The 567796-nt window shown below is 39.1% G+C and overlaps 6 protein-coding genes and 1 long non-coding RNA gene across 30 annotated transcripts; 4 read left to right on the forward strand and 3 right to left on the reverse strand.

Moving 5' to 3' along the window:
* Positions 1 to 23377: 23377 nt before the first annotated feature.
* LOC135578456 (uncharacterized) lies at positions 23378 to 73565 on the reverse strand. The gene is made up of 3 exons (XR_010470080.1): positions 72727 to 73565; positions 39691 to 44273; positions 23378 to 36324 (listed from the first exon to the last, which is right to left on the reverse strand). It is a non-coding gene; the product is annotated as an uncharacterized LOC135578456 (long non-coding RNA).
* On the forward strand, positions 44402 to 69953 carry RXFP2 (relaxin family peptide receptor 2). The gene is given in 25 exon segments (XM_065049559.1): positions 44402 to 44462; positions 44522 to 44618; positions 45285 to 45334; positions 46991 to 47063; positions 47782 to 47786; positions 48075 to 48175; positions 49155 to 49244; positions 50768 to 50838; positions 52639 to 52735; positions 53200 to 53335; positions 54307 to 54397; positions 55092 to 55164; positions 56159 to 56229; positions 57496 to 57579; positions 57676 to 57747; positions 62967 to 62997; positions 62999 to 63048; positions 64791 to 64808; positions 64810 to 64992; positions 65682 to 65686; positions 66645 to 67026; positions 68043 to 68108; positions 68110 to 68258; positions 69705 to 69862; positions 69864 to 69953. Coding segments are annotated over 25 exon segments (2304 nt in total).
* Positions 73566 to 89744: 16179 nt separating the features above from the next.
* On the forward strand, positions 89745 to 324777 carry FRY (FRY microtubule binding protein). Of its 11 annotated transcripts, XM_065051454.1 has the most exons (64): positions 89935 to 90075; positions 119745 to 119921; positions 141007 to 141105; positions 190051 to 190250; positions 204383 to 204436; positions 212412 to 212551; positions 214512 to 214602; positions 215006 to 215085; positions 215202 to 215282; positions 216348 to 216516; positions 218933 to 219025; positions 219120 to 219218; positions 221147 to 221248; positions 225644 to 225747; positions 226234 to 226342; positions 227280 to 227366; positions 229125 to 229296; positions 230480 to 230612; positions 234684 to 234791; positions 238902 to 239157; positions 240828 to 241010; positions 241890 to 241976; positions 243740 to 243999; positions 244328 to 244517; positions 245273 to 245397; positions 245578 to 245635; positions 248896 to 248987; positions 249188 to 249360; positions 251273 to 251433; positions 252201 to 252311; positions 254302 to 254456; positions 255821 to 255920; positions 256226 to 256397; positions 258172 to 258428; positions 259063 to 259209; positions 262982 to 263150; positions 263940 to 264030; positions 266979 to 267061; positions 270051 to 270201; positions 270759 to 270862; positions 274282 to 274467; positions 276634 to 276832; positions 277459 to 277580; positions 278453 to 278640; positions 279591 to 279685; positions 281403 to 282004; positions 283672 to 283769; positions 283861 to 284031; positions 288986 to 289126; positions 289875 to 290054; positions 290953 to 291114; positions 291931 to 292005; positions 292905 to 293075; positions 298751 to 298951; positions 299500 to 299661; positions 303240 to 303403; positions 304612 to 304801; positions 310571 to 310720; positions 311510 to 311608; positions 312066 to 312149; positions 317769 to 317786; positions 320725 to 320835; positions 322548 to 322741; positions 323327 to 324777. In XM_065051454.1, the coding sequence occupies exons 4-64, from the start codon at positions 190131 to 190133 to the stop codon at positions 323583 to 323585; spliced, it is 8889 nt and encodes a 2962-aa protein (XP_064907526.1). In that variant the 5' UTR covers positions 89935 to 90075; positions 119745 to 119921; positions 141007 to 141105; positions 190051 to 190130; the 3' UTR covers positions 323586 to 324777. The 11 variants fall into 11 exon arrangements, with proteins under 11 accessions (XP_064907522.1, XP_064907526.1, XP_064907512.1 ...); XM_065051450.1 differs by lacking the exons at positions 89935 to 90075; positions 141007 to 141105 and adding an exon at positions 89745 to 89907; XM_065051440.1 differs by lacking the exon at positions 141007 to 141105.
* A 2327-nt stretch (positions 324778 to 327104) lies between these two features.
* Positions 327105 to 329876, reverse strand: ZAR1L (zygote arrest 1 like). The gene is made up of 4 exons (XM_005501413.4): positions 328670 to 329876; positions 328300 to 328392; positions 328082 to 328156; positions 327105 to 327680 (listed from the first exon to the last, which is right to left on the reverse strand). Exons 1-4 carry the CDS (start codon positions 329273 to 329275, stop codon positions 327537 to 327539), a joined length of 918 nt encoding a protein of 305 aa, XP_005501470.2. The 5' UTR covers positions 329276 to 329876; the 3' UTR covers positions 327105 to 327536.
* A 2217-nt stretch (positions 329877 to 332093) lies between these two features.
* On the forward strand, positions 332094 to 369762 carry BRCA2 (BRCA2 DNA repair associated). 5 transcript variants are annotated; one of them, XM_065051377.1, is made up of 27 exons: positions 332094 to 332279; positions 333100 to 333206; positions 333845 to 334093; positions 336203 to 336317; positions 337120 to 337172; positions 337278 to 337318; positions 337412 to 337523; positions 338742 to 338797; positions 339670 to 339784; positions 341235 to 342419; positions 343422 to 348197; positions 349377 to 349469; positions 350918 to 350987; positions 351384 to 351796; positions 352527 to 352717; positions 353333 to 353520; positions 356137 to 356307; positions 356620 to 356971; positions 357634 to 357789; positions 359715 to 359859; positions 363979 to 364100; positions 365133 to 365334; positions 365560 to 365726; positions 365821 to 365956; positions 366593 to 366849; positions 367538 to 367690; positions 369021 to 369762. In XM_065051377.1, exons 2-27 carry the CDS (start codon positions 333128 to 333130, stop codon positions 369561 to 369563), a joined length of 10140 nt encoding a protein of 3379 aa, XP_064907449.1. In that variant the 5' UTR covers positions 332094 to 332279; positions 333100 to 333127; the 3' UTR covers positions 369564 to 369762. The 5 variants fall into 5 exon arrangements, with proteins under 5 accessions (XP_064907449.1, XP_064907424.1, XP_064907438.1 ...); XM_065051352.1 differs by having other exon boundaries at positions 332098 to 332279; positions 351384 to 351805; XM_065051366.1 differs by having other exon boundaries at positions 332099 to 332279; positions 336203 to 336308; positions 351384 to 351805.
* On the reverse strand, positions 369670 to 435784 carry LOC102091118 (NEDD4 binding protein 2 like 2). Of its 6 annotated transcripts, XM_065051472.1 has the most exons (14): positions 435518 to 435784; positions 428271 to 429685; positions 419031 to 419155; positions 416081 to 416169; positions 415649 to 415725; positions 412484 to 412627; positions 397681 to 399494; positions 395264 to 395349; positions 393748 to 393793; positions 387374 to 387433; positions 383614 to 384003; positions 375716 to 375804; positions 374401 to 374477; positions 369670 to 372239 (listed from the first exon to the last, which is right to left on the reverse strand). In XM_065051472.1, exons 2-14 carry the CDS (start codon positions 429683 to 429685, stop codon positions 372011 to 372013), a joined length of 4641 nt encoding a protein of 1546 aa, XP_064907544.1. In that variant the 5' UTR covers positions 435518 to 435784; the 3' UTR covers positions 369670 to 372010. The 6 variants fall into 6 exon arrangements, 4 of the variants coding, with proteins under 4 accessions (XP_064907544.1, XP_064907555.1, XP_064907581.1 ...); XR_010470103.1 differs by lacking the exons at positions 369670 to 372239; positions 374401 to 374477 and adding an exon at positions 376368 to 376492 and having other exon boundaries at positions 375748 to 375804; XM_065051483.1 differs by lacking the exons at positions 369670 to 372239; positions 375716 to 375804.
* A 12714-nt stretch (positions 435785 to 448498) lies between these two features.
* PDS5B (PDS5 cohesin associated factor B) lies at positions 448499 to 556717 on the forward strand. 5 transcript variants are annotated; one of them, XM_065051525.1, is made up of 35 exons: positions 448499 to 448669; positions 471104 to 471229; positions 475170 to 475373; positions 479715 to 479801; positions 479898 to 479995; positions 481072 to 481198; positions 486473 to 486553; positions 488724 to 488864; positions 498744 to 498859; positions 500533 to 500627; positions 502926 to 503071; positions 504086 to 504237; positions 505904 to 506017; positions 507556 to 507637; positions 510831 to 510879; positions 512349 to 512488; positions 512566 to 512681; positions 514449 to 514554; positions 516423 to 516583; positions 517210 to 517333; positions 518120 to 518278; positions 519087 to 519155; positions 523007 to 523143; positions 528977 to 529100; positions 534889 to 535093; positions 539434 to 539548; positions 539911 to 540043; positions 540838 to 540957; positions 541277 to 541339; positions 544375 to 544520; positions 545074 to 545179; positions 549302 to 549747; positions 549840 to 549941; positions 552743 to 552884; positions 553568 to 556717. In XM_065051525.1, the coding sequence occupies exons 2-35, from the start codon at positions 471122 to 471124 to the stop codon at positions 553601 to 553603; spliced, it is 4350 nt and encodes a 1449-aa protein (XP_064907597.1). In that variant the 5' UTR covers positions 448499 to 448669; positions 471104 to 471121; the 3' UTR covers positions 553604 to 556717. The 5 variants fall into 5 exon arrangements, with proteins under 5 accessions (XP_064907597.1, XP_064907609.1, XP_064907618.1 ...); XM_065051537.1 differs by having other exon boundaries at positions 545074 to 545173; XM_065051530.1 differs by lacking the exon at positions 448499 to 448669 and adding an exon at positions 449256 to 449329.
* Positions 556718 to 567796: the final 11079 nt, after the last annotated feature.

Consider the following 567796-nt stretch of genomic DNA (forward strand, 5'->3'; position numbering starts at 1 on the left):
CCTTGGAGTGTGTTTCTGAGAAAACAGCCCCTGTCTCTCACAACTCTACCAATAGCACTGACTACATCTCCCCTTGCTGTGAACATAGTGTAGGCTCCCTGGTCACATGTAAACCCTCTGCTCAGACTGCAGCTGAATCCCAGACCAAGCCAGGAAGATCAGTGAGATACCACCTTTGTCTAAGACTGGCAGTAAAAGCTGGCAGACTCAAAGGATGCTCCCAGGTTACTAAAATTGCAGGCTTTTAAAAGATTGGGTGGGAAAAGTGGAACCTTATACATACATACTTAGACTAACCTTAAGTATACAAAAGAAGGGTTTAAGGTAGTCATTACGGCTACCTCTACCCAATGGTGAGGGAGAAGCAGGGAGACAGAGAGAGATTAGCATCTCCAGAGAGCTGCTAATCTCATCCTAGATAAATCAGATTTATGGACTGAATTGATGGACTGCAGAGGGAATCCAGTTAACAAGCTGTGAGTCCCATCTAAAATGGGTACCAGTTATTCCCATTGCATATGGTAGACTGTATGGATTGCCAGATTATTGTTATTTCTGGAGCCAGATGTTGGAGCAAAACACGAGAACATAAGAGGGATTATTGACTGCTAGAAAACTTTCTAATTATGACATTTTTCCACTGAAGAATTTTTAATACATGAAAGTCTCCAAATGCCTTGTCAAAATCTTATGATAATTAAAGCTGAGAACCAGCTGAGGAAAACTGTATTCTTTGCTAAAATGACTGGTTTTAAAATTAATAGGTCCAAATAATTATCCACTAAATTTTGCTGGATTTTTTTGTCTCTTCCTGAGCATGTCATGTGATAACATGTTTTTTAGTATGGAACTGAACTTTTACAGCATGTTATTTAAGGGCCAATACAGCCTGCTTTCAACTACAGCAGGCATTGCAGATGAAAGGCTAATTTTGCCAGTAGTGTACTCTGTAATAAGGATGTGAGACCTGGAGAGGAAAGGAGGGAAAACAGTTTCTTCTCAGAATTTTCGTTATAGAATATCCTCTTTTTAAGATCTTACTTCTGAGAGTCACCCCTGAGGAAGACTAAACTAAACTCACTAAAACCCTGATGTCCTTGTCCATAAAATTATTTACTTTAGCTATTCCAGAAATTATAGATGTCTATACATTAACTAGATGGGGAGGGGAACAGTTGTTTACTCATGTTAACAGTCAAATAACTCTGATTTATGAGGCATCTTGGATAGAAAGTGACAAATATAGGCATTAATAAAAACTACTTAGAGTTGTGGGAAACCTCATGGAAGCAGGAATTACTGTTATAGCCAGCTGTCACTTCCATTCCTTCAAATCAGGCATGTGTAGAAACAGCTGTCAAAATAATATTTAAGGACCTATGGCAAATCTAAACCTGACTGAGGTAAATAAAATAGCTACTTCTGCTTATTATTGAAATTGCCAGCTGGGAAATCGGCCATCATTATTTGGAACTGCTACAAAATTGTTTCACATTGTGAGAGTGTGGTAGGAGGTAACTGAACCACTGGTTCAGCTAGAGAAAAAACTGTGAATAGCACATCTGGCTCAATCTGTGTGAGAGAGTCACCCATGCACTGGTCCAGCTCAGGTTTAGCTTCAGTGAAACCACTGGGAACAGGTATTTTCTCATTCACAATTACAGATGCCTCAGCTGCCTTCACTTTTGGTTGCCATCATCTGATAATCACTGTACAGAGTGTTTTCCCACTGGGATAACTCTTGATCATGCTAAGTCTGATCTTCCCCATTTTTACAGTAATATCTCCAAATAGATATTTCCACCTTCACTGTGGATTTGCACCATTTTATATGAAAGGAGAATCAGTCCTAGTAAAATCACTTTCTTTGCTGCATAATATGCCTCTGGATGCCTGTCTGTATGTAGACTTGTATTTCAAGTAGGTAATCTACCTCCCTTTTCCCCACCATGATTTAGACTTTCATGGACTTTGTGGAGAACAGATACTGAGTGGTGGCAGAATCTTGACAGCAGCAAGTCACACCTCACAAGTCCTGATGGTGAACAACCTTCTTTGTGCCACAGCCTCCCATGATCAGCCTGCCTTTTCCTCCATGCCTTTTTGCTTGTGTCCAAGTCACCAACTTCTCCCCTAAGAGTGACTTCTCCACACTTGCTGCTGCAGGTAGGCAAGGGCAGGGGGCTCATTCAGCCATTTGAGGAGCAGCCAGATCCCACCTGCCAAGGAAGCGGAGCTGGTTCAGCCAGCAGCAGCTCTGGGGTGCCCAGTGGACCACACTGCTTTGGTTACATTAAGGCTTTCTGTCAAATTCAACTAATTCCTGGTCTGCAAACCCAAGCAATGCTGTGAGGAGGTGTACAACTTGCTGCCAGCATTGGTCATGGGTGTTTGCATGGGTCATGAGTGGTGGAGGTAACCTTTGGACACAGGTGTTTCCCTCCTCTGGCTGGATGTGAATATAGGACTTTCTGCTTCTCCAGTTCTTTTACAAGTGAGTGGACCAGATGTGAAGACAGGTCTGTGTGCTATCTGGTAAATAACACAGGTTATTTTCTGTTGCTTTACTGGGTGAACAGAATGATTTGGGCCAAATTTCCTGGACAAACTCTTCCAATTCAAAAGAGGTGCTTTCTGTGGACATTTTGAACTGATGTTCAAGTCAAGTGATTCAAAATTGGTTTTGTCATTAAATTTTTATATAAGTATGGCTACAGAAAGTAAACAGAAAATTACTGTGAACTCAGTCAAAGCACATATATTTAATAAAAAAACATTTCCTGAAAAGATTTTGTAGTATTCATGCATTAAATATTTTGAAGCTTGAAATGAGCTATTATGGAAAGAGTGACATCAAAGACATTAACAGTCCCCACAAAGTGAGTTTGAAAAATGTCACTGATATTTCTCAAATTCTCTGTTTAGAAAAAAAAAAAAAAAGTTATTGATAGTATTTTCCTTTTCTGGAAGACTATCATGTAATATCATGTGATTAGGTTAATCATTTGTTTGATAATGATTTGTATTCTGTTTGGTTACCATTTGCTAGTCCCACTGTATCTCTGAACAACATGGATATCTGCAATCAGAAAACTGATATTTGTAACAGTAAAGACTAAATTATCCTTGGCTGATGTTGATGTATGCTTTATAAGCTGAAGCTATTCCTCTTGAGTATGTGTGCGTATGTGTGCGTGTGTGTGTGTTCAGGAATAACGGTAATGACTGTAATTTTCATTATACTCTCACCTGTTGTAAATTTGTGTTATCTTATAACAGAATTACAGAATCTGCTTTCTCAACTATCTAGCAGTTTAATGTAACTCATTTTGGATACTGGCTGACTAACAAAATCTAAGATAACAATTAATCTTTTATCACTTTTTCTTTGTCTGGTCTTCATTCCTGCATTTGTCCATACTTTATAGCTTATCCTAATTACTTTTTAAGCTGTCTTCGACTGAAGATTAATTGGTTCACAAATCAGTGCCCATTCACATTTCAGTGGCAATAGCTTCTGTGACTACTTGTAGGATTTACAGCCCTACCTGCTATGTACAGATCAAAGACTCATGGAATCATAGAAAAGCCCAGGTTGGGAAGGGCCATGGAAGATCCCCTGATTCAACCTTCTGTGGACAAGGGAGGCCAGATGAGAGTAGCTGTCATCCTGTCCAATCACATCTTGAAAACCTCCAGTGATGGGGACTCTAGTACATCGCTGGGGAGGTTGTTCTGATGAATGATGGCTCTTGTAAAAAATTAATTCTCATGTCAACTCTCCCAGTGCAACTTGTACCCACTGTCCCTTGTCTTTGCCATGTGACTTCATGTGAAGTGAGAGCCTCTGTCCTCTTTGCAGCTGCCCTTTAAGCACTGGAATATTGTGATGAGGTCTCCCAAGACTTCTCCTTCAGTCTTTCCTTATTAAGCAGGTTCTCCAGACCTTTGATCATCTTCATGGTCCCACTTTGGACTCTCCCCAGTCTGTCTGCGTCTTTCTTGAATTGTGGGGACTAGAACTGGACACAGTACTCCTGGTGCAGCCTGACAAGCACTGAGTAGAGCGGCACAATCATATCTCCATCTCTGCTAGCAACGCTGCTGCACAGTAAGAGGTCCCAGCGCTGGTCACCTGGGAGGGAGCGCAGGTCTGAGGGGCCCCTTGGTGTCAAAAACAGGAGGTGACCAGGCAGCAGGAGGCTGAAGCTGGATAGACCCAGGGTCAAAGGACAGCTATTGGTAAGACCCATGGCGAGGGGTGTGTGTACATACGTGTGTGACCACAGGGAATACCTGCTCAAAATCGCCTCTGGCCAGACCTGGGTGTGCAGAGCCACAGCAGCAACAGGAGAAAGACACTGGGTCCTCACATTCACTGGATCCTTCAACCTCCAACAAAATTCAATACCCAGAATCTATGTCTATTTATGAATGTTTACTATGCATTACAATTTTTCATCAATTTGATATTAAAGCAACAAACATGAATTCAGCAAGCTTCTGTAATCAAAGGCAGTGTTGGAGGACAAGTTATTTCATTTAATATGAATATGAATATGAATCTACAGCAGATCATAGACTAAAACTATGTTTAAGCATATCATACTGAGATTATTTTTTAAATAGTAAGTAGAGACTCTTTTGAACACAGCACCTTGATGTCTGCCTATTTACAACTTCAGTTTGGAGTCTGCAAAAGAACTAAAATAAACTTTTCATTATCAACTCATGTAGATTTCAACATTTCAAGAAAGGTGGAAGTTGACTAAATGGCTGCCAAAGTGTATATTCTGTTTGTAGCTCATTGTCAGAACTGGATGTTTTACATTCCCCAGGACCACCAGAAACATCTTCCTGTAATGTTCAAAGTCACCTGGGAAGTCTTTGTAAAACTGAAGCACATTTAGCTGCCCGATGTGCCAGCTTGAGAGAAGAATACATCTTCTGTTCTGGATGGCTTGAAATAAACTGTGTGAATTCACAGATGCAGCAGACACATACAATACACAGAAAACCAGGGCACTGAGTTTATGAAATGGTTGCTGTTCTTCCTCCTGTTAATATACTGTTATTATCTCTATTTGCCAGGACATATTTGCCCTTTTGAGATTAAACTTGCTTTCAGTTTTCTGACAGATGTAAATACCTTCCTTTTACCATCTTGGCTTTAAGGCTTTCAGCATCTGAAGTTGGTTTAAAAAATGTATGGAAGACATTCATCACTTCCTATAACACACTGCGCTTTCAGACTTTATCATCTGAAGTTTTCGCCATTGCATTTCGCACTGCAACTCTGTCTTGTTTATAATTATGTCATCTTATCATTCAAGAGTGTGATTGCCCAGATTTTCTTTGTGAACAATAATATTTTGAGACCCAGAAGTAAAAACTGAGGACCCGCATAGATTTTCATTTGATTGCCATTACTTTGAACTGTCATTTGGGCAATATCCCTTCATTTAGAAATAAGTACCCAAGTGTCGTGTGTTCTAGAATTCTGGAAGCAGCTGGGTAAACCCACTGTTCCTTTATGAATTTTATTATATTTGTGAAATTATCACAAACTTTGTTAAAGATGGCAAAATCCGCCACTGTTAGGACATCAGTTCCTATGTGAAAGAGATAAGCAATGCAGGGAACATGTTGCAAACAACTATCTAATCAAATAGTATTTTTAGCAGGTACCCAAATACACAGTGAGAACAAGACACGCATTTACAAGATTTCTTCCTAATGCACTCCAAGCCTCCAACTGTTTTCAGCTCCAGGGATCTCCTTGAGCTGATGTAGTTTGTGTGTAGTTAGAAATCTTCTGTTGTTCCTTCCATGAAATTGTCTCACTGAACCCATATGAACTGTTGCTGTCTTCTGCAACCTCAACCAAAGAGTTCAGAGATTTACTGCATTTTCAGTGAAGAAATCTCTGTGTGACTGTCACCTAATCACAGCTGAGCAACACCCAGCTTTTCCAGCTACTGTCACCCAGAACAGCAAAAGAATCATAACCAGAGCAATTTCTGAAGAATTGCCGCTCCATGGGATATTGCATGCTAAAAATCATGCAGTTCCTGGAAGTCCTTGCAATTTTGCTGTTTCACCAGCAATTAAAGAAAACTGAAGACCTTACAAGCAGTTTGCTTTTTCTTTCCTGACGATGTTTAATCTTCCAATGCTCTGGAAGGCATTCATTCACCAAGCACTGATTCTCAGCATAAGGGGATGCATGAGGGGCATATTTAATTTGAAAAAGCAAAAATACATAACACATTCAGACAAAGCATGTTCCCACTTTGGTCTGTTGTTTTTGTTTCTGTGTTTTTGCTGCATCCTTTAGTTTGATGTGGCTTGCAGATATATGTGTTTGCTTTGTTATCCACAGCAACACTACAGTATTTGCGCCTTAAAATTTGTCCTTCCTTTCTGCTGTGTTGTTTTTTTTTCCCCATAGCAAATTCCTTATATGTTGCTCATGGTTGTTTTGCTTTTTGCAGAGCCAGGCTCACAAACCAGCACTGCAGTTTGCTATCAGCCATACTGTCCTCATCCTTGACATGATGATGTCTTCTCTTGCCTGACTTCAGTGTTTGCAAGATAACCAACACTCTTAAAAAAATAAATTTTTACAAAGATAAAAACTAAAATCTACATCTGCTTGTGCCCACACTGCAGAGTTCTTTGCCAGCTGCAGTCCTCTCTTCCCAAGTCGGTCCTGTCCTACAGGCTGTCCAAAGGCTAGAGACCTTACAGCTTCCAAACTCCTGGTCATCTTGCCAAAAGTTGGGCAACCCAGGAATCTAGCTGGCCTGGACACCTGGAAGCCTCATGTTCCTCAGCTAGTCAGTGTCTTATAACTTGCTGTTTCCAGAAAAAGACATTACAACACCTCAGCTCATCCAAACATTTATTTTATGGCACTTTTGGGAAAATGGGTTGAGGATTAGCCACAAGTTTTTATATGACTGCAAAAAACATCTGGAAACTGCTGGTAAACTAACAGAAGTTACTTTTTTTTCCCTGTTCAGCTGTGTCATGTGTATAATTTCAGTTGTTTACAGTAGCAAAATTTATATCTAAGTTACTACCCTGAATGGTCAGCAGAGGAAAACAAGCACTGTTTTGCCATAATTTATTTGCTGTACATTAGATGTCCCCATAAGAACAAGAAGAACTGTGCTCTGACATGCCTGTTTATTTTCACTGACCATAAAGGGAGCCAGGGATGAGCAGCTCCAATGCAGATGTGCACATTTCGTTAGGGAATCCCACCATGACTTCTTACATTCAGCCCATGCCATTAAATTAATAAGTTATAGTAGTCACTCCCAAGCAGAAGGACCCAGACACCTCACAGTGACTGTCGACCTTATTTATATCTTTGTCATGAGCACACAGTAGTAACAGGAATATGTGTTATCATTTATGAGATAGCATCCAATTGTGCTATGGTCCATTTATTTGGGGAGTAATGCTATGCCTGTTCAAAGAATAGCCAGAAAAATATTTCCTTTACATTTCCCCAGCAGCTTGCTACTTTCTTATCTGCTTTATCATGAATCTATAGAAAGCCCTTTATAGAACAGTGCACAATAAGGACAAAAGATGTTACCTAAAATAGCACAGTAAGGACCAACAATGAGAGCGAAGCACAGAAGTTGGTTTTAAAGTGATGTTCCACTGATGTAAAATTTGTAGGGCAACTTGAGTGAAGGGCGGCAGGCAGCTGTGACCAGCAAGGCAGCTGAGAGCTGCTTCTGGCAGACAAAACATTTACCTCCCTTCTCAACCTGTGGTATCTCTTCTCTCCTGACGCCCATCATGAATACCACTGTGTCCAGAGGAACTAGCCAGTTCCTCATACTTGGCTGCACTTGCTGCCAGCAGCCCACAGTGATGGGACTATAGATAACTACTGAGTCATCCATTTTCTTTGCTCCTCAGGCATGTAACAGAGAGTGGCCAGAACATTAGTGCAATGGATTCACATTACTGAAGTGACACGAACATTAAAATTATTTAATGGCTGAAAAGTACATAACTGGTTGCAAAATGTGCCAATTTGACATCAATAGATCTTAAATGTGTATTTAAAATGAAGTGGTTTTGAGACTGAAGTGCTTTTTGGGTCACAGCACGTGTTGAAGAGTTTTAAAAGGAATTTTCAAAAGGCTTTAAATCAGTGTTTTAACTCTAAGGATTTTCATTTAATATAGATTTGGGCTTGAACCAAACCCCCAGCCTCCAGTTTTGCATGTCTTAAGATTGAATTCCTTTCTGTTTGGATTTCAGTGGCCCTCTGACTGTTTATATCATCTAGGAGTCTGCCCCCCAAAAAGTTGGCTTTGGATAAATGGTAGTGAGACTTTCATTTTTAATAAGGCTTAGGATGATTAAAACAGTTTTGGTTTACTGTATAACCAAGTGCTCCTAAGCAGAGACCAGTTGTGCCTGTCTGTCCTTATGTAGCTATCCTACCTGGAATGTAAAAATCAACATAGAACCATGTCATTGCAGAAGAAGGCATTTCTTACCCTCTTTTCTTATTTCCTTTTGTATAATGGATTAGCTGCAAAGCTAAATAATATCAAGGAAATAGTAAAAATTTTACACACAAGACCCCCACAGGAAAGTGGGATCTCATTGAAAATTGCCATTAGAAAGAATATTCTTTTGTTAAACGTTTCTATCAGAAAAATCCAAATGACATATTGTCTTTGTAAATCTTCGTGTCCACCTTAGGGAGCTCGTAATCCTGTGCTCGTAGTCTTATTTCTGCCTTAATTTTCCATTATGTGCCCATGATACAGTCAGTCCCCATCACGCTGGACTCACCAGAGGAGCTGCTGCAGAGGTGAGGCTGGAGGTGGGACACAGCTGACCGGGGAAGATGTGCTGCAGGAGGAGAACAAGGCTCGTGCATTCCTGAGCTGTCATTCCTCGAGGACAATATGCTGCATCTAGAGGATGCAAAGATGTTTTCCAAAGCAAAAAAACGTTAAAAAGTAGCTGGTTTGATGTTTCACATTTGAAAGCAATTAGACATTTAGTACATTAAATATTTCTGTATTTTTTCTTTCGTCCTTCAGACAGAAAATCAAATACAAAAATTTTGACATGCCCCATGCAATGGAAATGGAAATCTGCAGTGCTATCTTTGCTGCAGTACTGTGGATATTTGTTAGCAATATGACATCTGAGACCTAGACAAAGCCTTTAAAAAAGGCTGAATTAGATCCAGACTTGCTCTTTAGTCTGTCTTACTCCCATCATTTCTTCTAATGGGCAAGCTAGAGCACGTAAAAAAGCTGGTGTGCAAAACTAGCATTGACCTGAACCTTCTGCTCTTGTTGCCAGTGACAGTAAGCAATATGTTGAAAATAACAGAAAAGTAATAAAGCCCATACCATAGAAGCATTGTGGCAATGGAAAGAACACAAACACAAGAGGTGGAGCCATTGGGATAGAACTAGGGGCAGCTGCAGTGTGGACAAGGTAGGACATCAGAGGCACCACTACGATGACACACCATCTGCAGGGCACAACACATGAAACTAACGAAGATGGGAGGGGGATTCAGTTCCTTTTTTTGTAAATAATTATGAAATTTCTTCAGATTTGGCTTATGCACCATTTCTCGATAAGCTTAGCCTCATGGGTAGTTTGATGCATCTGGTTATTTCATTACTTAGCTCATTTGGGATAGGAGTAGAGTCTGACACAGATGCTAAATTTCTTATAGGGTTCTGTTTTCATTTATTTTAATTGTTAAGCTGTCTAGCAGATTGAATTGTAAAATGGCAGAAAAAAAAATTCAGTTCACAAAGGAGTATTAATACTGTAAGGGGAGGTTATGTTTTATTCCTTACATATAAAAGAGAGAATAAATCTCTACTGTGACTAAAAGATGGCTATACAGTTATAAATCCCTATAACCTGTCAACAGAGTCATGGTTTTACTTCCACAGTTATCTGAGGTTGACGGTAAACAGCTAAGATTTACTTCTGGAAGAGGCTGAGCTGAAAAGTCCATATTCTACTGCCAAACAAGTCAAAGCCATTTTCCTTTTAAATATATGACCTACACATAAAAAAATCTCATTTTATTATGCCTTTTTTTTCTCACTTTGTACTCTCACTTGCACGTTGTATTCACATTGTGTAATAAAACCACAGAAATTCTGCATTCCCCACAAGTCGGGTGTAGGATTATTATTTACCACCACCTCATCCTCTTCGATGCAAGACACTGTGATGGGCATACAAATCATTACAACAAAGATTGTTAAGAGTAGACAGCTTAATTTTTCTGAAATCTGATCAAGAATAAGAGATCACATGACCCTAATAGTTTTGTTTTGGGGTTTTTTATGTTTTTTTCAAGTAAAAGCTGCTGAGCTTCCTGGTTTCAGACTGATATCTGGATGTTCTATATTGCTTGGCAATGTAGGCAGATAAAAATGGAAATAACAGAAGGGAAGATTCAGAGACATTTCAAGTGATAAGCCTTGTTTAGCCAATATGCTTCATGTTGCAGCCCTTCTTTCTCTTTGGCCCTTATGGTAAGAAGACACAATGAACAGCTGCCGTTTTTGTTTTCAAGATGTTGTGTCCCCATATGTATTGCAGAGAGGCCAGAGAGCTTAAATCATCTAGTCCAACTGCCTGACCACTTCAGGGCTGACTGAAAGCTAAAGCATGTTAAGGGCACTGTTGAAAAGCCTCTTAAACACTGAGAGGGCTGGGGCATCAACTACCCCTCTAAGAAGCCTGTTCCAATGTTTGACTTGGTAAACAAATATTTCGTAATGTTCAGTCTAAACCTCCCCGACAGAGCTTTGAACAGACTATGACTGACCAATAAATGCCTGCGATGGAAGGAGGCTCAGCGGAGACGGGCAAGGATGGGGTGCCCATGCAGCATGGAGAATAAGGCAGGGTATGACTGACCACAGCCATTGCAAAGAAGCTGACTCGGTCTCAACACAAAGAGACCTGAGGGTGGCACTTCTATATATAGGTAAATACTCACGTCAGTTGAGTCAATCGGCTGAAAATATCACAGGTGAGTGGATCAACTATTGGTGTAAATGTCTCCCTGAGTCAGCCAGACCAGCGTGGCAAGGAGGAATATGTGGCCTAGTGCAATAAAGAGTACAAAATCTGAACAACTAATAAAAGATTTTGAAGAGAACAACAGGCTTGAATTGTCTTCAGCCCATGTATTCCTTCTCAGCAAGTGGGGACACCCAGTATCCTGACAGCGAACATATTATAGAGAGCAGTAATAGGGATCACACTGGCATTGTGATTGAACTGTGTATTGCAATTGCCATATTTTGCTAAATGTAACCAACATTTGTATTATAGTTTCAGAATGTTTTGTGTCACTCTGCTAAACCAAAACTATTGTGTAACATCAAATACCTTCAAACAAATACATTTGATATTAAACATTACACCATCCACATGTGGAATATCTAAAAGAATCTGGTCAGCAAATATCGGACTTTGACACAGACTTATTGACATGTGCATTTGATGCCTGTGTGTCTCTGACTGTGAGTCTCAGTGGGAAAGAAGGGTTGCCAAACAAGCAAGAAAGTGGTGGAAATGGTGCAGCACCAAATTTGTGCAAGTTTTAAAGAAGATCTGGTGTTGCTTGTTAATTTACCTACAGTAATTCATATTTGTCCTGTTAAAGAGAGGATGTAAAATCCCTTGAACTGGCAAAAGACCTACTAACAATGTAATCATCATCAGGATCTGGTCCCTTGCACACAGTGAATGTTTTGCAAAATAATGAAATACCAGTGGCAATATGAGATCTTCTGTGCAGTGAATCATACTGGTATTGATCATTGCTGGAATTTATCACGCTTGCCATGCTTTTGGCATTTGCTCATTGATGTATTCTGTTGGCAAAAATAGAGTATTGATCATGCATTATCATGGAAATTAGAAGAAAAGCTAATTTTTATAAAAGACAGCACATTCTTTTGTTTAAAGCCATGAAAACAGAACACAAACAGAATAAAGTACTTTGTTTCGTGCCTATTAGGAGAAGTTTCTCTGCAGTTTTCTCACAGTCATTTAGAATAAAAAAAAAAAACCACTCAACTGTAGAAAGAAACTGAAAATAACTAAGAAAAGTGAAAAAAAAAAAAACAACCAGCTCCTTATATACAAAATAAAAAAAAAAAAGAGGTGTTGCTAAGGATTTACTTAACATTAATGAATTTAAAATTTTCCAGGTTTCTTCTGTTTTCTATCTGCTGACAGAGCTATCTTCATAGGACTTTTCACGCTGACTTAAATTTCAGGTCTAATAGATCCAAAGCCCTTTTTTAAGTGCTAATAATTTTCTTTGAACTTCAAAGAGGACTTATCTATGAGGGGGTACTGTAGGAATTTATAGTAAAGCAACAGCTAAAAGATATTCAAAGCATAAACCAGTAAACAATGGAGTACTGTGACTGGCTTTTAAATTAGAAGGTAGTAGCTGAACAAATTTAAGAAGTGATATCACTCACTACATTGTGCATTTTATAATAAAATCGTTCTATCTTCCAGAATTTTATGGCTTAATCCATAGACATATGGGGTTGCTACCAACATACACTACATTGGCTGCAACAGTCACTATACCATTGTCCCTATGAAGAAAAAAGGACTTTTGACAGGTGTCTATAAAAGAAACAAGTTCTTGTTTTTGTTTCAGTAGAATGCTAAATTGTCATAATTTTGAATATTGTAAATAATTCCTATCTAAACTATATGTAGCCATAACCTTGTTGCAGAGCTGTGCGCTTTGTGAAGTTATTACAATTTTCAAAAAAAGAAAGATTTGTCATGATTTACGTCCAGTTATTTTGAGTGCTGCACTATGTTAAGTATGGTAGGACTTCCAGTGTAACTACACTGATTAAGGACCTTGCTACCTATCTCTTCACAGAGTGATTTCTCTGGATGTAAAAAATTGTGAACAACTGAAGATCTATGTCAAACATAATTTTTTTTTTTAATTTATAAGCAGGTTTGTGTGTGTAAAGAGTGGATACAACAACCAGGACTCATGAGTGCAGTACTGATTAATTGCCCAAATTCCAGCACAGTACATTCATCATCTCCTCAGTCTGAGTGCCCCTCTCAGTGCTGTCACCAAATCTTGGTTAGATGGCAGTGATGGTATTGAACAATGAGAGGTGGAGAAGCCCTGAACCATCACGTTTAACTGAATATGACTTAGAGAGCCAGAGAAAAGAGCAGAAATGTGAAAGGGTCATACCCAAAGACTGCAAAAAACCCTTTTGCAGCGAGCACACATCACACAGAGACTTCAGGGAGAACGGGCTGTCAGTTCAGAAGAGAGACTTTTACATGGTGGAATTTGATAATGAAATATCAGTATGCAGTTTTGTTTCATTTGCTCTTTTTCTGATGAAGTGTTTGCATGTTTCTTGAAAGGAATTCAAATGGACTATAGAAGACTCTGCCATAAGCTTCCTGGTGTGTGAAAGATCATCTAAGACAGAAAGAACACCAGTAAAACACGTGAGAGAACATAGACTGCAATTTGGGATGTTTAAATGGGCATCTGTGAGCGTAAAGTTCCCTCTTTGTGTAACATGGGGCAGGTGCAGTTTTCTGTAGACAATTGCTATTAGCACTAGATTCAATAGGGTGAAGCAAAAGAAACATGCACTATGTACTGAATGGAAACGGAACCATGGTAGCATGCATGAATGTAAACATGGGAGTTCTGGTACCAACCCGGCTCTAACAAAGCCATGACTTGGAAAGACAAAATGCTCAACTTGACCAGACAGGGTATTTTTAAAAACATTCAAAGTGACTCAAACATTTTTTAAAACAGATTTTAGGTCTAAACTTTTAAGGCATTATTGCAATGATAAAATGGGAAATGTAAAGAAGCAATAGATCACTCTGGTGTACCAGTCATAACATACTTTAGGTAAACATTTTTCAAGTCCGGTAAAAGCATGGCTCCTATGGGAATTATTTTTCTGCACAGGTGAATGTTGCTCCTTTAAGAGACTTTGATGAAAACAGGGTTTTTCTTAATATTAAATGTACACTTGCCTTTTTTCTAATATATCTTTATTTTAACACACATCTTATGCAACACCTTAATTTTTTCTACTCTTGTTTTTAATTCAGTTTCTTCTCAATTATTTCAGTTTTGTGATTCCTGATCTTGCCAGTGATTCTGAAGCTTTTATTTTGTGAGGCAGAAACAGCCATCACTAGGCAAAAAGACGAGTAGTATTCCACACATATAGCCTGCAAGGGAAAAGGATTAAAAAACCCAAACCCCAAACCAAAAAACAGAATATTTGCAAAAGGTTGATTAAGAGTTTATGAACAATATACAACATTACTAGTGGCTAAGTAGTGATATTGATAAGACTGAGAAATTAATTGGCAGGTTCTCGCAGCATATTCAGGCGGCTGCAATAGTTAATGTGCTAAAAATATACCCTTAAACTTCATTATAGCAGTGCTGACAAGATTTACCAAGACAGCACACACAGCTCTGGCATTCTGTATGCGGTAAATGCAAGCGTATTATTGAACTCCGGTCAAAGCCCAGTAGGAAAGCCTACCAGTGTGTACTGCCTTGTTTTTCTTATTTTTGCCTTTCAAAGACAAGCAAGAAATCTGCAGCCTGGCTCTGTTTTGTCCCTTAAGACTGCCTCCCTCTTTTTTTTTAATTGCCTCTAGTAACAATTGTCTTTTATGATATTTTCTACATTCTCACTTTTGAGAAGTAGTGGGAAGTGAAGAGTAACTTTTTTGGTTTTTCAAAGTGGCAGGCTGTTAACTCATTTCTTTGCAGTTAGGCAGACTACTCAGACTGTTTGCAGTAAGTGCATCTGCAGGGCTCACACTCTGCTCCTAAGGTGTGGGGACATCCCTGGCTCACCTTCCCCTTCCCTTCTCCCCACCCTTGCTCACACGTGATGCTCCCCCGATGGATTGCCCTACATACGGATGGGAAATGCCTTGGGGAAAGCATTTCCCTCTGTATTTGTAAAATGCACAGAACATTTCCGGATGGTTTTGATAAGAAATAAATATTACTGTTTGTGAATAACAGTCATCACTTACTATTCAGTGCATATATTTTCTGTCTGATGGATGAGCAGGATTTGCACATCAGTCCATCAAACCATGAAGATTTGGTCTTATTCCCATTGAAGTAAAACTTACTACTGATGTCAAACAGTGCAGGGTCAGGCAGTACAGACTTGAAAGCATTCTGTAGCACTGTATTTGAGCTGAATGTTCTACTCAGATTTATGAAACTCAATAAATACTCTATAAAAACAAAAAGCATGAGGGCTCAGTCCTGCAAGGATTTGAGCCCTTTGGTTTCATCTAACAAAGCACAGAAGTATGTACTTAGCTTTAAGCATGTGTTTATTCCCCAGGGTAGTCCTATGCAGTTTAAGTTAAACACCTGTTTAAATGCTTTACTGGATCAAGGCCAGAGTATTTTCAGCATCTTTTAGGGCTGAGTTTACACATAAGACAACATTCCCATCCATAACTCTTTCTGAGTCAGTGACAAACAAAAAGATCTATTTTTGCCCCATTAACTAAAAGATGCCCTGCTACAGTAAACACTGAAATGAATCAGTCATGTAAGAAAGACAGGCTTTAAAGTCAGCTACAGTGAGGAGAGGCATTGTTGTGTGTTTTATTTTCTCATAACTGAATGCAGAGTAATTATGTTATGTAATAATAACATCAAAAGACCCTGTCTAATTTCTTTGTACAAGCAGTACAAACACATAAGGAGAACTAAAACATATTGAAAGAAAGTTCTAGAGCACAATTTTCCAAGAAAGACAGAAACAACAATAAAAGCTATTATTTCTCCTCCTTTCCTAGAAGGTATTCCTCCACCCTGCTGGGCTAGTTGTTTGCCAGTCTGCAATGCTGGGTTCACCTCAGGAGGTACCATGCGAGCCCATGGGCAGGCCTGGCCACACTCCCTTCTTCCAGTCATGCCAGGGATACAATGACACAGAACTTCATAAAATTGTAGAAACACAGAGACAGAGCTTCATAGAATTATAGAAACAGAGAGTAGTTTAGTTTGGAAGGGATGTTCAAAGCTCATCTAGTCCAACCCCCTGCAATGAGCAGGGACATCTTCAACTAGATCAGGTTGCTCAGAGCCCCGTCCAGCCTGGCCTTGAATGTTGCCAGGGACGGGGCATCTACCACCTCTCTGAGCAACCTGGGACAGTGTTTCACCAACTACAAACAGCCTGCTAGAGTACACAAAGAAGTCATATCAAAGCAACGCTTCATTAGGTCAGCAGGGTGGTTTAACCTGTGTAGTGCGTCTGGACTAACTTCAGTACCAATGCTAACCCTCTGGCTGCATGAAGAATTTTACATCAGAGTCATGTGTCAGTGTTGGAGGAAATGTCTCAGTTGTCTCTGCTTCCAGTGTCCTGGTTCATTTTACAGAACAGTTCTGGTGCACAGCATGCCAATTCCTTTTGTTGGACACCAATCTCTTTACTCCCCATATGCACTGGTTACTGAGGGAAGCACAAGGGTCTCTGAGCCACTGACTGCCCCTTCAGCCCAGTTTGAAATGTGTGTGTGGTGGCAATCATTAATCCAGCATACCAGACTGGTCCAGAATAAACCCCTACAATTCCCTCAAGAGATTACAGAGCCTCTGCCCCAATCCTTCAACATACCAATGCCCCAAATTCCTTGCTAACATAGAGGTGACTAGTCAGAGCTAGTCTGGGTATCTTACCACAGTCCTGATCTGTCACAGGCAAAGGTGCCTGGAGGTTGCTCTCAGCACTCAAGTCCTCAGTGTTCCCACTGACTAATTCAACGTGGTTCTGTGATATATATATACTCAGTTTTGGCAACTCAGTGCAGTGTGCTGGCTGTTCTGGATCTCATTCAGATACTTTTCAATCTTGTCATGAACAGTATGGTAAGCCCCCACACCTTCCACAAGATTTGGGTTTCTGCAATGAGGAGATCAGGTTACTACAATGCTTAATTGCCAGGTGCCTGTAACCTTTCTAATTTGCAGCCCATGGTAGCAGGTGGTAAATGATAATCCTGATGTTTTGGAGTAGTGTGGGAGATGACTCTGCTAAATTATGATCTTTAAATTCTGTGGACAGTGCAATGACTGTGTTATGAAATGGCTAGTACTGTTGATTCAGGTACAATTACACATCCTAAAATCATCATAAATTACATCAAAAGAATCAAGACTCTTTGGCATTTGCTTTGCAAAGAAAGCACAGCATCAGAGCAGATTATTTAAAAACTGTTTTGTCTTGGCAAACATGCATCATGTGTGAGTTTTTATTTCCAAGCCAGTTTTTTTTTCATTCAATGCTTACAGGTATAGAATTTCATCTTTTTTCAGTCTATGTCTGTTCCATGTGGAAAATCCCACTGTCAGCAGGTAGGACTGGGCAATGATGCCATAAAACACTGCCAATGCTCCTATAAAAACTGCATAAAACACTGTAATCAGTATAATCTTCAATAGTATTCATACATTAATGTCCAATGTGGTGGAAAGAATACTGTACACAGATTTCAATTGTCTGAATTAATTGGAGAAGTGATCTAAAATCAAGAAGCTCTACAATATGGATGAAAAATACCAGAACTGCCAAATAGAGAAAAAACAGCAAAGCATGAACACTGCAGAAAAAAAAAAGCTTTAGATATTTCAGCAGATCACAAAATCTTGAGTGTGCTGTTGCTGAAAAAAATAGTACGTGAAGTTTTGGATTTCCAGAATGAATTAGTAAGAGTATCAGATGGCACTGATTGTGTATCCGCTGGAAAGCGTTGGTCAGTTCAGGTCACCGCACTTGGGGCAAATACAGAACATGTGAAAAAATGCAAAATATAAGTAGAGTAGTCCAACTCCTAGAAACTATGATCTACATGAAAAAAAAAATCCAAAGAGCTGAGATCGTGTAGCCTAAAAAGGGATGGATTAAGGGAGTTTTTGTATTGGTTGTAGTAAGAAAAAGAAAAAAAAAAAAATAAGAAAGAGGTGGCTGTTCTCCATGTCTACCAAAGCCAGAAGGAAAAATAATGAGTTTAATTCTCAAAAACTGAGGTGTCACGCAGACTAACAGAGAATAAAATGCTAAAAAGGCTTTAACAGGCTCTAAAAAAGGTAGTAAAATCCCCAGTTCTGGATGACTTGGGCTTAGCCAAGTATCTCTCAGAAGACATGTTAACTTACTTGATTATCAGAGCATATAAAAGGTTCATTTTAGGTGCCTTTTACTCCACACTTCTGTGATTTTTATGACTTGATAAAACAAGGATAATTAAAACACTAGCTTTTTGCTATGATCTGCCAGATCGATCTAGTGTTAAATCATACTCCCTTCGGCATTCTTTTCTTGGTAATATAGAATTTAAATGAGAGCTGACCTGGTTTACATATGCAGCATGGTGTGCTTTTGCCTACTTTAAATGTGAATCTGTTTCTAATTATTTGCTATTAAGTTCTACCAACATAATTTCAACTGTTCAGTTTAAATAAGGATAATATTTTTATTACTATTTTTGCCATCTCTGACCTTAATTTCCAAAGCAGACACATTTTCATAATACCTCTGGCATCAGTAAAATGGGGTCCTGGTTGATCCTAAAGGGCACGAGTACATGTTACCGTTTCACGGGATTGCTGATGTTTCTCTCCTCTTTCTTTCACCCTACCATCCCCAGTCACTCATCTCTGCCATGAGAGATTTATGCCTTCTCAGCTGCCAGGTGTTTTCTTACCATAACTTGTTTGTTCAAACTTGTTAATTTTAATTTTGTGGTTAGAGAGTAGCTGTGCAAAGAGTTGATTCCACTAGAAGCAGAGCTCAAGGAGCAGTAACATTCAGCTTTAAACACCAGCAAAACAGAGTCCTGGCTGGCGGTGGCAATTTGTTCTCTTGCTTCCATTTTTTTCCCCAGAAAGTGGTTCCTAGAGGTTCTCTTTTCTCAATCGCCAACTAAATTTAAATCTAGCATTTAGTTCAGTTTATCAATTGCCAGTGAAACCATTCATTGCAATAAATGGTGCCTTAAGGTTTACATTCACAATTCATTAGATGGGGTTTTATACACATGCTGTAGTGAGCGATGCACAAAATGACAACTGATTTAGCTCCATGTGGTGACCTTCTCTTCTGCATTTAAACTTATGTACGTTTCAGAAAACAATTTTATTACTTGTCGTATATTTTATGAGTATGCCATATTCCTCCAACATACCACCTTTTGGATGTAAGATGGCTTTATGCTGGGAAATGAGTCAAGTTTTCTTTCAGAACTCTTGAAATTTGAAGATCATGCTACAGGCAATGTAGACAGCTTGATAAAATCACAGTATCACAGTATGTTTGGGATTGGAAGGGACCTCAAAAGATCATCTAGTCCAATCCCCCTGCTGGAGCAGGAACACCTAGGTGAGGTCGCACAGGAACATGTCCAGGCGGGTTTTGAATGTCTCCAGAGAAGGAGACTCCACAACCTCCCTGGGCAGCCTGTTCCAGTGCTCTGTCACCCTCACCGAGAAGAAGTTTCTTCTCAAATTTAAGTGGAACCTCTTGTGTTCCAGCTTGATCCCATTACCCCTTGTCCTATCATTGTTTGCCACCGAGAAGAGCCTGGCTCCATCCTCATGGCACTCAACCTTTATATATTTATAAACATTAATAAGGTCCCCCCTTAGTTTCCTCTTCTCCAAACTAAAGAGACCCAGCTCCCTCAGCCTTTCTTCATAAGGGAGGTGCTCCACTCCCTTAATCATCTTCGTTGCCCTACGCTGGATCCTCTCCAGCAGTTCCCTGTCCTTCTGGAACTGAGGGGCCCAGAACTGGACACAATACTCCAGATGGGGTTTCACCAGGGCGGAGTAGAGGGGAAGGAGAACCTCTCTCGATCTACTAACTACTAACCCTTGTAATACACCCAAGGATGCCATTGGCCTTCCTGGCCACAAGGGCACAGTGCTGGCTCATGGTCATCCTGTTGTCCACCAGAACCCCCAGGTCCCTTTCCCCTACACTGCTTTCTAATATGTAATTTCCCAACCTATACTGGAACCTGGGGTTGTTCCTGCCCAGATGCAGGACTCTACACTTTCCCTTGTTAAATTTCATTAGGTTATTCCACGCCCAATTCTCCAGCCTGTCCAGGTCCCGCTGGATGGCAGCACAGCCTTCTGGTGTGTCAGCCACTCCTCCCAGCTTAGTGTCATCAGCAAACTTGCTGATAGTACACTCTATTCCCTCGTCTAAATCGTTAATGAATATATTGAATAATATTGGCCCCAGTACTGACCCCTGAGGCACTCCACTAGATACTGGCCTCCAACTAGACTCCGCACCATTGACTGCCACACTCTGGCTTCTCTCCTTAAGCCAGTTTGCAACCCACCTCACTACTCTATTGTCTAGACCACACCTCCTCAACTTAGCTGTGAGGATGCTGTGGGAGACTGTGTCAAAGGCTTTACTGAAGTCAAGGTAGACCACATCCACTGCTCTGCCATCCACCACCTTGTTACATTCTCATAAAAGGCTATGAGGTTGGTCAAGCATGACTTACCCTTGGTAAAGCCATGCTGACTGCCCCTAATAACCCTCTTATCCTTGATATGCCTTGAGATGGCACCAAGGATAAGCTGTTCCATTACTTTCCCAGGGACAGAGGTGAGGCTGACCGGTCTATAATTACCCGGGTCCTCCTTGTTGCCCTTTTTGAAGACTGGAGTGACATTTGCTTTCCTCCAATCCTCGGGCACCTCCCCCGTTTCCCAAGACTTGGCAAAGATGTTGGAGAGCGGTCCAGCAATTACTTCAGCCAGCTCCCTCAGCACCCGCGGATACATCCCATCCGGACCCATGGATTTATGGATGTCCAGACTATTTAATTGCTCCCTAACCCAGTCCTCATTGACTAAAGTAAACTCCTCCATTGACCTGGCTTCATCCGGGGTCTCAGGGGTACAGGGCTCCCCAGGACAGCCTCCGGCAGAGTAGACAGAGACAAAGAAGGCATTCAGTAATTCTGCCTTCTCTGTATCTTCTGCCACCAGGGCACCCACCCCATTCATCAGTGGGCCTACATTGCCTCTGGTATTAGTTTTATCCGCTATGTATTTGTAAAAGTTCTTTTTGCTGTCCTTGACCCCTCTGGCCAGCTGTAATTCTAAGGAGGCCTTGGCTATCCTAGCTGCCTTCCTACATCCTCTAACAGCAGCCTTATATTCTTCCCAAGTGGCCAGCCCCTGCTTCCATGACCTGGAAAATGTCCACTCTAACATTATATCTACAAAATGTCCCATATTTTGATGTCCCTGATAAATCAGAGTACTCTTTTTCTATCTGTTTTATGAGAATACCCACTGAACGATGCAGTTTCAGGATCTGAAAGTGAATTGTAACAAACTGAACTGAGAGTGATCCTAACTGTATGAGCAAACTGAGGAAAGAGACTAAGGAATAACAGTTTAGAATATATTTTGTGGGAAAGGTATGAAAACTTCCTGACCATACACAGTCACACTGGCTCTGATAATGCCACAGTCTCAAATATATAGAATCATTTTGGTTGGAAGAGACCCTCAAGATCATAGAGTCCAACCATAACCTAAATCTAGCACTAAACCATGTCCCTAAAAGCCTTGTCTAAACGCCTTTTAAACACGTCCAGGAATGATGATTCATCCACTCCCCTGGGCAGCCTGTTCCAGTGCCTGACAACCCTTTCTGTGAATAATTTTTTCCTAATATCCAATCTGAACCTCCCCTGGTGCAACTTGAGGCCATTTCCTCTTGTCTTATCACTTGCTACTTGGGAGAAGAGACCAATACCCTCCATGCTACAACCTCCTTTCAGGTAGTTGTAGACAGTGATAAAGTCTCCCCTCAGCCTCCTTTTCTCCAAGCTAAACAGCCCCAGTTCCCTCAGCCACTCCTCACCAGACTTGTGCTCCAGACCCCTCACCAGCTTCATCGCCTCCTCTGCACTCTCTCTAGTATTTCAATGTCTGTCTTACAATGAGGGGCCCAAAACTGAACACAGGGTTCAAGGTGGGGCATCACCAGTGATGAGTACAGTGGCACAATCACTTCCCTGGTGCTGCTGGCCACACCATTCCTGATACAAGCCAGGGTGCTGTTGGACTCTTTTGGCCACCTGGGCACACTGTTGGCTCCCATTCAGCCAGCTGTCAATCAACACCCCCAGATACTTTTCTGCCAGGCAGCTTTCCAGCCACTCTTCCCTGAGCCTGTAGCGCTGCCTGGGGTTGTTGTGACCCAAGTGCAGGACCCAGCACTTGCCCTTGTTGAACCTCATACAATTGGCCTCAGCCCAACGATCCAGCTGGTCCAGATCCCTCCGTATGGCCATCCTACCCTCCAGCAGATCAACACTCCCACCCAGCTTGGTGTCATCTGCAAACTGACTAAAGGTGCACTCAATCCCCTCATCCATATTAACTTGCCTATTGTCTTTAAGCATCTCCTGTTTACTCTAAGCCAGTTAGAATCCTCTAACATGCTTTTCATGATTTCTTCTAACAGGTTTCAAATTCTTCTTTTGCAGTACTCTTTACCATATGTTAGGGGAGAGGGGTTAAATCAAACATCTCAATCAGGATTGTATTTACATCTATTCATGTTTCCCAGTATAGCTGACAGATGCAGCACCACAGGCCAAGGCAAATAAGTGCCTGCACATGAAAAAACAATGGCATGGGAATTTTTTATATTTTTTTTAGCAAAGTGTGCTTTTTTTATCTGCCAGCAGAAAGCAGATTTACATGCAAGGAGCAACGGTGGGGCTAGAACTAAAATAAAGGACTTTACTAGAAAAGCAGAGAGCTCATTCACCTGATTTTGCTGTCATAAATAAACATGCTTCAGGGTTTCCCTTTTATTGCAAGCGCTGTTTTCATGGATAATCTTTCTCCTTTTCTGTTATAATTTTTATCACCTTTTCACTACAAGTACTAATTACAGAATCTATGTTGAAAAAGGTTCCATTTATATGTTGTCCTACTGCACTATGAGAAAGCATCCATAAAAGTGCCAAATGTCATTGTACTGGATATTGCCTTTCAGTAATTTGTGAAGGAGAAGAATGTTAGTGCTGCATCGCTTTGTCAGCCTTTTTGTATTTATTCAGATTGTTAGTTTGAAGCTTTTGTGAACATCTTTTTACCAACTAAATAAATTATGTGCAACCAGGGATTTCTTTGTAGAAGGTGACCTTTTAGGTATAAAATGGAAATGAGTAGCCTTACTAACTCTAACGAGTGTGGTGTGTCATTCTCAAGTCAACTAGGACAGCACTCCAAAGTGCCACCAGAATTTCATAGTTAATCAAACTACTAAACTAGTTCAGAATGGAGGAGAAAGGGATCATGAAACTTTCAAGATTTTAATGAAAGCAGGCAGTGCCATATTTGTTTTACATGAGCATACATGAAAGACAAAGAAAATGTAGGCTGGCAAACTAACACATTCAAAGAAATTTCAGTGCCTGTTAGAATTTTTGTTAGAAAAATCATACAACTGCCCCTACATATTGGCCATTTACTGTGGCAAATAGAATATTCTCCTAAAGGAAGTGAGAGGAAAACACAAACATTGACACATGGATTTTTAACACAACTTTTAGATGTCATTAACTCTAGTTTTATTATTACATTAATACAAGAAAAAACATGTTTAATGATTTGTTTGCTGTGTAAATATTTGTCAAAGTCATGTGTAGTTAGGAAGAGCAGAAGTGTTTTCCTGGGAGGAAAGTAGAGGATTTTAGATACAGAGATTTTTAATTACTGCCTTTCTGAGGTGCAAATAGAACAACAACTTTGAAAACAGCCAAAGACTTGCTGGGAGCCAGGGTATTGCCTCAGCTTTTCCTGCAAATTGCCTGAACAAATCTCTACCGATAACCTTTTTGCTGGAACATTCACATCTTGTTTCTATCAAAACAGAACAGCTACAAATCACCTTCTGGACTAATTTTGTATACTGTAAAGGAAAAATGAACAGAAGGACAAGAAGACAATTGACATATAAGGGGCAGGGGGTTGAATTTTATTAGCTGTGTTTCTAAAAGTCAGACGAAAGACCCTACATGGGATATTCCGGATAACTGCCCACCTTGACAGACTTGACTCTGAGGCCCTCCAAAGATGTGAATTTATCTGTTTTCAAGCCAGACACACAGTCTCAAGTTACCTAATGTCAGAACAGATAACTATTCTTTACATTCATTATGAGTAAGTTGCTAGTGAGGAAATGGAAACTAAAACAAAAAATAATATTATAAGAATGTAGTGTGCAATGAATATATCCAGTAAGTGATTGCCAACCCTGCATATGCAGTATATATCTTCTCACCTCCCAGTCCACTTCTGTATCTCATGCATTCACCTCATTCTTCCCCTGCAAGGACTTCACTTGAATCCTCTTGAATCTTCTTTCTCATCTTAATGCTTGAGGAGTAGACTTTGCTGAGTGGAGCATTCTCCATTTGGGTTAGAGTGGTGAAGGTTTTGCTAGTTTTTTTGGTAGAAGGAACATGATTCTTTGAAGTACAGTTGATTTGAGTGCTCATTTCATAGCAAAGAAACCTTTTTTTTTCTCCCAGGGCTGTTTATATACTTTATTCAATTCCTCTTGTAGCATAAAGTTCTGTGAGAACAAGGATGACAGCATCACTGATGGCCCCAAGTGTTAGATACATGCCCCTGTTACCTCTCTACAAGTAGACTTTTAATTTCTCCATGCAGAGAAGCAAAGCTTTCTGGCAGATATGGCGGTTACCCTTTGTAAAATAAATTAAAAGACTATGACAGAATGCAATGGTCTGTACCCTTACAGGCACAATTTTGACCTGTGCTAGCTAGGAGTCTCCTGATTCTCAGACACAGCTGATTTATTCAAGTACCTAACAGTCCAGGAACTGTTTCAGGCACAGAGCTTGGACACCATCACCCTGTTAAAACTGGGTTTACTGAATAAGGTTTTCTTAGCATAGATGTGGGCCATTCTGCATTACTTGGTCTTGGTGTTCTAGAACACGGCTCTGGGCTGTTTAATTTGCTAGTAAAGACATGGCTGGAAACCACTTTCCACCTGTCCTACTAAGACCAATAGCCTTGTGATTCGACATGCTTGCGAGAGCAATAGGTGTCAATCTCTGCAAGTCAAGCAGCAGATTAGGGCCTTCTTCTCACATAACCAACTGGCCATCACATAAAACAATGTCACTGCTCCTCTTCTTGGGTTTTGAAAAGGAAAGGCTTGTGCAGTTTAGTGCAGCATGGTTTACAAGTTTCTCTCCGCAGGGTATCAGAAGCTTGACAAATGGAGATTCTGCAATGCATCCGAAATAAAGTACTTGCACACTAGAAGGCCCAGGGCTTGAAGTCTTCTGTTCTTTGCATAACTTTTTGGAAACTGTGTGCTAGTCACATTGGCTTTAAGTTTGGATTAGTGAGCCAAATGTATTAGGAGCTGGAAATTGTCATCTGAGAGAGTCTTAATTTCCATAAAACTCATATAAAGCATTAATTATAGGTGTCTGTATTGTACTCTGGAAGGAAAGAACTTACATGTTAAGTGCCATACTACATAATTTCTGGCCCTAAATGCTAAAGCATTGTCATTTAAGGCCCCCATAAATCTGTGCTTCCTTAAAACAAACCAGAAAATCCTTGACAAATGCCTAAAACCAGTACTGATAATTAGATTCTGTAAAGTTCGTGTACCAAACACATACCAACACCCTTCATTAGGTACATAAATGTAATATATCAGTTAGAGTTCTAAGTAGGTATGTGGGTGGAAGAAGTTGAAATCTTAAAGCAAAATAATACGGTTCTCTAGAGCAAATTTAAAAGTTTGTGTTGATTATCTGTTCTGTCAATTTGGTAATCAATTTTGTCTACAATTAAATTTTAATTGTAAAATCAATTTGATCCTTGCAGTGTTATGTCTTTAATTTGACCTCAAGAGTCTATTAGTTTTCTTACTCTTTTTTATTGTACTAAAATGCAGGAAAAACCTAAGTCAACCCAGCTTACGCTGCTTTAGTTATGTCGGAACACGGATCATAAACTCTAAAGACACAGGTAACCTCTGATAAAGAAGTCCTGCCCACTAGGTTCTGTTTCCAAACTAAATGTGTGTTCCTTAGAGTTTCTTTGTACTTGCTAAAATTAGCTATTCTTATTACCATAGAGACAGTTTAAAATACGTTTGTTAATATTTTATTTCTACTTTGTAGTGCCTGGGGGCTTTGTGAGTTATGCACAGTTTCCCAGCAACTTCGGCTCTTTTCAGATGGGTATATTTTTAAAACATGTAAATGCGTTACATTTGTAGACGATTACATTTTAAATCTAAGCGTATGGTTCTATTGTGTTAAATCCTTCCATAATTCTTTGAGTATTTCTTATCTTTGAGTTAATGTCACAAATGTTTTCACTTCTTATCATATTCCATAAAAACATTCTCCTAAGTGTCATTTTGATTGTATTTCACATCCTGCTCTAACTCACAAAATCTGCATATAATTTTTCATGTCCCTTCTTATTTAAAGAAATGTCAGCAGTAATGCATGTAGACTTCTTTTTTTTAAAAAACAAAAAAAAGATTACTATCTCTATTTTTAATTTTCATTGCATGACTTCTTGGCAGTAAACCAAATAGCTTATACAATATTTGGAGAAGCATTACTGTAATTCATATCATATGTTTTTAACCTGAACACAGCAATTATTAAAAAAAAGACAACTTTCGTTAAAGCAATTCAGTCAGAGGATAAAAGTTCGTTTTCCCTTGTGTAGTGAACGCCATTATCCTTACATTTCAGTTTTAATTCACTGCATGTAGCCTGTGCCTAGTAGTTTAAAATCTCTTTTAATTTGCTGCAAGTACTGTAGCACTGGGTTCACCGTATTCTCTGACTCTGTGGTTTTCGCCTGGATTCTTGCATGCCATTTGCACAGTATAATGCACTGAGTATGGCATAAACCTTTCTGCTCAGCAGCAGGTACTAGGGAGAGTATTTTTCTCCCTTAACAGCCACGGACAGTTTTTCAGACAAACTTATCACAGCACCAGAGTGTCCTGAATATTTCTAAACCATCTAGTAGCCCTCCTTTTTTTTTTTTATTATCCAGCAAGTAAATGTTCTTCTGGCCTGCTAGCTCTCTGGTTGTCAGTAAATCTATGCTTGTGTATATGGAAGCCTTCACTGGGTACTATTATACTTTGCAGGTTCTGCCAGGCAGAGCAGGTCCACAAGCAAACTGGAGCTGCAGCACCATCCACGGCAGAGCCCAAGAGCTGCTCATGGTCCTTCTGGCTCAGCAGAGCGGAGTGAGATGTGGGTGCTGTGTAATGCAGAGACACTGCGAGCCTGGCCGGTGTCCAGCCACCGCATCCTTAAGTGAGCAAAGAAGGTATTTCCAGTGATTTTTGCAAAAATACTTTTACAAGACTCTGCCTAATCAGCTCCGACTACAAGTGATGGATAATGTGACAGTCACCACGGAATTGATAGAAGAGACTGCAGCTTTCCTTGCTTATATAATATTATATGTAATACATATATTTAAAAAACAAAACAAAACAAACAGGCTTTGATATTAGGCATCAACGTCTAGTTAGGAACTCCCAAGTAGGGGTCACTAGAATCTGTACACCCCCACTGACTTTTCAAGGCTCTGGATCCCCTCATTATTTTGAAAACTATTTCAGCTCACATCCCACAACCTGCTCACCCTTCCTACTGTGGGCTGGGCTTTGGCTTCCTACCAGCACATTGCCTCTCTGGCTGGGCATCAAGCTTTGGTGTGGCAAACTGAAGACCAACATATAAGCTAGACACTATCAATAATGCTACGAAAGAAAAAAATATTGTGGGCCTAAACTATTTCTGCTTTTCTTGCATTGTGAAAATACCAACAACAGGATAGCTCTGATATTAGTTCCTCCTTCCAGCTGACCCTTTCCTGGAGGAGTGAGAGGGAGCTTACTACCTGCACCTCTGGAAGTACAAGAGAGGCCTCTGGATGTGCCAGTGCCACCCCACCTGTTTTCTTCTCCCCTCTGCTGACCAGCCAGCTATCTATAAAAGCCATCCCTCTTCCACACTTGTAATTTCTACAATAAAGCCAGTGGCATGAATGAGGACAGTCCTCATCGAACCTGCAACACCTGGGCAAGCCCAAATTTTACTCAGAAAATGGGCCATCCACAACTTTGCATTCCTCTGCTGCTTTGCAGGTTGTCACGTTCTGTCTCCCACTATACAGAATTTTTTTTGTTTTTGTTACTTATCACCAACAAAGATTGGCTAGAGAAGTCTGCTAGGGCTCTTGTTCCCCTTCTTATTTGATAATCCTTGATCTCTGGACCAGAGGAAGATCTTATGGTGACTTACGGAGGGTACAGCCTTTCCTGTCTATGCATACCTGCTTCTGGTTGTGTGTTCCAACCAGTGCCCTCACTTCCCCGGTGCTGGGCAGACCAGCACTGAGCTCATGAAGGAAACTAAACCAGCAGAAAACTCCTCTTGCAGAAAGTCACTATCCTGTGCCAGAGCTGGCACAACAAAGAGGATGAGACTGTGGAGTTGGAGAATAGGTGCCAGAGCAGTTTATCTGGTGCCTGTTTACCATCAGGTCAACCTGACCTTAAGAAGGAACCTCACCTTCACTGAGCAATCTGGTAGCACAGCAATTAATTAAAAAATAAAACATCTGCTGGGGGCCTGTGAATATTCTTAATTAATTAACAGTTTCGCTTCCTGTCTTGAAGTCTCTTTACAAACCAAGCTTACAACGTAACATTTAACACAAAAGCTTCTACACCCTGCAGCCTCAGCCCAGGTCTTTCATGTAGTGCATGGCCAGACATGGCAAAGTACCTTGACTGGTTCAGCACAGGCTTACCCTGCTGGGAACCATTTTTTTGTTACAAGTGGGCCAGGCAGCTGCTGCTCCTTGCTGTCAGGGGCAGCTGGTGAGGGCCAGTTCACCCTTACGATGGCCTCCCCTCACACCAAAAGAGCAGTCTGTGGGTTGTATGAACATTTGCAATAGGGAACTTGCCTGCTCCCTTTTTGCCAGGTTATTTTTCAGCTGGAGCCGTGGCTCAGCTTGGTTCGCTGTGAACACTGATGTGGGTGCAACAGCAGAGGAAGCTGGGGGGCAGGAAAAAGCAAGGCACAGGGAGGGGGGCTCTCTGGCTGCCCCAGCCCTAAATCTGACCATATTCTGATCTGACCAAGGGCTCCAGGACCTGCGAGCATTAGTGTGAAGCACAAAATTCTCCCCCAACACCAAGAACACAAGAGAAGCACGTATAAATAAAAACTGAGGGTACAGTGTGTGTTTTTCTGACAGCACATTGTGTGAAGGTGCTGATGCAGCAGTATTTCACCTGTGATGCTTTTGCAATAAACATATTGGGTGTTCCTGGCCAGTAACAATTTCTCTTTGAGCTTTGATGTGTGATCATTCTGGAAACAACCAAGTGGATGGTCTACACCAGGGCCTTTTATCAGAATTCAGCTTTTGGCTGAAGTGTAATGAAACTGGCATCTTACCTCAGTAATTCTGAATTTGAACAATGTGCATACTAGAGCCTGTGAAAGAACAGGCAGCATATAATGCCATGAGAAAGATGAGGGAAACATTAACAGACCTCCATTTCTATTCCCCAACATCCCAGAATCACTACTTGGAAAAAATCTCCTAAAGGAATACACAGCATTACACCAGTTTGGTGGATGTGCCATGTCCAAGACAACAATTTTACAGCATACAATGCTATATGTAAGCAAATTTTGTACCTCTTACAAACTATATATTATTTATCCACAGAAAACTTTAAAATAAAAATATGAAACAAATAGGAGAAAAAATCCATCTAACTCCCAGACTACCCATCGTAGAATCCTTTTTCCTTGAAAATAACCAACAGAAAACCAGTTCAGATGTCACTCTTTAATGGTGCCCTGTCTTTATGCAAATGAAACTGTTTCCCTGAGATCCCTGTTCACCATGGAGTTCCTGGATACACTCTACAGAAATCAAGTCGAGAACAATATCCAAATTAATTTGTGTCAACTTAAAAAATAAAAAAAAAAAAAACAAACAAGCAAAAAAAAAACAAACCCACAACTATATAAAGATCTAGGTAAAATGAACTTTCATGGAGATAAAATATGTGTGTTAAGATGAGTAAGCTAGGTTGGTCCAGTAGATGTATGATGAGCTAATAGCTGATGGCATGAAAATTGATAACCTAAAAGGTGAGTCAGTGAGTTCCCTAGGCTACCAGAGTAAGAAAATATGTAGAAAGGAGTTTAAAGACAGTTACAGACTAGTTGGGTTTGGCTTGGCTTTTTACTAAGGAATATACAGGCCCTTTTGGAGCTACAGATATGAAGAAATTGCCGGAAAGCACGATGACAAAAATCTGGACTGTGAAATAAATTGTAAAAATTTCAGTGAAAATTGGCACTGAAATGATAGCACATTCATGAATCTATTTTAAAGACACATTTTACTAATCTTTCAGGACTGTTTCCTGGACTTTCTCCCACAACATGGTGCTTCGCAGACATCCTTGTCCTTGCAGCCTGAATTGGGAGTTACCACCCTAAAGCTATTGAGCTTCCAGGCAGGGCAGGTGCTACAACCTCTGTCCTGGCTGAGTGTGGGGTAAAGCAAGTCAGCAGGAGCTTTGAAGGCAACGTCATCCCGGGACCCGGCTGCTCTCCTGGTCTAGCCCATCGCAGTGAGGCAGAGGGACATTGGAGACACACTGTCATCTCCTGAAAAGCCATAAAGAAGAACAGGGAGCTTGCAATGCTGCTTGGATTAGCAAGTTGCATTAAAGATTATGAGAATCTTTAATTTCTAACACAGCCTAAGACAGAGGTGAATCACTGGTAATTTCAATGGATAAGTAAATGGATGGATAGTTGATTATCCCTAAGAAGCACCTCAGGGATGGTTCAAAGCAATAAGATGTGCAGACAATACTCATAAATAAAGCAGCAGAGCAAAAGTAGCATTTATAAACTAGCTGACACACACCTACAGAATTATGAAAGCACCAGAATGGCAAAAAAAGGAAATTATGACCCTCTCTGTGTACCAGGAGCATTACAAAGATGCCATCTCCATGCAGTTGCCTTTCACAGCAAGATGTTGCCCTGCACCCATTGGGTGCTCTATCACACTAAAAATCAACACGACAAATGCCTTCTTTCAGCAAGACGTAGCAACACTTATCAGTATTGACCAACTCCTCCATGTATCCGCTGCACTGAAAAGGTCTGTGGGTTTGCCCATGCATCTCTTCCCCAGAGGAGGTCCCCATGCCCAGTTGTCCCCACTCCTGGCTGTGATCTCTGTCCATGGACACCACTCTCACTTGCCATTGCAGCCATCGAGTAAGCTGACCCTGGTTAGCTGGAACAGGCAGTGTTGCCAGCCCAGACCATGCTGGGCAGGCATACCTCACAGTCAGTAGAAAGAGCCTTCAGCCCCTCACACATGAAACCACTTCCATTTCCACTGCCTTCACGGGCAGCGTCTGTAGCCAGCTGCACTTCTGGGCAGCAGCTCTGAAATGTTGACTGGTGGGGGCGAGGAAAGGGCTGACAACAGCCGTGTGAGTCATTCATCACAAAAAGCATGTGAGATGCTTTTATTCCTCCTTTCAGGCTAGGTGACAGCTCTAATTCCTCAGCTCTACTTTTCCACAATTTTGGTGCATTTTTATGCGTATGACTGTCACAAACATTACTGCAAAGAATCTATTTTTTATATTGAAAATCCAGGTCAGGAGTATCACAAAGACTGTGGGCCTGTCTCTTGTTCTTGACAGAGATGGAATTTTGTGCTTTTTTGGGCATACAGGTGCATTAACACCAGATAATTCATCTTTTTAACAAGCCAGTGCTCAAATTTAGATTATTAGATTAATTAGCCAGGAGTTTGAAAGGAGTTTGCCTTGAATTTGTGTTTCACTGACAGCGACAAGCTGTCGTCTCCAGCTGAGTGACCTGGGACCCACCGAGGAGGCTGCTGCCAGACCTCCTGCTTGATATTGGGAGCCCATCCTGAGAAGATGCCGTGCTTTGAGGGAAGTGCAGGGAAAGCTCAGGCACCTGGTAGCAGCCACATGGCTCTGCCTGTCCCTGTCTTGCGTCTCTGGCAGGGCCAAAAGCCTCATCCCAGACAGGGAACTCTTGGCAGCTGTGAGGCACCATTTGGGGGAGCCTAGCAGAAAGCCTGTCCTTCTGAAAGGAGATTGGTGGGGGAGATGGAAGACAGAATGTTTCCTTTGTGTGAAATGTTGGTTTTAAACGGTGGTCTTTTCACAGAATCACAGAATGTCCTGAGTTGGAAGGGACCCACAAGGATCAAGTCCAGCTCCTGTCCCTGCACAACAACCCCACAGTTCACACCACGTGTCTGAGGGCATTGTCCAGTCTCTTCTTGAACACTGTCAGGCTTGGGGCCGTGACACCTCCCTGGGGAGCCTGTTCCAGTGCTCCACCACCCTCTGGGTGAAGAACCTTTTCCTAATGTCCAACCTCAACCTCCCCTGGCACATCTTCCTGCCATTCCCTCAGGCTCTGTCATTGGTCACCAGAGGGAAGAGTTCAGTGCCTGCCCCTCCTCCTCCCCTGTGAGGAAGCTGTAGCTGCCATGAGGTTTCCCCTCAGTCTCCTCTTCTCCAGGCTGAACAAACCAAGTGACTTTAACCGCTCCTCATACGGCTTCCTCTTCAAACCCTTCACCAACTTTGTAGCCCTCTCCTGGACACTCTCTAGTAGCTTTATATCCTTTTTATAGTGTGGCACCCAGAACTGCACACAGTACTGAAATAACTCAGGCTGTGAAGCAATGGCATATTTGTATTAAGATAAAATGCAGCACATAAAACAGCAGCAGTTTCAACAGAGACTTCAGTTTTCTCTGACAACACCTGTTTTCACTTACAAAGGACTGCATCATACAAGTACCAATGGCATTTTGTCTCTTACTGTTTTCTTTGTGACATGGGAGGTTTAGATCGGATATCAGGAAAAAATTCTTCCTTGAGAAGGTTGTCAGGCATTGGAACAGGCTGCCCAGGAAGTGGTGGAGTCACCATCCCTGGAGGTGTTTAAAAGACACATAGACGAGGTTCTCAGGGACCTTGTTTAGTGCTAGAGTTAGATTATGTTTGGACTCGATGATGTTAAGGGTCTCTTCCAACTGAAATTATTCTATGATTCTATTCTTGGATATACCAAAAATTAATATGCATCTCGAACATGCAGCAAACTCACTTTTATATCCTATCACTTTCATTTTTAACTGAAGGCAAAACCAGTTGTTGTTTTTTTCCTGTTTTCATGAATTAAGGTTTCAAAATCCTTTGACAGAACAATCAATGAACTTAGCCACTTCAGCATTCAGGGGAGTCAGGGGTTCACATGATCCCTTTTCCCCTATTAGAAAGTTTTTATACAGAACTTTATATTGGATTTCATGGAAACAGTGACTTGGTAATCTGGGCTGCTGTGGCTGATGAGCAGTTATTTTAGCATATTCTTGACATCTCAGGAAAAAAGTGTTGCCCACATGAAACTCCTGAAAACAATGAATGAGAACTAAATTTTTCCTTCTCGGAAATCACTGCTTTATTCTACTCTCCCATTTACCTAAAGCAGTGCTATATTTTGGGTTTCAGACAACTGGTACTAGATGAATACAACTACAGCTGAATGGAGCAAACAAACATATTTTTAAAGGGACATTGCTCAGGCTATAGTAAAGCATGAAAACATAAGCATCAACCTCCCTGCACATGGCAGGTGTTACTAAAATAGTAAACCATGACACTGCAGATAACACAATGTTGGAGCATGTCTTAGGCCAGACTTGTACCATCTGAGCAAGAAAAATCCTGATGAAGCACTCTGGAATGTGTCTCTTGTAAGGAGTGCTGACCTGATAGTGCACTCATAGTGTGAATGTTCACAGGTAGGATTTTAACTACAGGTAAAACATGTTTTGTTCTGAAAGGTTACAGATCTCTGCAGAAATAATCATAAGGCATTGCCTGCAAGTCTGCTAGCTTACTAAAAGTGTTGGAGGGAGTTGAGTTGAATCAATGTGTAGCTGATAGAAATTTGAGAAAAAAGTCACCAGTGGCAACCAAACATTCTTGATGCTTTCTCTTCAAAACTTCTAACCAGTTCTAGTCACATCACAAGAACATGACAATTTATGTGACAAAACACACTGAGAAAACAAAGTTAAATGAGAAAATTAAAAAAAATAAAGAGACCAAAATCAATTGGCTCAGGTAACCCAGGGACCCTGCACAAGACAATGTCCTGTCCACAGGTGATAGACTGTACAGTGCTGCCTGCAACATGATGCTTTTCTTGTTTGGGGCTCCCTGTGACAGTTCAGCCACTTTGCTGACACCAGTTTTAATTAGCGAACAAACAGCATATCATTTGAAACCTATAGCTATTTCTCACAGCCTGATGAGGAGCAGCAGTGGTTCCAGTCCAGCAACATTCAAACATCACTAGATTGATGCTAAAATGTTGGGGGACTAGCTTGAAGTCATAAGTTTATATTTTTGTTGTTTGTTTGGGTTTTTTTTTTATGTTGTTTGTTGTTGTTGGGTGGTTGGTTGTTTTAAATCTCATCTTGGAGTTCGTGTTTGCTTCAGAGATTCAATATGAAACAACTAAAATTCACAGCAGACATCCTGCCTTGCATTTTCCCAAGGACCTTCTTCAACATCTCTTCTTATCCTCCTGAGAGCACTCTTACACTTTTACCTTGAGGGCCACATCACAGTTCATTGCCTGCGAGCAGCTTGTTACCTGGTGCTCATCAACCAACTGCTGCCTGAGCAACACACTGCCTTTACACCAGTCTGCTCCCTGGACCTCGCTTTTGCTCATCCTCTCTTGCTGATGAGGTCAGTTCTGCCACATTCTATCCATGGCTGGGAACACTGGCAAAACCACTGTCTTTATTGACACTTTAAGTGATGGATGCTCTTTTTTCCGAGATTCCCATTCTTCACCTCCAATTGGCTCATTTTTTACATCTGCCTTCTCCAGTTCAGGGCATCGTATCACTTCAACCATCTTACTCTCTCCTCTGTGCCAGCAGTAGACAGCACTGAGGTCCTAGCTGCTGAGCCTCCCAGCAGCAGTCCCTGCAATCTGGATGGCCCATCAAGTGGGGAAAGACTTCCTCTGCATGTCCTCTGTGAGATGACTTCAGTCGACACATTTCCCTCGTATACAGAAGTTAGTTAAGAACTAATGACCTCAAAAGTCATGTCTCTGTGTTCCTGGACACAGTCTTATGTTGTTGTTTTGCATCCCCCTCTAACACCAGATCTTAGGATGAAAAGGCAGAGGTCTCTCCAGTCCTTGGTGGCTTTTTTTCCCTTGTTCTCTGCCTACATGTGGCTTTGCAAAGGCAAAAGGGAGGACACATAGAATTGAGAGAAATGTTTGTAGTCACAAGGATCTGACCACACACAAAAAGGTCTCCTAAAAGGTCTCAGGTCTCTGCAGAAAACCACTGTACACAGACTTCTTATTTCACCTGTGCAGAGACCAGCATTTAGCCCAAATATATTATCAACCTGGTACTACCCAGTGCTTAAAAATTCAATTAAGTACATGGCTCAGATCAATTACACTCAGTATCTTCTACTCTGAGGTGCAAGCCAGACTTCTATGTCCGGACAGCAAAATCAGCCAGGACTTTCTGGTAATAGATAGCTGCCATTTTCATTGCTGATGTGATGACAGGTAAGCAGAGGCATAAAAATCTCCTAGTTATTTCATCAGTCCCACCTGTACCTGGGCAAGATATTTTTTCTCTTATTGCTGTGAAGACCTCAGGAATATCCCCATGTATTATCTGTAGCACGGTCCCAAAACAAAGCATGGTGTCTCTGGTCCTTTGTGGCTGGTGACCTGCAGTGGACTGCATCTCAGTCCTCAGAGCAGACAATTTGCTGAGCACATGCTAGGAATGTGATGCCAAGAAACAACAAGGACATTTACCAATGTTGTTTCACTTATTCATGAGATCCCTGCATAATCTTGCATGACTGCTCTTCTTAGTTGTACTTTTCATTTGCATGCACTGAATCCAAGTGCCATCCATCACTCCTCTTGGTCTAGGACCTCTTCAAGTGCCTAGGTGGACAGTGTGTAGAAAACAGAAACAGAATCAAACAGTGCCAAGGAAGATATACACGTAATGTTACTGTGATGGCCATGAGCCTTTATACCTTTCCACCATCTTCAATTTCAATCCCCTTCCACATTGCAATGTTGGCAAATTTCCACATTTACATCTGCTTTTTCAAAAAGTGCAGAAAATCTACAGTGCTAAACAGGACTAAAAAATACAGGTATAAGTATGCCACATCCCTTTCCCACCTACATTTGCCTCTTATATTCAATATATATAGGACAACAAGGCTGGTGAAGGGTCTGGAGCACAAGTCTTATGAGGAAGGAACTGGGGCTGTTCAGCCTGGAGAAAAGGAGGCTGAGGGGAGACCTTATTGCTGTCTACAACTACCTGAAAGGAGGTTGTGGCATGGAGGGTGTTGATCTCTTCTCCCAAGTAACAAGTGATAGGACAAAAGGAAATGGCCTCAAGTTCTACCACGGTAGGTTTAGATTGGATATTAGGAAAAATTCCTTCATGGAAAGGGTTGTCAGGCACTGGAACAGGCTGCCCAGGGCAGTGGTTGAGTCACCATCCCTGGAGCTGTTTAAAAGACACGTAGATGAGTTTCTTAGGGACATAGCTTAGGGTGAGAGTTAGGTTACTGGTAGGACTCTAGGATCTTGAGGGTCTCTTCCAACCAAAATGATTCTATGATTCTATAAAGAGCACCAGTGACTGGGATCGTGAATGTATCCCAGATATTACTGATTACTGAAGTCAAATACTTTCTGGTATAAGTATTCCTCCTCATTTTAATTATTCATTGCCTTGCATAGATGTGAACAGCAGTTTGGCCTTTTAACACTGGGTAATTCATGACAGACCCTTTTTATATCTTATGGAGTGGAGTGCCCATACACAGTGTATTTTGCAGTCCCTATTTCTGGGGGGTTTTGCATTCCTCCTGGTAGCCCATGTGTTCTAGACAAAAGTTATCAGTAATTTCTGGTGAGATTTCATACAAATGCATTTGGTAATTTTGCATTTGTTTTCCCAATTTAAATCAAAATACAGCATGGAAGAACACAGTGCCATTAGTCAGAGATATTAGTTAAATGCACTGAAAACTTACACCAAATGATGAATCAATGTTAGAGCAATGGGCCTGTCCTGCACAATTTTCAATGCAAATAGTGTTGTGGATAGCATAAATTTTAGATGTCAGTGCAGCTAAAGGTCTTCTACATGTCTGTGGTATCCTCTTCTGGGGGAGGAAATAAGTTTTCATTAAGTGAGGGACACATATAAGGCTGCCATGACATGGGGCAGAAAAACGTTAACTTCCCAGGGTAATAATTAAGGCAAAAAGCTAAGGATGCTTCTTTGAGAAGCTACCATTTCAGAAAGCAACTGATCCCAGCAGGCTGACTCTACACAGCACTTGATTACATGTTTGAGTATGCGTATGTTGATACTTAGATGGCATCGAAACTGAAAAATCAAACTGACATCTTGCTTTGTAATCCCAAACTGTTTAGAGATGTTCACCTCCCTCACAAAAGGTGACTCACTATTATTAGAAAAGAAACACCTCCTATAATCCAAAACTACCTTGTCAGAAATCACTCATGAATCTAGTAAAACCAAAAATCCCTTGCACCTTTTCTCAGACAAAAGCAGTGGCAGCCCAGAAGCCAGACAAAACTGTTTCTACAGTTTAAATAATTGCCGACAACCTGACAGGTGACAAGAGATTTCTCCTTAGAGGTGGGAAGCAGCAGGCTGTGAGCACGCTCAGTGCCACACGTCACTGGACTGGAGATTTCTTCTGGAGACCAAGGTGTCCAGAGCTTAAGTGCTACTCGGCGGCCATAAACGTACTATTGCCCTTCTCTTAATCTTACTGACTTCAGACTGTCCGCAATGCTATTTCTGCTCCATTTTGCTCCTCTGTTGCAAATCCAAGGTAAGACCGCTTTTTTTTTTCATTCTTTGGAAACCTGGTTGCCCTTCGGGACACAGTAAGGAATTTTCACTTGCATTAGGGAATTAACAAGGAATTTAATCTACAGTAAGGAATCAGCAAGGAATTTCATTTACATGATTTAGAGAAACATATTTTTAGAAAAAAAATGTTTACAGTACATGAGGAAATCTGATTTTATGAAATGATGGAGTTGTCCAACTAGGCTAAGCTTTGATAAAATGAAATTAATTGAATGTAAGACTAAATGATAAACTGACGTTTTTTGAAAAAGTACTTGACATAATAAAATATTGTTGTAAACAGCAAGCTTCACCCCAGTATCATAACACATTTTCTACATATTAGTTGACAAAATAAGCATTTAACTTAGCAAACGAGTTTTCAGAAACTTTTCTCTACTGAAAAAAAAACTGTGGTAATTCGGCCAAGAAAATCCGTTCGGTATCAGTATAATGAAATTAGAATTAAATATTTGATAGAGCACTTTGAATCTTAGAAATGATTCCCTAAAAAATTGCTTCTATGAGAAAAGTTCTTTCCCATAGAAACACTATATATAACAATACACAAGTGGACGCTACAGTATTTAATTCACACAAATTTTCCAAAATTAAGACTTTTCAGTTTCTGCACAATTTCCTTTTTAATAACAAATAGTTTTCTTACACTTAGTAATAAAGTCAATAAATGTTTTTTTACTGTAATTAGCTCATGAATAGTAAATCCTCAGCTTGTGAAAAGTTCTTTAATAAAATAGCATTTTTTCTAATAATGCATAAAGGGCAAGTTATAGTGCAATCAAATAAGAAACCAAAACAGAAAATATACAGCTGTGAATATATTTTCAAAATTGCCAGCCTGTTAGAGACAGAAAATAAGTATTAGAGAATATATTACTTGTTCTGTAGACGTCCTATTACAAAGGAGTAGAATATACAGTGTTTTAATTTACTGAATTTTACTAAATGCTAAAAAATAACTATTTACTAAATAATAACTATTTTTCAGTCACTATGTTTTGTTATTGCTGAAGGAAATTTTCCAAATGTAAGGTTTTTATTTTAACATAAACTTTATTTTAATATGTTACCAACATCTGGTTTAAGACAATGTGGTTAGTAAAATACATACCATGTCTCACCTTTTCATTACACAGCTTAATGCATTGCTTTCATTGTTACAAGTTTGATTAGAAGAAACAACAGTTGGAAATAATTCATTACCAAGGCATCCTTTACTGTGTTTTCTATTTACACACCATTAAATATATCTTCATTTATTTTGAATTATTAAAAAATATAAATATCCACCTTACCGTTTTTTTCAAATTGCTTTTTGCATATAATCCACATCAATAGTAGACAATAAGGCTTGAACCAATTTTGCTGTAAATTACCTTGGTTTAACAGTAACAGCTGGTTTGTTCCCTTCAGCCAAACCAGCCCTAGTTCAGGCTGCTCCAGGAAGAGACTGAACCCAGGATGACTGGGCACTCCAAGGCCTGGCAGCTTCCATCCCACACAGGTTCCAGCTCAAAAACCTTGGATAACCACAGGTGCAAGGAAGAGATGTTTTTCTGTTGTGGACAAGTCCTGGCAGCCCTCACATAACCGCGTTCCAAGAGGTACAGAAATCTGAAGAGAACAACTGATCAGCTCCCATCTTGCCCTCTCCTCTTAAATGTGTCTGCACATGTACACGTTCAGGATAGCAGCTTCGGGAATGTCACAGGACACAGTTACAGCTGGGAAACTCACATCTGCAGCATGTTTCCAGGGAAAACATCTGTAATGGAAAATGGGTATTGATTATAGGTGGTTTAGGCTTCACTACGTGCTCCACAATTCCTAGAACAGATAAATTAGTCCGAAAGAGTGAAAAACATCACTGGATTATAAATACTGGAGATACCTGAATGGCTGGGTAACCTGCAAAAAGCACCCTTAGTATTTTCGGTAATTCAGCTGACGCTGTACCAAAACATGGTGGTTTACTGCCCTCTAACGACCGGCGACACACAGCGCCTGCTTTGGTTGTTGTTCCCCAAAAAGCTCCCTCCAACGGAGCACTGTGACACCCAGTCTTCTGGCCAGGAGGAAACCTCACACAATTATCCTCAAATGCCAAGATCTGTGGAAGTTAATTAAGAGCATCCTGGGCATGTTGGAGAAACAAAACTGGCCTGTTAGTGCGTGGAGAGAAGGTTATTCAAATCAGAGCCATAAATTTGTAATTGACGTTAATTAGCCAGACTGTCTAACATCAGTGACTGAAATTTCAGCACTTGAGTAACTATTATTTATCAGTTCGAATTGATAAGCCGAGGAAGATCTTTTGCTGTAGCTGAGAGAATGGGTATCTTTAAAGTGGTTTCAGACTTTTTGTATCACTGCCTAGAGATTCTGTGTGTGCAAATTTAAGGATAAAGTATTTAAATCCAGACTTCTAAGCCTTTTCTTTTTATGATGAACCGCTGTTCACGGCAGCTATAGGACCTCTTCAGTGAGTAACTGCTTCTCAGTGTCAGGAAGGGATTTACATTCCAGACTTTAATAATAGTGCCAGTGCAGGCTACTGATCACTTCAGTTGTTCAGTTCTGACAATAAAACCCCCCAGCTATTATAAATGTGACAATCAATTATATTTAAGTGTCATACAGCTACTGAGTGTAATTTATAGCATGACTGACTTTTCAATCAGGGAAAAGAAAAACCTGGTAAAGGATCTGTTCATTTTAAAAAGGGCTGAGGGATGTTGTTTTCCCTGGAACACCATGGATGATGAGTCCGTCACTGTAGCAAATGCAGAAACCCTAAAGTAAGTACATTTTAGATTAATGTGAAAACCTGACGAGTAGTGCCATTTTTTGTAGATTTTATAAATTCCACGAACAGTCTCTAATTTGCATTGTTGCTTTGTTCCTGCTTACTGTTCAGGCCATTATATGGATGTTTCATGTGGACAATCCACAGAATTTTCAACATTTTATGAAACAGTTCTTGCAGTTCCTCAAACATTTCATCTTGTAGCTTGAATCTATCGTGCTGTTTTTGTTTCCAGGAAAAATTTTATATAAAACCAAGTCTTTCTTTTCCCAGCTTGAAAAAAACATATTGGTGGAAAACAACAATTATAAAAACTTAGATCTGTGCACAAGTAAATAATTTTGTACCTGTTTTAGTGTGTGTCTTCACCGAAACAGGATCTAGAAATGCAATTATTTCTCTTTCCATTTTCCAAAAATTTTTCCTGAGTGCTTATGATTCATTTGGCTTACCTGGTTGTGTTCTTTTCATCTCTTCCTTCTTAAGCAACATGTGAACTTAACAACAGCTGTGCTGCCACCAAGCTCTCAGTCAATACTGTTTAAGTGATTTTGAAGCTAAATAAAGCAAACTGACCTGTCTGCTCTCACCGTGACCTGGGAGCAGTAATAATAGGATCGATAAAATGTATTGTGTTATCATCTGAAATGTGCCTTAATTACATGTTACAACAACTCCATGCAGTAGTGATTCAACAAGGGGATTTTACTAAACAAATTTCAACCAGTGCTGAAATCTCTATATCTGTCTTATTGCAAAGGAGCTTTTGCACAACTTTGACATCTGCAGAGAATGTTTAATTTTTTTCTGCTTTAAACAAAACTGTTCTTACAATGGTGGTCACTGAAAGAGGTAACATTCCTTGCTTGCACTACCAAGTTTGCAATCAATATATAGACTTGTTTCATTAAAGCACATAGAATAACAGGGACATGTTTGAGAACTGTGCATATGTTGTGTGAACCTAGCTGATCCTCAGTAAGGCGTGACAGGGTCTGATCAATTTTTTCTACTTAGAAATTTATGGTGAGAAATTGGGGAAATTTAGTACTAAGTATACTAGGAGCAACTCCATCACAGGCAGAAATTTTCAGATTGAATTTTATCACATGGTGAATAAAGAACTGCTTTTATGGCATTATTGCTTTGAAAGAGAAGCTTCCACTTTTATCTGTATCTATTCATCAGCCGAAGGGCAGTTCATGGGGTAGTAAATCATGAGTCTTATGGACGTGCTCCACATAACACTGCAGACGTTGATGAGAATGGATGTGGATACCCAGCAGATGACTCGGTTGTTTGTGTGTCAGCAGTACCGGAAAGTGTGTCAGGAACAACTGCGGCCATCAGAGCAGTAAATGCACTACGCTTGATAGAAGAGCAAATTAAGACAAGTGAAAGTGAATTAAGAGACTCAAAGAGAAAACTAAAAGAGCAAGCCCTTTCTGTTTGGATAATAGCTGGTTTCTTGTCTGCAAGGGCAGTTAACTGAGCAAGGAGAGACTCAGGATTCATTTTCAGCTCTATTTTTCATTTTCAGCACATGCATTCTGTAGTAGCTTTGCTTCTCTTGAGAGGTCATGGACACACTCAGCTCTTTAAAAAAGGCTGTCAGGCCATACTGAACGCACGCATGAACTTTGAAAAAATGCTTTTTTCTGGCCCTGAATGAATACAGAAAGAAAACTTTTTCAGTCTGAACTTTGTGCAATATCAGATACATGAAAAAACGAGTTAGAACTAAAATAACAGGCACCACCATAAGGACTTTAATGAAAACAGCAAACTATCAGAGTCTAATTGTAACATTATTCAAAATACTGATACAGGAAGATCTATAATTTAAGCAGTCTAAACTACCTATTTTTATTCACACAGTGGATTCCAACAGAAGCCTTCAGAAAGGCTAGTCTAAACCTCTTCATCCACCTTAAGTTTTGCAACAAGAGAGTGTTAGAGGTATCCCACTCAAAAGGCAAGGTGTGTCTTGATGAGATTTCCCAAATTAATTGCATTTGGGTCTCAAGCCTGAGTTCGGAATCAACTATGTATTTCATCTCCTAGCATCATGTCCCAACCTCCATTCTTTGCCTCACACCAAAAGCAGTATTATACGGACAGTGTTAGATAAGAGTAAAACATACTCCGTTTTTAAACATTACGGTTTAGCTGAATTTCTGCTCTTTCCATTCTTGCTGATACTATATAGCCCCTAATTATCCATTGGCCTCATAGGAATTGGATTACTTCACTTTGTTGCTGTCATTCTCCCTATAATTTTATCCCGTATTTCTCATTTTGATCTTGTATATAGTCCCATAGGAGTCTCATGTGTCTACAGTCAGCTTGTCTGACTTTGCAAGGTGGGTCCGTAGACATTTCTACCTTTTAAATTAAGATTATAATAAAACTTGCTTTGTCAAATTTGAATTTCACTTTTCAAAGACATTGCTGATCAGTAAAAACAGAACCAGTTCTGTAGGATACAAAGAACTTTCCTGCTTTCTTTGGTTTGCTTTGTTGCAGCTTTAGCATTCTTTTACTAGTTTTTCTTTGTCATAAAAGCCCCTGTAAACTTTGTGAAAGGGGAAGAGCAGACACATGCTCCATACTTGTAATGAAACAATAGAGCAGATTTCCTGCAAAAGTTCTGCAGAAAACCAGTCATTTGTGATGTGCGCCACTAGCGGAAATAAAAACTATTCTCTTGCTTTGAATATCTTTCTAAATGAGTGACTTGCAAGACAATAAATGTAATTGCATTGCTGAAAAACAAAAACAAAAAGCAAAAACAAAATCCATAAATCTGATACCGACTTCGCAGATTCATACCAAGATTTGGCTTGTCGGTTGCCCAAAGATTTTACTGTAATTGTGTGCAATAAATGCTCTCAGTAGTTGTACCAATCCAAGGTGTAAGTGGACACTTCCCGGTTGCCCAGCTGCCTTTGACATGGGAAGTGTCTTTCCACATGCTCTGGCTGGAAATTCTCTCTTCACATGAGACTTCCATTTCTCCAGGCCAGGAGCCCAAGTGTCACTTCTCTGTCCATCCCCGGCCATGCTGCAGAGTTCTGCTCCTTGGTGCTCACACCTTCCAGGAATCAGTCTACCAAGAAAGTACATTGATAAGTTTTTGGCCAGAAATGGGTTCTGCAGATGGTGGGAAAGAGAGAAGAAAAACAATTAGATACTTCAAGCTGTCTCTTCTGAATTTCAGTGGTGGTAAGCCATTTGTAGCTGACATTCGAATGCAAGAGGCAGAATTAAAATGACATGCAATGCACTTTAAAGTGAAAAATGAAAATATTCTGTTGCATGCGGTAGTTGTAGATTTATCAGGCCTTTCTTATTTGAAGCATACTCTGCTATAGAGGAAATGTTTTCCCATATTTTCTGAGAATCCTGGCTGATGGAAGGCATTTCAGGTCATGTTGTCTGCTAAAAAGGTTATTTTCCACGTGGAATTCACACAACATGGCCGCCACAGCCATTTCATTGTGATGGTGGGACCTGGGGGTCCTGATGGACAGCAGGATGACCATGAGCCAGCACTGTGTCCTTGGGGCCAGGAAGACCGATGGCATCCTGGGGTGTTTCAGAAGCAGGGTGGTTAGTAGGTCGAGAGACGTTCTCCTTCTCCCCTATTCTGCCCTGGTGTGACCGCATCTGGAATATTGTGTCCAGTTCTGGGCCCCTCAGTTCAAGAAGAACAGGGAACTGCTGGAGAGAGTCCAGCGCAGGGCAACAAAGATGATTAAGGGAGTGGAGCATCTCCCTTATGAGGAAAGGCTGAGGGAGCTGAGTATCTTTAGCTTGGAGGAGACTGAGGGGTGACATCATTAATGTTTATGAATATGTAAAGAGTGAGTGTCACAAGGATGGAGCCAGGCTCTTCTTGGTGACAACCAACGGTAGGACAAGAGGTAATGGGTACAAACTGGAACACAAGAGGTTCCACTTAAATCTGAGAAGAAACTTCTTCTCAGTAAGGGTAACTTGAACAGGTTGCCCAGGAGGGTTGTGGTGTCTCCTTCTCTGGAGACATTCAAATCCCGCCTGGACACATTCCTGTGTAACCTCATCTAGGTGTTTCTGCTCCGGCAGGGGGATTGGACTAGATGATCTCTTGAGGTCCCTTCCAATCCCTAACATTCTGTGATTCTGTGATGGTGTAAATGACTGTGAGAATGGTGCAGAGGAAGAGAACGGTGGTGGGAACTATAACATCTGTTGGTACACAGAAATCAAATCTGGTTGTGGGATGTGCTCCTCCAGCTAATACACACTGAATAGCTGCCAAATGATCAACAAGCCTGACAAGTCTGGGGTTTTCAATGTAATTAGGTATTTTCTTTTTCTTCCATGAATGAGGGAATTACATCATGCTGGTCAGCAAAGAAAACTGACAAGGTGTCTAAAGATACGCCCTAGGCAGACTCCAGTGGTGAGTGTCCTGTAGAATCCCTATTGTATCATCCTCTGCTGTAGACAGTGGGCAACCACTGTGTATCTGTTGGGGGAATCCTCCTAAGTGCGTGCACAAACTCCTGCACATAACTAAGGGTACTTATGCTCAGTATGGCTTCCTACCAGTGGAAGTGAAGAATTGTCATTCCATTATGATTTCAAGTGCTGTAAGAATCTTAGGTATATACATGTGTCGATATACGTGTATAAACACATACACACTTGGTGGCGATCTCACTACCATTCCTCTGTCTTATTGATCTCCACACCCACTCTCAATCAAAAAAAAGCAATCAGGAAGTCAGATCAATGACACAAATCTCCTTTTTTGGCCAATAAATGGTCTGCATTTTGGAGCATGGGTCCCTCTACATCACATTTGACTACTTCTGTGATTCTGAAGCATGTTGGGTCAGAAGGTAACATGTCAACTCCATTGCCATCTCCTCTGTATCCTTCCTCCCTGCCTGCCTCCTATTGAAGTCCTTACATCTCTCTTACCTCCTTTTCTTCTTTCTAGGTATTTCAAATCATCCTCCTCTGTCTCTTTCCTTTTTCATTCCCATCATCCAGCAGCTATCATCTTTGGATGTGGTCATCTGTGTTTATGACTTTCCACATTCTGCTTTTCCTGTTTACTCTTCACCTACCTACCAGTGCCATTAGTAGCTCCAAACTGCACTCTGGTCAGAAATATAGATTGCCCAAAGACTGATTTTCTCCATATGTAACAGGGATTCCTACCTCCTGACAATCTATTTTTTAAAAGTCAAAGTTTTATAAATTTTAACCGATTTTCTCTCAAAACTCATAACTTGTGTAATTGCCTACACATTTACCTGGTCCACTAATGATCTGTTCTCATTGTTTTCCATGGTTTTGTCTGAAATTTGAGAACACCAATCATATTAATTTACTGAAATGGGTGTAAACTTTCCGGTTTTTACTGAGTCACTTTCTGACTTTCAGTCTTGTCCTAGTACATTTCCATTATCTTGTGTAGATTTTCACTGTAAATAATTTGTACCTCTTTATGCTAGATCATGTACTGCAGTACATGTGTCTCCACTACATTCATTGTTCTTCTTTCGTATTTAGTTCTTTTTATCAACACCTCTTCTAATCATATTTTGCATCAACACTAGATTTCTCTCTCTCTCTCTCCACCATGCTTGTAGTCTGATACACTTCTGATGTTCAATTTCCATGATATTTCTTAATTTGGGCTTATAATTGCTACTCATATTCAGCAGAAAATAAAAATAATCCATTTGAAGATTTACTTTTGCTTCCATCCCATATCAGAAAGCACATGTACCCCACAGTGAAACTGACATTAAAGTTCTGTTTTCATTAAAAGCTTTTAGACAATTTTAAGTACAGCTGACAAATGTTTATAGGAAATAATAGTGGATGGGCACATGTCTTTGATGTGGTTCATGGAAAGCCTAATTATCTGGATTTATTAGAAGAATATCAACTTAATCCTAATGCCCTTATTAGTATCCTCAAACTTTTTTACGCTTCCAAGGCTTTCACTGCATGCATATATTTACTGTAATTATGGAGATATCTGGAATTGTAGATGCACTTAGGGAACTGCTTTACTTTCACAGAGTTTTTCACGTTCATACCAGAGCAGAGCAGCATAATACAGTGTGGAAAGTACTTGTTAGTGCCAGGTTGAAGCTTTATAAAGTTGCAGGAAAATGGCAATTACATTTGTGGAAACTTTTAGAAAGTCAGTATTTGTTTTCATCCCTCTCAAGAGCAAAAGAAAAAAGAAAGGCTTCCCTATGGAACATTAAAAAAAAAAAATCAAAAATCTTGAAATGTTTTATGTCGTTCCCTTCTAAAATATTTCTTCCTGGCTACTGATGAAGAGTCACAAGCCCGAAAGCCTCAGTTCAGTCATAGTATTACAGGTCTGGGACAGCTCTTCAGATGGAGTGACAAGTTGGGGTACCCCAAAAGCCCTTCCCTTAAATCCCAGAAAGCAATGACAGTGTCTTGGCAAACAAGAGGCAAGTTTAGATATTATGTTCCCTCTGGTCTGCACTAAAATCTAAGCATCCAGTTTTTCACTGTAGTGTAGTGACTTAAAACCTGCATTCGCCAGTTGAAACTGTTCCATCAGCAGTTTCTCAAATGTTCTCATTTGTGTGTATATGTTTATATGTACATCAAGTACATGTCGTGTTTCAGTTACCATTATTGCAGCTTAGGGACAGTAGGTTATTAAACTTGATTTATGTTTTACTTATGTTTGCTTTAATTACATGTAAAGCACTGCAGTCCCAAATAGTGCAGCATCAGTATTTTATAGCCTTACTGATACATGAACGTTACTAAAGGTAATTTGGGAGTGTTACATCTAGATGTCCAATCCCTTTCCAAAGAGAGGCCTCAGAATGACACTCCATCTGATCAGATGAACTTGAGGGGTCATACCTAAGACATTCACCCAATAATTCCTTTTCCCAGGTCTCCACCAATACCCAGAAGGTTGCAGCTGCATGGAAGCAGAACTAGGATGTGCTGCTGTTAATTTAAAGTCTGTTCTTCTTGTTTCAAGTAATGTAATCATCCTATAAGTAGAATTCCCTTTCCTCTCCAGCATAAAGGTGTTTTTACAAAGAGATGTCTAAACACACTTTGCATAGTTCTATACTACCAAGTATGGGCCCTCTGCATTCAGAGACAGCAGAAAAGGTTGATCCACTATGGATAGTCAATAGGTGATTTGCTAGAATGTAGTAAATGCTGTGAGCATTTTGCTGCAAGGCTCCCCTCAGTGTGGAATTATCTGACAAATATACATGTCAACACTGCAAACCAGTCATCTAATACAGGTTGCATGAACTGCACACAGAACATGTTTATTTCTCTAAAGAGAGCTTGGGGTGTTACTTGAGACATACATTTTGCACTGTAATGTTTACAATTAGGTGAGCTGAATGCTATTTGGGTTCATCACTCCTATTGCTTAAAGCCTGTCAGCCCCAAGCCACTCAGCAAAGATTGTTGTTGTGCACCAGCACTGCTGCAATGAGCACCCACCAGATATTGCTGAAGTTACCAAAGCAGGGATTTCAGGACTATTGATTGGCTCTTAATGATGACTGACAGCTCCTTATTTCATTTTGCCAGCTCCAGTTCTATCACTTGTTCATATGAGAATTTTTTAAAGATCTATCTGGATCACAAAAAGAAAATGTTTAAAATAGGCCAGTCCTGAAACTCGGCAATGAAGTTTGCTGCCTTTCACCTATTTTGTTTAAGCAGTCAAATGCATTTACTTTCCAAACAGGCCAAAGGGAGGTCTGTCTTCTTCCAGTAAATTCCAGGAGGGCGCTCAAGCTTCAGCTCAGGATTTAAATCACAAGAAGCTGAGGTTACGTGGGCTTCAGAGGCAAAGTAATACAGCCAACATACTGCATTTAGAATGGAATGGAATGGAATGGGCCCAGAATCCTTTCCAGGCTGTGTCAGCTGCACCCAGATCTAAGGTCTGATTTTTGACAGTTGCAACACTGACCAGTTAAGACCTAATTTAAACATTAGTTACCAATTACTTTTAGGTCACTTACATACTACCAGATACACTTTCTTCCATATGAAGTTTTCAGCAAGTATAAAAAGTGAAGAAAATGTAAGTATCTTGACAGCTTATTAAATTATTACGAGTCCTGAAGTATATAGAATGCATAAAATCAATATACAGTCACCTGTGTGATCACTTTTTTGACAGTATTGCATGACATTTGCTTTTGAAATTCATGTATTGATCATTTTGGTCTTCCAGTGTAACCAGATGTGTACAGATACAGGCAGTTTTGTATGTCATTCACAGAAGTCCTGTCTTGCTCCCTGCCACAGAAAAATAAGTAAGAAGAAAAGAAGTGTTTCTAATAAGAATACTGTCGTTTGGTGATGAGACTGCACCTACTGTTTTAAAAGGTTAAATAAAGCATCTTTTTATTTTTCTCTCTTTTGTCTTTCTTTTTTTTGATGCTAAGCTACCATGGAAACCAATTGCACAATCATGCAAGTAGCTGTACACATGGCAAGTTCTCCTGTTTAGTCAATCCTCTCACAGACCACTGGTACAATTCTTTTATTTTTTTTTTTTTCAAAGATGGTGTCTTCCATGTTCTTCATACAGTATCTTTATATAGTATCTTTGTATAGTAGGATGGACTTTTTATTGGAATTTGAATTGGAGCGCTTTCAATACAGCTTCCTCCAAGTTCCTGTAGGAATCAGTCTCCACTGAGTTACGAAGAAGGAATATATTCGTATATATTACCTTGTCAGGCAGAATGACTTGCATCCTTTTAAAATATGGACATTAATAACAAAAAAAATCAATCAGCCCCATGCCTGGCATCTTCCTCAGCTAAACTTTTACAGGATTAAGACATATATACAAAGCTAGCAAGTATGAAGTCTATATCAGTGAATAGGGACAGCTCCAAGGGTAAGAATTCATATACCATGCTTAAGATAAATCCCCATGAGCCCCCTAAGTACACAGTATTTGAGCTTAGCTCTTGCTTCTGACTGGATGATGTATGCCTTTCATTTGATGGTTCCTAATGACAGCTCAAACTGCCTTCCATCCAAAAGAGACTGGCAAGAACAACAGTCATCTGGAAGGACTGTATCATTTGAAGAGTGGGCAGAGCGCTACATCCAATTTTATATAAACAAAATATACATGCCACTGAACCTCAGCTGAGTTACACCAGCAGGTGCAACGCACATTGGCATCGTGTGCCAAGAAGGATGACTAGTGATGGTTCACATTTAATGACATTCAAAATAATATACCTGTATCCCCGAACAGTATCAGCTTTTCTCCCCAGCCTCCCATGCTTTTTATTCTGTATCTTCTTCTTTATACCTTATGATCTTCTCTTCCAAATGCATAATCAAGAAATGGGACATGACATGCCCTGGAGACAGACACATAGAGAATAGCCTCAAAGATGCCATTAGAAAGTTCTGTTCTTGTGGAAAATAGTGAATCTGACTTCAGTGGTGTTAAACCAGGCATTAATTTAGTAGTGTGCTTAAAGTGACAGAAGGAAATAAATACCGGATTATGAAACATTTTCTTTACTAAGAAGTTAATGAATCATGATTATCCTGTCTTTCTTACTTTACTTGTACCATTTCTACAAAACAATTGCATTCAGAAAATAGCAAGGAAAGCATTGTTTGGGCTATGCAAACTTCAGAAAATGTGAGTACATCATTGTCCTATTTTGACTTTTTAAACAACTTATTGCCTCTTGAGTATCTGTGGCAGATTGCAACCCCCCTCCCTCCTTCAGTATGGCACATCTTCCTCTTCCTCTGCTACTTGAGGCTAACAGCTTCTTTTGTTTGGCCCAGAGCACCCTGGCTCCTGGGACATTAGGAGAAGGGAGTGCCAAGGCACACTGAGCCGCGCCCAGTGTGGGGGATGTTTGAAGGCTTCAGGGGCACCCACACTCAGTGTGGGGGGTGCAGAGAAGCTTCTACAATGCCTACAGTCAGATCCGATCAGATAACAAAAACGGGACTCTCATCGAGACTCCGCCCACTTTGCCGCGGGTCTCTTGGAGCACGAGCAAGATGCTGCCGCCAAGAGCCCCCCTGCCCGGGATGGGGAGTCCGCTTGCCTCGCCGCCACGGGTGTAAGTAAAACTTCTCGCAGGATTGCGAGTATATTTATACTTTTCGCGCACATTTGCACAAGTAAATTTATTCCTCGCACAATCGCGAGTGGCCGCCGAGAGCCCCTCGCACAATCGCGAGTGTATTTTCTTTCCGTGCACATTTGCACGTGTAAAATAACTCTCGCAGGACTGCGAGCGTATTATAAATTTACTCTCGCGGAATCGCGAGTGCACACTTTCCGTACTCACTACGAGTACGTGTATCTCTATAAAAATAACCCCACACCGTGTTTAGGCAAGTGTGTACTCCTCCGGGACTCGGGGACGGCTCCGGCATTGTTTTCAGTGAAGCCACGTGCATGCACACTGTGGACCGCCCCTCTCAATAATTTCCTCCACTGATATCCGAACCTGTATTTAAGTCACTTTTGGAGTGCTAAAACCCTGTTCCTCGCCGGTCTAATAAAAGTTGTTTTTGGACCTTGTTGTCCCTTAAATTGACCTGTGGGTTGCCTCTGTGACAGTATCACAGAGTAACCAGCCTTCTGCAGTCCAGAAAATGGCATCTAAACTTCACCCCTTCCAAGTCTCATCCAACCACTATTCTGCATATTCCAGTAACTCAAGAAAGATGTGAGCACCTCCAGAATTTTAATTCTTGCTGTGACTCTAATTGCATACCGGGGTAAAGACAAATTGTTGACCTTCTTTTTGTATCATTATCAGCCATTATAAACTTAATTTACTGTGTGTACCTGATGCTGCCTCATTAATTGATGTTCACAAATCATACTGACCAAATTTTTCAAATGTCAGTATTTGCAGCATGATTAGGTGGGCACCTCGGTATCCCTGTCACTTCCAACAGCCAAGACAAGCTCAGTGCCTTTGAAAATCAGGCTAATCTTCCTGGTTCCTTATCAAATTTGAATAACAAGATACAGATATCAATATCTGGATAGATTACTGTATATAAATGCAAAGCATTTTTACTATGTCTACCTTGGTGTAAAAGGTATACATATAAGACCCAGGCAAAAGTTGTCCATCGCACCATAGCAAAACAGATCCACGCTAGTGCTGGGCAAAAGCATTCATAAAAGCTCATTTTCAATGCTTTACCCAGCATAATTCCATCTATAAAATATTTTAAAAGTTTAAGTCAAATGTTACTGCCCCTGCAGGAGTAGCCTTTTATGAGACAGAAACATTAAAATACTTTCATTCAGCATTTTAAAATCAAATATTGTTTGTCACAGTTATTTATCTTTCTGGTTGTTCTCATCAACCGTCTGAAAGATTTCTGCTTCCTCCATTTAGAAGTAGTCTATCAGTTTTTAGACCATGTTATTTTAGTTCCTGTGTTATGTTTTTGTCAACAGATACCTTAGTCATAAACGTATCACTGCTTTGAAACCTGGGGTACTCAGAGATCTACACAAATTCAAATTGCTGCGTGTACCCATTTTCTCCCTGTCGGTATAAATACGATTCATGGCTGGCAGCGAGTGTGTTTATGGCATTGATCTAAAAAGAAAGGAACACGGCAGTAAAGCCATGTCTGCAAATGACATTCTGCAGAAAATATTTAGAATTACTACTGCAGCTTGCAACTCCCTATCACAAAGGTCATGTTCCAATTTCTGGAGATAATAACTAGGTCCAGTTATTTGGGATTTGCTCTCTGATTATTTGCTCATTTCAGCCATTTTTTCATTGTTTCTTTACCAGGATCGGTGATGTAGTAAATGATTATTTCTTTCCAAAATTCTACATTAAAACTCAACAGTGAAAATTTCACAGCAGCTATTTACTGGACTAAAGTCTTAGGTTTTTTTGGTTAGTATTGCTCTTGTACATTTTCATGTTGGTACTGTTCAATGTTCAAGTAGCTTTCCTGTCTATCTTTTTGGTTTTCCTCCAAGTTCTTTTCTTTCCTTAAGACTTTCAATATCTTCTTCATGAAGGAATCACGCTTGTTAACTCCCCATGTTTACTACATCTGGATCCAAATTTGGACCTGGATTTCTCACAGGTGTCTTCCATGCTGTGAATATCTTTACTATGTTCCTGTTAAAAGTAAAGCACATTCCTGAAGTTTTAAAACTGTTTAGAATTCTATCTCTTTTCTTAGAATGCCTACTGGGACTTCATGATCTAAACTGGAAATTCTGGGATACAACCAGCAGAAACTTAATCTCTCCTTTTAGAAAACTGAAACAGTATTTAGTTACTTGGACAATTTCCCATGCAGATATCACTGTGATGACTGTAACAGAAAATTCCATATACGACAGAGCTTACAATAAGCAGGAAGGAGATGTTAAGTCCTGTAAGCGTTTTCCGTCACTCTCAGCAAGTAAACCAGAACCAGAAAAGTATAATCTTGGTTTCCTAGAAAAGCTAGCTGCTAGTTTCAATGGCACTCATAGAAATAAATCATTTGGTTTTGCTAGGAGAAAAGTAAGTTTTTGCTGCTAGTCCTTTGGCTCAGGGCAAAGAAGATGAAGAATTTTGTGTCTTTAGTGATTCATTGATTCAGCTGTTTCAGCCAAGCTCAGGCAGGCAGCTGCTGGAATCAGAACTGGCTCTGCTGTCCTTCGGGCCAGGCTCCACGGAGTGAGCACTGAAGCAATGGATGAGGCAGGACATTAAATACTTTCCACCCTTACCAGCTCTCATGGGAAGGAGTTTGAGGAAGGTCATAGCATTGTGGAAAACCTACAGTAACTGTACTGAGAATTAAAATTATTTTATAAACACTTTTTTTCCTGACTTGTTCAATTTTGCTTATTTCTCAGTTCCCAATGAATCCATTGCCTATAAATACCTTAATAAGCTAGTATAAGAAATAACTGTTTGTGCTATGTTTTGCTCCTGGTAACTTTCAAAATCTTTTTTCTTATGTAGTTAGTGCAAAGCCAAAATTTATTTTAATTTTCAGAGTAATGTAACAATCTAATCTTGGATTCTTCTCTTAAAAGTTTACATTTGCAAATCTTTCTTACATTTTGTGTTATGAAGTATGATAAAACATCTTGTTTTCCAAGCATGTTTTAATTTACGAAGATCAATGATAAACAATTCACATAAGACTCTTCCCAAGAAGAGCTGTACTCAGATGCCCCTTATTAACTGGATGTAAGTAAATTATGCAAAACTTTCATTTGATAAATGAATGTCTCTTTTTCTGTGGAGATAAAAATTAATCATTTGTTTATTCTGCTAGACCAAGCCATTTTTAAACGTGTGACATTCTAACAAGTATAACCTTGCCAGAGTTGAACCTCACAGTGTTTCAAATGACTGTCTCAAAAATACCACAGCCCTCTGCCAACATAAATCTTCAGAGCTGCTTCTTGTTCTCATGACTCTCAGGAGTTTAGCAAAACTCCGTCTTTCACTTCAGTTTCCCAATTAAAACAAAATTGGCTATTGTGAATTTGTGTTTATCCTGAGTATAACTTAGGATATATAGATATGCATTACAATTAAATGTAAAATCTTCACCCAGTGGTCTCCATTTATTCTGGGGATACAAAGATTCCACTGATTACACATTAGCTTATTATTGCTGAAATGGCTGGTGAGCTGGGCCATAAATAGAGATGAAATCACAACAAATAAAAGCATATAATTTGCTTTGCTTGACATTTATATTCATATTCAAACTAGGTGATAAATCTGGGCTAATCTTGTAAGAAATAAATGAAGGAAGGTTAAAAAAGAAAAAAAAAAGAAAAAGAAAAAAAAAGACTAGCTTAGAGCTTAAACTCCCTCCTGCAAAACTATTACACAAGTCATGAATAGAAGCACTTTGCTTATTTTTATTCAGGGATTTTAAAGGCAATCATATTAAGGACTTAACTAGTACCACCTTCCTGGAATGTGATGCACTCACTGTATTGTAAGGAAAAGAAGTATGAAAATAAAGCAACAAAAGCCTTTTGAATATGTGTGAGTCACAATCCTCAACACAGGATTTGTCTCAATGTATAAAGCCTCATCAGGACAGTTGTGCTTTTGTCAAGGACATGTTCTTCACAATTAATTGAATTATTGTATGCACAGTCATATGGCACGTTTTGGCAATTGTCACAATCACTTGTTTCAACAAACAGAATAAGAAATAGGCATGCTGTATTATTTATGCCTTGTGATCAGATCATGAACACCAGGGTGCTTTTTGAATTACACTAAATCCTGTGACTTGAAATGTGATCACAAAGTAGAAACAACATAGTATGCCTGTATCTCAATCTGCAGACATTTTTTTCTTGTTGAATCCATTTCTCCTTCAGACTGCCTTTTCCTCTTGCAGGGAGCCTGAGCAAAAGATTTTGTTGCTACTGAAATTAAATATATTGGCATACGGTAATAACTCACATTTCTAACTTTTTTAGATTCAGCTATATCTGAAGGAAGATCATATTCATGAAGAAAAAATTCTACAGGTTTAGAAATATAAACTGTTCCATGCTGTTCTACATCTGGTGTCTTACCAGTGAGGAACAGGAACTACCTACAATGGGACTGTACACATTGCAGTGAGAGCAAAAGCAAAAAAAAAGCTAAATTTAAACATGTAAAGTGTTTCTGTATAGCAAATCCTGGAGTCTTTAATCAAATAAAATACCATATTGCTCTTTGACTTTGTAAATTGCTTTGTTTTAATTAAAACTAATGAACGTTTTACTTAACTAACTACTTAGTCTTGTGCAAGTTTCTTTTGCACTGACTACAACACACCTTGGTGTGGCTTAGAAAAATTAACCATGGTCCTCTGTAATTTCTAACACAACTAGAAAAATAAAAAGCCAAGTAGTCATACCAAAACATGACATTAGCTCTCCATTTTATGTTGGATCATTAAGTACTTAAATGCATACTTTACTCTACAATTTTCTTCATGGAAATCAAATTCGCTTGGTGCCTGTGAATACCTTTTCCACATTAAAAGTTTTGGGGGAATTGTGACCTTTCTAAAATCTACTTTGAAATTATAGAACGTGAACGATTAGAGGCCTGTAATCTGCGAGCGTACTGCACCTGTCCGGCCCAAGGCGGGGCAGGAGGCCAGGCAGAATCAAAGGCACAAAGACAGAAAACTACCCAGCAAGAGGCAGCTGCAGGGAATGCTTAGGGGAGCATTCCCCCTCCATCATGGGGAGGGGGAAACTTATTCTGAGGCTTTCTGGGTTTCACAACAGACATAGCTATGTGGGCCGAAACACAAGGTCTCCCTCTGCTCCAGTGACCACCATGCTCCCTCCCTGCTGGGACTACGAGTGCTCAGCTTCACCTGGGTCCTCTGTGGGTGCCTGTATTGCCTGTACAGCCTATAGAAAGATAGCTGGGGCAGGGTCTGTGTGCTTGGAGGTGAACCAGCCTCTCCCAGTAGCTGTCAGGGGAACCGAGGCACCTACTTGAAGATGTGAGATTGGCACTTCCCCCAGGGAGACGCACGTGTGCTTTAGGTTCATCTGCATATAAAGTAGTCACATTGCATCTGGGTTTTGGTTGCCTCATTATCTGGCATGACATGTTTAGGCACAAACATAAAGCAGCTGCAGAAGGTGTAGAAGTGACAAAAAGAAAGGGAAGCTTGAAGAAGGGGAGCTGTCAGTGACTGGAGTGACAAACAGGCTGCTACTGGCTGTAGCAACTGGCGAGTAGCAACTGATGTTCTTTGTTAAAGACACTGATCTGCTGACATGGTGAAAACTCATTCACTAATACTGATCTTCCATGTTGAATTCACTGTGGGACTCCAAAAATGTTTTTTTATTTGTTTTTCCATGTTCTACCTATATTGAATGGGAAAACTTCATACCTATGTAATTAGGCTTTGATTCATCTCACCTCTCAGCAATGATTAAATTCCTAAATTATAGAGAGACCCTCAGGCAACCAGGTTCCCAAATTAGATACCTCTGCTGAATTAGTTGTGATGAATCAGAGCTAAAATGATCCATGTTTAGCAATCACCAAATATCAGTGCCTGTACTGACTGGCTTCAAAGTGACTTATGGATAAAGTAAGAGCAAGGAAGTATTGGATGAGCTGAAGTAATGATAGGAGATAATTTTGCTGCTCTTAAAATTTTAAGTAAGAGAGCATGCCTCCTCACCTATAAAAAGGAGAAAATCTGAGCCTTAGAGTTCTTAAAGTTTGTGTTGAAAGGGATGGGTGGAATAGTAAGGATGACTCTGATTGCTTTTATTCCCTGTTTCTCCAAGGGATCTGTCCAGCAAGATGATTACAACATTACCACATTATATTTTTATAGATCTGAAGTATTTACTGGAAACAAGCTGCTGGGAGTTATAAATGAGAATTCCCAACTGAATTTAAAAATGTAATAATTTAGCTTATCTTTTTCCTGAAATAAAATAAGGAAAGGTTTATCCTTCTTTCAGCAATCTTTCTTTCAATCCACTTTCTCACCTCTCTGAGGATTGCTCTGCAAGTCTTCAGCAGCTTCATTCACTGTAAGTAAAAGCTGAAACAGTTCACTAACATAGTAAACTAAATAATACCCTTTATTTCCAGGAGAAATATCCATCAATTACAAAAGGCGGGTGAAGTATTGATTGTCATTCTATCAGATGCTGAATGTACTTCAAATTTCTATTCCTACAGGAGTGCTCAACATCCTAAGGAAGCAGGCAAAAATACAGGAACAACAGCCATACAGTTTGCTGAGTTCTACTGCTATTCAAAAATGGTAAGCCTAGGAGCAATCAAAACATGTAAATTAAGAACAAATTACGCAACAAGTACAGTTAGGGCACCTGGGTAGATAAGGACACAAAGAAATGGTAACAAATATTTTAAAATTTCTATTAACTCTCCTTTGAGGTGGTTCATAAAATATTTACTTCACAGGGCTGATGATTCAGCTACATTTTTTAAAATCAAATATCTTATGCAAAGCTCAAAGTCAGAAGTTTTCTTATTTCTTCTTTAATTTGCAAAGATTCATCCTCATCTAAAAGTGCACCTTCTAATTTCAATGTATTCAGAGTTGAAAAGCAAGACTATAATTTATTTTTTAAAATTCTCATTCTGTGCCATATGGCTTTTTCTTAAAAAGCTGTCCAAAAGAAGAACCAAACATTATTTTGAAATTCACGCTATTTTTCGTTAAGCGAAAGGAAAACATCCTGAATTAATCTGAATGATTAATTTGAACAGCTTTCCTGCAACTCATTGTTTGGTATTTTTCTCCTGTGCCACACAATGAAAAACATTGTGAGGAGGTCAACACACAGGGTAATATTCAGTTCCTTTTTGTAGACCCCTCCTAAGTGGCCAAGGGTAACCAGATAATCATTGTGTCTTAAGTCATTCCAGTAACAGCAAAGTTTGGGCAACGGGTCCAGTTGCCCACAGGTCAGACATTCAGTGCTATTTGACATCTATACAGCATTCCCACTCCAGAAAGTCTTTGGTCTCTCATGTGTCATGTGTCATGCCTGCCTTCTCACATGGATGTCTCAGATAGTACAGGACATGCCAAGTAATACTAGATGGGGTTATAGTCTGGAGAGCCATTCAGCAAAACAAAAGCTAGTCTAGGTTGAGATGAGCCTTTCTCCAGATCCCAGTGACTGTTTACCCTGCCTTATAAAATTGCTCACAGCTGTTGGAGGTGCCCTTGGGTATCTATCCCACCTGGTCATCACCTGCTACTCCAGAAGGCCACAGGTCTCTTGTGTCTTTTCAGCCAGCTCTACGTGGGCATCAAACAGGCATCTCCAGGGCACGCCACGTGGTTTTTGCCAATAACTGAGTCAATCATGCTGCAGCTGAGCCAAAATAACTTCCTTTTAGATTATATTTAAAGTGCATTTCAGCTCTTTGTTTCATTGTTATGCACAGAATTAAATGCAGCAAATATCAATATTCTAGTCCATAAGCCACCGCAGGGACAAGACAGTAATCATAAATTGGGAAATTGTTTTGAAATATGGATGGAGATGTGCTCTGCTGCTATATAAACCTTGACCAGCGAGGAAAAGTGTCATTGTTTCAATCTGAGAACACATTAACCATGGTATATATGGTACTGCCAATGTAATAGTACCACCTGCCTGCCTGTCAAAATGATTGTCTGATCTATGTTTCCAGCTCAGAACATGCAGTACAGGAACAAAGAATGTAAGACAGACATAATGTCACCCCGAACATCTAACTGGGCTAGAATTAACCAGAACAAAGTGATCTCAGCAATCATTTGTCTTTCCAGAAGCCTTCCTGACAAGATGACAGGCATTTTATTTCATGGGATAGACATCATATAATCCCCAAAAAAGTTTTTAAAGGTTAAAATCTTGTGGGAAAAAATGCCACTCGGCTTGGGCCTAGACAAGAGCCAAACCAAATCTCAGCCTAATCCTCAAATAAAATTTGAAATTCTTGTCAAAAATAATATCCCTTGCATCTTCCTAGAAGTGAAACAAAGAATACATCAGGTCCTATAACTGCAGTGACAAGAAGGATAATCTCACAAGGTCTCTTCTTGTGAGCTGGGAACAGCTGAGGCAGGAGCATCTACTGGGTTCTTTGGAAATACAGGAAGCCCAGATTAGGTGTCAAAGGCATGTCTGCCCTAGGACCAAAGCCCTGGAGATTACAACTTCGGATTTAATCTCTTCCTATAATTGACGTGAGCACTTTCATGGTCTTATTGATACAGCCATAGGAATAACACTGTTTGTGTTTGTCATAAGACCTGGCTGGATGCTACACACATGTTGTCATATCTGTCAAAAGTTCCCTGCAGTTCTGTTTCTGGTACTCTTCACAAACACAGAAGATGTTACTTGTCTATCGGGGCTTTCCAATTCAGGCTTTCCTTTCACATTTTACCAGATTGAGATATTCTTTATAAACTGTACTTGGATGCATTTTCTTATAGATCTGTTATATTTCTCCTTTTATCACAGTATTCCAAAGGGATACAACAACCCAAGTGCCTTTTTTTCTAAGCAGACCACCTGACTTTGTAATTTTGTTCTTTTTCTTTTTGGTTCAATTGCGATGTTTCCTTTTTCTAAAACATGATCAAAACATATCATCTGTACCCTGTCTTGCCATTGTTGTGAACCAGTTTCAGGTTATGCCAGCTGCATTGCACCATTGCATGGTTTTCATATTACTAGAGCATCACTGACAACATTTTAGTTCCTGTCACTCTTCTAATATTTCACACACCATTCCCTAAAATATCACCTGTGCAGATAATGTGTCAAATACCTTGCAATGCTATTGCCAAACAGGAGAAGTGGAAATTATACACTGCAGGCCACGTATTTCAACACCTGTACTGAGTGCCTACTGCGATGGACTCACTCAATATCACAGGTTTCTATTAGCATTTATGCCTCTGTTGGGCGGCTACAATTGGCTTTGATTACGCCAGGAATTTCTCATCCTGTTTAGATCACAGCTAATTGAATAAGCTATTTCCCTGGCTTCTTTTGTTTTTTCATTATAGCAAAATGTGCAAAATAATGAAGTTCTGTCACTGTTTCAGGCCTTACCGGGTTTGCTAATCCTCCAGCACATGCACTCCTGACACTGAATTTGTAGACTGAACGTTTATCAGGATGCTGCAGAATGAAGCTCTGCTTTCAGACACTTTGAGAAACGCTTACTGAATACATTCAGTACACAAAGTGTTCTTTCACAGCTCTGTCACCATTAGGATTTTTATCAAGTTGAACGCTTTTAAGGCTGTCTGTGCCAGTACTGCTTTTGTTTGCATGTGTGTAATTTTATACAAACCTTTTCCTTTTACTGTTATTTAATATCACATTTCCCTGCTCTATGGAGTGTATGTTGTGCCCAGCCAGCAAGTCCCATTGAATTACACCATGACACAGACATGGAAAGGGCTAAATTTCTCCACTTTTTTGTGTTCAGCATTCATTTTAATAGTTGTTGGCATTTCCTCAGGATCTGTTCAGCTCATTATATGCACCCATTGTTGTCCTGTTCTTGTTTGCATCACAGCAGAACGGAAGTCAAAACTTTATACAGCTTTCCTGCTTGCAGGTATCCCGGGTTGCCTGGTGCCTCTGCATCCTGTGCTTTACTCTTGGCACACGACATGAGCAAAGTGGGTTGCCCTGTGGCACACCATGCAAACATCTTTCAACGCTCTGCATCTCCCTCGCCTCACGTAAGGCAGACTACATCTGCTGCAAACGCACCACATCTGCCCTTGGCTATACCTGTCTCCTTTGCTTCTGTGCTCCTCAGCCAATCTTGGGGTGGGGGAGGGGAGGAAGGTACCTGCATGTTAATCATCCCTTAGGCTCATCACAGGCATGTCACAACTGGCTCTTTGGTCCCTAGGCTCCATTTATGCAAGTAAATATAACAGCCTGGCCTAACTAGAACACACAACAAAACAATGAGGCAGCATGGGTAGCTGCTTATGCCCATGTCTTAGCCCTCTTCATTTTCCCAATGCTGATATAACCCGAATGTTTTATGTGGTCTGGTTATTCAAAAAATTATTTTCTAATGCTAAGTTTTCTGTTATATTTTAGCCTATTTTTCTAAAGATTTATTCTCTGTGAGACTCCCTCTACAGTCAGCAGACAAAAAGAAACCTTGCAGAAGAGTCATTTGACCTAGCCATATCTGAGGGGATGCTTCTCTCCACTGATTCTAAAGGAAACTCAGCTTCAGCGAGGAGGTCTAATGTCAGATGAAACAAAACCCAACCCAGATGCCTGCATCTACAAATTTAATAGATAAATAAATAATCTTGGTGCTTTGGGTGGCTAACAGAGAGATGCCCAGGTCCTCACCTGCCAACAATTTGTTGGTAACTCTTCAGCAATTTGTACTTGTAGTTGTACTGGCCACTGCTGAATTGTTCACTGCTGCAGCTTCTGCTGCTGGACAGCTATTACAGTACCTATGGTTTGTGCAAACTCCAGAAACAGGACAAAAAACTCAGCTTCTGCAGCCTGGGATGCTATCGGTATGTTTGTCTGTCCTTCCAAAGACAGGTCTGTATTGTCTACAGCAGCTGCTTCCAGTAATTCAAACCCAAAAGATCTTCAGTGTCCTTGCTTTTCCTCAGCTAGTCCACCACTGCCTCCCTATACTTTGGATTTCTCATCAAAAGCTGCGGGTCAATGTTACCTTCAACAATGGAGGGGAATTCTCCTTTTCCCACGGTAAAGTTAAGAGAATTATATATTTTGCTTTCTTGCCTTATTTATTCCTCTCTTCTTCTGATTCTCATAGCAGAAGCTGTCTTTTAATAGCCTGTTCTGGGCTTACTAGTGCTTTCAGTTCTGTGACTCTTTTGTTATTCAGAAGGCACCCTGGCCAAGGTTTATAAAAATAAGATTTTAAACCACACTGCTGTGAGCAGCTGAGCACCCAGGGAAAAAGATAAACACCTGTGCAAGTCACTTCTTGTGTTTCCCTTGATGGATATTGCATTGGTTGTTGAATGGCATAACTACAAAAGGACATCAGGCTAACTACACATCCCCACAACACAATCTTCCAGTGAAAAGCTTGATGTGACTAACAGTCGTATAATCATTCCTATTGAATACAGTCAGAATTTTTCCATAACATAGTTTCTTTAAGACCAATGATTTCAGGAAAGGCTTGATTGGGTAAGTCAAAATTTGGTAACCTTATTTACAGATCATAGCATTTACATATTTTACAGAGATCTGGAAATGATTGAGACACCAAATATAAACAAATACAAACACAATAATGTTTCAACATATGAAGAGCCTTTCCTACATGTATGTATGCAAAATAAAAAAAAGGATAATTAGGGGGGAGAGGTGTCCATATAAAAATGTCCCAAACCATCCCAGGGTGTCGCTTTTCCATATTATTTCAGTTAGTAGCACAATTTCTGCAAAAATGGATTAAATCACAGAATCATAGAATCATTTTGGTTGGAAGAGACTCTCAAGATGTTTCACTATTTTAAACAGAGAAAGGAAACGTTCCTCATTTAGTTCCTTCATTTCTAGATCATATCACATAACTTCTTTTTTCTGCCCTTCACACTTCTTTTTCTGGCTGAAGGGGGATAAATAAAACTGTTTGTTTACTTGGGAGGTACTGCAGCCCCGAAATTGAGGGCTGAGTTAAGAAATGCAAAAGTGATTATGTTTTGGACACAAGTAAAAGCCATATATGTTCATAGACAAGATAGAATGTGCGCTGCTATATAGCTGTTTTATTTTGCTGCCCTAAAACATGCCTTTTCCCTTTGCAGTTTGTCACAGCTACCTGCCAGTAACACTAGATGCCTCTGAACCACAATCCCTGAGCTAAGGCAAAGGGCTGTAAGAGTGTCACACTTCCACACTTAATGCAAGCCACAATATATACTCATACGTCTTTTGCCTCTCTTCTTATTTAAAATGTCACACTTGATGAAATATCCTTGGGCTTATTTTTCTTTTCTGATCTTTGTCTTTCAGTCTAGAATCACTCCCAAATAGCTATGTTTTCTTCTTCCTTGCCATGAATATAAGCATCTTCTTCAACTGTGCGGTGATGATTCTGACTTTCTAAAGAGCTCATATTATTCTCTGTCCTCCACTCTTTACTGCTTCTCAAAAAATAAAGCTTAATTCAGCTACTGTCCACTTATCTAACAGCAGATAGTGGATATAATCAACAGGACCAAATCAACAGGCAAAATATGGGATATCATTGTTCATATATTTCACTTCTATAATTATATCACATTAGAATTTTACTTGTAGATCTAGCCTTCATGGTTTGATTTTTTTATATACCAGAGCATATTTTTAAATCTTGTAGAAGTCAATGGGATGTAAGGATGCATTTCAAAAGAACCCTGCTCTATCAGGCTTTACTGTATCAGAGCCTTCATGTCCTGTGCCATGAGCCTTCTTTATGAGAGCACTGCCACTGAAGCAGAGAACTATTTATTTGAATAATTGTCAAGGAATTGAAACATTTAAGAAGTGATAATGTTCATTACTAAATTTAAGTCATTCCAGACATTCCGCAGTCTGTTAAGGAAGGCAAAATCTTTCTGCCAAGGACAGTAAAAGATCTGCTTCTGAAGCACTTTAGCATGAAGAACACCCACCTGCACTGACAACAAACTAAGAGTAGCAAAGCAAAGTCCTTGAAAGGTTTGTATAATAAAAACAAAAAATAGATGAGCTCTAACCATTCCTTTCGAGTCATACACAAACAAAGGGCAATGCCCCAATTGCATATTACAGCGACCTAAAGGACATCACAGGTGGTTGTGGCCACCAGCACTGGTATTGTTCCTGGAGACCAAAAGGATATAAGCTGCTACCAACCTCCTAAGTAAATCCTCCCTTGATTTAACACCTCTCACAGCATGCCCCTTATAAGCATTAGGGATTATTTTATTAAAATTTCTTCTCTTCCAGCTCCTTGCATCTAGCTGCATAACTAGTACATAACAGTGATATTGGCTTGTATTTAATGAGCAGTATTACACGTTCCGTTTCTTTACTTTCAGCTACTTCAACAAGTTTCACTTGTCGCTTCTATGCACTCCACCTGCTAATATACACACCATTAGTAGACGGGATTTCATCATTTGATGAAATTTGATCTCTCTGGGTCATAGCTTGTGTTACATTTGGAGGTCTTCCTGTCATCAGAATGAGATCATTTATCAAAGTAGAAAAGAAGACACATGCTACATCTACCAACATCTTGTTAGTATGTTTTAAAGGTATTCATTATACAATTAGTTTATTAGTACATTAATAAAATTAATATATTAATATATAATACTATAATATACTACATTGTGACATTATACTAGATATAATACATAACATTATGGATGTTACAAAAATTTCAGTTTGCATTCTAGACATAAATGTAAGCGACTATCTTAGTAACAAAATATTTTAAAACATTATTCGTTACCTATTTTTGTACTATTTTCTGATACTCCAAGAAAGTGAATGTTAAGAAATAACTAGGTTCCTTCCACTTCTTGACTTTAAGTAGTCAAAGTGCATACAAAGAACCCATGACGCTTAAACATTTTATTTTATTAATTACTACTATTAATTCTGCATTAAATATTACAGATAAGCTATCTAGTGTGAATTTATTCTATAATGTGTCAAATCATCATCATCTGAATTGGTCAGGCAGTTGGAATAGACTTTTGTTGTAGGTCCCTTCCAAATGAACTCTTATATTCTCTATTCTATTCTATTCTATTCTATCCTAGCTCCTCTTTTGGCACATGATCTAATAAACACTTCTGTTATTTTTGAATTTTATATTTCAAAATGTGGATACTTCCAAATGATGTCACCATATCCTGTCCAGCAGTTGTTCCCATATTAAGAATCCCTGAGTCAATAGAAATGTGGAACAAACTTCAGAGTTGCTGTGGCCAAATCCTACTTCCTTGCAAGCTTATGGTGCAATAGTGTGACACTGTTTTCTGGTGATTAACCCTTTAAAAACATATGAGACCGATTATTACTTCCCTTCTTTCTGTTCACGTTAGCCAAGCTTACAGACTCTGCTTTGACTGTAGGTTAACTTCACACAGGAAAGATTTTATCTTGTATGACTTCAGACGCCTACAGAGCAGATGTCTGTGAACTAGTCATTTGTGTTCTCTTTATAGCCAATGAATTGTGCAATTTACCTTATCTAAAAAATGACATCCAAAGTAAGCCTAATGAATCATGTCCCAAAAGCATCTGTTGACTTCATTGACTGCACAGACAGACAAGTCATGACTGGATCAGATCTTAAGCTTTGTAAATGGATGGAGTCAGGTAAAATGAATTTACCTTGTTAATAATATATATTGTGGATGAGTAAAATTAGAAGAGGTGAATTCCAGGCAAGATACCAGAGATCTTCTGTGCAGTTACATATGCTGCCATAGACCTGACAGGTCTCACACACTCTGCCTGAGATTCCTTCAGCTTGCTCCTGGTGGAACCCCATCTCTGCAGCACCTGTACCCCGAGCAGTGCCCAGACACGGCTGCAGCCTCTCCAGGGCTGGCTGCCCCCGTGCCATTGCAGTGAGCCAATATTCTGCAAAAGCCACCGTGCTGGCCACAGCCAGGGAGCGTGGCCCCGCATCACTGCACGCTCATGGGAGCCCTCTTCGGAAACACTTCTACTCTCAAATCCTGACACCCACTTCTGCTCTTTTGTTTGTGACCAGGGGGCTCACAGCCCTACAGCATATGAATTCTGATGCCGCAAACACAGGGCTAAATTATTTTTGAATGCCAGTTAGGGTTTGGCTAGACTTTTAAGTGTACTATATGTAAAGCATTCCATTGCTACTTTTCAGTAAACTGTAAAGTCTATTTCTTAAATAGGTGCTGTTTGTCGAACGGGCATGTATTTGTTCTTCATTGGAGTTTTTCATGTTAAATATTGTGGACAGTCTAAAAAACATGCCGTGTTGTGGATGGGAAGTTTACCATGCCATATCATGGGGTTCATCACCATGCTATCTACAGATGTGTCAGTCCTGTTGCTGACTTATCTGACCTTGGAAAAATATCTAGTGACTGTATCTCTCTTCAGTAATATCCGTCCTGGAAAGCAGCAGATAGTAGTGATTCTTACTTCGCACGTGGTCACAGCCTCATTCAGGCATCCATCTGCTCCACCGTGGGGTCCCCCGTGGGCTGCAGGTGGATCTCTGCTCCACCATGGGCCCCCATGGGCTGCAAGGGGACAGCCAGATGTACCATGGTCTGCACCATGGGCTGCAGGGGAGTCTCTGCTCTGGCTCCTGGAGAACCTCTTCCCCCTCCTTCTTCACCCCCTCCTCCTCTTCTTAACTGACCTGCGTGTCTCCAGAGCTGTTTCTCCCATATTCTCACTCTTCTGACTGTTGCTGATGCCGTGCAGTTGTGGGGTTTTTTTTCCTTCTTAAATATGTTACCCCAGAGGCACTACCGCTGCCACTGATGGGCTCAGCCCTGCCCAGTGGTGGGCCTGTCTTGGACTCAGCTAATTTTGGCTCTATTGGACAAGGGGGAAGCTTCTAGCAGGTTCTCACAGAAGCCACCCCTGTAGCTCCTCTGCTACCAAAACCGTGCCATGCAAACCCAATACACAGGTGATGGAATCTTAACATAAATGGCTCCCTCAATGGCTCTCAGCTACTTACGGGAGTGCTCCAGTCCATGGAGCATCTGATGAACTGCGCAAAGCCTTGCTCTGCAACACAGCACTGGGCAACTAAAACCCAAGTTGCACAGCTTGCTCTGCACATGTTCTTCCATCAGTAATTTGGGGTGGATATTTATACAGAATTGATGAAGCCGGTCTTAAATGAACATACGCCTCAGATTGGTTTGTCACTTTTCTGGGGAATATGTTGTTCTTTCTGTACGATGCGAGAGTCCTGCAGTTGGTTTCTGCTTCAGATTTACTGCAGCATTTCTAGTCAGGAGACCAGGTCTCTGTGGCATCAGGAGCCCACCCATACTGTGCATAAACTATGTTTCTATAGTAACTCTCTACAACTTATTCGTATCTCGCTGTGTAACAGATGGGAACACGTGATATGTGAGCAGGCTGTGTGACACTAGACAATATTCAGGAGCTGTTTCTAACATAAAATTGGTATCTATGCTCTACAGTTACATTAATGTAAAAATCATAACAAAATAATGGAAGAGAATGAAACAGAGAAGTGGTCAGCTGAAAGGGAAGAAAGACCATCCCAGTGCCATTTGTTTCAAGCCTTGTTTCTCTGCAAGTGTCAGCCTGCTAGCCTCCATCATCACCGTATTTTCATAAGTTAGCATGTTTTGTTCCATTCAAAAGCTGCCTTCAGGCATCAGAGGTAAGGAGTCACATATGCAAGGATGTCACTGTTGCAAATTGACTTTTTTTAATAGTATTCACTGATGTCATCTGCTGGATTCCTGTCTTTGTCATTGAAATCCATTCCTTATTCCAGGTGGAAATTGCAAGTAATGCTGTGTGAGTGTGATTTCTTTTCCTGAAGATTCAATTTAACCAAACCAATTCTGCCAGAGGAATTCTAGTTAACCATCGGTGAAGAATAAGTATTGCCAAAAATATTTGATTTTTTTCCACATTCAGAAATCGAGCTTTAAAGCACATACACACAATCTTCAGTCCATGTATGTAGCTGAGAAACAGAACAGGCTGTCCAGTGAAGAGGTTCTCCTCTGATACAGGTGCAAAATCCCATAGTAATATGTGTAAGTCCATTAGTTTGATCATCAGGAAAACACAACTACAACAGGAGAGTCTTTAAGCAACCCAGACACATTTGTAAGTGCAGGCGAGGATTTGCAGGGGGTGCTGAGGAGGCAGCGGGACCCCTCGCTCTCCCTGCCTGCCCATGGAGGAGCCGCACATACCATCTCACAGCTCCCCACCACTGCACTGCTCCTGTGCAGCCCTGCTAACTCTGCAGCAGATAATGCTGCAATAAAGGCGTCCTGCTTTCCCGTCATAATTCTAGAAAATTGATGCGTGTTTGTCGAAAATGGGGTAAATAATTCCCTATAATATGAAAGACATTACAGAAGTGTAGTAAATTGTCAGTGTTTGTATCATAAAACCTGTTCAGCCTCATTGGTAGCACTGAATCCCATTTGCATAACCAGGAGAAAAGTGATTACCTGCAGGTTGTTAAAAATAAAACATGGTCATCAAGGGGGTGTTCAGAAGACGTATGACTGTGACTGGCATGGGATTCATGATGGTGAGGCCCTATCCACAGCTCAGCTCATGGTCCTCTGAGCAAGTCACTTCACCCCTCTGTACTCCAGGTTCTCCTTTGTAAATCAAGAATAGCAATAACTTTTGTAATGCATTTTGAAACCTACTGATGAAAATTGCCATGCAAAAAACAGGTATGGGACTTACATTAAATGCTATCCTAAAGAGAGGTGGCCTTCAGCCCATATTTATTAAATTCCAGCAGATAGAAAGACATTCTCTAGTGAAAAGTTCTTATATTTTCCCCTTCTCATGAAAACTCATGGTGAACTCAATAACAACCACAATGAGCAACGTCGAATTCAAAACCCTTCCTTGTAAAAATAATACTATGGCAGCATTCTGAAAAAAAAAAAAAAGAAAAAAAGAAAAAAAGATGATATAGAGATAGAGATAGAGATAGAGATAGATATAGATATAGATATAGATATAGATATAGATATAGATATAGATATAGATATAGATATAGATATAGATATAGATATAGATATAGATATAGATATAGATATAGATATAGATATAGATATAGATATAGATATAGATATAGATATAGATATAGATATGAAGTAACATAAAGTAAAATAAAGGACATAGAGTAAAAATGACATAAAGATGTTTGCTTCTTTAGCATTCCTACAGCAGAGCATACAAGTGCCTTTTCCTAGGCACTGTCCCTTCTTAGAGAGAGATATTTGTTTTACCAATACATATTGCCTTGAACCCCATTCTTTATACTTTCAAACCTAATTTCTTTAAGGAGAAGTTGAAGCAGTCACTGGGCAGTCATTGAAGGGGGGCAGGCTTCAAAAATAATGAAAAAAAACCTGGCCACTTCAGTCATGCGGACAGACAATTCCCTTACCTGTAGCTCTTCATTTATGCTTGGATTTAAAAAACTAGCTAAAACAAAATAAAATTAAACAAAACAAAACCAAAACCAAAAGCCCAACAACTCCTGAGGACAGTAGTAACTTTTATTTACCAATCTACAAGTGGTTGTTTCTCAGCAAGACAATGGAAACAGGACCTAACTGCCTTACAGCTGTATTAATCCCTTTGAGACTCATACCTACGTTCTTTTTGGCCATTACCATCTCTGTATTCATCCTCCTGGAAAACAAAATCACAACTGCTGCATTCATCAGGGGAGATTTGTATTGCAGATTGAAACACAGGCAGAGTTTGTACTGGGGGAAAGATGGCAATAGTTTTCCACTATTCATCCCTCTTCCCCAGAGAGTCACTGTATCTGTACTTCCTAGCTATAGTCTTTGTATGATATATCAGTTCAATGCAAAGGACCTTTCTAGAACATTTGTCTCATTTGGTCTGTACCACCAATTTCAGCTTCTCCCAGTGTTGGAAGTTCTTGGTGGGAGATGGCCAGAACATTCTATGCAATGTGTAAATCTATATTAGTCTTGTAAGATTTGAGTAATATGTGAGCTTTGCAGAGTGGTGAATGTCTCTTTGTGCACACAACATTACTACTCAGAACTGCAAGACCCAAGCAGTGTTATTACAATATTTTTAAGGTACTAAAAGTCAAATGAAACTTCCTGTGTAAGCAACAGAGCCCAGACTGAAATAAAAATTAAATAATGAAGCTCTCAGAAGGACCCTTGAAAGCAGTCAATTCAGTTTTCATTGCATCAGTTTTTATGAAGCATAGGCATCCAGACAACATGGGTAAGCACGTGCTTGCGGGAGCATTTATGGGACTGAGGCACTTGCAAGGAAAAACAATTCCCTGTTATTAGCTATGTTTTCATAACCACCTTAGCTATATTTTGACTTTATTGCGTATGAGCTGCTTGCCTGTTATAAATAGAAGAATCAAGCTCTTAGAAAAACAGTAAAGCAAAACTTTCAGCAAGCTTTTACTTTTAAAAAATATTTACTAAATAAAGCTCCAGAAAATATTTTAGAACCTCCAGTTCACAAATCATTCTGAAGTGTCATCTAACAAATGGAGTTTAGAGCAATGAGGAAGATCCAGAAAGGGAAGAAAAACCACGAACTGTATGGGCACATCACTGAAAATAAAGAGGAGCTTGAAGAGTTAACATTTCTCAGCTGAGATGACGAGACTGAATATGTACTTCGGGCCCACCCAGACTGTGAAATACGATGGATATATTTGAACCACCACGAAGGCAGGAAGTCAAGTCCAATAATAAGGTCATTGTACTGTGGCAATGAGCCCAGCTGTGAGGTTTCAACCCAAGCATTCACACAGCACAGACTCAGCATGGGATTCTGTCTGAAGAAATCTAAATTTCCATTTAGGTATCAGAAGATCCTCTCAGTCAGTGACCCAGCCCACCTACTTTCCAATACTGACCAACCCACTGGGTGCTTTAATTTGATAGACACCGTCCTGCTTGGCCTGAACAGTCCCTGCAGCCTCCTGGGTTCAGCACGTGTCTGGTGATGCCAGAGCAGGAGTCCAGGGGCTATAGGAGCTCACTGGTGCATATTGGTGTTTTCTCTGCTCACAGCTGTGGAGGTGAAGCAGGTGCTGCAGGTGCTATAGGGAGTGCTTTTCCTCAGACACAGCAGGACTCTGGATACACCCAAGCCATGGTGATGGATGGGGATGCCATGGAAGGAGCGAAGTGTCCCCATTGTTGGTACTGCAGAAGGAAGTCAGAGGGCAGCATCCCCGTGAGGCTGCTCTGCCACCTAAAATAAGTGTTGTCTCTGCAAACAGAGGTGCTGCCAGCTACTCATCATCCAGATTTCATGAGGTTGCCCTGGAGAGGAAATTTCCTCCCCTGCAACCCTTCCTAGCAGCAATTGCGGCACCTCTGTGCTACCCATGGGTTGCTACACCTGCGCGTTGTGCTGGCTAAATAGTGGGAATGGGAAGGGAAATCTGTCTTGAATACACCTTTCCAGGCACCTCTCTAGGATAATGTAGACACCACTTGTCATGTTTTCCTCTCCATGACAAAATCTTCCCTTAAAGTGGTTCTTTTCTCTGGAGCTTTGGAATAAAGTAGAACTTGTTTGTTATATAGCTTTGCTTTCCACCTAAATTTGATTTAAAGAGACAGAACAATACTTTTCCACATCCATTGGTAACCTGTTCCAACAGATTATTATTTAAAATATGTCATTTATTAAAATAAACAAATTAATTCAAATTTGTGTTTTAATAGTTTCCACTGGCAGTAACTGAATTGTCTATGAAAATGAAAGGAGAAAGACTCTTCTGACTAAATTGTCTCTAATTCTCATAGTTAAAAGCTGTTCACTTTTTGCAACATACTCTTTTTTCTGCAAGTTGTAAACCTTGCTGACACTGCCCTCCTCTTATCAGATGTAAAAAATGAAAGACAAATTGTTAAAAAGCAAAAAAGGAGGAACCACAGGAAAACTGAGGTTGGAAGGCACCTCTGGAGATCATCTGGTCCAAGATCTGAGCTCAAAGCTGGATCAGCTAGGGCAGGTCTTTCAGGATCATGTCCATCTTGGTGTTGGATATCTCCCAGAGATGCAGACTCCACAACATCTCAGGGTTGCCTCTTTCAGTGTTTCATTGCACAGCTATGCATTTTTTTCTTACATTTAAACTGAATTACCTCTACTTAAATTTGTGCCCATGGCCTCCTGTCCTGTCAGTGGGCACCACAAAGAAAAGTCTGTCTCTGTCTTATTTACTGCTCCCCATCATATACTTACACACTCTGGTAAGATCCTCCCTGAGCCTTCTCTTCTCCAGGCTGAACAGTTCCAGCTCTCTCAGTCTCTCCTTTTATGTCAAGTGCCCCAGTCCCTGAATCATCTTCATGGACATCTTCCTTGGACAGAGTTCAGTCTTTCCTGTGCTGGAGACCTCAGATGCAGACCCAGCACTCCAGATGTGTCTCACCACGGCTGAGCAGAGAGGAAGGATCACATCCCTTGTCCTGCTGGAAAGACTCTTCCTAATGCAGCCCTGGAGGCTTTGGTCTTTGCGATAGTGGCACATTGCTGGCTCATTCTCCACCAGGACCCCCAAGGCCTTGCATTCAGAGCTGCCCTCCAGCTGGTGGGTCCCTAGTGTGTACTGGTGCATGGGATGATTCCTATCCAGGAGCAATGCTTGGCTTGTCCCTTTGTTGAACCTTATGAAATCCCTGTCAGCGCATTTCCCCAGCCTGTTGAGGCCCCTCTAAATGTCAGGACAACCAGCTGGTGCATCAGCCCCTCCTCCCTGTTTTGTACCTTCTGCAAAATCTGTCCCATTGTCCAGATCATTAATGAAGATGTTAAGCAGTGCTGGCCCCACTATTGACCCTGAGAGTGCTTCACTAGTGAGTAGCCTCCAGATGAACAGTGTGCCGCTCCATTTTCAATCCACCTTACTGTCCATTTATCTAGTTCATATTTTATCAGTTTGTCTATGGCACGGTGTGGGAGACAGTGTCAAAAGACTTACTGAAGTTGAGATATACAGCACCCGCTGCTCTCCCTTCATCCACTAAGGCAGCCATCTCATTGTAGAAGGCTATAAAGTTGGTCAAGTATGATTTCCCTTTCTTGCAAATGTGTTGGCTGCTCCCAGTCACCTATTTGTCCTTCATAAATGTTTGTAAATAGTTTCCAGGGTTATTTGCTCTACCACATTCCCAAGGATCAAGCTGAAGCTTACTGACCTGTGGTCACCTGCATCTTCTTTCTTGAATATAGAAGTGACACAGAAAATAGAAGTGACATTTTCTTTCTTCCAGTCCTCAGGAACATCCCCTTCTATGAACTTGCACAGTTTGTCAGCACACAAAATATTGGGGGATTAGAAGGATTTGTGGGAATTTTTTTCCCTCCTATGATCTTTTTAACAAGCATTAGAAAAAACCTGACAGTTGTTATTACAGCATAATTTTTTGACAGATCACAGTGATGAATAGAATCATTTCTTGTCCCTCAGAGCGGGTATGTGATCAATGACAAATGAAACACAGCAGCAGGAACTGAAGGTGAATAGTGAAAATCCCAAGTGCAGTTCAATTGTCTGCAATGCAAGGAAGTCTTTTAAGGTTTATTATGAGCCTGATGGCAGCAGAGAACATTCCCCTGTACCTTTTCTCAGTGAATGATTGATCAACAAATGCTTCAACCTTGGAAATCCTAACAGGAGATACTCTAACTCAGACTTAGGTCTACTAAATGGTAATCTTTTATATTATGTCCCTACTTAAAAGAAAAGATAAAATGGATCGGACAGGACTGGCTGCAGTGATACTAAACTATGTCCAGAGGATGATGGATTTTAAAACAGGGATTTCAAAACTCTTTCAGAAACCCATTTTATTCCACATTTTCAGTGTTTAGTGTTTTACGGTAAGTATGTGCCCTTAGGATAGCTCTAAAATACTGTGCATTATTCATTGTTTGTCCTGGATAAAAACACTTAGTTTTCCTACTCCGAACAAAGGTTGTTTGGGAGTCACACTCTAATATCAACAAAGGTCCCCTCAGGACAACCCATGAATAATGGAACAGAAAGTAAAGTTAGTCACTTTCCTGTCTGCATAAATCTATAAAAAGTACTTTGGTATGATAGATGATGGTGATGGCGATGGTGGACTGAATGTTGAACTATGTCTCTGCATCCAAGCACACAGATGCCTTAAATAAATTATGAATCAAAAGAGATCCTCTTCATTCTAAAAAAAGGGCTCCACCAAAACATGTTCATGGTTTGTACTGCCTTCTCCTATTATTCTACTGTTTAGAAATCAATAATATCAATAGTTCCTGAAAGGTCAAACAAGATGATGTGCTCATTGGTATGAGTAGTGTTTCAGTGTTATCTGTTCTGCAGCCTGAAAATGTAAGAAAAACAAAGCACTGAAACACTCTTCACATGTAAGGTAAAATGTTGCAATGTTGGTTGTGCACACTAGTTCAAAATTAATTTTTAATTTAATGTCTTTGTTTATAATTTGACCCTCACTAATAAAAGCAAAAGTGCAAGTAGTGCAAGTTTCTCCCACGTAACATGCCTCCTTCCTTAAAAAGGCTAGTGAACCCAAAAAACATCCTGGGAATTCTGCCTGCACCTAAAAATGGAACTTCAGGGATTGCAACCAGCCCTGAACTTCCTGGAGTACGGCATAATTGTGATGCTTCTGATGACACTATTTCACTACCTTATTGCAAGACAAGCCAGAAGACTAAAGTTAAAGAATTTAATGTGAAGAAGGAAGATATTCTCCTCTTTCAATGTTTGTTATAATTTTTTTATGCTCCCTGCCATTTGCCATCTTTCCTCCATCTGCATTTTATTCCTGTATTATCTTCCAGCTGTTTTGAGTCTGCTGATAATAACACGGTATAACTGAATGAAATGCTGCTTTTCAGAGGCTGACATTCTCGTTACTTTCGCTTTGCTTCTGCTACCACACATAGAAAGGGGCAAGAGAATGACAATGGAGGAATTGGAGAGTAAATAATCTCGTTTGTAAAGGTTCACCAAGCAGCACAGCATAAAGGAATTAACAAGATGTTCACAGCAGATCTTTAGCTCTTTAAACACTTCTCTATCATGTGGGAGACTCTCACTGCAAGGGAAAAGGTCTCTTAAGAAAGGAGTTCACTTTTACTAGAGATATTTCTGCCCTTCCTGATAGTACCATGAAAAATAACAGCAGTCCTTGGATTTTATTTCCATTTATCAATGTCTCACACAGACTCACAGAGACCACACCTCTAAGGCTGTTTCAAGCATCTGCATCTCAACTGCCCTGAGCGAATCCACCATATACTCCTTGAGAGGCCCTCCAGCACCAAGAATGTGCCACCAGGGTTGGTGGTATCCATAACAAGTCCCTGCTGTCCTTGGGCCTAACTCATACTGCCCCATCTCACCATGAGTTGCCACCATGCAGCTCCAGGGAACGGAGCCACTCTTGCTGCAGTCTCTCAGCACCCACACTGATCTCAGGGATCCCGTGTGACAAACTCCTGAAACTGAGAACGAGGGGAGCTGGGTGCTTCCAACAGCTCCTGGCACTGGATAAAGCACCATCTGTTATTCCGCAACACCAGATGCATAGAAAAACAGAGGAGCCACACCACCAAAACCGACACCACTCACAGTTTTAGGGTCAGGCATTTTGCAGTGCTCCAGGAGCACGGCCAAAGGTTATCCAGGAGCTACCAGGCAAAGGAGACAGGCAGGGAATTTATTATTTAGGGAAATGGCATAAGCAATATAACAAGGCTGCAGACACAGCCCGTGAGGCTTTAATGTTTTTGCATCAATCAGCAGCAGCTGGTCACACAGCATGGAGAGTTCAGGCTGTACCTATTTAAAGGGCAGCAGAGCTGAGACTGCAGTGTGATGTCCCTAAGGACCTCCAGGACTCAAGGCAGCTTTGCTACATCTGACCTTTCCCCACAGGACTCTGCTGGCCAGAAAAAATCCACCTATCCAGGGACTGCTTGCTGTCTTGCTTTTCAACACAGGTGGTATTGAACTTAAAGCATTGAAGGTGTCTGGATTATGAATAATACCAAAATGAAACTAAACTGTATTCAGGCAGTGATTTTAAAAATAGCATATACAGGTGGACGGAAATATAATTTAAGTGCAAAAATGTTATTGAATACTGCACTTACCAGTGTCTATTGTGAGGGCAAGAAGTGTTAATGCTATAAATCTTATAAATCACCCATATATAATCATTCAGAATGTAACTCTCTTTTCACCTTAACAGCTACTGAGGGGATTACGCCAAGGTAAAGCACTCTTTGTCAGCCCAGGCAAATGTTTTCTGACACTTCCTTCTGTTACAAAACACTTATTCAGAGGGAGAGTATGTCAGCTTCACCCTTGGATGCTGAGTGATCCTTGATGATCTACTTCCCCAAATGAATAGCATGAGGTGGGACCAGGGCTCTTCAGCTGTGAGAGCCTAAGAGAAATCCGAAAGGGATATGGACCCCGAAGTGTGGCTCTTGATGGCACAAGGGAGAAGTGTTTTAACTTAAATACTTGTGGCATTTCTGATACTATTTCCTCTCATTGAATCAGTTGTGCACCTTGGGCAAGAAAATGGTGAAATAAGGAAATTTTCTTCTACTGCTGACTACTGTAAAATTGGCACTCAGGTCTCTAAAATCAGCTCCACTCACCATGAGAGAATTGTTATTACAGACCAGGAATATCCACACACAAAAGCTGAGATCACACATCAAACAAATCTCCATATTTACAGAACAGCTGGTAGTCTTGCTTGTGGCTATAAAGTTCCTCTGCTCTAATATCTTGGGGACTTTTAATAATACTTGTGCAAACTAAGTTTGGGCACATAGAGAAGATGACAGAGTCGAGGTCCATTGCCTGGGAAGTGCAGCTCCAGCTCTGTGAGTGCTGGATTTGCTGGAATGGTTTTACTGATCCCTCTTCACACAAGCACAGTCCGATCATCTCACCAGCACATAGCTGCAGTTTAAACAGGCCATGAGACCACAGGTGGACACTCCTGGGATGCTCCTTGGAGCTGCACTAACATAAGTTCCATTATCTGCTTTATGATATGCAAGTAAGGGAGAAGGGAGAGCAACAGAAAAAAGCCTCTCCTCCCGTCGAATCAAAGCCAACAAATAGCTTAAAAAGCATGAAGAAAAAAAGGAAGAGATAAAAAAGAACATTTTTCTCCAATGTGTTACTCTTCATCTGCCATTATTATTGACTTTTTAAACACAAAACCTTTTTTTTAAAAAAAAATTCAAGTATTCCTGTGCTGTATCACAGTTAAATCTTGAGTATTCATGCAAGATCCCTGAAAACAGACTGAAAAAAGTTGTTTGCTTTCCTCATGGAAACCTAGTGAAAAGCGAATAGTAAATAAGCAGCCACATGTAAATAAGGTTCCTTTCAGTATTAATAAGATTATAATAGTAACACAGTAAGCAAGGAGTTTTATAAATTATGACATTTTAATGACAGTGTCTGTTTGAAAGCAGATACATATTACAGTATATATTTTTCATCAATATTCATAATTACATTTGCTAATGAACTGACAGCTAACAATCCTCCAAAAGGCAGTTAATGTATTCCTGGGCTTCTACTAAAGCACAAATCATTGAATGCACAGTTCAGCTCAGAAGCCTTAAAATAAAAGTTATTAAAAGACTATCAGGCAAGATTCATAAGGCATATTGGCTTCCTTTCAAAACAGCCCAGAAAGCTGCTTCTTACGACATCATCTTTGTGTTAATTTAGGAAGTGTATGGAAGCTTTTGTTTGCTCTTCGAGATACATTAATCTTTTGAGAAATCATGGAATTACGTGGGAAGCCACTACAAGCAAACAGTTAATTTCCTCCTAATTTATTGAACTATTAATCAAGGCAATTAAAAAAAAATCATTTCCAAACTCATGTGCTCAGTCATTGTGGGTGGGCAGACCAAGTCCTTTAGAAAAGTGGACTCAGAACTGGGTCAGGATGTTTTGTGAGCCACCATCTTGGTAGCTCAAAGAAACATTGCTCATGGTTTCAGAAAGCAGAAAACAAGAAGAAATAAAATGGGGGGAAAATATTTGTGTCATTACTAGCAACTAGCACAAATACTTCATTATGCTTGAAGTTAGACAGTCCTCAGTAAACAGTTTCTAATTTGACATTAAAGGACTTTTGTCTTAGCATGCTGGGATACTAAAAAACAAACAAACAAACAAAAATCAAACCAACCAAACAACCATACAAAAAAACCAAGACCCACTGGTAAGCTTAACTCTCTAGGGTTCAGCTTTGAACTATCTAGACTTTGTGGCACCACTGATTGAAATCCCTTTAGAACTGACTCATCCTTGATTTTCCTGAGTGTGCTAAATTGAGCATATTTATGTTTGGACCTTTTAGACTCAGACCTTGCACTCAGGACACACAAAATGTCATATTTTTATAATGTCAAGACCATCAAACCACATATGAAATGTATGTTTCTCCTGCAATTAGGAAGATTTATGAACAGCACATAGTGGTATATCTCTTAATTACTGATGTGCTCATAGCATCATACCTATTTCACAGGTTTCCAGTGCCCAGAAATACTGCATTGCATGACATGCTTGTTCCTTCAGTTTTTAAAAGTGTGTATTTTGTGTACAGATTACCTATATTCAATTTCCAATCTGAAGTCTGAAGTATCGCTCCAGCTGGTCAGTGACAGCCTTGACTTTTTGGTGGCAAAAAGCTGAACCAATCGCACCAGGGAGTTGCATTATGCAACAGGGCTGGCACCTCGCCATATATTAATATATGGAAGCCAAGTGACAGGTAAATGCAAACAAACTTGGACAGAAAGCAGCATGCCAAATACTCAGGCTGGCACAGGAACTGGAATCGCATTACTTTGTAAATCCAGCAATGACCATGCAAAATCTGACTAAATATATACGTTAACTGGCTAAGCTGGCTCTCTTAGGGGCTCTGGCTCTGCACAGATCTACATTAACTGCTCATGAAATGCATGGCCCAGCACATATCTTGGCCATGAGATCTACAGAGCTAAGGGTAAAGCCGATATCCCCATTTCCAAGTACTCTTCCAGCTGTGAATTCTGGTGATACAAGCAGCTGACTTCATAACGATACGCCAATGTACAATGTCTTGCTCTTGTTGTTTCCCCACTGTTCCTTCTCTGTCCCTCTTCAGTGCCCAGTTATATGGTCCCACTTCTCTTGTATGATATCTGGCATTTATCAGACTCTTTTGGGAGTCAATTCAAATTGTCACCTCACCAGAAAATTATTCATTTTTTGACAGAGGTGGCACTATGTCTTGGTTTAACCTGAGCTAGCAAAACAACCATGATAGCCGCTCACTCACTCCCTCCCTGAATCCCCCCAACAGGGGAGAGAATCAAAAAGGGAAGGGGGAAACTTGGATTGAGATAAACACAGTTTAATAAAGTAACAAAATATTAATACACTACTAGTAAATATATATATTATATATTACAAATATATGTATTTATATATATATAATAAAAGATACTCAAGGCAATTCCTCATGAGCTCTGTCCACAACTGAGCAGCCAGTCCCAGCAAGCCACACCTGGTCCTAAAGCCGATCCCAGAGAGAGAAAAAAAGAGGAAAAAGGCAGAAAAATCCAAAGGCCTCTGCAAAATGGTAAAAAGCTGAACTAAACATCCCACGCAGACCTCCCCTGGCTCCAACAAAAAGAGCGAAGAGAAGGAAAAAAACAACACGCGCAAGAGAAAGCACCTGAGAAGCCAGAGAGTGCAAGAGACTGACTCCTTAAATATGGTGCATGACACCAGTGCGATGGCATACTCTTATTGATAAATCTGGATGTCAGTCAAGCTCACTGTCTCACACTTGTAGGCAGGGCACTCAGAGCATCCTTGGCTCTCAGACCAGAGCGATTAAAAACACTAAGTCTGTGCTGGGGTGTTATCTGCTTGTTCTCAAACTAAGTCCAAATGATGAGAATGCTAGCTACCCAAAAGAAAGGTTTCTAACTGCATGAAGAAAATTAACCCATTTTCAGTCAAACTGGCACATACAAGTAACACAAATGTGCCACCAGGAGCTTGGAAAGGAGAAAAATGGGGGACAAGGGAGAGACTTCTTCCTTTTGGCAGCAGCAAACCGTTATGTCAATTCACCCTGAATGTAAAACCAAGTGTAAGTCTCCAGTGAATTCTGTTTCTTAATCCTTTGAGATGGGCACTAGATGCACTCGCAAACACCTTCAATGGCTCTGTTGCAATCAGGCACCTCCCAGAATACCCCAGAATTGTTTCCAAATATCTACTAGAAATGCTGAATTATATTAATGCTATGATAAATACATTGTCAAACAGACTTCATTATAAGGGGGTACAAAATAACCAGTTCTTGAAAGAATACAATAACACAAAAACAGGGGATCAAAAATTATAATAATATCTTTATTTCTGACAGCAGAAGCATTTGTCCTTATTATTAAGCGGGCATAAATCTGGGATTAAATTATATGTTTGATGTGTTTGATTAGGGGATTATTTATTGTACCTTAAGTGGTGTATGAAGTTACATATTAATTCTTCACTCCCTCATATTGCTGAATATTTGAAACAATGCTTCTGAAATTGATGAAATTACTGTGAATTTTTTGTCATACAAATTAAATCTTAACCTGGATTTAAATGCTTGCTTTTTGAGGGCTTAGCTCTGGACAAAAATATAAATTAAACAAAATTTCTCATGTTAAATAGACCCTTTCCCCTGCCCTGCTTATTTTCATCAAGCAGACAGACATTAAACCAGTAGTCACTTGAAAAGAGGATGGCAGCAGACAGCAACAGAACCTCTATTCAGTGCTGATCAAACTCCCAATAAAACTAAACCCAGAACAAGTATTAGGACTTCTAAAGCCTGGAAATGTGTACTGGGAGAATTCTGTCAAGCAAGTCCTTGCCAGAAAGGGGGAAATTCGGCTGTCTAAAGATAGATGTCTAGTGCCATTTGGGAAGTCTAAATGCGATCTCTGGGAGAGCAGGGGTCTCCAGAGGTTCCCACTTGTATCTGCCAACCCCAAACAGATGTCCTAGTTGCCCCAAGGCTTCTCAAAGAGCAGCTGAATTGCACCCAGAGTGTCCACCATGCAATTAAGGACAATTTAAAATACTTCTTTAAGAAGGCTGTGGAAGGAAAACGGTAACTATTAAGTATGACTTCTATCCCATTAACAAAACATGTTTAAAGGAAGCTGCCTTACCTCCTTGTTTAAAAAAAACAACAAACAAACAAAACACTTTCAATCCATCTAAACATACTCATGAGGTTTTAGGTTTGTATTTTCTGCCGACAGCCTTAAAAACTGTGACTCCTATGACAAAGACTACATTGCATAAGAAAAGAGCCTTTGATAATCACCAGTTTACATTTGGGATGGTGACACACTAAGCATTTATGTAAAATAAGCATAAGCAGCAGAGAGCATGAGATTATTACAGTCCTGCATATCTCATGGGGACTTCAGGTATAGCATTAAATTACACCAGAAAGGTGGCCTGGAAACTTCTGCTGCACATTTGGGTCTGAAGGAAGAAAAAACAGGAATTTGTGATGATTTCTAAGACTAGAGGTCAAGGAAGTGTGTGTAGGCCTGCCTATCTTTACATGTTCAAAAAAGTTAAAACAGTAAAACTGCTTCATCCTTGCACTTAAAATCACTAGCACACAGCAAAGGGGATATTCACTGCTGTTTTATACTGAAAGGTATTGTGTAAGGAGATAACTCCTTTACAGAATCACAGAATCACAGAATGGCTAGGGTTGGAAGCGAGCTCTGGAGATCATCTAGTCCAACCTGCCTGCTAAACCAAGTTCACCTAGAGCAGATTGCACAGGAATGTGTCCAGGTGGGTCCTGAGTATCTCCAGAGAAGGAGACTCCACAACCTCTCTGAGTAGCAGTTCCAGTGCTCTGCCACCCTCAAGGTAAAGAATTTTCTCCTCATATTCAGATGGAACGTCCTGTGCTTCAGTCTGTGCCCACTGCCCCCATCCTATCACTGGGCAACACTGAAAGGAGTTTGGCCCCATACTCTTGACACCCACCCTTGAGATATTTATAAACATTGATGAGATCCCCTCTCAGCCTTCTCTTCTCCAGGCTGAACAGACTCTCTCAGTCTCTCCTCATAAGAAAGATGCTTCAGACCCCTAATCATCTTTGTAGCCCAAACACCAGGGGGATGTTGAGGAACAGGAGGCAATAGGACAGAGGGGCTGTAGAATTAATTTTCCATGCACATAAATGAGAACCAAAGGCTACAGCAGTTGCTGAAGCAGACACTGCACTGGGCCTTCACCTTCCTTCCAGCTCAAAGGAGAGTTGGGTGTCACAGCTCAGCACCAGCATGCGTAGAGAAAAAGGCTGAAAACACGCAAGGCTGTGCACAGGCCCATGAGACACGCAGACAGCGTGTTTTGGCAAAACAGTTTCATCATTTATAACAAACACAAAAAGTATAAGCAAAGGGACAGTTGCTTAAGTCACCTGGATTCTAAGCACAGACATGAGAGAAAGGCCTAATTGTGTCTAATTTGTTTCTAGAGTTTCTAAAAATGTGATGGTGTTTCAGGCAGCAAAGGGAACTAGTTTTACAAGAGCAGCACACAAACACAGTTCCATTCTCAGCCACTCTTCCTCAAGTAGCCCATACCTCAGCATGTCACCTCAGCCCTATATTTTCTACTAAGATCACTAATTCATTAAAAAAGGTCTCGCCTCCCATTTTGGAGAAACTCAGTTTCTACATATAAAACCCAAGCAGCATATGCTGTGAAATGTGAGAAAGGTCTCTCAGTTGTTACTTGACTGATTATGCAGAAACATCCAGCCAGCCCTCACACTACTGAGACACCAGGATACTTGATATGAGACGTAATAACAGTCAGAGATGGCGGCTGATTCTATAAGTTTCAAAGAGCCCGTGTGTTAACACACACCAGGCTTATTACCACTCCTGACAGTCTCCAGGTGAGCATGAGAAGTCTTCAGTTCTAAAATTAGGGTTTCTGTCCTCTGCAAAATCTTAACAAGTAAAAACACACTGTATTTCTGTGTCGTTATCTTGATCATATCTGATCACACAGAAATCCAAGCAAGCAGACTAGATTCCTGTATGTCTTGTTCAAGACACAGAAACGTATTTGTGCATGTACAGAAATTCATCAGTGCAGATCAGGGAAGCTGCACACAGATAAAGCTGGTGTGGTACATATTCAGCGAGCAATGTCCTTCTTATGCTTCTTGAAATGTTCTAACACGGGGAGTATAATTTCAGTACTTGGTCTAGTATTGTAGTTCCTGTTAAACAACTATAATTACTTCATTAAGGTTTATTTCCCAATCAGCTATGACCCTATTCACAATTGCTCTGTATTAAATCATTCTGTTAGTGAAGTTGCAAGTGCAAATTGTCATAAAACATCACCTTTTTGCATCCACTCCGCAATGGTAAAATGACAAAGGCAAGAAGCCACAGAGAACCACATTGCATGCTTGAGTCCCTTAGAGGGGAATGAAGTTTTATTTATTTAGACTTTGGCAATCAACCTTTTGGTTCCCCGGCCAGGAAGATCAGTGTAATGAGATGCAAGTTAATAGCAATCAGAGTTTGTGGCAGGCACCTGAGGGGTGTGTAGGCATCCAAAGGATGGTGAATGTGAGTACATCAAGAAAGTGCCTCCCTCCATGAAGGCCATTATCAAAATGCATTTCCTCCATTATTTCCCAAAAGATGAATTTCCATGTAGCATGTTTTGCAAGTGGTGTTTTGAAGTCATCAGACTTCCCTCCTCATTTCTGACAGATGCCAAAGTCAGGTCCGCTGTCATCTTCCATTCAGTCTGTCCACGCTGAGCCCAACTAACAGAAACCGGCAGAGGTAATTTCACAAACCTGGTGAGTTAGTAGTTGTTAAAGTTCTGCCTGAAATGTCATTGTTGGAATAAGACACTTCTGGAATAAAGACTCAGGAAAGCAAATGCAAATATTTAAAAGGTAAGGTCCATTCCTGTCACTGGAAACAACAGAAACTATTTAAGAATGTCCTTTCCATGCATTTCCATGATCCTGGCCTTCAGTGAACAAAACCAGGGTTTTCTTGGATCATCCCAAATTAAAACAAATGGGCAGCTGCCACCTAATATAAAATGATGTAATTTTTTATGTTTATACTTCACTTAAAAATAGTTCTCAATGTCAGGAGAGAAAGGAAGTGTGAGTTCTGAGCAATAACAACTTCCTCTTTTATCTCTCTACTAATGTATTATAGCATTTTTAACACAGGAAGAGGAGTTTGCAAAATCACATGTTTGACAGAACTTGTCACAGCTGAGCAAAAAGAGCTGACCTTTGAGTGTTACTGAAGTGTAAGCAAATGTAATGCAACAGCTGACATGCGCTTGTACTCTGAAAACTTTGAAAAAGCAGTGAAGAGTCAATCAGAAAGGTGCTTAATGCCACCTCCCTGTCATCATATCAAGTAATTTGAACTAGATAATTTTGAAGCTTTCTGAAGGTTTCCCTATCCTCCATGTCAGTAGGTCATTAAACTGAAGAAGTAGAAAGAAGCAGAAAAGTCAGGGACTTCAGGCCATGTTAGAGCTGCTGCCTGAGTTGCTCTCTCTTCCAAAAGACACTGTAACACTACTCTGCTCTTAGGTGTACCAAAAGGCCCAAACTAGGAAAACTATTTTGATGTTGATTTCATCAAACTGTTAAATTATTGGTTGCAACTCTCAGTGATTTTTCCAGACTTTCATTTCAAGCATGTTTCCCTGTTCTCTTGGAAACTGAGAGACGAAGAAACCAAAAGAACCCAAACAGCCATTGTGTATCACTTTGTCAATGTACAAAATCCCTTCCCATTAAAAGTTATGCTATAACATTTCTGTTACCTGCAGCTTCCAAATCATCAAAATAAGCATTTTTAAAACCAAAAGATGCAGATGCAAAACGTTTAAAACCTCCAAGTTCCTACTCTAAAATATACTGAGCTTTATGGAGAGCTTCCAGACAAATTGTGTCATCTTCAAAAGCGTGCAGGCCATTTGATTAAATGACAGCCCAGCTCTAAGCCCTTCAGCCAGCATGCACACCTTGTGTGTAATCATGGCAGGCTGGGAAGTCAGCCTTCAGAATCCTTATAAGCACACAGGCATTCTAATTTGCTTGCAAGGGACTTGGGTACCATTACTATTATGAAGAGCTGCCACTGTCATTATATAAATAAAAGAAGATAAGGCCAAAAGAGTTCAGATACTGCATCCCCTTCCTCTTCTATGTGATGACCCTTGCACAGATTTCATTTCAGTATTTCCTCCACACCAGCTTGTCTCCTTTATAACTTCTCTTAACTTTCTACTTCATACCTTTTTGTCCTGGTACCTACATTCAGCCACCCATTACTTTTCCCCACTATATCCCCACAGTATCTTCCTCTTTACCTTCCTTTATTGTTTCTTCTTCAACATATTTTTATTCCTCTTCTTCCCCCATATACTCATTTCCTCAGCCCGTCTCCCTCCATCCTCTCTATCATTCCAATCTCTTTCCAAACCAGCCTCCTGTTCCCTGTAGTTTGTTTCAGTGCCCTGTTTCCTCACTTCTAACAGCCCCTTCCTGCTTTTTGACAGTCTCTCCCTTAATTTCACTCACTTTCATGAAGTGCATATGCCAACACCCTATAGTCCTTCATCACTGCACATTCCTTCAACATAATGTTCCTGTCAATTCACTTTTTCTCTCTCAGCTTAGGCTGCTCTTGGCTCCCAGCAGCTTGTTCTAGCAAGGGTTTTATGAATTACTGAATAGATTACCTGATAGCTAAAATGCTAACATAATCACCTCTCACTCTTTATTTCTTGTGTTTGTAAAAAAAGCTGATCATGTTTTATGGAAAGGATGGCAAAAAAACCCCTGCATGATGACCACCTGCATTCGAATAATGAGATTTCCTAATTAAGTGAACAATTAAGATAACAATACCTGAAATAAGATCATCCTAACCCCATCTGAAATCATTCTAACACACAAAACAGAGCTAAATTCATGAACACCCAACTATATCCTTCTGAGATATTTTAAAACACTCTTGATGTGAAAATCTCACAGCAGAGGCGCACTTGAGTCACACGCAGATAATGCTGGCCCTTTTCCAGTCACTATCTAATGCATCATAACTTGATAGCCAACTCCCTATTTGTGTCTGCTTCTGGTATTTGTCAAGGGACGCAAGGGGTTTCAGTATCTTTTCAAGAAAGTCAACTATTCCAAAGAGTAAAGCATTTTGTTGGCATATCCCACTCCTTCCACACCCAAAGGACGTGATGGGATAGAGTCACCTTCTACAGGAAGCCACTGGTTTTCAAAACTGATTTCTACAAAGATTAGAAAAGGAGATTTGTTCTAACCTGTGGCTTTAAGAGCAATTCTAGTTAAGTGTTACTTCAAATCTGGCTGCCCTGAGGATGAGTGGGCTCACCCAATACTTTCTCAGTCACTATTTCCCCGATGGTCCTGTTTTTCCGTCAAGCATAGTAATCTTCTCCCAGTATGCACAACACAATCAGGTTTGTAGTGGCTCAGCTGCCCTGGTTAGTGTACTCTAGGGAATCACCCGAGATTTAACTTCGTGCTCACACTATTCATTCTTGGAGATTAAGATTGTGTATAACCTTTAAATACTTGGATCCCAGTGGCTTTTGAAAGTTGTATATGTTGAGATTCAACTGGGCTTCTCATGCAAACTTACACCCCTACAAAATTCCAAGATGCTTTCCAAGAGCCTCATCTCAACCTACAAGGTGGCACAGCTTGCAAAGACATCATAGGTGTTAGAAGTAATAGCAACACTTTTCCTGTATCTCCTCGGAATACCCTTCTGTTTCTGCTAATTATACTTTACCTTCATTAATTAATTGTTACAAAGGTCAAAGTCTAACATGAAGACACTGATTTTTCTCATAAAATAACCCCCAAGACAGAGGTCTGGGGAGATGAGATGGCTTCAAAACAAAACAAATATTTGACTTCCCATATAGAGGGATGCAATGAGTAATATCATAAGGCTGGGAAAACGGAACAGAAAACGTAAACTCACAATAAGGGGAATGCTGGTGCTCAGGTGTAAGTATTTATCATGTGGTTTTCCTACAGAACATTGAAGATGACATTTTAGGGAAGGCTGGAGCACTGAATTAGCTGGTGGTGTAGAAAACACAGTGTCTTACCTCCTCACTCTGAATGTATACTAACTTTGAGCATATAACCCTCACAGGAAATGTATGAGAGAGTTCTAACTGCTCTGACATCAACCCAAATATCTAAGAGCGTGCATCACAGAACACTGCGCAGCACTAGAAGGCAGGAAAAGGTCTGTTACAGTGCTCTCCCCTAATAGGTCTGTGCTGCCTGGCAGTAATGCGCAGCACAGATGGTATATGGATGATGTATACACATCAATACCTACTTTTTCATCAGCCTGTGACACCCTGCTAGATACATCCTTGCTGGATAAAGAATTCCCATTCATAATTACTCTCTGAGATTCAAGTGCTTTAATTGCAAAACTAATTGCTATGAGTTATGTGAATATACACTTTACGTCACACAATAATTCAGTTGCCATAGAGGCATCTAATTGTAATTGGGCATATGGTTTATAATGGATACCAAACTAACATTAGTCATATACAGTCAGGTTTTACCCTGGAATCAATTCCAAATGATGTGGGGCCTATGCGATATTTTGTTATTCTGTCCTTTTGTCAGTGGGCACACACTGCAAACAGCTTTTGAAGCCTTTGCCAGTTTGACAGGTCAACTGGAGAACTGGGATAAAAGCCTCAAAGTCACGCTGTTCTTTCAAATTTCATGAGAATTCTGAGAGAAGTAGAAGAGACACTCCAATTAGCGTCTCCACTAATTAACGTCGCCACTAATTTCACAGTTTTACTTGAGCCTTTTAATAATTTGGAAAGATTAATGACATGTCTCTTGACCAGCAGCTCTGCACATGAAAGCCAGCCCGGCATACACGCAGGAGGAAAGAAATACAGGTGACTTTGGCAGGAGGGGAGAGATGCAGAAGACTCAGTGGAAGAATAGGAGGATAAAGAGCATCCCTCCCTAGGGCACAAGGCCTAAACAGCTATGCTGTTCAAGAACAGTGTGTTTCTCATACGAAAAAGACACCAAGCTGCTCTTACAAGTCTGTTTCCCCAGAGTGGAGTAGAAGTTGGCATACATTTTAGTATCTTACGGCTGACAAACTTTTTACTTCCCAAGCCAACACATTCACCCTTTTAAGAACCACCAAAAGGTGAAACTTCTCTGTATTCCCAGCAATGCTTCTTGGCATTTTAAAAAATAACCTGAGACAACATGAATGTGTTAAAGCCTTTCTGGTTGACTACTTTCGCACACACTGTCCCCTTGTAAGTTCCCTGGCACTGCACACTTAACCCCCACCCTTCACCAGTTCCTCGTTGCTCACACAGGGAGCAGCCCATGGAGCCGTCTCACCGGGATGCCTCTCGGCACCTGAACACATTCCTGCTCTGCTCCTGCTCCTTTCCCAACACGGAGCAGAGCACTCGCTGCAGCTTCTCCTTTTTCTGCTTTGTGATTTCACTTAACCCTTCTGACTCATTTTAGCTCCACACCCCAACTGGCATTTCATGTTAAGCCCTCCTTGCTGTCAGGTACCACCGGCACTGCACGTTTCCCTGAAAATCTCCCATTTTGCTCCCTTTGATACTCTCAAATTTTGCTTCGCACACCGAGCGAGCGGCTGCCGACACTTGCTGCTTGCCCTTGGGGAGAACGGCGCAGGGATCGTTTAACACATCGCCGCGACCCGTTCCAAGCGCCCGCCGCTGCCGGGGGAAGCCTCTCCGGCCGGCTCGCCGGGCCTGCGGCCGCTCCCGCCGCCGGCAGCCGGGCTCCGCAGCCCCACGGCCGGGGCCTGCCCCGCCGGCCGCCACTTCGCTCTCCCGCCCCACGCCGCGGAACCTCCTGCCGCCTCCTCCATGCAGAGCGGCGCGGTGCCGCCGGGCTCCCCCGGGGCCGCTTCGCCTTCCTGTCGCGCCGCCCAGGTCGCCCCGTGTTTCCCTGACGAGCAGAACGCGGCCGCACCCGCACCCTCCTCACGCTCAGCCCGGCCCACCGCCCCCTTCGCCGCTCGGGGCGTCCCGGCGGGGAGGAGCCGCCCACCCCACCCCACCCCACGCAGAGACCTCCGGGCGGGGCGGCGCGATTCCGCCGCTGAGTGGGACTGGCCGAAGCCGCCTCCGCCTTCCCGCTCCCTCGCTACCCTCGCGGCGGCGGCGGTAGGACCCAGGTGAGAGCGGGGCGGTGCCAGGCGCCGCTGAGGGACGGCCGGGGCGGTTGCGGCGGCGGCCGCTCCCGATCGCGAAGGAGGGGTCGGGCGGAGGGAGGCCGGGCTCAACTTGACAGGAGGGAGGGAGCGAGGGAAGGAGGCGCCGGTGGCTGCGCTCGCCGGGCGCGGGTGAGTGAGCGAGCGAGCGGGCGGCGGCGGGCGCGGGGAGGGGAGCAGATGGCTGAGGCGCGGCGCGTCCCCGGCGGCCGGCGGGCGGCTGGAGCGGGGGGACGGCGCTCGGCCGCGCCCCGGTGACCGAGGGGAGGCGGGGACACCGGGCGATCCCCGGCTCCGCTCCGGGGCTTGCGGCGGCGTCTCTTCCCTCGCGGCCCGGAAGAAAGTTTCGGGGATGCCGGTGGGGTCAGGGGTCCCATTCCCCTCAGGCGCCCGCTCGCGCCCCTTCGCCTGCTCCACGGAGCCCGGCTGCCAGCCGGCGGTCGCCCACCGTGCCGCCGCCTTCGCTCGACGCCCGGTCGGAGACAAAGCCGCCGCCCCACCTGCCACCCCGGCCCCTCTCCCCGCGGCGCGCAGGGGACCCGGGGCCGCTGTCCTGTCAGCGACCGGCGTGTGGGGACACACCGACCCGCTGAACGCCAGGCAAACTTATTTTTAGACGTGCCTCCTATCTCAATGCCTCTTAAAAATAGCACAGTCCTTATTTAAGGAGTGGGAAAGAAAGTGGATCTGGAGGCCTCGTGGTGGTTTGGGTTTGTTTTTTTTTTAAAAACCCTTTTTTTTAGTGAAAAACAAATTGTTTCAGTGATGTAGGCAACTCTGGGCCAGTTAATATCCACAGGTACATGCTGGATGTTTTTACTGTCTCTTCATTAAGGTCACCCCATAAGCACATGAACAAAGGTCCTTGTGGCTTTGTCCTCCACAGTGTCTTCAGCGTGAAATCCAAGGTCTAATGTGCGCACACACCTGGTTGATGCAAGACTTTTTATAGGATGACTCGAGCTTTTTTGATCTGTTGTTTTCTTCATTTTCTGTCCTGTCACTTCCCTCTGGAATGCCTGCAACATGTGGGCGATGCGGGTTGAAGGAGTGATAACGACCAACAAAAATCAGTACTGTTTATTATTTTTTAAATGAACCTTGTGCTTTTGTTTTAGCTGCTGTATCTCAGCTGATTCTAGTGACAGAACTACCATAAAATAAAATTGTGCCAAATATATAATATAATTTGTACCAATATTCTGGTCACGATCGCTCACAGAGGAGAATTTTGATTTTTTTAGAACCACTACGAACATGGGAGACTTGTGTAAAGTGTAAATGAAAAAAGTGTGTCTCCAATAAGGAGAGGAATTTTAAGAATAAAACATCAAATTGTAGAGTACTTTAGACTGGAAATGACCTCAGGGTGTCATCTAGTCCTTCCCCCGCACTCAGAGCAGGTCAGGTTGGATCAGGTTGCTCAGACCTTGTCCAGGTGAGTTTTGAGCCTCTCCAAGGATGGAGATTCCACAGCCCGCTCTGGTTGTGGTTGTGCCAGTGTCTGACCACCTTTGTGGTGAATTTTTTTTTCTCTTCATCTAATGGCAATTTCCCATGTTGCAATTTGTTTGTGTTTCCTCTTGTCCTGGCACTGTGCACCTCACATCCGTCCGTGGGTGATTGTAGCCATATGCATCCAGAAGTAGTTCTAGAAGCTGGCACAAACCATGCTAATATTTTGGGTCAAAGGGCCATGACATCGTTATAATTGCTAGATTTCATTCTCATAAATTGGAAATTTATTCTTCCCAAGCATTTGCTTAACATTTCCTATTTATTTGAGTGTGGTTAATAGCAGATTAGCATTTAAAATGCATAAACACTTTATGAAGACTGTTTGGTGTTTTTTTTAATTAAATAAATGTCTCAATTTACCCATCTCTGTCCATTGGCCTTGCGTTCCTTAACCTGAATTTGAGACAGTTTGCTCCCAACTTTTGTTAGAGTCGTTTTACCATTGACAGTGTCATATAGTCTCCTGAAATGACAGAGTCTCCTCATTTTACTAGAAGGAAAGCTTTTTGGCTTTCATCTTGAAATAGATTTTCCTTGGGAAGGCATGTGCCTTGAACAATAGAGTACAACCTGTTATTACTGGGAAGTTGCCTTTGTACTATATAGGTGTTGTTTAATGTGCTGGAGAAGCCTTGGCTGATATTTATGATGCTGTTGGTGTGCCAAAGAGGTGGGCACCTTTTTTCATTCAGCAGAAAAACAATAGTTGTTTTAGCCTGTGCAGAATAACAATCTGCATGTTCTTCATTGTGACACATGGCTGCCAAAATTACTTCTTTCTTAATTTGCCTAAATTCTTGGATGCTGCTGATAGCATTTCAAAAGCAGGAGAATATATTTGCAATGTGATTCATAGCATGTCACTTCTGGACGTGTCTGGGTAGAATTTCAAAACATTGGTATGATTCTGCTTAATAGCAAATGCTTCTGAATAACTTACGCTTTCCATTAGAGCCATATCAAATAATTTATTAGAAGCTGTTTGAATGGCTGGCTGAATGGCCCTGAATTTGATGATATTTGGAATCGTTTGATAAATAATTTAACTTACTTTTCCAGATAGCATCTGACATTTTATAATGATGGGAACACCTGACAGTTACGCTCATCAGCTTGTATTAAGTGTAGTGGGCTTCCACTCAGCAAGAAACCAAATGTATGGCTTTTGTTGTTGTTTTTTATTATTTTATTTATTATTGTAATGCCTGTGTGAGTTTTAGATATTTTGACATGCATAAGCTTCATCTGTAGGCTCACTGAACTCTACGTTATACATGCAAGATTTACAATTATAACTCTGCTAATATTTTAGGACTTTTAAAATGGTATTTGCTGTTTCAAAAGTGGACTACTTAGTTTGTTGATTTTTTTCCCAATCTGTATTAATCTCCTGTTAGCATGTCATTATAGTAAAATAAATAAACAAATGGCATATTATGTTTCCATATAATAAAACTTTCTGAGAGCATTTAAAGGCTTTATTTGATTTGACGGTATTTGAGAATGATTTGCATAGTTGCTAAAACAGTTTATCTTGAACTGTGAAGATCAGAATCTTGGAAGGGGAGATCACAATATATCTGCAAGCAGACCAGGATAGCAGTGATTCATGTAATAACTTTCAGTCTGATTTTAAACAAGAACATAAAACTGGGAATGCACTTGTTAGACTCATGAATGGTTTGCTTATTGTGGTGTGTTCAGAAAGGCTGTCACGAGCTTTAACGTTATTGTATAGGATAGAATTTCATAATGCAGCTCAGACGCTTTCAGTTTTATGGCCTGGAGGACTGAATGTTGGAACTGATGAGCTAAATTAAACCTGGGGTCTGTGACAATGACTAATACCAGATGCTTCAGAGGGAATTGCAAGAACAAATGTGAGATAATTTGCATCACACGTCCAGGGTTAATCCAATGCTTTGTAGTTTGGAATTGGCTTAAAACCCAAATAATGGGTAATAGTCTCTCAGATGTTATTATGCATAATTATGAAAATTTTGTTGCTGATATAAGTAGCCACTTTAGTTCTCAGGCTAATTTGGGGGCAGCTAGTTAATGCAAGGGTATTTTTTTGCTTGCCTGATGCCAGACTGCTTACAGACTCAGGCCAAATTTACTGATTTTTTTCCACTAAATTCAATGATCAGCACTACTGTGACATTTGGGAAAAAAAAAGATGCTTCTGCCCACCATGATTACACTTTGAACTGCAGTGGTGACAACACTGACCTGGGTGTGAAACCCGCCCAGTTGCGGATTCATTTTCTATTTGTGTTGGAGCAAGGTCTGGAACAGCAGTTTCTCCTCAGGGAAGCTAGTTTGTAGGATGGTCTGAGGTGTGTATTTCTCAGCTTTTCCTCTGGAACTGAAGCAGAGACTGGGCCCATGCTTGCTAGTTAGGTCTTTTGTGTTGGACTTGTGAAGTTTGTGTTCTAACAGCTGTCCTAGTGAGTGTCTAAGTATTTTATATATAAACAGCATCAACAAACAAACAACAAAGATGTCTGAAATGACACTGATGCTTATTTGAGCCTCCTGGGCTGTGGGCTTGATTTTAAAGGGGGGGGGGGGGGGCGGGGAGAAGGGGGAAGAACATTGTGATAGTACAGTCTGCTTCTGAATATTGTTCAATTCCATATCAGTATCATCTTGAATGTGAGATGCGTATAATCTCATATTTACCTTACAGTGTGTTCCTGAATACTGTTAGATTCCCAATGTTGATGGCTTCTGGTAAAAATAAGTTGTGTGCTATGTGAATATGTATGTATGAACATGTCGAAATAATACATGGTAGAATGGTACCAGTCAATATTGTTTAGTAAATACCTGTGAACCTAAGCATAGATTTCATTATGGTATTGCATAGGAATTTCTGCTGTTTTTTCTGAACTTCGTAGTCTTTGCACGTGGCCCTGTGGAGGGTTTTGAAAGGTTTACAGTTTGCTGGTGAAATTCTGCAGTACCTTCCGCGAGCTCCTGACAGACTTCACGCTACATTTGAGGACTTACGTGTTTTTGAGCTTTGAAATTGCACAGACTGCTGTTCCAAAGCAGTGTTCCTTCAGATTCTGTGTGAGGTGGGCTGGATGGCTTTATGTTTCTTTTTTCTAGAAAGAAATCCATGACTTATATATACCAAACTGGCCCTCAAAGGAGTACCATTGGCTCCTGCTCGAGGGTTACCTCTCCCAGCCTAGAAATCAGTAGTCTGTTGTGCTAATCCCACAGCAGCTCCACCAGTTTAAGCGACTGGTTGCTAGTATTTGTACTAACGTGTCATCAAAAGCCATTTTCCACAGAACACTCTGTGTTCACAACCCGACCACTCCTTCTGTTCCGTGCTGGCAGCATCACTGCTGCAAACATCCCTAGCAGGAGCCTGCTATAGATGGCAGTGTCAGGCTGGAGAAATGATGGGAGAATTTTTGGTGATTACAGTCAAACGGGGTGAGAAATAAATTTAAAACCTAGATTTCTGTCTCTGGTAACTGAAGTGTTATTTCCCAATATACTCTTTGTAAAATCATGGCTTTTATTAACTTTTTGTTATATTATCTGTGTCAACCAAGAAACCTCCTTACATGTTTTAGGCAAATGTTGAAAAGCATAGAGATAAAAAATGCAGTACATGTTCACTCTCGTACTTAAGACTCAGTTCTTGAAAATTTGTACTTCAGATTCTCATGAATCCTTCATCATATTTTTAAGTGAGCTGGAATGAACAAAGCATATGACAACATAAATAGCGTCACTAATGTCTATAAAATATTAGCCTGTGCTTCATGGTAGAGCATTTTGGTTTATTTCAGTTATGTAAGAGCACAGATAATTAGAGTAGTTTGAAGGAGTTTAAATGCAAGTGTCAGTCATCATTGTAAATGAGTGAGGGATAGGATGTGGATTTATTTTATTCTTTGCATCATAGCAGGCGGTTTGTCTTGGAGCAGAAATTGCAAGGCCTCCCGACCAGGCCAGGCCAGGCCAGGACATCCAAATCTGGCATAGGATTCCAGGTCAGAGCATCTCTCCGAGTGAGGCTGGAACTGTTTTATATGCTACATATGTCAGGGAGCAGGAGACATTTGGCAGTGCTATAGGATATTGCTGTCTTCTGAATGGAATACTAGGGGTATTCTTAGATAGGAATTGCTTTTCAAAGATAGGCTCTTTGCACAACACATCTCTGAAAAATAAACTTTATCTCAACTTGTGGAAGGCTTCATTTGGGACAAAGCACCTATGTTTATTCACTGCGGGACTTCCACTGTGATCATCGTAGGTGTACCTCATGAGTTGTATAAAAACAACACAATGGAGTTTTGTTTGTTTTTAGGGATGAAATCAGCTACTACTTCCTTTCTATTACTTTGTATTTTCTTTCAGATGTCTTTAGTAAAAAGCTAATTCTATGCAAAGGCAAAATTAATTTGAATAGATACTATTGTTCTTTGGAAAAAAATGCTATGTAGTTTTGTACTTAGTACAAAGAAAATACAAACCGATTCTTCCAGAAAGCAATCTGGTTTTCTCTTACAGTAGAAGCAGGTGTACTTGTGGAGAGTGACAGCCTCTCTGCCTGCCTTTAACCTCTGTGCATGTCATGAAATACCACAAATGACCCTGCAGTTAGTGTTGGCACTGAGGGTAAAATGATAGACAAGTAACGTAACAATTGTTTTTGATTGTACTGTAGCAGTGTAGACTGTTCTTAAGTGGGTAATTCCATACATTGCTTTTTAATAAGTAATTTGTACAGACTTCACAAAAATCATCAGTCTTTCCTTTTTTCTCCCAGTGTGATGAGTTTTGAAACCAATTAGAAGGAACCTGTATGCATTATCTTAATGAGAATCTGTTCTGGTTAGTCTATACATGCAATTTCAACTTGGTTATTATTAAATGAATATTTGCAAGTACCTTAGAATTCTACATTTTATATACATAAAAAGTTGTACGCATTGCTCATTTGAGATGTTTGTAGCAATACATGTTCTGAGAGGTTGCTTTGGCTATTAAAAGTTTCATTAGACAATCTTTGAAGATTTAAAATTAAAAATAAAATAACATTTGCAGCTTTCATATTGTATTTGCCTACTTCTGTCTCCTAATTAACTGTGATCATCATTAACAGCAAGCCTGTCCTCCTGTGAAATCTGGAGCTAGTAAAGCTCATTTGCTTACAAATTTTTATCTTAGGATTTATCTGATGTTTATGTTTTACTGTGGTACAATTTCTTTCCATGTGTGCCCTGCTAATGTGTATTTGATGTGAATCCACACTCCAGCCTTTATCTCATTCAGGGCATTTATTGGAGCTGCTCATCAGAAGCTTGTTCTTCACTTGGCCATCTGTTTCCCTGAAGCATATAGCAATTTAACTACCTTTGAGCTTGCTATCCTGTCAAAAATCAGTAATATCTGCCAAGCGGTTGAAAACTGTTGGGAGGGGAGGAAAGAGATGTTCGCAGCCCTCGTGATCACATAAGCTTCTTAGCATTAGCAAAGCAGACCTGAAATCTGTATTTTAATCATTCTGAAGCACTTGGGATTCTGATGCTCTCCTTAAAGAGACATGTCTCAAAAAATAAAATTGTTTGTCTATGAGGAGTTTAAAACATGTTCCAAAACCAGATAGTATTTCTTGAAATTCCTAGTGCCAACAGGAGACTCCTAAAATGCGGATTTATTTTAAATAAAATATCAGACCCTCATTTTTAAAAGTTTTTTTCATAAATTCTGTGTTTTCATGGATATTTTGAAAGCAATAATAGCTACAATTTATTTAAGCAAGTCATTTTGATGAGCGTACATCCTACAGCTTAGTATCCTGAATATCTTTGCAAGAGTTTGTGCAAGGAGTGTAGAGTCATGTGTGGGATTGGGGCATCTGTCAGAAAGAATACCTTTAACATATACTGTAAATTTAAAGCTCCTGCTCATCCTGTTGAAAATACTTGTGGCATCACATACTCCAACACAATGTTTCACTCAGTTTAAGTAGAGATGGTTTTTGTGATATGTTATTTCAATTCTGGCCTGTTGCAGTGTCATTTAGCAACCTTGTCTAGAAGTCCTATTACAGAAGTCATCTTGAAATTAATCCATACCATGCGAGTAGGAGATTATCCCATAACAAATGACAATTGATATCCTGTTTCTTTTAAGTGCAGAAAGAAGAATAGAAAATGATTTTCTGTCAATAATTGTTAATCCCAATTAAACCTTGTAGCACTCAGAAATGCGCTATTGGTATTGACATGCTGTATGTTCTTAATAGTTTAGTCTTACTGTTTAAACAAGAGATGAGAAGTGGAATTCTGAAGAGAGGAAAAGCAAGGATTGCAAAAATAAATGTAATTTCTAAGTTAAGGAAAATGGATAGATTGATGTGAAGGCATTGAAAGGGGTGAGATTTAGATAGGGATGGGATGAATGGAGAGCATAATAAAGGATGAAGGGGAGAAATTACCATTTATGGGAGCAGAGAAATGAGGGCAAGTAAAGCCTTTTGAAAATCAGCCGTGTCCCAGCTGAAATACAGTGCATAACTCCGCACCTGCTATTTGAACACATTCTTCAAAAGAGTCCGCATTATTCTATTTCATGTCAAGCTGACTTTTTGAATAGTTTCTCACATTTCATTGCACACTTTGTTAGCTGTAACTACTTTGCTAGTTGTAAATCACCTGGGACTGATTCTTTGCTCTTCTCAAGGTTTGCCTATTGAGAAGAAAAACTAGAAAACATTTTAAGTCTGGGTAGTCAGTGTCAGAACCACGTGAGAATTTTGCAAGGCTGATTTTCCCTGTTTAGGGACAACACTGGAGGCTGTAATGATGACTCTCTGTCACCACGTAGGCTTAGGAAAGTCACGCTGCAGTGATATTTCTTCCCCGGTCTAAGCATGGCAAGCAAATGGACTATGGCTATTTACTGTAGTCTCATGAGAACACGAGTAGGTGCCCTTCAGAACAAAAATAATTGTTGCTCTTGCAGTTCATAAAATGCTTACTAATGTCATCTTGGAAAGTATAAATACATAATTTGTTACCATTTTTTGTATACATATGGTATCTTGTTTTCTAGATGGAAAATGCTGCCATCATAAAAGAGAGAACAGCTGCATATATATTTAGCCCTGATGGTTGTCTTTTGGGTCAGCTTGAACGTTTCTGAAAGGAGGAGGGGAGGGCAGTTACCCTCAAGGAAGGTCTGATCCAACTGGAGCAGTTTCCAAGGTGGAACCAAGGTGGGGAGAGAGCCAGAAGCTGCAGCGCAGGTAGAGGTTGGGACACAGCGAAGCGTCTGCCTCCAGCAGCAGTCAGGCCTCAGCGGCTGCTTCTGTACCGCTGTGTGCACAGGTCAGGACCTGGACGTGATGCTGAGCTGACCTCTGCCTACACCAGCCTGTCAGAGAGAATGAAACCAGACCCAAGGGCAGGTGTGGACATGTATCAGAAGTAATGGGGAAATAAAAAGTTGGTTTTTAGAGAGCTAAAGCTGTACAAGCTTATGCAAATACCAGTTTGTTAGTGACGTTATTTAGAAGAAGTTCTAAATGATTTATTACTCCTTGGAGGAGGTTATGTGGATATGTTTCTCTCTAGGAAGCGGCTGAAGATTGGTGGGTTGGAAATAAGGTCCTGAGGAAAGAACAGTTCCCACAAGGGTATAGTTACGGGTTAGGTTTGGTTTTGAGCTTTTTAAATAGTGTCAACTGGCGACAAACCAGCTTGGATTCCTCTCGTACGCAGTTATATTGCTTAAGGTTCCTGGGTTTTGTATTTTAATAAAGTACAACTTCAGAGACCAAAAGCTGTAGTTTGGGTGGTTCTTTTCTTATTCTTCTCTCTTATATATCTATTTTTTTAAATGACCTCACATAAAAATGGGATGGGGAAACAAGACTGTTCCATCTGAAGTCTGTATTGGGTTTCAGCAGTGAGTGCTAGTGCAATTTACACAACTATGAGGCAAAAAGGAACAGCAAAGAACATATTCTTATCTCTGGCAGATTGAACGGTGCACAAAGTTCTGCACAAATACAGATATTTAATATGGTGACATGACTGGCTTTTGCCAACTTTCCACTATTTTTTGGGGTGAATTTACAATTTAAATTTATAAGCCTGTTTAAAGAGGTGTGGCTGGTTTTTTGTTTGATTGTTGTTTGTTTGGGGTTTTTTAAGTGTTGTTAATTATAAAAATGGAAAAGACTAAGATTGCCCTAATGCCCATGGTTAAAGTTATTAGTGGAGGGAAGCACACTGTGGGAAGGGAAGGTTGCTGTAGCTGTGTTTTTTTCATTATCTGTAAAGTAGTTTCTGTGCTGTCTTTCTCCTATCTCTACTTTCTTTCTTCTGCCTTGTGAGCGTTGCTGTGGACTCCTTTTTAGCTTAATAATTCAGGTTTAGCAATTCGCATGCTAACACCTAGCTTTGAGGTGTATGGCAGCAGTATCCAAGGTCCCGCTGTTCAGCAATGAGTCTCCATTCTTGGAACAATCTGATCATGTTCCCCGTGTCTTGGGAGGACTCACGTGCTGCCTTCAGGACTCTAGAACAATCTGTGAGTGGTGAAAGTCTGATGGTGCTGAGGCCAGTCAGTCCATCTGAGAAGCAGCAGTATTCAAATGATATCTGAAGCAACCTGTAATATTATGACTCTGCTTCTCATTTCTGCTGCTATTAAAAGGTGAAGGAAGAATAGATATATCCTTAATGTGCCATGTAAGCCTTATGTGAGTGATGTCGTGGCAGGTAGTTCTTTATACATAGTTTGTGCATCTGTGGAATTATTACAGTAACAGTTATAACAGGTTGAACTTATAGATTAATGTTTTATTATGTCATAGGAAATGTGTTTGAAAAAGTGAAAATAGTAAACCTGCTACCTGTTGTTACAGTACTGTGATACTGTGCTGGGTGAAAAGTTAGTACACTTGCAGGTGGCAGATTACTCTGTTTCCTGGAAATTACAGAATATTCTGAATAACTGTGTTGTGTGAAATTCAGTGTTGACATATATTAGGAGCTGCTTCTTCAACAAAAGAAATAAAATAAATCTACACTGTTGAGACACCAGAGTAAATATTTATCTGTATTGATGGCTTAGTAGGTAAGAGAGGCCCCATTTTTTTTTTTCCTGGCCCAAATGTATGAATTAGTTGTCAGCAAACACATGAAGATCTCTGTTTATGTACAGCCATTTGCTGTCTCAAAAGAGAGCAGAAATAGAAGTCACAGACTGACAACAATGATAAATACGCTTTGAAAAACCTTCCATATAAAGCAAGTTTGAGAAGATTGGCACTTTTCAACTTTTTCCACTTAGAACTATATGCAGAATACAGTCTTTATGAGGAAAGGGAATTGTGTGTTCTGTCTACCCTTTTGGACGGAAGAGTAAAGACTGAGTAATAAAGTCAGAAAACCTCAAGTATGCAAGAAGTTCTTTTTAGATGGTGTGTCATTAGTTTATGTAATTAACTGACAAAAGCATCTGAGTAGTGGGAAGATGCTGATATTTCTACAACAAAAAATCAGATGCTTAAATGAAATATATGCCTGCAATATATAAATACAGTATTTTTGAGGTCCTGCTATAAATCCTGGTGTTCCAAAATATAAGCAAACTAGATGGAACAACTAAAAAGACACTTTCCCAGTCCAGAATTGTCCACTGATGGATTTCTTGCACCTTCTGTCAAACCATCTGCTACAGGTTAATGAGCAGACAGTGTGCTGGATGAGATAGAGCGCTCGTATGAGCTATTTTGATAGCTCCCGTGTTCCTTTCAGTGGGAACTCTGTGATTAATGAAGCTTAGAGTTAAATTTTTGAAGGACGGGGGCGGGCAAAGTGTTCTCTCTATGAGCTTCCGCACTGCAGGATGCTGTTGACAGAGAGGGGTGATGAACCCACATCGCTGTTTTAGAAGCATGTTTCAATGTTTTGTTATAAGCCTTCGTTTAGCAGCAGAACATCTTAGGAACCTCTGTCACGTGCCCATGGGAAGTAATGGCTGAATCAAGAGGAGCGGAGGGTTGTTCCTGTTTTGGGCTGGAGGGATCTGCATAATTCCAGACATCATACATCACTCGGTAGTACAGAGCAGATATCGGTGCTGGAGCTACAGCCTCAATAGAAGAAATACCAGCTTCATTTTGCCATCTACCTGAGATCTCTCTCTGCAGAGGCATCACCGTCACCTCTTAAGAGTTTCTTCTGCTGCAGTTCTGCAGATGATACTGCACAAATATTTTTTTCTGCTGGTGACAGTCACAGATGTTGTGTTTAAAGCTGCATACAGAATAGCAGAGAAAGTAGTTAGTTAGTTAGTTAATTACAACGTATGACCTCTTGAGGTATTTTTAAGTATGCTTCATCGAAGTATTTGTGAATGATCCAGTTTTACTTTGTAACTTAATCATTCTTGCATTCATCAGGATTTAAAAAGGTTACCGGTGCCATTTGGTCACTGTTTAATGACTCCTATGAGTACTGGTGAAGTATGAGCTGCTGTAAGTATCAGAGGTCCAGACCCAACAACAGTAGGGTGGAAGTGACCAGTGTCCCCGTGTGTCACCATCAGCGCTTGCAGCACTGCCGTGGCTGCCCGCTCGCTGGACCTGCTGATGGTCAGAGCAGAAGCGCGTTGCTGAGCACTGGTGGCTGCTGCAGGGACAGAAGAGCAGCGATGCAAAGGGTGCTCGCTCGTCCTGCAGTACCTGCTAAAACAGTGTTATCAGCTGTTGGACTGAGCCTGTGTTGGCCTATCAAGACTCCTTGCTGGAATCTTTTGCTAAATTACATTTTCTCTCATTTAGACAATAATACTGGCATTTTGCATGTAGGTCAACAATGCAATTCTCTTCTTTTGTTTGACTATTGTTTTTCAGAAAGGGTTGGAGAGTGAGCATGCCCAGATGTTCCTCACCTCACAGATACACTGTGGGCTTCTTTGCTAGGAGCAATTCCTATGGCTTAAAATTTTTGCTAAAACAACTAGCACCTATTAATTATGCCACTGCATGAAAATTCACAAAGTGAAAAACCATTATGGTCACATTGGAACAGTCTGTGCATCATGCCCATGCATATTGCATTAATAACCAAACTTTGGAGCTAATTAATTTTTCACACAATCTGATATTCTGGCTGTTATTTATCTGTATGTAGTGAACTTGCCCAATGCAGTAAGTGGTATGCAAATAGTGCACAAACTGAAAAAAGAGCTATGGCTACTCCTGACAGATCAACCTATTTCAGTCCATGTCCCAGTGTAACTTCAGTGACTTCATGTTTTCAATGTACCTACTTTCAGTAAACCGACCAACTTAGTTTACACAGCACTCAAAGAGGGCAAGAGCTGTTGCAGTTCATTTGTCATTCGTCATGTCCCATAGCTGTGCATGAATCCGTGGAAGTCAAAGGTAGACTTGGGGCCTTCCTGCACTTGATGTTACTGGGTTATGATCTCCATTTCATAACTGAAAAGGCTCTGACATCTCTCTGTAAATACTTATTTTTACTCTTATATTTGTGGGGTTGTCAATAAGACCAAGAAGGTGAAGCTGCTGATCATAGGCATTCTGGTGACTAATTAATGTGTAATATTGTATAATGCAACTCTGTAGGGAGTCTCCTTATTTTTTACACAAAATATAACCTAATTATCTAAGACTGATCTGTTGAAATCTTTTTCTCTCCCTCTCTACCTGTCTATTTACTAGCTTAGATACTTTAAAACATTTGAGTTTTCTGAAGCATGTCCAAATTCCTTCAATATTTGGGGAGAGGGGAACAGATGTAAAGGTCTTAAGTAGGTTCTCTGTCCCAAGCAAGACCATGGAAAGGGTAACTGCAGTTTCACCCATATGAGACCCGTTTCCTTCTCAGCTGACGCTTAGGGACCAGGATTTGCTGCAGCATCTCAAACAGCACTACATGCTTGTGGGTGGGCAATTGAATCAAGCCCCTACTGCCATATTAGAGGCTGTAGAACTGTTAAAGTGTCTCAGAGCTAGAAAAATCCTATTAATTTCTGATGTAAGTCCTCAGAAATATCTGGAGGGAAAATATTAAGGTCATTAGATGCATATGGCATTAGATGCTTTTAATGAGACTAGGAGCATGATTAAATGAACTTTTAAGAAAGAGGCTGCTATACTGTAATTCTTTTAAATTTGTCTGTATCCTTACTGCTGCTGGAAGGAGCAATCCCACTCAACATTACTGAGTGCATTAAGCTTTAAAACCAATTTGGGCCGCATCCACTCTACCATTACAAGTAATCTTTTAGATCAAAAATGTCTTAAAATTTGGAGTGTAGTTGTATCTATCTTTGAATAGAGAGTGTTGCTATTTTTAATGAAGTTTGAGCCATTTTATTTTGATTTATCTTCCATTTAATCTTAGCAGTCAGAATCAGGAGATACTGCAGCCAATAACCCTCTGGCCTTTTTTGTTTTCAGTTTAAAAGATTTGAAAACCATTTGTATGTTAATATGTAAAGTGCAGACTATGGTGGGACAGAAAGGTCGGGTGGGTTGTTAATCTAGACTTTTTTAATAAAGATTGAAAATAAATCCACTCTAGCTTGCTTTGTTTGACCTCACTCTTCTGAATATCAGCTGTAGAATATTGCTCTACAATTTCAGCAAAAGAATGTCAATAGTGAGTTTTCATCATGCTATATATGATATCCCTGTGGATTTTGTTGCTGGTCAGATGGAAAAATACGTTAGATGGGAAAATAACCCATTTCAACATAGTCTTGTTTAATATTCATCATACAAGTCTGACCACTTAAAAAGATTGTTGAGACTTAGCTGGTGGTCAAAGCGAAAGATAACAAACATAGCATTTTTTTCACATAACAAAGTCAAAATACCCAAGTTTGTTCAAGGAAAGATTTTCAAGTAGCAGTTTATTTTATTTACTGTTACTTTAAATAATCATTTTCTTGTCTAAAGAAGTATTTTCCATATTTTTAATTAACTTGATCTAAGTTTTATGAGGAGGCTTAACAATAAGGTCTTACTTCAGGATGCTGATAGTTTTCAGTACTTCCAGTAGAAATTTGTTAATATTATAGTTTCCTGTGGTTAGGCTTTTATAAAAAATCCTGCTGTTTTTGCTTAAATAATTACCATTATAATTTAATTTGGAGGTATAATTTATGTAGGTCTGCTTATACTGTTCTCCTTCTGGATCAAACTAGGAGTCTAAACAATTGCAAGTTCAAGCTCTGAAACATCATTGTCTTAATTTTATGCCATAAAAAGCCGATTAATGCAAGATGTGTTTCAGCCATGCCCTATTTATGGAATTGTTCACAGCTTGTATTCAGGAAAGTGACTGAAGTTTGAGGAAGAAAACTTTCTCCTCTGTGTAGTATCCATCTTATGATTGGTACCAAATGTCGAGACCAAGGACGATGGCATGTGCACAAGTGCTAGTTTAGTTCTATCGATAAATTTCCAGCAGTGTTTCTACAGAAGTGTCATAGGAGACATTCTCACGTTAGCGTATGATGCTTTTTCTCCTCTGATATCACTTGTGAAAGCTCTCTGGTGGGCACTGGGATGACTGCAGGGTGTTGGGGTCGGTGTGGTGGGCTCCAGAGCAGGCTGCAGTGAACAGCTTTGTGTTTGCCAGGTGAGCCTGGCTGGCTGTGACACCGGCTCTTCAAACTATCGTAGTCATACCAAAGGACTGTTGTTTGTTTTCTTTACCCTTGCTGAAGTACTTTCAAATTGTACTGTGATCTAAGAGTACTACACTTCATTACTGGGGTTGCAATTTGTCTTTCTGCATAGTGCAAATTGTGTGGCTTATATGTGAGGGCTGAGAATTGGCTCCTGAGGTCATTTGTTGTACGTGTTATCTAGCACGTTAATGAAGAAATTGAATCAAGAGCATAAGTTTTGCCCTGTGTGTGGAAGACAGTCAAGAGTATGAAGTTCCTCAGCAAGCTTTGAGTAGGTTACTGAAAATTAGTGACTTAGCCAGAGCTTGAGCAGGAGCAAAGAAACTGAAGCAGGAGGAGTTGCAGCGTGTTCAGCTGAACTGAATTCTAAGTGTAATCCTAATGCCCTCTGTTGCTGATGGCGCAGCTTCTGATGTCCAAAAAAAGTACCACGTACTGAAGGCCGGTGGTTTCATATCTACATATGGAGAATTATGATTAACCACGTGTATTGTGGGTGTGTGTATCACTAGGGCTGACTCACAATACAGTATAGAGGTGTGGTGACCTTGTCACTGATGGATGGGAAAAAGTGTTTCAAAAAGTGTAACTAAATGCATTTTTCAGTGGTATTTAAGGCTTGCAGATTTCATAGGCTGGACTTTAACATCATCCCTTACTGGGAGCTTCATGTTTTTCTGTGCTTGAGCCTGATTGTCAGGGAGTAGCAGGATGAGGTTGCTCTGCAAGGGAGACCAATGGCCACCAAGGGTGACAACAAAGAGCATAGCCCCACACTGCCAAACAAGAAGAGAGGAGCAGTCTGGTGACAGGATCCATGGTTGGCCAACAGCCCCATTTTCCAGACAGGCCTGTAGTCACAGAGCAAGGCCGAGGTGAAGTCAGCTGGCCGGGGCAGGTGGCCGGGTGCAGGCACACCGGGAGTGCGGCTCAGGCAGACACCCAGGACAAGACTCGGAGCTTAAACAGAGCTCACAAGCAAAAGAGGGAAACCACCAACAAGGCTTTTAATAGCACTTTCCCACACGGCTCTTCTCCCAGCTCTCTGGCAGCAGCACAGAGGAGTGAGCCGTGCGCACAGCCAGCAGATCCCCAGGGAGGGTGGAGAGGTGCTGCCCGGGGCCTTGACGCTGACCTTCGAGGATCGTGGCTTTGCCTGGAGGAGGTAGCTTCAGGCAGCTGTGCTTTCTTCTCTTGCATTCTGGCACATATTAATTGACAACTATGAGGCTGTGAAAATCCAGTTTGCTTCACAGTGTACCCTATTACCTTCACAGACTCTGAAATGTCTGATTTTTTTGAGTTTTTGTGGTATGATAGCTTCTTCAGAGCCCTTTTTTGTTTTAACTGTGGTAAAAATAATTAGTGTTTAAGAGAAATATCATGCAGGTCATCATTTTAACAAGGACAATGAGAGAACAATATTAAGGACTTATTGAGAAGGGCCAGCAGCTCTCTGTGTATCACTGTTTCTGTGCTGGTAACACTCTAGTTAGATTTGTACATATTAAAGAAACCTTAGAAATTGCTGCCAGGGTGATAATTAATGCTGTGCTCAAAAGCACAACTTGAATCAGTGCTCCCTGGAGACCCAGCAGAGACAGCACAGGTTGAACACCTTTGTGAAAAAGCAAGTGTGAGAGCAGAGCCAACAGGAAATGTTCACTGTTGGGCTTTACAAGCTGAGGGGAGGAACGATGCAGTGTTAAGGTGTTAAAGATGTGTCTTTTGGGTTAACGAGATACATGAACCATCCTTACAAACCCAATATGATTGTGCGATGGAACAGTGAAAGGAAGGCGGGAATTAACACGACCCAGAGCATCGGGGAAACACCGGAAATAGATGTGAAGAAAAAGTAAATTAAACAGAAAGAAGAAACTCACTGGAGGGGACAAACAGCTGGACCAAAAGGTGCTAGAAATAGATGCATTTATTTTGAGAAGATGGAAAATGATACGTGTGACAATCCTGGAAAACATGAGGGGAAAGAAAACATTGAGATGTAAATTGCATCTTCTGTAAATTGCATAGCACCAAGAAGACTGTCAGATATGAGAACATTTTTTAATTAAGGTACTTGCTGAAAACAAATTATTTAGTCTTAATAGTGATTTTAAAATTTATAGTTTTTGAAAGATGGACCCTTTCCAAACTTGCATATCGACCATAGGACAGGTATTGGTATTGCATCCGAAAATTAAATTCCATTCTGAATTTTACTGGTCATAACTCAATATTTCAACTTACCAGTAAAAGACAAACTCACTAGTTCTTAGAAAAGTTACTGTCTCAATATTGCTAAGCAAATGAAGGTTTCTTGATATCCTGAAAACTGTGTGTGGTTCATGGTGTAATAAGAGAGACATGTCTACATTCGTGGTGCAATAAGTAGAATATCAAGTAATGCAACAGCTAAATCTAATATTAGTTTACAGATTCACTGATAAAGGCTAGGAAGTGAAGAATAGTGTTGCCATGGTGAAGTCTATACGATAAAGCACAAGAAGAACAAGCTAGTGAATAATTGATACGTGTCTAAGATTAGAAACGATCATTTACAGTGTGCTCTTTGATATTCATGCATGCTTTTTGCTTTAAAAAACCTCAGAGAAATGCATTAGCATAGACTGTGACAGGTTTTTGCATAAAGTTTTAAGCAAAGTACCGATGGCTCATGTGTGAGAGAACACGCAGATATACAGTTACTGCAGTGCTAAGATTGAGAATTCAGGCCTAAACCAAAACGTTCAAAACTGGAAGATTTTAGCATGGGCTGTGTTTGGCCAGGCTACATGTATTACTTTATGTCTTTAAAATATAACAAAAATAAATAAGAATGTGTGTCATAGGATTCAGTAAGACAAGTTATAACCTTGTGCCTGCATGCTCACTTCCTTCTGCTTTTAGCCATATAAAAGAGTTCTAAATTTAATTTTTAAAGCCTTAGTTTGGAAATAATTTAGTAAGGTGTCTCCTAGGCCATCTTGAATTAAGGAACAGTACTTACAAGTGTCCTGATAAACCTTAATGACATACTTTTAAAAAACAGATAAAAATCTGACTGCAGTTGAGAAGGTATCTCTGAGCAAAGTAATGGAAAGCTGTTTTCTGGCATAAACATCGTAGATCTGCTGGAGAAATGAACTGCAGGCATCATGCCTTTATAAACAGTTTTGCTTAATAAACGTGTCATTTATTTTTATAAATGTATGATGGAAATCAGTGAACATACAGTCCAGCTGCACTGTAGCAAACTTGTTGTAAATTCTTTTTTAGCAATCCCAGTAGCAAGAGCTATTTTTCATTATTAATTAGTCCCATTAAAATAAACAAAATGCATGCAGTTGGATCACATACAGCAATCCTGAGGCTGGGGGTGGTTTTTTTTTTCTGCTTGAAAGCTGAATGAAATTATTTAGGGAAAAAAATTGACTGATATAAAGTAATCTCTCTATTAATATTGTGTGTTTAATTTCAATTTTTTTTCACTCTTTCAATGCATCAAGTTGGCAAATCATCTTATAGTAAATGCCTCATTAAAACAAACAGCTCTTCATGTTCTCTAGGGTAAGTTAAGTTATATCCAGGTTATGACCATATATTTAGAACTTGAAAAAGGATGGATCAGAATGAAATCAAAACTAATTCAGTAGTTACTGTGAAATAGTGATGGCAAATATCAGGGGATAGGCTTGAGAGATGCCTTAAAGGATGGCAAATATCAGCATCAGGTTCAATTTTAGTTAATTTACTGCCTAGAATAAGTCGGGAGTAGCATACAGCTCCTAAGAAAAAGTTCAGATTTATATTCCATGATGAGACACTTGATTCCCTTCATTAACTCCTAAAGCTGCACAGGCTTGCTTCACGTTTTTCTGCTCACAAACAGGCAAATTGCCAGTAATGGTTATCAAGACGTGCAAGCTGAGAGGAAAAGGAGAGGGGTTGTCTTTCTTAAACGTAGTAGGGACAGAAGATCATAGAGATATTAGATACATATCAAAATGATCAGTGTTTTTGTCAGCTGGTTGGTAGTATGCTTAAATATCCCTATTTCCCACAGATACACATATTTAAAGACTGGGTTTTCAGATTTTTCAGATTTTTTTTTTGTCTATCCCAGAACTGAATCAAATGTAAAACTTGCACTGGTGTTTTATACATTGATGGCTTTATACAGACCAACCGTGGTCTATGTAGAAGAAACTGTATTCAAAACGTGTATGTTTTTCATACTTGTATTATATGCACAATAGTTTAACAATGGTTTTGTACTGAACAAGAGGGAGGTTTGTGTTGTGCCTGAAGCAATGACCCATGTATATGCAGTAGTAGTACTTTGTAGTGTCCTCTTCAAGATCTTGATACAGTTGTTTGGTGGAATGGTTGTGTTTCTTCCTGCGTTCTTCGGTCAATGTCACATTGGATGTTAGAAAACAGCCTTATTAATTGCAAAAAAGGGTAGGATTTTCCAATACATTGAAGGTCTCAGATACACATGACATTGGTGATGACAATTTGACAAATGTACCTTTGAGAAAAGACTTGCAAAATTTATTTTTGAGAGAGCTAATAACCATCATTAACCTCAAAATGGAGAAGCACTTATCTTTCAGCACAGCCCCATAATTAATGGGAGACTCTTCAGTGAACAGCAGCTGTTGTCTGGGCCTTGTTTTCCTGTTCGTCCCTTTGAAATGGAAGTTAGAGAGCTGCAAAGGTTCCCCTCGGGATGTTGGTGGTTCCTGGGGCGCCGCAGGAACCAGGACACGGTTTAGGCAGCAGAGCTGCCTTTGCTGTGACCGGTGGGTGCTACACGGTGGTGTGAAGCTCTGCTGGGTGGAGCTGACCTGGGCTGGGGTTTGCGGTCTACTGGTCACTTAAAATTGTGTTATAAAATTATACACAGCAAAGGAAAGCTCTGTTATTGCATAAACACTACAGACAATTATTTTCCTTAATTAGCTTTTCAGAAATTTTGAAGCAACGTCTTGGAAAAAATTGCAGCATCAAAGCCTGTTTATGTGCATAGACCTCCAACAAAGGCAAAGGGGTATCTTCTTTTCAATGGGTTGGTGAAGCCTGTATTTCAGCTACCTGGTATTTGTGGTTTTTCTGTTATATTTCCATGGAATTTAGATTGTTTTTTCCATGCCTTATTTCCCATATGGGTTGCTAAGCATCAGTAAATTAATTCTATACATGATACTGTTGATGATTTGCATACAGGAAAACATTAACATTGAAGTTGCATGCATTTGTTAATATTTGTTTACATTATTTCTTTGTAAGTGTTTTCTTGCAGAAAAGCTGATAGTGCTGAGTATTGCAAAGCACAGATACCATTTCCCCCAAAATAAGACAGGGTCTTATATTAATTTTTGCCTCAAAACATATTTGTTTTTTACATGTATAGCTGCCTGGACACTATTTCAATTGACTTTTTTAATGAACTGTAACTAGGGCTTATTTTTGGAGTAGGGCTTATATTTCGAGTGTCCTGAAAAATCATGCTAGGGCTTATTTTTGGGTAGGTCTTGTTTTGGGGAAACAGGGTATTCTCAAGTTTCTCTGTCAAAACTTGAAACTGTATTATGTAGTTTTTCCACCTGTTTTTTAAACAGAGTGATAGACATTTGTCAGAGGCTTCAGAAACAGATTTGGATCTTCCTCTGAGCACAGTGCAGAAGAAGAATGCATCAAGGGCTCTGCTCACTATTAATACTTCTGAGAAAAGAATGTTTAGTTGAGATAGATGTTCATCTTGTTTTGTTAGTGTAAGTTTTGAATAAAGTGATCTCTACTTAATTCTGAAGCAGTTCACTGGCAACATGATTAACAATAGTTTATTGTATAACCAAAGAAAGCAATATTGATTGCAAGTATAAAGGCGTCCTTAGAGATGCCTTCTGAATTGTTTAGTTTTCCTAAGTGAAGTAATCTTTTAAATAATTTTGCAATTTTTTTTTAATTCATCTATTGTTTTGGCTGTCTTCATGATTCTTATTCTGAGTTTGGTTTTGATATCATCATATACATGAAAGCTAGAAAGTGCAGTCACTAAAGGTATTATTCAGAACGCCATTATTATCAATTTGGGCACCCGGATTTTGCGTTTGTAGATTTTGTAGATTACTCATATGTAGAAACTTTGGCTCTAATAATTGAAAGTGTTTACTTCACATTGGGATCAGTATTTCTTTTTTGTCTTTTTTTCAGCATTAAATATGTTAACAAGTAAGTGGGCAGCAAACTGATCAGTATTCCAAACTGAAGAAGTTACGTGCTACTTCTGTTAGTCTTTCTTCTTAATTATTCACTCTGAAGGCCTTTATATGTAAAGGCATAAAAAAAGGATAAGTCAACTGTAAGTCAAGGAGAGGCCTTGCTTGGTTGTTACTTAGATTTATTATTAATTGTCTACTCTTTTTTTGTCTAAAATAATAAAGAATTAGTTGCTTTGGAAAAAGAAAAAAGTAATGCTGTACTACAGAATTTGACTATTAGACAAAGGAAATTTAAACTAAATTGAAAAGCTGGTTGATTTTGTAACATGAAGGTAAGGTACTGGCTGCAGTGGGTGTTTTATTTGTCTGTTTTTTTTCCTGAAGCTGTTTAGCTGGGGGAAAAACTATGCAGATCATGATAGGAAAAGGGTCTCTGGAGAACAGATTTCTGTTCTACCAGTTTTGATGCCCGTCTTTCAAATTGTTCTTCTTGCTTGTGCCTGCAAGAAAAGCTGGAAAAGTTCAGGTCTAAATCTTGTCTGGGATGCTTTGTACAGATGGCTTAAGAATTTCATCCGGAGTTTGTTTATTTAAAATTGCAGTGTCTGGGTCACTGAATTTGCTTGCATATCTGATTAATCAAAACAGAGTGTGGAGGGAGATCAGAAAAAAGAAAACTATTTAATGAAATGCTAGTTTAGAGGATCAAATTTAATTAAAACTAGCAAAACAAAAGCAGTAATTCCCATCTGAAAACTGTCACAGCCAGCCACATCACAGAAGCCTGCTAAAATAAACGTCAGATTTTTGTAGAAGAGGATTACTTTTAATATTTTTGTTCCAATGGACCTCCGCTTTTGCTGGAGTCACCCAGCCAACACCTGATGCCCCATTAGAAATGCTGGCAGGAGAACAGCAAAGCCAAGAACTCTCCTGAGAACGCAGCACTGTCCCGCTGGTGGTGAGTGCAACACCCCACCACCATGCACCCTCCTTGTTAGTCACGTGTAGAAAACTCCTTATCTTATAAGCAGTTAAGTGTTTTCCCCTTGTCACTGACTCCAAATGAGGCTGTAGTTATGTGATCACTGTGAACAGGAGGAACTGGTGCTGATGCTGGGAAACGAGATCCCTTCACCTCACATCCTGCTCTGTCCCCCAGCTCACTTGTGTTGGCCGTGCTCGAGTCTTCCCCACAAAAGTTAATGTGAAGTAGAGGAAGGGTTGGATTTTTTTGTTTGTGCTTTGTTTTGGTTTTTTTAACTCTCTCAGATATTTGAAATACCACCTGATTCTGTCCTTTTCACTCTTGAAATCTTTGAGAAATACAAAGCTATTCAAGACGGATGGGCAGTTTTGAGGTGAAATTTACGTAGAATGGTTGTGTTCTAAAACGTTATGTTGTAAAATAGCTAGAGACACGAGAGTTTAAACCTGGAATGGGATGGCATTTATTGATATTAATTTTCAAAGTTTTCATCAATGTGGAGCTCTCCAGAGCACGCACATGGAGCTCTCAGTGACCGTGGCGAGGGGCAGTAATCCATGTACTGCCACCTGATGGCAAACAAGGTTGATCCCAGCCTGCTTTTACCAGTTTTCAGTAGTTGAGGTGTTTTTTTGTATCAGTTTATCTTATTGTCTGCTGGTGAATTAAATAAATGTTTTTAGGACCTCAGAATGTTTATTAGCGAACTGCTTTTGCTAATAGTAATCAGGATGTGTGGGTATACGGTCAATAAGTGAGGCGAACATTTTGTCACAAATTAGGTAAATGTAAAAGAAAAGAGTGACCTTATACGTGTTTGGTGAGAATCCATCAACCAAGTTGAGCTCCAGGGATTATATAACAACACATCAGAGAATAGTGCCTGCTACGTACAGGTATGTTTATCAATCTATTTTAGAGCATAAAAGATACATCTCAGAGTCTTCATTTATAAGAAGGATATGGACAGGCTTTCCAGAAGGGCATATTATGACAGGACAAGGGGTAATGGTTTTAAACTAAAAGAGAGGAGATTGAGGTCAGCCCTGAGGAATAAATTTTTTACAATGAGGGTGGTGAAACACTGGCCCAGGTTGCCCAGAGAGGTGGGAGATGCCCCATCCCTGGAGACATTCAAGGCCAGGCTGGATGGGGCTCTGAGCAACCTGATCTAGTTGAAGATGTCCCTGCTCATTGCAGGGGGTTGGACTAGATGACCTTTGAAGGTCCCTTCCAACCCAAACTATTATATGATTTAGTAAATGTATTTAGTGCATTTACTCTACTCTGTAATGCAACATAGTTACCAGAAAAGACTCCCCTTTAAGAGACCAGTATGTTGGGGTAGGAGTTGAAGTATGAAGACAGACTAATCCGTCTTGTCTTTGAGGTCATGAGGAGAAAGCGCGAGGACCAGATCTGTACGTACAGTGCGAGCTGTGTCACTGTGCAGAAATGTTGACGCTGCCTTCCCGAGCTGTTCACACCAGACTGGCCAGGTGGAACTAGAAGAGAAGTGCAGCTGGTTGGGTGGACACAAGCGACTGCTAGAGCCCTGCCCTGCTCCTTCCAGCACGGAAAGCTTTTCATTGTGCTGTGCCCCCGGAGCTGCAGTGAAGCAAGGGCAGCTGGGCCTGGCGCGGCCTTGCACCCCCCGGGCTGGCTGGGCACATCCCCGCTGCCTGGGAGGTGGCTGCTCCCCTCTGCATTAAATACTTCAAAAAATACAAGTTCTAGATGAATATAAATGGATAACTTCCCTAGCTAAGCTTATCCTCACTGTGGTGCTTCATCAGTTTCTGGGCAAGCAGAGGAACGGAAAGACTTCTGAATTGGGGAGAGTGGGGAAATCGTTAAATGGAATAAATTTTATGAACGATGAAGTGATATAGGGCCAAATAGTTTTGGTGTTTTTTTTTTCTCATTCACTAATATTTGAGGTGACTGGTTTCCTTGATTCCTTCACAGAAGATTTCTTTATAAATCTCCAAAATAATAGGATTTATCTTGTATTATAATTTTGACTACTTTTAACTAGCACAAACTTAGTAAATTAAATGAATAGTTAATTTTACCCCTAAAACTCCGTCAACAGTGATTTTAATATTTGCCCTCACTATTTTTTTTCAGTTTAACATCTCAGCACAAAGATACTAATGCTTGCTCTGCAAGTATTCAAAATATCCAGCTATTTTACCAGTAACTTTTTTAACAAGACTTTTTTATAAGTGAAGGTTCTTTCAGTATTCAATGGAAAGGGAAGATCATTGCCAGAATAGCGAAGTACTTACATGATCCTCTGCAGGATATTAACGTGTTCTCTGCATGAATTATTTATCTTAGTAATCGTTATCATATCATGATCTCAGAATTAATTACAACATTGAGTGGGAAATATTTCAGCTGCCTTTGATTCATTCTTCTGTGTTGTTTGTTACCTTCTTTTCTTAGTAAGCTGCATTTCTCATGACGAAAAGCAGTATTTCCCCTTACGCTCCTTGTTCCTGCATCTCTTTTTCTTTTTGCCCTCACTTTCAGTTGCAGAACAACTGGTGCTGTTGCTGTTTTGAACCCCACCCTTAGGGTTGCCAGGCAGAGGAACTTCATTGCGTAAATAACCTGTTACTGAACAGGCTACTGCAGCCCCAACCAGCCACCTAATGAGCAGCCAAGTCTTAAAGGAAATAACTTCTACCATTTACTGGTTTGGAACCAGACCTTTTAAACGTGGAAAAAAAAATAAAGCAGTAAATTTGCTTTAAAATAATAAAACAGCTACAGAGAAAGAAATCTTTGCCAGCAGAAACAAGTGTAAAGCAAGAATATAAATGCCTGAAAATAACTCTCAAAATAGTAACTCCTGAAAATGGATGATAACATCATGCATTGCAAATGCTCAATTGCTTTTTTTCAGTTTTGAGGTTTAGGGATGTGGGTTCAATTTGGGTCCTCCTCTGGCTTCTGGACTGGTTTGTGAGTGACCTCAAATGAACTACACAGATCTTGTGAGATCGTTTCTGGTTTGTTCTGTGCAATAAATATTTGACTCTAATAATTCACATCTTGACATTCCAAATCAAACTGATTTCTCCATCCCGGTTAAGTGGTAAAATATAAATTACTCCAAGTAGAAGCATGTGTGTAAATATTTGAAACAGAGAAGCGATGCTTTCTGAGAAGTACTACAAATTTGGTTGGCAAAAGTTTGTGTACATTTCATCATGTTCTGGAGATTACTATCTGACCATCAGTTTTTATTAGCACCGTCCTAAAGTTGATAAACACAGAAATATTAGGAGAGAATCACATGAAGCTGCATGCAGAAAAGAGAGACACACAGAGCAGAGCCTGGAAGGGTGGAGAGATGATGGGTATGAATTTCAGGTGAGCAGGTAGGATGCTGTGAAAACAAAACTAGGCAGGTACAAAACTGTACAGAGCTTAAAGTTGCAAAGTTAAGAGAGAGTGTTAGGAGCAGGTTTGCAATAGCTGGTGACATTTCTGAGACTAAATTTTTCGCTGCTGTTAAGGTCAGCTAAGAAAAGCTGTTCTGTTGGTTCTTGGATTCTGGTCAGTGTTGGCTTTAGGGTTTAGCTGTAGGTAAAGTAGACAGTTACTAACCATTTGGCTGGTGGAAGCAGCCAGACAGCTCAGTAAGACCTGCTTTGGTCCTGCCTTTCCTGGCCATCCACCAGAAAGCAGTATATAGAGTTTATATTTAAATCACCTTGTATCTGGCATCTGGACTCAATTTATCTGCATGTGTCACCAGAAGTGGTTTGAGCAGTTCCTTTTGAGGATGATAGTCTATGTAATGCATTTATTGTCAGTTCTCAGTTGCCACGGTGAAAGTTGTCTCATATAAATAGTTGTTCTTTGAGGAGAGCTGTCATTTCTACTGATGGGAGCTGCACATAAGTTGCTATTTAGTGTTGGTGTCAATGTTATTTAGTATTGAAATCTATTAGAAGTATCAGACAAAGAGTGGGCTCGTAAAGAACATTTTACCCTTGTAATTAGGCAGATCAATTCTGACCATCTGCAAAGATTGGCTAATGCATGACAGGTCCAGCAGCATTGAGTATTCTGATATTAAGCTACATTGTGCTATATATCTCAAGTTTCTGTCAGTAGGGCTGAGATGTGGTGTGTTTGTTTGGTTTTTATTTTGTTTTGTTTTGTTTTTTTCCTTTTCATGTGTCTTTCTGTATAAAGGAATCTTTGTCGTAGCTTAAGGACGGAACAAATGACGCTCTGAAATGAGTGCAGGCGGGAAGGTGCTGCAGGAGGACGGGCCAACAGAGGGTGCTGGAGTGATGCAGCTCCTACCATCACTCATTTTTTTGTTTTCTGAAGAACAATGTGTATTTCGACAAACCTCCTTATTTGGGGATCTTACCTTACAGCTGGGGAGTTACTGCAGTGTTTGTGCATTTAATGCCACAGTTTTCATACTTTTAAATATTAATTAACCAATAATATTTACAAGAACAATGTGTACCTACTTAGGTTATTTATTTATTTTCTTTACTTCTAAAAAATGACACAAATAAAAATCCTGCTTTTCAGTAGAAAAAGCTGGTCACAGTGGAAGTGCCAATGATCTCTGTGGCTTATACGTGTTGTATTGCATATATTTTGATACCGATGTAACAAAACACCTGATCTATGACAGCCATAGGTTGGTATAAATAACACCTGTGTAGAAATAGCATACTTACCAAGAAATGTCTGAAGGAGAATTAATAAAAAGTTAGAAAGCATAAGACAAATAATTGTGCAATACTTGGCAGTCAGACAAATCATGTCCATACTGTACTTTATTTCAGGTTCCTAATTTTTGTCCTTGTTCAGGGTCCGGTTTCTGCAGTGGTTGTGGAGGAGAGCGTGCCCTTTATCTACTGGACTGAAGAGGTGGTGTGTCTGCACAAGGCTGTAGCGTTTGGCTGGAGGTTGCTTGATTCACCCTGCCCCTGTTCTTGTAAATGAAGTGTGTCCATGAAAGTCAGTATTTACAGTGTTGCCTGAGAGTCTGTTATGGAAAGTGCTCCCTCCCTCTCCTCCTGACTGTCCTCCCCACAAAGTGAAGGGTAATGACTTCAGGCTACCAGAGACTGGAAAATGCAAATTTATCACATGAATATGCAGAAAAAGGTGATTGCTTTTAAGATGCAGTCTCATCTAACTGCACAGATCTGATGTATGATGGACTAAATCCACTCTGTTGTATTGATTATGATAACCTGAAGTATTCCATGTTTTTGGGATTTTCTTTGAGTTTAAAACTTGATAAATTTTTGTCCAAAAATCTTGTACATCTCTGACAACATCTCACAAACGTGAACGGGCTTCTCAGCAGGGAGATGAGGAACTGGAGTAGTTTCAGGAACCTGTCAGATCTGCCGTCTGTCACTTCTCATTTTCCAGAAACCAAAAAACGTCTAAACAATAAGGCCTTATCTTTAAAATGCATCTGGAGTATAGCATACAAAAAGACACCTAAATTTGCAGAAAGTTTGAAGCAGCAGATCTGAGCCATGGCTGCCCTGTCTGTCTCAGTGACTTTTGACTTAGATGTCACAGTTCGATAGTTCTCTTAATCTTCAGGAAACCTGAACTCTTGCGTAAACATGCCAGAAGAGAATTATCCAGACTTACAGTACTGCTTCTTAAAGCATGAGCAGAAGTGCTATTGTGTTTTTGTGGGAAATACCTTCCAAGGGCTATCCAGAAGGAAGAAGGCACTGAAGAGAGAGAAATAAAAAAGTATAAACCGTTTAATAATATGTGGTGAAGTGGTGAGGGTGGTTCCTGTTGTTAAGGGAAGGGTGGAGAGAGGAGACATGGTTGTAAAACACCGCTTTATCATATGTCAGAAAACTGAGTATCATTTGCTAATATCAATTCAGTTGATTTTAAGTTGATTTCAGTTGATTAAGTGCCCTATCAAACATTTGTTGGGGCTGAACAGGTCAGCCAGTGTTGCTGGAGTTGGACTGTCCTGTTTGCTCCTGTGGGTCTAGAGTATTCAGGTTGAGATACGCCGTTCAAGAGGCTGCTCTGACAGCACTGTGGTTGTCCAGGTGGGTTTGACTCTGTCCATGGAGGTGTTCAACACTATGGTTGAACGAGGCCCCGAGCAACTGCATCTCATATTGAAGTTAGCAAACAAGGTGTCTTACTCATTTCACAGACCTATGTAGCATCATCACTCCTTAAGCTCACAGACAACATTCAAATTCTCCTTGTAGTAACAGAACGCGAGTTGGGTTTGATGATCCAGCATTGTGAGCCTCTGGGCACATCCGTCACGGGACAGCCCTCTCCCTCAAAGCGCGGTGCCCACATCTGCTGCCAGTGGTTTTGCACACAGGCGTGGTGCAGGTGGCAGTCTCAGCTTCAGAGCCTTTTGTTCCTGTTGGGATCTGCTCAAAACTCTCAGCTTCTTTTCCATCTCCACCTTCCAAACTGGCATTAAAACCTTGGACACACTGACAGTAACATGGCAGCAGACGATGAGCGTGTTGCTTGGAGAAGGACCACCAGAGACAACTTCATGCTCCTCATGGTTCCATGACCAGTGAATCCCAGACATAAACCTGAGTAAGAACAGTCCTGCAGCCCAAAAGCCATCTCTGTGTTGTGTTATTTGAGGGCTGAGAAGATGTCAGCCAGTCTAGGTGAGGAAATGTTGCGGTGGTAGCTTTGTGCTGCTTCCATGTAGCATAAGAGTAAACATACATGGCCTGTCTCGAAGAATGGTTATGGGTGAATAATTGTTGTTTCTGAGCCTGCAGCTGTTATTAGGCTGAATTAAAAAAATGGCTGCCAGATGCCTGTGGTTTCACCAAATAGAAATGTAATGTTTCCTGTTCTTATAGGGGCCTTGTAGTTGTACCTGAATAGCAAAAGATTCCTACTCTCAGCAGTTTTATTTTCCAGAGGTGCCACTCTGTTTACTTCTGCTTAAGGAATTACAGCATAATGCAGTTTCTGCTGTTGCTTATAGTTTCTGATCAGAAATCTACTAAAACCAACCAAACAACAAAAAGACTAGTTCATGTTGTCACTGTAAAGACAAGTTGTAATTTAAAAAATTTACAACATTTGGATATATAATTTTCCCACTTGTTTTGTGTCTCTATCCAAGAGCATGAATTCCTGGTAAGAAAATATGCAATTATTCTTTTAACAGCATCTATTATGAAATGTTTGCTAGATAAATACCATTTTTAAGGTCATGTTTTAAGACTTGGATTTTGTTTAATCTTTTGCTTAATCTGGGAGCAGTAATATATCACGTTGTCCAGATGACTGAAGGTTAAGGCGCCTGTTGTTTTCCCTAGGTAGCTGTGATGGCTCACAATGCAGAACAGTGATCTCCAGGAAGCAAGCAAGAGAGCATCCAGGCTGCTTGCACTTAACCCATCTCTGTCTGACATAGAAAACTATTTATGAAAATTAAATTGCAAAATTAAAGCATTAAGACAGATCACGACTGGAAACTGTTGCTTCAGGGAAAGGTAAGACTTTGCATTCATTATCTAGTCATTACAGATTTACATGAGATTTTTCTGTTAGAATGATAGTGAATTTTAGGTATGAATGCTTTTATTGAATAAATGTGGCAACTAATATTCTTTCCTTAGTAAATAGTTTAAAGTATTTTGCAGAGGTGAAAAATATAAAACATGCATGTTGGGATTTGGAAGCTCGTGTCTATGTAGTTCTTACTGAAAAGGGTCGTGCACATGAATTTAAATATTTTGCAATGACAGGTTTTGGTTTCTTATGGCCTCACTTTAAATATGAATTACAGAACTGTATGAAGACCATCACATGTGACATGAGATTGTGAACATGCTTTACTCCATGCGTTTATGGACTCTTTGTCTTAATGTCAGTCAAAGCTGGCAAACTGTTACCAGGAGCTGAAGAAACTTGGGGGTTTTAACTAATCTGATACAGTGCAAGTGTTTAGTTAAAGCCTTCCTGGGACTGAAATTCCTTACAGAAAACAGCTGGCTATATTTGGTTTTGTAAATGCTGATACGTGTTTGAAAACAGATGAGGAAGCATTTTGCCTGTGTACTAAATAAATATCTGAAATAGTTGCCGTTGCTACCATGCATTTATATCTCAAGGAACCATGGGAAAAATAGAGAGCAACAGGAGTAGAAATTTATCAGTGTCCTTCTCTTGAACAAAACAAAACCTTTTTTTCCTACTGAAAAAGGTTGGATGTGTTTTAACCTATCTTTATTAAGCTGTAGTTAGTCCTTCTGCCATTTAAGAATAAGATTTGTTTGAGTCAATTATTTTTGCCCTGTAATCAGCTGTAAGTCCCAGCAAATTATATTGTTAGCAGTATTTCTGCTGGACTACTGGCTTCCCCAGTGCTCCCAATTCTACACCACTGAAGAGTGAAATATTTTCTTTTGCTTTTAAAGAGCAGTACTATAAAGGCTCTTGACACAGCCACAGACTTTTGAATCTGAGTAGTTATTTTTATGTTATTTTATTGCTTAAATGCAGATTTTTCCATTTCAGCTTTTCTAGATTTTTGGATGATGGCTTTCAGTACACCGAGACAATTATATTATAATACCATTTATAATTCAGTGCCTGTTTTATTTCAATGTAGACTTTTTTTTAATCCAAGACAGTGGAGATCAAAACAAGTAGAATGATGTATTTATGCTGTAGGGCACAGAGATCTGTACATATGTGATATGTATTCTAGACCTATATGACCTACATGACCATCATGATGATGGTGATTTTCATTGCCTAGAGATGAGCCGTTCTGTGCATGCTGACATGGAAAGGGCTCCATATGGCTGACTCTATGAGTTCAGCAAGGGCTCTAGGACACATCTCCACAGCAGCGTGTGTGATTTCAACCTTTTGTACCATTGGAACATGCTGAAATTCCCATGTCAGTTGCTGAAGGGTGTGAAGGAGACCTCTAACCCATATAAAATAATGCAGCCAAAGGAGTCTAGAACATGGTCACGAGTGCTCTGGACACAAGATTGAGCACGTATCATTGCACCACATGAGCCAGGAGGGAATGTGTGATGACTCTGGTCTGGAAAAGTATAACTATATGTAATTACAGGCTCTAAGCTGGGAAACGAGAGCTGTTTCCTAGACTACCTTGCGACTATAATTCTAGGACCTCCTGTGTTCCAGTTAAGCCAATACTAAGAAAATATTGTGATTCTGTGACCACTTCTGAACTAGTTTATCTGTTTTACTGTGTCTTGAAACAACTGATTATACTAATGCTTCTCCTTCACAAAGCCGTTTAAGAAGATATAACACAACCTCTCAGCAGTTAAGCTAATGGCTTCTGAGTGAAAACAGTATCTCATGGCAGGCTTCCCACTCCACTGAATACAAATTTGGCATATTAGCAGGTGTCTTGTAAATGTCCTTGAACTCAGAGTTTGAATTACATGAATATGCGAGCAGATTCATGGACTTTTATTTTCTAAAAGGGAGATGAGACCAACTGACATGACGTGCTTTTGTGAAATCTATCTTTTACAGTTTAGAAAAAATCCCAGGCCATGGGTGGAATTATTTAGTTCCATTTAACCAGAACAGTGTTGGTTTTTAATTACACTTGTGTCGTATCAGAAAAAATAGCAGTACTAAAGTCTTATGAATATGGGACCTTTTTCCATAGGTTCTCTCAGGTTTTGGAGGATAACATTGCCCTCATCAGCGAGAGAATGTTGGGGGAGATTGTATCTGTTGCTACTCATAAACATAACTGCCTTATTTCCTCCTGTGTATTTTAAAGCTTCACTATAAATTTACGCTCTTTGATTTATTTGGTCTGATGATATTTTAGTAGTGTATTTGTCCAGCTCTAAATTTAACTCAATCAGTTCTGTGCCTTTGGCTTTTGGAAATAACAAATGAAAATTGTCTATTCAGACCCACTAAAGCATGTGACAAGCTATCTGGCAGTAATCTAGGAATGCATTTAATTGTGTTTAGTTATGCACTTTTTTTGCTAAGTTAGTCTTAAAATTTTGCAAGGTAGAGGCCTCACAGGACATAAAAACTCAAGCATTATATTTTTAGTGCTTTGGCTTCATTTTTCAAAGTTTGAGAAGCTCCCTCATTTCTTCCCCTAGTTAACTGTGAAGCCTGTGTTACCTATGAAGGTCCTGTCATAGTCATTGAATCATTCTGGTTGGAAAGGACCCTTAAGATCATTGTGTCCAACCATAACCCAACTCCAGCACTAAACCATGTCCTTGAGAACCTCGTCTTTTAAACACCTCCAGTGATGGTGACTCCACCACTTCCCTGGGCAGCCAGTTCCAGTGCCAATGTTTACTTAAGTTCTGATAACAAGCATTGGTTTATTTAATGTTAAAGAAAAGTGCAGATCACAGCAGCAATAGGTTCAGGAAGTTGTTCTCCATTTCAGTCTCCCCTTTTGGAGAGACTTAAGCCTGGCTTTGTGGAAGCATCCAATTCTATAATTGTCTGGACTATGTACATACATACATGGATTATAGTACCTCATGAGCTGGTGAATGAGATATTTAAATAGGTTGGACTGATACATGGGAATAGATGAGAGCTGGGTGTCCAAGAATTGAGAGGGAGCATGAATAGACCAGTAGGTTAAAAAATATAACATGAGGAAAAAAACAAGAAGAAAAGGAAGAACTAAAAATAGGTTTGTTTTGTTATTTTAGGGATTTCTGCTGGTTACATAAAAATTGCTGAACTTAAAAGGTCATACTAGGAGTGCTCAGTACCTCTCAAACATTCATTTTAACCTAGTGCAGAGACATAAATGAAGACTGACACTTGGAATTTGGGGGAGGCAATATAATTTTTTTTTCTCATTAAAAATATCAGTGTTCTAGCTCGGGAGCTGTTCTGAGAAACAGACCAGCATCATTCATCATGTTGTAGCCAACAGTATTGAGATTGGCTTGAATAAGTATAATAACATTTTTGGGCTGATAAGGATCACTTAATATTGCCTAAGAGTGTTTTTTGGTTTTCTTTTCATGTTAAGGTCCTGTAATAAATCATGAAAGGAGTTTGTCAGTATTAATCCCAGAAGAGTTTTTCAGAATCTTTGTAGCTATGTGTGAGTGTTTAAATGATTTGGTTTTTGCTTGTACCTCTATTTACTTCCTTAAAAAGAGGAAGAAAAAAAAAAGAAAAAAAAAATTGAAAGTGGGAGACCTGCATCTGGTATTAAAGAAAAGATTTCTTTTAGGAGTGTGTATAGCATGAAAGATATCACAAAATAGGCAGCCATTCTTATTGAAACAGCAAATACTTTAAAAAAAAAATCACAAAATGAACGACAAAATCACAGAAAGTGTGCCGTTATTTCCAAAGTAAATATTTTACCAAATAGGTTTTTGATAGAAGGAACAAGATGTACAAGGAACAGGATGTGATACATATCCAGTACATCGTGTCAAACACGTTTTAAACTTCCTGGCTTTTCTCTTGCGTATGTTTAGATAAAGCTTAAATGGTTCCACTCAATGCTGTTTTCCTTTGATTAAAACAGATAACATTTTCCCCAAGTAGATGGCTGATTTGGGGGGTCTTTTAAGTATAAGCAATTTTTTCTTGTACATGTTCCTCTGTATAGTAGAATAAGGGAAAGGCTTTCATTCTTCATTCCCCCCTATAGAGAAATGAGCTACGAAGTCCAAAGACACAGATACGCTACTTTTTCTCTCAGTGCTGATGTGCTATTTTGGGATATGTGCTGACCTGCTTTCTGTGGTTTCCAGAAAGCGAACTGAAAAATTTTAGCTCAGGCTGCAGAAAGATTTGGATTTATTTTTCAGTAGATTTTTGTACATCCTTTCACACAGATACACACATACCCATGTTGGCTAATGTGGGGGTTGATGTACAGCAGCAAATCAGGATTGCCAGTTTTGGTACAATTTCAGCAAGAGGAGCAGCAGAGATCTGCTGCTGGACACCTTCCTTAAGAGGGTTTGACGGGAAGATATTTCCAATCTAGCGGTGCCATTATTCAGTTACATGGTAAGACAGAAAACATTCAGACCCCAATTCTGAATAAATTTGATACCTAAGTAGAAACATCCAAAATTGCTTTAAGAATCTTATTATATTTTTTCCAGTTTCTTCAGCATTTTCGTAGAGACTGGAAGATAGAACTCCTTTGAATTGTTTACTTTGACTCTGTGTACCTCTTTATTTAGCACTCTGAGAATGTTCAGCCCCTTAGTTTATTTAGCACTCTAACCATCAAAGAATGTTCAGCCCCTTAGTTTGCTCTTCCCAATTAAAATAATGATACATAGAGCTTGGGTATGTATCAACAAATAGTGAGGGATGAAGACGTGTTCCTGCCCTCTGCTTAAGGCAGAAAACATTCATCAGCCCCGGGAACCCCGCGCTCACATGTCGGCTCTTTCCGGCAGAGCAGCTCTGCTGATGGAAGAAAATCCTTTTGAGTTTATTGTGCTTCACTCATGATGACCATAGAGCAGAAGATCTTGGCGTGTCATTCCCCTCATCTAACCTGCGTGAGCACACAAAGGTTAAACATCCTCTGAGTCTCAAGAAACATCTGCACTTAACGGGAAAAGACAATTTCTCCTCTGCTCAGTTAGGGGAGATGCATTCTGCCCTGCAGAGGTACCTCTCTGTCTGTCGTGGATCAGACTTCCTGTGCTGCATTCTCTGCCACACAAGCAGATGCATCCTGCTTGTTATACTTCAGAAATGTATCTGGGAATCTCATTTCTGCTGAAATGTGCTCTGAACTTCACCCATTTCTCCATGTGCTTCCAATCTGTGTAGTGAACCAAGAGGATCTTGGGTTATTTAGGTCCCCTTGGGACTCCCTGTTAGTTTCCACCCTCCCCCCAAAATATTTATTGCATTTGCACGCTATGCTGAAAGAGCTGTTTCCTCAGTACTCTGCTGTTTGGAGTCAAGACTTGAAAGGTTAACCCCAAACAATTGTATCCGCTGAAGAAAGACAGAAGTGATATGACCAGCCGTGTCAAGTGCCATGAATAGGTCTGATCCTTGCTATAGTACCTTTTCACTTTCATAGCTGAAAGTTGTTCTCAGATGCAGAGTTGCTTTATCAGCTTAACATGACGGTACTGCTTAACTACAAAAAACTCAAGGGTAATGATTCCTAACACAAATTGTTGAAGGACTTATCTTACTGATATATGTCTTCCCGAAAATAATTAGTTTCTGTAGTATAACCACTTTTTCTTGGATGTTTGCACAAGTACGGAAGCGTTCAGGAATGTATTTTTCATCTTTTGCTGTCCTAGAGCCTGGTAACGACTTCCCAGAGATAAGCCAGATCATGGTATTCTGTGCTATCACAGGCATTAGTCCTTCAAATTCCTCTTGAAACTAATCTGAAATGTCAGGAAATTATAGTTTATTTGAGCTTTGTGAGGATACTTCAACAGGGCTGCACTATCTTTGCTTGAGTATCTTTGAATCTAGATTAATTTCGGGATTATCATCCTGAGTCCTAAAAGACCCAAATGGCCTACAGTCTGCCTGAAAGACTTAGTGCTCCTCAGTATTTTGCCACTCATCTTAATTTGGGGGTTATAGAGTCCGGAGCGGAACTTGCCAGAAGCAGGAGGCTGATGTTCGTGCATCTCCCTGGGCCGTGGAATGAATCACTGGAGGAGTTCAGTGGGAGTCTCGCTGTGTTTTGGGAGTGTTGCAGGATTTATCTCCCTTGGCAAGGTTTTCTTTCTCTAACTAAGCTCTTAATTGACTTTGTGTGAAATGAATTCCCCAGTTCTGATGCCCTTCATAGAGATAACAGTAGAAGACAGTAAGGAGTGGAAGCATGTTTCCTTTTCTTGAGAGAGCTGATAAACATGTCAGTTAATGTTCACGATCAGTGGGCAAACGGGTGTCTTAAAATATGTACTTGCTACAGTGAGTGTCTGACTTAAGCTAGGTTATTGCACAGTTTCATTTTACACTAACACTTCATTTTTCTCAGTTGTTTTCATACCTGTTACTAGCCAGAATAAGGTCGTGTTGCCTTAGTTTGAAATTTAGCAGTTGCACAGCTGACACTCAGGAAAGTAACTCTCCTTTTCTCTTCTATTGTTGCAAGAGTGATCTTCATTTCTTATTTTCATTGCATGCAGTAGTGTGTATATATATATTTGGTGTTTATCTGGTGAGCCTTGGGCCGCTGCAGCTGTGTGCAGGGACACTTTCAGCAACACAATCCCTAAGGGGAGCATTTGTTAAACACATGATCTCTTTCGTCATTTTGCCCGATTACAGCGCTTGCAAAGGGGACACAACTCCTCTCTTCTGCTAATACTGTTTTGAATCTATCTACTATCATTCTTGCAAATTAACTATTGTCAAATTAGTCTAAATTGTAGTTAACTCAGGCCAATACATAGTCACAAAGAATCTCATCCAAATTTTTAGATGTTTTTTTCTAATTCATTCTTGTTCTGCTTGTATTAATAGCTGTGACCACTGAGAGTCCTAATCTGAATAACCATAGGGAAATGGAATAATCAGTACATCTCTATGGTTTTATTAGCCACATTAAAAAATATATATACATAAATTGCACAGGCACACTCCCTTAAATCTGACAATGGTATGCAGCCTATATAAATTGTGTCAGGTTCACAGCAGTGTAATACAGCATGATGGTTTTCCAGTCCTGTCCAGGAACAAGGTTTCAGGCATGATTGGGATGCCATCTTGTCATGCAGCTGATGCTTTAAAAGGTCAGAGGAAAATAATAATTAAAATTGGGAGCTTTTCATGTAATTATTTAAAAAGGTAGTGCTTTTATACTAGTTGGGTTCTCATACATCTTCAGGAAACCAAGTGGAGGAATGAGAAGCCCAAAATACCTCTGACTTCAGGCAAGACTGTGCAGGGAGTCTTATTCTTCCTTTCAGGTTTTGTGTTTTTTTTCCCCTTTTTCAGTCTTTAAGCGCTTGTGATTTTTCAGTGGCCGTACAGCCGCAGGGTCAGCCCTGCCCGTGCCCACCAGCCGCGCTCGCTGCTGCTGGAGCCAGCGCCGGGTGTGGGTTACGTGCCGTTGGCCGCTGCTTCCTGCGGTTTGGAGACACCGAGTTTCCTCACATCCTTTCCTTTCCCCTATTTTTTTACACATGTATTGTCTGGCATCTTTTATCTCTGCCTATAGGGAAAAAAAAAATACCTTTAAAATTCAAGTAGCTGTTCCTTTGCTTTCTGTCTTTCTTTCCATGACAATGTAAGAGGAGCTCTTGACTGCTTCTAAATTCATATTTATGAGCTTCTGTAGAGGAACATTCCCTCAGCCGCCCTCATTTTACCCAGGCAATGCTTTGCTTACTGCAGATAGGAGAGAGAGAGTCAGAGAAGAGAGGGATGCAGAGAGAGAGAGACTTGATTTGCAATATGGGGTTCAAATTTGGGAGCACAAACACTTCTAATTCAAGTGCATTTGGTAAGAGACGTGACAGAACTCTGTTCTAAGTCTGTACACAGAAAAATGCTTATTTTATGAAAGAAGTATACCACTGTATTGCAGTGTTAGATGCAATAAGTGGATCTTATTACTGTTGTATGCAAAATAAGTATTTATAATAAAGGTACAGAAGTTTAACATTGCACGATTAAACATGTACAAATCTGATATGGGGTATTAGTGTCTGTACCTGGAGGTTTTAAAGGTAATTTACACATGTGTGCTTTGCGATGCTGTAGCAATGTCGTGTTGGTTCTTGTATATGGCTGACTTCTGTGGGAGAAGCTGAAACTCCTGTCCTGGGGGTTGTGCTTCAATCAGACATTCAAAGTAACTGGTAAGGATATGTTCTGGTGTTTCTGGAGCTCAGGTAGAACACCTTCCTTTTTCTATTGACTGGTCTCGCACTTTGCACAGTTTTATAAGTAGTTCTCGGAAGATGAAATACAGCCAAGGACATAGAGAGCAAATTGAGTACATCCCTAGTACTAGAGAGAGAATAAAAATAAGTGAAAGTGTGTATCAATCTGTATGTCACACTTCCCATGAAGTGGGATGTGTGGAAAGCATGCCAGAGAAATAACTTCAAAGCCACTTCTGTGTGCCAAACATCAAGAATATGCGCGTGGTTCTGACTCCTCTGTGAGTGTGACAGGTAGGAAGGAGGATGGTTTGCTGACTGATGGAGATGGAATGCATTTGTCATCTTAGACAAAAATTTGAGATGCTTTTGTGAAGACTGTTTTTGTCTCTGGGGGACTGAAGGATAGGCTCACACCTTGCAGTTTGTGTGCTCCTTTGGCCAGAACTGTTGCTTTAGTAGACACGTTTATGATCACTAGATTAAACTGAGAGCACTAATTTAGAGAATCAGTTGAATAAAACTGGGTTATTTTTCTGTTACTCTTAGGGATCCATCTATAGTTATTATATTCCTGCTTAAACTCTGGAACGATCACAGCTGAATGTGTCTTTACTACTCAGTGCAACATGCCATGCATGGAGATGAAGTGGGCTTTGGGGGAGAACATGGAGAAGCTGGAAAGCTGCAGGCTGAGCATATAATCAAGGATTCTCTGAGCTGATACTGAACGATACAAATTTCTATGCTCCAGTTCCTTTAATAGTAGTTATGAGTAGACTCATTTCTAAAACTGATATCATTTGTGCATCTGAATTTTGGTGTGGCCTGAGTACACGCATGAGATCCATCTGTTTGGGGACTCAGGCAAAAAATAAGTACTTCACATATTTGTCTTAAATGAAGAACTAAGATATAAGCTATACCTGGCTCTTTGAACTGCCACACTTCTGAAAATGGGCAGGTGTCAGTGCTGAGCATCTGGGGAACAGTTTGCTCCAACCTGAGGGTACAGATGAAGCTCAGACAAGTAGGAGCCTGGGCAGTGGTGTTTTCTGCTGTTCTGGAACAGTTCTGCCCCATTTGAGAAAGGAAGATCATATTCTTGAGAGGCTCATAAGATTTTTTATTTATTTATTTTTAATCCTAAAACCACAAGGAATCAGATCTCTTGGCTCATGGCAGCCTTGACTGAGAACTCGAGTGGTGCTGGAGAGAAGCCCTGAGATTTGGGCACATGGATTTCACTCAGATCTGAGCTGAAGTGCAGGTCAAATGATCTGAATCTCACCCTTCATTGGTAATAGAAGATACAAAATTCGCTTCATTATTTGGCTGTAGAAGTAGTATCTAGATGCAGAACAGGTACTAGCCCAGGGGTTTCAGATCACATCTTTGCATCAGGTTGTAACACACAGCTTGTTAAGACCTAAGGCATGGATATTCAGGGAGGATGAGATGGAGATTAACTGACTGTGCATTACGTGGAGTCTGATGCTGTAGATGAGATGAGAAATGAAATCTTCACAAGGACTCATGCTGAATTTTCTCCCATCTTTTCAGTATTTATTTCAAAGTGTTCTCTGATACACTGTTTCCATGAGGGTTTTTTGTGTGTGTATTTTTTTCTTCGATGTTGGAAAGACATTTGAAACCTAATTTAGGTCTGTCCCATTACATTGCATAGGACAAGTTTACTGAAGGGTGAGATAAGTTTTGGCTGCCTTTCTTGGTTCCTCTTCATTAACAGAAGTTCATGCAACAGAAGCAATCCAGTCCTGGGCAAGCAACTATTTCTGCCACAAGGGCAGCCCGATCCATCTGTGTTGCATCTCATCCAGCACTGAATCAATGCAAGTTCAATATGTTGGAATTTTAAAAAGTCTATATGTTAGAATAGGCCACATATATATTTGCCCATCCATGAAAAGCAGAATTTTCATTATCTTTTTGTTTTCACGGCAAGGAAAGGAAGAAGACTGGACTTCCTAAATTTCTGTGATTGCTTTGGACAGTGGCCTCTCTTAACAGCAAGTGTAGAACAAGCTCTTTGTAGCTGATGGGAAATGTCATTAAAATGATACTCTCTATAAAGTACTTCCAAGTTCCAAACATTTTGGGTTTTTTTCCTCTCTATCAGTAACACTTTTTTTTTTTATATACAGAGGCTGACGTGCTTTGTTGTTATCTCATAAATATGTGCTAATAATTTAATTTATGTAAAATACTGAACACTCAGAAGTGGTTTTAAATAGAAAATTGTGTTTGAAATCTGTAAGTTTCATATTCGTAGCTTGCTCACAGTATTCACTTTCTACACAGAACGCAATGTGAAAAATGGGGACATCTGCCATGTGTTTTTTCAGGACTAGTACTGCTCCCTGCTAACTAAAATTCCTGCGTAGCCTCCAGGTCTTTCTGTTAGCGCTGAACCCAGAGCACAGCCCTGCTGTCACAGACTGCAGCAGAATAACAGCAGGCTGGATTTTGTAACTGCGAGTGCGCGTTCTGGCAAGTTCCACCCTCGGGCTTTGGTCTCTGGAAGATGCTCAGCTGCTGGATCCTGACGGCTCTGAGGCCGCCGGCGGGTTCCTGCGCTCGGCCTCTGCACCTCCCCACCCAAAAAAAGTCTGTTTCCAGGGTTCACGCTGCCTCTCTGTTGAGAGGATCAGCTTTCAAGTCCTGTGAAGATAAGACTGCAACAGCTATCGTGTAATGGGAACATCAGCGTGAAGTGAAATTATTACAAATGTGCATTAGCATATTAATTGTTCCGCTTGTGAAATGCTGTGACATGAGTCAGCTTCCCCTCTCAATATGGGAAGTGCACATTATGAATCAAACAATAAGGGGCAAATATTATCTTAGACCCAGATTACAGCTTTAACGATTTATTTTGTTTGTTGTTAGCAAATAAGAACATGATGACAAATTAAAGGTGCTTTAGACACCGAGACAGCTGAAAGACAATGCATTTGAAACACTCGGTCTAGTCTCTTGTCAGTATTAATCTATTAAAATCAGCATAACAGCACACAAATCAACTCAGGAAAAGCTGTATTCTCATCATGTTTTATCTGTTTGGTTTTGAGGGAGGTGAGAAATTGTGTGGGCTAAAAGCTTATTTCTCTTTTCTGTGACTGCAATTCAATATTAAGTTATCTACTGCAAATTAAAACTGTAAATGTAGTGCATGATATGACTAGCATCTAATAGTCTGATTTAGCTTGCTCTAAGGTCAGGTGTAGCCTGGCAGCTAAGTCCTAATTGCACTATTCTATGAGTCAAGTGTTCACTACAAGGGTAGAAATTAATGTGAACCTAAAATTCTCTCTTTGCTGTCTTTGAGAGTATGACCATCACTGGTTATTTGTTGACCTTTTCCTCTTATCCCCACTTCTGAAAAATGATGCTTGACTAAAGAGAGGTTTTTTGGATGCTCAGGCTGTATTAAATCCAGGTTCTTTGCTTGTAACAGCATTAGACTGGAAGAAATGGGTTAATTCGAGCAGAGGACATGTCAGATGTTCACATCCAATATATTAAGACAACAAGGTTATTCCAGAAAATTAAACAAATCGGTTTTGAGTAACATTTGGTGGGCCTGAACAGCTGTATGTTTTCTTCACTTTTTGATTCCCCATTTTCTCTTCTTGCATTGTTCATCCTTCCTATTTGAAATGCAAAACAGACAAGGTTAGAGGCTTCCTCGCACAGGGGTGTTTGCAGATCTGTGACTGTTCTGCTTTGTACCGGGGATGAGAGCCAGGTAATAAGTGCTTACAGGAAAAAAAGAAGCAAGAGTTTTCTAAAGGGGTATATGCTGTTAAACAGTCACCTCTGAACAAGCAGGTACCCAAGAGCACTCAGGCTGGTTGTGATCAACTTGATTTCTTTAAGCACTTCTGACACCTGTAAAACCCACCCAAAATGCAGTAAGTAGCCGCAACATTGCCTTTGTAACCTTAGTTTTACAAATATTTTAACTAGGGGTAACCTCACACATGGACTGAAAGAAATTATTCACATATCCCTGTCCTGGATGCTTACTCCTGTCTTTTTGTCCACTAAGGCAGCATGGATAAAAATAAATAAATCAACAAATGGTAACCTAGGTTTGTGCCATGGTTTGTTGCGTGCAGCCTCACATAATGGGTGCTAATGCGACAAGGAGAGAAGCTCCATGGGCCACAGGCAAGAAGAAGGATGAGGGATGATTGACTGATTGATTGATTGATTGATTTAGTTGTGCTGGCTTAGTATGTTAGTAAAGCTCAAACTTTCCTTTGCTGCCATTGCAGTTGTTCCCACATAGGTGGCTAAAAGGCCTCATCCTCCCTTTACATATCATTCTGCTCTGGTATGTATAGCATGGTGGAAAGGTCCATGAATCAATGTACACTGATATGGAAGTTACTTTACCAAACTAGACAAGAACTCATTGTGGTGCTGGTTTTTGTTTTCCATAATACAGTTTTTTCTGAGCCAGCCTGCACTGGCTGACCCATTGAGAACGCTTTTGGGAAACCTTTCATTGTTTTTGCTGTTGATAAGCACAAATAGTTCATCAGCTGCAAATGAGAACGGCAGCTCTAATTCAGTCATCATAACAAGTGGCTTACTGCACATGAAATATAACAAGATTTTCTGCCATATTATTAAACAAAAAAGTGAATTATAATTCCTCCTGTGAGTGAACTTACTGTTCCATGACCTGGACTGTGCTAATTTTGTAGCCTCAAATCTGTATTTCTACAGTACAAAGTATTGTCCAAACACAAATTGGTTACCAAACATAAGTTTCCTTTAGATTTTACTTACCAAACTTTAATAAAAAGAAATAGCAATAGAAACTGCAGACACTACAGTTGAGTTGTCTGCTGGGGGCAAGGGGTGTGATGTTCTGATTAGGCCTTCACCGGTAATGGATAAATCCAATGATTGTTATACTGAGCTTTCAGAATTGTAAGAAAGTAGTGAACTACTCTGAACCTACCAGAGAAGCCTGAATCCTTATAAACCTTTGCCAGCCTCAAAATGCAGCCAAATTATAATTCCCGTGATTTGTTTTTCAGCATTTCAGCACTTCCATGAGTCAGGTATGAAGGCAATACAAGGATTACTTTCTTGTAGTAATCTCTTCTGAAGGATCTTGTGTAAACCTTTGATGGGATAAATAAACAATTAGTCTTCTTTTATCTTCTATGCTCAAACACCTATAATAGATTAATGACACTTTTCTTTTTGGCACCCACATTGATTATTCATATTGTGTTGTAATCTTGATGTTTTACTCAATTCTTAATTATCATTTTAATCACACTTTCAGATAAAAGGCTCAGTGAAGTGTAAATCCTTGACCTATGCTATTAATATATCCTTCTTAAAAAAAAAAAAAAAAAAGGAAATATTTCATTTTCCAGTGTCTTGTAATTTCCAAATATTTACTTATTTTTGTAAAATACTTCAACAATTTGACTCTCGACTTCCTTCTGGGTTCCTGGATGTATATGGAGGAACCTTTATTTCCACACATCATGCTTGCTTTTTTTTTCCACTCCGGTTTTATTTCCATCTATACACGTGCAAAGCTTCCATCTCTAAGTGGAAAACAGGAGGTCTGAGAGGGATGTTGTCACTGCAGCCTCGGTGAAGAAGAATCACAAATGTTACCGAGTGCTCTTTTCCTTTACTCCTTTGCTGAATCTTAAAATCTTTTTTGAATTCTCAGTGCATCTGCTTTATTTTTTTGATCTTATGATTAATAATCAGCTCTTCCAAGTCCCTCTTCCTCTCCCGCTCCTGGTTTTGTTCTGTGTACTGTGCTGTAACTTATTCCATGGTGGTCTCTCTTGGGAGTAGACTATCAGGTTTTTACAGATAGGTCACGAAGAGGAGAAAATGACCAAGAGGAGATAAATAAACTAAGTCACTAGAAGAGCCTAATGAAATGGCAGTTGGGCATCTCACTCCAAGAAGTTTTGGACACCACAAAGACCTTCAACTTCTGTTCTCCTGCTGCATATTCCTTTACTTCACCTGCTTAGGTTTTTCAGTTTCCAGAACTAGTGTTTGCTGGTCTTGTTTTTTAGGTCGGAATGAATTTTCAAAGTATGTGTTCTAGAGTGGATCCCACAACAGGCAATTTAGTTATGAGAGGTTTGTGATGTTCATCTCTCCTCTCCCTGATTCCCACCTGAATGCCCTGCCAGGGTGACCCGTTCTCCATTCCAGTGTGCCGCTGCCGGACCAGGGGCTTGTGCCCTTGACGGTGTCCCCCGTCTGAAGGAGTGCGATCACTATCGCACCTTTGACTATCCCAGCGGCGATTTCCCCTGCTGGAAATGTTCCCCTTGGCATGAATATTCATTGGGCTGGAGAAGGTAAGGTTGTACAGTGCAGCAATTGTATCGCTCAGCTAGAATATGGGACAGTCGCTTTCAAGTCACTCTTCTAATGAATATTTAATTATTTATACGTGTTGGAGTGGCCTCAGCAGGAAAAGTTAAGAGCTGTTTCCAGAATATTCTGTAACCTGATGGTTAGGTCACTTACTGAAGATGCTGAAATTTTATTTAAAGCTGTCAAATTTCACTTTAAAGCTCCTCAAATGTAAATTCTTGCATTTGGTATTCTTTGTTTCTCAGTCTTCACACCTGGTTCAGGTATATTTATATTTGCTGAGATTTAAGCATTTTCTGTTGTTTTGAGAAGCATTTGATTTATTTTCTTTGGTTTAGTTGGACTATCAAGAATGGACTGAATATTTTTATGTTGGTTCAGAAAAAGCTGAGAAATCAAGTAGAGTTGGAAGAGAAGAGGAAGCAAGGAAAGCTCCTCTGACCTTTTGCTGTTGTTGTTGTTAACTGTGAAAAAAAGAGCATGAGATCCACAGATTGTACAGATTTGAAGAACATGAAAGAAGTATTTTAGCCTCTAATGATGAAGACCAGTGCCTAGAGGAATTTTTTAAAAGTACTTGAGCAATTTAGGCATACAATTCCCTTTGGTTATAACCTAATTCCCACCACCTAACCTATTTTGGCGTCCAGTGGGATTTTCAAAAGCTTATTTCTGCTTGTAAGTAGAGCTCATGATCCTTTGAATACTCAGCAAGATCAGAAATAATCAATTTGCTATCTACAGGTAACGTTCACTCGCTTTAAATCACTTTGGTTTAAAAATCAGGTTGTTCTGAGCACAAGGTATGATTTCTGGGTCTAGTGTGTTTAAGATTGGATTCTTACATTCATAATTTCAACTTCCAGCCAAATGCAATTTAATTTCTAGAGGAAGAGGATGAAATCTCACAGACTATTTAATCCTTCTCTATTTCTAACACAATAAAATATTTTTAAAGCTACACAGGTTTATATTAAGATGCATCATTTCCCCTCTTCAGTTCCAAAAGCATGTAGGTGAACAGTTTCTTTCTTGTCAGTGATAATAAAGGTTGTACTGAATTTCATACAAAAACAGTATCTGGAGTAGCCAACCTCCTGATCACTACACCAATCCTACAGTGTCTTCTGTCTTTAGCAAAGTAATTAAAGCATCCATGGCTAAGTGTTTTAAATGATTTGGAGAAATCAAGTTCTATCTTCAGGTGTTAAAATCAGTTTGCTGTAGGTATCCATGGCTGAAACATTAGCTACTCTCACTTTGAACTACCACTCTGCTTATTCACCTTAGCACATTAAGAGTTATTGTCATTCAACAGGAGAATATATGTAGTTAGAAGTTTCGTTAGTTTTAATTTGCTAATCTGTTTTGTCTGATTTATGATAAAATTGAAGAAAATTAGCAGATTCATGGAAAATGTTAGGATTTGTCCTTTCTTCTTTCTGAACATTTGAGAAAGGGAGATCATGCCTGTGGCAGGCTCTAAAGATTTTGTTGGGGTAATTGGAACAAAAGAAGAAAAGTACCTTGGCTTTTAGTAGTTAAATGGAGAATTTACAGAGCATCTTCGGAATACACATATTTCAATGGCTTATTTTTATTAGTCAGCAGTTACATAGAGAGAAAATCAGTCATACTGGCAGATTTTTGATTCTGACTCCAGTAGGAAATAACATTCTTGCTTCTTGAGGAAAGAGACCCCAAACTGGCAGTTGTGGCCAGAAAAACCTTTGTTTTGGACTGTTTATCAGTCTTCAAAATGTAACATTGTCAAAGGACAGGACTGAAAACACGAACATAACTGTTCAGGTTGTACCCTTCCCCAGCTGATCCCTAGGCTGGGAGTTGAGTTGGTTTATTTTTGTGTTTGCTTTGGTGCTTTTTTGTTTGGGTTTGGTTTGGTGTGGGTTTTGGTTTGTTTGTTTTTCGTATGATTGGTTGGCGTTTTCTTTTGTCTTTTGCTTGTTTGGGTTGTGCTTTGGTTTTGTTTTGTTGTTTCTTTTTTTCTCTCTGTTTCCTTTGTTTAAGGTTTAGCAACACTTGTTTAGCTCACCAAGTTAATGAACTATTAATGAACTGATCTGAGAAATGCCGCTGGTATAATATAAACCACGCCAGCCCTCGACAGTGCCTCATATTAAATTGTATTTTCCCCTTTGCAGAGATTGTGCCGCTGAGCTCAGGTCTGTTGAACTTCCTAATTACCTCCAAAGTTCCACACGAACGACTTGGGCGCGTCTCCTCATGGGCGCGAGGAGGGGCGGTAGGGTAACCCTACACCTGTCCCAACACACGCATGTCAACCTGCTCAACCTCCCCAGCCAGCGCCGGGCTGAGCATGAGGAGATCCGAGATTGTTGGGTCTGTGGCCACTAGTCCGGCGCTGCTGGGCGTTGGGCTCGGCTTTGCGCCGGGGCGGCTGTGGCAGGTGGGGCGCTATGATGGCGGTTGATGACAGCAGCTTGTGCTCTAGGACAAGGACTAAACTGAATTCCTATCAGACTCGCTATAAGTCAACAAGACGGAGAAGCCTGCCACCAGACATCCTGCTAGAAAATGATTTTAAAGGAAAATTTCAGAGAAATATTAGGAATATAGAGCCTATACATCCAAGGCGCGCTAAGAAAAGACCTTCTATATTTTCAGGTAGGAAATGCTATGCTAACAGTATGTTGATGCAATATCTTTTAAAACTTTTTGGTAATATTTGAAGGATTCCGTAGCTGATTCCAGTCAGAATCTGTTCTGTTTTAAAACCTAAGACAGTTTTCACAGATAAATTTAATCAAGTATAATTTATGTTAAATTATGTCAGCCATTAGAGTCAAAGTGATGGAACCAAAAAGAGATACTTTCTTCATATTTTTGATTTCACATTGCTTCTTGTGGGGATTTTTTTAATACTAGGCATTTAAAGAAAACAAATTGTTTCTTTAGAGCTTTGAACTGGGTTTTGCTTAACCCCACTTAAAAGCAATGCAGTCAATAGCTGCATGTAAGTATCTCTCTTGCTGCTCTAATACTGTATCTCATTGCTTTTCTGGAGGGGAGTGCTTTGGGAATACACGGACTTCTTCAACATAGGTTTTTTGTGGTTTTGTTGTATTTTGGTTTTTGGTTCTTTTTTTTTTGTGTGTGAGTGTAGCCAGAAATTAACATCACTAAATAGTCAAATGCATGCTTCAAATTCCTGGCTTGCACTGGAGCCTGTAATGTCTGTAGTTAATAGTTCAGTTTAAGTCTCTAGTTGTTAAGAAGTAGCCACAAGGTGTAAGAGTGGATTGCAACCAAGCTAATGGCAGGTCTGCGTTATTTTGCTGGGGTTTTTTTGCTTTTATATTATTTGAAATATGCCTAAAATAGGCAGCAGATTAGCATGAGGACAACAGATTTGTGTCAAAACAGTCAGATCATCTTTACTAGGAAGACTAAAAGGTTTTAGGGGGGGAAATCAATACCAGCTCATCTCTACTGAAACTGAAGATGTGTTTCTGTGAGGCAATCAGAGGAAATTAAACCCTTTATAGAAACAAAAAATATACTGTTTTTTTTTAAATTTAGGTATCTCCATTTCCAGATGAAAATGAGAGTTTAAAAATGTCTAGGGGGAAATAGTGCAATCATTTAGATATTTGAAGTATATAAAAAGTGTTACTGATTATTTAAAAATTAATATTATATTCCTTAATGACTGCTAAACTTCTTTCTTATGAGCTGAAACAACACTGAAGGAATGGCAATACCATGTTAAAAGATGACAGAGGGCAGCACTGTTTGTGTGGGATCGAGGGCCTCCATTGTACCTCTGTTAAAGTATTTGAAATATTTCAATATCTTGGGAAATAAAGCTTTTTTCCTCCTTTTTTCCTCCTTCCTATTCTAGTTCCCCAGCATAAAAAAATATACATAAAGCCTTATCAGACCTTAAGTTAGGTGACTCAGACGTGCCCAAGTCTCCTGTGCTTCACAGTGCCTAAACAGGCTCTTCCTAAAGTGATGTGGTATGTTGGTGACTGTCAAGGCACATTATTTTGGGCAGGGTAGACCATTTGTATCTTACTCTTTCTCAGTTGCTTCTTTTTGTCTTCTAGCTACCTTCTCTGCTTCTGAATTACTTCTGTGTTTGTGGTTTGTTTTTCTTCTGCAACTTTTCACCTTTTTTTTTTCCCTGTACATCAACATTTTTATTAGAAAAAAAACATATTAAATAGTCTTGTGTTTGGTCTCCAACAGCCATATTCTTTGTGCCCACCCAGATTTCTCCTTTATTCTGTGATCTTTCTTTTTCTTTTCTTTAAACACAGTTCTTCTTCCTCTCTGTTCTCTTTCCACCCTCACAAATTACCACACTAGCAGTGATACTCCACGTTTGTGCTGCGTCAGATATGAGCAATTTAATGTAGTTTGTGTGTCTGGAATGCTGCCATAATTCTTATGAAATCCACTGCGGCTGTGTTACTGTACACTCAAGGGCATTTAACTCAAAGGTAATGCAAATTGCTCGCTATAAGGAATTGATGGAGCACATGGAAAGACAGGTGTAGGCTTTCATTTGGCAGGTCAGCGGTATGCATGGAAGAAGCTTTACTTGATTTGCTTTTGAAAACAGGTTAACGAAGTAAGCTTGAAGTCCTCTAGACCATTGTCTTTTATGCTGTAAATGTAGGTTAGAATGGAAACGGAGCTGTATCACAGAACCAGGGAATGATGTGGTCCAGCCTTGCTGCTGTGTGCAGGGACATCTTGCACTAGATTAGATTTCTCAATGCCCTGTCCAACCTGACCTTGAACACTTGAGACAGGGAGACAGGGAGATAGATAGATAGACAGATATTAAATATATATTTTTAAAAAATATATATTTATATATATTCTCTGCAGTCTTTTGGATCACTGCTGAAACCCTCTGTAGAATGCGGTACTTAATATTTCCTCATTTCAGCCTATTAAAATAAATATTTTAAATCTATACCATTTTGACTCTTCTACCTTCTTCTAATTCTCGTATCTCTGCTTAGTCTTTTATATCACCAAGACTTGGTGCAGACACAGGGCGGCACCTTGCATGCCAACAGGCTTGTTCTATGATTTCTTCTTAACCGTGATCACTAGAAGCTCACTCTTCAAAAATGGAAGCTGAAACCAGAGCAGAGCGACATGTCTGTCTGTCCTGCCATCATGCAGTTAGTCATGCAGATGTGCCTAGACAGAACTACCCAAACAGTGGTGTCACTGCGAGATTGTGTTCATTCCCACATGGAAAGAGGAGGACAGAAACTACGACTGTGAGGAGAAATGGTGACATAAGGTTTAGCACCTTCATCAGCTGAGTTTTTACAGACTGCTGACGTGCCCTCAGCTCAGCATACTATCATAGCCGTGACTGACCCTTTGCCTGGCAGGACCACACAGAAATGAATGGTGTCTTGTCTTAACCTGAAGATAAACCCGTGACTTGTTAATGAGAAAAGAAAGAATTCTGAAAAGACAGAGTGGGCAACGAAGGGGCCTTAGGACGCCATGTCATCTCAGAGGTAAATAGGAAAGGTAATCTGAACTAACTGAGGGGGCATAAAATTAAAATCAATTAGCTAAACATCATTAAACATCTATGCAGACTCATGTTCAAAAACACAACAGCCTGAGGGAAATAAGTCTGTATTTATTAAATCTAATCTAGGGAAGTACAGGGTGAGTTTTTACTCTTATTTCTTTTTGGAGGAAGTCTGCTGATGTTGTTGTGTGTGTTTCCTCTTTATACATGGCAAAGATGTGAAATTTTGGCTGGGACTGCTAATTTTCTAAAGAAAGGAAAATAAACAATACAGACATTACAAAGGTTGAAATACTAAAAAAAATATTAATAGTTAAGTTCTGCTTGGAAGCCGTTCATATTATGAGCTGGGGATGTTTAAGGAAGTACCATTGAAAATCCATTTCTAGGACTCTTATTAGTATCTTGTGGGCTTTTTTCTTATCCTGCTTCGTTTTCATATGCAGGTAGCCTGCATTGTTGTTGAATAATGCTTGTTGTGTCAGTTTTGAAGGACAGAAGGTGAGGAAAATACTCTGGATTTTCTGCCTCTCCCAGGCCCAGGCTCCCCTCCAGTTCATGGCCTGTGGTTCAGGCCTTGTCTTCACAGCCAAAATAAGCTCTTGTCTCTACTTTTGTAAAAACATTGTAGTGTTAATGTGAGTTCATGTAAGGAAGGTCAGTGGTTAATGGTACTTGATATAGCTACTCAAAGTAAGAATGTGGATTGCTGGTCTGTGCTTTTACAACAGAATAGCTGGTAGCCTGTAACAAATTCACTGCTTTTTCTTTCAGTGAAAATATTGTCGCAGTTAGAAGTCTTGAGGCACTCTCTCAAAGCATTTCTGGAGTTCAGACCAGCATACAGTCTAGCAAAGTCACTTTCTAAAATAAGTAAGTTTATTTGACACCTTATTTGTATGTAAATTAAAATACTGAAAATAATAAAAGAGAGAAGGGTTTTCTATATAAGAAAAATATTTAAAGGTTATTCAACAGTGATATTAATAAAGTACTTAATTTTTCATGAGATATGGGGATAAAACAGCCAGTATGTATGATATTTTTTTATTTTGACTGGCTGCGTTAATGGGGAAAGACTTGCCAAAATCTAATTACTTTCAGTAAGGATGCTCCAAATCATGGGTACAGTATGTGTCTCGATTCAAATGAGTTAGAATGATCTGTGTTCAGTATTTTAATTTAGTCAAGATTTGAATATCCTCTCTTCTCTCTGAATAAATTGTGCTGCATGATAATAACATATGCTTGTAATCTGCATAGGATAATTGCTGTTCACTTCTGGTGCCCCTGGTGCCACCCTGCACCTTGGAGCTTGGTAGAACGGTTTGTGTTGATGCTGCATTGTACAAGTATCGTCCACTGGCAGCAGAAAGGAAGGCAAGACTGGCTTGTCCCAAAGTTCTCCTCCTTTCCTGACTTGAAATAATTGCTTTGGTTTCCCCTCAATACTTTTAGCAAGACCTTCGGATGATGCAGGGCGAGGGGAGTGTTGTGTTTTTTAATTTGCTGTTCATATTGTAAACTAGCACTTGTTCTGTAAGTTACTGTTTTTTATTGACCCTTATATTAAGATATGCCACCATGCTATAAAATTAGTGTATTGCTGATTGATTGTGTGCCCATCCACTGATCTGGGTGAGTGACCATTACTTTATTAATAGAAAAGGTCAAATTAATGTCTTGATTTCCTCTTGGCCTTCCATATTTTTGTGATCACTTACATATTTCTACATATATTACTTCATATACTCTTCAGCATTTTAGTTCTTGAATGTTTTTTTGAAGTGTCATTTTCTTCGGAAAGGTAGGTCGATGATTTGGAGGAAGGCTCTGGATTCTGTGTTTTGAAGTGTGATGTAATACAAGCATCTTGTCAAACTTGTTTTCTTCTTGGGTTCACTGGCATTTTATGGACTGTGGAAATTGGCTTCCTAATGTTCCTGTAGGCAGGTGATGAAGGTGCTGCCTCACCTTTAAGTTGTATTTGGGACATACAGGAAGCTCTCTGTGTTCATGGGAGAGTGACTTGAATCTGAAGAAGAGGAGGAAGATAGGGAGGAAGGTCAGTGTAAGACAGGGAAGGTTCTTTCTGCTATTGTGGCTTGGATTTTTGTTTTCTGATTCTTTGTTTCTTTGTTTTAAAAAATGTTTAGTTATCTCCTAGATTTAGATTGCCATCATCAGTTGTTATAGATGTTAAGACTCCACTTTAAAGCAAAGACTCCAGTATTGAAGTGAACAAAACCCATTGTACATATAGTAATATACTTCAAACCTTATGATGTCTAAGAGTTTAGAGATTTCACTGTGATGAAAGACCTTGTGAAGCAATTAACAGCACTTGCTCCCTGATTTCTGTGTGTGCTGATGTAGAAAGAGATGTGAAAAAGAATACTGTTTAGTAACACGGTTTGCTGGTTTGACCATTTAGCTCCCTACTATGTCTTATCTAGAGGATAATTATTAAAGTGTAGGGTGAAATCTTAAAACTTGTGCTGAATGCTCACCTTCTGGGAAACACAACAGGTCCTTTCTTTTGTCTATTTATATAATTTTCAAGGAGCATTGAATTAATAGTCAATACTGGTTGTATCTTCAACAAAATATGTTAATACAAAATGTATTTAATTTTAAAATAGAAAATCAGAGTGCTAAAAAAAGTTAGCAAAATAGGAAACATACAACAATGTTTTAAAAGATATAAGAGCAAGCCAGTCACTCTTTACATCAAATGGCAGGAGCCTTAACTATATTACATGTGCGGTAAATCCATGAGGGTTTGTTGACTTTATTTTTAAGTAAATCTTTCTTTGGCCATCATGAGGCATAGCATCTTTTATTCTTTTCTTCTGATTTAAGATGCACATTAAAGGGCAGACTCACCATAAATGCATGCCCATCTTTGACCCACAAAGATTTATTTTTGTGCTAATGGATTGGAAAGATTGTCAATGATAATCTTTTTTGTAGAGTTGAGAAATACATACAATTTCATTACATGAAAAGCAGATATGACTTTTAAAGTCTTACAGTAGTGCATCTGCTGTAATCAAAAGCTTATCAGCCAAGTAAAATTATTTAAAAGAATCAGACTTAAAGGTTATCATAATGGCTTTCATTTAACCTTCTTCTTCATGTCTATTTTGTTCCTCTTCTGAAGTGCAATCTTCGCATAAGCTGATGTAGTTTGTGACATTGAAGTATCTTCTCCTGACAGTCAGATGGGTCTATGAACTGCATATAAATCACTCAAAATACAGTTCTTCTATAGTGCTTGTTTACTTGTAGATACTTTTGTAGACTAGTTGGGTGCATTTGGTAGGTAACTATTTTCCTTTCAGCCTTACACATTTAATGGGAGCATTTGGTATCCAAGTTAAATTACCTGGTAATCTTGGAATCTCTGAAATAAAAATTCTCAATATTTTATTCATTTTCACTGCTTTACTATCTCACAGTACCTGAATTTAAACAACAACAACAAATTTAGGAGTTTCTGAAAATACTTAGTTTTAATAACAATTTTTTTAAAACCTGTATTTTTAAAATCTGTTTAGGTTCAGAGACAGTTTTGCCTGAAGATGGGTGTAGATAATAAAATTTGTCTTAATTACAAAAGACTACCTCATGAAAACTCTTTGAACAGAACTAGTGTTAGCTGGAAAATGGTTTTGTGCCCCTTCTCATGATGAAAGATGCCCTGATATTGAAATAAAATCCTTATGGCGCTTCTGGTAAGCCAGCTATAAAGAGACAGATACTGAGTTCATATATTTAGGTTTTCATAAAGAACTAATTTCATCAGCTATGTAGAATCATATTAATTTCCTTTAGTGCTACTAGTTAAGATTGTTTGATTTGGAATGTGATTTTTATTAATTTTGGGGACTGGATCTTAAATTAGGAACTTGAGGAGTTCAGGACATTCTTTGTTATATTTGGGTTTTCTGGGAAGCTGAAATTGCACAGTGCTCCCCAAGATGAGATCAATTTTAATTCTTCTTGCATAGAATATACTTAGGTCTAGCTGCTACACAACATTGGAATGCAGTTTTGTAATCAGATATGATTTTGGAGACTCAACAAATTTCTGTTCATGCTTTTTAATAATATGCTTAAGTTGCACTTACATTTACAATTTCTTAAAATAAGAAATATTTACCATTTGTTACTAGAAGACTTTACTGTTGCCAGGAATTTTTTTCTGTAGATAAGCAATGTATACTGTGTGTGATACAATCTAATGGCTCCTCTTCCAAAGGGCTGGCTATGTAGCGGGGTTTTTGTATATTTGGTTTAGAGCTGCCTGGGGGCATTGCTGTGACTTTCTGTGGGGTTTTGCTCTGTGTGTTTGGAGTTACTGTTTCTGCCGTTTCAGGGTGGAAACGTGCTTTAGTTGCAGAGCACGTTACTGTGCATCCCTGTGCTCACTTTGCGGTGAATTATCTGCTTGTCCTAATAAAGCTTTTCTGGGGTAATTTGTGATGCAAGCTATAAAGGGTTGGCAAAGTCCTTTAGGATCCTGTTCAGGATCTTGTCAGTCTCTGGCCAGCCTGGCTGTTCCCTCCTGTTCCTCTCTAGCAAAGCTGCTCCACTTCCCAAGCTGGAGCTCCCCTGACAATTCTTAGACACACTTCAGGAGCTGGCAAGAGCTGAGGAATTGAGAGAGAGCTGGATGTTGCCACCAGCATTCAGATAATGTTTTATCGTATGCGTGTAGGCTGGTTTGTGCCAACTGGCCTTGTGGCCAGAGAACAGCCCGAGGTATCAGTGCAGGGTAACGTAGCTGAATCGCCAGTCTATCCAGCAAGACATGACTTTAATTACTGTAAAGGTCATTAAAACTCAGTACCAGTTCGTTCAGTGAGTCACCTTAAAGTACTTCTTGTTCAGATTTATTGTGGACAGTTATCGACTCCAGTATGGAGAATCATTCAAGCATTAGATTTCCACTAGATGCTGTGGCTCTGCTCTGAAGTAAAAAGTCTAACCTGCAGCAGAGGGTTTACTGTCACACAAAGATGCCAGGGCAGATGAAGGATGACAAAAGAAGCAGAATACCCGAAACTAAATTAAGCTCGCAACATGGAATTTCAGGGTCTGAAATGTATTTCATTTTCTGCCAAGTGGATTGAGGATAAACAAAGATATGTGTACCAAGTCCAATTCTAAATCCATTCTGGAACTAGGAAATTGTCAGTTCTCTCTTTAGAAGCTAGTCAATGTAATTCAAGTTCAGATTTTTCATACTGAATGTTATAGGACTCATTGGCAACTGGGAGAGGTTCCTGATGACTGGAAGAGAGCAAATGTGACTCATTTATTCAGGCAAGAAAGAGGACCCAGGGAACTTCTGGCTGGTCAGCCTCACGATAACCCCTGGGACAGTGATGGAGCAAATAATCCTATAGCCCATTTCCAAACATAACTGGGGGCAATCAGCATGTTTGTGTGAAGGGAAGATCATGTATTACCATCTCGATAGCCTTCTAAAACAAGATGGTGGATGATGGGAGAACAAAGGATGCCGTTTAATCTCAACTTTAGAAAGGCTTTTGACAGTATCTCCTGCATCGTCCTCATAGACAAAATGATGACATACAACCTCGATGAATGGACAGTGAGGTGGGTTGAAAACTGAGCTGCCAGGCTGACTGGGTTGTGATAAGCTTCACAAAGCCTAGCTGGAGGTCAGTCACTAACAGTGTAGCCCAGGCATCAATACTGGGGCCAGTACTGCTTAACAAGAGTCTCATGAAACTCAAGAAAAGGAAAAGCCAAGTTAATACAAGTTTGTATTAACTTGGCACACTTTTGTTCAGTATTTCCCCTACTACTTATACTTTGGTTCATAGTCCACTCTATATTACTGAAGATCATACCAGTTCTCTTTCTCCACTTTCACAGATTATTGTCATTGTTTAGTCATTTCCTGATTATTCTTTTTGTTGATGTTAGGAAATAGACTGCCTTACCTTATTGAATTATTTGGTATCCTGATTTTTATCTTTAGAAAGTGCTTATATGGAACTTGTTTAGCATAACTCAATTAGCAAGAGTGACTAAGTTTGCTTAGGCACAAACTGTGAAGTTTTGAACTTTCTGCCTTGGTAAGCGAAGGAGAGCCCCAGAATCTGTTCAAGCAAGAAGATAAGGGAGCTTTCGATTGTCAAGAGCAGCATCCCTAGAGATAAGTAAAGGAATGGAACGGCGCATTTAAGAGAAGACAAGAAACAGAAGAATGTTTTGGTTATTGCCAAGGGCTTATTTTTCTCCCCAGCTGCAGATGCAAAATAGCAACCTAAAACTGATGTCCAGTCTGGTCAGTAAAAGACAAACCTACCTACAGGGAAAATAAACATCCCACCTGACCAAAATGAAGAGATCCAGTGAAGAACGGGAAGACCCAAGGCTCTAATTATAAAATTGGCCCGAATTTATGTGCAAGGGGTGGGAAGCTTAGATTGTAAGGTTATAACTGCCCAGGGTTTTCTTTGCTTGGTGTCCTTTTTCCAGAGACACCCAATCAAGCTACCGTCTTTAATTTACAAATAAGTTATTTATTTAAGAAGAATTTCTGGAATCCGTGCCCAAGTCTCTGCTTCAGGAAACCAATGGAAAAGAAACTTCCATAATGATTGGTAATCTTCCCCACGAAATATTACCAGAAAACATTTTCTTTTTCTTTTTGTGACAGAGAAATGATAAAACCATCAAGCAATCCTATGGAGTTGCAGACACCTTTTTTTTCTCTTCCCTTTTCCTTTTCTCCTTGTCTGATACTCGCAGGAGGAATAGCAGAAGGAAATTCCATGTGCAGTAGCATCGCTCCATTCTCACAGGAGAGGTCTAGAAGGAACAGGTGCAGTTCCTTCAACAGATTCATCATCCTTTTTATTAGGTGGTTTCAGATTTTCATTTTGATCCTGATTTTAGTGTTTTCTGATCTGGACAACTGGGGCATCATTTTTCACAACTCAAACATTTGCTGTCCATACCTAAGGCAGTCACTTCAAGTTCCCTTTACAGTCATTGGAGAGATACAGGTATTATTAGAGTTTAATCCATGTGATCTGTTGTAGACGTCAGCATTGAAATGGTGTGAATCAGCTCTTATTTCTTTGTGTTGACTAGAAAACATCCAAGCCCCAGCAAATCCCATATCTTACAGCCCCATCTATTCATGGCTAGCGGAATGATGGAAAACATTAAAATACAAAATATTACATGCATAGTATTTATTCAAGGGCTTAAATGACAGACAGTAAAGAGTTAATGACAAATTGAACATCTAAGATCCTGGTGCAATGTTCTACCATCACTTGGCTTCTAGTGAAGTTTGCTCCAGGACTGGAAGGATGATGCTGTCTTCTTTTGTTTCTGGCTCCTCTTTAGAGCAACTCTAGAAGAAATGACTGTCACAGATGGTGTTCTGTGTTTGACTATAGTCAATGCGTAACACATGCACAATATGTATTATACAACAGCACAATATGTCCCTGTTGTGAAGATAACCTCTCAGTTTCAGAAGACACCAAGACAAGACATCACAGTCTAGAGTGACCTTTCAAAGAGTTGGGGATTTTGTCTGTTTGAAGCCTTTGTTGTTTGGGAAGGACAAAACAAGACTTCTTTCAGAATTTTTGTGGATGATCTTGATGCAAATAAATGACTGTGAAAAGGGAATAAAATTAGATATGTATATTGTCAATATAAATGACACGTCATTTCGCTATCTTCAGTTCGAATTAATATTCTTTAGCATGCTCAGTGCTATTTTTTTGCATCAATCAGGTGCTGAATGCACGTTCTTTTCATTTCATGGGTAAGTATGCTTCTTTGTAAAGACCTCTTCAGTATTCAAGATGAATTTGATAAGAGGAGGTTTCTGCGTGGAATCTCCTTTCCACATCCCCAGAGAAACACATTAAAAGGGAATAATATGTATGTGCATATATCCTGATAAGTAAAACATATCTGAGATATTTAATTCATGGTTCCATTTATTTTTGAACTTTTTTTTTTTTTTTAAGATTGCCATACCTTCTATTCAGCAGTCCAAATTCCCTTTAGGTACAGATTGCCAGCTGTTTGCTCTGGCTACTCTGAATTACTGTATGTGAACCTGAAGTAAAGACATTCTCTGGCTTCACTGATTATCACTGTCCATTCTGGCTTTTAAAATCTTCAAGCTCATTGTCTGGCTGTGCTTCTTGCAATCAGATGTAGAAAGTATCTGTTCCTGCAACAGCCAAGGTTTACTAAGGGCTCAGTCAGAAAAGTGGCTTGGAAGAATGTTCTGTCTATAAAATGCAGTGCCTGTTATAGGTGTTTATAAATGCATATGAGCAGCTGGGATAGCTGTTTAAACACATAATACCTATGAAAAGTACATATTTGATTTTTAAAACTTTTTCTTCAATTTAGAAGCATCATTTTCCTTTGCTTTTCCCCACCTAAACGCTCATGCAGCCTCCCTTGTACTGACCATAGTGATCATACATGTCTGTGGGGTGATTCATAACCTCTTTCATCAACTGAAGGTGACACTGTAGCCCCAACCGTATTTCCAAAAAGACAGCTCACCCCCCTGCTCAAATCAAATTTCTGTGACCATAAGGAGACCTGATTGAAATTATTGGGAAAAGAACTTTACGGCTTTTCCATCAGTAGCACAATCTTGGATTAGCTTAAGTCAAACCTGAACATACCCTGGGTGTCAAATCTTTTGTATTATCAGAAGAAGAAGATGTATCCTTGAAGAAGAAGATGTATCCTTGTATTCTTGAAGAAGTTTCCATTTTATAAAGGATTCTATCTGTGCCGATGCTGTGTTTTCAGTTTACTGAATTAGTCAGTAGGTAGCGATGACCTCCCTTGATCTGTGGAAGAGTTCAGGCCAGGTTCATGCATTAGTGCCCCATGTGAGTCAGGAGGATACGGTGTCACTGAGCTCCGGTACCTGACCAAGCAGAAGCTCGAGTTCCGCATCCAGAACTGCAGCCCAGTGCTGGTTCCAGCTCCACTGCAAGATTTCAAAGCAGGTGAATCCCACTTGTTACTTTTTAGGATCGCCATTCTCTTTTGAATTAGGTTGTTATAAAAGTTAACTGTGTTTTCGCCAGACCTAAGCATCATATATAAATACTTGAATGAAAGTATTCTATGTCAGTGGATTGTTTTCAGTTATATGTCCTTTAGTTTTGATTTAATTTCCCGGCCGAGAAGCCAATCCAAAGATGAAGAAGAAATAACCTATTTTCCTTTTCTGATCTGGTGAAATTAAAAACGTGGGAGAAGATGAGATCTATTCTTTTTAATAACTTAAAAACCCCTGAGTTTAGGTTTTCGAAGCCTTTAATGATGCAGTGGACAAACAAGTACTAGGAGTTTGATAATTAATCAGTTTAGGCTCTTAATAATCTACAAAGCAACCGTTATATCTTTCAGGAGTCAAACACCTTTGAAAATCTAACTTGTGGTGATTCAAAAATTATTACTCATTTTACATGTAGTTAAAGTGACTATAGTTACTACTGTCTTTACTAGGAAATAATTTGATTTTAAATGTGACATCTTTTTGTGCTTTCTTCCTTGGGTACTAAGCCCAAATTAGTGTTTTTTCTTTTAGTTAATAAAAAGCAGATGGTAACTTTTGTTTTGCAATTTCCATTCCAATGTAGCATGAAAGAAACCCTGAGTAACGTTACCCTCTGAAGGGGAAGAAGGTCATTTGCCTTTCTCCAACATAGCCAGGGAGCTGTGCTAGACCTCGTAGCTCTCAGAAAACCAAGGGGTTTTTTTAGGTTAGCAGGAAGGGCTGGATTATGAAGGGTATAACAGACCCAGTTAAAAAGACTGCACAGATATTTAACTTGGTCTTTGTGAGGACAGTGGTGCTTCTATAGAGAAGCCACGAGTCAGAGATGCTGGAGCTATATTATCTCGTGCCTGTGTCTAGTTGGAAGAGTTGCTGTTGCAAAACCTTTACCCCAGCAAGGGAGCGCCCTTGCACAAGTCCTCTTCAGTTAAAAAGTGCTAGGGGGGTCGGGGGGGGGCGGGAAACAGCCAAAAACCCTCTCTCTCTGAAATTGCGATCTCTCCTGCCACAGGTTACTTCAAAAGCTGAAACTTATAGATGTCACCTTATAGATAATGTTTTAATTTTAAAAAAAGTTTTGCTTCCCTTAATTAAACAAGTGCTCTTGTGTAAGACCAGTGAGTTTTTTTGGTTTTTTTACTGAAGTGTTACGTCCTATCTAGTGGCATCTGAGCACGTCGTTGTGCAAGTAAGGGTATTACACAGTAAACCCCATATGCTGTGTGTCACCAGCACTTGCCCAGGAGGGTTGTATGGAAGGGGATTTCCAAACTGCATAAAACAAGACACTTTCACTTCAACAACTGGTTGGAATTGAGATGGTTTACTGGCACCAGTTCTTTGAAGAATGAAGAAAATAGTTTTGAGTAATAACAGGAGAGTGCTAAGGCAGAGTCTGGAACTGAAGGGTCGTCTGCACATACAAGGAGAAACATGAAGGAAAAACAACCATGAAAAACACAAATTTCACTGTAAACTCATATGGCCTGATTTTTTCTGACACTACCTCACTGCAGTCATTTCTATAAAGTTGCTGTAAAACAGCCAGTGTTTTGAGTCGTGAAGATTTTTGCCGGTAGCTATTTATGTTTACTTTGGGTATACAGAAATCTTTTCAAAAGGATGAAGGGCATGGTGATTGACAGCCTAGCTATAAAAGGTATCAAGTGAGCTAAGAAATGTATATTCATGGGCATGTCCTGTTTATAAACTGCAGTCAGGGAAAGAAAAACATTTTTTTTGGTCTACCACTTGACATGACTTCTTAGGTAAACCTGATTTTTCAAGCATGATTTCTTCCCACCTTGAAACAAAAAAGAAGCTTTAGAAGTTGTTATCCAACTAAGTCATTAGGTCCCTGGTCAAAGTGGAGGTAGTGATGGTCTGTGCCACCTGAACCTGAACTTTGGATCTTTCTGTTAGCACTTCTGAGTACAATGAGAAAAAACTCCTTATCCCATAATGAGCCGGGACTGCAGCTATGCCAAGTGCTTTGCTCACATTGAGGGCCCGAGTATTCTTGTGAAGGATGTACAGGCTTGTTTGAGATGATGTGTGGCCCTACATGCCAGGGAAGCGGGGAAAATCAATGCAGTGACAGATGCAATTTGATAGTTCATCATTTGAAAGAGTAGTAAAAACCATTGTTTAGTTATCTAAGGTCACCTAATCCTCACAGTGCACATTTTCCCTGTTTCAGCCGGGTGATTCTTACGTGGGTGTTGCAAGAGGTAGCATTTTTTGGAATAATTGAGAGTGAACACTGTACACACAAGACCCACCTGAGGGAACTGTGAAGGTATTTACATTACATGGGGATGCGTGTGCCAGCTTGAACCTGGTGCTGGCTGGTCTGAAGGCGATACCTGATAGGAAGGTGTAAGAGGCAGCAAATGTAGTACAGTCTGATCCCATGTCTGTTTCGTCTTGATCTGTAGTAGATGGAGGTTGGTTGAAATGCTTCCAATGTGTTTATTCTCATATTATAAGTGAAGAATCAACTTGTAAGGTTGTTTATAGTGGAGCAAAGGGACATAAGCTGAAAGATACCTTTCGACAGGGTAATGAAAACATTGAGGTGTGAGTATCCAAATAGGTCAGCCAGAAAGGAAGAAGTGTTAATAATTAAAGACAAGACTAGAGAATGGAAAGGAAAGTTTAAAAAAAGAACAAGTCAGCAAGTACCTTATCACAAGAGCATCTTATTTAAAGTCAGGGAAAACAGTCAGAACTGCTGTGGCAGAATTAAGGGAAAGAAAATATATCTGTAAATATATTTGAGATTCAGGAAAAGATTTGCGTTAAAAATCACACTGCAAGAAGTGCATGCGTTGAGATAAGAATTGTCTATATTTGAGAGCAAATTTGGGCTACTGCACTGAAAATTCCTCCTTTTAATTAGATAATCAACGAAAACATCACACCCGTTTAGCATGTTGCAGGGAGGTATCTTGTGGAAAATGAGTCGATTGAACGTCATTCTACAAGGGAGACAAACCCAGGAAACCTAAAGCGTGTGATGTGGCCTGTGTTTGGGTCAGGGATGCCTTGTTTTTGGCGTGAGCTCACCGCTCTGAGTGGGTACCACCCCGTCCTTGTCTGCCTCCCTCTGCTTCCCGTCACACCTCGGGCACCTCTCTGCAGTCAGAAGCTTTTCCATTTGCAGGGCAGGTTCCCAGTGGCTGGTTCCTGCACACTGGGCCGGGAGGGGAGTGGGGTTTGCCCAGGCTCCATGGCCCCGGGAGGAGAGGGGGAAATCTGTGCCTGAACCTCCGGGCATGCCTGCGAATGGCAAACATGAGAATGAGGAGAAGAAAGGCTGAGAAGTCTTGTGATCTCAGCTACAGTGGCACGCAGTAATTGTTAGCCATCCCTAGAGACCCTGTAGAAACAAGCAGGTTGCTTTGAGCAACCTGATCTAGTGAAAGGTGTCCCTGCCCATAGCAGCGGTGTGGACTAGATGATCTTCAAAGGTCCCTTCCAACCCAAAACATCCTATGATTCTATGAATATCTAGTGATGGGCATGCTCCAACCCTTCACCTTCCTGGCTTCCACTTCATACAATCATAGAATATTTGGGGTTGGAAGGGACTTTCAAAGCTCATCTAGTCCAACCCCCCTGCAATGAGCAGGGACATCTTCAACTAGACCAGGTTGCTCAGAGCCACTTCTCTGCCCTCCCGCAGAGTTTACTGTGAGGAGGGCAGGAGAGATACAACTACATCGCAGAACGTAAGTAGAGCAGCCCTGATTATGTCCTAATTATGGCTCTGAATTTTTGAGTATTTGGGGGTTCAGTGTGTACATTTCGTAATGTAATTTCATAACCTGAGGGAAAGAGGGACAGCCACAACCCCTGCTTTCCCTCTGTCCTGGGCTGTCTGTTACGTGCTACCAATCTCTTTGGCATAGTTTTCCTCATGCAAGTTATACTTTGAGTGGGTGAGGTTCACTTGCTAAATCTTGTCTCTGAAACCAGCACCCAAAATTAGAGGTACCATCAGTGGCTGTTTGGAAGTTTCCTGCTATGAGGAAGTTCTGATGTGTCGTGCTGGGACGTTTGGCGGGTATACTACGTAATCTTGTCTCTAAAACATAGATAAGGGTTTGTAACAAAACTGAAAAGGAAATAAGTTTATAGGATTCCAGTAATGGAAAACAGCTTGTTCAGGGATGGTGCCTGGAAACTAAGGTGAAGAGCAGAAGCTCCAGTTACTCTTCGTGGCTGCTGGTGCCTGTAGGCCGTGCTTGCAGGCCGCGGCCTGCCTTCTGACTTGCACAGCAGTATCTCGTCTCGGTGGTACCTGAGCCCATGCCCCAGTGAAAGCAGTGCAGGTTTCAAATTGGCTGATAGGACAGGACACTTCTAGCAGAGCACTTCAAGCTCTGGATAAATCAGATTTGTTCCTGGCTGGTTGATGCCTCCAGAGACTGTTCAGCGAGGGAGAAACTCAGAGGTGAACAGGAGAGTTGTAAGAGGATGTGTCAGTTGACAGCTCCAAAGCAAAGTCAAGGGAAGGATAATAGTGTTATGCATCTTGAAAGCATAATTCCAATGTTAACTAATTAATCTTCTGCAAAACACCTAGTGGGTAGTTATTGCTTGTTGTTTATAGATAAGTCACAAACCCCCTACAATCTATTTAATCACTCTTATGAATTCACTGAACAAGCTTAGGGTGGGAGCTGGGTGATATGTGAATCTATCATGTATCTATTAAAATATTTTAATTTTATTCTATTAAATTACATTAAATGGACTTCTATTAAAATATTTTATACAATCGTACCCAAACTGTCTGATATCCTTTCTCCAAAAATACAGACATATGCTTCATGTCTATGCTCCCATCTTCCATTCTGACACAGTTTACAATGTAAACATGTATTCCCTGTGCATTATTTACAGTTCTACTGCTTCTGCTTGTTTTGCTTTTCATCACTAGGTGGCAATATCTTAACAGTCAGTTCGAAACACAAGGCAAAACAAAATGGTGCAGCAAAACTAGTGGGACATAAACTAAGAACGATTTTTGTTGCTTCATTTAGAGCTTATCACATTAAATTAGGTTTGCTTAGAGAAATCTTATTTTGTGCAGTGCTTTCTGTCACTCTGTACCTTTAATTTGGACCCCAGCAAGATGTTTATTTTGCCTTGTTAAATCATAGGACATTACAGCTAACACAGAGTTCAGTTGATTTAGATAAAGATTTTGATTTTCTTTTTAACCGAGGACATTAGTAAAGCATGTGTACAAGCTGCTTTGTTAATGTTTGGCTTGAATTGTTTTGTGTTACACAAGCTGTAATAAGAAAAGCAAAAGAACCTTGTAAATATTTTAATATAAGTAAAGAAGTGTATAAACTCAAAAAACCTCAAGTTGAAGAAAACAAACTCACTACACATAAATACTGTGGGCTTTTTCTGCTTAAATGTCAAAATATTATTTCTTTTTTATTGCTGGGTTACATGTGGACTTGTTGCTTCACATGTAATACAATGACACGTCATTTTTTCCATTGTTTCTTTTTTTTTCCTCCTGAAACCAAAGAGAGTAAATTACACACCTAACAGAGGTGTCTAGGAGAAAGCCTCCAACTGCTTCAGAAGGCTGTGGATCTAATGTAAGTCTTATGTCATACCTGCCAGTCTCTGTGAATAGCTCACATACCTTAACATATCTATAATCAAAACAGACACTGACATTTAGGTACCTGAATTCCATTCGACTATGACCAGTATTGATCTGAAAGTTAGCACAGTCTTTTAAGAGTAGAGCATAAAGATGTTCCAAGTGGTTTTATTAAATACGAGAATGTGAATTCGTGAATGCAATGCATTATATCCCAGGATGTGATAATATAATTAATCCTTTTTATTTTCATCTGTTAGGTATGTTCTGCACTGGAATCAAATTGATCTGGCAATGATCCTTTGTAGGGTTGCTCTATTTTGCCCCAAAAGACTAGATCATATCAAAACCACAGAGAACCCAATAAGCAATCAAAAAAACAGAGAACCCAATAAGCAGCCCTTGCTTACTCCATGGGAAAAACTCCAGGCAGCCAAACATATATACAAACTGTACCAGTGTAAATCCAGGCTGATTCCATGGCAATCAGAAATATGGGTGTAATTCAGCATACAGCACTATCTGGCTAAAAGGAGATTTTACCCAAATTAAGGAGGAAAAGCTATATGACTTGGTGAATCCATAGAAAATCAAAAGCCGTGTTAAACCTTCTAGCAGTTCAATAAAGCTGCTTTTGGCTTTGGGATCTGTGTCCATGTCACTGCCTGGAAGCTGCAGAGAGGTGGGCAGGAGCAGAATGATTGACACCTAGCAAAGGTAGATGCAAGGTATTAAGCACAAGCTGCGCAAATAAAACGTTGTGTTTTGCTTAAGTTTTTTGCTAGATTAGGGCCGAAGTGCTCCTGTCTTGCAGGCTGCCACTGTAGGAGAGACTGGGTCATAAAGGCTTATTGCTGCAAACCAAGGAGAGGCTCTGTACTGTTAGCAGATATTTGTGCACTTACAAATACAATCACTATGGTTTATTGATGGAGTTTGAATAAGAGGCCTTAGAGATCAAAAATATAACCACCTGCTACATAAGAGACTCGTTCTGTTAGGAACAACTATAGAACACACTGTTTCACTTACTGGTTTCTGCAACTAGAAGACAATCAGTGTGTCAACACTAGGATAGAAATTACGTGTACAAAATCTGAATATATAGATTACACTCGCTTTATTACTGGTGTCATCCCTTAGAGACCTTCGTCTACTCTTTGCATTTAGCCTTAGATTCCGAAGAGTTCAGATTGCAAAATTTAAAATAGGTCCTTTCATACCAAGCTAAAATGAGCCTTGGAAGATTGTGCAAGGACTGTGCTATATTCATATCTCCAGGTGCTTTTTTAACGATTCCTGCAAGCATTGCTCAGAACGTAGAGGACTAAACTGCCTCAATGACTGCCAGAAATAGTAGTTGCCAAAAATGTAAACAAAATGGGTACTGATGCTACTAAATATTAAAAATCTAAATAAAGTACCTGATTTACGAAAGTAGTTACCCTGAGTATCATGTGTAGACAGTGAAGAGAAATAGGCTCCTTTGGAAAATAATTGTGCTCTAAACTGGAACTCTGGGGAACCCTTGAGTCATGCTGAAGGCACTCACCTCCCAGCACAGGCATCCAGCCTGGATGCCTCAAGATAGAGACTGTGAATACCTCCAGCGGCATGTGGTTTTGTTATTCTTTTTCAGAGTGAAGATCTTCAAAGTCTATTTTTCGGATGTTTTGCAATGAAAATAGCCGTTCATGCAGAGTATTGCTCATGAGGGCGTTTCTGACCATGCTGATGAACAGCTTCTCCCAACCTGTTTTTTCCAAAGCTAGGGCATGGAAACTCCACAGATGTTGTTCAGCCAGAGAGGGTATAAGCCAGGTACCCAAGGCTGCTGCATATGTGTTGCCTCCGGTCTCAGAAAGCAGACGAGAGAGCAGAAGGTGCACTGCATGTCATGAATGTAGAGTTTGAGTTACATACAGACATTTATAATCAAAACAATGCTTCTGTTATAATGGTAATCAGCAGGTGCTTCATCATGGTAGACCTATGAAAAGCTTTACATTATGGATCTGTGATTTCTGATGGTGAAAAAGACATTACATTGTTATTAACTTATCATCAACTCCTATATAGTAATATCATAAAAAGAAGCCCACTGTATTTGATAGTACGTAAGACTCTAATATCCATCATCAGGAAGTGTACTTACACTGACAGATTTTGTATGCTTACGCCTGTCTCTCTTTCACAACCTGGAGTACATCATTGAATTCTAAATATCATAAAGTCAACAAGAACTACAGTGGAAGCTGTGTAACTTCAGAACTTCTTAGTCTTGTCAGCCTCCCTAAAATAAATTCAGAGCATTAGATTGTAATGTTGGTGCTTCAGCCATTTCAGTGTGTTACACCTGTTTTAGGAGTGTTTCCAGTATGTCAGCAAAACTATATTATCTGGAATATGTATGTCCTATTTGAGCAGATTTATACTAGCAAATATTTAAATGAGGTTTAGCATTTAACAGGTTTTTAAATATTTTGTTATAATACAGTGATAGGAATTTGTAACATTTTAATTGGTTATACTTTTAATTTTAAGAAAGCTGTTAGAGCAAAAGTTAAATTTGGAGGCATTTATCTTCTGGGTCGTACTTTATAAAGCAGAACTGATAATGGGGGAGTGTCAAACCTGAGGTAAATTTTAACAATAGTGTTGAATTCTGTGCTACAAATGCCTATATTAAAGTAGTGGGGAAGTTTTTCCTCTTGTAGCTCATTACACTTCTCCATGGACTGAAAGCAGTTCCTTGGGCTGTACATCTCTTTAGTACAATTGTGATATCAGGAAGCATAATGTAAATGTTGTACTCTGTCTGAACGCTTTCATATGGCGCCAAAAGTACACAGTCCGAGAGTGGTGGCATTTTTCTTTAATATGCTTTGTTTTAAGACATCCATGAAGTTGTTCAGTATTTTAGTGCAACAGCATATCGTCAGTGGAAATGCACAAAAGGGAAACGTGTTCTTCAGAAAGAATAAGGAAAGGTGAAAGCAGTGAGATTCTGCATTGTATATTAACATTGTGATGTAGTGTTGAAGACTCCTGCACATGAAATGGAATTACTTTGTCTCCAGATGACTCTGAAGAAAGTAAGTTAAAAAGGTGCTAGGGGGTTTGCCACTCCTAGACAGAAGGCTGAATGTAGCTGGAGCCTTTTTGACTTTAGTCCACAGGGAAGTGAGAATAGCATTGGGTGATACTTAAATACCCTAGACACAAACTCTGCTAACAGTAGTCAAATCCAGACATCCTTGGATGCGATAGCCCATTTATTTCTTTGCCAAACGTTCACAAAGCCAAGAAGATACTGTGCTGGTTAAGACTTGATAACTGGTGAAGACTGAGAAGGACGAGTGACAGGAACATTATTGGATCATGTTTGTACAAGCTGATTCAGGATAAGCGTGGCTAGACTTGCTGTTTTGAAACAAAAATCTTATCTTAAACCTTGACAATGAGAAATATAAGGAACTGGTTAGTGAGAGTGAAGAAATCAGATACTCACCTACAGGGGATGCCTGAAATTTCTTTGACTTGAAAGCACCAAAACCTTGAACTTTTCATTCTGGGAGGGAAACGTGAGACCCTCAGGAGCATCCTGGGGGTCACACCTGCCACCCATCTCTCCTGGAGGCAGCAGCAGAAGACGGTGATTGGTAAGAGCGCACTGGGGCACAGCCCGTGTCTGCAGCCTGTCCCTCCCATACCCCCCAGCACTGCGGTGGCAGCGTTAGGGATGTTGGAGGGTTTACTTCCCTGCCTGCTCCTTTTAGCATCCTTTATAGACCTACATTTGTGTTTATTATCAGCGTTTTGAAGCTGCTAATGCTGTCTGCCTCCATGACCTCCAGTAGCAATGAATTCCAGAAGCTCACAACTTCCTGAAGAGAGAAACACTATTTGTTTTAAACTGATCTCCCAGTATTTCACTGAATGTTCCACCATTCTCATGGAAAAGGGCTGCAGAGGCACTGGAAGAGGCCCCATTGCACTGAGAGCCAAGACAGTTGTGGCTTGGAGGTCAGAGGGTGTCAGTTTAATGTGAGCACTATCAAGAGCTCAGCTGAGTAAGAATATGTGAAGGAATTAAAAGCAAATGGTTAAATGTCCTTGGTTCTTTACAATTTTGAAACAAGAACATCGGTTTTAATGGGTCCAGTATCCAGTGAGGATGAGAGATAGAGTGAGAATAAGATATGACCACTAAGTGAGTGCCTTGCCTTTATTTTCCATAGGATGTGGCCTTGTAGAGGAACAGATGTAAAAGGAATAATACAAAAAAAATCAATTATGAGGTGAAAAAAAGCTCAAAGATCTTAAAATTCACATTACAAAAACCAGATAACTTTCCATTCATAATACTGGAAGAATGGGCACACAAAGTTGCAGCTCAAATAATAAAATTTTTGTTTAATCTATCAAAAGAGATTCTGCTTTATAAATATAAACCACAGAATTTAGGGGGGGGGAAATTATGGGTATCTACAGAGAGGCTGCTTGACCTCAGCCACACTCAAGGCTTTGAAAAAAAATTTGGCTGGACATTATAGTTAATTGAAAATTGGATAAAATCCAATACAGATTTAGGAAAGCCAAGTATTTGCAAATTAACCTTATATTTTTATTTTCAACAAGAGAATTGTGATAAAATTCATACAGCAGTCATCTTCAGAAAAGCATTTGATGTAGCACCCCAGGGGAAATTATTACTTAAATCCTTAAACATAAGAATTAATGCAGCATTTGTGAGGATGAATAAGGACTTCCAATCCTACCTGGCATTGTCTCTGCTGAAAAATCAATTCATGGGATGGTAGGAAGTCATCAGTCCTGAGTCTTGGGACTTGCCATATTTAGTATTAAATTTAACTTTAATTGTAAAAAGTTGGCATGTGCTGGTTAAAATGGGATGCTATAATGAGGAGGCATTGTCAGTGGAGGGGACAGAAATTGGGGGGGTGGTCTGAGAAAAGAAATTGGATGCCCAGAGTGACAGCAATGCAATGGTATTTATCAGTACAGGGAGGAGAAGCTGGTCAGATCGCTTTGATAGCTGGTAGGGTCAAACCTGAGATACTCTGAACTTTTCTGCTAGTTCATGTTCACCAAAGGATGTAAACTGGTTTTGAGTAAGCGTCATTTAGGAATTGAAAGAAGGTTTATAAAGTGAGTTTCTGCAGCAGCCTTCCATTAGTGAGGACACAAAACCTTATCTCTAGATGAGGTATGTTTACAGAAGAAACTGAGCATATTTTCAGTGAGAACCACAGGAGTTTGGTCTCAATGACCCTTGAGTTCCTCAGTTTCCAATCCAAACATCAAATACTGAAACTAAAAATAACGTGCAACTATAATTGCTGACAAAGTTCTTGGAAGAATCAGCAGCAGACGAGCTCTAATTTGGCTCAGATACTGTAATTATGAGATGCTGCAGGAGATTTATTCCACTAAGTGAGAAAAGAAGTAGTTATTCCCTGGAATTAATATATGGAAGGATGATACCAAGACTACAGGAAACAAAAAATATTTGGGAAACTGATTCTTCTTATTTTTCTTCATTACCGTTACAATATTCATAATGATATACTGTAATTATTTGAAATAAAACCTCAGGAATATGGAAATTGTAGCTAGCAGTGAAGTATTGTGTAGAAAATACGGAGAGATTAACAAGCAGTGAATTGCTTCTGCCCCATTTTCTCATGTGAATTCAGTTCCTTTTTTTTAAAAAAAACAAAACAAAACATTATTATTCAAGATAAAAATGACATAAAACTGAGAATTTTCTGTGGCTCTTTCAGGGGTGACTACTAAGCAGTGAGCTCTCTAGTTTATTTGCCATTATGAATCCAGCTTGCTGTCTCTCATCTTTGTTAAGGGAGAAAGGAAAAAAAAAAGAAAGTCAAGAAAAAACAATGACAACACGTTTTTGTGTGGCAGGGACAGCAAAGCAGCAGCAGCCGCTCTGAACGCCGTGTTTCCAGCGCTCGGGAAGCGCTTCTCTTGTGCAACTGGGCTGAGGGAGAGCCTTTCTTTTTTTTTCCCTTTTTTCCCAGCGTCACTGCGATCAGCTCCATGGGTGCAGCTCGTTTTACCGCAGCGTGATGCAGCGTGGCCAGTCCGGCCAGCGCTGCTGGGCAGACCATGGGCATTAAAGCCTGTTGGTTTTGTTGTTTGGTTGTTTTTGCTTTTTCCTAAAGCCAAACGGTACGTGTGAAATCCCTCCAGCTGCAGAAGAGGCGGTTTCAGTGGGGCTTCGAGTCGATTCTCGGTTTCCAAGAGGAGGTGCATACGCTCGGGCTGTCAGCTTCTGGTGGACAGAAATCTCCAGGCAGGCAGACGGCACGGCACTGAAAGCACAGCTCAGACACCTTTGGGAAGATACTGTGCTCATGGAACAAGTGCTGTGGTGCTGCGTGTGCCTTGACCGACCAGGAGAAATTTGCCCAGTTGTGGAATGGAATAAATGAAAACACATACTGAGGGGCTAAGGGAATAAAATACTCCTCAGATAGAATTAAGTGCCAGCCCTGGAGGAAGAGCAAAGGACAAAAATCTCATGGTGTGTTTTTGTTGTTGTTGTTGAGCGCCTTTTTTTTTTTTTTTAATGAGCTTACCTACCATGAACGGAAGAAGTGGATCTGCAGAGACTTCATTTCCTCCTCTGACCCCTCGTTTACATCACTAACTGGTGACAGTCACATCTACATACATAGTACCTGCCACTTCAGCTGCTCAGGATTATAGAAGCCTCTTTGTATGCAGCAGACATGGCTAGCCAGCAGGATTCAGGCTTCTTTGAAATCAGTATCAAATATTTACTGAAATCCTGGAGCAATAGTGAGTAGCAGAAGAGTAATCTTTTCATATTACGTGTTGCTTGGTAAATAGCTAGGATAACCTAAAGGATAAAATCTTGTGTTTCTGTATGTTTGTGTTATGTAAACCAAATAATTTTTGCTTTCGTCAGCTCTAAAAATCAGAATGTCAGAGATTTAAATAGGTTTCATTAGCTGCAAAGGCTGTAATGAGATTATACTAGATTTTGCTTGATTGAATTCTGAAGTTAGGCTGCTTTCTGGCTCTCTCTAATAGTACATTGCAGGGAGTACATTCCAAACAGCATTTCCTGCCTACATGTTTATTTGATTTGTTCAGGATTTATCTAAATATTTTTGAAAATGCTGCTTAATCACAGGGGTGTGGCATTGCTCAGAAGCTGGGGCTTATTAATTGTGCACCGAGGACAAAAATCTAGTGATTATACTTCAGGTCTGAAAGTCTTTCTTGTAATGTGATGAAAAGCAAAACATCAGTTGCTTATAGCTGCACTTCCCACCGTCTGTGCTTAATTTCAGAATCTTATGCAATCTTTCCATCCAGAAAGAATCTGCCTGTTTATCTAATCCAGACTGGGTTTTGCAAAATGTAAACAAATGGCATTTTAGTCTGCCTTGGTCTTTTCAGTATTGCTGTTCCTGATTTCCATTGCTGTTTAAATCAATCATTCTCTGGATTTTTAGCAGTATTATGTAATAAAGATTTCTGAATAAAATTTAGTGCTTGCAAATATATTCAGATTAGGGACAGCCATGGAATAACTCTGGCAGAAATTTGCTTTTTGATTTAAAATACATTAACAGTATCTTTCTTTTCTATAGAAGCTTATATTAACAGTGCTAGATCTCCATAATTAACTGTTTTTAAAAGATAGAACACCATGTCTCTGGAAAAATCCAGCTTGGCTACATATGCAGTAAGGTTCTGATCATCCCACTATCTATAATTTAATAACTTCTGCATAAAAGACAGTATTCTGTAGGAGAAAAATTTGCAAAATCTACGTAATACAAGGCATGTATCTGAATACCTGCAAAGAAATACAAGTAACACTATATTAGGTGTGTGACATGCAAGGCTTGTCTTCATTAAATGATATCCATAGAAACTGTATTTTTCCAGGTCATTTGTAACCTCAGTAACACTGTAGTGCTTGTTTGAATCTGTTTTTCTACCACAAGTGTGAAGTCACTAGGGAATAATACTATTACCTAAACAGCATTGCTTGTCTGCCCCCCTTTCTAAAATATTTAGTGCATATTCATTCAAATCACTGATCCTGCAAGAACTGGAAGAGAATTTAGTTACTTTTTTGAACTAATGTTAATCAAATACTGAGAACATAAGTGTGTATTATGACAACACATATTTCATAACAAGCTAGTCACAGTTTATGACAGAAGAAAAACAAGTCACTTCATGGTGCAGAAATCAAATCAGTTCTGGCATTGTTTCTGTAACAGGCTACTGTAACTTTAAGGCTAAGTAAAGCTAGCACTTAAGAATATTGAAATGACTATATTGTGGAATTAAATATAACTTTTTTTTTTCTTTTTCTTCTACATCCGAGTATATTGAAAGTATTTCAAAACAGCAAAGATGTTTCTAGTCTGAAATCAGAAGTCCTTAAATGACATTCTGTTTTAGAGAAGTGGAAATAGTATGTGAATAATTGTTTTTTCTGACATTTGTTTAGCTGATAAACACACTTTTTGCTGACTTTGAATAAACACTAAGAGGAAATAAAATAAATTAATCCGGGTTGCCTTAAACTTCTTGCCAATTGTATTTTTTTTGCTTTCAGTCTAGAGGGCTGGCTTCATAAATCCGTGCGTGTCCTTTCTAGCTGAAAAACTAACAATTTGATAAGAAGGCAGTAGGGAGTTTGAAAGACCCAGGGCTTTCCTCAGCTCTGCTGGGTGATGGGTGGAGCAGAGGAAAACACTTTCCTTGCTTGAGAAAGTGCTGGGAAGCCTGGACATGCACACACGGGAGCGTGTTTGTCAGAGAAGAGGTGCTGTCTGCATACCCAAGAGCACAGTAAGCTATAAGTCATGCCGTGGCACTTACCCACTAGAAAAAGGTCTAGTTTAGGTCCTACAGTATATATTTTGCTCAAATGGTAATAGTGTAGAGGTGCTGTCCATGTGTGTTTCTCTAAATTGGCACTTTAAAACAGTAGCTGTAAATAGCATTTCTCCTTCCCAGGCTTTATAATCCCACCAAAACCAGTCCTTTTGATTGATTGTGGTTTGGCTTACACATTTTCTAATACATTGCCAACCGCACCCCTTGCCCGTGCCATTCCATACAATATACTCAATTATTCTACCTGGGGTGACATTTTTTTCTGATTTTGCTGTTGAATATTTTTAACAAACAAGCATTCTTGACATGCTGGGCAGGGTTTCATTTCAGTTCAGTGTCACACAGAACTTGCAGAGGTGTTCACTGGCATGCCACTTGGGTTTTCATGTTCATCAGCCAGCTAAGGAGGCAGATAATTCATAGGCACAGGGAGCCAGTACGTTTTAGGTACCTGTTAGCTATTGTAACGGTCGGTGACATGTTCTCAGTGAGTGTGCACTCTTGTTCCTTGTGACCTCATTAATGTTTATAAATACGTAAAGGGTGAGTGCCATGAGGATGAAGCCAGGATCTTCTCGGTGACAACCAGTGGTAGGACAAGCGGTAATGGGTTCAAACTGAAACACAAGAGGTTCCACTTAAATTTGAGAAGAAATTTCTTCTCAGTGAGGGTGACAGACACTGGAACAGGCTGCCCAGGGGGTTGTGGAGTCTCCTTCTCTGGAGACATGCAAAACCCACTTGGACACATTCCTGTGTAACCTCATCTAGGCGTTCCTGCTCCGGCAGGGAGATTGGACTAGACGATATTTTGAGGTCCTTTCCAATCTCTGACATTCTGATTCTAGGGGATGAAAAAGCCGAGTCACAGTCTGGCCTTCGAATCATCCCAGCAAAGGCAGAGACCTCAAAATACTCGTGCAGCTCTCAAAACAGACCTTTGCTCTGCACATGTCAATAAGATACTGTGCACGCCATGCACTTCTGGAAAATATTCCTGTAATGTGTTAATGGGTTGGAGATGGAATTAGAATTGGGATTCTCTGGTTGGAAAATATGAATATTTTTTTTTTCCCTTTAAACAGATCTCATTTGTGTTCTGATGTTTTCTTAAATATTCAAGGATTTTTGATCAAGAGCAGCAAACTCTGCATTAGTCAACAACTGCATTAATCATTTGCGTTACTTCTGAAATTACTGCTAAATGGCCATGCTTACTCAAGGTAGAGTAGTGCTTACTTGGCCTACTGAGGTCAATAAGATGATGAGAACAGAATAGGGCTTACCAAAAGTAGGATGACTAAGATTCTTCTCCTCAGATTTTTATGGAAATGTTGCAAAATACTTTTGTAAATAAACGTGTGTAAATAACATATGAATCCAAATGTTAAGAATTTGAATCTCCTCTTTTTTAAGCCTGTTCTTACTTTTTGAATGGATCAGATGATAGATTTGTTCTGAATTTAATTTCCACTTGCATTTTTCAAATTAATATTTTCAAAACCAAAATCTGAATAGAAGTTTAAAAATCAAGCTAGAAGAAGCTGGAGTACTGTCAGTATAAACTGCAGGAATTTGTATAATAAATTCTGTTTTGTGCAGTTTTTAGATCAGATCAGCAATTAAGTTTAGCGGAGGAAAGGATTCTGTAGAAGAATCCAAACAGCACAGGCAGGTGGCTCACTTGTGCTCTCACAAGTCAACTCTATGTGGGCTGCTAGAAGCTGCATTTAATTGTCTCCCAGTTACTAGAGATAGATTTTAATGTGCTTTTTTGTGTAATTAAATGAGAGGGCACATTTTGCATAGTGAACATTTTAATTTTATTTCCCAGTTCTCATAGAACAGAGTTATCTTCAGGCCTTATTTTAAGGCCTGATACTTGTTTATCACCTTTAAATGACAAGATGCTTGTTTTCTGTGGATTGGCATTTAACTAAGACTCAGAATAAGGCCTTTTTTGGTGTTAGGACATCAGGTCTCCTTCCCATGGCCCATACTTCCCTGTATTCTTCCACAGAGCCACCATCGACATCAAAATCCTCACATCATCATCCTCTTCAACTTTGTGCTGTACAGAGCACATTGCTCAATCCTCCTACTACACACCCTGTGCTCCTGCATGCCCCATCCCTGTAGCAGTGGCTGGCAAAAGCCACTCACTGTTTACTAGTGGTAGTAACATTGGCGAAAGTTTAATCCTGGGGACACAGAGTCACTCACATCGGTTGCTGCTTGCGTGGCTCAAATCCAGCAGCATCCCAGCGCCATCCCAACGGGACCTCTGGCTCCTCCGCCGCTTGCTCATCACGTATAGAGCTTATGCAGCGCTGGCGTCCAAACAAGTTATGTTGTCAGAAAAGCATCAGGCATAAGAGACACTTCTTGTGAAGCCTGAGGGGTTGCTGCCTGCCATGTGGTCCCTCATTAAATGGACATAATAGATTTAGCAATAAAATTCAATGTTTTTACAGAGACTATTTGTGAAGTCCTGTGTCGTGAGGAAGAGAAAGGGAAGGCTGTAGGCAGTTTCTTAGGTAAAAGTCTGGTTTTTGTGTAAGTTCTGTGGTGCATAATATTGATATTCTAGTAAGTTTTTTTTTTTTTGTACAGGAAGATGGTAACAGACATTTTGTAGGGTGTCACTTATCTGGAGGCAAACATAGGCCTGCTTAAAGCTGAAAATGCTAAGCACACTGTGCTACCAGCCTTTGTGGTTGTAGCAGGTTACGAAGTGAAGGAAAGAGGCTCCTTGGTGTTTCTCAGTGACCACTTAAATGTGTTCCCTGAAAAGAGTCTGTCCTTCCCCGCCAACCCTCTTGCTCTGGCATTCCTACCCATGTGGACTCAGAGTCTGGTGATTCAAGAAGCTGAAGTGCTGCAGGCTCACCCTGCAGGGAAGGACCCGCACTCCTCTGCAGTGAGCGGGTGGCCTGCAGCTGGGACAGGGACAGGGAAGCGGGAAGCTGTGGGAAGCGGGAGAGCAGGCTGGCAGGGCCGGGGAAACTGCAACCTGGGCTGGGGCCGTGCCTGGACCTTCTCTTGCTTGTGAGGGAGGTCTGAGCCCAGGGCCAGCTGCAGAGAGCTGGAAACTGCCACGGCCTCTGCCTGCAGGGAGCCTGGGGAGCCAGGCTGGCATGTGCCTGGGCCTTGGCATGTCACCCTGCCTGGGACAAAGGGTGCTGTTAATTCAAACTGTCTTGCTATGTAAAGGCAATTGATTATCCATTGAACCTGAAATTAGGGTGCTTAGTGTATTCTTAAGCTTCAAGTAGTCTGTGATTGCCAGCAGAAAAGTCACTTGCTCAATAGTGGCGACTGCTCTGTCCCAGGACAACCTTCTTTTTGTTTGTCTGCAGATCTGATCTTCCTCTCCACAGACCTGTAGGGAAAGGTATTAAACCAGAGTGTTTATGCTGTACTGTGGGTGGTACCCATTTTAGAATGTGCTCTTTCACATCGTTCTTCTTAGAAGGGAAAATGGAAGTTTTATGACTTTCGGGACCTGAGGGCTCTTAAAAGAGGGGTTTTGATTATTTTGATGTTTGCTACTTTCTTCAGCACCTTCCAGAATTGTTTCTGCCATATTGGGAGGAAAAAAGCAGGAGAGAATCCAAAATACTGTGTTGTAAAATTCAGTTTATTTACAGAATGAGTTTGCTTGCCATGAAGAAATGTAAATAGTTTGAGTGCAGTTCTAATGCATAAATTTTTGTGGCAAAACTTCGGTCCTTATCTCAAAATATAAAATAGTCTGAAACTAGGCATAGATAATTACTGGTACATATTCCATACAGGTTCTAATAATTTTACTTGTGGTAAAACTAGAACTATTCTCTTGTACTATTAGTATCCACTTTGAGTGATTGATTTGGGATATCTGATCTTGTAGAACAAATTACCAGCAGTTTGTTTTCTTCCAGTATAGCTAGTTACTATTCAAAGAGATCAGGGAAAGAACTAACATTTCTTTTATGTTCTCTATGTGTATAAAATACCACTGAAGAAGCTGTAGGCATATATATATATATATATATATATATACACACGAATAAAAGAAGTGATAATATACAGGCTACCTTAGGTGTATAAAGAGTACAAAAGTGTCCACGTTTAATAAAGGAGCCAAAATGCTACTTAACATTCCTTTTGTGTTTCTGTTATTTTTGATGCCCTTGTTTCATTAATAGTTTAAACTCTCTTCTCTATATTGACCTAGTGGACTGTAGGAAGCAATCACTGCACTTCAGAATTCTGACTGCATGTGCTTGTCCAGCTTTATTTGCTGTGTTCATTCCTGGGTTTCTAAGCGACTGGTCAGTGCTCGGACACTGGCTGTGAGTTGGCAGCCCCAGAGACGGAGTTCCCGTGGGTGTTGACCCCAGGATGGGCAGGTCTGGCATTGCAGGAGCTGTGCCTGGGAGGGACAGTCCCACCACAGCCTCTTGTCCCTGTGCTCCTACCCCTTCTCTCCCACCCTAACCCCCCGGACAGTTAATATCCTTCCAGTTAAACTTTCTAAAATGGTGTAGATGGTCTGGTCAACATAAGGAAGAGGGCAAGGATACGTGACTAAGAGTGGGAGGCAGTTTTGGGTGACTCCTACTATTAGACTGATGGAGCTATATAGCAAATCATATTTACTTTCTTAATAGTGAGTCCTGTACCTGTGCCTGCTTCTAAATATCAGAGCTAATTCATTCTCCAGGCCAATCTAGCTTTTGCATCCCTCTCTACTTCAGAGCATCAGCAGTGAAGTTGTTGTTTCTGTTGTTGTTGCCGTGATAAATTTGGACTGCAGAATAATTTCACAGAGGTAGGTAGTCAAAGTATTTGTGAGTTGGTGATTTTTCTTTCACTGCAGTTACCTAAAATAGATTTGAATCAATTGTCCCTAGAAAAGAAGATCCCTTCTCTTTTAATATTCTTTCTTCTGAATCATCCAATCCTTTCTCTGTTGCTTCAGCTAAAAGGAATACTAAACATAGTGATCAAACTTCATAGCAGCTCTTTCAGCCTCATATTGTAAGTTCCTGTATTGTTTATATTTTTAATAATGTAAATAGAATATGTTCAATAGCAAAGTGGGACAAGGCATCTGCCAACCAGCTCATTGACCTGCTCAGAGTTTGGAACTAAGAGTGACAGTGGAGGGAGATTATGACCCATAGTTCAGTTAGATAGCAGTGATATGGGGTGGAAAGCAAAGGCAGAGGGGCAAAGGGAACAAGAGAGACCTCAGAAACTGTAAAGCAGGGTAAGGAGTCACCCACCTTAGGTGTGTGTATACAAATACACACACTCTGGAAAACAAGCAGGAGGAAGTCAAGTGCTGCATGCAGTCACAAGTCTACAACATCATTGGAGTGGCAGAGTTGGTTGTTAACAGCTCACACTGTTGGAGTACTGTGATATACGCTCTTTGGGAAGGACTTGCAGGGTAGATGGGTGGAGCTGGTGTTACTGTGAAGGGGCTCCTTGTGTATGGAGCTCTTCTATGGGATGGGTGGGTGGCAGTGCTTGAGAGTTTGTGGGTCAGGGATACAAGAGAGGACTTTAAGGGTTGCATGATGGCCACCTGATCAGGGCGAGGAAGCAGACGAAGCCTTCTTTAAACAACTTGAAGAAGCTGATGAATTGCTGATGTTAGTTCACATGAGAGACTCGAACCTCCTGCTGCCTGCTGGATGTGCAATGTAGCAGGACACAAGCAGCCAAGATTTCTTTAGGGTGTTGAGAATAAATTATTGATACAGGATAGACCAGCCAGGGGTGAAGTGCAGCTGGATTTGCTATCCACTAACAAGGAAGAACTGTTTGAAGCTCAAGTTCCTGAGAAGAGCAAGGAAAGAGGGTGGCAGAGTACAGACCCTGGGCTTTAGGAGAGTAGATTTCAGTTTTTCAGATTTCAGAAACTCTTATGTGGAGTGCCATGGTGGGCAGCTCTGAAAGGAAAAGGAACTCAGGAAAGCTGGTGGGTCTTTAAGGTCAGCATCTTCCCAGTGCCAGAGTGGGACACCCCCATACTCAGGGAAAAAAGCAGACATATAAGAACACCGGCTTGGCTTATCAAGGACCTCATGGCTGGGCTCCAGTACAAAAAAGGCAGCATTTTGGAGGTGGAAGCGGGGGTTGGCTACAAAGGAGGAATTTATAAACATTGCCCGGGCATGCAGGGATGGTGCTTGGAAATCTGAAGCTCAGCTGGAGATGGAAAGTGCAAAGGATATCAAGGGCAGCAAGAAGAGTTTCTCTTGCTTCATTAGTGGTAAAAGTCTGAACAAGGGAAAGGTCACCAGCAAGGTCTGTCCGGGCTCTATCTGCCAGGGGGTGCCCCTTGATACAGCACTTCTGACAAGGGGGAAAGGTAGAACGTGTGCCAGTCTGGAGTTCGGAAGCACAGACTCTATTCCTCACAGGAACTACTGAGAAGCTAGGCAATTCCATATATATTTATGATCTTTCATATATTTCAAATTATAGTTACATTCCAAACGGAGGGATAGGAAAGGTTTTCAATTCACAGCATACAGCAGAGCTTGCTAAAACAAGTGGCTGAAGGAAAACACACCTGAGAAACACTGACTGCCTAGTTTGCTCTCAGCCAAGTAGCAGGAGTTTCACTGGGTTGTCAGATGCAGCTTGCTTCCTCCTCTGTGTGAAATACAGAGGCCACCAGTATAGAGAGACCACCAACAGTATTGATGTTTGTGCATAACTATCCATCATAAATGGCCACCTGAGAGATTCAGCTCTGTCACATCCTAGAAGGGAGATTCTGAGGTGCTTTTCAGGCCGCTGGTTTGAAGAGAAATCTGAGTGTTGTTTGGTAAATACTGTGGGATTGCTGTAGTGACACATATCACATGTCTCCAGGGGAATGTGTTGCTGATGAAGAGCTTAATTAGGTTGTTGGAGCCCTAGCAGAGGAGTTTCACAACCAAAAAAAACTGAGACCCTTTGGAGAGACATGCTATACAATATTTATCCTGAATGCTTTCTATGCTTTCAGAAATTTGCTGTCATCGAATGTACCGCTACTGTGGTTTTCACTAGTCTGTGAGGGAGTCATGATTTGTGTATGGTTGAAATGTGAAGATGTTGGATTGGCATTAGACAAGGACTGATCAAAAGAATGTAACAGATCTTTATTATTATTATTATTGTTCTTGATTTTATTTATAATGGTGAAGTTGCAGATGGTTTTAATTTTATTTTGAAAGGCATGACTTTGAAGGACTCATTTATATTCCCTTGGATTCTTAAGTAACCAGTAGTACCTGGTTCAGCACAGAAATCTGCCAAAGGTATTGTTTTGCAGGAGTTCTCCTATAATTAAGTGATCATTATACTAACATTTTTTCCAAATCTCAAGCTATTTAGCTCTTCTCTGTCTCTGTAACTTTGCAGGGTCTCTCAACTTGTATCTGAAGTAAATTCAACTTCGAAGGATCTGTATTTATAAATTTGTTTTGATATTGATTCCCTTTAGCAACTTTTGTTGACCAAAATATACACGATTAGCTTTCTTTTAGCCACAATTCTGATTGTTATTTATGTCTAAATGTCTGAATCAGTTTGCTTTTATAGTGAAAAGGATACCTGTATGGAGTTCTAGCTGAAGTTCTTCCTTGAGAAGTTTGTAGGGTGGGTTACTGCATATACTCACAGTAACATGCTGTTGTTTGCTTTCAGTATCAGGTTTATTCCGTGCATATTACACTATCACATGTTGAAAGTAGTCTGAGCTACCTGACAACAGGTTTTGCATTTATTCCCTTGTAACCAGGATTCTTTTTAGTCAGCTTTCCAATGGAAGCAAAGCTTATCCAGTCTGCCTGCTTGTTTTGAACCTGTTTAACAAATTGTCTAAGAATGAGAAAATGCAAACCCGCTGTTGTTTGTTTGTGTAACAAGTTCTCTTGCAGAGGCTCTTGGGGGTGGGTGGGGGAGAGACACCTCACAGCCAGCTGCCTCGGGACAGAGACTGCACAGAGAAAGTGAGGACGGAGAGAAAAGTGGATTTTAAAAGCCCAGGAAGGAGAATCAGGTGGAATGGAAAGAGAAGAGGCAGAGGAGTCATTGTAGGGGAGGGACCATAAACAGGGGAACTGACACCTCCCAGACAGTGGGAGTGGAAATGGAGTGGCTGGGAGGAGACAGGGCCAAGGGGAGACTGGACAGGGTGGGTGAAGAGGTGGGGACATGAGGAGGGGTGGATGGAGGTGAGAGGACTGGTAAGACAAGGTGAGCAATGTTTGGCTGGACAGGGGGAACAGTGTACTGGAGTCTGGAATTGGAATGGGGAGCCTCAAGTAGGGAAGATGCAGCCATGAGGAGACACCAGATTGTAGAGATGAAGTAAGAAGAGAGCAGGTGGGGAGATGGGGGAGGTGAGAGACGGAGAAATCCCCTCCCAAGCACAGAATGCAGTGCAGGAGTCCTGATTTCCATCCCACATCCTTGCTTTACAGCAAATCCCACCAGCAAACGGTGTGCGTTGCTTTCCTTTGTGCTTAGGCCAGGTGACAGAAAGTGTTAAATGTTATCAGGTGAGGAGAGCAGCAAGTGGCTTGTGTGTGCTGTTAAGGTAACTGGGTCAACAGTTGGTTTGTTTGGCATCAGATTAATCATACGTCCACCGTGTTACCTCACTTGTCATTGTCACTTCGGAAAGCCTGAGTCCAGTGAGGTAATGCAGCATGCAGTGGACAGCACACAGAAGTACAAAGAAGTACTCTTGCTAGATTATTAGCCTCTTTATTATTACTTGTAATGCAGTAGCAGATAACTTCATAGTGCATTTCTTCTCCTATACGGCAGGTAGCTTATAAGCTAATAGTAAAAGCGAGTCTGTCCCAGGATTTCCCAGGAGAGCATGTCAGACAGATCTGGGGGCTTCTAACAGCGTTCTCAGGTGAATCAAGACTGTGTGTTTGGGTATTAGTGGATATTTGAGTGTCACTCAGCATGCTTTCAAGCATAATAACTTTATGAGCGATGTGTTAAAAACTGACATGAAACTCTGTAAATAGACTACCTTTGCTGATAGTTTGTTGTCACGTGAGATGGAGCTGAACAGTTGGGTACTGCTGGGATGGACTCTAGGCTTTATTTTATTTTATATCTGTGTTAGGGATTTGGAAGAAGGTAAATAGCATGTTAATGGCATTTGTGATAATCCTTACATTAGAGTAAGTATCAGCAAAGGAATAGGAGGGAAAAAAAAAAGAATAATCAAATGAAATGAGGAGTTATTTAGAGTAAAAATCTGAAAATGTACCCACCATGGGAATCTGTACATGTTTTTAAGACAGAATTAATTTTTGAAACGTGAAAAACAAGACTGAGGACGTTTCTAACCTGCAGTGCAAGGGCCAGCTCTCCCCTGGAAGGTGAGGTGGAGGCTTCCCTGTCTTCTGCAGGGCAGCGAGGGAAGGTCCGTGTGCCTGCGGAGCGGCACCCGGGCCGGTTCCCAGCTCTGCTGTGCCCAAAGCGTGAGACCCGGAGGTCTGACCATCACAGCACAGCTGCTGAGAATGGCAGTTACATGCTAGGGGTTTTTAGTTTCTTTGGGGACAAACGGTAATCCTTCAGGGAGTAAAATGGAAGATTCACGTTATTGGCAAGTTAGAGATTTGTTTAAATGTATTACGTGTTTATGATATTAATAGATATTTAGAATGGTTTTCTGCCTAATATTAATACTATCCTGGTGGACAGCAGGATGGCCATGAGCCAGCACTGTGCCCTTGTGGCCAGGAAGGCCAATGGCATCCTGGGGTGTATTAGAAGGGGGGTGGTTAGTAGATCGAGAGAGGTCCTCCTTCCCCTCTACTCCGCCCTGGTGAGGCCACATCTGGAATATTGTGTCCAGTTCTGGGCCCCTCAGTTCCAGAAGGACAGGGAACTGCTGGAGAGGATCCAGCGTAGGGCAACCAAGATGATTAAGGCAGTGGAGCATCTCCCTTATGAGGAAAGGCTGAGGGAGCTGAGTCTCTTTAGTCTGGATAAGAGGAGACTGAGGGGTGACCTTATTAATGTTTATAAATATATAAAGGGTGAGTGCCATGAGGATGGAGCCAGGCTCTTCTCGGTGGCAAACAATGATAGGACAAGGGGTAATGGGATCAAGCTGGAACACAAGAGGTTCCACTTAAATTTGAGAAAAAACTTCTTCTCAGTGAGGGTGACAGACACTGGAACAGGCTGCCCAGGGAGGTTGTGGAGTCTCCTTCTCTGGAGACATTCAAAACCCACCTGGACATGTTCCTGTGCGACCTCACTTAGGCGTTCCTGCTCCAGCAGGGGGATTGGACTAGATGATCTTTTGAGGTCCCTTCCAATCCCAAACATACTGTGATACTGTGATAGTTCACCATAAGTTCTCGTATTACTTTATGCAGTCATTTTCACGTTACAAAAAGGAATCTATTCCTGCACAGTAATAGGTTTCTACAAAGTTGCTGCCACAGATTTTAATCAAGTATTTTTCTCAGTTAAGTACAAAGGGGTGTATAATACTAGTCAGATCCTCTTGTACAGCCCGCGTATATCCTAAGCATTTACATACCAAATTTCAACCTTACTGGTAAATTCTCCTAAGGCCTGCCTGATTGAGATGACATGCATTTTAGAGATTACATTTATATTGTGGTGTTATCCTCAGGGCATGACTTTTCATTATAAAGTTCTCATTTTTATAATATTAAATCCAGAAATGACATTTCAAGTTGATACAGTTTACATTTGTTATGTTTGGCATGTTTACAATTTACCTACTTTATAGAAGCAGAGTTTGAAACATTTGGCTGGAAGGTTTAAATAGATACATTATTGTTAAATATTTGTATGTGTAAGTATGTATCACAAATTATATCTTGCTAATTAATACAGAAAATTATCTTCAGTCATTAGATTTCTTATGACACAAATGATCAGTGTGATCAATGACCGTCTCTTTCAAGGAGAAATTATTTAGCATGGCTCAGGCTCAGACAGAAACCGGGTAGAAATATCTGAAGGATCTAATGTGGAGGCATTAGTGAAGTGTATCTAGCACACAGTGACAAGGACAAAAGTTAATTTACCGATGTAGGTACTCCCTTGCCCAAATACCTTTATTGTTTAATGTTACTTTTTATTATAACTTCATCTATCACAATTTTTAGTGATTGTCACTCATTGATTGAGTGGCAACTACTGAGCTAGGTCCATGCTTGCTGTTGCATTTCATCTCTCATTCAATGCACACTGAATTCTTTCTTCTAATTTGACAAACCTCGAACAAGCAGAACATGGGCTGAAAAATGGGAGTGCTCTCCAAGAAAGTGGGAGATGAGAGTTCAGAACCCTGAGGTTTAATTAAGCATCTAACCCAAAGCTATCACGTTCTGGGTGAGTACTCCAGCCATTAAGCTGTTACTTAAGAAGTGGTTACAGGCAAGTGGAGAAGGAGAGGAGCTGCTTCTCTGCTCTGCTTTGCACATCTGAAGTGGCCCAACACTGCCAGGTCCATGTGGGGACGTGTCGTGTCTCAGGAGGTGTTTGGCCCAGGGTGGCTGTTGGGACCCAGTTCTGAGCTGCTGCTGGGCTCACTGGGAACCTGATCATTTGGGTCGGTTTTCTGGTTTGTGTCCCACAGGCCAGGTTTAAACACCCAACGTCTCAACTGAGTTGAGCCCTGAGTAAAAGCGTATTGGAAATACCAAGTCCACACAATGACAATGGACAGCTGAGAGTGTACCGAAAATTTCAGTGCTTCTTTCTGTGTATGTATGGAAAGAAATGTAAATGCTGATGTTTAAGTTCTTTAGTTTATTAGCAGCCTCGTGTACCATTTCAGGTACTTGATGTTCGTGCTTTATATAGTTTTGTACGTGCTTTCTTGCTGACAAAGCCGTTTATTATCCTTGGGTTGCCATGGAGTACTGATCACACGGATGTGGGAATAATAACCCATTATGCTAATATAGCTTGTCATTGTGTCTGATGCGAAGTGATGCCCCATAACAACAGCCGATGTTTGTAACTAATACAATTTATGGTAAGATCACAGTTTATGGAACAGCATTGCCAAACATTGCCTACCCTCTTTATCTTTTTGATTCCGCACCTATTTGTAAAACCATTTATGCATTTTTCAGGTTGGTATTGTTCTGCTTTCTGCAGCAGGAATCAGCATTTTTAAACACAACAATTCCGGCCTATTTGCTTAACGCTGGAAATGTGTCTGTCTTCTGAGCACTCCTGCCCCTTGGAGCCTCAGCTCCAGCTTATAAAGTTCCCTTTGGATCAGGACAATTTACTAGATGTGGTGAACTTCTTAGGTGCCACAAGAGGAGAAGGAAGAAAATTATATTCAATAGGTGGAATACATAATTCTGTAACACAAACAGCATTACCACAGCCTTTATTATACACTCAAGTATGGAACTGAATGTTCCTTCAGATTGTGCTACTGTACAAAGAAGAGGCCTTGAATCTTTATATTGATTCAGCTTTGTTCTGTAGCAGATGCCTGGCATTTGTTGGTGATCTGTAACACACACTAAGATGTGGTTTTAGCCTTTTCCCAATTCTCAGGACAGTCTCTCTTCATGTGCACGTGAGCATGCTTTCAATAATGGCATTTCTGCCGTGGTTCTTCTGTGCTCTTCAGACATCCACTCAGACAGTGGAATATGGCTTCCCTGAGCACATCACCACACCTTCCGAGAGCTTCCCTTGTCTATATGAGCATTCTCTTAACGCTGACCACTGCTTTGTATGGTTATCAGTTTTACTTAGAAGATATATTTATAAATTATTCTGGCAATGTACTTTTTCTTTAAAATATTCCCTGAAAATTGAATCATCTCAAATTTCCCCCCACTTTCATGTTCCCCTGTGGCGTATTCTACGAAACAACCCTTACAGTCCGCTTCTGTTTTGGCAAATCGTGTTTAACAAGCAAACCATCATGTCAGAAAATTATTACATATATCACAAAGATACTCTGATCACACACATTATATTTATACCTGGATGTGAAAAGAGAAATCAAGATAGACATTCAGACTTCTGCTTCTTGATGTTACCAGGATTAGAGATAGAAGAATCCTTCTCAGGACATCTGTATCCTACTTTTACCAATGAAATATTGTTCTCAGCAATATGCTTTCTACTAATGTATTCAATGAGTCATAAATTATACAACCAGAAAAAGCATTGTGTCATCCAATCTGTTCTCCTCATAGAGCCGGCTTTATGGCTTCTCTGAATTAATTTCTGTTTGAGCACATCTTAAAAAAAAATAATCTTATTTTAAAATTTCCACTAATAGGAGAATCAGCACCAGCCTTAATAGCATTCTGGCGATTAATAGCCTTCCCTTTGTGTTTAACTTCTTTAATGCATTTGCCTAGTTTAAAATTCCAGACACTGGATGTTACCAAACCAAGAGCTGTCTGATAGCAAATTTCTCTTCCTCGTATTCATGTGTAACAGGCATGGAAGTCATCTCACCTAACTGCCAGTGTTTATTTTACATCTGACATAGTCACGCCTGCCTTTCCTGGTAGCCAGTGGAGAGAAATACACATTTTCAGGGTCCAGTTCAGATGAGCTGCTTTAGACATGTTTGTTAGGAGGCGATGAATCACACCTTGGGAGTGCCCCCGTGCTTGTGTTGTCTGAAAAGGCATTTTGGGCTGAGGGGCTGCGTGTAAATATGTTTTGCAAATAGCTGCCATTGTAGGTGCAATAGGTGCAAATTCCTGTCATTAGGAGATATGATTAAATGCCTGTGTAGCTTTCTCAGGATCAGACTAAACTAAGCTTTAAGGCAAGTTTTCCAGTTATTGGTTGTAGTTGCCTTTCTTGAATGTTCGCTAGTTCTTCAGCATCTTTCTTGAGCTGCAGATACCAGAACAGGCCTGAGCATCCAGCGGCGTTTGCAGGGACACTGGCAGTGAAGCAGTACAACTTTCCTGCTTTTGCTTTTGTTTATCCTGCTTGAAAAGCCTCTCCATAGCTCTTCAGGTCACAAGAATAGCAGCCTGTTTTCGACACATTAGTCATCCTGGTCTCAGGCCTTTTTTCATAATCGGCGCTTCCCCGGAATAGAAAGCCTTATTCTGTCTGTGCGGTGTGCATTCTTTGTCTCTGGCCATGCAGTTCTCCATAGGTTAGAATTAATGTCTTATATATTCCCTGCCTGCATTTAGTTTTCAAAACACTGTTCAAAGGAAAAGGACCTTTTTAGTATTTTTTCTATCACTCTTAATTTGCGTCTTGCCTGTAAACTTCATAGAAATGTTTCTGTTTTTCTTTTGTGTCATTAGCAGCAAGGGTAAACAGTACAAGACCAAGAACTGGTCTCTATACCTCCACCAGAATTGCATTCATTAGGGTGGTTTTCTCCCAAGATCCATGTCGAGAAGTATATATTACATAGTTTTTAATCTGTTTTGGTTCTGAACGTTGATTTTGTTGTTTCCATTTTACAGTTTGGTAATATACCAATCCAATTGCCAAACACAAATAGACTACACTTTTAGCTTTGTTAACCAAATATATAATCTCATAGAAAGATACAGTAAGTTTTTTAAAAAATACTTCCCGTAAACTTACGGATATGGCATTGTATTATTCTACTTTGGTTCCTTATTCATGAAATGCAGCCATTCCAGGATGAATATCAGGCCAACTATGTTGCGCTTGCCTGGATTGTCCTTGCTGACACTTTAAAAAAAACCTGATGCAACATTAATTTTGTCTCAGCCCTCAGGAACACTGAATTTCCCTTGGAGTATCCCAGAAAATGAATAATTTTTATTATTTTCAGATGTAATTGGGCTCTCCAGTTTTTCTAAGGAATGACTCTATTTTCTCAGTGTTTAAACTGTTTATTTGGAAAATCTGATGTTAACATTAAGATTCTTTCCTTATTTTCATACCTAACTGGTGCAGAGCTCATCCCTATAGGTGCCTGTTCCTCCCCAAATTTAATAATGTATTTCTGGCAGTCACTTATTCCAAAACATTTAGACATTTCAATATAGAGAAGTTTTCTGTCATGGCCCACTGACCATGGTGAGAGCAATGTCCTGTGCATGTTGCGTTTGGTATTTGCGACTGTCTGGTCATGCAGAAGGTCCCTTAGACAGGAGCCGAATTCCATGTGCTTTGTTCATCTGTTCAAACAGAAGTTTTTCAGTCAGCAGCTTTACTCAGGCCGAACTTTCAAAAACTCACTGAGCTCATGGTCAAAGTCCTTATCTTGTCGCTGCTGGTTTCACATTCCAGAGTCGCCATAAGAAATATTTATGTGCTGGAGTCTGAGTCTAGCAAAGCAGCAAACATTTACATTTGCCTTTAGGTTTGTGGCTAAGAAACAAGTGAACTCCACTTTCAAAGAAAGAGTTGTTAATGTCATGTTAATAAAGCGTTATTAGATACTACAGCATCATCATGGTGTGTGGCTAATAAAAGAAGACAACATTGTGCGTTGGCTTGTCTGTAAGCAAAGAGGACAAATAGTGTTTAATTTAATATAGCAGATAGACAATGTTGTGAGTATGCTGCTGCAGCCAGTAATGACAATAATGGTTCAATCAGACATAAAGTAGGGGATTGATAATGATAATTATTAATCCAGATTTTGGCTGCAAATTTTTTTCTCTTATTTTCTTTGTATAGATGTTACTTTGTATGCTCCACTGTAGAGGAAAAGAGGAATGGATATCTGACTTATTCTCATATTAGTCTTTATGCACAGAATTTACTCCTGTGGTTTCATCACAGAAATCTTCACAGAATTTTGTAAAAGTCTTCTCGGTCTGTGAAGGTTTAGCTTGCCAGTTCCCAGTGCCAGCTTGTGCCTTGGTTTACTGCTGGTATTGTGCCATTTTCCACCCACACGAGCAGGGTATAAATCCTTGTCAGCAGCAGCTGAAATGCACCACGATGCAGTTCAGTCTGTACAAGATGCTCTTGAAGAGTTTAGAGCCTCAGGACTGCGAGTCATCTCATGTAACCTTGGATGCATATTTTTGTTGTCAGTTCTCCTTCAGTAATCACTGACAAGTGATAGGCACCTCTACAAAGTGATTTATTCAGTCTTAAGCTGAGAATCCAAGAAGGATATGATGAATCGCCTAGGAATCTTCTCTCTTGATTTCCTCTACTGGGAGCCTAGGTGGATAGATCAAATTTGATATTTGGTTCGTAGGTGGCTGCATTTGAACCTTTCCCTAAAAGGCAGCCATAGAGCAGATCAGGTGCATCAGAAGATGAGGTCAAGGAAGCAACTACAGTTTTAAAGGTTTTTCTTCAGTGTAGTACTACACTTTGAAACATAACTAAACATGACATCCTATTTGCTATGGCATGAAATAAACAAAGCTCTGTAGGAAATCAGCTCTTAGTCGTTGAACACTGTTAGGTCAGTAGGACTGTTCAGACCCTGCGATTTCAGAAGGGAATGATCTACAGCCTGCTTGTTTTTGTGCACCAGTGAAAAAGTACCGCTTATGTTTGCACAAGTGCATTACAACACGCCTACATTTTCATTCACATGTGTACATTGCACAGAAGCCGTGTCATCCGTAGCTGATGTGCTGTTTTCATTCCAGTGAAACACATCATTTTTTTTTAACAGCACGAACCAACATTTGTCAGTGGTCTGGAAGAGCAAGTGTGGACAAACAGACAACAACTCAGGGAGGGTTCCAGTACTAACATCTGAGGTAGCTATTGAAATTGGAATAGGATGGAAGCATGTAATGTCTTTCTGTAGGAAAAAAATAAAGAATTTATAATCCTATAAAAATTCCATCTTATCCAGTCTCTTGACAGTTTTATTGTAAAACACTTAAGGGGAAAAGGAAAAGCATACTCTCTCTAAGGGAAAATGTGTAGTGAAGGAAGATGCAGGTCACATCCTCCCTGTTTGCTGCTCCATCTTTTGGAAGTAACTGTTCCTTCTCTCTATCAGACTGTTTTAGCCTTGTGCTTCCTCGGCACTTTTCCAGGTTCCCTAAAAATAATTCTTCCGCTAACACCCATCAACCACAGAACGTCAGGAATATCTTCATCTCCCTGTCTCTGCAAAGGAAAGCAAACCCAACAAAACATCTGTCTAAAAATCTTACAGGAAGCTATTTTCTGATCCAACAAAACCAAAGTGGAGGCTATTTTTTCCCATAGTACCTAAAAAAGTAAAAATAAGAGTATAATCATCTTTACTTAAAATAAAATGTTGTTTAAGCCCTATTTGAGCCCAAAGAAATTCTGGTGTAGTTTCAGAAATAAGCCTTTGTTTTAATTTTTAAAAATCAGTTAAAGTGTTGATCTCAGTATATGTTTCCACCCTATGTGAAGTTTTTACTTTAGGAATAACTGGCAAATATAACAAAACTTGTGAAGTTATCTAGAAAATATACCAATATTTTGAAAGTATATTGTTAATCTTCAGTCAGCCTTCGGAGAGGCAGCATGCCATTCCCATATAAAACACAAAAAGTCAGAAGTATTTATGTTTGATTTGGATCCCATCAGAAGCAACACAGATGTTTCCTTTAGTAAGAAGTTCTCCAATTGCCCACAAGATTTCCCATGTCATTTAGCTTTTTCAGTCTTTAATCTTATAATAAACCAAGCAAATTCTAAAATCAGTGCAGCTAAAAATCTTTATGTTACATGCCTAGATCCCCATGTATCTTCAGCATGGTGCTGTGTGTAAGCAAGGCAATAATGATCTAGAGGGAAAGGAGCAGAAACAGAAATGATGAGCAAAGAGAACGGGCAGGAAGGAGAATTGCTTTCCTGCCTCACTCAGATGTCTCGCAGGGATCTGAGATGAGAGCTTAGAGAACATTGTTAAGCTGCTCAACCCTGACCTGCAACTTGGGAGAAAGAGAAAGGGAAAGTCTCCATCTTGCAGGATCATAGTTACTAGGAGCTTTGCCAAGTCAGTGAAAAGGACTTTGGAAAGTGGATGGACATATATGATAGGATTTCCTGTTTGTTTTGGCAGTCGTCAGTCTTGAATTCCCTGCATAGAGAGACACAGTCTCTCACGGGAGGAGAAAAAGTGCTCCACCCACCACTTTCCTCTCCAGGGTCCCCTGTCAGTGACAGCGGTGCACAGTGAGGGTTACAGAGCCGAACACCTGCCTGCTGCACCTGGGATGCGAGGGCCGGAAGGTCGGTGGTGGCTCGTAAAGCCAAAGCCATTGTTTTAATCTTTCCAAGGTACCAGACTGAAGAAGATCCTTAGCTTCAAAGCTAACAGGCACTTCACCTCATACATCCTTCTCAAATAAGACCTGTCAGTGTGTGTAAGGACTGTTCTGATGTTTTCCTGAGCTTGGGCATAATATCTGTATTAAACTGCTTATTTCCTAATGGGCTTCACCTCAGAAGACGGCTGCTTCATAAGCATCTGTGAGTAAAATGAGCATTTGAGTTCTTTGTAGATATGCAGAGAAGAGCATCCCCACAGCCTTAAGTCCTGAAATGATCAGTCTCGCTGAGGATATCAGGTGGTCTGGTTTAGGCCTGCTGTTTTATAACATCCCGGAAGACACTGAAAAACAATTGAGGAACAGCATGCATGTGCACACACACACAAAAGGGGTTTAAGTCTCCTTTTTCTTGGCTAGTGCAGTTTGATTGGCAAAAGCTTACATTTGGTTGACAACTCTGCCACTTCTTAGTGGATGCACTAATCAGTCTCCTGTTGTCTGGCTTTGCTGTTCCTTGTATTCACTTAGTATTTTCACTCTCTTGTTGTGGTAAAAGGGATAGAAAGTTCGGAGGAGGATTGCCCAACCAAATCTGTAGGGGCTGGAACTGTCTTCTGTAGTTCAAGTATTCCGAAAAGAATGGCATAAATATGTCTAAACCTGGCAACTGCATTTTTTCACAAAGTCTTCAGACAGAAAGAATTTTAAGTATTGGTCTTATCTCAGTTAAATCTGTGACAAAATCCTGGAATACCTTTATCACTGAAGAGATCACCTCCCTTCTCTCCTCCTCCATACCAGTTTACACAAATTACTCTACTGAGGCATGTGTCTTTAAAGAAACAGGAGAATCTGAAATTTATAAAATTGCATTTTCTCCCTTATAGTTTAAGTATAATCAAGTAGTTTGAGAATTTCCATTTGGAAGAGCTTTGGTTATCTCTCACCACCTTTTTGGAAATCCTTCCAAATCTGTTGTTGTTCACTTCAGGCCTGTTTTCAGAACGAGCCATTTTGCTCCAGAATTTTGATCTTCTTTTATACTTTTCACTGCTGATCTCATGGCCTCTTTTCTTTTATCTTCTAGACCAGATAATATTTCTTCTGGCACAGAGATTCAAGGCTTTTGTTTTGCATGGAATTGTTGGGTTTTATCTTTGTTACGCTGCAGACCATTTGCCTAGCTGGTCAACCACAGTAACTCTTCCTGAAGACACCCGTATTTGGATTAAACAGGTTTTTGAAAGACAGGATGAGTTGGGATAGTTTTATGTCATGTTCTTGTGTCTAGACAGCAGCACAGAATGACTTAGAGTCTTTTCCCAGTACTTGCTTGAACAATACTTTTAGACGGATTTTTCAGACTCTGGAGTTTTAAACTGCAAGTTCTCTGAGATTTCTATTATGGGTGGTTTTGGAGACAAAATTGTTCTACTACAATGGAAAGTATGTTTGAGCTTTTTGCAGTATAGACTCTCTCATGCGTTACTGTCTGTATGTGCCTGTCTGTCCTGTCTCAGTCTACATGCTGCTGTCAGTGAGTGAATTTCTCACTTCAAAGAATTCCCTCACCTGCAAATGAACATTCCCAGGGAATCAATTTCGTGCAATATGAATATTTGCCTACATATTTTGTTTCCTGTTTATTTTACTTATTTATTTATTTTTAAATAGAGGAAGCTTTGCAGCAGTACGTTCAGTTGAGCGTGGTATCAAAGCTCCACAGTTGATGCTCTCTGCCTGGGACATACATACGCAAACAGTAATTACAGATCTCTCCATCCCATCCCTAGGAGGATGTGCGCCCCCGTTGGCAGTGTGCATGGATTCCAGCACCAGAGAAGCAAAGCTGTGTCTGCAGTGCTAATGCTTGTGGCAGGTTCAGCTTTTATATGCACCTTAGAAATTGGCCATACAGCCACGTTTTCTTATATTTATTTTAATAATTAGTTTAAATTGTATTTTGGTAAGCATGCAGTTGAGAAGCAGGGAGGGGTGTCTTAAAAAGGGTATATTTACTCCCTGTTTTATCAACTCTTTGAATAAAAAATGGAAAATAAGCAGTAAACAAATATGTAGGCCAAGATTCATATTGCACGAAATGGATTCTCTGTGAAGAGTTAGGCTTTGCAAATAGTCTGGATGTGGGACTAAGAAATGCACTGAATTCTTCCTGGTCTTCCATTTTTGAGTGTAAATTCACCTAAGACAGGATCAGAAACACAAAGAGATCAGACATTGGTAGCATCAATTGCTCATCATAAAGTCCTGTACTTTAAATAAATTTATTTCCTATCATATATATTGCAAGTCATTAATATTACGTTTTATTGGTTAACTTTATTCCGTTATTGTTATTTTTCATTGAAATATGCAAATCAATTATAAATTAGGAAAATAATACTTGCTTTAAAGCAGAGCTACTACTGCATCTTACTAATATGCTGGAATAATATTTTCCTTGGGAATCCTACACTTTCTTTCACCAAAATAAAAATGGAACTGCTAGGCTTTTAGTTTGTTTCTTTCAACAAAAAATTCCCCTGAATTTTAATCTCTTGGTCTTTCAAGCTCAAACTAGTTGGGAATGATCTCCTTCAAAGGGTAAAACAGCCACCTTTTGGTAACCTTGGCACATGAACCATTTCTGTGCAAATGAAATTCTTCACACTTTATTAAATAATGTGCTTTCATTTTAATATTATAATTTCTGCTTTAAAACAAAGCACATTTAAGAGTTATTTCAGCAGATATACAATTATCCTTGGAGGTATGTGTTTTCTCACTGACTCTTGGCATGGGAAAAGAAGAGATATTTTGTTGGTTTTATTGCAAGGAGTTTAAACTGTATGTATTTTTGGCCAAAATACCTTAGTTACAAAACAAAACCCATCCTGTGTTGTCTCCATGCTTTGCATTTCTATACTAATTGCTTTCAGCTTGGATTGTATGATAATACGTGTGTTTGATATGCGTGGTTTGTTTATGTCGAACTCCATTATCCTGTCTCATGTTCTTGGAGTGCCTGAAGTAGTTTCGCTAATCTGTCAGCATAGTATGTACTTGTGGATAAATATAGACATGCAGCCACTCCGTGAGTGGTCATCATCATATGCTGAAGCTAAAAATTACCCCTTTGGTTATGGAAAGGCTGATCTGATCCGGAGGCCTGCTCAAGCTCACACATTGTAGGTCTTCAGCACTTGTCTGTTACAAAACAAACCCAAAAAACTAGAAGAGATGTCTGCCTCAGTGCTGAAAAGTTTCTAGTGAAGTATGAACCCGGATTATGAATCAACTCATTTCCTTTTTGATTTTAGTTAGAAAAGAAATCTAACTTTTCTAACTGAAGGAGTGGAACATTTCAGGTATTCACAGGCTCATGGATATTACAGTGGCCTGTTGGAGAAAATCCAGCGTGATCAGCTTTATAAAGGGGCTCGGTAGGTATGAAAATACTGCAAATACCTTTTGGTTTGTGTTCCTAGTTTTTTTTGTTGTTGCTAAAGTGTAAATATGACACAGTTAACTATAAAAATGCAGTCTCTGTTTCTTCTACTTAAAGATATTGAAAATTCTGTGACTGTGCTTGGCTGAAGTTACATCCAGTGTAGCACAGGCTCTTGGCTTGCGCATTGTCATTGTTCTGTTGGTTTGCTTCATCTTACAGCTTTAAGAAAAAATACCTTTAACGTAAATCGTAGCAGAGACTCTCTTATGATAATTTAATTTTGTTCTTATCCCCGTTATCAGCTTAGTGACTGTGTATGTGTGTTAAAACTACTCTGCTTTTTTACAGCTATTTCTATGATCAGGGAAATAATCAATACAGAAAAAACTTAGCAGTGATTTTAGTTCATCAATCCTTTCTGTGGCAATAGTAGTAGTTGTGGCAACAACCATAAGTGATATTGCATTGCTACTTCCATGTTTACTCCTTGTTTTTTTTTTTTTTTTAATACATAAAATTTAGGAAATCTTATGGTTGTAGCCTGAACTAAATGAAAATATTCTGTAGGAAAATAGTATCATTTGAAATACAGCTTATTGCAGGTACAGTTGAAAAATAGGGAGCATATCTTGAAAACAACAAAATGGGTTGCTTGAGAGAAGTAGCTCTCAGACAGAATTTCACCCCAAAATGGCACAGACAGCTTAGAGTTGATCAAGCATAGTTAATCTTTTTTTACAGCTTTTCCTAGGAGAGGAGCTTTAAATATGTGTACAACTTTCTAAAACTGACCTACAGATTCCCTGCTTTCGCAGAGCCCTCAGGCATCAGGATAATCATGGTCTCCTGAATGTGCATCACCACTCATCCTCCTTGTGAATGAGTTTAGTTCAATGCTGTACTTCTGTGGTGACCAGTACACTACAATATGTTAGGAGTTAAAACTGGATGTTTCAGTGGGCCATTATGGTACTTCTCTTTGTAGAATACTTATTATTAGAAATCAGACAGTAAAAATGTAATTTGTCAATGAAATAAATATTTAGAATAGAGTATAACCCCTTCCTCCCACCCCCACTAGATATCTTCTGCATAAACTCATACAAAACTATGTATTGTAATTTCTCATGTAAAAATCATGCCTTTTATTTAATGGGGCAGTGTTCCACTGGCAAAACTAGACATATCCTTTTTATTGCTGTTTTTAAGGCCCACATTATAAGTGTCAGCATAAAAGGACCAATCTTGGATGACTCTAATGCAGCTATTTCTTAAATTTTGAGTCCTTGATTTACAGCTTTATGTCTCAGAGGCAACTTTTTTTTTTTTTCCCTGAGCTTTGTAGGGCTCTCAATCTATGAAAAATAAATATATTTTGTTAAAGCTCATACATCATCAGTATAGATGTCAGTGATAGTCTAGTCACTGGGCAGATTCCAGTCACCGGGCCAGATTTTTGCAATGCAAATAGCAAGCATATGCAAATGCTTGAGATAATGGAACTAAAAAGATGGGTCAGCAAGCCAAATCTGTATATAATAGTTCATGGCCAACTCATGATCAACTTGGAACCCTCACACTATTGGCAATGTTAACTTCCTCACTGAAATGCTCACTTGGAGTTAGCAACTACAAAATGATCTTTTAAAAATTTGAACTAAATCAGTGTCGTATGTTAATCATTTCTATAACTGCTGTCATTGGTGTAGCAATGATAGATGTTAACCCCCGGGATATCCTTTCACTTTCCTTTTGGGGAAGGGCTGTACAGTTTGATATTTCAGAGGAGTGCTGGAGTAAAAAATCTTGTTGCTCTGACAGATCTCACAAATAATTGCATTTCTCTTACAGTGTGTGAATAACTGATTTCTCAGTTGGATGTATGGGAAAAAAGAAAAATAGATCAGCCTGTGTCACAAACCAAACACCATAGTTGTTAAAAGGCTTCCACTGACAATGATTATGTGGATTTAAATTCCAATCCCAAAATCTTGGCTGAATGCCACAATGATTGAAGGTAAGGTTGGCAGGTCTCACATAGTGCGATTAGGGTTTCTTAAACTTAATTTCCTAAGGCTGTGAGGTGCACACGAGCCCACATGCACCTTCCTTCCAGCCCTCCTCCTTCTCCCTGTGTAGTACATTTTGAACTTAGCAGCCAATTTAAACCAAAATTGCCTGAGGAAGAGAAGACAAGTTTGCATTTGATTTGATTCCTTCAGGAAGGAGCCTGTGGTAGCTGTGGTGGCCCAGCCCGTGGTGGTTGCTGTGGCCCAGCCCATGGTGGCTGCGGTAGCCCAGCCTGTGGTGGCTGCATTGGCCCTGCCCATGGTGACTGCAGTGGCCCAGGGTGGCTGCGGTAGCCCAGCCTGTGGTGGCTGCATTGGCCCTGCCTGTGGTGACTGCAGTGGCCCAGGGTGGCTGTGGTGGCCCAGCCTGTGGTGGCTGCATTGGCCCTGCCCATGGTGACTGCAGTGGCCCAGGGTGTCTGTGGTGGCCCAGCTTGTCGTGGCTATGGTGGCCCTGCCTGTGGTGGCTGCAGTGGCCCAGGGTGGCTGTGGTGGCCCAGCCTGTGGTGGCTGCAGTGGCTCAGTCCATGGTGGCTGTGGTGGCCCAGTCCAGGTGCATTTTGCCAGGCAGAGGCACTGTCAGGCAGCTGCCTGCCCAGCTGGGGCCCGGAGCTCCAGAGGGAGCTGGGAACGTCTGCGGGAGCTCCTGGTGATGACTGGGGGGGGGGGGGGGGCAAGGCTTTTACTGCACAAAGGACACAAATCCTTAAGAAAATTGGTTTCACTGCTCACAAAAAAAACCCCATGTTTCCTAACTGAGCACTTGGCGATCAAACTGATTTCGTGGATAGTTGTGAGCCAGTCAAAACCACACATTCAGTAAATATATTAGTGATTGTAAAAGTATTGTCTGACTCCTTCCTAAAGCTATTTGCGGAGAAATTTCCATTACCTAGTATATTTGATAGTGCATATAAATTTGCATCTGATCCTTTGCATCCCACTGCGTTCATCCTTAAACTTCAGGAGAGTCAAGGTGATGACAGGAGAGAGGTAATGCTGACACTTCTCTCTGGTGGCTCTTTTTTCATTGCTTTGAAGTAGATTGTTATTCAGAACAACAGTGTATTTTTAGAAGCAGTTTTATATAATATAAATCCAGAACAGTTCAATGCACTTGGTTTTATGCAAAGAGGCATAATGCCAACAAAACTCTGTGATTATGCTTTTGCCCTCAAAAATCGAGTGAAACTTTGCAGGAAACATCAATCGGAGTGGAAGAAGTGGTGCTGCTGTGCCAGAGCGATGTGTACCTTATCACTCAGGGGAGTTATTTTCTAAGTGAAGTATGGACGCGTTACTTGTGCAGAATAATAGCCAGGTGAACAAAAGCATTTCTGTGTTGCGTTATAGTCATATAGGGGACTTCTACACTTCGATTTTTCTAAAGGAAAATATGTTCTCTTATCTGCAATGCACCTTTTTTATTTTTCAGTGCATGAATTTGGGGTCTGATTCTGCCACATCTTGAATACTTTCAAACAATAACATAGTCATTTATTCTTAAAAGAACCTCATGTAATTAATAGCCGACAATTACTTTCAGTAGTAGTTGCAATTCTATTCCTCAAAATGAGAGGCCAAGGGCATTAGGTGTGCAGCATCCATCATTGTAGTTCATTCTTCTTTCTTTCTTTCTTTCTTTGCAACTTGGATACAACATACGAGACACTCTGGAATGCAATGCTATAGGGAAATGCTATAATGGTATTAGTCCACAATATTTTCCAGAGTTGGTATTGCATTAAAGCCCCTCTGCCCCACCACCAGCAGAGCTCACGGGTATTGCAACACCTGCATTGCATTCAGAGGGGCAAATGGCCAGGCTCTGGCAACAGGAACAGAGGGCGCTACCAGTACTTGTGTGAAGACCCAATATAACTTTTATCGACAATAAGAGCTAAACCCGAGAATTTTGTATTGGAAATTGCATGCATAGAATGGTAATATTTGAATTAATGAGGTTTCATTTCATAGTACTTCGAATGATTTTTTTCTTCAGTTTCCCAGAAAAAAATTTCGAAGAGCAATAAAGATTTGTTATTTGAAAACTGGGTTAGTGGTATGGCCTACATGATAAAGAACAGGAAATTAGGATGTTATTCAAACAGTCTGGTGTCAGCAAGTCCTACCATGTAAAGAAAGGGGATTGAGTGTGCACTGTATAGTAAACACGACTCAGTTTTAATACATAAGATTTTGTCTTTGTTTTCTTCTTGCAGTCTAGACTATGTAAATTTTACCTATAACTGTACCATGGAAATTGTATTTATGTATTGTGTGCTTCTTTGATTATCAACTCTTCTCCAGATTGGCTCTGACGGTTTAGTGGGTCACTGGAAAAGCTAAGATATGTTGAATTATCCACAAGTAAAACTGACTTTTCTACATTTCAGCTTCTCCAGTTGGTAACGGATACATCAAGCCACCTGTTCCACCTGTTTCTGGTACACAGAGGGAAAAAGGACCTCCAGCCATGTTGCCTATCAATGTTGACCCAGACAGTAAACCAGGCGAATATGTCCTGAAGAGCTTGTTTGTTAACTTCACTACTCAGGCTGAACGCAAGATTCGCATCATCATGGCAGAACCTCTGGTGAGTAAAAAGAAACTCTAACTACATATGTACTTTACTTTGAATTTATTTTTAAATCAGGCTTGCTTGCTATGCAATGCAGAATATTTTGCTTGTAATCTGCGTTGGAGTTTGATAGTGTTTCCCAAACTGTAAGATATGCTACTATGGCAATAGGTTGTGGGAGTGGGCAGCGGTATGCAAGATATGCCAAAGGGGTGACATGAAAAGGAATGACTATTTTATTTCTCTTTGCAATATGGGCGTGTGTTAATGTGACTGAGAGGCAGAAGGGATGTCAGCCAGCAAAGATTTCACTGCTGGGAGGGTGGTCACTGGAGTCAAAATAGACTAGAAAATGCTGAAAGATGATTAAAAAAGTATTTCTGAACATTACTGGTTTTCAGCTAAAACGTGAAAATGAGTAGCGCTGCTGGTTCTTATTTTAGTACTGACAGTAGCAGGTTTCGTAATCCAGTGAAGTGCTATAGCACCTATTTTTCAGATAGAAAAAAGCACGCAACATTTGAAAAAGGAGCTGCATTACAAGGTCTTGTACAGTGAGAGAACTGCCATTATTTATATTTTGGGCAAATTTAACATACAGGAGTGTCTGTTGCAAATTGCCTTATGCAACTGAACTTCTGGGAGTCTGCTGTTTTAACTTGAGACTATATTTTAAATACATTCTTGTTGATTAGGGAAGAACAGTTCTGTATCCTGTATTTTAGTTCTGACACGGTAAAAATAATAATTTTTAAAACCCTGTATTTCTGAGCTGTAAGAGAATTTGTATAATATCTTATAACATTTTTGTTACAAAGTACAATATAGAGTACTTAGTTCCCTATTTTCAGGTCTGGATGGTCTGAACAGTAAGATTAAGGTTGTCTTGATTCAGAAGCACTTGATGCTTGCAAAGTTTTTCCAGGTTTTCCTCTGAAACGTTAGGTAGCTGTGAGATGAATAACACAAAAAAAGCTGACAGGAAGGAATATTTGGACAAAGATCCCGTTTATTCTTCTTTCCTGAATATCCTCCAAATCGCATAAAGTAGAATAAACTGACAGTCATAGTGTGGGTCCTTTAAAAAGAATGCCAGCAGCTATCTGTTACCATCCAGTCTTCATGTGATGCACAGTGAAAATCTTTAAAATTTTAAGACAAAATGGGTTGTAAAATTCCTTGACAAGATCAGGGGAACAATGGGAAGATCAGGACTGAGAGCATAATTTCCTTGTGGCACCTCTGTTGTTCTAAACACTAACCTCTGCATTTCATGTAATATTTCAGACATAGATACGAACCAGTGACCCTGGCTTATTCCCATTTCACCTTGCATTACGGTGATTTTGAGTTGTTGGGTTTTGATATATTATTTTTGTTGCTTTGTGAAACTATAAATATCAGAATGTTGATCTTATCTTATTCCAGAGGTGGTTCAGTGAAATTTTATTTGGTAAATTCAACACAGATTGTAATAATATGACAGGAGACTGCAATGTCACCTTGTCAACATTTTCAGAACTTATTTCTTACAGGGGTCTAACCATGAGACACTAACAATAATTCAGTGACATACTCACGTCTCATTAATACTAATAGGACTTACAAGTCACGTCATTCTGCTCTTTGAGGGTGACTGTGACAAATGGGTAAGCAGGTTTTTGTAGACATTCAGTCAAAATGATCTTGAAATAATTAGGTTGTAAAGAAGGATGTGACAAAGAAAACGGCAAAAATTATGCTGGAATAATGGCTAAGAATTTATGTCCACCCTTTTTGTGGGGCAGCTGTTGGATGTTCAGCAGCTTTGCTCCCACATTTCTACTCTACTGACTAGAATTGTGACCAGCAAGTCTGGAGGATTTGCAAGACAAAGATTATAAATTGGTGGTGCAGAGCCACCCTTTGGCCTTTTTTCACAATAGGTAGTCAAATGGTGAGCTCTTTGAAGATTCTGTTCCAATTAAACTCAAATGTACTTCAAAGAAAATCAAACATGCAAAGTGCTCTAACACCGAGGTGTTTCTAGCTTGAATTCTCCAAGTCATTACAAGACATGACAGTTTAATTTTATAATGAGTGATGAATACTTAAGATATCTTTTAGAGAGGCTAAAATGATCTGTTTATAATGTAATTGCTTTTTCCTTTCTTTTGTCACAAAGTCTAGCTCATTTTCAAGCTCTGAAGTTACTATGGGATTAAAAACTTACTGATGTGTTTTTTACCTATATATTTCTTTTCATACACACATTTTGCCTGCTTATCCTTTCTGGTTATCATTACTGTTGTTTTTATGAATTTTTCTCTCAGTTTCTTTGGGTTCCATGTGCCTGTTTGATGTATCCATCACTTCCTTTTGCAATGTACACAGAGCCCAACTGTAAATTACAGTGATCTCATAACTGTGGTGGAAAACCAGGATTGTGTCCCACCATGAGTTGCAGATGGTAGCAAGGCACAAAACATTTTTGCTTTATTGAGGGCGGCAGCGAGGGGCACAGCACCAACCCCTCCTGCAGCCCCACTGAATCTTGGCTGGGAGAGCAGGATTCCAGCGGCAGAGAAGGCAGAGCACACGTCACCTACCCCTCCTGCTGCCTTGGCTCTCCACTCAATCTGATTTGACATTTTGGGTACTGGATTTGGCAGCGATCCTCATTAAAAGTGCATTCCCAGTTAATGTTTCCTAGGCATGACTCTAAAGTCGACTATCTACTGCTAAGTCTTTAACAAATTGGAATGGAAACCTTTTGTTTCCACATGTGGGGTTTTTTTACTTTGTCCGGATAATATTTTCTTTGGAATTCCAGGTCAATTTTTTCACCTTCTTGGAGTCTCTGAAATACGACAAACATTTCAATGATTGCATTAAGGTCACAGTTATGTGGCTAATTTTTAATGATTAAACTACTGTACCAGATTGTCATGTTATATTAATCCAAATGAAAGGTATTTGACAGCAGAAGTAATTAAAAGAGATTTACCAGTTTGCGAAATTAAGTTCACATAAATGAAATGCAAATAATTTCTTCTTGATAACCTTTAATAATTTCCTACCTCTTTTCTGTAAATAATTGTTCTCCTTTATAATGAATACTAGGAACTTTTCCTGCAGACCTTTTTTCACTGCTGATTACATTCCTATTACATTTTTATCAGTTTATATGGTAAATCTTCTTTGCATTGCTTCACTTACAAACACAATTTGATATTTTATTACTACTGATTTTTTTCAAGCAATGGTGACCTTAAAATGAAGCTAGAATGAGGAAGCCAAGGAAATATTTTTGCCAGTTCAGATGAGAAAATTATTTAAGCATCTTAACACTGTAAGGGAGAGACTCAGAAAATAGTTCCCTTTTTAGGACTGTTGATTATCACTTAGGGTAATAATTCATCCTGTGCATACTGATCAGCCTAATCTTTAAATACAACATTCAGCAGTACTTACACACAGCTGTAGACATTGATAAAACATAGTGAGCTACAGGCATTGACAGTGGTAAATGGTTAATTTAGCTGTTGGTAAACTTTCATTATGCTTTTGTCCAGGAAGCATCTTCTTTTCCTGAGCTTGTCTAAATTCAGGATCTCTCTGAATACTGAACTCAAGAACAGAATTTACTCATTATAGGATTGGGCGTATCAACATACTCATGTATTCTGCCTATCAGTTTCTCCTTTTATTAGGTAGGTTTTATCCCACCCACCAGGGGAAAAAAACTGAAAACAGCCATGCTGTTGATACTAGTGTATTTATTACTTTCATTTCGTTACAAGCTCAAAGACATTAAAATATAGACCTGTTTCAAAGCAGGGCTAGTGATAACAGCCCAATAGGTGGTTAGGAAGACTCTGAAAGGACAAGAATAATCAAGTTTGGTTTTGCGAAGACCGAACAACTAATGTGTTTAGTGGCACTGCTGTCCACTTAGCTTTAATCTAGACTTCACTTTCTCCAAGCATTACAGAAGAAATATGCTAAGAACAGACTTGGAAGAAAAAGAAGGTTTTTTGTTGTTGTTTTTGAGCACCAGGCTGTGATAACCAGTAAGATTTATGTTGGCTGTAATAATACCAAGCAGTTCTATCATACAGCTGTAATGTAGAATTTTCTGTTTTACATGGGCTAAAATTCCCCCTGCATCACAAGAGGAATGGCTCCTTTGTTGTCATCTATAATGACACACATTTGCATTATGTATTTTTTACATTTTCAGTCCTCCTGAATAGTTTGGCATACACAGGGCCTTCCGACTCCTGTTTATTCACAGTGCACAAACAAGAGTTAATATAAGAAACAAGTAATGTCATGGAAGAGACAAAAGCTGAACTGCCTTACTCTGTTCTGTCTATCCACTCCATATGCCTATGCCCAGATAAATTGAAGACAACTTAATATTTTAGTAACTTTATGTAGGTATATATTGAAAATGCTGTTCATTTTAACCCATACAAGCATGCTCGCTAGGACCTTCCTCTAAAAATGCTGTCAGCATGCCAGGTTCCCATTGTCATCTGTCCCTAGGCACCTCTGTCACTCATCATTAATATTGATTAAGGGAGTGAAGCATCTCCCTTATGAGGAAAGGCTGAGGGAGCTGGGTCTCCTTACTTTGGAGGAGACTGAGGGGTGACCTTATTAATGTTTATAAATATATAAAGGGTGAGTATCACAAGGATGGAGCCAGGCTCTTCTCGGTGACAACCAGTGATAGGACAAGGGGCAGTGGATACAAACTGGAACACAGGAGGTTCCACTTAAATATGAGAAGAAACTCCTCAATGAGGGTGACAGACACTGGAACAGGCTGCCCAGGGGGGTTGTGGAGTCTCCTTCTCTGGAGACATTCAAAACCCACCTGGACACATTCTTGTGTAGCCTCATCTGGGTGTTCCTGCTCCAGCAGGGGGATTGGACTAGATGATCTTTTGAGGTCCCTTCCAATCCCTAACATTCTGTGATTCTATTGTTCTATAAGCACCTCAGCAGCTCACCTCGCAGTAACTGAAGCGTGTCCTGCTTAGTGCTTCCCATGGAGGTTGGGATACTGGGCAAAGAGTGGGATCAGGGGCAGTTCTGTACCAGAAGGAACTGTGAGTCTCTGTCATGCAGCCATGTCTCAGCACTTGGTAGCTGGTAGGATTCCTGTCCTGCCTGGTCAGAGGGTCTTCTGGATGTCTGCGTCCGGACAGGCATTCTGCACTTTACTTTTTTATACCTCTGGGTCTGGCGCCAATCCTGTATTTTCATTCCCAAGGCTCACAAATGTGGGAAACTTTCCCACCCTTCCCAACCTCCCTGCTTTCATAGCAATTTACCAGTTCTGTGTAAATATACTAAAACAAGGAACCTCATCCACTGCTTGGAACACAGAAATCCCCTAAATCCTCATAGCATTGCTCTCGCTGTGTGCAGGAGGCTTCACTGAAGGTGAGGACGGTGCTGTCATAATAACTTGGAGAATGTGGTGAGCTCAAGAGGGAAGCTATCTGTCCCCCATTCTCTACAGGAAAATAAACAAAAACAAGAAACACAACACGCTTCCTGCATTTGTTACTGTGTCTTTCTTGCACAGAAGATATAGCTTTCCTCATCATAAATCAACTGGAGTAAAATTCTTTGCATATAGGATTGAGGTGTCATTTAACTTGTCTGTTTAGGGAACAAAGATGTACTAAATCATAGAGTCACAGAATAGTTTGAATTGGAAGGGACCTTCAAGACCATCTAGTTCCAACCCTCCTGCCATGGGCAGGGACATGTTCCACTAGACCAGGCTGCTCAAAGCCCCATCCAACCTGCCCTTGATCAGGGTACATCCAGGTCAGGGAAGCCCATCTCTCACCCTCTTCATGGCTCTCAGAAGTGATGTCAGAGTTGGAAAGGAGAGAACAGTAACATTCAAGTCACATGCTTTTGACTGTAGTGACTTAGTCTCCTAAATCTGTTTAATTTACCACTGGATCTTTCAGTGTTTCTGCTGTCACAAAAACCTTGTCATCATAGAGATTTTTTAAATATGTATATTGACTGATGAAGACTACCTAGCTGAACCACATTGGTAAACAGCTGAAACAGGGCTTTGGATAACAGTTTCATGCAAAGGTCTTACGTGGATGAGTAAGTCCAGATCTCCATAGTCTATTGTTCTTAGAATGCTAAAAATAAGTTACATATGAATCACTATATCAAATGCTTTTTCAGAGCATCATGTTTATTCCAGTCCCACAGGCTCATAGATGAAAGATCTTGGACTCTCATAGTGCCTCTCATGACACCCCTCTTGACTGAAGCCTTATACACAGTATCATAAATGATTAGAGTATGACTCCAGAAAGCCTTCTTCCTGGCTTCATGTTGAGAGCAAGGTGAAAACAGTGTTTTTATGGAGTATAGCTTGCTCTAGGTGTCTGTATTTTGAACATGTTCTTTTTCCTGTTATGGAGAAACATTTTTATGTCTTGGGAAGCAATCTCTAATTCAGTGGGTTTGCTTCTTTTCTAGGCCGCTTGGAATTTACTCCACTTCTGTGTAGTATTAGTTCTGAAAATTAATTTGCTATGTCTTTGGCTCGTTTGGCCATTTTTTCTGATATATCAGTTACATCAGAGTAAACATTTTCATGACCAAAATTTCTGAGTGCCCGCATTTAAATTTTGTTGGTAGACAGCATAGGTAAAAGATGCCTTTTGCAGAGAATGTAATAATAAGACAAAAATCATCCTGTAATACCTGATGGGATGCCATAAGCAGAACACTACAAGATGTGGGTGCCAAAGAGGCAAGAGTCAGAGCCAGTGACTGAAAACCTGTGTTTGAAGCTGAACTGTTGTTTTCTTACATAGTTTTGTATTTAGCAGTACAGTAATGCTGGGCACATTGTTTTCCACGTGAGCAAAACAGAAGAGTGGTGACAAAGATAAGAGCAATTGCAGGAAGAATAGACTGAGTAATACTGAACCTGTCTTCTAAACAAGCACCTTTCATTATTTTTATGCAATAAATATAATGACAAGTATGTTTTTGACCTGAGCTAGCTAAAATAAAAATTTACGAGAGATGTAGAATATTTTTACATGTATTTCACATCCAATTAAAATATGGTTTTCTTCTCCATATGAAATACCATGTACAATTAACATTGCTTTTTTACTTAATTTTCCAAAGCTACATGAAGTTCATCAGAGTTTTCTGTAACATTTTTGAAGTCTATAATTTTGTCTTATGTGGAGTCGTGGTATTTTCTTGAAGCTGTATTATCATATATTTTTGAATCATGTTTGCATTTAGAATTTCCTTTTGGTGCATGCTTAGTATTTCAAAGGTTAATAAAGGAAATGCCCCTTTCTGTTTATTTTACTGTCTGTATACTATGGTCACTGACAGAGTCTTCTTTTGAAAGAGAACTTTAGCAGCTATTTGTTGCTGAGCAGCAGAGCAACAAGAGAAATCATAGTTTCTGTTGTCATCCACTGAACTGGCAATTTATATTTTCATGCACAAGGACCCGCTGACTTGCAAAGAACGGCTGTGAAAACAGGCCACTAATTGCCTGTTTCATACAAGTTCCAGGTGGGGACATTTGAGAAACTATCAGAGTAAGCAGATTGTGCTTTTGAGTCAAAAAACTTGACTTTCTTAATTGCTTAGGTATAAATGAACTAGTCTTCGTGGGGTGGGGCGGGAATTCCCAAATAGTAAAAAATGAGAGATGAAAATTATTTCCCAGGAAGTTTAGAACTATTTTCAGTACAACAGTATTTTTAATGGGACCATAGACTGTTCTACCCATTTTTGAGAGGGGAAAAAAGAAGCAAACACTTGCAGGTTCAGCTGCATGGACGCGCTCCAAGCAGGATCAGCAGAGGGAGAAGGCAGGAGCCCCAGCCCAAATGGGGCAGGGACCAGAGGGACAAACCGGCCCCTTCAGAGGAACAGGCTGGTGGGGCAGCAGAATAAAGTTTTGCCTGCCCAGCCTTTGGAAGCAAATTGGCATTGTGGCATTTTGTCCTGTGTGATACAGAGACGGCCTTACACACCACACCAGCACAAGATTGACAGTGATGTGTTTTCTGATCTTTGTGCAAAATGGCAAAATTAAAAATTTAGCATGTTTGATCAAGATATTTTTGGAGCAGACCTTTTCCTACAAAACACCACCATCCCTTCCTGCTAAAAAGAATACAATACAAAGATGTTTAATTTATTTTGAGGCTTACGTGATGATTTATCCTAAGCAGGACAGAATTACATATGGGGACTTCTTGGTGCTTAAGACTGTGCTTACAAGCATTTTGTATGTATTTTAGCTGTAGTAGTTGAATATGTTCTATGTCTGCTCCATTTTACATGGAAAGGTCCATTCTTCTGCTGTTTCCTTCAGGTAGCTCTTCCATCCCAGCAGACAATTCACCGTGGCTGCTTTTTAGCTTGCAGTGCAGAAGTTACATTTTGTGTCAAAATATCCGTGCATTCTCCCTGCTCTTACAAAACAAAGTGTTTTATCTCAGTCAGTAATACAGTCAGCAGTCCTAGTTCAGTAGGAATAACGTGCCTAATGGTTGCTGAGGTTAGAAATAACTTTTAGGGGCATTATATACCATTATGGTGACATAGTGAAGCTTAATGGGCACTACAACATCCTTTTGTTTTCATGTTTCCCTGACCACTCAGTTCTATGACAGGTGGTCAGGAAAAGCTATTCCTCTGTAAATTTATACAATTATATTTGTGTAGCAGCCCTGAAAAAGCATTAATATGTTAGCCGTTAAAGTGAGCTAATAGTCCCTGGAGAAATGTTTTAGTGTGCCTATGCGAATAGGGGGTTTGACTGATTTCTTATTTTTTAGATAAATTATAAATATTATATTTAGTTAATGTGTGCAAATGTGATAGAATATACATTTGCCATTGCACATTCAGTTTATTCTATTTTATTATGTTCTGTTAGTGTTTTCCCAACAGCAATAGGGCAGAGGAAGGAAATTAATTTTTAGGTGAGCATTTTGTTTTGTAAGCATTGGCGATGCAAAAAGCTTCAAGAGCTGTATTGAAAAACGGTAGCTTCAAAGATTAAATGTAGAATTTTCTTTGCTGATCTTTACTCCTTATCTCAAATGTGTGTTCATGTCATGGGAGTTTCCAGTGTGAACAAATACGGAGTACACAATTGAAGGCAACACTTCAAACAAGAAATAAGGATGTTTAACTTACTGATGAAAAATGGAAATGTTATTACTGAGAGTACATTCTTCTGAAATTTTCTGATGTTTTTTATAGCCCAGAAAGCTACGGGCTCTTTCAGATAATTCAAAACTTTATTTATTCATATTTTGTCGTTGTGGGCTTTGGCTCCAAATTCAACCTGCCTATTTATCCGAGATTTTGAAGGCATTTCTGTAGAATATATTATAGCTACAGAGACTCAAAGAGAATCAACTTGTAGTAGAAAAGGGCCTCTTTGCCATTTCTGAATTGGGTGGGCAAGAAAATTAAAAAAATAATAGTGCTTTGAGGCTGAAAACATTTTTAAGATTTTTTTAAAATACTTTAAGCATATCTCCAGGGTAAACAGACTGCTATGGAATCTGTTACTCAGAGGCAATTTCACTTTATTAGACCTTTTAACCTTGTCTTCACCAGTCTTGAACCTGTGAAAAATGCAGTTGTGATTCGTGCTAAGATGTTTAATGTTTACAGATATAACCAAATGAGGCACGGGCTCTGAACCTGGAAAAACGTGGTTAAGTTCTATGTAAAAAGTTATGAAACTTGCTTATGAAGTTATATTGACAGAGGGAACTAACATTTTAAGGGTTAACTAAACTTATAATGGGTGCCTACTAACGAACTAACACTTTAAGGCTTAGTCACACAATAAATGCTTAGTTTAGAGCTTTATGTTAAGAAGAACAGAACCCCACCGAATGCCAAGATAAGAAGTTTTACTGCACCTAGCTGTAAACTTGAGGAGACAAGATAACGAAGATTTACAGCAAAAGGGGGCGCCAGTCTGGTTTCATTCAACTTGGCAGCTTGGGTCCCAGTCAATTCAACATAATGAGCCAAAGGTAAAAAGTTCACTGTGATGAAGCTGAAGGAGCCTTCATCCAAAGACCCCCAAAGACCCCTCCTCAAATTCACCAAGTGGCACTGCGCAGGCGCAACAGGGGAGGGTCTATGGAAATGGTTATCTGAGACTCATTTTAATCAGAAGCGGGGAAAGGTTATGAATATGTATAGGCGTTCCTGGGGTCATTATGAATATGTAATACTTTACTGTATTTAAGCACACTTTTTATTGTTTAAAGGTGTGCGTGTTGGGCGGAGTGAATCCCCCGCGCACCCAGCGCTGTTTTGCTTATGCTCTAATGAACACGTGTTTAAGGAATACAAGGAATTGGATTAAATGTTTATTTTATCCATAAAATAAGCGTAAGTTATTTATTTCAAACCTTTGGTATATACTGAAAATGTCTACCATGCATATGAATATATTTTATATAGTAGCTGCCATAGCAACTATGTTGAAAGTACTGTATAAAATGAAATGCTAAGATTTGTAAGTATATCAGAACTAGGTGGTCTGGAATAGGCAAGTTGTTTACAGTAGATGAGAGGAAATGATTGTATAAAGAAAAAAATGCTGTTTTCAAAGGAAACCTGAAGCGCATGCACGTGGCTGAGCTGTCCGCGGATTTACTCAGCAGTGTCTTCCTGACATGGTCACTTGTTACACCCATCATGCAAGCAATCATCTGAGTAGCAACTGAGGATGAGAGGAAACGGCCTCAAGTTGTGCCAGCGAAGGTTTAGGTTGGACATTAGGAAACATTTCTTCCTGAAAAAGGTTGTCAGGCACTGGAACAGGCTGCCCAGGGAATTGGTGGAGTCACCATCCCTGGAGGTGTCTAAAAGGTGTTTAGACGGGGTTCTTAGGGACATGGTTTAGTGCTAGAGTTAGGTTATGGTTGTACCCGGTGATCCTGAGGGTCTCTTCCAACTGAAAGGATTCTGTGATCCTATGATTCTTTTATATTTTAGGAGCACTTAGACACAAAAAAACATATTTGTGTCTGGCCCTTCATATTTATTCAGTTCATTACCTATTCAGTACTCATCACTAGTAGTAAAGGGAATAACTTCTACTTTGAGTTTTCTTCAATCTCCAAGCCCAAAATACAATTTTCTGTGGTTATTGCCACTAACTGCAGGGCTACAATGAGTTGCTCTGACATGGGCACCCCACTCCCGGCTGGCGGGTATGTGCAGAGACACTGGGCTGCCCAGGGTCTGGATGAGTCCCACCCGGCTGAGCCGTGGATGCTGTGGCGGCAGAAAGGGACAGTGGCTGCAGAAAGGGACAGTGGCTGCAGGCAGGACAGTGGCTGCAGGCAGGGACAGTGGCTGCACTACACTGGAGAAGAGTCAAGGAAAAAGCAGCGGGGGCAGCAGCCCAGCCGGGGGAGGACAGGGAGGCAGAGGCAGCTGCAGGAGCAGCTGCTGCCTGGCAGGAGCACAAGGAGAGGGCAGTTGGCACGAACAGCAGTAAACGCAGGATGGGATGAAGGGAAGAAAAAGGCCTCAGTTAAAGCCATAGGCTGGAGAGAAGTTAAGGTAGCAGAACCTTTCCTGGCTTTTGCTAGGTGTCCTTGGCTGATCTCCATCCCTGCTGCCTCCTGCTGCCACCAAGTCTGTTGCACAGCCTGTGAATGTTTTCTTTAGTTGAATGTACCACAGTTTGGGAAGCCCTGGTTTAGTTGCCTATAAGAGGGCAAGAGATGAGTTCTTTTACCTTCTCAAAATGGAGAGATCTTCACTACCTCAGAAGCGTAGCCCTTGGGGAACATCATCATCAGAAACTGAAGTTATTTGTGAGGTCTGTGCGCTCCCAGAGACAAGGGACAGGTGACTGGGACATTGGTAGGATTGCAGTCCCAGACCTGAGTTCCCAGAGCATGATTCGTCATGTTTAATTGTGTCCACTTTACAGATAAGCATGTGACAAAGAATCCCATACCTTATTTCTGCCTGAAACACTGAATGCATTTCTGCAGGGTTTTAGATACTTCTCTGAGAGCCAAGCATTGCAGTGTCAGGCACAGGAACACAAAGCTTCTGGATGCTGAAGCACTTTTTATTGAAACAGACTGTAAGAAACTTCTTCTCTGTGGTAACACAAGTCTTCTGTGATAGAATCAGATATTTAATTAAAAACAAAAGAAAAAGGTTGTCTGTTAGTTTTGTTGGTTTTTTTCTTGTTGTTGGTGGTGTTGTTTTCTTTTTGTTTTGTTTTCCTAAACTGCACTAATTGCGTTAATTTGTCCAGGACCCACGAAAACTCAAGAATCTTTTTCCTTTGGTATAAGTTGAACACTGCTTTTGAAATGTTATCTGCTATCCTTTTCAGTGTGCAACAATAGACAAAAGAAGTATTGTCCTCCCATGGGACAGGACTAGGTAGGGTAGCACCCAGTTACTGAATGAGGGGGACGCGGGTGGGGTGGTGTCACACGTCTGATTCTGAGCTACAAGATTCACTCTGTCTGTTCATTACCAGCAATCTGTCATAAAGTTCTAATTAGTAGTTGTTGTGCCCTCAGTGTAACCTGGAGGAGTCACTTTAGAGTGACAATGAAAAATATTAATGACCGTCCTGGATAAATCAGTGACGCAGCAGAAAACATTTTGTTGATTTTTCTATTTGGAAGGTAGTCAGGGGATACTGCGGTCACCCTGCAGCCACCCTCCTTGCCAGCTGGCATTACAAGTGGATAAGCATAATTAATTTCAAAATCAGTCGGCAGATTATACTGGACAACATTTTCTCCAGAGAGAAACGTTAAATAATAGAAATCTTTGGACTGCCTCAATTCTTTCCGCTCCATTGTCTTAGTGGTTTTACAGATTTCTTTGTTTTGTGTCTCTCATCCCCTGGCAGTGATGGTATTTTGCCTGATACATTAACAGATGCTGATGAGTGTAATAGTTTGCTGAAAGCTGAACAGCAAATCTCATGCTGAGCTGGTGGGAGAGGCCCAATCTTGCAGCTGTAGGAGAAGAAAGACGCGTGATTTACAGAAGAATAAGGCACTGGCACATTTCAGACACCAGCAAGAGTAGTGCAGAATCGTGACCATGACGGTGACATATTTGTCAGACTGTCATCTGCCTTCATGTATTCTTTATTTTAATTGTGGTTTAAGAGATTCATGTTTTGTATACTGTTGCTTATATCTAGAATCCTGAACCGTGTACTTCTACATGCCTCAGAAACTGAGCCTGCTTGGCAATAAAAGCTGTAAAGGTGAATGGATGTTCACATGTGGGGACTCAGATTTCTGAGCTGGGCAGTTCCCTTTGGCCTTCCCAGATATTCTGAGAATATATCCTGAAAATTTGCTTCTATTAAAAAAATGCCTTCTTCTTTTTCCTTTCCTTTCCTTTCCTTTCCTTTCCTTTCCTTTCCTTTCCTTTCCTTTCCTTTCCTTTCCTTTCCTTTCCTTTCCTTTCCTTTCCTTTCCTTTCCTTTCCTTTCCTTTCCTTTCCTTTCCTTTCCTTTCCTTTCCTTTCCTTTCCTTTCCTTTCCTTTCCTTTCCTTTCCTTTCCTTTCCTTTCCTTCTTTCCTTTCCTTTCCTTTTTTTTTTTCCCTCCCCTTCCTCTTCTTCTTTTTTTTGGGGGCGTAGAGCTATTACAGCCATTTTTTCCACAATTATCTTCCTTAAAAATGTACTCTATGATATTTGTTTCTTCTAAAAATCACCTTTCCTTCAGTATATGCTGCATGATGCACTACAGCATGTAGCTAAATTGATCTCCTTAGTTACATTTTGGAGGAAATACTGACTGCTTTTTTAGGATTTTGAAGGAATTTATCGTCATAGTGAGCACCAGGTAACTCAGGTGTAATAAATGGTTAATCCTTCTCTTTCTTGGGGAGATAAAAAAGACTCTGTCACTATTAGGTCATACGTATGCAGAGGTCTTCTTTGCATATGAAACAAACAGTACCTCCAGCATGAAACGGATCAGATCAGGAAGCAAATTAAGTGAGCAGAAGTCTATCAGAAAAATAATAGAGTTAATGGAATATATCATAGTATTGATGTTAAGTAATACATATTTAATATCTTTTCTTTTAGGAGAAGCCACTGACCAAATCTTTGCAAAGAGGAGAAGACCCCCAGTTTGATCAAGTAAGACACTTGAAATTACATTATTTCTGTTCCTCAGGCTGTAGGACAAATGCTTGAAAGGCAGTTTAGTGACCTTATGCTGTTGTTGAATACCGCAAAAGCAATATCTCTCAACGCACTTTGGTAGAATTATGAGTGCTTTGCCTAACCATCCTTGATTTTAAATTAGGAGGACTTTTCCATTGTTTTCAAGCTGAATATTGTTTTTCTATTAGCCTCTTGCTTTTTAGAGTGTATTAGGCAAATGTATTATTTCCTGGCTGTTTTCCCTGATTTTGAAGCAAACTTGGTATCTTTTCAGAATACATGGTTTTTGAAACAGGCATGTGGCCTTCAATCTTGCTTTTGTGGGGTTTCTTGTATGGTTAATGTGAGAGCCTTTAGAATCATTGTCATTGCCATCAGTCTCATCAGTCTATTTTGTCTCTGTATCTGTGACCCAGCATGACTTACATGTGTGCTGCACTTCACATAGGCTGTGCCAACCTGTTGTATTTAAAATTAAGCATAAATTCAGTTGTCAAGATAAATGCCTATATACGACAAGGTAAATAATGATTAGAGAAAAATGGTTGACAGAGGAAAATAATTTAAAATAGAATTTATATCATAAATTAGATTTTATTTAATAAAACAGTAAAATTGTAATTAATAGAATGGAATTTGTGTCTGGCATTACATTAATAAATTGGTTATGTAAGGGAAATGGGACAAGTATAAAAATAAAACCAACAGCAGTATACACACCTTTTAATGATGGCATAAGAAAATTAGTTTTTGTCAGCAGTCTGTTTCTTAAAAACAAAAGGTGGGGGGCGCATCTAGAGAAAATTCCTGCATAAGTAACCTATTTTTGAGGTAAAGAATGATAAGTGTTAAGGAGTTTAGGTTGCATAAAGAATGCCAAAACTTACTAAAGTCATTCACAAGAGCAGACATAAACCCAAGTTGTATCATAAGCAGTGAAGTTATTTGCTGCTCTGCCATTCCTGCCTGAGCTGCCATTGCTGCCACCATTCCTGTCACCATTGCTGCCACCTCCATGGCTGCCCGCACAGCTGTGCTGCCAGCTGTGCCGGGAATACACGACAGAAAGACACAGCAGAAGCAGCAGCAACAGCAGCAACTCTGAAAGCAGCTGTGGCTGATGCCATAAGCTGCAGGTACCGTATTGATTATCTAAACTTCAGGAGAGCAGTCGGGTACGAGTAGGACTTCGGAACCTCAAATGAATTTAACACGTATTGAGATACATGGCACCCAAACCAGAGATGCTGTGTGAGACCCCACTGGTGCTTACAAAGGCTCGCTTTATGATTTTAGCTTGACAAAGCAACACTTTCTAGGTGTTTCTGTAGCTGCATTTTGGGGAGCGGCTGCCTGCTCAGAGGGCTGTTCAGAGCCAGCGGTGAGTGGTAGGAATTCTGCGTTGCACCCTGCCTGCCTTGCTGACCACAGAGACCCCGCTGGAGCCTGAAGGAGCCTGCTTTGTCAGTACTCCTGAGCTGCCTAATGAATTTTTTTGTGGTATTCTGACCTTAGTTTTATATATATATATATTTTTTTTTCCTTCCTGTGGAAAGAGTGTCACACATAAATGGGAAAGAAAAACAAATTAAACCACCCAAATGCAAACCTTGTGATACTGTTCCTGCAGTGTGTTAAACAAACACGTAATGGGTGGCCATGAGTTGATTAAATATTCATGGTTAAGCAAATTGTGGCCCTTTGCGAGGAAGAATTGGAAGACTTATGCTTCTCCAAGTTACTGGTAAGTAGACAGCAAACTGAACAGTTAAATCAAGATCACTTAATGAGAACAGGAAATGGTTTCTAGAGTGGAACAACTGTGTATTTCCTACTGTAGCAATTTAGTCTGAATCCTGGGGGGGAAAATAACCCAAACAAACAGTACAACAGATGCAGACAAAAAACAAAGGCAAATTTTGCTATACACAACGTTTTTATATATTTCTAACTGCATATCTAGAGTGCTACCTGAGTGTAGAGTTGACAGAAAACAATAAAGCTGAGATTGCCTGAGACGTCCTGTCAGAAAACCTTGTTTTCAGTTCCTTGAAATTTTCCAGACTATTCAGATTGAAATTTTCCAAGTGTCTGCCTCAGCCTGAGTTGTTGGGAATGTTTCCCTTTTCAAGTTTCACACTGTTTTCTGCTTGAACAGCACAATCATTTTGAGGTGTTCTAGTACTCCAGGGACTGATGTATGCCTGTAATTGGGAGATGGAACCTGAACCTGGCTGATGGGCCTGTTCATATTTACCAAAATCATTTTAGATCAGGTAAATTGTAATTAGATTTTCATTAAAAAATTTCTAATGTACAGTAGAGATTTGATAGAACTCAGCTAGAGTGGAGACAAAAAGAGCAAAAAGACTTTCTTTACTTGGCAGGTTTCACTTGGTACATTAGGTCAGTACATCTCAGTATTGTAAAGCTGTTTTGCAAATGGTAGCGTGTCAGTATTATCAAGTTGTCAAGAAAGTATGGATAAATTTGCTGATATTGAAGTTGTAGTCTACCTGGAAAACTCTGAAGATCATGATTCCACATGATACTAAAGTCCAAGTAAGAGAGCATGTGCTTTTAAGTTTCAGTTTTTAAGTTATTTATTTAAAGAGTCTGTGGGATGAAGGAAGACCAGGAAAGGCAACACAATACAGAAGCAATTGGAATCTCCCTATGAACAAACAATTTCAAGGGGTGTCTAATAACTTTGACTTTCAATTTTAAGGCATCAAAAGTGACACACTGTCAAAGAAACTCCATTTTCTTTTTTGGACTTTATAAAAATTATCTTTGTTCAATTTGAATGAAATTGAGAGGTGATGCTGAAGTGACCAGGTCACTAGTCACTTTAAAGTACCTGAGCTGCATCTTCTAACTGTAAATTAAAAACCAGCAAAAGTAACACATCACCTGATTTAAACATTGCCTGTTTCAAGTCAGTTTCAAAGGTGGAAAAAAAGAGCCAGAAAAAACCTTTTGCAGTAACTTACAATGAGTAGAATTAAAGTTTAGCTACTCAGAGTAATCGGCATCAGGTTTAACATTGAAACCCCCAAACCATTTAAAACAATGATGAAAGCATTGCTTACTTCCCCTAAAGAGCTTCGTCTCCGGCTCTCTGAGAAGCAGCATCTTTTCCTGCCTGTTCTCAAACACCATTTTAGGAGTAATGCTGGTTGTGGTGGTGGTGATGGATCCAGCGTCTCAGGACCTGCCTGCGCGCAGGCAGAGCTGGTTCTCTCCATATGGATGTCGGTGTCTCCTGCCAGGCAGAGTATTGTCCTGTGGGCTCCGTCTGGCAGCCAATTGCATCACCCTCCTCAGACTCATCTTAGTGTCTTGAGCAATGTATGAAGTCATCTCACTTATCCTGACTTGCAGAATCTCTCACCATTAGACTAACAAACTAGATTCCTTACACTGACTGTATTTTCCTTTGTAGGCGCGCATGTATATAAAAATAATATACAAGAAGTTATGTAGTTTTTTTCATATGGTTTTAAATATCTTTATAGTATATGTAAAATCACGTTTTAAAAGTTCCTGGTTTGACAGCTCTAGTTGCCTGTTGGCAAAGAGCATCACTGCTCCAGCATCAGCATGCTCTGTGTTCTCAATTACAGAAATGTTATTAAACATTGTACTACTGAACTATGACTTAAACTTCCTTTCACAGGAAACCATAAAGTCACAGTACATGAAAAGATCAAAAGCTAGGGTGAAAAACCCCATAATTATCCAAGAGGCTTATCCTCACCCAAGGAAACATTTTTATTAGTCTTTTGTCAGCCCCTGATGAAGTATCTTTCTGTTCTTACCGTGGTAGATAAATGCTCTGTGAACTGACATCGCTGGAGGCAGAAAAAGGGCACTGTGTAATTTTGGACCAACCTGCAGACATTTTTCTGTATGAAAACACAAAATGAATGTAATATTTTGGCCATGAAAGTGAAAAATTAACAGCAAGGTTTAATTTTCATATGAAACTATGTATGAGGTGCCTGCTGCAGGAGTTTCAGTATAAACTGTGAAAAAATTTGTGCTTGTTTTAATTATCTTACTTTCTTCTTATAAGGGGACTAGGTTGGAGAATATGGATTGGAAAGCAAAAACATTTAATGTTTAAATACTTTTAGGAGATGGAAACAAAAAATTGGTCAAGCTAAAACCAGGAAAACAAAAATGAGTAATAGTAAAAAGTGTGAAAAATACAAATATAAATAAGACACTAAGTGGCATACTAATGAATAAGTAAGTGTCCCTTTTTCATACCAGCCTAAATGTGGTAAATGACATGTTGATAATTGATCCCATCCAGTATTACATTTGTTAGATGTCGTGAATAACGGTATCATCATCATAGCAGTGGCACTGCGCTTGGCTCCTATTGTGGTTTCCCTTTCCCTGCGTTTTAGGCATTGTCCTTCTTCACCAGCAGAAGGGCCCATGGCAGAGCAAGTATCATGAATGTTGTCGACAGGGTCATAGAACAACCTTTGGCTCCTGATCAGAGGTTTGGGTTCAAGCAATGTGTAAAGAAGTTAATCTGAAGGCAAAATTAAAGGTAACATGTTCAGAACTGACCCTGGTGCACACTAGAAATGAATAAGTTTCCATGTAAACTGTTATCCAGACAGTAAAACAGCTCTAAAAATTGCTAATGGATAAGCAAAGAAGGTGAAATTACCATCTACAAAATTATTATATTAAAAAAAATCGTCATTTTTTTACTCAGAAAACCAAGGTCATAAATGAAAATTGGTTCCCAGGGAGATTTAATTTCATAGCAGTGTCCAAAAAAATGCTTAGAACAAAGGTGTGAGTGAAAGGAGATCCAAACAAACATAACTGCATTACTTGCTCCTAATGTTTCCTTTTACAGGTTTTTCAATTAGAGTTGGCTTGTCTAGAAATCTGTCATTACCAGAAAAAAACGTTTGTCTCAAAGGATCTAACAGAATTAGAGCCTGTACCTGCTTTGATGACTGCTTATGGCAGTTCATCTCTCCACCTTCCCCCTGCCCCAGTCTGGAGAACTTGGAACAGAAAATGTTAACTCCTCAATTGCATATATTGCACATGAAATCCTGGCGTTACTCTGGTCCATGAGAGTTTTGCTGTTGTTTTCAATGAGAGGGGGGGCTCATTGCAGCTGTTACTTTCCTTGAGCCTATATTGTTTGTAGTTATGAGGCTTTGTTATAGAAATGCATGATGTGGAAAAGATGTTGAATGAAGGGAAGACCTTATTTCATGTCTATGAGTATCCTAAATACAGCTAAGACAATGTTCATCAAATCTGCTCCAGTAGCGTTGATAGAAAGTGCAAAATCTCATTCCTAACGTATATTATGTGGAATCTGCACGATGACAATTTGAAGGCAGAATATGCAGATACTATGCAAATAATAGATTAAAAAAACAAAACAAAACAAACCTAAGTGAGAAAATGAACTACTGCAATTCTGCATTATTAAAATGGCAATAAAATACACATTTAATCTACATGCTGACTTATACGTTATATGAAAAAAATGCAGAGCCAAGAAATTAAATATCCTGTTGGAAATTGAATGCAGTTATTTGCTGTTAAAGCACGCAGGAATTCGTCTGTGAAATAAAAAAATAATCAGCATCTATCTGCTCTTAGTGGAAACATTTCTAGTATTTGTATTTTGACAATATAGCAAGACTTTCATGAAAGTATATAAAGTGTAGCAAACTATCTGGGTGGAATTTTCATTAAGTTTACCCTTGTATATTAGTCCAAAATAAATATTAAGCATTTACATAAAGTATATTTAATGCTCTGTGAACACAAGTTTTAAACAGCTCTGTATTTGTGCAGCTTTCTTATCCTTAAGCCATACAGTAGGTAGTTCATTTATGATGGAAGAACATGATCATTTGTCCAACAAGGACACACTTGTACATCTGTGCACTCCCTTTCAGGAGCAGCACAGAGCTGGGATTCATCTCCCTCCTGGACATACTTCCAGTAAATGAAAGGGTTGAGTAACCAAGGCGCTGGCCAGACTTCCCTCCCTTCCTGCTCCCTGAGAGCCAGGTCTTTGCCCAGTCCACCCTTCCTTCCTGTCTTAAAAGTGCGATGACAGAAAGATCGAAAAAAAAAGCTGTATTGACTTTTTATCCCTATTAAAGAGACACACTGTAAATTCAGCAGAGAAGGTGTGGCTTGAGGAGACTGAACAGGAACCACTTTGACTTTTTGTGGTGAGTGAAATTGCATAGCTGGGATGTAGAGAAGAGCATTGATATATATGTTGGTGAACTTGCAGGAAGACATGATTGAAACAACTTTTTGCTTACAGTTAAATATTGTGACCTCTTAAAATATATTTAGGTCTGTTCTAGTCTTACCCAGCAAACCATTTTTCACTGCTTTTCATAATTAACAACCAGTACTACACCAAAAATTTTTAGAAAACAATAGAGAAGCTATTGGAATCTCTACGTGTCCTGAGTCAGTAGTGAATAGTTTGCACTGACATGGGGTGGTTCATATCTTCCAAGTGTTTATCTGAAGTCTTGTGCTTGAAGGCTTTGGTGTAATGGAGCCTGGGCTGCTGTTGTAATTCTTCACAAAGGCCTCGCGTCACTGCTGCAAGCAGTGCCTTCGTGCCATCTCCCACAGGAACTTGTTTCCCATTTCAACTATAAAAGTATATCAGAAACACTGGATTGAAAACTTTCCTGAAATAGTACTTTTATAGAACCTTTATTTTCACGGGGTCAGTTACAGCTTTCTAGTGCTCTGTGCTTCATTTTAGGCCATAATACTTGAATCCGATCAATATTACTTTATCCTCCAAATGTCTTTTTAATTTTAGACCACAACATCACTGTGAATGAGTTAAATTCTGAGGCAGAAAAGCTGCAAAACAGGTCAGAGTTATTGGTCTAAACTGTCATCCACAGAAGTTGTCATTTAAGGCTTTAGTAACATTTGGGAATTGTAGGTGAGGTGCTAAGTCTCCCAGTTTTACTCTTGTCTTAGTCACAGGCTTCGCATAAGCTTGGTCCTATACGAGACATTAAACTCTGCTGTTACTGTTCCACGAGCACTGAAACGTGCTGGCTTAAGTTTAAGCAGGCGGCTAAACCTGACAGAGGTAATGCCACAACCTTTGCACTTGACATGAAGTACATACCTCAGCACTTCACTTTTCAGGATGAAGCTCTGCATGATCTTGAGGTGGTCACAAATCTCCAGATCAGTAATTTATTTCTATTTTAAATAGTTGTTTTCTTAGAATGCACACAAATGCTGTAGCTGTGAACATTCAGTTGCAATACCTATATAACCCTCTTGTATAATAATGGGCTGGGTTTTTTCACCCTAGCTTTTGATCTTTTCATGTTTTGCAGTTTTATGCTTTCCTGTCATACAAAGTTTAAGTGATAGTTCAGTTGTACCATGTTCGATAACATTTCTGTAATGGGTGACACAGTTGATACGGAGTGAGCAGTAATCTTTTCCAGTGTTCCACTAGAGCTGTTTAATCAGGAAGTTTTAAGGATTGATTTTAACCTATGTTTTACTTATTTGTGCACATGAAGACACAGGAAACGAAATATTTTCCTATATAAAAGAGAAGTCTAAACTCAAATCAGCATTATGTAACAAATAGAAATAAGCCCCTTGAAGAACTAGATAGTTTTCTGGTGTGTTGTATGTTGTGATAGAGAATTTTAATGCATTGTAGTGTCATCAATGGAAAGATTCTATAGACATATTGCCTGTTACTGCACTTCTGCTTATTTTTCAACAGGAAATGCAGAATATTAAGTCACTGCTTGTACCATGGATCTCAGAAATGAAATGAAAACAGGAAAGAACATGTCTAACCATGGAAGTAGACTTTTATTTTTTAAGGAGGAGGAGGAAATTGAGCACCAGTTGATTTGTTGTATTTTCCCCGTAGGTAATAAGCTCAATGAGCTCGCTTTCAGAATATTGTCTGCCCTCTATCCTGCGCACTTTGTTTGATTGGTATAAAAGACAGAATGGCATAGAAGATGAATCTCATGAGTACAGACCAAGAACAAGCACTAAATCTAAAAGGTATGATTTTAAATAGGCATACATACATTATTGATAGATTCTAAATTAAAGATACTGCATTTCAGCCATCAGTTTTTGTGAGGTTACAGTTGGTTGAAAGGTGTCATTTTTTTCTGCTTGTTCCTGGAACTCTTCTCTCAGCTTCTAGATGGATGCAGTATCTGATAGTTCAAACATTTCTTACTGCTGCTTTGGATGCTGTAATGTCGTTTAAATATTGGTTTGTATAAACTGTGTCTGTCTTCTTTACTCAAGTGAGCAGGCAATAATTCTGTGACACTTTGAAGCATTTTTTTTATCCAGCTTTCTGCTTAGTTGTAGAAATTTCACATACACTTATCCTCAATCCAAAAGATTGTGAATCAGTCAAAGACCTTTAGCAACGTTGACTTAGCTCTTAAAACAAACAAGCAAACTAAAGTAAAGACCCCAAACCAAATATATTGATCTCTCAAGATATCAATTGTTCCTCAGTGATAAGGTGACAGACTACTCTTGGTTTTTATTGAGATCTGGCAGTTTGGTACAGGCGTATTCTTCAAATTTAAAGTTTTTCCAGTTACTTGAAACTATATTTACACACACTTTAATGGAACAGCAGGAGAATCAACACTGGTGGACCTGGTGTTTGGAAATGCATAGGCAATTCTTCACGTTAGGATTACATTCTAATCCAGTAACTACTGAAGGCAAGAGTTGCTGGAAAGAAGAGGTAGGAGCTAGTGTTGGAATACCAAGGTAGACGTAAACCTGAGTCAGACTTTTCCAGACTCTTTATGTCAGTGGAAGTGGGCAATGTGAAGGCATGATTCATCAATTAGCTGTCAGCTTTTGTGTGAGATGAATCCTTGCCTTGAAGTGCCTCCTTCTCTCGGCTCACTACAGAAGCCTGTTACAGGATGACCTGTCTTCAGGAACTCCACCCAAAATCTAGTTGAAAGTCAGCCTAACAGTGAACGAAGGCCACTCTGTCGATTGACAGGGTTACACAAATAACATGTAACCAGGCCTTTCTCCAGTTAATGTGAAACCAAGGAAACCAAAATGCAAATAACTTGTTTAATCACTGATCAAGCAGAACTCTTAAATGCATGCTTTACTAGAAGCTCATAAGTACAACTGAAATCACTAAACTTCTTAATGTTCATGAGAATTGTGCTGAATTTATGGAAACAAAAATCTCACTGAAATCAGTGGTAACTGCTCCAAATGGCCAGCAGAACTATGCTAATGTTTAATTTTTAAAAAGTGTTGTATATTTCATGTTATCTTTTCAGTACACTTTGAAACTGTGATCAGGTGATCCAAATTGATATTTTTCATATTTGTGTTGCAAGCTACTCACCCTCAGGCATTTATTCCTCTGTGTTGTTCTGCACAAGGAATGTGTTTGCATATTCAACAAGTGGTGCCAAAGTTTTAAAAAGATAACACTGGAACAGTTTTTAAAAGAGGATGTAGTTTGGTTATGGTCTCTGTTGGTACAAGTCCAAATATGAATTTGATAGTACAAAATAATTTATTACATTTGTCTCCAAAGTGTAATTGAGAACTGTCTGAATGGTGCCACCACCAAAGAAATTGAAATTAAATCCATTTGTTAGAATATAGACTCAAAAAGTTTGCTTGTCTTTGTGTTTGGGTTTTTATTTTGGGTTTTTGGCTTTTGTTGAGTTTTTTTTTGAGAAAGTTTTGTGTTGATCTTAACCTGGAAAAAAAGAGGGAGGAAACAGAGAGTGACATTTAAACATTTGAAAGAAAGTAAAAGTAATGAGTTAGTTGTGGTCTATTCATCACAGATTTTAAGAGCCTATCAGTTCCTTAATTTCTGAAATGCTGGACTGCAGTTTAAAAAGTAGAACACAATTCCATGTTATCTCTATTTGTGTAACTGAGGAAGCATATAATGTGAATTACAACACACAGTCTAAATATTGTGTTTCCTGTTTTGATTTTGCAGTGATGAACAACAGAGGGATTATTTAATGGAGAGAAGAGATCTGGCTATTGATTTTATTTTTTCTTTAGTTTTAATAGAAGTTTTGAAACAGGTATGGAGTTTTTCAATTATTCATTAGCAGCGGAAATGTGGAAATTACCAATACAACCTAATTTTAGGATTCTTCTTTCTATTTCCATCTTTAAGAGTCTAATAAAAACAGGAGATACACACTGCATGCTTGTTTGTTGCTGTCTTTCTTGCACGTCTAGAATACAGAGCATTCTGTGCTCATACAGACTTTGCTTTGCCAAGTGTTTGGAGCTAAATTATTTATCTTCAGTACTAAATAAACTTTACATGGCTGACTCATTTCAGTGTTTTGTTAGCTAGGTGCTATTTTGGCTAATACCGTATTTGTGTAGGGAAGATACCCAGGCATAATAGAAGCACTAAGGTATACAGCTTGAAGTGTAATATATGTCTACCAGTTATGTTTTACTTTGTGTTTCCAGATTCCACTTCATCCTGTAATAGACAGTTTGGTACATGATGTTATTAACTTGGCTTTCAAGCACTTTAAATACAAAGAAGGGTAAGGCTCTTATTCACACAAAAATTCTATGAAAAAAATATTTGCTGAATTTTTCAGTTGTAGTGGTTTAAGCAGGACACTTTCTCAGCCTACAATTCTTTCTTGTCTTTTGCTAGGTACCTTGGTCCTAACACTGGAAATATGCACATTGTTGCAGATTTGTATGCAGAAGTAATAGGTGTTCTAGCTCAAGCAAAGTAAGTACAATTGAATACCACACATGATGGAAATCTGAGAAGCTGACTTGCTCAGCATATTAATATTCTGATTTTCCCACTTTCTTAAAAGGCAGTGTAGGAATAAATCATTTCAGCTCATTGTCGCTCCGTTCATCCAGGTGTCCTAGAGCATAGAACTCTTGGGAAACACAGACGTTTCTCTATCTAGTCCAATGATACTAAATAAATTCTATGAGACTACAGTAGCATTATTTTTCTTATCTCAGCGATGACGTCTGTGGAAAGCCCAGAGGGCTGAAGAGAGCTATTTTAATTACAGTTTATTCTATATGCTATTTTTTCTCTAGCTGGCCAAACCTAAAAATGGCTATATGCCAACATAGCAACATTTAAAATTTTCTCTGCACTTATTTCAGTTTAAAACTTAGCGCAACTGCTTCTGAATCCTTCATCCTGCACTTCTTAGCCCAGATGGCACAGTGAAGACGGAAGACACTTGATGTAACCAAAGCAGGTTGAGTTCCTGGAAAACATATGACGTTCACAGACTTCAGCTAAGGCCTTACCTGGGCTTCTAAATTGTCTGGGTCAAAGTCAAAAGGGGAAGTGGCATCTGGATCTAAAGCTTCAAGTTGACTGTCAAAGACAAAACATACCTGTTCTCCATAAATACTGTTTTTCTCCTCCAACTGTGAAGTGGTTTACTAAGGTGTTACTACAACTGAATGGCGTCTTCCTGCCAACATGTTTTTATCTTAGATTTTTAAAAAACCTCTGAGGTGGTTATGCTAATGATATTGTTAGCTCTTAGGTAAGAGAGAGGTGTGGTAAGAAAATAATTGGAAAGATGTGGTTATCCAAACGGACTAAGATCAGGCTGTATACTTTGTTTTCTTTACTGAGTTTATTAGAAGTGAAAGAAAACAAAACAAAAATAAACTTATTCTCATACTGATTGAAATGGTGTAATACTTTACAACCAAGATTGAATCTTCTTTAGTTTTTTGCCTACTTATATACCTTACAATACATTTCAAATGTGAATCTGTACTTTTTTTGTAACTAAGCAATGTGAATTCATAGATTTCCTGCTGTAAAGAAGAAATTCATGGCAGAGTTAAAAGAGTTACGGCATAAAGAACAAAGCCCATATGTCGTTCAAAGCATTATCAGTCTTATAATGGGAATGAAATTCTTTCGCATTAAGATGTATCCTGTGGAGGACTTTGAAGCTTCTCTTCAGTTTATGCAGGTAAAATTCTTGAGTAGATAACTGCGGTTCCTAAACCTTTTAGAATGATGGTCTTCCCTTTATCTTTCCTGTAATACTTCAATAGATCTTCCATGTCATTCCCACATAAGTGTATGTGCAACTACTTTGTGTTTCTTCTGAACATTAAGCACTCCAGTCTCCAGTCTCTGCACTGTATCACTCCATGCCAGCTTTTCATCAGCCGTGTACCCCTAGTCCCTACATCTCAACCTCCAACAAAAAGAGTTTTGGTTCTGTGGACCCCAGACCTCCCGCCCTGCCATCCCCGAGCTGTTTCTTGCCGTGTCCCTGCCCAGCTGTGTCTTCCTAGCTGTTCGCTGCCTCCAAAGTTAATCTTCCACCCTTGACATAGTTGACAGAGAGGAGAGGAACTTTGAATGCAGAAAAACACAAAGGAAGAGACAAATAATTGAGGCAAAAGCTGGACAGAATTTTCTTTGGATATGTTGTCACCTTCCACCACATCTTCACCCCCCTTCCTGCAGGGTACATTCTGTGAGACCCACAAGTACAGAGCATAGTTGGACTGTCGTGAATGCTTTAAACCAACAGATTACATAATTTTGTAAAATGGAAGTAAAATCTTTTATGTTTAAACATTTTTAAAGTCTGCATTCTTGCTGGTAATGTACCATGGGTTCTGTTCCCATCAACAGGTTTATTTAGTTTAGCCTTTTTATTCCCTTGTTTTCCCTTGGGATCACCCTCATGACTACATGGTTTGTAGCTACTCATCCAGTAAAATACATGTTTTATATAAACCCTCATGTAAAGATCAGCTTATTGATGGTGTCAGTGGAGTAAAAAATCAATGTTAGATGCCCACAAGTAAGGATTTGACACTGGAATGCACATACACGTGTACTGACACACAGGATCATTTCTCTAAGTCCTGAATAGGAAGCACATTCTATTTGAATTTTGTGATGTGTTTTAAACCATATTTAACAACATATTTAAAACATATTAAACAATATAGAAACAGCTCATTTTTCTTCTTACCTTATGCCTCGTGATATCAACACATCTTAGTATGTGTTAATGTAAGTTATCCGGAGCTGACAAGATATCAAAGCAGTGTGTGTTTGGTGCACATGACTAATACGAGTGAATGACTGTATGTTTATGGCACAGCACTGCTGGGATCCAGTGTTCACTGCTACTGGAATCAGTGGAAGCTCCTGTGTAGCAGACTCAAAATTCAGGTGCGAGTGTTCTCTACCTGGCTTATGACTATGGTATCTCAGCACCAAATTAATTCTTATATGTACTTCAATGTATCCTAACTTGCACTGTGTATGTAGGAAAATTAGTTTTGCTCCATTTGGTGAAATACACTTACAGTTCAATTCTGTGGCCAGTCCATGTGTTAGTTTGAGTATCTGCATGCAGTGCCTCAGCTACGACACATTTAACAGGTGAGCTGATCCCAGGAGCGAGCTCCAGCAGAGCCCGTCTTCCAGCACAGGGTGCAGAGCCAGCGCGGGAAGGAGCCTGTCTTTGCACAGGGGCCTCAGCTGCATAGCAGAAGTGACTGAAGCCATGTGGTGTAGAATCCTCATTGCAGCCAGGAAAAATTATGCATGGTCTGAAGTGTAAACTGCTCTGCACGCATGTGCAGGAGGAAAGGTCAATGAGGGACATCCTTGTAACGTCAGTGGCTTTTGAGCCTTGGACCCAGAGAGGAGGAAGTAACTGTGGCAACATGGTTTGTCATCCTCGGAGAAGTTGTATAGAAACGTGAGAGTGGGTGGATGGTTGTCTCTCTCCCGCACTTCCTGAGCAGCACAGCTGTGTGACAGGAGCTCGCTGCGTGGTTAGGACAAAAGTACATTTTTATTTTCTCAGTCCACAGCTGCAGGCTGGAAATTGCGGTCGTTTGAAACAGAGGTCTCTTCCCTCACATAGCATGGTTCTGTGTTGACCCTTAATCTGCACTGGATCCTAGCAGCGAAATTGATCTTTAAATATTTACAGTAAGATTGTTGCTTGCCTTGAGTGTCTTACCAGAGAAGTACGTTACTTTTCTGGCCTCCCAGAGCATGGTGCAGAGCAGTCCCTGTGGCCTATTACTCCTGCTCCTGAAGGTGCCCACAGGGAAGGCGGGAGGGCAGCCCCTCTCTGCAACTCCCTTTCCATCCCCAAAACAACACTGTCCACAGCTGGAATCAGTGAGAGTTCATGGATTATCACGGTCAGAGAAACAGATCTTTGATCTCAACATAAGCCCTGCTTTGTGCTTGCTGCAAGATGCAGATTTAGAAGTTAATAGATAAATGTTTTCAGTGGGATTTGCAACATAATAATCAGGCATTTCATGTGCATTCAGCAAACACTTAGATGTACTTATTCCAGCTGATACATAATTTATGCTCCTTGTTTTCTTTTTTTTTAGGAATGTGCACATTATTTCCTTGAAGTTAAAGACAAAGATATCAAGCATGCACTGGCAGGACTGTTTGTTGAAATTCTTGTCCCTGTAGCTGCTGTGAGTTTATTTTTCAGGTTATTTGCATAATATCTTCAAATTAGATAAAACAACTTGTGAAACAGTCTTTTATTAACATGAAATTTTCTTGCAGGCTGTTAAAAATGAAGTGAATGTCCCCTGTCTAAGGAACTTTGTTGAAAGCCTGTATGATACAACACTTGAACTTTCCTCACGAAAGAAGCACTCATTGGTTAGTAACCCTAAGAAGCAGAGGCTAAAATTCTTTGTCAGAAATATCTCTGAGCAAGACTCTGGGGAAATTCAGAGAATTGGTTGCAAAACCTTTTTCTGCATTTGGCTTTATAACCAATACATTTCTATTTGCAAGGTTATTGTGTTTGCAGAAAATAACCATAATTATTTTATTCAGAATATGATCAGAATCAGTCTGAATCAAACAGATGTTTTCAGCTTCTAGGTCTGTGATGATTAAATGGTTAGATTTTCTCATACTTGTTACGTGTAAACATTAGGAGAGGAGAAAGAATAGAGTTCACTTCTTGTCAAGCAAGAACAAATGAGGCATGTGGGAACAATTCTTTCATGGGGCTTAAATAATACATTGCAGGAAGAAAAAAATTTATAATACATGCCCTTTTAAATCCGTAACTTGGCTACTGTGCAGCTCCCTATTTCATTTTTTTCTTGTGAGATGAACAGTGGCACTGCAGTGTATTTTTGGAAGCACGAGTTGATCTGAATTAAATGAAGATCTGAGTCAGTTTGACGCTGGCTGCCCTAAGCAGTCTGTCTCTCCAACTGGGTCAGTGCACGTCAGCGCTGCAGCGTTTGCTGATCCGTTTGGAAGTCTTGGACCTTTTTAGTAAAGAAAGTTGTCATTCGCCCTCCTTCATTCTATGGGAAAGTCAAAAGACTTCCCTGTTCTCAGTGCTCCCAGCAGATGCTGGTCACTGGCACAAGTGAATCTGCTGGGAGGGCTGCAGGAGGGCATTGCGCTCGCTGCCACCCTCACACCGCTCCCAGGGCAGAGTGCGACCATCCCCTGGAGCACAGGCCTGATCCAGTTTGAATTAGTGGGACACTCGAGATGTATTTCTGATTTCCCTCTGCTTGTGTTTGTGTGGCTCTGTTCCACCCTGCCGAGTTAATAAAACATGGTTGAAATGGCAGCAGGGTACGAGCTTTGCTGTGCAGTTTTTACACGAGATAGAAGTTCCCCAAACTGGTGGCTGCATTTGCCAAAGTCAATACTACGTGCCTGAGAAAGGATTGCACAGCTGGGGCTTAGCATTTGATTGCTTGTCTACACATACCACACTGGAGGCTACATAGTTAAAAGTGACAAAATAGAATAGATTCTTGGGAGAGTGTGATTAGAAATACAAACATTGCGAGGAGGAGGAGGAGGGGAAAGGCAAACAGTTGGCAGAAATAGCTGCAGTGCATATTTTCAGGCTCCCGGTAAGAAAGCACACTCTTTAGAGACTGAACAGGACCTTCTTTTCCAAGACCAGTGTTTTGTGAACCTGTGCACTCGCTGTCCAGGCAGGATAGGGACACTCGTCTTGCCTTGTTTTCTGTCTAAAAGTACATTGTCTGAGCTAGTCCAGATTCCAGTACTTGAACTTCTATATTCTGCCTTCTTTTTATTTTTTACTTTGCAAGATGTAACTACCAGCAGATCCAGGCATTGCCTGTATTTTAACACAATCCTTTAGGGTGTTTGACATGTCTCTCAGTAAATATTGTGACTGCAGAATTTGAGGAGTAACAGACATCTGAGCATTCACAAATCCCTATGATTTCTGTGGTTCCTGATGTTATTATATAAAGTTTGGTTATTTCCATGCTATCATTTCTCAGTTAACTGACAGAAATTAGCCCTGTGAATCTGCAATATTGTGGCCCATCTTTGGATTTATTATACTGCTATAAGTAGGCCTTTGGTTGGTTTTAGTTCATACGTAAAACATACCTGTAATAGCTTTAAAGAAGGGTTCATTTTAAATTGTACTATTTCAGAATGTGTTTATGTTGGCTAACGTATTGCAAAAAATGGAGGAGTTAGAGCTTTAAGTTTACAGTAGCTCTGTTAAGTTACTTTTATGTTGTGTAGACATGCAAATAATGTGGTATTGACACTCATTTCTTGTTTAGGCTTTGTACCCTTTGGTAACATGCCTGCTTTGTGTCAGTCAGAAGCAGTTCTTCTTAAACAGATGGCATGTTTTCCTCAACAACTGCCTATCCAATCTCAAGGTTAGTATTTTCTGGTTGTAATATTGTATTAGAGCTTGAATATGCACTACTGATCTCTTGGAAATCAGTTTTAGGTAGATGTGCTAGATTATTGCTATTATCTGATTCCATACCTAATTTTATTCCCAACAGTAAAAATTCTTTAGCTGTGCAGATTCTTTTCCAATTAAAAAAAATATTCTTGCACCTAGTTTGACTTTCTAGTGTTTCTCTAACTTAAACCAAACCTGAGTCAAACAGCTGTGAAACAGGCAAGATTATTGATGAAAGTTGTTAGCTTGAATGACACACCAACACTGACCCAATGTTAACTTGCTTTTTTTCACAAACGCATTCTCAAACAAAGCATTTGTTATTACTTTATGAGAATGGAACTAGTTGCAGGACACTGATTCCATTGCCTGTTTTACGCTGTTAAGTTGCATTTAAAAAGCCTAAACTATTTTGTTTCCTTCATGTATCCATTCTCATTAATTTACCATTTGTTAGATCTTTGAAGTTTAAGACTGACTGTCCATCGCAATCTGCTGTGGTTCCTGGCCGGCACATATTGTTGAGTACACGTGTGCTGTTATCATTACTGCTCCTCCGTGTTTCTTTTACTTGTGCAATGTCCCATTCCACGCTTAAAGTGGATCCATAAGAAAGGATGGTCCTGTGCCCACCTGAAAAGGCCAATGTGAGAAGTGCAGTGAAGCGATCAGCTCAAATGAAGGGCCTCTGAACTGCCGCTGGAAGAACCAGTGGTCATGAGTCTTCTGCAAACAGCACAGGTAGAACATGCAACCACTTTCTCAGCTCAGGGACAAACTTTGGAAGGAACCTGTTCTCCGAAAGTTCAGTTCCCAAGCTTATCAACAAGGAATATGTGACATCCTCTATTGCTGTTGCTTTCTTGTTGTACTTTGTCTCAATGAAACAATTTGTATTGACTCTCTTCTTACAGATCCTACTGTTAAAATAGTTCTTCAAAATGTTCATTGTTCTTTAAATGTTCCACCTGTGCCTGAATTACTTGCTTTTGCTGAATATAGATTAGAACCTTATTTGCAAAGAGATTCAGAAAATAAACATGTTGTTATTGCAGTTGATTTTATGGACTGTTATGAGGTTATGCAAGCTTTAGAAAAGCCGTCTACAGGTGTAAGATCTTTGAGGACCCAGCTGGGAATATAGATTTTCATGAAAGTTGGGGAAATCCTGACAAACTATTCAAAACCATTAGAGAAAATATAAGTAAAGTTCCTCCTACCTTACCAATTGAAAATGAAATTGGAATTCAGCTTGCCGTCTCTAATTTGTTGATGTATGCTTTGATTCATAGGGCCCATAGATTAATCTGGTGGAACATTCCATCTTTAGTCTGGGGGCAAGGTACGGTAGCTGAATATGTGGTTAAATGAAGAATGTGGTTGGCCATTCCTTCTCAGTACAGAGGAGGAGATGACCCAACCATCAAAGCAATCGCTTCAGCAGTCAGACTGGCACCTCAAAGCCCAACACAAACTCATGCAGCTGGAAGAAGAGCTGGATGACCAAGAAGGGAAAATCCTTCAGTTAGAAGGAGAATTGTGCACACCAGGACCGATTATGGGACTTCATGATCTTGTGTGGGCTCCCATGAACCACAAAATGGATCGGGTTTCTCAGGGCGTGCACACCCCATAGAGCACAATCTCCTTCCCAAAACCATTAAGGTCAAGCATATGCTGAGAAAGCTAAAAGGTTTATATTCTAGTAATACCTCTGATTTTAATATAAACTGGCTAATCTCTGATCTTACAGAAACAAACTATTCTCTTGAATTAATAAAGGAGGCTCCTGCTAGGACATGGAAATATTTTACTTTGGCTAAATTCTTGGCAAAGGGCACTTCATACTATCCTGTTGAAAGAGATGAAAAAGTTAATAAGTCTCCTGGGTTTGAAATGGAACATTTATCATTAACTAAACTTTCTTTAAAAAAACTGTTCAAGGCAGGAAGTCTATATAGCAGAGAGTCAAAGCACTATGTTTCATTTAGAGGCAGATTTTTCCAGTGGAAGCAACAGTTCCTTGTCTCCAAACAACATGTGACAAGGTGAAAGCTCCAGTACAACTTGAACTGAGGGTGCAGAACTTAGTTTACAAAGAATGGGTCAAACAATGCCTGTCTCAGGAATGAATCCATGGGTACCAGCACAATATCCCTTCGGCCCGAATGGGCCGGACCTAACGCCTTGTTATTGGAAAACAGAAATGGAGGAATTAAAGAAAATGGGCCTCACTCCTGGCAGTCCGGTTGCTCCCCCACCAATCACAGAAGAAGAGGCCAAGGCATTGAAAAAGAAATTTCTAGAAGAGCAACAACAACAGATAAATGCCAGCAGTGGTTTTCAATCAAGAAACAGAGCAGATCCTGGCAGAGTTCTGTTGCTGACTTCTCCCATGTTTGAAAGGCCCACATCGACTTCAACAAATTTGGCACTGTCAGCAGTAGCAGAGGAAGTACGTTCAGTGCCAACACCTTCTGCTGGGAAAGTGAAGATATCAGATACATTAGGCCAAATACTCCTTGTCCTAATAGGATTGCTGGCTGGGTTTTTCTTGTTGACAAAAACCCTCAAAATAGTAAAGAGACTCAATTGGAGGTGGACTTCTCTCATTTTTCCAAAGGGAGACACACTATGTGCTTCTCAGAGTACTGGGGACCCAGCCACCATGCACTTGCACGGATCTTGCCCATGGACGTGCCCATGATTTCCATGGATGTTTCTCAGGCTTTTTATCATCTTCTTTTCAATCCTGCTTCTACTATGCAGTTTGCTGTTTCTCATGGAAAACTAGTGTACTATTATGTTTTTGGAAAGCTTCAATGGTATCTGTCTCAGCCCTTTTCTCCTCCATCTCATCTTAACTGTGTTCACAGCTGAACTATCTCACCACTGTAATATCTGGACTTTTGCTTATAGGGATGATTTCCTCCTCTGCCACACAAGCTCTTGTTACCGTAACTTAGCCACAGTGTCTGATGTTTTCTTGAAAGCTTTGGAGTGAGAATAAATGTTGATAAAGGTACTCCATCAGCTGTTGAAGAATTCAGATTCGTAGGACTGCAATTTATAAGGGTGACACCTGATGAAAAATGGGTTGAAAGTAAACAGGTTATTAAACAAATTGATTGTAACAAATGTTATTGTTTTTAAATCTTGCAAAGATTAATAGACCACTTAAACTTCGTTATTCCTTTTACTACTTATTCTAATCACGTGCTTCAACCATTGTATTCTGCTGTAAGAAACAAAAATAGGGATATGATTTAGTGCCAGTGTTGGGTTGATGGTAGGACCTGATGATCCTGAGAGTGTCTTTCAACCAAAATGATTCTGTGATTCTTTGAAAAGGATTTGCGATTATCTGTTCCATATAAAGCTTTATTGCATAAAATGTGTTGTCAAGGAGTTAAATGGAAATTGCAACCCAAGGAGGCGTTCATATTCCTAGGCTTGTGACAGATGGCATGTTGGAGCCATATCCCATATCATTGCCAGGTTGTCTTCCTTCCATTTTGCAGGACCTGGCTTGATAAACATTCAAAAGTTATTGATGGCATTGGTTGCAGTTTCTTTGATCAAACCACTGTCTTTGATCTGTGACTCAGCATTTGTTTGCAGACAAAAATTCTGCTCTTTGCCATGGAGATTCACACTGTGGGTCAGGCAAATCTTACCTCAGGTCAAAGTGTGCTGGGCTCCTTTGAAGTTTAACCCAGAGGATAGCCCAACACATGGTATACCATCTGGTTGGACTGCATATACTTGCACCCTCCTCGGAAAACCCCTAAAACTACCACAGAAACAGAAATCTGAATATCATCAGAGACCCAAAGACAATCTTGTACTAGTTCAAAAGTTTCTAAAAATAAACAACAATTGAGACAGATAATCCAATTCAGTCCAGCTGATCCCAGGTGCCATGTTAATCAGACCAACCTAAGCATCCACAGATTTTTGTCCTTTCACTTTTGAGTATGTGCAGTACATTTATTTATCTGTTGTGTTCTTTGTACCAGGTCTCCTCCATAGGGCAGCAGCTTTTGAATTGATGTAATAAACTGAAGATTAGGTCTTCTTTTCAGAGTCAAATTGAGGTGGTTTTCAAATAAAGGATTTAAATTGTAACATGTATCTAATTTAACTAACCTGATCCTTGGGTTTTTCCATGACTTAAGGAACATAAGGGGAGGTGGGTCAGATGCATTAAGCGTCTTGCTGCCATAGGAGTGGTGCACTGGCCATGGAGGTTGTATCTTTTGTAGTGTCATTATGAAAACTCTGAACCTTGACATCTGTTAAGTGCAGAACTTACTTTCTAATTTGTACCTGAAGTTTATTCTTACATTTTATAATTATCTAGAATAAGGACCCAAAAATGGCTCGAGTTGCACTGGAATCTCTGTACAGACTACTGTGGGTTTACATGATCAGAATTAAATGTGAAAGCAACACAGCTACCCAAAGGTAAGATGCTGTATTTGTAATGATAATCAGGCCTTGTAGCGTGGATGCTGCCAGTGAAGAGGTTATATAGTTCTCTTGAACTCCTTTGAATTGATCGTATTCCTGTTGTGAAATAAAAAACTCGGTTGTGCACAACGAAGTATTCCCTTTTGTGGCACCATCAGTTATTCTCCCACCTATTAAAATTACTGTATAAAGTGATTCTGCTTTTGAAAGAAATAAAACTCAGTCTTTGCCTGGTTAGATTTAGAAATATTTTTGTAGTGGCATGTCGTTGATTGTTTATTATTACTTTTAGTAATGAAATAAAATAATCACATTTAATTGGTAGCAGTGGGTCAGAACAAGATACCCCATTACATTTTCATTTCAAAAGAAATATATTCTAGTCTTTCTAAATGGGGTAGGATTTCTAACTTAAGTTCCATGGTAGGTGAATGTCTGCAAGGTCCAGAAATCTCTAATGCTTTTTTCCTTCTTTTACAGTCGACTTATTACTATTGTCACAACACTTTTCCCAAAAGGGTCCCGTGGTGTTGTGCCAAGAGATATGCCTCTAAACATCTTTGTGAAGATAATACAGTTTATTGCACAGGTATGGGAGAAACAGGCATATGTCTTTTCACTTAATGAATAACTTGTTTTTCTAATAAAACATTAACAAACAAGTATACTTCTATTTTCTGTTTTTTTGCAACCCCATTGTCAATATCTTTCTTCTAGGGAATGATAAAATTATAGATGGAGCTGGGGCATACTTCTTTTGAACAACAGGTTCTGATTAACATTATTCCACTGAAAATGAATAAAAAAATATTCACTTCAACTCAAATGTATTTTTGGTCAGTTTTTGGAATTGCCAGGAAGTCAGAAAATGCATTTGTTGACAGATTCTGACTGTCAGTAAAGTTCAAAATAGTAAGCCACATTTTATCCTGATACCGAATAATTCTGACTGTATGGGACAGGCAGTTGCACAGCTTTTAAAGCAGCAGGTCAGAGGAAAACCACGCTCAGCATGTACTTGACACATTTAGTTTTCATCAGTTCAAATGGGAATTGCTAAAATCAACTAACCTGCAGTGCTGGAAGTTTGATCTCTTTTATTGCTTAAATTCAGAAAACATTCCCATTGAGCAAAGCACTTAAGCACATCCTTAAAGTCTTTGAATAGGAATTAATTAAACAGATGCTTAAAAACCTCCATGAACTGCGCCATCTGTGAACAAGCTCCTTTTATATAAAATACTATGTTAGTACCATAATTACCACAGTTTAAATTAAATAATTAAAAGCTTTATTTCCAAAATGGATCATTTTATATTTAAATGCTATAAATTTTTGAATTTGTCAACATACAGCAGTGTTGAAAGCTTAGACCTGACAATATGTTCTGCATGCTTCTGAAAATCTTTCTTTCCATACATTTAAATAAATCCTGATTAAACTGGTTTTCAGCATTCTGTTGCTCTAAAGAAAATAAGTAGCAGAAGTGAGCAGCTTAATGATTTGCAATATTTTTACTATTTTAGGAACGTTTGGATTTTGCAATGAAAGAAATTATCTTTGACTTCCTCTGTGTTGGAAAACCAGCAAAAGCTTTCAGTCTCAACCCCGAGGTATGATGTGCCTCTGCATTTTTTTTTTAGTTAGTATATATTGTATTGTGCTATTATACATTTACTTTCTGGTTACATTCTAAGCATGCTTTCCCCTTTGTCCAGTTTTTAGGTCAAATCTTGAACTTTATTTATTGGTAAAATACATCTATGGACTTTGATCTGTGAAATGTCACATTGTTTATGCCTATCTCATGTTCCCTCAGGGAAGATTATCAAATGTGAGGCAGTGCAAATGTATAAAACAAAAATAAGAAGATAAATGAAACTATTGATCACAGTATCTCCTTATTGCTTTGCTGTTGTTATATGCAATGCCTTAAACTATTTTAGTATAAAAATAAATTTTCCGTGACGATTTCAATGTTTTTCAAAACAGTTTTACTGGAAAAAAAGTGCATGATGCAAGAAGAACTGAGGATGACAAAAAAGAAAAAACTCTAATAAAGTATTACCCCTCTGGTAAAGCTGCACTAGCGTTAGTGTCATGAGTCAGCTTCCTAGTGCATTCCCTGGAGAAAACAATCAGAAAGTTGAAAAATGTTTAAAAAAAACAGTGGTAAAATAATGAAAAATTCCCTTGAAAATATTTGCTTATAATTTTGAAACCTTTTTAATTTGAAAATTAAGAATAAACACATGGAAAATTAAAAGTGTTAGTGTTCATCTTACAAAATATGTCCATAGTGATCTTGCAGTATTAAACAGTCATATCTGTTCACTAAAATGTGAAAATCGGATGAGTTACCTTCATTATATTTGATACAAAAAATATTTGCGGAAGTAAATTAAACTTTTTACTGTCAAAAGCAGCAGAGGTGAAAAGCAAGCTTTACTTTGAGCACAGCTTTCGTCTTTCTTCAGCAGCATAAAGAAAAATGAAAGAGAATCTTGATCAGGCAGCCCCCACCATGTTCTGGGTTGTCACCTGCCGAATTCACTGCAGCTGGTCCTGCAAAGGACGTTGTGTATTAGCATTGCATGAAGCCAAACTCACAGGGCATGGACATGGTCCTTGGCTTCTTGATGAATTAACACCTGAAATTTTACTGTTTCTCTAACAATGTAAGTCGGAAAACAATGAAAAAATAGGTCTAGTTTTGATGTACGTAGCCTTCAGCACTCTAAAAAAACCCACCCATAATCCATATAAATGCACCTCTGGGATACTGTAAGTAGGAGAGCCTGTGAGATTTCCTGGGAAATTGAAAACATTTTGGTCTTTCAGTCATTGCAATGCAAGGGCTGCAAGTTTTTCTCTGGTGAATTCCATGAAGACATTCAGGTCACTTAACCTCATCTTCCTGGTGTTTTCATGTTGCAGTTTCGGCGCTGGGCACCATTCCAGACTTTTAACACAGTGTGGTCAACCCTGGGGCCTTTTGAGACAGTTGTTGATCTTCTTTGATAATGACCATGTAGGACATTTGCATTTATCTGAAGGTCCAGTTAAAATGTATTGCTAAACTCAAGGTCTAATCCATGTGTTTTGGACTGAAGAAAAAGAAATAATACGCTAACGAAAATACGTAGAAATAAAGTAAAGTTTTGAGAGGGGAGTGCAGTGCTCATAGTGCAGATAGGAATTCACAATTTATTTTGTGGACATTTTTTGTAAAATAGATCAGACTAGTCCATGTAGTGAGGATACAGAAAAAATGCTGGCGAGTACATCCTCAAACTTTCAAAGCAATTGAAGAGTATGAGTAGAATATGATTATTTGATTATGATACTCACTCACCTTTTGAACTTTACAGAGAATGAATATTGGCCTGAGAGCTTTCCTGGTAATTGCTGATAGCTTGCAGCAAAAAGATGGTGAACCTCCAATGCCAGTGACTGGAGCTGTCCTTCCCTCTGGAAACACTCTCAGAGTGAAGAAAACGTATTTGAGCAAAACTCTTACAGAGGAGGAAGCTAAAATGATAGGTCAGTGAGAGAATGGGTAATACAGAAACTTGGATGAGAATTAATATGAAAAAGTCTTCAGTACCTGAGCAGAATACTTTACCACTGTTACATGTTCAATTGATTTCTTTATTGTAAACATTTACTTTCTTGTTCATTCTAATGGTTTACAATAATGGTTTAGTTTGACAAATATTGCTTTCTTTTCTTTTTTTAATTACTTTCAGGAAAAGTCCTCAGTGGTGCTCCTCAAGTGGTAGCAACCCTGTCTTCTGGGGTTTTAAGTATAAAGGCTGTTAAGTATTAGCTTCTTCCAGTGCTGAATAGCTGTGTTTATTCATGGATATTCATCTTATTAGAAGCAGTGTCTGTGCTCAGAAAATGTACCAGCTTTGAAAACCAGCAAATATTCCTTTGATATCCGTATTTTAATTGCAGTATCTCACAGCAAATGAAACTTTCTAAGTGGCAGAAAGTTTTAAGTACAAAATAAAGCTGAACTGAAGTGCTTGAGTTAAAAGCACCATTAAGGTAAATGGGCTTCCTTCAAAGTCAATGTAGAAAGAGAATCCTGTGCCATAGGAAAAGAGCTTCTGTATCGTGCCTTGGAGGTGCCTGTTTTTGCTGGCAAAAAAGCAAATTTGGCTACTCACGTTAGCACTTCATTAAGAACCCAAAGTTATTGAATGAAACAAAGTTTACCTATTTCTACACTAGTGGTAAAGACTTGTGCTGTTGCTTCATCATTGTAGTAATATCAATAATATAAGCAATAATTAAGTCTCACTGATGGTGAAATGTACAACAAATACAGTATTTAGTCCTGTCACTAATTCAGTTCATTTTGGTTACTCCTCGTGCATTTGATAATGAATGTTTGCACTATTGAATTCTTATATTTATTAGCAATGTCTTGTCTATTTTATGATAGAATTTTCTAGTTTCCATGTATAACATGTAAGATTAAGCTAAGTAATTCCTAAATTTTATTTTGCCTTTTACTCTGCCATTAAAAAATTGCTGTCATTTTGAAATCCTAAGCTTACATTGCCTTTATCAAATAAGAAAAGAATCATCCAGAGAGTAGATGGCTAAAAATACATTTTTAAGTGTTAATATATACAATTTCATTAAGAAACTTTCTTTTCCAAAATATATGTGTCTTTAAATATCCCAAATTATACAAGAATGCATATTATTGCAGGTATGTCATTATATTATTCTCAAGTAAGAAAAGCTGTGGACAACATTCTCAGACATCTTGACAAGGAAGTGGGACGGTGCATGATGCTGACCAACATCCAGATGCTTAACAAAGAACCTGAAGACATGATTACGTGAGTTCTATAGAGCAGTAAATTCCATAAAATATTGAGATGTAATTTCAAAACTTTTTCTCTATTTCTGTCTATCATGAGTCATCAGAGAAACAGCAAGAAACAGAACCATTTTGCCTAGTTAGTATATACTTTGAAAAACTGTTTATGACAAGTTGACTGTACCTCTTTGCATGTTGCAGTGTTTGGAATTGAACCGATGCTCTCGATGTACCCAAAATCACATGTGAATCCTTATGAATATTTAGATGGTAGAAGTTGAAAAACCAGAGTGGAAAACCTGTCAGGCTATGCTCAGTACACTGTTCCAGGGTGTATTTGCATCATTGAACTTCAAAATAAGTGCAACAAATTCTATAAATCCCTATTAGTGATTTATCTTTCCAAAATCCTATTACTATTCATGCCTGTAATCAAAATCAAATCTTAATTAAAAACCCAAGTTAGTTTGTGATAAGAGTCTTGGATTTAAGGAGTACCCAACTGGAACAGAATCAAACCAGTACGTCTCAAGCAGTGTGGAACAGCGGCACTTTACACTCTTATCCAAAATTATTAATGAGGGAAGTTTCCTAGAGAGGGATCTAGTGAGGTGGACATCTGGTATGCTGTAGAGACACAGAGACATCATTTGACACACAAAGAGCAGAGGTTGCAGAGACCCAGCTGTAAGGAGACCTTGCATTTCTTTCCTGTGAAAGGGGTGGACACAGTAGTTATACTAGAAGAGAAACAACCCCTGGAAAATAGTTTGAGGTATAACAAAGAGGACATTGGTCTCTTCAATTTTTTTTTCCATATATTGTCCAAAAAAAAAAAAAAAGACAACGTGCTAAAAATACCATGAGTGGTAGATAGACTGCAATGACTGACCAAAGTCAACTACCTTTTACAGCTGATATACTCTTTATGTTTTAATGTCATTCCTCTGCCCTTGTTTGTTGCTGTCACTCACTCTGCAGATGAGATTGCAAGCTCTTTGTGTCTTAAGCATTGTCTTACTTTATACATTAATATGCCGGTGTTACTGTCAGATAATGTTTCATTTTCTTCTTATAGTACTACCCAGTATACTGGTCAGTACTCCAATCTTTCATAACCATTTTGGATATCCAGGCTTTTGCAAGAGAGGAAGTGAGTTTTGAAACTCACATTTTATCCCCAAGAGATAGCTGGATAGTAAAACCTTGAGCACTTAGATAAGAAGTGTACTTAACCTTAGCTATAAACGTCTTTTCTATGGTTTCTCAGCATCACCAAAGTGTTGCTTATTTTTAGAGGCAGGGAACAAATAGACTTAAAAGAGTTTTAGATTTCAGGAAGTCTTATGGTTTGGTAGTCATTTTTGTCAGACATAAAGATTTTAAAGTTGGAAGATCTAGAGATGTAAGTTACTGTATTTTTCTGTTATACATTATATCCAAATGGGCATATCCAAAAGTGCATAATAGATGCACTTGAAAGAAAAAAACACATTAGAACACATTTTAACTTGTTCCTCCAGGGAAAAGAACTTTCTGGGACACTTAATTATTTGTTGATCTAAAATCATGTGAACTCATGAAAACCATCATTAGCTGTTACTATCAGCATTTAAAATGTCCCCTTTAACAACTTAATTTTGCATGATAAGTGGAAAAGTCTATACATTGTTTTTATGTAATTGCTTATCATTTTATTCACAGAACTTCATGCTTCACTAGAGTTATGTAGCTGGTTTGAGTTCTTATGGGTTTTAATACATAGTTAGAACACTAAATTTATCTGTATTTTAAAGTTATGGCTTTTGTCATATTTACATATAGTTAATTTTATTGTATAAACTGAATATCGTAATGATATTTTTAATAACAAATAAAATAATATTCAGAGGGAAGTAGCTAGGCAATGAATAGTCATAATATTTTAAAGTATACAGATTCTGGAATTTTCTTTGGCAGTGTCAGACATGCTTCTGTATTCAATGACTGATCCTTGAAGCGTTTATTGTTGAAGTAGTAAATGCCACTCTGAAGAGTCTTACTCAAATCCTGACTAAGGAGCATCCTTTTATCCTCCACTGGGATATGAATTTCAATACTGGTTGTAATTACTTTCAACATCTTGTCAGAATAGAGCATCCATTTCTCTAGCATACAAACCTGTTTCTTGCAAGTACTTCAAAGATTTTTGCTGACAATACCTAACTAAAATCTGATACCACTGGTATGGAAACACGAGCTTCCAGGTGAGGACAGCTGTTGGTGTGTTCATCCAGAGCTCGTCCACTTGGATCCTGGCTCAGCTGGAGATGAGGAAAGGGCTCTGTGAACCCCCCCCTTTCCAGACACTTCATGTGGTGCGCCTGGTAGCTCGGATAAGCTGGGGACTGGAACCTTTAGGTTTGGATCTTCTGCTAGTTGTCTGAGCAATTGATAAGCCACAGAACAGCCACAGGTGTTACATTTCTAAATAATTGCTCATTTGCTTTCATAACAGTTTCCTTTCAGACTATTATTTTACTTGCCTCCATTTTAAATGCACAAACTGTTTACCCTTGCCATGAATGGGTAATAAGGAATCTCTGCAAAGTTCACTTTCCACTTCAAGTCAGCAAGGAAGACTCACTGGCTTGCCTGCAGATAAAATTACTGATTGCCCTATACTGTTTACAACTACAAAACTACAGTAATTTGCAATAGTTATTAATGCAACTAGTCTTTCCATTAGCAATGATAGTTCAAAGTTTATAACCAAGTTCTCTGATAAGATGTTGTATTTTACTGTTTTTCAAGCCAATTGCTGACACCTTCTTTCAAGTTCTGTCTGCTAGGATACAGGTACAATGAGATAGAGAGAATTCATTGTGAAAATACTTTCCCCTCATGGTAAAATTTAAGTCAGTAGATTAAAATTATGTAATCATATTATTTTATTAATGTAATCCATATCCAAGCTGATAAGTGTATAGAGTGTTAAGAGAAATAATGGCATTCACTAAAACTCTGTCTTTACTCTTCAAATTAAATAAGCCTAGTGTCAGTTTATGCCTTTACTCATTATTTCAGTGAATGCTCAGTGTTACTCTGTAAATCGTATTTTAGACTTGTGAGATGGTATTACAGTCAGGCTTTCTCTGTGACTGAACACAGAAGTACGGTATCCAAATGCAATTTATTCTGTTGGGTGGAGAGGCAGAGAAATGTAATAAGCAGGGCATTGGACTGGTGTGCAGGAAAACTAGGTTCATTTTCTTTTTGTCACTGAATTTCAGTGTGGTGTTTAGTAGCTTACAGTCCTTCTTGGTGTCTGTCTCTTCCCCCCATTCTTTTGTAGTTCAATCGGAAGCATTAAAACAGGAACAGTCTTTCCCTGCATATGTGTAGTAGGGTCCCTAAATAGGACCTTGATCTTTTGATTGCTCCAAAGCACATTACAGGCTAATAATTAGTAATATTGTGGGGAAGACTATACAGTTTGAAATGCTGTTATGCTTTGGTTATTTCCTCTGTGCTCAGTCATCAAATAGTAGGTAATCTGCATTCTTAAAAAAAAATATTGGAAACAAATCAGAAAACAACTGCATCTTCTTTTTCAGTGTAATAACATGAGGTGTGCGATTTCCAGAGATCTGTGCCCTCTTGAGGGCAACTGTCAGTATCTTCAGTTTTGTTATTTGGGCTTCTTACATATCTGCTATTTGCTGTACACAACTGGTGTAATACAGCTGTTGTGTGATGGGGGACACACCAGTTTTTTCCTCATTGCCTCATCCAAAGCTTGCATCACGCAAATGCTGGTCTTGATGAAGGAAGCCTCCTACATTATAATTCCATCTTGATACATTTGCCCATTCCTCTCAGAGAGAAACAAATGAGTCAGTAATAATTGATTTTTCAAGTACCGAGTAGTTACAATGCATTTATTCATGTTTCCTTTTTATTTCATTTATAGGGTCTAGCTTTTTGTGCTGATGTTCTTACTAGGCCTCTGGCACTCCATTATGTCCAGCCCTATTCTGAAAAACTGTAGGTGGTTCATTTAACACAGTTACTTGTTCAGCTTAATCAAAATTCTGTTTTAATTTTTCAGTGGTGAAAGAAAACCGAAAATTGATTTGTTCAGAACATGTGTTGCTGCTATTCCTCGATTGCTTCCCGACGGAATGTCAAAACTTGAGTTGATCGACTTGCTGTCAAGGTAAGCTGTTTGAGCATTAAATGACTTCTCAAGGGGAAAAGAATGAAAAACTGAGCCACAGGATGCGTAACCATTTCTTAAACAAAACTATGTGCTTATAAGAAGTAATCTGATATTGATGGATAAGACACAGAGGTCCCAGCATCTTTTTACAGGCATTATGTTTATATTATAGACTCATAATTTTATAAGAGAGTAGATAACGTCATCCAGAACTCCCTTCCATCAGTATGTAGGTTACATGATACACTGTTCTTCGTGATATTCACCATTCTTCATGATATTCACCATTTAATGCCTTTTTTAACCATGACAACATTTTAATTAATGGAAAAGAACATCTTCTATGTAGTGCAAACGTGTGTAGATACCTGTTTAGTTTTGATTTATAATTCCCAAATGCCTTTTGTGCTAAATAAGCTGTATTTCCAAATATTTTAAAATTTATAAAAAGAAAAGGATAAGTTTAAATTTAAATTTATCCAGGTAGACTTCACTTCACTGGAGAAAACAACTGCTACAACTGCTTAGGTTTCAGGATGTCAGATCAGTGACTTACTGCAAATAATTATGATAAAGCGTACTGGTCAGTACAGGAAAGTCTGTTACAGTTCAGTTCCCGTGTGCGTTATTGATGTGAGTGGATTATGGTGGTCAGTCAAGCCACAGTGCCCTGTCAGTGTGTTGCTCTCAGGTAACTGTGACAAAGCAGTCTTGACCACTCTGTTCTTGCTTGTGAAACATCTGAGAAGAATGGCAGGTGTGGGAGTCAGAGGGTTACAGCAACAGCAGGTTTTTTTGCTCTGTGAACACCCAACTCCCAGTGATCTGCTAAAACAGTGAAACAATTAATTCTGCAGACACCCAAACAAACCAAAAGTGTAGCCAAGGGAGGCATACTGTGGTGCATGGCCAGCTTGATTTTGTTGTGGTTACATCCTCTGCTATCAGTCACTTGTGGCTTGTTTTAAGTCTTTGCATTATCAAATTATACAGATACCATATTAAATAATAACATCAATTCTGCATAAGGAAAATGCAAAAGGACATGTTTTCCTTTAATTCAGTATTTTAGCTAGCTTTGTATCCTATGTAGTGGCCTTAACTGAGCTGGTAGAAAGCACATATCCATTCTGGTCACAGCTCTTCAATCACAGAGTGTTGTCCAGGTCAGTCCCATCACTACTCTTAAGAAAGTTTGGAAACTAATGCGTATTTCTTCACAAACTGGTGCTTCTCTCCTTATGTCTCACAACTATCAATATAACCACTGGTCTATCTTTATGCTGTCATCAGACTTCATGCAGAAAAGGTCAGTGTGATTCCTTAGCTGCATCAAGTTTGCAAGCATTTCTCGGGTAATTTCTATGCTGGAACAATGCAAGCAGTAGGTGTGCTGGGTTATGTGACTCTGACTGTGAGAAGTGAGACATCAAGAGGAGCTGAGGACAGCATCTCTAGAGCAGCTTCAGAAGCAATTACATGCCCAGGCTTTCCCCAACAAAGGGACCTCTGGGAAGCTGTTCTCACCTCCTACACTTATGCTACAGACTCTTTGAGACGTGGATACCATTCTAAACTAGATTCTCAAGTCTAAGCAAATAAAATTTACATAAAAGTAAGTGGATGCATAATAGGTTGGAAAGCAGTTAATGGGCAGATCATGGTTCAGGAGATGTGTAGCGTGGTGTTGAAATAATGTGTTGAACGCACACAAAAAAGTGATGTTCCTATGAAAAGACAAACCTTATTTACATGTATAAATGGAAATCAGTCTAAAAGATTTTTGAAAAAGTTATTCTGACTTAGTCAGTATCAAGGATGCCTGTTTTGGAGAACCATGTTCAAGATGGGGCATTGCAGTTGATGAACAGACTGACCAGAAAACAAGGGAAAGAAAGATCAGTGGATTGAAAGAATTAGGTCTGTGTAGCTTGGGACAGCATGGACTGAAAAGGGTTTGCAACAATGTATCTTCAGAGAAGAAAGTAATAAACTGTTGAAGGACTTAATGCCTGGCCTACTCGAAGTCTTCAGACTATCCCAGCACCAGAGCTACTTCTACATTCTCTAGACTGTGCCATGTTTACTTGGGTCCAGATTGACTACTTCTTCCATTTATGCAAAAGTAGTCCCATGAGGTAAGTATTTGCTGTTCTAGGGAACACTGCATTACAGTATTGTGTCTTTGCTGGGTCAGAGACTAAAATCAACACAAAGATGAAAAACATTGAAGAGGTGATGTTCCAGCTCCTCTCTGGTTTTGAAAAGAAGTCAAGAAGCTGTTCTGCCAGGGATTTGTGTGGGAATGTTGTTGGGATGGAAAGCTGTTGAATATTTTATTTTCACTAAAGATAAAATAACATATTTGGGTTAATGGGTTCTTTTACTCACAGTTTGGTTTGAATTTTTCATCCTCATGACAGATGTGTCTTTTTGGCAGTTTCCAGAAGGAGTCTGTGACTCAGCAGCTAGACTTTCTTCCAGGACAGCTGTATTGAAATTATAAGCCATAAAGCAGATGTCAAGTGTATACTGCACCCTTTGCCCTTTCACTGCCCAGTGAAACCATTCATTAAAAATTCCCAAGTAGGTCTTAAATTTAACTGGAACAAGTGCAAAAAACCAAACATGTACTTGCTTCCTCAAGCTGCCCATCATATCATGGTAATACACAGGTGGATTCTTACGCTCAACTGGGATTTCATCTCGTTTGATAATGCCATTGCGCAGTGACTTGGGCTTAGAGATGTATGTCTTTTGTATCCTCTTTTCAGTTATTACTTTGTGTCATTGTGAAAGTCATTTCATGGATGACTTAATCATAGTACCGGGGGTTTTGCTTATTTTCCTGGTTTTGGCGTTCCAGAGAGGAGACAAAAATGGTCCTTTCTTAGCACAACAAAATACCGTGTTTCCAAATTTATGTAGAAAGTCACATGGTTATTAAAGCGTAACAGTTATTTTTGGAGTCGTCTTCACCACGACAATCGCTTTCCTTTGACTTAATTGAGGTGTCCCCTGCCTCCCAGTTAGGCAGCTATAATGAACCAAATTCATTATGAGCCACATCTGATCATACACTTCCAACGGAATGGAATTTGGTTCCACTCCATTTGGCTATTTAGCTTTTCGTTCATAGCCTTCTCTGCATTTCTTTATAATGAGGCCTCGTTTTCAACTATGTAGATTAAATGTAGATAAAATGCTTTGAAAATAAGTTCTAACACACTACAGAAAATTGCAGTCTCATGAGTAATAAAAACAAAACGTATCATAAAGGCAATGAACCAAAAATTGCAGAACACAGTGATCTGAATTTACTTCATTCTGCCAAGCTACCAACATAGACGTGGTTTGATAAATTTTGTGTCAAAAGAAACTACGTCGAATTTTTATGTTGAAAAGAACTTCAACGCAGTGCAAATACAGAAGGAAATAAGATTTGAAAATGGGATCTAAAATTGCACCATCTTTCAGGACTTTGGGAGTGTGCAATATGTTTTTAAAAGTATGGGAGGTTCTGAGACTGTTTTTCCCATTCCCCTGTACTAAGTTGTTTAAAACATGAAGGAGTTTTTTAATTCAAATGCTTCTTTTTACTTCTTTTGAAGATTTTATCTCAATAACTGTGTTTTGCTTTTTGGCTAAAGATTCACTTTAACTGTTAAGCAGCTAAGGTATCATGAGATTTGGGGGTTTTATATTGAAAGAAAAAAAATAAATACATAAATTACGAAATTATGTATTTACCTGTAAGCCTTTTTTATCATAACTATGTAGAAGTTATTTTATAAGCGTATATAACAGTGTACTTGGTTCAGAGAGACAGCAAAGTTACCAAATGATGTACTTTAAATAGACTGTCTTTTAGGAGTGGAACAAAAAGTTCTTTTGGATCTATTAATGTGTTCAGGCACTGCTGTAGCAAGGATTACCGTATAAAAACAGGTTAAGGATGTTAATTGTGGTCAGTAATAATGAAACCCTGATACACATCATTGTCATTGGGAATTTTCCATCAGTGCCAAGTTACGGAGGAACATATGCTCCTTAACATAATAAACTCTCCTTATATGTTTATTACCTAACATATACTTTTACTTACAGGTTATCTATCCATATGGATGATGAACTTCGACACATTGCACAGAATTCTCTTCAGGGTCTACTTGTTGACTTTGTTGACTGGCGAGAGGATGTACTCTTTGGTTTTACTAATTTTCTGCTTCGTGAAGTGAATGATATGCATCATACTCTTCTTGATACTTCACTGAAATTGCTGCTACAGTTGCTTACACAATGGAAGCTTGTAATACATACTCCGGGAAAAGCTTCTGAACAGGCAAAAGCCAGATCTGCAGAGGTATGAAATCAAGAGATCTGTGTCCTAACATTTATACTCATTGAAGGCAGAAATTATATTCCTTGGTCTTGCTGTGGTTTATGTATTTTGTATTTACTCACCTGAGAAGAATTCATCATGCAAGGTTTTTTAAGGTTATTAGTTCAGCTGTCTTTTGAGGACAGCTATGTTCTTGTGTAATACAGCAGATGTTACTGTTGTTGAGCAACATAAGAGAATGCATGTCAAACTGAAATATGCACATCAACAAAAGCGCGTAACATGAAATATGTGTATGTAGATGTGGCAGAAGGACGTTTTCCCAGGACTGAAACTGATTGATAATGCTAGTGGGAACACTGAGAAGAGTGAAGTGGATCTTCCCTTCTCACAGCCATTCCATTTGGTTGATTCAAAAACATAAGAGAACCCTATTGTCTCTGCAGCCTGCTGTCTCCGTGTGTTACAACATTCCTGGCAACTGAACAGCTTCGCTCCTGCGCCTCCCATCTGCCCTGTCCCACAGATATTTTCATTATGAGAGATGATTTTCAGCCTTCTTATCTCCTAACCCAGTCACATTGGAAATGTTTTCCTTTGGGCAAGCATGATTTTGGCTTTATATCACAGAGGAATTTAATTAATAGGTAATAATAGTATTACAAAAATGTAGAAAAGATAAATCCTCACATACTTTTTGGTAAATATTGTTAGACTTTACTGATGGAGTCAGGTTCAAGAGGCTAGCCACAAGGATAAGGCGTTGCCTGCTACAGGATCAAAAAAGGACCTGCTATCTGGAGTAGAAGAAGTGTGAAGTCTTCATAGTCTGACTTATCCATTCTTTATTTTAGTGAAGATGGAAGAAAGCAGGTAGTCGAATTGCAAATTAGAGGGAGGGGTTTGGCCAAAGGACTCTGCTCATAGATTGGTTTTGTGGAACAAGGTAACTTAAAGCAATAAAACCTGGTTGTCTGAGGGAATGTGGTTAGTCTGCTACTTCAGCATTTGAAAAAGGTAGTTGTAGGTGGCGCTGGACAGAGACTTGAACTCTTGTGGGTTACTCTGAGCAGTATTTATTGCAGAAGATTCGCAGGAACAGCAGCATTGGGTCACCTCCTCAGAGAGTGACAATCATACAGCAGTATAACTGGTCTATATATAGGGTTCTAACAGGTATTATGCAACTAAGCGAAATTTATCACTGTCCAGTAGGATTTTCTAAGTATTCATGATGTCCTCAGGTTCCTTCCGTTCCAGTGGTCTGCGGGTTCTACTTCTTCTTTCTCGGCAAGTACCGAACGAAAGGTCATCGGGTTGCAGGGCTAGCTTTGTCTGAAGTTCTACCTGTCTCATTTGTTATCTATAGTTCATCAGTCTAGCATGGAGATCAGCAAACCTAAGAATAGCATTTATCAATGTCTTAACTAAAGGTACAAAGCAAGCATAAGGTAACCACGCTCGTGGTTCTGGGTAAGGGCTATACAGGGGAAAAGCTGAGACTTTCAGCCTTAGCAGCACAGCTTATAACACTGATATAGGCCTAAAATCCTAATTCCTTCTTTTCCTACAACAGCATTTATATGGCCTCTGGATTTTGGCTTTTTGTATGTCCTAGTTAAATATAATATTCCTTGGAGACCTGGTTTTCAAACACTATCATTCATTTCCCACCTTGCACTGTTCTACAGTTGATACCAAATGGATCCAGCCACAGGATACAGTCTGAAAGAAGCCCCTATTCTAATGTACTACATGCAGTTGAAGGATTTGCACTGGTTCTGCTGTGTAGTTTCCAGGTCGCTACACGTAAACTGGCGGTTTTAATCCTCAGAGAGATCCGTGCTTTATTCCTGGCCCTTGGCCAGGCAGAGGTATGATTTTCCTTTTCTGGAACTTTGAGTTAAAAGTTTCCAAAGATAAACCTCAAAACTGCTATTACAGTTGCTTTTAACATAATTGCTGTGCTGTAACAGGCATGCACTTAGTATGCACTGAGCTGACCATTTCTATTTGCCTTAACACTGCAAACCTTTCTGTATACTCAACAATGTAACATTAATAACATGTGCCCTACAGGAATTTGAAGAGAAACATACTACAACTTAATATTTTCTCATGGCGTGTTGTGAATGTAAAAGACACTGTAAACCCCTTTTTTACTGCATGGATCATTTTTGTATTGTCAGGATTATAAGTTTATATTGGAAATTAAACTCATTCCTGTAGCATACCATTTTGTAAAAAAATACAGCATAAAGACTAATCTAAGATTATTCACATACATTTCCCTTGTATAGTAAAGACGTCTAAGCCTTTTTTATGGATGTAGAAATATAGAGAGTCATGATGTGTGTTGGTGGTCACAGCTCAGTGAGCCATCCAAATGCCTAAGAATACAAATATGTGTGCTCATGACAAAGGAATGCTTTAATAAACAGTAAGCTAATTTTTCAGTCTTTTGATATCAACTATCCAAAGGCACTTGGGATTTTCTGATACGTGCTTTTGTTCGGTAAGCAGTGAGCTGTAGCCACAAATAAACTTCATTTCAAACCACAGCCTGGACTTGGTTCTGAGGTTAATAAGAAAATGACAAAATGCACCTATCGATACCAATGATTTTTTAAACCATTTTAGATTCATGTCATCATTTTTAGGTGGTTCTATTTCATGTTCAAAAAAAAAATAAAATTAAAAGGGAAATAATTTGGTCAGGATAGCAGTAAACTTGTGTTCTTTGCATCATGCAGGATGATGACAGGCCTATGATTGATGTAATGGATCAACTGAGTTCTTCTATTCTTGAAAGTTTTATTCATGTGGCTGTTTCAGATTCAGTAAGTATTACTTTACTGTTACTGCTAGAATTTATGTAGTGCATAGACATAACAAATATCAGACATGAAAAACTAAAAATAAAGCTTCTAGAAATCAAATAAATTATACAGCCTCAAGACTGCAGCCATCTACCCAAGAGCTCCACGGCTCCACAATGTCCCACACAATCTGTTCCATGAAAATAGTCATATTATGGATGTAAAAGATATTACATATAAGAAAAAAATTATAACAAAATTTATGATCAAAACTACCTGGATTCTGGACTTGTGACCTGCATCCAAAAGAACTACTGAGAAAGTAATTTCCAGCATCACCAAGTGCTTGAGGCACTTGGAAGTCACTCGCTGCTGTCATCTGTTCCGGAAGGGAATACGCTTTAGATCCCTTGCACGCTCAGATTTGGTCCCATCTGCAAACGTAAGCCTAAGATCTAGATTAATTCACAGCTGAGGTGGATCTCTGCTTTTGCTCTCTCATGGGCCTGGTGTGTCCAACATGCCACCAGAAGAAGCGGAGATGCAGGAAGCATTTTGAATGGAAAAGCATCAGCAGAACTGTTCCTTATGGCAGCTTGTTTTGCATAGATTTTAGAGATTAGTGCCTATGTCCAGAGAGCAGAAACTATCAGTTCTGGGCACTTTTCAGCCTGATGAAGTTTAAAGCAACAATTGTTCCTTGCCACAAGAGCCCTTTCCTGGGGTAGGAAAAGGACATTGAACTGATGAAGTTGGGCCATCGTGCAGCTGAAAACAGGAAAGTTACAGGATCAGAAACTGAGCAAGCAAGAGACATTTGGATTGTAACCCAGAAATTAGGAAATTCAGCTGAAATAACAGCACCTGGTCTTGGATGTTGCAGTTTCTATAGGCGAAGGTTTGGATTTTGTGCTTTAATTCTACGCATTAATGATATAGCAAAGCAAATGTGTTGGCTGCGTGCCTCATTTCTGACAAGTACAGCAGAGAGTGGTAATTCAGTGATTACTTTTGTAACAGTGGATGTGAGATGCAGGCAACAGTTACATCCTGTTTGAGGTCTGATAAGCAAATAACAAGGATGCCAAAATACATATGGTTTAAATTTTCATTCCACAAGGTTGTTTTCTTGAGACAAAATTTAAATTACAGTGGAGAAATGGTTTGTTGATATGATGAGAACCCTACTTGCCACTGAGGCAGCAGAATTTAAGGTGGATTAAAACTGCTTACGTGCCTGCTTCAGCCTTTGATTTCCCTACCTACATCTTCAAATGCCCTGATGAATTCTGAAGAATATTTATTAATAGCATTGGTATTTACCATATTGTCATAGCATGTGGGAGTCTTAATCATGGGCTAAGGCTCTGTCCAGCTGTTCAGACAATGTACATATGGACAGTTGGTAGCCATTCCGGACTGCAGCCTCTGACAAGAAACAGTGGATGGGTGATGGCAGCAAGAATAGAAAGTAACGATGAGATTATATTGGTCAGAATAATCCATAGTTTTTGTAGCATTTAAGGGCAAGTTATTGTGCCTATCACGGTAAATAGGAGCTTTAAGGAAGAACCAGAGGGGAAATAATAAGATAGGTCTTACCAGCATTTGTAAAAAGCTCCTCCTGAGGGAGAGAGCAATGTGACGGCAAGCATTAACGTGTTGGTCTAAAAAATCCAATAGAAGTTGGCCATGGAGTTTGAAAAAAAAGGCAGGTACTGAGGAGGAACATGGCAGGGAATAAATGAGCGTCACTGTGATTTTTTTACCTTTTCTCTCCATAGACAACGATCCCATTAACACACAGTGTGGATCTGCAGTGGCTCGTGGAGTGGAATGCCGTCCTAGTAAATAGTCATTATGATGTGAAAAGTCCTTCCCATGTCTGGATATTTGCACAGTCTGTTAAAGACCCTTGGGTTCTCTGCCTCTTCAGTTTTCTTAGGCAGGAGAATTTACCAAAACATTGTCCTACAGCTCTCAGCTATGCTTGGCCATACGCTTTCACGAGGCTACAGCTGATAATGCCTCTTGTGGATCCAAAGTAAGTGGCAGCCTGCATTTAATTTTCATTCAAATGGGTTGTGTGATTTTAAAACAAGCCTTTTTTTTTTTAGTTTCGTGTTTCAGTGTCAGTCTGTAAGTCCTGCAAGGTGCTACCCAAACATTCAGTTTGGAGTTTAATAGTTGCAACTTGTAAGGTGGAAAACTCTGGTTTTCTATCGTCATTAATTTTTCCCGTGTATCTGGTCATGTAGAATAACGGCTGGTGGCTACATGGCATGTTTTATTCCCTTTTAAAATATTTTAAGATACTGTGTAATTAAGGCTGGGAAATTATTTTAATAATTTAATTTATTTTAAAATTCTAGTATTCCTGTTAATGCAAAGAAAACAAGTACTGCAAGCAGTGGAGACAACTATGTTACTTTGTGGAGAAACTATCTTATTCTCTGTTTTGGAGTAGCAAAGCCCAGTATTATGAGCCCAGGACACTTGCGTGCTTCAACACCAGAGATCATGGCTACCACGCCTGATGGAACAGTGAACTACGATAACAAGGTGATGCATCCTCTTTCAAACAATTTGTTCAATTAGAAGAGTTTTAAACTGCATCTGCATCCAAAATCTTATACTGTTGAAAGTATTTCAGTCAGGGGAATATTATAATATATGCAAACTGCTTAAGGCACATCATTAACAATTAAAACATCTGTATCAACATGGTATGTCAATAAATATTTGGCAGAAGCCATGACATTTTCAAAATATTACTTTTTTTTTTTACCCTTCTGGGTGATGTATTTTCAAAATATGGAAATTCTGGACATATGTGTTGAAGTTAACTTCAATTTGTCATCCCCTTTCTTTCCTTGTAGACCACTCAAATTTGTAAATTTGTAGTATTATTAAGCAATAAGGCAAATTTCTGAATAAATGTATAACTGTCAGACATGAAGGAATATTATATGAAATACAGTTTCAAGTAGTAGCAACCTCAGAAAAGCAGTAGTTCCACAAATGCAATTACTGGAATATTTAAAGAAATAACAGATTAAAGAAATTATAATAACCTGAATGAAAGCAAAGAGATTTCCCAGATATGTTTATTTGCTAGGCCTTACTGAGATGATTGTGATGTAGCAGACATCCAGTTAGGTCAGTGTATTAATATGCGTAATAGAAAAATCATTTAAGGGTATTTTTTTAATACATATTGATTCTTGGACAATGTTTTTTTGTTAAGATAAAAATGTATTTACTTAATATTGATAATCCTGACAATTAAACATCAATGATTTCTTAATTTATTTTAGGCTATTGGAACTCCATCTGTTGGAGTCTTACTAAAGCAGCTAGTGCCTTTGATGAGACTTGAAAGCATAGAAATAACAGAATCGCTTGTATTAGGATTTGGAAGAACAAATTCACTTGTTTTCAGGTATTTCCTCACTTATTCTCAATTATTTGCCTTTTATTCAAATGCATTATTTTTGCTGCAATTTAAGTATACTCAAATTTTTATTTGCATTTTAGACATTTTTATGTATTGAATAAAATATTTGTGCTTTTCAGAGAAGATTAGATTTTGTTTACAAAGTTTGTTTTTTTTTTAATTTAGAGAATTAGTGGAAGAACTTCACCCACTTATGAAAGAAGCCCTAGAAAGAAGACCAGAGGTTAGTTGTGGAAATTAAATGTACTAGTTTGTCTAAACAGCAAAGTAAATTTTGAAGTAGTGATTTTGTCTCTTTGAAATACGAAGGTATTCTTTTGTACTACGTAGCAAGTTAAGCTCTGTCTGCAACATGAGTTTTATTACTTGTGTATAAGAACATAAAATAATTCCATTAGAACTTAGTTTGATTTGAATTCTATCAGTGATACAAAATATACAAGTACAATATAGAAATCCATTCTGAGGAAAAATTCCCAATCAAATAGGGAACTTGGATATAGTGGAAATCCACTTTCAATATCTGGAAAAAGTAATTTGTAATATAGCTGGGCTTCAAACACATTTTGCAGCGGTGTTCAGATGTGCTTTTTATTTGCAGAATAGGCAGGGTCATCTGTTTGTTTCAATTGACTCTATTTGTTCATTAAAAATACAGCAGGTTAACCAGCAAATTCATCAATATTTTCACTTTCATTTTAGTACTGTCCTTTTTCATAATAGAAAGGAGTGCTGGAAAATATCCGAACAGATCATCAAGTCCCTCCAAGGGAGGATGAATTAGTCTCCTGTCATTCCTGAAAGGCATTTTCTAAACTGTTCTTAAAATCCTCTGGTGACAAATTCTGTAGCCTCACTGAGCGGTTTAGTCCTAGGACATGTCTGTGCTGCTGAACGGGAAAGCCATGGGCAGAGCTCGAATGTTGGACCCAAGTTGCCGTTCTGCTGGATTTTCCCTCCCTGGGTCAGTTTTGGACCATTTCAGCTGGCTCCCAAAACCTGACGGAAACCTAAGATGGCTCTTGAGGTAGCTCACTCCCAGGAACGAGCACCAGAAGGCACTGAGCCACCAGACACAGTCCCCCAAACTATCCCAGCTGCTTTTGCTCTGCTGTGCCTCCCTCATCCCCCACCTCCCCGTGGGCAGCAGCCTAAGGGCCAGGTGACAAAGCCACTGCTGTGGCTGCAGCACAGCCCGCAGGTGTGAGCAGACAGTTTGTAGTAAGAAAACACAGAGATGGTGCCTTGGGCCAGAGAAGCATTGAATGAGTCCTGCTGGGCAACATGGACATGGGCAGCCTTCTTGAGGTCTTCTGGAGCAGTGTGAATGCGAGGCAGCCTGTGCCGCTTGACTTTAGAGCCATCAACAGTCCCCGTCTGTTTATGAGTGTAGACACAGCTGTTGTGTCCATGGAGTTCTGCTGTTCTTGCATTAATACTCTCTTCAGGCTTCTTTACCTGAATCTCAAGCAATTTTAAACTGTGTTCACTGCTCTGTCCTCCACAGCACTTTCAATAAGGTATCCTCATGGTGACCTGGTGTGTTGTCCCCATCTGCCAAGACATAGTCTTCGGTGCAGAAGCCATGTGGAGAAGGGTGGTCAGGAAGAAGTTGAAGTATTAATAGGTGGAGAGAGGCTCTCAGCTATGCCCAGTATGCAAACAAGCAAAAATTAATTAACTCAGTGGGCACTTAATTCACGTTAAGTTTTACATGGACAATTCTTAATAATTCTGTCTCTGGCAAATACCCACTACCATTTCCACTCTGTGTTGCTTCACACCTCAATTCACTTCTGTGCTTCCATCCCTAGGAAGCTGTTGATTTGAAAGTCACTTGTTTTGATACTGGGCAGAAGTGGATTAATACGTCTTGGTGCATCCACTTCCCTCTGTATTTCTCCCTGTGTGCCATTGAAGACAGGCTTGAAAGGCCTTTTCTGGAGACAAACATATCCAGTCTGCCCTCAGGAAAAGAATCACGAGAATGCAGAGGTTTACAGTGTACTCTAAGAGCAAATTCAACACATGGAAATTTCAGTAGAGGAAAAAGAGACTACAGTGTTAATTCCTGTATTGCTCCTGATACGTAGAACTGGGACACCTTCCTGCAAGCAGTGCCACCAGTAAACCCAGGAGTGACTGCATGGGTCCTGTAGCTGTAGAGAATGTGCCAGGCCTCCCTGTCAACATACAGTTATCCAACACATCAGAAATAACATCCTTGAACTGACATATGCTGTGACTAGAAAGAGAATTACTAGCATGGCCAAGAACTGCAGGGGCAAACCAAAATGGACATTACACAAGATCTGCCACATGGGCACTGGCACAGAGCTGGCCAGATCGCTTCTGGCACTGCTGCAGGAGGCAGCTCAGCCTCTTAAATACTGTCTTACAACAAAACTGCGTTTGCTCTCTACATGTGCTTCCTGGGACCTCTAAGGTGTAGAGGAAAAAAAAAACAGGGCTCTAAATATGACAAATAAAATGGCATAATGATTTGAATATAACCTTTGGCTAGGATGCTGCAAAATGCCAGTTCTGGGTCAGAAAGTATAATTTTCTTTTCCTACGTATCTGCTACTGGACATTGACAGAGCCAGAGTACTAGGTGATGTAAACCTTTGATCTGACTCAGTATGTTCTGGAGAGGAAAATTTGAGCTCTGTCTAAGCTTTTCTTGTTCTGGCAGCAAATTTCTTTGAGTGCAATAGCAGCTTTTTGACCTTCTCACATTTTTTGCTTAGTGGAGATGCAGCAAACAAAGAAACAAGTCAGTTTAGCCCTTCAGAGAAGAACAGGCCTTTTTGCATTCACATCTTTCAAGGCAACAATAAAGACAGAAAGCACAGCTTTCTAGAAGATAATGAGATAATGAACCAGTTAACAGCAGTGCGGTCTTTTTCTTTAGGAGGTGTGTGTTAACTGTGTGTACAACCACTGCAGTCAACACATCCAAGAGTGCAGCAGAGCGGTGTCTGCCAGGAGCTAACTTGAATATGGGTGATCGTGTAGCCGCAGCATTGACAGGTTCAAGAATGGCTAATCACTGAAATATTTTCCTGGGGTCTGGGTATCTGTTCTGCACTGCACAATGCTTCCAGCACCCGAACTAGGTGGTGTTAAGCTAACATGAATATCCCTGTGACCTGAAGATAGCATGTTTTTTGGCACAGGAACCTTGCATATTAATTATTTTTTATCCCATATTTCATTATTTCATTTCCACATTTTCAACGAAGACTGAGGTATCTGTTAACATTTCGTTCTATAGTTGCAAAGACAAAAATCTGATCATTCTGTGTTGTGTATAAGTACACTGTTTTGATGAAATATCCAAAAACAGTCAAGTTCCTTTGCGAAGAAAATTCTTGAACTGGAATTCTTAAATCTTGCTGCTGTGCTGGCATTTCTGAAGTTACTAGTTTTTAATGTGTGCACCTATGCATATAAAAAATGGTTGTTTGTTCCAATTCCAAGAACAAGAAACGTCGAGAGCGCCGAGATCTACTAAGACTGCAGTTACTGCGAATTTTTGAACTACTTGCTGATGCTGGTGTTATAAGTGACAGGTAGGACTATCAGTCATCATAAATATTGATCTTTAAGTTAAATCATTTTTGGTGTTTGAAACACTGAGTTTATGTTGGTATGTTCTTTGAAGAAGTGTATAGACTATGAGATATGCAGAGATTTTTATGCATTTCTTCAGAAAGCTGTAGTATAACTACGCTGTTACTCTGTATTAATGTGCGACTTTCCTTTGTGCTAGTACAAATGGAGCCTTAGAAAGAGATACGTTAGCCCTTGGAGCCTTGTTCTTAGAGTATGTTGATCTGACTCGCATGCTTCTGGAGGCTGAAAATGATAAAGAAGTCGAAATCCTTAAGGATATGAGAGCACATTTCAGTGCAATGATTGCCAACTTGATTCAGTGTGTTCCAGGTATGATACTAAATTATCTCAACATACTATGAAATTGCATTTAATAGATGTAGTGAAAAAGGTTTGGTTTTTTTCCTGTACTTTTTTCACTGCTTGTGAATTGTCATGTAACGAATGTAAAAGGAAATGTGGACAAAAATGTGTTAAAAAGTCTATTAAGAGTCAAATTTTAAAAAACAAAGTAAAGCTTGTTGAAGCTTGTAGTACTCATATACAACAGTCACCTCTTTAAAAGCCTGGCAAAAAAATTGTCTGTGTCCTCTTGGAGTGCCAGGTTTCTTTGACGTAAGGCCATATTTGCTTCCCTTTGACTTTGTTGCCAGATTCTTCATAAACTCGTACAGGCCTTGAAAAATATATATAGGTGCAGAAAATGTACAATGTTGAACGTAGTGAAAACTTGCCTGAGTTATTGAGACTGTATCCCATGTTACTTGACACCAGCTGTATAGCAAAGATTTCTCCAATTTATTTCATGCTTTTTATATATTGCAAAACCACTTCAGAAATGTAATGCAATTCCATTAAGGAAAAAAAATAAAAATAGTCTGTTTTAAATTACATGTAATTAGTGGAAGATAAAGTCTGGAGATTACTCCATCTATGTAAGTCTGCTCTCCCCAGATCATTTATGGCAGGACATGATAGCACTGGTAGCAAAATATAGGAAGAAATTCAAGAGAGTACAGTAAAGGGAATAAATGATGAACAGATGTTTTCACATAAACGCCCAGTGTGCAAATTTTGTCAAAGTTGTTCCTTTCAGCTGTAAGTTACATAAAAAATGTATATTACTTGAATAAGATAAGAAAAAAATGACATCCCTGCTATTCTCATTTAAGAAAGTAGAAAATTCCCTCTGAACCAAATGGTGTCAAGTTCTTAGCTGCTGTTAAACAACATGCTGCAATTCTTTATTTCTTTTCTGAATGACGCTCATTAGCAATACAGAATTTATTTAGTAGTTACTTTGTCAGGAGTATTTGCAAAGGTCTTCCTCTTTGCATTTACGCTCATATTCTATAAGGCACATGACAAAGGACTGCATGTTGTATGAATTTTCCACCATGAAACAGCCATGTTGTACATTTTGAGAGAAAGCAAGTGCTGCATTTCAATAATTCTGTATGTAATTCTCTGAAGAGAGATATTTTCTGCTAACAAGACTGCTTTAAAATATATCAATAACTAACAAAGCCATAGCATTTAACTTCTGGCAACAAATGTTTATTGTGTCAACATCTGTCATATTTAGCCACTGTTCATATTGATTTGCATTACTATTGTCTAGTTAGATTTTGTTGGCCAGGAGCAGTTTGCCAGTCTCTTTAATAAACATTGCACCGCCTCTGCCATCATCTTTTGCTCTGGGGAATTAAAAATACTGTTTAAACGATTTATCTTTTTTCTTTTTTTCCCACATGGTTAAGAATTCATAGAGATTTTTATTTGCTGAGGTAATTTAGATGTTCAGAAAATATATCACATCTTTGTCATGAGCAAACAGGCACCCAGTTTCTTTTATTTCTTATCCCTACGCTTTATCATATTAGAAGAAGACCTATGTTATTGCATTTAAAGGACTGGAAAAGACAAGTAAGTATTTAACACTAAAGGAATGCAAGAGGCAGTGAAAAACACGATTAGTTTCTTGCGTGCTGTTTCTAAAGTCAGATGTACCTGTTTATATAAATACACATTAATTCAGAACTGAAGGTCCTTAGAAATAAGGTGCATCTTTTTCACTACGTTAGATTTTTGAAAGGAGCTTAGATACTTTGGAATAAGTATATATTGAACATTTAAGAAAAACTCTATTTGCAGAAATCTGAAATTCATGGTATCATTTCTGCCAAATTAATGTGTATTTAACGTTAGCAAATGCCAACTATTTCTATTTCTGTTCACTTAGTTCACCACAGGAGATTTCTCTTCCCTCAGCAGAGCTTGAGGCATCACCTGTTCATCTTATTCAGCCAGTGGGCAGGACCTTTCAGTATTATGTTCACACCGCTGGACCGTTACAGTGACAGAAATCATCAGATTACAAGATACCAGTATTGTGCGTTAAAGGTATTAAAGTTTCACTATCAAAATCAGTAATAGCAATTTTCCAGTCAAAATGCAAGTAACTGTGGGGTTTATTTTATTTCACAGAAATTTGAACTAGCATATGTGATGTAGACTTGCATACTTTTCAAGCCTAATCATTTCGAAAACCAAAATGCATTTTAAAATGTCATTTATCCGTTCATTAACAGGTTATCAGATTCAGTGAGAGGGTATTAGGCTCTGAAATTAAATATAGTACCAATTCAGTATCACATGCACATCTCAGAACTGTCTCCCACACTTGCCTGGAGACATGCTCAATAATTATAATAATATACTTTTGCTGCAAAAACCAGTTGCACTCCCCTACATAAGTAAGCTGGGAAAATAATAGCTTGTAAGTTGTTATATATAAGCTGCATCACTTAGTGTAAAACAATTATATTTTTTACATAAAGATACTATTGAAGCATCTATGTATTTTAATTGGTTTTATAGCTTGATTTGTGACAACTGGGTAAAATGACAATGTGCATTGTGTAGAATGGGGAAGATGGGCTATAGTATTCCTTCCAAAATGCTTAAATTGGGCATTATCTTGAAGCTACTAACATCTACAGCAACATAATTATTGAATCCTAGCAACATCAGCTCTTACCATTTTCACCATAGTTCCCTCAAAAATAAAAACAAGTGGCAGTCACGTTAGCCTGGATCTGGGCTCAAATCATTCTGAAAGGTTTGTTCACGTTGCATTTTTATGTAACTAAAATTCCTTGTGCTTTTAGGCCATGTCAGCTGTGCTCTGCTGTGGACCTGTATTTGATAATGTTGGTCTTTCTCCTGATGGGTATCTTTACAAATGGCTTGATAACATTCTGGCTTGTCAAGATTTACGTGTAAGTACTCACCAAAATGCAACACTGATGAATAATTTTAATGTCTGTATTGAGTGAGTAAAGACTTTGTGACTATAAGAACTATGACTGTGTATGTTCTATTTCGGGCAGGAAACAGTAGCTTTTTTGCAAGGTTCTAATATAAAAGTCTAACTAATTTTAAAGCATTTAAACAGTAAAAGAATTCTTATTCCTGAAAATGTAATGTAGGTAAATAATAAGCTAAAAAAAATTCCTTATGGCTCAGTGTTGCTTGCAACAGAAGGTTAGGCTTTTCATCTGCTGATAAAGAAAGGTTAAAACTGGCACAAGCTCAAAAATATTTGTATTTCTATTTGGAGTACTTCCACCCACCCGCTTCAGATTTCTGTGGAATGATAATGTAAAATCCCTTCCTGCTTGGTAACATAGATATTAGTGAAAATAGATCTGAGTGAAAATTAGTGGGTAGATCTTCCAAAGAAGTCAAGAGGATAAATTATTCAGGAGAGGAAAAAATCTCCTTTTCTTTTTAAAGAACATGTAATAGATTAATCTTGTAATTGCCTCTTCCATTTCTGTGAAGATGGGTTTTGACTTTATAATTATCCAGTCATACTTCTGTATCTACAGCTGATTGGACTACTTGTTTGATTAAGGAGGGGTAGATTAGTGATCTGCATCAAGTGGAGAGAGAGAACAATGGTCTTTCCCTTTGTGATATCTTGCACTTTGACCTGCTGTTCTCCCTAATAGCCTCATTCCAGCACAGGTGGCTGTAATTGCTAAAAAAATGCAAACAGCAAAGACTAAGGGCTTGTGGAGCAGCTAGATGATACATGCTGTGGAAATAATAAAAGATACGGGAAAAAAAAAGGTTGGACAAATTAGAAAAATAGCTACAGAGAAAATCTTTCAGAAATTAGATAGGATTTTGGAATGTTGATAGGGATGGATCTTGAAAGGTATGTGTAAGTGATACATATAGTTGTAATTCTTATGGATATGGGAAGGAAACACACAGAATAAGAGAAAGGAAAAGATGAAATTTTCCTCTTGACATTTTTTCCTTATAATCAACAAATATTTTATTGCCATGTCTAATCGATCATTAGTATATACCACTCATAAAGTAACTGGGGACAAAAATTACCCCTTGAAACACAAAATTTGGATATAATAGGTGAAATATGTTTCCCCTAAGCTAATCACTATAATTCATGATTAATCACTGTGGTCAAGGACTGTAAATAAACTGCACTGCCTATGGAGCTAGTTCAGATTTAGGTGAGAAGTATCGTACATCGTCCATTAAAATTAAATACCGTTTGCAGTCTTCGCAAGTAGTTGCTTACCCTGGGTGACTGAATATTAGTAGGAAATAATGTTTGATGTTCCACTACTATTCTCTACCGAAGGATAACAAAGGCACAGTCTAAGCCTTAGTTGTGATGTGTTTGTAGCAGTAGTGGTACCAGGATCAAGTGATACAAGGGCTTTAGGGAGAGTTGTTAGATTGCTTGATGTAGTTGGATTAAATATGCAAGTTTTCATACCCTCAGGCTTGCAAAAGGTATTTTTCTTTGTCTGCCTTGCTTCTGTGTTAATCAAAAGAAGGACACACATTAAGCGTGTCACTTTATGGAACTCACATGAAGTCGGAAATAAACATTTGACAAATCAGCTAAGCAATACAAATGCAAGGTGCCCAAGAACACCTATAATGTGTCTTAGATTTTCCAATAATTCTGCTTTTTTCTGTGCTTAACTTTGGAAACCTTTGACAGTTTATTTCTTTTATGTAATCTTTGTCTATACAACTTTCTTTCAATTGGGGAGTATTGAAAACTGAGTCATATTTCAACTTTGTTATCCCTAAAATAAATTTATTACGAATTTTCTGATTTCTTTTTACTTTTTTTTGAATACTCCATTTTCCCCCTTTTCTACCTATGTCACTTTAAGAAAGGTAGAGAATGAACAAATCTGATCTCACCAATCATATGTTCAGGTTCATCAGCTTGGCTGTGAAGTTGTGGTCTTGTTGCTAGAACTGAATCCTGATCAAATCAATCTCTTCAACTGGGCTATCGATCGATGTTACACTGGATCATACCAGCTTGCTTCTGGGTGTTTCAAAGCCATTGCCACTGTGTGTGGAAGCAGGTATTCATCTATTAATCTACATTTTCAAATGTAAAGAAAACTGGAGGTTCAGCTTGTGTTATAAAGAATTGTTTGTCTCACTCTTATGTTATATCTGTCAAACAATTATTGGAAACTGTATCACTTATTTCCATGATTCTTAAAGTGATCTGCTTGGTAGAAGATGCTCTTACTATATTTATATTTGAAATCTGAGGCATTTTTATGCTCTTTTGCTCAGGAAGATACAAAATAACCACAACACTTTAATTTGAACACAGGTCATATATTTAGTTCCAAAATATTTGGCATTGGTTTTTATTTGCTTTATAAAAGATAAAGTGTTTTAATTGTTATTAACTAGTACTTTAATTAAAATTTTTATTAATTTTTGAAAGCTGTTAACGGTTTTTCCTCTATTGTCTGTCAATGTTATAGAGGTCACTGTTTAACCTGCTTGTAAAATAAGCAATCATGTATCTCAATGCTGATGTCCATCTTTCTACAAAGAAGCTAATTTCTGTTTTATTATGATTTTTTAAACTTAGTGAAGGAACAACGAGACAGCTAGTATTTGGAATTACAAAGAATGTCTCATTCCATGCATGTATTTGCTATATTTTTAACACTAAGATGTCCAAATAGGTATTCTGCAGCCATCCAGGAGCACAGTAGCTCACATCTGGGATGAGAAATTGATGGTTCATAATTGAATCATGTGGATTTACAAGTCATCATGAGAAAGCAGAAACTCATTTAGTGAAAATCCAAATATTGTGCCATGGGAATTGCTTTTCTAGCAGTAGTCTCGTTAAGTTAACACTTCAGTATATTTAGCGTTACAATTAATGTTAACTTTATAGACAGTGGTCTTTTTGAAGTGGTTATTTGTTTTTACTCTTTGAAAACAATTTTTATAGAACTGGCTGACGTCTGGAAATGTTCATGTCAGAAATACTGTATTTTCTCCAAAGGGGCGGTTGTAATTGCAGCTTGGATTAAGAAGTACTTTATCCCTGGAGATTTTCGTGCTGCCCATCTTCTCTCATGGGTGTTGGCCTGTTCTATAAACAGTTTATGTTATAAATTAAAATGAATCGTCAGTTATAGACACAGGTACTGCGTTTCTCACTGTGGGTAACTCAGTGCATTCCTAAGCATTAGTCTGAGGTAATTACAAATAATCCTTTCTTTCTTCCTGTGCACCAGATGGTCCTTTGATCAAGCAGCATGTATTTATAAGAGCTCCCTTTCCCATATTCTGGTGGCAGAACAGAGAAAAGAAAGATGATATTCTCTTTAGACTATATTACAGAATAAATCAGAGTGAATATTATCTGCATTCCTCACCAACAGTCACAAAAATGTACTGTTTATTCTTCTAGGAACTACCCTTTTGATATAGTGACGCTTTTAAACTTGGTGTTGTTCAAGGCATCTGACACCAACAGAGAGATTTATGAAATTTCCATGCAACTAATGCAGGCACGTATCAGCTGTGTTTTTTGTCCTCCTACCTTTGAGGGTTTTTGTGAACTTCTTATAAAGTACTGTTTATTTGTTTTTTAGTTTTGTTTTGAAAATAAGCAGTTTTGTCTTGGCTATAAATAATTACGGGGATATTTGTACAACAATGAATGGAAAAATACTAGTTATGGTGTCTTTCAAATTTGGAGACTATACTCTAAAGCACATAGAGCATTTTCTGGTATCTAGACTTGAAATGGTGAAATTTCCTGAAATACTGAATTTTTACTGTCTCATTACATTATTTATTTTGTCTTTTACAGATCCTTGAATCAAAGCTTTTTGTTTATTCAAAAAAGGTAGCTGAGCAAAGACCAGGCAGTATCTTGTATGGCACGCATGGTCCATTGCCACCTCTTTACAGCGTCTCACTTGCCCTTCTTTCATGTGAACTAGCAAGGATGTATCCTGAACTCACCCTTCCACTTTTTTCAGGTACCTATATCTATTTGAGTAATTACCTACTTTACATTTCTGTACAAATGGCAGACTGATAAGACATTTCCACCTGTGGACAACAATTCTGTTCATAAATTTAGCTTGACTTGGTTTTATTTTGGTTCAGGTCAAATCGGATTTAGAAATGCAATATATAGTTCGTAGAGGTATTTATGCAAAGTACAGAATAGCTTTTTAGAAACCCTGTTTGTGGATTCTGTGCCACTTGTGTCATCTTAGGGTAGCTTTGAAATTACAAGGGCCCTGAAAACGTGACATTGGGAAACTCTAATATAATGGGTTCTCATGTTAAACACAGTGATGCTTCTTATACAGACATTTATATAGATGATACTTGTGAGGATAGAATTCTTCATTCTATATAAACACAAGTTTAACTTTGGAAAGATTGATTGCATGTGTCCAGTTTTACCAATGATTCAAATCACTCAGAAGGAGTGATCTCTACCTTCTGTTAGTTTCCACATCTGTAGCTCTTTAGTATCATTTTAATTTTATGAGAAATATATTTTGTCAGGCTTACTGATAAAAATGTTAAAGAACCAGACCAGACCTGCAGGAGCACCATTCAGAATATGCCCACTCTACAACCATTTCTGGGAACAATTATGTTTTGAGACCTTTCTGTCTGTTTTAATCTGTCTAATGTGTTGCTCTAGTTTTAAAATAACAGAATGCAGATTCAGTAGTCATGGGAATTCTTGCTGGCTCTTAAAACCCCTTTCTGTTGTTTTTACTCTGTCTGTGGGAGCTGGAGGAAGGGTAGAGAAACTATACATCATCCATTTCTCGGTGCCCAAGATACCATGAGTTATAAATAACTGGTGTAGGGAAATTCTGATGGCTCATTTATCTCAAAGTAAATGTTGTTCATTAGTACTGTTACCATCTATTCATGTTTCTGTAGCGGCTACATCGTTAGAACTCAAATACACAGTCCACATCAGATCCCCTTTCTATATATCTAGAATCATAAGGATAAAGAACACTGTATGTCTTGAAGATTTTTAAAAACCAGGCAGTGACGAAAGAAAGTAAATGTTAACTCTACTGATTTTACAGAATAATTCTGCTAAAGAGAGCTAATGTGGTTCATTCACCTTGACAGGAATCTTGTCGCTGTATCCAAATTTATTTTCCAAATCCTTTTCCCTTAGTGCCAGTTCTTTTTACATAAACTATATAAAGTGCTGTAATCCAGCACTCCTGGACTGGCAGACGACTGTGAATTTTATAGGCCTCCCCACAGGAAATAAGGCTCCTGACATACGCGAGGTGTTTTTTGTAAACTCAGTATAATAAGCGCCTTAAGATTTAAACTATAGCTTAGAAACAGGGAGGCTGGTGGTAAACTTGTAATTCTGCAGATCACTTTTGTATGTTTATTGGAATTCTCCAAAAGCTCTTGAAATTCTAGAATAACAGCTTGTAACTGAGTTATCCTTTTTCCTCTCTACTGACATCCGTTTCACTTAATACATAATATGGCACAGTAACAAGGGGTGACTTTCTGTTTCAAAGCCCAGACTATGTTAGTTATTTTAGAAGGAAGACCTGAACAATTGCTTGCTGACGCTGCACATTGATGTTTCTCTTCAAGAAGCTCAAGTATATGCTTTTGTGTGCTTGTGGTTTGCAAGGCAAAAACCATCAGGTGTCCTAACACACATCAGGAATCTGATTTAAACACTGTATTCAAAGTTGCTTTCATAAAGTAACATGTTTTTGTTTCCAAATGTTACTCTTTTAGAAGTAAGCCAACGATTTCCAACAACACATCCGAATGGAAGACAGATCATGCTTACCTATCTGCTGCCATGGCTTCATAATATTGAACTTGTAGACAACAGACTGCTCCTCCCTGGTTCAAGCCCCACCACTCCAGAAGATGAACTGAAGGACAAGGATGGGGAAATAACAGTCACAAGTGGACTAAAAGGCAATGGCTGGGGCTCTCCTGAGGCCACCTCACTGGTTCTTAATAATCTCATGTATATGACAGCCAAGGTAAAAATACAAAACAAACAAAAAAGCAAACCTGTAAAGCAATTTCTGAAATATTCAAACTTGTGTTTCATATGCAAAAGGTAATTAGGTTTCTTCCTCTGATACCAGAAATTTTGTACTGGAACAGTCTGTGAATAATTTTCTGTAGAATAGCATGACCAAGAGATTGTCACTCCTCTCCTATCCAAATGTCAGCCTGTGCAGGGGTTAATACAATCTTCTCAAAGTGGGAGCCAAAGATTTTACATGGCAAACTGAACAGCTTCATTGCTAGACTTCACATATTGGGTGCACACACTTACCATTCCAGTGACTGGACAAAAGGGAGTCATTACTATAACTGTGTCTTGCAAAACAGAACAAAAACTGCTCCTTTCCAATGTCAAAGCAAAGGGCTATCTAATGCTTCGTTCTGCTAGGATTTACTCAGGAGAGAGGTGACGAATTGCTCAGTTCTGTGAAGGCTGAAGCGCTTAGGTACGGACACGTAGAAACAAACTTTTAGTTGCTAGAACTTACACTTTGAAATCTATTAGGCAGCTTTTGAAAATAATATTTTGTAACTCGTTACAGTATTTTACTGTTTGTTTTGGTCTGTGTATTTCAAGAAATATATGTCTATGATCCTTTGCAGTATGGAGATGAAATTCCTGGACCAGAGATGGAAAATGTCTGGAATGCTTTGGCCAACAATGAAAAATGGAGTAACAACCTTAGGATAACACTGCAGTTTCTCATTAGTTTGTGTGGTGTTAGCAGTGATACCATCCTCTTACCTTATGTAAGTGTTTACACTTTTTTTTATTTACTCTTGGCTGCACAGGTTTTAATAAACGGCTGTCACCTGCAGAAAATTAATTTCTATTTCAAAAATAAGAAGGGCCAACATATTCCCTGGCACACTGTACAAAAATAAATTGCAGGAATAAATGAGCCAAGAAACTGAAAGTCAAGAAAGGAATTGTTTAGTGGGAATCTTGGTCTCCACCAGTGGCACACACCTCATTTCAACCAAGACATGGGCTCCTCTCAAGCAAAAAGTGACTTTGCGTGTCTATGTAAGGTGCAAGTAAGAGGGACTGGCCGTAAATTATCAGAATGAATGAGAAAAAATATTAGAAATATTTTTTCATGTCAGAATTGCATTAAAATATGCAATTTATATATACATTTAAAATTTTATTTAAAAGAACAGCTGTTCAGAAGTTAAATAACTTGCATGAAAAAAATTACAAGAAGTAAAAATAGTAAATGCTTATAATTTTCCTCAGTAATCAACTAGCTTGCAACACAAATTTTGAAAGCCCTTTAAACAATGGGTGTTATATCATGAATGGGACATAACATGCTATGCTCTTATTAGTTTCTTTGTTGTAAAGATTTAGGTGTAGTTTTAGGAAAGTGCTACATTCTCTTCTTCAGAAGACTAAGGCTTTCTGTGGGACATCTCAAGAGACACAAGATCGCTAACCTTTATGAGCTACTTAACTGTAGCAACTTTCATCTTTGCTTGGCTGTTATGAATTATATAACTGTTTCTGCAAAGTGCAAGTCAAACTGCGCAGGATATTGTTATTATTCAAGTTAAAATAAAATCAGGGCTGTCTGAGAAAAGCAAGATAGTTCCATTCCCATGTTCCTTATTGCTCAGTTGCTCGGCGAAACAGAATCTAAATTTAGTAAATTTTCCAGCACAATTAAAATATGCTGGTTTACTGGTTAGTCTCTTTCTATTGATTTCCATGAAATAAATTTGAAATAGTTAGTAATGTGATTAATCTAAAAAGCCTCACAACCGTATTTCATTTACAGTTACTGAAATAACACTTTGCTTAAAGTGTTCACGATGACTTCTAAGTGAAATAGAATGAAAGAAATATAGAAGACCATAAAAATTTTCCAGATGTTGTTATTGTGTTGTAGACATCTTGTTGATTTCCTTTTATTTGTAGGGCTAACTGTTGTATATGATCAAATCAGTGCATATATATGCCAGGTCAGTGTTGCCTAGCTAATCAGAAGAGGAAAGATTGGAAAGTGGAGTTGCTGTAAGAACATGCTCAAGGTTTATATGAGAAAATGACCAAAGAGGTCAATCCTAAATATCTTGAGGATAATGAAGATCTTTCCATAATTGTGACAGAGTGACAGTGGCTAACAGCTTGAAAAAGGAATAGGGGCAGTTTTGTAAGAGAAAGGAGGAGTCTTGTACTGAGTGTATGTTATCACCCCCAAATTTGTAGCCTGAGGAGAAGTGTCTAATAACCCTTTGTCTCTTGTCCAGGAGCCCCTCACATGCCTCAACCCATGCCCCATCCGGATACTTGCGCACCCAGAGTTTTCAACACATCTTTTTTCCAAAACTGCTGCCATCCCGCAGCTCAGAGCAGCCTACCTCAAACCCTGCTTAATACCCATAGCACTTCTCCTTCTTTCTTCAAATTCTTTCCAAACCCTCTTGACTCGAAGCATTGGCCCTCACAGTCCTGTCCTTCTAGAGGACAATACAGTCCTCTGACTCCATGGGGAGAGCAGTCTGTTTTGGCATCTCCAGCTCCATCTGTTCACCGTCTCCTGTTTGGCCCATGGGACTTTTCTGCTCTCCCTCCCAGGCTTCCAGTGGCTGTAAACAAGACATTCAGGTCTTCACTAGTGGCAGCAGCTGACAAGATTCCTGTCATTTCTGCCACACTGTTAGTCTGTGTTTTATAATGTTGAGTTAAAAGTCCGATCCTCACATTTTGCAAAGTCTGAAAAAGTTTTTAACTTCTGTAAGAAGCCTGGCTGTACTAATGAGTCACCCTTTAATTGATGGCTTTGTCTGGAGGAGGAAAGTACGCTGGGCTTATCGCACACATCTGCTTAGTGTTTTGATAATGCCCTGGAGTTTACAGATAAGAAATGATTCCTAACTCTGCTTACTACACAAGACTGCTGATACCATAAACACGTATTTTCAATTATCATGTAGATAACATGTACACATTAGCAAATAAAGATAATTTGAACAGTTTATCAGCATTGTTCCAGCTCACCTGGGCTCAATAGACAAGGGGGCTGCAGGATTGCCAGTTTACCCATCTTCTTTTGGAGCTCTTTGTGCCCCAAGGCTGTCACCAGCTGCTTCATGCCCTAAGCCATCTGTTCTGCCTTCGTGGGTCCAAGCCAAAAGCATGCCTGACTTACTTTATTTTTTTTTCCCAAGCAGCTAAATTAATTGCATTGTCTCTTCTGTTTCCTTTAAGCATTTTTCCCCAGTGCACCAGTGCAAACTCCCAAGCTGTCCTTTCTTTCACATACGTACTGAAAGATTTCTTAGAATAATTACAGTTCAGAAATGTTTTTGCCAAACACTCTTAGTGTAGGGAATGTGACCCCTTCTGGGGTGAAAGAAGTTGGAAGTGGCACCGTGAGCCCAACCAGAAATGAGCCTCAGAAAGGAGATGGATTTGTATGTGGAAAGTCCCTGGGAAATTTTTAGCACAGTAGAGTAAAAGAGACTTTGAATAGAATATGTGCATTTCCTCTACTTTAATTTTTAAAAGGGAGTGAGGGGTGGGGTGAGGGAAGAGGGAGAGAGAAGCAGTCAGGAAGTCATTGTAATGTAAGTATTTAAGAGTATAAGAACACCAACACTTGGCGAGGCCAACAGGCAGTTCAGTCCTCTGTATTAGCTCCACTATAAGCATGTCTTTAGAGACAGTTGAACAAGAAGTGAGCACAGAGAGATGCTTCCATATGTCATCTCTCAGCTCCAGCAGTTTATGAATCTGGTGTTTCTGAGTGAGAGAGAATCTCTGCTTTTAGCAGCCAACAGTTTTTTTTTCCCTCAAGAATGCAGTCCAATTTGATCTCAGTATCTCAACAGTCCTAATTGCTGCAGCACATACAATGTTTGAGGCCTTGTGAAAAGATGAAAGCTTTTTTACCAAAATTTCTATAAATGATACTCTCCAATTTTTGAAATCGGGATGCATGAAGTCTGTATAAATAATTGCTCTGTGTTTCTTCCATGTGCTATTACTTCAGTTATGGATACAAATAAGCTACTCAGAGTGTGACTTATTCTATGTGGCTAGCTGTAGCTCTTTTGCATTAACCATAGCTGGAAATACAGGCATGAAGCTTTGGTTGGATCTAGATTTCTAGGTGAGAACTTTGCTCCATTCAAAAGACTAAGATTTATCTTCAGTGGAAATCACATACTCAAGCTATAAATCCCTGAGTGTGATTCTGAGTTAAATCTGATATCCTTAAATGATCAGTGAAAATTAAATGGATTTTTGTATCTGTATGTTATGTAGTTATGTATTTAAACAGCTGATTTGTGGATGGTAAGCAAAATCATTGGGGTAATTACATCTCTGGGGACATGATCTTGATATCAAAGTGAGCAGTTTTATTTCTGTATGAACAAGATGGATGCAGTTGCGTACTTGGAGTGTCTGTCCGGGAGTAACACGTTCCATTCTGGATCTATTCAGTACTGCAGTGTAACAGGTATTGATATTTTTGGAAATTCAGAGTTTAATAACTGTTATTTTTTTCTCTAGATAAAAAAGGTTGCAATATATCTATGTCGCAATAACACCATTCAGACAATGGAAGAGCTTCTCTTTGAGCTGCAGCAAACCGACCCAGTGAACCCAATAGTTCAGCATTGCGATAATCCTCCATTTTACCGTTTTGCTGCCAGTAACAAAGCCTCAGCTGCAGCTTCTGGTATGACTTAAATGTACTTTTCAGTTACACTCTCCTGCTATTTCCAATCTTCGTGTATTTGAAAAAACACTCTCTTAGTTTTGCACCCATTCAGACCTGTGTATATATAAAGTGCAAGTTTCAGGGCCTTGTTGCACATCTAAATTACAGTTCTTTTTGATTCCTAATGTTGTAAATGCTTTGTAAACCTATGCTTAATTCTCTCGACTATTTAAATATGATGTTGCCAATGTTTGGTGCTGTTCTCATATGAAGTAGTTCTTCTACCACTAGTTTCTCAGAAAAAGAAGTCATAACCAATGCTGTGATTACAGCAGATACACCAAAGCAGCAGAGTTTCCTGAAAACAGAGAGCCTCAATTGTGTGGCCGTTCTATTTTTAAAAGCAAGAGGCTATTTCTAAGCCACTGTAGTCATAGATACATAAGAGACACCCACCCCAAATGTCAATGTTTTGCCAAATTGTTGAAAAACAATAGGTTATGTCACCTAAGAATGAGCTTAGTTCAAGGAGTGGAAGAGCCTCATTATGTTAATCTGCCTCTCAAAGCATGTAAATTAGCATCATTATATTAATCTACCCTTCAAAGCATGTAAACTTTACACCCTTCAGCCATGCAAGTAGGTCCGGTTTTGTAGAGGTAACAGTTTTCACTCACATGCACAAGTACTTGCAGGATGATCAGTTTGACTGCAGCTACTAAAGAAATCCAAGTTATGGGCTTTTATTGCTTTGCAAATCCTGTCTGCTACCTCTAACAGGTGTTCTTACTGACATCTCCTATACAGGAACCACCTCTAGCAGTAACACTGTTGTAGCTGGCCAAGATAGTTTTCCTGATGTAGAAGAGAACAGAGCAGTGAAAGAGACTGATGAAAGGTTTGTGGTTTGTTTGTTTTCCCTCCAAAATGTATGCGCTTTCCTGGGCAAAGGGTGAGATGTTGGCAAAGTTCTGCACTGTTTTGTGATGAACTCTGACACTCGCACTGATCCTAAGTGGCACTATCCCAGTAAGATGATTTTTAAATGCGTGTATGTAAAGGTCAAAAAAAAGCAGCTATTTACATGATTCTAGTTCCTGAGTGTTGTTAAATAGTACATTGCAGAGGGACATCTGTTAAGCCTACTTTGAATAAATTGTGGCAAGTAGAAGATCATGGTTTTGTAGGAATTATCCACAAAGGTGAAAAAAATCAAGTGTGTACCAAATAAAACTATTAAAATCTTTATTAAAAATCACGTTTGATCACATCTTTGATTTCATGGGTAGCAAGTAAAATTTAGTATGCAGATTTGTATCGATGATTGCAAGGACACTTCATTTATCTGGATAAAATATCTTACAGAGGAAAGCTATGTAAAATATTTTGCTTAGAAATCATACATTTAATTTAGTCCTTTACTATTTATAGTACATACTGTCAAATGATGAATGAACAAATGTGAAGTTTAAGGGCCATCAGATCTGCAAGCACAGGCAGATATATATTTATTCTCTCACTGAAACCCTCTTATTTTTGAAGAGAACTTTGTACGACTCCGAATAGCATTAGTTAGTAAGTGCATTACTATTACCTAATAGCATTAATTAGTAAGTGTATTAGTATTACGTTAGTCCATTGTTCCTGTCAGTCACTAGTATCACTTCAGCAGTCCAACCCACCTTCCACAGGTCCGGGGCTTAGAGGTACAGAGACAATTATGGGAGCAAACTTTTCTGTACTTCAGAACCTTTGAGTCACTTCTACATATTATAAATGTGAGTAGCATTTTGTCAGGTTAGTTATATCTGTCTGCTAATTTAAATGTAAGTAAACAATGGCCCCCATCTTAGTACTAAGTAAGGCTACAGACTGATAGTAAAGAGGATTTTACTCAAAATGATGGTTTTCCCACACACTGGAAAAGTATGTACTTAAAAGGAAGATAAAACTATTTTTTCTCTGGATTAGTTTTTTATTATTCTTTACATAAATGTTTATGACTATATAGTTTTAAGTTAGGGATTTGTTTAGTTGATTTGCAGATAAATTGGGCAAACTTCATCTCCTGATATACTTTAAGTCCAGCTGTGTTTCAGAGTTTCTTGTCTTACATAAATTTTAAATGTGACTCCAAAAAGGTTTTTAACATTCAAATCTGCCAGAGCTTATATCAGGGGTGTCATACTCATTTTCACCAGGGCCACATCAGGCTCGTGGTTGCCTTCAGAGGGCCGAATGTAATTTTAGGACTGTATAAATGTAGGAATATTTACTAAAATTACATTCGGCCCTTTGAAGGCAACCCGAGGCTGATGTGGCCCCCAGTTTGACACCACTGGCTTATATGATAGAAATGAAAGGAGGATTACAAAGTTCTGATATTGGTATTCTGATTGCTAGAGAAAGACTTCTCAGAAAGAAACAAAAAAAGTGAAATAAGTTGTCTGAATTCAAATTGCTGGCATTTGAGTTATCAAAGATACTAAAAGGTTTAAGCACATCTACACTTTAAAACCAGTGTGTCAATCTTAGAATGTCCATTACTGTTGACCTCATGTGTCAGGACATATTAAATAATGTACACAAAGATTGTAAACAAACTATTCTCATAAATGTGGGCATTTTTAGAATAATATGAAGCTAATCAAGAGATATCTGTGTTTTTATGTTAACGCAATATGATGTAAAATGCCCTGCTCTCAAGTCATTTCTAGGACCTGTATTCTCCATTGATTTCATTAGGATCATCGCTTCATATTTCTTCTTATTTTTTTTCTATATTTTTTTTCATCCTTTTTATCTTTTTAGGTATGCCACATAAATATGTCAGTACTTGTGAGTTTGTACACATCTATAAAAGGAATTTATTAAAATACAGGAGAAACAGGTACTGGAAAGACAGAAAAAGGCAGAATTAAGATGGCTCATGATGTCTTTTTGTCACCTTCACCATGAATCTATTGTGCCCTTTTGAGACAGACATGCTTTGAAAACAGCATAATATGTTACTGTGTAATTAAATACCCTGTAATGATATGTATGCGTATCAGTAAGAAATTGAGTGCTGCACAGAGAACCTTCAACCTGGTTTTGTTTGATATTGTTATTTTACAGTGGTTATTTGTAATTGAAATCCTAGCTTTGTGGAAACGATGATGTTTTTACATCCTTGCTAGTGTATGAGCCTCCTGCACGACTCCTCTTCAGTGCACTTCAGGCCTGATTACACTGACAGTACAAGGAGGTGGAGGAAGCCAAAGGATATATATCACCAGTGAAAATTACCTTACTATGGATCTGTGGCTGATTTGAGGACAGCTGTGAACAGTTTATTCTGTCTCTCAGATCCCTTAACTCCACTGCTGCATCTGCTCTGGTGGTTGCTGGACTTTCCTCTCTAAGGTTGATCTGCTGCAGCTTTTGCTGCTTGATACCTATGCAGGCTTGACTTCAGACTATTCAGTCAGTTACTGCTTTAGCAGGTTGCCAGGATCTTACCCATGAACAAAATGCAAAATACCAGATGTGAACAGCTTATATCTCAGTTCAGCCTTAGCACAGTGTCTTGCTTGAAGAAAATCACACATTTGCAGCAAGAGAATTTTCTTTCTGCTAAATTTAAAAGCTTGTGACTTAGAAGCGCACGGTTGGAACACCTCAGAAACTAGTGGCAAAAATCTTCTTTTGTGGAAAGAAACAGTATTACATTCAAATTGCTGTCTACTCCCATATAAAAATGCATGCATAAGGAAATGTTTTTGGGTTTTGATTTTGGTTTTTCCTAGAGTTCAGATGTTTTATGTCAGTCTGTATTTTTAATGAGGATTTTTCTTGTATTTGAAGGTTCGGCAATGTAGTCAGAGCACATACACGACTAGAATCAAGGTACAGTAACAGCTCTGGAGGATCTTACGATGATGACAAAAGTAAGTTCTATTATTCAATTTGATAAAATTGTTGATGTTTTGGTGGGAGAGGACAAGATTCTTATGACTGGTGGAGGCTCTCTGTTTAAGTTCTGTATAAACAGCAGTGTAGCATCACCATACAGGGAGTGTCCCTATTTTACCTTCAGACCTCATTTAGTTGATTTATTTCCTTTGTTTAAGCTTGGGCTCAGTCAAACCTATTTCAAGGCCAGAGAACTTACAGAAGGCAGCAGCAGAGAATCCTCCAGGAGCTAACACTTCAAACTGTTTGTATAATACGTGGCAAGGGAAAAGCTTTCCAAGAGCATTAGAGCAAGTACTTTACATTGTGCCCTTCACCAGTATTTCTCCGCAAATTAAGTTCATATGAGTATGAAGAAGACATCCAGGATTTTTCAAAAATGAGGTTTTACCTCCTCTTTAGATTTTCTCTGCTGCCTGCAACTGATTTCTGTCTGCACTATGTAAACCTGCGTTAGAGCAGAGAGTGAGATGGGGCTCCAGAGCACACTTGGTGTTCTTTATGTATTTCTGCTAAATGGACTATAAATGGACACTTGGTGCTCAGCAGAGATTCCAAAGAAAACCAAGATATTTCCGTCAACTGTGGAATGACAGCGTAAATTTTAAGAGTTGGATTGTTTGATTTCATTGCTGGAGCAAATTGTAAGGAAGCTAATCTATAGATTTTGATTAGGCATTAACCAAATGTAAAGAAGGCAAGACCTTTTTGTAGACTTTCATCTCTGACTTATTAAAACCAGGCCAAATAATTGCTATAATGTCTTGTCTTGATGCTACAGACGCCATTTTGAGACAGTATTTTGACATTAAAAGTAAAGATTTTATTTATTCTTGAAGCAATTTTTTGGCAATACTCTTCTGCAAAATATGGAAACACTGTCAAATACAATACAATAGGATGATTTCATGTATATCAACAACTTTTTCATAATATGAGGCACAATATTTACAAAATACTGTGTGTGTACATAACACAGTATTTAAATACACAAAAAAAGTATGCAACATATTATACTCAGTGGTTTTTAGTACATTTGTCTTGTTTTTCTTATGGCTTTCTAGTGCTGCAGCTACTAAAAATTCTTCAGCAGATGTTAATTGGAGCACCAGCACTAATCTGATCTGCATGAACAATCTTTCAAAATAGAACAATGTTTAGATTATCAGAAGAATCTTCACATGTGGCTGATTTTGACAAGGGCTTTGAGTAATAAAAGGTTAAAAAATACTGAAATATTCTTTGGGTCCTTTGGAATGTCTCCTCAAGCCAGTGCCCAAATGGATTTTCCTTTCTTTACCTGCGTGCTTTATAATACTGTGAATATTTATGCAAGGTTTGCGTTTCACAGGGGTTCCTTTCACCTCTATACAAATACCTAGATGTAAAAGAAAATACATGTGACTTAGCTACTGACATTTTTATATAACTCTAAAAATAAAGTAGTTTTTATGCCATTTGTCATTCCACAAGACAAATAATGCAACCTCCATTACGTGCAACTTGCTCCCACTGACAGGCAGCGCAGGCTGCGAAGGATCGGTGGTGGGACGGCTTCTGTCTTCTCTCCAGTCTGCTTGAGCATTTGTGTATTGCTGAGGATATAAATAAGAAACACAGCTCTGCAGCACAGAAACTCTTTTATTCAGCCTAGGATTGTGTGTTAAGGTGCAAAGTGCTGCTTTTTTTTCTCAGTCTGCACATAAACCTGCGAAAACATGAGTGAGGAGTTAGGTCTTAGTGTGGACTTCATGAAGCAGTTTATTTAGTAACAAATAGTGACTGTGCAGTGCTTTGAAAAGCATCCAGCAAACATTATCTGGTTAATCCTTAGAAGATGACTATGTGAAAATGCTATACTTTGCTGCATTATTAGGTCAGTTTATTCTTGTTTATCTGTAACTAATATATCATTGTCCAGAGGATGAGAGAAATAAATAGGGGCCTAAATCATAAAGGTCTAACATGCTCCTTGGAAGACTAAGACTGAAGAATGGGAATGATAAAGTTGGCATTTTAGTAATAAATGGAGGAGCAGCTACTCCTGAAGATCTGGAAATGTGAAGATATGTTGTCAAAACCAAGAAGTGATGTGCATTAGAAGAAGCTAGTTCTGATACTTTTGTAGGCCTCAAAACAGTTTTGTTTTCTGTGACAAAGCCGACAAGCATCAGATGTATGCTGTCAAAAAAAGGAAAGTGCTGAGAGTTTCAAATCTACCTAAAATGCAAAAGTGTAACCAAAAGAAACCCACACACAAACGAACAAACCAGAACACAGAGCAAAAAATAATACTCTCATTAAAAATTCAGAAAAGGCAGTGTTTGAATATATTTCAAGAACAGGCCTGGAAAGGATACTGGGAAATAAAAACTGACCAATGGAAAAAATCCAGAAGAATGGGAGGGAACAAACTGCAGGAGAGCAAACAAAGCTGTGCAGCCCAGAGGAGAAAGAAAATTATCCTGAAGATGGTTTTTTTTTCATTCCTTATGCCTTCTTCCTAACTCAGGACATTTAACTTCTGCCTTTGCAGCATCACTCCGCAGGACACTGGTGGGGAGCTGCAAGAATGTGTCTCTGGTCCACAGCTCCTTGCAGCAGATGGCTTCCAACAGCAGCTTCCTTGGCTGAACCTTCCTCTCACTTTTGAAGAGGAAGTCTGTTGCTTGATGCTTCGTGATCTGGATCCAAAGCTACTAAGTGACAGCAGTGATCCAGCTGCAGCTCCTACCACTCCGTGCTGTCTGCCTGGAACCTGTTTAATTTCCAGCAGCGTGAAAGAGGGATTAAAAATGTATCACTTGTTATTGAACACAGGAATTTGCAGACCTCATGTCATTTTATCACATTATTCCAAACAGCTGAGCAGATACATTAGCATAAACTCTATTTTATTGTTTCTTCACAATGAGCAACCAGACTTGTTTTTTATACACTCTGTTTTAATGCTTTTCTGTGCAGATGATCCTGTTTCTCCATATACAAGCTGGTTATTGAATATTGTTGAAACCAAACAGCCACATCCCCTGCCTATGCCTTACAATGGAGGATGTTGGGCACCCCTTGTGGACTACCTCCCAGAAACCATCACACCCCGGGGACCCCTTCATAGGTGAGCAGTTTCGCATTCTGACATCTCAGACAGTGAGATTCTTCCTCTTACTGGTTGACTCAACACCAGTCCAACTGTCCCACCACTCAGAACATCTAAAAATCATATGTTCAATTTCTATTGATTTCCAGTGCTAAAACGAACATGCAATGAAGGCTTGCAGTTCTACCAGAAAGCCTATTTGCAATGTAGGACATCACCTTTTGATAAGAATGACACTGAAGAAATCACTAAAACAGAAAAGAAAAATTTGTCTTTCCCAAGCCTTTGTGGCTGTTATTCATAGCACTTTTTCTTCCTTGATCTTCTCTTCTAACTAGGCTATGCATATCCTGAAGTTCCGCTTTTACATAATTTGACAGTAACAGCATCCTTTTCAGTAATGGGTACTTACCTGCCTAATACTGTAACTGAAGTGCTTCAGGATCAATCATACTGAGAAGAAACACTGCAAATTTGAAAATGTAGAGACTGTTTATTTCTTCAGAAATAGCCACCATGTTACTGTTTTCCCATCTCCAAGAGGTTTCAGACTGACACTGTGATTTAATTTCCAGGTGCAATATTGCTGTCATCTTCATGACTGAGATGGTAGTAGATCACAGTGTGAGAGAAGACTGGGCTCTTCACCTCCCTTTATTGCTACATGCTCTCTTTTTAGGTAAGACCAACAGAACAAGAAATAAAGTATAAATGTACTCCTGTCCTTTTAGTATAGTTTTGCTGAAGCCATGGAGTTGTGTTTCTTATATATTTTTAATTGTTTCCTAAAAAAAAAAAAAAGTCTGAGGCAATTACAGTCTGTGAATGTCTCAAACCTTTGAAGCTTTTGAATGTTTCAGCCGATTTCAGCCAAATTTGAGAGGTGGTCAGAAATTCGAAGGTGATTGACATCCTAAAATATCTCTGAAATAAAACAGATACCCCTGCTGTGAGAAAAGCAAGTGCAACTCAGCCTTCATGCAGTTCAGTTTGTGATGGGCAGCTGTGCAGTCAGCACGTGCCTGGAACACACACACTAGTGCTGTCTCTTGCCTTTGCAAAAATGTTGTGTAAGAGAGATGAAATTATTATGTGGCAGAGATAGTGAAGGTAGGACACAGATCACTGGAAAGTAAGCTTCATTAATTTAGCTGTTAATGTCATCCCTTATATACTTGAGCATAGAGGCACTGCTTTTTCCTCACTGCTGCATCTGTTCTTGACTGTAACACAAGTCAACTGGAGGGTGATACCTTCCTTATCCTGCCACTTAACATTATGGAAAGTCAGTGGCCCTGTTTTTTAGCACACAAGAGCATTTAGCATTATAAAGCCATTCACTAGCTTTCATATTTGTGACACAGCTAGACACTTGTGAAATAAATTAATTATAACTGGAGGTCACAGTCTACTTCTCATTCAGTCACCATAGTTACCAGCAAGTCTATTCACCTGCGATCTGGGAAGAGTCTATTGTTCAGCAGGCAGAAAAGATTAAGTTGAGAGGTTACAGCACAGTGGTAGAACATACATTGTATACTTCAGTATATAGTTGAAGAAGATACCTCATTCTCCTTTTCTACTACTCTGTTACCAACTGTTCTGTTTGGAATTTTTTTATGAAATAGGGTTTTTTGAAAATGCACACTTATCAAATACTCAAGTTTTGTATATTAATACATTGATTTCAACAAACTTCTAATGAAACACAAGAATAACAGCCAGAACCGTGTTGGATGGTGCTTCCAGGGTCAGTTTCAATGTGACATTTCACATGTATTCTTCACTTCAAAGATAAATCTATGTTGTGGCTGCCCACAACATTTTTTAATTTTTTTTCTTTATATTGTTGTGAACATTCAAGTGTAAGAGGGAGCTGAAAGAACTGGATAAGTGTATGAATCAAATCAATAAGCATCAACTGATAAACAACATCTTTAGTATGACTTGTAACAAGTCTGAGAAAAATGGTTCTTACAGTTAGCAGTTCTCCCAAGTGAATAACTTAAGACAGGAGTAGTATGCAGCAGGGTGGCCACTTCAGTTAAGATGGCTTTAAGGAGCCATCAGAGAGACAAGTAAATATACATGAGCAGAAACAGAGTTAAGATTTTTGATCATCTTTACTGATTTGTTCATGCAATAATGTTTCAACATTACATTATTTAATAAGAAATAAACAGAAAATTATTAATACTTGTTGATACAGTCCCTTGGCTAAGAATTCTCAGTTCTCAAATGAGAAATTAAAAGCTAAATGTAACTGGTAACTAAATGAAACTGGTTTAGTGGTAACTAAAATGAGATCATAACCTCCAGGCTTCAACTTTCCTTTCTCTAGAGTTATCATACCTCCTCTGGAAAAATTTTTCATATTTTATAGTAGACCTCTGTTGTGATGGCTTAAGGAAATTATGCTACACCTGTTGGCCAAAGGTGATTGAAAATGAAATATATCTGTCCTGTTGGAGTGTGAGCAGGGAGATGCATCTGACTGAAAAAAGAAACTGGAAACTGGTATGGTGGCTAGCTGGAGAGCCTGTATCTTTCCATTTACTGGAAGGAGTGAGAAAACACTAAAACAAAAGAATTTTGCCATGGATGCGTTTAATAGTCTATTGGATGGTTTGTAATACGGATAGTGGAGAGGCAGAATCTTCTTGTGAACCCGCTTTTCTATCTCAGCAGTGTACGAAAATCACTACTGTCTAAAAACTCATTTGCAAACAGTGTAAAGTGAGTTTGGCAGCTGGTCTTCTTTGCCATGGAAATGAGTTCACATCGCAGGAAACTCAGGAACAAGTTAAAGACCGGCCCAGCACTGGACAAGCACAAAGCCTGAACTGTGCTCCTCACTTCATAGTTAGCATATCTGTGTCAATACTTTGATACAGCTCTAGGGTTTAACAGGATTTCAGTTGCAAGTGCTGCCGACATAGAATTCATTTTCAACTGAAAGAACTCTTTATATATTTTTCAATGTATGTTAGAACAGGGTAGGATGGGCTCATTATCTCCAGGCAGGTAGAAGGAAATGGAGAAAGGAGAATAGAAGCAGAAACCTGAAGAAGCTGAAAAAGAGGTGTACAGGTTGACCGTGGTCCTTTTGGAAGAGGCTATGGGCAGATGAATAAGACCAAAGATCACAGAACCTCCAAAGACCTGCCCATAGGAGCCAAAGACACATTGGCCAGTCTATAGCAGTACAAACAGCTTCATTTTTGCAGGCCAGACAAGAACTCTGTGACTGGAGTATATTGGTAAAAACCTGACTTGAAAGACCTATAGGCTGGTGCCACTTAAAGAAGGAGCTGCTTTTTAAAGAGGAAATATCCTGAGAAGAGAGAAACTAAAGAAGATACAAAGTTTTCAGCACTGAAACTGCCCATCAGTAGAAAAAAGTGTTTGTAAATATCCTGGAAGATACTGAAAGAATCAAAAAGAGATTACTACCACAGAGTGCAGTAGTGCAGTTTATTTTACAAACATCTGTTTCATTTATGTTTGTAATTTGTGATTTATTCAGGTTGTGTTAACATTTCACAAACAGCGGTAGTGCTAACCAGATCAGAGCCTTTCAGTGCTAGACCTTCAGTTTCAGTTCTGCACCCTGAGCTAGTGGCTAAGTTCTCATGCTATTCACTGGTAGTGAAAGTTCCTTTTTAAGGGATTTTGTTTCTCAGTTCCTTTCGTAATAAATTAGTATCTACCTCTTACAGTTTGTACTCTTTGTAAAGCTGATGTCTGTGCAAGAAAGCCAGATACTGAGGTAAGCAGTGTAATTACAACAACCACCACCAAGAATTTCTCATCTTTAGACGTTTTCCAGCCCTGTCAAATTAACACTGCAGTGAGAAAGAATACATAAAGTTTCATTGCCATACATTGCTCTGTACCTCCTGTATGGGACCTCAGTCTAGAAACTAAATATACACATACATTTGAAGTGAAAACACTAGTAACTGTATCCAGTAATACTGCGTCTTTTGTTTGTTTGCGCTGTTGCCATGAGCTGCCTTGGAATTTTTGCTATTTCTGGAATGTGAACTCCTTTGTTATTACTTTGTATTCAGTGATTGCTGTAACCTTTTATTTTAGGTCTTGACCATTACCGCCCCGAGGTCTTTGAACACAGTAAAAAGTTACTACTTCACCTTTTGATTGCATTATCTTGCAATAGCAACTATCAAGCCATTGCATCGGTGCTTCTTCAGACGAGAGAGATGAATGAGACCAAGACTCTGACAGTACAACCAGCATACTTACCTGAGTATCTTTATACAGGTAATAAAGCACAAGAAAAAAAGAACATAGCATTATACCATGTGGTTTTTGACAGCAGGATGTCAAGGTTACTTTCCTAAAATGTAACAGTTTTGATACATTAAAGTAGTAAAGTGGCAAATATGAACAGTTCCCATTAATATTAATTGCATGGGAACTACCCTAGAGATGCACCCAAGTTATTACTAGATAACTTTTAATGGTAGTGAGAAGCTATCTGGCGTGAGGCAAAATGCGTAATGTAGAATTTTAAACATTAATATGCATTTAGGAACTATCAGTTTGAAGGATAACCCAAACTAGAGCAGAAAGTACTTGATAATACTTGCATTTCCATTTCTAATACCTATTTTTCCCCCCTTTGGAATAATGAGAATTCTGCTTAGAACAGTGAATTTGCCTGTCCTTACATCCTTTTTGTGCTTCTCCCTCAGGGAGCCAAGAATAGTTTAAATGAGGGCAATCACTCCTCAACCTTCAAAAGATATTAATAAGTAATTTCAACACAGGAAGAGCAGCAAGAATATGCAGCTCAGATTTTCCATTATTAAGATAAAATTCACATTATATACACCCTCTTTTATATCACAGATACACTTAATTTCTGTCCTGAAATCTGCTTCTGCATTAGGAGGCTTATTTCAGACCTCTGCTGAGATGAGTGTTCTCTTAACTTTTAGCAATTCACTTGTTTTTAAGGAGTCGGTTGGGAAGTTTGTAGAAAGCGGCTAGCTAGATTTACAGTTGTCATGTTATATTACTAAACTCAAGTGTACTGTTGAGATTTGAAGGAATCACAGAATCAGTGTGGAGTTACGGAGACAGGATGAGTTGTCTGGGAGAGGGTGAGGAACTTTATCGTACAGTGAGAAATGAAAAGGAAAGATTATCAGATTAGTGGTATTTCCGTGGTTCTTTAGGAATATAACCAAAAGTAGTAGATAGTTTTGCTTTATAAAGAATATTACTTAAAAACTGATTATTATTTTTTATGAGAAAACAATTAATTTAAATTAATCAGAAGAAGGGATAGGTATTTCAGATTAATTAATTACTTAGTTTTGCCATTGGGGTTTCATTCTGAATAATGCCTGTGCAAAATTACCTCACATGTGAATTTCCTGAGTTGTGTAGATCTCTTTTCCAATGAATGTCCATGAATTATTAAATACAGAATAAAGTTCTTACATTAAAATTATATTGTTGCTTCTCTGCCAAAGTGAAAAATTGTTTTCATTCCCATGTCTGAAAAATATGATTGATACCCTGTGTCTGAGCCTCTTAAGTCCAAGAAGTTATCAAAACTTTGTGTTTGGACTCTTTTTTGAGCAGCTAATATAAAGAGTGAGAGTGTGGGCGAGTAGCTATTCCAAAGAATCCTAATTGAAAATACTTAGGCTCAGGTTCGTTCCATATAATGTCAGGCAACTAAATTAAGAGTCTCCTGACCTGCAATGGATTTCGCCAGCAGAGAGGCCCCTCCTGTTCCCAGTCTTCTCGCAAGGCCAGTTTTTGTGCTGTAAGATACAGCCTAGGATGACGGGCAGTCTAACCTTTAGAAAACAGGTCTTAGTTTCTAATTGTAACTCTGTAGTTGTGTGGCAAACTTTTGATCTAGCAGAACTCTTACTCAGATGTTTAATATTAATGCTGAAAGCACTTAGTATGAGTAGTCTAGTGCTTACAGTTCCTACAGGTGTTGAACTGAAGCCTTAAATGTTTGTGTCTTGCTTTCCATTACATTTGTAAAATTAGGACAACATCATTGTTCTAAAAATTCCACCCTGCAGAGGTTTTTTCCTCATCAGACTAGCCCAGAGAAGCAAGCAGAACTTTGCATCCACATAGCCAGCTTCAGAATTCACTTTACAAGAAGCCATACTTCTGAATGGAAAATGCCCTGAAACATTTGGTTTTCAACAGTAGAAGCAAATATCTCTACTTCAATATTTTTCATTTTATATTGGAATCTGCATGTTCAGAAACACAGTACCATGGTTACTCCCATCGGCATTTGAGGGTGGTTGTGTTCTGCAGGTTCTTCCCCTTTCTCCAGACAGAAGGTTTCTGCTGCTGACTCTGAAAAGAGCTGCTTTGGGATACTTTTGTCCATAATGCTGGCGCGATGGTGCGTTCTGGCTTTATCTCCTCCCTTTCTGCTGGCAGGTGGCTTTGACTTTCTGCGGGAATACCAGTCGTCTCCGGTGCCAGACTCCGGCCTGAGCTCCAGCTCCACCTCCTCCAGTATCAGCCTGGGAGGCAGCAGTGGGAATCTCCCACAGATTACACAAGAGGTCGAGGACATGGACACTGCTGCTGAAACAGATGAGAAAGCAAACAAATTAATTGAGTTTCTGACAACCAGGTAACGGAGATAAGCAGAAGTTACGTTCATACTCAAAACACATATTTTCCATGTCTTCTCTACAATTATCTGTAGCAACTTAAAAGACTCAAAGGAGAATGACTGAGCTTTCATAGTAATTACAGAGTCCTGTTCCTCTTTTATTGATACCTGCAGAAGTAGGTAGGTGCTTAAAAGCATCACAGAGTCAGGAATCTTGCCTGACAGGAAAAAAATGTTTAATTGTTGGATAGTACTATGATCAACAAGGAACTAATGGAAGAATACAATTATTATAAAATTAGATAGGAAGTGTACAGGGCATGGTAAAAGGTCGTAGTGAAACTAATAGTAACTGCCAACTGCAGCCAGCAGATCCTAGGTGCAATGTTAATCTAAAACAACAGTGATTTGTTTATGCTGCTCTCTAAATAGTATAAACTACATTTTAAAAGAGAGTTTTTGTAAAATACAGCATAGGAATATTTATTTAGTTGTATTTTGCTCATAAAATTCTGTTTAGGTGCATGTTTTCCAGGCTGTGGCCCCGGAAATATCTAATTGCCTTACAGTGTAGATGTTTTAACTGATAACACTTATTTCAGATAACTCAAAAAAATTTGCACTTTGTTATGTATTTCTTTAAGGGCATTTGGTCCGCTTTGGTGCCACGAAGATATCACACCCAAAAATCAGAACACCAAGAGTGCTGAACAGCTTACGAATTTTCTGCGTCATGTCGTATCTGTATTTAAAGATTCCAAGTCAGGTAGTAAATTTTTTTCGTTTCATAACAGAACAAATATTCCCTCGAGGTCACACTGAATGTTTATCCTGTGATTTAGTAGATCTGCTTAGGCAGAAGCATGACATATTATATGTCTTAACAAGGATGTATGATACGAAACAATTGCTTTAAAAAGTCATGTTAGATTGGACTGTGGCTGGATGTTAAATCAAACATTTCTTTAAAGCAGCAGGTAGAAAGCCATTTGATTGTTTTTACCAGATAAAAACTCCTCTGTGTTCTGTTAGTAAAATACACCACAGTTACTAAGTAAATGTGCTTTTTTAAATTTTTTCTGGCAATTAAATTTTAGTGTTAATTTATTATGCTTCTAGAGCTTAGGAAATGTACTGCTTGTATTTTGAAAACCAACACAGTCACTAACTAAATGTCTTCCAAGATCAAAGCAGAGTGCAGCATCAGTATTTATATTTAAGATCTTATCCAAATCCTACTGAAGCTAATAGAAAGACTTCTCATTCAGCTGGGCTGTAGGTTTGGGAGCATTCAGAAGTTACTGTACTGCTGCCAGCAAGAACAGTGGATGGCTTGAAAGTTTGTCCAGGAATTGTGAAAAAAATTAAATCAGATGAAGAATTTCATGGTTTTGTTGACAAACATTTGCAGACTCAGAATATTTGTTTTGCAGTTTATTTTCTTACATTCTGTGTGAAATAAATGTAAACAGTGGGAAATTCTCCCTACCAAGACATTTCTGCATCTCCAGTTCTCACAGGGTTTGCAGGATACAGTGCAGTGCATTATCCTCCCCACAGTGTTGGTTCAGCCTGTTTATGACCCACAGGAAAGTCGGACATTTAAAAAAAAATATGACATACTATTCTTTTGCTTAGGTTTTCATTTGGAGCAGCACCTGAGTGAAGTTGCTCTGCAAACAGCTCTCTCAAGCTCTTCAAGACATTATGCAGGTCGCTCTTTCCAGATCTTCAGGGCCCTAAAGCAGCCCCTTTCAGCACATGCGTTGTCTGACCTCCTGTCCAGATTGGTGGAAGTTATTGGAGAGCATGGAGATGAGATTCAGGTATGCATGTGTACTTGTATGTAATGCTTCTTAGTACTGTTCATTTAATATATACCTGATTTAAAATTATCGTTTTAACAAGGTGTTCTGGAGTCAAGTGATGCGAAGTAGAATGTGGCCTTCAAAAAGGTTAACTCTGAGTTTACTGGATCCATAGGTACCTTATCAAAGCCTTCATCAGGTTGTTGCAGTCTTATCTAGCTCTAAAGAGAACAACTAGAAAACATCTGGTAAATGTCATTCAAAACAAAATCTTTGTGATGACCATTTTTTCCCTTTTCACATCTTGAATTTGTGTTTAAGGATCACATCGTCCTATCTGCTGAAGTAATTTGATAATGTGAAGTAGACACCACCTCATTTCTGAAAAGTTAACATATTTTGGAATAAAGAAATCCACACCATCCATAACAATACAAAAATTACACTGACCTAATTTGATCCAATCCTCTCTTAGTGAACTATGATGTTCACTTGATTTAGCTAAATAGACTGTTCTCTCCTGAAATTTTACAGTCAGAGACTATTTCTTGCAAGAGTCAAGACTTAATAAAGAGAAGTACTAGCTCTTAATAACAAATACACTGACATCACCTCCATATTTTACTTACGTAATGAAATTGCCACAAGATGACAGTAATATTCTGTCACAACTGCTTGTGCAGAATTTAAATCAGTGACCTGCAAGTCAGAGGTTCTGTCTGCCATTGCCAGTCCCCTGGTGAGATATCTGCCCTTGCATGCCTTCATAGATCATTCAGAGGCAGAAAGTAAAACACATTTGTAGTGGCATTTTGATATTCAGGGCAGTGGCATTGATGTGAATGTTCTTTTTTCAGGAGAAATGATAGATTTTCAGTAGGTGACTGTTCTTGTTATGAACTGAAGATTTTTAAATGTTCACTATTTTGAATGTCTTTGTTGAAATGGTTATCCTCGTGCATTGATAGGGGTATGTGATGGAGGCGCTACTTACTTTGGAAGCTGCTGTGGATAATCTGTCTGACTGTTTGAAGAACAGTGATCTTTTGACAGTGTTATCACGGTAAGAGCCCGTTCTTCTTTGTCTTTTATTTTTTAGTGTCTCATGATATTCAGTGTGCCGTTCTGCAATCTGACAGCATAAAATTATTTCAGTAAGACTAAGCTCATCTGTAACCTTCAGACAACTAGACTAAGAGCACATCTCAGCCAAATTTTGCAGTAGTTGAAATAATGTTGATAGAACTAATGGAACTTTGCAAGGCATTGTAAATTCTGCCTTGCTGCCACTTGGCTATAGCTTACTTTAATATCCTTTAAAAATATTGCATTTTTTTCACCTTTCTACCATATACTTGAAGACATATCTGGGAAGAAATTTTTTTTTTTAATATTCATTTCATACAACCTGTCATTCTTAGATGAAGTATTCCCCAAAAAGTAAATGATCGTGGTTTGTTCTCCTTAACAAAACTAGGGAGAATTTTTTCCCATGTGAACATAACCCATGGATTTTGCCAGATGTGTAGACCCTCTTTGTGAAACCTTTGGCCTTAAAGTAGACCCTTGTGCGTGGAGAAAAATTGCAGACTCCTTCCATAACACAGCTGTTGACAGTACTGAGGGAGATTAATGTCTGTCTGGCTCCTAATAGCAACAACAGACTAGGGAATGTGTTTGAAAAATATCCATAAGTTACCGTGCTTTACATTCAGAACAAAAATATGAGGTTATAATTCCTGAAGCGAGGAGGCAGGGTGCAATGTATTATACTGCAATGGCAGAAGACAAGTATTGCCTTGCAGCGGAGTAGAGGTGGAGAAATACAGCTTCTGCTGTCTAAACTAAGAGCTATTTATCTTTCTTTAGTGCACATTTCAGGAAACAGCAAGATGGAGCTGAAAAGAAGAAATACTCAGAAAGCAGAGGGATGCAATATTGCAATATTCTTTACCCTGACTGTTGATTCCATAAGATCCTCTTCAAATATTATAGTACATGAGCTGAAGATGAGACCAGGGAGTCAGGAATTAGCTCTTCTCCAGAACAAACTTCCCTTACATGTATCAACAGAGCCTGTTCACCTGTACAGATAATTGATAGGGATTGTCTGGATGATCAAATGATAATCCATGAGGAGGCAGCTGTCACTGAAATTGAAAGTCCTCTACTTTATGTAAACCATCTCGGAAAGATCTTAAGATGCAGGCAAGGCAGGATGCAATGACAACAAGGTTTCTGAAGGACCTGTACTGGCAAGAACTTAGACAGCCACATGACAGATTTCTTGAGGATAATGTGGTATATTTGTGGTTCTGTTTAAGACACGCTGTTTTTCCTGCCCACAGTTCTAACATTAGCCAGTAAGTCATTGTGTATTTGCATGCCAGCTGTGCCAAGTTCAGGGTTTGCTTCACTGATGAAGGCATCCTAAAGACCAAAATTGTGTGCAGTTCCACCACTGCTCTGTTATATGTGCATTTCCACAAGTCACTTCACAGTTCTGTATCTCCTGTCCCCACATTGTTCGCACCTCTCTAGACTGTAGGTGATCCTGCTCTGGTTTGGTGCAGTGCCACATGAACATCACTTCAGTCATGTCTATGGTCACTTCTGGGAAAAAAAATAGACAACAGGCTGCAATAGGCAGTGTGGTGTGTTACTTTTCCTATTTAAATATTTATTTACAGTTTGATTAATACTTAACTTGCATCCAATATGTGCATGTTTCAAGCTATGCATTCACACACTGCAATGTATGTTATATATTTTTGGTTCAGTTCATCTTCACCGGATTTAACATCGAGCACCAAACTGACTGCAAACCGGAAGAGCACGGGACAGCTGAACGTGAACCCTGCAAGTGGTAACACAGCCACTGCTGAACGAAGCCGGCATCAGAGGAGCTTCTCTGTACCCAAAAAGTTTGGAGATGTGGACAAGTCCTCGGACCCACCACGCAGTGCCACACTAGACAGAATTCAGGCGTGCACCCAGCAAGGGCTGTCCTCTAAAACCAGGAGTTCATCATCTCTAAAGGACAGTCTCACTGACCCATCCCATATCAACAATCCAACCAACCTACTGGCCACCATCTTCTGGGTTGCTGTGGCTTTGATGGAATCAGATTTTGAGTTTGAGTATCTAATGGCTTTACGGTTACTGAATAAACTTCTGGCTCATTTGCCACTAGATAAAGCTGAAAACCGGGAGAAGTTGGAGAAGTTGCAAGGGCAGCTGAAGTGGGCAGACTTCTCAGGGCTTCAGCAGCTGCTCCTGAAAGGATTCACCTCCCTGACTACCACTGATCTCACACTACAGCTCTTTAGTTTGCTGACACCAGTGTCTCGAATATCCATGGTGGATTCCTCTCAAGCTATAGGTAAAACCAATATGCTTTCCTCTCTTACAGTTTGTTTCTTTGTCATTTGATTAAGCTATCCACACAAAACCAAAAATGGTGGTTTTTCTTTCTCTTCTAATAAGGTACTTTTGCTTTGAGTTGGGCCAGCTTTTTGGAAATTGCATAGCAATTTAACATGTTTCTGAAAAGTGAATCTATTGTACAAGAAGATTTTGAGGAAGAGTGGTCATGTATTATTTCACATTTCATTTCTAGTGCTTAGCAGTGTATAAAATTTCTAAATGCTCACAAAATATACATAAGAAAATACTGTCAGATTTTCTAGAACCTATTTTGGCCAGGTTTTCCATTGAATCATTTTCAAAATATTGCAAAATATTTTATTTTAAATTAGTGCTTCGGGAGTTTTCTCCTAGAAATAGAAATACTGAAAACTCGTATACAGTGTTTTAGATAAACTACAATAGCACATTAGTGAGTGAGGATAGAGTCTTGGGTTATAGGAAAATAAGGTAACATTTTGAAATTCCCAATTATTGAGTTGAGGTTGTGACCACTTCTTAATTTTATTTCTCAAAGAGAGTTTCTGTATTGTTCCAGATATTTACTCCTCTGTTTCTCAGAAACCCAGATATTAAGACAACAGTGCAGGCTTTACAACTAATTCACAACAAGCTTAGACACTGAGTAAGGGGATGAATGCCACGAGCAGCCTGCCCATCTCTAAGCACCTATGTGGTGCCTGTACTGGGCAGATCACACATGGGCTGTAACAGTAACATCTGGAGGTGTCTTCTTCTTTTCCCTGGGTATAGAGGAAGCCAAGGGAAATTACACCCCTAACTTAGGCAGCTTGTTTAATTGTGTAGAGCAAGAGGTAACGAATGCTTAGAAAGATATTTTCATAGGTCAGATTCTTTCTTTACAAAAAGCAGATTGTGTCCACATACAATTTCTCGACGTCTGAGCTCCCACCTGGAAGGGAGCAGCTTTTGTTCCATTTCCCCCCTGACAGTCAATGCCTGTAGTTCATCAGCTACCTCGAGCTGTGAGTTGGTGCGGAAGAGCTGGATCCCAGCTCCAGACAGAGCCCTTATGCTCATGACAGCGACTGGCACTGGGCACTAGAGCCTTCTCCTGGCTTCCGAAACACCCATTTGAGTAGTCTCATCTGACCAGTTCTATCAGAATTTTATTTCATTATTAACTTAAGCAGTATAAAACAATGGAAGCTGTGCCTGGTAACCTGACCAAAACAGTTGTTCTTTCATCAATACTCTGAATTTCTTTTTGTGTTTTAGTAGCAGTAACAAAAATGCCACCAGTTAAGACTGTTGATAAGCTACTAAAGTGGAAAAGATAAACACAGTCTCTAACAGGAATGAAATATATACTTCTGTGAGATGTTTTATCCTGTAAATACCTGTTCATATGGCACTGTTTGCAGAAAAAGGTTCATGCTGTGTAACAGTATTGTTGCCTAAATGATACACTGCATTTTCAAATTAAGACCCCTTTAAGACAAATGTGGCATGACCAGTGACCTGAACAACTTGACAGAGTCTGTGTGAGTTTATGGCTAATGTGAAATTGAAACTGTGCCCTCCCATGAAACACCAACTTGAAGGCCATTGTGGCTGTTGCTGTCCAAAATACACATTTTGTTTTGTGTTTTCCTATTCTAGGATTCCCACTGAATGTTTTATGTCTCCTGCCCCATTTAATTCAGCATTTTGACAGCCCGAATCAGTTCTGTAAAGATATAGCCGAAAGGATTGCTCAGGTACCAAAGTTGTTTACTGTTTTGTACATGCTCAAACCCTGTAAATGCATTGCCTTGTTCTTAATATGTTTTGATATTTATATTTAATTAGGTTTGTTTGGAGGAGAAGAACCCCAAGCTATCCAATCTTGCACATGTCATGACCCTTTATAAAACACACAGCTATACAAGGGACTGTGCTACCTGGGTAAATGTGGTTTGCCGTTACCTTCATGAAGCATTTGCTGATATTACTTTGAGTATGGTTACTTATTTGGCTGAGGTAAGTTTTCAGAAACTTTTTACTGTTTTAACTCTTCTGTTGCCTAACGACCCAAAGAGCTGAAGTCTGCCTGCAGATTACTAGGGGCTTTCTGTAGCTGTTATTTACAATTAAGAGTAAAAAGCAGAAATTAGGAGAAAGGGAATCACTGTAAGAAATCAATATTTAACACTGAAACAAAAACAGCAGAGGTCTACAGGGCTGATATATCTTAAAGCAGCTTCTCTCATCAGCCAGTGCAATTTTTCACTATGAAAGAGAAAGTGGAGAACATTTATTTAGGTGCCACTGAGGAAAATAAGAGGAGGGGTTTAGGTACATAAATAAGATATCATCTGCAATGTAAGGATCTGGTTGTTGATAGAAATTTGTATGTATTCCACTAACAGTGAATGGGATCATCTTGCTGCCCAGTTTTTCCTCTGCACTCATTGCTTACTCCTAACATTTCTCACCAATGGACTACTGAGTTGTTGCAGTGTTGTTACTGAGGATCCAAGGCTCAGTTCCTCTCTTCAGCTTAGGCCATTTGATCTTCTGCCTCTTGTATCACATCAGTATCAGGACAGCATTTTCTTGTAAAGTTCTCAGATTCCTCTGCTGCAGTGAGGTGCCTTCAGCCTCCTCTCTCATCCAGGGAGAAGGCAGTTCTGTATTCATGATGCAAATTCACTCTACTTCTTTAGAGCAGCTCTGCTTTTTAGAGTGGATTCATTCTCTCCTCTGATAAAGGATATTCAGAAACTCCCCAGGCATCTCTGATACTGGCTATCCACAGATTTTCAAGAGCCAGCATGTCCAGGCTGTGCTCCCACACTCCCTCAGACTTGGCCCTGGTACCTCAGGCTGCATTTCCTCACCTTGCACATGGAGGCTCTACATGAACAATTACATCAGATCTTAACTGATGGAGAAAGCCATGACTCCCCTGTAGCAGACTGAAACAGGACCTGGAAGTTTTTCACTCTCTTTGCAAACTCAAAGACACCGGAGAACTATTAGCTCTTTGAACAAAACAACTCTGAATCTTCCAGAGTCAAGTATCTCCTTCATAGCAGAAACCTGTACTCCTGATAAACAAATCCTGTAAAGACTGAGGTTTAAACTCTTTCTTCTTTGCTCTCCCAGGCTTGGAAAAGTGTTTTCCCCTCTGTTTTCCCCTCAGTGCTCTACATACAGTTACTAGTGCTGCAGCACCTCCACAAAGGCCATTGCACATGATCACACTCACCTCAAAACAGGCTTAGACGTGCATATGGAGACTTTTTTGCACTTTCCCCTTGCTGTCAATTGGCACCACACTACTATATTAACAGCAAGTCAGGCAAGTTTTTGACCATAATTAAGGCACATTCCTGAGATAGTACCACCATTGCAGGATGACAGACTAGTGAGCATTACTTCCTTTCTCTGTATTTACATTGACTGCAGTTCTGTTGAGTCATGTCTAGGGAATATTTGTATGGGCATAGGGTACCAGCCAGTCTGGAAGAGGATCAAGAGACAAGAAACCATCTTATTAGGCCCGCTGTGGCCATGAAAAAGTTTCTTCCTGCATTCAGAGTATGTTTCCCCTTTTCTTTTTAGTTAATCCCCAGACCAGGATAAACAATACATTCCTCTCTCCTATAAATTGACTGTTGGATATACCGTCAATAGGTAAAGCCAGATGGGTTAAGAGCCCCACTGGGCAATCTGCAGTTGAATGTTATAGCCATTGGTGACAGAGCAAGCTTTAACAATCCTGGCTCAGGCTCTGGTGCTTGGGCGTGGGAGAAATTGTGAGACATGCAGCACTTAAGAATAACAAAGGAAAGCTGTGTTGCAACAGTGAACTCTCCACACATGCAGGTATACCTTCAGAATGGGACTTTACCACAAGTTATTAAGACTATGAGAACAAATGCTCTCAGCAGAAGGTAAAAGCTTCAATTATTGCCATTCGGACAAAATTTTGCATTTAACCTGTGTGATGGCAGCTAATTGCTTGTCAGCTTGGGGTATGATTGTGGCAAAAAAATAAGACATTTCAGCTGTGTTCTTATCTAAACCTTACAGTGACAAGCAGTGCTTCTTACTCAGTTGTACATATTACAGATCCATCCATAAAAAATGATCACATCTTCTAGAAGGGTATCTCAGTCTACAGATGAGGAAAAATCACTGTTTAATAATGCGGTAGAACTTTGAACGTCCGCTACTAAAATCAGCGTACAAACACATTGCTGAAAGCTTACTTTGATTTTATGTTAGATTTTTGCTTATTAATTTTTTAAAAACAGCCTTGTACCGTGAGAGCACAATCATTCTAGAAGCATATCTGAATTGACATGGGTCACATGCTAAACTAGTGATTCATTAAGTGCAGGGTCATGCTTGGACTTAAATAGCTAATCCTATTAATACAGAAGAGGTGACAAGAAACCGCATAGTGCATAGTAATGTGCTCACAGTGGATGTTTCCTCCACCTCCCTGTTAGATAGAGGATTGCTTGTGAGAGAAGCATGAGCATTCATAACCTGTTCAAAACCAAGGAATCACTAGAGATTAAAACATCTGTGTTGCAAGGGGAAGCATGTCCTAGATCAGGCACTGTCCCTATCAGGCATGGCTTGTGAAATGCCTTCTTTATTTCCTCAGCTGACACAGAACACATTTGTTTGGCTGACTAACATACCCTAAGAACTGAGTATCTCTTCTCACCTGCTGCCAGATTTGGAGGGTCAAAGGGAACTGTGTCTTGCAGTAGCCCCTCAGCAGCCGCAGCAGCCAGCCCGGGCAGCCTGGGAGGAGCAGCCTCTGCTCTCCTGCTGCTTCTGGGTTAGGTGCTGCTTCAGGAAAGGGACACATGTTGTCAACCAAGTGTGGATCCCTAAACCCAGGTAAGACCCAGATAGTTACTACACAATGACAAGAGAGGAATCCACCATTCTTCAAAACACTTCATACAGACCAGAGTAAAAAAAATAATATTCTGAGAACAGCTGTGATTTCCTCTTACAAATACAGTGGAAACTCCTTGTCCTGCAACTTAGTGATCCAAATGATGTGTTACCACAACTCCATCTTGCTGCTATTTTTGTTACTTCTGGCAGCAAAAGAATTCTTACTGTACTAAATGCATTTTAAAGTTGCTGTTCTTTTTTTAAACTGTAATACCCTTTCTTGTTACAAATTCATGATGTACACACTTGAACTATCAACCAGCATGTATACTCATCTGAACAACTGAAAACTGGCAGAGTCAAAAAAATTTCCAGTTTAAGGGTCAAGCGCTGTTTAAGTCAAAGGATTCTGTTGACAACACATTTCTACAAACTGGAATGAAAACTAGAAGCTTTCAGAGATAAAGTTCCTAGAAAAGCTTGCTATCCAGCAGTAGAGACAAAATTCCCATTGTTTCCTAGGAATTCCTTTTCTTATCACAAACGTGATTATCTGATGCAGTAGCCTCTATCAGAGAACAAAATATTTCTTTCTCTCATCCGGATAGTTTTTTCTAATCCTTTATTTCTACACTGAAATGGTATACTGGCTGATGTGCTGGACCATATAAACTATTTTCAATGAAGAAATCAAACCTTCCACTACAAAATCCTAATAGAAGGCAAGAAAAAGTCTATAACCCTTCAGAGAAGAAGAATTGCTAAGCAAGTTTTATCATCGCTCAGTAAAGGTATCCATGGGCTGAAGCAGGTTACCATGCAGTACCTTTAATTTAAAAATTCTTGCTGTCTTTTTGTAGAAGAATAGATAAAGCACAGTGAGATCCATCTATTGTGCTGTTAGTGGAATTTGCCTACTTTGTTTTATGAATCACTAATTACTGCTCACTTTTACTGATGAAAGAATTCAGAAGATATTTGGCAGGATGAGACAGGTGTGTGTTCTACCTGATCATTCCAGTTTGGCTGGCACAAAGCATTCTCATTCGATAAAGAGAGGAATCTTGTCATTCAGGCCAGCAAGGGCATCTAATAAATTACTAGACTCCACTTGGTTAACAGTTGAAATTTTTCTCTGATGGAAGACTTGAGGCAGCATAGAGTTTTTATAAGTAATTGTTTTCTAGATCCTAATATCTCTAGTAACCAGTGTTAGAAGAACGTTTTTGTCAGCCTGAATGGAAGGACAGAGCCCAGTCTTGAGCCTCTGGTAACCTCCAGCAATAACATCTGATGGCCTCTGAAATCTGTGGAGTGGAACAGTACCTGTCACCAATGAAAGAACACGCTACCTTCCAGGAAATATTCAGCTGAGATATTTCACACACATGTGCAAACACATCATGTCAGTCTGTACGCCTGCTGAATTACTGTCATGTATGTATGTGAGCACAGTTGCATTTACAAGGTTCACTGTTGTATTCCGGGATCTATGCTCAGGTGTTCCAAAATTCTGGGACTTAGATCAAACCTTTCTTTGTATCACCCCCTACAGTAAGAGAGCCCAGGGACTCCATCTCCTCCTTAACAGAAAATGTTTCCTTGGCAGCTACAACCAGTGAGCACTGGCAGCGAAGTGTATTTGGATAAATATATCTTGATGTCTGAATAGTAGTTTTGTTTCTTCAGCGTGTTTTCTTTTTTCTCACTGACTTTCAGCAAAGGTAGAAATAAAAAAATTCTCCCCTGTTTTTATTGGATGTGCTTCCCCAATTACACTGGAAATTTTATGTGCCAGTTTACTCAACTGCTGAATATGTTTTCTGGATAAGTTAGGGCAGACATACGTAAAATGTATGTGTCATTATCAAAACTGGCTAGCATTTGGCTTCCCACTTAAAGCTCTCTTATTTCACACTTGTATTATTATCACTGGTAAAATGATTGTAAAATGGCATTGCAAAATCAGTGAGTGAAGAGAATTAGTAGTATAAATGGTATTCATGAAACTAGTACCTTAGAAGAAAAGTCTCCAAATCTAGTTATTTTCACTTTTTTTTTTAAACAGCTACTAGAAAAGGGCCTTCCTAGTATGCAACAGTCCCTCTTACAGATGATCTACAGTCTTCTTAGTTATATGGACCTGTCAGCTATTCCTGTGAAACAGTTTAACATCGAAGTGCTAAAAACTATTGAAAAATATGTACAGGTAAATACTGTATCTTCTTTATATTAACATAGGAACTTAGCAGTATTTGCTGTCATAAGTTGATTTTCTGTATAAGAATTTAAGACATGATTAGCAGGGAGGACTGCGACTGTCCAGTGTGGTATCTAGTGTATAAACATCCTGATGCCTCATAGACTGCATGTCCCCAGATAAAGGCCCAGCTGTGCGTTCACTGCGTGGGAAATTTAGGCTGCAGCTACACTGCATCAGGAGCAAGCTTAATACCAGGCAGAGCCTGACTGACCAGTCTTTTTAAGTATTAGCATGAGGAAGATGTGCATAATCACTTCCCTTCAGAGAATTCCGCACCTAATTCTCGGCAAGTTGAAAATACATATTTCTACTAGGAATTCATAGCTGTTAAGAGCCTGTGTGAACTCAGCTTTTCTGTTAAATGGGGATTCTGAGGTGGCCTTTATGTTTGTTCATGCAAACTAAGGCACTCAGGTACGAGATTTTAAATCCTATGCAAAGTTGGCCTTGCACTCAGGTCTGCCAGGTTAAAGGCCAGTTCCCTGACAATGGCACCTTGGGCACGTCTTGGTCTCTGCTGTTGTAATTATTCTGCAAGTATGTATCTTGTCTCTGGCCAAGAGAGAGAAAGAATAGTAATATTCCAATTACATGTTTTTATTTTGTGGCCAGAAAAATGACTGTAAAATGTAAATAATCTTGAATGTGTGTGAGTTTTTCTTTCCGCTTGCTGATTAAACTTACCTATTTCTAGAGCATTCACTGGAGAGAAGCCTTGAATATCCTGAAGTTGGTAGTTTCTCGTTCTGCCAGTTTAGTTTTACCATCTTATCAACACAGTGATCTTTCAAAAATGGAAATACATCGAGTGTGGAACAGTGCCTCCAAGGAGCTACCGGGGAAGACTTTAGAGTTTCATTTTGATATTTCAGAGGTATTATTTGGAATTCTGCTACTTAACACCTTAATTCTGTTATCTGATAATTCTAAAACATGTGTTGCAGCTCCTTAAGAAAGCTGAAAAATTAGGAAATAAAGGAAAATTACCAAACTGAAAGTCTCTTAAATTCTTTTCAATTCACAGTGACATATTTAATGACCCATGCTGGAGGGTTCTTTCTGGATTTTTACTAGATTTTTTCTTGTGAAGGACTTCTGACTCAACTCTTGTAGCAGCCTGTATGCTGCTTGCCCTCTATACCTTTTAACTTCATACAACGGAATGGTCCTGTTGACTTTATTGGGCGACTCTGTTTATAGTTATGAGCCCACAGAACTGTTTTCAGCATTATAGACCATATAGATAATGGGACTTCGAGGTTAAAAGGAAAAATTAACATTAAAAAGGCATCTTGCACCATTTGTATAAAGAGTTTCTTCTTGCTGTATCATGTAGGTATAGTTCTAGAAAATGCTGAGCATCCTACCGTTAATCCAATAAAGGATTTTAATGGTTGTTTGCACATGGCTAGAGTGTTTAGCACTCATAAGAAAAACCCATCAAAAAGCACATGCAAGAAATATGGATTTAAAATAAATTTCATAACCTTCCGGGGCTTTTTGCTCCGTCTTATGTTGGAAACTAGCTTGAAAGTTGCTTAGGCTACTAGCTATTCATGAACATAAGCACTAGCTACTAGTATGGCAATTGTTACTGAGACGTTCACAGTGGAAAATAACGTACATGCCAAGTGACGTGAAACTGGGTGCTCTCCTTGTTGTAACACTGTGTATGATCTTTAGAGTAATCTTTCCCTGCAACTGAAGCAATATGCCCGATTATAATTTCATCCTGGAGCATAATACTAATGGATAATTACTTTCTATTTAAGACTCCAATTATTGGGAGACGGTATGATGAGCTGCAAAGTTCTTCTGGACGAGATGGTAAACCCAGGACGATGGCTGTCACCCGAAGCACTTCATCAACCTCATCGGGATCTAACTCCAATGTCCTTGTTCCTGTGAGCTGGAAGAGACCCCAGTACTCTCAGGTAAATTTCATCTAAGAGCACACGATTCATTAACAAGTTGCCCTGGGAGGAGCTGAATTAACACTGCAGAGGTGGCCCCTGTGCCCCTCACAGTGCTCCTGGCTGGGCAGGCACAGCATCCGACTGCGTGAGCTGAATGTCTTCCTTGGACTCTGGGACAGATTGACTGGTGTCTGTCTTCTGTCCTGCCAGTGTTTTTCTTTCAACCTGCATGAAACGCATCTCTGTAAGACCTCTAAGTCTAGGTCAGATTTAGCTACGAATTACAGGTGAGTTCAGATATTAGCAAGGTGAGCAGATAGACAGCACATGCAACTTTCAAAGTGTTGTTTGCTTGGAAAGTGAGGTAAAAATAGTTCTTCAGAACAATTTTCCTGAAAGTTATATATGATTACCTTATTGATTTTGATTATTTGCCAGTTAAAATAAAACCAAACTGAATAAATATATTTATTACCTTTTTTTGAAATATAGCAGATTATATAACAGTGACTCAGGCCTAATTCTGAAAAAAATAATTATGCATGCATTTTATTTTAAACTTCTGAACTATCCTTTTGAAGTGATGCATATGATCCGGTGCTTCGTTATTATGCTAAATAGAATTAATAGGATAATTGTAAAATAAAAAACACCAAAATCATTAACAGCTGTTTTTACGTTTCATTGTATGCATAGCTTCTCTGAAAGGAGCCCTTTGAGCAATTAATGACTAATTCTTTGCTTGGTAATTAAAAATTGTTAATGGATGTTTCTAGCCACTGGGAGAATGAGTGGTTAAAAAAATGCTCACTTGTGAAATGTCTTGTTTTCTAGAAACGTACAAAGGAAAAGCTGGTGCATGTCCTTTCTCTATGTGGTCAGGAAGTTGGGCTGAGTAAAAACCCTTCAGTAAGTAGCCTTGTATTGACCATTTCTTTGTTTCATTGTGTCCTAGGCTTCAAAAGTGAAGAACTTTGTTTCCCAGAGTTGCTGATCTGATTTGCATAGTTTCCTCTCACATTACTATCATTGTTATTTGTACTGGCCCACACTTCATTTCTCAGCGTATAGACCAGTGAGTGAATGGCCCTCGCACTTAAAGATGACATACTTAGAGACCTACGTACGTTTTTGCTGTGAGAGATCTGTCATGCTATAGGCTTTGCTTATGCCAGCTCAGTGGGTAGACAGTAATGACCTCTGCTATTACCAGTCTAGAGCCTTTGTAAAGAAAAAGATTAAATTATAGAAATAAAACCGGGGAGAAGGGATCCTGATTTTTCCATTAGATAGTAGTTCTAATGTTACTCTTTAAAAATTAACATTATCTGGTGCCAGAAAATGGGCAATAGAACATCCAGGGTGGGACATAATTATTTCTAGTATGAAAGGAAAAATTATAGCTCATTGTATTTAATAATGTTGACATATTTTTGAACATCATTTTCAACTAGAGATTTTTTTTTAATGAACTTTCTATCTCATCCACTCGACGGTATTTTCTTTGCTAAGTTCCCTGAATTTTGTTCCTATAACATATACAAACATCCAGGCAACATCAATCTGCAGCCATTAGGAGGTAGCTGTAATATTCTTGGACATGTTCCTGCAGTATGAAGTTGTTTCTTTGTACAAGTTTAATCTGAAGGCACCTGTCCAACATAAATAATAAAGAGTGTTCTAAAAATACTCAGTGAAGGAATTAGGTGTGTACTGGAAATACAGTCTTCCAAATAACCAATTAGAGCTTTTAGGAAGAAACAACCAGAGGGAACAGCTTGTTACAAGAGAAATCTTTTGAATTGTAGGTAATTTTTTCTTCCTGTGGTGATTTGGATCTGATTGAGCACCAGACGAGCTTGGTATCTTCAGAGGACGGAGCAAGGGAGCAGGAGAACATGGATGATTCAAACAGTGAACAACAATTCAGAGTCTTTAGAGACTTTGATTTCCTAGATGTTGAGCTGGAAGATGGGGAGGTACAGTATATTTTCTCTGGAACAGCTTTTTCTTTCTACTAAACAATATACTCTTCTTGTAACATGAAACTTTAACTGTATAACTATAAACTTATTTTTGAACTCAGATTATTTATAATGTTCACTTAGTGTTTATTTCAGTAGCATAACAGTAAGAGGCTACCACACCCTTCCTTTTTGAATCTACTTTAGGAAACACTGCAAAGCTGTTACTGGAAGATAAAGTCTGTGTTCTGGTATCATTTCAGTGAATTTGCTTTTAAGTGAATTTATTTTAAATACAATTTTTAAAGGTCTAACTTGTTAACAAAAATATATTTGCTGGTTAAAACCTCATAAAAGGAAACTGTTACAAATCTGTTGGTTCTTGAGTAACCCTCCAAAACATGAATTCTGGCCCTCGGGCTGTTGTTAGTCCTGCAACTGCTGATGAAATCACTAATGCTTAGAGAGATGTACCTTCCACTCTGCTTAGGTGTCCGTGATTTCATCATTTTGTACAGGAGCTAAACAGAACCCTGAGGGCCCGGATCAAGTCTTGGCAGGTGAAACGTGTCAGCTCACCTTGAGCTGAAACTGCTGAAGGGAAAAAGTTGAAGAACTGCTGATTTTTGTTGGGCCACACCCTTTAACCTTGTTTATATCAGACTTGGAGTATTTATTTCCATTTGGGTGGGAAGGGCCAAAAATTAATATCCATTACCAAACAAGTCTAACAATTCTGTTGCTGTTTAAAAGTCCAGAAATTCTTAACTCTTTTGAGTTAACAGCTTAATAAATTTTCTTGTCATAGTCTGGACTTGATTTTCACAGGAATTCTCTCAGGCACTACTCTTAGCCCAGAGAAGAGCATGTGTGTAGGACGAAATAATCAGTTTTCTCCCTAGTTGAATTGCAATAGTAAAATAATTTTAAGGTAAACATACCCCTCAGGTGTGAACTCATGTCCATCTGATTTTTTTTTCCCCAATGAAGAGAAAGGAGGAAGCAATGGAAAGAGATGTTGCAGAGCCCTTATTTTCCAAGTTAAGAATCTCTGTATAAAAAGATAGTAAATTTGGCTCACAGTTGCCCATGACTTCGCTAAAAAGAACCAAAAAAGAGGGAGTTGGCATGCATGGTTGAAAATACTTCAGCCAAATATTATGAAGGAGCTTTAATAGGCCAAACAATGATAAAACAGGAATGTTTGTCACAAAGTATATTTGGGCTGCTATCATTTCCATGTCTTAAATGCTTTCAAGACTTGGGAGTGAATTTTGATGAAATACCACATGTTAAATTTTCATCCAGTGAAATTCAGGAATTTCTTCTTTCTCTTCAGCAGTTAAAACCATATACAGATACTACATAATTGTACAGAACAATTCCTATCAAAATGAATTTACCTTCATGGACTGTGACCTTGCAAAGATTTGTTTGATACATGTGGCTAACTTCAAGACTGAGGCCTAAATTAATTGATACACTAATTGTCTTAAGTCGGTCATGAAACAGATACTAAGCTTCTCTAGTTTTACCTGAAGTAAAATGAAAAAATGTGGTGTCTTACTTATTACAGTTTTTAAATGGCCACGGATCTGAGACCCTGCATTCCAAGGTTTAGTCCAGGCTGACTTAGTACTGTTTTAAATAAATAGATACCTTAGCCAAATTGAAATCTGGTGTCAGAGGCTACAACTCTAATGATGGAGTTGAAACTGTATCATTTATGTCAGATCAAAATCAGATGTATTTATAATCATGAATAAAACAGTGTTAGAAAACTTAAGCTAGGAAGAGCACAAATAGTCTTTCCAAAAAAACCTTATAATTTGGACAGTCCAGTGATGCTTGTATCATCCCCAGACTACAAGATGTACTGGTTTGAAATTTCATAAAGATATGAAAGCAAGTAATGGTTATTTTCAAACTTAAAACATAGGTGGAAGAGTTAAAGTTTCTGTGATAATATTAGTTGCAATTGTAGGCAAATGTTTTTCTATTATGTCTTTAATACAGTAATTTTACATAGATTCTTTCTATTTGTTTTTCTATCTGTTATATCTGCTACCCAGGAACTTCAGGTAAGAATGCTACTTGAACTCAGATGTGCCAGCATATGTTATGCCTTCTTGCAAATTTGTATTGTAGAATAACAATAGTTTTGTTGTTGCCCTCCCCCTCTTCGGTGTGTGCGTGGGTGGGTGGCTGTGCGTGTGCTTGCACTTCTGGCAGGTTCTTCATTTTTTGTCTTGTATTAGAAATATTTGTAGGTATTTTTCAAAAATTCTGCTTCATTTTAAGTTTGTTTTTTATATGTTCAAAAGTCTTCCCAAATTACAAGATATCTTCATTCTAGTATCAGTATTTTTCAAATTGAGCCATTTCTCCTTTAGTAGCTTTGTACATAAATAATAATAGGTAGGAACAAAACAAGAACTTCATTATTTATAATACAGTAAAGTTTGGGCCATTTGTCTCCATGGGCAAATTATATAAAATTTCAAGCTTTTCAGTTGTGGTATATTGGCTCAGGTTATCATCTTGCTAAAGCTGATATCTGAGACCTCTTCAGAAAGGCCCACCAGCCTGAATTTAATTGAGTAAATTAATTAATTCATGCAGCTTAGTTTAATTCAGCTGTATACACCTACCAGTTTTGCTCGACTCATTTACTCTGTGAAGAAAACTGAAAAGGCACCTCAGTGGTTGCAAGTTTGGGACCTAAACTTGCAGTTTATCAATGTGTAGAGAGAACTGAGATGATGGAGAATTGTAGTGAGTTGTACAAATGACATAAAGATCTGCGACAGTATTTTACATATTTGTTCCCGGTAGTTTGTACATCAGTTATTATGCAAACACAACCCCCAAAAGACCTTTGTCTCAAAATGCCGGTGCCCTAAAAGATACAAATATATGGAAATAGTGCCAGTTCCACAGTACTTTTGAGTATAACCTGCAATATTTGTGTGACTCTGTTACTTTCCTTTATCAATACAGTGAGGTAAAAACTTGTGTGAAAGAGTTTTGCTTGTTTCTTACCGGCTTTATGGAGCGGCCGTGCTGCTCTCCCCCGCATCGAGTTCCTTCCCTTTTTGCTGCCCTTTCTGTGTCTCTCATTTCCCCTGGGTTGTCCTCATTTGAAGGTGGCTGCAACGGCGCATCTGCTCCTTCACCAGAGGGTGGTGATTGCGGGAGGTCCTGTGTGGTACCTGCTCACTGCTGGCCAGACACACTTGTAATATGTGACTGTTCCCTTTTGAATTGATGTTTGTTATTGGTGGCTTTTAAGATAGGAGATAGCTTTGCTCCCACCATAGATAAAAATGAACAGCCTCTCAAATACATCTTCCCTCTTTCTTGCTAACTGTGAAAGAGAGGATGCTTAACAGATATAAAGACAACAACTCCATCTTTGTATACTAGACACGTTCAGTATGATTCTGGTGCCCCCGTAGCAAGCTTACGCTAACACAAATACCATGGGTATTTGGGTTACGCTGTATTTCATCTCTCTTACCCTTTTTCCCTCACTTTTAATTAATGGTCCCTTATAATTGCATGTCCTACAAGTGTCCTTTTCATCTTTTTACTGGCTTCCTTCTTTAAGACATTGCAGAGTAAAACTGCAACGAGGAATATTCCCATAGACATGAGCCACAAAGTTTAGTGGTAGCTGTACTAAGCATCATGAGGATCAGAGTGCGATGACAGTCATCTTGGCTTGCTGGCATATTTATGGCATTTTGTCCTTTGTTAGTTCAGTAACCGATGAGTTTGTGGAGGATGTCTCATTGCTGTATGTGTCCTCCAGCCTCTGTGGGGGAGGATGGACAGCCAAAGAATTTGTTAAAATAAATCGCTGAGAACTGAACAGTCATTTTTATCATTTAAAGAGACCTAATTTCTTAAATCTTATGTTCTGTTCTCTTCCCACATGAAACTACTAAATGATCCCAGGTGCAGGATGAAAACACAGGTTCTTCCAATAGTGTTTGGCTTCATAACAATTTTGTGTTCATTTGCTCTTGAATGTAGTGCATTCCTTAGTTCTTAAATGTTCCTGTGGATTACAGTTCTTGCATTTCTGGACTGTCTTTTTCTTTATTTTTTTTTTCTCTTTTCCTCATATTTGTTCATGAACAGTGAGCTTAGTGTAATGAAACGGAACTTTCCCTCTTTCTCATCATATTCCATTGCATTAAAGGGCAGTGATGCAAAATAAAATCTATTTGTGCAAGTTTGTTTATTGTTAAGGAGGTAAGGCTGCAGCTGAATAAATTGCACTTTATGCAGTTTATCCCCCATTCAGTACGTCTGAGTGGTCTTGAATGGAGTACTCAAGTGTTTAAAATTACAAATCTGCTTAAGTACCTTATTGAACTGAAGCCTCTTTCTCTATGATTGCACATAATTTTAATTTGCATGAGGCCAGGATATATCCCTTCAATAAAAAGTGATTTGATAATAATGTTTATGATTTTTTTTAGGAAGAACTATATTTTTGACAAATTCATATTTAAAAGATCACTGTCAACTTGAATTTTCAGCAGCTGGTTTGCTTGTTTAAGAGTGTTGCATCTTAAAGAGTCTTATTTTAAACAGTCAGTGGTGAACCTTAAAAAGAAACAGTTTTCTCCATAAACTTCCTTGCCATGTTGACATAAGGTTGAGGGCTTTCACCCAGATAAATTACCCAAAACTGCAGCTGGACCCTTCAGGCTGTGCAAGGCCCCTTTGGGCCGCGATGGGGGGAGTTGTGGACGTGCTCCTGCATTTGCCAGAGGGGAACCTGGCTAAAGAAGGGAGCAAGGGTATTGGCGCAATTAGGGAAACAGGATACAGTCCATTGGAAAAGACATAAACAAATGGAAAAATGGTGGAAAACCGATTTTAGTCATTTTTATACATGAAGAAAATCAAGTGATCCTTGGTTCAGTTCACAAGCCTAACAAATAGTTACACAGTTTGTTTAATACACTCAGTTTTATGTAACTGCATTTGGTATCAAAACTGAAAGTCAATATAAAATGTTTGGTCCATTTGACCGAGTCCTGTTTAAAAAGTGAAATCTCAGTCAATGCTAATCAGGTTGTTCACAGAGTATAGTTTCAAAAAATTAAAATAAATCCAAATTACAAAAACAAGCTACATGGGCCTACAATAAAAGTTCTAAAAGGTGTGCTGCTTTAGCTATTACATTTTGCTTGCTAAATGAAGGGTTCATTCAAATCTACCTTAACTCATCATTATAGTTATTAATATAATGAAAAGAATCTAAAATCTTTAACATATGTTTCACAATTGAACCATCGCTATGAACTGCGCTCCTAATATTTTTAAACATCATGGAAAAATCCTTTAAAATTGCTTTCAAACTTTTCTTTTGCCTCTCATTGTTCTACTGGTATTGAGATGTGTGTATATGTGGACTTAAAAAAACCAATTCTTACATCAGCAAATGCGTTTAAAACATCTAATATTGAAAAGAATGAATCTTCATTTAACTGTCATTTCCATGCTTCTGCTCTTATCTCCAGGTGAACAAACAAAATAATGCTTATATAATATCAAGTTTGTATTCCGTTTTTTACATAAAAATATTTCTTGAGCTGACTTTGATCTAATGACTGGTGGTTTGTACATGGTGAGTTTCCATCCAGGGAAGCTGACCCTGTATCTGATTGCAGGGTGAGAGCATGGACAACTTCAACTGGGGAGTGCGCAGGCGGTCCCTGGACAGCCTGGACAAGTGTGACATGCAGCTGCTGGAGGAGAGCCAGCTCTCCGGGAGCACGCCCAGCCTCAACAAAATCCACCGGGAGGACTCCGATGAGTCATCAGAGGAGGAGGACCTGACCACCAGCCAAATCCTGGAGAACTCAGACCTAGTAAGTTGCAAACTTGTAATTTAAGAAAGGAAAGGGTTGTGTTTTTAACTAAACTGGGCTTTTAGTTTCCTCTTGCCCAGGTGCAACCTAATCAGCTGAAATGGGGGGGTGGCACACAGTGCAGTGTTTTGTCGCTGCTTGATTTTCCCTTATTTGCAAATGTAAACAGGAATTTCAATGCAAAGTTCAAAACACAGGAAACATCAGATCTGGTTATTTGCCTCTTTTTCCATAAATTGCTCTGTGACCATTTTGCACTATTGGCCAGTAGTAAGTCTTTCTGAAGTATCTAATACTTAAAGAAATAGAACAAGACTCCAGTTCGGTAAATTGTGTCCAGTGTTCTGTACCATTGTTCACTTCTGGGCTGTTTGCATACAATTTTTAGGATAGAAACATAGGAAGCGCTATAATATTTTTGCAGGTACGAACTAAGAGAGCCATTGTCTCTGCCCCTTAAGACAATATCTGCTTCACGTGTTCATAAAACCAGTGTGTGCTGGGGTACGTGTATACTCAGTTCTGTGCTTTTGTTGTCTTTTAAACAGATTATAACTCTTTCCCCATCTGAAGATGCAAATCATATTGACTCACTTTCTACATCGTGTGACACCACCTCAGCAGACCCTCATCATTTTAGTATAGGAGCATCCAGCTTTGATGTGTCTTTGCCTGATATGAATAATCTCCAAGTGTCTGAAGGATCCAAGGTGAATACATTTTTACTTTCTTTTCCAACTGGACTGTATTTTACATAACATTTTTACAAGTTTATTTTACTTACGCTTTAAAGATGTGTGAAAGCAAATACATTCTGACTTCCTGTATGTAATGGCATAGTACGATACATTCATATGCTCCTGCACATCCATAGCCTTCCTTTTCTACTTATACTTTCTTCATTAAAAATATTTTATTTATTGCTTCTTAAGTATATTACACTACATTTGCACTAAGATACTACAAGCTGATTGGAAGACAAATTGATGAAGTGGCTACAAGTTACAACCCTAAGGGAATATTCTTTTGTTCTTCATGCTGATTTAAAAGAACAATATGCCAACTCATGTGGTGGGTGTATGCATGTGTTCTCTGAGATTTTTTTCTATGTGGGAACCTATTGTACAGTTGTGTGTACTGGATTCAGTTCTTGCCTTTTGGCAGACACTCAGAAATTTTAAATTGATGACCGCAATATTAAGCCATCTTGGGGGGGTGGGAAGGCAGGATTTGCAAGGATACAACAACTATGTTCAGTACAGTTTATTTCAGACAATTTTATCAGAAGATGAACACAGAGTAAGGTTGGTAAATGATTATCAATGCGGGGATGGTTTCTTTTATTTTCTGTTTGATAATACTTGTTTGTGGGAGATCAGCTGAACTTAGTCCTCTCAATGTCTCTCTAGAAGTATAATCTGGAGTGGGGCTGGTTAGTGGCTTTATTACACTATTGCTTTACCAGTAAAGCTTGCTCTATCATGTCTAAATTGGGTGACTTCTGCAGAAAGAGCAGAGTAAGAGAAAGGGGCAGGAGAAGAGTATGTCTTGTGTCATCATCAGCTTTCATTCCGGCTCTTGCCCTTGGTTCCCTCTAAATGGAGCCACATAAAAAATTGATACAGTACTGCTAGCACTGCATATAACAGAAGTAATGGAAGCTTCTAGTGAAGAGGTTATAGAAAAGGAGGTTGGAATTCTGCTGAATATTGAACAAATTGTTTGTGTCAGAAACCTCCCCAGGAGGAAGAAAGGGCAGCAAAAGGGAAATGTGGGTAAGGATTGGAAAGGATGGGAACCTCTCAAAATCATGGTTTTGGAAAAGGTAAACTCACTGTCTTTTGTCAAAACAACTGTTGGTAGACAGGTTACCACGTAACAGCCATAAGCAGCAGAAGTTGGCAGAATTTCAGTTCAGGAAGCTGCAGTGAGAACAGACCCGTTAGCAGGTGGAGGCTACGGCTTATCTCACACATCCAGCTGCAGTAGCTATTGCTATGCACGTTAAGAATTGCAAATCACAGTTCATGAGTTTCATATATGCCTGGGGTTTTAGAATCTTTACTGTGAAAATTTATTTAATGTCCTAATATCTATGTGCCAGTGTTCATCAAAAAAAGAAAAGCTTGAAAAAAATAACTGAAGAATGTAAAATTCACAGCACTTTCTTATGGGATGGACAGGCAAATTCAGCCAGTCCTGAGTCAGGTTTGATGTTAATGAAATACATAACCCAAGCTGACAGGGATTTGCTAGTGCCACAAAGATGTTTGAACTGACAAGCTTTACACTGAATGCCTTCTTAGTGGTTTTTGCCTGAAAGATATTTTCTTCTAGTATGCATACTTCTGTATTTTCACTCAAGTCAAACTGGAGTCAGTATAAACAAAGTTAAAATGCCTGGTTTTATATTTATTTTAAGGAAGAAGTCATACAGTGTTTAGTCAGAAAACTTGAAACTTGCACCTAAAAATTTTTACTTGATTTGATAACACAAAATCTGAGGTCTTTCCTGTATCTCTTTTCCTCTGAGTTCTGATTTTTAGGGAGCTGATGGTATGACAGCAATGCAAAGGGAAATGTTTGTTACTTCTTCAGTGCTGTACAAAAATATGTAGTTTGTTGCATCATAAGCAAAACCGAAAGCAACACCTGAGCTTTTAAATAGATGCAGTGAATGAGGGCAACAGACTGATTAAGCAGGCCTCTTCTCAAAATTTTATGTGCCAAAATCCAGGTATTGTCAACAGCATAAAATTAGTTAAACTTATTTTCTATTAAAGATAGTGATCACAATAGTTAAGATAGTATTTATAAGAGATTAGAAGGCAGTGAAGGATAAGGCTATGAAGGATAAAAAGATTCAGATGATGCTATTTTATATATTTTTCAAGTTATCTAAACTCACCAATTTCTGGAAACATACTCCAGTCCTGCATGACTATTTGGAGTCCATTTTTTATGTTTACTCTTTGGGCATCGTATTGGACTCCAGTGGGGGGGAGGTGTTTGCTTCCTCTTTCTTCCTCCCTTACCCTACCCCATCAAAATGTGCTTTCATCATGCAAATATTATCATTGCAGTGAACAAATCAATAGTTCTTTCGAGCTAATATGTCATATTGGAAAGTGATTAATACTAACTGTTTATTGAAGAAGCATGAAACATTTGTGTTTCTTGCCAACTGCTCTGGTTGCTATTTCTGGTTATTTAGCCATATAGCTTTCATTTCTCTTTTGAAGATGGTTTGTGCTGTGATTGATTTCATCCACCCTGGACACAGGAATATTCCCAGCTCTTTCACTTAGAAAACAAAACAACCCAAAAATCCTTCCTCCTACTTGATTTCTGATCCTGTCCTTTCTGATACGAATCTTGTTCAATTTTCAGAAATGCAAATCCCCAGAATTTATCTGTAAGATCCAAGCAGGTCTGGTAACCTGCAGAGCGCCACTTTTTTAGTTGCACTTACAACAGATTTCCTTCCCTCCCAGCCCCCAACACGTGTATGTACCTGCACATGTGCAGATGTGCACAAGCACGCGCCTTATGAATGGTACCCCAGACAGAAAAGACCAAGAGTTTGAGCTGCCCCCTGCAGCCATCCCTACAGGTACTGCGTTGCAGGATGCTGTGGGTGAGGCAGACAAAAGCCAGAAGGTTAAAACTGAAACAAAATTTGTTAAACATGTGAAAGAAATTGGAAAGTTTCAAAAAGAAGCCAAGAGCTTTAGGTGCTAATGGATGAAAAAGGAAGGAAATGATAGAAGCGTGATCCTTTTAATGGCCTGTTGAATGCTTTGGATTCCTCTTGGAAACTATTATGTAAATGAGATGCTAAAAATAATTGTCAATTCTAAACATGCATATAGCCTTCCAGACAGTGATTTTTTTTCAATTTATTTTGAGAGGCTTTAATACATTCTTGGACACTATAAAGTAATAAGTGACAAGGACAGCCTGACAGTAACAAAAACCCTATTGTTTTTCCTGAAAAAAGACTTCCCTGCTGTGTTACCTAATGCTTTGAAATCTGAAATTCTTTGATAGACAAATTAAGTTGAAGAAATGCCTTAAAAATAATAGTGATCCAAGACAGCAAGTTAAGCACATATAGTATTTTTAAAACGTGTAACTTGATTCATGTAATTTATAATCTGTAATTTTATATCTGTGCAATTTAACATGTTGAAAGGTTGGGGTTTTTTTCCACTAAATGCTTTTATTTATTAGTGGAATTAACTTATTAATTTGCTGTTTTCTAAGACATTATCATTCACTCCCCTAGGTGGAAGCTGTACATGAAGAACAAGATACAGCAGTCCATGAGGATGAGCTTTCAGGGTCTACAAATGAACTCCCTGGAGCATTTGAATGCAGTGATAGCCTTAGTCTGGATATGACAGAGACTGAAGAGAAAGCTGACAGGCTGGAACAATTTGCTCTTGCTAGGTACTTGTGGATGCTATTATTCATAAAAGTTCTTTTACACTGTACAAAAAAGTAGTAACAAGGTGTTAGTTAATGGAATGGGTGTTTTGGCCACAGGAGTTACAAAATTTTCTTGATTTCAGAGCAATGAGAAGACAATTCCCTAATTACCTGTACACAGCTCAAAAAAACCCCAAGATTTTCCTGCTAGGAAAAACAAGATATGATTTTTACATACATCTATGCGGTTAGTCATTATACAGGGTGTTTCAAAAAGATGGAACCAGTTTCAAAGATGCAGTGATTTCAAATTGTGTCCATCTTTTTGAAACACCCTGTATATGTAACACATTTAATCAAAAGAAACAAAAAGAATTTTTAAAGATCTACAGTAATGGAAAAATACTCCTTAGTTAGTTGTTCAACAGATCAGCCATGAATGCATCCTTCTGATTTCTTATGGGTCATAAGAAAGTCACAATATTGTCAGAAATCCCATCTGTATACTCCTGAGGCTGCTGGTGAGCATGGCTGGACTCCAGTATATGTTGCAACAAGGCATCAAGATTTTTCCATGCCTTATGGAGCTCTTTTGGATGCTGAGTTAGACTGTAATTAGCCCATATTTATGGAAAGGAAAGGAACGAGGATATATAAAGAAGCTCGCTCTCTGTGCCACGTGTTTGAGAATCACAGTTCCTGTTCTTAGGAGCCATAGGAAGTATTTCTCCATCCCAAAGGGTAACACATGAGATCAAGTAGCTTAGTGCCCTTTAAAAATGGTTGTCAGCCTGTTTCGCTGATTGTGGGAGGGCAAGGGATTGGAGAAGGGATGGGTCTTATATATAATGTTTGTACACACTGAGATTCTTTTCAGTATTTCTGCTATACATTATTAAAACCAAGTTTTCCTGGAAGAGGAGTTTTTCTCCTTGGGCTTTATCCTCCTGGGAAGTTTCAGCCTTCTTCCTCCAAACAACAGTACAGTAAAACAATTAAAGCATTCTGGGATGGAGGAAGATAGATGATAAAGGCCTGAAGACAGGGATTCTGATTTGGAGGTTTTTCTCATTGTAGCCAACATCCTGCTAACCTTCAAAAGTCATTTGAAAGTAGATAGGTGCTGTAATTGGTCCTGTGATTATATCTCTCTGTTATAGCGTGTTTTATCTGCCACCTTCTTGGTATTCTCCTTTCATCACAGTTTATTTTTCTTTTTTGTCCTTCAGTTTTGGAGATGTTGGTCGAAATGCCTCCCCTCCTCCCTCACCATTTTTTTCTGCCATCCTTGCTGCATTTCAGCCAGCAGCATGTGATGATGCAGAAGAAGCCTGGCGTAGTCATATCAACCAGCTCATGGGCGACTCTGATGGTTCCTGTGCAGTTTATACATTTCATGTGTTCTCTTCCCTGTTTAAGGTGAGAAAATAATTTTAAGAAACAAAATCAAAATGTTTAGACTTTGTATGGCTATTAGGATGGTTCTTGATAGGAGTACCAGTAATTAGCTACATGCAATTCTTGCATGCTGCGGAATTGCCATACTAGATTTTCATGCAGAACTGTCTTCTAGGACCAGTTTTGTTGTAATAATATTATGTATCTCATACTTGCAGGTTTAGAGATAACATTACAAAATTTTGATCCATTTTAAAGAGCATTTTCTTCAGTACTTTTCAAACAGCCTGAAACAATTACAGTAAGAGACAGGACAAAGCCTTTTCATCTCAAACTATGCTTAATCTGTTCTTTCATCTCAAACTGTTGAAATCTGACCATGCCCATGTAAATGTCAACATTATTATGTATTCTTTACCTAACCATCTGAACAGAAATATCCAGCTGCCATCGTGTAACATAAATTCTAGAGACTGAGTCTCAATACTAGAAATACATTTCTCCTTTCTAAAACTGTATGCTCACAAAGGTAAGAATCTTGCAAAAAGAAAGAAGAAGAGTTGAATGTACAAGTTGTTCTAAGGAATGACACTCTGGTTTTACCTGTAATTAGTTTTCAATCCTTTAATTGTTTCTCCCACTTTATATGAGGCAGCTGCAGGGTGTTAACCAAGCTGCAGCAGTTCACACAGCAGCCAGGTAACTTCATGCAGAGTTTAAGCACCCGTGACCTCAGAGTACACAATTTTTTATTAGTAATGAGTACCCCACCAATAAATATACAATCTTAAGATCTTTTCATATCTTAAGACCATCCTTATAAGACAGAAGCCTCATACAATAAGAATCTCTTCTCCATCCTGTTTCCTCTGTGTTCCACTGGAGTTAATTGCATGTCATCTTTAGCTGCACACTGTGTCCTCCTTTAACATCACACCACTGTAAATATGGATGCCTTACAGGCATTCTTTTCAACACTGGTAAGTACCCATTTGGAAGGCAAAAAACAGCACTGACTTGAGTGCATGGCAGTTCCATTTTGAAAGTTAGTCCTGTGTGGTTAATAGCCCTGTTCAAGTGTTCTGAGAATTATTTGTCCTTTTTGTTTGAATAAGTGAAAAGGAACTGGTGTCACACTTCTGAAAACTAAATAAATAATGCTCTGTAATGCAAGACCTAAACATTACCTGTAAAGTAACTCCAAATCCTGGCATGCGGGCATTACATTTGCTGTTGTGCTTGCCCTGTATTCAGAAGGTAGCCTACTCATTTTCTTCAGTTGATACTGCACTTAAAAAAAAATTCAATAACAGCAAAACCTGAATAACAGTAATTTAAATAAAAAAATAAAAGGTGTTAATGTTATCAACGAACCAGAATTTTCTAGCTGGAGTCAGAGCCATATTTTTAGTTTATAAAAATAGCTTTGTTCTCCTCCTCAGAGTTAAAATACAGAAGTATTATTTTCCCAGGTTTTTTTCAAAAGATGCCAGCCTGTCTGGAATTGTGTTGTGTTTGCATCATCAAACTTTACTACTCGGCCACTAACTTACAAGTCTTTTGACCCTCATCAACAGGAAATTTCAGAAACAAGCCCAATATGTGCTAGTCTTGCAATGCAAAGTACTGCCAAAATATGTAACTGTGAAACAAAACCTTTGTTTGGAGTCGCTTGTCAGCTAAATACTTGGTGAAGGGAAAGAAGTGCATTTTCTAGGGTACCTACATTTCAGTCTGCTTCAAGTTAATGGTATCCTGGATGTTTGCCCACGTTGTGCTAAACTTGTTTAAAATTCCTGAAATTATTGAAGTACTTTGCCTGTAAATGAGTCATAGCCAAGAGATCTCTGGATTATCTTTACAGCTGCCCCTGTATACTCTGTCAAATCAAATGTCTTCCAGCAGACCAGCCATTTCCAAGACAAGTAGATTTGAGAGCTAGCAAGTAGTTTCCACAATCGAGCCCTTCTGTTACAGAAAGTCCTTTTCCCAGAAGAGGAAACCTGAGGTTAAGAAGAAAACATTCTGAGAATATTTTGTTACTATTTACATTGACACAAAACACAGCGACTATATGCAGGCCTATACCTATTTATACTATGCTGGTGGTTGGCATTATTATTCACAGTAGTCCCATTTCATAAAATATATACTGCATCCAGACCTTGGTTGAAAGATTTCAGCACTGTAATCTGCACCCAGAAGGACATAGCTGAGATGATAACTTATTATAGAATTGATAGTCCATGCAATGACAAAATAAATATATTTAGTGAAGTACTACACATAGATACCGAAGTACAGCCTCTTGCTCTTTCACATTTTAATACTTTAAAACACTGTTCAAGAATGTTATCTTCTTATCTCTAGATTGATTGTTGCTTTTAGGAATATCTGAAAAGGAAAGTAGTAAAAGAAGAATATGTTTTCTTGAATCTAAACAGTAGACTGGTCAGCTTTTGATGAAGCTGTGACTGAAATGCTTTGAATAAGTTATTTTCATAAAATAAACTAGAACCAGTAAAATACATGAGTAGATCTGTGCTGGAAAGGTCCCGAAGAGCTCATGTTCCTTATCTTGCCCAGGACAGGATCAACTATAAGTTTCATTCCAATCAAATGCTTATTAACTTTTTTCTCTAGACTGTTCTCAACCTTTAGGGTAAAGTGGAACTTCACAATGTTCCTAGGAAACGTAGTCCAATGCTTAACTCTCCTTATGGCTTGAAAGCTTGTCTTTCTGTGTTTTATGCCCTTGGCTTCTTGCTTGGTACACAGTGGTAATACTTCTCCTCTTTGCGGTTGCTGTTTGTATTTGAAGACCATTACCACGACTATACCTACCCCAAGCTTCTGTTATTAAACGTCAGTTCTTTCAGCCTTCCCCATAAGTCACATTTTCTAAACTTCTCACTGTTGCTGTGTTCTCTCTTCAGTTAGTCTGTCTATTATTTCAAAAGGAAGAGCAGGTTCTGTATTTCAGCCTAAGCTGTTACCAGCGCTGACTATAAGAGGATTACCTGTTTTGTAGAGGGTATTTCTGTTTAAAAACTCTCTGCTAACTGCTGTACAGTAGAATACAGATAATTATTTTCCACTTGTAACCCAATCCAGTATGCAGATCGTATTCTACAAAATTCGCCTTTCTGGTTATTCTCCATCCTGAGTGTGCTCTGTGGATTGTTTCATCCCAGGTGTACAACCTTGTCCTTCTTTCTTTTCCCTGCACTGCTTCTCTAGTTCATCAGGATCAGCCTGAATTCTAATCCTGGCTTCCAAGCAGTGTGCAGCCCCTGCAGCTCAACCATCCATGCATTTAATAAGCATGTTGCATGTTCTATTATTCAGTATTTTCATTAATGACTTGGTTAGTGCCTGAGACAGTCCCCAGTGGAATCCTGCTCAATTTATCTTTCCAATTGAACAGTGAGCTGCTAATAATTAACTTCTGAATATGGTTTTGCACACCTAGTTACCTCTGGACTGGGTTTCTCTGCCTTACTTCTAAGATTGTAAATGAATTAATATATAACATATCAATTGTGTCTTCTGCTAATAGAAAATTTTAGCATTTAATGAAAATCAAATAGTTTTACATTATTTCTTCTGACCAAATATGTACTGCCTATTATTCATCTTTTATATGTTACCCCATTTCCTGAACTTGGTGCTAAATTATTTGGGTCTTGTTTTTTTTTGAGATAAGCACGTTCCTCAAGTTTGTACAACACCCTGTGTTCTGTGAGTTCTCAAAAATATTTGCTATGGGTCCTAGACCCCTTTAGCCATTATTGTAACTGTTATAGCATGATTTTTCCTAATCTGCAAACATATAAACAAACATATAGCCCTAACTACAAAATCTGTTCTCACCTGAGTTTTCGCAGATGTCTTGTTACCTGTACACACCTGTAATCTGTCTCCTTCCCTGCCTCAGATCCATAAACTCAATTACTCTTCCTCAGGAGGGCACTGCAGCACCTAAAGAGGTTACCAAGAGAGCCTGAGGAAGCTCCGGCCTAGACAAAACCAGTGTTGGCAAGAGTCCCACTTGGAGTTGAAAACTGTATGAGATGTTCTCCAGACATCCGTTTCAACCAGCATCTCTTGGATTCTGCTCCATAATCTGTCTTTCTAAAAGTCCGTTCACTTACTCTCAACTAGCACTTTTCCATTGGTTAAGATCACATCTAGATCTCTTTCCTTTGCCAGAAGAATTGTCAGCAACTGTTTCACTAATACTTGGATGGAAACTTTCTTTTCAGAAAACATAACAGTAGTAAATCTCCAGCTGTCACCAAGCCCTGTGATTCTGATGATTCTGCTAGTTGCTCATAAAAATAATCCTTTATCTGGTTTGGTGGTAATTAGTAAGAGCTGCTTGCCTCTGTTATAGACTCAATGCAGCAGACAATCTGAACCATGTGTTGAGTGACATGTATAGCACGTTGTTGCTGTGCTGAAGTAAAATGGCAGGAACGTATAGTAAAACAAGTAGCAGTCTGTCCGGTCTTAACTGTGTTCACATGGCCAGTTTGATGGTTTAGAGAGAGATTCACAAATAAGCATTTATGAAATTGGTCTGTAAAGGAACAAAAACATAGAGTCATTTTGGTTGGAAGAGACCCTCAAGATCATAGAGTCCAACTGTTGGAGTTTCTCTTTAACCATTTTATAAATTGATAGTGTACACCCTACTTACAATGTGAAGGCTTATGTAGGTTTTAAAAAAAAAAAAAAAATCATTCAATCAAACATCTTCCATTACAAACAAAGTCTGAATTCATCTCACCTGATTTTAGGTACTTACCTTCAGTGCTCCAGTGTAGGAGCAGTAACAGGCTATTTATGTCTGTCATACACAATGGTATTCAGGAAGCACTTCTCTACAATGACACAGGCGTACAGTAATACAGATCCTAACCTACATTCCGCAGAGAAATGCCTATGGTAACATGGAATGAATCATATAAAGATGTTGCATATTTTATTTTTGTAAATATTTTAATGTTACTCCTACCTGCTGGGCAGTTGGCCTTAGTGAGATCTATTTTGGCAGTGAAACTTGCTGTGTATTTTTCAATATAATTATTTCAGTTCTTGCAAGGCTAATATATTATTTTCATTTATTATTCACTTTATATATTAGTCACTGGAAAGCAAGTATCATAACTACAATGTTTCTGGAAGACTAGACTAGTTTAGGACTCCAAATACACACCAAAAGAATCACTTGAGAAGAATAATTCCCGGATGCAATGCAGTATTTCTGGAGTCCTCCCAAGTAGCAGAAAAGTTTTAGTGAGAAGGTTTTTCCCACAGGGGAAAACAGAAGGTTTTTTCTGATTTTTCCGTGCTGCTGTTTGGCATTAAGATGTCTGTTACGTTATCTGATTAGCCACTTGACATGGAATAATAGCAAAACAATGCCCGGAATGGGCAGAAAAAGTAACGCACTGATCAACTCTGTTAACTCCGTACAGCCAAGGAAAAAAAAAGCTACCTGTGGGTGAAAGACTTTCTAAAGATTAAATCATCTTTACAAGAAAGAATGTGTTTCAGTAGTAGATTATTATGAATTCTATAATTAGTTTCCCAGCTGCCCAGCTGTACACTGTCTGCAGCATAATAACGATTATTCAGTATCCTTGAGCAGATGTTCAGTTCTCCACAGGGAGATGGTCGCGTTTGCGTGTTATTGTGCGGATTAAAAAAAAACATGCCATTTGTTTACAAAGGAAAGAAGCTTGTACCTGAATAAAGAATGTAATAAACTTTTTTACTTTCCAGAATATTCAGAAAAGATTCTGCTTCCTAACGTGCGATGCCGCCAGTTACTTGGGAGACAACCTGCGAGGAATAGGCTCCAAGTTTGTGAGGTCTTCTCAGATGTTAACAACTTGTTCGGAATGTCCCACCCTTTTTGTAGATGCAGAAACAGTGAGTATATTCCTTTTAAAAGGCATGGGCTGCACATTGCAGTGTGTTATTTTACTGGTTGTTTCAATTTTGAGCAGCTCCCAAACAGATATGTCAAAAAGGTACTTTTTATCTCTTGTTCTTAACCATATTTCCATTAACTTTCCATCAATTTTCCATCTTACTTTATTGAGTAACTACTGGTCGATGGACAACATAGAATCATAGTATAGTAATATGGTGTGTTGAGCGTGTGTGCAAAAACCTATATAAACCAGGTGCCTACCGGGCCCAGTTGGCTCCACAAATGGAAAAGCAGAAGCTATTTTTTACATAGTTCAGGCACTGTGATGTGAGCTGGATGATAAAAACATACAGTAGAGAAGGAATGAGATGAGCCTTCCCATTGTTTGCATTCTGGCCCACATTTCTCCAGCAGTGTCAGGACGGCACAACCTCACACAGACGGACAGAGGCCCGCTGCTGTGACTGTGGAAGAGCTGTGCCTTGAATCATCAGAGAGCCATGGACATTAAGTAGCTAAACTTTGCACAATGTTTTATTCTAGGGAAGTCCTTTGCAAAGCTGAACACAGAGCACAATTTCAATTCCACATTATCGTAGGTGTAACTTGTTTTCAGTGTAGTATTCTATTCATGTATATTTTTGCATTAATATGAATATTTTTCAGTATTAGTATCTATAAATCTACGTATTCTTTTGCGAGATCTTTACTATACTTTATACTCTGCTAATACTTTTATTCTTTTATAGTGTTATTTACTAGCCCTTTCGATTTCATTTCTCCAGCTGCTCTCTTGTGGCCTTCTTGAAAAGCTGAAGTTCAGTGTTTTAGAACTGCAGGAGTACCTGGACACATACAACAACAGGAAAGAAGCCACACTCTCGGTATGCTGGATTATGTTATGTTCTTAGTTTTGTACATGTGTGTACTTATACTGTGGCGGGAGACTGCAGATACACTCAGATCTGTTTAAAATAATATTTAGTACAATAATGTGTTTCAGGTTCCGGATTCATTAAGTGATTCTTCCTGAACATATGAGATAGCAATTGTATTCCTTAATTTTAGAAACATTGGCTTCTTTAATATTCCTGGTGTCTCTCCTATTCAGTAATTAATTCATTTTCTTAATTTTTGCAATTCATTTTCTAACAGAAATCAAGAGTACACTTTTTAAATTACAGTCAAAGCAAATTGTCAGAGTCTGTGTGATTATAAAGTGCAATTGCAAATTTTTATTTGTTTACATGCTGTGCTGTGAAAACAAAATACTACTTACCTTTCTTCAAATCAAGCTATAGGCCTTATTCATGTCTTCTTTCAATTGCTCTCTGAAAACAGTGGCTTGCAAACTGCAAAGCAACATTTGCTGGGGGCTCAAGAGATGGAGTTATTACCTGCCAGCCAGGGGACTCGGAAGAGAAGGTAACGAATGAGCAGTATTATTTCTCTCCTGTAAAGTGACATGCGTGATTTATCCTGTTCTCGGACCCATAAGAGCCTGCTGTATTTCCTCCTTGTCTCTCTGCTGGGCTTGGGCATAATCCAGTTTTCACACTTAAGTCTCAGAAGTGTTGTTGTTGTCTCAGCCTTGGCCACAGGAAATGGGAAGTATTCAAAGGAAATACTTCTGCCTTCCTCCTCTAGATGAGGAAGCAGAGCCAACCCTGCCTGGGTTGTGTCCGCTTCCTCTTTTAGAAAGATGCTGCAGTTTCCCACAGCGCAGTGTCTCTGAAAATCCTGGACTCCTGGTGTATTGTGCTTCCACATTACACCCATTTTATCTACAGCTGTTACAGACTCAGTCTGCCCAACAGCAGGACTTGCCTGGTTGAAATACGCTTAGATTAGTATTTATGAAATAATTTCATGCTGTAAATAAGTATTTATAGATAGGGCAAAATACCTCTTCATCACTTTTGAACAAAAGTTTTACACCCACATCTGCATATATATACATAAACGTGTATATATATATATATATATGTTTAATGTGTTGATTCCAGTTAAAAAATCAGTCCTTTCAGAAATCAGTACCATCAGCAGGCATTCCTGTTACTTGATATACTAACTATAGGAAACAGCTGGTATCTTAGTGGTGTAGAATTTTCTGAGAACTGTTATCTTGTGGATTTTTTTCCTTTTGGAGGAAAAAGAACAAACAGATGGGAAAAAGAGGTGGCTGGAGAGAAGTAGTCAAAATCAGGAAGCAGAAACAGCATGTAGAAAAAAGTGACAACTCTTCTTTCCATGTATTTTAACTTATAAAAGATAATGATGACATTTTCAGAACACACAGTTGCCTGTTGTAACCATTTTTTTCAAAATACTTTGTTTTATTCTTACATTGGTTTCATTTTGTCTGTCTTCTTTATTTTCTTCTGTTTTTATCTTAACCTCTCTTTCCCACCTCTGTGTATTTGTTTTCCTCTCTTTGAACTCCCTTGATTTTTTTTCTTCTATGCCATTTCCCAAGAATCCCAAATCCTTCCCACCGCTGCATTTTGGCTTCACTGACCTTATTAGCAAATCTGATTTGCTAATAAATCCTCTGGCTGTGATCACAGGCAGTGGGAAAGCTGTTCAATTTTCCCCCACCTGGCATTGGCACCAGCAGAAGTTACAGACACCTTCCAAGGCATTTAAATAAGATACTGTCTCTTCTGTAATTGTAACAGTGTACAGGGAAGTTACACGTGAGCTATTCTCAAATCTGAAAAAGAGAAACCTGGAATACCTGCTGCTACCTTTCCTGCAAGTACATCAGGAGAGGCAGATGAAGGATACAAACAGACTGAAAATAAGGGTTTCTCACTCCTGGTTTCTCCCCAGGGTTATTCCTTCAACCCAAAATGCATTATTCCTTGGAAGCTGACAGGATCGTAGGTCTTTGATCAACAGGCATCTTTCTTTTGTTCCCCTCCTTAATCACCTGTCAATTGAAGCAGCTCTTCCCAAAGGAACATCTGTTTATTCAACAGACGTGTAATGGGAGTCCAGGGAAACTGGGGAAATATGATTAGGAAGGGACAAGGAAAAATTACTCATAGACTGGCAAGTACTTGTTCTCTTATCTTTCTATGTCTTTCCTCTCTCTTGTCACTCAACCTGAATGGCTAAAGAATCTAATAATTGTAGGGAAAAATCTGTCTTATATTGGTAGTCACAAGGGAACCTGCCTAAATTCTTTAAACTTATGGAGGGTTAGACTAGGGCTTGAAATCCTGCTGAAAACTTCTGGCCTGAAAAAATGGCTTCGCTAAGCACAAAACAAGGATACCTCTGAAAAAGATTCAGAAATAACTGTAATGAAGAAAAAGCAACACCTTGCTCTAACAGAAGGCAGAAATCTTAGATTGTCAGAATTTTGCACCTGGTAAAAGGCTTGACGTGAAAGTAGTCCCCTCTACAGACGAGACAGATGTAGGACCAAATTCATCATTAGCAGAAGCAGTTTCATCACAAATTCCTGCCAATGCTGGTAACTAATTTGGCACCATTTTCTCTAATCAGATCTTATTTCAAAATAAGACTGCACATGATTTGTTGACCAATGCTGCTGTTACTGAAAATGGGCAAAGACAAAAATTACTTATTCTGACATCAGAGAAGCTTGAAATAGAAGTTGTCCAAGTCAGCTGCTAGAGCTTGCAACTTTTCTGAAACTGGGTAAAAGCTTCATGCCCCAGAATGTCGTTCCCCCCTTTATTCTTGCAACAGATTACATCATTTGGATGTGTCTGTCATTTGTGAACTTTGATGCTACATTGAGCAGCAGAGTCTCTGGGCACAGGAATCAATTACAGACAACAGATAACTGCACATACTATTGGGCTGTCTGTGCAGGAGTAACAGTCTGAGATGAGTACAGCTATCAGTACATTCTTCAACCTTTCTAATCAGGGATTTTTTAAATGTAGTCAAAGGCTGATTTTGTTTGGTTTGGTTGTTTGGGGGATGGGGGGTGGTCCTGAAAAAGAGATACATGGAAGATCATATTTTTCTTGTCAATTAGCACTGCTAATTCCAATAAGTATTTATCTCTTAATGAGACATCCAGTTCACTCTGTAAGTCCAAAGTCAGTATACACCTTTCTTAAACCTCACTCATCCCAAAGCTCACCACAGGTTAATGGATGTGGGCTTTGCAAACTCAGACTGTTAATGATATTTAAAACATGCTGCACCCCGTAGAAAATTGCCCCAAAATTTAGAATGTACCTATTGCTGTGAGCTTCCCTGTCGCTAAACGTTCAATTACTCTAGGAAACCAGTAAGACTGGAGGTGGACCACTTGGGACCATAGTCATCTGTAGTTGAGCTGAGTTACAGTAAGGCACAGTGAGTCTCCTTGTTAAGGCAGAAATTCATAATGATCAGTAATCAATTATCTGACTGCTATTTGACAGATCCATGGATAGACAATGAGGTAAAATTGGCCCAGGTAGGCAGCTTTTCTAAAACAGGAGCACAACTGTGGTTTAGGTTTCTCCAGACAGAATAGTTTCTACTGTCCTTCAAGCCCAGTGGATATTTAAGGATGCACAGCATATGCTCTTTTTCTTTCTGATATATATACAACCTTTTATATATAACCACTTTCCCAGATTGTGGAGAAGGCTTTTGTTTGTTGGCTTGTCAATCAAATAGGATACCTTAATAAAATGCACTTGCAATTAATAATGCTTGCACGCAGCAGTTATTTTGTTACAGTGGGACTTTCCTGTGCCAAGAAATGACTGAAGACTCTGTTGCCATCAAAGTGTTAATGTCTTAAGAAATAATTGTGTATCTCTCATCTCTTTTCATTGTGTAAAAACCACACCTTGAAAAAAGCAAGAAGGCCCATGATCTGAAGATTAACACTGCTGTCTTCCTGGTCTGCTAATAGTGCGGAACAGTAATTCTCTATCTCAATAAAAAACTAAATCAAGGCATTGCTGCTAAGGGGGTGTGTCGTTCTTGGGTGCAGCAACTACTAGCTGCATAAAAGACTGCAAGTGATCCAAATAAATATTCAGTATTTTCAGCTGCCAAAAAACACACTAATTGTGTAGTGTCTATCAACTAATCTAAAGCAACACTTCCCCTACTATAGGAATTAAACTAGACATTGAGAAGAAGTGTGAAGACTGGGATGATTCCACCTGAGCCCTGGCTGCTTGGGGACTAAAAGAAATGTCACTTAGTGCAATTAGTGTCTTTTCAGCTTCCAAGGAATATTTCATTTTATGCTGAAAGCGAGAGGAAGATAAGTTACAATCATGAAATTGTGGAGCAATATGGAGTTGAGCATCAGTAGTTTAGGGAGGTTTTACATCCGGTGTGTTTTCTTTCAACAAAGAAGGATTTTTCATGTAATGTGAAACATCTTCCCCACCCTTTTTTTGTTGTTGTTGTTGTTTTTTGCTTGCCCTGGTTTTGGAAGCAGTACAGAGAAGACAGGTTTTTTCTGGAAAAAGAAGACCATGGAATTCACTTATTTGCTGCTTTCCCCACCCCCCTTCTTTAAAGTAAATTCCATGGCAAATTAGAAATTATATGTGGATTCCATATATTTGAAAGTCCAAATGAAACTTGGTGTCATACTAAACTTCAGAGGAGCTTTAGACAAATAAGATTTTAAAAACACAAGCTAGCACGCCTGTGAATTTACTGGAGCACAGTGATCTGTCTGCTCTTGTCCTCTTCTTATCTTCAATTTAGCTTTACAAAGCTTAATTTATGTGAACTACATGGAAGCCAAGATGTAAAGGGTTTTTTTTCAAGAGTACTAAATAGAAGAAAAAAAACATTTGAAGCAATGTTAAAGGCATAAAATTAAACATCACAAGAGCTTAAAGCTCAGTTTGTCATGGCTTTACAAAAGAGTAGTGCAGGATTTAGGAATATACTTTTCATACATTTAATAGTAAGGCACATGGAAAGAAGCCAGACTGAAATACTTTGTTAGGCTATACCAAATTATTTCACATTTCTGTGTTTCGCTGCCTTTGTATTGATGGTAAAGTAAATAATAAGAATTCCAAATGTTTATTAACTCTGTGTGCATATGCACTAACATCAGGATGTAACTGGGCAGATGTCACTGTGTTCATTAATTACAGCATTTACATGACAACTCTGCTCATCTAAAATGTCTTGAGAATGTAGTTTTATATATATTTATAAAACAAGGAAAGCTGCATTAGAAGTGCAAGGAGTGCAAATGTTGGTTCTTGGCAAAGAGGAACACTTTTTTTTTAGGAGAGAAGTTAGCTCCCTAATCTTTGAAATGCTAATGTGGGTCAATTAGAATTTTTATTACTATTGCAACAGGGCTTACATTGACATTTTAATAGCTCCAGAATTACAAATCAGTGAATCACTGTTGGTGAGAGGGAGGAATACAAATCTGTCTGAACTTCTGGCATTGCCGAGTAGTAAAACTAAACTGGCATTTTACATGGATTTTTTTATTATTATTATTATTATAGTCATAACTTAAAAGTTATATGCAAAAAGTTTCCATTGTAATATGCCTAGTAATAAACCCAGCAGTCATAAAGCTTATGCTGGAAATTTCAATAGATCTATTAAGTCCAAAAATAGAAGTATTTCTAAATAACAAAATGTTTATAAATAACAAAGTTCAGTTCTGTTCATCACTTGAAAACTTTGCCTGATTTTTGAGTACTTCGTAATATGAGCTCTTTTTAATAACAAAAAAGGCAAATTTAAATAAAAGTATTGAGAGATTTCTAACACAGTTTCCCTATAAGTTCCTGAGCTATCGAGTGGGATAAATCAGAACTAATAAATCTGAAGATCTAACTGAGGATATTTAGACTGTATTTTACCATTAGAATGAAACCTTAATTTTTTAAAGAATGCTGTGCATGCTGTATGTGGTGTTTCCAACCGGTTACCAGGTTGAGGCAAGCATTGCTAATACTGCTGACAAGTTGTGCTATTAAAGATGGGCTGTGCTTCCTATTGCATGCAATACACTGACACTATACTTTCTTTCCTTTCCTTTTCTCCTGTGCCATGCTTGCTGTGTAGCAAATGGAATCTCTTGCAGTAAGTTGAAGTTCTTTCATATTCTTTGTCCATCCATAGATGGACTAATTCACCCCAATTTTACTGTTTTACTTCTAAGCATGTTCTCCTTTTTTGTTATAATTTCCCTTTAGAATATGTGGTTCTACATGTAGTGACTGAAATAATTTACTAAGGTGTGCTTTGTGAAATCTAAAACAACTGTGCCAAAATTCTGACACCTTCATATGCTGTTTTAAATGGTCATTTACATAAATGTTTAAAAATCAAGCCTTTGAATGGCTATAATATGCTGGAGTGGAAGATAAAATTTGTTGCTATTTTAAAATTCATAATTTTCAATTTATCTTGATGAAAAACTACAATTTATAGTTGACAGTCATGTTTCAAATTGATTTTGTTTATATGTTGATGTATAGTTTCACTACTATTGGTTTCTGATGCTTACTCAGGAAAATAAAAATGGAGTTGCTAATGTGGTAACTAAATGCTGAGTGAGTCAAACTTGAGTCTTCAATTTGACTTTAGTTTGTCTTCATTCAGGTTAACAGCCAGAAGGGTGAAACTGAATTCTGTTCTCCAAGGACTAAAAAAAAACAATGTGTTTTATGCCAAGCTATCATGAGAGGGTTTTTTTTTTAATTATGTTATACCATGTCCTGGGTTTCAATTAATTTTTAACTCTCTGACAACTTCAAGTACTTATGTGTGTTTAACTTGTTTAACTGCTACATAGTGTTGCCAGTTCTCCAAAACTTGAATAGCGTGAATATGATCCCCACTGGAGAACCCTGAGCTGGGTCCAGACTGGTGAAGAGGGGAGGAGGAAGGAGCCAGCATGTGTCCCTGGGCTGGCATTGGGGGCACAGGGTTGGCCCCTTCCCTGGCCGGGGTGCTAGCCAGCCCTGAGCATGCCTGAGCATGGCTCAGGAGAAGACGGAAGCCAGAGCCATCTCCAGGAGTTTGTATCTAAACAGTCACTCTTTATTTTGGGAGAAGGGTTAGCCACGCAGACACAAGCTTGGCAGTGCTCTGTGGCCTCAGTTACAGAGAACAGCCTCTGGGCAGGTTTATTTGTCTGGCAGCATCCCTCATCCCCTACCTCTTTATTCTCTTGGCCACCCATAGGTCTTGTCCCTGCCCACAAGTCAGCTCTGTCCAAGCAGGTCGTACACACTTTCCCTTTGTCCCACCGTGGATCTGCGGAGCCTTCCTTCGACTCCTGAGGGTCTCTGCTGTCATGTCAGTTCTGGTGGGATTCTTCCCTTCAATTTGGGGCAGGAACACTCTGACCCTGTTCACCAGTAACAAACATCAAACATACAGACTCAGATACCAGAAACAGTTAATCCACAAGAGCACAGAGCTCAGACCAGGCAGATGTGCAGTGCTGACCCCCACTGCTGTGGCTCCAGCGCTGGGGCTCCAGCAGCCCTGGCTGCCCGGCCTCCAGCAGGACAGACCCTGCCAGGCTGACACCCTGGCTTGGCGCTCTCCTCCATAATCCTCCCTCAGAAGGACACGAGCTCTACCTGGTTTTGGCAGGGCCCGTAGCTGACTGCTCATGGCTGGGTAATTGGTGTCCACCCCTCTCTGATGAACAAAGCTGAAGTTTGCCAAAGAACCTCCATTTTGACCTCAGCCCCTTAGCCCTGGCTGGCTGGTACAGAAATTTGGGGAACTGGAACACTGAAGATAAGGTTCTAATTTTGGCTTATTAATAAAAACCCTGGCACTTAAATGTTGAACCATATGTAAATAAACACTTCAGTCAAACTAACATTTATAATGTTTTTAAAGTACTTTTTATTAGTATTTGTGCTGGCATTTGCGCAGATCCCAGTTCAGCAAACAGCTGAAGTACTTGGTGGTAGCTAAGCATGTATGAAGTGTTTTAAGGAAGCAGAGGCATTAATAGCTGCTGCTTCTTTTCTGCCATGTTTGGCATGAAACTCTGCTCTAGTTCCTCTAGGCAAATGGAAGGACCACCGAGCCCACCCTTGGTCACTGTGTCTGTAAGAGAAGACAAATCAAATATGGTTGGGAGTCTGTAAGGCTTTCCAGCCAAAGGGTCAGGAGGCCTCCTGACTTGTATTAATACTTGCAAAATTGTCACTTCTTCTGTAATTTGCCAAAGATTAAATATTGCTCCCTGCCCCACCCTGATCTGGCTGTGGAACTATGAGATTCCCCCTCGTGGTAGACACGTGGATACCAGGACCATGAACATATTAACTTGGTTTCACTGACAGATGTGCCCATCAGATGTTACTTCAGTGTGTCTGACACCTTTCATGTGGTGCTGCACATTGGACTGAAAGAAACAAGTTAATATTCATAGAACAGCATCTACTTAATCTAGGAGCATAAATTGTAGAAGCCCGATGTCCTCCTACACGTTAAACTCCATCCATCTGTTGTACAGCTTCTTCACGATGGTGGCAAATCCATGAGCTGAGGTTCAAGCTGCAGAGCTGGCATTTCCTCCTGGCTGGAGTTACTGCCTCTCCTCTCCCCTCAGAGAGGCAGGCAGGAGATTTGACCGTCTTGGACAACTGCTTCATTGCCTCTCTCTTGGATTTCCATCCTCTTTGAGAGGTCCTTGACCATTTCTGAAGTTTTTAGAGAGTGTTATGTTCTATGAAGCAAAGTAACGTCCTCCATATTCTGCCTCTGCTTTCCAGCTGCAAACTGGAGACAGTTAAGCTAACCTATATAAACTGCTTTGAGGTTGATGTTGACGTGTGCTACTTGAGAGCTAGCCATCATCATTTTGGTTTTCAATGCCATATATCACTTACCTGCAGAAGAATGTTACCTGTTTTCTGAAACAGTATATGATCTTCAGTAAAGTAATGGTTTTTGAGAACTGAGCTGTCTCGGTGTGTTTTATTAGTTGTTGAAAATTATCCTGGCTCACTGATCTTTATTATTTCTTCTCCTACAAATCTTTCCTTAGCAATTGGAACTGTGTCAGAGATTATATAAACTGCACTTCCAGCTGCTGTTGCTTTTTCAGTCCTACTGTAAACTTATCGGACAAGTGCATGAAGTCAGTTCCATGCCAGAGGTAGGTAACAAACTACAAAGTCCTACACTGAAAATACCACTTTACTTTCATGTACTTATTTTTCTTTCTAGGGACTTACACCAAAGATTACACTATTTCAGCTTGAATATAAATCTGCATACAAAACGTTTCAATACACCAGCGTCCACATTAAAGTATAGTCAAGATGCTGTATTTTTTGTAATTGACTGTACTTTCAGCAGCTAGGATATTTTATACATTCAGTCTTCAAAAGTCACTTCGGTCAGTGCTAACAAGCTAGAATGATATATGAAATCTTAACTTTACTCACACACTTTACATATAGGGAGGGCTCACACTGTGTGAACATCTGCAAATGATTTTTTAAAATTTTAATTGAGACCTTAATTTTTTAGGGAAAATGAGCCTTCTTCATACACACAAAAGATATGCTTTTCCTAGATCATGACTGATTTTATCTGAACTTTGTGAAGACACTTTTAGACCAGGAGAACTTGTTAGCATGGCAATAACAACATAATTTGTTAAATTAACCTTAATATGGATGCAAAATTAAGTTTTTTGCTGTAATAATGTATTGTAATTCCCAGCCATATAAACTGTCTCTATTGCCTGTGCGTTATACTAGAAATGTCTGCAGCAGTTTTTGACAAACAGCTATGAAACGGTTTTGCATCCTCTCAGACCTGAGCAAGCAAAGGTGTGTGGTGTAGAACTACTTTATATTTTGACTGCAAGTGTAATCCCTGCTCTTTTTCTCTGGATAAACAAATCAAAATCAGATTAATGTTTCCAAAGAGTATTTAGCCTGTTTTAAATATGTAATTGACGAAATACCTTAATGTCCTGAGGCTTTTTAATTCTGTGATTTTTACAAGCTTTTTTCTTTAAATATCTTTGACACAGCACACTATTGCTTTTGACCCAGATAGCTTTCTGGTTTTAGATAAATCTACATCTCTTATTTTAAAAAAAACTTCACAAGAACAATGCTCTTAGTCAAGTTTATTTGTAGCAATTGCATAAAATATGTAGTATTTTGAAATATCTTTGTAGCGATCACTTTAAGTTGAATGGTCGTCATTTAAGGAAATATCATAAAATAACTTGCCGTTCCATATATACTTTTCTCCTGACAAGGTATCTATATTTAAACTATCGAGAGGTAGAAGTTATTGTACTTCGCTTGTAGCTGTAAAACAAAATTTCAAGCTATAAAATGTATTTTATGACAGATTCTAGTGGTTTACAGATTCTCTATAAATGGAAATGGTTTGTTTTATCACATGTGCTGTAGCAGCACAAAGAGTTTGAACGCTTATTGTGTCTTCAGGAACTGTTCTGAAGGATGGCTCCTAATGTGACTGGGCTGTTGACCTTTAAGAGAAGACAGGGCAGCAGGCATCTAGTGTTTTCTAAACTTTTCTGTTGTGATATGAAAAAAGTAGCAGGGGTGAAAGACAATAGATTGTTTAGATGTACTTTTGCATTTTAGCAAGCCAAAAATACAGCATAGGGTTAAAGGAAGCAGAAAGCTTAAAAATCTCTAGTTTCTGTTTTCCTTATATTGTAGAGAGCACAGAGATCAAGAAATATCCTTGTGTTGAAATGGGGTCTTTTCCATACCATGTATATACAATACAGTAGTAAGAACGAACTTGAAACACCTGCTCCCTTTGGGGCCTATGGAGAATGAAAATACCCATCTCTCATCTCTTTCCTTGGAACAGCTGTTGAATATGTCAAGAGAACTGAGCGAGTTGAAGAAAAATCTTAAGGAAGCTACTGCTGCCATCGCAGCTGAGCCTCCAGCGGTGGAATCTGAGCCCACGTTCAATTCTACGGAAGCAGCTATTCAGTCCATGCTGGAGTGTTTGAAAAACAATGAACTTGTTAAAGCCGTCCGACAAATAAGAGAATGCAGGCAAGTTCTGCTACATGGCTCATATTAGACTTTCATGATATGAGAAAAGTATGCGTTTAGTATCTTCCTAACTTTATACTAAATGTAATGTGCTCAGTCGGCACAGTTAATGTTTCAACAAGGTACATGGGGGAACTGATATAACTAACTTCTGTAGGGGTGTGCGACAAGTAAAGATATCAAATAAGTAATACAAAGATGTACACGTGCAACAGTGAAGATGTTTAAGTGCATTGTGTAGATCACAAGGACTTCTGTGAAGCTCTTAAGAATCTTTCTATAGAGCTAACTCCTTACAGGTGTATGTCACTGGCATCAGCTAACATTCAGCCCAGTTTCACTCTCACTTATTAAAATGAGTTTTCTTAAGCTTTTTTTTTTTTCTAGATAATAGGAATTGTGCTTTTGTGTGATTTCTGTGCCCGATACTAGAGTCTGAGTAACAAATGAGTAGCATAAAACAGTGAGTTGCTTTTGGCTGATAAGCGTGAGCAAGTCAGTTCTCCTGCTAGCGTTCTCCATCACCTAGTTTCCATCTGTGCTAATAAACCCATAATGATACGGATGTTCTTTTCCTGTTTGCAGGATTTTGTGGCCCAATGACATCTTTGGAAGTAGCTCTGACGACGAAGTCCAGACACTACTGAACATTTACTTCCGTCACCAAACGTTGGGTCAGACGGGCACCTATGCACTGGTGGGCTCCAACCAGAGCCTGACTGAAATCTGTACCAAACTGATGGAACTGAACATAGAGATCCGCGACATGATTCGCAGAGCTCAGAGTTACCGGGTCATCAACACTTTTCTTCCAGACTCCAGCGTTTCCGGCACAAGTCTCTGACAGGACTCTTGTCCCCTCTTCCAAGCTGGGAGTGCTGCCCTGTTGGACTGAGGTGGCTCGATGTCTTCTCAGCCTTACAAAGGTTTGGTCAAACTGTACTCACTCTTGTTACATTTAGGATTTCTTCTAAAAAGAGATGGGCTGAACTTCAAATGTGTAGCAATACTGTAAGGACAAAGGTAACATAGAGCATCCAGGACAACATCCTTTGTTCTCTGTTGCACAAAAATCAGTTAGCATTTCACTGAGCAACTGCAACTCACTACTGAAGAAGTGACTTCCATTGCATACCAAAGCCTACTACACTGAACAATACTTCCTTTATAGCAAATTAATTTTAGGTTGGCAAAAGTGCAATGTTTCCTTCACAAAATAATATTTTTTTGTTAAAAGAAAAAACTTGTACATTTTTTCCTTTTTTTCCTCTTATTTGGTTGAGTGAAAGATGGGCAGAATGAAGCTGGCCACAGAATCTCGCAAACTTGTTGGTCAAAAGCTGAGAGCCTGTGTATATGAAACAAATTGTAAATGGACTACAGTTTAATGTACACTGTAATTAGAATATGATTACTGTATCTCAAAACAACGAGCTGCTATGAAGTACATTTCCCAATGTTACTAGGCTACTGTCTCTGAAGGTACTGGATCATATTGCAGAGGTCTGTTCTTAGGCCCCCAAGCATCATGAATGGTCTTGGTAGATTCTCTTTTTTTTTTTAAAGGACTTTGGCTGCTTTTTACTAGAAGGTTGCTTTTATGAATATATTTATACTATTAAAGGACGGTTGATCTAATTTAACTTGCCATTTTGTAGGAGAAAGTCCCATCACAGAGTCAAATCTTTTGAACTGTTATGCATGCATATTTTTATTTAATATAAATTTTGAGTATAAAAAGTAAAAATATTAACGTGAAATGCAAGTTCTCATGATAAGTTTCTTTAAAGAGGTCTTATTTTATTTGTAATGTATATATGAAAGTCATACCTGTACTTTTTTTCTTACATTTAACTGCTGTCCAGTGTTAAATGTATGCATGTAAATCTGTTGCACATCTGAGACACCTTTATTCTGACAACTATGTAACTTATTCACTCTGTAAATACACTTACCGTTTTTGTGAAGTAACTTTGGTTGATATTTGGATCAGTACATCCATTTAACTAAAATATAAAAGTCATATATAATCACAACAGAGTATGTGCTTGTGGTGAAGGCTGTGTATTGTCTGAATCTATACTGTTGCAGATGGTGTCAATGATCGGCAGCCCCCAAAAGACGCCTTCATTATTTATAGTGTTTGTTACACTGAAAGAAACCAGTGAGAAATATAAGGAATTTTTGGTCAGTCTGTGTAGTTACAACTCAACCAGGAAGAGAACATTGACTAGAGCAGTTTTGTAAATGAAAAAAAGAGAATCCAAAATGGACCTGAAGGTTTGTTTCTGTTAAAAACATCAGTAATGGTCCTATTAGTTCCAGTGTTGGGTTTCGGTGGTTTTTTCCTCACACTAAAGGTAAATGAAAAGCTGTCCAGCCTGCCCTAATCAGCCTCAGCTTTAAGAATCCAGTGAAACCCTCTCCCCTTCACCCCTTTTTCATTTTCAAAATGCTTGCTCAATTTTACATGGATCTTGAAAAACACATATTAGTGCATAAAAGGGATGGGATTGACTTCTTGTACAGCTTTTCTGATTTTGCAGTTCACAGAGTTCTGCAGCATAGACGTAGTTGCAGGACAAAATAGATGAAGGCAAATAATTTCCAAAAGAAATGCCGTTCATCACACAGCTATTTTTCCGAGTAAAATAATCCACAATGGTTAAAGTCTTTAAATTTCAGTTAGGTATTTCAGTTAGGTATTCCCCTTTTGAAAAAATATTCAGAACTGTAATTGGGGTGGTCTGCAAAATAATGTAGTGCTTGGTGAAAGATGAGATCTGCTCTGTCACTTGGAAAATTCATGGACATTTTACAAATCACGGAATCACAAGAAAATTCAGGTTGGAATGGACCTGAGAAGGTCATCTAGTCCAGCCTCCACTTTCAGGCAAGGTCAGCCATGAGATCTGATGAGGTTACTCACACCTTTGTCCGGTCTGGTCTTGAAAACATTGAAAGATGGAGAGCGCACAGCCTCCCTGGACAACCTGTTCTACTTGACTGTCTTCATGGTGGAAAAGCTTTTCCATTATCCAATCTGCATCTATCTTGCTTTATCTTACGCATGTTGTCTCTCGCCCCGCTCCCATGATTCACATTGAAGGGCCTGGCTCCATCTATCTTCAGTAACCATACCCTGACAGGCTGTTAGGTCCCCCTGAAGTCTTTACTTCTTTCTTCAGGCTGAATAAGCCCAGTTTGTTCAACTTCTCCTCACAGAGTAAGTGCTCCAGCCCTGTGACCAGCTTGATGTCCTCCACAGAACTCCTTACAGCATCTTTCTCATATTGAGAGCCCAAAACTCAATATGGTAATGTAGATGCAGTAAAGGGGAACAGTGGCTTCCCCTGCTCCACTGGCTCTGCTTCTGAGCAGACAGCCCAGGATGTTGTTGCCACCCTTTGGTGCCAGGGCCCACTGGCAACCAAGCCCCAAGGACCCTTTCTGATGAGCTGCCCCCAGCCAGGCAGTCTCATCTGGGTCACTGCAAAGGGTTGTCCCCATCCAGTGGCAGGAATTTCATCTTGTCCCTGCCAAATATCACAGGGCTCCTGTTGGCCCATCCCTCCAGCCAGCTGAAATCTTTCCAAATGGCAGCACTGCCCTCAGCTGCATTGGCTGGTCCCCTCAGTTTGGTGTCACCTGCAAACTCGACAAGTGCTCCGTTGCCTCTTCCAGGTCACTGGTAAAGACGTTGAACAAGACAGGTCCCAGGAGAGACCATCTGCTGTGTACCCCTAGTCACCATTCTTCAGGTAGTGTACAATCCTTTGAGCAACTTAATTCAATTGGTCCTCTACCAAGTATGAAAACCTCCAGAGGTTCCTTCCAACTTAAAGTATTCTATGATTCATCACAGATACAACAAAACCCATGATGTCACCATCCAGGTTTTTCAGCATCATTTCTAAACTTCAGGTATGATAGAAATCACTATATTCTTAACCAAGCCTTACCAAAGCTCTAGGACATCATGAACCACAGTAGTGCCCCACTGTGTTTCTACAACACCAGTGCTTTAATTAGGATTTTTCTGACAGCATCTTGTCTCCCTGAGAGTACATTTGGTTACACCTTTCAGTCGTATGGTATGGAGATACCTTACACAACCAGAAAGCTGCTGAAGATTCTTTATTGGAATCAGGGACACAGGGACTTGTTCTATCTATTCTGAGACACATTTAGTAAGGAGAATTTGTTACAGTGTATCACAGAAACAGCAGCTTAGAAGGTTTTTCTAGTCCTCTCCCAGAAAACATGCAAACGTTACACTTCTCCTTTATATCTTACATAGTCTTCAACTACCAAACTGTTTTTAGAGGTTTGGGTGGTTTTTTTGTTTGTTTTTTTCCATACATTTGACAGAGGCAGCAGGAAGACACACTTGCAGATCCATTACCCACACTTTATACTCCAGAATATTTATTCAAATCTTCCAAGCTAGTTGGGGTTGAATGACAAAAGGAAGAACTTGCTGTCACAGTTTTAATCTTCACATCCCCTAAAGGTAGACTGAAAACAAAACCTGTTTTCTTTTAGGAAATCAAACACATTGTTTCCTTCCAGATATACTTTCCTCTTTCATTACAGCAAGATAGAACTAATGGGGTAACAAACTAGTGCAAACTTTTTTTTGAGCTTTATTCACAGCATATATACAATTAAGTTAAATACTTTATAAATAATACAAAACTCATTATCCATTATCCAATGCCAGGTCAAAAGCCTAAGGTCAAAACATTGAAAAACTGACAAAGTACAAAGGTCAAAACAGAAAAAGGCACACAGATCAGACAATGTACTTGAAGCTGTAAGTGTTATCACAGGACAGCCTCTTGCCTTTGCAGCGGCCACAAAGTTCCTGGCGATGAGGTCTTTTGAGATCAATGTGTCTCTTCTTCTGAGGGCAGGAACAACGAGTCTTTGAACAGGTCTTAAGAAACAAGACATTTTATTAGTAGTAGATCAAAGGTGCTTACTTCACATTAGACTGACATCTAGTTTTCCTTAATCATAGCAACACACTTGGGCTGATACACTGAAAGAGCTCTTGTGGTAAAACCCCAGTGGAGTTAAACTGCAAGAGCCTTCTCACCTAGAAGCACATGTAGCTTGGCATAACACAGTATGAACAGAAAACCATTGCTGTGAGCCGTGAGCAGGAGGAGGGAGTCCTATCCTGTTACAGCTTTCCCGATTAACATTTCCTATAGCACTTTGTTGAAAGGAAGGTCTCCTCCAGATAAAGTCAATATCTAATTCAGCAAGTGTAATCTATGAGAGTATAGGACAACCTCTCGCAGTCTTACCAGGATACAGAAATCTACAATTTACCTGGCACTGGATTGCTTCCACTCGATAGGGATTAAAGCCCTTCTGGCATTTGCGACACAGCTGCTTGAAGTACACCTGAAAAAAAGAAAGTTCTCGGTTACTATAGAGACTTAGAGCGTTCAGTACAGGTACCTAAATTTATGCCAAAACATCTGATTTGTCACAAATTTTAAGCCATTATTACAAGTCTCATCAGCAATAAATGACTTGTGAACTACCTTGTTGCTTCCAGAAATGCACCACACGTAAGCACTCTCCCATCGGGTCTTGCAGTCTTTACAGTGGAAATAGCCATACTTCTGCTCCAGAAACTGCAGAGAGAAGTTCACTGAGCAACCTGCAGCACCACAAGAACCCCCAGCCCAGCTCCCTCATTACACCAGTGTGCACAGGCAGGAGGCTCCACTGGTGCCAGAGCAATCCCCGCTGCAGGCACAGCCCTGAGCAGGCGGCCAGGGTGGGGACCACCGTGCGTTTTACTGCCCAAGGGCAGATTTCTCTCCAACCTCCTGCACGGTTTTCCCCCCACACAGACCCCTGTTGCCCAGAGCAGGCTGCACCATGTCCCAGCCTCTCCTCACTGCACACCTGGAAGGCAGCTCGCCGCCTGGGGGCTGCAGCCTTCTCCTGTGGTGTCTCTGCCGTCTCCTCACTCAACAGAGCAGCCTCCGCCTGGCCCTCCTGCTGCTCTTCGCCACCATCCTCCGCCTTCTGCTCCTTGGGGGTCGCTTCAGACGCCTCGTCCTTCTCTCGGGGTCCGGTGGCCTCAGGCAGCGTGAAGAGCCGGCGGTCCAGCACGGGCGAGTAGAGGGCGAGGTGCCCGCGGATGCGGAGCGCAGCGGGGCTGAGCGGGGGGCTGAGGGGCAGCAGGCGCGGCCCCAGCGAGCACTGCACGGCGGCGTCAGCCCGCAGGTTCACCTGCACGCCCACCTCCTTGGTGTTGGCGCGGCGCAGCCGCGGCATCAGCCCCGGGCTCACCTGCGACAGCAGGGCCTGGAACTGCGCCCGCCGGTAGCTGTCCAGGTACTCGGAGGGCATGGGGGAGAGAGGCCCCCCGAGGAACGGGCTGATGCTGCTGCTCTTGTTTTGCTTCCAGCTGGGCTGCTTCACCGCCGGCTCCCGGCTGCGGCTCGGCGTGAGGCCGCCCCTGAAGCTCTGGTACTTGCCGAAGGGAGGATAGACAAAGCTCTCCATGATCACATCCGCAGAAAAGTCGGTCCTGGTTGTCTCCCTGCCCTGCCTTTATCTTAGCTGCAGAGCTGCGGCTAATTGATGGGGAAATTGGCCCCCGCCCGTTGGGGCAGCTGGGGGAAGGGAGGGTTGATTGCAAGGGGAGGGCTGCGGGGCTGCCCTCACCTGGGCTCCCAGAGCTTATTCCCGAGGGGTGAGCTGGAACAGGGGCTGATGTGTTTCCCGGGATGTGCTGTGGGAAGCCCGGACATGCCGACCACGAAGCCCCTGTTCCACCACCAGGTACAGGATTTCCCTTCTCCCTCGTTAAGATCTTCGTAGAAGTCAGGGCCGCTACAGAGCTGGCCTGCAGCTCTTGCTCTGCTCGGGGAGGCCTTCACCTGCGCTTTTGGGTAGGAAATGCAGGCACAGGGCTGGAAGCTGCAATAACAAATCCAGGGCTGAATGTAACTCGGTGAAGATCTTGACAGAGCTGTGTAAACCCTGACAAGTAAACAGTGCTCAAAAAGTAGCACATCTCTGCAAGACCCAGGGAAGATTAATAGATGTAACTCAGCTGTAGCTGGGACAACCACGGCTTTCACAGTGAGGGGAAGTCTGCTTGCTCACAGCTCCTTCTGTTCGTGGTCTCGAAAGAAAGAAAAGGGAAGTCAAGAAACTACGGAAGCCCAGATAAACTGGGCACCCACCAGACAACTGAGCAAAGAATGCAGGCAATTACATCTCTCAAAAGAAATCTTTATTGGTATTAAAAGGTCTGAGCGTCTCTATTGCCCAGTTACTTGGGTACTGTCTGCATGCAGCTTTTCTACCAGCTGTATTGGTTTAGGGAAAGATGGTATAAACTTCAGTTTGTAGAACACTCGAATGGAAAACAGTTATACTAGGAAAAGTGGCTTAATACCTCTATAATGAAATTAATGTTAGCAATACAAGCACTTACATATTAGACTAATACTCCTTCTTTCATAACTATATAACTTTAGCTCAATGCTAAGGTAATATAGTTAAAATAATTAAATAATCTAAACTGTGTATGTGAGTCTTTAGAGACTGCAGAATCCCCAAATCCCTGGACCTGCTGTGGTGTGAAATAGTTCCTTTGCATGACTCCTCACTATCTTTATCAAAGCATTGCATTATAAAATTCAATGGGCCAGCAAGATAGGGGCTGGAGAAGACCTGGCAGGGATGATGTCTTTAAAAGTTCACAGCATATTTGAGAAAGATGCTTTCAAGTGTCTGAAGTAAGAAACAACATGTTTTACGGAATAAAAAACAAGTTAAGATTCAGGAAACACATTCATCACAGTTAAAGATGGCTCAAGGCTCCATGTTATGCTTGGGTTTTCAAAGCACAGTCTGTATCAACTCAAAGCAAAAACAGGGTATCATGATGACCAAGTTAAAACTTGTGGCTGCAAAAAACAATGAGTTGTTTGGGTGCTTTGGGAGGGAGAGGGAGGTTAAATTGGAAACTACATGCCACCATTCCAAAACACGTTACGGCTTCCTCCAGGATACTTTGAGAAGAACCTGTTACTGCACCCCTCCTGGACAATGCAGGATTAGAAGTCAAAGAAGTTTACCAGAAGGAGGAGGATGGAAAAATTATTGTGTAAAGAAACACTGAAAAAGGTGACTGATGAGGATGTAGGTGATGTGATAAAACTGTGTAAAATAAGGACAGGTATGGAGAGGTAGGAAAAAAACCCTTTATAACACAAGAGCAGATGAACATCCAGCTAAAATGACAGATGGTTAACTCAAAATTAGTAATAGGAAGAATTTTCCACCTAGCTTGAAGTTATGGGCACCACACTATAAAAAAGGATACTAAGCTACTAGAGAGTGTCCAGAAGAGGGCTACAAAGTTGGTGAAGGGTTTGGAGAGAAGCCGTATGAAGAGCGGCTGTAGTCACTTGGTTTGTTCAGCCTGGAGGAGTGTGAGGGGAAACCTCATGGTGGCTACAGCTTCCTCACAAGGGGAGGAGGAAGAGCAGGTGCTGGTCTCTTCTCTTTAGTGATCAAAACCCAAGGGAACGGCAGGAATATGTGCCGGGGAAGTTTAGGCTGGGCATTAGGAAAAGGTTCTTCCCCCAGAGGGTGGTGGAGCACTGGAACAGGCTCCCCAGGGAGGTGTCACAGCCCTAAGACTGACAGTGTTCAAGAAGAGACTGGACAACACCCTCAGACACATGGTGTGAACTGTGGGGTTGTCATGTGCAGGAACAGGAGTTGGACTTGATCCTTGTGGGTCCCTTCCAGCTCAGGACATTCTATGATTCTATGATCTTATGGACTCATTGCTGAGGCAAAGAACTTTTATGAAGAGCCAAAATGGGAATGTATTTATATGTGGACGATAATACTATTCTCTTTAACATCAGCAACCATAATAATTTCATGTGTCAAGGCCCACAGAACCACCCAGCTAAAAAGATGAGGTTGTGGCTGCCGCAGGCACTGACAGCACTGCTCCTTGCTCTAAGACTCCTGTAGGCTTTTTCTGGGACATTGGTGTTAACTGCTGTTAAACAGTAACTTGGAACATGCCGGCCTTGGATATGACAATTCATTTCTTGCGTGTGTAGGGTTGTATGACTGAAAGAAGCTGGCTAACCTCTGGCCCGGGACACTCCCGTTTTGTAGTGCGAGAAATCCACCATGGAGGAGAAGCACTTGAACACGCCCCTCCATCGCCTCCCGCTACTTGGCCCCAAATCTCTCCGCCCCTCGCTCTGCTTCCTGTCCCTCCGGCCCGCGCAGGGCGGGGACGAGGGGGCGAGGGGCCGCCCCGGCGCGCTGAGGGAGGCGGCGGTGCCCGTTACACCGCCTCCTTCCCGTGACGTGCGGCCGCGGAAGGCGGGAGCGGCGGCTGCTCCCAGTGCGCAGACGCCGGGGGGCGTGTTGGCGCCAACCTTCGAACGCGGCGGCAGCGGCGCTGCCCCCTCGCTCCCCTGCCTGCTCCGCCGGCTCTGCGGGGAAGGCCGCGATGCCGCGGGAGGTAAAGGCCCGGCCCGAGGAGCTGCCCCTCGCGTGGGGCGGCTCTGGGGGGTAACTCCGCCGGGGCGGCCCTCCCGCTGCCGCCCCGCTCCTCATAGCCAGCACGGGGCCTGCGGTTACTGGGCGGGGGGCGGCGCGTCTGCTGAGGCCCCGCGGGGCGACCCGGGGACGGCTCAGCGGGCAGCGCCCCGTGCGCGGGTGTTTGCCCGGCAGGAGCTTCCCCTCACGGGAGGCGGCGTGGACAGGCCGCTCGGTCCTTTAAAACGTGCTTCTGAGGTAGTTCTTTTCTGTCTTGGCCGGTCTTTCCCATCTGTCTGGTAAGACAGAGTGTGTAAAGCGGCCGTCATGTGGGAAACTACAGTGGAAGCAATAAATGTGTTAAAATAGAGAAGTTTCTATGTCAGACTTCCTTATACCTGTTTTTAATACCACTGTGGAACTGGCAGTGCCTCCTCCACTTTAAATCAAATTCTTGGCACATAAGTTGTAGTGGTTGTAAGATTTTGTATATAATACTATATATTCTATTCGAATATAAAGCAATGAGTGTGGATTTTTTTATTTATATTTAAAATACCTCAGAAGTGCTCTGCCTGTTACACCTTTATTTTTCTTCCATATTTCCTTAGTATTTGTGTGCTCTTCTTGTCATTTTCATACCATGTTCATCACTGCAGTGTTTGAACACACACATCACAGTCCTAAAGCTAAAGAGGTTGGGTTAAGACACACCTACTAAGAAATACTGGAAAGCAGGGTTAAGGATTGCAACCCCAGAGTATTAGAGTGACACCGTGTGAAAGTATTTTCTTATTTCTCAGGTTTTTCAACAGCTGTTCCGGTAGTGTTATGGATAAGAAAATGGCTTACAGCCCTGTGGAAAGACCAGCCTTCTTTGAAATATTTAAGGCACATTGCAGTGAATCAGGTACAGCTTCTTTACAGTAAATAATTTTTGTTAGGGTTGCTCCTCTAGACGTTGATATTTTATGCACATCTGCTGTGTGTTCCATAGAAAAGCATTCTGCAACTCTTTAGATGCTATTTTTGCCCAAAATCTGTACTTGCTAATATCTACTTTTTAATATGTTTCTATATTTTTTTTTTTTGTATCTTTTTTCATAATGTGTGCTCAGTTACTTTTTGGTACTTGTGTTCTAGCTTTGGCCTCCTTGTGTAACCACATGCAGATCAGGTGTAGTCTTTTGCCAAATGTACCTGTAGCAGTATTATTTATTAATGTTAAAGGAACCTGTTTAACTTACCAAACTGAGTAAAATAAGGTATAAACTAAAAGCCTGAAGTGTACTTTCAGTTTCAAACAAACTGGATTTTATCTGCTTTTTGGTTAATTTTGCTAACGGTCTGAGAATTTGGGCAGGCATTCTTTATACTCTGTGGGTATCTGAGTTCAAAGCTATCTACAAACCAAGCAAACAGAAGTGTGACAATGGAAGGAGCAACGTGATTTGTTGCCAGCATTTAAATGTCTGATGTATTTTCACATCCTGCATGGAGGATCCTTTCTTCCTTTTCATGTGGTTTTCTGTATGTTTTTCTTTATAGACTTAGGGCCTATCAGTCTCAACTGGTTTGAAGAACTCAGTGCAGAAGCACCACCATATGAGTCTAAATTGTTAGGAGAACTTGATGGTCCCCCTGGCTGGCTTGATCGAACTTTTAAAACTCCAAGGGCAAAACTTTCCACATACAGTCAGCTAGCATCAACTCCACTTATTTTTAAAGAACAAAATACGATATTGCCACCATATTCTTCTCCTGGAAAAGAACTGGATCAGAAAAAAACAGGAGCAAGTGAGTAATTTTCTTTTTTTCTTTCTTTCTTTCTTCTTTTTTCTTTTTAGTGGTACTTAAAGGCTGCTTGTGCCCTCCAGAAGCAGGAGGCTTTTTTAAAACCTTTTGTTGTTGTAGCTGATGATTATTTATGTAATAGATAACACTACTGCAGAAATTCTCTGCCTAAAAAGCTTATCTTGGTAGGCTTCTGAAGACTGCCTACAAAAACACAGAATTATTCTTAATAATGAATTCAGCTTTGCAATAAACTGGTGATGCATATGCGAAGTTCCCTGTGGAAAGGATAATGTCATGGTCCTAATACACTAAATATTGTTAATATAAGGACATAATGAGCTTATTAGTGTAATCTGTCAAGTAAGAATCAGAGTGATTTTTTTTGGCAGTCTGATTTTTGTTTTATGCAAAATCTCTGAAAATATTTTAAACAGAGAGAATGATGCTTATCATGCTGCTTTATGAGGTGATCTGTAGGGCATTCCTTAACCTTTCTTAGAAAGATTTAGGAGAGCTAAGCTCTTTGAATTAGTAAAACTGTGAGTCAGTTACACTTTTCCATTTGGGAACAAGGAATTCTACCACTTATGAGGTACTTCTCATTGCATTATTTCCAAATCCCAAGTACGTCATGAAAGTACATGTCACTCTGCTTGGTTTTGATGTACCCATAAGGCATAGTACCAGTTCTCCTTGGAAAGAGACAGGAATGTTTTCTATGGAGAATGTATGCAAGACTGCGTGTAAGAATCTTTTCTATGAAAGAATGTCTAACCCCGTTCCTGCAATATTTGAGCATCTACTCTGTGCATGCCCTCCTAACAATAAGATAAGCTTTTCTAAACAGATTACAGACAAACACAAGACTCCCTTTATCACCAGAATAATTTTTAGATCCTAAAGCAAAGACTTTAAAGGTGTAGGACTGTGCTACTGTTCAAATACATTTTATAACTTCACTTCCATAGAATATTGCTACTTTGTTTTTCTTAATTTTACTGCTGAACTTCTGCTCAACTTATTCTCAGCTGAGAACATGTTTCTTCTAAATGTAGCTATCTGTATTTTTACAGTGTTAAGTCCCTACTGAATTCTTGGTAGCAGTTCATAAGTTGCAAATAAAGGAACCTTATGATTCTTCTGTTTCAAAATGGTTACTTTTGTTCTATGTTGGTGCATGCAGATGTTTGTATACAGTCCCTAAGGAAGGGAAGACAACTATTACTAGAGTTTCTATGTAGTTCCCTGTGGCTGGCCCAAGATCTTTTTCTTCTGGTTTTCTTGGTTAGAGCCAGCTAATTTGAGTTTTCCTTCTTGTGAAAACGAAAGCATGGATGAAGCTGTTGGATTTCACCTTGGTATGGTACTGGGTTGCAGCTGTGCTCAGCATGTGGACTCAGGAACTCAGAAGCAAAGAAACGCAGAGAACTGGGTGTCGTGTCTGATCTGGATGTTGTCTGGAAATTTCTGAGTAGGAATTCCTGTCAGTAGTTGCTTGTGCATGTGAGGGGGTCACTGTTCACAGGATTCTGCTGCTTTGGTGAGGTCACTCTTTCTCTTTTGGCTGGAGATGCATAGCATATAAATAACTACTGCTACCAGTGACAGGGCCTCCACTAACAGTTCCAGAAATAATTTTGTCTTTATGCTGCTTATTCTAATCAAGAACTGTAGGTCTTAAGTAAATTTGAGGGAAAGCTGGTACAAATGCACATTTGCATGTATCAAATTTCTCCAAAGAATGACTTCTGCCAATGACAAGAAAGACACAATACAATATACTAAAACTGAAATGGAATATGTGACTTGAAAAAATATCACGGAAATATACTGAAACACATATATTTTATATATATATATATCAAATTAATAAAGTGTCATAATGAGCACTTTTGTCTGCACATTTGAAATGTGTTTAGCGTTGTTTGGATATAGATTTAGAAAATGTTCAAAACACTGGGGGAGAAGGTTGGGTTTTGTTGGTTCTTTTTAAACTAAAAATCAGACGTTGCGCAATTATTTTTTAAAGCTTATCTTTACACTTTACAAATCAAAGCTGCTACACATAGTTCTGCAAGGTTGTGTTGATTATTATCTTCTGTGTTGTAGGCAGAGATAATTTGATAAGCCCAAGTATCGCAAGAAGAAAAGCAGATCAAGAAAATGAAATATTTGCTTCTCCTCATGGTACCTGCCACAACTGCCTTGCTGCTAGGTATGCTAAGTATGTCAACACAAAAAAGTATAATAAACTGGATTTTAAGCAAAAGGAAATATTAAAACCACTGTATTTGACTGTTAGACTTCTTTGGAGCAATCAATAATCTGGTATGTCTTGTATCTTTATGATACTTGTAAGTTGCTAGGTGAATTGCAAATAAAACGCAAGCTGATTTTGAGAACTTCCTTGCTTTTAGGTGTTCTTCCTTCCTATTTTTCTACTCCTTCACAGCTGACATATGGCATTTCTTGACTTTATTTCAGCTTCCCAAATCCTCAACATCCAGCACAAGAAAGAGTAGTACTGATGTAATATGTGCTTCTCAAGTAGTAATCTGTAAAGCTATTTAAAATACTTACTGAGATTTTTTTTTTTTAGTAATAGCCTTGATTTCTACGTTTAAATGTCTATTTTTTCAGATATATCTGCTCAAAGTACTCATGTTGATTTTAAGAACAGTTAAACTCATTATTTAGTTAAATTAAGCCCACTTCCATAGTTTCAAGCAGCATATTAAGAAATGCATGGTTATACTGAAGTCTAGTGTGCTGTTCGTTAGAGAAATCATCATTGAAAATTAACATTTCGCAAAATAAGCATTTTACAGTTTGAAATAAACTTATGATAAAGTTTAAAATACTGACTGATGGTTAGGAGAAGTCTATGTTTTATGTAGTCAGGGAAATAGTGATGATTGCGAAGAGAGAAGATAATGGAGGCAGTAATATATGTAATGTCTGAAATACTTATTTTCAGAAATTGAGAAGTGAATTTAATATTTTTTTAATTTGGCTTTGTTTTGCAGTCCAACTATTTTAAGGAATACTTACAGAACACCTCAGAGAAGTACTATTCCTGGTTTGTATTTCCCTTTTTTAGTTTTATAAAATATCTGATATCTGTGGGTATAAATCCTTATGTCGTAGGTATTACTTAATGTTCTTATTGCGTGATGTTTTGTAGGACCATATGGAAGCTTGTTTTGCACACCAAAACTTCTGGAGGTATGTTATTCCTGCATTTTGTTTTATTTTTCCTGAGTAATACATTTAAAATTCTGCATAGAAATATTAATTAATTGTTAAATATATTTCTAGGTCAGAACTCCAAAACGTATTTCTGAAAGTTTGGGAGCAGAAGTGGATCCAGATATGTCCTGGTCAAGTTCTTTAGCCACGCCTCCTACACTTGGTGCAACAGTGATAATAGGTATTTCTAAAAATGAATCTTTGCTAAGGGTTAAGCTTCTGGTTTTGAGACTGGAAGTTCATTTAGCGTGAACTGATTATTTTTATTCAAACGGACAAAAATCTTACAGTGATGCTTAGTGGATCATTTTAAATCATGTATTCTTAAAAGGAAGAAATGAAATTAAATGTGTCATTGGTTTTCAAAAGTTTTCTGCCTTTGTGTAAGGGATTAGGGAATATAAAGTTAGAAATAACGTAGAAAAGCATAGAAAGAGTAGGAAGTGCAAGAACTGGTCATGGCACTAAGCCTGTCAGAGTTCAAAGGGCATCTGCATGACACTCTTAGTCAACTGGTTTGGTTTTAGGTCATCCTGTGGGGAGCAGGGAGTTGGACTTGATGGTCCTTATGGGTCCTTTCCAACTGGAGAGATTCTGTGGTTGCTCTGTTGGCAGGGAGGGGCTGGTGCTATTCACAGGGCTACTGAGTTGTGCCAGTTTGGGTGTTCATTGGCTCAGAGTGATGTGACATGAAAAGGGAGGCTGGGGAACTTACCCATAGCTTAATGATATTCTTCTGGGAGATGAGCTGTGGTTTGAGCTCTCCCCATTCTCCCACTTCCTGGATGAGCCCTAAGATTTTAGACCAGTGATGCCCACTCTCTGCCATCTGGCGCCTGTCAAAGGAAAGAGTGACTCATTTGGCTGCTACATGGAACCTAGATGCCATATCTATGAAACATCTTATTTGAACATACTGCTTGTTAGGCATCTTAAAAATAGGGTTCGCTTTCTCCTTTTGTAACGTAGGTGAAAAGATATTACTGCCCTTGTGGGAGAAAATGGGAAAAAAAAATTCCTTACAGAGGCTTGAATATCTCATTGAGGTCCTTTGACAGAAAAACAAGACAAAACAGTAGTTCCATAAATAACTGCTGGAAAGGAGATTGGCAGTGATGCTGGTCTCAGGGTGGTAACTGGTCTACCTGCTTAGCAGAAAGCACAACCTGTGATTTAGGGTGTTTTGTACTGTTCTAAGACTGCTTTTGTACGCTCCCTCAGCCTCACCTGTAGGACTTCTTATTTAGAACTTTTAGTTAGTTTTTAGTAGTTTTGTTTACAGATTTCAGTTGCATTTGAAATAATTAAAAAAACCCCTCCCAAAATACCACCATATTTGAACACACTCAGCAAATTGCTTAGGAGCAAATGAATTGACTTATCTGTCTTTCTTCTAAAGCCAGAGAGAATGATTCTATTTCTGGAGCAAAGCAACAAGGTGAAAGAGCTGACATAGTAAGTTTTAAGAGCTATGCTGTTTTTTAATTTCAGTTAAGCTATTTAGTTACATGTACATTCCTTGAACCACAAATAAAAAATTCTCTCATTTTGGTCCTACACCCTTCTGTCTGTCTGTTTCTAAAAGTTACAGCCCACAAAACTAAACTTGCAAAGAAATAACCACCTTTGAGGAATATTTTTGCTGTCTTTAAAAAAGAAAATCACTTGGATTCAGAAGCAGTGGTATTCATTCAAAGAGAAATCAAACCTAAGAATTGCAATATGCTACTTATCAGAGGGTTTCTTTGTTTTTCTTCTGTCAGAGTTTTGGGAGTTATTCTTTGGCTTATATTGTCCAATAACTTACTGTGCTCATCCACTATACCAAGAGTTGAAATTGAGTATTCATTTCAGACCTTTGAAATTGTTAGGACAGGGAGAGTTCCTGCAAAATTGTAATTTTACTCTGTGTGTATAAAAGCAGAATGATTATTCAGACTGAAAACCAGCCATGGTGCTAATAGGATTCGGTTACAGAGATACGTTTGATTCTTAACTACCTGAAACTTCACAGTTAACAAACCGTTACAAGTTAAAATAAGCAAACAGTTTCTCCTTCCTCTTGTCTCCTTTGTTCCTTTTTGAGAGGCTTGCTTAGAGTAAACCACTGGAACCAGTCACTGCACTTAAATTAGTTATAGAATGGAACCTGGTTTGCATTGAAAATGGGTATTATCTGCGTATTTATTTTCAAGTGTACCCATGAAAACTTTTCGAGAGATTAAGAATTATTCAGATATTGCAGTACATGGTTACAGTTGCTTGCTTTACTGTTAAAGTGACACTGATATGTAATGTATATAATAGCTTATGTCTTTGGCTTACAGGCTTTGCAAAGCTTTGTTTCCAACCATGATAAATGTCCTGGGACAAGTGATACAGGTTTGCTGTCTGTACCAGAGACTGTGAAGCCAAATGCTGAAGATGACATCAAAGATTTTGGTATGCCTTGATGTTTTACTACTGACTATACTGTGAAACAAGACTGAGGGTAAAGTTAACCTGAGCTGACCCTATGGATTATTTCCTTTGCCAGCTGTGTACTTCCACTTCCTCAATTGATTCAGTTTTGTAAGACTAATTTGGCCTTAAAAAAGAGAATCAGTTTTTGTTGAGTCAGTGAATTAAATCAGGTTGCCATGCCACTGGATGACAACCAGATTAGTACTGGTGTAAGTGAAGGTGTGAGACTGTATGGGAGAGCTGAGGAAGAAAAGTGGTGCAAGGCTCAAGGGGAAGCAAGACTTCTACATCTAGCAATTGAACAGGTTTAGCTTTATCACGAAATTTCACCCCAATATTTGTTATTCTGTGTTGAGCTTGTTTTTCAGTCTTGCTATATCCTTTCTTTGTTTACTTCAGGTATTACTAGCTCAGAACATGACAAATCCTTTGGGAAAATTAAATGGTTGGTTGGTTGTTTTTTTTCAAATGCAAACAAACTCATTCACTAGGCATTTGAAAGTTCTAACAGGGAAACTAGGTCTAAATTATAGAAATTGTACCTAAACAAGGCTTAGGAAAAAAAGTTTAATTATTGGTTGTGTGCCCAAGGACATGGATGTTTTCTAAGTACTTGGTTACAATTTCTTTGATATGAAAAAGCCTTAAAAAGTACCCTCAAAACGTAGCTATCCTTTAAATGCGAAATATTTTGAGAAGTAGACCTAGTTTCAGACATTTGAGAAGGTAATATTTTGATTTGGTATGTATAAGATTTTAAGGCTGTCTACAAAGTCGAGTTTAGATTATTTTTTCCCCACTGCATATTGTTTCTCTACACAAACAAAATATTCTCATTATTTTTCTATTGTTTGTGCCAATCACTTGAAACTTGTTAAAAGCTTCCTAATAATTTAAGAAAATGAGAATATTTTCTAAAACCTTCCAGACACTATAATATTTTGTATCAAAGTGAAAGATAGCTTACTAGAATCATCCTGAACTAACAGTTTCCTTAGCTGCCAGTTATAGACAAAAATAGGCAGCTTCTTAAGGGGTCTGGTTCCTACCATCTGGTATAAATTTTTTTTTTTTTTATCTTGTAACATTTTCTACTCATTGTCCTGTCTATAGATTAAAAAAAATATTATTCTGAGACAAATAGGTTTCATCTTGGAAACCTGCTTGATCGCCACAGTCCTCAGGAGGGCAGGACATCTGCATGGATGTCCTTTGCCTCTTATCTTGTCTAACAGCTGCTGTTGGAGAACGAACAAACTTCTTTAAAGACATGCAGATTTATCTTTCCAAACTCACTGTTGGGTAAAGCTAATTATCGTAAAATTGAAAGCTGTATTTACCTATAAAAACACAATGCTGTTACTTACTTATTTCCTAAAACTTAATTTTTTACTTCTTTTCCTCTCCCCATCTTTTCTAAACTGTATAGAGTCGGAGATGTTAGATGCCTTATTTGGTGAGATGAATAGCTTTGAGGACACATTCAACATGCCTGCTAATTCCAATGGAACCCTTCTGCTGATGCCACGTGCTCTGGATGTAGTAGAGAAATGTGAAATAAACACAGATAAAGCACAAGGAAAGGGGGATGTTCCTTGTGAGCAGTCTGTTAGAAGAAAGGCTGGCATTTCACATGACTTGAAAACAACAAGCCAGACTGAAAATAGCCTCCCTATTGAAATGAATGATTCTTTACTCCAAAACATTGATGAAGATACGGGGGCTGTTAAAGATAGCTGTCCAGTAGGACATGAAAAGGAACTGGAGTCACTTACCATCACAGGAGATGTGCAAGATTATAGAACATATGTGTCAGCTGAGAATGAGAAGCCTATGAAAGAAGCCGTGCCATCTTCATCAAGCCAGTGGTCTCAACTGAGCTTATCTGATCTTGATGTAACTCACTTGGAAACATCTCTATGCAGTTCTCCATCGTCTGACTTCTGTAGAGAGAAAAATTTAGGAGATAAGTCAGTGCTGGTGACCAAGGATGATGCTGTTGAAACATCTTTACTGAATACTTCAGGCTTCATAAAAGCACAAAAGCTGTTGAGTGCCAATTTGTCAGAAAAGTGCTATGATGTGCAAAATTCTGAAAACAACCAAACATGGGAAATAACTCCAGTGAAATCTGTGTCTGTGAGTGTTCAAGATCCAAAGTTAGTAAAAGGATGTGCAGATGAGGTTTCCAAAATGAGCTTCTTAAACTGTAATTCCTTTTTAATTGAAAGTACAAATGTCACGGAGTATTCTGTAGTCTACAATGGCAGCTTTTCCAAATGTTTAAAAGCAACTTCCAAATCTGTGGTAGCTGATGTTCTGTCTCACCCACTTGTATGTAGTGCTACATCTCCTGATAATTGCAATGACCTACATTTATTAAATAGTGGAAATACTCCTACGAAGTCTAGTTTTAAAAGCCTGAATGTGTTATCCAGCTTGAGAAAGAGATCCAAGAGATTTATTTATGCAATAAATAATACTTTACTGTATCAGGAAGAAAAAATACAGAAAGAAGTAACCTCTGAATCACCTGCTCATCCTATATTACCTCATTCGGAATCTGATTCATGTGAATTTAAAGGCTGTCGTGTGGCCAGTGTTGATGATCAAGGTATATTATTAAGCTTTTCTTCATTTGTGGAGGATTCTTTATTTATTAAGAGCCTTTTATGTAAATGTTTCTGATAAAAAAAATGCAAAATCTTGTGTTTGTGATAAAGTAACTCTGCAAATGGGAATCAAGATACGGAATTGGTCTGTTATAATAATATTGACAGAATAGCATTGTTTTCAAGTGGTCTGGTGCTACCTTACTGGTTTAGTCTCAGATTAGTTTCTGGAATAGAAACTTCCACCTTGAACCACTATTCTAATTGACAAGCATAATTATATGTCAATGCCGTTTAGGCATCCATAGTGTCAAGGGCCATCTTGTGTGAGTTGAGAACTTATAAAAGGTCATAAAGAATGGGAAAGTTGTACTGTTATTCTTGTAAAATTAGTTTTAGGATTGTACATCTGTTTCTTCCAGAAGGACAAAAAAAAAAAAAAATTACATAATGAAAACAACCACATACTCCTGTATTTAAAAACTGTTGTTCTTGCTAGAAGAACTAGTCCCTGGAGGTGTTTAAAAAGTTTTTAGATGAGGTTCTTAGGGACATGGTTTAGTGCCAGAGTTAGATCATGGTTGGACTCGATGATCCTGAGGGTCTCTTGCAACCGAAATGATTCTGTGATTAATATTAGGAGTCAAAGTACTTCTCTTTAAAGTTTGAAACAAGTCCTTATGTTGAGACACAAGGAATGGAAGCCCATCTCTTCAAATCTCTTCAAATTTCATGATGACTAAATTTTTTTTTTTAACTGATAGCATTAACTGCAGGCTACTCACTTGTTTCTGGCTACTAGAACGTGATTAGATTGACAAAATTACAGATCCATTTAAGGTGTTCTCATGAAAACAAAAGCGATATTTATGGTACCAGTGTTAAGCATGTGTAGAGATCATCTTATGGGCCAAAAATTTATTAAAATCTGAATTTATATTTGTTTGAATAACTGAGAACTACTTTATTAACATTGTTTCTTTCTGTAATGTCTTTTCTTGTAGACTGCTTGCTTCTTTCAGAGAGAAAGTGTTTGCAATCGAATGTCAGGGAAAAGAATTTCAGCACTTGTACTTTAAAAATGGATACATTGGATAACTCCTCTGACAATTTGTTCAACAATAGGCCGAAGCAACAAGACCTGAGAGATTTGGGGGAAAATGCCAGAGAAGACCAATCTGCTACATTATTAAAATGCTTACAATTATCTAATACTCAGAAAGAAGACACAACAAATTCTTTAAATAGTGAACTAATTTCAAATATTAAACGTAAAGTTCTAACTTCAGCACGACTAATGGCAAGAAAGCATTCCAGATTGCTCCTCAAAAGCTGTTGCTTAGAGAAAGGCAAGGAGGATAAGTACATGAGTGCTAATGTGAATGTTGGAGCTACTGTACCTCAGAACCTGAAAGAAGAACTTGTGTGGTCTTCAAGGAATAACGAACGTTTGAGTGATACGCACCATGACACTATGTCTGGGACAAATGACGGTTTCAATAACACTTTGAGTCAGATCAGCTTCGGCATAAATGGACTCAGCAGTGATTGCCACAATAAAATATCAACTGATAAAAGGCGTGCGACAGACCAGCGGTCTGTAGTTGACTGTAGAGAAGTACTTGGACCTTTGGGAATAAACTCCTCAGAAAATGATAATATTGGATTGAAACAAGGGGAGAAAACAGATGCAGCTGCCTTTTCAGAAGTTGTAGCCAATAACGAAGAGCCAAAGTCAGCTGAAAACAATGGACGTGCTCAAGCAGCTGCTGTCAGTAATGTACCTGTAGAGACTGCTAAAGAATTGTTAGATTGTATAGGTGATAGTTCTTTAAATGAAGTAATTTCTGAAGACAATAAGCAAGTAGCACCTATGTATTCCAGCAAAAAGCCAAATGAGAACCTGAAGTATAAAGGGAAACCATCGGGAAATCTTAATGCATGTAGTTTCAATCTGGGCTTTGGTGGTTTTCAGACTGCTTCAAATAAACAGATTAAATTCTCTGAAGTCAGTTTAGCAAAAGGCAAAATGCTGTTCAGAGATATTGAAAATGAATGTTTTGAAGCCTATTCCATGGAAAGAGTCAGAAACTTTTCAAATCAAGTTAAAAAGGATAATCTGTTTTTCTCAGATTCAGAAAGCAAGTCGAGCAATAATTTATCTGATTCTTTAGATTCACAAACAAATTCTCTTGAGCCCGGGCATACACAGTTAATTCCACATAAAGCTGGCTTGTGTAAAAGCTTTCCTAGAAGTCAACAATCCTTGCAAGAAAAAAATCAAACCTTGACAGCAAGCCAAGAAGCTGAAATTGCTGAACTTTCTAGTATCCTGGAAGAAACAGGTAGTCAGTTTGAATTTACACAGTTTAGAAAGCAAAGTAACATGATACAAAGTCAGGCCTTTCAACAGTTTAGAAGTGTGGGAACACATGGAGCAAAGAATGTGGAAAATATTTCTGAAACAAGGGAAGATGCTGATTTTTGTAGCACTTTTATATCTGAAAATCAAGTAAAAAATGATAAGTATTGTACTAAGCAGGAAGACACAAATGAAGACACTCATGTGGTGGAATACAAAGGAGACAGTGGAGTGGTTTTCCATAAAAATGACAAAAAGGTTACTTTTACTAACTCAGACAGAAATGGAAGTAGAATGTCTGATGAGAGCTTTCCAGTAGCTAAACAGGACGGCTTTTCTAGTTTCGTAGGCTTTACTTCAGCTGGAGGTAAAAAAATAAGTGTTTCTAAGGCAGCTTTGAAGAGGTCTGCAGAGCTCTTCAGGGACTTGGATGATGATAACTATTTGCTTCAATCTTCTGAAACTAGTACTGCATGTCACAGTTCAAATGGGCATATGTCTTCTAACTGCAATTTTGTCAGATGTATGACAAAAGAAAACAAAAAAATAGTTCGTGTTTCAGGTTTCAAAAGCATGGATGCTGTTTCCCACATGGATTCCGTTGCCCACCATGCCCAGGAAAAAAATACTAGTACACCATTTAAAGAAAATACGGAAAATGAGAGAACAATATCAACAAATAATACTGAAAATTATGATAGTACTAGCACTATTGTCAACGGTCTATTGTCTATTAAAAAGCATAACCAGAATCTTAGAACTTCCAAACAATTTTTCAGTGAAGGAGATTGCCAAGTTGAAGGTAGTTTGCAAGAAGACTCATTAGATGTAACATGTCCAGGAAATGCTATTACAACCGCGGAAGAATGTAGTTTATCAGATGAAATGGAAAACCTCTCTTCTAATTGGAAAGAAGGCGTAAAGCAGGAAAATGAACCCTCGTCACAAAAATGTCAAACTCCAGCTGGTGGCGATGTCTCCATTTCTCATGTAGCTTTGGATAATGCACTACACTTACTCAATGTGCAATGTGGAGAAAGAGATGTAAATGTTTTAGAGAACTGTGACAAACAAAAGACAAATAGTACAAATATGGAAGCAGAAGACACCACCCATGAAAAGATCCTGTTAGTGAATGAAAGTGGAATAAAATTGGGTTCTTATCATCATAATCAAATACCTTTTGAGCAAGAGGTGAATGTTGAAAAAAATGAAGTGAAGGAGAGTTATCTGACTGATTTTCATACTGCTACTGGCAAGAAAATAACAATTGCTGATGGATTTTTGGCTAAAGCTGAACAGTTTTTTGCAGAAAATGTTGATTTAGCAAAGAAACATTGTGACAGTTTTGAGAACCCCTTAAAGAAAAAGAAATGTGGTAAAAACTGTGTCAAAGACTTGTGTGTTGAAAGCATTGCTCAATGTGATCCAGAAAAACTTGGTTTTGATAAAAAACTTGTTCCCAAAGAACCAGGAGATCAATTTAAGCAGACAGTGGAGAGCAGTCCCGTTAAACATACTGTGATTCTTGATACTGTTAAAGTTGATACATTTGTTAATCTAGGTGAAGATTGTAAAAGAAGTTCAGTAGCTTCATATGCACATAAAAAAGCTGACGTCAGACCTGGAAAGCCAGAATTAGAATCCTTTCTGAGACAGGAGAGCGATGCTTTAAATGGAACTCATTTGTCTGAAGGTGGAAAACTGTTTGCTGAGAGAGAGAGGAAATACTCAGCAAAAAAGAGGGATGACGCAGAAATCACGCACGATTTTCCTGTGCACTCTGCTGCATCTCTGCATTTAATGAAGGTATCAAATGACCTTGCAGATAATTCTGTTCCAGGAGATATAAAAAATACTTCATTTGTTGAGGATAGTAACAATAATCAATCTCTCCTATTAACTTCAGAAAGTAGCTCTTCACATTTGAACTGTGACAGTGAGTTTGAGTTAGAACATCTAAATAAACCTTGTGCTGATACAAACTGCTTCACAGACACCATCGTTAATGCTTGCGAAAGCCGGGCACTAGTCAGTCCTCCTGAACATGAAACTAATTTAACCAGCTTAAAAGAAACGTCACTTAAGGTTGAAAATCAAAAGGATTATACCAAACAAATTGTGTTTAGTACAGCAAAAGGTAAAAGGGTTTCTGTTTCGGAAAGTGCATTAGCAAGAGTCAGACAAATGTTTCAAGAAAACTGCAGTGAATCAGTAAAATATGAAATTGAGACTAAATCAAGAACTGATCAAGCAGAAATTGCTGGAAATTCATCTTGGGTGATTCATGCCAAGTGTCCTAATTCTGTTAATTTTTTAAGTGCCACAAGAAGTGAAGAGATTAATTCAGCTTCATCCCATGTTATTAAAGTCAATGCAAGTGCTAGTGACAATGGTCACCAAGATACAAACACATGTGTAGACTCAAAGTCTGTTCCAAATTCTCAGAGGCGACACTTTGAACAGAATGTTAAGCTTTTAAGGCACTTGCCTGTTCCAGATAAGCAGATAAATCAGCCAAATTCTTCTACAAGCAATCTTGGGTTTTTTAGTACAGCAAGTGGTAAGCCTGTACAACTATCTGAAGAGTCACTTAGGAAAGCTAGACAGCTCTTTTCTGAAATGGAAAGTAATCATTCATCACATCAACAAGAACCATTTTTAGTTGAGGAAGCTGTTGAAGAGTCTGAAATGCACACTGACGTAGTTCCTAGGAAAATGCAGGTGGTATTGCCAAAAGAGGAAGAAAATGCCAGCACTGAATTGATTTCAGATCCTGGTTTTGGGTTCAGCACTGCAAGTGGAAAGCAGGTAACGGTCTCTAAAAATGCCTATCAAAAAGCAAAGGCAATTTTAAAAGAATCTGACTTTCTAAGAAGTGAACTTGGCATTACAGATCGACTTAGTTCAATTAATGAAAGTGGTCAACATGCAGAATCTTCAACTGATGAAGTGATCTCAGAATCCAAAATTGAAAAAAGCTGCAATGAAGATTTTAACTTAAAAAGCATTTATGCTGAGGAAATGAAGTCTCTTCCAAGCAGCCACCATGTCAAAATACCTGAGTACATACCACATAGTAAGAAAAATGAGCAGTTAACATCATTTAAAAACAGCTTTCAGCAAGAGGAGACTAGGTCTTCTGGAAAAGGACAGCTGAATCTGGGAATGAAAACAGATTCTGAAGCAATTTCATGCAATGATACTGCTAGAGCAGAAATAAATACTAATCTTCTCCAAACTCCAAGAAATTACTTGGAAATGGAGGCTGTAGAAAGTGCAAGAGCTTTTATGGAAGATGATAGTTCTGATTCTGGAGTTCAGATTGAAGCTTCACAGTCCTTCAGTGGCAGACTGGATAAAAACTTTCAAAGTAAGACCTTTGGGAAGAGGCACTTTGAAGACAAAAACTCATTTGGTAGGTCTTTTTCTTGTGTATGTTCAATTCCATATTTCTGTACGGTCGGTTCTTTGGGTGGTTTTTGCACATCACAGTGATACTTAGGTCATATAAAAATTGAAGTTCTTTCTCTTAAGTGCTAATGACAAAAATTCTTGCTGCAGATGATAGTTCATCTACTCTCTCTAGCCTTAAATGCACATTACAAGCTAAACTTGTGATTTGTAATTCTGAAGGTGTGCAGGTTTTGCTGATTTATCATGAAGTTATGGAAGAAAGCTACTGCTGCTTTTCTCCCGGAGCAGACTTTTTTTTGCTTTGCAGGAATCTAATGTTTCATTGAAAAATGAGTAGTAGTATCTCTATTTTCACCTTTTCGTGCCTCATAGGTGTAAACATGGTTTCGTTTGTGCTGAGATTGCTAATCTGATATGAAAAATAGTTGTTGGTCTAAAAGCACAGCTGATTACAATCTAAAACTGATCTGTCACAGGGCTGAAGTGTTGGTACTTAATGCTTGCACAGTCACCCAGAGCTGTTCAGAGACCTGAGCTGCCTGAAAACTATTTATGGAAAGGTAGATTGCAACAGAGTCGCTACCTGGCGGCATAAGTTCAGGTACAAAGGCCGGGCAGTTGGTGCAGGAAAGTTTGGGTAGTCATGGAAAGGCAGATAGGAGTCTGTTAGTCCAACTTGAAACAATTGTGTCACAGTTGAACCATATCCTCTGTTACAGCTTCTCTAGAAGTTGTGTTACATGCATTTTTAGAATTCTTTAGGGATTCTGATGACTAAAAGTACAAAAAAAAAGATGGGAGTGAGCTGTGCTGCTGAAATCCACTGGTGCTCTTTCTAAGGCAGCCTGTCTGTATGTTTGCTAACTTAAGGGTCACAGATTCTGATTTGGACAGAGCAGAACTACTGACCACAGAAGATTCTGCAAAAGGCCTCATTATATGGAGTTTCAAAGTCATTCTTGGTAACACAAAATACAGTTGTTCTGTACAGAAGAAACTTGCAAATTGTGATGTTGCTCTCTGTTCAAAAAGGCCATTTAATACAGGCATGTGATCTGAAAACCTGCTTGCTCTGACTTCTTGAATGTTTTGTTTGGAAATTATAGTTAAGGTAGACAGTATTGGTAAGAAACTGAACTTAAAAAGATCAGTTTTTTAAAAGTCTGTGTTTTTATCCCAGGAGAACCTCCAGTTAAAAGACAGCTACTGCTTGAATTTAACAGAACAAAGAATCTCTCCAGATCTTTGAAAGCTTCAAAAAGCACCCCTGATGGTAATTTTTGTATTCTTATGCTCTAAGCAGTAACCTGATGTCAGTTCTTATCTTTAGAATTCTTCGTTTTCAAATAAACTAACATATAATAAGATTGCTTAACTGCTTCTTTTATCTATATAGTCATGGAAATTCAGGGAAGCTGCTATGATAATATCTCTGCTGACTTGAAATCACATGATTAATGGTATGTGTTATTGTCTAGAATCCAAATATATGACAATGTACTACTTCTGCAAGAACTCTGGTTTAACTTTGAACTCAGTAGGAATTCATCCAGTTTCTCACAATCTTAAATCTCCCAAATTTTAGTCTCACCAGGAAGAATATATTTTATTGATCTGTAATTTCTCAATTTAAAACCGTATCCACAGGAAAACAAGAAGGTATTGGTAATTTCATCATGTAATAATTTGTGAAGAATATACTTATTGATAGGTGTCTACATTACAGATGGTTTTAATATTTTGAGTCAGTAATACAGAGGCTTATGAAAGTGAAATCAAAGTTTTAGAGTTGGAGTTGATGCTTGATGTGAAGCTGGTTAGTAATTAGGGTATTAGGATAATGGGATTTTTGGCTATGGCTTTTGGTTATAGGTTAAGCTGTTTTCTTTAAGGAACTTCTTCTAATCACTGCATGCTCTCACCTAGAATTCAGTAGCAGGATTCATCAAATATGTTGGTTTCACCATTTAATTGGTTCCTAAATCTGTTCTAAGCACAAAACCCGTGATTTAAAGAAAGTTTTAAATGGAATTTGTAAGTTGCTGCCAGAGAATAATTTTATACCCTTCACATATAAATGTGTAAACCCTGCAGCAGGATCTGAACAGTGTTGTTGTTTGGTGGAACAACTGAAAACAGGTCTAATCTCCAGTACAGTCTTGCCTTTGACTTCTAGAACATGGCATCTTGTACATATGACTACTTGTATAAAACTTCCTCTTTGCAGCCTAAGGCAATAGCACAAATGAGGTTAAATTCCAGGGAAACCTGATTTACTTACGTTGATAATTTCAAGATAAGTATGTCCTTCAATGAAGGGAGGAGGAGTTTGTGCAAATTTGCCTTTTTATGTTGTAGCTTTTAAAAAATAGTTAAAAATAAAAAGCTAAGAGAGTTCTAAATGGAATGGTGAGTCTACCTAGAATTAAATATATGAGAAACATTTCCCTTTCAGGAGCCTAAAAACATGTTGCAGGCTCAGAAATAGGAACTTTTGAGAGTTCAGCATTATGGTCCCTTACCCTTTAGATCTACTTGCAACTAGTGTGAAGATGTTTGTGTAAAAAGATTTTATTGTGGGGGAGGGGAAAAAGAGGAAAACTGTTTAAATCCACTCTGAAAACTGTTTTATATATTTACAATAATATATACGAAACATGTGCTGTAACTATCCATCCATGTAATGTACCTTTTCAAACTTTTTTTCTAATTATCTTACAGGCATTTTCAAAGACAGAAGAAAATTTATGTACCATGTTCCTTTAAAACCCATAACTTGTCAACCTTTTGGGTGAGAAATTGATAATATATTTGGAATTCTTCTAATGCAGTTTCTTAAAACCTCACAAGCTCTTGTAACTTTTAAAAAACATAGGGTAATAATTTGCTATCCAACTTTATAAAAGACTAATAATTTTATTCCAAAATAAACATATTACATTACTATATAACACACATTGCTGCAGTAGACCAGTGAGATGCTAAACAAATTTTATGCTTGTATCTCTCTTTTTCTCAATAGATTGAAAATAAGTATTAAGTTTTTAAAATGTCAAAGACTGATATTTTGTCTTTTTATTGACATAGTGTTGAAAGTTGTATTACTAAACAAAGAATATCAAAATCCTGGCAAATATTTTTGTCGGGAAGCTGAAACCTGTATGTTTAAATGTTTTCATCTCTGTAGAGCTACTAAAGAACGACAAGAAGTCAAGAATCCTACCCTTACTGTACCAGATCAAGACTTCAAAGGATTCAAATCTAAACCTGCCATTTTTCAGCACTGTGCACTGAGACAATCTTCAAATGGTACTGCTGGCTTTTCTACTCCATGTAAGGCCCCAGCAAAAGAGAGTGAAGAAACAAGAAGTTTGTACAAATCTGGCAAAGCTGTTAAAACTTTTATTCCACCCTTCAAAACCAAGCTGACATTTTCTGCCAGTGAACAAGGCAGCAGCAGCAGAATATGTGACTCACCAATCAGAAAAAATGTGACTGAAGAGATGGAATTAAATCAGGTCACAACTCAAGAAAGTGTTGCTGAACCTCAGGACCACCAGTCTTGCATCCAGCATGCAGCAGACACTGACGTGGAAAATGGTGACTTAGGTATATTCAGATTTTGATCACTTACCTACTCTGAGTACTGTCAGAATTGAACTTTTAAGGGTATTGCGTATTCTGTCCTACTTCTTTTTTAAATAAAAAGAGGCTTCTTTTTACGCTTTTTGTCCCCCAATTAAAATGTAGGCTGAACCATATAAATGAGTGATAGTGTCATTTGCAAAGAGGCCGCGTTTAAATTCTGAGCTGTTTGACTTTATTTCGTATGTGGGCTTATGCCTTCTAAGCTCTCTTAAATGTTGCAGTGTGTATCATTTCTATAACTATTGCAGTCAAATCATCTGGACTTTTTCAGAAGCACTTGTGTATATTTGAACAGGCGCAGGAGCATTTGCAGAATATTTACAGATCAAAATCTCAGAATTACAGACTTTGTAGTCATCATCAACTGATTTGTGTTCATTTTGCATTTTCTATGAAGACAAGTTCAGTCTGAGAAAAATATGTGGATTTTAGTTCGGGGACTTACATATTCCTATTCATTTCATATCATTCATTTCATATAAATATTCAAATGCCTTCAGTAAACACTTCATTTTAAAATTCATTAAACTTGGAATATTTAGATTGTTGCAGTTTCTGAAAATCTGAAGAGTGACTTAGAAAATACACTTCTCTGAATCTGCTTTTGTAGTGTGATTATTTATCTTAAATCAATATATGCCATGAAAAGGTTTTGATGTTTTGGGGACATTTTTCTTTGCAGCTATGGTCCAGATGCTGACAAATCTCCGCTGTGCCAGAGATCTGCAGGAAATGAGAATTAAAAAGAAATACAGGCAAAATATTAGCTCACAGCCAGGCAGTCTTTATGTCATTAAAACATCTGCGAGGAATAGAATCTCTCTGAAAACTGCAGTGGAAGAGAAATCTCCTGGTTTTTATTCTACAGAAGAGGTAAATTGATACCTTTTTACTGTGCATCTTTCCCAGGATCTGTTACTTAAGACAAGCAAACAAAAACTCAGTAGCTTTTGAATTGATACATAATTCCGTTTTGAGATAAGTATTTACAGTAGCTGTTATACTGTTGCTACAGTTTTTAAGCAGCTTTGCATATCCACAGTCCTTCAGATTATTCCAAATAATAAGGGTCATAAATGTCTCTGTAGTGTTATGATCAAACACTAGAAGCATCAAACAAGGAAGAAAATTCACCGATTACAATTGCTATTGACTTGTAACCCATATGAAGAGCTGTTTTAAGATAAGACAGTTAAAATTTAAGCTAAGTCTAGATCAAAAGCATCTTGCTTTTGGTACAGTAAGAGTACAGAGCTTATTGAATTTTTAAAAACTATGTTAAAGCACGTTATGATGCAGTTCTACTGCTAAAATAACTGTTGAGAATTCCTCCATTCTCCTTGGATTACATATGAAATTACAAAGTCAGATGAAAGCTGTCTCAACCTCAAGGAAATATTCTATCTGAATTTATTAGATAAAGAAACTCTCAGCTGAATTCCTACTATATTGTCATTGTTTTGTCTTCTTCCATCTAATTTTTTGCAGCTTTACACATACGGTGTTTCAAAACATTGCCTACAAATTAACAGCACAAATGCAGAATCTTTCCAGTTTCTCATCGAAGACTTTTTTGGCAAGGAGTATTTATTAGCTGGAAATGGGATGCAACTTGCTGATGGGGGATGGCTGATACCTACAGATGAGGGGAAAGCTGGAAAAAAGGAGTTTTACAGGTACTGTTACTTATGAACTTGAGACAAATATGCTATTTATTACTTAGTGATTCTCTTATCCCCTAGAATAAACCCAACACAGTGATCTTTTAAAGCCTCTGAGTACTTTTTTACTGTGCATTTTTAGTATACGTCTGTGAGTGTAAATAAAAATATTGTAGAATTGTAAACTTACTATGTAGATTAATGTTAGTGATCTTCGCTGATCACTAAGGAAGCCATACAACGTCAATTTAGAAGGTTTCTGGGGATTTTTCAACAGTGTAAATAGTCAAGAAAATTATTACTGTTTTCTGTTAATTCAGCACTTTACAAATTTGTTTCATTAGCATTAATAGTTTTTTGGGGTTCTTTTTCAGTTATAAAAGGATTTATTTCTGTTGGGCTCTGAAGCTGCTTGGTGGGAAAGAACATTGATTGGGGAGGCGCCTAGGGATTCTTCAGCAGGACAGAATCGAAAATAAGTTTGTTAGTAGTTTTTTTGAAGCTGATGTATGATTTGAAGGAAGCCAAGACTTCAGTAGTAAAACTCAGATTCATTTAATAATGAATCTGTTCAACAATGAATTCATAGCGGCAGGCTACAAAGGTGATTAGAGGCCTAGTCTTTTATGAGGAGAGACTGAGAGAGCTGGGTCTCTTCAGCCTGGAGAAGAGAAGGCTGAGAGGGGATCTCATCAATGTTTATAAATATCTCAAGGGTGGGTGTCAAGAGGATGGGGCCAAACTCCTTTCAGTGGTGCCCAATGATAGGATGAGGGCAACAGGCACAGACTGAAGCACAGGAGGTTCCATCCGAATATAAGGAAAAACTTATTTACTTTGAGGGTGCCAGACCACTGGAACTGCTGCTCAGAGAGGTTGTGGAGTCTCCTTCTCTGGAGACATTCAAAACCCACCTGGACACATTCCTGTGTGATCTGCTCTGGTGAACCTGCTTTAGCAAGGGGTTGGACTGTATGTTCTCCAGAGGTCACTTCTAACCCCAGCCGTTCTGTGACTCTGTGAATGCATCCAGCTCTGGATCAGTGTATTTGCAATGTTGGAGGTAGTCTTGATTGATTTCACACGATTTTCCTGTGAATAGAAAAGGTATTAAAATATTTGCGCAATACATCTTATGCCTAGGTGTGCCAGATATTGGCCTTTTTAGGCAGTCCAGCTTCTTGTTCCTGTGGCAGCTTGTCTTAATAGTTTTCAGAGGTGCTCCTGATTCTGTGGTCATGCCATCAGATATATGGCTTTCCCCACATTTGTTTTTCAGAAACAGAAAAGGGAAACCACCAACACACTGCTAAATATCCCAGAATAGCCACAATGGTTTTGGTGTCAGAACCTGCTCTGGGTGGCAGCATTGATCTGACCCTGAAATTCCAGATAGCCTCTCAGCAATTTGTAGAGCTTGTTCCCCAAGAGGTTGCCTTCAGTTCTTGTATCTTTTCTGGATTTGTTATATATTAAAGTATGTGATTGAGAATACATACCTACTGGTTGGTCAGATGAATCAGTCTTTTTATCCCTTTATGTATATTAACTGAATCTCCATCGGCTAAAAGATGTATACCCTCATTTAGTCATCTGTATTTAAGATCTTAATCTTGAACTGAATTCTGTCTTTAACTCTTGAACTGCATAGTCCCTCACAAAAGATTAGCACAAAAGATTAGACTCCTAAAGTTTGAGATTGCTGTCTTCTGATGTAGTAATAATCAATTTTATGGTCATGCCTGCTCCTTATCTTCCTGTATATGCCCTTTTGGCTTTTAAACTGTTTCTTTTCCTCACCCTACTGCAATGCAGTTCCTTAAAGTCGTCTTGAGATTTTCTGACAAGATGGAAATTGACTTTGGGATAGCACTTAACTTGTGTTCTAGTCAGTCTAATGGCTTAGCAATTTGAATCTCTGGTCTAATTCTTTCTCTTCCTCCTTTAATGAAAGGCCTTCCTAGTGACTCTGAGAGCTGGAAAAATAGATGTTTCCAACCCAGCTCATGCAGGTCATGGTGGTACAGCTTGGACTCAACAAAGAATGAAAGTCCATTTCAGTGGTCACTTCATGGAGAGAAGAAAGTTCTTCAGTAGCAACTGAAAGTTCTTTGAAACGTGTTGTCCACATGCATGCTTAATAACCAAAACACCTGAGCCACACCTCTAGAAACTGTGAAGTAGAAGGGAATGTATTGTAATGAACTTATCAAGCAGGTAGGGGAAATTCCAGGGCTGAAAGGGCACTGAGCACATGTCTGTCCCCATGCTCTGTGCATAACTGCGTGAAGCTGGCAGAGCATGTCCCAGGAACTACTGCTGTGGTCAAAAAGTCTCCATTTCAAGAATGCACACATGTATGCACATGCATACGTGCATATGCACACACATGTATGTACCTGTGTGTATGCATATGCACGTGCATGTTGCCAAAGTGTGTAAGCACAAAGTATCCGTATTCAGACAATAACCAGATCAGGTTATAGAATGTAACATTCCTGTTTTCACCATAATAAATGTTCCTTTATTAATGTTGCCTATGCACCTACACTGATTACAGTGCTAGGGAAAAATAGGCAAGTAAAAACTTACAGTGGCTTTCAGGTTAATTTATTAACACTCTATTTGCAGAGCCCTCTGTGACACTCCTGGTGTGGATCCCAAGCTAATAACAGAGACCTGGGTTTACAATCACTATAGGTGGATTGTATGGAAATTGGCAGCCATGGAAGTGTCTTTTCCACATGAATTTGCTAACAGATGTTTGACACCAGAAACTGTGCTCTTGCAGTTGAAATACAGGTACGTGTATAGCAAGGTATTTTGATTTATAATTTGTGATGCTGTGTGCCTTCTGGTTCCTAATATTACAAAATAAGCACCTCTACCTTTCATTTGCTGTTTATCAGAATACCTATATTGTTAAACTCATGTGTATCAGTATTAAAGATGTAGTGCATGTTATTTACACAATTTAGATAACATTTGCTTTGCTACAGTTGTACTTAATCATGTAGATTGTTTAGGCAATCGTTTGCTACGGTTGACTTTAAGGAAAAACAATGTGATGGATTTTGTTTGATTTAACAAAGCTTTATGAATTCTTTTTTGTAGGTATGATTTGGAAGTTGATAAAAGTAAGCGATCAGCAATCAAAAAAATAACAGAAAGAGATGATGCGGCAGGTAAAACGCTTGTACTGTGTATTTCTAAAATCATATCGCTGAACACCGTTGTATCTCCTAGCAGTAGCAATAAAAACCTGGAAAGTAAAAAAGCAGCAGCAATAATTGAAGTTACTGATGGCTGGTATGGGATTAGAGCTCTTCTGGATCCACCTCTCAAAGCTTTCTTACATAGAAGAAGGCTGACTGTTGGTCAGAAGATCATAGTGCACGGAGCAGAACTTGTTGGCTCTCAAAATGGATGTACGCCACTGGAAGCCCCAGATTCCCTTATGTTAAAGGTAAAACAAAATATCAGTTCAGCTTGATTGGATGTGACCAATACACATGATAGATGCTATTTAGTTAGGCCATGTTTTTTAAACAGAAAAAAAATTGTCATAGCTCTATAAACAGATGCAGTTTAATAACCAGATTTGTAAGACATGACGCAAGGTAGCTGACGCTGTTCAATAGGGTTGGCAGAGAAGTTCATAACATAAAATTCTGCGAAGCTTTGTTGCATGTTTTGACAGTTGCAGATCCTTAATTTTGTTAAGCAGTAAGTTACAAGAAGTATTTATCCATCGCAGACAATATGGAAGTTGAAGGAAGAAAAAAACAGGTCATGAGAGGGTGGGCTTGGGTTGGGAGGGTCTTGACTTGTTTGAGGATGGTTAAAGTGCTGGGTGGAGTTTCAGCATAAAAATGTTGCTCCTCTGGTATAAAGCAGTGGTTTGTCTCATAGATGCTCTTTCCTAGAGAATTTTAACTGATCAAATTTTTAGTTCCTGTTTAAAATACATTCTTCAATGTGAAAATAGATCTTGAAATGTTCAGGTGCAGAAATGAGGCATTCTTAGTGAGGTCAGCGTGAAAATAGTCTTTCCTCTAGATATAAGAAGTTGGATATCTCTTTTGACTTACCTGTGACATTTTATCATTCAACATTTAACTTATTCAGATTTCAGCGAACAGCACCCGGTGTGCACGGTGGCACGCAAAATTAGGATTTCATCGGGATCCCAGACCTTTTCCTTTGCCTTTGTCATCGCTTTACAGCGAGGGTGGTGCAGTGGGGTGTATTGATGTGGTTATTCAAAGAACTTATCCTCTTCAGGTATGGTATAAATATTTTATTAATCTAACAGGTACTATGAGATCAAAATTGTATTAGTTAATTGCTATATCATTCCTCAAATCAGACATAATAGAGCTACGAAATTTAAGAAAAGGTACCATTATGTGTAAAATGAACAGGAACAGTTCTTGCAGTGTGAATATATTCGATATTTCAGGACTAGAGTATCCTGCTGTAAGAAGTACATGAGTTTATGCCCAGTATCTACTAGTTGGCTTTGCTTGCAGCTTCACAAAGCCAGAAATAATTGAATTTCAGTTCTGTAATGTAAAAAGCACAGCACTTGTTTTTAAAGGAGAAAAAAGTTGACAGTTTCTACTCCAAGTAGAAGTGAAACCCATTTTTTTTCTGTTGTTAGCATGCATATCCCTGCAAAGAAGTTAAATATTTATAACCACTAGTAAGATTACTTTTTCTTACATGTGGCTGGCTATGTTGTGTAAGATCTATTATTTTAAAATATTACTGAAAATACAATGTGATTATTGTGTAGAATAGAATGAAGATACCACTTGATATCCAGACATTTTAGAGTTAGGCTTCACTGGAAATACTAGTTCTTTTAACAGTACAAAAGAAACAATATTTTTGTTGGTAATCAATCCTCTTAATACTAACAGTTTAACCAGGACACAACTTTCAGTTACTTGGCATGTACATCTTGGGATTTTTTTTTTTCATTGCTTGCTTTCTAAAGAGTTGTACAACTGTTAGAGCTAACATTTCTTTAGGTCCCAGAAAGGGGATTGTAATCTGTAACCACATCACAGTAAATGGCTTGCAGGCTGGGGAGGAAACTGGTGCTTTGTACCTCACTATATCAAGAGACTGATGTGCTGATGTGTATGTTTTTCTTAAAACACTCTCACTCAAACATTCCAAAATGATAGGAAGACTTGGGCTGTCTCCTTTCACTTGAAGAGTCAAGGAGTGTAGGAATCACAGTAACCCTTATTAAAGGTGTCAAGCTGTGAATAGTGCAGGAAATACATGGCATATAGTCAGTGTATTTCAGCAATTCACTGCCTTGGAAGGATTAGTCCTTCAACCCTTCTCAGCCTGCTCTCACTGTACTGTCTTGTTGCTTCTCTTTGCTAAACCTAGAACTCTCCTGATCCTGTTGCTTACCTGATTTAATTCACTAAACCAGGAGTAACTAACTAACTCATAATAATCATAATTAAAATAATAAACAACTAACAGCACACAACAAACTGCTGTTTATTGAATTAAAAAAATGATGTGGTCTGGTGAGGTCAGATGTGTGCTAGAGCCAGTGTGAGGGAGAGGATGGGATGGCACAGCAAAGGGGAAGGGAAGAGACCACTTTCAGCAGCCTGACCTCTTTGTTTGGCTCACCTGTCTCTTCACATCAGGCAAGCCAGTTCTGGCAGGCTTGTGGACAAGGCTGTAGTCCTATGGAACCATTTCGGGCAGAAAAAGTGTGAAAGCATCTGCAGACCACCACCATAGTTCTTCTACAGCATCTAATCTAGCATGTTAAAACAGACAGTACAGTTGATGTGGAAAGACAAATTGGGTAGAATGCAGTTCTGGTGTATTTTCAAGCTCTGAGTTTGGTTTATAATTTAATGTACCAAGCAGTAGGTTCCAGCTATGCTCTAAATTACGTCATCAATACCTATTACTATAAGCTATGGTTTCTTCAGCTGTTAAATCATGCAGTTTTGGCTACTGCTCCATTCTGTCTGTGTATCTTTAAAGCAAAGATTTACCAACCTATGCTGTGGGGTTTTGCATTTTATCTGTTATCATAAAAGAAGTTATGATCTACTGCCTGTTCATTTTTTAGAGCATTTTGATTATCAGTGAGTATTAGAAGGAAACTAGATGAGGTTAAAAGTGTAAAAAGTCTAGGTTTTGTTTGAATCTTTTCACTTCAGTGGATGGAGAAGACATCAGCTGGTTCATATGTGTTTCGTAACAACCGAGCTGAAGAAAGGGAAGCTGCCAAGCATGCAGAGGATCAGCAAAAGAAACTGGAAGCTCTGTTTGCAAAAATCCAAGCAGAATATGAAAAGCATGAAGGTAAAGCTTTCATTGTTTCAGAACATGTAATAACACAAAAACTTCTTTGTTTACAGAAGAATCTAGAGAAAGTGGCAAAAATTTCTCTGGTGGTAGAGAAGCTGAGATAGGATGTTGGGTTGTTTACTTTTTGTTGGTGTGGTGGTGGTTTTTTTGGTGTTGTTTTAGGTTTTTTACTTCCAATGTACCTTTCAGTACAAAACAGTTATATACTTACTTTCTTGGCTTTGCAGCTGTCTAGGAAACTCTTCTTGAATGTGTTGCTAGCCAGGCTAATAAAAAATTATTGTTGAGATGTTGCTCAGGGAAGTGCTACAAAATTGTAGAATTGTTAATTCCAATCTCTTCAAGGGCCTGACACTGTAATATTTCACCCAGAGTTGGGTGCTGCTTAGTTTGTATCTCAGTAGACCCGAACACAAAGTCTGAGCATCTGTCATGTCCTGCCCAGAGATATGAGGTAGGGGAGAGAAGTGACTCAGGTTCATGGGTCCCCTTGGTTGGAAAACAGTACATACAGTACTTAAGGTCTATAAACAAAAGGCTTTTATTTTTGCAGCTTGGCCCAGTTGGCAAATGATTTGGTAGCAGAAGGAATTATGTTATTCCAGGTTCAATTGGTAAACATAAAAAATTTGCAGCGCATGTGGGGCTGTAAATCTTACATTACTGTGTTATATATAAAAAGGAAAGCAAAAGAATAGAAGTATAGGAAAGAAAGGAGAGGGAGAGAAAGATATCACCATCCTTGTGGCTCCACTTTATGTATGATGGGGTTTGTAGTGTCAGATTCAGTGATGTATGGCATCCTCTGGTGTCTTGTTCAGTTCATGTGGTGAGACTGTGGGTGGAGTGGTCCTCAGGATGGTGGGTGGGCGGGCACCAGGACTGCTTGCACAAGGTGCAAGCCTCTGTAGTCCTCTGGATTGCCTGCTTGCTTAATCGTTGGCCTTTTGTGCTGGCATTACTGGGGGCTGATTGTGAAATATAGAAAAGTCCAGAAGGGTCTTGGGTCACCTTGAAGGGTCTCAGCTTTTCCCTTAGTGTCATGCTGGGCCTATCAGAAGACAGAGCTATGTGCTCTTCAACATGCCCCCCACTTCCTGTGTCAGGCAGCCTTTGTCTGTGGTGTTTCTGTTAGCTTGTCTTTGATATGTAAATCGCACTTCACCTTATCTCAAATGTCCCATCTCCTGCTACTAAGGATGTCTCACCTCCTGTGGCTGGATGAACTGTTTTTGCAACAATGTTTGAGCCATTATCCTTTTCAGTCTCTGACAGCACCTTTCCTCACAAAAATTGTGGAGATACTGAGGTTACTGGAGCTGCTAAATGGGACAGGGACCCTGGTGACACAGGATGTGGAGAACTACCAGTCCCAGCCTTCAGCAGCCCCAGGCCATGGAGACCAGGGAAAAGTCTGAAGCAAGGAACACGTACACTTGGGGGAAGAGAATCAAGCTGGAGAATATTTACACAAGCTGGACATAGGCAAGTCCATAGTCAGTGATGGGATGAACCCACAGGTGCTGAAGGAGCTGGCTAATGTTTTTGTGAAGCTGCTCTTTGAATTATCATGGTGATTCATAGAGGTGCTTGAAGACTGGATGAAAGCAAATGTGTCTCCTGTCTTCAGAAAGGAGGACCCAGAGGACTAACTACAGGCCAGTCAGCCCTACCTTGATCCCTGAGAAGATGATGGAACAACTAATCCTGGAGACCATTTCCAGGCACATGAAGGACAAGGAGGAGATTTGGAGTAGTCAGCAGGGATTCATCAAGGGGAAGTCATGTTTGAATAACCTGACAAGCTTCTGTGATGAAATTACTAGCATGGATAGATGAGGCGAGAGCAGTGCATTATTGTATACCTTGACTTCAGTAAGGCTTTTGACACTGTCGCCCTTAAGATCCTCACAGAGAAGCTGGTGAAGCATGGGCTAGATGAACAGATGGATGGATTCAAAACTGGCTGAACAATTGGGCCCAGAGGGTGGTGATCAGTAGCACAAAGTCTGTTCAGAGGCCAGTAACTAGCAGTGTACTCCAGGGGTCAACACTAGGTCCAGTCCTGCTTTAACATCTTCATTAATGATCTGGATGATTGGGCAGAGTGTAATTTCATCAGGTTTGCTGATGATACAAAATTAGGATGAGTGACTGATACACTAGAGGATTGTGCTGCCACCTGGAGGGATCTCAAGGAGCTGGAGAAATGGGCAGACAAGAACCTTGTGATGTTCATCAAAGGGAAGTGTAAATCTTGCACCTGGGGAGGAGGCAGGCCCAAGCACCAGTATATGCTTGGGGCCACCCAGTTGGAGAGCAGCTTTGCAGAAAAGGCCCTGGGGGTCCCGGTGGACAAGTTGAGGAGAGTTGGCAGAAGGTCTAAGGAGGTGATCTTTCCCTTCTGTTTAGCATTGGTAAGGCCACATGTGGTATATTGTGTCAGGTTCCAGGCTTCCTAGTACAAGAAGGACATGGGGCCAACAAAGTGCCATGAAAATTAGTAAGGATTTGGAACATCTGACATGGGAAGAAATGCTGAGGGAGCTGGGAGTGTTCAGCTTGGAGAGGAGAAGGCTCAGAGGGATCTCATTAAGGTACATAAATACCTGGAGGGAGGGTGCAAAGAAGATGGAGGTAGGCGTTGCCCACTGACAGGACCAGAGGCAATGGATGCAGACTGAAATTGAGGAGGTTCCTTCTGGGCATCAGGAAACTCTTTTTGTCCCCTCTGAGGGTGACTGACAGTGTTGCTTAGAGAGACTGTGAAATCTCTATCCTTGGAGATATTAAAAAACTTGCTGGACATGGTCTTGGGCAGCCAGCTGTAGATGACCCTGCTTGAGCAGGAGGGTTGGCTAAGATGATCTCCAGAGGTCCCTTCCAACTTCAACCATATTTTGGTTCTGTAAGAGTAGAACACCGCACAGCTCTGCCAGTGATTTCTAGTGAGAGTTTGAGGTCTGCTCTAAGTGTCACAACTGGCTGCTTATTGCTACAGCCTCATGAAGCTCCCTGTTGCCCAAGAAATGTGTTTGCTTCCCCTTAGTCTTGACTCAGCTAAACTGGAATGAGGAAGGGTATGTGGATTCTTGCCACACTGATTATGGATTCCAGCTGCCTTGATAATCTGGTCTGTTTTTTGGGAGTTTTTGTTGGTTTTGGTTTTCTGCTTTGTTTGGGTGTTTTGTTTGTTTTTTGTTTTTCCAAGAACAGATAGGATTCCATCACTAATGGTAGCCAGTGCAGTTCAGATTTCACAGGGTCACATCTACAACCCAGATAGCCTATCCCTTTCCATAAATCTTTCTCATGGTGATATGTAACACTGAGTTGTTCTCTAACTGATTTATCAGAACCTGGAGTCCCTCACGATAACAAGGAAAAAGCAAATAAAACCATGCCCTAAAAAAAGGCAAACACTCACCACAAAATTCTTAGTTGAAATCAGAGATTGTTTTATAATTCTTAACTTCACTGATAAGAACTTCCACATATCAGTGACCTCATTGTGTTGTTTCATGTTTGACTGGTAAACTTGTCTATACTGGAGGAATACTTGTCTATGCTGAAGGAATTAATCAAACTAGTAGCAGCACATTGACTTATCGAAAAGGAGGGTAATAGTTTCATGTAATGAAGTTAACTTGGCTTTTAGCTGGTGTCCTAAGGAGGCTTCACATAAAGGCCTGTAGTCACCTGTTGTCCCAGATCTTGGTATCTTTGCAACTTTTCGGCTGTATGAGAGGAAGAAGTAGTGACTGACATACAGAAAATACGGTCAACTATCAATGAAGTTTCATGGCAGCCCATCAAGTCTCCCACAACTGATACTGGCTTCCCCAAAGTTTGTATTATATTCTAATCTATGTTGTATTTCAATGAATTAGATTTTTTTTTTCTGCTTGTATTTTCCTAAGAGATATATAGATAGATATATACATATACATATACACACATATATTATTTCGTATGTAGTAGTGTTTTGTATTTTTATTCTGGCAAGGCCTATGTACTACCAGGCTTCTTAAATAATTATTTCTTTTATATATATACGTTTTTTACTTTGAAAGTGTATTTGTTGTACTGAACATAATGACTTTATTTCAACAGAGAGAACTCAAAGAACAACACCGAGATCACGCATAGTCACACGACAGCAAATCCATAATTTGCAAGATGGTGCGGATCTTTATGAAGCAATTCAGAATGCATCTGATCCTGGGTATATGGAGGTAACTGTAGATCCTACTAGGCCAATTTTGAAATGCTCGTGGGATAACTTACAATTTAGTACCTCCTGCTAAAATCAACCCTAACTTCGGGATTTTTCTACAGCATTCTTGTTGCTAAATAAACTAAGATAAATAATTTTGAAAATATTTTAATGAATGCTTGTTAAAATAGATTAATAATATTTTGGATTGCAAAACAAAATCCTATTTTCTCTTGATAGAAAAAATCCAGGGTATAGCACAATTAAAAGCTAATGTTATTTGTAATTTTATTACTTTGCTTTATCTTGCGTACATGAAAACTAAATGCATCTTGTAACTCTTGAGTTTCACACACTTATTCTTGCATGCTGTTCACTGAAGTGTTTGCATGATTATATTGTTGTTGTTCTCTTCATTCCCTGTTCCAGTTCAGTCACAACTTCTGTGTGTCTATGCCTTTATTGATAAAGATGCAGGCGATTAGTCCCTGGCACTTGTTAAAATTAAATACATGCCTCACCATCTGCTAGTCAGAGTCCTTGACTGCCATAAAGCCGTATCATTGGTGGCTTTATTTGCTCAAATGTTATGTATATCTGTGGTGCTGCATGTAAAGGCATCTGGATCTTGACGGCTTGGTCAGAAAGGTAATGCTCCCAATGTATTTTAGTGGAAATCCCTGTGTCAGCTCAGAGGTGGCAGCCTTCTGAGAGGTGCAACTCTTCTTCTTATAGAATTTTTTTCTAATATGGCAAGCATCCCTGTTGTATTAAATATTCACCTTAGTTATGCACTCTTAAGCAAGCTTCTCACTAATTATCACATAAAAACAGTATGTAATGTAATAATTAGACAGTGGAGCACCAGCTGAGTACCAGTCAAGACTGGTGGCTCCTGTTGTGTTAACAAACCTCATTCAAGTCCTAGTACTGTATCAGTTGAACAATGAATTGCTTGTAACAAGCACTTAAGAGGGAGGCTACCTGGGAATCTTGACAGGATCTTTTTATTAATAAAAAAGATACTGAATACATTTTCCCTTGGCTACAGGGATATCTCAGTGAAGACCAATTAAAAGCTTTGAATGCTCACAGGCAGTTGATGAATGATAAAAAGCAAACTCGGATACGGGAAGAATTCAAGAAGGCTTTAGAGTCAGCAGAACAGGAAGAAAACAGTTGTTCCAAAAGAGATGTGTCTACTGTATGGAAACTATGTGTGGTAGACTACAGAAAGCAAGAAAAACATAAAGGTCAGTATTTGGAAAATTATAACTAACTTTTATCTAAACATGTTAACTGGCCAACATAGCAGGTAGATTTGTAGAGTTTCCCAAGAGTTTTCTAGCTTGCATGAAAACTTGGTTTTATTTGGTTTTGGTTTAGGGTTTTTGGGTGGGAGTGTTGTGGATTTATTTTGTTTAAAAGCCTTCACATTAGTATTACACAGCTAATATATCTTGATCTGACATTGTTAGGAGTGATACTGAGTATCTGGCGTCCACTGCTGGATGTTTGTTCCTTGTTAAAGGAGGGCGGTCGGTACAGAATCTACCAGCTGTCAGCATCACAGGCCAAGGGAAGATCAGACTCAACTAACATACAGTTAACAGCAACAAAGAAAACTCAGTATCTACAACTGTCAGTAAGTGCTTTAAGTGCATTAAGATGTATCATTAAAATGTATCACAGTCTACGTAAGTGTGTTGTAAATATCTACAAATTTTGTGTTTCTTCAGGTATCACAGGAGATGCTGGCACAGATTTTCTTTCCAAGACAGGCTCTAAAATTCAGCCATTTGTTGGATCCTTCTTTTCAGCCACCATGTGCTGAAGTTGATCTAGTTGGCGTTGTAGTTTCTGTTAGCAGAACAGGTACGTTGTGGACCACATTCATGTTCTTCCACTGAAGAAGCACAGATTTTTTTTTAATTTCAAAAGTCAAAATTATCTTGGTGGTGTACCTGCATTTCAGGCCCATGAAAACCTGCTCATATAGCCTTGATATGCTGGCAGATAATTCTGTTTTTGTAAAGAAAAACTGTCCTTGCTTATTAGCTCAGGAGGAATTTATTAAGGGAGGATCTAGGATCAAGAGCAGCTTTTATTTTTTTTCCATAAACAGTGGATGTAAGTTCTCACATCTGTGTTCAGAATCTGCAGAAGAACCACTGTGCGTGTACAGTGTCATGGAATGAGTGGAACACAGGCACTGGAGCTCATGGGTAGGGATGGGGGATAATCATCTGAATAAAAAGGAGAAGCACCATAGGAGTATTGTTTTTGAAGCACTGGAACACATACGTGGAGTTGTCTTCTGCAGTCAGTAGGGAGACAGCGTAGAGAATGAATGAAGCATGAAACACCTGTCACCATGTGGATAGGCTGCCAGGTTATATTTATCAATGCTCTTTCAAGATGTGTGGCTTTTTTTTACAGATACAAATTGCTGTAAGCAACCCTCATTTAAAGATTTAAGGTTTAATTTGGACCTTTTTTTCTTACTTTTAGGTTTTGCTACTATGGTGTACTTATCTGATGAAAGCTATAATTTAGTGGCAGTAAAGATCTGGACAGATCTCAGACACTTTGCTATTGAAGATATAGTTGTCCGCTGTTCATTCATTTCTGCAAGCAACCTTCAGTGGCAATCTGAATTCAGATCAGCGATTCCTGTGCTCTTGGCTGGAGATCTTTCTGTATTCTCAGCCTGTCCAAAGGAAAAGTATCTTCAAGAGAAGGTTAATGAACTGAAAAGTATGATAGAGGTAAATAGGGAGATTTTTAGTTTAATGATTCATTCTAGTTACTGCTGTGTTACATTCTTCATCAGAAAGTCTGTTAGTACTATTGAATCTCTAAAACAAGTAATGCACATCATATTGAATTTGAGGGGATTTTCTGAGAGATGGAGTAGGGCGTGAATGCACTTTTTCTGGAGGACTCTACATATCACCTATTGAATGGCTTTTTTTTTAAGTTGAGCTCAACCAACACTATATTTAGGATGTGCCACAGAATCTTCTCTGGCTCCCAAAAAATATTGTATCTGTCAATAAGGAATCTGTCATGGACAGTTTGGCTCTAGCCTTTTAAAAGTTGAAATTTACCATCTTGTCTAGCCGAACATATTCAGTATTAGATTGTTCATTTCATTTATTATTTCAATTTTCTAGCTGTGCTAAATATCATGTTTTGGTCATGCATTCTCACGTGTTAGAGAAACACAACTTTAAATACAAAAGGATTGTTTTCTTGCTAACAATAAAAGGAAGGTATGGTATTTCCCACCAAGAAAAGTGCAGCAGTCTTCTAAGCTGTTGGTTTGATACAAAATAAAATTCTAGTGGGATTATGATAAGAAAACAAAGTCCTAAATAGTTTGTTTCTGAGCATATAGTACTTACACAATTTGAAAAACAAATATTCTGCACTGTAAACTGTTCTCCTTTATAGAATGTGGCCTCGTTTTGCTCTGATGCAGAAAGTAAATTGATGAATTTGCTACGAAGAAATCTCTTGCTTACACCCACTTTAACTAAAAGATGTGGCTGGGAATGCCCCTCTCCTTCCTGCAGCTCAGGTCTTTATGCAGAGGATAAAACCTCGGTAAGCTTCTGGTAATTAATATTGTGTTTATACTGACAGTACATACAGTAATGCTATCAGCAGGTTTTATATTGACAGCTGTGGTGAACGGTCTCACTTCTCAGCCCGCTCTGTATGTTCTCTTCAGGGCAGTGCAGCCTGAGCAGCTTCCTCCATGTGTGAGTTTAGGGTTGTTCCCCAGGAGGACCTGTGAGACTGTTCCTCCTCCGAGCAGTACGTGAAAATCTCCCCTTGTGGGCTGTGTTCTCATAGCATAATTCAAATAGTCTGAATTTTATATAAGTAAAATGAATCATCCTTTCCCTATAGATGATTTATTGCTTCCTTGGTCCCACTGTGAAGATTATCTGACATGGATTTCATTGAAATGGATATCACTGGAAGGAAAAATCTTGATCTGTAATTTTTTCTTTTGTGGCATTCTGCAGTTCCTACCTTTGTTTAGAAAATTTACCTCTTGGTCGTCTTTTCCTAGATATTGTTCACTGTTTTCAGGATTTAAAAGAGGAAATATTATCCCCTAGTAAATGTTTACATTTTATAAGTCTTGACAAAAACTGAGTTAAACAGCACTCAAGTTTCCCCTGAAGGCAGCTGGTGGCAATTTGCTCCTGATGTGGAGTACTGAGTGCAGTCAGAACAAAAATGTTTCCTGCCACTAGTTGTGAGGGAGGTGGAAACACCCTGATGGGATACCAGTTCCTGGGGACTAAATTTAGACTTATAAGGCATCCTTTTCCATTTCAGAGCGCGCTAATATTTAATTCTAAAGGTTTAGTGTATATCAAATTATTTAATATATTAACCAAGTTAAAACAAATGAGACAGTAAAGGTATTCTCAAGTGTGTGTTTAAGTGATTTGCTGTGCAACATCTATCTTGTGTGTATTATTATCTTAAAGTTTTTTGGCCTATATTCTACCCCTTTTTTCTTAGTGTTGTTTTTTTTTTAATTTTTTCCTTGTTTCCCTGTTTTAACAACCTAGTGAGGATATACTCAATGCAGTAGAAGACTTAACTCCTTTTTATGAGTGCTTTGATTCCTACCTTCTGGCACAGAAAAGTTCCCTTACGTTTAGCTTAGATCTCAGAAACAGGATGCAAATGTGCTGTCTTAATGTACATGTAAACAGTGATTTATCAAGCATCAGTAATGGAAAGGATAATATTAGTCACCGTCAGAAGATACCAGACTAAAGTTAAGTTGGACATGAATGATGGCGTAGTGGTTTTGTATCAGTTTTTTTTTTCCCCATATTATGGAAGTAATTGAGGAAGCTGATGAAATAGGACATTCTATTCAACATAAAACTTATCTCTTTTTAACTAGGTCTCTTCTAAAATTGAAATAAAGCATCCAAGCCCTTTGTCAACTAGCACACCAAATATGAAACTTGTCACACCGGGGTCAGCAAAAACACCTTCATCTTCTACAATTAATGAAGAGCATCCCAAAAACAGCAAAAAGAGAAAAGCTATGGACTTGCTCAGTTGCATACCTGCCCCTCCACCCCTTACACCACTGTGTTCAATAATTTCTCCATCTGTAAAAAGAGCATTTCAGCCTCCACGAAGTTTGGGTTTACAGCGCAGCAAGTCATCAAAAGAAACAAATCGGAACATTGGTTGTGCCACTCACTGTAGAAAATTGAGACAAACTGTCCATCTTCCTGAGAATGACCTGGTTGCTGATGAAGAGCTTGCAATGATTAATACACAAGCACTCATGAATAATTTACCAGAAGAAAAGAAGATCCATTATGTAAATGAAAACAGCGATACAATAGCTACTAATTTTTCTGATGATCTTTCACCCAAAAATAGTTCCAGGTCTACTGGGGAAGCCAATAACTCATCAAAAATCAGTTCCTGAAGTAGCTAAGGCTCTTCAGAAGGACACAAAGGAACCTGAGGACTCACTGCCAGTCTGTAGAATGCTATGAAGGCAAAACCCCCAAAAATGCTACTGAATGCACATGTACAGTATTGTATATATTTCAAATTAAAATTATTTTTACACTTTGTACATTAAATTGTGATTGCACTTAATAAAGCTATATTACAAAAACAAATAGTCAGGTCCTTTCATGACATTTCATTTGCAAAATAATTTGGAGTAATCATACATTTCTCACACAACCCTGTATTGTACAATAGCATCAGTGTAGCTGAAGGTTTGATGACGCTTTGTTAGCCATTGCTTTGATTCTGATGGATTCTTAAATTACAGCAGGATCTTTGTCTCAGCCTGAAGCAATCAGCTTTGTTACCCTCTGCAGTATTAGAATAGTTGTTTGGCGGTCAGAAGTGGCACAGGGCAAAATAAACAATTCTCCAAGTTTGTTACCAAACATAACACTTTAATCTGAACTATTTCTCTGTAATTCTGCCACAGTTATTGTACTTTTCCCCTCAAGTTTTCCATATAGTGCTAAAAGAGGTTTAGAGGAGAGCTGTGATTATTTGTTTCATAGCAAAATGCCATACAAAGGTATTAATGGTAGATTCTTGGTTAATGTTTCTGAGCTCCTACTTCTTTAGAGAAGCACTTGAGGCCACAGTGTCATGAAAGATAATCAGATCTTTGTTTTCGCACTGGATCTTTCTGCTGAGAGTGAGTCAGTACTTGAATTCATTACTTTGTTCTCACTAATTTCAACAGGTGAAGCTTCTCAGCATTGGAGTTTCTCCACTGGAGAGGGAAACAGTCCCACCGGACTGGCTCCATGTTTTAGGTAGCCTGTTGCCAGACCGACGCTTGCCCTGCAGCTTCCCACCATGCACGGGCCAAAGGAGGGAAGATGTTTCAGAACAGAGCCCACCAGCTCCCACGCAACATCTTCTCAGGGGTCCTCTGCCTGGCACTGGGCTCTGGTGCTGAACTGGGGACTGGACGTTGTAGCAGGGCTGGAGAACTCAGGGGCTGACACAACCCTGTAAACCTCTCTGCAGCACTGCAGAGCCGGGCTCCCAGGCCCCCTAGCTCACAGTTATTCACAGTGATGATACTATTTCTTTAAATGCAGCTGGAGTACAAATGCAATTCATCTCATACATCACCCGTGTCCTGCAGACAGCTTGGCTTTTGCACAGCAACAGCGTATTTCTTTATACCTTTAATACTTGTCTGTCTGCTGAAGTGCTGGATGAATCACAGCCGTATCCATATTTCTCAATGTCCAATGTGAGCTGTCTTCACTTCCTACTGCAAAATAGCACACCAGTGCCCTGTTTGGTAACCCCTAACAGATAATCTGCACCTATTTAAAAAAAAATTGCCATCACAAATGCTGAGTTTTAAAAATGTTTCACAAGGCTTCCTGATGAGGACATAATGAGCAGAATTTTACAATATAGATAAAACTACTGCAGGACGGCTTATTTTCTCACTCATCCATCAGTCAATGGCTTCTCAACACTTAGTGGTGGAAGGAGTTGATTTCTCGTCTTACAATAACATTTTTTTCCCCACTTTTTTAGGTCATTGTTTTGTGCTTCTGAGTTAGTTTGGGTATTTGGTGGCCCGATGCTTCAGCTATTCAGAGCTGCTCCTGTAGCCCTGTTCCTACTTAGACATTGACGAGCCTAACACTAATGTTTTCTTATAGGAGCCTCTGTATATGCACTTGTCTCAAGATCAGTGGAATTCCTATGTCTTGGCAAAATTAAAGGTTTGGTGTGTGAAACTGTTTCACCTACAGGCTGGAGAAGCTGTTTGGCTGAGACAAAGCTGAAGTAAGAGCAGTGTGAATCCAGGCAGCAGAGGTGTAGATGGGGAGCAGCATCCAGTCATGCTACAATCTGTCACCTTTTCCACCATTCGCGCTGCCTCTCTTAAAGACGCAGTAATGCTTTAGGCAAGAGGGAGTGGGACAATACACAGGTCTGTACAGCCAGAGATAAAGCATTACAATGGCAAGAAATGACAGCAGCATGAAAAAGGTATTAGCCACATGGCCAGTAGGAAAGAAAGAATTTAAGAATATGTATTGTCATCTATTACTGACAGAACGTGATGCAGAAAATAAACAATCAAAAAGCATGTGGCACAGCCAGTAAATGCCACCCTAAGCTTGAATGGACTTTCATGGAGGAAGAGAGATGAGAGGGAGCACAGTTTGTACTGGGGAGAGCGCCATTAAATCAGTCATGTAGAGCTGTGAGATCATTCCAGTGACATTTAAAATTTGTAAGAAATAAAAGTAACTTACAAAAGTAGTAGAAAAAATACAAGAATAAAAAACAGTTTAGAATAAAACACATGTAAAACTAGAGACTTTTATACCCTGATAATTAAAACACGCCAGGGAATCGACCTCCTCACTGAAATGGCATGTGGTTTGTACGTGTCACGTGAGCTCTTCTGGTCGAGAAGGCTGGATGGTGGTTGGAATGGGCACCCGTGCTGTAGGATGGATTTGGTCCATTGGAGCTTCTCTCATCCCTGCTTGGTTTTTCAGAGTGAAGAACACTGTGGAAGGTAACATTGTGCTCGTATTGTTCTTTCATCCGTTGTATTGTTTCTCGAGGGACATGATGAGTATTTCTTCTGTAAAGTCAACATTAACAGAAAATACAACTATTTAGCTATCCCTATATTAGAGGTTATCTGAAGCTTGATACAGTTCCTCATATGGTCAGGATAACAGTTCATGTCCCCACTGATCTACTTCTAGACCTTTTTTGTCCAGATTGTTCTTCACTTCCACCTACTTCTTAAAAATATTTTTGTGATTGCTTAAAAAATGTAACGCAAATATTTTTGTGGGCAGCCAGGCCATAAGAAGTTAGACAAGTGCTTTGAAATGCAAGAGTGATGTAGAAGACCTGTGTATTATTTTACGTATTGCTGGGTTTTGGTGCTAAGGGGTTGTTAGCCTCAGGGTGAGCTTTTGTGCATCTGGAAAAATGCACACAAGGGCTGGAGATAGCCCAGGCACTGACTCATAATCGACAAGTACAGAGGTCAAAAACCTGTTGTTGCTCTGAGCGCAAGTGTAGGAAATTCATACCTGGTGTGGCTCCGGCTTCAGTGCAGATTGGTAAGGGCAGGGGATCAGGATGCTCAGACATGCCTGTAGGCCAGAAACAGCCACAGCCTCTCTACACATTAGTGGGAATTATTTTTCCAAAGACCACAAGGGATTTCTGTGTGTCTGTGAGTTTGCAAACTCTGAATATCTTTGGTTTTGCTATTCAGCTCTATAAGGCACAATTTCTGATCTAGAATTTAAGTTTGTCCTGCATTCATAATTTCAAAGCCTTGTGTTGTGAAATCGTGCATCCCTCAATGTTGGAGCAGCTGAGGGAACTGGGGCTGTTCAGCCTGGAGAAAAGGAGGCTGAGGAGAGACCTTATCGCTGTCTACAGCTACCTGAAAGGAGGGTGTAGGTCTCTTCTCCCAAGTAGTAAGTGACAGGACAAGAGGAAATGGCTCCAGGTTGCACCAGGGAAGGTTCAGATTGGATATTAGGAAACATTTCTTCATGGAAAGGGTTGTCAGGCCTTGGAACAGGCTGCCCATGGAAGTGGTGGAGTCACCATCCCTGGAGGTGTTTAAAAGATGTATAGATGTCTTTCTTAGGGACATGGTTTAGTGCCAGAGTTAGAGTATGGTTGGACTCTATGATCTTAAGGGTCTCTTCCAACCAAAATGATTCTATTATTGTTTTTTTTGTACCTTGGCCTATAATGAATGATTACCGGTAAAGTCTGCCTCTGCAGTGGTGCCCTACAGACGGCTCCCAGCTGGAGCTGCGGAAGGGGGAGCTGACACGCACGACTGCTGAGGCTCTTGGTGTCAGCCCCAAGCCAGCAGCCGCCATCTGCCATGTCCTGCCTCACCGCGGAGCCACCAGCACCCTGGGTCACAGCCGCTGCCATTTGTCACTGTCATGCACAAAAAGGAGCAGCACCGACTTTGGACTAGAGATCCAAGCTGGTACCAAATAGTCAGAATGAAGCACCCATGACCTGTTTACTTGTGATAACAAGTAAGTTAATGCCTGTCAGCTTCTGGATCTAGTCGATGGGGGTGCACTCGCCAATGTAACACAGTTTATAGCCAGTTGGTTAAGGGCTAGAAAGTAGCCCGCATGGATGTTTTTGTGATATAACCATCAACCCTGCAGCCACTAGTCAAACTAAGATACTTAGAGCCATATTGGGCTGCCTCTATATCCTATCATGTCATGTGGAGTTGATATGATCATTTTATCCTTTTTTTTCTGTGTGTGGTAAAATCTTTCTAAAGATCCTCTAGAACCCTATATATTGACCACACTTACTGCAGCATCCCACCACACTACAGCAAGACAATCTTTGTTACGGTTACATTTTCTAAGAACATAAGTCTGAATATTGTCTGCAGTGCTTAGATGTGCTTTTTTGTGCCCAGACATAGAGAATGCTGCTCAAAATACAGAATAAAAACCAATATTCTTGCCCCGAGAAGCTTTCAGCATAAAGACATGCTCCAGGGGGTTGCTTTTTCTACTGCCGGACTCACTGCAGCACAAGTCAGGCTCTTTCAGGGCTGAATTCACTGCAGACCAGGTACTGAGAAATAGAAATTTTCCACAACACTCCTTCTGTTGTCATGTACTAGGTTACTTTTTAGGGTATATGAAGAGGAAGAGGGCTGACCTTCCTCAAAACACATCAATAAAATGAGACACCGTCTCTGCTGTATCAAAGAGAAGAAGATGTACCTTGTCAGTTCTCGAACATTGAACTTCCAGGGTGTATCTGGTTCTTGGAATACAACTTCATATCTATTTTCACGTGCCTGAAGAAGAACACAGAAGTTTTAGACGTGTGACTGCCGAGCTCAGGAATCTGCCAGACCGCCTGAGATTTTATCTGGCTAAGACAGGGGTGTCAATCTCATTTTCAATGGGGCCACATCAGCCTCCTACATTTCTGTAGGAGTAGTTACATTTATACAGTCCTAAAATTACATTTGGCCCTTTGAAGGCAACCGCGAGACTGATGTGGCTGCTGGTGAAAAGGAGTTGGACACCCCTGGGCTAAGAGACGTATCCTGTGTACCAGGAGCCAGAAAAAGGAACATAACCATGAATCCCACCAATGGGCTGGTCTGAGGCCCAGTTGGTTCATTTCCTTCTACATCAAAGCATTTGAGCCTCCCAGCAAAACCTGCCTCAGCGTTGCCCCCAGCCCCTGTCCCCCATGGCCAAGCCATCCTGGCACCTGAGGAAGTCACAGAGGGTTCAAGAGCCACAGGTTGGTGGAGCTTCTGAAGCGTGAGCTCAACAAGGATCAGCCATGATACTTCCAGCCACTGAGCCTTCAGACCTCAGTTTTTTTCAAGATAAAGCAACATATTTGTGTATGTGAATATATGTACACATACACACACACATATACGCACAGAAATAGACATCACATGTATATATTTACGACAGTAATTGATTGCTTTTGTTTTGATTTGGGGGAAAGGAGGCAGGGAAATCTGTTGACCTTTTTTACATCTTGACCCCTGGGCTGTGCTCCCTCGCTCACTTCCTGAGCACCCACAAACATTCACAGCTGCAGCTAGAGTGACATGTCCAGGCTTTCCAGCACCACGATTCATCTTCTGGCAGGAGATACCAATGTGTCTTCGAAGACTCTTTATGGTATATTTTTCACAAGTCATAAACTAAAATTGTAAGTTATATCCTGATATATTTGTCAACTAATAGACTGGGAACTCTTCAATGAATGTCACTGCTGGGGAAGGGGATGACATCCTCATCACCAGGGAGTAAAAGGGCAAGTTCAAAGACACTTCAGTCTTTCAACTATTTTTTCCTTCACTGAGTGATACAGCTGACTAGACAAAACAACTACACTTGCACATCTTTCCCTACTTTGTCACATTATCAAGCTTTAACTCTAATTAGAGAACTAAGGACAAATAAATGTAATTATTTTTAGCCGTGTTAAAAACAGTTGCAGTCAGATCACCTCTTAAATACCATAGCTGGGCATATAAAAGCAAAAACTCAGAGCTTTCCCTACCATCATCACGTACGGCTTCATTTCCCAAGCATGGATGTTGGTATTATCAATAATAACGGGGCTTTTCCCATTCTTCATTGCCTTGCGTGCTGTAATGTAACAAACACGTTAAGTAAAGCTAACATAGTAAATAACAGACTGAGCCGGGTCTTACCAGCCCCAAAGCGTCCCCTCTGCCTGCTGCTGGCACGCTGGGTTCCCCAAGCGCGAGCAGAGGTCAGTGTCCAGCCGATGCTCTCCTGGAGGAGGAGACGCAGCCACCCAATAGCAAGGTCTGAACCTCTCGTAGAACGAACTGAGTGGTATCACAGCACTAGGTATTTACACCAGCTACAAATGGCTTCTATTTGCAAAAGATCCCAGGTTTATGACCTATGAGCAGCTGCTGGGCTGGCAGTCGCAGGACGCCTGCTGTCACCAAGCTTCAGCCCTGCTACCTCACAGCCACCGGTTTACTTTCTGAAATAACATCTATCAATCAGCAACTTTTTTCATTTTTTCATCTCTCATAAGCCAGAGAAAATAAAATCAGATTCTTTTTTTTTTTTAACCCATGAAGTGCAGTGTACGACACCACTTTGAGATATTTTATTTTGGGGGCTAAGTTTAAAGACAGACTGACAAGCAAACCCCCTGGATTGAGTTTGGTCACCTCTCTTCTGGTTCCATTTGTGCGCATCCTCTAGGAGGTCAGGCTCAAACATGTATACACCATTTTCGATAAAGTAGTCATCAGTACTGAGAACTACAGCACTGGGATACTCACGTTTCAGTTGTCTGAAAAAAAAATACATATAAAAGAAGCATTATTATATGCTAACACATGCCTTTAATAGAGACCATTAAATCAAGAGCCATATGAATGCTCTGCAAATATACACGATTTAAAAATATCCCCGCTTAGAGGATCTGAAAGTATTGTAATCAATAGATGGACACATAGGGCGAAAGGAACAGAGTTTAAAGGCATGGCCTTGATTCCTTTAATTCAGCAGAGCAACCTACACTGCTCTACTAACATATGAGTCTTTAATCATATTAATATATTCAGTTTTTCTCTCTATCTCAGAAGGCATGATTATTTATAACAAACCAAAGCAAACAAACCTGCTAATCGCATGGATGTTGGTCTCAAAAGACAATTTGACCACGAGAGTTCTGCTACAAAGAGATTTTTGAAGATAACCAGGAGGAATGTGCCATCCAGTAAAGACGGGCTATAGCACCCTCAGCTTGTCTTGTTCTTTTTTATCCTTTTTGTTGTTGACTACAAAGCACTTTTTAAAAAAAATTGCAAACAAATATCTGAGTGCTCAGTCAATATTTCTTCTCATTTGTTGCAATTTTATGGTTCTTTCTGCTTTTCACTTTCACCATCTTAGTTAATGCTCCTCTTGTAGAGGTGAGTAATTTCCATTTCTTTTCAGCTTTTAATCATGTTTTATAAACAATCTGAGTTGCTTAGATTGGCAGCCCCAAATGCAACAGACCCGTAAAACTATGGGGCGGTGCTCTGTGGCACAGGGCAGCCCCCATCCCTTCACACTGACGTGTGTCCCACCACGACACTCGTTCACACCGCGATGCCCACAGAGGGTGGATGAATCGTGTCCTGCCAAAAGGCGACCAGCTGCCTTGCAGGCAGTGACCGGCTCTAGGAGCTGGAAGCCACGGCTTCGGGGGGGTTTAAATGTGAAACATCCCTCTGCCAGCCCTTAGAGAGCACAACAACAACAACAACAACAACAACAACTTAATGCAAAATTGTGTTCCCATTTGTGTGTGATCCAGATTTATTTGTGTCCATAGACAGAATTGTCTATTTTTTCACTCGAGGGAGTGCTGGGGGAGGAGGGAGTCTCTGCAAGAAGTCAGGAAGAACCCACAGCATCATCTCATTGTTCTTTGTCTCCCTGGGGCCCAAAATGTCACTGAAAAAGAAATTAAGGTCAGTCCAGAAATCCCAAGGCTCTCGGGCATGAACGCTGCTGCCCTGTTATCGCACACCAACTATATGTAGTCTCCAGTCCCTGGGACTCGTCTGAGCCTCCTTGATAAAACACTTCTCTTCCATCCCCACAAGCTGCAAAACAACTATTTCTCTATGTCTCAGTTGAGCAAGAGAAGAGGTGCCTCTAGGTTATCAGCGAAAAAACACACAGACAGAAAAGGCTTAATTCTGTCCTCTTCAGCTCTGCCCTAACCATTTACTTACAATTTTATCATAATCTGCCTGCTAGCAGCAATTCTTCACTAGGACTGCATGTTGCATTTAGTTGAATAAAGGTCAGCTTCTAGCTTTGCTCCATCTCCACTGTAACCTTGATCATCTGCCAATTAATTAATAATAGTATGTGGTAATGACCTCCCCAGAAAGCAGAGACTCATTGCTGATGGACCAGCCAGGGTGGACTTCACAGCGCTGGGCTGTAGCCACTAAATGATGTAGGATTTAGCATCACATGTCATTATCTTCCAGCTCCAAAGAGATGTTTTATCCACATAATTACTGCTGGGCAAACAGATCTAACAAAAGTCCTGTTGCAAACTGTTAGCAAACAGTCAAATCATTTTTGTTTTAATGATAAATGAAAACTATGGGAGCACCTAATGCTTATCTAGTTACTCTTGTGCTGATAAACTGATATATTCAGCTCCTCACCTTTCCCACTGCTTTACCCATCTGCATCGCCAGCTCTTCTCTAAAAATCTGACTGTGCTACAACAGGTGTCATCCCTCTAGCTACAGTTAGGCACATAAAATTGTACACTTTAAGAAAAGATCTCAAGATTACCTGGGCACACTGCTGGCTTGTGTCCAGCCGGCTGTTGACCAGCAGCTCCAGAGAAAGTGGGATGCATCCTCCACTTGCCATAAATCTCCTTAAACCCTTTTTCCCCCTTCTACAAGGTGAAGCAGATTTCCACACCAGGTACTGTAGCTGACTAGATCAGCTGCCTCAGTGAACAGATAGGTGGCTTTAGTGTCTCCTGTGTTATTCATCTGCTTTCCAATGATTTATATTGGTTATAAGTCCCCTTTTTTCTAAATATCATCTTCATTGTTTTCAAGTAATCATTTCATATTTTAACTGTACATATAGACAACAAAATATTCAGGGTTTCTACTAGCTGAATTCTTGAGAGTACTTGGGAGAAGTCTCCATGATCACTAGTAATACAGAATAATTTCAGTTGGAAGAGACCCTCAAGATCATCGAATCCAACCATAACCTAACTCTGGCACTAAACCATGTCCTTAAGAACCTCATCTCCATCTCTTTTAAACACCTCCAGGGATGGTGACTCCACCACTTCCCTGGGCAGCCTGTTCCAGTGCCTGACAACCCTTTCCATGAAGAAACGTTTCCTAATATCCAATCTGAACCTTCTCTGGCACAATTTGAGGCCATTTGCTCGCGTTCCATCACTTGGACAGAAAAAAATCCATAACTCTATTTCATAGGCTGTTTTTCCATCAGAAAATTTGAAAATAATTTCTGGTTTGAGCCTGGTAAGCAGGTTGGAAGGAACATTTTCAGTGCTCAGAAGGCAACAGAACAGTACATCAGGCAGATCTCAGAGCCGGCAAATTCTCACGCTACTTCCCACGTAATGGAGATCAGAACACGTGTGCACTGACATCACATACAACCACTTGCTCTGGTCACTATTCCTAACACAAAACATTCCACGGTGTTTAAAAACCTTTTGTTTCAGCAAAAAAAAAAAAACCCAGAAGAGATCTGGAGCACGTGCCCGGTGCTACCAGCTGTCTGCTGTGTTACCACAAGGGCTGGTGCCCCGAGGACTTTGCCCTGCTGGCAGAGCACGTCCATGCCTTTGGTACGTGCCTTTGTGCCTCGCCCGCGGGCTCAGAGCAGCGGCTGCATTTTGTAAAGCACCAGGCTGCATGTTCCACTTGATAAACAGAGTCAGGAGAATCACCTGACGCACTTTTCTACTACGGAAATGTTTACAATGTGTGGCCACCTGGCAGCAGGAGCTGCAGAGCTGAGTTCCACGAGCCCTGTCGGAGCCGCAGTTCTGCCGGGCTGGCCCAGGGCTGGCGGTGCTGGCACAAACTGGGCAAAAGCAACAGAGAGAACTGGAGAAGAGACAGATTATGCCAAGCAGTGATGCCTCAGCACCAATGCATTTTTTTTTTCCCTTCTTGCTCCCTCTGTGCTTCATAAGGGAGTACAAGAACAAATTCAAGAGATAAATCAAAGCAGTGGCTGAAAAGTTGCATGTTTGATCATGCCCAGCCTGGCGCTTGAGCAAAACTGCCAGATGGAGGGTTACATGTAGCACGAGTTGTGCATCACAGCAATATCTTGCAGAAGAGCTGGAAGAAGCTACTGTGCAACGAGTCTGCTGGGGAAGCAGGTATGAGCTTGTATGCGGCTCATTAGATTTCTGAGACATTTTTGGAAGCTATACCTGCTACTGCACCTCAGATAACTGTTGTCTTAGCAGTTGTCCAGGTCTGATCACAAGATCTGTACTGTGAAGTCAAGGGGTAATGTGTTCAGGAGGAGGGTGATGGAGGCGATTGGAGATGCCCAACTATCCCTCATCTCCTACGTGCTTCTGCCGGTGCCGACATACAGTGAAGGGTCAGAGGGAGCTAGTTAGGGTCACATCAAATATGTGTTCAGGGAAGTATATTCTAAACAGTGAAGCAACTGGAAAGATTTGAAACTTGGTGGTGAGCAGATCAGTTCCTCGTTCTACCTCGACTATTCAATATATCACATCCTTCGTTGTCTTTACCAGAAACCAAAATCCAGACCTGAACTGGTCTATGCCAATGTCGTGCTTCTCTGAGCTCAGGGAGTGACTGGGATGGGGAAATCATTTAACAAAGGTGCTGTTACTAAATCTTACAAAGTTGGATCCAAGTGGTGCTGGGTGTGGTTACTGAAGGGTCAGGGAAACCAGTCGTGGATCCGAGGTTGTTCCTAGGATTGTGTGACAAACTGAAAAGGGAGCTGGAGCTGTTGTGATATCACCAGCAACAACGTTCACAGTTCCTGACACTTCTGAGCCTGGAAAGATGTGCAAGTTGTAACAGAAACACTGGCTGATACAAAGAATGGACAGGGGTGTGTGTGAAAGTGTCAGAAGAAACAACAGAGCAAAGGTTAAAACAACAGCACACACTGACAGTCGTTATCAGCAATAAAACTGGGAAAGGTGCTGTTTACACATCCCAAAGGCCAGTGCTCCGCTAAGGCCCAGCGCAGGTAACTTGCTGCTGGAAGATGCAAACTCTGAGAGCAGAAGTGAGGACGGCCAGGGGGTCACAGCAGCACATACGCACCTCCCTTCCTCCTCTCATTCCAACCCGAGAGAGGCTGCAGCTGTAAATACACCCGAAACGGGAAAATGAAAATAACACGCAAAAACTTTGCCTAAGATCCATGGAGCACCAAGTAAGCAAAATTTAGAGGCGAAAAGATGTCAGCATAGTAACGGCTCCCTGCTAGAGCACACAGTAGAGCTGACCCACATGCACCCTGTTGCCACCAAGAGGAACCCAGAAGAGGAACTGAGGATGGGAGAGCTGAAGGTCCTTGTCCTCTCTGATTTTGGGCAGACCACCTGTGCACATGCATCTTGTGGCCTGCAAATATTTGGCTGTGATAGCGTGAGTGAATAAAATCTGAGAGAATAACTTTGAATGGATAAAATGATCTTACCAAGGATTTTGCAAATAAATACCACTTTCCTCCTCCAGTGGGATCTTGCACTGAGCTTTGCTGCAGTAGTTTTCTGCAAGCATCACTTTGCTTAGCACATTGTGTTTAACAACACCAAAAGGTACATAATGTGGGAATAGCAAATCTCAGAATTTTCTTGGTGCAGTCCTTTCGTAATCTGGACAGAGTTAAGGTAGCGGTATTAAATGCTATTTTTATGTCTGCCCTTTGATCTGTGTACTGCTGAATGGCCAAATACAGTGATACAATTAACAGGGGCTAGAAACAAAACGAGTTCCTCTAACATTCATCTCACGGGAGACTAAAACAACACTTAAAAATGATTTTGTTGATCTGTCATTAATAGTTCATCCTGTGTTTTGACCTAAAAAAATAGGTGAGTCAGTTATTTGCACTGGCTGAGAATATGGCCCCAAATCATTACATTCTTGTACTATGAGAAGACCGAAACCACTCTGAAGGAGAATAGGCTTGTACTTGACCTCTTTAGGGAGAGACATCTATTTTGGGTTTCAGTAAAAACACAGTATTTGGCCATTCATTAAAGCACTCGATCTTGCAGAAGTCCTGTGAGGCAGAAGGCACAGTGTGACAGGGAGGACTGTACTGAACAGAGGAAACTGCAGATGAACCCGGGCTCTCACGCAGCTTCTTGCTGCCACCGCTGGCAGCAGAGCCTTCCCTGCGTCAGCCCGTGATCCCAGCGCTGGTTCCTCACCCGAGCACACTAAGACGACAACAAATGCTCCTCTTTTGATGCAGAGTGGGTGGCACTGGGAGCTGTGAGATCCCAGACTCTGAGATTCTGTGACACCAGGCTGTGGCTATGCTGTGTCACGCTGACTGCGGTGCCGTCTCCCAGTGCTTCCCTCTGGGTTTTCCCACATATTTTTAATCAGTCTTGGAGCAGTTGTCTGCCTGTATTATATACCACTACAGCTCTGACCAGGAGTGCAGGAAACAGAAAACAGAAGTCAGAGCTGTTGTCGATTTTCACAGTCGGAGAGAGGAAATACTTGACTGTGTGATTAACCACCACCACAAAAAAAAAAAAAAGGCACCAGTCTGACACTTTTTAAAGAAGAAACAAAACTACCTTGACTTGGGTGATTAGTCAGTCTTACTAGAAGCATTCCTTTGGGTGTGCTTACTCAGAACACCACCACGCACTCCTCCTGTAGGCAGTACGCCCATAGAGCAGTTACAGGTAGTGCAGCAATGAAACTTTGAGCCATTTCTGAAGACATGGGAGGTTTCCAAATGGCTGCGCTAATTCAAGGTTCCTGCGAGACTTCCACTTCCCTCCCGAGCCAGAAAACCAGCTCTGAACTGGTGACTCAACCTTCTTCCAAGGCACCCTACAGCAGCGCCCCCCGGTCTCCGCTGCCTGGCGGCACCCACAGAATCACAGAATATTTGGGATTGGAAGGGACCTCAAAAGATCATCCAGTCCAATCCCCCTGCCGGAGCAGGAACACCCAGATGAGGTTACACAGGAATGTGTCCAAGTGGGTTTTGAATGTCTCCAGAGTAGGAGACTCCACAACCCCCCTGGGCAGCCTGTTCCAGTGCTCTGTCACCCTCACTGAGAAGAAGTTTCTTCTCAAATTTAAGTGGAACCTCTTGTGTTCCAGCTTGAACCCCTTACCCCTTGTCCTATCATTGTTTGTCACCAAGAGCCTGGCTCCATCCTCATGGCACTCACCCTTTATATATTTATAAACATTAACAAGGTTGCCCCCCAGTCTCCTCTTCTCCAAGCTAAAGAGACGCAGCTCCCTCAGCCTTTCCTCATACGGGAGACGCTCCACTCTGTTCATCATCTTTGTTGCCCTGCACTGGACTCTCTCCAGCAGTTCCCTGTCCTTCTGGAACTGAGTGGTCCAGAACTGGACACAATATTCCAGATGCGGTCTCACCAGGGCGGAGTAGAGTGGGAGAAGAACCTCTTTCGACACACCACCCGGGGGGTCAGGGGCTCCCCCAGCCCGGCCCGGTTGCGCCCCGCGGCGCCGCTTGTCCCCGGCACACACACACAGACCTGCCCCGCACACCTGCCCCCCGGCGGGGCTCGTTCACCGCCCGTCCCCGGGCCGAGGGAGCGGCCAGAGCCGAAGGACAGAGACCCGCCGCCGCCACGAAAGGCGAAGGGCTCGGGAGCCGCCGCCTTACCTGGCCAGGGTGCTCTTCCCGGAGCCCGGCAGCCCCCGCAGCAGCACCAGTCTCCCGCCGAAGCGGCCCCGCGGGGGCTGCAGGCTGAGCGCCCCCAGGGCGCGGAGCAGCTGCTCATCCATCCCCGCGGCCCAGGGGCCGGGTCGGGGCGGCCCCGGCGGGGAGCGGGTGGTGGCAGCGGCCGGGCCCGGCCCGGAGCGGCGGGGCGGGAGGGGGGACCCGGGGCGGCCGCTCCGGAGCCCGGTCCCGGCTCCGGGAGAGCGGCGGGAGCTGGGGATCCGGCCCTCAGCGACCCTAGGGCTCGTTCTGCGCTTGGACGGGCGAGCGGGCGGAACCTCCCGTCCCTCAGCGGAGGGTGGGTTTGGATCTGAAGTTTCCGAGACTCTTCCCCTGTGAAAACGAAAGTTGCCTTAAAGAGAAATAGACAGGAACGAGAGGACATTCGCGACTCATACAGCAGAACGATCCAGTTATGGCACTAGCTTTGAACTAGGAACGTTAGCCCAAGGTATCATCTTTAGTTGTTTAAAATAAAGATTAATCTCCAAATTGTCAAAGATGGGATAACAGAAGCCAGTGCTCAAAACGTTCAGTCCTAGATACTGCCTGTGTGCACCGAGAACTACAAGGGCTTCCCAGAACAGGATTTATCAAATATCTTCAAAAAAGTGGAGCTATCTACAGTACCCCTAGTCAGTCCCTTCTCCCTTCCCACCCCACGCCCCCCCCCCCCCCCCCCCGAAAAAAAAGCACAACCCAGAACAAACCCCACCCCAAAACCAAACCACAGAACAAAACACAACACACACACACACCACAAAGCAACAAGACACAAGGTTTGCAAGCAGATGTAGCTAAGTAACTGTACTGCATAAATGACCCTGTGCATCACCCTCACTACATCAACTGTGTTTTTTTTCAAACATGAGAAACTATAAGAAGTTTAACACCATTTATTTCCCTGCAGAAAACCTGACCTGCTTCAACTCGATCACCACACAAAACAAAGAAAGAAATGATAGTTTCCAACTAAACCAAAAGCAGCTGGTGTGGTGCCACACTCTCCCTCTCAGAGCCATTAACAGCATCAACCCCAGCTTGGTCAGAAGCCAGGTGTGCATGGACACACTGCCACTGAACCACCCTGGCTAAGATGTAGGTTTAAGAGTTTGCAAATGGTGCTGAAGAGAAAGCTTAGCTCCCTGGCATGTGGCACAGCAATGCTGCTGAATCAAAGGGGGAAAAAAAGTGGCAGGAAAGATCTATAAACCCTGAAATTCAAAGATAACAGGGGAGTTTGAAGTGAACTGAAACTGGCAACACCCTACTAAAAAATGAAACACCTTTTGTCCATATAGGAGTGCTCTGAGATTTTGAAAACTGTTTTTATTTTAAGTATTCTGGAAGGTCAGTATTCAGTAAGAGAAATATAGGCATTCAGATTTCTCAGTAAATGAAAGTAGGAATAAAATATTAACCCTTGAGTGGCATTTTCTTGAAATCAATCTAAATATTTCTGTTGCCACTGGTACCTCAGGTAAGTCCAAAGCTGCAGTTATGGCCAGCGTGAATTACCTCCCTCCTCCACATTTCATTTTGCATAACATTCTGCTGGCAGAAGGGCAGCACATTTCCAACCACGAGAAGGGGGAAAACACACACATACTTGAACCAAACACACGCATACTTGAGAAATACATGAAAAAAAAGTGCAGCCAGTAAATTCTGCAAATGTTACAACAGTAATTTAGAAATACATACATCTTAAAGTGCTTACACATATATGCAGGGTTTGTTTAAGTGGAGAGTAGGGATACAACAGCAATTTAGGCCATGGTGGAGCTTCTGCATGAGTGCAGTCAGGTACTGGCTCTTCAGGTGATGCACAACAAAAAGGTGAAGGGAAACGTGAGAAAGAGCAGATGAATGAAAAAATGGGTAAATACTCCAGATCTGGAAGCTGTGGAAGAGGGAGGTACCACTTCTGACAAGTACACGCAACCTAAGCGTCCTTCCTTTTCCTCATTGATCTTTCCTCACCCTTTTCACCATAAGTGAGGTGATAGCTGTCTTTTCTGTCACTCCCTCTCACCACAAAGAAATTTCCATCCTTATGTGTGACAATTTATCTCATGATTGACAAAGGTTGCTCTTTCTGATAATTTTTTTCCTCAATTATTAAGTTAATTACGTATCTTTTGATTTGTCCTTTCACTTCCCTCCATCATCTATTGCCTGTCTCACCTTTGTTACTTGCTACTTCAGCAAGCACTCTTGATTTTTCTCATGAATAGTGATCCTTCATGATCCTTCTGCCCCCAATGGCCCCTTCTCTTTCTGGTCCATCACACCCCACCCCTCACTTTCTGCTTTCCTCCTCCTGTGGGTGAACCCACCTGCAGATGAAGTACCAGCTACTTGGGCATCGTGAACTGGCTCTGCCAGCAGCGCTCCTTTCCCAGGCATCACAGCCACCGCTTTAAAGACGGACGCACAGAACACGTCACATTTTATGGACCAGAGCAACACATCAGAGCAGTTTTGTGCTTCTGCAGAAACATGACACAGGGCTGGTGGAGAAACCTTGCCCTGTTTACAAGGCTCCACAGAAAAAGAACATAGATTAATCAAATCACACCTTGGGAAAAACAAACCAACCAACCAACAACACTCACCCAAATGAAATTGTGTTTTTAACATGAAATGAAATTCATCACCTATGTAATTTAGCTCACTCTGCATATGTAAATATTTCTCACTTTTCTCATACCTCTGTGGGCCTTATATAGACATTTACATGAGCAAAATTTTAGATTATTACTGTCAAGATTTTATTGATTTCTGCTGCTTATCTCCCTCAGGAAATCAACACTCCACTCACGTTACTGGGATAATTTCCTCAGTAATGGAGTTACTTCTAGTAAGGTCACTGTTCTTAGTTGAGGAACAAACATCACCCTTAATTTTGAAGGAAAACCCTAATTAAAGAAAAAGAAACAACTGCTCTTATCTCAAATTTCACCTCATATCATAATAATTTTTAAGTAAAAAATGGAAAAAGGAGCACCACTGACAGAAAGATCAAATACTGATTGCCAATGTTAGATTTAGGTCTTATCAGTCTACCACAAACCATACGCATCTTTCCTCCAGTATGTTTGAAATGGGTCTGTAGTAGAATAACATTTTCTCCTTATTTCTATAGTCCCAAATGAGTCTAGTTGAAGGGAAGCATTAAGTGCAGTCTCAGGAGAAGACAAGGTAAGTTGTGCACCTCTGAACAGGAGCAACTGATCAAGGCTTTTTCCACTTGATATTGTGAAGAGACTGGGATGTATGACAAGTGACAGGATGAAAGAGCAGGTGGGAGGAGGGTAAGACACCTCATTAACAAAGATCCAGTCCCCTTTTCCCTGCAGGACTTTCCCCTTTTCCCTGCAGTTCACCTGGCAACATCTGGGATCCTGATACAAGTGTATTAAATACCAGAGCCTGAAGCTCACACCTCATACCATAGGAACCTCCTCTCTGCTACTGGTCTCTGCTCTCAGTCTCTTTGTATGACACTCAAGGATGTACTGAGAAGGTATAAACCCCAAATGATTGCAGAAAGTGACCTTTAGCTGCACACAAAGTTATCTCCATTTTGCATTTTATTACATGGATAGAGAGGTTGACAGTGGGGGGCTGTGGGAGGAGGATGGCCAAAGATTCACACCAAAAATCTACAGTGGTTACTTTCTTCCAGGTTATTCCTTACATTTAAAATCGTTGGTGGCCAACTGAAGTCCTTCCATGGTGGAATCGAAGTGAGACGTTTCTGTAATAAAATAGAAGAGATTCTGCTGAAATATCACAACAACATAGATTCTAGAAAGACTTCAACAGTTGCAAATTTGACCCTCAGACTGAGAAGAGTTCACTTGTCTTATATTTTTAAAAGTCCCTTTCTTGTACTCAGCTGTTAGTTATTTCTTAAAAAAAAAAATAAAGAATGGAGAGGAAGCAGGTGATGGAAAGCAAAAGAAAAGTAAAAAAATGCAAGAAGAATGTCAAAAGAAGAGAAGAAAACTTGGATGTCAAAACCACAGACAGTAAGGACCTAGCAATCTCAAGGCTGAAGAATACAGAGAACAGTAACATGGTGGATGTTTTTTCCCCTCTACACATCATAAACACTGTATAATGAATAACCATTCAGTGAACAGTACTATTAGCATAGCTACAACTTGTTTTATTACCTTGCTTATTTTCTCCCTGTTACGTTAACTCAGGACCTCACAGGCCTCCAAGTTAAGGAGGTTAATGTGAAGCACCAGCACAACCTGATGGTTACTCTTCTTTTCTGAGAGCTCTAGAAAGACTCTTCTGGGCAACTCTTACTGTCCCTGGTAATTATGCTCTCTGCCTAAGTAAATCTTAGGCCAGGTTTTGCTGGTAAGCACTGTAAAAAGCAGGTGAGGTTTACTGGTCATAATTCTGTACACTTTCCCTTGCTTCAATTTGTTTAAAATTAGTGGCTAAATGTCAAAGGACAGAGAAAATACGTTTTTATTATCATTGTATCAAAGTACAACCAGAAGAAGTTTGGCCAGGGGATGATATTTTCTGTGGCGATACTAGAAGACTGCTTTAGTTCGCTTGGTATCTTTTAGATTATTTTTTTCCTGCTAGCCAAAAGACAGTCATGCCTCTCCCAGCTACCCATTCCCGCTCCTTTGCCTGTATCCTGCTGGTTGCATGGCTCTAGGACAATTTGTTTCAGCTCAATGGTCCAGACTGAAAACTTTTTGGATGCCTTTATGCACAGGATGATAGGGCTGAACTGCTTCACTCTCTGGCTATGGAAGCACCGCATCCAGCAAAGCGAAGCAATGGGAGTAGCGCAGGCAGGGAAAGGAGGAGAGAGAACACATGTCACCAAGAGATTTGTCCCATCAAAACCTCAACCCCACAGGGCTGTCACGGAGGAAGTGTTCCTGCAGGGATTTACTGCAAATTGACCATTATGCTTCAAAACCCAAACATGCCAGCTATTATTTTGCAGTAGTCCTGCAGGTAAATGCTTAAACTGACATCAGTCTTGTCACTTATTCTACATTTGTAGAACCTGGCACTTGGAAGTCCTGGTCTAAGGGAACTACTAGGTCCTAAAATAATGATGTTTGCACTGTTCTCAGCATTCTTAAATTCAAGATCTCTTGCTTAATCTCCAGAACAAATACTGATGCGCTGCCAATGCTGCAATAAGGAGCTCTCACAACAACTTGAGATTAACCTCGTGTTTTCACAGAGGAACACCACGACTTGAACTCTCCCATTTAAACAAAAACACCCTTTCAGAAAGTGAATACAGAAGCACAATCACCTGGCTGACAGACTAAGTTGCACTTGGCCAGTAATACTTAGTTTAGTCTCAAATCTAAAGGGACTGAAATGATTGTATTAGCTTTGCATTTATTTTCTGTGATTTAAAAAGCTTTTTGTAGGAATGCCTCAGTGCTTTATTTTTTTTTTTTCCCTCCCCTGACATTTGATGAAATCAAATCCATTTTAGCATTTACAGTTGTTCACTTGTTCACAGTTTTACAGCCACGCTGGGGCCTCATTCTTGGCAAGTCTGCTTTAATCAGCAACCAGAGGAGAGTGATTTTGTGGCGAGGAAAGACCACCTTAGCCCTCAAAACCAAAGGCACCATCAACCAGAAAAGCTCACCTGCCTTTTACAGTGTTACACATCCAGACTTCAGAGGACTGCTAGAACACCCATGGGGGTTTAGCCTGGGGTCTGTGCTACCCAGTCTCTTGTGCCTGACAGTGAGCAGGAGTCAACTAAAAACTCTGAGAAATGCTTTTTGCTTTTCACATACTTTCAAAAAAAATAACACCCTAATGTTTGTATAAGCTAAAAAGCAGTCTTTCACCTGCCGGTATGGTTGCACGATATGCAGTCCCTGGTATGAGAGCTGATGCCACCCAAGAAGGAAGCCCTGCACGTCCCCCACATCAGGTCCACAGCAGCGCAGCCCTGTCAGCCCCCCGGCCCCAGCTTTGGCACTGAGTTGGACCTTACACAAGCTTTTGCCAGCTCAGCAGAAAACTATCCATTTGTTTCTTGTGGGCTTAGTGTGTTAAATTATAGCCTCCGTGTCAGCCAGCGAGTGCCGGAGCTGATAAACTGGGGTGGGTCTGGGAGGAAGGGCATCTCCTGCCATCCGCAGCACGGAGCCAGCACACCCGCTCAGCCCCAGGCTGCAAACCCCGGCTCCAGAGCAGCCGAAAACCACCCCGCCTCTGCTTCCTCATCCCCTCCCTCCAGCAGCCTTTGGGACTTTCCCTGACTCATTTCAGATGTTCAACTAACAAAAAGACAAAATAAAAACACCCACAAAAAAACCTGACTAAGTTCCCTCTTTCCAACACAAAGCCCTAACCATTGAGCATGACCAAGTCCTTCTGCGCAGAGTGTGCAATGCCTTCTTTTTTTTGTTTAAAACCAAACACTGAGTGGGACTCTTCTTTCACAGTAAAGTATGCATTGCTTTAATTTTATATACCCTAGAACTAACATAAGACAGCATAGTAGAGTATTAGATTGCACGGTCATGCAACAAACTGGGATTTAATGATGTTTAATTTCAGACCAGCAGTTGGCGGCTGCTCACAACCACACAGCGCTGCAAATGGCTTCTGCTGCGCTCACCGCAGGCAGGAAAGGAAGGCTGAAATGATTTTGGGAGCAGCATGGCAGACAAAGGCCATAAATCTAAAAGCAAAAAGTTTGTTGGATTCAGCAACCAGGTAAAGGTATTGACAATAAGGCAGAACACTCTGCTAGCACGTGTCTTTCCTTTCTTGAAGTACACAAAGAAAAAGAAGCCCATCAAATTTCCAGGTTAATCACAGTTTTCTTTGGGAAAGAGAACAGAGCTCTCCAAATTTGTTTCTTTAGCATAAAAGCATTTAATCATTAAAACTGGACATTTCTGGGCAGTAGCTTAGGTTACAGATCCATACTGAGATGGCCAGTCACTATCGCAAGAAATATTTTCATTATTTATTTGCATACACAATCAACATTTGCAATATTGTAAGTAACTTCCAAAAATTTGTGGCTGACACAAGGTGAAAATATGTTTTTATTTGCATACCAAATATTTTAGTATTTGATTATGTAAGAGAACAATGCCTCTACCAGATGTTCTTGATTTTATCAATAACCTGTGCTGACAGCACCTTGTGAGACTGGTGCTGTCTGTACTAAGCAGTTCAGAGAGATTCCCCTCACCTTCCTACATCAGCAGTTGGTACAGTCTAACCAGTAAATGACCTGCAATGTCATTTTTATTGTCAATGATCTAAAAATGCATATAATCAAATCAACCCCCATTCAAGAGGTTACAGTTCCATCCCAAACTATTCAACTACTTCATTTCTGTCATTAACCTCCACTGTGAAAATTAGGAGATCTTCTATTAATAAAATGTCAGCTTCTGCTTTTATAAACCTCCTAATGCAGCACATCTGCCTTTTTGACTCCTCCTCCAGTCACCGACTCGTGTTCAGGCACGTGCCCTGTGTCAGGCACAGGACACAGGGTGACAAAGACCCCTCGCCAGACCGCACATGGATGACATTCCAGCAATACTGTGGGGTCTGGATGGGAACAATTTAAGCCTCATGATCTTGATTTTTTTTTTTTTGTTTTCTGGCTCAATTTTCCCATGGTGCAAGTTATTATTTTTCCATGTACCTCAGTTTCCTTATTTTAAAACTACAGATTAATGCATTTTCCACTTCGGAAACAAAACCTGATGGAAAAATGATATGGAGGTTAAGACAGTGTTTTCCAGCTGGATTCAAAAGTCCTTCCTTCTTATCATAACATACCTAAAATCTCTCATAAACAAACTTAAAACACCTTGCAAGGTTACCAAAGGGCTCAAAAATTCACAAGGCAAGCCTGAACATGACAGCATACTTTCTGATACTCAATAGCACACTTTGTCATACTGAAGACAAAGGGTCCAGAGAAGAGCAACACGACTGGTGAAGGGACTTGAACATAAGACCTATGGGGAGAGGCTGAGGGAGCTGGGGTTGTTTAGTCTGGAGAAGAGGAGGCTTAGAGGTGACCTCATCACTCTCTAGAACTACCTGAAGGGAAGTTATAGCCAGGTGGGGATTGGTCTCTTCTCCCAGGCAGTTAGCAATAGGACAAGGGGGCATGGGCTTAAACTCTGCCAGGGGAAATTTAGGCTGGATATTAGAAAGAAATTCTTTACAGAGAGAGTGGTCAGGCATTGGAATGGCCTGCCCAGGGAGGTGGTGGACTCGCCGTCCCTGGAGGTTTTTAAACTGAGATTGGACATGGCACTTAGTGCCATGATCTAGTAAAGAGACTGGAGTTGGACCAAGGGTTGGACTCGATGATCTCTGAGGTCTTTTCCAACCCAGTTGATTCTGTGATTCTGTGTGAACTAAAACATTCATGAAAAATTAACACTTGAAGATATGGAGTCCTGTTGCAACCTCCTGCTGCTGAGAAGCAGAACTGCCACATGTTTTCATAACTTAGTGAAATACTATTTTATTGTTCAGACAGTGCTCTTCATAATCAGACCCTTAACACAGCATTGCTGGCCATGCTGAAGAGACGAGGAAAATAGCACTGAGATAACATGTCTTTATGTAGACCACCTCAATAATTAAACTGGGAATAAAGTCCAGCTCTTGGGTACTCTAGATAACTGCTTTCACTTCTGCAGCAGGTTTTAGGGGTATTTGGGGGAAAAAATAATATGGCTTAAATAACAAAATGCTGCCCTCTCTTTTCCCAACACAGGATTAAGAAAGCCCAACAACTCTCATCCCTAAACTAAAGGAAAAAAAAAGTTGGGTGATACTAAATGCACCCTAAAAATTATAACAACGTTCTTTAGGTGTTTGGTCAAATACCATACAAAAATAAAACACATTCACAAGCGTGACTGATTACCTTTTCCTTCATGCAGAATTTAAGGTGGTCAATCACGACTGATGAAACGCAGCATCCAGGCAGCCAGTGCTGGTGTAGGTCATGATGTTCTCCTCTACCACCCCTTGAAACAGCTCCATTTCTGAAAGTGTTCCAGAGGACTCTTGGTTCTCTTGGACATTTTTATTTAGATCTCCAAGACTAGTAATATCATCTAAAAAATAATAATAAAAAAACCCCAAACTGCAGCCAAAATCACCTGAAATGATCTATTTATGTTAGATAGTGTCATTTGTATTAGCTCAGAATGAAGTACCTCTGGAACAAACTTTCATCAAAAACTATTCGTTTTGCCTTCTAAACTGCCTACAAAATAAACTATATTTTTCAGTTTGTCTCTGAAAAGGAAAGAGCGTGCGTACGTGTTTATATAATACATGTTCCTACTCTTCATGCTTCCTCTTAGCTTTCCTAGAGTGCCCTTTTCTCTTTTTTAGAAAGGAGAAACTCCTCTCCTGTTTCAGACATCAAATCCTATCAGATTCCAGGGAGCTACTGTTGTGTATTTTTCATCTCATATTATGCAGCTTGTGAAATTATACTACACTAATACAGAAACCATGGAAAAAGACAACCAGCAACCTTATCCCATAACCTACACAGGGCAGGAATTAATGCATGAAGAAGCCCAGAGCTTCCCATGGACCCTGATACCCCTTGCTGCTCCAGAGCCTGGTCTATCATTACACTGGCAAACTATAGGGACCAGTACGTTTAATTAAGCTAAAGATGCTCAGCTTTTCAGAGAAATAAAGTCTAAAGAAAGACTTTTTCATTAAAAACATCCTTCTGGTCTGGAATCAGGTAAACTTCAGCAAAGTAGTAGATTAATTTCATATGGGAAACTTTGCAAGGCAAAGAATTTCAGCATTTGCATCAGGAAATATTAAAGTGATGATTCACAGCAACCGTAGCTCTGCCATACTACGTGCACAATCAACAAAGGTACAAATTAATTTATCGCATCCTAACGCTTTTGCACGAAGAGGAACATTATCACTCATTTGTGCTGAAAACCTTCAATGCACTTTAGCATTAACAAGTTTATCTTGTGAACAATTATTTTATGCAGTTTTTGTATCACAGAATACACTTACCAGCCACGGTGTTTCCATTCTGTGATCCATTTGTTTTTTGTTTCTCCTAAAATAGATAAGAATAGTCTGGATTTAAAAAACAGATATATATATATATATATGTGTGTGTGACAAGAGGTTTTCATATTTTGGGAAAGAACATAGGTCCATTCTCCATTTTATAGTTACTATTTCATTATTTACAGGGTTTTCCTCCATATCAAAAAGCAACAGTAGGAAGTAGCAAAAAAGTAATTTGCAATTTGTAAGGTAACACTTTCTAACTAGAAAACAAGAGTTAAGTTGTCATCAGTCATTCTGAATAACTTCTCTGCTACAACTCTTCGTAGAAGTATCTGTAAAGAACTACTGTTAGCCGAATCACAGAATGTCAGGGATTGGAAAGGACCTCAAAAGATCATCTAGTCCAATCCCCCTGCCGGAGCAGGAACACCCAGATGAGGTTACACAGGAAGGTGTCCAGGTGGGTTTTGAATGTCTCCAGAGAAGGAGACTCCACAACCCCCTGGGCAGCCTGTTCCAGTGTCTGTCACCCTCACTGAGAAGAAGTTTCTTCTCAAATTTAAGTGGAACCTCTTGTGTTTCAGTTTAAACCTATTATCCCTTATCTTATCATTGGTTGTCACCGAGAAGAGCCTGGCTCCATCCTCGTGACACTCACCCTTCACATATTTATAAACATTAATGAGGTCACCCCTCAGTCTACTCCTCTCCAAGCTAAAGAGACCCAGCTCCCTCAGCCTTTCCTCATAAGGGAGGTGCTCCACTCCCTTCATCATCTTCATGGCTCTGTGCTGGACTCTTTCAAACAGTTCCCTGTCCTTCTTGAACTGAGGGGCCCAGAACTGGACACAATATTCCAGGTGTGGTCTCACCAGGGTGGAGTAGAGGGGAAGGAGAACCTCTCTCGACCTACTAACCACCCCCCTTCTAATACACCCCAGGATGCCATTGGCCTTTCTGGCCACAAGGGCACAGTGCTGGCTCATGACCATCCTGTTGTCCACCAGGACCCCCAGGTCCCTTTCCCCTATGCTGCTCTCTAATTGGTCATTCCCCAACTTATACTGGAACCTGGGGTTGTTCCTGCCCAGATGCAAGACTCTACACTTTCCCTTGTTATATTTCATTAAATTTCCTCCCACAAATTTGCTCAGATTATGAGAGGAAACCATAAGAAAGAAAACAAATAAATTATTGTGGGTTGTACTTAACAAACACAGGCCAGGTCAGGACACGAGTATCAAGGAGAAGGTTGGGATTTTTCCTCCTTCAGCTACTTTGTATCCATTTCTGATCTTTCAAAACCTGAATCTTACCATGGCCTGGAGCTCGTTATGGAAATTTTCAGAAGACTACATTAAACATCCATCTCCTCATTGTGGCTATATTAAACAAACAAATGAAAAAAAAAGCAAATTTATGAGCAAAGGTTGTAATCTTGCTTATGGACTGAAGGATTCCTCTTTACACCTGGAACACTGAAAAGCCTTCCATGATCCCCTAAAATTCATACCTCCACAGAGGTCTTCCACAGTAAATAGATCATCTTTGAAACCTTCCAGTCAAGAGGAACTATATAATCATCTGGCAACAAGGATTCTGTAGAAGAAAATATTTTTTGCAGTTGAGTGTTCAAGTCTCTCCCATAGCCAAAGTATAGCACTGAATTACAATTTTTGCACACATTATATATAGAGAGAAAATTTTTTAAAAAGTCAGCAGATGTTTAAACGAGCCAGCAGCCAAGTCAGGAATTAGGTTTTCTGCAGTCTAAGGCCAGTGCTCAGGGAGGAAAGGAGAGTGACAGAGATATGGTTTTGGTTTCTCTTCTCAGGCAAAGGCTTTCCCATCACACTTTCATTTCCTCCCCAGGCTCACCCAGAACTAGGCACAAACAAGAAAAACAGAAAGCTTCCACGGCCATAAATTAAACAAAATGCAACTTATGTAACAAACTTTAATTTAAAAATGTTTAATTATAGGAATTTGTGCAATGCCCCTAAAGAAATGACTTTCTAAAATGTTGTAACTCGAATACTGTTTGAGAAACTGAAGAGATTCTTTGTAGAAAAGTCTAAAAATATATTCTATGCTTATATGAGAATCACACAAGCAATTCAGTCAACTAAATCTTTCACTTATAAAAAACCAAAGACATTTATTTACCAAAAATTTCTCCTGAAATATTTTCAATAAAAGTTGACTGCAATTGCCAGTGCTATAAAATAATATAGCTCATATCTGTACATGGATAAATAGCCTGTCGATACATAACAGGCCACAAAAAAGCACAAGAACTTTTGAAAGGAAAATTAGAGTTGTATTGGAATGCGGCCAGATTTCTGCAGACAGCATGCACAACTCTGACAGAAAAAACCTCACCAACCAGCAGTTACAAGCTGGCAGGGCTTCCAAGCTTTTCTCTCTCAAAGGTTATTTCCAAAGGAAACTCATCTAAACACCAGAGAATTTCACCTGCTGCTCACTCAGAGAAGAATGACATTTGGTTCACTAACCTACTGCGTTTCTGAATGCCTGCTTTTGTTTCACTCCCAGCAGATCCCTGTTGTCAGGTCATAGCCAACTCCATGCCCTCTCAGATGTTGAAATTTAAGATCACATGCATGAAGACTTACCAAGTTTGGAGAAGAGGAATGTTTTCTATGCAATAGTTGAGGACACAAACAGCATTTCCCTGTCCTGCTTTAGCCCTGTATGACAAACCCTGGGGTGTGTTGTGCCACATTTAGCTGAAGCAGCACGGCAGGTCCTTAGGGGATCACACCAAACACACCAACCGGTACCAACCCGGTGGTGCTGCCAGTGCTTTGCCACCCCTGTGCTGCCAGGCAGCATCGCCTTCAACTTTTGCAATAAAAACAAAGAAACCCAAGGTCAGTTCAGGCAGATAAACAGACATAAGGTACTCCTCAGCTGTCATTTCAACTTCAAATTCTACTGAAACAAGCAGGTGTAAAGGTCTACACACTGAAAAAGTGCTTTTTAACCGTATTTGTTAGTTAAAGTGACTAAATTCGGACCAAAGCAGCAGCACAACTTTATGCACAGGGAACGTGGCTCTTTCAGCAGGTACATACACAGCACCATGCCCCAGGGTGAACTCTCAACAAATGTCTGCTGTTGCTGCTGGCTACAGCTCTGTACCATTGCATTAGCTTGCAGTAAATTCGGAAATCATGGTTGCCACATACAACTCCTTTGAGGACTGATCATCACAATTCTAACAGCTAACTTATAATAATTAAACTGAAAGTACAAAAATACGACAATTTGAGCCATGGATGGCAAGTACAGAACTGTGACACTTGTTAATCACACATGGTTAAAAAAGAAGGCGTGCACTGACAGAAAAATGTATCTCGTAATTTGATTTTCAAATTAAATGAGATTCTGGGAAAGTTTTTCAACAGTATCTAAGCCACATAAGGGTCTACGAAAAAAATCAGTAAATAAATAAAGAGGAACGGTACTATATTACCCAGGTGGAATATAAAACTAAATATGCAACCTTTATGTAAGAGCACACATTTTGTACAATGTTTTAATTTAGTTTTGTCATCTATACCGTAAATTCTCACACAGTAGGATTTGAATTTAAAGTTAGTAAGTCATTGTTACTTAAGAGACTACAAAATATAAGGCCAAACCACATTGCACCTTCGACAGAGACTGAAGAATATTTTATGCAAAATATAATTATTTTTTTTTTAAATCACCTAAGTAGTAGTGATTCCTTTTAATAGGATTAATATTTGTTATTAATGGTATGTGCAATAAGCCTGAGTATTTAATCATAGGAATTTGGGGTTGGTTTTTTTTTCTAGGCATTTTGGTGGCTTTTTGTTTGGTGTGTGGGTTTGTTTGTTTGTTTGGGTTGTTTTAACATATGAGTAGTAAGAAGAGTATTACCCAGTGGAAGACCTGGAGAACCAAAGAGCTGAACAAGTTGAAAAGCAAATCCTAATGATAAGGGAAGTCCCAGAAAACTACATTTTACATTCACATCTTGATTATCTTCAAGTCGTGAGGCCTCTGCTGCCCCAGGGTCATCTGCTTCATGCACATCCTCACTGCAGCTTGCCAATATATTAGAATCTTCTGGATATTCAGAAACAGCTTTAACGGAAGACAAAATATCTGGTTGCCTATTTGTAACCTCTGAAGAAACTTGTTCACTCTCACCCTCTTTTTTATCAATGACCTTTTGTTGCTTAAGAGTTCTAGCTTGCTCCTTCTTCATCCTGGAAACTACACAAAACCTGCAGGAATATTTTGGCATTGGAGATGATTGTCCCAATTGAATGTAAGAAATATCATATAACAAAGCATCTGTATCCGGAATGGGTAAAGAATGTGTTGCCTTGGTGCCACTCAAAGCTGCAGAATCTTCCTGCAATGCACAGTTCTGCTCATGTTCCTCTGCACAATCCTCGCTTAGAAAGTTCTTTGGCTTCACTTCTGAAACTCTTTTTGAGGGCACATCGTCTTTTCTTGGGACTTCCTTCCCTCCCTCTGTACTACCAGCAATCTGTCTTGGTAGATCGAACTTTGGTGCCAAGTTGACAATTCTTCTGCATCTTTTCCTCTTTGATGTAATTGGTGCACTATTATTTCTGGGAACATTTCCGTCACTCGAACACTGTGTGAAGGTGGCCCCAGCTTCCACAAGGGAATCTAAGTGCACTCCACCAGCTGGAGATGCCCCTAGACCATTGCTTATTACATTACCAGCCTCCTCAGTTACTGTTACCTGGTGGTTTTCCTTTACCAATCCTTCATTTGACCGACGGCAGTTTAGCTGTGTTGAAGTGTTCATTTGATTCTGTTTAGGTTTCCTCATTTTGGGGGGTCTTTGTTCACCTACAAATTTATCCTCAGGCCAAGAAGAGAGAGAAACTTGTGTATCAAAGCCCAGCCACAATTCCTCAGTAGGTAACTTAATTGAAAAAAAAGCCCAGGCAGTAGAGCTATTCTCTTCCACTTTTAATGCACCTTTATCCTCTATGCTATTATCAGGCACATTATCATGTGCGTTTGAATTGTAACACTCAGAGATTTCTTTTTTTCCACCATTAAAACCGATCAGCTTATCTTCTATGTCAGGTTCACAGATAAATTGATATGATCCAAGTCTGTTTTCCATGCGTAACAGTGGTGTGTTGTAATCTTCGGAGATGCTTTCTGTTTCCTGGTTGGAATTTTCATTCTTGCTTATTTTTAGGAAACTGTTTTTGCAAAGGTTTTCTTTGTGCCTTTGATTTGTTTCCTCATCATTGAAGGCACTTCTGGTTAGGTTTTCAGTAGAAAAAGGTTTTATATCTATGGGAAGCAAACCAGCACTTTCTACAGGCAATTCATTTTTCATTGCGTTGTTCAACACAGTTGAGACCTCAGACGCAGTGACAGGAAACCTTTCTCTTGACACTGCTGCAGCTTCTTTTAGGCTTTCATTGTCACCATAAGGCTGCTCTTCACAAACTGTCACTGGATCCTCTGAACCTTCACTGAATGTATACAATGATTTGCTGTTTTCTTCTTCTGAATCATCCTCTTTGCTTTCTGATGTGTCCTGGTCATCTGGAATTGGATGATGAGCTGCTCCGCCTAACCTTTTCTTCGCAACATCTGCATGATTGCCTTTCTTTTTTTTGTTTCTTTTTCGCTTTTTCCTCTGCTTTGCTTTTGCCAACAGGTGCCCAGGATTCTTCTTTAAATTTGCCTCCCTATATGAAAATTAAAAAATTAAATGTAAATAAATTATTTCAGTAATAATGGATTTGCAGTGTTCATTTTGAAGAATAGGTAGCTTATGTTAACATGATGATCAAACACAGACCTTCTGCTTTTTTAAATACATAACATCTCAGATGAAACCTTCTACTGATTAAACGAATGGACACCTTACAATTCAGAACAATCTTGAACATTTAAAACTAAGTTAAATAAGCATAGCTGCCGTCTCATTAACTTAGCTTTACAAAAAGTATCACAGATCATCACAAGACCAAGCAACATGTTTCTGGATGTCTTTCTAAATGCTGTTTGAATAATAGATACCAAAAAGCTACTGCTATTCTGAAATTTAATTAAATAACATGCTGAGCAGAAAAGTACTAAGTGGAGGTCGTAGTAAGAAAATTTCATCCATTAAATGGACAATACTTAGATAAACTGGACTCAAATTCAAGACATACTAATGAAAAATCTGAATAATGTAAAGGTACAGTGACTATAGGATCTCTGATATTTACTGCTCAATATATCATGTGTGGATGCACACATACTTGGAAAAAATACTTCATATTTTATTAGTGAAAAAATAACACACTAAAGAAAAACTAACACAGTTGTAGGCAGTTATTTATAATTAATTTTGTAGCTCTTTTGAGAGCATCTGATTTTTTTTTTTTTTGTCTGCATTTCTCATTGAATTTAACAGGTAACACCCCTAACGGTGCCTTCTCTGAAATCTTGATGTGAGCCCCTCCACCAGATATCCCTGAAATAGATATGGGTAAGAAAAGCCTAGTAGAGAAATCTCACTTCTCCCTGTGCAACTCTTCAGAGAGAGACGAGGTTTTCAAAGCTAAGTTTAACTGATAAATCTTCATATTAAAGATCTGCTTCTTTTCTCTAATTCTTCACTTTTCTGTAACACTTTGTTCAGGATGGCACTTCACACAACATACTAAAGCCAACAAAGTGGTAGCTAGAAGAATTGTAAGGTAAAGTTAGTAATATTCTGGGCATTCATATGTAACATAAGCTGTTTTAAATGCTGCATTCTGAACTTCTTTTAGAGAGAAATAAAAATAAAAAAGAGTGACTGTGCATGTGGAAGGAAAGCCAGAGTCACTGGTAAGCAACCTGGGACCTAAAGGTCACCTATGGAAACATATCCTTACCCTTTATTCATCCTTAAGTTTATTCTTTGTTAGTCTCATGTAAATTCTTCCTAACTTGAACTCTACAAAGCCAACCCTCCTAATCGAGTGTGAAGCACCCCAGCAGCCTTCTCGGCCTCAATATAGTCACAAAGTCACTTGACTGGAACAGGATTCTAAAGACTTGGTGCCTTGATACGGCTGCAACAAGTACTACGGATCTTCCTGTTGGAAAGCACAGAAATGTTATTGCCCTTTAATGGCACCTAGGTGAGACATCCTACTAAGAAATGGGATTTCCTTCAAATGTTGCCATGTAAATCCACATGGTGCTTTCCTTACAGTAATTAAAACTTCCCCATTTCCTAATCAGTGTACTTTCAGTACATCATCCTGTGGTTTAAGTGCAGATGTCTATACTGCAGATGCTTGAAGTTAGCCAAGACAAATTCCACCCCGAATCCTCCTCACAATACTTTCCCTACTCAGTAACACACCTCCTTTCTGCCCCCCAAAGAGACAAGGGATTCCAGACAAAGTTTTAGGATTTAATAGATCTTATTTATCTATTGAAATATATAAAAATGAAGCATCTGCAAAGGTAATTGGAGAGATTACTTTCTTACATATAACTCAGATTTGCAGAAATCATGTATTAATCACAGATTATGTCTTAAAATCCTGACAGCAACTTTCTTCTTTATTGATGAAAATTCATTACTTAAAAGAGGTTTTGGAAGAGGAAATTCTCTGAAGTTTTCAGAAGCGTAAAACCCCTTCCCAGTGAAACAGAAAATCATGCCCCATTTTTAATTGTTTTAAATGGTGCAGGGAATAAAACATCAGACCTGTGCACCAATTCCAAGAAGAATTTAGTATTGTATTGTATAACCTTGCAGAAATGAGAACAAATAAAAAGTCTCAGAGGCCAGCACATTTATTTTCTCTCCCCACCATTAATTCTAAATCAGGAAGGAAAACCACACTGGACAGGATCCACTTTAGAATGCAAAGACAGCAGAAATAATCCACCAAATAATAGGAGAACAAAAACCTGGATGATCCAGAGAAACTAACAGCCATTATTGCATTGAAATTGTTGCACGTCAAAGTAATAATGAATGCAAATGTTGGTCCAGGTTGATCATTTAGCACACCTGGATGTGACCTTCTATACTGACATTCAACAGTTGTTGTATTTATTATGAACTATGTCATTTATATGCTTTGGAAGCAGAAGTTTTATAGCAGCTCACCAAAATTAGTCTTCCAAAGGTCTGGATTTCCTAAAGGAAGGACTAAAGCAAAAAGCAAAGTGATAGACTACTAGGTGCAGAATAATAAATGTTATTCTTCTTCACTTTTCCAGACAATTGCTTTTTTGCCAACTGATTCCAAGAAAACACTACCCCAAAGAAACACTAATGCACCATGACAGCATAGCTAAACATCTCCTGCTCGGGTTATACCCAGTATCATGTTCAGGTTTTTGCATTTAATGAGGCAAATTGTCTACTATTTTTCTTCAGTTTTATCTTAGTTCCTCCACTTTTAGTCCAGCTACATGCATATTGAGGAGTTTTCCTTATTGTAAAACCATATGGCACACAACCACTAAAATCCAAGAACCAGCATGGAGACAGGCTTCTCCTCTGTACAGGGGCATTTGCTAGTGGATTGTTTTTAAACACATGTAACACATGCAAAAGGGAGAAGACAAAGGTGCCAATTCAATTGATATTTAAATTTTACTATATATTATTCATTTTAGAAACTGGTTAGTAATAAACAGACCTAGAAAAAAAAAATAATAACATTTTTGTTGAAATAGCAATTCACTTTCTGTAACAACATTTTGAAATTTCTCAGGCTACTGTTTAGGCACTATTAAAAGCTTTTTGCCATAACCCTGTTATGTTTGACTTCCAGGTTGTAACCTACCACTCAAAATAGCACTGTCCAGCTTGATGGAGTCAGTGTGCAGGTGATGCTCTTTACTGGAGAAACAAATGCACTTTCGTGATTGCTGAGACAGAACATGCATAGTGAATAATCTAAAGAAGCTAGTCACATCTTGCTGAAAAATGGCAAAACCAGAAAATAGTTATTTGCATTGATACAAACTTCAGGTCTAGGATACATCTGTTTGCTTGATATAAAAAAAAAGCCTGCAGTCATTGCTGTAATAAAAGATAAAGGAACTGATACATTTAAAAAGCAATTCTGTACGACATTTAGCAATGAGGTACATACTCTTTCAGAAATGTATGCTATCATTAATGTCTAAAGTCTTTGCAGTGGGTTTTCAACATCAAAATTATAGCAGAGCTGTTTACACAAAATGGTGTTTACTGGGATATAGTTCGCCTTCTTTACCTGCTAAATCCAAGTGCATTGTTGAATTCCTTGTGATCTAACTTTACTTCAGCAACAAACAGAAATTGAAATTATAATTTAGAATAACAAAAAAAGCCACGGTTCTGGCCTTTTTGTCACATATCTTGCCTTTAATATTGAAATGGAGAGGAAAAAAAAGGCAAACAAGGTAGTGACGGATGCTACCAGACAGAGAAATGCCAACATGTTTTACTTGGTTTCTCTGCAACACGAAGTACAGCTCAGTGTTAAAATGCAGGTTAAAAGGAGGAAAAAATAAACCAAACAAAAACAGAAAGAAAAAAGGATCAAGTGCTGAGCCATCTGGTCTAGACTGTACTTCTGCCAAGAAAGGTTGGGCCAGATGATCCTTGCAGTCCTCTCCAACCTGGTTTTCCATGATTCTATGAAATGAAATGGCACCAGTGATCCGATTCCATCTTAAGGGGATGCACTTAAAATACAGGGAAGAAACTGCAGCTCTATCATCAGCCTTCTCACCCATGAAGGCTCACAGAACCAATCTTCTTTTAATTTCTCTCTGTCTACGTTTAGTCTTTTGAAGAGAGCATGATGGACACAGATGCCAATGTTACACACTGGAAGTACAGGACGAATCATTGTGTCAAATTTGATGACATGAGTTCTGTTATTGAGATGATACCAGCTTAAGCATGGAGACTGAAATTAATGCAGGCTACACGAGAAATGTGCTGCTTTGAGAAATAGTTTGGAGAAATAGGAACTATAGTCAAATTTGCACCAGTTAATGAAGTTTGGTGTAACCCGCTACGCAGCAGTGCTCTTTAATTTTCTATTGATATAAATACATTTCTATACTAGATTTTAAGGAACACTTTCAAAAAATCTGTAACGGGATTAAAAAGTCCCACCTTTCCAGACAATGATTAGTCTCAGTTCTTCCAGACTAGCTACAGCATGTTGCATATGTGGATGTGAAGCAATTGGGTCTCACTAAGTCCTGCACACCCTCCTCTCAGCAATGCTAGAGCACACTTTACACACCACGTCTTACAAAGCTGGCGGTGCAGGCTGAAATCCGTGAAACACGCTGCTGAAGAACGTGCCTGACCACAGACAAGCAAAATTATCCACTGCAAACACAAAGCCCTTTGCCTAATGGCCAGTTCACAGCTACTGAAAAAACGTGCAACTGTAATAATTACCTTAAACATCTCAACTTTTTTCCTTCCAAATGAAAAACAAGAGTTGCTGTTACAGAAATATTGCATCATGCATATATAATCTAACCTGTTAAAATACAAGACAGTATTTTGTCTGAGTGGATCCTTGATGTTAGGAGAGAGAAGATCTGCATTCAAAAATTAAATTCTGTGAGCCATCTCACAATCCATTTCTCGGTTCCTCTCCCTCAGGTTCTGCTGCTTTCCAGGCATGTGCTTCTGCAATTCCACTCAAGAAGCTCTACCCAGGAAGATGCAGATTTACTGAGGCTCTCATGAGGCCATGAAATAAATCATGTCCTAAAATGCAGTCCACAAATAAGACAGAATTTCTAGACCCTAATTCCTAAAAAATACCCTCATTGTGTATTTAGGAACCTATAGAATCTACTGGTCAAATCAATCAACAAATCACTGTTTTAACCAAAAAATAAAGAGAACTACATATTATGATATATTGTCTTAGTACTTGGAGGCACAGATGGCAGCCATCAAAACGGCATATAGAGATAAGCAGACACAACAAAAATGCTTTAAAAGCCAAAATTAGATACAGGATAAAGTGTTGGCTGTTTTTGCCAAGGCACTTTCATATACAAAATAAATGTGAAATGAAGTTAGAAGTAAGACACAAGAAAAATCAAGTTGAGGAAAAACGGGTGGGAGGAAAGCAGAGGTACAATGAGAGCAGAATGGAGTATTTTGAAGTAAGTAATGAGCTATTTTCTGTTAGGAACTTTCAATGAAAGATAATAGATCTTAGCTGTATTTAAAGTAACTTCAACCAATAAAACTGTAGCAAAGACACGTAATTAAATATCCACCAAAGCACAGACCATAATTCTGGGAACAAAAGTATGAGTTTCAAAAACACAAGAAGATGCTGCAAACTTCATGAGGCTGAGGAAAAAAAGGAACGAAGAAAAATATATTGTATGACAGAAAATATTACTTTCAACAGAACAAGAAAAAAATTCAAAAGGACAGCCTGATGAGAGGCAGAAAATATTTACACTCACTTTTTAAATCAGTATCAGTTTGAACTGAGGCATTAAAAAAATAGTGAATAAGGTGTAGCTCTCCACACAAGTTTATAGTTCAGGGAAGGAAAGGGAAGGGGAGAATGAATCCAGAGTTATGAAGACAAGTGTAGTAATTGAACTGAGACAGATCAGAGAGATGAGGAAGACACAGTTCAAGAATATGGGGGGGGGGGGGGGGGAGCGGAGAAGGGGGGAGTTACAAGAGGAAAACAGTAAAGAACACAGTATCAGTAAATATTAAGTATCCAGCCTCTTACCAAGATAATAGCAACATTAACATTCAAATACTAGTAACTGCAGACACTGTTGCTATTCAGAACATCTGCTCCAGGTATCACCCTCATTCTATTCATCTCAAATGTAACAAAATATTGAGAGTTACACAGCACCAAATTATAATGTGTATTCTCGGGAATATATTACACCTTTTTCAACAAACCTCAGTACTGTCATACTGGTATCCAACTTCTACTTTCTGTGTACTACTCTTTGGTATTAACTCATTTCCTTTTTAAACATCTTTCACCAAAAGGACTAGAGATACACAAAAGACACGATGAATCACTTCTTAAGGATGACTACTTATTACAAAACAGCCCTGTATAGTGTTGGGGATGAACAGATTCAGAAAACTGTCTTTCAGTTCTGCAATGTAGCGTCAATAGAAGTCTCTCTTTAGATAGAAAATAAAAAAAACTACTTCAGATAAACTCTAAGATGTTCCACTATTTTCCAAGTCTGGAAGAAGAGTAAAACTAACAAGAAACAAGTGCTCATAGACACCGCCCGATGGGGAGAAAAGGGGATCAGCTAAAAATGTTGTCAGGAACTCATGAGCAACTCTGCCAATACAGCTATGAAGCAAAATAACCGGAATAAATGGTCCAGCCAGTTTTGCTGCTACAGTTAAAGCCAGAAACTTGGTGCCCATCTGACAAGGAGAATCATGAACTGCTGTGTTAATACAAGCCTGCACCTGATGCCCCAAAACCAGGCAGCAGTTCTGGTAAGGATTTAAAAATCTTCGATAGATAAGAGCTGACTCTCTTGATGTTCTGGACACTGCTCTAACTGTATCTATTAGAACAGTTTATGTCAGAAAGGGCCTCCCATGGCCCAGCCTCTGCTCACTATATCAACCAAGATCTCATTACTCAGTGCCTTGCCTGGACAAGTGTTGAATACTCCAAGGACAGAGATTACACAACCTAATATGTAACTGGAGTTTCCCACATTGCAACTTCTGCCAATTGCTTCCCATCTAAGAGGGGCCTGGCTCCACCTTTATGCTCTCTCAGTGGGGAGGTGAAGGCAGCATTAAACTGTCTTAGCCACAGCCTTCTCTTTTTAAGGCCGAACAACCCATTTCTCCCAGCCTCTCCTTGTATATCATGTGCTCCACACCCTGACCTCCCTCCACTCACCTCCAGTATGTCACATCTGATCAGTAACAGTGAACTGAAAGCTTGACATTCTCAACAAAAGCACCACAAACTAAACAGGTGAAAGACATACTTATTAAATCTCTTTACAGCTCGATTTCCTACAGAGCAGTAAAAAGTTAAACCACAGTTAGCTACTTTTACTCACAATAAAATCTCTTGACGTAGGACCAAAAAGAGCAGCATTACAGACATAATCTAAGTACTCATTATTCGAAACAAGAACTCTGTCTAGACTGCTGGAACAAAACAGACACAGAATGAAAAACAATGCTGTAACTGTGCCTTCTACATACACAGAATTCCATTTATACTCCTATATATAATGCAATTTTGCTGCACAGCCATTAGCACTGTCTTCTAGCTGCAGTTTCCATAAAGTGAAAATAGTTTTGAAATTTTGTCAGTTATACTCCATTAACTATTTAGTGCTTGTACCAAATGGCTGCAAAGAGCTGAAAAGATGTATACCTGTCTTGCTTCATTCAGGTAAAAGGTACAATGCCTACACTTTTGTTTTCAAGATCCCTATAAAGCAGTGTATTCGTCTTACAAGCAGTACAGAAAAACTATCAGGAAAAATGCTAAATGGAGGAAAAGTAATATAGTCAATTCACTCTTAAGTCAGGTTCATGAGCCTCCAGAAACTCTTCATGGTCAAGAGCAAGATGTGGTATAAACTGTTCAGTAACACCTTATAGATTATTATAACCTATAGTATGGGTTACCAAAGCCTATGGCTGATGAGTAAAAGAAAAAAAAATAGAAGTATAATGAATAAAATAACAGCCAAACTGCATTATAGGCCCATGACTAAGACTGATTTGTAAATGACACAATAAACCCCTTAGAAATAAGCAAATGTTTACTCAGCTAAGACAGCACTTCTTAGTCTGTTAGCAATTTAAAAATAGAGTAAACAACATCCACTAAGGAATTCATGCTTTCATAAATTAGTAGTTAGACAACATGCAAGCATATGTTCCAGAAGTTTTGCTCATAAAATATTTTTCTACCATGTTTCCATGAAATCTTAGAATACTTCAGTTAGTATCAGGAAAACATTTAAAAAGGATAAGCAGGATGATTCATATGATTATAAAGCAGTTACTCTGATGTCAGGTTGAGGTACCACAAAAGAAAAGTTGAATTAGGTTAGCAGCTCAAAAAAAAAAATATGGGCTATAAGGAAACTGCAAAGACCCACTCCAGATGTAATACTTAATGCTTTTATTATACTTGATCTAGAATTATGTGGACAGTCCATCTCAAGGTAAACCCACTACTTCTACTGCTTCTCTGTTACTACAGAAATAAATGAGACAAACCTGAGATGATCTGACCTTGACAAACCCTGTTACCTATTACTTTATCTTCTAAATACATAAAAGACCAGCTACGTTTTCACATATTTCACATATTTGAGTTCACATATTGTGAACTCAAAATAAGCTGATTTACAGCTAATTTTAACCAATAAGCCTATTAAAAAAAATAAGTACAAGTAGATTCTCACCTAGTAAATTATCACTAAAGAGTTTTAATCTCTGTTCTTGCTTTTATTTCAAAAGTATGAGAACATAAAACATTGAAATGAGAAAGTATCACCGTAGAAACACTGAAGTGAAATATTTCCACATCAGACCTATATGAAACACCCGATCAGCCTTTAAAATTGAGTACTTAATTGCAATTTTATGAAAAGCATGTCAAGATTATGTCATCTTCTCTTTACTGGGAATTCTAATACATATGTCTCTGTTCTCTTGTATGGAAAACCTAGTCACCTCATCTCCACAATGTACCACCACAAGAGGAAAACATTTCTTCCAGAAAACTTAAATGCTAAGAGGAAGCAGCAGTTAAAACCACAAGTATCACAGTGATGGTGAAAATACAAAAGTAGTTTTTTGTCTAATTCACTGAAAATGAATCCTACTGGTCAGCTCAAAGAAGAAAATACCAACACAGTCTAAATTACATCAGGAAAAACAGACACAAAACAATCAAACAGAAATGTTATGGGTCCCATTTCACCTAGACAAAGCCTGCTTTTCAGTTATTAGCAGAGTTTTAATGAGACAGATGACAAAAGACAAAATCTTGGCTTTCCTCCTGACACAAAAAGCTTGAAAAAAGAATACACTGCAGAGAAACTTAGATTCCAATGAACTTAAAGAGCACATAACTACAAGAACAGAAGACAGAATTCCTCAAAGGAGATCATTTAACATCATACATTCAAAAATAAAAATAGGAAAGTCTTACACTAGGTTGTTGTGGTTTAACCCAAGCCAGCAACTAAGCACCACAGAGCCGCTCACTCATATAGTCAGTAGCTCACCCATCCCCGCATTGGGATGAGGGATAGAATCGGAAAGGTAAAAGTGAGAAAACTCATGAGTTGAGATAAAGACAGTTCAACAGTTAAAGCAAAAGGCAAGCACACAAGCAAAGCAAAACAGGGAATTGATTCACTTGTTTCCCATGGGCAGGCCGGTGTTCAGCCATCTCCAGCACAGCCAGGCTCCGTTGTGCCTAATGCCTACTTGGGCAGACAGACACCATCTCACAGAACATTCTTCTCCTCCTTCCACCAGCTTTGTATGCTGAGCATGATGACATATGGTGTGGAATATCCCTTTGGTCAGTTGGGGTCAGCTGTCCCTGCTGTGTCCCCTCCCAACTTCCTGTGCACCCCTAGCCCACTCACTAATGAGATGGGGTGAGGAGCAGGAAAGGCCTTGACTCTGTGAAAGGCTGATAACTGAAACATCCCTGTGCTATCAACGCTGTTTCCAGCACAAATGCAAAATGGATTTGAAAACTAATTTGAAGTATGCAGCAGATAATTAGAATTTACATTTGTAACATTAAGGTTCTATGCCTTAGTTATATATTAAAAAAATCTGGCAGTTATTTAATGAAATATGATGAACTAGCAACTTACTAAAAATCTAAAACAACAGGGAATCTCCATTCCAGGTACATTATTATCAACAGGTGTATTGCATAAAAACAATGCCAGGTAGTAAAAATTTTTAGATCCCCAGTCTAACTGAATAACGAGTTCTTACATTTCTTGTACATGCTTTTTGACAAAATAAGTAATTTTCTTCCTTTGTGAGGGTGCAGGAGAAATTCTATACCTGCAACATGTATTTCACATCATTATTTTATTACCTTCACATATAAATATTATAGTGTAAAAGCAACTTCTGAGATATCTGTATGACCATGTCTGTCATGGCCTCATCAAATATTAACATTCCATGAAACAAAATGTGTAACACAAACACTAATTCCATTGTGTTCTCACCTACCATGTCATTGTACTTACCTTGAAATACAGCTTTACAGATTAAGTGGTTTACAAGAAATGTTTAAATACAGTGCCAAGTTGCAAAGCTTTCCTTTCTTGTTGTGTGTCCTTTGCAAACTGCAGGTCTATTGTCAATCAGCATACTTTGCATATCAAAAATACTCACCATCCACCAATAATTTATTAAAAAGATAACACAAAAAATGCTGCGCCATTTTAAAATAGTATGAATTCACATCTATTTAAATACAAATGTCACTTAAAAATAACTTAAATATCTATCCAATATTGCTAAAAAATCCATTTCCTTTAAAACCTGAAGACAGAAGGTACCAAAAGACATCACAGCATCAGTTTCCAGCTGTCAGCTCTTTTGTCATGCCTTAGCACTATATGAATATTATTATATGAATTATGAATTATATGAATAAAGCCTCAATAAATTTTACAACTTCACTATAGCTTAAAGTAACATAGCATAAATAAAATGAGTCTTTCTAAAACCTTTCTATTTTCCTCACAGTTGAAATATTCTTTCACGTTTAAATATAAAAATCTTCGGGATTATTCAAGTATTTTTGACCCTTTACAATTATTTCCATGGTTCTTTTGAGATATGGAAAAAGATAACCATGAAAACTAAAATACAGTTAACATAATTGGTATTAATAACAGACAATGAGGGAAGACAATGTAGTTGGAGGACTTTTTTTATATACACATTATTCAGTATATTAACAATCCATGCACTACTGAAACATTTTAAATTATTTATCAAATAATTAAAACAATTACTAAAATGTGAAACTGCACACTTTGACTTTTATAGTTGATGGAGTCTCTTAGGAAAATGTTATTGCAGATACACATTAAATTGCACAAATTTAGATTTGAACAACAGGTGTAGAAAATCACAGAAATATACTTCATTATATACCTGGATTTTCAACTTTCATTGTATTCAGACTTTAAAGATGAAATAATATTCAGAACCTATTCAAAAATTGCCTATAAGTAAAAAAAAAATTAAAAAATGCTGGCTTTGAAATTTACAAAATTCTGATGGCTACTACACCAAATTAGTAACAGAAAACTATGAAAGTTCTTTTAGCTACTCATATTCTTGACAACATTTCCTACTCAGCATTTCCTTGTTTGGTGTATAAGGAAACCATAAGTAGTTAGATCTGAAGATAGGTTGTTTCAGCTGGCAGATTAGTAATAACGCTCATCTATATAAAATCCTACAAGCTTGAAAACAATAAAAACTGTTGAATTACTAAAACAACACTGAAGACAAATATTTTTTATTAATACAGCAAGCTGTTAGAAAGCAAGCAAAGTGAAAACTTACAAATTCATATTTTTTTTAATGAGAAAAAGGGTAGTTAATTAGTCAATCTCCATGCTGGCTCATTCTTTGTTATGCACTAAACAGATGACATTGGCTGTGCCACAACTGGGAATGCAACATGGTTTTACAGAATTATATCCATTGTTTATACTGAATTAATGCATCCTAACTGCAGACTTGGACTTGACAGCCTAATACTTCAATACTTCATTTTTTATTATAAATGAAAGATATTGACTTAGAAAGACACAGCTGTGAAATTTTTGAGTTTTAGTGGCAAAATTTAGTGGGTTTTTTTAGCACAAAAAGGTTGATGGTGCGCAAGTACCATCATAGTTTCTATATTACCACTGAAAACAAACAAATCAAAAAAATAATTCATGTTACACAATTTAAGCCTGGTGAATACTTTATTGGCAGAATATTGCTTCAGCTGCCAGACGAGCTTTTGAGACAAAAAAACCCCAAACCAAACCATCAAAACCAAACACCACAACTGAAATCAGAAAATAAATGCCAAAATGTTGGCAATTGGCAATACATGCCAAATAGAACAAGAGGACAATCCAGAATATCATTGTTTAAAAATAACTTCTCAGATATAAGAAGACTAAATGACAATCATTAAAATTTGTTATTACATAAATAACCTCTTCTGGGGCTTTAATTATCTTCTAGAAGATATCTAATATGATCTCTTTAAAAAAAAAAACCCACCACCACTGCTCAACAGTTACTTGATATATGACAACATCATTGTCTTAGGTTTATGAAGGAAGACTCTGCTGTATGTCATACTATACTAAATATTCTACTAAAATCAAAGTTATTACAGCTGTAATAAATATAGTTTTAAAAAACATTTAATGTACAATTTTCTTGACATGCAAGTCCGTTAAAGGAACAACCTCCAAAAGAAAATGGTCTTCAAATAGGCCTATTTAAAACACAGAAGATCCACTACTTTATTGGAGTGATGATTTGTTTTTCAAGGGCAAGTAACAGATTTGTATTAACTGACTGCAACTGTGTTATCGGCTACTGGAACTACTGAAAGAATTCCATGAGTCTGTATTGTCTCCCCACCTATGTCTTCGCTGCAGAGGTGTCCTTTGAGTGTTTTTGTGAGGAGGTACCACTGAATTCATGACAATAGGTATGGATATTTGATATTCATATCGTTCCAACATCTGAGCAATCTTCTCATGAGTGACCCCATGCTTATTCCTCCTACAAAAATAAAAATTCAGGTAAATTGTCTGGTATATTTGTATGTTCACAGCCTTTAAGAAAAAGAAAAAAACCTCTAATTTGACAATTTTTCTTCTTGCTTTTCACATTTGAGATTTCACTTTTATTACACTGTATCCTCATTCTCTCAGTATACAGCTTTATTCAGGTTTATTTTAACAATTCACCACTGCATATATTAAATAAAAGACATTCTTTATACAGAAATGTGATGTTATTCACCAGGACCATGTGCCTATATAACCCCAGAAGGACTTTGTTTTCTATTTATTCATCAGATTTTGCACGGCATACTAGCTAATGAGTAGCGGGATGTATAAGATTATAAACTACTGCTTATGAAAGCAATGTTCAAACCAGCATAAAAATGAAACTACATGGTTTCAAGACTTAATGACAGAATACTTTCTCATCAATAAATCTCTATATAAAGGAGCAATTTTAGTTTTGAACTATTAACAGCATGCTCATGGTACTTTTATCTACAAGCTCTCACTGATACTTCCTGTAAACTTAGAAATGCACCAAAACACATATAAGGGAGGAGTGGCGAAAAATATTATCCTATTCTTGCAGTGTTTAGTGAACAGCTACTTTCTGTGAGAACTTGGCCTACTAATAACCTGAGACACTAAACAGTACATTAGAATGTATTTATCTCCTTGTTATCTATGGAACAGGATATTATAATCCATGTCAGCAGATAATTTCAGTCTCTGCCTAAAAGAAAACCATGAGGCTTATGCACAAACAGAATGTCATAATTGCCAGCACTGTAACAGAAATTAATCTAAAACAACAGATACAAAACATAAACAAAACATAAAAAAAAAGAGGAAGTCTAAGTCCTTTTTTGCCAAATGGTGGAAGCACACAGTTACTCAATATTTTCAATATCTTAGTACTCCTAGAAAAAGATTACAAGCTGAAGTGCTCTGGGCATAAAGAACACACTCATCCACAGTTGAATGGACTTGTGAATAACCACTTCAAAAATAAGCAAGTACTTTTCCTTAAAAAACAAGACAGGGTAATAAAATCACCAACAGCAAAATTGAATCAAGCATAGAAATTAATTCTAACAAGGACACAAATCTGCTGTATAGTGTCATTTAAAAATGGGATGTCCTCTTCAGGCACGTCTTCACTAAACCTTCGGCAGCTTGGCTATGCTGAAAGAGCATAAAGCCATCTATCCGTAAACAATGCAGATGTACCAGCAAAAGCTCCTAATAGATGATAGTTATCATTTGGAAGGTGTTCTGCTTGAAGGAACACAGAATCTATTGACAAAAGCAAAGCTCTGTCACTGTTAAATGCTTCTACACTAGAGGAATCTTTTATACCAATAATTGGCAAAAGAATCCTGCATAGACATGACTACTTAAAAGAATCAGCAGAAGTTTAAGGAATTCAATACTAAATTGCATTTTTATGACCACACTGGAGGAAAAAGGATATTTAACATGCTTGTATTTCACTGTTGTGTGAAGTTCTGCAGCACGTAACTTTTTAAAAATTAAAACATCTGTCCCAAAATACAGATTATGCACAGGATACCTGTTATTCCCCAAGAGCTTGAATCACATGTATAGTTTTAAAAGTTCTATTTCCCAGCTTACCAGCTACTCAGAAAACATACAAACATGACAGAGGGTAACTTTTCATCCAACACTGGTTAAACACTTAAAAAATTACATAAAATCTCTCTTTTACCAGTGATTTTGCCACTTGTTTATTCTCTCACCTGCAGTTTTCGAATTTCCTAAAAATGGTATCAAAGTACAAAATCCTTTATATAAAAGTTTAAATGCTATTCAAGAAGTCTTAAGCACTACCACATGTCTGCAGAGTCAAGATGTTTTCACAGAATTGGTGTGTGCAAAATTAAAAAACCAACAAAAACTAAAAGCAAAAGAACTCATGATTCCAAAGATATTTCATACCTCATAGGCACACTGACAGTGACACTTAATCCACACTAAAACACTGGTCATGTGCTTGACACAAATAACAGTTGAGGTGCTGACATTTCACAGATTTATCAAACACAATAAGGTGGCAGAAACAACCCTATAAAAACAGTATCTAGAAGTGAACCTGACTCTAGAATATCAACATCATATATCGCTTGATAAAAGTTCCTAACAATCTAGACAGCACCACCAAGAAGAAAAAATGAGGGGCATGTATCCAAAAATATAAGAAAGGTCTTTTGCTAATTAAAGTAGGAGGTTGTGTATTTTTTCTTCCAACTACCAGAGAGTCTTAAGTGATGCTGTTTAAGAGGGAATTAGAATGTATGACTCCACACAACTAATAAAATGACCCAAATTTATTAGCATAGTATTTGCCCAGGTACTACACAAAATGTTGAGCTTGAAATTAATAATGGGAATTCCAAAACTACAAGAACATCTCTATCATTACCTATTCCCCAAACACACAACTAAGGAAAAAAAAAAGAGTCCTTTCCCCAAGCAACTGAAAAACAAAACAAAACTTCACATGAGTACCTTTCCTAAACTCTGAAAAGATAAAGTTTCCAGAAAATAGGCCTCTACTCAAAAACCAAATCACTCATATTGATGCACTTCTTGCAAAATACATTATTTCTTTCCCCCATCCTTTACCTATTTTGTACCATCAGCGTTCTGCAGCAACAAATTTCTCAGAATCATTATCCATTATAGTAGAGGGTCTTACAGGGGTCAATCATTTTTCTACTCATGTTCAACAAAATTTAATATCAACTTTTTGGGCAAACCAGACAGGACCTCTATTTATTTATCTGTTTATCTATAACACTTCCATTTAAAGGTATATCTCAAAAATGCCTATTTAAATTAAATACATTTTATACCAGTAGTTAAGTATTTAAAAAAATAAAATACTGAATAAAATAGAATGTACTACATATATACTTATGTGTGCATATTTATCTGTCTTTCTGTCTATCTCTAAATAGAAGTACAATGATTTCCATAATATAAACCTTACTTTTCTAATTCTTCAGGATCAAACTTCCACCAAGTATCTGGCTCATGGAACTCCACTTTATATCCCTTTTCTAGAGCCTGCAGTAAGCAAAGAAAAATGTGGGATATGTAGTATCATTATTACATATCATGTAACAAAATGTTTATAGACCAGTAAAATAAACAGATGTAATTAACACTGCAGTGGTAGCATGCTGGATTTCACTTACCCCCAACCTGTCTTAGCTTTCATCCCAGACTAAGGAGATTAGATCAAATCAATCCTTAAACTGGTCTAAACTGTTGTGACAGCGATCACTGACTGTATCAAAAAGCAGTCTCTCTTTAGAAATGAGAGTAAGGAAAATGTTTCTGGACAAACCAGACCAACTTATCACATGTGAAGGTAAGTTTGAAAAGTTGTAACAGATGACAATCACACAGCAAAACCTACCACTTCCACATATGGCTTCATTTCCCAGGCTTGAGTATTAGTGTTGTCTATTATAACTGGAGATTTTCCTTCCTCCATTGCCTGCTTTGCTGCAATGACAAATAGTACAAGTTAATAAACAACTATGTAACTCAAAATGGTAAATGTAAACAAAATGTTCCAGATGTTTTTTGCACTAATCTAGTCTGACTGAAAGACACTGTTCTAAGAAAAGGAATAAAAAGCATTGAGACAGGAATGGAAAGAAGTAGAAGCAAGAAGGTAAGAAAAATTAAGTGACAGGTATAAAAAACAAGTGATGGTGACTTGATGCAAAAGGGTAAATAGGAAGTGTGGAATGCAATGCAACAGAACTGCTCAAAGTCTGTGGCCCGCTGAGTATAGAGATCCTGGCATGAAACCATATCCTGGTTCCAGATTTACCAGCCCTGACAGATAACACATGGTGCATTCATAACTGAGACCTGTGGTTAGGTAGTGCAGTTCTTCTCCAACAAAATGCTAAGAAATAGGTGATCTTCACAGAAAGACATCACATATCCAAAATATTTCTGAGACCCGTTAAAAAAAAAAAATTAAAAAAAATCACAAACATGCTGCCTCCACTTGAATAATGTTTGAACTCAATTGCCAGTTTCTACCAAATTCAAAAGAAGGCGGAAGCTTCAGGAATAATAAGCTGCTTCCAAGTTCTACAAAACAATTGGTAAGAAGGCACATCCAAATTAGCAGACAGAGTACAGCCATGATGCAATTTGTTTGGCAGGACACTTATGTAGCAGCATGCTTTTAATTTCGGGCCAGCACAAGTATTCTGTTTCTTACCCAGCAGAAGCTTCCTAGATATTGCAGTGCAGAACTGAGACTGGCTGGAGGAGTTCAGGGGACAAAACATGTACATCTGTTGGCTACCTGCGACTCATCAGCTCCACAGCACAGAAAATGTTTTTACATTACCCTGATACCTTAAACGTATCTTTTCATAAGCCCAAGACTGCTTTAGTCTTGACAAATCAATTAAGCATCTATCTTAAGCCTAAATCTAACTCTGATCTTGAGATATGGCATTCTTCTAAATCCCTTACACAGTTATCCTGTAAACCATTCTTGGAGGACTCCTAACTCTTATTACTAGGATTTGCCCCTGAAAAAAACAACCAGCTTTTTTGAACACATCTAGAGAACATGATTATGACATTCAGTTTCTACAGAAGTTCCAGTAGAAGTGGCAGGATGAATTAAAATAGGCCCTTTAAGTTCAATTTTGTGGCTTTGCTAAGTGTCTCCTGAAACCCTGGAAGAGTGACAGTGATTTCACAATGAAAGCTGCAGTGGCAAATTAATTCTAGTATTTCCTAATATTTATGTGCTTGACTTTACAACCTCCACATTAAATATGTATGTATTTTAGTATTAAGGGTATGTCTTTATAAAACACTTGAGAGTTTAGCACTCTGTTTTTCTAAAATAAATATTTTTTTTCCCTAATGGGTCTCACTTGTAATTATTTTTTTCTCATACTTACTGTACTACAGATTCACTCCCTCCCCCAAAATGAGGAGGGGGTATAATTTTAACAGAATAATTTTCTCATTGTGGAGAAAGCAAATTTTTGCTTTATGCATAAATAACTTATGCATCTGATAAAATCTATTTGAAATTTTAAGCTAGACCTACTCATCAAACAAGAATCCCAATTACCATTCCCCTCAAGTTCTCATTTCATGTACTTCAAGTATCCACATACAAACGAAACCAAGAGCTTCTGAAGTACTTCAAGTCAGACAGCTCTACCTGGTCAAAGCAGGAGGTGAGAACTGAGTGTAACTTCAACCCAAAGCTATTCAGGCAAATGTTTCACAGTGTGGGTGCTCTGTACAAGAAGACAAACCTATTCTTGTTCCTGCCATCAAAAACTCCGAATAACTAAATTATATAGTGTTCTGATTATAAAAAACACTGTGTAACTAACTGTTACAAAACTAGAGGCATCTTAAGGTCTAGTCAGAAACAGCTGGAAGCCGTTATCAAGTGAGAATAGTTCGGTAGTCTTATAATTGTGAAGTGTTGAGCCCTCTCATCCATAAACTACTCCGTTATCAACTACGCTGTTTCTTAGGCTTCTACTGGGAACTCCAACCTCAAAAGTGCTCTTCTAACTGATATTCTAAAGATTGCTCTAAAAAAATTCCTTCACTGTTCATACAGAAACATTCCCCAATGAGGAGAATATATTTTTTTCCTTGGCCCTCTGTACCTTTGATGCAAAGTAGTTGTCTAGACAGGAAGGAAGCTTCTGCTTGAGAAACTGCAGCAGGGAGAGTAATGTGCATGCACTGGCAATGGAGTCGTTCAGTTTGTCCACTCCTTGGAGTTGACCAGACAGATCACAAGATTCTTGGAAAATCGCTATAGAAAGAGCAAGAAGCTGTCTGCTACCCTTCTTACCCCGGTATCTACTTCCTAACCAATTAAATCCAACCGTTGGACACTGTTAGGTATTAAGAAAGATGACTTATTAAAACTGTTAATCTATACAAATTAACCAAAATCTTCCTCCAAAAAACTCTTCCATAAGTATTGGGTGAATCTCAGATCAGGAAAGATACTGGAAAAAACAGGATACTCTGCTCTTGCCAGCATTAAAAAGGTTCAATTCTGCCATCAAGATACTAGTATGAAATGTAACAAATCAGCAGGTGATAGCACAAAGAAGAAAGACTTTTTTCTTTTTAACTCTGAACCTTCTATAAGTTCAAATACTAATACATATATATACACACCTTAACTGAAATATAAAGAATATTTTAAATATATACTTCTATATGCCCTATAGTAAAATATATATACTCCTTTTTATATAGACTATTAAAACACATCCACATTATGTTATACTTCTGTTTTCTAAATATAAATGTAATTCAATAGGATTCTCCCCATGCATTCAAACCTCTCTTCTGGTTCCACTCATGGGCATCACCAAGCTGAGCAGCATCATACATATATCCATCTTGTTGACGAAAATAATCATCGGTGCTGAATATAACGCCATCATGACTCTGACCAAGTAGAATACTGTTAAACAAAGGAAAACACACAAACATTTTAACTTCTATTTTTCAGATAGAAAAAAAAATACATAGGAAAAAAACCCTAAAAAATTTAACTATGCCCTATATTTAATTCCTTGTGAACTTCAAACAGCTTTACAAAAGTACACTCATACATATTACCAATAATTCTAATCCAAATTAAAGCAATACATTCCCCAGTTTCTACTGCTTCTGTATTTGTTGTTTCTTCCCCTTACCCCCAAGAGATGTTTGTACCCATCTAAGTTACGGCTATATTGCAACAAGTTTTAAGTATCTCATAGTAATTTAATGTATTTACTAACATTCTCCACATCAATTCTCATTTGGAATTCTCTTTAGAAACCAATTTGATCCTGAAGAATCTGGATGCAGCTGAGAAACTAACTAGATGTTTAAATCCTTTTTCAGCACTTTAAACATGCCCTCTTCTGACCTTTACCTGTGCTGCTGGTACATACAACGTGTGTCAAACGTGAACAGCAAAAGAAAACTACTGATGTTTACAGCAATTTCCCTATTTTCGGGAAAAAGTAAAAGATCACAATAAACTTTCAAGATTGTCCTACTAATGGAAGTCAGGATTATGGAAGAGTATCCATATTCCTTCAAGATCCTACACTTTTCTATTCCAGTTCTGTGTCTTCTCCCCCAGTCCTGGTGACACACTCTAGTCCCTATTTTCTCATCAACTCTGGCACTCACTGGATCAGTAAGCTACTGGCATTCATACTCAGAAGAAAGCATTCCCCTTCTCTTCTCTTGGTTACTTTTCTGAAACTTTAGCAGTTGAGCCTATTTAAGAAAAGTCCCTAAAAGGTGATACACTAAAACTGGCTTCCAATGGAGACCAGTCTTAGTTGAGCAGCAGTAAACTGCTACATGGATTAACACGTCTTTTACAACTGTATTTTCGATTTAATAGATGACAAGAAATTTAAGGCAGGATTTCTTAATATCTCAGTGTCTATCAGGGAATTATGCTGGTTTTACCCATCATTTACACTTTAGTGCTAACAGGGTGACAGGAAAGCCATGTGTTTTATCATCCCTGCATGTATTACCTCAAATCAGGAGAAAAAAAAAAAATCCCTTCTTGAATCACTCAACCTGTTTGATTAGAGTGTTTTAGCTTAGTTTCCTAAGGCAATGCCATTCCGTCATGACTTCTGGACATACAGACCAATTTCAACAAAAAACTGACAGAATATTCTCTCAAATATACTATGAATTTTTATGGGGGGAAAAACAAATAGACAAACAAAAGCCAAACAAATTTCTAAAACAATGGGTAAAATGTGGAGATTCAAATTAGATTCCAGAAAGATAAAAAAGATAAAAGACTGCAATGCAATTTTCACATTTACCCGTCTCTTAGGCCTGCCATTTCCAAGCAACATAAATACCCTGTTTTCCCCAAAAATATGCCCTAGCATGATTTTTCAGGATGCCTGAAATATAAGCCCTAATCCAAAAATAAGTTCTAGTTACAGTTCGTAAAAGTGTCAATTTAAATAGTGTCTGGGCAGCTATACATCTAAAAAAGTAAGCATCTTTTGGAGCAAAAGCTGTATAAGACCCTGTCTTATTTTCAGGGAAACAGGGTACTTTACAAATGAAGTAAAAGTCTAGCCAGTAAGTCAGAATAAGTTACATCGCATTCTGTTTCTTGCATAGCTAACATTAAAGATTACCAGAATTTTAAGTATACTTTAGCAAAGAACAAAAGATAGTGTGTAGAAGCCAACAACGGTAAAAGGGGAACTCACAGGGACACAGTTGAAATGTTCTCTGTTAACATGCTTATTTTTCACTCTGTGTTGTAATATTTTATATTACTGCTAATATGTTTATTAATTAATAAAGTTATTATAGTGGGTGATATATGAATACTACAAAAATTCATTAAGCTTTTCTAGAAGTCTGTATTTGCATTGTCATGAAATGCCACAGTCAAACCTTCTAGAAGCATCATAAAGCTGACTTTTGGATTTCGTTAAAATCCATTCTATGTATTGCCCAGGCATGTCAACAAATACCTGCAAGTCAGAGAAACTGATTATAGCAACATTACAGGGCATAATCAACTGCTGGTTGATCAATAACATCAGAATCTATGTCAAATCAAATCCACAGTAATCTACCCAAATGAGCAATCCCCATTCTGCCAAATGTAAACTTTATTTTTCAGAAAGTCCCTGGAGATGGGGATTTAAAGGAAAGCCTTGTAAAAGCTGAGACAACAATGCAATTCTGTTTGAAGTCTAATCTACAGAATAAGTGTGATTACAAAACCTCCTTGACCATTTTTTGTTTCCTAGAGTATATTCAAGTTTGAAAACAGAAAACAGCCAGTTAGAGCCACAGAGCATTTATAGCCCACTTCAACACTCAGATATCACTGTCCTATGGAAATTTAGGCAACTATTCTGGCTCAGAAACAGGCAATGTACCCAAAGGCTACGAAACCCAACCTGCACTAGCAGCATGTGGGATGCACTACTGCTGAGGCAGCAGGACCAGAAAAGAACTGGCCAAATCCCAAATAAGGTAGGGGAACAAATGTGTGTTAGTTCTAAGTTACCAGGCTTTCCTATATCTATCTATATCTGCAGGGAGAGCTACTTAATTCCTACACAAGGAATTTGCTATGTTTTGCTACATGTCACTGAGAACAGACCCATTATGGATCATAGTTTAAAGAGTGGGACACTGTATTACATATTAACTTATATTTCTACATGTTTATTGCCCCACAACAATGTTATTGGTTATTTTTGCTTTTAAAATACAAAGATCTGTAACAACAAAATTCAGATTACTGAGGACCAGAAGAAACTACTAATTATGCAACTGTCAAGTAACATGATCAAAACAGCATTCAAGCTGTTTTTTCCTTCTTGTTCTTTTCCCCTTTCCCGGAGTATTAAGGTTACCTCAGGATAAGTAGTAACACTATATCAGAAAGCAGAGCACGATACAGAAAAAATACAGCCACTTTTTTGGACATTGTTCAATAATTATTTTTGTTAGAGCCTATGTCTTTTAAGAGGATGTGTATTACACTGGTATAGGAGAGCACAGAAGGATTGAAAGCCTCTTTTTGTTCTATGTAGATAAACAGCACCAGTAAATCACACACCACACACAACAGCATTTTTTTAGTATCTATTCATAGAATCACCTCGGTTGGAAGGGACCCTCAGGATCATCAAGTCCAATCATAACCTAACTGTAGCACTAAACCATGTCCCTTAAGAACCTCGTGTAAATGTCTTTTAAACACCTCCAGGGATGGTGACTCCACCACTTCCCTGGGCAGCCTGTTCCAGTGCCTGACAATCCCTTCTGGGAAGGATTTTTTCCTAATATCTAATTAACCCTCCTGGCACAACTTAAGGCCATTTCCTCTTGCCTTTCATTTGTTACCTGGGAGAAGAGCCCAACACCCTCCATTTTAAAACCTCCTTTCAGGTAGTTGTAGACAGCGATCAGGTCTCCCCTCAGCCTCCTTTTCTCCAGGCTGAACAGCCCCAGTTCCTCAACTGCTCCTCACCAGACTTGTGCTCCAGGCCCCTAATAGTGCTAGAAAAACTGGATCCGTCTTCCACACTTTTTGTGTGGTGAATGTATACACACACATTACAGTAAGGACCATCTTCTTTAATAAAAGAGATAGTAAATAATAACTGGGATTCTTCTGCTAGCTGAGCAGATAGACACACCCCTACAGCTTCCAGGAGCCTGACCATCAGGTTTCTGTAGGAATATATGTTAACTGATAAATCAACACTAACGGAATTAATGGGGTATTAATTTTTATTTCTAGGAACTGACTTAATTTCCTGAGTGTTCTGGAGTATAATTCACTTACTCAAATTCTTGCATTGTATCTTTCAAACATCATTAGCTGCAGCAATAAAGAAACAGAATGACAAGGATTCGAGAATCTTGCAGACCCATCAACAAAGTTTATTCTTACTATATTTTTTTATTCCCTGAAGTTCAGAATGCACTGCAATTTATTTACAAACTCATATAATGGATAAAACAGATTTAATACAGTGAACTATGTTTGCAAGAATAATCCTAAACCCACAGAATTTGGGAAGGCAAAGTGACCACCAAAGAGCCCAGAGTAACGGCACCCTTACCCCATACACAACACACAAGCTATCACAAAGTAATCAATTTATGAACTGAAACTTCAATTATTACAGCAATGATCATAGCCTGTTTCTAAAATGTGAAATTAAATCATAAAACAATTTTTAAAAGCCTGACAATTAGCTCTTTCAGAATTCATAGTATTTGAACTTCTAAAATTTGAAACACAAACATACTTGTTGACGTCATATGGAATAATTGATATATTTCTAACATGTATTTGGAAACAAAACTTATCCCAGGTTCATGAACTAAGAAACGGAAACAACAGAAAGCACGTTTAGGCAAAGAGAGCACACACAAATCCTGCCTTAATTTTTCTTTGCAACTAACTTGGACCTCCAACCTGCATCCTGGTTAGCCTACGTTGAGAGATGAGTTTAAAATAAAAATTACCACTTAGAATCCAGTAATTCACCTATTTAAAATACCTAATGTATCACAGATGATGAAAAAATAAATAATAAGTAAATATAATTTTAAAATCTGTAGTATTACTAACGTATGTAAATGCTACTTTAAAAACATTACTTCTAACACTGTTTAAAAAAAACGTAATTAGAAACAACAGCACAAAACTGTTCCTACATTCACCTACAAATATGAACTCTTCCATTCGGAAGATGGCACTCTCAGGAAAAATGTCCACAGATAAAAAGACTCTCTATATACTGACAATGGATTTAATTAAAAATGTGCTTCTTAAATTACATCAATATTTGTTCTTTCAACCTCATTAAGCTCCTTTTTATTCAAATTCAAGTTCAGATATTTATGGAGGAATGGACAATTGCAATTGCTGCCAAATTCAGTACCAAAATACCCTAAAAATCCAAGTCTGTTTTTGTAACTTTTTCCAGCATTGTAAGATCACATTATCATCTACTTCTAATTGTAGCAGACTTTTCTTATTTGGCCTAAAGATTCCCGGGTATCTGTCTGGCCAAGTTGTTTTAGAAAATTTCTAACTAAATGGTCAATCACTTCCAAAACCAAGGAAGAAACACAGCATTTTTATCATGTTTTGTTGTTCCAAACTTTCCCCTGAGAAGCTTTGGATCAAAGAATTGAAATCTAGCGAAGTACATGCATCTGTTTTTCATGCAAAAAGTTTTTGTAAATCTGCCCAAGCCTGTAAGACTTTAAAATGTCATGTGCACAGAGAATAGCAAAAAGTACTCCTTATTGTACAAAGTGGAGCAGAAAATGTGAAGATTCTCACTGCAGCAAGTGGATTCCTGAACAAAGCATTCTTGCAGTAGCAAGAAACTGATTCAGTACCAATACTGCACTGTACAAACACATTTATCCCAACACAATCTTAAGAACGGCAAAAGAAGGAACAAAATGGGCCTAAAATAGGAAGGCCGTGGGAAGCACACAGTGGTACAAACACTGGAACAAGCAATTTGGTACTGTCAGCAGAGCTAGGAAACAGGGACATGGCAAAAAGTGAAGCGCAAGGAAGAAACTGGTACAATGAAGCTGAGAATGAAATGATGCCATAAGCTGAAACAGAGACCAGATGAACCTGGGAGGAAAGCTGGGGCAGAAGGAGGAACTGAGAAATCAGCTTAGAACTGAGGAGCACACGTGGAGCAAGTAAGCAGAGACCAAAAATCACAGCTGAATAGGTATTGAAATACAAAACTGAAAATAGATGGGTAAAGAGATCGGAACTCCAAGGAGCCTCAGGAGGCTGGGACTGCCTAGGTCAGGGGAATGCAGGAAATAAACTGAGGAGTTGAGGGGAGCTCCTCAATGACCAGGAAACCACTGATGTTATGCTCATATTTAAGGCAAGTAAAGACAAAGGCCCAAGAACTAAAGGCTGCTCAACCTTTTCTGACCTCAGTTCCTGGAGAGACAACGAAGCACATGTTCTTGGAATCTATTTCCAATCATATGAAGGAAATTAAGATAATCAGGAAGAGTCAATTAGGGGTTTGCAATAAAGAAATAATTCTTTACTGACCAGAATGCACTCTGATATGGATGAGGACAGAGTAATGAAAGTATCATAATTTGAAATTTTCAAGGCATTTGACATCATCTCCCAGTCAGTAAGAAGCAGGGTACAGCAAGGGATGACAGCGGGACCAGTTTTTTTTGGTATCTTCATTGTTATTGGTGATGATGAGGCAGAGAACTTGCAGATGACATCAAATTAGTAGCGATGACTGACATACTGAGCAGCAGTAGGGCTTCTATCCAGAAGGACACCAAGAAACTTGAGCAGCAGGCTAAACATCATGAAGCTCAACAACGAAAACAGCAAAGTTTTGCAACTGGTGAAAAAGAAACCTGAGCATTAGTACAGGATGGAAAGTGACTGGTTGAGCAGCCCTGCTGAAAAGGATCTGAGGATTACAGTGGACATCAAGCTGGAGATGAGTGAATGGTGTGCTCTCATCAAAAGAAGAGCAAGCCACATGTTGGGATTTATTACTGAAAACATGGCCAGCAGATCAATGAAAGGTATCATCCATGCTCTAGCTGGCTCTTGTGCGGTAAATTCTGAAACACTCTGTCTGTCCAGTTTAGGGCCTCCCAGTCCAAAAGACAGGCTGAAAACCATTGAAGGTCTGAACAGATGGCTACCAAGACAGCTAAGGGCAGAAGACCCAGAAGGAGAAGTTAATAGCAGCTGGGCTTGTTTAATCTGACAAGGAAGACCTAAGATGCCATCTGATACCAGCCTTTGAGACAGATATGGGTCAAGATTGGGAGCAGGAAGGAAAGTGCCTGTACTTACAAACCCTTAATTTACACAAAAAGTAGATATGAATTCAAGATTTCTGGGTCCCACTACTGCTCTGTCATTTCACGCTTGGGAAACCCACTTGCAAGATACATTTCATTCCCTTCTAGTGCTGATCCATATAAACGGTGTCAATTTTCTGTTTTGGTTTGGTTTCTTTTCCTACACAGACATTTTGCTAGCAGGAGAGGTAGAGGTTTGTTTGCAGGTGCTACAGACACCAAGCTTGCCAAGATACCCATGGGTACTAATAGGATATCAGAAGACTCTATTTGCTATCCTAGTCCACACAGTCTATGAGGTTACACGTACAGTCAACTTTATTAAGACTTAATTTTCCTAAAACTTATTCCTAGGACTTATTTTCTAAATAAGACACATATTTTTCCCATAGGCAGACATTTATTCTGGGTTCCCCCACCATCACCAGGTACCTGAGACACAATTTTCTGGGAATTAACAACTGCAATCAAGCTTTGAACACATGAAAGTGCACATAACTGAATACAGTGAAAAACAAGTCCCACACAGTTCAAGTTCTGCACCCAGATTTGTTTTATCTTGACCCTGATCTCACAGTGCCCACTTTCCATCTGTTAAATGAAATTAGTAATTGATCTCACTAGCAAGAAATGAAAAAAGAAGAAGTGTTAATAAAAAACTGAAAATATTTAGAATCTTTCTCAGAGGAAGATTCAAAGACAATTCAGCACACAAAACATGGAAAACAAAATATTCTATTTTATTAGATATCTTCACATTAAGAATTACCCAATTCCTGCACTGAATGAGGCGGCATTTTTTTCCACAGGGGCTTGGTTTTTTTTAATTTCCCATGTCACTTCCATAAAGAAATCATTGTAATAATACTCACACAGGGTCAGGTAGCTTTGAAAATGCACGTTTGTAAAATAGAGCACTCGGTAAATAGAAAGTGTTATAGTTAAAATTATACAAATACGTAAGTTAGAAATTGCTAATAGGTATTCTTCTATGAGTTGGAGATCATGGTCTCCTAAATATCAGGGAAAACAAACAAACCAAAACAAAACGGCAAGGTTACTCCTTGATACATAACAAGGAAGAACATGATCACTGTATCTACTGAATAGACTCTCAGCATACAGCAGAAGATAACCACAGAAGTGATGTACAGTATCTGGATGAAGATCAATCAGTAACCACTGAAATAGTAACTTTTTTTTTTTTTTTGTATGCAAGAGAAACCTATTTTCACTTGATACACATAGTGTCTGTGCTCTATGTCGTATTACATGCTTTTTAAACTAGACCAAAAAAAAAAAAGTGAAAATCCAAGCTGGAGGTGATACCTATTTTAACCCTGTCAGACTCAAACCAATATATTTTTAAGGGAAAATAATACTTTTCTTATGTGTTATCCAAAACTAAGCAGAGAAGGTGACAGACCATAGTGTGACAAAAAGGGAATGAGATTATGATGCTCAGTTTAGTCAACACACTAAAAAACAAGTTAAGTATTTTCAAAGTAGCAAAATTCTCCTAAAGGTCTGTGAAGACTTTTGCATGGGCATAAAAAAGTACTTCTGGTTGAATCAAATGAATGCTGTTAGATTTGATGGAAATTTTTTTAAATGAAGGAATTGAAGAATTAAAAAAGAGGCAGACTATCACATATTAGCACACCTGAAAGTTTCAGAGTAAAAGATTATGCAATCTGATGGATACAAAAGAATTTAAATTTAACACAAAAACAGCACCTGCTCGTCAACATTCTAAAGCAGACAAAAAACCACAAACCAACAAATAACACAAACAAAAACCCCAAACACCACACACACACAAAACCAAAAAAACCCAACCCAACCAATCAACACAACACACACACTACAAAATCAAACAAGCAAGCAAGCAAACAAACAAACAAAAAAAAACCCCACCAAAAACCAACACAACCCAACAAACCAAAAAAACAAACCACAACAAAAAACCAGACACCCGCCAAAAAAAAAAAACTCTCAGGCAAATATTTTTAGTATTTACTGACATTCTTTTCTCATTGAGTAAAAATGACGGCATTCTAACAGCCTGATTTACAAATACCAAAATGTGTGAAGTGCTTACAGTTTTTTTTTTTTAATTCTTAAAACTTTTTATTTGAATAAGCTTCTTGAGCTTTGTCTTTACTTACCGAGAAAGTGTCGATTTCCCTGAACCAGGTAGGCCTCTCAAGATTAGGAGCAATTTCTGTGAACAACTGAATCTTTCTTCAGGTAACTGCAAGGAAGAAAAGCTGTGCATGCCTTCTGTATCATCAATTTTTGGATCCTTCCAACAGTCTTCTTGGGTTTCACAGAAACCATTATTTTGGAGTCCATTCTGGTCACTATTTCCATGTCTGAAGACCTGAGTAGTGTGGATATCAATATGACAAGCATATTTGGTACTTTGATCAAGCAATAGACCATGACTGTTCATGTCAGTATTTCCACGGTAACCATGATAATTTTTGTAATAAAGTTCACCATTGTGAGAAGGGAGAGCATTTGTCTTTTGTGGTGGGGAATTAAGTATCTGAAAATGTGACTGATGGTTAAATCTGGGAGCAAGAGGTCCCTGAGATACTATGAAAGACTCTGTTGACTGCCAGGCAGGTCTGAACTCAGGCACTGAGTAGTTCCAATATTTAGAATCTACCTGTCCATGAAAGGTATTTTCATTTTTCCAGTCACTTGTTTCCATGACAAAGTGCTGCTCATTGCTTGCCTTCTCACCTTCCTGTTCCCCAGAGAAACATTGTTCATTCCCATGAAATGGCTGGGGGCTGCCCAACAATATGTGTTGATAATCCTCTTGTGAGGTTTGACTACAGTTATATGGTGAATATTGTTCCTGAGAAGTTTCAGTTTCTTTTTCCTGAAAACTAGTATCTACATTTTCATTTTCCAGCTGGTGAATTTCTTTATAGAACTGGTCCAGCTCATCATCTATTTCTTGTACAACAGAAGAAACAGCCTGCACCTTCTTTGGATCCTTACTTTCAGTTCTGTTTTCATGCAATTCATTCTGATCTTCCCCAGATTTGTCTTGTTTGTTGCTTTCAGGAGGCTTATATATCGGTCCAATAAATTCTTTGCTTGTAAAAAACTCTTCATCTGATCCATTTTTATTTACCAGGAATGATGCCCTACTATTTCTAATATTATCTTCATCAGCATTATTTATAATAAGAGTGTCTTTCTTTTCTTCAACTTCAGTGTCATTTATTGATGCAAATGGAGGATTTACATTCTGTGCAGTTTCTGAATCAACTGGCTGACCAAGCACTCGATTATGTTCAGGAACCGTTTCATTCAGTGTTCCCAAGATACCGCCAAGTATTCTCTCTTGCTTCTGCATTTCATGTTGCCCTTGCTTATCTGAGGCATATGCTGGTATGAAATCATTCGATGTTCTCTCTGCATCCACTTCCTCTTGAATACCCTGGTTATCATCAGAGAGTTTTTCATAAGCCCCTTCTGTTGACTTCATTTTTTTAGAACATGGCTCAATTGTGATTTCATCCTGACACTCCAAGAGCCTTACTTGACTTTCAGCATGAAGCATCTTAAAAAAAAAAATAAATTAATACATTATCAGAATGCACTATTTTAAAGTAAAGTATCAAAAAGCAGGATTTATTCAGGCCTATAATATGCACCCTCAGACCCATGACATGCATCCTCAGATGTTCCATGGTCACAAATAAAATGTACTCAACCAGAAGAAAAGCAAACATCACCTATGGGAAGTCTTGTTTAACCAAAACTGCCACATTATTGAGCACCTTCAAAGAAATACATTAGTGCTGCACCAGTCTAGCAGTCACATTTTATGATCCATCTTCAAGAATTTTCAAATGACACTTAAAAATGTGAATATTTGAAAAATTAATTACACCAACAATCTCTTTTCTTTATTGACATATGTTAATCTGCCAAGTGTTATAAATCTCTTTTACAGCATAAATGTGCCAATTTCCAGTGCACATACTGATGCCTGACATCACTACTCATATGACCAACAAAAATGCATATACTTCAATCACAAGGATTATTTTCTGTGACACAAACTGAACTCACCTAATTAATTTAATGCTAAACAAACAGATACTGGATAGCATTTATAACTTGGTACTAGTCAAATAACACTAAAATCTGCAATTTGTTGTTATGTTTCCGGTTTTAGAACTAAAGACCTTTGTTAGGAAGCAAGACCACTTAGTTTCACGTTTTCTAAAAATAAACACATAAAATCCCTGCCCCAAACAGATTGCAATCTGAGAACCAGCCAATAGATTCCAAAAAGATTCAGAGAGACAACAGCAATTAAAAACAACGCAAGATGGCACTGGCCACCATGACACACAATCATGCCATTATTCATCTATTATTTAGAACTACTTGAATTTTCCTTTGTATTCCTGGAGTCTAGATCAAATGTAATAAAAAGCAACAGTTGTTTTATTGTAAATCAAGTACCCAGTAGTTTATTTAGCAAATCCCCCCTCTTCCCCAAACCCCAAATTCAGTACCAAACAAGAAGAAAGGTATTTTTCCTACTAGAAGGTTTATTCTACTGCTTTCTGTGAACATTTCAACTTTCTAGGGCTAAATACTGATAAAACGTCACATGCTCTCGACTATGGACATGAAGTCTTTTCCTTATCTGAAAAGGATCTGTAAGTAGTATTAAAGGAAGATTTTTAAGTAACATTTATCATCTCATGTTCACTTGCAAAACTGACATGAAAAGGTGCTACTCTAGACATTTTCTCACCTACTATCCAAAGGAAGACAATTCTGCCCTCCTCAGTCTCAAAATGTCTAAACTGAGGAGATTTTACTGTTTGCATTTGACTTTACTACTTGGAAGACATCAATAATGTCAGCAGAGGGAGAAATATGGCCATACAACTATCCCTCTTCCTCAGAATTGGTAGATCAACATTGTGAGTACTATGGTCTCTCAAGAGATTTTTTTTGCACACCTCTAGCTTCTCGGTTCCTCCTTTCTGTAAATTGGAAAGCAAGTATGGCATTATATGAATTATGGACTCTACCCCACATCTACCCAAAAACGTTCCTCAACTCCTCTCAAAAACAGACTTGGGAAAGCAAGTTTCTTCATCAGCTTCTATCCCCACCTGTCTTCTGGAATGGTATGTACGCAAAGCATATATTGTCATGTGGAATGAAAACAGAGAGCGTGTGAACACTTGCTGCACAACTACCTCCTCAATGGTGGAAGATGCTGCTCTGTGACTGTCCCACACAGGAATATGCTTTCTTGCTCATTTTTAATAGACTTTCTCTGACTATCCTCCGGGACAGTGAAGTTGCATGTGAAAGCATCTCCACCTGCATTCTTGGGGAGGACAGAGCAAGTATGCACTGAGAAGGTGCAATCTACGTGATAGTCTTGTCTAGTCTTGGGATCACAGAATCACAGAATCGACTGGGTTGGAAAAGACCTCAGAGATCATCGAGTCCAACCCTTGGTCCAACTCTGGTCCATTTACTAGATCATGGCACTAAGTGCCATGTCCAATCTCAATTTAAAAACCTCCAGGGATGGCGAGTCCACCACCTCCCTGGGCAGGCCATTCCAATGCCTGACCACTCTCTCCGTAAGTATTTCTTTCTAATATCCAGCCTAAATTTCCCCTGGTAGAGTTTTAGCCCATGCCCCCTTGTCCTATTGCTAACTGCCTGGGAGAAGAGACCAATCCCCACCTGGCTAGAACTTCCCTTCAGGTAGTTATAGAGAGTGATGAGGTCACCTCTAAGCCTCCTCTTCTCTAGACTAAACAACCCCAGCTCCCTCAGCCTCTCCCCATAGGTCTTATGTTCAAGTCCCTTCACCAGTCGTGTTGCTCTTCTCTGGACCCACTCCAGCACTTCAATGTCTTTCCTGAACTGAGGGGCCCAGAACTGAACACAATACTCCAGGTGTGGCCTCACCAATGCAGAGTACAGGGGAAGGATCACTTCCCTTGTCCTGCTGACCACGCTATTTTTGATACAGGACAGGATACCGTTGGCCTTCTTGGCCACCTGGGCACACCATTGGCTCATGTTGAGCTTCCTGTCAATTAGTACCCCCAGGTCCCTTTCTGTCTGACTGCTCTCCAGCCACTCTGCGCCCAGCCTGTAGCGCTGCAGGGGGTTGTTGTGACCAAAGTGCAGCACCCGGCACTTGGCCTTATTGAACTTCATCCCATTGGAATCAGCCCATTTTTCCAGTCTATCCAGATCCCTCTGCAGAGCCCTCCTGCCTTCCAGCAGGTCAACACTCCCTCCCAACTTGGTGTCATCAGCAAATGTGCTGATGATGGTCTCAATCCCCTCATCTAAATCATCAATAAAGATGTTAAACAGGACTGGACCCAACACTGACCCCTGGGGAACACCACTAGTGACTGGCCGCCAGCTGGATGCAGCCCCATTCACCAGCACTCTCTGGGCCCGGCCCTCCAGCCAGTTCTTAACCCAGCGTAGAGTACACTTGTCCAAGCCATGGGCTACCAGCTTTTGCAAGAGTATATTATGGGAGACAGTGTCAAAGGCCTTGCTGAAGTCCAGATAGACCACATCCACGGCTTTCCCCTCATCCACCAGCTGGGTCACCTGATCATAAAAGGAGATCAGGTTGGTCAGACAGGACCTGCCCCTCCTAAACCCATGCTGGCTGGGACTGATCCCTTGTCCATCCTGAAGGTGCTGTGTGATTCCATTCAGGATGATCTGCTCCATAACCCTGCCAGGCACAGAGGTCAGGCTGACAGGCCTGTAGTTGCCAGGGTCAGCTCTGCAGCCCTTTTTGTGGACTGGGGTAACATTGGCCAATTTCCAATCATATGCGACCTCCCCAGTGAGCCAGGACTGTTGGAAGATGATGGAGAGCGGCTTGGCAAGTTCTTCTGCTAGCTCCCTCATCACCCTAGGATGGATCTCATCTGGTCCCATAGACTTGTGAGGCTCCAGATGGCTCAGTAAATCACCAACTATTTCCTCCTGGAGTACAAGAGGCCTATTTGGCTTCCTATCTCTGTCAATCACCTCCAGAGATGAATTGTCCTGAGGGCCACCTGTCTTACTGGTAAAAACTGAGGCAAAGTAGGTATTGAGTACATCAGCTTTCTCCTCATCTTTGTTAGCTATATTTCCCTCAGAGTCCAACAGAGAATGAAGGTTTTCCTTGCCCCTCCTTTTGTTATTAACATATTTGAAGAAGGACTTTTTATTATCCCTGACAGAACTGGCCAAATTAACTTCAAATTGCACTTTTGTTTCCCTGATTTTTTTTCTGCATGATCTAGCTATTTCCATAAATTCTTCATTTTTTCCACAGTCGGTAAAGTCTCTTTTTATTTCTGATTTCATTCAAAATCTCCCTGTTTAGACAAGCCGGTTGTCTTCCCCGCCGGCTAGCCTTTCGGCGCACTGGTATAGCCTGTTCCTGTGCACTCAAAACCACCTGCTTGAAGCATGCCCAACCCTCCTGGGCCCCCTTCTTTTTAAGCATTGTTTCCCAGGGTATGCTCTGAACTAGACTTCTGAATAGGCAAAAATCTGCCCTCCGGAAGTCCAGCGTAGAGGTTTTGTTAATGGTTCTCCCTGCATCTCTGAGTATTGAAAATTCTACTATTTCATGGTCGCTACGCCCCAGGCGGCCTCCAACCACTACAACTCCCACCAGCCCTTCTCCGTTTGTAGTCTTGCCCCTGGTGGGCTCATTTACCAGCTGATGAAGGAAATTGTCCTCTATACACTCTAGGAACTTCCTAGACTGCCTCTTCTGTGCAGTATTGAGCTCCCAGCAGATATCCGGCAGGTTAAAGTCACCCACAAGAACAAGGGCTGTTGATTTTGAGACATCTGCCAGCTGCTTGTAGAATAATTCATCTCCTTCATCGTCCTGGTTGGGCGGTCTATAACAGACACCCAGGAGGATGCCAGCCTTGTTGGACTTTCCTCTGATTCTGGTCCACAGGCACTCAACCTTGTCACTGCTGACCTCAAGTTTAACAGAGTCAAGTGACTCTCTAACATATAAAGCCACCCCTCCACCTCTCCTACCCTGCCTATCTTTTCTGAAGAGCTTGTAGCCACACATAGCAGCACTCCAGTCATATGAGTCATCCCACCATGCTTCTGTGATGGCAACTATGTCATAGCTTTCCTGCTGCACGATGGCTTCCAGCTCCTCTTGTTTGTTGCCCATACTGCGTGCATTAGTGTACATGCACTTCAAGTGGGCTGCTGATTTCCCTCTTAATTCGGGCTTTCCATCCTTAGGCCGATCTTTGGAGAGCCCAGTTTCAATCCCTTCCCCCTTCAAACCTAATTTAAAGCCCTCCTGATCAGCCCTGCCAACTTATGGGCTATAGTCCTCTTGGTCTCCCTAGAAGGATGAAGCCCATCTGATTTGAGGAGACTGGGTAACATGGAGTTTGCCCCATGGTCAAAAAACCCAAAATTTTGACGGTGACACCAATCCTTAAGCCACCTGCTGATGAGACGGGCTTTTCTACTCCTCTCTTTATTTAGCTCCTCATCCATCCCAGATAGCACAGGAACTGAGGCAAATATCACTTGTGCTCCCATCCCATGAACTGACCGACCCAGTGCTTTAAAGTCTTTTTTAATTATCTTGGTACTTCTTCTGTTGATGTCCTCACTGCCAGGGTAGGAATAGGTCTGTCATATTTCTGTGAAGAATTGGTTATAAGCATTGAACCTGAGTTGGCATAGGTGACTCACTTGGCTGGCACTGCCAATACTAATTTAGGACTTTAACTAACCTGCTAAACATCCAGAAGTCTCAAACAAGTAACTGATGGCCCTAAGCTCCACCTGTGCAACAAATTTCCAGATAGAAAAAGGCGGCATTTATGGCAGAACTTAAAGACAGGGGAAAACGCTTGGCTTTGCTTGCATGACTACCTCTTTTAGGTTAGGGAGGTGACCAAGCATGTAGGCCAGTGTCGCTGGCACAGAGCCCGGGCACGGCTGAGGGCCGGGGCAGCGGCTGCTCCCGCACCGGGCGGGCGGCGCTGGGGTGCCCGAGGTGAGGGGGCGGCTGCCGGGAGCCGCCAGCCCCAGCTCTCAGTAGGTGTTCGGGCCGCACCCCGCTCCCCACCCCAGGGTAAGGCCTCCCCGTTCTCGCCCTCCCAGCACACCCCCCTCGGCCACAGCGCCAGCAGCCAGCTCCTGGGCGCCAGCACCACCGCCCCCGCACCGTCTCCCTCTCGGCCCGGCCGCGGGGACACGAGCACTCAGCCGCGATCCCTCTTTGCCACACGTCTGTAGCAGAGATGGTAGTGGCGGAGAGGAGAAGCGCCTTCCCAGACCCGCTGAACAGAAGCCACAGCCACATGCGGGTGAGGAAACCAACCTCAAGGCAGAAGCGCCCGCCCGTCCCTGCCGCCGCTCCGCCAGCAGCGCATCCCCGGCGGGCGGGGGAGGGGAGCGCCGGCAACCGCTCGCTCTCAAAATGGCGCCGCCTCCCGCTGCCCTTTCACCCCCGCACCTCCCCGCGGTTGTGGGACTTGTAGTTCTTCTCGGAGGACTGCGACTCCCAGCATCCCCTGCGCCGGGGGCGGGGTTGTGACTGAGAGCGCGGGAAGGAGACGTTGCGGACGGGCCGGGAGTGGGCGGTCGCAGGGCGGGGCGGGCAGTGAGGGGCGGGGCGGCTTTACCCCAAAATAGCCCATTCCGCTCTCCATGGAGGAAAGTGATCTGAGCCATCATTGAGGACTGGGTTTTAGGCCATTTTAAACTCTCTTGCAGGTGGTTCTCTCCAGCTGTGGGGTGGTGTTTCGTTTGTGAGGACAGAGGCCGCCGGTGTGGTTACAGAGGTCAGAAGCTCCAGCCAGCAGTCTTGTTTGTGTTCCACCTGTGTCACTGTTCTGCTCCCCGGCTCAGGTACCCTACTGTACCCACACTGTGGTTTGACTCTGGTTTCTGTGGGATGTCCTACCTTCCTAAAACTAACTGATGGTTGTTTTGAATAAAGCATAAATTTTTGTCTGTAACCCCAAGGGAAAACATTTATTATAATGGATTATGTACATGCATGTAGCTCCTCCATCACAGAAGGACACTGGGATGGTCAGGCAGGACTTGCCCTTGGTGAAGCCACGCTGGCTGTCTCAAATCACCTCCCTGCCCTCCACGTGCCTCAGCACAGCTGCTGGGAGGATCTGTTCCAATATCTCCCCAGGCACAGGGGTGAGGCTGACAGGTCAGTAGTTCCTGGAGTCCCCCTTTCTATAATTTTTAAAAATGGGCACAATGCTTTCCTTTTTCCAGTCATCAGGGATTTCACCTGGCTGCCATGACTTCTCAAATACCGTGGAGAGTGGCTTGGCAACTACGCCAGCCAGTTCCTTCAGGACTCTGGGATGCACCTCATTAGGTCCCATAAACTTAGGTATGTTCAGGTTCCTTAAGTGGTCACAAACCTGATCTTCACTTACAGTGGGAGGCACTTTGCTTCCCCAGTCCCTGTCTTGCAGTTCATCCACTTGAGAAGTGTGGGAAGAGAGATTGCCTGTGAAGACTGAGGCAAAGAAGTTGTTGAGTATCTCAGCCTTCTGTTGTTACTAGTTTGTCAGTCTTGCTTATCACGGGAGGAGCACTTTCTTTGACCTTCCCTTTCTGGTTGTCATACCTATAGAAGCTCTTCTTGTTTTTCTTTGCAACGCTTGCCAAGCTCAGTTCCAGCCATGCCTTTGCCTTCCTGACCTCCTCTCTGCACAACCAGGCAGTGTCCCTCTACTTTTCCCAGGGTACCTGTCCCTGCTGCCACCACCTGTGCATTTCCTTCTTGCCCTTTAGTTTGACCAGCAGGTCTCGACTCAGCCATGCTGGCCTCTTGCCCTCCTTACCCAATTTCTTATACCTGGGGATCTTGATTTCTTGTGCTTGAAGACCTGCCAGCTCTGTTCTACTCCTTTGCCCCTGAGGGCAGTTTCCCAGGGTGTCCTGTTAACTAACTCCTTGAAGAGCTGGAAGCTGGCTTTCCTAAAATTCAGGGTCCTGACTTTATTTTTTGCCTGATCCACATCCCTCAGGACTGCAAACTCCACAAGTACATGATCACTGCAGCCCAGCCTGTCTCCAATCTTGACGTCGCTTATTAGCTCACTTGCCTTGGTGACCATCAGGTCAAGCATCACATCCCCTCTGGTAGGGCTGTCTCTTACCTGGCTTAGGAAGTTATCCTCAATGTACTCCAGGAGCCTTTCGGATTGCCGACAGCTCACTGTGCAACTTTTCCAGCAGATGTTGGGGTGGTTGAAGTCCCCCAGCAGGATGAGAGCCTCCAAGCATGATGCCTCCTGTAGCTGGAGTAAGGCTTCCTTAATTTTACTATTAAAAATACTTTGCAACCAAGATTCTTGACTTCTCGAAGAATTATTTTCTAATAGTAATACTATAGATTATTGAATCCTAAGGAAAAAAAGTATTTTCCATCTCAAATAATATTTATTATCTTCCCTACACAAACTAAATCATGAAAAGCCCAAGTTAACCATTTAGAGATAATAACAGTGTACTGCACGTGGACCTTCTGAAGATAGTATCTGGAGATCAAAGCTCTCCAGTGCTTCATGTTGTGTATCTAGTAATTGTCCCAGATGTATTTCATTTTGGGAATTCTCCCAGTACTTGTGTATCTAATTAAATAAGCCACATGTTACAACTGACAATACCCTAATGTCATTTTTTCAAACTAATTGAGAGTAATAAAGTATGCTTTCCCTGATGGTACTACTACAGCTGCTACAGATCTCATATGGGAAGATGTTGTACATATTGCAGACAAAACTACAAAATCAGGCTCCACTAGATAATAAAAGGAGAAGCTGATAGGATAGGTAAAATAGTGTCCTAGGGGCTGAACACTCTAATGGGGAAAATATTTACAAAGAAGCATTAATAGATTGTGGTTTTTCTTTGTTTGCAGAGGAGTCTGCATTTTATGCCTTGATTTTTTTCATATGTTTATAAATTTGTTTGGAACTCTACCATGTACCTGGTAGAACTCTACCACATCAGCTAAAATATGCTTTCTGTACCATACAAAACTCATCTATGATTTTGGTGGAAACTACTGTTATTGCATAGGTAATGAATTATGAAAAATTATATTTTCTTGTGTTGCTTGACATTTATGCCATCACCTTACTATTAGTTGATGAAATGTTGGCTTTAACTGATCTAAGAGAAGAGTGAAAGGAAAATCTACCACTTTATATAATCAGATTTTAATTCAGTTTTCTAAGGGTCTTGTAAGTTTGAGTTGATTTGAACATTACAAATAGCATCACAATTTGTATGTGTAAGGGAAGTGAACAAAGTTCTGTGGAAAAAAAAGCAAAAGGTTTGACATGTAACTTAAATGTTTGAACTTGCAAATGGAGCATTTTTTCAGAGTAGTTTTGTGCATTTGATTTCCTTAATTAAATAGGGAAGAAATCACTGTCCACTTTGGAGGATCATCCTGATTCTTACACAGTTTACCAGTGTTGTTGATGCTTTAGATCCATGGCAGCGATCACTGGTGCTTGTACTAAGTTAAGCAGTTGCACACACAGACTACTCTCTTCTGCAGGGACCTGATTTCAGATTCTGTAGAAACGCATGCCTTAAGGTGCAATTTCAAATTACAGCTAAACCACACTAAAACTAAAGTACTGTCAGACAAGGTGCTGCTACTACTCCGTTCCCACATGTGGGAATGCCTGGGTGCTGTCCTGGCTCCTCTCTCCTAGTAGCTTTTGCTCTTGTTTGACCTCAGAGAGAGCCAGTGCTCGGGCATCACTGACAGGCAGAGTCCGGCCAGTGCCAGGGGAGCAGTGGGAACAGGCAGGTGGGTGCAGGACCAGGTACCCCTCCTGGCAGCAGCATTCAGGTGCTGGATCAGCTTAACTCTACCCTCTCACCCTTGTGGTTACTGACATGAGCCTACGCACCCTGCTGCTCTCGCCAGCGCACCCTCACCATTGCTGTTACACTCCTGTGCTTCTCCCCTCTGTGACTGCCAGTGTCTTCCTCGCCTCTGCTGTTCCTCTCCAATAGGATCTTGCTTCTTGGCTGGTTCCCATTACACCTTTACGTTCCGTAATTCTCTATCACTTCCTACTATGAATGCTGTCCTTTTTTCCCCTTCACATTTCATTCAGGGTATTGCTTCTGTTTTTTATCACTTTCCTGCAAAAGTGATGCCTGCTACCTTCATCTTATAAAATCATTTTGGTTGGAAGAGACCCTCAGGATCATCGAGTCCAACCGTTAACGTCACTCTGGCATTAAACCATGTCCCTGAGTACCTCATCCAAACGTCTTTTAGGCACCTCCAGGGATGGCGATCTTCTGCAAGTCTGGAATGCAGTATCACAATGGCAGCTGGACTTGATGATCCTTGTGGGTCCCTTCCAACTCACAACATTCTGTGATTCTATCAATTTGCTGAGGGAAAGCTACAGAGAATACACACATTCTCTGCAGAGAGAGGGGTAAACTGTTTGGGTACACTGTAATGGCAGCAGGAGGAGGAATATTCTTCAGATTTCTCAAATGGCCAGTTCCTATCTGATGAAAGAGGAAGCATTGGGTATTTTTAATAAAAACATTATACTATTCTTTTCCATAAGGAAAGATTCCCCTTAAATTTGCCTTTAGAAACATTTTAGATAAAACTTGCTCAAATAACTCAGTGTGAAGAAGGTAGCTGGCATCAAAAATATGAACACAAAAAATTAAATGTTGGCAAAACAATATATGCTTGTATCCTGCCTTTTAATAGAAAAGACTAGGCAAATTTAAGATGGACAGAATTATGAGACTCTGTGTGTAATAACAAGCAAAAAAAAATCAAGATAAATACTCAGCAGGCACCACTTGAGATTGGCTTTACAATTAAAGGTTAATATGGAATGATAGCTAAATCATTTAGATCTTGTGCCTTGATCTTGTTATCAGACTTGATGTAGCAGAGTACTCTTCTTTCTTCTCATAACACTGTTCTTTTTCTAATAGCACTTTAATAAGACATGCATTTGAGTTCAAGAGGACTAGTTACATACTTACATTTAATCATGTTTCTTTCTAAAGGATAATCACCTTGGGTCTTGGTTTGTCTCGCCACTCTGTACTTTGTTAAATCTTGTTAGAAAGAAGTGAGTCTTCAGAATGATTTAGGAAATGCAGGAAATACTCTTGCATGATTATTTGAATTTAAATAAAAAAATATCTAGAGAGAAATTCTGGTGAACATTAAGAGAACTGGTTTACTCAACTAACTAGGAATATTACTTGGCAAATGGTATTCTGAAATATCTGTACAGCAAAAAAGCTATACTGATATGCAAATGTCAGATCAAAGTTTCAATTATAAAAATTCAGCAACAGTTTTTGGCTTATTAATTTCCACAAATTAAGAGGGTTTTTTTTATTTTCAAATTTAAACTGCAGAATTAACGTAGGAATTCTGTATGATAGTTTTGATAAAGTCCTATGTTTTTACCAAAAAAATATCCCTACTAGCCTGCTGGTTATAGGCGATAGGAGTATTTTTTGATATATGTAACAGATTTTAGTGAGCGATATTTAAGCCACAGAGAAATTACTGTTTCTTTTGATTGTAAGCAGTTTTTCATTAAAGCATTGTTATTTGATTCCTTTCCAGTATAGGATGAATACTTTTGAAGGTAAAAATAGTGAGGAGAAAATAAAAGGAACACACATTAGTTTATTTTGGATGTTGTTAAAATCTTTGATTTAATTTTTTTTTTCCTGAAGTCTACATGATATGTAAATGTGTATATATATATATATATTTACAGTAAAGCAGTTGTTCTGTGGCTTAGGTCTCAAGCACTATAGCAAAACAAAACGGAAAGAATTGTAAGATTTAACCTTTGTTTTAAGGCAAAGCGCTTTAGGAAATCTAGTAACTGCTGGCCTACAGCAAACCTGATCTTCCAGGTTGTGAAATATTAGGGGAAAGCAGACCCAGAAAACATGATTCTGAACAATTTATGTGTTTCAAAGTAGAGCATGGGGAATTTCTGGGAAGTGATGTGAAGGTCAAGGCACCGCTTAGTCTGCAAAAATATCTAAATAGCATCTCAAATTTACATAAAAATGGAGGAGAGAGAGTATAATGCCTTCAGTAGACTTAAATTCAGTGGGACATTAAAATAAGTAGCTTTAAATAAAGGGCAGACAGTGGAACAGTAAAAGGAAGAAGTGTGAAGAAAAAGAGCATTGGATAGAGCAACTGAAAAATACTCAACATTTTACACAGCACAATATGTCTAAATGTTTAATGCTTAAAATAAGTGATTAAATACTACAGAAGTTTATTGCAACATGCTTAGGTATGGCCATGTTAACATTCCCATTGTTTTGTAGAATATTTATTCTTTTTTAACTGTGCAGTTGTTACCTGAAATTACTTTTATCTGAATACTTGAAGCTTAACAACTGAGATGCTCACCTTTCAGATACAACTTACAGTAAAAATGTCTTCAATATTTTTTCCCATTTTGTCATACTAACAGCAGTGCTTAAAAATATTTAGGTTATGTACTCTCCTTCTCCCACCTCCTATCCTACATCTCAATTAAGGATGGAAAGCATTTAAATCAATTACAGGTAACTCAGAGGAGAAACTAATTTAATTCACTGACAAACTGAGCTAATCACCAAGGAAATAAAGACTGCTGGTACAGTCTCACAAGTCTCACAAAATACTAATTCCCTATTGTCATACCTGTCAGGAAGGCAATAAGGGAAGACCTTTTTTTTTCTTCCCTGACTACTGTGGCTTTTGGATGTTGGCTGCCTTACCTTATGCTAGTGTTAAGTTGTAGGCATACATGGTGCAAATAGCTGGAGTGGTCGGTGGTCAGCAAGAAGATTCCATTATATTTAGCAACAAAACAGCTGTTAAGCCATACTAGAATGAAAACAAAAAAAAAAAAAAAAAAAAAGAGAAGAAAAAAATCAAACCAATCAAACAACAAAATACTGGTGGTATAAGTCTAAAAGGTTTGTGCATTCATTCATTTGTTTAGCTAAAGGGTAAAAGATTAACTGGTTGGTAACAAAATAAGGCACTGTCATTTCCTGACTGCAGTAAAGAGACAGATTCTCTTTCAGAACATCAACAATCTAAATTATGTTTTTCACTCCTGTGGCTACTGTAACATGAAACATTTTATTATTCTCTTCCCACACATGTCTCTAAAGGCACTGATCACATTAGGATTCTATCTTCAGAAGGGAGGTCAGAGAGAAAGATACATCTACAGCTGACCTGAGATGGCGCATTTTGGGAGGGTGTAATAGTTGTTGTTTTAATAGAAAGACTTACTTTAGTAGGTCATTTAATCTTACTAGTGTCCCACTGTAGCCTGTTAACTGTTAAATGAAGAGTGCAGAGGAGTAGGTGGAGTGAGAGGCTTCCTGCAGTCCTTAGCCTGAAAATATCATCTCTAGTATTTTTGTGTGTGTGTGAAATGTCATATAGTACTTAACGACTCTTGTCTTTTTATTACAAAACAACCACAAGACAGGTGCAGATAGGTATCTTAGTCAGACTTGTTAGCACTAAGATTAAAGTGATACCTATTAAACTTTAGAATAGTAGCTTCTGAGCATCACTGTTTATTCAGCTGTTTGATTTCTGTTTACAAGGAGACAGTGTTGGAAACAACACTCACAGGACAGTAAGTCTAAAAATTCCAGTCATCTTAAGTCACTATTTCCATGTGGCTTCCCTGCAAATTACTTAAGAGACATATGAGATACTAAAATTAGTTGCAAAGTTAACTCATGTTCATAATAATGTCAGCCGTTTAGTTGAAGAGCCAACACTGATAAATGAAGTGTTTTTTCTTTCTCTGAGAGAAATCACTACACCTGCAAGTCAAAGGTATATATAGGCACTAACTCTCCCTTCTCTGTAGCAAAAACACTTTCAGTGTGAAGGGCTTAGTATCTAAATGACATGAATTTAGTTTTAACTGTTGTTTCCAGCAAATTATTCTGATGCAATTGTTTAAGAATCAAAATTATAAAAGAAACAAACAGAAGGGAAAGGTAGTTATACCTATGCTGGAAACAGAAATATCCTTTTCACAAACCTACTACATTAAGAAAGGGACTTCAGATAAGTGTGATGAAGGAAAAAAGGAAAAAATGCACTCTTCTATTTTTTAAAATTTTTCAATTTTTACTTTTCTGTTCTGCTTTGATTTTGCCCAATCCATTTATGAAAGGAAACAAAAACTACTTTAGGATTCAGTTAAGTGGTTTTGATCTCTCTTGGGTAACTCTTGAAATGTAACTTGAAGTTTGCATTCAAATAAAAACCACTTGGCTTGCATTCATACTCTGTTATTTATGATGTTCCTACTTTGGTGATGACTATACAGAGGGATTTGCTTAACAGTTACTTTTAAGTGACATAATGTTAATCTATAGGTAGAGAAGCTGATAAAACAATTCAGAACTTATTGCTATCAAAAGCAGGTGTTCTTGGTCTCTGCTGTGTAGTCCCTCTGTCCTTGTGTTAGTTCACCCTCCTGTGATCTGACTTGCTAGCCAGAACAGAGGTTTATAATATGGTTAAGCTAAAATATCTGCTGCTCCTGCGGTCAAACAAACAAACACCCCCTCCAACCTATTCCTTCCATTGTTCTGCCTGGGATTGTAGGATTCTGTTAGGCAATTTTAATATTTCGCTATGGTGAATCCGCAGGGATTGCTGAGGGCTGCAGCACTGAGTCATTCTAGGACCCAGCTTCCTTCCAACATTCCATCCTCCCACAGTGGGATGCTGGGGTGGTCTGAAAGTCTACGCCACTGCTCATCTGCCAGCTTTCTTCCTGAGCTCCCTGCCTGTTCAGAACTGTGAGGTGTATCTTAGAGTTCTTATTTAAATAAAGGTATGAGTGGTAAAGTTAGGATGTTTGCCTATTCTGCTTTGAAGTATCCCTAAACCTGATATGCCTTCATATACTTACATGGTTTAAGTCCTTGAATGGAAAATAAAGGAGGCACTTAAAGGCAAAACAAGTAGAGAGATTCATACATGCAAATGCCTCAGGGTTACTGCAATGAGGGAGAAGACTTAGTAAAATGTTCAGTGAATCTTCTGGTGGTGATGTTACCTTGACAGTTGTTCCTACTGCTATTCACACTGAAAGGCCAATACCATAAAAGCGTAAGATCACCAGGCCTATGAATAAACATAATGTCTTGGGAAAGTGCCAGCATATTTTCTGTGGAGGGAGATATTGACACCATCACAGATTTCTGCAGGTTTCTGAGTCAGGAAGTATGTGGACAAGGACAAACCAACAAACATACTTGTGTTTTGAAAAAGCACTTGTGCAGGTTCCTCACTAAAAGTTATGAAATAAAATTACCGTGGAATTGGATAAAATGTCCTATTCTGAGCTGGAAATCTGGTTAAAGGATGGAAGCAGAGAGTACATTTTAATGGTCACTTTCTAGAGCAGAGAAAAGTCAGCAATGCTCTCCTCCAGAAATGTTGGGGTTTACTGGTGTTTTGCGCAACAATCTTTGGTCTTCATCAATGAACTGGGAAAGAGGGTGCACAATGAAGGATACTTGTATGGTGTTAAACTCTTTCAGGTAACCACATGCTGTGCTGGTGGAAAGAAGCCCAGAAGGCCTCACAAGAGTGAATGGGTAAAAAGATGGCAGATAGCCTTTGAAGTAGATTGGTGTAAAGTAAAGCTTTACTTCCAACCTGGAAGTTTAAATTAATGAAGTCTTGAAGTCACTGTTGTCAGCTCTCTGAAATCTTTGGCTCAAACTACAGCAGAAAAACCCCACTAAATAACAGAGGTATAAGGCATCATCAGGAAGGGTACTGAGAGCAACAAAGAAGGTGATTTGCTGCTCTGTGGGAAATCTCAGTGTACTCCTATCTTGAGTACAGTGTGCAGGTCTGGTCTGGAAGGACACAGCAAATTTGAAGGTATGGAGAAACATAACTCAAATGATCCACAGGGAGAGTTCAGCAGTCTGACAAAGCAGGGACTAAAAATGTTTAGGTTCTGATTGTGTGAAGACAAAGTTGAGCAGCACATGATCAAATTTTGCAAATCAGAAAGGCCCTGTTCAAGGTGAATGCAGAAATATGGTTCTTGACAGTGGGTAGTGGGCTTCTGGAATCTGCTGCCTAGAAAATACAGTGTCAGGAGGTTAAAAAAGGGATCAGGGACATTAGTGGACAACAGGTGCATAAGTGGATTCTAAAGAGAACAAGCAGGTATATACAAGGCAGACATGGGGTATCCCTATTATAGCAACTGTAGGTGCCGGGAGTGCATGATGAACAACAGAGAGTAAGCAGGTCTCCCTAACTAGTATCTCTCCCCGCCCGCCCCAACCCCTCCCCCGAGGATTTTGCATTTAAGTTCCCCCTGCATTTGGGGAAATCGCAGGGACCAGCAAACAGGAAATGTAGAGTATGGGTCCCACTCTGGAAAAATTATGTTGCTGATGGTGGTGCCACTGCTGGTTACCAAATACAGGGCTAGGTGGACTATTGGTCTTAGAAGGACATTTTAATTGTTGAGAAGATTCTGTGTATTTCTAAGGTACAAACCTGCCCATGTCACTGTAATCTGCTATTTCCACACAACGTTTTTACAGACAGAAAGCTGTGAGAAGAATATTGCTGTGTAGGGTGTTCTTTGACTGCGATGTTCATCATTGTTGCTTGAACACTGAGAGGTGAGCAGTGTCTTCGACACACACATTTTGTATAAAAGATCTGATCTTTGGAGTTCCGTGGCACTGGCTTTCTTTGTTTGTCATACTGTAAGCAAAATATTTATTTTGTGTAAATATTTTGAATCTTTCTTTAAGATATACACCATTTCTGTAAGTAACATCCTACACTTATCCTTTTTTTCTTTTTTTTCCTTCGCTTTTAAGAGGTGGCAGAACTACTAAGAACAAGTCTGGTTAAAGTCATCCGTGCACTGTGGGACGTGAAATTTCTTGTGGGAGAGATTGAGTCTGCCCTCGGGAACACAGCCAGTGCTTGCACAGGTTGCGTGCTGCAGCTCTTTTAGGACTGGGTACTTGTTACTCCCTCTTGCAGGTACAATATCGGCCCTTAACGCTTTCCAAATGACTTTCTGAGGAAACTCATGCGCATCACGTCTAGCCAAGCCAACAAACGAGTGTGCAAGGAGTTCTCAGAGGGCTTGCCGGCCAGTGGACGGTCTCGGCGGCGCTGGGGAACGGCAGCTCCATGCTGCCTCCTGCCGCCCGCGGGCCCCAGCCGGCCGGGCGGCGCCGCCTCACGGCATGGCCGGCCGTCACCAACCGCCGCAGGCCGCTCCCCCCGGCCTCCCTTGGCGCGAACCGGCCGCGGGGTAACGGCCGGGGCCGGCGGGTGAAGGTCGGCGGGCGGCCCCGGCCGGCGGGAGCGGCGGTGTCGGACGGGCTCCCTCCTGAGGGCCGCGCACGCTACTACGGCGGGGGCGCCCGTAGCGAGCACCGCGCTGCGGGTTCCGCGCCTCCGCGGTCGCGAAACCGAGGAGGAGTGGAAAAAAGAAGGAGGGAAGAATTACCTCCAAAATGTCGACTTCTGAATTTTTAAAGAGTCTCAGCGCAGGCACGAAATGAAGGGCAGGGCGCAACTGCGGGGAGGCCTCTGTTAGACAGCGCCTGGTGTCACTTCTCAAAGGTTTCACCGCTGGAGGAGTCCTGACAGGAGCTGAAAGCGTTAAGTGCTCCTGTAACCTGCTCCATCAATAAAGCGGAGCAAAATATTTGCATACGAAGTATGCACAGTAGATATTTTCACAGTCATGCACTTAGTTTCCTAATTGCAATAGCTATATGAATGTTTAACTTTTCTGCTGGTTTGTAAGTGTCCCCGCACACAGGTGCAAGTGCTCTATAGAAAAAAGATGTACTGCCCAACCTAAGACTTTTAATCTCACTAAATCCAAATAGATGGGAAGGGGGGAATCGTGGAAATTATTTTCAACATGCATGAAAAAACTGTGTCCTTGACTGCAAGTCTGCAAGTGCAGGAACCTTCCTGATGACAAATAATACGAAATTGTCAAAGTATTCCTCTTTTCTGCTCATGCAGTAGTACATTTGTTTTCAGGAAGAGCAAAACAAACATAATTCACCTATAATGTAAACAAGGGAGTTTTGGGGCCTGAAAACTTTTTTTTTAATGTAATCGTCCTGGTAATTTATCCTGGTAGGACTGATGTAGCATTCATTAGACAATGAGGATGTTTCACTTAGTTTAAAACTAAATGAAAATAAAACAAGCTGGTTACAATGTGTTAGCAAGTTCAGAAAGCTTGAGGAAACTTATCTAAAGATTTAAAATACTAGTTACAGTGTCTTGGCCGACATACTATTTAAATACATTTCTCACACTCGACAAAGCCCTGAGTGTATTTCGGCAGGTCTGCTGAGTATGTTTTATGTTTTTAAAATCATAATATGCTTCCATTTTCTCCTGACATGTCTTTCACCACGGCAGCACTGTATCTGCAGCAGTGAGAAGAAATTACGTCACTTTTCTGTTTGCATTTTCCTGTAAGGGAGCCCCTGAAACTCTTACTGGAGCAAAACCAAAAGGTTTGATGAGCGGTATCTGCTACTTTTTCCGCTCTTCACAGTTAAGCAACTCTATTCCTTATTGTTACCATAATCCTTTAATAACTCATGTTGTTTGGGAGAAATACTGATTTCACTCATTTACACAGCGCATATCAGCAGATAATCGACCGTAGTTCATCTGTCAATCGGCTGCCCAGTCCCCTCTTGACCGGAGCCGTTTGCTTTATCTCCTCTTCACGGTCTCTGATTCCGTGAGCGCCGGGGTCACGCAGCCGGCACGGCCGGGGCGAGGTGCTCGGATCGCGCCCTCACGTTTCTAAACCGAGTTTCTCGCCTTTGGCAAGGATTCGTACGGTGCTGTGCAGCTACGATAGTGTCCCGGGGAAGCCAGGCTTAGTGGCGGCGGGAAAGCAAGGGCTAGACCGGGCCCGGGGCGGTAGCGTGGGGAGGGGTCGTGACTTTTTTGACACCCCGCTCCCCGTCACCGCCCGGCAGCGGTGCTCCGCGCTCCCGCCCGCGGCGGGACGGAGGGTAGGGCTCGCTGGGCGGCGCGGGGAGCCGGGGGCGGAGGAGCCGCCGTCGCGGAGAGCGCTGCCCGCGGGCCCTGTAACCGGCGGCTCCGGCCGGTGCCCGCGCCGTGGCGGCGCGCGGGCCGGCAGGGGGCGCTGCTGCCCCGCTCTGGCCCCGCTCGCTTCCCTCGGCGATTCCATTGGAGCAGCCGGAGACAAGTTGGCGCCATTTTGAAGCCGACAGGGGGACCGAGGCGAGCTGCGGAAGGGGAGGGGGTTAGAGGCGATTGGCTGCGGCTACGGCGGTAGCTCCTCTCCGAGCCCGGAGCAGCGGCAGCGCGGAGCGGACCCGCCTGGGACCAGCGAGGAGAGGCGGCTGCGGCGGGGTAAGGAGCCCAACACCTCGGCCGCGGTTACCCCCCACCCCGTCCCCGCTCCATTTTCCCTCCGCTGTGGCGGGGGCGGGGGGGCGCCCGCCTGGACCGAGCCCCGCGGCCAGCGCTCGAGCAGGGGGACGGGGGGGAGCAGGGAGGGAGACCTCCCCTTGGCGGAGCCCCCCCTTCCCATCCCCCTCGGCCCTTGTCGGGGCAGCTCCCCTCCCCCTTTCCCCTGGCCGGCGTCACAAATTAAATTTGCCGCCCCCCCCCCCCTTACTCCGAGGGGCCCCGCGAGGGTTGACCTTGGCTGGGGTGCGCGCTGCCCCTCGCGGGGGCCTGGGGGTCACCCCCTTTCCCCCCCCCCCCCCACCTCCAGGTGGCCCGGCGGGTGGTGTCGCGCGCTCAGCGCCGGTGGCTCCTCGCGGCGGGGGGAGGGCGGGGGGAGGCTGCTCGCGCGCTGTGGTGTCCCCTCCCTGTCCCCTCCCTGCCCCTTGCCGCCGGCCTACTCCCCGCTCGGGCTGCACCGGGGCTCCCGCCGCCCCGCGCGGTTGCCTGGGCTCGGCCAGGGGACACCCCCAGCCCCCACCCCCGCCCGGCTCGGTCTCTCGGCTCCGCGCTCAGCAGAGATCCTCGGCCGGGGGAGCTCCGGCCGCCCAGGACCTCGGTTTGGTGGGTCCCTACTTGTGCGAGCCCGTCTCTTTCATGCTGTTTTTTTTTTCTTCTTTCTTTTTTCCCTCCCCCTTTGCATCAGGCTCTATTAGAAAGCGCTCGGGAAGGAAGGGGGGGGGGCTGGGCTGCCGCTGCCTGGTGGATGAAAAACTATGAATTTTACATCTGAATTGCCAGATGGAGAATGGTTAATTTATAGGTTATGTATTGTTTACGTTGAGAGCTTCTGGTCAGGAATCTAGGTTCTGTAACTTCGTCTCGCTTCAAATAAATCACTATGTTCTTCAAAACAAATCAACAATTAATGACGGTGAACAATCCCGGAGAATTAAACTGCAGCAGACCAGCTCCTACAGAGCTGGATTTTGTCTTGCGAGCCTTATTCTGACTTTTATGTTTGCTTCCTGCATGGTTGCTTACTGAGAGCTGTGATTATTTTGTTAGGCGTTCTTTTTCCCATTTAACAGAACTGCTGAAGTAATCTCGTGTTGGTCTTTGTTTTGTGCTCGCTGGGTAGGTGCTTTGGCTGTAATTGACTTCTCTTTGCTGGGGATGGAACAGAAGGAGTGTTGAAAATTTGAGTGGCTTTATAGTTGAAAGCGAGTGTCAAATCACGTTTTGGGAAGGAGATAAGATGACGTGCGTTCCTTCAGGTTTTCCCCTTCCCAACTAGTGGAATTGTTCAGTTTTCAGAAGATGGAAATTTTGCTTGGCATGTCTTGTATGTAATATAGATATACTCTAAATATTCTATGTACTTGTGTCAAGTAATACCTCAATAAATGTGGAACAGCTGAATGTGTGCTCTGCTAAGACTGCCTTAAAAGAAAGCAGCGAGTGTCAGACGATCAGGTACCGATAGTGTAACGGAGGTGTATGAACGAACGCTGTTCATCACCGGCATCTGAAAGCGTGCGCTATCAGAGAAAGTAGTTTAGTACTTGCATGACATCTTGTGTCTGTGTTTGAAGCAAGGTTGTACTTTATGATTGTGGAGTGGGGGGGTGTGGTGATTGGTTGTGGTGGTGTTTGTTTTTTTTTTTCAATAGTTCTTACACATATAATTTGCCTGCGAGTCTTTTGCATTCTGTTTACTAGTTACTATACAGGCTGGATAAACTGTAGTTCAGTTTTTGATGAAACTGCTAAATAAAATAGAATGGAAAATCATATGTGTATAACACTTATGCTGTGGTTTTTTTTCTTGTGTGCCATACAAATGTTTGGTTTAGCCTGTGTCTAACAAGCTTACTTATTGACTTAAATTGAGCAAGTCAGCTAAGTTATTATTCAGCCGTAATTAAGAATATAAAAACTAACAGTCATTGCTAACATTTGGAAAAGCATAGTAATGAAATATGGGCGTGACCTCAGGCATTATCCATTTTTGGCTCTAGAACAGGAAGCTCTGTTACCTCCTCAAGAGAGATGGGTTTTCATTTGGGATACATTGCTCTCTACCAGGCTGTCAGGCTATGCTTTTTTCTTCTCTGTCTCTTTCTTTCTTCAGTCACACTCTCTTCATAGGGAAGAGTAAGAGGTTGTATTGGTATGTGTAGGAGTCTTTTTAGTAAGGGGTTTTCATTTAAAGTTTTTTGGAGTAGATTTTTTTTCTTTAAGCCTGAGTTTGGAAGAGGTGATAATGGCTACTTGTTGCACAAGGAGAATTTTCATGGGAGCAATGAATAAGAAAATATGAAGCTGAACAGTAAAAGCATGCAAAGTAGGAAATGGAGGAAAATGTGATACTACAATTCACTATTTTCCCCTGTTAGTTTCATTCTAATATCCCTTTCCATAAATATTATTTAGCCCAAATACATACCTTTCTCTTTCTTGACATAGGCTTCCTCCCTGCCTTCAGACAAGTCCCTCTATTAGAACAAAAAAAAGTAGTTCTGGTGTGTGGCACTGACAAGTGGTAAGATAGTGTATCATATTCCTTTTAACAAGTTTTTAAAGTAAAGGCGTTTTTACTCTTAGCACAAAATGTCAATGTTGCAACCTGAAATCATCTTTGGAAAGACTGAGGGAATATTGGGTGATCTCAGTCAGCTTTGAAACTAACTGGTAAGGGAAAACTGAGGAAACTTTTTTTAAAGGGATGTGGTTGGTGAAGTGTTGATTTATCAGATTTGTAGATCTTCTGGACTATTTGAATGGCATTGATAGAGCCTGGAAGGAATCATGTGCAGGCTTTTAAAGAATTGTAAAACATATGCTTTAAAAAGAAAACAATCTTTCCTTGTTCTCCAAGGTTGAACATCTAAAAGTTAAGACTGTGCATGTATATAAATGACATATCTATTACTTTTCCATTGGTGACATCTTCAGTTGAATGTAGTCTTATAGAAAGCTTCTTTCTTGCTTTTTTTTTCCTTCTTAGTTCTGATACTTAAGTAAAATATACCAAAAGTGCAGTGTATGAATGAAAATATACTTTGTTGTTGTAGCATGTTAGTGGTTTAGTTCAAAAACTTCTTTTAACATTTTGGATTCCATTATAAAATGCTATTAATGTGAATAATTACTGTAACACATCTGACTTGAAATAATTCCATGAAATACAACTAATATTTTAACTTAGTTCTTAAGACTTAAAATGTTAACGCCTCCACTCTGTGAAGTCTCTGTATAGACTGCTTTTCAGTCTCTTCTAAAGTGTGAGGAAGTCCTTGAAATAGGTTCTGAGGATTAAGACCTCCATTATTTTGTCCGTATCTGTGGAATTCACTCTTTCACATCCCATCTAAAGCCCTGGAAAAACATTCTACATAATTCTGCTTCTTTCTTCAGATCTGTTATTTCGGCTCATGACAACTTAGGTATTAATATGCTTCAAGAAATAATAAGAAAAGAAGCACGCCATACCTCATTTGGAACAGATGGGCATGTTTGTACTAATCATCTTGTGTCTGTCACCATTTATATGGTAGTACCATAACCAGGGATCAGGACCCCATCTGGGGTTTTCTAATTTAGACCTGGTTCTTTAAAGATTTATTCCACACAATACTAACTGTGTGTACTTTTTCTCTGACTTAATTAGAAACCCTGGTGGATGCTTCTGCTGCTGAAATGAGATGCTTCGCTTGCACACTTTTTAATGGACAAAAAAGACATGAAGTTAGCAGTCAAAAATCTTATTGTCTTAATTGCTTCCATTATATAGTCACATAAACTACATTTTGTAGCTCTTTTAAAGATGCCTAGATTCAGCTAAAACATAATTGTTAATCACTTAGAAAGTAACTACTGAGTGAGCCTTTCCACTTCTTGTGCAAGTATACCCATTGGTTGTCCACAGCTTCTGTCAGAGCAGCCTCTGGTTCTCTCTGAGACATCCACCATGTATCCACATTGTAACTCAATTCAACATCAAGAATCAGAATTCTGAAGTTCTTGGGAGGAAAGAAAAGACTTAATTTTCCTTTTTTGTTTGTTTTTTAATAAAGTTTCCCATGCTGAGTGCAAACATACAATCATGAGGAAATCTCAGAAAAATCTATGTCAAAGCTTTCCATGTGTAATCTTTGAGCCCCTTCAGGTTTGACTGTTCAACTTCTGTTGGTACTGCTTTGATACTTGGATGTAGAGGTTCAATGAAGACAATCAGAATACTGGGAAATCTTTGGTACTACACTTGTTAGGTTTCTGTTCTTACAAGAAAAAAGAATTGAGATGAGTTGTCAGTTACAAAAAGTGAGCAGAAGATACTTTATGGAAACTTTTTATTACCTTTAGGGATTTTTTTTTCTGCATCTACCTACTTAAAAGTTGAAAGAGTTTTCTTGGGGAAAATGTATGGAGGTGGTTTATGGTTAAGTGTGGTATTGTTTCTGGTAAATACTTTGTTGTTCGACAGTTTAGTATGAAGCACTGTGTGTAGTTCATTCCTGTACAAATATACCAAGTGTATGGAAAAGGCTGTAGCTTTTGGTGCCATGAGTTGTAAAAGCTTTTGTACAGGCTGAACATGAGCCAGCAGTGTGCCCAGGTGGCCGAAAAGGCCAACAGCATCCTGGCTTGTGTCAGCAATAGTGTGGCCAGCAGGACTAACGAAGTGATTTGCCACTGTACTTGACACTGGTGAGGCTGCACCTTGAATCCTGTGTTCAGTTTTGGGCCCCTCATCATAAGAAGGATATTGAAACACTAGAGAGAGTGCAGCTCATGAAGCTGGTGAGGGGAGGGGTCTGGAGCACAAGTCTGATGAGGAGCAGCTGAGGGAACTGGGGCTGTTTAGCTTGGAGAAAAGGAGGCTGAGGGGAGATCCAATAGCTATCTGCAGCTACCTTAAAGGGAGATGTAATATGGAGGGTGTTGGTCTCTACTGCCAAGCAACAAGTGATAGGACAAGAGGAAATGGCTCCAAGTTGCACCAGGGGAGGTTTAGATTGGATATTAGAAAAAATTTCTTCCCGGAAAGGGTTGTTAGGCATTGGAACAGGCTGCCCAGGGAAGTGGTGGAGTCACCGTCCCTGGAGGTGTTTAAAAGGCATTTAGATGAGGTTCTTAGGGACATGGTTTAGTGCTAGAGTTAGGTTATGGTTGGACTCAATGATCCTGAGGGTCTCTTCCAACTGAAATGATTCTATGGACACTCTGTGTGCCACCCCGAGCTTGGCAAAGCACTCAGAGGGACAAATCATGGACACCAAATTCATGGTATATGATAACGTTTACATTGGGTTTTCTTCCTCTGAGAGCATGAAGTAGTTAAAATAAGGCTATAATATTTTGCTTTCCTAGTTTTTGGAAATGAAAGAATGAATAAGCTTGATGATAAACTCTTCAGAAGATTTGTGAGGGAGCTTTTCAGATAGCAAGTAGGAGATGCATTTCCCTTCCATTTGCCCAGCTTACATTATGCAGGCTGTAGTTATTGGAAGCATTTCTTTAATTGAGGGAACTAAGAACAGAGATTTTCATAAATGCACAGTTTTCAGAAAAAAATATTCTGTGCTCATTTTTAATGACTTGTATATCTGTACTTTGAGAACTTGAAACATTCTGGAAGTCTTCCCTAAGTTACAAATGTTGCCTGTAGTGAGCTCTCCATCAGGGTGTTCATGCAGTGTTATATATGAGCACATTAAGAAATAAAAACTTACTTGAAGTGGATCATTGTCCCCTAGATCTTCTGTCTTACATACAAAAATGCCTTAAAACAATATTCAAATTACGATTAGTTTTTAAAAATAGTAAACCATTTAAATTAATTTCTGTCCTTGTATGTACCTGTTATGGTAGTCTTCAGTTATGATTTACATAGGATTTTTTTGAACATGCTGTATTTAGGAGTTACAGCTGCGTATCAAAGTTGGCTGTCATATTTTCCAAAAGCTGCAAAATGTGGAATTAATTGACAGGGGACTGTGGGAAGGCAAAGCATATCTGCTGATTTGGGTGACTGAATGTTGCTTTGTAATACTGGGATTCTTTCTGTCAATTTCTTGTGATCTCAGATAAGTCTCTTTAAACCAAACTTCCCACAAGTGCTTGTTAGTCTAGTGTTGATTTCCTGGGAGACAGGCCCTAGATCCTGTCCGCTTCTGCATGGCTCAACAGAAGCTTTAGTTTCATACACAGAGCTGGATACCAGGACGTACTTCAGAAGTTGTCCCGTAAATTTCTCTTAACTGTGCAGACAAAATTGGTGGGCAGTTCTTAAATTTCAGCCTGTAACTCAGATTAATCATATATAAAATGGGAATAATACACTTAATGAATAATTTTGTAGAAGTGTTGTGAAAACAAGTGAACTTTTATGGCATGTTAATATATGACAGTGGGTGAGTCCTGTACTGAAGTCTAGTAGGAAATTAAGTCTCCTCAGAGCATGGGTGTAATAATGGGACACACATTAAATTACAAGGAGAAGAGTTGAGTAGCTTCTTTGCTTTGAATGAGAAAGAAGTCCGGTGGTGGAAAAAAGTAATGAGAGATCAGGTAAATCGGCTCCTCTATGTGTATCCTTTTTGATATTGTACAAGAAATCTTAATTCTGATGTTTCTTAACTCTTAATAACTGATTTTGCAAATATTTTCTTCTACTGTTTCGTTTTAAACAAACTTACTGAACAAATTCACTGTGTGGATGTGTTTTGTTAAGTTATTAGGTTGTTACTTTTAGCTATATGTAGCTACTACTAATTAAATTAATGGAACATTAGTAGTAGCAATAAGTTTTTTTTTCTTTGAACTAGCATTAAGTGGGATGAGGCACAAGAGCTTTTCAGTGGATTCTTACAAATTGGTAGCAGAGCAGAGTCGCAAATGATGTTTGCATGTTGTGCTGCTGGAGTTCTGCTGGATGTGTATTCCCCTCCACCCCCCGCAGCTGATCTTTCTGCTCTGGTCCTGCTCTCCAGTGACTCCGCAGTCTAGTTTGTGCCTCTTCAAGCATCTGATTAAAATCCTTCATTGCGCAAGTAAACCCTATTTCCTTTCTCACCTTCTTCAACACTTCTTAGACTTCCAGCCTTGAGGTTCCTAAGATGTGATGTATGGAGTTTGTGTGCTGTGGTGTTGCGTTTTGTTTTGTGTTGTTTTTTTTGGGGGGGTGGGATGGGGGTGGGATGTTGTCCTCCTTTTATTAACTTTGGTTCTTGGTTGCATGCCTTTCCCATAGCCCCTAAACTTTCTACTCTCTTTGTCTGATACAGCTTGTTGGCCCCTGCAGTGGAGTTGGTAGAAGTAAACGTGTCCACACCTCAGCTGTTTCCATGCTAAGCTGAGCTTTTTGTCTTAAAGACTTAATAAAGACAGACTGCTCTAGAGCTGAGAATGTGTCTTGAGGTGTGGACAGTAGCAGCTTTCTCTGCTGTAACATTTGTCTGTAAGCAGACAGGTGGATTATTGATTTTTCTGTCAACAGAATTTACCAGAAATGTTTGTTAATCTCAAGGTTTGGTTATGTTAACCTTCTAACTTAAGGGGAATCGGGACAGAGCAATCTATAATGTGCACTCAAACAGTTCTTGTACCTGAAGTAATAGGTGGAAACTCTGAACGGTTGTATCTTGATTGCATGCAGTCATAGTGCAAGCAGCTATATCTATTTATTAATACTTTGAAGCTTGCTCCTTTCAGTTGCAAACCCCATCCTTTTAACAAAGAATAAAGATTAGTTTCTATTGAGTTTTTTACTGTTGTCATCTATTGATGTTGCTTGTGTTCCTAACTGTTTCTATGTATGGAACATAGACCAGTAGTGGGGTGTGTAGGGCTTTTTGTTGCTGTTTTAATTTTATTTATTTTTTAAATGCTGACGTGCTCCAGGTTTCTCTCCTGGATAGAATTTTGTCCATCTCAGGGGGGTGGGGTGGTATTGGGGTGTTGTAAAGAAGTGATCTAGTCTAGTAAAATGAGGTGGACGCTCCTACTACGTATCAGCACAGATCTGAGCCTGAGCAAAAGTATAATCATGAAGAATTTGGTTATTGCTGTGCAGCACATATATCATAGAGTCTCTCAAGTTGGAAGCGGCCTGTAAAGATAATTGAGTCCATCTCCCTGTCCCTCACAGGAGGACCTAAAACCAAACCATGTAACTAGGAGCATTGTCCGAGCAGTCCTTGAACTCCGACAGGTTTGGGCTCTGACCACTTCCATGGGGAGCCTGTTCCTGTGACCGACCACCCCTCTCAGTGAAGAACCTTTTCCTGATGCCCAATCTGAACTTTTCCTGATGTAGCTTCATTCCATCTCCTTTTGTCCTGATGTGAGTGGTGAGCTGCAACTGAAGGACAACTAAATATTAAGCCTTAATTTCAAAAGGGAAAACAAAACATGGAGTTCAAAAATACATGATCAAGAAGGCTGGCGTAGGCGTAATAGTACATACAGTCCTGTTTGTACCTAAGCCAGGATTAAAATGTATCAATGTATGTAAATTTCTGAAAGGAGGATGAAAAGAGAGAAAGTCAGGCTCTCTTCAGCAGTGCTCAGTGAGAGGACCAGCAGTAATGGGCACAACCTGAAACACAGGAGGTTGTCTCTGAACATCAGGATACACGTTTTCACTGTGAGGGTGACCAGGCACTGGCACAGGTTGTCCTGGGAGGTTGTAGAGTCTCCACCGTTGGAGATGCTCAAAAGCCATCTGGATGCAGTCCTTGGCAGCTGGCTTTAGGAGACACTTCTTGAGCAGGGGGGTTAACCCAGATGACCCCCAGAGGTTCATTCCAACCTCAGCCATTTGGTGAAAACACAACCTCAGAGGGCTAAAAATGAGGAATGAATAACTCTACTAAAAGAAGTTACAGGACCAAATGGATTATCAGCAAAAAATTGCCTGTTGGTCGAAGGTAGAAATGTCAAAGGTAAGTTAGATTTTGCAGATTGAAGCATCACGAGAATCTTCAGCTTCAACTTTTTTTTTTTTTTCAATTTAAGTGATGTTACCGATACATTCATGTATAATATCAGATGACTAGACTCTTGTCACTTGAAGTTTCTTCTAGTCCTGTGTTCTTAAAAACCTACTGCTAATGCATGTGGTTCACCTGGTTGCAGTAAATCATAAAATTTGTGCTTTGTAATCACAATTCTGGGTTCTTCCTCTGTCTTCAGGGACACAATTATTTTTTCAGTCTATGGTTTTCTGTCGCTTAGAGGTTTGCAGAAAGCAAATAAAAATGTTCTACTTAGCTGGAAAAAACCTAAACTGATACAAGCCATCTGAGTAGACAACTTCTGTTTGTAGACACCCACCTGAATATGATTTTAATACTAAAATTTCTGTATGCAGCCGTAATATAAGTATTTGTATATAATTCATGTTGATGAGGAGTGTATGCACTGTTATTTAGCACAATATCTGACTTTGCAGTGCAATAGCCATCCTTTCTTTTAGGTCCTGCAATTCAATCTATCCAACCAGCATTCTTTAGTAATTCTGTACTGAATCATTTGCAATAGGGTATGAGGTATTTAATATTGTAATTTTTTAACATTTTATACAAAGTTAGGAATGGGAGTTTCATTTATGTATACAAATTCTGACTTGTTAGTAAAGTAGCAAAAGGGGCAACACAGTGATTAAACTTGATTTCTAACTAATGTCTGTCTGTTGTAGTTGTCTCCTGCTTTCTTTCACATTTCCCTTATTTTCCCCGTGGCTTCCATGTCACTCTTGCATGTTTTCATTTTCCCTTGTGTATAAATACTAAAGATGTTCGCCTTCTTAAACTTTTAGTGCAAGATATCTGAGGTTTTTATTAGTGTTTTTTATTTGTTATGCTGTTTTGAAAATAGATTTAATGTAAAGGGAAATAATAATTTCTGCCTCCTTCCCCCCATTCCTTTCCAACTGTTGGAGGAGAAAGCAAATAATTCTTGCTGTACTGAATCTTGAAGTAACTTCCCTGCCAACAGAGGCCTGTGTAGAAATTGACTGTAGGCTAGTGATATTGTGAAATTTTGATACTTAGGCTGGTTGTCAGTTCTTCTCTTATTTTAGAGTATCAGTCTAAGAACTTTCTGTCAGTGTTTCTGGTGATTCTAGTAAAATAAATATTTTGTGGGGTGAAAGGCCTGCTTTTTCAAGTAACTGTTCATGTAGCCTATAACAGCAAGATACTAAACTCCTTTGTATGTAAACTGATTGAGGTCTGCTGTGTTCTATTTGGATATTTTTCTTCAGTTATCAATCATAAAGTTGTTCCAAAACTTTAAATTAAAAACTAGAGTTTTCCTATGATTATCCATTTTTCTTCATTGTCTGAGCTATTTATTGTTGAGCTTTTGTCTTATGGTGGATTGTTTTCTTTGGGTAGGATCTCCCAATATTTCTGGTGTTTTTAGTGATTTCTACCTCTCTTGTACTTATCGTTCTCTCTCTTCTTGTCCCCTGTGTAGATATGCTCTTGTGATCTAGTAGAATTTATGGGCACTTTTTTCCAATTTAACTTATCTTGATGATACATAATACATGATTTTCGATCCAAGGAAAGTGCAAATTGTTTTATTACAGACTGATCAAACATAAACTGTCCCAGGGTAGTATGACAGCCTTAGAAGTTATATTTATATTTGTATTTAAAATTCTTACTCTAGCATGCAGATTTCTTTCTAAACTCTTAAAATGTTATTGATATCAAACTAGTGCAGCAGTAGTGGTAGTATTACTTCTCTGCTCTGCATTGTTAGTGACAGTGCTGCTTTTATTTTCTTGTACTCAATTTTAGAAGTTAACTTAATTTTTTAAAACTGAAGAGTACTACACCTAAACTTTGAAATACCTTTAAAAAGCTTTGCACACCTCACTGGTTCATGAATTCTCAGGTGTTGTCTGCAGTTGCTTTGATTTGAAAAGGTGAAGTTCTGAAGTGCAGACATAGTAACTTCTGACTGAATATACCTGCTGCCAATTGCCAGAGGAATGAAGTTTTACTTATTTCTTTGAAAATGGGTATTCAGTTGACTTTTTAGGGTATTTCAATATCTTCTTGATTGCTGTTACTAGGCAGTAGTACTGTTTTCCCCCCCTTTATTTTAGCTACTGAAGTGCATTTTTTTTCCAGTTTGTTTACAATGGCCATCTCAATTTGGCTCCAGTTCTGTCTTTATTTCAGTATTTCCCAGTCTTTGTGGTACAACTCTCCTGTCTTGAGGGCTCTGATTACTACTTACAACTTTTACTGAGTGGCTGTTTGAATTCTTAGTAGTATGAAAACTTTCCATGCACCCCAAGTAAGGGGACAAACAGCTTAAAACTCAGTTTTACTCTTTTGACATGGACATTGCCTGTGACCGCTGTGTTGGAATTGTATACATCTCCAAATCACTTCTGCTTTTAATTTGTTCCTTTCAAAACAGAGACTTTGTTTGTGCACTGCTTGTGTCAGTTTAATATAAACATTCATTTTCTCTGAATGTTGGCAAAATCATATCCTGTGGGATCACATGTGGTGGTGTTTGTGAACCTTAAGCTTTGTTATGTGTGTATAACCTGGGGAATAACCTATACCTTGGCTAAGTGTGACAGAGAGGGTACTTTCGGTCATCTAAGTGCATGTGGCTTTCTTGACAAAAGTTTTTTTTTCTCCACGTTTCCCACTGAGGGCAGAATTCACAAATGCAGTAAGAGGTAACGAGGAGGCTCATATTGAGACATTTCACTGCTTCTCCTCAGTATTGTATAGCTCAAACATACAGGCAGCATGTTGTAAACATTTCTTACCTTTCTAAAAACAACCTCCGAGGGTGATGCTGGTGTGCGTGATAGTTTAATGTGATGGAATGGAAGCAGAATTATCCTGCAACTGATCCATGTGCTGTTGGTTCACTATCTGTAAAATGCTGAAAGGTGTCCAGAACATTTATGCTTATGGTCTCTACTGATACTGATAGTTCACGGGGTTATACCTTCTGCTTTTCTGGCGGTATGAACAGAATTGCAAGTATGTCCATTGCAAACGTATTTTGAGCACCAGTAGGTCAGATTTCTCACCAGCTAAGGTATCCACAAGGGAAGCCAGGTGAATATGTCAAAATGAGGTCATGTTTGAAATGAGTCTTCATTCACCAAAGGTGGACTTAATGGGCTTTTGTGAGCTTTGCGGTCTTGCATTATTCTCCCTGAATGTCATTTGTAATAATTAAATTAGCATGCTTTAGTCGCAAATCTCAGCAGTATTATTTCAAAGGAGTGTGCCTTCACTCGAAATATATTTCAGTTCAGTACTGATTAGCTGGAGTCTTCTGTATGAGCAACTGAGTTTACGGTTTTTTGTTTTATTGTCGTCATAACATCAGCAAGAAAAATGGGAGAAGTCTGATTTCTTGAGTTAGGTCAATATATGCACTTTTCATTTTAGTCTTGCTTAGACCATGCCCTTATTGTAGCCTCCAGGTATTTTTTTGACGTGCATTATTTCCTAAACTCTTTTCAAATCATCCTGAAGTATAGATGTGGACATAATCAATTAAGACTATTTTTGTAGGCTTTATTATTAAAATTGACAGTCTGTAGAGAATATGTATATCATGTAGTTTTTCAGAAACGTTGGGCAAGTTCTCTTGGGGGCAAAGGATATGCTATAATACTCTTATGCTAAAGAATGCTCTTTTCCTAAATTGGTATTTATATTCTAGAGGACAGGGAAAGTAGCATATTTTTAGACAGCTCTGTCAGATTTGTGATACCTTGAGTTTAGTTTACTTCATATTGAATTTATTCTTGGATATGATTGAGCTATTAACACTGGACTGGAGATTGTTTACATAGCATATATTGTGTAAGTATTTGATGTTTTCCAAAGCTGAAGTGACTGCATTTTTTTGTAATGGAGACTATAAAGAAAACTTAAGTGTTAGCAGCCTCTCTAATGTAGCTAAAGTTCATAGTGTTTGATAGTGACCTTTAATATGTGAGAAGGTTTCATCCTTTGAAGGTTAAGGTGAAAAGGTCATTGTCAAAAACTTAATAGCTTTTTCTCAGACTTAATGAAACTTATCTCTGTTCTCTCTGCCTTTCTCCCTGCTTCTCCTTCCAATTGGAAAAATGTTATCTTTACACAATATCCTCTACATCCAAGCTGTACATCCAAAACTGCATTTCTGATTTTATGAGTATAATGACATTCTGCCTATTTGCAGCTGCTTATATGCATTATTTTTCCATCTGTTTAAGGAATTGTATTTTTGTAGAGCAAAATAGATTTCCTGTTACGGGGCTGGAAATGGTTAGTAAGTGTATTAGATCAAAACTGTCATGCTCCTGTCTAACCAAATTTGTTCAAGCCAATTTGAATGACTTATTGTACTTTTTTTGCAATATTACCATTTTTGTTATTTCACATACTTTGCATTCAATGTTAAACACTCTGGGGACTGGTCATAGTCTGCTTGTTATGCACTTGCCTTTTTAAAGATTTTATATAGTGTGCTTTGTAATATGACCACCTAACAAGCAGTGAGGGGGAATGTTTCCCTAATATTTGGCTAGCTGACAAATATATTGCAGATGCCTATTTTACCAACATTGTATTTTGTCCACCTATACTCTTTTCGTCTTTATGAAACAAATAATTACGCTTTTAAAATCTTGACCAGTATTTCTTTGGTCAGCTATGTTATTGCCTTTCTCTTTCAGAATCTTTTGCTGTAGTCTTCCAGTTTTTATCTCATTGTCACTTCTTTTCCTGAAGCCATGCACAGAAATAAGAAATTATAATCATAATGTCTACAGTTGATTTACGTAGTCTTGGGTAGGAGTGTGAAAGCTGAGATCCAACAATAACAGGGCACTTTTGTTTTTCCTTAGGTTCTTGATTGGTTTAGTGGTGAATTCTCTTAAGGAGTTGTTTGTTTGTTTGGTTGTTTTTTTTAACCTGGGTTTATTTCAAGGAAAATGCTGTTTCATAAATGGCAAAAATAATGCAATTTTATTATTGTCATTTTTGCTTTTAATCACATCTGAAAAAATGCTGATATTTCCAAGCTGGGTCACTTTTCACTTGTGGAAGCTGCAAGTGTCTGCAACACCACTGGAGAGAGCTGTGTACAGAGAGAAGTTAGTACTGAATACCGTCTACTTGCTTAATCTTTGGAAGGCTTTCTCTAATGAAGTTTGAAAAGAATCTTAGCAGCAGAATTAGGGACTTGTCTGGGATCGTTTAATAACTACTTGCAAGGGGCAGTACTATATTCCATGTAAGTTGGTTGCAGGTGTTTTAGCGTGCATACCTGACTTTGGTATCATGGCTTGTCTTAACGTTTTGTTGTTTATTCTTCTGTGTTAATTCTTTTCCTGAATCCTTCAAATCCTCTGTACCTTATGAAAACATCTCCTCTTGCACTGTTATTACCTGCACATCTTCTATTTTTCCACAAAGTGTTTACTTAATATGTTAATGAAGAAACCTAATGGACTTTGCCATATTTCCTAATAGAAGGTTGAAAAAGTTTCCTAATTTAAACAGGCGTTATTACTTATGTACTGATTCAAAGGATTGCCATTAATGAGGATTCTGTAGTGAAACCAAATACTTTTAATTTAGTTTGCCAGACAGTGTGTTACTTTTGCCTTACAATGTGGTTCTAAATTCCAGAAGACCTTGAATTAGTGATTTCTGTAAATGCTTCCTGTATCAGTCCTTACTATAATATAGTACTGCCTTACAGAAATAGGAAGCTAATTTGATACTATGAGTAATGCTAGTATCTTGGTTTAATGATGATGAATAAACAGTGTAGCATAACATTTCTCAATGAGAATGGAAAGTATTCCTCCAGACTTTATATCTGAATTGGTATGAAATGAGCACATTTGGTCCAAAACTCTAAAGTTTTCTATTTTACTCAACAGCAGAAAGTTAACTGCCAAGTTTCAGCTTGGAATGGCTTTTTATAGCCCAGTTATAACTCCTCAGCTGTAGATGTATTATGAAAATTGATTTAATTTAGTAACACCTAAGTCACTTCTCACCTTGATCAGTTGTTGTCAATCATCTATACACAGCAGGAATTTACCAGGATGTAAAAGTTTTCTGTAAGTGCCTTAAACGATTAAATTATTTGTGGTTTATTGATAATCCTGCTGAAGTAGAAAGATGCTCACCTATTCAACTTCTGTAAGTTGCTGATTATTCTCTTCAGAATGCCTTGTTGTATCTTCTGTGGAAATTACATCTTGATCAATTACTTCATACATGCTATATTGTTGACTCAGTGTTAGTGCTCTCAAAGTATTTGTAATGGTTTATATTTAGTCATACAAGAGTTTTACCTAATGAGGATGCAAAAATAAAAAATCTGGATATAAATTAAAAAAAAAAGAGGCAAGCAGCATGTTGACAGAGGAACAGAGCTTTGGAATGAACTCTGTATTGTGATTTACAATATTTAAAAGATTTTACTTCCTCACAGTACTCCCTGAGACGATTTAGGGAAAATGTTCTTGGGTCTTCTAAACTGTCTTTGTATTCCTGATGAAATGACAATGAGAGGCCACTGGTCATACTGCTTGATTGTGGAGAACAGGTTGATGAATATTGGCTACGCTTTCTTGTTGTTGGAGTGATACTCACTGTGTAAACACACATATATTTAAATCTCTATATGTTGCAACTTTCTTCCATGCCAGCAATTTACTAAATTCACTTAGGCTTCTAATCGTTCTCAGAATGTGAAGAAAGCATTATTCCCAGCAGGTCATTGTAAAATGCCTTGCAAACGTAGATTTAAAAGTACAAGTACTTGTATAGGTGAAATTTATGTAAGTTTTCTTAAAGTTATGTATAAATAACTTAAAAATGCTGATCTGAAGATGTAACTGTGTGTACTTCAGTGAAAGTTCTGAAATAAGAATGATGAAGTTTATAAAGCTCATCAGTTTTTCTGGTGAACTATGTCCTCATGTTTGAATTCTGGATTTTTAAAGAGGAGGCAGTAGTAAGGCAGGAGACAAACTTGCAAGGAGTATAGGAATTGATTTGCTAAAGCTTGCTTCATCTCATGGAAAATATTTTTACAAAAATATATGAAAGACCAAGATTTAAACACATGTATGGACCTCTGAAAAGTACCATTGACACGTGACTTCATGTATGTTAAAGCATAGTTTATTTAATGATTAGCACAGTTAATTAAATCACCATAGGCAATGTGAACTGTCATCCAAACAAAATGCAATTAAATGAAGTAGAGTTTAAGTCCCCAGCTTAGATCATTGACTTAACATCTTGTAACATATGTAATGATATTTATTGACCTATTAAATATATTGCATAGGTACTTAATATGCAAGATGTCGATCCATGTTTATTTGCATGTGTGTAATCTGTATTTTATACTATTGAGCAAGTAGGATATGTGCAGTTAAATTATTCGTAAAGAATTATGTGCTATATAGAAATCATCTGAATATTGAATGTTTTAATATTTAATATCATGGCCAGTAGACTTAGCTGGAACTGAGTAGATATTGAGTCTTGCTAATTATGTACAGAACTAGTAATTTGTATTTTATTTGTTTGAGTTTGCACAAATTTTGGCAATGGTACTTGTTACTACTTAACTGTGTTTAGAGTAATGAATTGTTCCCTGTCTATGGTCTGGCTGTTAATCACAATTTTACATCATGTGTATGGTCTTTCATTTAACTTTTGTCATAGGAAGTAGATGATTTTAATCAATCCTATTACAATAAATGCAACTTCCACTTTTTTTTCGTACTTTAATTTTCCTGTTATCATTGTACAAAGACTATGTATTTTGTCTTTTTTCTTTCTTTTTCTTTTCTTGTAGTAGTTTTGTCAACTCCTCCATATAATTTAGTTTTTAATTTGTCCAGCTTTTGTATACATGCCACTTTTCCATATACGTCTACAGACTTGCTCTTAGTTCCTGATTTCAGGTCTTTCAAGTTATAGCTGCAGCGGTGCTTCAGATGTGCTTCTGTGCTGAAAGAAGCAATGCCTAGACATCTTAAGTCCTAGTGTATCATTTCTGTCTGTACAAGGAGTGCAATTCATATTTTAAATCCTATATTAGTTTAGGTTTATTTTCTTTGTAGTTTTCAAAGACTTGACTTAGCTTTGACATAACCAAAACCTGACCGAATCATTATTTTTATTCCTGTGTATTAGGATTAACATTTGTTAGTTGTGTGTTTGAAGTTTTGTGTTATATTTATCTCCTTTTTTCTTCTCATATAACAGCAGAAACAGTACATATCTTACTGATAAGTTAATAAGCTTACATTCTGGCTGGTGCAAAGCATCTCAGTGTTACATGTGTTTTCTTACCTTAAAAAGGTATCCTAGTGAACATTTTCATTTTTCTCTGCCCTCTGTTTATATGGAATAATGTTGAATTTCTGAAAACATTTTGGAGAACTTCTAAAGTTTCAGTTGTTAAAAATTAAAAAAAAAAAAAAAATCTTTCAGCTGAGCCTTTTGTTGAATCTCAGAGAAACTTTCAAAGAATTGCTGGTTTTTAAAATGTTGGTTGTCTTCCAGTATATTCCAGAAGAAGACAGCACCTCTTTAAAAACAAATTTAACAAGCTTTTTGAAATTCAGTCCTTGGATGTCTCATCACTGGCTTATGGATTTTCATACTCAAACATGTTCTAGATACAGCTGGCCTTGCTACTGCTGTTCTAAGCCATCACTGTCTTCCCTTTTCGTGACAGAAGTGAACTGAAACAGCGGGTGTAACTGTTATATGAAATCATGAAGGTTTCCATTTGCCAAGAATCAGCTTAAAAAACCACCCTCCTTCTCCCTCACCCCCAGTCCTAGATCCTACTATCCTACTAAGTGTTCAGCACATTCTTTTGATAGAGATGGGTGTGCACAGCTAAGCTGGCAGTCCAGAAGAGAAGAAACTTCTATCAGTGCTATGTAATAAGCGTGTTCATTTTTATTTAGGTAATGTTTGATGTGATAACTGTTGTACAAATGCCATTTAATTTTATCTTGTTGAATGATAGGTTTTACTTTTTACTATTTCTTTTCATATTTTTTTTCTTCAGTAAAGCTAACCATTAATTTTGAAGAACATTCAGGAGTGATCTGCAAATTTTTATTACATAGGAAATTTTAAAGGTTGTTTATTCTTTGTCCCTTATGGTCTAAGTAATAGGCTATTTCATTGAACCTTTTAAAAATTAATTTTTGGTCCTATAAGATTAGATCTATTAATTTTATAGAAAATGAATGAAATGCTTTCTATGTTTTTGGGAGGCACAGGTTATTATATACCTTATGCAACTATAGACTTGGCAAGCATTATCTTTGCTATAGTTGCAAATTGAAGTTTAAATGAAACTTAAGTTTCTGACCCAGCACCTCTGTAAGTATGCTCGTACCAAAAATCCAACTCATCTAACCTATAATGGGTTTTCCAAATCTCAAGCTTTCAGGAGAAATGCAGGTTTGAACTGAGGAAGGTTGCAGCACTTCAAAATCCATTACTACCCTGTGGTGGTCTAGATCCTGGATTTCTTATTTCAGGATCAATTTGATGGACTAGGCAAATCAGTCAAAGTGGTTTTTAATTTTAAAACTGCTGACTGCTCCTCCTGACTAAAAAGAACAGTTTGTTTTGATACTTTCCAGTTATAACAGCAATCTCTTATTCAAAAGGGAGGAAAAAAATCTTTCCAGTGATAGCTTTCTAAATGGTGTTGGATATTTGGTGTGATAACCTTGTCTGGCTGCTAGCTGCCCACCCAGCCACTCTCTCACTGTCCCTCCCCAACAGAACAGGGGAAAAAATAAGATTAGGAAGATGATGGATCAGATAAATACAGTAACCATCATCCATCATGGGCAAAGCAGACTTGACTCGGCGAAGATTAATTTGTTGCCAATTAAAAATAGAGCAGGATGGTGAGAAACAAAGACAACACTAAAGTCACCTTCTCCCCACCCCCATCTTTCCAGCTTCACTCCATTTCCCATTCTTTACCTTCGCCTTTCCCATCAAGCAGCATAGGGGACATAAAGAAAAGAGGGAGTCTGGGCATTTGTAACACTTCCATCTCTCCCACTCCTTCCTCATGTTTTTTTTCCTGCTTCATCATGGCTACTAACCAAGGGATGCAGTCCTTCACAAACTTCTACTAACTAAGTCCTTCCCATGGGCTGCAATTCTTCAAGAACTGCTTCAGCATGGGCCCTTATCATGAGGTACAGTCCTTCAGCAGTGGACTAACCTAGTGTTGGTCACCTACAGGGTCAAAGGTCCTGCCAGGAGCCTTTTCCAGAGTGGGCTTCTCTCCACAGGCTGCAATGTGGATATCTGCTCCAACATGATCCTCCACAGGCTTCAGGGGGACAACCTGTGTCAGCATCATCTTCTCTGTGGGCTGCAGGGGAATCTGCTCCAGGTCCTGGAGAACATTCTCCCCCTTCTTCTTCACTGACATTTGTATCTGCAGGGTTGTTTCTTTCACATTTTTCCTCACTTCTTTCATAGCTGCTCTGCAGCATTTTTCACCACTTCTTAAATATGTTATCACAGAGGTGTCTGATGGGCTTAGCTTTGTCCAGAGGTGAGTCCATTTTTGGATCTGTCTGGAACTGACTCCATCTGCCATGGAGACCTCTCCTGGTGCCTTCCCACATTGGCCATCCCTACAGCCGTCCCCGCTACCAAAGCCTTGCCATGTAAACGCAATAGAGATGTTCAGTTTCAAACCCAGACCTTGGATGCCCTTCAAGCTTAAAAGCTTGGTTACGTGTGGGTTGAGTGTATCAGCTGGACAATTCAGGTTGGTCATAATGTGTGGTTTAGTCTTTGATTTATTTCATAGTTTGCTCCAAATGGGACTATATCACTGTGTTCTGATGAAGTTTCTGCTGCACTTGATCTGATCCAACAGCTGTCTGCCACTGGAAGGGGAGTTTTATTCCTCAGTTCCCTTAGTTCCTGTTCCTTCCCTTCAGTTGGCTTTGATGTTTGTCACATGCATTTGAAAACCAGTTAGGCTTATTTTTCTGAGTTGGCATGTTTGGTTGGTCTAGCAAAGCACCTGATGCTTTTCTACATTTTTGGATTGAGGGAAGCAAGACTCCTTTCTGCTGCGATGAGCTATTAAAATGAGTTTAGCTAGGCTATATATCATCATTCCATCCGAACACTAGAATGGTGGACCTTTGTCAAACAGCAAGAAGGGCAAACTTGTTTAAGTCTTCTATTTATTTTTGAGGAGTTGTAGACTTGCTGTCATGATGGTACGTTCAGAAATAGAATGGAGATAAAGGTGGTGTCTTATTTTCCTGGGAGTATTAGAAAAAGCTACTTCAATGAGTTTTGTTCTGTGCCAGCTCTCTCATATCTGTTTTTACTACAACTGCAGGTATGTAGCACTCAATTCAGCTGCCATGTAAATGTAGGTACAGGGAAGATGGCAGAAACTGACTTGGCTTTTGTGTAGCTATTGAACTGCATTGTGTATCATGCCTGTTGAATTATGTCTGATTATGTTTGTTTGCGGTGGTTTATCCCCAGATGTCAGCTAAGCACTACACAACCACTCCCTCACTCTGCCCTACAACAGAATGGAGGGAAGAGGATTGGAAGGGTAAAAGTGAGAAAAATCATGGATTGAGATAACAACAGTTTAATAATGGAAATAAAATAGTAATTGTAATGAGAAGTAACAAAGAGAAATAAAACCCAAGAAAGACAAGTGATGCAAATGAAAACAGTTGCTCACCACCCACTGACTGATGCCCAGCCGGTCCCTGAGCAGCAGCCCCCCGGCCAACCTGCCCTCTAACTTTATTGCTGAGCATGATGCCAAATGGTGTGGAATATCCCTTTGGTCAGTTGGGGTCAGCTGTCCCCGCTGTGTCCCCTCCCATCTTCTTGTGCAACCCCAGCCCACTCACTAGTGGGGTGGGGTGAGGAGCAGAAAAGGCCTTGACTCTGTAAGGCTGATCAGCAGTAGTTAAAACATCCCTGTGTTGTCTACACGATTTCCAACAAAAATCCAAAACAAAACCCAATACTGGCTACAATGAAGAAAACTATCTCTAATTCAGCCAAAATCAGCACATCATTCTACTCATATTTTCCCGGTTTCCCAAAATAAAAATGTTGTGCTGTATGTATTCTTTACCAAAATTATTTACATGTCAGCATTAACATTTTTTTTTTATTTAAAAGATCAGCAAAATTGAAGCAAAATCTGTAACTTAGGTTGTTACCATGAGATGTGGACTGAAGAATAAAAAACATGTTGGGATACTTTTTGGGGGTGAGTGGATGAGTGTATTTCATGTTCTAGCTTTTCTTCAGTATACTGTTACGGAACATGCTTCTAGCCTCTCTCTCCTTGTGAATTCTGGTTGATTTGTATTTCTGATGTTATTGTCCTGAGAGGTTTGAAGTGTACATAGATCTTCCTTGTATAGGAGGTCAGTTGGAAGAAAATGCCTGACTTGGAATTTACAGTTCAGGAAAGTGGTTACTGTGGGGAAGTGTTTCAAACTTGTAAATAAATAAAAATATCAAGGCAATGGCAAAGATTTTTTTTTTTTGCGTGTGTGTGTGTGCATGTTTTGTTGGTTGTTTTTTTGTTTGTTGTTTGTTCCATTTTTTTACTTGTAACTGCCCCAGTACACTCTTTTTCTAATATTCTACTTACCCCAACACATGTTGTCTGTTTTTCACTATCTTTCATATTAATTGCTTTTATGTAAGTAAAGCTTTCAATTTGGCTTCCTTCTCTTACAGCAGTGGAACTCCGCATAGCTTAGGATGGATTAGGTGGCAGTCTGCATTTGCGTCAGTTTAAAGTGACTGAGGCATTTTCATAGTTGGAACTTAGGCAGAAGATACTGTTGTTTATCTGCAGTCTTTTGCTTAGAAACTTGGCTTTATGGCATTGAGGGAAGACTTCCATTTGGTCTGCTCTCTTCTACTTGATTTTCTATCTGCTGTACCCAGAGAGTCTAAAAATGTAGGCTGGATAGGAGTCATTATTACCAAGTGGTAGTAACAGTTCATACAGTAAGATTCTTGGTTGCATCTTGTAGTGTGAAGATCAGATAAGTTCAGGAATGAGGGGGTTTGGCCTTTCTGTTGCATACTTCAAAATTTTATTGTAGTATAGGACAAACTACCTGAATATCAAAATATTGCTGTCTGCCAATTGTCTGAAAACAATAAAAATATTTTGTACAGTTTTTGCTTTGTTTGTGTGGGTTTTGTCTGCGTATTTCCAGTTGAATTTTGTTTATAAAAGTGGGACAAGTAAGTTAAACATAAATTAGCTAAACAACATTAACTTCTTCATTTCTTTCCACAGTTTTAAAATCGCGAAATCATGGCTCATTCTAAGACGAGAGCCAACGATGGAAAAATCACATATCCTCCAGGAGTCAAAGAAATCTCTGATAAAATATCTAAAGAAGAGATGGTGAGAAGGCTAAAGGTTAGTAAGCAAGTAACTGTTTGCAGATTGAAGTTTCATGTATACAGCATACAATGATCCTCTTCCTACATTTTCCATCAGAAAGGATTATTTTTTCTTTCTTTTGTGCTTTGTTTTCTATGCTCAGAGGAGGAGCTTGTTGGCTATTGTGCCTTCTGTTCTACTGCTTTCTTGGAGTGACTTGCCCAAAATGAGTTTAAAAATCACAAATAGAAATAATATATTAATTTCAAATGCTACTTAAATTTTGTTTCAGATTCTCCAGTAAGTCAGTACTTTTTAGATAAGAAAATACTGGAAAACGTAAAAAGAGGGTTATAATTTTTGACATAATATGGATGTGTCAGAATACGTTTGTGCTCTTTTATTCACATGATTTTAGGCTGTATAATGATGAAAGTCCTTGATTATACTACATATTCCTGTCTCCTGAATTTCTTGATCACTTTATTTGGCCTAGCTCTACAGGAAGGTTGGAGAGATTTGGGGGATAATTATGTTACTACAGTTCTTTATCCATGTGCTCACACAAAAGGCAGGCCTGTTAGCACAGTGCAGAAGGAATGCCTGCAACTGGATTGGCCCTGTGAAACAGGAGGGAACAGATGTGGGAGAGGAACCTTAAGTGTTCTGACAGCTGGAAGAGCTTTATTTGGAGTTAGTTTTCTTAAGAAGTAGTTTTAAATCCGTTGGAACTACTGGTAAATGAACAAAAACTAATACAACCTCAAAACACAAGGACTTCTTCCCCACTTCACCCAGTAACCTGTCTGTGCTTTTGGGATTTGGCTGATAGACTTTAATCAATATAGTGCATTCCATGATGTTGGACAGAATAAGAAATTACAACTCTGTGTATAAGTGACTCCTAACAGAAGTTATTTGTTAGCTCTTGTATATTTTTTCAGCTTGTGAAAATGTGCACAGTTCTCACTGATACTTTTTCTCCTGTAGTTTTGTGTCTATTCCCTTCTGTTTTATCACCTTGGTCTGTGTTGCAGGAGAACTGCGCTTTGCACTGTCCTGTGTTTCTTGTCAGCTGTTTGCTCTGGCTGTGATTCATTAGCATGCTTGCAGGGAGAAAAAAACACGTTTCTTTTGTGAAGGGTTGGATGATCTAGGCTAGGCTACAAGTTTATAGACCTACGGTATAAAGAGTTTCAGGTGCTAAAGAACCGTAGTTGATGAAGAAGTTAACTATTAGCCTCTGCATTTCCCTGACTGACAAAGTCATATAAATATTAGGGAAGAAGCACTTTCCTGTGGATTTTAATTTACACAAGCAGATAGTGTGCTTTTTGTTGATGACAGTATATTTATATAAATACAAATTATTGGGAAATCTGTGAATAAAATGGAAAATAGGCACAGTGAATTTATATATTAGCATAACTTACCTCACAGATTTTATGCATTGCTGCTCTACACCATCTCCAAATTATAGTAGATTTGGAAAGGAGATACAAACTAATTGATCAGAGTTATGAAATAATACTGGAGACAGAAAGGTGATAAATATTTGAAAATGATGAATACTGTGAGAAGAGCATTTTTTCTGCGGTTTTTCTTCCTACACAAGAACCAAAGCATCGTCTAATGAAAGAGCTTAATTTTAGAGCAGCAGTCTAATAATATCACAAAATCACAGAATGTTAGGGATTGGAAGGGACCTCAAAAGATCATTTAGTCCAATTCCCCTGCTGGAGCAGGAACACCCAGATGAGGTTACACAGGAATGTGTCCAGGCGGGTTTTGAATGTCTCCAGAGAAGGAGACTCCACAACCCTCTGGGCAGCCTGTTCTAGTGTCTGTCACCCTTACTGAGAAGAAGTTTCTTCTCATATTTAAGTGGAACCTCTTGTGTTCCAGTTTGAACCCATTACCCCTTGTCCTATCATTGGTTGTCACTGAGAAGAGCCTGGCTCCATCCTTGTGACACTCACCCTTTACATATTTATAAACATTAATGAGGTCACCCCTCAGTCTCCTCTTCTCCAAACTAAAGAGACCCAGCTCCCTCAGCCTTTCCTCCTATGGGAGATGCTCAACTCCCTTAATCATATTTTCATTCCCTTAATATACTTTTCTAGAAGTTCTAAAACTAAATTCCAAGGCTTATTACTGTAGAAATACGTAGGAGTCAGAAAAATTTAATGAGTTAAGAAATATGGGCCACATTTGGAAGATGAAGCTCCAGGAGTATTAATCATGGTGGTCTGGGTGTGATCTCAGGCTCAGGAATCCTCTAACCTATTGCTCTGCAGGAAGCTAGAACGTTACGTTAAAAGAACTAGCACTTTTTTGTTTTGTTTTGTTTGTGTGTTTGTTTTTTTTTGTTGTTGTGGGTTTTTTTGTTTTGTTTTTGTTTTTTTTTTTCCCCTTAAACATTGTGATAGATTGTTCTGGAGACAAGAGTGATTGTCCTGACCAGTATGGAAGTTCATGTTGTCAGGGAAGAGAAACTGAAGGTTCCTTTCTATACTAGACAATAAATACATTTGCTGCAAGAACTCTTGTGATACCTGAATATTTATTTGTTACTTTATTAACTATATAAATTAACTACATTCCATAGAAGTGAAAACAATTCTGATGTTCAATTACTCTGACAGTGTGTAAGGGCACCAGTGCACTTCAAATGGTTCATCTTGTGTCTGACTGGAGAGGACTTTATTTTTCTCTCAGTGGAGGGGGCGCGTGTGTGTGTGTGTGTGTGTGTGTGTGTGTGTGTAATGTTCTGTGCCTTTTAGTAAATGATTCTAATATGCTTGAAAGCTTTACAGCTGCTGTGATCCTAATGATGCAGAAGTCCGTCCTTTTTTAAAGCAGGATTTGTTGCTACCTGAACAATTACAGTAAATTTTGGAAAACAAACAAAAAATCTATCACCAGCAAAAAACCAAAACTATTTTTTAAAAATAAAACTGTAGCAAAGTAAAATAATTTGTAGTGTTTTGGGGTTGGTGGTGTTGTGAGTGTTTGTTTGTTTGTTGTGAGGAACTTCATTGACATCCTTATAATTCTTAATCTTGAAAAATATCTTTTCCTGCACTGGTGAAATAGGTGGGAGTTTTGACTCTAGTTTTCAGGCTTGTGTAATTAAGTCTTTTTTGCCATTTTGTTAATTTTAGAGTCGAACTCTTTAATTTAACTGTGTGTCTGTGATTCAAGTAAGAAGTTGGACAAAAACGTAATTACTTTGTTTTGTCAATGGGTTTTCTCCTTCAAACAAGTTTTTGAAATATAAGTATTCTCACTGACTAGCAGTTACTATTTATGGCTTTTCTTGCTTTTATTCTGTTTAGGGTGTTAAGCACTTGGTGTCCCAAACTTTTTCTTCCATAACTTAAGTCTGCTCAGTCCTAGTAATGCTAATGGGTGTTTTAGTCCTGTTGGACAGCAGCTGCTGGGCTGCACTGGGTTTCCATCTGCTTCTGCTGACAGTGTGTGCTCTGCTTCTGGGCAGCACACAAATAAACTTGTCCTCAGAGCCGTACTAGAGAAGAACTTGACATTGAAAGAGAACAGAGGGAAAGTAAATTGTAGCCCTAAATACTTCAGGGAGAATTAAACCGTTTGCACAAAGTTGTGCTGTTTTCTATAGTTTTCAGTGAATGGCTGTAAGAGTGAATGCTGTTGTATTTTTTGAGTTGGCCAACTTGATTATATGGTTTCTCAAAAAGATATGTGAAGTACTAGAGCCAGGCTTTCAGAAACTCTGCTGAGCCTGTTGTGTTGGGATAGGTGATAGAACACTTGACTAGCTCCTTCCTGTACCCTGAAAAATAGAACACTGGTGACTCAAATAATACTCAGTATTACTGCATTGCTAATAATGCTTCTGATAGAAGTTGCACAAAACCAGAAAGGTTTCTTTCAGTAAGAACCCTGCTACACAGAGTACTTAGTTTTATGTACTGTTGTCTGTCTCTCTTTTTAGATGGTTGTGAAAACTTTCATGGATATGGACCAGGACTCTGAAGAAGAAAAGGAGCTCTACCTGAATCTTGCTTTACATCTTGCTTCAGATTTTTTCCTCAAACATCCTGATAAGGATGTACGTTTGTTGGTAGCATGTTGCCTTGCTGATATTTTCAGAATTTATGCCCCTGAAGCTCCATACACATCACCAGATAAACTAAAGGTAAATTGAATTAATCTCTTTCCACACCAGGTCTTTAAACTAAACAATTGATATACTTCATTATAACCACCATCCTCCCCCCACCCTGCTTTGATTTCTGGTTCAGCCTAAGCAGTCCAGGGTTTTCACTTGATTCTGGGATAAGGGTGTTTGGTCAGGTGACATGTTTGTCAGATAAGAGTGATATATAGTACATCTTTCAACACTTTGTAGAGGTTTGGATTTATATTAAAAATAAATACTTTATTTAACTGTCATTGGGATTTGCAGATAGTGATCTGTCACTTTAGTAATATGGTTATGTCTATAGCTTTTATCGTAATCTCTTGCAAGATAGCCAGTTCCTTCAACTGAGGCTCTATCGAAACAAAGGAGAAGTATTTTTGTAGAAAGGATAATTATTTCTGATTTGAATTAGAAAATTCTGCAATTACAAACATCACTGATCCCACTAGATGGGGATGGTTGATAGAAAAATGCCAGGTTTGAAAAGGCAGTACAGATCTGCCACATTTGTTTCAGAAAAAGGTAATTCTAGATTGCTTTGATATGTTTTACTTTTTTGTTTTAAGTAGAAATCTAACTTTCTTTCCAACTGACAAAATCAGTCTGCTTCCCCTACACAGTCTGAATCTAGGGTGATGTACTGAGTCTTACAGAAAATCTTGTAGGGGTAAATAACACTGAAAAATGTATATTTATTTTGTTTCCCTGATTTAAGAGTGCATGTGGGCTTCTTGTTTTTTTTGTTTGTTTTGTCCACAGTAGGATAAAGATATGGTTGTGGTGGAAGGCACATTTATTACAGTGGAAGGACTTGCTCAATTTCTGATTAAGCGGTTGCACTAGAAGTGCTTTATAAGTAGGGCAGACAGAACAGTTTCAGCTGTAATACATCCTTTGTTACCAGACACACTGGGGATTTCTGTTATATGTATTTTCTTAGTTCTGAATTGTTGCACCTCTGATTGCACACTATCTATTTTCCTTACTGATTACACCATCTTTAATTGGAGGCTAACAACACCTTTCTCTGCCGTGTTAGGTTTAAGTCTGGTTTTGAGGCATCTTGATTTCTACTAAGTTTTCAGTGTTGCGTTTTCCTTTGCTTTTTAGGCTTAGAGTTTTTTTTCCTTTTTTTTTTTTTTTTTTTTTTCTGATTTGGGCTAACAAATGATAATATTCTTCCTTACAGAATTTCGGCTATCAAATGCTATTAAGTTTCAAATGTTATAATATTGAAAGATTTACATTACTGATCTCAGTCATGCAGTGTGAGCATACTACTACTATTTGGATAGAGCTCTGAACAGACTATTAACTTCTGCTGTCAGCATTCAGTCCTGGAACCTGTGCAGATTTCAGAATTCAGTTTCTTGATGCAGATTTCTAAACATTTTGAGAAATAATGAAAGGACAAACAGTGCAGAACTTTGCTTGGGGCTATTGGTTTTTGCAAATCAGTTCCTGCTGAGCACAGCTTTTGTGGTTGCAGGACAAGCTCTCATACAAATGTTGAAGAGTTCCCTCCACTTTATAAGAAAGAGGTAAGAGGAAGAACACTTCCTCTGGGTTATATCTTGGCACTATTTTTACCCAGTATTTAATATATCAATACTGCAGCTTTGAGTCTCTTCTAGTTTGTTTAGCACCGAAGTTGAAGATGGAAAAAGGAAGTGCTGAAAAGGATAATTTCTTCAGTGGGGAAAAATTCTTGCACTTGCTTCACACTCTTCAGATCTCTTTGTAACTTATGCATTCTGCAAGTGGGATACTGAGAGAAGGGAATCAGAATTTGAGGTTTCCCTCTCTTGTCTGTATCCTCAGTATGAATCTTGATTTCCTCAATGACTGTTGAAAAAGCTTTGACAACAGGTATGGGAAATTCCATGAACAGGCTAAAAGCAGAACTGAAGCAGGGGTGCTTTTCTGGGATCTGGAGATTTCTAACTTAGGTTTTCCTCAGTCTGGGGAAAGCCTAGAGCCCAAATCTAACTTTCAAGGGGAGGAGATGATGTTCTGATCGCTGGTATGTGTCAAAAAAAACCACTTGGACAAATTGACTGTCTTCCTGACTTGGCTGAAATGGAGATGTTTAAGGGTGTATATGGTAGCAGAACTTCAACTATCTGAACATGTTCTGTGGTGGAAGCCATGGCTCTGATACTTACTGAAACCGTTATGTGGTTAATTGGTATCAAGACAACAATGCACAAAAAACATTCCATTTTCTTCCGAAAGCTGAAGTATAAGCACTTTCATTTTTATAATCTGGGATCAAATGTAGACTTGCTTTATGGAGTCTGATGTGAAACTGTGTTGTCCAATTTGTGAAAGGGCCACAGCTAAGAAATTTCAAGAAATGTTTATTTTACCCTGTGTTTTGCATTTATAAATGCATGTTCAACTAGTATATCCTGTATGCTCTAAAAAGGTAAAAAATTTGGGTTGTATTATACTAGATCTTAAAAATTAGTGAGTACTTTTGAGTTTAGTCTGTCTTGCTTCTTTTAAAACAGGAATAGGAACAAATAAATAAAATTAGGAGCAAATTATTACTTTTTCAAATGACAACATTCACATGGAGCTTTCAGATGCTAGATGTTTTGTATGTATATGCCATTCATTTATATGTGTATTCATATACAAGACAGTGTGTACTTTATAAAAACTGGGAAAATTAGTTTTGATCACAGTGGGGTCTTTGAATCACATTCCATAAGTAAGTGTTGCAGACTGAGCTGCAGAATTAAAATTAAAGATACTTTGTTAAAGGAACTGATTGAATTTCATCTCTACAAGTAAAGTTTCAACATAATAATTATATTTAGGCCATGAGTTCTAAGATGAAGTAGTTTTTATATTTGGCATTGGTCATTCTCTTAGATGTTCCATTTCTTCTTTAATTGAATATATCCTTCACTGAGACTCAGTTCATATGTCTTCTAAACTTCACAGCATCTTCTGGTGTACCACTTTTTCAGGTGATGGAACTAATTTTGGATGAGCTGCTGGCCTGCTAGTGGTTCAGGCACTAGTTTTTAACGGGGTGATTCCTTGGACTGGCTTTTGTGAATGGACTGAATGCTGTTTAGTGGTTTGAGTTCATTAGAATGTGTCCTTTTAGCTGTATCTTCTGGTTTCATTTCAACTAAAGAGTCTGGTTTGTGTGTTCTGTAACTGACCTGCAGTGTGAACCAGTGATTCTTCTCATCATCCTTACTTAACACTTCAAAAGCACAATCTTGATCCAAATTCAAGCTTTATCGTACCTGTACCTCTGAACAGTGTGTTTGCTGTACTTTTTTACCAAGAGATGATGATGTCACATGTAGTCTAATTCTTGTTTTTACCTAGAACCAGAGTAAATGCTTGGCTTAATTATTAATTATTATTGGCTGGATTCTGTGCTTGTAGCGTTAGAAAAAAAGGAGCCCCATTCTCATCTTTTGCCCATCTCTTCCTTGGGGGGGTGAGGTGAAATGGTCCTTTGAGAGCATTGCAGACGAGCTTTCTAGACTATTTCTAGGATAGCTGTTCAGGGTTAACTGCAAGGCTTTCTTGTATTTATTATGGCAACTTTATACCTTTTGGAATTCGTTTGATTTGTACCTAGATTGTTAGATAAAATACTATAGATACAGTCGAGCTTGTGAACATTGTTTCTGGTGACAGGTACTTCTGAATCTTTTTATTTAGTATAGTAGTTACGGATTTTCAGCTATTAATTATCTGCATATTAGAAGCATTTTAAAAATACACCTTCCTTTGTGTTTCCATTCTGTTCATAATAGACTGTTCCTTATAGCCTGATTGAATTTACTCTGTGTGAGACTTTTTTGGAAGAAGTCTTCTGGCACTGCAAGTTCATATAGGAAGCAGGAGAGATTGAGAAATGCACAAACAATACAGTGTGAAAGAATAATAATGTCTTAGGAAAACTGCAGTTGCCTGGTTCTTTTTTTTCCCCCTTCTGCTGAAACCTGTTGCAGTATAAAGTAAAAATGTAGAACTCATTGTCTCTCTGAATAATATTTTGACTTCTGCAGCATGTCAGCCAGTTACAGCTTTGAGTGTTTTTCTTTGGAAAAGAAAAACTTTCGCTTCTGTAGAAAAAGGTTACTTTCTCAGCCCTTTAAAGAAAGATGAAGCATTTAAAAATTACTCCTTGGAATTCTCTATGGTATTTTGTAAATCATCTTTCAGACAGTGAAATAGTGTGTCTGTTATTGCTGCATATTTTGTAGTGTAGAATCATACCAGTAATTTTAAAAGGTAATTGTTTTAGTTTTGCAAATTTCATTGCAGTTGATTAAGTAACTATCATGTCTGTCTTTTCAGGATATATTTATGTTCATAACAAGGCAACTTAAGGGTTTAGAAGATACAAAAAGCCCCCAGTTTAATAGATATTTTTATTTGCTTGAGGTAAGCTTCAGAACTTATTTCATAATAACTGTTAAATGTAATTTTTCAACTAGTCTTGTATTAACTGCTACTGTTATTTTTTCCTGTTCGTCACAGAACATTGCTTGGGTCAAGTCTTATAACATATGCTTTGAATTAGAAGACAGCAATGAGATTTTTACACAGTTGTACAGAACGCTATTTTCAGTAATAAAGTAAGTATTGTCACCCTGAATTATAATATATTATTGCATGGATTGGGTCAGATGTTTCTAACCTAGGTGTTCAGTCTATTGTGTGACTTTTATCATTAATGACCTTAGTTCTGTAATTCAGTTTAACTAAAGGTAGTGTTATAAATATAACGAGCTTGTCAGTTTTGCCTGTTTTAATTAAACGATAGACACTGCAGATCATCTTTTTTTCTAAGAAACTTATTTGATTGTGTTTGTGTTTATTGTGTTCCTGAAATTGAAAGCAAATTGTGCAATATGTCATTCTAAGGAATTTGGAGAGTTATAGCTATAAAAATGTGAGTCAGAAAATAGCAGACACTGGAAGGTACTGCTAGAGATTGTCCAGTCTGCCCTCCTTGCTCAAACCAGGGTCAGCTTGAGCAGATTGCCTGGGGCTGTAGCCAGTTGGGTTTTGAGCATCTCCCAGGATGGAGACTCCATGGCCTCTGGGCAACCTTCTAGTGCTCCATCACTGTTATACTTCAGGTTTCTCTTTACGATGTCTAAAAGGAATGTCCTGTATTTTACCTTGTGCCCACTGCCTTCTGTCCTGTCACTGGACACCACTGAGAAGAGTCTGAACTTGTCTTTACTCTGAACACCAAGTGTTTAAACATAATGAGAAGTTTTTCCCTAAGCCATCTCTTCTCAAGGCTAAAAAAAGATGTCAGCTCTCTCAAGCTCTCCTTGTATGAGAGATGCTGCAGTCCCTTAATCGTCTTTGTCACCGTTTGCTGGACTGTCTCCAGATTGACCATATTTCTTGTCCTGGGAAGCCCAGAAGTGGACACTGCACTCAGATGAAGTCTCTCCAGTGGGATGTTCTAATAAACTATCTTTAAATGGCAGGAACAGATACAGTCCTCTTATTCTTTTACTACAGTAGTCAATGAAAAGGGCATGAGTTTCAAAAACATTTTGGAAAGTATTACGTGCAGCCAAGAAACTTAACTATTTTGACTTATAAGAAAACTTGTGATTTGATTATTGTATTCCTTGTTGTTTGGCATCACCAATATGATTAGTACACTAAGAATTCTTCTTTTTCATTTCAGCAACGGTCATAACCAAAAAGTACACATGCACATGGTTGATCTGATGAGCTCTATCATTTGTGAGGGAGATACTGTGTCACAGGAGCTTTTGGATACAGTGTTAGTTAATCTAGTGCCAGCACATAAGGTAAGACTTAGTAGTGGCTTAATTTTCTTGTTTGTAATTGTGATTTATTGGTTGTATGTATTCAGATATTGAGATTTCACTGAGAGTACATCTGTAGCCAATGTGTTCCTAGTGGTTGGATTTTTTTTTAATTTTTTAGCAAAGAATTTTAATAGCCAGAAAATTCAATACAATTCTATTGCTTTGATTCACTTGCCATAAACCAAAGTATCAGTGGTCATAGTAATCGAAAAGCTTTAATGTCATGCAAATTTCTACACATTTTTTTTTTATATACAGTCAATACCAGTAGAACTTAACCTAAAAGATACATATATGTTTTGGGAAGTTTTAAATTAGTGTAATACCATATCAACAGTTCAAACTAATGTGCTGCCATAAGTGAGAGGGGGAAAAAGCTGTTAGGACTGCTGATTTGTGGTTGGCTCTGTTGTATTTCAATAATGTTGACTTAGTGTCATTGAAAGCGCATTGGTATGTTTGAGCTGTGCGGTAGAGCTTTGTTTAGAAATGGTGCTGCCTGAAGAGCCCAAGTGATGGCTGTGTTTCCTTAATAACGTTTTGTCAAAAAAAGAGGCCTACAGATGAACTGAGGAAAACCTTCAAATTTTGCACGTGTCGTGACACTTAAATGTTTAAAAGCAAGGAAGTCTGACTTCTGTGTTTAGCAAACTAGATGGTTCCTGCTGGAATCCCTTGGGCTGTGGTGTGGAAGATGACTTGTAAGCTGTGTGTGACAGAAGAAAGGTTCTGGGGAAATTACTTAGGAAATATGCACTTAGCTGGATTTTAGACAGTTCTGGCTGCTATCTGAGAGGTTTGGTGTTTTTTTTAACAGTAGCGTAGTTGAAGAGACTGAGTAGATGTTTTCATAAAGCACTCTCAGAAGAGTATAGCAAGTGAGTATTGGGAACAGAAGGTTCAAATGGTTCCTTTAGTTTTTGATCCTGGATGCCAAGATCCAATGGCTAAAATTCTGAAATTAGACAGATGATGTGAAAATTATATGAATATTTTTAAGAGTTGTATTTACTAATTGAACAGTTTACCAGATGTTAATTTGATGCTGTTACCTCTTAAAATCAAGCTCAGTATCTTTCCTAAGAGGAATGCCAGACACAGTCCATAGGTCCTGAGTGGCAAGTCTAATAGGTAGTGGTGCTACCAAAGACGGCTGCAAAAACTCAGGCATAAGGAGCATAAAGTGGGGACATGACGTACTGTCGAATGTCTGTCTGCCACAATTCCTAGTCACTGAAGTAGTCTAAGATGTCCTCGCTCACCTGAGTTTGTCATCAATCTCACTTGGTTAGAATAAAAGCCATATTGATGTAAACCTGAAAGAAAGCGGCTGAAGCTCATCTCACAAAACAGGTATGACAGAGTTTGCACAGGCTTGCTGGAGTAGTACAGCAGGTATCGAATGATTCAATAAATCCCACATTGCACATCCCACATCCTTATCTTTTTGAAAAAGTGATACTGACAATTAAATTCCTGACTTTGTCTGCTAGGAACTTGCTTAATAATTAGTGTTATCTATCTTGGCAACGCTTTAGCTGAGCTTTTTCTTTGTCAGATGTCCTTAAAAACCTGTTTCTCACCTCCAGCAGAACTAGAGAATCTGTTAAAACTGTTTCACCAAGTGCTCTTGGGTACAAATTCTGCTCCTGGGCCATTGATAATAAGAGTAAAATCTTGGCATTTGAAAATGGTCGTAAAAAATATCTTAATATGTTTTTTTCATAACATTTGCTCTACATACAGGCATAGTGTTTGATTTTACTCCTGACGTTATAAAATGAAGGACTGGATTGATGCTAGTTAGTCATCCTTTTTGAAGAAAGGACAGGGAACATGCATTTGTTTTCTGTTAGTTTTTTTTTCTTTTAAAGGATGAGTACAAATTATTTCACTCTAAATTTGTTTGAGCTGTGTTAAATTGGACATGGAAAGGAAACTGGAAAAAGTAATTGAAAAAAATCAGTGGGTTCACGTTTCTGTCACTGCCAACCCCATTGTAGCAGTACAACTGAACTTTGGCTCTGTGACAAACTGTCCTGGAGAGGATTGTCTATATATACACAGAAATGCTTGTGCCTTGCTGTCAGAGAGGTTGCCACTGCTTCTTGTACCTGCAGGAGAAGTTTGTCAAACGTTCTAGAGAAGAACAGATATGAAAAATAAGTTGGCAAAACTCTGAATGTCTTCCAGAAGTGCAAAAGCTTGAAATGCTAGAAATATATACACAAAAATCATGACAGGAATTGAGACAAAGTAGAGAACTTATGCTTGATGAAGATGGTCTGTTTTCAAGTATTATTGCTGAAGGCCTTGTAAGAATAAAAAAAGTTGTTCTCCTCTGTTTATTAACGTTCTTTTCTGAAAGAAAACTGGACTTGTTTTTTTGGGGGAAAAGGTGCATCTGCAGGATCCTCTGATTTAGAAGTCAGATGTAACTTCTCAATTATCTTGCAGAAGATTTGTGTTCTGCCTTTTCATGGGTGGCTCTTTGGTTTGTCCTTATCAATCAATACTTATTTCTGCTTTTTCCTTCAAAATGTAGTAATTACTAATGGTTAGTTTAAGCAGCGTTGCCGGCTGATGACTTAGTTACTACCCAGTCCAGGACTCTTGAAAGCTTATCTGCACTTGGCATCCTGATGAACATGATTGTCCCTGTCAGTAAGGGCTTTCTTAAATCATTCAAAGATCTTGAAATACATGTCAGCTTAGGAGACTTTAGATAAAAGAAGAAATTTGTTAAGTTAGGTCTTACCCTCATAGAATTTCTCCTGCAGGCAAAGTTTGAGGTATATTTGTGGCTATTAAATTAGCCAGAAAGGTAGGTTTGATGTTTTTTAAAAGATCTTTGAACCTATTTGGTAATGCCATGGGTTGCTCCTGTTTTCATTTCAGTTAAGGCAGTACCACTGTTTCTTGTTTCTACTTTACCCTGAAGCTGGAAAAGGGAGAAGAAAATTTTTCTCATGTGCTTTTAAGACTTCTTTGGCATTGTTATTTTCAGAGAGTTTGGCCTCTGGACATTTGAGAGCCCTGGCTATTAGCACAATTAAAATCAGTGTGTGAGGCATTAAAATAATAGTTAACTTTCCGTAACCACTTGTGATCTACACTATTTCTTTTTCTTTGGAGCTTTTTTAGATACAATGAAATGCAACATGAATATGTTAGGGTTGCAAATAGCTACTTCTGGTGTTTTTCTCTGTAGACATTAAGGTGCTGGGAGATCTTTTGCCTCGCCTTTAGTGGCTTAATTATGAAAGATCTCTGTTTTTTCAGGCTTTCTTTCCTAAGGATATGTGCGAGAATTCATGTTGTTTTAAACTTTAGTTATTACTAGTTGTGTAGTTGAATTCTGGAAGCTTTTTAAAAATGAACTGCTGTGTGAAAGATAACTCTTAACTAGTGGGAATCAAAACAGATCTGCCTGTTAGAACTCTGGTATGCGGTTCAGACTTGTTTTATACAGAAATCAGATCTTGCCCATGATGCAGAGTTCACTCTTACCGAGATGAAAGCTGTTTTCTTTGTTTTGGTGGAGGTGAACCGTGGAAGTCAAGAAGGATCAGAGCAAGAATTGCAAGTGGCAGACATTGCTTGTTTTGGTTGGTTGTGCCTTCTGCTTCCTGAACAGTCACAGCTCTAACTAAATAACAGAAAACAAATGCTACAGGTGGAAACATTTGTAGCATTTTTTTTTTTTGGTGTGGTGGTTTGGTTTTGTATTTTTTTTGGTCTTAATCTGGCATGCAGAACCTGCTCCTTTCTGGGACATGGAACAGCCGTACAATATTGTAAAAAGTCTGCCAGTGTTAGCCCTTTCACGTGGATTAGATAAGGGAACAAGAAATTACAAGGATATTGGCATCTTATGTAAGCATTCTCGTATCTTTCCAGAATTGGGATTTTTATTCAATTTCTCTAGTGGCTTTGAGTAACAGATACTTGAGGCGTGAATCTTCATAGTCTTTGACTTCAGTCACTTACCTTAATTGTATCAGTAGGCAAGCCGAAGACTTCTTTTGTTTTATATTAAAAGAAAACGTTAATCTGTTCCCATGGCTGTCTAGAAGTCCATAGTTTTACATAGTTTTTGAATACAGACAGTACTCCCCATCTCTTTGAAGATCTCATTCAGATGGCTACAAAGACCTAAGCATATGCAGGCCAAGAAATACCCTGCGTGTGGCAATGCATCTTGTGGCTTTTCATTATGCTAAAAGGAAAGATGTTTTCTTTTTATAGGTGAGATGTGTTTTTAAAAAACAACCACAAACTTCCCCTTTATATTGTTTTAAGTGGAATATGCTGGGTGTTTTAAATTGCAAACATTAATCAAAATGGGGGGAACTATATTTTTAGAGAGACTTCACTTATTAGACTACTATATATTTTTTGTATTGAAGATTTTTCCTTCATTCTTCTATGTGTTAATCAGGTCAGCAGTGGGTGTCACAAGGGCTGAAAATTTTTGAAATTTAGTTGTGATATAGAAGTTGGAAAAAAGACATAGCAACTAGAGGATGGAGAGTGCGTGCTGGGAAAGTAAGGGAACAATGATAGAGCAATAACCCAATTAGACAGATGCACAAATAGGAGAATAGGTGTCTTGTGGGGTGGTGGTTTCTTGTTAATTTTTATATTACAGTTCTGTTAGTTTGTATTCTTCACCCTTTTTTTTCTCACAGGCTGAAATTCTTGTTGTGGTTTTGTTATGTTTTTGTTGGTATTTGGTTGGTTTGTTTGTTTAGTTTTGTTTTTTTCCCCTTTGCTCTCTCAGTCAGACAGACCAAGATTGTTTTGGGGAAAAACTCTGGAGAGTGTGGTGGTGGTTCACAGGTGGCTGCTTGGTGCAAGGACAGAATTGTATTTTCTGCCACAATCCTGTTCAGAATCTTGCCTCTGTGGTGACTGTAAACGCCTCCATGTTGCTTTCCTGTTTTTTGGGGAAGCTGATAAGGAACAGCAGTAAATACAGGAACTGATTCACTGGGTGTCAGGTTTGGATGGGCAACTGAAATGTAATCCCTGATTTGCCAGGAAAGAGTTTTCTCAATAATCCCAGTAGATACTGCAAAGCTCTGTTTGGACTGGGTTTGTTTTAACTATATTATCTTTACTACTGAAAGTATAAAAAGGCTATTTCTTTAATGCATTTACCATTATATGGTAGCTTTAAGTTTATTTTTAAAATTAATGCATGTGCTAATTTTTTGTGTGTGTTTTGATTTGTTTTGTTTTTCCCTGCAGAATTTAAACAAGCAAGCCTATGATTTGGCAAAGGCTTTACTAAAGAGGACAGCACAAGCAATTGAACCGTACATTACTAACGTAAGTGAAGACTATGAACAAATAAGGAAATCAATAATTTTTTAATCTGAGCTGTGTTATAAAAAGAATGAATTGCATATAGCTGAATAAGGTTGTAAAATAACTTTCTACAAACTCTCAGTTGCTGTTTGAGAGAATTGTTATATTAATGAACCACTGTGTGACCTGACCTTTGAAGTCTAATTCTTTACCATATAGAAACTACTAACCCCGTATCAATTTTGATTTCTGAAGTGCAATGAATAGTTTACTTTCCACTGTCTTGGGAGACCTTGTACTTCAGTCCTTAATGTGACTCAAAGACCAAATGTACTTAAATGTGTTTTTCTGATAACAATATACAAACACTTTGTTCCTGTGGCAGAATTGTTTTTCTAGTGAGGAGATGAGAATACTTAGAAGGTAGGAGAACGGAAGATAGAGCAGAATTTTAATGCCATTGTCACTGGAAAAGTAGAGGAAATAAAATTTAAGAATAGATAGTAAGGAGGAAAAACCAGTGAGTGGATTGAGCGTTGTAGCCACGTTGAGTGTAGACATCATAGACACTGCAAGAGAAGAGGGGTGAGAGGAAGTAAAGATCAGACAGGCTTATGCTCTAAATCAAGTTACACAATAGAAAACTAAATTACACTTTTTTTTTGTAAAGTAGTTAATGATTTGGCAGATCTCATGCCAGCTATCCAAAACCTCAAGAGCTTGAAAACAATAGAAAATTTTCAACTTGTAACACTTGTGGTACATGGAAAGTGGGTACCTTCTATTAATAAGATTTTAAAAAATCTTCAGAGAAAACTCTTGCTCCTGACTTGTTAGTCAAACCTACTGTTTGGGAAGGTGTTGCTACATGGGAACATGTTTTTAACGTTGTTAATCTGTAAGATTAGATTACAAGTTGGGGACATTTTGTGGGTTTTAAGGAAGTCTGTACAAGAAAAGTCTTCCTCCTATGGAAAATATGTACATGCATTCTTCTGTTTTTGGTTTCCCACAAGTGGGAAATATTATACTGTCTGGTTTCTTTGTTTTGAAAGTTTCTTTCTTAAAATATGTTAAAGACACCGTAGGATTTAGTTGCCTAACCAGGAATATATACATTCCAGGCAAGTATATCTGGAAAAGGAAAACTTTTCTGCAAGACAGTACCAAGTCTTTAACTTCTAATGAAATGCACTTATCTGCTATTTTTTAGTAATTCCTAGAAACTGTTGACTTTTTCTATTGTATCACTAGTTGAGGTTCGCTTTATAACCTTAGAAAGTGGTAGCTTTCATATTTTTAGTTTATTTACTGATACGATATACTTTGTTAGGTACAGGGGGTTGTGATGTTCATGTGTCCAAAGTTTAGGAATAGAAAACGGAACTGCCAATCACGTGCATTGTGTTGTCTTAGTGGCAGGTGGATATAGTATGATTTGTTTAGCCACACTTGTGTATTGTTTTAACCCAAAAGAAGAAAAATTTTCCAAGTTATGTTCTCCCTCCTATGAGTAGGGGGTGGTATACACATGTTTAGTTGCTTCTTAGCCATCTATTATGAAAGGATAGAGTTGAAAGTAGTGTGGAATTAATATTTTATATTAGAAAATATTTTCTTTAATGTAAAGTGTGAAGTTTCCCTCAAACCTGTTGAGTTCACCAAGAAAGAATAAGTGCTTAACAGCTGCATTATGCTGCTTGTAAACATAAATTCTGGAACAGACAGTTATTAATTCCTATGCTTTTACTTGCAACACGTTAACCTGTCAACTGTGTAGTGTAGTAATTAGCCAGTTGTTTCAGCCTTGTTTTGACTAAATATTAGAATGCTTTGAAAATGATTGTGCTCAACAGTGAAATAACTCTAAATGTAGTCACATTATAAAAAGATTTGATGCACTTGGACTCCTCTGAAGTTGTGTTTCTTAAATTATTTGTAGGCTTCCTGTGGTAAACTAAGTATCTCTTATGTGTTTTCCTTTATTTGTATTATTGGGTACAAAACAATGATATTTTAGGATTTTACTATAGAATCCTGATCTATGCACACTTTTTTTTTTTTCTTTTTAAAATTTTGGTGAAATAAAGGTTGTAATATTAAAAGGTAGATTTAGTGGTAGACAAGCATATGATTTAGAAGAGTGTATATATATTCTTGTTATTCATGTGTATTCTGTTTTATTTTTCAGTTCTTCAATCAGGTCCTCATGCTTGGTAAAACATCAATTAGTGACCTGTCAGAGCACGTGTTTGACTTGATTCTGGAGTTATACAATATTGATAGTCACCTCTTGCTTTCTGTTCTACCACAGCTTGAATTCAAACTTAAGGTAAACACTTATTCTGCTTTCTCTATAGTTGAAACATGTGCTTTGACTACTACTACGATTTATTTTTTTTTTACTGACAAGTTCATTAAATTATTTGACATATAAAACTAATATTTATTTATAAAACATATAATGTCTGCATTGTTTAAAGGAAAATCATAAAAGCCCTCAAATAGAGTAATTTAACTTCAAATGTATTGACCTACAGTGCAGGTATGCATATGGTTGGGGTTGGTTTGTGTGGTGTTTGTTTTTTGGTGGTTTGGTGGTGGTGTTGTTGCTTCTTAGTTTTGGTTTGTTTGTTATTTTGGTTTTTGTTGTAGTTGTTTGTTTTTTGTTTGTTTGTTTTGTTTTCTCACTTGTATCTTTCAAGCAATAACTTGATTTTTTTGGGGATGACTTGAGAATCTGACCTGTTTTGTTCCTTGGTTTGCTGTAGTATTTATTGTGAAGGGCTCTAATGTGTTGACAATGTCTCCTGCAGAGAAACTGCATCTGTTCAGAATAGAGAATTTTGGCAGGGGGAAGTTTGGCTCCATGTTAATGGAAGCTGATGTACTGACAGTTTTGTACAAATAGAAGGTCTGTGACAGGTGGAAACAATGCCGGACTCTGTCTTGTAGTCTTTGCTACAGTTATGTTTGATTTTTCAGACTTATTTCTTATGTCTCAAGGATAGCTGATGCTAGTTATCTATTTTAATAGGTCTTTTTCTTTTTTATTTTCTACCATTTCATAGTGTGTCCATCACTTGGAGAAATTCTCAGCTTGATTCTGCACTACTTTTATTCTGTTTTTCATTCCACATGGTTTCTGTGGAAGTGGGGAATTTGATTAGTTTTGTATGACTAAGTTTGATTTGTTACTAATCTTGAGGGCTAATGTACAGTGGGCAACTTCTAAATTTGCGTATATTTTTGTTATTGAGGACAGATTTTAGCTTTGTAGAACCTTTTACCCGCTCTTGCAATATTTATGATCATAGTGGGTTGTTCATGCCTATTGTTTTTTCACTAATATCACTAGGCAGGCATACTACATTTGTTGGATGAGTTGTTTTTAATGGTTATGTCTTTCCATTCACATTTCCGAAAGAAGTAGGGTTCCATTTACTGCTTGCTGTCTGTCTTACAGTATACCTTTTCCAGCCTTTAATTCCTGTTCTTATAGATGGTGAACAATTATCATTTTCACTCCAATAAAAACAGTACTGCTGAAGTTGTTATTCAAGATATTTAATCTTAACTGCCACCACATCCTTTTTTTTCATAGCCATAATTGCAGTAACCTTTCCATCTTTAGATCCATTTAGAACTGCAGGTTCTTGAATTGTCTTCCTGTTCCTTCATTGACTCTCACATTCCACTATTTCAATACAAACTCCTTTTTCCTGTCCTATTTTACCATTGGAATCAGAAAGTTTAGCAGCCTAATGCTGTAAAATCTTGTTTTTATCTTCCTCCTGTACCCACCTCCCTCCCCCAACAACAATAAAAAAAGGACTTCTGGTCTCTTCCTTCAACTGGGTGATTTCAGACCTAAGCACTTCCATATTTTGTTTGTACCTCTTATTTTACAAAACTTGTTTTTAATGTTTGCATTTCTGTTCTTTGTTTAGTAGGCTCTTTTTAGATGATCAACATGTATTTTGTTGTTTTTCATCTCCTTGAGGGATAAGGGGGTTCACCTTTTGAGGTTTGTAAGATCCAGTTGAACAGTGTTTCCAATAGACTTGTATATTTCGATGGTTACATTATTGCTGCTCATTTTCTTTGATGTTTTGTTGAACTCAGTACAGTTTGTAGCTGTTCCGAGGGCATGGTGCAGCTTGAGTCATCTTGTTGCTTCAGGTGTGTGCTTTTGATACCTTGAGGTATAAGGGAGACTAATGTATGCCTATTTTGTCATATTGGCTGTCAAATGGAGTTTGACCCATCATTTACAGAAAAAACCACCTCTTTGTGGAATAGGATAGTCCTGGTTTAAATCCCGAGACACTGGAGCAGGTTGCCCAGGGAAGTTGTGGATGCCTCATCATTGGTCAGGCTGGCTGGGGCTTTGAGCAAATAGATCTAGTGAAAGATGTCCCTAATGATGGCAAGGGAGTTGAACTAGAAGATTTTCAAAAGTCCCTTCCAACCCAAACTGTTCTGTGATTCTAAATGAGTTGAAAGGTCTGTGAGATCTTTCTGTGGTTAAAAGGGTATTTTGAAAATGAATGTTCTAAAATATTAATGAAATATGGTCAGCCTATGTTTTTTCTGAGATCAGCACAAGTTTGTTCTCCATGCAGACCTACCAGTGATGATTAAATACTTTCCACTCCAGCAATAGCTGTGGCTTTAATCTAAACAGCAGCAGCCAGTGTCAAGCACTTTTAATTCAGGAACAGGTAAAGAGCATGTTAGTGTGTTGAGAAGAAAGTGTGACTTCAGTGAAATCCAGAATGCTATGGTAGAAGGCAGCTGATGTTTTGCTGCTTTGAGTGAAAAGCAGCTCAACAGCAGTATCCCTGTTAGATTGATGGAGCCTCGGATCAGGTGCGTGGTAAAGGACAAAAATATGCTTGGCAGCCCATACTGAAATATAGGATAGGGGAGATGACTTTTTGAATAAAAGTCAATGTTAATGACACAATAACCACAGAATTCGGTGAGCTCTGTAAATCATTCAGAGCTTGACTAGGTGGCTCTGGCTTTTCTGGATTTGGTACATAGTTTTGCAGTTTGTGTTAAGTCTAGGTCAAATGCATACTTTCTCAGGCATGTCCAATTTCTCCTCTATGAGATTGTCTGATATGGCTCTTGAATATACAGGCGTGATAATAGAAGTCACGTACTAGAGGCAAATACTCAAATAATGCTTATGGGATAGTGGGACATTTACTGTGTTCCAAGATCTCGTATAGCCGCTTTGCTGCTGAAGAGATTTGTGTTACTCCTGAGGCAGATGATGTTGAAGGAAAGCTGCGGCTGTCTCAGCTGTTGTCAATTTTGAGGAGTGAAGATGTGTCAGAATGATCTCATCTTGCAGGCGTTGAACACATGGAAGTGGACATATGATCTGTGCTGTTCAATGATAAAGTGGGTAATTGCTCTCTGTGTTTTTGAAAATGTGCATGAGTAAAAAAAAAATAATAAATTGGCCAGGTGGAGTAGGCTGGTGGTAGACTTCCTCCGAGCAAGACACCAAGTGTTCTGGCTCACTTTAAAGCTGATGCCTTGAAAAAATGTTTTCAGGTGCAAACTTGGCAAATTCTGCATGAACTTGAATAAAACGCAGTATTTTTTATCATTTCAGTGAACTGAATTTAAGAGATCCATTTTTTAAAGCAGTTTGTTTTCCTGTAGTTGAGTAATTTTTATCTGAGTTGTTCTTAAATTCTTTTTACATTGTCTATAAAGTGTTTTTGCGAGGAGAGAATCATGAATGTTAACCTTTTGGTTTTTTTTAACCGGCCCTATCATTTAAAGCCTGAAGAACAATGAAGGTTAGCTCAGTACAGCACAGGAATTTAAAATAAATTGGGAAACAGCAGTTAGGCCTCCCATATAAGAAAAGAATGATGTGACATGGGATTTCCAAAGGCAAATATTATAGCACTTGAATACTGACAACCTGAAAAAAATTTCCTCACTTTTTTGGGGTGTCATTTGGCCACAAAGTGGGAAATTATTAGCCGCACAAGAGAAGACATGAATTCCTGGAAGAATGATAATATGATTAAAGACTTAGAGGGATTGTCCTTGAGAAATTTCAACTGTATGTTCTCATGGTGTATTTATTTTGCTTCCTGTTACTGTGTGCTTGAAGAGAATTTTAGTTTAGTTTGTTCATCCTTCCTTCCTTTTTAATTGAGATGCATCAAGAAGACAGATGTTCTGGTCCTGGAGCTGTGTGATTACTGATGCATCTTGTTTGGTGAATGGAATGGATCCATTTACACTGAGGGGAGCCTTTCCAGCTATGCTTCTTCCACTCAAACCAAAATGGTCATTCAGATCCATCAATTTGTAATAACATTGCTGAGACCGAGATGTACACTGCTACCATGATGTCCTCTGGAACAACCTGAAATACTGAGCTGAATATAAAAAGAGATTGATGTGCATGGGGAAATATTTCTGTGCTGCCTGCCTCTCTGGATCTGTGCACACATTTGTCCTATGATTGCTCCATGTTCTTGTGTTTGGCACTGCTGGGAGTTTTTTCACTATACTTTACCACAAGGACAGTAGGTGCCAGAAGCTTAAGTGTCACACCAGCCACCTTGTTCTTATCTTAACGTCATTTGTTTCTGGAGCTTAGTGGGCTGATGCTACCACCACAAAGCATTATAAGCCGGTTTGGATGTAGTGGACAGAGTTGTTCTGCAAGTCTTCTGGTGACATCTTTAGATAACCTATTGTCTTTTGAACGAGGGAAATAAGTGGGCCAAATTGTCTAGACATATAGATGGCTTTTCAGGAACCTTAAGGGCATGCTGCAGAACTGGTGCACATTTCTCTGGGAGAATGCACAAGTGTGGTGCTGTTTGTGGACATGCTGTTGCTACCAAGCTTTCTGGACTCTCTCTTGAGTCCAGTTCATCTAAGTTGATGGTATCTGGTTGTCTTGTGAGACAGAGACATAACCACTATTACCAGGTGCTAGTGGAGATTATCCATATGACATTTTGGTGCTGTCCTCTCGATCATTTCTGCAAAAGAGAGAGGTTAAAATTATGTCTCTGGTATGGAGTAAGTGGCACATTTTGGTTCCATTTAGTACTTGGAAAACAAGGTCTGGTGATTCATTGGGCTAAATTGCTGAATAAATTGTTTCTAATGCAAAGATTCATAGACAGAATAAAGTGCACAGTGTTACAGTGGCCATACTGGAAAAACTATAATTCTGTCTTAGAATATATGCTTCAGTAATGCTGGTGGACATAGCCCTTCTTGCTTAAGAAGGGCTCTTGGCTGTCTTTTTGGAGGATTGTGTGGCTGTGGTGATGAACAACTCAACAATCATTTAAAATTCACAGAGTGTTTAAGAAACTCGATCTAAGTCCTGCTTTGGTGGAAGCCATTGAAGTTACAACAGTATCCCATTGTGGGTAGTTCATACGACCAACGTCTCCAAATACTGATCACTCCAGCTGATCATCTACAAAGAGCTGTAGCTTTGCTTAGTTGGAGATCATGTCCAGACTTCTCCCATGAGTGTGCTTGGCTTATGGTGAATCTGTATTCTCCTGGGCTACTGAGTTCTGTCTAACTGAAGTCTGTGAAGTCTGTTGGATGTCCTCCTGTTGCACAATTGCAAGGGCTGCCATGCTCCCTTCCATAAATTCTAGTTAAAATGAAGGGGCCAGGGGCGGTGCTCTTGATCTTGATTGTTCCAGTTTTGAAGACCTTCTCCTGTTCTTGGATGATGCTGAAAGCTCTTGGTATTCTGGACTTGTACTTGCAGAGATTGGTCGTGTGTTTCATCCTGACCTTAGGGTACTCAGTCTTGCAGTATGGGAGCTGGGCATTTCTCTGATAGTGATCCTGTTCCTCTAAACTGATTCTTCCTGGTATCAGCAACTTTTCCACCAGTTGTATGTTCTGTACATGAACCAGAATTTCCATGTACTATCTTATTTCTTTGCTTCTAAATATTTTGCGGTATGTTTTGGCAATGAAGTGGTGGTTTTCTCACAACCAGATGAGCTTCACTGAGCAATCTCCACTGCTTTCCAATTAATTGGGCTACATTGTTCTCAACCTCTGTGGCTGATAGAAGTTTGAGGATGAGAATAAATGTCTGTGTGTTTGTGACTTATTACCTGACAGGATCCAAATCGCTTGCTTTCCATTGCCCTGAACTTCGTTTGTGCTCTTTGTGACAGGAAGCCTGTTGATTTGTCTTCATGGGATCAGGGTCTTATGGAAGTTTTAGACTTTCTCTTTGAGTGTGGGAGAAATCCTAAGGCTTTCCTGTCAGTGACTGAACAAATTTTTGTCCATGTATGGAGGGGTTATGGAACTGTTCGTATGGAACTTGTGAAAGAGCTTAGTAATGCTATAGTGCATATTTACTATTTTGGACCTAAACAATGTGGCCACCTAGTGTTCAAGCACCTTGCCATTTTGGTACAGTGCGTGACCATACAGATTGGTCAAGATGCCAGGTAATTTTAACTACTGTGAGAATTGTACATGTTGACTTGGATGAAGAATATGAAAGGTTGCTGGCAGTAACTGATATACTATGTAATGTCCAGCTTTTTGTGCGCTTTATTCCCTCAGTTGCTTTTTCTGTCCTGTCTGTCCCAAGAATCTTTTAGAGTATATTCAGAGAGAACTGAAATGCAGTCAGGTGTGCCGTGCCATGTCACATACCAAACAGAAGCGGACAAGCTAGTTACCCTTTTGTGTCTGGGTGGAATGGACTTTATTTTTAGCAGCCTGTATGGTATGGTACTGTATATTTGTGGCTAAAGCAGTGCTGGTGTCACAGCAATGTTTTGGCTATTGCCTGCACACAGGTAGAGGCTTCCCCTGCTCCAAGTAGGCTGAGGCAGGGCATGAGGCTGGGGAGCGACATTTGCTCAGCAATAAAAGCTCAGGGGGAGGAATGAGGGGATGCTGGTGCTCAAGCAAGCACTACGTGTGCTGAGACTCTGCTTTCTGGGAACTGGTGGGACACATGCCTGCCAGTGGGACACAGTGAATGAATTCCTCTTTTTGCTTTACATACGCACGCAGCTTTTTCTTAAGCTTTTAAACTGTCATTATCTTGACCCGTGAGTCTTTTTACCTTCTCTCTGTTTTCTCTGCTTCCCCTCTTTGTACAGGAGAGTGAGAGACTGGGTGAGGGTTTGGTTTTTGGCCAGGGTCAACCCACCACACTGTTACCGATTTTGTAAAGAAAAAGCTCCAATGCTCTCATGTGGCAGAAAAGGAGTATTGATCAACTCTAAGACTCTGTGAAAGCTGTATCAAATTATGGTTGCTTCTTTCTGATACTTATTTCTTTTACCTAATTCAGGAGGAGAGCCTGGGGGCTTAGCAGGAGAGCGTGCATTGAAATTCATCTAACTTAACCTCTTCTCTGAGGGTCAGTCATTTGTGCCTGATGTTGGCATTACAAGGTGGTGTGTTTAGAGATCTAGCATTGATGCAAAAGCATTATTGGTGCAGGAGAGAACAGAGATAGGAATGTATTATTGTTTAGGTTAACTTGTAAAGGAAACTGATATTCCTTCGTTTGAATTTGATATTTGAACTTTAGAAATTTGTATTGCTGAAAGTGACTACCATTGTGACTGTGACGTTCAGGAGGATGAAAAGCTCATGAATAGAGTAAATAATCATAACCGGTTTTAGGTCTTTATCATCCTACTAAACCAATATGATATAGTGAATAAAATCAATAAAATGTTGACTTTTACTGCTGTAGAGCTGCTTTTCTTTTTGGATATGGTATTTAAAATTTTAGGCGAGCTTCTGGTTGTGTGTCTACTTCTATTCCCAAATTCCCCCAGATCCTCAGTACTACTTATTCTTTTGGGCTTGGTAGTGATAAAAATCTGACCAACTTGAGCTGTTGTTAGTGACATCTAGGGAGAAGCCCAGCTGCTTGTGTGTTGGGAGCGTGGGTGGGTAATTGATAATATCAGTGTTCAATGTCAATTTATATTGGCAAATCATTATGGAACACTAGTAAGCATAAAGAGTGCTGGATCGTATCTAAGAAAAGAGGTGAAGAATGTGACTCTTCAAGTACACAATGTCTCATAGAATAGAAAAGGATTAGACTTTTTTCAGAATTTATGATACTCATCTTTTTCCCTCAGAAAAAGAGGTAGAGATTAAAGTAGAATAAAGGAGAAGGATGCAGTGGTGCATTCATTTAACAAGAAGTACAGGTTTATTTTTATTACTTTAAGGAGCTTGCTAAGAATATTTCAAGGAGACCAACATCTGGGCACAAATTTAGAAAGTACTGACTATTCTTGGTCCATAATCACAAGGACTTATTGTTTCTTCAAACAGGACTGGTAACATGAGTGGGTTGTCTTATAATTGGATTAGTGGCTAATACAGTGAAAGTTTCTTGTGCGGCTAATTCATTAAGGGTATCTCGGGTTGGATTTTTTGTTTTTGTTCAAGTTTTTTTAAATGTTTCTTCCCCCCCTCCATATTTCTGTCTGTGCAATTACACAGTTTAATGTTTAGTGTTCTCTCCACCCTTCCACTCCCCCTCCCTCTGCACCCTCTGGGATTTCTTGCTCTGGATCTGTGTTGGTTATCTAGAGAAATTCAGAGGTGCTTGATATTTTTAATATTTTGTTGGCTTAAGCAAGAGTGGATGGGATGTGAATAATGGAGCTTGGACTAATGTGGGCTACAACAAAAATTAAAATTCTTAACTATGATGGAACAGACTTATGAATGTGTATTTTAATGGACACTTACAAGCTGAAACTCTTCAAGAAAAAGAGATGTCATTTATTGCAGATTAAGAGGAGGAGGTTGTAGATGGCTTTCAGTAATATCAGTCTGAATTTTAATTGGTAAAATTAGTCAAATGCAGACAATCATGTTAATGGATTTACTATGAATGTTGCTAATAGTTAATATTATAGTATTTTCAGAAGAATTATGGTCTTTTGTGTAGTAATATGTTAGAGATTTCTTAATCTTTCACTTTTCCTGTGCTGTTACTTTAAAGATTTTACAAATACTTTTACTGTTCTGAGGGAGCTGAATTAAAAGGACATGGTGGCAAACTTTTCATCCTGGTTATGATATTGAGTTAGATGGGAGAAATAGTTGGTCTTAAGACTGTGGTGTTAGAGAACTCGACAGTGACATTGTGCTCTTATTTCTTGTTTGCATTTAAAGATGATGTTGAACTGATAAGAATGTCAAAGATGGTAGAAAAGACTGGTATTTTAAACTGTCTTTATTACCAGAAAGAAGATTGAAGTAATAAGGGTTGAATAACATTTAGTTGATATCAACTAATTTTAGCTGCTCCCTTCTCAAAGAAATGTTGTAGCCAGTTGCTACTTTATCTTTTAAATTTTCTTTAATAAGCTAAAGAAAACATCTATGAACAGTAAATCCATGCTAATTGCACAAATGGTAGCACACATTTCCAAAGTATATCTTAAACTTCAAATGCTCTGTGTTGTATTAAACAAGTGTAATGCAAACTAGCGATAATAAAAATATACCAGAGAAGGCTTTGTTTTATTTGTGTTAGTGCTAATTTTAAATAAGAAAGATAACTTTCTGTTGTAACTCAGCTTTTTAAAGCATAGGCTTTGAATACAGGACCAGATCCTGTGCAACTCAGATCTTGGGTACTTCAACTGATCTTCTATAAAAACTTGTTTTCTGGAAACTTTTTTTTTCCTTTTTTTTGGGTAACTAGATGTTTCTAAACACTATTTGGCTATTTGAGAGAACTGTAAACATGTGCAGGTGAATGTAGAATTAGTTTTGTGGGTTTTGTGTTGTGCTTGAATTTGTGTAAGCTTGTACAGGAACATATCAGATTTCCTAATAGGATCAATAACCTGCACATGAGGGTTAAAAAGATTTATGTATCTCTGTATTTTTCATAAGGCTTTTTTGTTTTTTGTCTCTATGTTGTTTTGTGTTTTCACTGCCTTATTATTTTGTCTTCTCCCAACAGTAGTTAAGGTTTTTTTGTGCTGAGATATACATTCATGTACAAGAAAAGTCTATTAATCTGGATTATGATGTTTCTAGAGGTGTGGAACTATATTGGTGCAAAAGCTGTACAAGACAGAACTCTGGTTTGTGTGTGTGTTTGTTGGGCTTTTAAATTAATTTATTTATTTTATTATTATTTTTTTTAAATGTGTTCATTTTCCAGAGCAATGACAATGAGGAGCGCCTACAGGTTGTAAAACTTCTAGCAAAAATGTTTGGGGCGAAGGATTCGGAGTTGGCATCTCAAAACAAACCACTTTGGCAATGCTACCTGGGGAGGTATATGCTGGTTTAGTTCCCATCCTAAGACGGGAAAAACATTTAGTGGCGTATAATTCAACTTTTTTTTTTTAAGTGACACAGCTGAGTATGAGTTTCCTTCTGCTGCTTTATCTGAAATCTGACAGATAATGCTAAGGACATTATTTTATACATGTCTTCTGCATCTTTGATTTTGCAGAGTGAACAAGCACAAATCATCTCTTCTTAGTTTGTTTTTTTCCCAAATATCTTTATTGGTATTGTCAAGAAAAACTTCTTCACAAGTGAAACTATTAAGTGATGGATTCATTCTAAAACAGCAACAAATGACATTTGCAGTACCAGCTGATATTAGAACTGGCTTTGAGGTTTTTGTGTACAGTGTTTGTATACTGATTTCAATTTTTTTTGATGGTAGGAGTGCCTTAAAAGAGGTTTGGATTATTTACAATGCTCCAAATCTCTTAGTCTTTTGTTTTTGAAATATTCTGCCAGTTTGAGCTAGAAAATGTAGCTGGAGCTTGTAGTCACGAGAAACTTGAGTACGGGTACCATGATGAAAATGTTTTTGAGTAAATGAGGATAGATTTTATCAGTTGCTACATATGTGATAGTTTGGTTTTGATACAATTGAACGCTAAATTCTAGAGTTGTCAAAAAATTACTACTTTTAAAAATACGGGAAACTCACTTGAGGAAAGGCTTTTTACTTGAAAATACGTAACTGCTTAAAACATTGTATCTCATAAAAAAAACAATATCTAATTGAGCCCAAAGGAAAATGCTTCATTAAGTTATAGTCTGAAGCAATGCGAATATGTGAAGTCTGTTGTTCACAGTTAGTGTTCTCAACTAGTTGTGAATCACATACACGTATTTACTTTTCTTCAAGGATTTTAACTAAGTTACAATTGATGTGTAATTAAAGGAACCATTCTTAAATTTTCTTGATTTTTTTGAAAACATACCCATTTTTTACCAAAAAAGTTATTCCTTAAAACCTCTTTATTTGATAAAAAGTATTCCAGTAACAGTAATATCCTTAAATTTGGAGTTTTATTTAATTAACAGTTTGAGGATAGCTTGCAAATGCATTTAATTTTTCAAAAGTTGTTTGTAAGTCTCCTTACATCAATAGTTTTGTTTCAAAATTACTTACATCAAATTAAGCATGAGGAAAATACCTTTTTTCAAGCATCAAACCTAATTCAGTCTTTCAAAAAGAAATCTTACAGAACTTGAAGTGATCCATTGCAGAAGGAATTTGTCCTAGGCTAGGTGCCCATGCTTTCTGTAGATCATACAGTTTAAAGAAGGGATGAATATCGCAATCTTATAAAACTTGTAGTCGCTGATATGTGGTTCATGCTTAAATATATGGAGTATTACAGAAAAGGTAGTTAGAATATGTCACACATCTATGTAATAAATAGTTGTTGTCTGCCAGGGAGTTTTCCATGTGTACCAGAAGATATTTCTCTTCATGTTCAGAACATGAGTATAGGAATGTTTTTTCTGAAGCTAAAGATAGTCTACTTGATGTTGGGAAATCAGAGATGTTTTATGTGTGTGAGTGCATGGAAAGCATAAAATTATTTTCAGAGGTAATTGAGATTGTGTAGAAAGAAATTAATTGGTTTTATAGAAGTGATATTTTTGTTGTTGTAATGCATTGTCTTGTTTCTGAACAGGTTTAATGATATCCATGTACCTATTCGTCTTGAATGTGTGAAATTTGCAAGTCACTGCCTTATGAACCATCCTGACCTAGCAAAAGACTTAACAGGTACCATATTTTTTGTAACAGGAGAATATAATTTTAAGTCTTCTGGGAAAATCAGGAGGTTTAGTTGTAATCCTGAGTAACATTGTCAGATGTGGAGGGTGTCACTGAGGCCAGAGTTCCAAGGGGATTGCACCTAAGGAACGCCTTAACCAAAGAGATCCCTCTCCCTCTCTTACAGTAGCTGCATTCCCAACTACTCTTGAAATTAAGCACCATGGGATCAGGCAAAGACAGCCTGGCTAACCTAACGATCGTGGTATTCGTTAATTAGGGCGCAAAGAGTGATGACTTCAGTACCATAAAGCTGAACTGTGCAAGTAGTACACAGCCACTGCCTAAAACATGGAAACAGTCCTCGTAGCTGTGACCAGTCGTTGGTTCCAGCTCCTCCTCATCAAATACAGCCTATAGTTCAATACTGCTGTAGGAAGAAGGCAACTGGCATAGATAGAAGTGTTTAGTGTTTGTTGGTCCTGAAGTCTGAATGAAAAAACTATAGTGAAAGAGAATGGGTTGGTTGTATGTTTTTGTTGGTGGCTTTGTTTTGGTTGATTTATATGTTTGTTTCCAAACGTGCATATGGAGATTGTATCTCCATCTGATTAATAAACTACTTTTTGTTATTTTTTGGAGGTAATATCTGTCCATTTGCTTTAAGGAGGGAATTTAGAGGCCTGTTAAGTGCATGGAGTTGCCCTCCTGCTTGCTGAGCATTGGTAAAGTTAGACATGACTACAGGAAGGCTGGAGGCATCCCTTAGTAATTCATATTGTTAAACCAGCTTAAAAAAAATAAAATCCCAAACAAAAATCACACACGAAACCAAACAAAAACATTAAAAATGTTTCTGGACCTTCGCTTAATGGAATGGTAAAGGTGTTTCCTCTTTGATTGTTAGAATCATTTTTTCAAGGTGTGTGTGGATTTTTCTTTTTCTTTTTTTTTTTTCCTCTTTTTTTTTTTTTTAACATTGCAGAAGGACTTTGTGCCCCCTCTAATGGTATCCTCTGGGAAATGTAATTTTGCGTGCCCCTCCTCTCTCTCCCCACAGCGCTTATTGAAGTCAAATTGTTGAAAAGTTTCTCTGATTCACTGGTGTTTGAGAGCAGAGTTGTCTTGTGCTATGGCATTCTTCTTAGTTTGTTTTAGTTTATTATGTTTTCCTGCGGAACAAAACTGATTTTTGAGAGTCTTATTTGGATTTCAAATTTCATAACCTCCGTAGGTGCAAAGCTTTATTTCTCGATGCACTCTTTTGACACTTGTGCTGATAACCAGAAATGTTAATGGCCAGTATTTCAGATGAGAATTGAAAATTTTCACTGCTCATTGAACAGTAATAAGAGAACAATAACCTCTGGTTATTTCATTCAGAGTAAACTTTGGATTTAAAATATTTTCTAATCTCCTCAGTGTTTCACTGATATATGCTGTGTACAGTGATCTTAATAACTTTAGTGTGCGTTTTCCTACCCGTTTATGCTTCTAATGAATCTAAAATACATAGTTCTAAAATGATACATGAACTCTGCCATTTTATTCTTTGTCAGCTTTCTAAAATGACAATAGCTATTTAACATTTTTGACACTTAAAAGCAGAAAACTTTGTTGATAGTGTAAGATTATTGATGCTCTTAAATAAGTAGCAATGGGCCAAAACAATCTAGAAAAATTGTTTTAAGTTGAGTAAACTAGGATGTGTCTAAATAAGCATTTATAGCTTGGTCAAAGAGCATGCGTTTGAAGTATGGCTCTTGATTTTTTGCCGCTTACAGGGGTTACATGGCTCGCGCTGTGGGCAGTTCCTGTAGCGTGTGAACTAGATTCCTTGTGGATCATATAGAATTTGTGATCAGGAGCGCAACTAATGTGCTTCAGCAACCAAAAGGGATGGAGTCTGCAGGAATAGAGTAGTCCTTAGCCTGAAGTAATACTTGAACGCGTGTACAGTGTGGATATGAAGTTCTCATCTCTGTTCTGCTCTGCAGATCCAGTTCTGTTGGGCTATAATAGTTGCTAATGTAGACATAGCCTAACTATAATAAGAAGTCATAAAAATTGTAGCACATAATTCTTACTTCCATAATGCCTGAAATATTTATATAAAATTCTAAGCAAATAAAAAGTTTTACTGGCATTACAGTTAATGTTAGAAAAAACTATTGGGTTCTTACTGCTGGTCTTCAAAACAGTATGAAGTTGTATTTTAGGCTTTTGTTGGTTGAGTATTGTCTAGAGAAAGAAAAGTAGCTGAAGTTGTATACTTAAAATGCACTATTTACTCTGGTTTTTTTCCAGAATATCTTAAAGTAAGGTCACATGACCCTGAAGAGGCTATCAGGCATGATGTTATAGTATCCATAGTTACTGCTGCTAAAAAAGATCTTTTGCTTGTCAATGACCATCTGCTTAATTTTGTCAGAGAACGAACACTGGACAAGCGGGTAAGGCATAACGATTACTAATAATGTCTCTGTGTTATATTTCAAGACTGGAATTCAGCTTTTCAAAAAGCAACACTTCTAAAAAATGCTGAACTAATCCTAAAATGACTAATGAAAACTAATATAATGCAGAAAATTTTGAGGCATTCTATTTAATGAGGCATCTTTGGCCCCTCACTGGAATGGCACATTTTTCATTGGGCTGTATTTTTATTTAAGGTAGCGTGATTAAAAACAAAAGAAAACAAAAACACACAGAAACCAACAAAAAAAGGCAAAAAAACCCCAAACAAACAAACAAAAATCCAAACCAAAACACAAAGAAAGACACAAAAAAATAGGCTGAAGTGCAACAATGTAGTTCTAGTTGTCTAGTTCTAGTAAAATTTTTAAGTAAAATGAGACCCTTATAAAACATTCTAACTTTTTTCATAAGATAATTTGCAAGCAGGTTTCAGAATGTATTGTAGATCACTGATGATAAATGTTCCGCCATCAGAGGTAGCTAGTTTACCTGCTTCTAATTAGATCATTGGAAGACTGCAAATCAGTGTAGTAGCTTTCAAATTTGAACAGGCTGAAGTTTAGTTTAGCTATGTTTCATTTTTGGTAAAATTTGTGAGGTTTGCTGCTTATGTTAAAGCATGGTAAACAAGGCTGTTGATGGCAAACTTTGAAAATTAACATTATCACCTGATTTTTTTTCATTTGGCGACCTGCTTTCCCCTGTTGCACCTATAATACAATTATAAGTGTTCAGTATAGAAGTATGAGAAAGGGTGTTGGCTTAAATTTGTAACAATTCTAAATTCCAAAGGCATACTTGCATAGTAGTTGCTAATGTTGAAAGGTTTAGCATAATACATAGGATGCAATATATGTCGTAACGAGAATGTGTTGCACTTAGAATTCAATTTAATTTATTTTGGTGTAGAAAAGGAAATACCTACCAGGTAATTCTTCAATCTTTTGAGTTTTGAACTGCTAAACTGGGTAATATTTCTTTTTCTCAAGTGGAGAGTGAGGAAGGAAGCTATGATGGGACTTGCACAGATATACAAGAAATATTCATTACAATCAGAAGCAGGAAAAGAAGCTGCAAAACAGATATCATGGATCAAAGATAAACTTCTGCATATATATTATCAAAACAGTATTGATGACCGGTAAGTCAGTCAGAAAGCTGGGCAGTTGGGTGGATAAGTGTGATAACTTCTTACTCAGATTTTTTTTTCCTTTGTGCTTAAGTGCTGATCCTTTAGGTTTTGATCCAATGTCTAATCTCATACAGTTGCAACCAAATGTTGTCTTGTGTTGATTTTTTTCCTACTTTTAAGACCTAAAGTTATTCTAAAGGGAGATGTAGGTTGGAATATTTCAAAATTTTTAGCTGTACTTCACCACTGTTTCAGTAAAGGAGTTTTTTGCTTATATTTCAGTAGCTTGCTGATTTTTATGTTAGAACTCAGTAAGTAAAATTGCTTTAACATAGTTCCTTTAGATTTGCACATTGTTCCTGTATTCTTTGAAGCTAAGTCTAGTACATGTAGTGACAATGGTTAAGGCATCTCTCTCTGCAGAAGGTTGTTTTTTCTATATGATAATAGCCATGATTTAGAGCCTTGTCCTGTATTTGTGGTGGAGGCGATGCCTCTGACACACCAGCTGTAGCCTCTTATATGGTTGTTTGTATTGAAAAATAAATGGTAGCACATGGGAGAACTAGTTGGGAACTAGGCCACCTTGACTAACAAAGGCCATCCTGATGGCTTTGGAAATGGCCTTCACAATATGGGATACAAATGGCATTGCAAACCTATACAAGCTTCATTCATCTCTAAAATAAGCAGTTATTTCATGTTACTATGGAAGCAGACAGAGGTTTCTGGATTTTCAGATCTAATATCATGCGCTTACATTTTTCTTAAACTTTGGGATCTTGTTAAACCAGCTGCGTTTGAGTTTTGACTGCCCCCTCCAATTGCATGTGAGGGTTTTCTTCTCAGTTCTAGCCTAAACATACCTGTTTGTTTCTCACGTATTTACTCTGTTTTGTTATTGTTGACTTCAGTTTGCAAAAGTCTTGGGCCTCTTGGTATTTAAGATTGCAACATGGGGTTAGGGTTTGATTTTTTTTGTGCATGTTTTTTTTTTTTTCTTTTCAGTCTTTCCTATAAGTGGCAGACCCAAACCTTTAACCTTTGTCTCCTTCTGTTTGCATATAAGGAATTTCCTTGTTAGGGCAGAAGCTTTTTAATAATTTCTATGTGAATACAGCTGTATTATTATTGCAGAAGCAAAAGAAATGAGTTAAAGTCAGCCCTTGGGAAAGGGACTGAGGAGGAGTGGAGGGATGTCAGCTCCTGATTAGTATCTGAATTCTTTTTCTGGCTTCATCATTGTGTGTGATATAATCAACATGGTATTTCTTTGTGGGTGGGGAATGACAGTTAATGAATTTACCCCAATACTGACCTGTAATGAAATTCACTGATACCATGTCTTTGGGCTGATGATTAAGAGACATTCTTCTCTAAAATCCTTTGGTTCCTATTTAGATTAATATATTTGATGTTGATAATGTCCCCTCTTGATGTCCTACTGCTAATTTGAGCATTACCTCTTCCGTAATGATATATTTTTGATTAGTTTACACTGGGTTATATTGGAAGTTAAGTAAGTTGACCTTTAGGTTTTTGAAAAACCCCATCTTTGTATGCAACAACTGATTTCTTGATAGGTCTGAGAATTTTCAAATGAATGTTTCAGCAGTTCAACACCACTTTCTTGCAGTAAGTTTCTTACTGTAAGTTTCATAATCCTGTCTTTCAGATTACTTGTTGAACGCATCTTTGCTCAGTACATGGTCCCTCACAACCTGGAAACGAACGAACGAATGAAATGTCTATATTACCTTTACGCAACACTGGATTCAAATGCTGTGAAGTATGTGTTATTTTTGATTTCTTGCAAAATTATTTTAATACAAATATTACTGTAAATTGTTATGAATAGCCTAAGCCAGTGGACAAAATTAGTTTTATGAACTGTCAGAAAATAGAATGTAGCAATAATATCTCTGTTTCACGTGGGATTTTTGAAAAACAAAACAACAAATAAACAAAAACAAAAAAAGAAAAAAAAACCCAAACCACCTAATAGGGTGTTTTCTGACAAGGTGTGATACCTCTTAACCATAAGCAGCTAAAAAGCTACGGTCAAAGATCAGGCAAGAAGCGTGAGTGCATGTCAGTCCTTTTACGTCTGAAAAGAGATAGCATAGATGGTAGTGTTCACCAGCCCCAAATCTCATATGACTACTTCTCAATTCAAATACTCCTTGTTTTAGCAGCCAGGATGACGTAAGAGTGGGAAGTAATTACTCGTCTTTTGTCCTTCAGTGTGTTTTGCTTACAGTTACGTCATGTGCCGTCTCCAGCTTAAAACGGGTACATGTGCATGAATTTGACTAATAACAGTTTTGCTACTATAATGTTCAGTTTGACTGAATTTAGTTAGTTTTACTTCATTTTTCATTGAGTGGCATTCAATCACTGGAAAATTGAATATAGATTTTTCTCATGTGGAAGACTAGAAAAAGCTTTGTATATCAAACAATGGCTTAAAACAAAGCCTTCAGATACTACAGAAGCTGATCTTTGAATCCCCTAGATTTCTTGCATTACCAGCCTAAAGACATTACAACTGTAACAAACTAAAATTAAGAACATTAAAAAGAAAAAGTTAACGTTCTACAAAAAGTATAGGCTAAATAAAAATGTAGAATTGCTTATTTTAAGTACTTGTTACTTCAGTGAACTAGTGACTTGTGAATTCTAGTTTTCATATGCAGCAGTACTCATTTTAAAGACATGGTATCTTCAGTTAGTTATACAGAACTGACTTTTTTACTTGTGGATTCTGGAAGTTTTTTAAATTAAGCTTCGACTTTTTTTTCTTTCCCCCTATATGGCTTTTTTTACCTGGAAAGCGTGCTGATTTAAATTTTGTCGAATCTCTAATGCATCTCTTACAAGTCTAATCATGTCCACTTTTCACAGTTTTCTCATCTACTTGCTGCTTTGTGTGCAAGAAAAACATTGTTTTGATGATAAAAATCTTCAACATCTGCTTTAGCCTGTTTCTTGGAATGTTTTTAGAAGAGTGATTTCATGCTTGTACAAATGAGTTCTTTATGGGCCAGACATCAGTTACTTCCTACTTCTTTTAAAAGTGGTGCAGTTAAGCATCTTAAATGAAACTTGTTTCAAAATCTAATATGTTGAATCAAAGTCTAATATGACAAATGAAATATTCCATGTCCTGGCGTGAGGAACCATTTAGCCTTTGCTCACGCTGCAGTGAAATCTCAGGTGATAAGCACATTCCCGAGTCTGAAGCTGAAAAGAATTTAAAGGTTCTCATTGGACACCTGTGTTATTTATTGATTAGATGACATTGACAACTTTCTTTTTGTTTTTTAGAGCATTGAATGAAATGTGGAAATGTCAAAATCTCCTACGACATCAAGTAAAGGATTTAGTTGACCTAATAAAACAACCTAAAGTGAGTTCCATTTATCTTTATCCTGCAGTGAATATGCAGTTTTACTTAAAAGAAGAAACTATTTTTAATTTCATTTGTTTGACTATCTCAAGCTTATTTTTAATGGCAGAAAATACTGTGAAATTAACTGATATTCCATTAGACTACACTTGCAGTAGGAGATGTGTATACATTTTGTCAGTAAAAGTGAAGAGGTAGGCCTGTGTTAGAAATTTTTATGATATTCTGCCAATCTCTTGGTGCTAAAATATTTACTCCCAGTGTTTGATTTATATCTTGCCAGGATTTTAATGGCTCTTGAAAGAAGGGGAAAAACAGCATATTATTTTTGACTGCCAAATTGAGTAATTAAGAATAAGTACTTCTACACACTAACTTCTTATCTTATGTATAATTAGTAACATTCAAGAAATTGAAGTATTTTTATCCCAACAGGTTACTTGTTTCTCTTCCCTCTTGGAAACTTCTTAGATGTCATATTGGAGATATTAGACTGTAATTGAATTCTTTGTTTACAAATTCACTCAGAAGGAAAAAATAAATATTTATTGATCATTTAGGATATTCTCCTGAAGTAAAATTTAGATTTTAGTTAAATGTGTGTGCATACTCATATTTGGGGAAAAAAGAATCATAAGATGAAATTCTGGGTATAATTTGAAATATTATTAAAACTTGACTTTAATGTCAAAAGTTTAATCTGATGCTTTTTTTAAAGAAATAATATATAGTAGTTGAGAAATCAGATTTCCAATCCAGATTTTCCCAAAACAGGAGGAATGCGGGTTGTGTTCTGTCTAGCGTTTTTGTTTTGGATAGGGGGCTTTTGGTTCATGTCAGTCTTGGAGGAGGAGAAAGCTGTCAGATGCCAGAGGATCCCAAATGCTCTGTGTGTAGTGGCTACAACCAGAGCCACTGGAGTGTCAGGTTTCTGCTGAATTAGTGAGCGACTTCTTGATCATGTGATGGCAGCATCAGGGTTTCCTGGCAAAAAAAAGGGCTGTAAGCAAACCCAGTGTGTCTTAATAGGAACGTGCAGAAACAAATAACGTTCCTAAGGTGCATGTAGATATCAAAAGTTACCCTGTGGCTGTCTTTCTGCTTCCATCCTCCAAATCCCTGCTACATTATTCCAGAAGTCTCTGAACTTGCCAGTCTGCTCTTTTTCTCATCTTAGAAAACCTTTTTGCCATTTAGTGAAACTGTTCAGGCTTTTTCCTGTTTTCCTCTTCAGGCTCTCCCCGGTGTAAGCACTATTGAGGAAACTGAAAATATGTTAAGAAACTTTCCATTTCTTTTGATTGTAATTTATCTTAATCTGAGACAGAACAGACATCAAATTTGCCTTTAAGATGAGTTACTTTTCTGAAGAGCAGAAGCACAAATCACAGGTTCTCTTGTTTTCTCCTATAGCAATGGTATTCAGTTAAATAAAATACACAAACTTGCCTGTTCACATGTAGAAAAGTGGGTGAGCGCTGGTTTGTCTGTATTAGAGCGTAAGCGTCACTTGGTGCACATAAGCAGCTGTTCTGATGCTTCCATATAATAAAAGCAAGATAATGTTGATAGAAGTGCCACTGTGGTGGTTCTTTAAAAAAAAAGTTGATTGATCTTCTTCAATCTGTCATTTTTCTGTGGAGCTATACTACTAGAAGTTAAAAAGAATATTTCTGACTCGGGTTATTTCATGTTTGGATTAATTATTAGTAGTTTGCTCAATTTAAGGTCAGTTTTAATGGGAGCTTCAGCCAGTACTTGAAGACTTAACCACTGTTAGAAGACCAGACCAGTCAGAACCAAAGGAACTCCGCAGTACAGTTTTAGTATTTTTCTTCTGAGTTGCAAGAGGTGCAAATATGGAGATCCTGTATCTGTTGACATCATTATTTGCATCCTGTAAACCAGATTTGATTTCACGTTTTTTCTATCATTGTCTGAGCATTCCTGTTCAGCTGTGACAAGAGCCCTGAAGATCACAGTGTTCTTCTGACACTAAAAAGTCACAGAAAATCCTGCAGAAATACTTAATGGCTAGAATTATGTGCCAAGTGTCCATGTCACAAGATAAAGAGAATGTTCACTAAAAACCTTGCTTGTCTTAATCTCCTGCTAAGTTTAAGATTCTTTTGCCCACCTTATAACACTACTGTGAAGGTGATTAGGGTGGTATCTTCACCGTACAGTTAAAGATTCCCTCTGTTGTTTTTACTGATAATTCCTTCATATTTCTAACTTCAGTGTAATTCTATAAAACTTCCTAGTCTGTAGAATACTGTAGATTACAACCAAAAATGGGGGAAAAGTGGTTTGGGAACTAGTTTGTCTGCCTTCAGTAGTAGGTAGGATGTTGTGGAAACGTCACTTAATTGTTAGAAATGTGTTCTCATAAAGAAAATGTACTTGCTATGGAGTTTTACTTGTGACATTTGTTGTATTTTTTTATTCCTCTTCCATTTATTCAGTGTCAGAACTAGTTCATAAGGGGGCTTAGCATGTGGAATTTAAAATTCTATACTGACAAAATGAAAATAAATGAGGTTAAAAGTCTGTTTTGTGTAACTTACTTTGCTTGTAAGGTGCTGTCGGATGACTTCATATCAGCAAGTTTCTCTGAAATCCAAGCTTCACAGATATCCTGAAATGCTGTCAGGATTTTATTTTTTTTTATTTTGTTACTTTCCCAATTACACTGCTGTCATCTGCCTGCCTGGTTCAGCTAAACAGGGGCAGCAATTGTTTTTTTGTTGACTTGCTCTGTTCTTTACAATAAGGTGGAACTACTGCTGAGACTACTTAGCATCTTGTTCAGACATTGATTCTAGAGTGAATTTAACGCTTGCTGTTCATTTTATGTTTAAAAACAAAGAGGTTTTAGATGGAAACAGTTAAAGAAATAACCCATTTGTGCTGTTTGTAAGTAATACAGTAGATTGAAAAGTAATAAAAATGTTTTCCGTAAGTGTATGTGAGAGCGAGTGATACTGCAGGCACAATCTACCTTTTCCTTCCTGTAACTGTCCGGCATTAACTTTGCCATGGTGGGTTTGATTTCTAACACACTGTGTTATTGAAGTGATGGCTGCTGACTTGTTGATGATGCATTATGGAATTTTGCTCACTCAGTATTCAAAATGGAAATGTGTATCATGTAAAATTTTTACTTAATCCATTTTTCTTTTGTGACTTGCAGACAGATGCCAGCAGTAAAGCTATATTCTCAAAAGTGATGGTTATAACAAGTAAGTCAATGGAAGTATTTACACAGTCTAAAAATTACAGTTGAAATAAATTGCTTTCTTGCTTTAAAAATCATTTGAAGTAAGTTTACTTAAAAAGCTTTATAAGAGATAAAGCTTATAACAAATAATGATAAACATAATGTAACAATATGCTTTAAAGAATTAAGACAACTGTAAGCAGGGTTACTTCCTTACTGTAAAAGGTCTCCGGTCATGTAGTTTATAACATGACATTTTGACTGCATCTGTTGTGGACTAACTCAAAATCTAGATAGGGTGTTAGTGTCTGCTTTACCATTTGTTATAGAATGTGTTAACTGATGTAAACTGACCCACTAAACTGTCTACTAACTGACCTGTCTCTGAGTTGTTGGTATTGTAAGTGCTGCTGGGAGAATGCAAAAGAGTTTGCGTTTCAGTAGCAGGGAAGGCACTTTGGAAACTGAAGAACTTCCATGTAACCTGAACTCTCAGCAACAAAAACACCGCCAACCCCAAAGCAACACTTCTTGTACCCCCCAGACACCACCATGCCAATAGCAGTAAAACCATTATGAAAAAGCATTAAAACCAGTAATCTTACTTTACAATTCTGAAATTTTGTTTTTAAGTCAACTGTTTTTTTTTAAAAAGCCAACTGTTCTGGCGAAAAAAGACACTAGTTCAGGATATGTGCATTTTTGAAAAAATGTGGAGGAAAACCTGCATCTTGCTACTTCATTTGCCGTGTTCCAAATCTTTTTTCCTTTTATTTATAACGTAGAAGTTGATCAGTTTGTAATTTTTCTGATTGTTTTAGTTCTGGGTTGGTTTTTAAAATAATGAAGAAATCAATATAGCAAACCAAATACTTAGTAGAACTTGTGTTGACCTAACTGTCCTGTAGTCCTATACCATTTTCTGTGCCAACTTTGCTTAACATCTCCTGTACCAAAACCATGAGCATCTTAAGTAGTATACTAATACTGTGCCAATTAATTGTCTTGCTGTAATGTAAAATGTAAATAAAAAAATAATATGTAGTTTAAGAAATGCATTTTAAAAGCCTTTTTAAAATGTTGTAAGCAGTTGTAAAATTTACATTGAGTGAAGGAGTAATTTAGCAGAAATACCCTTGTGATGTTTACTTGTGATATCAGGTGATCTATATGTAGAGTATATTTTTTGTGGAGTGTAGGCTTTGTATTCTGCGGTCAACTGCAGCTGTTAATATTAACAGGAACAAGGAGACTTGCTGAAAAATGAGCATGAAGGGTGAGAAAAGCAAATAACCAGGGAGGTCTGTGGGTACACAAATCTTTAGAAATCAGTGTCCTCATAGATATGTCTGCACATGTTAAGGTGCTTTGTGGTTTTGTTTGTTTGTTTTTTTTTTTTCCCCACCCTTCTTGGTTAATATTTCAAACTTGCATAGTTTATAATACTGACACTTAGGAAGATAAATAGTAACTTATTTTGCTTCTTTAAAGGAAACCTTCCTGATCCAGGGAAAGCTCAAGATTTCATGAAAAAGTTCACACAAGTTCTAGAAGATGATGAAAAAATAAGAAGTCAGTTAGAAATGCTTGTTAGTCCAACATGTTCTTGCAAACAGGCTGAAGGATGTGTGGTAAGAATTGTTTCGAAGATATGCAAATGTTTCAGGAACTGAATGGATTATAAATTTCATTGAAACTTGTATTGCAGAGGGAAATAACAAAGAAGTTGGGCAACCCAAAGCAACCAACAAATCCTTTCCTGGAGATGATAAAGTTTCTTCTTGAGAGGATTGCTCCTGTGCACATTGATACTGAATCCATCAGGTATTTGTGTCTTTGTGTTGATGGCTGCAGATCACGGGGTTTGAAATTGGGGTTTCTTATTTCGCCTTTAGGCACAAGCAGTTTTCCCTTGCTGAGGGTTTTTTATGCAGCATTTTCTTCTGTTTTCCCTTACTGAGGGTTTTTTTGTGTCCTCTTCCACAATGTAGGCACACTAACAACTGATTTGTCATTCAGCACAGCTGGGACAACCTGTCGATAAAAATGGATCTATTGCTGATGGGCGAAGTTTGATTTGTGACTGCCTGACCGATTTTAAAATGAATTTCTGCCTATGGCTATTCATTGAAGCTTTCCACCCAGAATATTAGCTCGTAATGACATAAACAGTGACTTAACTGAGGAAGTAAAGATTGTAGTGGTGAAGCATCAAGACTTTAAGGAAGAGTTAGCCAGTGAAGTTATGGGAGGGAGGGTGGAAAGTAATCGCTGAAATGATTATTTAACAGCTGTCTTTGAGGTAAATGGTACCTTAGTAGAGAAAATTAGTTCTTAATACTAGTCAGTTCTTATCTGTTAATTCCAACTGTAGTAATTGACTTTTAAATACTTGAGATTTCCAGTTTCTGCCTGTTACATCTGCTACATAATGGAGCCATTGAAATTTTGCTTAAAAAGGTTGTTCCTGATTTTGGATTACATACAATGTGTAGCTGAATATTTACTTAAAATTTGAAAGTACCTTTTTTCACATTCACATAAGCAATATAAAATGTATATTTAAAGTGATATTCACATGTGGCAATAAGCTGTAATATTTATTTCACAGTCTACCTAATGACTGACTGCCATACGGTAAACAAGAAAAAAGAAAGAAAAAAAGGCAAAAAAAAGCCACAGAACTGGTCTTCTCTCATCTTTGTAAATTTTCACTAAACTTCTTCATTTTTGAGACTCAGACTGTTTTTTTTATATTAGATGGCCATTTTTGTCCAATTAGGGGCAGAAAAAAAAATACAAGTCTGGGAAGTCTGACTAGGAATTCTCTTCCTTGATTTGCTACTGTTTGGTTGTGTTTTGGTTGTTGGTTTTGGTTTTGTTTGTGGGGGTTTTTTTTTTGTTTGGGTTTTGGTTTTGGTTTTTGTGGGTTTTTTTTTTTGTTTGGAGAATTTATTTTTCTCTAAAAGTCATTTACCAGATGTACAGAAAGAATATTCTGAACATTGTTCAGTTATTGATAGGGAAGCTGCCTACAGCACTTGCTAATAGGGTCAATTGGATAATCACAGTTTTCCTTTCTTGGATACAGTTTAAGAAAAAAAAAAAAACAGCATTACTGCCAAGGTGAAATATATAGGAGATAGGTCTCTTCAATTCCCATCAACCCTTAACCCAGCTGTGTAATGGTTATTTTTTTTCCTCTTGGTTGTAGACTAAACATTATAAACAAGTTATTTTTCCATCGGTTATTAAGAATCCATAACAACTAGTAACCTCACCATAATTCTTACCTGAATTTGTTTCTTGTAATGCTCAAATTGTTTTCTGATTTTGGTTATCCTTCCACAGTAATTTGTATGTAGTTCTTAATTCATTAGGAATAAATATTTTTTGACTTACTGCTGCATAAGCTTTGATTTAGATAGGCGATGAGGACAACCGGTTTGCGTATGTAGTGGACATATTTGTTTTATAACAAGCTTATGTTTTAAATAAGTTGCTTTAGTAAGGTTATATCTTAGACTTATGGGAATGGTCACATATGGTGGAACTGCAGTAAATATGAAGCCATGTTTTGTTTTTTTTCAGTGCCCTTATCAAGCAAGTGAACAAGTCTATAGATGGAACAGCAGATGATGAAGATGAGGGTGTACCTACTGACCAGGCAATCAGAGCAGGCCTTGAATTGCTTAAGGCAAGTAAACTCCTGGTGGCCAGTGAGTATGTGAAACTGTCTGAAGCAATTTGGTTAAAATAATTTTTTAATTATCACTCAGTGTCATTAGTCATAGGCATGTGGTGGCTATCTTGAAGAATATTGGTTTGGATTTTGTTGTCTTTGCTCATCTTATGTTTCACATAAGTATGGTTATTGCATAAATAATTTGGAAGTTTTTCTGGAATCAAAAGTAGTTGTGTGTGAGACATCAGCAGCCGGGTTTTGATTATTCAGTGTCAATTCAGCAGTTCATTAATACAGTTGTACTAATTCTGGAGCTATATTTGTGTATCAGTACAGTACTGTGGCTCCCCTGAGTTCCTCAAAATTGAAGTCTTATCTATTTCAACTATGTGTAATCTTTAAGACTCAGTTAACATAGCAAACCCCAAGATGCATTTCTGGGGACACTGTACAAAATTTCTTACTCTGTTCTTACTTTTTCCTAAGAGGAAAAGGGCCAATCACTGTGTTGTTTAAAAATACTGCTAAAAGTGTGAAACTTTTAAAATGCAACTGTATTAGCCTTTTTTGTTTCTCTTAATCCCTCTCAAAGCCTTCAGGCTAACAGCACTGTGTAGTGTCAGCTGTGCGCAGAAAGGTACTTGTGCCATAGCACCCCCTCAGTTATACGGTAGGGTTGGGAATATTCCAGCTGTGGATTGACTTCAGAGGCCTCAAAATCTAAAGGACTCCCATACTGATGTATTCAGAATATCTTAGATCAGCTAAGGGCCTAGTAGATTCATCTGAGAGCATGTGAGTCTATAGCGAGATGTACATGTTTAGATGAAAGTGCAAAAAGCCAGTAGCGCAAAACTGAATAAGAATGAACTGTGTCATGAAGGACTGTATATGTGAAAGAAGGCTTCCAGGTCAGTATTTGCATATTCATATGAACTGTCATGACACCTTTAAGAAAGAGGAGTAAGATCCTCCTGAAGAAGGTGGTCTGTATATCATGAGAACAATCCAGAAAGGACAAACATAGGAGTCCAGAAAAGGGAATTCCATACAATGAAGTGAGAAGGAAGGTAGCCTGGTGAAAACAGAAGACTGTGTGTGAAGACGTTTCTAGATTTTAAGGGTTGTTTCTTTGTCATGGGTCAGAATATCATATGGAAAGAGGCTAATAATCAACAGCCACTTAAAAATGAAGAGAAGGCAAACTTTTAGGCAGGATCAAATGAGGACTTATTTTTTTCTTTTTTAAACGTGAGAGAACTGTCATACTTGATAACAGAGTCTAAGACTCTGAAGGAGAGGTACAGGATCTGGAAAGCTGCTGTGGAAAGCTTGGAGAACTAGAGACCCTATGGGGTATGTCTCTACTACTGTTTTAGAGTTAGGAATTTCAGGGCACAACTCGTTGTTCCACTTAGCAAACAAGCATGAAGTCTGGGAGCACACAAGCTGGTTTCCTTCTAGAGCAACAAAATTCTGGGCTTCGGAAGCACATGTTGTGTTGCAGTGGCTAAAGCGGGTTCAGTCAGTCTAGAAATACTCTGAAGTAAACCCCCTGAAATGTGAATATTGCTTCCTTAGCATCACCTGTGTTTCTCTTAAGACATGCTTCTGCTGTAACCCAGTGCTTGCTAATGTAGATGTAGCCACTGAGAAGTGCATGTTCACGATAACAGGAGCAGAAATTGACACTGGAGAAATAAGTTAAAACTGAGGAGGTCGTGTCTAAAGAAAGGGACATTTAGGAAGACTGGGGAAAAAAAAATCAGAAAAAGAGAAATGTGGATCATGTGACAAAACCAGGCAAAGTATTGAAGATTTTCCAGCATGGCAGTGGCCTTTAAAAAAATATTAACGTGGCTTTCATCTTATTTTGGCAGGTACTTTCATTTACGCACCCTATCTCATTTCATTCAGCTGAAACTTTTGAATCTCTCTTGGCTTGCTTGAAAATGGATGATGAAAAAGTGGCAGAAGCTGCATTACAAATTTTCAAAAATACAGGGAGTAAAATTGAAGAAGACTTTCCTCATATACGATCGTGAGTTCTATATCTTACTCTGTTTGTGTAGTGTTCTTTACTATATGGGATTTTGGAAGCTCTCATTCTTTCTTTTGCATGCTATAACATTATCCTGCATTCTTTTGGAAGGAAGTGTTCTGGTAAAACAGCAAAGAGATTGTAAGGACTTTAAAATGCAGTGCTTTCTGAAGAATGGAAGTCAAGTGAATATATCGAAGGGAGTGACAGCTGATACGCCACTGATGCTATTACAATTTCTATCATTGCCCTTCAGAATTACTTATGTTTTTTCTTAAATACATGGCAATGTAGAAACATTCTTTGCAGTTCAATGAAGATGTGTAGACACAAATATTTCTAAAACAATGCTTAGTAACTTGTGCTGATAAAATCTTTGGTTTGCTACATTTTATCAACAAAAAGCAGGTTGGTTTGTTTGTTTTTTACTTGCAAGCCATGTAAATAACTTTTTTTTCTTTCTTTGAAGAAATTGCCAAAACCAAAAGAGTTAGCGCTTTTGCAGAGGTGGTGTGTTCTGTATATGTGTATCTGTACTTTTTTGCTAGCTTGATATTTTGGTAGATCTTTGATTTGTGAAAAGGTACTTATCTCTTTTTCTTTCTTTTTTTTTTTTTTTTGGTAAGTGCTTTGCTTCCAGTGTTGCATCATAAAGCTAAAAAGGGACCTCCTCGTCAAGCCAAGTATGCTATTCACTGCATCCATGCAATATTTTCCAGTAAAGAAACACAGTTTGCACAGATATTTGAGGTAAAATGAAAATATTTAAGTTACTTTTTCTTAGTCTCTTATATTGCATGTATAAAATAAGGGATGTAGTGGCAATTTATATGGTAAGATCTGCCAAATTTAGAAAACATATTTTTCTTCTTTCCCTTTGTTCTTGTACAGTTTGGCCTGAAAAATAGAAGCAAATAGTGATTTTTAGTATCCCATGATCTGTTGTGTTTAAGGTTAAGTATTTTAACAGACAATAGAGTAAAACAAAGTGTTGTACCATCGGCTAGAGCCATGAACTCCTTATGGAAAGAGGAACTATACACCACTCCTCCCCTTTGTTGAATCTGGCATAAAATATTGAAATTGTTACAGAAATTGTGGAAAACGGAATTATGGTAGAGACTATTTAAGCAGTTTTAATAGTTATGACCACAAATGTACTTTTTAATTAGTGGCCATCAGCCTTTTATCTTGAAGGCTGAATCATAGTCCGTTACTGAAGTTGAGGTACGTACAGTATGCCCACTTCTTCAACAAGAAAAAGTGCTTTTTTTTATTTTCCCAGACAGTTCTGCTTGAGTTGCCACTTTTTGACCTACCCAGATGTGCAAAAGGTTTTGTCTGTCTTGATTTTTCTTTTGATTTGTAGACTTGCAGGGTTGGTGAATGTGTCTTTAAATCTAAATAGTTAATAGTTCTTTTAAAGTCATATTTCTGAACTAGACATGGACAACTTGGTAGAGAACTCTCCCCATGCTTCCCTCAATAAGACATAGATGATACCAGTAACACGTGAATTTGTTGCCTTTATTCTAGCCACTCCATAAAAGTCTGGATCCGAGCAATTTTGAGCATCTCATTACACCGTTGGTTACTATTGGCCATATAGCCATGCTAGCACCTGACCAGTTCGCTGCCCCTTTGAAATCTTTGGTTGCCACTTTTATTGTTAAAGATTTGCTAATGAATGATAGGGTAAGTATTTTTAAAACATTGTTTTAAGGTTCTGCTTCTCCTGTGGGATGATACTCAGCAAGTACTTGGAAATATTTTTGGCTTGCTGCTTCTTCTTTTAGCATATGGCTGGCTTTGGATTTCCATGAATAATACTGTTTGACTCAGTTGAAAACCCACAGTACAGGAAAGGAGATAGTACTAGTTGGGTAGTCCTTACAAAAGTGACAAGCTGTGTAGCGCAGCATTTGATCACTCATGACTTGCCTTTTGTTAAAAATGTGAAAACTATTACTTGACTTCACTCACTAAGTGTCTTGTCTTGAGCAAGCCAGTTGTTTTTACGAAGTATAAAGCATTTGAAACTAAAATCCATTGTTTAAATGGAAGAATGTGAATTTTAATTTTTCTAATAATTCTGTATGGATAGTGATGATGAAGTGAAAAAAAATAACTTGTGCGTTGTCAGCCACTGTTTAGGGAAAGATGTACTGTCTAAAACTATGTGCCTGAGGTTTCAGTGTGTACTGGATATAGATAGTGGAACTTATTTTTGAAGCAATGGCTATTACCTGAGAAGTATTGCTTTAGAGTGTAATAACAGCAACAAAACCCCTTTACTGCTGTTAGATTTACTGATGCTTGAATGGTGAGGCAAGAAGATCATCTCACTTCTGTACTGGTTACTTCTATAAAATCCGGCAGGCACAAGGCAAACCAGTGAGTGCTGCTGTATTGTTTTCAGAAGAGAACAGAAAAGAGGAGATTACAGCAGGTTTCAGGGAAGAGTAACAACCAGTGCTGTAACTAAGTGTAACATTTGCTTTAGCTTCCAGGAAAAAAGACAACAAAACTTTGGGTCCCAGATGAAGAAGTGTCTCCTGAAACACTTGTTAAAGTAAGTAGCACTTACTGTATTTTCATGTGGTTGTATGTATAATAAAGGAAGTTCAATATCTAAATTCCTAAAGGTGTCAACTGCTGTTTTCTGTTTCCTTGTCACCTTTCTAAAAGTAAAAAAGAGGTTACTATTTTTAAATTGAAGATCTTATCAGAATATACATTTTTGGATTGCCAGAAGAAAATAATTTGCTTTTGGGAGCATCTACTTTTTTTACTTTTGTAGACAAATTTGTGTGTACACTTCATTGAATTTTCATGATACCTTATTATAGACTTAGGTTTGGTGTGCAACACTGAAGTATTCCAGATATTGTCACAGTTAAAGTAAAATAATTTTTTCCGTCCTGTTTACCATAGCAGTGAAGTACTCCAGAGACTTTTTAAAAGGGCTTCTCTTTTTATTTTGATATTTTTTTTAGGACATTCCAATAAACTTGCAATGCCCTTTTGGAATAAAGATAAAAACTGTTCTTGGATTTGTCAGTTTCCTCAAATAAATGTGTTTCATTGCTTTTTCACCGTGGACAATGTGTACTAGAGGAAAAAGCTAGTTTTAAAAAAATCACATTAAAAACGTGGTGTATTGTGGTTTTGTTGTTCGTTTTTTGTTTTTCTTTCTTGTCATCTCAAGCTTTTCCTTTTTTTGAGCAAGTTTGTTGTTATTATTCCTGGATTTGGTAATAGATATTCTCAATCTGTTTTTCACTCAATCAGAAATACATTTCACACTGTGGAAAATACACCCTATGTCTCTGTTTGTTTTGAAATGCCCCTCAGAACAGGGCTAGGTTATGCTTTCACATTTTCTTTTAGAATTAGAGATTTGCAGGTACTTTGTAGTATGCTGTTTCTCAATTAATGACAGTAGTCATTTAATTTCCAATGCCTTTTGAAGAAAGTTGCTCTGGTTTTCAGAAGTTCTTTGCCTTCCCTCTTGAAGTTGTTGAACTCTTTGTACTGTACCACCTTCTCTGCTGGTTTAATGAGTGCTTTGGTTTCCAGATTAATACAGAACTCATTGCTGGAAGTTCTTAGTTGTGTTTGGAGTTGATTTGTTAGCTTTTAATTCGTTTGAGTATAGCAAGGGTTTTTTTCATATTTGTGCAATTCCGTAGTTACATAGTACACTCCAAAAACTGTTAAAAAATGCATGTCTGTTTTAATTTCATGAACTGCTAGTTTAAAATCAACATGCTTTGACTACAATGATTATACATGTAACTTGAAGCCGTAAATACTAGTTGTCTTTTTTTTTATGATTTGCGAAGCTATAATATCTCGCTAAAATGCACTTTTGTGTTAATAACTTTTCATACATTTGACTATTTGGAAGGGAATTGGCTGACAGAAAATCTTGAGGTAACTGAGAGTTGAAGCCAAGCCTGAAAGCTGTAAGAAGCATTTATTGGCAAGTGAAAACACATTATTGTGAAAATTGATCTGCAAATTTAATTAGCATTTATTACTACTGAGAAGCCTGTGTTTAATGAATGCTTCAGGCCACACCATTGGTTTATAAACAGATCTTGCTGACAGCCTATTTTTCTTTATTCTGGTTTTAAAAACCTTTTTTAAAAGGCTCCCTTTGTAACATAACTGTATAATATCTAATGGGGATCTTAAAACTAGGAAGGTTAAGTAAGAAAGGGGGAGGGACTAATTAAGAAAAATTAAAGTATTGTTCAGCCTAACAGATGTAGACTGATACAGGCTCGCCTTATTTTTAGATGTTAAATCTGAAATGAAATTGTGCTTTTAGAGAAATGTTTCAGTGTAGTATTAAATATGACTTGGATTAATTATTGTGTGAATTAGACTTGAATTCTTAGAGCTGGCACTTGAGTGTCTGCTGTGAAGCCATAATCTCTCTTGACAGTGGCCAGTACTGAATATTTGTATGCACCATGCAGTGGACTGAGACTTATGCAGCAGCAGTGATATGTTTCCTTCTATGTACACTGCAATAGAAGGTTCCTCATCCTCTCTTTCTAACTGTGCGTTAAGTGGGCATTATTTCATTTTTCACTATTGCACAAACCTGCAGCATTGGTGGCTCTGGAAACTCAAGTAATAGAATCCTGAGCCAGCTGTTGTCATAATGTTGATGCAGTAGGAAGACAGTGTTTCTAGGATCACAGCATGGGATGGGTGCTCATGGGATGGTGATTCCACCACTTCCCTGGGCAGCCTGTTCCAATGCCTGACAACCCTTTCCATGTAGAATGTTTTCCTAATATCCAGTCTAAATCTCCCTGGTGCAGCTTGAGGCTGTTTCCTCTCATCCTGTCACTTGTTACATGGGAGAAGAGACCAACACTCTCCATGCTACAACTGCCTTTCAGGTAGTTGTAGATAGCGGTAAAGTCTCCCCTCAGCCTCCTTTTCTCCAGGCTGAACAGCCCCAGCTCCCTCAACTGCTCCTCATCAGACTTGTGCTCCAGGACCCTCACCAGCTTCATTGCCCTCCTCTGCACTCTCTCCAGCACCTCATTGCCCTTATGATGAGGGGTCCAAAACTGAACACAGTATTAAAAATTGGGCCTTGAATCATTATCATCATCATATTGTTTTTATTGCTCTCACAGTCTTCTGGTGGATACTTTACAGCTGTTTCAGTGGAAGACCCTTGGAAATCTGGGGCAAGATGATTTCATTTCTGTTCCACAAACTCTATTTACGTTTTGAGGTTTTGAGGGACAGACATCCTATCTCTTGCTGGTGTTACCTGATAGAACTAGAGTTTTGTAGGTGGACTAAATGGGCTACAGTGCTAAAAGATGAAGTCATATCTAGAAGACAGTCCTAGAACTTAAATCTGAAGAGACTACTGTGATCAGGCTGTTATGTGGAATAGATAACTATATGCTTAATTACATTTGGTGATATTGTGTATGTTTATATCAAGTTTGAAGTTACTGTGTGACTGGGTTTTGGTGGTGTCTTTTTTTTTTTTTTCCCCCCCAAGGATGTCTAAGTGATTCAGATGGGCGTTTTCATTTTGCTGTAAGAAGATGCTCCTCTTTCTGCTTTCTTTGTTGCTCTGCTCTCCTATAGAATGAAAATGAAAGGACCAAGGGACTCAGACAAACAACCTTGATCTTGAAATTCATCCATTATTTTCACTAAAGAAATGTGTGAAATTATTCACTGTTTCATGATAGCTGGTGGATTCTGTATACTTTTAGAAGGTTGCCTCAAAGCACTTAATATTTCCATTGGCGAAAGAGAAATTATCCTAAGTAACAGGCTTTGAGGCTTTTCATTAACTACCCATGAAAGAAATATTCTTTTCTGGTTGTCTTAATACAAGTGCATACTCTTAACAGTCAAAATGTCTATGAACTGTTTTTTCCTTTACATGTCTTTAAACTCAAATATTACATATATAAATAAAGAATATAGAGGGATTGTTTAAGCACAGGTATTATAGGAATATAAGAAAATGAAAATGTGTTCTGGCTTTTGATCCAGTAACATTTTCTTAATAAGTACTTCTACCTATTCCGCAGTGTTTAATGGATATAAGCTCAATTAAAATAATGTTTGCACGGGACAAAATGTATGATTGCTTAGCAGAAGAAAGAGTTTGAGCTTTAACTAAATATTATATGATTTTTATGTACTATAATAAATGTTTGAGCTTTAAATGAAAAGTTGCTGTCAAGTGAGAATATATCTAGTTATCTTTCGGTACTTAAGTGATGTTTTGCAACCTTTGACAGGCTTGTGTTCATAACAACAAAAGTCACTTGGGGAAATGCAGTGTGATTAAATTAAGATAAAGGTTATTTTAAAAATGAGACTCATGGTGTGATTTGACTTCTGCATACCAAATTTGTTTTTCAGATTCAGGCCATCAAGATGATGGTTCGGTGGTTGCTAGGGATGAAGAACAACCACAGCAAGTCAGGAACTTCTACTCTGAGGTTGCTAACAACAATATTACACAGTGATGGAGATTTAACAGAACAGGGGAAAATTAGGTATGTAACAAATTATAACATTTTAATGTCTGTGACGATGCGGTGGGGAGAGTTTCAGTCGAAGTAGTACTTAAACTATTCTGTTAGACTACTGAACACTTTGTACAGCTTATTTTGTAAGAACCGATGGTAAGCTTGGCTGGATTCTTACATGAATTTGCTGAGTATCAGGGTTTTTTTACACTGTGAATGTAGCTGTATTTTAATGTTTTTATTATCTTTGTTTTATCTCTTTCTTCAAAGAGATTGCGTTACTCGTATTGCAAGAATAAACTGTGTAACTTCCTTTTTTCCCGTTTAAAATTGGTTTTAATTTTTTTATACAGCTTGCTCTTCCTGATGTACCAATTGTTACGTATGCCAAAGGCATCAGGCAGACTTTCTAATAAAAAATAATAGCATGTTGCAGTAAACCAGGTGAGAATAGCTAGTACATAAGGCACTTCTGCCTGAAGGCAGACTTTAATCACTTAAGGCCTCTAAAAGTGAAAGGAAGAGGGAAATGTGTAAAGATGATTAAGTCTCAATAAATAATTTGCCTTTTAGATGATCATAAGACGAGTTATTTGTTTTTCTGGGTATCTTCTTAATCCTCTGTGATAAAAGTGACGAGTTGTCAGTCATTATTGCTCGCCAAACACTGAAAATGTATGTCTACAAAAGCCACTAAGGGCATGGGTGAATTGTGCCAGTATGAGTAACAAGGTTTTAATTTTAGAGTTTAATATTATGCAGTGATTATGCAGATAGAACCTATGTTGTGTGTGCAAACCTGAGAATCATCTAGTATGTTGTCTTTGTAGCAACTGTGTAGTCTTTCTTAAAGTTCCTTGCAAATAATAGGTTCATAGTTTTAAATTCTGTAACATGGACATTTGTGGAAGTTACTATGTAGCAGTAATTTAGCTTTTCAGAATAACTACTCAGAACATATTGTTGGTTTACCCAGTAGTTTCTGAATACATCAGTTCTGTAGGTCCTGTGTGTTTTCACGCTCGGAGTGTTGATGCCTTAATATGTACATTTTAGAAATTTTCCCACTCCTTTTGTGCTCGAAAATATAAATAATAATAATAATAGAAACTGTATATAGTGATGTGGTCAGTTCTCCATTATTAGAGTTAGTGGTGGGCTGGGGATACTTTATGGGATGGAGAAAGCAATGATGACATGTGAGGTTGCTCTGTGTTAAAGGCAACCCTTCAATTTCAGAGCTTGGCAGTCTTCCTGGGGATGGATGGTGAGCCAGCTGAGGGCCTGTGGATTAGGATTAGAAAACAGACTAGTATGGGTGACATGGTAGTGGTTGTCTGCTGTAGGCCCCCTGACCAGGAGGAGGAAGTGGATGGGCTCTTCTATAAACAGCTAGAAACCACTTCATGTTTGCAGGCCTTGGCCCTCGTGTGGGACTTCAGATCAGGTTAGAGAATACTTAAACTAGTCATGCATAAATTCATGGTCCTTGATGTGATGCACCCATGAGTGTTGAGGGAGCTGGCAGCTATCATTGTGAGGCCACTCTTGATCTTCCTTGAATGGTTGTGGTGATTGGTAGAGATACCTGAGGACTGTAGGAAAGCAAATGTCTCTCCTATCTTCAGAAAGGATAGGAAGAAGGACCCAGAGAGCTACCTACAAGCCAGTCCCTGAGAAGGTAATGGAACACCTGCCCCCCCAGTACAAGAGAGATGTGGAGCTACTGAAATGAGCCCACTGTAGGGTGTGAAGATGTTTAAGGGATTGGAGCATCTGGTGGGTGAGAAAAGGCTGAGAGAGCTGGGACTCTTCGGCCTAGGGAAGAAAAGGCTTAGGGGGGGATCTCATCAGTGTGTATAAATAACTGAACCAAAGGTTTAAAGATGGTGGAGTCAGGCTCTTCTTAGTGGTGTGCGGTGACAGGTCCAGAGGCAACGGGCACAAACTGAAGTACAGAAGTCCTGTCTGAACACAAGGAAACACTTTTTGACTGTGAGGGTGACTTGAGCACTGGCACAGGTTGCCTAGAGAGGTGGTGGAGTTTCCATCCTTGGAGATACTAACAAGCCATCTGGACACTGTCATGTGTGGCCTGCTCTAGGTGACCCTGCTAGAGTGGAGGGGTTGGGCTAGATGACCACAAGAGGTCCCTTCTGACTGTAACTACTCTATGGTTCTACATATTGCATTTTGGGAAAGCTCTAAGCTGCAAGGAGGGCAGGTCTCCATGTCTCTGTGTGAGCTATACCACCCACACTAACAAGTCCTCTCAAAACCTGAAGCAGAGGAGATGATGCTTCAGGCACATTAGTTTTGCGTGGAGCTTGCTGGTGTCTTACTGACGCTTCCTGATCTTTATTCTTCCCCCTTTGGGAACGCAATGAAGATAGTGCTTACTGTGTCCCTACTGTGCAAATCTGTCACTGTTTCTTACAAATAAAAATTGTCTGTTCAGTACAAAATGTAATCTTCTAAACTGTAGTTGATCTGGTGTCATTCTACAAAAATTTTTGTGTTTGTGCTTTGCATTTGTCTTTTAAACAATGTATAATTTGCTGAAGATAATTTGATTAAACTAAAGTGGCAAGGTTCAGGAGACATTTGACCTCATGTAGGCTGTTAGTTATGTTTTAAACACCTTGATGTTATTGTCCTCCTCAGCTGTAAAAATGACTGTTCCCATGCCTTATTAAATCTATACAACTGTACTTTTCAGTGACAGTCTAAGAGAATGGTAGTTTTTAAATTTCAAAGCATTGTTCAGCCTAGAGGATCAGGTGAAGGCAAGGACCCCATTGGAAAACAAATAAACAAATCCCTGTTTTTCTTCATCCTTCTCACTTTGAAGTAGTAGGATTGATGACTTAGTTGAGTTACTTTTAAGACAACTGATTGCTTTGAGATTTTAGCATATGTAGGTTAAACTCACCAGTGTTGGATTTTTTTAATGTTGAATTTTGTCAATAAACAATATCTCAGCCGTTCTTTCCAGGTCTTTATTGTTCATTTTACAAAGTCATAAACAGTCCTAAAAATATAAAATTCAAGATCATACAAATTTTCTGTTTGTGGTTAGCTAAAACAGCTAAGTTGAATGCTGTGTGTCTTTCTAATAGGATTTTAATTTTAATCTGTACTAAGTAGAAGAGTATTTCAGTATCAGAGGACACTAGCTCTTGCCGAAAGTATTGATGCTAGATATGAGCCTGAATTGAGATTTTTTTTTTAATGCTATCTATATTTTCCTTAAGCTGAAACTTACCAAGAGATAAATGACTTAAAACTTTGGAGTTTAGAACTTCATAGTTCTGTAGAACTTCATAGTTCTGTGCTGTAGCTAATTTGCTACACCACCTGATACCTGACATTTTCCGAAGTTGTATTCGAAAGACACTTTATTCCGTGGAACATGGAAAAGGCTTAGAAAATAGAATACTGGCATTTATCCTCTGGAGTAGAAGAAAAAAATGTTAACTGCTAGTTTGTAAAGTAAGAGACGATGATTATGCACCAGATATGTTTTCAAGATGCATGTATTTGGATTATCTTTGTGCAGCCCACCATCTTAATGAAGACTGTTTTGCACTCAATAACATCTGTCCATGTAGTTGCACTTTTGTTCTCATTTCAAACATCTGGTCTTCAGCAATAGGAATAGCACTCCAGAAAACAAATGTCTGGGTCCCTCTTGTGTCTTCAAGAGAATTTCTGATAGGACAAGGGCATCCGTGGTACTAACTTTCAAAATCATTAGAAGTAATCAAAAACTGCAATTATGTCATACAGAAGCTTGTATTTTGGCCCTAATAATTGTGTGGTTTGGGATAATGCAGTTCAGAAAACTTTTGGCTATAGTGATTTGATTAAAAATAAATCCTGAAGGATTTCTTCTAAGATAATCCTTCTGGGGAATAAGACAGATCTGATTTTTCATCTTCAGCTGTAAGAATGATATTCACAACTGACACTGTCCTCTCCTTCCTTCCCACGGTGTGCACACGCGCTTGTGTGTATTTCTGTGATACATATACTCCATAAAGATTTGGCCAACTTTTATATGAAATACCTTTGATTCAATTTTCAGAATTAAATGTTATCACTACGAAAGCTGAGGAGGATTGAAAGTTCTTAATTTTATCCTTTCCTTTGCCTCAGTCACTCTGTACTTGTAAGCCATTATTGCTCAGTTGTCACTGAAGTGCAAAATTTCAATCTTTCTTGGGTTCACTTGTCACAGTAGGTGTAATTTAAAGTGAAATTTAGCATTGAAGAACTAGATGTTGCTGTGTTAATCTTCATGCCTTGTTTGAAAGTTAGTGCAGCTTTTGTCCTGTCTTTTGGTGTTTTTTTGAAATGTTGTGGTTTCCATAAAATAATCAGGTGTTTATAAAGCCCGATTAGATAAATTTTAAGGCTTAAGCTCTTTAGTAGGTATTTCTAGCATGCACTCTATGTTTAATAATGCTTTTTATCTCATTCTGTAAATGCTTTATACAGTTTTCATTATAATGGATTTAAGACTACAGTGTTTGCTCTTCCTAAGGATAATGGGCAAAATGTTAAGAAGTTGAACAATATTTGTCCTGCTTAAAGGAATAGTTATTTCTAAATAAGAATACACCTTGATTCCTGGTTCAAGTTATCAAAGGAAAAAGCTGTGCTTAATACTCTGAATAGAATTCATTAGTGTTGTGAGAGATGTATAAAGCTTCTTAATTCTTTTGTGTTTGATCTGAAGAAAGACAAAAGTAACATAGTTTACTGAAATAATTTTTCTAAGAACAATGAATCACAGAATGATGGAAGGAACCTCTGGAGATCATCTAGTCCAGCCCACCTGCTAATGCAGGTTCACCTAGAGTAGGTTGCACAGGATTACATGCAGACAGGTCTTGAATATCTTTAGAGCAGGAGATTCCACAAGCCCTCTGGATAGCCTGTTCCAGTGCTCTGGCACCCTCACAGTAAAGAAGTTTCTCCTCATATTCAGATGGAACGTCCTGTGTTTCAGTCTGTGCCCATTGTCCCTCATCCTGTCATTGGGCACCAGTGAAAGGAATATGGTCCCATCCTCTTGACATCCACCCTTGGGATATGTATAAGCATTAATGAGATCCCCTCTCAGCCTCCTCTTCTCCAGGCTGAACAGACCCAGCTCTCTCAGCCTTTCCTCATAAGAAAGATGCTCTAGGTCCCTGATCATCTTTGTAGCCCACTGCTGGACTCCCTCCAGTAATTCCTTGTCTTTCTTGAACTGGGGAGCCCAGAACTCGACACAGTAATCCAGATGTGGCCTCACCAGGGCAAAGTAGAGGGGGAGGACAACATCGACCTGCTGCCCATACTGTTCCTCATGTAGCCCAGGTACTATTTACCTTCTTGGCCACAAGGGCACATTGCTGGTTCATGATTAACTTCTTGTCCACCATGACTCCCAGGTTCTTCTCTGCAGACCTGCTTTCCAGCAAGTCAACCTTCAGCCTGTACTGGTGCATGGGGTTATTTATCCCCAGGTGCAAGATGCTACACTTGCCTTTGTTGACCTTCATTAGGTTCCTCTCCACCCAGCTCTTCAGCCTGTCCAGATCTTGCTGAATGGCAGCACAGCCTTCTGGTGTGTCACCCACTCTTCCCAGTTTTGTATAATCAGAAAACTTGGTGACATGGAAACTACTTTTGATTTGAAGTTTTTCTGCTGTTGATTTGGGAGAGCTGGGGCAGTGAAATCCATGTAAACTTTTCCTTCTTTTTGAAGTGCCTGCTTTTCAATAATGCAAAGTCTTTGGGATTTGTTTAAGTCAAATAATTATGTAATATTTACTAATTAACCTTTGTATTCCATGTGCTTGTTTTTCAGTAAACCTGATATGTCTCGGTTGAGGCTGGCTGCAGGGAATGCTATTGTGAAGTTGGCACAAGAACCTTGTTACCATGAAATCATCACCTTAGAACAGTACCAGCTGTGTGCACTAGCCATAAATGTAAGGAAATTAGGTGGGACTTATGGGTTACCAGCAAATGTATGAATATATTTGTTTGTTCTGTATGTTGTGTATATTTCTGCTAATCTGCTGTTATGCAAAACATTCAGCCTTGGCATGAGTTTATTTTCCTGCTACACAATCTTGAAAACTGATTTGGGTTCAGAATTAGATCTATAGTACTAGGCTTCCCAATGGGGGAATGCTAACTTAAAGTAGTGAAATACTAGAATATTGATAAACCAAGTAATTCAGTATTGATTTAAAGTAATATCCCAGCTGCATTATTACATTATTAAAAGCTGAAATTAGATGATAAAAAGTTTGTTGGACTATGATGACAGCAGTGACTATGGCTTCTTGATACTTGGATGGAGTATATTTGGAATGCAGAGGTCTGCAAAGAAATTTGAAATCCTTTAAATATTAGAAGAGATAGGGAGAGAATTCTTAGTAGATGGTGGAATTTTCATCCTCACTTTCTGCATGTGAGCCCACAGTAGCAGAAAGGAAATAATTTTCAAATTGTAAGTAGACTGTATAGAGAGATCATCTGTGTTTCTGTCTTGCAGACTTTGCAAATTCTACAGAAATTGATTCCCACCCCAAGAGTAGGACAACTAATGTTGGTGTTACTTGTGTAACTGCTGATATTCTCCTGACTTTACAAAACTCAAGAAATCCTCTGGAAGGAATCCCTTCCAGAAGATATCTTCAGGAATAATGATATTCCATTCTAGACCTTAATTACTCTGACTGGCTAAAGCTTTAGAAGCTGCAACCCATTTTAAATGTCAGAAGATCTGAAAATGGCATTAAATATTAGAAAATACAAAGTATAGCTCCTGGTTTGATACTTAATTTTCAAATTAACAATATTGTTTTAAGTTCTTAAGTTGTTTGGAGTTGCTTGCAGCTAGGCTAGAAAAATCGTTCATATACCAGAGTAAGACAACCTGTATTAGTCTTCTAAATTGTTTTAACAATGTTTATGAGGATTTTAAGCCTCTGTATTTCTATGGAAATGAGCCTTAACTCAGTTCCGAGATTCTATGAAGAACAAGAGAAGCAAAACAAAACTTAAAATTACTTAAGTGGGTGAAATCTAATAAAAATGCAGCAGAAATTCAGTGGTAATAACTGAAGATCTATACACCTGAAGTGAGGACTGATACTTTCCAGTTTTCCTATTCTAAGATGTGATGGAAATGTTAGTCTCATGTCAAAATGAGTTTTAAAGATTTTTACAATTCAGAAAATTCGTAGAGAGGAAGATAGCCACTTGCTGTAATGACAAATAAGGTCTGTCTCTGTTCCTGAAAGGATACTTGATCCAGATAATGTCATGCCAGACGAACCTTGCCAATATATTGTTTGTATTTTCTGGTTTTTTTTTCTGATACCAGTGATCAAAATCTGTTAATTTCTTTGGTCATTTTGCTCCTGTGGCTTTTATTTTTTTAATTGCTAAATGTTCACCTTGCAGTTCTTTATTCAGAATTTGCATTCAATGTTTTAATGGCCTTTTCAGTATGTTGGGTGCAAGCTCATTGCCCTCTGTTTCATCACTATCACTCACTTTATTTTTGCTTCTTGTTTTGCAGCTGTATCAGTTTTAACTGTCTGCGGATATTGATAACAGATGTGTTGTCACCTATTTTTGCTGTCTTTGGGTCTTAATGCTTACATCTCAATTTTTGAAAGGGAATTTTGAGAGATGAGAAATAAATTGGAAAAATATAATACGGTCATCAACATTTATAAACAAGTTAGTATAACATCTTACTATAGAGTAGTTTGTGTCAGAAGGGATCTCTAAAGATCATCTCACTCCAAACAACCCCACTGTAGGCAGGGACATCTTCTACTAGACCAGGTTATTCAAAGCCTCATCCAACCTGACCTTGAACACCTCCAATAATGGGGCATCCACAACTTTTCTGGGCAACCTGTTCCAGTGCCCTGCCACCATTATTGTAAAAAATGTCTTTCTAAATCTAAGCTCTTTCAGTTTAAAAACATTACCCCTTGTCCTGTCAATACAGTCTTTCGGTCTTTCTTACAAGCCCCCTTTGTATACTGAAAGGCTGCAATAAGGTGTCCCTGGAGTCTTCTCCTCCAGGCTGAACAACCACAACTCTCAGACTTTACTCATAGGAGAGGTGTTCCAGCCCTTTGACCATTTTCATGGCCCTCCTCCGGACCTCTAGAGACAAGAGAGGTTCATGTTTGTCTTGTAATGGAGACCCCAGAGCTGGATTCTGTATTCCAGATAGGGGTCTCATGAGAGCAGATTAGAGGGGGAGAGATCACCTTGCTCAGCCTGCTGGCCATGCTTCTTTATATGGAGCCCAAGATCTGGGTCACTTTCTGGGCTGCAAGCGCACATTGCTAGCTCATGGCCAGTTTTTTAATCCCCAGTATTCCCAAGTCCTTCTCTGCAGTGCTGCTCTCAATCCCTTCATCTTCCAGCCTGTATTGATACCAGGGGTTGCCCTGACCCGTGTACAGGACCTTGCACTTGGCCTTGTTGAACCTTGTGAGTTTCACATGGGCCCGCTCCTCCAGCCTGTCAAGGTCCCTCTGGATGGCATCACTTCCCTCTGGTGTATCAACTGTACCACTCGGTGTCATCCACAAACTTGCTGAGCGTGCCTTCAGTACCACTACCTGTGTCTTTACTAAAGATATTGAACAGTACTGGTCCCAGTACAGACCTCTGAGAGACACCACTTGTTACTGATCTCCATTTGGACACTGAGCTGTTGACTGCAATTCTTTGAATGTGGCTGTCCGGCCAATTCCTTATCCATTGAATATTCTATCTATGAAAGACTTATCTCTCCAATTTAGAGACCAGAATGTTGTGTTGGACCGTGTCAAAGGCCTTACAGAACTCCAGGGAAATGCCATCAGTTGCTCATCCCTTATCCACCAACACAATCACTCCATTGTAAAAGGCCACTAATTATTCAGGCACATTTTGTCCTTTGTGAAGCCATGTTTGTTGTCAGTAATCACATTGCTGTCATCCATGTGCCTTGACATAGCTTCCAGGAGAACCTGTTCCACTATAGCAACATTTTTGTCACTTTTTCTCCTCTTTTATTGATTTTTATTTTTATTTTTCTCCCTTTCGTGAGCTTCTTACTTGTTTACTTAGAATGTAAGCTCTGTCAGAACAGGTTTTTGAATACTTATGAATAACTTTTCTAGATCTTGAGGTTTTCTGCATTTTCCATTCTTTCTGCCAGGCTTTTGAGTTCAGAACCTCAGATGCAGAGTAACGGTAATAGTTTCAGTGACTTTTGCAATTCTAAGCGGTACTGTATTAATCTCCTATGGAAACCATCTGTATTCTTGTTTTTGAGATATTTGCTATGTATATATGCATGCATGTATGCTTATGCTTAGAACATTTAGAATCCATTTCTTGATGGTAGACACTTGTTATTCTAAAAGTTTATTTCTTTTTAATGCTTACCAAGTCTAGCCATAAATCAGGACATTCAAGTGACATCAAGGCCAACACTAGTATTATGCAATTTAATTTACGGCAAATTTTTTTAAGTAGACAGATCAGGAAGCAGATTAAACAAAAGGATAAGTTTTTAATTTTTAAGGTCTATAATGGTTGCACAGGTTCTGCTGTGGTTCTGTGCTGGCTATTTTTTTTTTCTGAGACTTCTCTTTTGTAATGTGGAATGACTAGAGTGCAAAATACATAATTAAGTGTTGCTAATTGCCATATTAAGGTCCCACTGGCAAACATAGACTTTATGATGATTAAATGCATGTAGTTTTAGTCATTTTAAAATAAGTTATGTATATGTTTGGCCAAACCTGTAAGCTCACCAGCAGTTAAGTTCTTTGATCTGCAGAAAAAGTTTTGAAGTCAGCAGAATTTCATATTGCAATAGAATAGAAAACAGTTGAGTGTAGTGTTAAGTACTTCAGTGCTTAACAGGCTTTAAGACCAGATTTAAGATCTAATAAGCTTTGCTGTTGAAAATGCGATTTTAATTGTATTTAGAATAATCTTCTAGGTTGTTTAAGTTTCATTTGTTTAAAAACAACCCCAAAACTTTTTCAGTCTCCTTTCTCAACTATGAGGGTGCTTCAGTTGTTTAAGCAAGTCTTTGTCCATTTTCAAGAATCAGATTTCGTCTAAAGGGATACATGCTGCTTTGCAAATATAGTTTTCAAAATACTTTTAAATTGTGGATGTCTGATGAATTGGGATTAAATTCAGAGAAGCAGATCTGTAAAACTGGGCTAATGTACGGGGTTTAATTGTATGTTATAAAAAAATGTAGAACTTGGTTTAGTCCTCTCTCTTCTCAGTGAATTAGTGTAAGTGAACTGAATGTATGGTTACTCTCAATATTGAAAGATAAATAAAAATCCAGTTTGTTACACAACACCATCAGTAACAATGAATTATACCTTCCTTTGAGTCCAAGAGGACATATTTCCTTTTCAAAACACCAACTAGGCACAGGGCTCTTCGAAGCTTTGAAAAGGTTTTAGACTCCGGTGATGTTACTGAGCAGGAAAAGAGGCCTCTGTCTTAGAGAGGCAATAGATTTTGAGTAGGCTTCACAGTTTGGGTTTGAGTCTCTGGCTCCAGCAGGCATTTCAGGGTTTCAGTCCATAGAGGAAGGATTGATTAATTTCTTCTGGGTTTAATTTTTGGGTGGAGGAAGAGGGAGGCTTGTTTTATCTAGTGCATGATCTCTTTTGATGCCATGTGCGAGCTGAGCACAGTCAGCGTTACCACTGACGAGGTGTTGTCTCTGCACTGCCTTTTGGCTGGAAAACATCTACGGTCTGTCTTGTTTCCTAAGTGTCGTTTGACTAAAATAGTTGTTTATTCCTCTTATTTTTTTTTTTTTCTTCATATTTAGAGATAACAAATCTTTCCTCTGGACCTTTTTTTGGCAGGTTAAATATGCCAGGCTGTTTTGGTGGCCTCGTTTACCATGTGCTTTTCTGTATGTTTTCTTGTACCTGTTTTCCACACCTGCTTCTGCTAATGGTCCTTGGCCTGTGTTACTAAATCATTTGTGATATATTGAATGGTGTCTTAAAATATGTAGGTTGTTATTTTCACACAGAGAATTTCAAAGTTCATGTATGCTCTGGAAAGATGTTGCTTAATAAATTGTAGAAGTACATGTACCACCTTCATATTATTTTAGTTTGTGTTTTTAGCAGCTACTAGACATCGGTTGTTCTGTGCTCAGTCATAGCTCATAATTTTCCACAGTATAATGGAGATGCTTGGTACTCTGTTAAGTGTTTGACTGTATCTGGTCATTCTGTTGAATTTTTTTTAGTTTCTAATATTAATGGCTTGATGAAAATATGTGAAATCACAGTAGTAAAATCAGCACAGTGGTTACTAGTGGCTAAACACTGTTTCAGTGCAGATTGTTGACTTTGACGCCACAAAGCAAGTGGTCCTGTTGTAAACAATTTCATTAACTCCATGCCTCAGTACTATGGTGAATTACACCTCGAGTCCTGAGTGTGCTATCTCTATACAGTGTCTGAACCTTAACTCTTTTTCCGATCTTTAGGAAACCTTCAGCTGATTAATTGAATTAATTGCTCTGAATGGACTTTAAAAAACATTATCAAAATAGCTATTTTTCTGTAGCTGCAAAGTCTGAAATGGATTTTGGAATATTTAGCCTGGCTTCCATGTTTTATTTCACAGTCTGCATTTCTTTTAGAAAAAGTTTACTGTTACTTTTTTTGTTTTTTGCCTTTATTTTTTTAATAGGATGAATGTTACCAAGTGAGACAAATATTTGCTCAGAAACTTCACAAAGGCCTTTCTAGACTACGGCTGCCTCTAGAATATATGGCTATTTGTGCACTGTGTGCAAAAGATCCCGTGAAAGAGAGAAGAGCTCATGCTAGGCAGTGCCTTGTGAAGAACATAAATGTCAGAAGGGAATATCTGAAGCAACATGCAGCAGTTAGTGGTAAGAGAAGTCCCTTTTTGGTAAAAGTGCTATAGTTCAAATGTAAATGTGAGCAGGTTGTGAAAATATTTATGGTTTTCTGTTTTTATACATGGAATAGCTGTAAATTTCACTTAGAGGTATCTAATAAAAACTGAAAATAGAGTTCAGCTTTTCCTTTGATTTTAACAGGCACTTCTGAGATCTCTTCAGTTATGTTAAAAGCTGTGCAAATGTTTATGCCTAAGTATATTGGAAGTGAAGTAGTTTTTCAAGGCAGTTACATGTACTGTTTGAACTTAATGGTTAATTATGTTGTAAGTGAAGTGCCAGTGATTAATTTTACTTCAGTAATTAATAATATGCAACCTTAATGACATAAATGCTGTACTAAATTGACTATCTTTGTATTGCTTTATTGAGTAGCTTCTTGTCTTACGCTGGCATATTTGTAGGCACTTCAGGATGAGTTAATGCAATTCTTCCCAGTGACAGCAGTCTGATTGTGGGAATGCTTTGTCATTTATTATGGACTAATATTAGCTATTTTTCAGTTATAAAATCAGTTGTTTTCACTTTTGACTTACTCAAAGCTACACACATACAGAATGACAACACTAGTATATGGTCAGATGAAAAAGTAGACCTTTATGAAGAGCTATGGGCATTTTTAATAAGTTTTGAAAGTTTTATTTCTTTGAAAGTTTACTGGTGGTTTGGCCTTTTTGAAATTAAGGGGATTTTTTCATCTCGTCTTAAGATAGACCAAATCTGTTTTATGAATCTGATCTCACAGATTCTGTCAGATAACTTGTTTCCTTCTGCATTTATGAATCATAGACTTTATATTAGCCACGTCAACCTGTGTGTGTGTTTGTCCCCTTACCCTTTGATCAGAGAATAAGTCTGCAGATAAATCCTTTTGCATATTGTTAATTAGACTTAAAAGAATAAAAAGAGCAGTGCTTTTCTTCCTCCTCAATAACGTGTAAAAAAGAAAAATCCATTGAGTAAATGCCTTTAAGTCATAGAGTATTCCTTTTGAAAGTTGAAAACTTTTTAGTTGTGTAGGAGAAAAATATAACAGTTCTCATATGATTAAAAGTAACTGCTGATTTAATAACTTTATGAAGATAGATGCTGCAAAGTTCCTGCAGAAATGAGGAGGCGCGTAGATGTGCATTCTACGTTTTATCCAGTAGGACCTCAAAGGGTGCCTGATGAGGGGGAAGTTGGTGTGTTTTGGTTGGTTGGTTTTCCTTGCTGAAAGATTTACCTTGAGTGTTGCCATTGATTTGATATGTACTATAATCTGTGAGGAGTCTGGATTAAATATAGATTACAGGATTTTTTGAGGATTACGTTTTTAACTTTGTGACATTCAGATTTACCAGTCTGAGCTTTTAACAAATAAAATATCTTGAACTATTTACATCTTATAAAATCATTATTGCAGTAGTACAGCTGAAGCTCTATCCTGGTAAAATCATATGATTTACATGTGTTATGTATCACCTTCTGTCATTCTCCCAGCTGGCCATGCAGTAACTCAGGGTAACAGCGATAGTACCTCCTTCAAAAAGCTTTCACAAAAAACTGAAGCTGAAAATCTGCATCCTTGACTAATGCAGCTATTTTTCTGAATCTATAAGTGTGTGATTTTGTGATAATTTTTTTCTTTCCTTGAAAACTTAGTACAAGTGAAGAGGATATCTTTCAGATATTTTGGGCAATTTCAGCATTTGTTGAAAAGATGCTAAATTTTTATATACCTTGCCTAAGGAAAACTTGTTAAGGATGGGTACCAGACAGTAAAATGCTCTTTTCCTCTACACTGACCTTTTACAGGCTGGCAGGAATTATTCTCAGGCCTCTTAAACTCCCTAAATGCTATTCAGAGTGTTGTGTATCTGTTACAAGTTTCATTTGGGTAGAGACTTGTGTCTTGCATAGGAATCTCTATTTTCTAAGGCTGGGCTTATACTTGCAAGTCATTAAGTGGAAAAAATCCAAGAGTAAAGGTTAATTGTTTTAACCAGTTCATTCTCTAAATGCTCATAAAGGCCCCTCCTGAAGGTTCTTGGCACATTCTAGTTTGAAGTGCTGGTAGTTACTGTCTGGAAAGCCACCCCACATTTCGGGTTGTGTCTTCGTTAGGGATGAAGAGAGAATATATAAATACTAATTTTTGTCATGACAGGGGTTGAACATAGTATGTGTCAGTATTTGTCCTCTTCCTGTTTTGTCTGGTTCTGGTTCACTTTGTTTTTCAGATCCAGTTGGAATTATTACTATAGTTATATTAGAAATTGTACAAGGCAGGAAGTTAATGAAACACTGAGTTCATGAGCTCATGATGAGCATTCTATTGAAGTTGCTAATTAATACAAATAATAGCGGGTTGGTTTGCCTGGGACATGTCTAAGGCAAGCCAATTTTGCTAGTGTTCTGAAATCATAATTACGTTCTTTTTCTTCCCTGCCATGTCTTTATTTTTTTAGTTAGTTATGCAAACAGCTGCTGGCTAAAATGCAGGACAGTGCTTGAAGAAACAGAGAATGTTTTTAAAGTTAAAAGTGGAATGTCAATTGAAACACATTAAAAACTGCTTTGCAAAATACACGGGATTTAAATTACATGAATATAACTTGAAATAGAAGTGGGGTAATTTTGTTATTTCTTTCGAACTTTATGATGGCTTACGGTCTACATAGTAGCGAGTTTTCTCTTGATAATTAACTGCATCAAGTGCAGTGGCTGTCTAAAAGCATATCCCTGAAACTTGACAGCGCTACCTTCTGTGAGCCTGTGTTAATTTTGAATGCTTCCCCTGCTATTATGAATGAATCCAAATATTTTATGTAGGCTGTGCATTATCCCTATTTATGGAGACCTTTAAGAATGAGATAGATTGGGTCAGACTTGATTTATGCATGGTAGTTGTGTAGATGAGGTTCTTAGGGACATGATTTAGTGACAGTGTTAGGTTAATGGTTGGACTCAATGATCTCAAGGGTCTCTTCCAACCAAAATGATTCAATTCTATTATTTAGTCTTGTGAAACCTACAGTAATGAGCTATTTGATTTGATGTGCACAGTATTTGTCAAGCACATCTCACATTAATGCATACATTAGTGAAAAAAAGTCGATGTTCTCATGTATTTTAAAATCATTTTCAAATATGATTATATACAATGATTTACAGATGTTTGGACTTCTTATTCATAACCTAATATGGTATAGTTAAAAGCTTACAGAAAGAAGATTTTCCAGACTTGGTCGTGGCTTTCATTGACCACTCACTAGCTCAGATTTTTATTTATTTATTTATTTTATTTTTTTCAAAAGCCAATCCAGGAATTTGCCTCCTTCCTTCATATGTCCATTCAGGTGATCATCCACAGGCGTGTTAACATTACGATTTTGCATTTGCCACAAGCACTCAGTATCAGGTGTTTGTACTGTAGCAACACACGTTGAGTACTTGCGTGCCTTCCTTGCCTGTGACTCTGCCTGTTGCACGGGGACAGGTTTAATACTTTGTGTGCTGTGCACCCTCCAGTTCCTCAGTCATTAGGATAAAGAAAACAGCATGGACATTTTCTGCAAAATGCTTTTTGACTTTTGGTGTACGACTTGTCATTTTGTCCTTGCCCAACCATCATGATGTAGGAAAGATGTTCTCCCACAGTCCTTGCTTAGGACTACTTACAAATCTCAAAGGATGCTAGAAAAGGTTTTGAATGCTTTAATGTCATAGCTGAGTTGTGTTGCTCTGTTCAGGTGGCACAAGCTTTCAAGCTCAGTCCACTATTACTTGGTTATAGCTTTCAAGTTACCTCCTATCCCTTCTTTAAGCAGAAAAAGTAGGCTGTGGGTTTGGAGAGCATTGTGGCAATTGGACTGCAAAGCTTCTGCAAAGGGCAGTTTTTCTGTTCTGTTGACAGAAAGGCTGTACACCACAGTGTCCAAAGAAGGAATGGTAGCTGATCCTGCAGTTGGGCTGGTCTCACATCTTACAGTTAACATGGATTTTGTGATCTATCCGTACTTCTGTTTTTCAAAGTCTTTGAGTACAGGCTTTGAAATGAGGAAAGGGTTTGGAGTGGGGGGAATGGCTGTAGCTGTATTCTCAAGATAGCTAGAAAATATGCAGCCCTGAGTGAAAGATACTTAAAATCTTAATTTTTTGCATGCAGGAAACATCTGCACAGCAACCATGAGATGCAACATCATAAAGAAGTGATAAGCTGATGTGTGCCTTCACTTAATGTACACTGACCTCAAATTTTGCTCTGTAGCAGAAAAGTGTGTATCTTGATATGGCATCATCTGACACATCTTTCTTCTGCTTTTCAGAGAAACTGTTGTCACTTCTACCAGAGTATGTTGTTCCTTATACTATCCATCTTCTAGCTCATGACCCTGATTATGTCAAAGTCCAGGACATTGAACAACTCAAGGACATAAAAGAGTAAGGCTACTTTTAATAGTGTTTTTTTGTAGGGTTAAAGCAACTTCAGTTTATTCTAAGTGAGATTTTAGTTCATTGCGGTACTCTGATACACTGTCCAGTGCATGTACTAATGGCAGTTATTTCTGCAAAATATTGAGATATAGTATATATGGTTTTTTTAGTACTCTGCGATACCTTACAGAGGAACCTTCACCTGCTCATCCTACCTTCATTTCTTCTTTTCTAAAGAATTGGTTTCCCAGAGTTAGACTGGTTCACATCCATAATACTAGTAAAACCTGGAGTAAAACACTTTCTCAAATGTGCTTTTTTAAAGAATTACTCTTTTATTCATGAGGAGTACTGCATTTCTCCTTTAGGTGCCTGTGGTTCATACTGGAAATATTGATGGCTAAAAATGAAAACAACAGTCATGCATTTATCAGAAAAATGGTAGAAAATATCAAACAGACTAAGGATGCTCAAGGACCAGATGATGCAAAAATGAATGAAGTAGGTGATACGTTTTGATTGGAAATTGCATTTAATTCTGGCCTGCTTCTGGAAATGAGTTGCTTTTTGTTTACACACCAGCTTTCAAATGTTTTTCAATAGGATTTTATGTGGGAGATGATACTGTGTGTGCTCTGATGATTATATTTGTTCTAGTTTAGATGAGTTATTTTCCTGTGCTTCAGTAGCTCTTGCACATTTGCAAGGAAGTTGTAATATCTGCAGTCCTTCTGTTTCTGCCTCAGTAAGATTATTAAATGCTAATTTTAATTATATGTAAGCTACAGTTTTTAGTGTTTAAATCATCCACTAAAGTGCTTTGTAATATTTCCTTTTAAAAGTGCAAGAGTAAGCATAGTATAGGAAGAAAAATACATGCATTAGATGTCTGCAGTGTGTACTGTGTAATGAATGTATTAAATCAATCCCTGAACTTGTTTTTGAGGTTTTTGCATCACATACTGTACAGATTTGTCACTTTTCTGCCTTTCCCACAGAGATTTTAGCTTTGTCTTGGAAACCATGGCATACACTATTCTTAAGTGTGGAGAGATCATGGAAACTATCTCTCTTTAACTGCTGGGCCTGCAATGCTTTTGTATTTTACTCCTATATTTTAGTACCCTGTGATGCAGGGTGTAAGATGCAGGCTGATGTTAAATGTTTAAGATGATTGCTTTTAAACTGTGAGTTCTTGTAGTTCTGTGCTCAAAAGATACTGTCTTTTGTCAAGATTTGTGATGAGCTTCTGAAGTGTTATTTGTTTGGGTTTTATTAATTTTTATTATTTACAGAAACTGTACACAGTTTGTGATGTAGCAATGAATATCATTATGTCGAAGAGTACAACATACAGTTTGGAATCCCCTAAAGACCCTGTACTTCCAGCCAGATATTTCACTCAACCTGACAAGGTATACCTTGGCATTTGTGGGGGGGGTTTTTTGAGATGTCTGTTTCAGTCTTTGTTAGTTGTAATTCAAGGGTTTTTTTCAGTAGTTCTTGTAACTTCAGACTCCTCCCTATTACAATGTAGTTGACAATGTATGTATATGTTTTAGTAAATATTTATATATGTGTACACACACTGATTTCTCTCTCTCCCCCAACCCTACCACAAGACATTGCTTTTCAGGTTTAAAATTTCAAAAGCAAAAATGATGTACAGAAAATACATATCTTATTCATTGATCGTTGTTCTGATTTCCTGCCACCTGCCTCCTTTCTTTCCAGAATTTCAGTAACACCAAAAATTATCTTCCTCCGGAAATGAAGTCTTTTTTCACTCCTGGAAAGGTGTGTATGCTGAGGGGGTTTGGGGCTTTTGGTGTTGTGCTTATGGCTTTGATTGTGGTTTTTGGGCTTTTGTTGTGGTTTTTGTTCATTTTTTATTGGGGGGGGGGGGTTGGGGGTGTTTGTTTTTTAAGAAAACTAACAGGTAGTTAATGAAACACTTCAAGTTTAAGAAATACATAGTTTCTGCCCAAAGGGTTTATATGCCAAAGGTTAGTAAACAAGTAGACAGAAAGAGGCAGGTAGAAGGGAAAACTGCTCCTGTTTGTGCTGGTTTGGTGGTAATACTGGGCAAATCTGTTGTCTTTAAAAAGAGAGAGTCCAAAAAAAACCCCCATAATATTTGACAAGTTTGCAAAGTACTTCACCTTTTTTTCTGTAGAAGACTACACTTTTGTATATGAAGTGACAGCTATGGAAAATTCTTAATGTAAATTATTTTTAAAATCATATAAGTTAATATTTGGCAAAGCTGAATACCATTTTACAGTATCTTAGATAACTGACTGTTCTATGGTTATATTAATTTATCTTTCTGAATATGCTTTGTATTGAACGGCAATGTTTTCTCTTCACTAAAACTGAAGTCAGGTGCTCTCTAGAATTAAGTTAAAATCTAGTAAAGGGAGAAGACAAATTGTGGTTTTAATCTGGATGAATGTGTCCTGTTCTAGATTGCAGGAGAACATTCATTTGCTATGTTGCAAAATAAATAAAAGCGCAGCATCTTTATTACCCTTATTTTTGCTAATGAAGCATTGGCTGTGAGCTAGCAATTTATTAATGGAGGAGGAATGCAAGTTAGGAAAACACACATACATACAGGAGCATCTTTTTGATTAGAAGTTGAAAGCCAACATTTATCGATTTGAATATATCGTTGTGCTTTTGTGCATTTGAGTATTTGAACTCTGGATTAGAGTTTCACTTCATACTAAGGACATGGGTGTTACTGCGTAGAGGTTTATTCTCTTTAGGAATAACTGAACTCTTCCAGCTCTCTCAAAAGTTAGTATGAGCTGGTGGAGGTATTTGGCATGTCTGAAAGATAATTCACTTAAATGAATAACCTAAAGCTCACCAGTATCTGGAAATTGTGGCACCTATTGAAAGCCTAACATTTTAAAATCTCTGTGTGAAGCATCAGAATCTTCTCCTCAATATTTGGTTTTTGAGGCTCTTCACAGTATGTTTGGGATTGGAAGGGACCTCAAAAGATCATCTAGTCCAAACCCCCTGCTGGAGCAGGAACACCTAGGTGAGGTTGCACAGGAACATGTCCAGGCGGGTTTTGAATGTCTCCAGAGAAGGAGACTCCACAACCTCCCTGGGCAGCCTGTTCCAGTGTCTGTCACCCTTACCGAGTAGAATTTTTTTCTCAAATTTAAGCGGAACCTCTTGTGTTCCAGCTTGATCCCATTACCCCTTGTCCTATCATTGTTTGCTACTGAGAAGAGCCTGGCTCCATCCTCGTGGCACTCACTCTTTATATATTTATAAACATTAATAAGGTCCTCCCTTAGTCTCGTCTTCTCCAAACTAAAGAGACCCAGCTCCCTCAGCCTTTCTTCATAAGGGAGATGCTCCACTCCCTTAATCATCTTTGTTGCACTACGCTGGACCCTCTCCAGCAGTTCCCTGTCCTTCTGGAACTGAGGGGCCCAGAACTGGACACAATATTCCAGATGGGGTCTCACGAGGGTGTAGTAGAGGGGAAGGAGAACCTCTCTCGATCTACTAACCACCCCCCTTCTAATACACCCCAGGATGCCATTGGCCTTCCTGGCCACAAGGGCACAGTGCTGGTTCATGGTCATCCTGTTGTCCACCAGGACCCCCAGGTCCCTTTCCCCTACACTGCTCTCTAATATGTAATTTCCCAACCTATACTGGAACCTGGGGTTGTTCCTGCCCAGATGCAGGACTCTACACTTTCCCTTGTTAAATTTCATCAGGTTATTCCCCACCCAACTCTCCAGCCTGTCCAGGTCCCGCTGGATGGCAGCACAGCCTTCTGGCGTGTCAGCCACTCCTCCCAGCTTAGTGTCATCAGCAAACTTGCTGATAGTACACTCTATTCCCTCGTCTAAATCGTTAATGAATATATTGAATAATATTGGCCCCAGTACTGACCCCTGAGGCACTCCACCAGATACTGGCCTCCAACTAGACTCCGCACCATTGACTACCACTCTCTGGCTTCTCTCCTTAAGCCAGTTTGCAACCCACCTCACTAGTCTATTGTCTAGACCACACCTCCTCAACTTAGCTGTGAGGATGCTGTGGGAGACTGTGTCAAAGGCTTTACTGAAGTCAAGGTAGACCACATCCACTGCTCTGCCATCGTCCATCCACCTTGTTACATTCTCATAAAAGGCTATGAGGTTGGTCAAGCATGACTTACCCTTGGTAAAGCCATGCTGACTGCCCCTAATAACCCTCTTATGCTTGATATGCGTTGAGATGGCACCAAGGATAAGCTGTTCCATTACTTTCCCAGGGACAGAGGTGAGGCTGACTGGTCTATAATTACCCAGGTCCTCCTTCTTGCCCTTTTACTCATTCTTGCCCTCTTACTCATTCATTCACAGTTGGAAACAGTTTGCCCTTACAGCTAAGCCAGTTTAATGGCTTCTTTGCTTAAAGGGCTGTCCTACTGCTATTTCAGGTTTGCCAGTACAGATGTTTATCTGATCCAAATGGTGAGGTGGTTCAGGCAGCTAGATCACCAGAAAGCAAACTGCACAAGAAGTCCTGAAGTGGCTTAGTGCAAGGTCAGGTGAGCACCCAATACAACCAGTGAGAAGGGAAATGAATAAAAGGATGGAGAGAAGAATACTGTAGGCAGCAAGCGATTTGATTACAACTTTCTCAGCTTCCTTCTGATGTCTGTTGTAATTTTCAGATGAAAATGTTTATATCTTTGTGTTAAGATATTGATTGCAGAAAGTGGAATCTGTGAATATATTAAGCATAGTACATGTTAACAATATCTAAATGTGTAGCTTAAAATAAAGAAAATGTATTTTTGGTTTCAGCCCAAAGCAGCCAATGTTCTTGGAGCAGTTAATAAGCCTCTTTCGTCAGCAGGCAAGCAGTCTCAATCCAAATCTTCACGAATGGAAACTGTAAGCAATGCCAGCAGCAGTTCAAATCCAAGCTCTCCAGGAAGGATCAAAGGAAGGTGGGTAGACAACAAAGGAGCTTTGATATTTCAAGTATTTGTAATGGAAACTTTGAATATTTCTGTAATGTTTTTTAAGTGAGTAACAGAATTCTAATATCTTATTTTGAACTAAATTTATAGTACTGTGATGGTATAACTGAAACCATGAATTTTACTTTCTAACCCCAGAAATAAATTTACTTAAAAAACCCAACCAACCAAACAAAAAAACCACAAAAAACAAAACGCCAAACAAACCCAGAATCAAACAATCTTTGTCCTGAGACTTCGATTTTCTGGTTTGTAATATGGTCACAGTAGCCAGAATGAAAGGTTCTTTCTGCCAGGTCGCTCATGGTTTAGGAATAAATTTCTTCTGAAGATTGTCATTCTTTATGTATTTTTATTAATATTTTTATATATATGTGTGTGTGTGTGTATATATATACGTGTGTGTGTATGTATATGTATATATATATATATATATATATATATATATATATATATATATATATATAAAATTGCTTGCTGTATTATAGTAAGGAGGAGAACAAATGTTTATTCATTCTAGGCTTGACAGTACTGAAATGGACCACAGTGAAAATGAAGAATTCACACTCACTTCACCTTTACCAGGGAAGAAAACTGACAAAAGGGAAGACTCTGATCTTGTAAGGGTGAGCTGTTTGGTTGCATTGCAGATGTTTCATTTTAAGTCACATTTAAAATAAAAATTAATGTGATCGTACTTCATATCATTCAAGAAAATAGCTGAAATGTGAAATTCAGTTGATGTTATAAACTACTGGAAAGTGTGTTTAGAGTTGGATATGAAAATGCAATGAAAAAAGGTTCGGTTTGTCTGGTTTTCATGTATACAGCACATGCATAGGTACCTTTGCTTCATACTGACAACTCCTGTAAGCTCTCAAGATTACCAGTGATTTGCAGGACATTGATACTACTGACAGGGGTAGATTCTGCTAGAGCTGTGTTGATGAGAATTAGTCTGCAATTTGTCTCATTCTCAGGATTTGTTGATGAAGCGTTCAGGTCATTTTTCAAGTTGATAGCTTCCTTGGACTTCTGTTCCCCAATATTCCGTAGAGATCTTATTTTTGTATTCTTGTTGTTTGCCTGAAATACAGATTTGGGAGAAATAATTTGATTAGTTTTGATAATGATCAACTATACTGGAGTTTTGGGGGAGCAGTTTAACCTGTCTGAAATTTTAGATTGCCTTCTGAGATGGTAAAATCTGTATCATACATGGTTTCTTGCTTGTAGTTAGCAAAGTGGTAACGCCTCATTACAGAGTTCGTGCATCATATTTCTTGCCTTTTTTCATGCTGTCCCATCACTGGTGCTAAAGCATCCTCTCCTTTTCCAGCCAGATGTGTTTGTCTTTCAGCAGCTGTAGGGAATAGCAACTGTTTGTTCTCTGGTTAACTAGAATACCAAGAGGGCTTCACAGTTTGACGTTGAATTTAGAAGTTCAAGGAAGAGTTGTCTGAATAGCCACCTGGATTCTGTTTTCTTGCACGCAACTTGCACTGCATTGAAGGCAGGAAAATACTTGGTTCTGAACGCAGTGTGTCACAAGTTGAAGTTGCAGCATGATTTTAAAGTTGTCTGATTGTGCGTAACGTGATCTTCGACAGGCTTTTAGGACAGAGTGAGCTACCTGATACAAATACAATCCAATATGATGTAAAAGTCGTAATGATTAACAATCACATTGCCTGTGTTGTAAGCTAAACAGACTGTTGTGTGAGAACAGTGAACCCCAGGGGGTAGCAGAATGGTGTCATTGCTGTGCTCTTTTACAGAACATTTGGGCGAAATTACATGTGTCTGGCTCAGGAAGAGGTTTTAGTGAATGACCACTAACCAAGGCCTTGTGAGCGTGGTAGGCCTTTGAAAACAGTAGCCATGTCCTTACTAATTCTTACCAATGGATTTATGTATTTCTGTAGATCAGTAATGCTAAAGGTTCCTAATGAAGATTTAAAAATTATTTGAGTACTCAGATGTAGTGCTTTAATATGTTAATGAAATGATAAACAGGCTAAATATTGTCTCAAGCAGTATTTACACCTGTGTCAAAATACAGAAAAGTAAACCACCAAAGAAAATTATAATTGGATTGTAATTCTAAGAACAGCTCAGATAATAAGAGTTTCACATACCACTAGCAAATTTCGGTTCCTTGTGCCTTAACAGTTGGCAATCTATAAATTTAAGAGCATTTAGGATATGCATGAAAAATAGTAATACAAATAAGATCAGACTTGTTACGATTGGATTTTATAGAATGCATTAAGGATGTCCTATATCTGATGTCACTGCTGCTTTATTTTTTGACTGTCTCTGATATTTCTCTATTCTCCCATTATGTCAGTCTGTTGCATTTTTTCTGGGTTGCTTGGGACATAAGCTGCTGACTAGTAAAAATGCCCCCAAATTTTTGCTTGTCTTGAAGTGTGAATAACCATCTTATGCTGTGATATCTTGTGGGAAAAGCAAACCAGCTTGTTAGAAAACCAGAAGAATCCAGAATCTCTTGTCAAAAAACAACCAAACAAAAAAAAAGCCTTCTTCTGATGCTTCCTGGATTGATATGCCATTTCAGCTAAAAACCTTGGGAGTCTGGGAGTCCAAACAGCTGCTGGCATGCAATTCATGTTTAGGAGCATTGGGTTGAATTGGTAACCAAGAAAGCTAAGTGATAAAGCAAATACAGTTCAGTATTTTGAGTACTTTTGAGGGCATTTGTATTTCACTTTGAATATGTAAGCAAGCTGCTTAAGGTCATTGATTCAGAATTTCTTTTTTTGGATCTGAGGAGCAGATTATAGCAAACATTATCTGAGAAGCAGAATTTCAGTTGGGAAGCAGAAAGTCCATGTGTTAAAGATGTCACTATTCAGTATATTTGTCTAGTTTATATCCTAGAGTAACATGTTAATTCTGAGGCTGGGGGACACAGTTTAACCTGAGGGATAAACTTTACTTTGAAACTTGCCTACAACTACTTACCTGGTAAAAGCAGCTGCAATGACAGATGCCCACAGTCACTGCAAAAAACAAACTAAACTGGGAATAACAAGGATGTTGCTGATCTAGATCAACAGTTTTGTCATTGGAGTCATGAACTAGCAGGAGATAGCATAATTGTTGAAACATTTTTAAAATTTTCTTCTGGTGTAATTCATTGTCCTTCGATTTCTTTTGCCTTTTTCCTCATACCCTTTGTAGCTTTTCTTTCTGCTATTCTTAACCAGGGGTTATGGATAAAGTGTAAGCTGATTTCCATCTCATGTCACAAGGGAGATGGCATAACTCATTACGTAGATTAAATTTCAATGTAGCAAATCCTAGTGAGTGAGTGTTTATATGTGTTGATATACAATGATGTTAGTTTGAAAACTAATGTTAGTATGGAACTGAAATACTGCTAATATTTGGACTTGTGGACCATTATATGGTCCCAAATGAAACAGTTGTGGTCCCCATGAAATCATAGAATGTCCTGAGTTGGAAGGGACCCACAAGGATCATCAAGGCCAACTCCTGTCCCTCCACATGACAACCCCACAGGTCACCCCATGTGTCTGAGGGTGTTGTCCAGTCTCTTCTTGAACACTGTCAGTCTTAGGGCTGTGACACCTCCCTGGGGAGCCTGTTCCAGGGCTCCACCACCCTCTGGGGGAAGAACCTTTTCCTAATGTCCAACCTAAACCTCCCCTGGCACATCTTCCTGCCATTCCCTCAGATGGGAAGTGGGTGCATTTTTATTTTTTTCCCCAGGAGTAAGGGTTTGTTAGAGCCATCCTTCGGGCTCTAATAGCTGCCTTTTGAAATATTTTCACTCTTTATGGCTCTTAATGTGCAGTTTAGATAACTAGAGCATGGAGAGATCAAGGAATAGTTTCTGTTCTAAAAGCTTATGATTTCAGAAAGGGCAATAGTTTTAAAATGAAAGAGGTTAGGTTTAGAATGGACGTAAGGAAGACATTTTTTACAGTGAGGATGGGAAGACACTGGAACAGGCTGCCTAGAGAAGCTGTCGATGCCCCATCACTAGAGGTTTCCAAGGTCAGGTTGGATGAGGCTTTGAATACCCTGGTCTAGTGGAAGGTGTCCATGCCCACAGCAGGGTGTTTGGAATGAGAGGATCTTTAGAAATCTCTTCTGACCCAAACTATTCTACGATTCTTTTAAGAGTTGGGTGGCTTTTTTCTTACTGCACAGAGAAAATGCTGAGTCTTAGTGCAGCTCTGACAGCAGTGCTATGGTAGCTACCACTAATTCCTGTGCTTCCTTCTGCAGTTATAAATGCAGGTTGCCCACCATCTTCTGTATTAGTACCTTGCTGCTGCCAGCATAGGAGCCAGGCATGACCACCCTGCAGCTGACAACAGAGCTGAAGCCACAACTTCACAATTCCTATGCTCTTTATTCCATTTTCCGGTTGATAAAAATGCAGTTAGATATTCTAGCCAATTGTGTTTGACACAGCTGAGGATACAAATGAGGCAGACCTTATACGCTTTATATTTTAAATGCTCACCCTTGAAATAATCTTTCTATCTTGTCTGGAATTTTATATGAATGCATGTGTTCACACTTCTGCAAAGGTTTTTGAAATGGATATGGTAGACAATCTTAGTAGACCACTTGCATAACTCGAAGACTCTTTGTCTTGTTGGGGGAAGTTTCTGTAGTTTTTGTGTACATGATGGTTTAATATTGCAGTTTTTTTTTTTTAATTTAAAGATGTAATCTTACATTTTCAGTCAGAGATGGAGAAGCCTAGAGGAAGGAAGAAAGCAGCTATCACAGATTCAGAAGAGAAACTAAGCATAGATGACCTGAATAAACTAGGTCAAGAGCAGAAGCTTAGAGGTAGTCAACGGGGAAGGAAGAGACCTGCAGTTGTTACAGAATCTGATGAAACACAATGGCAAGAGGAAAAAAGGCTAAAAGAAGATGTAATAGAAAGTGAGGATGAACAGAATAGTCCACCAAAGAAAGGGAGAAGAGGACGCCCTCCCAAAGCAAATAATGGGGGAACACCAAAGGAAGAACCAGTAGCAAAGTCATCAAAAAGGAACAAAAAAAAACAACCACCAGCAGCTGCAGCAGAAGAGGAGGAGGAGGAGGAAGAAAGGCAAACTGAAAACATTGAACAAAAGCCCAAAGGCGGCAGACAAAACAGGACGCAGAAAAGAACGCAGCAGAGGTGAGTCTGTCTTCATGTAAGCTGCATTTTTTTTAATCCTTGGACATCAGTTATAATTTGATACTTTGCAATTTGGGTCTTCCTCAAAACAGCGCAGAATCATCTGAAACTAGTACAGTTGAATCAGCACAGTCTACGCCACAGAACAGACGAGGAAGGTCATCAAAAACACCACCATCACAGCAAAAAAAAGTGTAAGTGGTGAATATTTTCTGAATTTGTGTTTAGTGAAAATTAAAAACATGCCTCTGTGCCCCCAAACAATCAGTTACTGAAAATATTTCAGAATACCTTAATTGACAGTTAAGATAATAAAATGTCATTGCTGTTTCTAAAATGCTTTCCCTGCCTGCTTCTCCCAGAGCATTTCAAACCAGAGCGAGAAGCTGCAAGTAAGTTTAATGTGCCCAGGTAGCATACATGTAGCTTTGCTCTTCTAGGAGTACAATCAGTAAAGCACCTGAGTGCCTTGAAGACAGGGCTCTGTTAAGACTTCAAGGGGCAAACAGTGCTCCCATTTGTTTTGAATAGGGAGTAATAATCAAATTGTTACTGTGGTGAAACAGTATTGTGGAGAATTAAATTTATTCTGATTCTCCTTAAATTGACATTCACTTTCTAATTTGTGGCTTTCTTATTACCTACTTGAATCATATCCAAAGGAATAAAATGTGCTGCAATCTATGAGGGCTAGTAGCTCTTGACAATTCTGAGGTATATCAAGCTCTAAAATAAAGGTCAGCTCTGCAACCAGTTTCATTTTCTTGTGCTTAATGTGGGAAACTTCAGGTATCTCTACTTTTTCTGTACATGTATATGCAATATATGTAAAGCAGAGGTGTACAAGTGGACAGGACTTACTGGCCTACTGCTATCAAACTGCAGCTCATGAAGCAGATGCTTTTCCAGAACTCGGTGATAAATTCCTTAGGGCGATATTTACACACATCTTCAGGCTCTCCTATTACTCTGTTTTTCTAGCTTCTGAGCTTAGTTAGCGTCATGCTGATCTTCTGGCAGCTTAATGTACCAGTTTGCCTGTCCCCAGAGATCTCAATTCAAATTCTAGTTTCACACCATATCACATGTTCTGGCATTTTGCAGGCACAGTATCCCAGCCTTTCCAGTGTTCTGTTTTCCTGCCTCAGGTCAGACCGCTCTGTAACCAGAAACATAGCTCCCAACACTATGTTGGTCACTACAGAAGTCACTGCTACTTACACAGTGAAACAGGAGCTGGAAACCGCTACTGCCATTCAGGGGAGACTTGCCAACAAGTTCTTGTTGGGTGATGTGCCATGTGGCATTTGTCAAAGATGCCCTTTAGGAAATACTTAAGTAGGTTCTGATTCACTTCTCAGTGAAATCGGTGAACTCAGTGCGTTTCTTTACCCCATTTTAAACAGAAAGTAAACTGTATCAGTACACATGATCAATAACGGGCATAGCTCTCATTTGTGCGTACGTGCATTGTTCCTGCCATGAGGAGCCCAAGTGAGTTTTTGCAGGGTTCAGATTTGTTGTACGTTCTATATATCATACAAAAAAAAAATGTATTTTTTTATTTTTTTGTGGTCAGACCTCCCAAATTTTGACTGCCCTTTTTGCAAATCTGCAAGTAAAATACGAGACCGCAGTAATTCCTCAGTCTTTAATGTGCGTTGTGGTCCGACCTTTCTCACTTTTCTACATATACATGTACAGCAGTTTCAACTGAAGGGAGCTGATGGACTAAGCAGTGCCGTGTGCCACAAAATAGAATATATTTAATGCAAATGCTTAAAGCTCTCTGAGCTCCTTGGAGATGAATTTGGCATAAGAATTTGGGATTTCACCTATGAGGTGATAACTTATTGGATTACCAGTTAGCACATGCGAACTGGCTTATTTGTGTAAAATGTGAAAGGAGATGAAGCTAGCTTGTGAATAATTCCTGTATTTCCTTTTCACTTCTCTTGCTTCTGTCAGTCTTGGAAGGCTTGACTTGGGCTCATCTCTATTATTTCTCAGAAGGATGTCATGTTGGTTGGTTGGTGCTGAAATCCCCACTATAGTATAATTAGTATATGCAATTCAGAGATATTATTTTGTACAGATTTTAGTGTAGTACTCAGGACTGAAAATTCTCACCACACGAGTGGTTTGCTGTCAGAGGACAGTTGTTTTGGAGCTGTATGCCCCCACTGGGGATTGAAGTGTGTTAGTTATCTACCGGGAACAGAGTTTCTGGTTTAATTTCATCCAAAAAGTCACCCAGTCTGGGTGCACCAAGACTTGCATCAGCAGTAAGCAGGATGATTCAGTTATTTGATTCTGAACTGTGCTAATGACTCAAACCAAAATGGCAATGTGGATACAGCTGGCTAGTTTTTGATACATACCTAGTTGGCTTTTTTTTTGTTTAAGGTATGGGGCTGACTAGTTCTCATTTTAAACAAGTAAGTGCTTTTTGATTGTGGTTCAGCTCCCATGACTAACACAGACAATTGTAGATATTGTTGACTGATTATTCTTGGTTATCCTGATTAAGGTGTTGTTATCCTGGTTATCCCTCACTCTTAGCATCAGCTAGCTTGGAAAATTTGCGTTGACGTTCAATATAGCGTTAATTTCATAAATAGCAACGTGGGTTCTTCTAGGTCTGTAAAAATACAGATGCAGTTATTCAAATTTTCTTGTGTATTAACTCCTATAGGAGTAAAGTACACCCATTCATGTAATTGAATAGAAGGGAGAAAAAAAAGTATTCAGTGTCTGGCTCTTTGGCTTTTCCTGTTTGCTGGTTACTGTTGTGTCCACCTTCTTTGGCCAGTATTCTCTTGTTTGTAGAGGTGAAAATTATACTCCTAACACTCTGTTCTGGAATAATTTGGTCTTCAAACACTAAATTTTAATACTGCTGTTCTTGTAAAATAGAATACTTGCTCTGGTATGTTTTATACGTGTGCAGATCTATACACTGTGAAACTGATCTTTATTTTTCTTCTGATTTTAGCCGGGCGGGACGTTCCAAACAAGCAGCCAGTAAAGAGAATGAATCTAGCGAAGAGATGGATGTATTTCAGAGTAGTTCACCTGTCAGTGATGACATTCCCCAGGAAGAAGTAATGGAAGAAGAGGAAGTTTCCACAATCAACGTAAGAGAAATGCCTGAGATTTCCTTTGAGTGTCTTTGTGGTGTCCTCTGTGTATTCGCGTTCAGAGAATGACTTCTGTTCTCAGAACTTAACCTTCCTCCTTTAAAATGAACGAGGTGGTTGTCACCTCCGCTGTTGTGTGGTGATGCTGCGCTGGAGCTTCCCGGAGAAGCTGCACTTCTTAGACAATGTCAGTTTTTGTCAAGCAATCTTAAATGTTCTGTTCTGTATAGCCTTTGTATCTGTCTGCCTGAGTTGTGTAGTACCTCATAGGAATTATTTTCCAGGTAACTGATGCCCGTTCTTCTCAGCTAGATTATAATAGTGAATAATGTTTCCTTACACAAAACAGGAGTACAGAATGAATGGTACTGGAAAATAAGTATGGAATCTTGGAGCAGAATCCTAAACCAATTTATTCCTCTTACCAGCTTATGCAAATATGTTAAAATTAATTTATTTTTATATTTGTTCCATACAAATACATTAGTAATGTTAGTAGTGATACTAAAAATGTAACTGTGAACGCCTTCATACTTTTGGACACATCTGACACTGTATACAGTTACTCAAACATTATTGTGAGACTAAGCATTGTTTCCGTTATAAAATGTATCTATTGTTGATTTTTTTTTTCACGATTTTAATGTAAAAACATTTAAAATACTTTTTTCTTTAAACAGGTTCGTCGCAGAACTTCCAAAAGGGAAAGGCGATGAGTGAGCAAGTAGTTATCAGCCTTCCAGGTGAAAGCTTTGAAGAATGCTTTTAATGTAAAGCTTGAGACTGAATGAAGCTGTTAGTGCACAAATGGGGTTGCTGAGAAAAGGACACAACCTATTGTACTTTTACTGCCCCTGCATTTGCAGTCCCTAGGTCACAAGCTTTAGCCACACACATGTTGATATCATTAACTGTGGATTTTTGTGAAGTGTAATGTGCGCTGGCTTTGTAGACATACGAACTAAAGAAGAAAACTGTAAATAGTTCTTTTTTTAATGTTTCTGACTTCTAAAGTGCTTGTATAGCTTTTATCTGCGGCTTTAAACTGACAGTACCCTACTGTTTATTTGATCTATTGATTTAAATAAGAACAGAGTTTGTTGAAAATTGATCTCAAGCAATATCTGTCAGTGTTCGTATTTGTACTCTTGTTGACATTTAACTGTGAAAAAGAAATCAGTTGAACAAATAGTGCCACTTTCTTTTGCCACTATTTGTTGAGAAGCAGAAGAAAAAAATAGCCTTTGTTTCCTTCTTGAATCTAACCTAGTGTTTACCTTTAGGCACTCACCTATCAGCAGAGGTGCCTGATGACTTTCTTTTACAGTTGAACAATGTTGGATAGAATAATACAAGAGATGCAAATTGTGGAAGAAGTTGTTTGACTTGTTTTACACCTCAGTATTGACGCCAGGCTTTTCTGGACTTCTAGTGGCATTGAAAATTCAAAAAGGATTTAAAATATTTTAATTTTAAAAGTGTGTTGTTAAATAATGTACTGAATACCCTACCCGTTTTATCTTCCCCTATCAGTTTTTATTAATCTACTGTATCAATAAAATTCTGTAACTGAGTTTTTAATAGTCTAGTATGTTAATGTGTATAGATATTTCCTTCTGAACATGATGTTCACAAAGAGCAAATTATTACTACATTATAATATGAAATCTGATATATAAACATTAGTGAAAATACAGTTCTTATTACAATGTAAAGTTAATCACAAAGAAAAATTTTATTGATGCAGTGTGTCTTTATAAAGCTGTTCTTGAGAGCCAAGTGTTTTGTATTTTATAGTGAAGTTGCATGTTTATGAAAAATGTGCTGAAAATGGGATGTAATGTTTTTTTGGAAACTCGTATCTAGCAGTAGTATATGGTAGGTCGCCTCATGAGAGAACCTTCTATTGAGAGTTTATTGTACCTTTTTGGTTTGGTTTTGGTACTTGAGCCAAATTTTTTTGGTATGAAGAGCTACGTTTTGGTTGAATAACGAGCTGTTGATTATCGCGGTCAAAGTATTCAAGATTTGAATGGAGCTCTGTTTTTATTTTGTGCTACCACAGAGAAGTTGGGGTTTTTTTGTTGTTTCGTTTTGGGTTTTTTTTGTATAATCTGCAAAAAAAAAAAATAGAAACAAAATACTTAAAGCAGTATCCTGTATGCAGTTTTACAGTTTACACACTGTGTCTTTGAACCAAAATGTGTAGGTTACTACACTATGCTTAGCCAAGTACATATTAATAACTTGAGGTGCTGTTCTCCCTCTGGTGCCCTACAGTTGACAATATGTGAAAAAATCAGTTTCTCACTTGGGAAAAATTTATTTCATTGAATAACTGAGCATTTTCATATAATACTTCAATAATTAAGTTATAGTTACAAGGTGGCCTGTAAAGATTAGAGGAAAGAATAATAGTAAAACATGGATTTGCCTATTTCCAAGCTATAAGATGCCTAGTAAAGAAACCTTTAAAATGTTTTCATTATGCATTTTTTTGGTACCAGTGAAAAAAGTTATTATAAAAATCAGATTATTCTGACTCAGCTGAACTTCTACCCCCTCCAGTACTCAGCTTTTCAACATTTATACCTATAGATATGGGAGAAATGCTGCCTAAAAAGGCAATTGTGGGTGATTTTAATTGACGTGGAAATAGTTGGCACAATGGAACTGGCTTACTTAGGCTTCAGCAGTGCAAATACAAGTTGTTGGGGTTTTTTTATGGTATAAAATGATTGAAAGCTAGCTTTATATTTTCCTCTTTGACAGAATTGCACTGAAAACATTTATGGTTGATGTACCTTTAAATCCATTTTATACAAAAAATATGAAAAATTGATGCTGAAACTGCTGCAGACTCTTGAGGCTTTTTGTGCATAAACATGGCTAGGTTAAACTTCATCGAATATTGATGCACATTACTGATCATAATGTTTAATGTAAATTTAAACTATAGTTTTGCAATTTACATGTTGATTTCTTGGGTTATAATGTGTAATTCATTATTTCTTGAGAAACAGGCACAGCAAATACTTCGTTCTTATATTCAAACCTCTGCTGAGTTCATTCTCATCTCATATAAAGAAAATGATTATTTTATGTACTAACATTTTGAGATCTGCGTACAGTAGCTACAGTAGAGTATAATTATGTATAAAAGATAAATTGCTAACATTCAGTTAGCATGCTCTTCTGCAATGATAATGTTAAGTTTATAAAGATGTACTGTATTACATTAAAAGATCAAATTGAACCCACTGTAACAAGTTCCAGTATGAAATTTTTGTGAGATTACCGAAGTATCTTGCTGTACTGAGCAGCAAATTAAGCTTATTTGTGTTACATTGCCTTTTCTTGCTGCAGTGCAACAGGAAACTTTCAGTGATCTGTAGTTGAAATGCAAACAGTTATTGTAATCTTGATACTAGTGTTGAGGATTAATTCACTTTGGTTCCAGAAGCACGGGGTTTTTCACTTGCCAGCAACCGATGCAGTTAGTATTTAGGGCTGGCTAATCCACTGATAGGAAGGAAACGTGAAATTGCTTGTAAGTTCTAGCGCGAGCACACCTCTTCCACCTGGGATAATTAGATTCCTGTGTTAACTACACTTGGCTCTGCCAATTGACTTCATTTTCTAACAAAATTGAACCCTTTTCCAAATGTTTTGACACTTTCTGTTTTGACATTTCAATCTATGTAAAAAAAGACCAACGCAGTAGAGTTTACAAAAAAGCATTTGCATTAAGACATTTCCAATGAAAATGAATATGCTCAACTTGTGAGTAAATTGCAAAAAACTTGAAGATTAAATACTTCATTCTGAAATAGTGTTTGTCATCTGATATTCTAAAAAATACCCCATCACACTTCACGTAGAGGTGTGTGTGCAGGTTTTTTTGGTTGGTTGGTTTGGTTTGGTTTTGTCTGGTTTGGGTTTGGATTTTTGTTGTTGTTTTTGGTTTGGTTTTTTACTTGTGCAGGTTTTGACAGATTGTCAAACTCTGCTTCTGTGAACAGGCGCAATAGGTTTTGGATCCTGCAAGTTTACATCCCTGTGGTTTTGTGGAGGTAGTTCTTAAATGCATTCATCCTATGTAAATACAGGTACAAAACCAAGTACATTGTTGTGTTTGAATATTCTAACACTTGTGCACACAGGGCATGTAATGAAAAGAGCTTACGTGTATCTTAAAACATGCGTACCCCAGACATACAAAATTCTGAGTTTGTGAACAGAGGTATTTTTTAAACTTTTCTCTTGTTTAAATATGTAAGTGTGTATATATATTGTAGAGATGGATACATCTGTACCGTATCAAGGTAGGTGCAGTACATATTTTACAAACACCTTTTAAAGAAACATATTCAGGTATTCCACCATGTTTGTCCAAGGCAGCGTGTCCACAAACACATGTTTAAGATGAGTTCTACATCTAGTCTGTTGGCTCCATGAGGACCAAAATGATAAAATTCACCTGACCAAGACCCTCTGTCCAGTCATCCATCTGGAGGAGCAGAAGGACCCGAGTGCATTCTTGTTTCCTGTTACGCTCACAGATTGCCATTCCAGTCTTTGCATCTTGGTTGGATGTTGCCTTTACAAAAGATGTTTACTAATTCAGGTGCAATTTCCTGACACTGACAGAAGTGACTTGTATTCCACAGATAGAAGTTGACTTCCCGCTGTGTCAGTAGATTTGTCCTACGGACTTGGGACACCTGCTTCATTACCTGCAGTGCAGCTTCTAGTATTTTGTTGCTAGTGGAAAAATAAGAAGCTGAATGTTGGCAACTGGGATAGAAATACAGGAAAAAAAAACAAAACACCACCCAGTTTCCTTTGAAGTTCTTCATATTCTGCTGTCTGAAAGATCCAGCCTCTGCACAGAGCTGACCAAGTGCCATTGTATTTCTATAGGCAGGATATACACAGCGTCATGCAGTGTGTATATGCTGTAAGGAAAAGGTTTCGCACTTGTATTTTTTTCAGTGCCTCGCTACAGTCACGTTGTGGTTTTTAGTGCCCTTTCATTTCTGTTATGAAGATGTACATTGTATATTCTTTCGAGGTAGCAGCATTGTATCCTATCTAGGAAAAAGGAAGAAAGTCTCAAATACAGATTTCTACCCCTGCCAGTCAGGATTTAGTAATCATGTGATGTGTTGGAATTAGTTTTAACATATAGTTTCTTTGGAGGATGGATATCGTAAGGTGTTTTATTTGGCTAGCTGTGTTTCTCATGCCTCTGTCCTACCTCACGTCTGTACATACAAAGGAATGCAGTATTTTGAAAATCGAAGTAGTAGTATTGAATGTGCTTCCTGCTTTCTTGGGACTAATTTTATTATTAAAAAAAAAATGCAGTTCCCGAATTTATTACATGATTCTGAACAGATCCAGAGAGCTGAAGGTGTTAGATGTTAGATCCTGTAAGACTATGTCAGTATTGTTGCATTTTATTAATTTTCTAACGATAGAAGACACTTTCTCAAATGATGATATGCCATATAAGAGAACACGTGAACTTAGTAACTATCTAAGTAGTAGTAATTTCTGTTGGTATTATAATGTAGAAGAATGCATTAGAATGAAACATTCTTGCCCTAAAAATCTTTTTCTTTATTATGTTGAGAAGACATGCTGATAATGTAAAACGGCTTTCTTCTAAAGTCACAGCACCTTGAAATAGTCTGGTTTGGAACAGCTGGTTTTTTGGTAGGTACATTTTAAGCTTATAGGTTTCTATGTTCCTTGTAGTATGTTTATATTCAGCAAAATTAAATTCTTGTAAATTAAAGATATTTTGAAGGACAGAAGAGTTTCTAATCCACGTTTAATAAAACAATGAGGTGTTCATTTTAAGCAGCGAGGCTTTGTTTTATGGCCATATGTATAGATGCACTAACATGTTACATGAATCTGATGTACACCACCATTTCTCCAGAGCCCTTTGACTTACAACAAACTGAAGGGCAGTATGGACTGCCTTTGTTTTCCCCAAAAAGCGGTTGCTGTTATCCTTCCATAAACACTTCAAAAGATAAGAGCTGGAGGAGGAAGGGAGCGAAAAATCATGGGTTTATTTACCTTCTCTTTATATTCTTCTATATTCTATATGGTTTAGCTGATGGAAAAACAATGCTGTGTGGAGGTGTGTTGGGTGAAAAGTGAGATGTTAGAAATTAGTTATTAATTTGAAAGGTGCAAGAGACATGAGTAAAGGATATGGAATAAACAGGTAAATGAGATGGGAAAGCAGTTATTCGATACCGGATGACCAGTGATACAGGTCTTCTATTAAAGATGAAGGCCTAGATGAGGGAAGCTAAGTTAGTGATTATGATAGTGTTATTATTATTTAAGAAAGGAGAACTAAGGATATTTTGCTTTCTTTGATTTGGAGGAAGAGGTTGGAGTGTTGAAATATGTGTAAAAACACACATGGAATTGAGACTGGTACCCAGAGTGTGTTTGTGGAAAGAGGGCGATAGCTGCTGCTGAGGTCAAATATGAGGGATTTGGAAGAGTTGGGCAAAAGAGGATTCTAACCTTCATGGGTAGGAAGATGAAGTTCAGGCAGCATCCATTCAAGTGCAACACTAAAAATGAGGCAAAAGCGGCCAAGATGTAAGCCATTTGGAAACAAGAGCTCTCAAAGCTGCCTGATAGCAACAGTCTCTAGAGGTGCACGCTGCAGACAGCAATATATAACCATCGGTAATGATGCCTCCTGCGGTGCCTCTCATTAAATCTTTCAACGTGACCTGTTTTCATAACAACTTTTTGTGAAACCTTGACGACCCAGTCTTTCCTATGAATTTCAGTGTACCCTCTTATGAGCCTAGGATGGTTCTTGCCTTCCATATGCGTGTGTCCTCTCCTAGGAGACAATGTGTGTCTTATGCCCAGTCATTGCTGCTTTTCCATTCCCTTCAGCGGGCCCCAACCAGCCAGGTTTCCAAATCTTTCTTGTTTGTGACATCAGCTCTTCCTGAGAGGGTGGTCAGTCACGGGAACAAGCTCCTCGGGAAGTGGTCACAGCATCAAATCTGCCAGAGCTCAAGGAGTGTCCGCATGACGCCCTTAGTCATATGGTTTAGTTTTAGGTCATCCTGTGAGGAGCGGGGAGTTGGACTTGGTGGTCCTTATGGATCCTTTCACAGAATCACAGAATGTCAGGGATTGGAAGGGTCCTCAAAAGATCATCTCGTCCAATCCCCCTGCTGGAGCAGGAACACCCAGATGAGGTTACACAGGAAGGCAGGAGGGATTGTGTGATTCTAAATGCATCCCTTGTGCTGCTTGTTTCACAGCCACCAAGTTGCGAAACAAAACGAGTCATCAGCCCACCCCGCTGCAGTGCGTGCTGGAAAAGGTGTGTACAATTCTGTAGCTGAACTAGAGAACGAGTAGTTGAGTTGAACTGCTGCTACATTTTGATATCTCAGTTTCTCAGTATCTAGTGAACCAAGCTCCTTCCACGGTTATAGTACCTCTCCAAAATGTTGATGCTGCCTTCGAATAAATGGCCTGCATTACCCATGAGATGGCAAGCAAGGACTCCTTGAAGCATAAGTAGCCATCTCTGTGCTCCCAAACACAAAAGAGGGTGTAAACCAAAAGGAGGAGTAATTTGGAGAGATTTGGGCTGAATTTCAGTTCATTTCTTGCTGTTTGTATTAGGCAAGAAGCAAGTCTTTGGTAGGAACTTGAAAAAAAGTGAAGATCTTTGCAGTAGGGGAGATCAAGTTTTGCCAAACCATTTTCTTGTAGTAATGGAAGGAACAGGATGAGTTACTTATAAAATATGTATCACTTTAGCAACTTCTAATAATTACGTATTTGGGCACTGTCCTGACAAATGTGTGACAATGGGCTATGGGGTGTTACAATTAATTCTGCATGGCATAGTATTTTAATCTCTGCAAACGTCTAAAAATGGATTGTGTTCTCTTCTGCCTAAGCTGCTCTGCTACTTGTGTTGTTCTGGTTTTTTAACAACTCTGCTCTTTAATCAGCAGCATCCATTGCCTGCTTTCCTTTTTTTTTTTAATTTATCCAAAATAAGGAAGTGAGAGATGGTCATAACACAGAACTAGTGTCCCTTAGTGAAATCATATTTAGTTTTGATAAAATACTTAATGTATCAGGAGAACACTTGAAATCTGTACTTAATCCATTAATTTGTTCAAAACTTGTGACTCTGCCTTCTTAGTTTCTTTGCTCCTATTTGATGTTGAATTTGGAACATAGGTTTGGGGTTTTTTTAATTGTTTTCTGTTAATGCAAGTTGAATTGAAAGAGTCAGTTATGATCTACCTCAAAAAAAGAGGAAGTATTAATAGTATAGAGTATGTAGTGTGTTGCTGCTACATACCAGAGCCTTCACAGAAAAACCTCACATGTTGTTTAGCCTCAAATACTTGTTTTCAGTGTAAATCAGTTGTTTCTCTTGGAGCCTGTGGAGCTGCAAAACAGCTTTCCACAGTCAGGGCCTTCCTTCTGTTTGATACACATATGTTGTTTATATATATAAATACTTGGCATTAAGCAGCAAAATTAAGGTGGAGCTTTGAAATAATGTCTATATAGTATACGTAGAACTGCAAAACTTTTGTCTCTGATTATATATATGAACTTTTACTGAAAGAACTTCCTGCTTAAGGCTGGAGAATGCTTTTGCAGTGTTCAGGGAGCCATACGCCTCTGTTCTTCCTTACGTGCTGTGTAGGTTTGTATGCATAATGTGCCTAATGCCGTGTTTGTTTATTTAAATTTCCCAGTGAGGTAGCTATTTGTGTGCCGTTTTTCTACGGTGTGGTCTGATTGACTCTGAAGACTGTTTTGATGGGCTTTACTGAAGGTGGTCTTCTGTGTGTTGTCCTGACCCTACAGGGGCTCTTGTTTGACCGGGGCATAGTTTTTGGGTGAAGTTCAGTCTTTTTACCTCCATACTAATAGAGAAAGTGACATGTGGTGGCAACGAATGATAGGACAAGGGGTAATGGGATCAAGCTGGAACACAAGAGGTTCCACTTAAATTTGAGATGAAACTTCTTCTCAGTGAGGGTGACAGAGCACTGGAACAGGCTGCCCAGGGGGGTTGTGGAGTCTCCTTCTCTGGAGACATTCAAAACCCACCTGGACATGTTCCGGCGTGACCTCGTCTAGTTGTTCAATCTAGGGGATTGAACTAGATGATCTTCTGGGGTCCCTTCCAATCCCAAACATACTGTGATACTGTGATGTTTCAAAAATGGCTCTAGAAAAGACTGACTTTTTTGGCTCCTTTTGCATATCTAGATGGGCCTGGGCACATTGCAGTTCTCAGAAGAAACAACTTTCTCCATTGTTGGTACTAAAGACACAGAACATTCTTCTGAAGATATCTCACCATATCTCAACACATTTCATTGTTAGGCCAATATGCCCTGAGATCTCTCATCCCAAGTGGGGCAATAGAGGCCCAGTAGACTACAAAAAACTGTCTTTTGGAGCTGATGTGGCTTTGGCCTTCCCAAACAAGGACCGCACGGGTGGTCTGGAGGTCACCGGTGACTTTGTTTCTTGTACCCAAGGAAACAATGCCAGTTTTATAGTTCCTATTCTCAACAAGAAAAAGTAGTCCTTAGTACTGAAGCCATCCCTGCTTAGGACCATCCTATTTAAATTCAAGACTGATGAGGACTTTCAGGTTGTTAAGTAGCTGGGTCATCCCATTTTATTATAAAGGAACTAAAAAAAAAAAAAATATCCAAAGTGTTCCTCAGTTTAAATTCCTGGGATGAATGACTCGGATAATTGGGGGCTTGTAAAGGTGGACCCCCTGTTTGAACCTCTGGTTACCATATTCTTGGCAATGAAATGTGATGTTCCTGATAGCCGTTACCTCTGCTAGACGCAGGGAGATGCTCGCCCTCGCGTCCCTTTCTGTTGTCTTTGAGCCACATTTCTCCCTTCCTCTGTCATGCTAATTTCAGAAGCAGTGGGAGTTTCATCTTGGCCAGGAAATTGCTTGACATCTTTTTCTCATGCTCGTAGAGCTAATTTGTCTGTCACAGTCTTGATATCAGAAGGCGTTTTGTTTATTTCTTCAGCTGTGTACATTCAGACCTTCAAACACTTTTTTGAGGTGTTCATTTCCCCTGTAGGCGTTCTGTCCGGGTGTTCCCTATTTCTAAGCAGTGACTATATAACAGGATAGTAGTCTTCGTCCAGGCCTTCTGTGAAACAGTTTCAGGAGGCCAGTGATCAAGGTGGGTTCTGCCAGAACTCAGATGACTCTCATAGCAGTGCTTGAAGATGTGTTGCATTCTGCTTGTCCCTTGTGCATCTGCGTGCAGCCTCATCCACGCTTTCACAAATCTAAAATCAGATCTCACCACACAGATTTCACCACTAGAGCCAATGGGGGTCATCTGATACGATACACAGTGTGATACCACACACAGTGTGGTGGGTTGTTTGGGCTTTTTTTGAGAACCTTCTCCTGTGTCTGATAGCTACTGGCTACTAAACTACTAACTGTGCTAAAAATGGTGTAACATTTTTATAGAGTGCACACCAACTCGCATGAAGAAGTAGGAAGTGTGTTTGTAGTGACTGATCTTTGAGAGACATCAGCATCCTGCTTGTTTTTCCTGCCCCTTAAGCATCTACTATGGATACATTCCTGCAGCTGAGAGGTCCTGAAAGGCTGAGTATGAGAGGAGAGACAATCTAGACCATGCAAGGGAAAACTTGCACATGGCAAGGGAAAACTCCTGTCTCACATGGCGGAAAGACAGAAAACCAGGTAAGAACTGTGGTTATTAAAGTAAAATGCACATGTGTGCATTTACTTCCTTTCCGGCATTTCTGTTGTTACTCTTCTGAAACAGCTGATGTTTTAATTTTGTACAGAGAAGGAACTGAAACGGAGCAGTTTTGTCATGTGTATGTTCATGGGAGAGGGCAGGCCGTGAGTATGTGCTGAAGAACCCTGGTGTTCCTTGGTCTTGCATTCTGTGCACACCTGTGAAAATGTTAATTGGTAAGAACTCAAATACCTGTTGGGTTGTGCCTCTTATTTTCGCTCTTACACATCTACATTTTTAATGTGCTGAAGCAGACTGCCTGAAATAGTCCTGAAAACAAGGTTGCCATACTTAAGCATATTGTAGTTTTCCTTATTTGGAACGTGGTTCTTACTTCTCTTCATATGGCATAGGTTGCTGTAGAAATGCTCTTAGTGGCTATGAAGGGGAGAGATACCAAACTAGGGAGAAAGTTCAAGTCCTCATGGGAGAATAGAGTGCACTGTTGTTCTACATAGCAAGCAGCATCTGAGTTCAATAAAAGATTGGCAGTAGCCATGGAAAACTCCTTAGAACATAAGTATGATTTGCTAAAAACAAAGTGCATATGCTGTATCCATTTGCGGTTTTTGTATCTTCTCAGTTTCTTCTTATGTTTCTGCCATGGGTACCCATCTGCTCCCTACTGTTCCTTCTTACTTTTGTCTAATAGCACAAATACAAATGAGGAAACACAAGTTCATCTCAAGAAAAAGCCTGAAACTCTTAAGGTTCTGCCTGTTTTGTCAACAGCAGATGCACTGTGCTATATGCCGTACGTTCATTGGCCCGCGAGGCTTTGGTGAGCAGCAGTGATTTCAAACAGCCCTTGAGAAGGAAAGTTCATCTCCTACCATCTCTGGAATATGCACCTGTTTGCACAGATCTGCTGTGGCTGTGAGCCAGAACTATACAAGAGGAAAACAGATAAGAAATGAAAAATGGTGGAATGGAGCCAGGGAATAAATGCACTTTTCAAACACTGAGGATATCCTAAGAAAAAAGGGGTCCAGAAGAAATGCATTAAAAAATGCAAACTTGCAGATTCTTGTAGATGGCCTTTTTAAGTGATGCATTGCATTTGAGATGTTGGTGGCATTTGGGTGATTTATTGAGAAAATGTCTCTATGAATACAAATTAAAAGTATTTCAACCCTCTGCAAAGAGGAGTAACTTCACTGAACGGTGCATGACCAGTCGTGTGGTGACCGAGTTACATCTCACTTTCTCTCCTGAAGAGAAGCAGTATAAATTCACATTGCTGAAAGGAGATGGGTATTGGGTTTAGATTCTAGCAATGTGGTATCACTTCATCCCCTCAGCTGAGTGAGCTTGTGTCCAAGGGAGCACTTTGGCCACTTGGGATGAAAGGTTTGGTGATGCTGAGGTGGAGCAAGAGGTCAAGGGAGAAACAAGCAGCTACAGGTAGAACAGGCATCGATCAAGGTTAGCTTGCCAGTCACAGGTTTAAATGTGCCATAGTGATTCCTGGGGTGGAAAGAAGCTGCCAGCTAAACTCTCATCTGGCCAGGTGATAATCCATAGAACATCTTGATTCAGGCCGCATTTTAATTTGATTAGGTAGGGAATGGGTCTTCTGGCTGCTCATGCCAAAACATGAAGTTCTTCTCTTGCACCTGTCAATAGCCTCGTTCTAGGCTTAGGCGAGATATCAATGGTGGTTGGATGACTGGACTCAGAGGGCATTGCTTTGGGGCTACTCTGCCTCAAGTCCAGTAACAACTGGGGTACCAAGGGATCTGCCCTGGGATGGGTTATGTGTAACATCTTTATCCATGACCTGGAGGTGACGGCAGAGTGCTTGCACATGTCCCAGAGGACACAAAATGGGGGCAGAAGGACAGTCAATATGCTGCCATACAGAGGCACCTATAATCCTGGAAGGAATGGGACCACCTCATGAAATTCAGTAAGGGCAAATGTGAAATCCAGCCCCTGCACAAGAAGAGCCCTTGGCAATGAGACAGAGTAGGGGACTGACTGGTTGAGGCAGCAGCACTGCTGAAAATCACCTGGGGGAGCTGGTAGACAGCACTGTGGGATGTATGAACAAGAGCAAGGCCAGCAGGTGATTAGGAGGTGATGATTATCCCCTCTACTAAGTACTTACTAGATCACATCTGGATGCTGTGCTCAGTTCTGGCACCTCCAGAACACGAAAGACTGATAAATTCCTGTGAGTTTGGTGGAGGGGCCGCCAAGATGGTCAGAGTCTGGAGCACAGTGAGGGAGGCTGACGGAGCTGGTTTTGGGGGACCTAAGAAGCAGCCTTGATGATACTTGAAGGGAGGCTACCAAGAAGATGGACCCAGGCTTTTCACAGCAATGCATGGTGGGAGGAAGGGAGATGAATTCAGAAGCTGAGCCTGGGTGTAAGGCTGGACATAAGGAGAAATTCAGGAAGACAAACTGACCACAGTGGGATCAGTCAAGCAGCAGAACAGGTTGCCTGGTGAGATTATACAGTCTCCCTCCTTGGTGATTTTCAAGAGCCAGCTACATAAAGCCCTAAGCAACCTGGCCTGACCTCATGGCTGACACTACTTTGAACTGGATTTTGGACTAGAGACCTTCTGAGGTCCATTGCAGCCTGAATTATCCCATGATCCCATTCCTGTGGCAGCATAGCTTATGAAGTGGAAATCGTGAAACAGGGAAACTTGCCCTGACTTCACAAATGTAGGTCACTCTAGCATTCCATTTTTTATTCCACCTTTCAGCATCGCAGTGGATGAGTGTTAGCATAGTTTAGAAGGTAACAAATACAAAGCAAATAGATTGGTTCATCTTAAATTTTTCTGACTTGTAATTATATTTATCATGGGTTCAAAATAGCTTATCATATATGTGTGTATATACCTATATGTACAGATATGTTTGCCTGCACACATGAAGGCAACTTGAAATTGGATTTTTACTTCTGACTTCTAGATACTATTACCAGGAATGTATGTTTTGTGGTGTTAATGCAGTATGTATAGTTCTTATAAGTCGTGTAGTATATTCAGTGCCCTGTATGACCATGGGCTTAATTCATGTTTCTCTTAACTCAATGAGTACTGAATTCCAGTCTCAAGATGCTGTGGTGGATGTGGGATCTGAATAAGTGAAGAACTACTCTAGCATAATCAGGTTTGCTTAAAGAATTTTAAAATCATTTGATATAGCAAGATAGATGTTCCTCAATAGATGATTGACAGCAGCTGAAGGCAGACTGGTTGCTGGAGACACACATTTGAGGAACTGCACATCTTTGGAGATGGCCAACAGACACAACAGTTTCTGGGCTCCTCTCTGCAGTCTGGATGTTCTGTTTCCCCTGGGGCTGGTGGATGACTTGCAGAGCCCTTCGGGGAACATCAGTGTGCTGCTGCAGGTCAGGATACTGCCAACATGAACAGGTCCAGCCTGTTGCTGAAGAAAGGGGGCTCTGGGCTCCTGTTGCAGCTGGTTCCTCACCAAGATGGACACACACCTTTCCAGCAGGTGTGGGGAAGCCCTGTACAAGCACTGGCTGGCCAAGGACATGTGCCCTGCTGTGGTGAGGATGTGCCACAGGGCACAGACTGGGGCAACTGTCCTTGCGGTGTCAGTAGCCTCAGCCCAAGTTCAGCTCTGTAGGGCTGGGGCTGAGGGATGCTGGGGCCCTCCACCAGGCCTGGGGAGATGGGCTTTTGCCCACAGGAGCTGTGTGCCCGGGACAGTCTGTGCTGCCAAGCTGCAGAGCTGTGGGAGGAAGGCAGTGGCTGCACAGCATCAGGGATGACAAGAAAGGCCAACTGGACCTTCTCCAGGAGTCTGCAGGTGCAAAGTCTGAACCCCCCAAAAGCTGCACCGAAGGAGGTATGGGGGAATCTGTTGAGTGGGAAAGCAGGACTCCCACTATGACACAGGCCAGGAGCTGGTGGCTTCTGGCCCCAGAAACATGGCTTCTGTTTCCCCTGCAGATCTGCTACTAGGGATGTGATTCGGTGTCTGGTAGCACACCAGGGGCTGGAAGCTCCCCCAGTACCTCAGCTGGTAGCGCTGGGAGAAAGCAGTGAATGG

The sequence above is a fragment of the Columba livia genome, chromosome 1 (genome assembly GCF_036013475.1).
Source record: "Columba livia isolate bColLiv1 breed racing homer chromosome 1, bColLiv1.pat.W.v2, whole genome shotgun sequence".
In the NCBI taxonomy this organism is placed as follows: domain Eukaryota; kingdom Metazoa; phylum Chordata; class Aves; order Columbiformes; family Columbidae; genus Columba; species Columba livia.

Bases quoted from the DNA above. Each gene is read 5' to 3' on its own strand.
- BRCA2 (XM_065051352.1), top strand. From the start codon at position 333,128: ATGGATAAGAAAATGGCTTACAGCCCTGTGGAAAGACCAGCCTTCTTT. The intron at 337,319-337,411 runs GTATGTTATTCC...ATATATTTCTAG, and splicing joins GCACACCAAAACTTCTGGAG to GTCAGAACTCCAAAACGTAT. The intron at 352,718-353,332 runs GTAAATTGATAC...AATTTTTTGCAG, and splicing joins GTTTTTATTCTACAGAAGAG to CTTTACACATACGGTGTTTC.
- LOC102091118 (XM_065051472.1), bottom strand. From the start codon at position 429,685: ATGCTTCATGCTGAAAGTCAAGTAAGGCTCTTGGAGTGTCAGGATGAA. The intron at 393,794-395,263 runs GTATGAATTTTA...TATCTATTTTAG, and splicing joins TGTGGAAGACCTCTGTGGAG to GAGAAACAAAAAACAAATGG. The intron at 375,805-383,613 runs GTAAGGCGGCGG...GTTACATTACAG, and splicing joins GGGAAGAGCACCCTGGCCAG to CACGCAAGGCAATGAAGAAT.
- ZAR1L (XM_005501413.4), bottom strand. From the start codon at position 329,275: ATGGAGAGCTTTGTCTATCCTCCCTTCGGCAAGTACCAGAGCTTCAGG. The intron at 328,157-328,299 runs GTAGTTCACAAG...TCTTTTTTTCAG, and splicing joins GCATTTCTGGAAGCAACAAG to GTGTACTTCAAGCAGCTGTG. The intron at 327,681-328,081 runs GTAAATTGTAGA...TTGTTTCTTAAG, and splicing joins TGGAAGCAATCCAGTGCCAG to ACCTGTTCAAAGACTCGTTG.
- FRY (XM_065051391.1), top strand. From the start codon at position 137,117: ATGATGGCGGTTGATGACAGCAGCTTGTGCTCTAGGACAAGGACTAAA. The intron at 270,202-270,758 runs GTGAGCAGTTTC...TTTAATTTCCAG, and splicing joins CCCCGGGGACCCCTTCATAG to GTGCAATATTGCTGTCATCT. The intron at 304,802-310,570 runs GTGAGAAAATAA...TTTACTTTCCAG, and splicing joins TGTTCTCTTCCCTGTTTAAG to AATATTCAGAAAAGATTCTG.
- PDS5B (XM_065051525.1), top strand. From the start codon at position 471,122: ATGGCTCATTCTAAGACGAGAGCCAACGATGGAAAAATCACATATCCT. The intron at 514,555-516,422 runs GCAAGTAAACTC...TTATTTTGGCAG, and splicing joins CAGGCCTTGAATTGCTTAAG to GTACTTTCATTTACGCACCC. The intron at 523,144-528,976 runs GTATGTAACAAA...CTTGTTTTTCAG, and splicing joins ACAGAACAGGGGAAAATTAG to TAAACCTGATATGTCTCGGT.